Source organism: Microdochium trichocladiopsis (assembly GCF_020744255.1).
Source record: "Microdochium trichocladiopsis strain MPI-CAGE-CH-0230 chromosome Unknown B0I36scaffold_2, whole genome shotgun sequence".
NCBI classification, from domain to species: domain Eukaryota; kingdom Fungi; phylum Ascomycota; class Sordariomycetes; order Xylariales; family Microdochiaceae; genus Microdochium; species Microdochium trichocladiopsis.
The window spans coordinates 1,887,949-2,406,821 of NW_025763545.1; the positions used below are offsets into that span (position 1 = coordinate 1,887,949).

General features: G+C 56.7%; 161 protein-coding genes and 3 non-coding genes across 164 annotated transcripts; 80 read left to right on the plus strand and 84 right to left on the minus strand.

The window, feature by feature from the left end:
* The first annotated feature begins 341 nt into the window (after positions 1–341).
* Positions 342–2,508, plus strand: B0I36DRAFT_314533 (uncharacterized protein). The gene has a single exon (XM_046152775.1). It carries the CDS (start codon positions 745–747, stop codon positions 2,227–2,229), a length of 1,485 nt encoding a protein of 494 aa, XP_046016770.1. The 5' UTR covers positions 342–744; the 3' UTR covers positions 2,230–2,508.
* Positions 2,476–5,852, minus strand: B0I36DRAFT_314535 (kinase-like domain-containing protein). The gene is made up of 7 exons (XM_046152776.1): positions 5,253–5,852; positions 5,110–5,188; positions 4,892–5,038; positions 4,421–4,814; positions 3,934–4,346; positions 3,737–3,874; positions 2,476–3,680 (listed from the first exon to the last, which is right to left on the minus strand). The coding sequence occupies exons 1-7, from the start codon at positions 5,408–5,410 to the stop codon at positions 2,688–2,690; spliced, it is 2,322 nt and encodes a 773-aa protein (XP_046016771.1). The 5' UTR covers positions 5,411–5,852; the 3' UTR covers positions 2,476–2,687.
* Positions 5,853–6,232: 380 nt separating this feature from the next.
* On the plus strand, positions 6,233–6,816 carry B0I36DRAFT_237002 (Longin-like domain-containing protein; the record flags this gene model as incomplete). The annotated part of the gene is made up of 2 exons (XM_046149509.1): positions 6,233–6,602; positions 6,713–6,816. 2 exons carry the CDS (start codon positions 6,233–6,235, stop codon positions 6,814–6,816), a joined length of 474 nt encoding a protein of 157 aa, XP_046016772.1.
* Positions 6,817–7,657: 841 nt separating this feature from the next.
* On the minus strand, positions 7,658–9,986 carry B0I36DRAFT_283354 (Peroxin-3). Its single transcript, XM_046151544.1, has 3 exons — positions 9,537–9,986; positions 8,992–9,437; positions 7,658–8,921 (listed from the first exon to the last, which is right to left on the minus strand). The coding sequence occupies exons 1-3, from the start codon at positions 9,692–9,694 to the stop codon at positions 7,828–7,830; spliced, it is 1,698 nt and encodes a 565-aa protein (XP_046016773.1). The 5' UTR covers positions 9,695–9,986; the 3' UTR covers positions 7,658–7,827.
* Positions 9,987–10,218: 232 nt separating this feature from the next.
* On the plus strand, positions 10,219–11,599 carry B0I36DRAFT_314540 (autophagy-related protein). Its single transcript, XM_046152777.1, has 2 exons — positions 10,219–10,527; positions 10,617–11,599. The coding sequence occupies exons 1-2, from the start codon at positions 10,452–10,454 to the stop codon at positions 11,318–11,320; spliced, it is 780 nt and encodes a 259-aa protein (XP_046016774.1). The 5' UTR covers positions 10,219–10,451; the 3' UTR covers positions 11,321–11,599.
* A 1,081-nt stretch (positions 11,600–12,680) lies between these two features.
* On the minus strand, positions 12,681–15,407 carry B0I36DRAFT_69323 (uncharacterized protein). Its single transcript, XM_046163220.1, has 2 exons — positions 15,276–15,407; positions 12,681–15,110 (listed from the first exon to the last, which is right to left on the minus strand). The coding sequence occupies exon 2, from the start codon at positions 15,038–15,040 to the stop codon at positions 12,782–12,784; it is 2,259 nt and encodes a 752-aa protein (XP_046016775.1). The 5' UTR covers positions 15,041–15,110; positions 15,276–15,407; the 3' UTR covers positions 12,681–12,781.
* Positions 15,408–16,822: 1,415 nt separating this feature from the next.
* Positions 16,823–18,241, plus strand: B0I36DRAFT_428239 (uncharacterized protein). Its single transcript, XM_046162450.1, has 3 exons — positions 16,823–17,270; positions 17,613–17,762; positions 17,943–18,241. The coding sequence occupies exons 1-3, from the start codon at positions 17,063–17,065 to the stop codon at positions 18,068–18,070; spliced, it is 486 nt and encodes a 161-aa protein (XP_046016776.1). The 5' UTR covers positions 16,823–17,062; the 3' UTR covers positions 18,071–18,241.
* A 992-nt stretch (positions 18,242–19,233) lies between these two features.
* On the plus strand, positions 19,234–20,400 carry B0I36DRAFT_359322 (autophagy-related protein 16; the record flags this gene model as incomplete). The annotated part of the gene is made up of 4 exons (XM_046158110.1): positions 19,234–19,318; positions 19,465–19,949; positions 20,144–20,300; positions 20,360–20,400. The coding sequence occupies 4 exons, from the start codon at positions 19,234–19,236 to the stop codon at positions 20,398–20,400; spliced, it is 768 nt and encodes a 255-aa protein (XP_046016777.1).
* Positions 20,401–20,550: 150 nt separating this feature from the next.
* B0I36DRAFT_262196 (histone-lysine N-methyltransferase, H3 lysine-79 specific) lies at positions 20,551–22,309 on the minus strand (the record flags this gene model as incomplete). Its single annotated transcript, XM_046151149.1, has 2 exons — positions 20,551–22,085; positions 22,185–22,309. 2 exons carry the CDS (start codon positions 22,307–22,309, stop codon positions 20,765–20,767), a joined length of 1,446 nt encoding a protein of 481 aa, XP_046016778.1. The 3' UTR covers positions 20,551–20,764.
* A 2,133-nt stretch (positions 22,310–24,442) lies between these two features.
* B0I36DRAFT_69380 (uncharacterized protein) lies at positions 24,443–25,989 on the plus strand. The gene is made up of 2 exons (XM_046163221.1): positions 24,443–25,628; positions 25,704–25,989. The coding sequence occupies exons 1-2, from the start codon at positions 24,777–24,779 to the stop codon at positions 25,935–25,937; spliced, it is 1,086 nt and encodes a 361-aa protein (XP_046016779.1). The 5' UTR covers positions 24,443–24,776; the 3' UTR covers positions 25,938–25,989.
* Positions 25,990–26,384: 395 nt separating this feature from the next.
* Positions 26,385–27,133, minus strand: B0I36DRAFT_359325 (scytalone dehydratase; the record flags this gene model as incomplete). Its single annotated transcript, XM_046158111.1, has 2 exons — positions 26,385–26,900; positions 27,008–27,133. 2 exons carry the CDS (start codon positions 27,131–27,133, stop codon positions 26,385–26,387), a joined length of 642 nt encoding a protein of 213 aa, XP_046016780.1.
* B0I36DRAFT_314552 (uncharacterized protein) lies at positions 26,803–27,995 on the minus strand. The gene is made up of 2 exons (XM_046152778.1): positions 27,008–27,995; positions 26,803–26,900 (listed from the first exon to the last, which is right to left on the minus strand). The coding sequence occupies exon 1, from the start codon at positions 27,769–27,771 to the stop codon at positions 27,289–27,291; it is 483 nt and encodes a 160-aa protein (XP_046016781.1). The 5' UTR covers positions 27,772–27,995; the 3' UTR covers positions 26,803–26,900; positions 27,008–27,288.
* Positions 27,996–28,735: 740 nt separating this feature from the next.
* B0I36DRAFT_69394 (uncharacterized protein) lies at positions 28,736–30,877 on the plus strand. The gene is made up of 4 exons (XM_046163222.1): positions 28,736–28,887; positions 28,973–29,584; positions 29,651–29,794; positions 29,881–30,877. Exons 1-4 carry the CDS (start codon positions 28,828–28,830, stop codon positions 30,685–30,687), a joined length of 1,623 nt encoding a protein of 540 aa, XP_046016782.1. The 5' UTR covers positions 28,736–28,827; the 3' UTR covers positions 30,688–30,877.
* A 54-nt stretch (positions 30,878–30,931) lies between these two features.
* On the plus strand, positions 30,932–31,902 carry B0I36DRAFT_314554 (uncharacterized protein). The gene has a single exon (XM_046152779.1). The coding sequence runs from the start codon at positions 31,067–31,069 to the stop codon at positions 31,553–31,555; it is 489 nt and encodes a 162-aa protein (XP_046016783.1). The 5' UTR covers positions 30,932–31,066; the 3' UTR covers positions 31,556–31,902.
* Positions 31,903–32,184: 282 nt separating this feature from the next.
* Positions 32,185–32,567, minus strand: B0I36DRAFT_345741 (uncharacterized protein; the record flags this gene model as incomplete). Its single annotated transcript, XM_046156387.1, has 2 exons — positions 32,185–32,318; positions 32,384–32,567. The coding sequence occupies 2 exons, from the start codon at positions 32,565–32,567 to the stop codon at positions 32,185–32,187; spliced, it is 318 nt and encodes a 105-aa protein (XP_046016784.1).
* Positions 32,568–38,577: 6,010 nt separating this feature from the next.
* Positions 38,578–39,600, plus strand: B0I36DRAFT_372034 (uncharacterized protein; the record flags this gene model as incomplete). The annotated part of the gene is made up of 1 exon (XM_046160071.1): positions 38,578–39,600. One exon carries the CDS (start codon positions 38,578–38,580, stop codon positions 39,598–39,600), a length of 1,023 nt encoding a protein of 340 aa, XP_046016785.1.
* A 1,644-nt stretch (positions 39,601–41,244) lies between these two features.
* On the minus strand, positions 41,245–44,553 carry B0I36DRAFT_69440 (GMC oxidoreductase). The gene is made up of 5 exons (XM_046163223.1): positions 44,058–44,553; positions 42,762–43,944; positions 42,611–42,695; positions 42,446–42,546; positions 41,245–42,283 (listed from the first exon to the last, which is right to left on the minus strand). The coding sequence occupies exons 1-5, from the start codon at positions 44,462–44,464 to the stop codon at positions 41,624–41,626; spliced, it is 2,436 nt and encodes an 811-aa protein (XP_046016786.1). The 5' UTR covers positions 44,465–44,553; the 3' UTR covers positions 41,245–41,623.
* Positions 44,554–45,665: 1,112 nt separating this feature from the next.
* Positions 45,666–46,556, minus strand: B0I36DRAFT_314563 (uncharacterized protein). The gene has a single exon (XM_046152780.1). It carries the CDS (start codon positions 46,224–46,226, stop codon positions 45,672–45,674), a length of 555 nt encoding a protein of 184 aa, XP_046016787.1. The 5' UTR covers positions 46,227–46,556; the 3' UTR covers positions 45,666–45,671.
* Positions 46,557–48,314: 1,758 nt separating this feature from the next.
* Positions 48,315–49,695, plus strand: B0I36DRAFT_359329 (GNS1/SUR4 family-domain-containing protein; the record flags this gene model as incomplete). The annotated part of the gene is made up of 2 exons (XM_046158112.1): positions 48,315–49,064; positions 49,126–49,695. 2 exons carry the CDS (start codon positions 48,315–48,317, stop codon positions 49,693–49,695), a joined length of 1,320 nt encoding a protein of 439 aa, XP_046016788.1.
* Positions 49,696–51,172: 1,477 nt separating this feature from the next.
* Positions 51,173–52,849, minus strand: B0I36DRAFT_314567 (uncharacterized protein). The gene is made up of 2 exons (XM_046152781.1): positions 52,101–52,849; positions 51,173–52,038 (listed from the first exon to the last, which is right to left on the minus strand). Exons 1-2 carry the CDS (start codon positions 52,620–52,622, stop codon positions 51,643–51,645), a joined length of 918 nt encoding a protein of 305 aa, XP_046016789.1. The 5' UTR covers positions 52,623–52,849; the 3' UTR covers positions 51,173–51,642.
* Positions 52,850–56,583: 3,734 nt separating this feature from the next.
* On the minus strand, positions 56,584–57,334 carry B0I36DRAFT_69521 (uncharacterized protein). Its single transcript, XM_046163224.1, has one exon. The coding sequence runs from the start codon at positions 57,237–57,239 to the stop codon at positions 56,763–56,765; it is 477 nt and encodes a 158-aa protein (XP_046016790.1). The 5' UTR covers positions 57,240–57,334; the 3' UTR covers positions 56,584–56,762.
* Positions 57,335–57,953: 619 nt separating this feature from the next.
* B0I36DRAFT_314570 (uncharacterized protein) lies at positions 57,954–60,910 on the minus strand. The gene is made up of 3 exons (XM_046152782.1): positions 59,363–60,910; positions 58,083–59,121; positions 57,954–58,019 (listed from the first exon to the last, which is right to left on the minus strand). The coding sequence occupies exons 1-2, from the start codon at positions 60,667–60,669 to the stop codon at positions 58,245–58,247; spliced, it is 2,184 nt and encodes a 727-aa protein (XP_046016791.1). The 5' UTR covers positions 60,670–60,910; the 3' UTR covers positions 57,954–58,019; positions 58,083–58,244.
* Positions 60,911–61,165: 255 nt separating this feature from the next.
* B0I36DRAFT_69526 (WD40 domain-containing protein) lies at positions 61,166–63,238 on the plus strand. Its single transcript, XM_046163225.1, has 2 exons — positions 61,166–61,374; positions 61,448–63,238. Exons 1-2 carry the CDS (start codon positions 61,350–61,352, stop codon positions 62,965–62,967), a joined length of 1,545 nt encoding a protein of 514 aa, XP_046016792.1. The 5' UTR covers positions 61,166–61,349; the 3' UTR covers positions 62,968–63,238.
* A 1,083-nt stretch (positions 63,239–64,321) lies between these two features.
* B0I36DRAFT_69528 (uncharacterized protein) lies at positions 64,322–66,008 on the plus strand. The gene is made up of 4 exons (XM_046163226.1): positions 64,322–64,592; positions 64,667–64,805; positions 64,868–65,088; positions 65,147–66,008. The coding sequence occupies exons 1-4, from the start codon at positions 64,497–64,499 to the stop codon at positions 65,918–65,920; spliced, it is 1,230 nt and encodes a 409-aa protein (XP_046016793.1). The 5' UTR covers positions 64,322–64,496; the 3' UTR covers positions 65,921–66,008.
* Positions 66,009–70,839: 4,831 nt separating this feature from the next.
* B0I36DRAFT_359335 (uncharacterized protein) lies at positions 70,840–72,528 on the plus strand (the record flags this gene model as incomplete). Its single annotated transcript, XM_046158113.1, has 2 exons — positions 70,840–70,970; positions 71,067–72,528. 2 exons carry the CDS (start codon positions 70,840–70,842, stop codon positions 72,526–72,528), a joined length of 1,593 nt encoding a protein of 530 aa, XP_046016794.1.
* A 535-nt stretch (positions 72,529–73,063) lies between these two features.
* On the minus strand, positions 73,064–74,239 carry B0I36DRAFT_236740 (fatty acid hydroxylase superfamily-domain-containing protein; the record flags this gene model as incomplete). Its single annotated transcript, XM_046149485.1, has 2 exons — positions 73,064–73,503; positions 73,561–74,239. 2 exons carry the CDS (start codon positions 74,237–74,239, stop codon positions 73,064–73,066), a joined length of 1,119 nt encoding a protein of 372 aa, XP_046016795.1.
* An 854-nt stretch (positions 74,240–75,093) lies between these two features.
* B0I36DRAFT_314585 (uncharacterized protein) lies at positions 75,094–76,229 on the plus strand. The gene has a single exon (XM_046152783.1). It carries the CDS (start codon positions 75,535–75,537, stop codon positions 76,048–76,050), a length of 516 nt encoding a protein of 171 aa, XP_046016796.1. The 5' UTR covers positions 75,094–75,534; the 3' UTR covers positions 76,051–76,229.
* A 198-nt stretch (positions 76,230–76,427) lies between these two features.
* B0I36DRAFT_69642 (Mss4-like protein) lies at positions 76,428–77,577 on the plus strand. Its single transcript, XM_046163227.1, has 4 exons — positions 76,428–76,593; positions 76,714–76,843; positions 76,933–77,230; positions 77,331–77,577. The coding sequence occupies exons 1-4, from the start codon at positions 76,579–76,581 to the stop codon at positions 77,413–77,415; spliced, it is 528 nt and encodes a 175-aa protein (XP_046016797.1). The 5' UTR covers positions 76,428–76,578; the 3' UTR covers positions 77,416–77,577.
* A 161-nt stretch (positions 77,578–77,738) lies between these two features.
* B0I36DRAFT_345754 (uncharacterized protein) lies at positions 77,739–79,426 on the minus strand (the record flags this gene model as incomplete). Its single annotated transcript, XM_046156388.1, has 4 exons — positions 77,739–78,262; positions 78,437–78,920; positions 79,047–79,312; positions 79,384–79,426. 4 exons carry the CDS (start codon positions 79,424–79,426, stop codon positions 77,739–77,741), a joined length of 1,317 nt encoding a protein of 438 aa, XP_046016798.1.
* Positions 79,427–79,449: 23 nt separating this feature from the next.
* On the plus strand, positions 79,450–81,464 carry B0I36DRAFT_69667 (Mis12 protein-domain-containing protein). The gene is made up of 2 exons (XM_046163228.1): positions 79,450–79,776; positions 79,842–81,464. The coding sequence occupies exons 1-2, from the start codon at positions 79,729–79,731 to the stop codon at positions 81,339–81,341; spliced, it is 1,548 nt and encodes a 515-aa protein (XP_046016799.1). The 5' UTR covers positions 79,450–79,728; the 3' UTR covers positions 81,342–81,464.
* Positions 81,465–81,830: 366 nt separating this feature from the next.
* Positions 81,831–84,796, minus strand: B0I36DRAFT_314591 (uncharacterized protein). The gene has a single exon (XM_046152784.1). It carries the CDS (start codon positions 84,631–84,633, stop codon positions 81,970–81,972), a length of 2,664 nt encoding a protein of 887 aa, XP_046016800.1. The 5' UTR covers positions 84,634–84,796; the 3' UTR covers positions 81,831–81,969.
* Positions 84,797–85,076: 280 nt separating this feature from the next.
* On the plus strand, positions 85,077–87,635 carry B0I36DRAFT_314595 (histidine acid phosphatase). The gene is made up of 5 exons (XM_046152785.1): positions 85,077–85,506; positions 85,574–86,268; positions 86,345–86,985; positions 87,065–87,091; positions 87,203–87,635. The coding sequence occupies exons 1-5, from the start codon at positions 85,355–85,357 to the stop codon at positions 87,293–87,295; spliced, it is 1,608 nt and encodes a 535-aa protein (XP_046016801.1). The 5' UTR covers positions 85,077–85,354; the 3' UTR covers positions 87,296–87,635.
* Positions 87,636–88,081: 446 nt separating this feature from the next.
* B0I36DRAFT_218210 (uncharacterized protein) lies at positions 88,082–90,454 on the minus strand (the record flags this gene model as incomplete). The annotated part of the gene is made up of 1 exon (XM_046148995.1): positions 88,082–90,454. A coding segment is annotated over one exon (2,373 nt), but the record flags the coding sequence as incomplete, so codon positions are not given.
* Positions 90,455–92,809: 2,355 nt separating this feature from the next.
* On the minus strand, positions 92,810–94,660 carry B0I36DRAFT_372042 (asparaginyl-tRNA synthetase; the record flags this gene model as incomplete). The annotated part of the gene is made up of 2 exons (XM_046160072.1): positions 92,810–92,936; positions 93,024–94,660. The coding sequence occupies 2 exons, from the start codon at positions 94,658–94,660 to the stop codon at positions 92,810–92,812; spliced, it is 1,764 nt and encodes a 587-aa protein (XP_046016803.1).
* A 977-nt stretch (positions 94,661–95,637) lies between these two features.
* On the minus strand, positions 95,638–97,554 carry B0I36DRAFT_314602 (agmatinase). The gene is made up of 3 exons (XM_046152786.1): positions 96,992–97,554; positions 96,756–96,882; positions 95,638–96,660 (listed from the first exon to the last, which is right to left on the minus strand). Exons 1-3 carry the CDS (start codon positions 97,148–97,150, stop codon positions 95,705–95,707), a joined length of 1,242 nt encoding a protein of 413 aa, XP_046016804.1. The 5' UTR covers positions 97,151–97,554; the 3' UTR covers positions 95,638–95,704.
* A 435-nt stretch (positions 97,555–97,989) lies between these two features.
* On the plus strand, positions 97,990–98,341 carry B0I36DRAFT_314605 (uncharacterized protein). Its single transcript, XM_046152787.1, has one exon. The coding sequence runs from the start codon at positions 97,995–97,997 to the stop codon at positions 98,244–98,246; it is 252 nt and encodes an 83-aa protein (XP_046016805.1). The 5' UTR covers positions 97,990–97,994; the 3' UTR covers positions 98,247–98,341.
* Positions 98,342–99,274: 933 nt separating this feature from the next.
* Positions 99,275–100,356, minus strand: B0I36DRAFT_372044 (cell division control protein; the record flags this gene model as incomplete). Its single annotated transcript, XM_046160073.1, has 4 exons — positions 99,275–99,340; positions 99,405–99,783; positions 99,939–100,058; positions 100,337–100,356. The coding sequence occupies 4 exons, from the start codon at positions 100,354–100,356 to the stop codon at positions 99,275–99,277; spliced, it is 585 nt and encodes a 194-aa protein (XP_046016806.1).
* A 168-nt stretch (positions 100,357–100,524) lies between these two features.
* On the plus strand, positions 100,525–101,500 carry B0I36DRAFT_314608 (uncharacterized protein). Its single transcript, XM_046152788.1, has one exon. It carries the CDS (start codon positions 100,533–100,535, stop codon positions 101,187–101,189), a length of 657 nt encoding a protein of 218 aa, XP_046016807.1. The 5' UTR covers positions 100,525–100,532; the 3' UTR covers positions 101,190–101,500.
* A 2,085-nt stretch (positions 101,501–103,585) lies between these two features.
* B0I36DRAFT_314612 (uncharacterized protein) lies at positions 103,586–104,947 on the plus strand. Its single transcript, XM_046152789.1, has one exon. It carries the CDS (start codon positions 103,721–103,723, stop codon positions 104,552–104,554), a length of 834 nt encoding a protein of 277 aa, XP_046016808.1. The 5' UTR covers positions 103,586–103,720; the 3' UTR covers positions 104,555–104,947.
* A 171-nt stretch (positions 104,948–105,118) lies between these two features.
* B0I36DRAFT_345764 (uncharacterized protein) lies at positions 105,119–105,646 on the minus strand (the record flags this gene model as incomplete). Its single annotated transcript, XM_046156389.1, has 1 exon — positions 105,119–105,646. One exon carries the CDS (start codon positions 105,644–105,646, stop codon positions 105,119–105,121), a length of 528 nt encoding a protein of 175 aa, XP_046016809.1.
* A 123-nt stretch (positions 105,647–105,769) lies between these two features.
* B0I36DRAFT_283396 (uncharacterized protein) lies at positions 105,770–115,121 on the minus strand (the record flags this gene model as incomplete). The annotated part of the gene is made up of 5 exons (XM_046151545.1): positions 105,770–106,139; positions 106,205–108,693; positions 108,774–113,244; positions 113,302–113,642; positions 113,707–115,121. 5 exons carry the CDS (start codon positions 115,119–115,121, stop codon positions 106,120–106,122), a joined length of 8,736 nt encoding a protein of 2,911 aa, XP_046016810.1. The 3' UTR covers positions 105,770–106,119.
* A 1,094-nt stretch (positions 115,122–116,215) lies between these two features.
* B0I36DRAFT_69788 (nucleoporin Nup186/Nup192/Nup205) lies at positions 116,216–122,091 on the plus strand. Its single transcript, XM_046163229.1, has 6 exons — positions 116,216–116,639; positions 116,705–117,328; positions 117,391–117,624; positions 117,680–121,180; positions 121,270–121,700; positions 121,836–122,091. The coding sequence occupies exons 1-6, from the start codon at positions 116,426–116,428 to the stop codon at positions 121,890–121,892; spliced, it is 5,061 nt and encodes a 1,686-aa protein (XP_046016811.1). The 5' UTR covers positions 116,216–116,425; the 3' UTR covers positions 121,893–122,091.
* A 2,388-nt stretch (positions 122,092–124,479) lies between these two features.
* Positions 124,480–126,327, plus strand: B0I36DRAFT_236895 (amino acid permease; the record flags this gene model as incomplete). Its single annotated transcript, XM_046149497.1, has 3 exons — positions 124,480–124,865; positions 124,938–125,228; positions 125,307–126,327. 3 exons carry the CDS (start codon positions 124,480–124,482, stop codon positions 126,325–126,327), a joined length of 1,698 nt encoding a protein of 565 aa, XP_046016812.1.
* A 3,920-nt stretch (positions 126,328–130,247) lies between these two features.
* Positions 130,248–132,368, minus strand: B0I36DRAFT_237386 (Neurochondrin-domain-containing protein; the record flags this gene model as incomplete). Its single annotated transcript, XM_046149532.1, has 3 exons — positions 130,248–131,516; positions 131,587–131,905; positions 131,977–132,368. The coding sequence occupies 3 exons, from the start codon at positions 132,366–132,368 to the stop codon at positions 130,248–130,250; spliced, it is 1,980 nt and encodes a 659-aa protein (XP_046016813.1).
* Positions 132,369–132,832: 464 nt separating this feature from the next.
* Positions 132,833–135,995, plus strand: B0I36DRAFT_69831 (chloride channel). Its single transcript, XM_046163230.1, has 4 exons — positions 132,833–133,817; positions 133,874–134,026; positions 134,081–134,195; positions 134,249–135,995. Exons 1-4 carry the CDS (start codon positions 133,002–133,004, stop codon positions 135,970–135,972), a joined length of 2,808 nt encoding a protein of 935 aa, XP_046016814.1. The 5' UTR covers positions 132,833–133,001; the 3' UTR covers positions 135,973–135,995.
* Positions 135,996–136,826: 831 nt separating this feature from the next.
* Positions 136,827–137,811, minus strand: B0I36DRAFT_359353 (uncharacterized protein; the record flags this gene model as incomplete). Its single annotated transcript, XM_046158114.1, has 2 exons — positions 136,827–137,014; positions 137,079–137,811. The coding sequence occupies 2 exons, from the start codon at positions 137,809–137,811 to the stop codon at positions 136,827–136,829; spliced, it is 921 nt and encodes a 306-aa protein (XP_046016815.1).
* Positions 137,812–138,681: 870 nt separating this feature from the next.
* On the minus strand, positions 138,682–140,610 carry B0I36DRAFT_314634 (major facilitator superfamily domain-containing protein). Its single transcript, XM_046152790.1, has one exon. It carries the CDS (start codon positions 140,328–140,330, stop codon positions 138,948–138,950), a length of 1,383 nt encoding a protein of 460 aa, XP_046016816.1. The 5' UTR covers positions 140,331–140,610; the 3' UTR covers positions 138,682–138,947.
* Positions 140,611–142,650: 2,040 nt separating this feature from the next.
* On the plus strand, positions 142,651–146,740 carry B0I36DRAFT_314636 (DNA polymerase gamma). The gene has a single exon (XM_046152791.1). The coding sequence runs from the start codon at positions 142,805–142,807 to the stop codon at positions 146,321–146,323; it is 3,519 nt and encodes a 1,172-aa protein (XP_046016817.1). The 5' UTR covers positions 142,651–142,804; the 3' UTR covers positions 146,324–146,740.
* A 968-nt stretch (positions 146,741–147,708) lies between these two features.
* Positions 147,709–148,103, plus strand: B0I36DRAFT_314637 (uncharacterized protein). The gene has a single exon (XM_046152792.1). It carries the CDS (start codon positions 147,725–147,727, stop codon positions 147,968–147,970), a length of 246 nt encoding a protein of 81 aa, XP_046016818.1. The 5' UTR covers positions 147,709–147,724; the 3' UTR covers positions 147,971–148,103.
* A 1,774-nt stretch (positions 148,104–149,877) lies between these two features.
* On the minus strand, positions 149,878–151,347 carry B0I36DRAFT_314639 (class I glutamine amidotransferase-like protein). The gene is made up of 3 exons (XM_046152793.1): positions 150,830–151,347; positions 150,561–150,623; positions 149,878–150,502 (listed from the first exon to the last, which is right to left on the minus strand). Exons 1-3 carry the CDS (start codon positions 151,145–151,147, stop codon positions 150,092–150,094), a joined length of 792 nt encoding a protein of 263 aa, XP_046016819.1. The 5' UTR covers positions 151,148–151,347; the 3' UTR covers positions 149,878–150,091.
* Positions 151,348–156,169: 4,822 nt separating this feature from the next.
* On the plus strand, positions 156,170–157,635 carry B0I36DRAFT_345775 (uncharacterized protein; the record flags this gene model as incomplete). Its single annotated transcript, XM_046156390.1, has 2 exons — positions 156,170–157,378; positions 157,444–157,635. The coding sequence occupies 2 exons, from the start codon at positions 156,170–156,172 to the stop codon at positions 157,633–157,635; spliced, it is 1,401 nt and encodes a 466-aa protein (XP_046016820.1).
* Positions 157,636–157,954: 319 nt separating this feature from the next.
* On the minus strand, positions 157,955–159,235 carry B0I36DRAFT_359358 (HIT-like domain-containing protein; the record flags this gene model as incomplete). The annotated part of the gene is made up of 1 exon (XM_046158115.1): positions 157,955–159,235. One exon carries the CDS (start codon positions 159,233–159,235, stop codon positions 157,955–157,957), a length of 1,281 nt encoding a protein of 426 aa, XP_046016821.1.
* Positions 159,236–162,171: 2,936 nt separating this feature from the next.
* B0I36DRAFT_69882 (glucan 1,3-beta-glucosidase GLUC78 precursor) lies at positions 162,172–165,601 on the plus strand. The gene is made up of 2 exons (XM_046163231.1): positions 162,172–162,240; positions 162,505–165,601. The coding sequence occupies exon 2, from the start codon at positions 162,574–162,576 to the stop codon at positions 165,436–165,438; it is 2,865 nt and encodes a 954-aa protein (XP_046016822.1). The 5' UTR covers positions 162,172–162,240; positions 162,505–162,573; the 3' UTR covers positions 165,439–165,601.
* Positions 165,602–166,171: 570 nt separating this feature from the next.
* B0I36DRAFT_314646 (inositol phospholipid synthesis and fat-storage-inducing TM-domain-containing protein) lies at positions 166,172–168,047 on the plus strand. Its single transcript, XM_046152794.1, has 2 exons — positions 166,172–167,497; positions 167,638–168,047. Exons 1-2 carry the CDS (start codon positions 166,445–166,447, stop codon positions 167,737–167,739), a joined length of 1,155 nt encoding a protein of 384 aa, XP_046016823.1. The 5' UTR covers positions 166,172–166,444; the 3' UTR covers positions 167,740–168,047.
* A 382-nt stretch (positions 168,048–168,429) lies between these two features.
* Positions 168,430–170,377, minus strand: B0I36DRAFT_236287 (WD40-repeat-containing domain protein; the record flags this gene model as incomplete). The annotated part of the gene is made up of 2 exons (XM_046149455.1): positions 168,430–169,423; positions 169,482–170,377. 2 exons carry the CDS (start codon positions 170,375–170,377, stop codon positions 168,430–168,432), a joined length of 1,890 nt encoding a protein of 629 aa, XP_046016824.1.
* Positions 170,378–172,195: 1,818 nt separating this feature from the next.
* On the minus strand, positions 172,196–173,972 carry B0I36DRAFT_283421 (chaperonin 10-like protein). Its single transcript, XM_046151546.1, has 2 exons — positions 173,202–173,972; positions 172,196–173,106 (listed from the first exon to the last, which is right to left on the minus strand). The coding sequence occupies exons 1-2, from the start codon at positions 173,642–173,644 to the stop codon at positions 172,449–172,451; spliced, it is 1,101 nt and encodes a 366-aa protein (XP_046016825.1). The 5' UTR covers positions 173,645–173,972; the 3' UTR covers positions 172,196–172,448.
* Positions 173,973–174,203: 231 nt separating this feature from the next.
* Positions 174,204–175,359, minus strand: B0I36DRAFT_314649 (uncharacterized protein). The gene has a single exon (XM_046152795.1). It carries the CDS (start codon positions 175,205–175,207, stop codon positions 174,689–174,691), a length of 519 nt encoding a protein of 172 aa, XP_046016826.1. The 5' UTR covers positions 175,208–175,359; the 3' UTR covers positions 174,204–174,688.
* Positions 175,360–176,503: 1,144 nt separating this feature from the next.
* On the minus strand, positions 176,504–177,512 carry B0I36DRAFT_69922 (uncharacterized protein). The gene has a single exon (XM_046163232.1). It carries the CDS (start codon positions 177,318–177,320, stop codon positions 176,628–176,630), a length of 693 nt encoding a protein of 230 aa, XP_046016827.1. The 5' UTR covers positions 177,321–177,512; the 3' UTR covers positions 176,504–176,627.
* A 1,375-nt stretch (positions 177,513–178,887) lies between these two features.
* Positions 178,888–180,340, plus strand: B0I36DRAFT_69933 (40S ribosomal protein S7). The gene is made up of 3 exons (XM_046163233.1): positions 178,888–179,266; positions 179,694–179,776; positions 179,852–180,340. Exons 1-3 carry the CDS (start codon positions 179,108–179,110, stop codon positions 180,213–180,215), a joined length of 606 nt encoding a protein of 201 aa, XP_046016828.1. The 5' UTR covers positions 178,888–179,107; the 3' UTR covers positions 180,216–180,340.
* A 468-nt stretch (positions 180,341–180,808) lies between these two features.
* Positions 180,809–182,901, minus strand: B0I36DRAFT_420456 (dynactin p62 family-domain-containing protein). The gene is made up of 2 exons (XM_046162161.1): positions 182,416–182,901; positions 180,809–182,328 (listed from the first exon to the last, which is right to left on the minus strand). The coding sequence occupies exons 1-2, from the start codon at positions 182,727–182,729 to the stop codon at positions 180,936–180,938; spliced, it is 1,707 nt and encodes a 568-aa protein (XP_046016829.1). The 5' UTR covers positions 182,730–182,901; the 3' UTR covers positions 180,809–180,935.
* A 3,325-nt stretch (positions 182,902–186,226) lies between these two features.
* On the plus strand, positions 186,227–188,284 carry B0I36DRAFT_235993 (uncharacterized protein; the record flags this gene model as incomplete). The annotated part of the gene is made up of 3 exons (XM_046149437.1): positions 186,227–186,394; positions 186,462–187,034; positions 187,094–188,284. Coding segments are annotated over 3 exons (1,932 nt in total), but the record flags the coding sequence as incomplete, so codon positions are not given.
* A 1,345-nt stretch (positions 188,285–189,629) lies between these two features.
* B0I36DRAFT_69961 (uncharacterized protein) lies at positions 189,630–190,931 on the minus strand. The gene is made up of 3 exons (XM_046163234.1): positions 190,302–190,931; positions 190,105–190,186; positions 189,630–189,988 (listed from the first exon to the last, which is right to left on the minus strand). Exons 1-3 carry the CDS (start codon positions 190,801–190,803, stop codon positions 189,880–189,882), a joined length of 693 nt encoding a protein of 230 aa, XP_046016831.1. The 5' UTR covers positions 190,804–190,931; the 3' UTR covers positions 189,630–189,879.
* A 1,135-nt stretch (positions 190,932–192,066) lies between these two features.
* B0I36DRAFT_69984 (uncharacterized protein) lies at positions 192,067–193,220 on the minus strand. The gene is made up of 2 exons (XM_046163235.1): positions 192,803–193,220; positions 192,067–192,732 (listed from the first exon to the last, which is right to left on the minus strand). Exons 1-2 carry the CDS (start codon positions 193,092–193,094, stop codon positions 192,320–192,322), a joined length of 705 nt encoding a protein of 234 aa, XP_046016832.1. The 5' UTR covers positions 193,095–193,220; the 3' UTR covers positions 192,067–192,319.
* A 1,860-nt stretch (positions 193,221–195,080) lies between these two features.
* Positions 195,081–198,112, minus strand: B0I36DRAFT_314667 (uncharacterized protein). The gene is made up of 3 exons (XM_046152796.1): positions 196,227–198,112; positions 195,579–196,173; positions 195,081–195,504 (listed from the first exon to the last, which is right to left on the minus strand). Exons 1-3 carry the CDS (start codon positions 197,724–197,726, stop codon positions 195,347–195,349), a joined length of 2,253 nt encoding a protein of 750 aa, XP_046016833.1. The 5' UTR covers positions 197,727–198,112; the 3' UTR covers positions 195,081–195,346.
* Positions 198,113–199,198: 1,086 nt separating this feature from the next.
* B0I36DRAFT_70005 (uncharacterized protein) lies at positions 199,199–201,139 on the minus strand. The gene is made up of 5 exons (XM_046163236.1): positions 200,661–201,139; positions 200,535–200,597; positions 199,913–200,459; positions 199,658–199,849; positions 199,199–199,576 (listed from the first exon to the last, which is right to left on the minus strand). The coding sequence occupies exons 1-5, from the start codon at positions 200,732–200,734 to the stop codon at positions 199,433–199,435; spliced, it is 1,020 nt and encodes a 339-aa protein (XP_046016834.1). The 5' UTR covers positions 200,735–201,139; the 3' UTR covers positions 199,199–199,432.
* Positions 201,140–204,300: 3,161 nt separating this feature from the next.
* Positions 204,301–205,223, plus strand: B0I36DRAFT_70038 (uncharacterized protein). Its single transcript, XM_046163237.1, has one exon. It carries the CDS (start codon positions 204,498–204,500, stop codon positions 205,110–205,112), a length of 615 nt encoding a protein of 204 aa, XP_046016835.1. The 5' UTR covers positions 204,301–204,497; the 3' UTR covers positions 205,113–205,223.
* On the plus strand, positions 205,224–207,237 carry B0I36DRAFT_70039 (uncharacterized protein). Its single transcript, XM_046163238.1, has 3 exons — positions 205,224–206,035; positions 206,112–206,351; positions 206,412–207,237. The coding sequence occupies exons 1-3, from the start codon at positions 205,335–205,337 to the stop codon at positions 207,040–207,042; spliced, it is 1,572 nt and encodes a 523-aa protein (XP_046016836.1). The 5' UTR covers positions 205,224–205,334; the 3' UTR covers positions 207,043–207,237.
* A 1,129-nt stretch (positions 207,238–208,366) lies between these two features.
* On the plus strand, positions 208,367–209,162 carry B0I36DRAFT_345790 (ribosomal protein L1-like protein; the record flags this gene model as incomplete). Its single annotated transcript, XM_046156391.1, has 3 exons — positions 208,367–208,385; positions 208,456–208,827; positions 208,900–209,162. The coding sequence occupies 3 exons, from the start codon at positions 208,367–208,369 to the stop codon at positions 209,160–209,162; spliced, it is 654 nt and encodes a 217-aa protein (XP_046016837.1).
* A 1,296-nt stretch (positions 209,163–210,458) lies between these two features.
* B0I36DRAFT_314682 (uncharacterized protein) lies at positions 210,459–211,370 on the minus strand. Its single transcript, XM_046152797.1, has 2 exons — positions 211,137–211,370; positions 210,459–211,045 (listed from the first exon to the last, which is right to left on the minus strand). Exons 1-2 carry the CDS (start codon positions 211,213–211,215, stop codon positions 210,510–210,512), a joined length of 615 nt encoding a protein of 204 aa, XP_046016838.1. The 5' UTR covers positions 211,216–211,370; the 3' UTR covers positions 210,459–210,509.
* Positions 211,371–212,840: 1,470 nt separating this feature from the next.
* Positions 212,841–214,003, minus strand: B0I36DRAFT_359375 (PQ loop repeat protein; the record flags this gene model as incomplete). Its single annotated transcript, XM_046158116.1, has 2 exons — positions 212,841–213,864; positions 213,945–214,003. The coding sequence occupies 2 exons, from the start codon at positions 214,001–214,003 to the stop codon at positions 212,841–212,843; spliced, it is 1,083 nt and encodes a 360-aa protein (XP_046016839.1).
* A 1,077-nt stretch (positions 214,004–215,080) lies between these two features.
* On the plus strand, positions 215,081–216,372 carry B0I36DRAFT_238007 (NUDIX hydrolase domain-like protein; the record flags this gene model as incomplete). The annotated part of the gene is made up of 2 exons (XM_046149573.1): positions 215,081–215,609; positions 215,675–216,372. The coding sequence occupies 2 exons, from the start codon at positions 215,081–215,083 to the stop codon at positions 216,370–216,372; spliced, it is 1,227 nt and encodes a 408-aa protein (XP_046016840.1).
* A 570-nt stretch (positions 216,373–216,942) lies between these two features.
* On the plus strand, positions 216,943–219,797 carry B0I36DRAFT_314688 (uncharacterized protein). Its single transcript, XM_046152798.1, has one exon. It carries the CDS (start codon positions 217,088–217,090, stop codon positions 219,617–219,619), a length of 2,532 nt encoding a protein of 843 aa, XP_046016841.1. The 5' UTR covers positions 216,943–217,087; the 3' UTR covers positions 219,620–219,797.
* Positions 219,798–219,948: 151 nt separating this feature from the next.
* Positions 219,949–220,903, minus strand: B0I36DRAFT_345795 (ClpP/crotonase-like domain-containing protein; the record flags this gene model as incomplete). Its single annotated transcript, XM_046156392.1, has 2 exons — positions 219,949–220,609; positions 220,719–220,903. 2 exons carry the CDS (start codon positions 220,901–220,903, stop codon positions 219,949–219,951), a joined length of 846 nt encoding a protein of 281 aa, XP_046016842.1.
* Positions 220,904–222,777: 1,874 nt separating this feature from the next.
* B0I36DRAFT_236153 (phosphatase 2C-like domain-containing protein) lies at positions 222,778–224,103 on the plus strand (the record flags this gene model as incomplete). The annotated part of the gene is made up of 2 exons (XM_046149446.1): positions 222,778–223,878; positions 223,927–224,103. 2 exons carry the CDS (start codon positions 222,778–222,780, stop codon positions 224,101–224,103), a joined length of 1,278 nt encoding a protein of 425 aa, XP_046016843.1.
* An 899-nt stretch (positions 224,104–225,002) lies between these two features.
* B0I36DRAFT_428295 (glycoside hydrolase superfamily) lies at positions 225,003–226,817 on the plus strand. Its single transcript, XM_046162451.1, has 2 exons — positions 225,003–225,700; positions 225,798–226,817. Exons 1-2 carry the CDS (start codon positions 225,135–225,137, stop codon positions 226,561–226,563), a joined length of 1,332 nt encoding a protein of 443 aa, XP_046016844.1. The 5' UTR covers positions 225,003–225,134; the 3' UTR covers positions 226,564–226,817.
* Positions 226,818–227,718: 901 nt separating this feature from the next.
* On the minus strand, positions 227,719–230,890 carry B0I36DRAFT_70170 (armadillo-type protein). Its single transcript, XM_046163239.1, has 6 exons — positions 230,862–230,890; positions 230,426–230,698; positions 229,188–230,359; positions 228,854–229,132; positions 228,236–228,791; positions 227,719–228,175 (listed from the first exon to the last, which is right to left on the minus strand). Exons 2-6 carry the CDS (start codon positions 230,565–230,567, stop codon positions 227,808–227,810), a joined length of 2,517 nt encoding a protein of 838 aa, XP_046016845.1. The 5' UTR covers positions 230,568–230,698; positions 230,862–230,890; the 3' UTR covers positions 227,719–227,807.
* Positions 230,891–235,113: 4,223 nt separating this feature from the next.
* Positions 235,114–235,223, plus strand: B0I36DRAFT_t29. The gene has a single exon. It is a non-coding gene; the product is annotated as a tRNA-Asn (tRNA).
* Positions 235,224–236,841: 1,618 nt separating this feature from the next.
* On the plus strand, positions 236,842–237,782 carry B0I36DRAFT_70206 (uncharacterized protein). Its single transcript, XM_046163240.1, has one exon. It carries the CDS (start codon positions 236,990–236,992, stop codon positions 237,542–237,544), a length of 555 nt encoding a protein of 184 aa, XP_046016846.1. The 5' UTR covers positions 236,842–236,989; the 3' UTR covers positions 237,545–237,782.
* A 1,649-nt stretch (positions 237,783–239,431) lies between these two features.
* On the minus strand, positions 239,432–240,504 carry B0I36DRAFT_314697 (uncharacterized protein). The gene is made up of 2 exons (XM_046152799.1): positions 239,829–240,504; positions 239,432–239,765 (listed from the first exon to the last, which is right to left on the minus strand). The coding sequence occupies exons 1-2, from the start codon at positions 240,066–240,068 to the stop codon at positions 239,487–239,489; spliced, it is 519 nt and encodes a 172-aa protein (XP_046016847.1). The 5' UTR covers positions 240,069–240,504; the 3' UTR covers positions 239,432–239,486.
* B0I36DRAFT_t44 lies at positions 240,376–240,493 on the minus strand. Its single transcript has one exon. It is a non-coding gene; the product is annotated as a tRNA-Leu (tRNA).
* Positions 240,505–241,620: 1,116 nt separating the features above from the next.
* Positions 241,621–245,428, plus strand: B0I36DRAFT_314698 (GPI ethanolamine phosphate transferase). The gene has a single exon (XM_046152800.1). The coding sequence runs from the start codon at positions 241,870–241,872 to the stop codon at positions 245,065–245,067; it is 3,198 nt and encodes a 1,065-aa protein (XP_046016848.1). The 5' UTR covers positions 241,621–241,869; the 3' UTR covers positions 245,068–245,428.
* A 538-nt stretch (positions 245,429–245,966) lies between these two features.
* B0I36DRAFT_359384 (uncharacterized protein) lies at positions 245,967–246,968 on the minus strand (the record flags this gene model as incomplete). The annotated part of the gene is made up of 1 exon (XM_046158117.1): positions 245,967–246,968. The coding sequence occupies one exon, from the start codon at positions 246,966–246,968 to the stop codon at positions 245,967–245,969; it is 1,002 nt and encodes a 333-aa protein (XP_046016849.1).
* Positions 246,969–250,262: 3,294 nt separating this feature from the next.
* B0I36DRAFT_380876 (P-loop containing nucleoside triphosphate hydrolase protein) lies at positions 250,263–254,949 on the minus strand. Its single transcript, XM_046160836.1, has 2 exons — positions 252,232–254,949; positions 250,263–252,171 (listed from the first exon to the last, which is right to left on the minus strand). Exons 1-2 carry the CDS (start codon positions 254,602–254,604, stop codon positions 250,528–250,530), a joined length of 4,017 nt encoding a protein of 1,338 aa, XP_046016850.1. The 5' UTR covers positions 254,605–254,949; the 3' UTR covers positions 250,263–250,527.
* A 2,267-nt stretch (positions 254,950–257,216) lies between these two features.
* B0I36DRAFT_70244 (uncharacterized protein) lies at positions 257,217–258,751 on the plus strand. The gene has a single exon (XM_046163241.1). The coding sequence runs from the start codon at positions 257,586–257,588 to the stop codon at positions 258,516–258,518; it is 933 nt and encodes a 310-aa protein (XP_046016851.1). The 5' UTR covers positions 257,217–257,585; the 3' UTR covers positions 258,519–258,751.
* A 341-nt stretch (positions 258,752–259,092) lies between these two features.
* B0I36DRAFT_359387 (BRE1 E3 ubiquitin ligase) lies at positions 259,093–261,668 on the minus strand (the record flags this gene model as incomplete). The annotated part of the gene is made up of 5 exons (XM_046158118.1): positions 259,093–259,266; positions 259,326–260,938; positions 260,996–261,053; positions 261,107–261,250; positions 261,549–261,668. 5 exons carry the CDS (start codon positions 261,666–261,668, stop codon positions 259,093–259,095), a joined length of 2,109 nt encoding a protein of 702 aa, XP_046016852.1.
* A 1,038-nt stretch (positions 261,669–262,706) lies between these two features.
* B0I36DRAFT_314710 (uncharacterized protein) lies at positions 262,707–264,973 on the plus strand. The gene is made up of 2 exons (XM_046152801.1): positions 262,707–263,166; positions 263,196–264,973. Exons 1-2 carry the CDS (start codon positions 262,888–262,890, stop codon positions 264,780–264,782), a joined length of 1,866 nt encoding a protein of 621 aa, XP_046016853.1. The 5' UTR covers positions 262,707–262,887; the 3' UTR covers positions 264,783–264,973.
* On the minus strand, positions 264,974–267,788 carry B0I36DRAFT_314711 (XPC-binding domain-containing protein). The gene is made up of 7 exons (XM_046152802.1): positions 267,383–267,788; positions 267,095–267,142; positions 266,724–266,796; positions 266,576–266,655; positions 266,182–266,508; positions 265,640–266,110; positions 264,974–265,583 (listed from the first exon to the last, which is right to left on the minus strand). Exons 1-7 carry the CDS (start codon positions 267,398–267,400, stop codon positions 265,458–265,460), a joined length of 1,143 nt encoding a protein of 380 aa, XP_046016854.1. The 5' UTR covers positions 267,401–267,788; the 3' UTR covers positions 264,974–265,457.
* Positions 267,789–268,489: 701 nt separating this feature from the next.
* On the minus strand, positions 268,490–269,857 carry B0I36DRAFT_345809 (uncharacterized protein; the record flags this gene model as incomplete). Its single annotated transcript, XM_046156393.1, has 1 exon — positions 268,490–269,857. The coding sequence occupies one exon, from the start codon at positions 269,855–269,857 to the stop codon at positions 268,490–268,492; it is 1,368 nt and encodes a 455-aa protein (XP_046016855.1).
* A 3,833-nt stretch (positions 269,858–273,690) lies between these two features.
* On the plus strand, positions 273,691–274,862 carry B0I36DRAFT_70323 (uncharacterized protein). Its single transcript, XM_046163242.1, has one exon. It carries the CDS (start codon positions 273,944–273,946, stop codon positions 274,811–274,813), a length of 870 nt encoding a protein of 289 aa, XP_046016856.1. The 5' UTR covers positions 273,691–273,943; the 3' UTR covers positions 274,814–274,862.
* Positions 274,863–277,565: 2,703 nt separating this feature from the next.
* On the plus strand, positions 277,566–279,372 carry B0I36DRAFT_314716 (aminotransferase class-III-domain-containing protein). Its single transcript, XM_046152803.1, has one exon. It carries the CDS (start codon positions 277,711–277,713, stop codon positions 279,211–279,213), a length of 1,503 nt encoding a protein of 500 aa, XP_046016857.1. The 5' UTR covers positions 277,566–277,710; the 3' UTR covers positions 279,214–279,372.
* B0I36DRAFT_283467 (uncharacterized protein) lies at positions 279,373–283,197 on the minus strand. Its single transcript, XM_046151547.1, has 3 exons — positions 282,330–283,197; positions 280,600–282,230; positions 279,373–280,548 (listed from the first exon to the last, which is right to left on the minus strand). Exons 1-3 carry the CDS (start codon positions 282,706–282,708, stop codon positions 279,805–279,807), a joined length of 2,754 nt encoding a protein of 917 aa, XP_046016858.1. The 5' UTR covers positions 282,709–283,197; the 3' UTR covers positions 279,373–279,804.
* A 1,531-nt stretch (positions 283,198–284,728) lies between these two features.
* Positions 284,729–285,354, minus strand: B0I36DRAFT_70350 (uncharacterized protein). The gene has a single exon (XM_046163244.1). The coding sequence runs from the start codon at positions 285,180–285,182 to the stop codon at positions 284,844–284,846; it is 339 nt and encodes a 112-aa protein (XP_046016859.1). The 5' UTR covers positions 285,183–285,354; the 3' UTR covers positions 284,729–284,843.
* An 816-nt stretch (positions 285,355–286,170) lies between these two features.
* Positions 286,171–287,905, plus strand: B0I36DRAFT_70344 (uncharacterized protein). The gene is made up of 3 exons (XM_046163243.1): positions 286,171–286,537; positions 286,598–286,712; positions 286,773–287,905. Exons 1-3 carry the CDS (start codon positions 286,508–286,510, stop codon positions 287,705–287,707), a joined length of 1,080 nt encoding a protein of 359 aa, XP_046016860.1. The 5' UTR covers positions 286,171–286,507; the 3' UTR covers positions 287,708–287,905.
* Positions 287,906–288,899: 994 nt separating this feature from the next.
* B0I36DRAFT_236654 (uncharacterized protein) lies at positions 288,900–289,808 on the minus strand (the record flags this gene model as incomplete). The annotated part of the gene is made up of 1 exon (XM_046149481.1): positions 288,900–289,808. The coding sequence occupies one exon, from the start codon at positions 289,806–289,808 to the stop codon at positions 288,900–288,902; it is 909 nt and encodes a 302-aa protein (XP_046016861.1).
* A 2,253-nt stretch (positions 289,809–292,061) lies between these two features.
* On the plus strand, positions 292,062–295,157 carry B0I36DRAFT_345815 (uncharacterized protein; the record flags this gene model as incomplete). The annotated part of the gene is made up of 3 exons (XM_046156394.1): positions 292,062–292,553; positions 292,732–292,827; positions 292,899–295,157. The coding sequence occupies 3 exons, from the start codon at positions 292,062–292,064 to the stop codon at positions 295,155–295,157; spliced, it is 2,847 nt and encodes a 948-aa protein (XP_046016862.1).
* A 1,302-nt stretch (positions 295,158–296,459) lies between these two features.
* Positions 296,460–298,178, minus strand: B0I36DRAFT_314723 (translation initiation factor 6). Its single transcript, XM_046152804.1, has 3 exons — positions 297,649–298,178; positions 297,382–297,540; positions 296,460–297,286 (listed from the first exon to the last, which is right to left on the minus strand). Exons 1-3 carry the CDS (start codon positions 297,681–297,683, stop codon positions 296,740–296,742), a joined length of 741 nt encoding a protein of 246 aa, XP_046016863.1. The 5' UTR covers positions 297,684–298,178; the 3' UTR covers positions 296,460–296,739.
* A 738-nt stretch (positions 298,179–298,916) lies between these two features.
* On the minus strand, positions 298,917–300,399 carry B0I36DRAFT_359397 (uncharacterized protein; the record flags this gene model as incomplete). Its single annotated transcript, XM_046158119.1, has 2 exons — positions 298,917–299,676; positions 299,756–300,399. 2 exons carry the CDS (start codon positions 300,397–300,399, stop codon positions 298,917–298,919), a joined length of 1,404 nt encoding a protein of 467 aa, XP_046016864.1.
* Positions 300,400–301,885: 1,486 nt separating this feature from the next.
* On the plus strand, positions 301,886–303,602 carry B0I36DRAFT_345817 (uncharacterized protein; the record flags this gene model as incomplete). Its single annotated transcript, XM_046156395.1, has 2 exons — positions 301,886–302,297; positions 302,362–303,602. The coding sequence occupies 2 exons, from the start codon at positions 301,886–301,888 to the stop codon at positions 303,600–303,602; spliced, it is 1,653 nt and encodes a 550-aa protein (XP_046016865.1).
* A 1,722-nt stretch (positions 303,603–305,324) lies between these two features.
* On the plus strand, positions 305,325–306,407 carry B0I36DRAFT_359399 (uncharacterized protein; the record flags this gene model as incomplete). The annotated part of the gene is made up of 1 exon (XM_046158120.1): positions 305,325–306,407. The coding sequence occupies one exon, from the start codon at positions 305,325–305,327 to the stop codon at positions 306,405–306,407; it is 1,083 nt and encodes a 360-aa protein (XP_046016866.1).
* A 517-nt stretch (positions 306,408–306,924) lies between these two features.
* B0I36DRAFT_314728 (NADH-ubiquinone oxidoreductase B12 subunit family-domain-containing protein) lies at positions 306,925–308,010 on the minus strand. The gene is made up of 3 exons (XM_046152805.1): positions 307,867–308,010; positions 307,648–307,752; positions 306,925–307,487 (listed from the first exon to the last, which is right to left on the minus strand). Exons 1-3 carry the CDS (start codon positions 307,878–307,880, stop codon positions 307,328–307,330), a joined length of 279 nt encoding a protein of 92 aa, XP_046016867.1. The 5' UTR covers positions 307,881–308,010; the 3' UTR covers positions 306,925–307,327.
* Positions 308,011–309,077: 1,067 nt separating this feature from the next.
* B0I36DRAFT_345820 (ribonuclease H-like domain-containing protein) lies at positions 309,078–310,576 on the plus strand (the record flags this gene model as incomplete). Its single annotated transcript, XM_046156396.1, has 2 exons — positions 309,078–309,485; positions 309,557–310,576. 2 exons carry the CDS (start codon positions 309,078–309,080, stop codon positions 310,574–310,576), a joined length of 1,428 nt encoding a protein of 475 aa, XP_046016868.1.
* Positions 310,577–312,384: 1,808 nt separating this feature from the next.
* On the minus strand, positions 312,385–313,701 carry B0I36DRAFT_359402 (CTLH/CRA C-terminal to lish motif domain-containing protein; the record flags this gene model as incomplete). Its single annotated transcript, XM_046158121.1, has 2 exons — positions 312,385–313,029; positions 313,105–313,701. 2 exons carry the CDS (start codon positions 313,699–313,701, stop codon positions 312,385–312,387), a joined length of 1,242 nt encoding a protein of 413 aa, XP_046016869.1.
* A 2,313-nt stretch (positions 313,702–316,014) lies between these two features.
* On the plus strand, positions 316,015–316,812 carry B0I36DRAFT_314734 (uncharacterized protein). Its single transcript, XM_046152806.1, has one exon. It carries the CDS (start codon positions 316,429–316,431, stop codon positions 316,660–316,662), a length of 234 nt encoding a protein of 77 aa, XP_046016870.1. The 5' UTR covers positions 316,015–316,428; the 3' UTR covers positions 316,663–316,812.
* Positions 316,813–316,937: 125 nt separating this feature from the next.
* On the plus strand, positions 316,938–317,931 carry B0I36DRAFT_345822 (uncharacterized protein; the record flags this gene model as incomplete). Its single annotated transcript, XM_046156397.1, has 2 exons — positions 316,938–317,538; positions 317,606–317,931. The coding sequence occupies 2 exons, from the start codon at positions 316,938–316,940 to the stop codon at positions 317,929–317,931; spliced, it is 927 nt and encodes a 308-aa protein (XP_046016871.1).
* Positions 317,932–319,583: 1,652 nt separating this feature from the next.
* On the plus strand, positions 319,584–320,973 carry B0I36DRAFT_236537 (domain found in IF2B/IF5-domain-containing protein; the record flags this gene model as incomplete). Its single annotated transcript, XM_046149474.1, has 3 exons — positions 319,584–320,109; positions 320,188–320,615; positions 320,686–320,973. 3 exons carry the CDS (start codon positions 319,584–319,586, stop codon positions 320,971–320,973), a joined length of 1,242 nt encoding a protein of 413 aa, XP_046016872.1.
* A 466-nt stretch (positions 320,974–321,439) lies between these two features.
* On the minus strand, positions 321,440–323,997 carry B0I36DRAFT_380894 (uncharacterized protein; the record flags this gene model as incomplete). The annotated part of the gene is made up of 2 exons (XM_046160837.1): positions 321,440–322,216; positions 322,439–323,997. The coding sequence occupies 2 exons, from the start codon at positions 323,995–323,997 to the stop codon at positions 321,544–321,546; spliced, it is 2,232 nt and encodes a 743-aa protein (XP_046016873.1). The 3' UTR covers positions 321,440–321,543.
* A 66-nt stretch (positions 323,998–324,063) lies between these two features.
* On the minus strand, positions 324,064–325,489 carry B0I36DRAFT_314739 (dephospho-CoA kinase). Its single transcript, XM_046152807.1, has one exon. It carries the CDS (start codon positions 325,296–325,298, stop codon positions 324,474–324,476), a length of 825 nt encoding a protein of 274 aa, XP_046016874.1. The 5' UTR covers positions 325,299–325,489; the 3' UTR covers positions 324,064–324,473.
* Positions 325,490–325,666: 177 nt separating this feature from the next.
* B0I36DRAFT_314740 (phosphoribosylglycinamide synthetase) lies at positions 325,667–328,416 on the minus strand. Its single transcript, XM_046152808.1, has one exon. The coding sequence runs from the start codon at positions 328,344–328,346 to the stop codon at positions 325,875–325,877; it is 2,472 nt and encodes an 823-aa protein (XP_046016875.1). The 5' UTR covers positions 328,347–328,416; the 3' UTR covers positions 325,667–325,874.
* A 142-nt stretch (positions 328,417–328,558) lies between these two features.
* Positions 328,559–330,793, minus strand: B0I36DRAFT_70463 (Alpha/Beta hydrolase protein). Its single transcript, XM_046163245.1, has 2 exons — positions 329,215–330,793; positions 328,559–329,156 (listed from the first exon to the last, which is right to left on the minus strand). The coding sequence occupies exons 1-2, from the start codon at positions 330,678–330,680 to the stop codon at positions 328,772–328,774; spliced, it is 1,851 nt and encodes a 616-aa protein (XP_046016876.1). The 5' UTR covers positions 330,681–330,793; the 3' UTR covers positions 328,559–328,771.
* A 1,167-nt stretch (positions 330,794–331,960) lies between these two features.
* B0I36DRAFT_70477 (uncharacterized protein) lies at positions 331,961–334,558 on the plus strand. The gene is made up of 2 exons (XM_046163246.1): positions 331,961–332,387; positions 332,479–334,558. The coding sequence occupies exons 1-2, from the start codon at positions 332,089–332,091 to the stop codon at positions 334,355–334,357; spliced, it is 2,178 nt and encodes a 725-aa protein (XP_046016877.1). The 5' UTR covers positions 331,961–332,088; the 3' UTR covers positions 334,358–334,558.
* Positions 334,559–335,294: 736 nt separating this feature from the next.
* On the minus strand, positions 335,295–337,428 carry B0I36DRAFT_372077 (calponin homology domain-containing protein; the record flags this gene model as incomplete). The annotated part of the gene is made up of 4 exons (XM_046160074.1): positions 335,295–336,138; positions 336,197–337,176; positions 337,253–337,319; positions 337,382–337,428. 4 exons carry the CDS (start codon positions 337,426–337,428, stop codon positions 335,295–335,297), a joined length of 1,938 nt encoding a protein of 645 aa, XP_046016878.1.
* Positions 337,429–340,131: 2,703 nt separating this feature from the next.
* B0I36DRAFT_237277 (uncharacterized protein) lies at positions 340,132–341,869 on the minus strand (the record flags this gene model as incomplete). The annotated part of the gene is made up of 2 exons (XM_046149525.1): positions 340,132–340,164; positions 340,229–341,869. The coding sequence occupies 2 exons, from the start codon at positions 341,867–341,869 to the stop codon at positions 340,132–340,134; spliced, it is 1,674 nt and encodes a 557-aa protein (XP_046016879.1).
* Positions 341,870–342,704: 835 nt separating this feature from the next.
* On the plus strand, positions 342,705–343,209 carry B0I36DRAFT_359411 (mitochondrial import inner membrane translocase subunit TIM8; the record flags this gene model as incomplete). Its single annotated transcript, XM_046158122.1, has 2 exons — positions 342,705–342,816; positions 343,046–343,209. The coding sequence occupies 2 exons, from the start codon at positions 342,705–342,707 to the stop codon at positions 343,207–343,209; spliced, it is 276 nt and encodes a 91-aa protein (XP_046016880.1).
* Positions 343,210–343,722: 513 nt separating this feature from the next.
* B0I36DRAFT_372079 (ribosomal protein L23/L15e core domain-containing protein) lies at positions 343,723–344,516 on the minus strand (the record flags this gene model as incomplete). The annotated part of the gene is made up of 4 exons (XM_046160075.1): positions 343,723–343,810; positions 343,880–344,172; positions 344,244–344,302; positions 344,495–344,516. 4 exons carry the CDS (start codon positions 344,514–344,516, stop codon positions 343,723–343,725), a joined length of 462 nt encoding a protein of 153 aa, XP_046016881.1.
* A 305-nt stretch (positions 344,517–344,821) lies between these two features.
* Positions 344,822–346,135, plus strand: B0I36DRAFT_70602 (putative methyltransferase-domain-containing protein). Its single transcript, XM_046163247.1, has one exon. It carries the CDS (start codon positions 344,913–344,915, stop codon positions 345,786–345,788), a length of 876 nt encoding a protein of 291 aa, XP_046016882.1. The 5' UTR covers positions 344,822–344,912; the 3' UTR covers positions 345,789–346,135.
* On the minus strand, positions 345,956–347,506 carry B0I36DRAFT_372081 (uncharacterized protein; the record flags this gene model as incomplete). The annotated part of the gene is made up of 4 exons (XM_046160076.1): positions 345,956–346,089; positions 346,171–346,308; positions 346,415–347,080; positions 347,416–347,506. The coding sequence occupies 4 exons, from the start codon at positions 347,504–347,506 to the stop codon at positions 345,956–345,958; spliced, it is 1,029 nt and encodes a 342-aa protein (XP_046016883.1).
* Positions 347,507–348,375: 869 nt separating this feature from the next.
* B0I36DRAFT_314762 (uncharacterized protein) lies at positions 348,376–349,416 on the plus strand. The gene has a single exon (XM_046152809.1). The coding sequence runs from the start codon at positions 348,535–348,537 to the stop codon at positions 348,934–348,936; it is 402 nt and encodes a 133-aa protein (XP_046016884.1). The 5' UTR covers positions 348,376–348,534; the 3' UTR covers positions 348,937–349,416.
* Positions 349,417–349,898: 482 nt separating this feature from the next.
* Positions 349,899–351,724, minus strand: B0I36DRAFT_70607 (acireductone synthase-like protein). Its single transcript, XM_046163248.1, has 3 exons — positions 351,203–351,724; positions 351,020–351,060; positions 349,899–350,761 (listed from the first exon to the last, which is right to left on the minus strand). Exons 1-3 carry the CDS (start codon positions 351,246–351,248, stop codon positions 350,102–350,104), a joined length of 747 nt encoding a protein of 248 aa, XP_046016885.1. The 5' UTR covers positions 351,249–351,724; the 3' UTR covers positions 349,899–350,101.
* Positions 351,725–352,979: 1,255 nt separating this feature from the next.
* On the plus strand, positions 352,980–353,627 carry B0I36DRAFT_314765 (uncharacterized protein). Its single transcript, XM_046152810.1, has one exon. The coding sequence runs from the start codon at positions 353,085–353,087 to the stop codon at positions 353,550–353,552; it is 468 nt and encodes a 155-aa protein (XP_046016886.1). The 5' UTR covers positions 352,980–353,084; the 3' UTR covers positions 353,553–353,627.
* A 2,747-nt stretch (positions 353,628–356,374) lies between these two features.
* On the plus strand, positions 356,375–361,331 carry B0I36DRAFT_428330 (kinase-like domain-containing protein; the record flags this gene model as incomplete). Its single annotated transcript, XM_046162452.1, has 4 exons — positions 356,375–356,417; positions 357,655–357,920; positions 358,013–358,087; positions 358,932–361,331. The coding sequence occupies 4 exons, from the start codon at positions 356,375–356,377 to the stop codon at positions 360,981–360,983; spliced, it is 2,436 nt and encodes an 811-aa protein (XP_046016887.1). The 3' UTR covers positions 360,984–361,331.
* Positions 361,332–362,427: 1,096 nt separating this feature from the next.
* B0I36DRAFT_70663 (transmembrane amino acid transporter protein-domain-containing protein) lies at positions 362,428–365,116 on the minus strand. The gene is made up of 7 exons (XM_046163249.1): positions 364,835–365,116; positions 364,104–364,763; positions 363,635–364,047; positions 363,413–363,573; positions 363,292–363,357; positions 362,842–363,236; positions 362,428–362,773 (listed from the first exon to the last, which is right to left on the minus strand). The coding sequence occupies exons 1-7, from the start codon at positions 365,002–365,004 to the stop codon at positions 362,617–362,619; spliced, it is 2,022 nt and encodes a 673-aa protein (XP_046016888.1). The 5' UTR covers positions 365,005–365,116; the 3' UTR covers positions 362,428–362,616.
* Positions 365,117–367,976: 2,860 nt separating this feature from the next.
* B0I36DRAFT_236816 (AAA family ATPase) lies at positions 367,977–370,748 on the plus strand (the record flags this gene model as incomplete). The annotated part of the gene is made up of 6 exons (XM_046149491.1): positions 367,977–368,017; positions 368,090–368,117; positions 368,181–368,236; positions 368,298–368,547; positions 368,616–370,107; positions 370,168–370,748. The coding sequence occupies 6 exons, from the start codon at positions 367,977–367,979 to the stop codon at positions 370,746–370,748; spliced, it is 2,448 nt and encodes an 815-aa protein (XP_046016889.1).
* A 283-nt stretch (positions 370,749–371,031) lies between these two features.
* On the plus strand, positions 371,032–371,842 carry B0I36DRAFT_70691 (uncharacterized protein). The gene has a single exon (XM_046163250.1). The coding sequence runs from the start codon at positions 371,322–371,324 to the stop codon at positions 371,769–371,771; it is 450 nt and encodes a 149-aa protein (XP_046016890.1). The 5' UTR covers positions 371,032–371,321; the 3' UTR covers positions 371,772–371,842.
* Positions 371,843–371,912: 70 nt separating this feature from the next.
* On the minus strand, positions 371,913–372,554 carry B0I36DRAFT_359419 (uncharacterized protein; the record flags this gene model as incomplete). Its single annotated transcript, XM_046158123.1, has 2 exons — positions 371,913–372,327; positions 372,427–372,554. 2 exons carry the CDS (start codon positions 372,552–372,554, stop codon positions 371,913–371,915), a joined length of 543 nt encoding a protein of 180 aa, XP_046016891.1.
* A 4,406-nt stretch (positions 372,555–376,960) lies between these two features.
* Positions 376,961–378,241, minus strand: B0I36DRAFT_403255 (uncharacterized protein; the record flags this gene model as incomplete). The annotated part of the gene is made up of 2 exons (XM_046161749.1): positions 376,961–377,296; positions 377,986–378,241. The coding sequence occupies 2 exons, from the start codon at positions 378,239–378,241 to the stop codon at positions 377,061–377,063; spliced, it is 492 nt and encodes a 163-aa protein (XP_046016892.1). The 3' UTR covers positions 376,961–377,060.
* A 1,666-nt stretch (positions 378,242–379,907) lies between these two features.
* B0I36DRAFT_236763 (heavy metal tolerance protein) lies at positions 379,908–382,922 on the plus strand (the record flags this gene model as incomplete). Its single annotated transcript, XM_046149486.1, has 3 exons — positions 379,908–380,297; positions 380,384–382,527; positions 382,592–382,922. 3 exons carry the CDS (start codon positions 379,908–379,910, stop codon positions 382,920–382,922), a joined length of 2,865 nt encoding a protein of 954 aa, XP_046016893.1.
* Positions 382,923–384,621: 1,699 nt separating this feature from the next.
* Positions 384,622–386,376, plus strand: B0I36DRAFT_359421 (uncharacterized protein; the record flags this gene model as incomplete). Its single annotated transcript, XM_046158124.1, has 1 exon — positions 384,622–386,376. One exon carries the CDS (start codon positions 384,622–384,624, stop codon positions 386,374–386,376), a length of 1,755 nt encoding a protein of 584 aa, XP_046016894.1.
* Positions 386,377–387,721: 1,345 nt separating this feature from the next.
* Positions 387,722–389,148, minus strand: B0I36DRAFT_236797 (TLC domain-containing protein; the record flags this gene model as incomplete). Its single annotated transcript, XM_046149489.1, has 2 exons — positions 387,722–388,150; positions 388,219–389,148. The coding sequence occupies 2 exons, from the start codon at positions 389,146–389,148 to the stop codon at positions 387,722–387,724; spliced, it is 1,359 nt and encodes a 452-aa protein (XP_046016895.1).
* Positions 389,149–390,138: 990 nt separating this feature from the next.
* Positions 390,139–393,186, minus strand: B0I36DRAFT_314788 (PalH/RIM21-domain-containing protein). The gene has a single exon (XM_046152811.1). The coding sequence runs from the start codon at positions 392,701–392,703 to the stop codon at positions 390,298–390,300; it is 2,406 nt and encodes an 801-aa protein (XP_046016896.1). The 5' UTR covers positions 392,704–393,186; the 3' UTR covers positions 390,139–390,297.
* A 994-nt stretch (positions 393,187–394,180) lies between these two features.
* Positions 394,181–394,849, minus strand: B0I36DRAFT_314790 (uncharacterized protein). Its single transcript, XM_046152812.1, has one exon. It carries the CDS (start codon positions 394,796–394,798, stop codon positions 394,487–394,489), a length of 312 nt encoding a protein of 103 aa, XP_046016897.1. The 5' UTR covers positions 394,799–394,849; the 3' UTR covers positions 394,181–394,486.
* A 29-nt stretch (positions 394,850–394,878) lies between these two features.
* B0I36DRAFT_314791 (uncharacterized protein) lies at positions 394,879–395,473 on the minus strand. The gene has a single exon (XM_046152813.1). The coding sequence runs from the start codon at positions 395,389–395,391 to the stop codon at positions 395,032–395,034; it is 360 nt and encodes a 119-aa protein (XP_046016898.1). The 5' UTR covers positions 395,392–395,473; the 3' UTR covers positions 394,879–395,031.
* A 592-nt stretch (positions 395,474–396,065) lies between these two features.
* On the minus strand, positions 396,066–397,155 carry B0I36DRAFT_314792 (uncharacterized protein). Its single transcript, XM_046152814.1, has one exon. It carries the CDS (start codon positions 396,931–396,933, stop codon positions 396,169–396,171), a length of 765 nt encoding a protein of 254 aa, XP_046016899.1. The 5' UTR covers positions 396,934–397,155; the 3' UTR covers positions 396,066–396,168.
* A 2,205-nt stretch (positions 397,156–399,360) lies between these two features.
* Positions 399,361–400,176, minus strand: B0I36DRAFT_359423 (ATP synthase F1 epsilon subunit; the record flags this gene model as incomplete). Its single annotated transcript, XM_046158125.1, has 5 exons — positions 399,361–399,393; positions 399,457–399,635; positions 399,706–399,859; positions 399,989–400,018; positions 400,141–400,176. 5 exons carry the CDS (start codon positions 400,174–400,176, stop codon positions 399,361–399,363), a joined length of 432 nt encoding a protein of 143 aa, XP_046016900.1.
* Positions 400,177–411,223: 11,047 nt separating this feature from the next.
* B0I36DRAFT_314805 (ADP-ribosylation factor family-domain-containing protein) lies at positions 411,224–412,625 on the plus strand. Its single transcript, XM_046152815.1, has 5 exons — positions 411,224–411,444; positions 411,530–411,633; positions 411,754–411,793; positions 411,876–411,941; positions 412,032–412,625. Exons 1-5 carry the CDS (start codon positions 411,426–411,428, stop codon positions 412,370–412,372), a joined length of 570 nt encoding a protein of 189 aa, XP_046016901.1. The 5' UTR covers positions 411,224–411,425; the 3' UTR covers positions 412,373–412,625.
* Positions 412,626–413,271: 646 nt separating this feature from the next.
* Positions 413,272–416,482, plus strand: B0I36DRAFT_314809 (patatin-like phospholipase). Its single transcript, XM_046152816.1, has 2 exons — positions 413,272–414,744; positions 414,810–416,482. The coding sequence occupies exons 1-2, from the start codon at positions 413,730–413,732 to the stop codon at positions 416,258–416,260; spliced, it is 2,466 nt and encodes an 821-aa protein (XP_046016902.1). The 5' UTR covers positions 413,272–413,729; the 3' UTR covers positions 416,261–416,482.
* A 1,156-nt stretch (positions 416,483–417,638) lies between these two features.
* Positions 417,639–418,706, plus strand: B0I36DRAFT_237248 (Intradiol ring-cleavage dioxygenase; the record flags this gene model as incomplete). The annotated part of the gene is made up of 2 exons (XM_046149523.1): positions 417,639–417,860; positions 417,984–418,706. The coding sequence occupies 2 exons, from the start codon at positions 417,639–417,641 to the stop codon at positions 418,704–418,706; spliced, it is 945 nt and encodes a 314-aa protein (XP_046016903.1).
* A 982-nt stretch (positions 418,707–419,688) lies between these two features.
* On the plus strand, positions 419,689–422,295 carry B0I36DRAFT_70935 (uncharacterized protein). The gene is made up of 2 exons (XM_046163251.1): positions 419,689–419,954; positions 420,391–422,295. The coding sequence occupies exons 1-2, from the start codon at positions 419,811–419,813 to the stop codon at positions 422,098–422,100; spliced, it is 1,854 nt and encodes a 617-aa protein (XP_046016904.1). The 5' UTR covers positions 419,689–419,810; the 3' UTR covers positions 422,101–422,295.
* Positions 422,296–424,220, minus strand: B0I36DRAFT_403285 (uncharacterized protein; the record flags this gene model as incomplete). Its single annotated transcript, XM_046161750.1, has 2 exons — positions 422,296–424,014; positions 424,123–424,220. The coding sequence occupies 2 exons, from the start codon at positions 424,218–424,220 to the stop codon at positions 422,589–422,591; spliced, it is 1,524 nt and encodes a 507-aa protein (XP_046016905.1). The 3' UTR covers positions 422,296–422,588.
* A 1,528-nt stretch (positions 424,221–425,748) lies between these two features.
* B0I36DRAFT_345850 (Alpha/beta hydrolase fold-1) lies at positions 425,749–426,561 on the minus strand (the record flags this gene model as incomplete). The annotated part of the gene is made up of 1 exon (XM_046156398.1): positions 425,749–426,561. The coding sequence occupies one exon, from the start codon at positions 426,559–426,561 to the stop codon at positions 425,749–425,751; it is 813 nt and encodes a 270-aa protein (XP_046016906.1).
* Positions 426,562–428,076: 1,515 nt separating this feature from the next.
* Positions 428,077–429,514, plus strand: B0I36DRAFT_345851 (uncharacterized protein; the record flags this gene model as incomplete). The annotated part of the gene is made up of 2 exons (XM_046156399.1): positions 428,077–428,132; positions 428,227–429,514. The coding sequence occupies 2 exons, from the start codon at positions 428,077–428,079 to the stop codon at positions 429,512–429,514; spliced, it is 1,344 nt and encodes a 447-aa protein (XP_046016907.1).
* A 1,155-nt stretch (positions 429,515–430,669) lies between these two features.
* B0I36DRAFT_372089 (uncharacterized protein) lies at positions 430,670–432,422 on the minus strand (the record flags this gene model as incomplete). Its single annotated transcript, XM_046160077.1, has 4 exons — positions 430,670–430,693; positions 430,762–432,126; positions 432,190–432,339; positions 432,408–432,422. 4 exons carry the CDS (start codon positions 432,420–432,422, stop codon positions 430,670–430,672), a joined length of 1,554 nt encoding a protein of 517 aa, XP_046016908.1.
* A 1,114-nt stretch (positions 432,423–433,536) lies between these two features.
* B0I36DRAFT_428348 (uncharacterized protein) lies at positions 433,537–434,995 on the plus strand (the record flags this gene model as incomplete). Its single annotated transcript, XM_046162453.1, has 4 exons — positions 433,537–433,705; positions 434,018–434,071; positions 434,461–434,535; positions 434,657–434,995. 4 exons carry the CDS (start codon positions 433,537–433,539, stop codon positions 434,815–434,817), a joined length of 459 nt encoding a protein of 152 aa, XP_046016909.1. The 3' UTR covers positions 434,818–434,995.
* Positions 434,996–437,047: 2,052 nt separating this feature from the next.
* On the minus strand, positions 437,048–440,008 carry B0I36DRAFT_71001 (Phosphomethylpyrimidine kinase-domain-containing protein). Its single transcript, XM_046163253.1, has 7 exons — positions 439,558–440,008; positions 439,357–439,439; positions 438,700–439,250; positions 438,368–438,584; positions 437,936–438,263; positions 437,682–437,761; positions 437,048–437,382 (listed from the first exon to the last, which is right to left on the minus strand). The coding sequence occupies exons 1-7, from the start codon at positions 439,814–439,816 to the stop codon at positions 437,344–437,346; spliced, it is 1,557 nt and encodes a 518-aa protein (XP_046016910.1). The 5' UTR covers positions 439,817–440,008; the 3' UTR covers positions 437,048–437,343.
* Positions 440,009–441,242: 1,234 nt separating this feature from the next.
* Positions 441,243–445,302, minus strand: B0I36DRAFT_236063 (Rapamycin-insensitive companion of mTOR, N-term-domain-containing protein; the record flags this gene model as incomplete). Its single annotated transcript, XM_046149442.1, has 2 exons — positions 441,243–442,859; positions 442,912–445,302. 2 exons carry the CDS (start codon positions 445,300–445,302, stop codon positions 441,243–441,245), a joined length of 4,008 nt encoding a protein of 1,335 aa, XP_046016911.1.
* Positions 445,303–446,711: 1,409 nt separating this feature from the next.
* On the plus strand, positions 446,712–448,157 carry B0I36DRAFT_428351 (uncharacterized protein; the record flags this gene model as incomplete). Its single annotated transcript, XM_046162454.1, has 2 exons — positions 446,712–447,951; positions 448,036–448,157. Exons 1-2 carry the CDS (start codon positions 447,168–447,170, stop codon positions 448,155–448,157), a joined length of 906 nt encoding a protein of 301 aa, XP_046016912.1. The 5' UTR covers positions 446,712–447,167.
* Positions 448,158–448,770: 613 nt separating this feature from the next.
* On the minus strand, positions 448,771–449,397 carry B0I36DRAFT_345857 (ribosomal protein L13; the record flags this gene model as incomplete). The annotated part of the gene is made up of 2 exons (XM_046156400.1): positions 448,771–449,289; positions 449,377–449,397. 2 exons carry the CDS (start codon positions 449,395–449,397, stop codon positions 448,771–448,773), a joined length of 540 nt encoding a protein of 179 aa, XP_046016913.1.
* A 401-nt stretch (positions 449,398–449,798) lies between these two features.
* Positions 449,799–451,260, plus strand: B0I36DRAFT_314831 (heavy-metal-associated domain-containing protein). The gene is made up of 2 exons (XM_046152818.1): positions 449,799–450,257; positions 450,316–451,260. The coding sequence occupies exons 1-2, from the start codon at positions 450,146–450,148 to the stop codon at positions 450,954–450,956; spliced, it is 753 nt and encodes a 250-aa protein (XP_046016914.1). The 5' UTR covers positions 449,799–450,145; the 3' UTR covers positions 450,957–451,260.
* Positions 451,261–451,688: 428 nt separating this feature from the next.
* B0I36DRAFT_71126 (P-loop containing nucleoside triphosphate hydrolase protein) lies at positions 451,689–453,544 on the plus strand. Its single transcript, XM_046163254.1, has 4 exons — positions 451,689–451,943; positions 452,030–452,148; positions 452,210–453,178; positions 453,234–453,544. The coding sequence occupies exons 1-4, from the start codon at positions 451,828–451,830 to the stop codon at positions 453,446–453,448; spliced, it is 1,419 nt and encodes a 472-aa protein (XP_046016915.1). The 5' UTR covers positions 451,689–451,827; the 3' UTR covers positions 453,449–453,544.
* Positions 453,545–454,902: 1,358 nt separating this feature from the next.
* On the minus strand, positions 454,903–455,704 carry B0I36DRAFT_372095 (glycoside hydrolase; the record flags this gene model as incomplete). The annotated part of the gene is made up of 2 exons (XM_046160078.1): positions 454,903–455,195; positions 455,305–455,704. The coding sequence occupies 2 exons, from the start codon at positions 455,702–455,704 to the stop codon at positions 454,903–454,905; spliced, it is 693 nt and encodes a 230-aa protein (XP_046016916.1).
* A 2,156-nt stretch (positions 455,705–457,860) lies between these two features.
* Positions 457,861–459,174, minus strand: B0I36DRAFT_345860 (uncharacterized protein; the record flags this gene model as incomplete). The annotated part of the gene is made up of 4 exons (XM_046156401.1): positions 457,861–457,971; positions 458,515–458,530; positions 458,683–458,878; positions 458,916–459,174. The coding sequence occupies 4 exons, from the start codon at positions 459,172–459,174 to the stop codon at positions 457,861–457,863; spliced, it is 582 nt and encodes a 193-aa protein (XP_046016917.1).
* Positions 459,175–463,659: 4,485 nt separating this feature from the next.
* B0I36DRAFT_314840 (uncharacterized protein) lies at positions 463,660–464,005 on the minus strand. Its single transcript, XM_046152819.1, has one exon. The coding sequence runs from the start codon at positions 463,886–463,888 to the stop codon at positions 463,667–463,669; it is 222 nt and encodes a 73-aa protein (XP_046016918.1). The 5' UTR covers positions 463,889–464,005; the 3' UTR covers positions 463,660–463,666.
* Positions 464,006–465,705: 1,700 nt separating this feature from the next.
* B0I36DRAFT_345861 (uncharacterized protein) lies at positions 465,706–466,209 on the minus strand (the record flags this gene model as incomplete). The annotated part of the gene is made up of 1 exon (XM_046156402.1): positions 465,706–466,209. The coding sequence occupies one exon, from the start codon at positions 466,207–466,209 to the stop codon at positions 465,706–465,708; it is 504 nt and encodes a 167-aa protein (XP_046016919.1).
* A 4,257-nt stretch (positions 466,210–470,466) lies between these two features.
* B0I36DRAFT_345862 (uncharacterized protein) lies at positions 470,467–472,405 on the plus strand (the record flags this gene model as incomplete). Its single annotated transcript, XM_046156403.1, has 4 exons — positions 470,467–471,216; positions 471,413–471,614; positions 471,707–471,997; positions 472,197–472,405. 4 exons carry the CDS (start codon positions 470,467–470,469, stop codon positions 472,403–472,405), a joined length of 1,452 nt encoding a protein of 483 aa, XP_046016920.1.
* Positions 472,406–474,811: 2,406 nt separating this feature from the next.
* B0I36DRAFT_71253 (A1 cistron-splicing factor) lies at positions 474,812–476,568 on the plus strand. Its single transcript, XM_046163255.1, has 2 exons — positions 474,812–475,166; positions 475,220–476,568. The coding sequence occupies exons 1-2, from the start codon at positions 474,916–474,918 to the stop codon at positions 476,241–476,243; spliced, it is 1,275 nt and encodes a 424-aa protein (XP_046016921.1). The 5' UTR covers positions 474,812–474,915; the 3' UTR covers positions 476,244–476,568.
* Positions 476,569–477,515: 947 nt separating this feature from the next.
* Positions 477,516–477,614, plus strand: B0I36DRAFT_t30. Its single transcript has one exon. It is a non-coding gene; the product is annotated as a tRNA-Leu (tRNA).
* Positions 477,615–478,272: 658 nt separating this feature from the next.
* B0I36DRAFT_237070 (uncharacterized protein) lies at positions 478,273–483,825 on the minus strand (the record flags this gene model as incomplete). Its single annotated transcript, XM_046149512.1, has 3 exons — positions 478,273–478,812; positions 478,875–483,308; positions 483,370–483,825. 3 exons carry the CDS (start codon positions 483,823–483,825, stop codon positions 478,273–478,275), a joined length of 5,430 nt encoding a protein of 1,809 aa, XP_046016922.1.
* A 996-nt stretch (positions 483,826–484,821) lies between these two features.
* Positions 484,822–487,600, plus strand: B0I36DRAFT_359444 (uncharacterized protein; the record flags this gene model as incomplete). The annotated part of the gene is made up of 3 exons (XM_046158126.1): positions 484,822–485,106; positions 485,166–487,270; positions 487,339–487,600. 3 exons carry the CDS (start codon positions 484,822–484,824, stop codon positions 487,598–487,600), a joined length of 2,652 nt encoding a protein of 883 aa, XP_046016923.1.
* A 1,443-nt stretch (positions 487,601–489,043) lies between these two features.
* B0I36DRAFT_71286 (mitochondrial protein from FMP27-domain-containing protein) lies at positions 489,044–498,485 on the plus strand. Its single transcript, XM_046163256.1, has 2 exons — positions 489,044–489,128; positions 489,282–498,485. Exon 2 carries the CDS (start codon positions 489,304–489,306, stop codon positions 498,247–498,249), a length of 8,946 nt encoding a protein of 2,981 aa, XP_046016924.1. The 5' UTR covers positions 489,044–489,128; positions 489,282–489,303; the 3' UTR covers positions 498,250–498,485.
* A 235-nt stretch (positions 498,486–498,720) lies between these two features.
* Positions 498,721–499,620, minus strand: B0I36DRAFT_359446 (EAP30/Vps36 family protein; the record flags this gene model as incomplete). Its single annotated transcript, XM_046158127.1, has 2 exons — positions 498,721–499,018; positions 499,139–499,620. 2 exons carry the CDS (start codon positions 499,618–499,620, stop codon positions 498,721–498,723), a joined length of 780 nt encoding a protein of 259 aa, XP_046016925.1.
* Positions 499,621–499,997: 377 nt separating this feature from the next.
* Positions 499,998–501,507, plus strand: B0I36DRAFT_314862 (ribosomal protein S9/S16). The gene is made up of 3 exons (XM_046152820.1): positions 499,998–500,206; positions 500,464–500,535; positions 500,759–501,507. The coding sequence occupies exons 1-3, from the start codon at positions 500,141–500,143 to the stop codon at positions 501,047–501,049; spliced, it is 429 nt and encodes a 142-aa protein (XP_046016926.1). The 5' UTR covers positions 499,998–500,140; the 3' UTR covers positions 501,050–501,507.
* Positions 501,508–507,144: 5,637 nt separating this feature from the next.
* B0I36DRAFT_71334 (uncharacterized protein) lies at positions 507,145–507,911 on the plus strand. The gene has a single exon (XM_046163257.1). It carries the CDS (start codon positions 507,275–507,277, stop codon positions 507,821–507,823), a length of 549 nt encoding a protein of 182 aa, XP_046016927.1. The 5' UTR covers positions 507,145–507,274; the 3' UTR covers positions 507,824–507,911.
* Positions 507,912–511,516: 3,605 nt separating this feature from the next.
* B0I36DRAFT_314867 (uncharacterized protein) lies at positions 511,517–511,876 on the minus strand (the record flags this gene model as incomplete). Its single annotated transcript, XM_046152821.1, has 1 exon — positions 511,517–511,876. A coding segment is annotated over exon 1 (280 nt), but the record flags the coding sequence as incomplete, so codon positions are not given.
* An 848-nt stretch (positions 511,877–512,724) lies between these two features.
* On the plus strand, positions 512,725–513,543 carry B0I36DRAFT_428365 (uncharacterized protein; the record flags this gene model as incomplete). The annotated part of the gene is made up of 2 exons (XM_046162455.1): positions 512,725–512,921; positions 512,961–513,543. 2 exons carry the CDS (start codon positions 512,725–512,727, stop codon positions 513,541–513,543), a joined length of 780 nt encoding a protein of 259 aa, XP_046016929.1.
* A 2,028-nt stretch (positions 513,544–515,571) lies between these two features.
* B0I36DRAFT_71371 (uncharacterized protein) lies at positions 515,572–518,224 on the plus strand. Its single transcript, XM_046163259.1, has 2 exons — positions 515,572–515,652; positions 515,710–518,224. The coding sequence occupies exon 2, from the start codon at positions 515,778–515,780 to the stop codon at positions 518,085–518,087; it is 2,310 nt and encodes a 769-aa protein (XP_046016930.1). The 5' UTR covers positions 515,572–515,652; positions 515,710–515,777; the 3' UTR covers positions 518,088–518,224.
* Positions 518,225–518,873: the final 649 nt, after the last annotated feature.

Here is a 518,873-nt window from a genome sequence, read left to right on the forward strand (position 1 = left end):
AGATATGACGATTAATCTCTTGCCAGTCCTGTGCAGACTCTGTTGGTCTTGGCTACCATGTTCGCAGTTGCGCTCGTATTCTGGTAGGAGCCCCGGCCTCGCCGTGGGATCGGCAGTGCCAAGGCAACCCTGGCTGACACTGCTTTTGCTGACCTTGTCAGCATGGCCACAGTCATGATATAATGACAGTGAGCACCTTTGCCTCACGTCCTCTGCACCATGACAATATCCACCAGCGCCGGAATGGTGTAAGTCATGGTGAACAAAGGCCCGTCCAAGGGCTGTCACACATGCAAGCGGCGCCGTGTCAAGTGCGATGAGGGCCGGCCAAGCTGCGCCGCGTGTATTCGCCTGGGTCTCGCCTGCGGGGGCTACGAGATCCGCCCGCCGCGCATCCGCTTCGCTGCACTGAAGACCGGGCCCGGGCCCGGGTCCAGGTCTAGCAGTCCGCAGACCCGCGAGCGAGCCTCCGGGCCGGCGTCGTCCGGCCGTCCGGCTTTTGCGGCATCAGGCAGCAAGGACAACGGAGTCGTTGTACCCGCCTGCCGCCAGACCCAACACCGAAAAGAGCAACCGCAGACCCGGTCGCAGTCGCCTTCGACCTCGCCTTCAGCATCGCCATCATCACACCACACACCAGACCCGCCGGCCCGTGATGTCGCCCTGGGCTTCCTGGTGCAGTACTTTGCCACCTATGGACGACACACAACCACGGCGCGCGGGTTCTGGGAGTCGGTCCCGCTCATGCTGCGTTCTGAGAGCTGCACCTCGCCCGCGACCGTGGCCATCACCGCCGTAGCCATGAGCATGCTGCACCTGTGGAAGGGCAACGCCGCTGCCTTTACGGCGCCCAACCCTGCTCTAGGAAAGGCACTTGCACGGCTGCAGTCTGCCCTCTCTCTGCAGCATCACCGCGTCGACTTGTCGTCGTCGTCTTCGTCGTCGTCGTCAAGGTACTCTGCCGTCCTGGCGTCACTTGCGCTGCAATTCTACGACGACATGCTCGGCCAGTATGATCGCGCGAGGCCGCTGACCATGGTCCATCACAAGGGCGCCGTCGGGTTGTTGCTGGCCTCTACCGCCAGGTCGACAACAACAACAACAAATCGCAGAGGCGGTGTGGCGATCGAGACCGAGGTGCAGGATAGGACCCTGAGGGCCCGGTTGCTGAAGAACATGCTGCACCTGGAGATCATATATGGCCTCAGGACCGGATCTGCCATTTCGCCACGCCTCACGGAGCTGCTAGCTTGGCATGACGGCGGTGATGCCAAGCATCATTCCGGGTACGGGTCAGACGTGGACCACAAGCCGGCAGATCAGCTAGACCGCATGGGTCTCGAGGTCGTCAATCTCAACCATCTTTTCTGCTCCGGTCTCGAAGACTACAGCCTAGAGCAAGTTGCAGACCTGGACAGGAGGCTGTCGGCGTGGCCATCCCAGATCCCCAGATGCTGGCACCCCATTGTCGTTGCCGTGAATGACGAGCCATCCACCAGCACAATTCCCGTTCCGAGTCTGGTGCAGACCTACAGCGCCCTGGGGAGTTATCAGGTCTATCCGTCCGTCCAGCTCGCCAGCATCTGGAACATCTGGCGTCTCGAGAGGCTGGTCCTACTGCGAATGAAAGTAGCAGCAGCAGCCAAGTCCACGGTGCCTCTACTCGGCAGCATTCATCACGAGGAGGCACCCCATTGCAACCGTTTTGCCTCAACCACTGGCACTTCCACTTCCACTGCTGCTCCCCCCCTGCTCGATGATGTCCCCACGCTGAGGCACCAAGTCCAACACATGGTTGACGAGATATGTCAGTCCGTGCCCTTCCACCTGGGCAATCGCTGGAAACGGGGCTCGCTGGCCGATTTCGCCGACAAGACCATCATGCAGCCGAGCTACCGTGACTTCGCTATCCCCACGCATGCTCCTCCTCCTCTTCCTCGCATCCCGCCGCCGCCTACATCGTCTTCGCCGTCGCCGTCGTCAGGAGGAAGCCATGGGCCAGGAGAGCAGCACGACTCGCTCCTGACGTCCTCCTCCTCGGCCGAGGCGCAAACGGGTCACATCATCGCCCAGGGCCCGTGGCATATGCGGAGGACTCTAGGGCTGCTGCTGGGCATGTTGTTCAGGCAGCGCGATGGCGGCGAGCTGGTCGCGTGCCTGAGGGAGGGACAGGTCGCGTGGATGAGAGAGCAGTTCGTTCGGACTGGGGTTCTGCTGGGTATTGATTAGATTTCTGAAGTGTTTTAGATGTCTGCAAGGGCAATGATGTTGAGAATATGGCGATTTTTGTGGCGTATTATACTAGGGCTTCTTGTTGGGGACAACAAAGCTGTCAAAAACAAGCCACAAAACGAAGTGTATGACCAAGATCTCATGGTGGCAAGATAGAAGATGCTGGACCACCCCGCGCCTGTGAGCATACTGATATGGTGGCTGCTGCCACGAGAACGTTTTGCCTTTGTCTTCACCAGATTGTCAAGAATCGATGTAGCTTTTGTTTGGTTGACGTATAGTTATGTATATACATATACGTATGAATCCTTTCCCGCTACTCGCTCGTGCTTCCCCGACTTTGTGTTGATCTTCCGCTTGCCGCCCCTCCACAGCCATCTGACAATGGCAACAAGTACAAATTACATCCACAGTTGAGATCTACTGCTTACTTCTTTTCGACGTCAACATCGACATCACGGCTCTCTCGCTTGCTGGGTCTCTATCTCCGCCCCTATCCCAGCTCCCGCCTGCTTGCTTTTTGTCATCTGCGCAACCAGATCCGCAAACTTCATCCCCTGCTCCCGGGCAATGCCGTCAACCTTGGCCGCCCCTTCTTGGATATCCCGCCTCGCCGTCGTCAACCTACTGGCAAGGAGATCCCTCATATCCCCACCTGCGGCCGCGGCGGCCCCGCCAACACCGTGGCCACCAGTATTCCTGCTACCAAAGCTGACCTTGCCGCTGCCGTCGCCGCCGATCGCGCCGACCTTTGCGGCCAGACTCCTGCCCGCCTCGACAATCATGCAGTCGTCCGCGGCCCACTTCTCCACCTCCTTTGCGCCGAGGAGGCGGGTGAGGTAAGTCTTGGACCTCTCCTTGTGCTTCTGGGACCGGATGCGCTTGATCTCGGCCGAGAAGGCGCGGTCGTAGATCGACTCGCCGTGGAGGTCCTCAAAGTCGATGCCGGTGGGCGAATCCGACACGAACTGCTGCTGCTGCGCCGAGGCATCGCCATGAATGAGAGTTTCGTGCCCGTCGTCAAGGTCGGTGTGTATGCCCAGCCCAGGAGGCGGCCACTTGGGTTGATGTGGAGTCCGGACACTGGTGTCTGTTCCAGCTGCGGCGGGTGGTAGAGACAGGGCAGCTTGGCTTGCACCCTCTTGTGAGGCGAGGAACGCCCGCCGTTGTCTGACAAGCTCGGCGGCTTCCTCTGCGACCGTCTTACCACCCGACGTCGTGTTGTCATTAAGGTTGTTATTGTTATCGCTTGGTGTTGATAATGACAATGGAGACAGTAGCTGAGGAGTCGGCAGGACGCCAGACGCCAGGCTCTTCATCTTCTCCACCCCTGGTAGTACGATCCTGCTGGGGAGACCTAGGGAGCTAAATGTTCGCGAGGTTGTTGGCTCTGGGGTAGAGGCTTTGCTTTTGGAGATGAGGCACTTGAACCGGTGAATAGCCCGCATCTGGAGATGACGTTAGGATCGGGTCGGTTGCACCTCGAAAATTCCAATACACGTACAACGTAGAACATGTGGCTCATCTTACGGGTGAAGGCGTGATTCACCTCCATCTCGTCTGGGGCCTCGATAAGAGTGGCGCAGTTCTCCTCTTTGCTGAGCAACGGGTCGCTGCCTTCGTTTGTGACCCAAGGGTGTTCCTGCCGGGGTGATCCGAAGTCAGTGAAGCACCACTAAAGGGACCAAAATCGCTGCTTACCCGAAGTTCTGTCATTGTTATCCTGGTGTCTGGGTCCTTGTTTAGAACTTTGGACATCAAGTCTGCGAAGAGGGGCCCTTCATCTGATGGTATTGGGACCTCGTCGTTACGTATTGCTTCATACATCTCCAGCACGCCTGGCTTGTTGAATGGCAGCTTGCCGTATCTGAGGCAGTACAGCGAGACTCCCATGGACCAGATATCTGCCGCTGTGCCAGAGACATCGCCGTGTCTTGCGACACATAGCTCTGGAGGGAGGAACGCCGGGGAGCCTGCGGACTTCTTGGTCACCATTAGATCAGGCTTCTCAAACATTTCTGATACACCAAAGTCGACAATCTTGAGGCAGTCGTCAGCTGCCAGGAGAAGATTGTCTGGCTTGATGTCGCGATGGACCACTCCTTGCGCATGTACTAGATTGGCAAGGTATCGGTCAGCTTTGGCGCCGATGTCTTCGCATCTTTGCTTTGTATCAGACTTCACTCACGATACTCTATGCCCAGAATCAGGTCGCGGAACCATGTCCTGCACATATCTTCACTGTACGGCTCAGCATCCTCGTCGAGCCCGACTTTCATGACGACGCCCTTGTGGCACATTTCGAGGACCATGTACAGAGAGTCCTCTTCTGGATCATCCAGCACTTCGATCAGGGCCACCAGGTTCGGGTGGTTCAGCTTCTTCATGATGGCAGTCTCCTCCCGGATGAGGTACAGGGCATCTTTGATCTCGGCCGCCTTTTGCGACTGGAATTGTCGGCGCTGGGCCATGAGGCGACCTGGGCCCGGCCCAGCACTACCACCAGCAGTCATGTCTGGACGCCTCAGGATGTTTGACTGGATGCGTTTCCGGAGCCGTGTTTTGGAAAACTCCTTGACCGCCTTGAGAAAGCCATTGCGGTGTCAGTAGCCACTAAATGTCCGTGGGAATATCTGGACCACCAGCCACCGATGCTTACATATTCCTGGCCAAACTGGTCGGTCGCGAGGTGTACAGCACCGTAAGACCCGCGGCCAATCTCCTGGCGGATGACATATTGGTTTATGCGGTGCTGGGTGCCCTCTGTCTCGTCACTAGTATACTGCGTTCTGGCATTAAGGGTTTCCTGTGTGGTCTCGCATTAACCATCTGCCCACGGGCGGATATGTTCTGGTGCCAACTCGTCGCTCTGCTGACCTTGATCTCACGATGTTGTGAGGGGGTACGCTTATGCTGCCTCAGGGGGCTCTGATACTGGGGACCTGGAGGTGCCGACCTTTGATCACGGCGTTAGAACCACGTTTGTGCAGGCCATTGAGAGGACGGTCGCATTGGCTTACAGGTGAGGAGCCAGGGGTGGCCGCTCGAAGCCAGGGCTCACGGTGGCATCGTCGTGGACGGCAATGCGGGGAGAGGGCATGCTGTGGAAGCTCCATTGCCGGGCCTCTGTGCCAGCCAGCGGCGGGCTGGGCGTCCCGGGCGACGATGCGGCCTGCATGGCTGTCCCAGAGTGACGATCACGACGCTCTTTGAGGGTGCGCGGCGAAGCAACTGTAAGTCGTGGGTCAGGGCCAAGGCTGGGCAGGGCAGATGCTCAAGCTGTTTCGCATGTGAGGACGCCAGGCACGTCGAGGTGGGGTTCGCGCGAAGCTGTGGGAAGGCGCACCCGAAGGTCAAGGACGCACGGACAAAAGAGTGCGAATAGGAAGGGAGGAAAGAGAGGAAGCTGTCTCTGCCACGGCTCAGCGGCAAGAATGCAGCCCACGAAGCTGTCCGGAGGAGTCATCCATCATATACCGAGAGGATGGAGACCAGGATGGAGAGAGAGAGGCAGTCAGCCCAACCCATCAGCCCTAGCTCTAGACTGCCCTGAGGCCGCCTTGGGTTGGCACCCACCTCAGGTGCACGGGTACCGGCTTGTCCCTGGGCCTATCGACGGCACTGCAGCTGGTGGCCAAAAGCTTTAATAACCCAGGGCAAAGCCAATCCCATGAGCACTAATATCAGATGCCGCGACTGCTGGTGCGGGAGACCCCCCGCGCGGGGCCGTCGAAACCCCTGGGGGCCCTGGAATGGCGCGCTGGCGTCAGGACCCCCAGCTACAACCCTTGGAACTCCATGGACGCAGCTTCCTGATAGATGTCCACACCGTTGTTCCCTCTCTACACCCAACCCCAGCAACACTCATTCCCTGATAGCATCTCACAACACCACACGGCAGCCCCGAGCCACAGTATACGGGTCACACGACAAACTCACCTCCTCAACCACTATCGCCTACTCTCCTCCGCCCCCTTCCAGGATACCCCCTGCCGCCAGGATGCCCGTCCAGATCTACTCCTTCTACATCTTCGACCGCCACACAGAGTGCGTCTACAGCAAGCTCTGGCTCGGCCAGCCCGCCGGCTCCGGTCCTCTCCAGGCCGCCGCTGCCGCCTCCACTCCTGCCGCCCGTAACCGCGCCTCCGACGACGCAAAGCTCATCTTCGGCACCGTCTTCAGCTTGCGCAACATGGCCCGCAAGCTGGGCGGCGACGACGACGCCTTCATCTCCTACCGCACCGCCACCTACAAGCTCCACTACTACGAGACCCCGACAAACCTGCGCTTCGTCCTCCTGACCGAGCCGGGAGCGCTCAGCATGCGCAATGTCCTCCACCAGATCTACATCAACCTTTGGGTCGAGTATGGTAGGTCAAACTCTCCAAAATCCCTGGAGACAAGCAGAGACCTGCTAGGGCGGGGGGTTCTATGTGATGCTTTGAGCAGTCCTTGCTGACAAGTGTACCTTGGGTCGTAGTCGTCAAGAACCCCCTCTCGCCCGTCGAGCACAAGGGCGGCGCCGGCGTGCGCAACGAGTTGTTCGAGCTCGGCCTGGACAAGTTCATCCGTGGCATGATGTGAAAGGAACCCCGCGAATGAGCAGCAGCATGATCCCACTCAACTCTTATAGACGCCGGGATGTTGTGGTTTTGCGTCCTGGTAGACATGCCCTTTACATGTGCTTTCTCGAGGCATGCGACACAAGTGGTTGTTGCCAATGTTCCGAGCTCGACCGTGCCAGATGAGCACTCAACCACACGTGTCCACTGCCTTCCCCGCGGTCGAGGCACACCACGGGCCTTCGAGACGATTTGAGAACTCCGAAACTGCAGGACTCTGAGCTACATCTGTCACGCAGTCCATCTTTCATATGGCCCAGCTCTGCAAAAAGCAGTCAGCTGCGGCCATACTAATCGCTCATGGAAGTCGAATGGTAAATGGGTATGGCTTGCCACACGCACCGACCTCATCTCGAGGGCAAACGCCTCACAAGCCACTGAGCAGCAGGTCTCTAAAGAAACGGGACATGGGGTGAATTCCACGGCAGGAAGCTCGGGCGTTAAGATGCCGCCATCTCAGCCATGAGTCGAACAGAAACTGACCCAGGCCCCCACACCCATACATCGCGCGGGTTTCAGAGCCGTGGAGGACGCATTGGCGATTCACGAAATGGGGCAACCCTGGTAGAGCCTCAAGCCGGAACTTATGTCGCGGAGCGCTGGGTTCAGTGAGAGCAGCTGTCCTCGCGACAGATTGACTACAGCGACAACGTAATGTCGTAGCTGCTTCGTTCTTGCTCGGCCCTTTTTGGGGCTATAGTACAACAAATTATGAGCAGGCAAGCTCACCACGACGACCACTTCCTCTGCAAGGAACCAACAATACTAAAGAGCTCGTGATAAAAATCAAAAACCAAATCCACCCCCCATCCTCGCTATGACTACAAGGGCTTTTCATATGTGAACATGTTCATTGCTTGCGTCATATGTCCTCTTGTGATCGTGATCGTTCATCAATTATATGTATATGGCTTTGTCTTTAATCCGCTTCATATATATTACACATGGCATGCCAGTCCCAGGGACAGGGAGGTCACTGCCTCGTCGCGGCTTCCGCCTTCTCCCACGCGCTCTCAAACGACGAGGATGCCGCCATCGGGTGATCAACCATTACAATACTCTCTTCGACACCACTCGCCTGCTGCTGCTGCTGTGCTGATGATGATGCTGGGGTAAACCCGGCCTTCAGCGGCGTCGAGGCAGCAGTAGCGCTGGCCACGCCCTCGGCGGCGCCGTCTAGGCCACCGTCCGCGGCAATCTCGTTCTCCCAGTTGCTGCTGTACACGACTGCCGCGAACGCCTCGAGGTCGCGCACCGTCTCCATGGCCTGCAGGTACTCGTTGGGCATGCCGTTGCCGATGCTGTGTGCCTGGCGCGTCAGGACCGACAAGATCTTGGGCAGCAGGACCACGCGCGAGTCGCTCTGAAGCTCGAATTCCGGGATTGGCGTGGCGGCCGGCATGTCGTAGGCCCCTGGGAGAACCTTGTTGTGCAGCAGCACAGAGAAGCCAGCGTCAAGGAGCAGACCCAGGACGTGGTGGAAGGGAGGCGACTCGATCAGGTCGGATGTTTCATCTACAAGGCGCCTGAGTGACGACGCGGATGGCGAAGGCAGTGGTGGCGAGCCGGTCTGAGTGTCTGCCGTGGCGCTGTCGCCCAGTACGCCGGACTCGCGCAATACAAAGTCTTCAAGAGTGGTTGGTGGTAGCAGGAAGCGCAACCACCTTGACCCGTTTCCGTCAAACTTGGGGCCACCTTCCATCTTCTTGCGCACCTCGATTGTGAGCTGAGCAAAGTTGTCGAAGCTGAGGAGATCTCGGGGGCTAAGGTGGCCAAACACCTCCCTGACCGCCTCTTCCACGCGCTCGCGAATGTCGATCCAGCCACGGTTAAGCAGCCACCAGCTGAAAGTCAAGTATTTGCGGTTGACCTCAAAATCGCTTCCATACACTTGATCGATGTTGTCGTCGTCGTTATTCTCCAAGCTGATGGTAGATTGGTTAGTTCCAGTGGCGAGCGAGACAACGCTTGAAAGGTAACTTCGGCGGCCCAGCAGGTTCAATTGGAGTCTTGTGAGCATGGTAAGAAGCGCAAGTGTGTAGATGAGAGTAAAGGAACGAGTTATCGCTGCAGTGCAAATGGTCAGCCTGCGTACATCGGTCATTTCTCGTTGTGTTGTAAACACCAATTGACTTACAGCTTATGGTCAGATCGTCCCAAAGCTGCCTCTTGGACTTTTTCTTCTGACCTGGAGGAGCCAGCGTCGCTGCGGATGGAGCTGGAGCTGGAACTGCAGTGGCTGGGCGACTCTCCTGCTCGCCCTCTACTGCAGGCGCTACAGCCGCCGAGGTTTCTGTCTCTGCTGGCGGGGGCACAGACGTCTGACTGGCATGGAGTACGCTCTCACTCTGGCCACTAAGGTTGCTCCGGCTCTCGTCTTCAGTGATGGTTGTGTCGGCGATACTGGGAGGGGCGGCGTTCGGGTCGCCACTGCGCACGCCCTTGGCGCCCTTCATTTGTTGTATCTCCAGTGTGATCTTTTCAGTGTTCATACTCTCGAGGATGTTGGCTGTCGCTGTTGGTAACAAGGCCAGGACTGTGAATGTGCAGTCTTCCTGGTTCTGCTCGAACCTGCGCCGCAAACTAGGAGCATCACACGTCAGCATCGGGGCCCGAAGTAAGTGAGCATGTATTCCCCCACGCTCGACCATGAGCTTCCGAGATGTGAAAGGATTGGCCTACTTCTCCTTGGCTATGCGGTCGCTGCTCATGCGCTCGCGGGCATCATTGATCTTGCCGAGGACGTATTGTGTGGCTACATAGCCTGCGCCAATGACACCGACACCGATGGCGATGGGCGTCCGGTTGCGACGCAGCCATTGCCTCGTCGCCGTCAACATGGCGGCGCCGTATGTGTATGACGTGCTCGCTGGAAAGCAATCTGGGGGCTGGCTGGACCAAAGGAGGCCACTTGCGCGAGGGGCGAGCGGCGAGAGGGTTCCGGGGTGGGTTGATTTGTGTCGAGTCGAGACCCAACAGAGAGTCGCAACGAAGCTGCCAGTGGGTTAAGCAGTGACGGCAGTCTGTAGACCAAGTTGCTGCGGTTGGGTGATGGCACTGTTGGGCCGGGTCGATGGAGGTTGGGAGCAGCTGAGTGGTGATGCAGAGACATGCGCTGGCCCCAGAATGTCGAGGCGCGCGTCGGACCCCGGGCTGGCGTCTGTAGCCTCGGCCTCGGCAGGGACTGGGGGAATGCACGATTGATGGGCGGAGCTGCAATTGCCGTGTCCAGCTAAGCACCAGGGGGGGGGCGCTGTGCCGGGTAGGCCTACTTGCATCGAGGTACCTAAGCCCGTGCACTGATAGGTACGGTACTCCGTACAGGCGACTCCCTCCCAACGGACCGTCACATGTGCAAACTGATGGCCCGCCCCACTTGCACTTCCACAGCGCTAGAATCCCCTGCAAGCAGCCTCAACAGCTCCAGCAAGCAGCCTTGTCGTGCGGGCATGGAGGGGCCGCTACCGGCGGCGCTGCCTGCGACGTCAACTGACCCCAAACCATGGATGGCGTCAGTGGCCATTGTTCTCGTCCACCTCTCGCAACAACATGTAGAGACAGACACACACCCACGACCCCACGCACCCTCAAGCAGCCATGGAGCAGCAGGCGCCGCAGGAGTTCATCCTCGAGGCCTTCGCAGACCCTTCTTCCGTCCGTGATGTCGTCAGAGGTAGGCAGACATCCAGGCAGACCCTGCTCTTGGCCGCGCCGCGGGGCACTCGCCGAAGATGCTAACGCCGCCGGGCTCTCTCACACCAGGCATTCTTCACACAATCTTCTTCCACCGCTTCTTCCCCTCGCTCAGCCCAAACGCGCGCGAGGTCCTCGACCTCTCGCTGCCCTATGTCGAAGATGCAGAGCTCGACACAATGATCGAGAAGCGCGCCGGCGAGCTCTCGCGCGACCTCGACGCAACCCGCACAACCCACCCTTCCTCCACAACCCCGACGTCCTCGTCCTCGCGGCCCGGCAGCAGCAGCAACAGCGATCGCAACCACCACTACCGCACCCAGACACACCCCGCAGCCATCGTGCCCTCGTCCTCCTCCTCCTTTTCATCAGCAAATCCTGCCGCCGCCGCCGCTGGCATAACTGGGACATCAGGAAACGCCCCCGGATCGACCCCGACCGGCGGCGGGCGCGGCACCATGAGCGTCTCCTTCTTCGAGAAGAAGCGCCGGAAAGCGTGGTACATGCGGGCCGCGGGTGACGAGGAGGTCTGCTGGGAGCGCTGGACGATCAAGGTGACGGTCGCCGAGCCGCGCACCGACGGCGAGCGCGCAAAGGTCCGCAAGGCAATGGAGCACACCCTCCTCACAGCCGTCATGAAGATTGTGACCTGCGTCAACACGCACAGGGACCACATCCCCCCCATCACCACGTCCGAGGCCAACCCGTTCCCCTATCAGATCACAGTGAACCAGAAGGATGCTGGCTGGGCGACCAGGATGGGTATATACTGAGCCCATCCCGCACAAACTGGCGTACGTGCCTTGTCGTACATGGATTATTATTTTTCAGCGATGGGTCAGTGATTTGTGCGTAGTTCAGTGGCGTTGGCGTTGTGCTATTGGCGTTTTATCATATTTTTCCCCCATACTTTTCATAGACGAGCTATCAGATCCCCATAAAGCCAGACGAGGCGCATATTTTTCTCGAAATGACACCCAATCAACCAGCTCAAAATAAGAACAATATGAATAGCAACCGTGAAATGCAGCATAAAATGCAGTTGGAATTGGAAAGCATCTATAAAAAAATAAAAAGGGCCTAGACAACAAGTTCCGTGTTTGATGGAATATTCGTTGGCCGTGGGCTGATAAACACTGTAGTGTAAATCTTAGTGCCGTCATCTCAACGATTCCAGGCCGTTACTGCAGCACTCTCAAAAAAGAATATGCTCGGGACCAAGGCTATGTTCCAAAACCCACAAGACCACGTCAGACATCAAACACTCCAACAGCAACGGACGCAATAATATTGAAGGAGATCGGTCCCGCCTGGTGATCTGGCTCTCCAGACAACGAAGCCGAGTTCAACGGGGCGGAACGCTTTCGCCTCTCAATGTCCAGACTGAGCGCGGGTCCGAAGACAAGACTCGACTGCTGCGGAATCGCGGTAAAGTCGGGTATATCATTGATGACCTCGCAGTTGCAGCACCAGATGGCCAGTAGGACAGGTCTGCCCTACGCTCACCGACTAAGAAAAGACCTGTGATTCAATTCACTGGCACGACAAGAAGGAACGAGCCAGAAAAACTGGCAGCCACCGTGATGCAAGAATTCTCAAGCGGTTTGATAGAAAGCAGCGCTCTAAATACAGTTTCTGTGTGGTGCTACCGTGAAAAACAATTGGCCACCCATTATCCCGTAGGATTAACTCCGTTTCTGTCCAGGGCTTGCCAAATGCTGATATCCGTAAAAAGACAAAAACCAGTTCCACAATTGCGCGTTTCCAGCCAATAAGGCTTTACATGTATCCAGGGCAAAACCCAAAACCCAAGTCAAATGCCCGACATAACGAAAACTCCGTGTCACACCGTTCTGCAACCGCAGACCCCAAGCTTTACTCGGATCGATAGCAGATCTCTCAGCCCAACATGCCTGCAGCTCCGGTGCATGTTTTACTTGCTCAGGCAAACAAGTAGATGTTGCGGTGGTGGCATGTGCTGTAGGGCGTCCGCAAATCAATGTACGTTGCGCTCTTATAACGCTCAACAATAGACAAGAAAGCCCGGAGGCAGAAGTAATGCGGTATATCTTTTGTTCATCCGCAGTTCTCGTGAGTCTGAACCGCTCATTATGATTGGACAGTATTTATGTCCTTGTTCGTCATCATTCGTATCGTTCATCATGTGTAGTGGTAGGAGGAGCTGGTGGGTCATGATGTTGTCGAAGGCGACGCGAAGTTTTGAGATGACACCCTCAGAAGGCCGAAGTATAACTGCGGCCAAAGGCAGGTTTCGATGAAGGCCCCGCGGCAGACTGGTTGCTGCCAATTTTCTCGAACCCCTGCAATATGTCCAGAGCGCCGTCATCCGGATCATCTTCGAAGAGCTGAGTGCAGATGTCCTCGATACCTGTCCATTGCCCTTTTGACGTGGGCGCGGCCTTGGCTGCTGTCGGAGACTGCAGGAATGCCTTCATGGGAGACGACAGGCCTTCGAACGCCTTGCTTGGCGTTTCAAAGTCGAGGCCCAAGGGCGGTGTGGGTGCCTTCAGGAACGGGGCTGAGGTGATGGCCTTGTTCGATGCTGATTTGGTAATTTCTCCCAACGCGTCCGCAGAGGTAGTCCGCTCAATCCGTGCTCTTTTCACAGGTCGCTTGACAGGCGAGCCGGTAGTGTCAACCGCCGAGAAGAAGTTGTCGAAAGCGGCATCATCGAAAATGTCAAAGTCGACAGGGTCGGCCATGAAGTCATTGACGCTGAAGAGGGAGTCGTCCAGTCGGAATGCAGGACTCCACGGCAGATCTTCAGACATATTACTGACACGGCGCAGGGGCGAATTCAGCATGTGGTTGACCTTGTCGCGGTGCAGACGCAGGTTGGTGTTCGGCGAAACAGATGCGGGAGGCTTCAGGGGCTTCTTGAACTTGACAGCCGGAGTCAGCGGAGGCAGCATCTGGCCGATACCGTCGTTTTGCTGGCGTAACGGCGATGATGATGGCGGCGCGCCGCCATGGGAACGTCCACGAGTAGGGCTGTCGTAGGAAGATGCTCGAAGTCTGGCTATCTCCTCCTCAGCGCGTCCGCCTGCCCGGGAACGCTTGCTCCTAGGTCGATCGGCTTCGGAAGTGAGCAAGCGACCAGCCTGGTTGGAACGCATCACAGACGAGTCCAACGACGAGATGTAGCCACTATCGTCTAGAGATGCGTCCATTGAGGCGTACTTCCTCTTGTGCTTGCGAGATTGAGACGACCACGGTCCTCTCGAGACTGGCGGCGGAGTATTGCTCCTTGGCTCCATATGCCTTGGAATTGGTGGTGAAGAATGCATGATGGCGGGCAGAGGAGAGTAGCTGCTATCGTTGGGGAGGTCATGCTCTTGTTGCTTAATGGTGTGATCCTCGGGAGCCGCATTGTCGGACATGGGGATTGTAGCATCGGATGAGACCTCCGGTGCTGGTAGAGGTGCGGCTTGTAGGGAAAGCCCGTTGTGAGATTGTAGCGATTGCATGGGTAGCACTGGCGGTAAAGAAGGGAGACCGGCCTGGTAGACGGTGTGCTCGACCTGCGCAGGCTCCAATCGACTGGCCACCGACATCACAGGAACGTTCTCCGCCCCCGTTGCAGCTTTCTTAGTGGTCTTCTCTTTCGTGAATTGAAGCTCCATGCCTGGCTCGATCACCCAGTAGTTGCCCTTTCCTGGATCATCCTTTGGTCGTTCCTGCTTGACGAAAGCTTTATTCAAGCTAAGGTTGTGGCGGATGCTATTCTGCCAACCAGCGTCGTCTGCCTTGTAGAATGAATATGAGTCTGAGATCCACTTGTATATCTGTGCTAGTGTCAGGCGCCGTTGAGGCGCGCGCAGTATCGCCATGCCGATGAGCTGAGCATAACTATGGTTGGGTTTGGTTCCGTCGTCTGCGAGCATCGGCATGGTCTCGAGACTGAATCCATCCTCTACTTTGGTCTTCTTCGCTGGCCTGGAATCCTTGATAGGGGCTGCTTCCATGAGGCCGCGCTTGGCAGGGACTTTCGGATAGAAGTTCTCGAGATTGACGTTGAAGGTGGGCGGAGCCGGGTAAAGAGTCGGCTGCATGTTCTCCTTGCCGAAGTTCACAGTGGACTCCATGCTTGGCTTCTGCGCCACGGTCTTGAATCTTGACATGAGAGGTTGCTTCTTTGGCAGCGAATCTGTTGAACCCCGAACCCCTTCGCTTGGGGGGAAGATTGATACTGAATTCAGTTTGTTGCTTTGTGACTGTCCAAGGGGGGCAAGAGGCATTGTTCTTGGTTGTCCGTTGGGTTTGTAAGGCGAACCGGCCTGCTTCTGAAACCCATTCGGCGGTTGAAAGAGCGCATTGGCATCTGTGCTAGAGAGTGCTCGGCGTGGTGATGTTGGCTTTCCTACTGACGGCATCGGCGCTCTGCTGATCGAAGGTGTGGGATGGTTGGCGAAATCGTCCTGAAAGATGTGAAGCGGCTCGCTATTGGCCGCGAGGCGTGTTGGTTTGGCCATCGTGGCCAGTGTGAACGGTGTACGTGCTAATGAGCTGTTGTGTGTCCTATCGGAGAGTGCCCACAAGTATCTGAAAGGTCGGTCAGCGCTGCAGGCTGGAGCAGTGGAAGTCGATGCCTTGTCGTGGAGCGTTATGTTGCGGTGTAGCGATGCAGCGGTGGGAAAGCGTAGGGTGACCCGGTCCGAGTCTTGAGTGAATGCATAAAGATCGGGGAAGGCCCGGCGATGCACTCACACTTTGTCAGGCTCTTTAGATTTGATTAGGAGTGGAGCCGCCGAAGCAAGGGTTGACCGTGTGGCGCGTTATGCTCTTTGTCAAGAGGTCTGAGACAGTCTGGCTGGATTGGATGAGCTAGGCTGACGAGGTTCTGACGGTCTGGATCAGAGTCTCTCTGTCATCGATGATTTTCGAGGACCGCGGGTGGGCGAGAACAGCCAGGTGCCGGGCGGGTGCTCGTGTCGAGGTCTCAGATTCTGGTGCCTGTGCGTCCGTTTTGCGCGCAGTGTCCAATAGTCACGGCAGGTGAGGAAGCGGTGAGGTGTATTATTTAGCGGCGCGAAAGTGACAAGATGTCGGATTGTGCGTGTTGGCGGGAAAGTCGTGAGTCCTGCTGGCTGAAAGAGGTCGATGTTGGAGAGGAGAGAGAGTTTGGGGTGCCGAGGAGTGCGTGCAGCGTGAAGATGTGCGGAGGTGAGCGGATCGACCGACTGGGAACGAAACAAGGAATGGAGGGTTGCAGCTTGGGGGTCATTCACGGGCAGGCACACTCCCAAGCTTCCAAGCTGGGCGTCAGAGTGTGGAAGTGGTGCGTGGATGTGGGCTGCCGCAGCCAGTAGATGAGCGCAGAGAGATGGGTGTGCAGGAGACGAAACGTTCGCGGACACGGCAAGAGGCGCGCTCTGCAGGTCTGGACTGGCAGGGGTTGGCCGCCGAGAAGGAGACCCGCCAGCTCAGCAGATCCAAGCGCCGCCACGATTGGCCGGCAAGTCCGCAGGCTGACACGTAATGACCAGGTCTGTGTCGAAAAGAAAGGCGCTTGCAAGGTTATGGGTGGACAAATGGATCCAAGCACTGGCGGGGAGAGAGGGGCCGTGGAGGAGGAGGGCCTCGCGCATGGGCGAGCACGAGTCGACTGCCGGTAAATTGTCAAGCTCTCTGGGGCTCGCGCAGCAAATCTGTCGCTTTGAAGCAAGGGCGACAAAGGTGGGTTCTGGAGGTCGAGGCAGCGCCTTCTCCTATGTCCGCTTGCGACAGGGCAAGCAAGTGACGTCTTGCTGGTGGTTGTGTCGTTGACAAGGGTTTAAGCAGGGAGTTGATGTGAGGAAGAGGAGGAGTTCGTGTGAGAAGCCGAGCGGGGGCTTCTGTTAGTGATGATCTTTGTCGCAGCAAGAGGGGGTGCTTGCACGGGTCATTAGCATCAACAGCTTGCCGATGCTCTTGTGCTCGAGTTCAATGTCTTGCCTGGCGTGTAAGCCAAACCTGTGTGAGCCAGCGAGCCTGGTGCCACCATCCGGCTGAGGGCATACGTGCGGTGGTCTGCGAGAGGTGATGTTGCACTTGACGCGCCGGCTGTGCCTGAAGACGCGTCCTGGCGCGTCACTTTGTTTATCCCAGGTAGCTCTCTGATTGGCTGATAAGACGGGACTGCCTCGCCATGATTGGTCACCTCAGACGCTAAAGCACGTCTGTATGCAGGTGCAACACCTAAAAAGTCACCTCAGGCGCATTTTACTCCCGCTCAGCTGCCGACTATCGCGCCACTTGCAGCTCTTCTGGCGTCTGGCTTCCGAGATGCGCGTGCATGTCCTGGGTCGCGATGTTGACTGCTGTTGTGGTTGGCACTTCCACATTCAACGAGACAGCTCGCTTTGAATTGCGTGCTAGCATGGAGGCGGCCCCGATCAGCCCATGGGTGCGAACGACGCCCACTCCCCTGAATTTGCCTAGTACAAAGTGAAAGTGGTCCGTTGGGTAGCGTAGTCCACGTTCGCATTCTCCGAGATCACTTGGATCAGCACAAAATGGTGGGTGTTGATCCTGGAGAAGGATCTCGATCGAACGAGTCGGCGTTTTTTCGTTCAATCGCGTCATCTCCATCCCAGGCAGCCGCGGATATCCAGCCAAGAATGCCAGTGTTGTCGATTCACGCTAGTCAAGATGCTCTCAATCTGGTCGTCCGTTCTGTGACTCGCTGGGCACAGCTGCTCAGAGTGCCCACGACCAATCTTCGTAAGTTCATCCAAGCAGACTGCTAGAGGGCATCGACCATCGTCGCGCGGCAAGTCACCCACAGTCCTGCCTCGCATGAGATTGCCTGATCCACGCGGGATCATCAATGCCAAAGTCTTCTGGATGTGACGTTGGGAAGCCATGTTCGGGAAGCACGATCTCGACGATCGTATGACATCACCAAGCCAAGGACTCGAGCTTGCCCGGGATCTCTCGACGACGCCAACCCAAAAGTCCCGGTTCCAGGTCGTTGATGGGAAGTTGTAACCACTTCGAGTTTGGCTTGCACTCGTCGGATCTCGTACCCTTGTCCTTGTGCCTGACCCCTGCTGGCCACTTAAGTTTTGGCTCGTCCCTGGCTCGCCTCGTCTCGTCTCTTGGGCTGGTCTCCGTTCTTGGGCCTCGTTTGTGGTATGAACCGTGCTGCCTATGCCCGACCCGTCTTGCCCCTCCCCATTATCGGCTTTCTGTCGAGACCATGCTTCGGGACGGGTACAGTAAATGCTAAACCTTGTGTTCGTCTCATTTCCGGATGTCAATGCACAGAACTGACAACTCATCGTGACTCCTCCGCGGATCCACTTGCCGGCCATGGGATGGTTGGTTCTGGACCAGGGGTTCGTGCCCGAAGTCTGTGAGCGCCGCTGGCTCTGCCTTCCTTGATGATTCTAGCGTTACTTCTCCTGAAGGCCAACGTGGATGCAGCCTCGTTCCTGTTCAGATTGAGCATCGGCCTGAGAGGCTCAAATGCCCCAGTCATGGCTGTTCGTCTGGAACATTCTGCTGGATCTTCTGCTTGAATCACTTCTCAGGAGCGTCTCCTTAACAGTTCCAGATGCTGCGGGACCCGCGACACCGCAGGCCGGCATTCAACGACGACTGTACCATAGTATGCTGAGCAAGCCGCTTTTGCACTTGGCAATCCTTTATAGTTCAGCTTCGCCGTGAGGTTTTCGGGTGTTTCACGAGGGGAAATGATTTGGAAGACTAAATTTCTTTTGTGCCTCGGCGGCTTCCGACAAATTGGAAGACGGAGCTTCTGCGCCAACGAGGCGGAGCCTGCTCCGTTTTCTCACAAGTCCTCCCGCTCGTTGAGCCTTTATTCCACGAAAGGATGCCGCTATCAGGAGCCAAGGGAGAGAGCGGCACCTCCAGTCAGCCATTGTGGTTCAAGTTTCTCACGGGGGAAGCCTTTTCCGTCAAGCTCGCGTGCCGAGCACGCATGCCCGCATTGTATGACTTTGTCATCCAGCACAGAGGCTCTCGCGAGTGGATGTCTCGCAACCGTGGCGCTGGGCAAGCAAGTGTGCTGAGCGTGCGAACTGCTGCTGCCAACCGCCTCGCGCAGCCGCATTCAACGATTGAATGCTCCGGCCGCACAGACGGCACATGCTCTGGCAATCCTGCTCGTTGAAGACTGGATTTCGGCATGAGCCGACCACCAGACGTGCCAATGTCTGTGCCCCGGTAGGATCACGAACCACACTGAGAGCGTCTGAGCGCCGGCGGTACAATGTGCATTGTCCAATTCCTGGAATGACGTATGAGCCCGCTTTGCGAGACTGGCGGTAGGAATTCCGTTCATGCGCGCCAACGATCTCTACAGAGATTTTCTGATCATGCGACTGACACGATCTCGACTGCAGGGCTCGGTGCTTTGGCTTTGGGCCGTGATCAAGCCATAGGGATGTCTGGCAGCCTGAGACAATCCATTCACGCAGGGCGCTTTCAGCGGGAAGAAAGCCCCACATTCCTTCCAAGCACCCCGCCTCACAATAATCAGTCACGCCAGGCAGGTGAGCTTGATAGCTCCACAAGCATGAGCATGTGCTCGACAGCCTCGCATCGCTAAGCGTATGTCACGTCTGCTCGGTCACCGATTCGACCTGGCCAGCCAGGAGAAGAGACGACCGACTGTTCAACGACCGCCCGGCGCAGCGAGACACCGCCGCCTTCTGCAATGATGCCGGACTGGCGAGACGACTATCTTACCTCGCTGCAGGAAGCGGAGAGGAACAGTGCTGTGAACAAAGATCTCGTCGATGCTTGTTAGTAAGCCTGGTAGCTTTGTGATGTTGAGCCCGAATTAAGTCAACATGTCAACGACTCGGCTCATCATGCGTTGCCCCGATCAAACACCCGTGCCATGTCTCTTTGTTACCCGTGGCATCGAGCTGACCTGATGTCATCAAAGGCTCCCAGCTGGCTGATCGAGTTGCTGTACTCGAGGCGGAAAAGGCGGTTCTGCTGCAAAGACAGCAGCAAACAGCCCAGGCACTACAGGAACCGCAACCAGGCACTTTCACATCAGCCTTCAGAGCCGCAACGCGCTCACCATGGCAACAATCCGACAACAGGAGCGGCACGCCGCCTCCGCCTCTGCCTGCGTCATCGTCATCATCTGCATCAGCCGCAACTGGTGGTGACATCACGGGTGGCGGCGGCGGCGGCGGCGGGGACGCAGCAGCACAGACAAGGCTACAGCTTGCTGAGGCCTTGCGGTCTAGGGGCCAGCTGCAGACCAAGCTGCGCGCGGCCGAGGACGAGCTCAGGAAGCTGCGGAGCTCAACCCAGGTTGCGGCCAAGCAGATCCACGATCTCAAGACGGAACGCAACTCGTTGCAAAGCAAGCTGCGGGATCGGAATGAGGAGCTCGATGCCAAGACCAAGGCTTTCCTGGTATGTTCATGGCCCTCTTTTCGGGCGTTCCCCCTAGATCACTGTGCCGGCGATGTCACGAGGCATGACAGCATTCAAGCCCCTCATGTCGCATGATCAATATGGCTTTCTGAAGCACAGAGCCAGTCCAAAGCCAGATTGCCCCCCTTCCCCGCGATTCTTGATCTTTCTGACGTTTCACCCCTTGGGAATAGGACGTGCAAGACGAAAACTTGGCGCTCAACCTAGAAATTGCCAGCCAGGACAAGCGCATGGCCGCTGTCAAAGCCGAGAACAAGCAGCTCATCGAGCGCTGGATGAAGCGCGTCGGCGAGGAGGCAGACGCCATGAACCTTGCCAACGAGCCCTCTGGTACGAGCAGAAGGCGATGATGAGTGCGGGAGTGACGGGTTTTTGACAACACTTTGAAGGCATTCCAAGAACTGAAGGCTGCAACGCAACCGAAGATTGAGCATCCAAACATTGCCGCGCTTTACGTTCCAAGGAGTCGGTCCTGTCTATGGTCCGAAGTATGCTCGCGCACATGGAGGCCCAAAGTTTATGTCAACCGTAAAAGAATGAGACGCGCCGAGTCTGTTGCGAGGCTAAGCTATGCAAGGTATGTGTTCTTTATATTTATTTACAAGAAATGCCCGGTCCGGCTTGCCCATTCCACTTCTTTCTCATCGGGAATAGGCACCGGTCGGTCTATACAAAAAGTGGTATCGTTGCAACAAAAGGCCCCATGGGCCGCGTAAGGCACTCTCCATCACGTACAAAAGAGCACGTCTCTTGGCGACAGATTGCCTTCCGCGGCAATCTGCACAGCTGTGTCTTTACTTCTTTGTCGATACAAAGTAGTCGCCACCAGCAGCACCCCAGCTCACCCAGCCCTCGTGGTAACGGAACTGCTCGACTTCCAAGATGTTGTTGGCAACACTGTTGGCGGCCGCCTTGTTGTCGTGTACAAAATTCTTAAGAGAGATGATTTTGCAACCAGGCTTGAGATCGAGGAACATGCTAACCAGGTGATCATTCAAGGTCGAGGTGAAAGCCTTGTTGTTGACCAGCACAACATCTGCCTTCTTGAGTACTTGAGGCACCTTCTCGCTCTTGGTGAAGTCACCTCTCTCGAGTGAGACTCGACCTGGCGCAATGCCCCAGAGTAGGCAACGGTTGCGGAACTCGCGCTCCTGCTCCTCGGCGAGGTCGCAAGCATTCTCCATCATCTCAAAGCCGTAGCTGCTGCAGCCAACTTCAAGAGCAGCCTGGAGGACGACATTGCCTACACCCGAGCCGAGATCGACAAAGATTTGGTCGGATGTCATCTGGGCCTGCTCGACGAGGATCCTGTGCACGAAATCGTGCATGAGCTCGCCATAGACATTGTCGCTGCCCATGGTGTATTTCTTGAGGTTGTCGACTTTTGGTGCGACTATCCGGTCGTAGACTTGGGTGAGGATGAACGTGACGAGACTCGGTGGGAGGTGATGGAGTTGGTCGAGGTTCTTCGCGATGGTACCATTTTTGACAAGATCGAGGAGCCGGGCATTATATCCCTTCACGGCCGCCTTGAAGTCTGCAACGTTGCCAAAATTGTCGCTGGAGGAGCGCTCGAGCTGTCGATGAAAGCCGCCGTTCAGATCAATAAACGGAGTTGCGTCGGCTCCCGTGACGTATGTATGCCCAACGTGCTGAACCACCTCAATGATATCCTTGACAGAGTTGAGATAATCTTTTCTCCACACAAGCTCATACTTTTCAGGTTTCGAATTCGACGGGTACTGCAGCTCAACCGCGACCTCGTCCTCCTTTGCGCCAAAGATGGGGGGGCAGTTGTTCTTGGTCGAGGCGACATCGGCGCCGTGGACTATGCGCGGCTCCCTAACCTCGTCGCCAAATGCTTTCTTGTGCCGTAACTTCCGATTTACATCGGTTTTCAGCCCATTCGCTCGCAAGCGCTTGTTGTGATGTACGCTGCTAAAGGGGTCGTCGTCCTCGGCGCCGTCGTCGCTCGAATCGTCGTCGAATGCTGGCGAATCTCTTGGCGTGCTTATTATAGCCTTGCGCTTCCGAGAGCGCTCATCGGCCGAGGACGGGTAAGGCGAGCCGCTCTTGGAGCGCGCATAGCCGTTCGGCGGGGGCGCAAGGGATCGCCTGGCGGCGCCATTTGTAGGCGAGGAGGACGACGAGATTGCGCGGCGGGAGAGGTGCGTGATGCGACCGTTGGCCGAGGACTTTGCAGCGGGCGTGGACGCCGCGGAAGAGGTTGTGGAGGTGGCAGGGCGCGGCTTGGGCTTCTGCTGCACGACCACCTTTTCGCGCCGGATGGCCGTGGGCGCGGCCTTGACCTTGGCGTTTGCGCCGCCAAAGATGCCCATGGCTTGTGCTGCTGCGTGTAGCCGTGGCAGGGATGGAAAGCCGCAGGACGAGCGAGGAACTGGTGGGCGCGAAAAAGGGCGACGGGCACGAGCTGGCGGCGGAGTTGGGTGATCAAAGGGTCGTGTGCGGGTGGGTAAGGCGTGAACCCTGGAGTACTGCTACCTCGAGGCTCGAACAATGTCGCCGCCCCAGTGGCGTCGGGGCAGCACCACTGTCCAAGTATCGGGTACGAGCGCCGGGGAAGTTCTGGGTGGGCCCGGCTGGGTCTTCGTTCTCCCTGGTGGGATGTTTCTGGAACAAAGAGGCCCGTGGCCAAGCGAATAGTGCGGGGGATGACGCACGTGTGCAGCAGCACCAGACGATCCAGGTTGGGAGAGAACAATGCAAGCAGAGGACAGAAAAGCACCAGACGCGAAAGTTTTGTCGCTCTGAGTCTATGTACAGGCACGAGGGGCCAGGAAAACACATGGCCATGCGACAGCCGCAATCGCAGGTCATGAGGCCAGGTGCTGGCTTTCCAAGGCACGGGAAGGCCAGACCCCGCAGGGAAGGTGATGGAAGGTACGCGGCACAGAGACGATCGGTGCCTTGGAAACGCTCCAGTCTGAGAAAGTCCTAGACGCCACTTAGCAAGCCACCGTGGTTGTCCAGCCATGGCTTCAAGGAGGAACCATCAGTCCAAGGCGTCGGCGGGCTGAAGCGTACCTGGACGAAGGTGACAAAGGAAGCTGGCGAATCATGCATCGCCAACGAAACCCCGTATGCAGGAGTGGCAGGTCCAGCGGCTCAGGGGACTGCAGTAGTCTTATGCCAATCTAGCAAAGAAGTGAGCTAGGCTAGTGCAAGAAGTTAAGGCTGAGGATCAGTGTTGCGCAAGAGTGAGGATAAGGACGCGTCAACGACTGAACACAAAGGTGCACCCAGGACCTAGACAGCCAAGCATTTGCATGGAAGACGGTTATGGTTGCGCGTGCCTTGGGGCTTGCGCACGTGGGTGGGCCAGCAAACATCGTGGCCAAGCTGCTGTGCAAGGCACCTGGGCAGTCCTGCCTGTCCTCCCCAACCCTCAACCAACCAGACCTCCTTGCACTCGAAGCTGAATCCCCAAAGCACAAACTACACCCTCCATCTTATCGCAGGCTCGACACGACGCCAGTGGCCAGCACTGGCGATCTTATCTCCATGTGGTACCTCGCCCGCCCGAAGCGAGGACCGAGGGCATGGGCTCGGCTCGTACCCTCCGCTTCTGACCTCTGTCCGTCGTGACCCTTTCACGTGGTTGGCTTTCGCAGCAACGAGTAGACGTCCACGGCAAGCCCGAAAGACTTTGAGACACCGGACCGATTCCGCTCGGGGACACAGGTGTTAGGAATCCCGGCTCCTGGATCCATCGCCGCGGTGGATCATCAACGAGCTGTGATGCCCTGGTTGTTCAGCGGCAGCCCTATTGGACGGATCAAGTCGAATGCGTCAGGCAGAGCACAGTGAGAGATGATAGGCCGTCCATGGCAAGCAGCAATACATGGGCAGGATGGCCTGTCAGATTCTGGGCGGGTCTCGACTTTGCAGTCCCAATTTGCCAAGTTTACTCAATCAGGCAAGCAGGCAGCCGAAGCATTGCTCTGAAGAGACACAGCGCCGCTGTTCCCCACACAACCTTTCAGGTCCCGCCTCGCGGTGCGATAGCGAGACCGAAAGCTCGAGGAGATGGTATACCCATCATGTGGCACTGCCAGAAGCCAAGCCGTCAGAAATATCCTGTCTTCAAATCAAGATGCTGATATGTGAGTTTGGCTAGGAAGGTGTGGCAACTTGAGCAGTCTGTCTGGACCGGCTCAGTACTTCCTCAATAGGGCGATCCGCCGATCAGTCCGCCTAGCAAATCAGACCATTGCTAAACAGACTGCCTCGAGATAGGGCTGTAGACAGCACGGCTGACGGTGGGGCGTTGGAAAGCTGGTTGATGGCAACAGGAAACTTGGGATTCCACCCCTGTAGCTCTTGCCATTGCCCCTGCATCCCGCCTGGAAAGGTCCCGGGTCGGCGCGGGTCGGCGGTCCCATCTCTGCCAGTGCGCCCATCATCTCACATCGTGGGGATCCATATGGCCCACGGAGAGGGTCAGAATGACCTGCATGTACAGTTCTGCAGGCGGCAATTTGGCCTGATGGCACGACAACCCGGTTTCCCGCTCGCCAGGGCAGAAGAGCTTGAAGGCTCTGGACATGGGCTTGAGACCGATCCTCTTCCGTTACCGGAAACGACGTGGTTATATCCGCTGCAGGGGCTCGTGATGGCAACCCGGCGCGCTGAACGAAAGCGAATCTGACATGCCGGAGCATGATATAAGAGGCGGTGTCTCCCGCACATACCTACATCACCTGTGTAGCAACATCACACACGACTTACCTGGCCACTCTGTCTAGTTCACTGTTCTCGGCCGCATTCCTTGGTCGACAAGCCACCATGAAGATCACTAGTCTTGTTTTGAGCTCTCTGAGCGTCCTTCCACTGGCGTCGGCGCTGCCCGCCACGAGGAGACAAGCCAGTTGCACAGCAGCCAACGCCATCCAGAGGAAAGAGTACTCGGATCTCACCACGGACGAGAAGCTCGCCTTCATCAGCGCCGTCAAGTGTGTACAGAGCCTTCCTTCTCGCTTCGCACCAGGCGAGATACCTGCCTCGGAGAATTTGTTTGACGACTTTACTGCCGTTCACATCGACCTGTCGCTGTCGATCCACCTTTCCGGCACCTTCCTGTCATGGCATCGCGAGTATCTTCGCCTGCTCGAGACTGTCATGCATGAGCAATGCGGTTATCCGGCTGGCCTTGGTATCCCATACTGGCAGTGGACCAAGTATAGTGCCGCCACCCTGGAGCTCAGCCCGATCTTTGATGGCAGCGAGACGTCTCTCGGCAGCAATGGCAGCCCGGACCCCAATGGCAAGCCATACGAGCTGACTCCAGGAGTCTTCGTCCCGCACGGCACGGGAGGTCTCTGCGTCGAAAGAGGACCTTTCGCGAACACTACCGTTCGTTTTGGGCCATATCCGAACTCGGCTATCTTGACAGGCCTCCCAGCCAACTGGACGCAGCCAAACCCGCGATGCCTGACACGCGACATCAACCCTACCATCATTGGGGGATTCCTCAATGCAGCTCGCATCGCCCAGCTTCAGGCCTCGGAGAACATTGCCGTGTTCCAGGAGCGTCTGACGCCCAACACGGCTACTGCCAGTGGTGGCCTCGGCGCCCATCGCTCCGGACACATTGCCATCGGAATGCCGATGATGGACTTTTTTGCCAGTCCGCAAGATGTGAGTCACCTCGCTCAGTGTATGTGTTCCCAAGACACTTGACAGTAACTAATCTCAAAATATCTGCGCGCACAGATCGTCTTCTTCCTTCACCACGCAGAAGTGGACCGCCAGTGGTCCATGTGGCAGGACGCGGACGAGTCGCGCCGCTTCAGCTACAATGGCACCAGCACGGTGCTCAATCCTGTCGGGGTCACCCCTGAGGTGTCCAACTCGACCGTCATCACTTTTGGCGTGTTGGGCGACGACATGACGCTCGAGGAGGTGGCCTACATCAACCAGGGCCGGTACTGCTACCAGTATGTGTAGGTAGATAAAAGAATCCGCATGTAATTTACGACATGCAGTAGGAGAATGGAATAATGAAGAAGCCAATTACTATAATCATTCGAGTAATTCCGACAAGTTACACATCACATATGTCCCATTACTCCTTGCGATTGGTGGCGCCAGTCATCACCCACTGCGGAGGATGAATATTGTTTGCTGCGAGCCATGTCATGACGCAAGGCCAGGACATGCCAGGGGTGCAAGGATACCGATTGGGACACGTGCAGAATGCTGGCTGCATGCAGTTCGGGCCTAGTGATAATGTATTGAATTATGATATACTCTGAAATGCACTGCCCGAGCCTGAATACAGGGGCAGGCCTCGGCTGGCCTTGCTTGGACACACCCAGGCAGGATCTATTCATACCCACAGGCCACTTCTCCTTTGTCTATAGACACAAAAGCTATGCCCGTCGCGATGTATCACTAAGATGCCTCGACGGCAACACGGCTTGCCGTGACATCGAGCTTCTGAGGCTTGCCAGGCGCAGCGTCTACGGAGGACGGCACGCCGGCCGCCCGCTCAGCATCTGCCTTGGCATCCTGGCTGCTGCCGCCCTCTGCCTCGGTGCCAAACTCCTCGCGGCCGCTGGCAAAGACCTTGTCAAAGTCGAACTCGCCCCAGTGGATGATGGGCATGAGCCCCGCAAACTTCCAGACGCCGTCGACCTTGCGGTACCAGTGGGTGTTTGTGCTGTGGGCGTGGCCCTTGACGGCGACGCCCCGGGACCGGTCGGCGTCGAGGTAGCGCTGGTGCGGGACGCGCACCTGGTGCACGCCGACGACCTCGGTGTCGGACACCTTCTCCCACTTGGTCCCGCCGATGAAGTGCTGCGTCATGAGCAGCGGGTCGCCGAGGACCTGGGGCGACGAGATCATCTCGAGGAACTCGGCGGCGGGCATGGCGGGCCAGAGCTTGTCGAGGAAGGAGCGGTAGTCGATCTGCAGAACAAGAGAGAGTTAGAGGGTGTTTTATTGTGTGAGTTTCTGTTGATGGAATGTGGTGGGGGCAGAGACTAAATCGGAATGAAGGTTAAACAAAGACTTACACGAAGAGTCGGGGCGATGCATTTGGAGAGGCGCTCCCAGTCCTTTGTGTCGTAGCTGTCGGCCCACTCGACCAGGCAGGTGGTGAGGCCGAGGTAGTCGTCAAAGGTAATGTTTCCGTTCACCATTTTGAGCGTTCTGGTCCTGTAGCTACGTGGCGGTTTTGGTTGGTGAGAGAGCGAGAAAGGTTGGCTCGTGAGGTCGGAGAGTGTATGCCGCTGGCTGTCACGGTGGAATAGCTGTTCCTAGGGATGGTTGTGATTCTGGGAATATGAAGGCGGGTCTACATCGCAGGGTCTGGTCCGGTCGACGGGGGGTTTATATCTCGGCCAGGCTCCAAACGAGCGAGGCGAAGCGGTTTCGCCTTCAGTCCATTGAACTGAGCGAGGTGAGCAGGTTCGGACCCCCGGATTGTGGCATGCATGGCAAACCACCTTGCCAGCTGATGCACCACCCATGGCGTTTGGGCGGTCTGGGATTGCATGTTCGCATGCCAAGGTCCCGTGTCCAGGCCAGGTGGAGAGATACCAAGACACAGGAGACGGGGCTCGTTACACCGGTGCACTGCTCGGGCCGGCCGGGAGATAGTCGGTTGCAGCCCATGCTTGTTTGGCGCGGGGTGTTGTTGGTTGGTTGGCTGGTTGTTGGACATGACGGCCAAGTGCGTCCCTGCGGGCGGGCAATTGCTCTCCCCCACGTGTCGTCCATGTGTTGCCTGGGCGTCGTGGGATGACAGCAGATCCAGCAGCAAGGCATAGCAAGGCATGGCCCGTCTTGGCCCGCTGGCCAGGCACAGCAGGACCTAATCACCGGAACTTCCCCACGGACATCCGCGGCCGATGACGGTGGGTGGCGGGCGGGAGGCCGGCACTGGTGGGCCACGGGACGATCCCCGGGACCGAACCAACCCGAAGAGATTACCGTGAGACACCGGAAGATGGACTAGCTCGATTGAGAACAGCCGCCCACTACAGAATGAGAGCCGGGGCCATCAATCAATAGCGATATAAAAAGGAAAGAAGGACCAAGAAATAAGACACATCCGACAAAGCAGTGTTTCTCTTGAAACACGGCTGCACTTGGACACAGGCAGCTCAGAGCAAACATGTCGCAAGAGGCTTCTTGCACCAAGCAGGCAAGGGCAATCCGGCCCTCAGGAACAGGTCCTGTTTGTCCCGCTCTTTGCTGGCCCCCACGGAAGCCTTCCGCGTGCTTCTCAAACTCACTTCTGAGTCTTTGTCCCGCAACGTGAAACATTGCTTGCTCGTTTCACTGGTGGGTGACCACGTCTTTGCCAGCCTACCAGTGGACTCTTGTTACTCACACGGGCTGGTTACGTAATTGCCCAAGAATCAATCAACGCCTGCCATCCTCGTATGGTCGTGCGGCGCTTTGGAGTGCAGGGTCCCCATACGCTAAGCCTAATCCAGGGCATGACAGCGACGTGCATGCCTCCCAGCAACACCACCCCCGAGATTGCAGCAACTTGAGAACTGCTCTGTCAGCATATCGTCCACTCAACCGACGCTTCACCACCACGCTTCAATGTGACGGCCTTCACGCACGTCCTCCGTGTCCAACAGCCATCGCAGGCAGCAATGTTGATCGGCCGGTGCCAAGCTTCCTTGCGTGCGTAATGCCGCGGGCGGTGCATCTTCCAGACTGTCCCTCCGAGACTGATATCTGGAGGCCCTCGTGCTATGCTGGAGCTCTTCATGATTCTCGTCGTCGTGTCCAAATTCATCGCGGGCGAAGCTGCCCAGAGCCAAGAAGATTACACTACTGCATGACCCGACAGGCTTAGTTCCAGTCGATCCTCAACATGGGCTATCACGGTGTGCTGAGCAAAGGCTGTCAGCGGTGTCGCCGCCGCAAGGTCAAGGTCTGGTGCCGCTTCCCCTGTGTGGCGTGCTCGCTGTGCTCGCCCAAAGTGCCGGGACTGACTTACTAACGTACTTGGCCAATAGTGTGACCAGAGCAAGCCGGCCTGCAGACGCTGCGAGAAACTTGGCGTGCCTTGTTCTGGTTACCGCGATCTGCTCGAGGCTCAGTTCATCGACGAGTCGCCCCGCGTTGTACGTAAGGCCACGGCGCGGGCCGGTCCGCCGGATCAAGCGCCGATGGATGTTGGCTGCAGCAAGGCAATCACGCCGGGGCCCGAGAGTGCGGCATCTGATCATGCTTCAACAGCAGTGCGGTTGCAGATTGAGGACTGGTTTCGTCTCTTCCCCAACTCAGAAGCTGGCCTGCGATACCCGTCTCTGGGCGGTCCCATGAATGTGCTCTGTGCCAATTTCTTCCTGGCGCACTATGCGCCAACTGCACCGGTCTTGTCTGACCACAGCTATGACTGGCTGATCCAGGCATACTGGGACACCGGCAACGATCTAGTGAGGCTGGCCACAGATGCAGTGTCTTTTGCGGCGCTCTCCAACAAGTTCTTCGCCCCAGACATGAAACCTCGATCCAGGCAGCTCTATGGCCAAGCGCTGGCGCGCCTCAATACAATGCTGGAGGATCCCGTGCAAGCAGTGCGGGATGACACGCTGATGTGCGTCGTTCTTCTGGGACTATACGAGGTAAGTCCCCATGTGGGCCGACCCAGTGCCGGAATCAAGGCCATTGTCATTGATGGTTTTCCACAGCGCGTCAATCTCATGAGTTGGGATGACTATCGACGATGGTCTGCACATATGGAAGGCGCTGCCATGCTGCTCAAGCTTCGCGGGACAGAGCAGTTCAGTCGTGCTGCTGGGAGGCAGCTTTATATTCACCTCCGTTCTCAAATTGTGAGTTGCACTCATCGGCCGGGTTTCATTGGTCTCCTACATCGCGGCAACCTTTTGCACCCGCATGCTAACTATTCTGATGCCAGATTCACAATTGTATGATGCAACACACAGCGGTCCCCGATTCCTTGAAAGACACAAGCAATTTCTTCCAACCCAGTGACCATTGGCCAGTCACGTACGATACCCGTCCCGGCTCTCTCGGCCAGATAAGTTTTCAAATTGTCAATCTACGAGCCGCAGTCAGTGCCAGGACGCTCACCGATCCCGAGGAAATCCTGGAGGCTGCGCTTGGGGCGGAGAGGACCCTTGAACGGTGGACACTTCACGCGCCGCAAGGCTGGAGCCACGGATCCTTCACCCCGTCCGCCGCAGATATGATACAGCCCGGAGATGGCATCCAGGAGGAGAATGCGGCCACCAGCATGTCGGAACACACATACGCAAATGTGGGCGTGGCGCAGGTATGGAACAACTGGCGAGCCTTGCGCATCATCGCCCACCAAATCGTGATTTACCATGGTCCATCCCCTCTACGTGCGGACTGTGCCACTTCTGCAGAGGCCGACGAGCGCTACGCGCAGCTGGAAGAACACTCTGCGTACATCATTCGCCAGATGTCTACCGACGTGCTGGCGGCTGCGCCGGCTGTATCGGATACTCCACGAGCCGGGTCTCTGGTGTGGCCACTGTTCCTCATCGCCCAAGAGCCGCTGAACCCAGTACACGTGCGGAACCAGGCTGTCCGAGTGCTCCGGCAGGTCAACAACACTCTGGGGTACAGGATTGCCTCACTCATGGCAGACACTGCCGAGGAGACCTTCATTGGTGACATGATCGGTGGACTCCCTGTCCCACATACACCTTTCCAAGCTCTGCTGCTGAGTGGCTGATGGGGGTTGTCCGATCATAGAACTAGAGAGTTTAGGGCGTCGTCCGACTCACCAATGCCACGAGATATGGTGTAACACAAATGATTTACACCACAGTAAGAACGGGGTCTGCGGCGCAGGGACCTGTACAACAAAGAAGACACCATGAAGTGACTGAATAACAATGATTAGATCAGACATACGCCATCAGGCGGTGATATAGAAGCAGGAATAGAACTGTCCAAACATATTTTATTATTCTAATAATTGTCGAGTTGCTCAGTATGACACGATAGCTTGTATGATATGCGAAGAACATCAAGCTGGGGGGGAGGCTGGTCTATGGCGAGTCGCAGCATCTCTGGAGTGAGTCATCATCATTTCTCATTCATCATCGTGAATGGGCGGTGGTTTCGAGGACACACAGCCGGAGAAAAGGAGAAGAAGAAGAAAAGCTGCTCCACGCCTCTGGTTTCGAGCTCGCAACGACCCGCCACGTCATTTTCTATCAGCCAGCGGCGGCCGTTTGTATAGGGAGTCTGAACAAACACCTGAGGGCACGACACAGGATTACCCCCGGGAACTCTGCTTGGCCGCGACCATCCTCGGATGCATGCTTTGTCTTCTTGCCACTATAGCAGTAGAATTCCTGGCTGTCTTTGAGTGTACGGGTTTTGCCCCTTTATTTTCACCTACCAGGGGAGAAACAGATACACACACACACACACAAAACACTCTAGCCGTGTCAGGATTTGCAGCAGGCATGAAGGGGAGGGATGCCGGAAACCTGCACGTGTGCTTAAAGACAGCAGGCTGCATGCTAATGATCTCGGTCCACGACTATGATTTCGTGCCTTGTCCCCTGGGCCGGAGGCGCGTGCGACGTTGATGCGTTGGTCCGGTCCAGTAAGTCACACGCATGGTCGAGGTATTGTTTGGCAGCGGCAGAAGTGCCGGCTGCCTCCGCTGCAGGTCGTCGTCAACTGATTGCGCACGGAGCCTGGAGTGCTCGAGGATGGAAAGCAACTTGTTCGACATGCCGTCTGCCTAGTCCACGCCAGCACAGGACATCGACTCGGTGCTCTTTGCCTCGGCACGGCGACGCCAGTACACGTGGCCATCGATATCTCGTCGCTGGCCAGCGTCGAAGTCTCTACTAGTGGAGAATCTGAGGAGGCGAAGGCAACCATATCAATCAAGGAGTCGGACAAGATCGGCCGTTGTCGCGAGGCGAACATTGCAGCAGAGGTGGGTGTGTGTGCATACGAGGCCGGCCGGGTTGCTTGTGGCATGGACCGGAGAAGCCTTCATTCAGCGTGACAGCTGAGGCGCAGCAGTGCACTAGAGTGAGTGAGTGCACTGTGTGTGTGCTGTGCTGGCACCAAGAGCCCGCCAGTAGCCGCCGCTGTGCGGGAGGGATGTGTGGGTGGGTGCGTGGGGTTGTGCTGTATCTGCCGAGATTTTCCTGTTTTTTCTGGCCTTGACCTTGCCGCTCGCCGCCTCACCTTCCCCAGATCTTCAGGGTCCAGTGGCTAATAATACTCGTCCGCGCATGCATATGTGCACAGCCTCAGGAGACTGGCATGGGAAACGGGATCCGATATTCTGCTGGTCAAATGCAGCATTGCCCGTGCCTGGCGTAAAGGGCTGCACTAGCAGGGACGGCATCGTTTGCGCATGCATCGCCACACCCCATGGGCGACTTCGCTGCTGTTACCTGCGTCCAGCACGAGCTGTGCCGCTGAAGGAGACGACTTGCGAGTGACAGCATGCCATGCACAACTAGCGTGGATACGAACAGCGCCCTGGGCCTCACGAGGATGCCAAAGCGGTGAAGACGAAGTCGTTCGGGCGGGCCAGAGACAAATATTGAGGCAGCCCATGACACGGCCAGCGCGCATCTGCACGCACCGCTCGCCACCGCAACTCGTGCGTCCTTAGCAAGTGGCCATAATGAATGGCAGAGGCACTCAGTCGGGGCAGGCCGAGGTGTTCCCCACATTTGTGCCAACCGGCACCACTCATGGCCCGCCCTGGCAGTGGACATTTTGTGCACCAAAACCATCCGTGACAATGGGCTTTGTTGTCCCCTTGCAAGGGTAAGGTGGCGTGGCGAGGCGTGGCGGAGCCAAGCCCAAGGAATGCCGGAGCCGACCGGACCACGAATCGAGCATCAAGCTTCTAAAGCTTCTTCCCGTAAGGTGTGCAGCAAAGACTGAACCCGCTTGCCCAAGATTGCAGACCGCCATTTTTCGCGTTACGCAACCTGCTACCGAGTTGTGGGCGAGCAGACTATGGCGTCACTCGGAGGGGGCGGCGGTGGAAGGCACTGAGGATCAAGGCATCCACAAGCGTGGCTCACGTGTGTAGCCACTGCCGTCCCGGCAGCCGTTGCGCCGGATACACTTGGCTGCTGGCAGACCATGTTAGGGTTGGTAGCATGGACATGGAAGCCTTGCAAGAGCGCCGATCAACATGACTCTTGCGCCTGCGGGGAGACAGAGCGCATCGAGCAATATCTCAATCCGACCGCTACAATGGCCCAATCCGAAGCAAGCTTGCTTCTGGCTCTGCCTGCAAGCACCATCGATCTCGCGCCTTGATGTGCCGCCTCTTTCAGGATGTGAGAATGCGTCAACCCCTCTTTCGTATCGACACTGTTGATCCCAGCTCCCGATGTGCCTGTCGACCAGATCCGAAATTTGCGAAGCTTACCAGGGTACAAATGGCTGCCCTTAGTCGCAGGTTGGCAGTCCGCCTTGCCGAGGCTGTCTGCCTTGCCAACATCCTGGTGGTGAGGGTTCACACTGTTCTGGGGGCTGCCCGCTGTACCGACCAGAACAAGTCCATGATTGGCGAGTCGGGGGCTCGAGACGGCTACAGTGTCATGACGAGGCTTGTTCAAGAGTCGGATCGCCACTACACCGTGCACTGTAGTCGCAGTTCGGCCTGGGATGTGATGCCTGTTATCGAAGCTGTCGTGCTGATTGATGGTTGTTCGATGTTGGGACCAGACTACCCACTGTAACGACGAGACTGGTAAGATAGCCCAGGGACCGTGAGGTGCACCAATAACACTGATGCGCAAGGGCAAGCGGTCATGCTTTTCGTACACTCCACCACAACGACCCAGGCGTGCCGGGCTTGATTTTCGAAAAGCCCAATCAGGTAATGTGAAGAAAGACCCCTGTCTGCGCCGGGTGTCACATGGACGAGCCGTCGCCTCTGCTCACGTGGAGAGTTTTCTCAAACACGGACCAGACACAATCATGGAATTCGAGCAGTTGTGACGTTCAATAGTCGGAGATGGGGGAGCAATGCCACTGGCGACTGGTTTCTTCTGGCTGCAGGCATTGCGCAGATCATTGTCAAGTGACACCTATCATCCTCTTGTCATGTGACATCGCTGGGTAACCAGGGTGCGACTGACGCATGTCCGATATTGTGCGAAAATCGAGCATCAAGGAACTTTGAGATGCTTCCGCAACGCGTTGCATGGCCCTCAAACATTCATGGTTCAGCACATGAGATGATTCTTGGAAGATAATCACAAAGCCAGGCACACAGCTGATACCCTGTCGATCAAGCCTCTTGGTCTCTGAACCAGGTTGCGCTTCGAGCGGCAGGTCTAGCCGGATAAACCATATACCAGCCGCTGGTCACTAGTCTTGCGTTTCTTCGCGTTGCATGCGATAGACATGAGCCGCCTGCATGCCGAGCAGTCAATCTCGAGGTCGATGGCGGGGTTAGCTCGCTCGGGGGCGTTTTTGCGTTGCAGGGAATGACAAGAGCTTACGACAACCCTGTAGGCGATGATCAACATTGTCCTTACCATGAACATGGCATGGTCAGGGGTGTGCCTAGTGAGATAGGTCAGAGTCAAAATGGCCGGCCTGGTCCTTTCTCTGGACGCTTTTCTCATCGCAGAAAATTGCGGACCAATGAAGAGTGCGTAAACGAAGAAATCGCTCGAGTCTGGGGTTCGTTTTACTACAAGGAGGCGGCGCCATGCGCTCTGCTGGAGCAGGCCTTGGCTTTTGCCTTGGCTCCGGGACGCGCCCGTTCCTGTAAAGTGGTTCGATATGGGGATAGTGGAGATCGACAGTCACGTCAGGAGACGTCTCCTGGATTGTTGTGCCAATTAATGACGATGTGCGGCGACAAGGTGGTTGATGACACGACCTCGTTGGAGCCGTGCCGGCAGTATTTCTGGGAGTATTGGATCATAGCTGGTGATGCTGAGTGGCCTCATGTCAGTTGCTTACAACAAAGATATCCGTGCTGGAGGGAACGGCACTCATCACACGCCTATGGAGCAAAACTGCTTGAGGTTGTTGGAACTTGTCCCCTGGCATCAGTGCAGCATGTCGGACCTCCTTCCAAGGTACCAAACAGTCCAGATGGGAAGAGCGACCAGGACGAGGGTGTAAGTCGGATGGGACCTGCAGGGATGTGTATTTTGAGCCAATGAAAATTCGCGCTGTCCATGACCCACCCGTCCACACCCGTTCTGGCACCGGCCCTCGGTGGCTGTCCAATCAGACCGCCAAAGAGCCTCCCGACGAGAGCACCCTTCCCATGGCGCCCGCCACTAGCAGGGGTTACAGGCTCGACATTGGCCATCTACTGGTTGTCGTTCAACGACGACAACCTCGTCCGTCCTCCTCCATCCTCCTCCCATCGACACCACAAGCCCGCCGGAGTAGCCCAGCCCGTCTTCGCCCGTCTCGTCATGACCACGGTCTTCCCTGTCTGTTCGCGTCGTAGTCGTCGGCCCATGCCGCGTCGTTTCAGTCGCAAAGTCCGAGCACCTCGTCAAGGACTGTCTGTCATTCCCGTCTGGCGGCACCGGTCCCGCCCTCACCCGTCGTCAGTAGTGCCTCGAACGATACAAAGGAGGGTCGCAGACATCTGCCAGTCCCTTGCCGCACGCTTGTAAGCGCCGCCTGAGCCATGACCCGACTGGACGGCGGGCCCTTCGACATGCGCTACACTCGAGTCGGCCCTGTTCGTCTTGCGCCATGCGCGGCTAGGGTAGGACTCTCACTCAGCCAGGACACCATGATCGCCACAAGCTTCTTGCCAAATCTCGCGTTTCACAGCTAGACCCCAACCCTCCATCTACAGAGACGTTGCCGTTCGTGCGTCAAGAAGCGCCGGCTCGGGTTAGACGTCCGCACAACTCTGTCAAGTGCTTCCTCGCCATGGCTGTCATCAAGCCTTGGACACCGTGTTCTTCCAGGCGCACCCAGCATCTACAAAGGAGCAGCCAGGATGCAGCAGTTGACCGCAGGTATACACCGTACTCTTAATCTCACATACTGTCAGCTCACCTGGGCTGGCCGTTTCTGGCAATCGGCCACATCAAGTTTCAGCCCCCGTTCGTCTGCTGTTTGATTGAAGCCAATTTCGACTTTCCAGGGGCCGTTCCTGGAGAGCGAATCGGCTCCGCACTACAGGGAGTTCTAGAGCCGCATAAACTCCTGGCCTGCTGCTAGGTTCTTGGTACTGCAGGCCCGAAGTTGCCTGCATGTGAGCGACAAGGCCAAGTGGCCAACGCCAGGCACGCTACTGGCCTGACTTCCCACGCAGGCTGTTTGATCTTCCCTCCCACGGCCGGGGCTTTCAAAGGTGCATACATATGCCGAAGGAAGTGACTTGCAGTTTGCAGCGATGTCGCAGAGCAGAGGGGGGTTGCACCAGCAGAAACATCCCTGGGGTGGATGGGCACCCCAATGACGACGATTCGTGCTTGAACCAATGGCTACTGCCTGTCGTTTTATGGCTGGTTTGGAGGTCAGCGGACCTGCAAAAGACACCCTGGCTGGGTTGCTCGGCGCGCAAGCGAGCTCTCCCTGCCGGGGGATACACGAGGAACCAGATCACGAAACAGCCTGCTTGTGTCCCAGATGGCCTGATGGTGTGGAGACGAGACACAACCTCCATCTGATCACCACCATATGCGATCTCGAGTCTGTAGGCCCCAGTGCGCACAAATGCGCCTCTGGGCATTAATACGTGGACGAAACCCTGCTTGTTTGGGGCACGTCAGGAGTAGCAAGCCTCCTGAATGGCAAGCAAGACATATGCGGGCGCTACTCTCCCAGTTCACGCCAAAATCCACACAATAAGCATACGTTCCGAGGATTCAGCTGGCGAGCGACTGTACCGGCCATGCGGCTACGATGTGCCAAATGGGCCGATCATGTGAGTCGTAACCAGGCCGTAGTGGAGGACCATTCGCGACCAACCAAATGCCACGAAGGTTGCCACGACAATTCATGGTCGACCAGCGCAGCCGCATGCATGCCTATATGCAACGCGACAGCCGGCGTCAGTGAAGCATCGGAGGAAAGTGATATGCGTTTATGGCATGTGAGCGTGTTTCACGAGCAACAGAGGATCGATCTGCGGCTGGGCGATAGCTGGGACATCCTTGGGCACGGGACGGCGAGCACACAATGATGATCGCCGGCAAGCTCCAGCCAGGCTTGTGAAGGGGGGGGGACCATTTCCCGCGGCCGAGACCTGAAAAAATAATGGCACGGGGGATTCTGGTCACATTGTCATCTGCATGCATGGGGAAGCAGCACCAGAATAACTCGCCCTCGGCTGGCGGGCACCGTCTGTGCGTCAGAGAGCACCAAAGCTGCCTGTGGTTCAAATCGTGGGCCTGGCCCGCCACCACCGCGCCCCCTCGACTCAGAGAAGCACAGGCCACAGGCGTGGACGGAGGGTGCAGCAGCGCCGCTGGAGTCGAGTTCAGCTCGGGTTGTTTGCGACTAAGCATGTCATTCGTCGCTGTCGGGGCCGGTTCCAAGGTTCCTGGAGGTCTGCATATGCAGGCCGCAACACAGCCCACTCGGCGCGAGCCAAGCAGCCGTCGCCAGATACTGCGGCATGGGGCGATCACGGAGCAGCCGTTGCAGCGCAGGCATACCTACTCGGTACCGTAGCACCAGACGCGGTCGCAAAGCTGCATGCGCACGCTTACGCAGTCTGGCTTCACTGGATGCGATGCTGTTGGCTGTCATCTTGAGAGAGGGGCCGGGATATGGCAGCCTGCTGAATGTTTGGTCAGCGTCGCAGCGCCAGATCCGTCCCTTCCCCCCGTACTTGTCTTGTGAACAAGATTTCTGTGTCTGCGGATGGTGATCAGGATGGAGTGTCGAGCGCTGGCTGGGCTTGGGGCTCACGGGAGGGTTCCGTACGTGGTTGCAAAAAGGCCTTTTTCCCACGCCCGACGGCTACTGCGGGACAGTGGATCGCCGCACAAAATGCTCACGGGGCTGGTTCTGCATGCACGCCCCGCGCAAGGATGGCGGAAGGAGCCCTGCGTCGCTGAGGTGGTGAGGGGCGTGTGCAAATGCAATCCCAGCGGTGGGCGGCCACCCAGCCAGCCCAGTGAACCCACTGTCGTGGGAGGCGGCTTTAGGGAGTGGCAGGCCGCTAAATACAGTAGGCTGCTCTTGCCCCGGACGGCTGGGGGCCTTTGACGCCCACTTTGGCAGTCGAGCAAGGAACCCGCCCTACCTTACTTAACACCCCACCACCCTCCCTCACAGTCACTCACCCTCCTCTTCTCTTCCCCACGACTCCTTCGTCCTACATTCTCTTCTTCTCGGATTGCGGCTGTTCAGGTGTGCAAGCAAACCACCGCCCATCTCTCGTCAATATCCCCAGTTGGGTCCCGCCTAGCTCCGCCATCTTTCCTTCCCTTTCTTTATATTTTCCAGCCTTGGCCCACCCCGGTCGAAATAGCGCATGTCAGACAACCACAACCAGGCTCGCTCCACCACCCACACTCTCACAATCAACTACACAAAGATTATATAACCCGAGTCGGCCTCCGGTTCAGCATCTCACCAGTTACTCAGCGCACACGCACACGGTCCAGCTCCTCTCATCACCATGCCTGCTCAGCTTCTCCCGGCTTCCGCCGCGGCCTTTGCTCCTCGTGCCGCATCAGTCAACGTCGTCCTTGGATCAAAAGTGGAACCATGGTTAACGCAGGCCCTCAAGCGCATCAACAAGGTTAAGCGGCCGCTCAACAGCGTTCCTCAGCACCAGCGCTGCCTCACAGAACACCTCTCCAACGAGAAGGCCATCTGGACGCTTGCCTCGTTGATGCTCGCCAAGTCTCCCGAGGCAGAACTGCGCCAAGACGAAAACCCCCTGGTCGAGGCCCTCTTCAACTATCAGCTAGTCCACCTCGAGGCCTACATTGTGCACGTCGACATGGTCCTGAGGAATGAGGTCGCTTACAAGCTCACTCCGGATACCATCGAGTCCCTCATCGAGCACCACAAGGACGTCTACTGTGTTGACAGCAAGGCTGCCACCTACGACTGGCCCGAGAAGGAGCAGCAGGCCAAGAAGCTGCACGAGGATTTCGTACAGGCCATCAACAAGTTTGTGTTCAGGACACACGTCTCTGCTCTCGAGGGCCTCGAGGAGGAAGGTGCCGGTGAGCTGCTTTGTGGAAAGAGCGAGGAGGTCAAGACCGCCGTCTTGGCACTCATGAACAAGCCCCTCCTCCCTCCTCCTCCCAAGGTCGTCGATGTCATCCGCCAGCCACCTTTGCTGCCCAGTTCACCCGTTGGCAGCATCTGGTCGCAATCAACACCCTCGCCAGTCCTGAGCGCGCCCGTTGATGCCTGGCGGATATTGCCTTCGAGCACCGGAGTCACGACCTCGGCTGACCAGACACCGATCTGGGCCTCCATGTCCATGCACGAGATGCAGTTGCCGTCACCTCCGTCGCCGTTCAGCCAGCCTTTCTCCACAGCCGGCATGTTTTACAGCTCGCCGATGGTGTCTGCCCCCATCCCGACGCTCCCCTTGCCCAGCATGCTGGCACCGCAATGCGGCATCAGCACTGGCTTTGGTGGTTTCGGCTGGGACCGGTACCAGGAGTATGCTGTAACCATGTGACAGCCACCGCAAGCAGTTGCGCGTCACCAGAAATCTGGTGATGAGTGAGCCAGCCATTCCAACCCGCATCAAGGTTATGGCATTGCGACTGTGGCAAGGCGTCCGTGGAATCCGAGTTTTCATGCGGGGCTCCCCATTTCCTGGACACTAAACAGGCATCACGGCCTCGTCCTCTCCGGTTATAATCTGCCATTTCCTTGTGTACTTTTCCTTGTTCATTGTCTAGCGAGCGAGCGTCTGCTTTCATTTCCCGGGGGTCTCAAACATCAATACCACACACCGCCAGCTCGGTCGAACAGCCTCTCTCAACTCTTTCGTCATTGGTTTCCGGCTGGGCGGTTAGCATTTGATTGCATTTGAAGCCGGGCAGGCTCTCGAACCTTGAGGCTGGGCTCCATTTCCTTTTTCCGTCTTTTTCCTTGGGTCGAAAACAAAAGAGGTATACGCAGCAATGCACCATCATCACCACTCCCGGCATAGAACCGGGTCAGTATTTTCTGGATATCCCACCCAATTTTCCTTCGTTCGGCATCCGGCATACGACGACTTTCTTCTTCGATAATTCCCTCCAAGCCAGGATAATTCACCGCGCGCATCATAACGAATAGTCGCCGGTTTGCACCTTCACTCAACCGCCCCTTCTCTCACCAAAGATCTTGGCACCACATTATTAATTGTCTGACGAATCAACGAACACACCCATTACGAATAATCCTATCACGCCTGATGACGACTTTTACGACACGAACAGAACTCCCCGCGCGACTTGATGTCGCCAACTCTCTTCGAAACACAAAAGCCGATCAAGCTCTTATGGGACATTCACCGGGCATTAATTGGCGGACTGGCTTCGCCACTTGCTCTTATGGGTCGATTCTATCTGTGATCATGGCCACGCTAAGCATTTGACATGCTGCTTGTGCCTGCAATCACCGACAAACCAAGACTGTCCCCTTGTGGCTTGTGTAGGGGCATGATGGCTCGCAGCTACCAGCTAGCATGCAAGCATCTCCTTCACACGAGCGACAATGGGCAAGGTGAAGCGTGATGGTGCAGAAGGCATCTGGAGGAATTGAAATCAAGCTGGGCATGCGCTTTACAGGCGCACTCTGCAGCGCAGAGTATATGCGGAGTCATAATATTGTCGCGTCCATCTCCTACGGGCTTCGAAGAACGAGTCAGCCTCTCTGTGCTCTTCTGGGGAAGACTGACGCTTGCTTCCATGGCATTCTCAGTACTCCATTGGGACCGCTAGCCGGCCCGTGGATTGCTGCTTTGTTCCATGGCCTGCAACTCGGTCAGTCTTCTCAAGATTTCAGCGCAGAGGAGAGCTGTAGCCTCGGAGCAACGTAAAGAATGGACCGTAGCTCATCCCACTACAGCCGGGGCCGAACTCCAAGGAAAGCAGGTCGCTCTGCGGGGTTGGGCCCGGGCGGGCCTCCTGGATCCCGCTGCGCGGGTGTCCAAGCCGATAACAAAACCGGAGGCATGGGATGCTGGGAAAGCTCTGGTGTATAAGCACGGGCCTGCGTCCTGGAGGTGCAGCCTGGCACACCAGAGCTTTCATAATCATTGAGACTGCTTAGCAATCAGGCAAACAAACAGTAAAATTGATCAACATCGTGTTGAGACTGAAATGGCTTGGTCCACCTTGTGATTGTGAAAGACTTGTGGCTGTAATGTTTTGTGCGGTGGGCAAGCATGGCACCGATGCGACCGCGAATTGTGTCGAACAAAGACTTATGTACTCAGAGAAACTGGCGTGCCAACATGAAGCCGTGGCATGCTTGAATGGCGTATTTTTGTAAATATTATGCGCAATACGAGGCTGATGTGCATTTGCTTCAAAAATTCAAACATATCTGACATCTCTAGTGCGGTGAATAACCCCGCATTCTATCCATCCATCCTGATCAAACCATCTACCTCGCCATCTTTTCCTGGCATGCTTCCATCAAACTCTGACGGTGCCTTTCTCATCATCTTCCCTTTCCTCCTTATTTCCGTGTCCGCATTTCTGTCCTCATTGATCCGCAAGGATCCCCCTGGCGATCCAGTCCGCGATAGCCATGACCGTGATCATGGGATTCACGCCGCTCGCCGAGGGGAACACGCTGGCGTCGGCGACGTACAGGCCCTCGGTGTCCCACACTTGACCCTTGTTGTTGACGACGCCTCCCTCGGGGCTGGAGGACATCCGGCACGTGCCCATCTGGTGGGCCGATGCATGTTGGGCGCGGGGAGGGCTGTTGTTCGCGGTGCCGAGGACGCGGAGCCAGGCCTGGAAGGCCGGGTCGTCGTCGCCCAGCGGGTCTTGGTTGCCATCGACATTTTCCTCGTCGTCGGCAGGTGAACTCTCCCTGTTCCCCCTGCTGCTGCTGCTGCTCGGCTCCGAGCGGCGCTTGAAGCTCGGCACGCCGGGGACGGCCGGCCAGATCTCGACAGCGCCCTGCGCATAGCACAGCTTGGCGAGCGCGACCAGGCCCGCGAGGGTGTGCGCGCGGTCAAAGTCGGAGATGGCGTAGTCGACGACGGGCCTGCCGTCGTGCGGGTCCGGGAACACACTGCCTGTGTCGCGATCCCGGGCGATCGAGATGTACGCGTTCATCGCGCGGAACTTGAGGGCGTCCGTCTTCCACTGCAGCGCCGAGTGCCAGGGGAGGTTGAAGAGGACCATGTGTGGCTGTTCAGAAATGAACCCGGGGGGCGTTAGGGTATATCTTGCGTGAGAGAAAAAAGAATGGAATGAAACGGGATTGAAAATGGGGGTGGTGATGATGATGATGATGATGATGATGATGTGTCAAGTGGACGAAGGAAGTCAAGAGGAGAGGGAGCTGCTTACCAGCATGGACGAGGCTTCGAGCTTCACGCCGTGGCCGTGGCCGTCGAGGTTCTCAAAGTCTGACACTACGGATGTGAGGATGCCGCCTGGAAATGATTGGACTGGTCAGCCATCATGTTTATTGTGAGTCATGTAGTTGTTTGGACTGTAACTCCAGTGACTTACCCTCCCATCCCTTCACGTCCTCGGGGAAAGCAGCAGTCAGGTTTCCACAAGGATGAATGTGTAAGTTCTTGCCGATGTGAGGGTTCTTTCAAACTGGAAGTTAGCTTTGGCTCCGGACAAAATCAACAAAAGTCGCGCGGCGACGCCATACCTTCAAGCCACTCCTCATCAGCAGCAGCGGGCTGTTCAGCGAGCCCGAGGCCACAATGACCTTCTTCGCCTCGATCCGGACAGTCCTTTGCACCCGCTCGCTAGCCGGTGAATGCACAAACCCGTTCTTGTCCCTCGCCGTCCATCGACCGACAACGCCGATCGCCCTTCTCTTCTTCTTTTCGTGGCCACTTCCACCCTCGTTGTCTTCGTTGTCCTCATCCTCATCGTCCTCCTCATCATCATCATCAGCAAACAACACCTCAGACACACTCAGACCTTCGATGAACTGAGCCCCAGCCTTCTGCGCCGCGGGCAACCAGTTCACCGCAGGGCCCTGCTTCTCGCCAGAGCCACAGCCCAGACTGCACCTGCCGCAGTAATGCTCGTTGCCGCCCGTGTTCTGCGGACACGCCTTGGCATGCCACCCGAGCTTCTCCGCCCCGTCGAGCAGCACGCGGTTCCCGTGGTTCTGGCGCACATGCTCGTCGCTCACGCCCATGGTCTCGCACACGCGGTCGATCGACTCCTGGAACGCCGGCGTGTCGAAGAACGCGAGCCCCCCGCCCGGCTCGCCCGCCCACTCGCGCCGCACAAAGTCCTGCGGCGCCAGGCTCGCGCTCCAGTTGACGGTCCCGCCGCCGCCCCAGCAGCTGCCCGCGAGCAGCGACGTGGCGCCGTTGGTCGCCTGCAGGGAACCCCCGGCCTCGTAGAGCAGCTGCTGCCCGGCCTCGCCGGCCATGGGGAGGTGCGACGGCGGGAAGTAATAGCCCTTGTCGACGACGACGACCTTGTGGCCGGCCTCGGCGAGGACCTTGGCCGCCACGCCGCCGCCGCAGCCGGAGCCGACGATGACAATGTCCGTCTTGATGACGGCTGGTTCCTCGTCGTCGTTGTCGTGGCTGGTGCTGGTGGCGGTGGGAGGGAACTGCAGGAAACGGTAGTCCACCTCGGATCCTGGAATGTAGTCGTCCACGTGGTCCGTGTAGGCGCTGAGCTTGTGGAACAGAGGGTCCGTAGGCGCCCAGCTGACCCTCGCGAGAGTGCAGAATGTCTTGGCCAGCAGCGGCCAGACGGGCGTCCACGCGTTTTGCCACGACTTGATGATGGCCTCACGGGTGTCGAGGCCCTGCTGGTGCAGAGGCGTCCAGTAGCCTGTCGCGAGGAGGCTGCCAGTCCGGCGGCTGTCATGGTTCTCCATCAGTCAGTCAGTCAGTCCGTCAACGAGCGAATACGTCCTTCTTCGCCTGGTCCGCCTTTCACGGTGATGTTGGCACCAGTTACGGGCAAAACTCACGTCATGAGGTCGAGTGCTCCGCCGAGCCGCTTGCGGACGGATTTGGGAGTCTGCCCCACGATCCGCCGGAGCTGCTTGTGGAAGCGCGGGTTGTCGAGCGGCCGCGCCGCGAGGAACTCCTTGAACTGGTCATACGTGGGCGGGCGCTTGAGCGTGGCGACGAGGTCGTCGTAGGCATCTGTGCACTGCTCCTCGGTGACGACAAGCTGCTTGTGCGTGTCGTTGGCGGTGAGTGCAGAGCCAGGGTCACTGTTGCCGTCCGAGGCCACCACAATCGCCGGGACGACGGCGTCGATGAGAGACTCGAGAACCTCCCACTGCAGATCTGTGAAGTAGTCGCCGGGCTCGGGCTCGGCTGCTTGGACGGGAATGGGGGCCTTGGCCAGAGGCGCGGTGATGGCGGCCATCGTTGATGCCTTGAGGTGGTGGTGGTTGTTGAGCGAAGAACGCACGGTCAAGGCAGTCAGGTTGATATCAAGTTTGCGCTTCGAGCTCTAGGAGGATATCTTGGTCAAGACTGCGCGCGCTGCGTGGATGGAAAGGAGAATGAATGACCATGCCAGGAAGGCTCCAAAGGGAAAGGCCTCAAATGACTGAGTCCTCGGGGCAAAAGATATTCAAGGTTGCGCTCAAGGATGAGGTCGACGCAAGCAAGACCGAGGGAGGCTTTTCGGCAGCGCCAAGTTGTCGCCAACCACGCGGAAGCAAGGGGCGCGGAGATATCGGGAGCGTAGTAGCCCACTGTATGCCTCTGCATTCAGAACCTCGTGGTTCAGGACCCAATCGCATCTGAAGCTGCTGTCTTGTCCAGCCGTCGAAAGCAAACATTGCCTCCAGGAGGTCGTTGCGACCTGTCACATTATTGGCTGTGGCGAGGCACACGAGCGGGGCGGGGCGGGTGGAGCAGGATGCGGGATGCGATTCCGGGACCAGGCAGGCACCTTGGGGCGGCCACGCGAGGAGCGTCGCCAGCCGGGGAGATAGGCGGATTAGATAAGACTCGGCAGCAAAACTGAAGATGCCTGTCGCACGCCCAAGGACATGTCCCAATCTTGAAGGTTTGAGTTGGTTCGTCTCCAGGGCCTTGTCCGTGGTCAAATCACGGCCGTCCTTGCTTGGTTCAAGATCCCACTCAGGCTAGCACCATTCTCATTGTGTGTCCCTAGCGTATTGGCGACTTGGCACGGGTTGGTGATCATGCTGGAATTTACTTAAGTACTGCAGCTCAGAGGACGCCTTAAACCACACGATGACATGGCTTCAGAGATGTCGTATGCTTCACATCGGCCACTGGTGCACTGCGTCATGCAGCGGCCGTGCTGTGCACTTCTTGCTTGCAGCAAAGTTGCCCAAGAGTTCAACATTCCAGATTGGCCCCATGAGATCATCTGACTTCGCGTGCTCGACAGCGAAACAAAGATGACTATGCGGCGGCGCGCGTCGACATGCACTCCCAGTTTTTGAGGTCAGCGTTTACGAGCAGACGACCTCTGCCAGTCCAGCGACAAGCCACAACTTCTCTTCATGTCAATCACCAAGCCCCACCCACGATCAGACGCACGAAGATTGCATGACCAACCATCAGGACCCTACCGTAGCCAGAGAGACACCAAATCAAGCAGCCAATATTATTGTCCCGGTCTCTGGTTGCGGTCGTCGTCGTCGTCGTCGTCGTTGTCGTCGGAAGCTCCAGCCAGGAGCTGCAGTAGCGTACAGTATTGAAGCTGCTTTTGCAGGTGGTGGCGGGAGTCTAGAAGCTCTAGTTTCACATGCCAAAACCCAAGCCACCAGCCGGACCCTGAGCCCCGCACTTTTTCCGCTAGGGCGAAAAGCACATGGGGAACAAACCGACACAAGAGGTACCCTTGTACCCTCGAGCCGAATTTGTTGGGGATGACATGACGATGCCATTACCCTCTTTTTTTTTAATGTTTTTTCCTTGTCCCTTTTCGATGCCACACCTCCGACGGGTTCGGAGAAAACGCGGGGCAAGGGATCAAGGACAACAAGGGGAACGTCTGGCACGGGTTGGAATCTGGGCGGGCTTGGGCAGCATGACAACGGTATGGCATGGTGCGTGCCCGCCGAGGTGATGATGACTTCTTGAAAAATTACAGCAGTGTGAATGTTCCAACATCCGCATTGGCGCAATCGCGCACTGCTCGTCATCTCGTCGCTCTGCAGCCTTGGACGTTTCCCGCAGACCAGACTTATGCGTGTTTGAGCTAGGAGTCGCAAGCCCCTCTCTCCAAGGATGTTGCGTCTGACACAACAGGGATTCCCAAGTCGACTCACATGTCAGAAACCGGTATGCTTGCGATGCTCGCAAGGTGTGGGACTCGGTGACGGGACCCGTGCTCAATTAATTAAAGTACTGATGTGGGAAGTCCAAGGTGAAGCCTGAACTGGGTCGCAACAATCTCAATTGCGACGATGGGGGACCCCCGCATTTCCCGCGGGCGCCGTACACCGACAGTGGTGACCGCATTGAGACCGAGCACCAGCCTGGACATCCAACTGCTGCTCGTCGTGGTCTTAGTCCAGAACTATTGTGGTGACAAGTGAAATTGGCAAATTTTGAAATGATTGTCTGCCCGATGCATGATGTGTTCCTTTTTGGGCATGTCCCGAGAGCACGTGGGCGGGCCACGCGGGCTTCTAGAAGGCAGTCAGCTCATCGACAGGCGCAAACTTTAGTCAGCCCGATCTTTGTTTAGTGAGCGGCGCTGAGACCACGGAGTTTTTGGGCAGCACCCGCAACACATAGTAAGACTCCGGCCCTCGTGGATGTCTTAGTAAAATGATGGAACATCATCAACGACCAATTGTTCCAGATTGAGATCACGACGACAACCGATGCGCACGAGTCTCTCGCTCGGGTTGGTGTGTGAGTGTATGTATGTGTAAATATGGAAACAAGCCACACCTCGCGTCGCACAAATGCACGTGAGCTTAACCGTGGTGGAAAGTTTGATGCAGGAGCCGCGGCTACCAGTGGCTGTGGCTGCTGCTGCTGCACCCCGCGTGTTAGTCAGGAACCACACTTATTACTCTGCGCAAGCAGCAGGCTCTGCAGGCAGGCGACTTGCGAAGGTGCCGGCTCCGGCCACATGCTGTGTAACAACAAGTCTTGTCTTGTAAGCAGCCCATCCGAGAGACCATCCATGATACTTGCGGACGGGCGCGACGGAGCGGCTACGAGCGATGGCGCTGCCGTGCAGATCTGGGTCTCAGGCTTGGCTTCCATTCAACAAATGCTGGGTTTGGTGGAGCCCAGGCGGCACCATGCCTGTCGTGAGGCGACACCACACGTGCAATGGTCGCCAGCCCTGTGGAAAGGATACCCGTTTTCACATGTGAAGAGCAGCAGTGGTGGGGGGACGACGGGCTCCGTGTAAGTCCCGACATCGATGTCGCGATGGTGTATCATGCCCGGAATGGGCTTGCAGGCAACTGTCTGGGCCAGGGACGGACGGGGTTCCATTGTGCTGGACCCTGTGCCGTCCGTCCAGGGGGTACTCTGTGAGCCCGAAGACTAGTCGCCGCGCCAGGCCTCCATTGCCGCCGTGATTTGCGAGCTGTTGGAGATGATGCCCAGTCAGGCAAAGGAGACACAGCAAGAGCGACTGGAGTTTCATGCCCTCCATTTGACATCAGTGGAGCGAGGCAGTTGCCAAAAGGGCACAGCGCCCGAGGGCAGCAGCCAATGAGGCACGGGGGCGGGCAGGCGGAGCCCATAGCAGCGGGTCGGGAGCAGGGATGGCCACGCAGGCAAGGGCCGTTTTGTTGAGGACGACGACTCTGCGCCGGGCCCGGCACAAACCAACGTCGTCCACCGTCACAGCAGCCTGGAAGCGTCCTGCCGGCACATCCAGCAATTACTACGACCTCTCCGTCCGCGCTCCCATGTGTGCGCTGGCCGGGCCACCTGCGATCCGGGTCCACTCCCCTCCCGCCGCCGCCGCCGCCACCCCAGGCCTGCGACCACCATGTCGCAACACAAGGCTCTCCGCCGGGCCTGGCTTGGCTGCCGAGGAGCGGCAAACGTGAAGCTGGGCTGGGCCACACACACACACATATAATATTCGCCCCGGCTCCTCACCAACCCGTCGGCTCTGCGCTGCTACACTCTTGTTGCTTGGTTCCTTGACAAGACAAGACACATACAACTCGTCATCGTCGTTGTCGCCGTCAACTCTTGTTGCCCGTGATACACCACCCTCTGTCACCACCGTCACCACCGTCACCTCATCCACAATGGCGCACCCATATCTCTTCACCACCCCGGCGGACGCCTCCCTCTTCCAGCTGCCTCCGCCGGCCGACCCGATGCCAATCCCGCCGCCCAGCCACAACGTCCCCTTTACTATCCCTGACGCCTGGTTCACGGCCGCCCTCGACCCAAAGGTGCCCCTCACCATCGCCGCTGTGTACGCCGTCACGGCCAAGGCTCTGAACGCCTACAACAAGTCCACCAACAAGCGGCCCTGGGCCATCAGCAAGACCCGTGCCTTCCGCGCCTTTGTCGTCGCCCACAACATCTTCCTTGCCGTCTACTCGGCCTGGACCTGGTACGGAACCCTCCATGTCCTTCGCCGCAGCATCGTCAGCCCCACCGGCCCGAACGGCTGGGCTGGGACCATGGACTCCTTCTGCAAGTTCCACGGCACCGCCGGCCTCGGCAACGACATCTCATACAACCAGGCCACAGGCATCTGGGAGTCCGCCACTGGGACCTCTCTTCTTGACGCCAATGGTGTTCCCAGCCGTGACGTCTCGGGCCGCCTCTGGAACGAAGGCCTCGCTTTCTACGGCTGGATCTTCTACCTGAGCAAGTTCTACGAGGTCCTCGACACCCTCATCATCCTCGCCAAGGGCAAGTTCAGCTCGACTCTCCAGACCTACCACCACGCTGGTGCCATGATGGCCATGTGGGCTGGCATCCGCTACATGTCCGCTCCCATCTGGATGTTTGTCTTCTTCAACTCCTTTGTCCACTCGCTCATGGTAAAGCACATTCTGCACACTACTTATCTGGTCACCACAATTTGCTAACCCACCATCTCAGTACACCTACTACACCGTCACGGCCTTCAACGTCAAGGTGCCCCAGGTCATCAAGCGCTCCCTCACCACTCTGCAGATTTCGCAGTTCGTGATTGGTGTCTTCTGGGCCACTGCTCACTCCTTCATCTCCTATACTGCGCCGGTCCAGGTCCCCGTCGCCAAGCCCGCCGCCTCTCCTGCTGCTGGCACCTCTGGCACTGCTGTCGAGTACGAGACTCAGTGGCGCGACACCGCCTGCGTTACTGGCGCCGGCTCCACCTTTGCCATTTGGGTCAACGTCATCTACTTGCTGCCTCTGACCTACCTGTTCGTCTCCTTCTTCATTGCTAGCTACGTCCGCCGCTCCAACCGCGCCGCCGTCCAGAAGAAGGCCGACCAGGATGTCAGCAGCCGCAGCAAGAGCACCGTCGAGATTGCCGAGCGCGCCGGCCGCGATGCCGCCCGTAACCTCGAGCGCGAGGTGTACCGCGAGTCCGGCAGCCCTGCTCTGACCGACAGCGACTCGGACGCCAACAAGAAGGGCGCTTCCACCAAGAAGGCTCCCAAGGCCAAGGCTAGCAAGAAGATTTAGATAAACATCTCCGCTTCTTGTTTTTGATGACGACTTGCAGAGCTCTCTCCAATCAATCTGGTGGTTATTATACTTGATCCCGACCATCAAAACGTCATCGTGTATCAATCCATAGTACGATCCTTCCAATTCGGGTTGAAGCCATCCCAGCATATAGCCGGCGTTATTTGCGACTTCTTCCAGGGACGTTTCAGTCTATGCTAAAATTTTCCTTTTATCATCTGCATCATGCTGGCAGCAAGCTCAATCATGGAGTGGCGCCAACAGAATCATTTTCCACGGCGCAAAGGGGCGTAAGGGACTGGCTTGAGTTACACCTTATCTAGCGGTGTTTTTTGCGATCTAGGTTGGATAGCTGGCTGCCGGGGTTTTCTGGTAACCCTGGCGAGAAAGACCTATTATCAACACTTGAAATGAAAAATTATGAGCAAACACATGAAGTTGATGAAAGGTGCCAAAGTCTGGGCAGAAATGATAGAATAAGGTGGTTTCGAGAGAAGGGCTCTATACCGCGTGGTAGACACCCCATGTGATCTTCATTAGGGGACATGCATGTATGATGTTGAACTGAGCCCTTATGTACCCAGAGCCAGGTCCCGTTGAGCAGCACGACCACGATGGAAGCTAACATCTTGGGTCTTTATATGCAGTAGATCTCACATACATACCACACGGTGCATGCCATAAGTGAGTGCTAACTGACTGACATCGACAACAGGACCAATGATGACTAGGTTTTCTCAACTCGGTGCTCTCCTTGGCCATGATACCCATCCCTTGGACTCGCAACGTTTCACGGACTTGTAGCTCTCGAGATTTTAATTCAAGCTTCACTTTGTTTTTTTACGGGTATATTTTTCTTTGTTGGGGGGAGGGGGGGTTTTGGGAGAAGGAGGAGGAGGTGGAGGGACTAGCATTTGTACTCGGTCTGGGATCTGTAAGCCTGCGGGGTTCTTTTCCCTTCACTGCGCGCGCAGCACATGCCTCTGCCTCTGCCGCTGCTGCTGCATCCTCCTACTGCTAAAACTTCATCACAGTGGAAGACCGTAGTAACCACAAAACCCCTTCCCCGCGTCTACATGTCATATGCCAGAACCCAAACCCCCGGGTCTCAGTTTTGATCTCTACATGGAAAGAAAACAGGAGAAAGACCCTGCGAATGCGAGTTGTCAAAGGCGGGTATATCCTAGGCAGAAGATGGGCGAAGGGAAAAAGAAAAAAGAAAGAAAAAAGGCAGGTTGGACATGGCTAATGTCGATTCTCAATCCTCCAAACCCCAACATTCGGGTTTGTCCAGTGGGCCAATGCGGGAACGAACGTCCTTGGTTGTGGTGTCACGAACATGGTTCAGTGTTCGGTACTGAGCTTTGGTATGACTGACAGCCATTGCCACCTAAGTTCGCAAACTAGGGTGTGCACGGATCTTGAGAGATGATCTTCAGCGGGGTGATATAAGACGTGAGGCATGTGATCCAGATCAAATTGAACGCTCAGCTCGACTTTATTGAGAATTGACAGATTGAAGCAAGTTTCTATCTGGTTTTAGATACCCGTAACTCCTAGGCGCCGCATCCTGCCCAAATTATCAAAATGTCTAGTATATCTATAAGATCAAAACCACCAAGTGTAAAACAAAACTTCGCCTCGCTTGCTCAGGTCTGTTTAGAAACAGACTTTTCGTGCGCTGGAAAGTGGGCATCGGCTAAAACGAAAACTTGCAAAGCTCATGGCAACGTCTATAAGCTCCCGTAAACTCCAGTCAGATGAATAAGGGTGTCGGTGCCTGTTGAGATAGGTCCAGGCACCGGGGTATCATTAAGATCTTTGGCGAAAGGTAGTACACCTTTCTATGCAAAAACGCCAAGCTTGGAGTAAAGTCCAGCAGAATATTATGGCGGCAGTACTGGCACGTGCGCAAGGTAGGGTCGACAGTCATAGCAGTACCGCTTAGAAAGTGCTCCAGTTCCAGTCGCGAGGAACGCTCATGGCGACTTCGGCACGGGCTTTTGGCGTTGGGCCTCCCTTCATGCCGACAGGACTAGCAAAAAGCGGGCTGGTTGGTGCCGTCGCAGCGCCGTGCCCATGAATGACAGAGGACTCCTCGCTGGATGCCTGACTGTTGGTCCGGCTGCGCCAAGCCTTGAAACCAGAGTAGCAGTGGAAGCAGGCACGGCTCGCGGTGCCACGCGGGTTGTAGTTGGCATCCTGGTCAAGCGGCACGTCGAAATTGGAGTGTGAATCGCAAAAGATGTTGCCACACTTGCGGCAGTGATGCCGCCTGGTAAAGTAGTTGAAATGGCGCATGCAGGCAGGCTCATCGCAGATGGTCGCCTCTGTGTCGTGCTGTTGGGGGGACAAGTCAGTACAAGTGAGATCAGCTGCTAGTGCCGTAATCTTCAGCTTACCTTCCAGTGCTCACGCGTGGGCGCTGCCGTAGGCTTCGGGAAAGCATCAAGGTTGAAATCCTCATCCTCGTCATCATCAGGCAAGCATTTGCCGCTGTCGTTGGTCTGGCGACGGGTAATCCGCCCAAAAGCCCCGAGCCCGCTCAGGGTGAGGAAGCTGCTGTTGTTTGACGGGGTGGGCGAGCCATTGTCGTCGTCGGCTTTGCGCTGGGCTGCCCTGGACGAGTATTCATTTGGTCTCAGGACAGCGGGCATGTACATCGGCCGTGTGCGTTGAGCATGGTGCGACATGGGAGACGTTGCCGTGGGCGAGCCGTTGTTGGAGGTGTTGAGGGGCGAGACTTGTTGTGAGGAGCGGTCTGCCTGCTGGGGACGGACAGGAGAGTCCGAGTTCGTCCTCCGCGGCTGCTGTCGTTGTTGGAGCTGCTGCTGCGGCTGCGGTCTAAACTCATGATGGTGATAGAAGGGAGCCTTTTGCTGCAGAGGGTCGGGCAGCGTTGGCATTATGAAGTCGGCAGCCATCGTGTCGTGGGTGTTGGGCGTGGGAGGTGAGGTCTCGTGACGAGAGGCGCAGGGCGGGCAGGTGGTGCGGAAGTCTGCGATAGGCGTGACCAGCGAGGGTGCGGTAGCGAAGAGCGTGGTCGTCGAGAGCCGTAGTCTGGGAGACGGGGCTTAAGCCGCTGAAGAAGGGCAGCAGAAGAGGTGGGAGAGGAGGCGACGAAGAGCGAGTCGTGAGAGTGGGATCTGGATTATGTTCCAGTGGAGAGCAGTCGCATGGGCGTGCGGATGCGCCGTTACGTACATGGCATGGCAGGCCCAGTGGGCAGCAGCGGCGGCGGGCAGCATCAGCAGCCAGCCAGGCGCGACCAGGCCAAGGAAAGCGACCGAGTGCCATCCCAAGGATCCGCTAGCAGCCAGAGCTGGTGGGGTACAGGCGGCCTGGACGACTCGCACGTCGCGAGGGTGCCCGGCACCTATGCCTCTCGGCCACATAATCCACGGCGCACCATTGGCTCTGCGCACCATGCCGGGATCCATCGCTTTCCCATCTGGGCCAGGCGCGGTGTCCACCACCGCCCCACTGCACTGGCTGGTTGCGCTGGGGACCCACTTATGCGATGCCTGCTCCAGGGTCCTCCGACGGCCGCCTCCAGCCGGCCCACTCGACGTCTCTGTCCTGTCTTCCAAGGTTGTCTTTCTCCAGTCTCCAGTCTCTCGTCTCCAGTCTCCAACCCTCTCCAGTGGGCTCTGCCAGAGCATGTATGTTACCGATGCAGGCGCCGCCGCACAGACACTCTTCCCTGCTCCATCCTGCTGCCAGCTCGTTCTTCGCCTCCTGCCTCGTGTCGCGTGCCCGCCTTCTGCCACTCCACTGCCAACTGCCTTTTGTCAGAGACGGAACGCGGAATGGTGGTCAACCATGGCGGGCGCTTCCCCAACGCCCTTTCCGTCAAGGTGCGGTGTCCCCATGCAAGCCAACGGAGGCTGCCACAGCTTTTCGTGTCTCAGCGGCACAGCACCCATCGGGGGTGGAAGCATCCCTGCATCGCATGTCGGTTGGGTGTGTGGTGTGCGCCGCCCAGCCATGATGTGCAGCTCAGCCGAAGCACACCGACTGCCTTCAAGCCGCCAGTCCCGTCAATTGGCAAGTCAAATCGTGCAACAATGCGGACCAACTGCCGTCACCACTGAGCTAGTACATTCAGGACCAGGCACCAAGCTCTGCCAGCCGATTCGAAAGCATATGTCCTCGAAGGCTTGATCGGAGCACTCCTGTGCCGTATCCACCCTTCAACCGCCCGCCGTGGGGTCTTTTGCATATGCCCAGCCTCTTTCCTCTGGGAGACGACATGCTGGGACCGAGCAGGGATTCTGCTGCTGCAGCCGCCCATGCTCTAGCGGGGTATTTGCAGCGTGCGTGCCTTCGTCATATTGGCGGGCAGTAAGCTCCCTTTGATGCGTGCCATCATTCCAGACCCGAATGCATGGCCAAGCATTTCAAGAGCAGTTGGCGATGGACGGGCCCAGAAGCCCTGTGTTCTTTTTCTCATATCGGTTTCATTCGCACGGCTTGACATGCCTGCGCGTGCCAACTATGCCGTCTTGCGTTGTCGATGCGACCACGGGACGATTGGCGACGTTTGCAGAAATGTGCGGCCTTCAAGACCTCGGTCGCAATGACGACAATGAGCAACCTTGGCTGGTAATGAGCAACCCTCCTAGCGCGATCAAATCGGCCAGTGAGGCAGTGATTGCCAGAATCATCCTAACTCGGGGGATCTTGAAGGCGATGATAGACGGCTAGGACGGGACGAGTCAGTCTTCTACAGCAATCCCTGGAGTTGTCGAGTGCCTCAGCATCCACACTTTGGACAAGGGCTGCCAATCACACCAATTCAAACGCTTCTGTGTTCCTAAAAGATCTGCCGCTACTCGAAACCCCGGCTGCCCCATCAAGCGACAGGTAGAGCGTGCAGCTGAGCCAGCACGAGAGTTCGGACTTGCATCTCGATCCCCTCCATCCGAGTAGCTCCTGTACGTCAGAATGCTTCGTCGCTCAAAGCACCAAATGTAGCAAATTGCCAAAGCGGACGAAGAGACTGCTTCAACTCTGACCTCATAACGACATCTTGAAGGCTCACTTCACACACCTCGTCGTGAGACTATTGCAGCGATCGACCGATGGGCTATTCAGCATCGCGATGGTTTTGACGCGCATGCTCATAGGGCTCGAGACACGCTTGTTCAAAGCACAGAACCTTGGAAAACCAGGTACGTGGGCTTGCCATAGGCCTGAGCATATCTGCCAGACCCAGCTATTCAGCCCACCTTTGGAGGCACACCTTTGGAGGCATTTCGAATTTGGAGACACGACAAGCTCGAGCTGGGGCCGATCCCGCATCGGACAAGATAGAACAGACAAATGCAGACTCTTGTCCCCGCCAACAGGATCATCACCAACCTAGAGGGGAACCAAGACCCAAGGCCCAGAAGATGGGTCATGATTGGTGGACCCGATGGTGATCACGCATGCACCCTTATCTTCTGTGGAGTTGTGATTGGCTGCTGCGTTGATGCAGTCTCGTCGCCAGGAGCATGTCTGGCAAAGGTACACTGCCGAGCACTGCTTCGTGTGGAGGACAAGAAGTCGACTCCAGGACCTGGAGATCATGGTTGGTGTCATCTGGCCCTGCCTGCCAACTACCGGTGACTTTGCCGTGAACCGAGCGACGTGCCTGCGGCGAGAAGTACATGTAACTGCTCCGGAAGGAGTCGGCAAAGTGCCAATCAAATGCTCCTCGGAGATGTCGGCTAGCAACAGCCCTGGGCGGCAGCGGAAAGCAACGCGCTCGCGAGAGAGGCTGCCCCACCAGCAAAGAGCCGATGGCCCGGGGGACAGAGCCACAGACTCAGAACAAAGGTTGAACCAACACCGTCGTGCCGCTTGTTACGTCTCTGTTCCATCTCGACAGCTTGCAACGCGCCGAGCTGAGTCTGAGGTTGTTGTGGCCTGGTGGGTTGGGTCTCACGCATTATGGTGGGATCCGCAGAGGCGAGAAGCGGGACTTGCAAGCAAGCTGTCACAAAATGCAGTCAGGCCCTTCTCGAAACGGCCCAGGGCTGCTTATCATGGCGAGCTGATTGGGCAGAAAGGAGGAGGCGGCCATGCAGAGCTTGAGAGAGGCTAATGTGGCTAGCCAGAATTAGCATGCATTGGCTCCCGCCGCAGTGGGCCGCTGCCTTGCAGGGGCCATGGGCATGGGCATGGGCATGGGCCTGGGGACTCGGGGTTGGGCAGCACAGCCTGACGCACATCGGCACTCGCAGGCATGGGATGGATAGGCACTCTGTTGCGTGGCCCTGTGTGAGGCAAGAAAGTCTTCGGGCCTGCCGACACTGCCAGCGGACGGCGGCCGACGTCAATACTGGAACACGGCCACGCTACTTGCATTCGCCCCTCGGGAGGGCATGGCCCGCATCTCCAAATACGTCGGTACCTCCCTAAAGGCACAGCGCCTGGCAGGGCAATAGAGAACTGTCCTCTGCTCATTCGTCCCGGCGGCGGCTGGTGTGCAGTTGAGTCCTGTCCTCGCGCTACATCGTTGTTGTTATTGTTGTTGCGTGCTGTGGAGCATGGCCTATGCCCCTCCAAAGATGAGATTTGGAACAAGAGAAAGTCGGCGCATTACCCCAGCTGAGGGCGCCAATTCTTCAGCATGAGCGCGTCGATTATTCCTCAGCTCCTTAGCCCACCTCCCGCAACGACCTGCCCCATTCTGCAGCCGGCCTGCCCTGGGCCTTTTCTACGTAGTCGGCCCTGCCGCGTTGCTCTTACGTGATGGCCCGGCCTTTCTTCACATGGCATTTCTAGCGCCCGACGATACCCACGCCGCTATGCCAAACGCGCCGCTCGCTCGCCCGGCCTTCCCTGAGTTGCCGACCGACCGCGGGCGGCCTTTTCTCAACAACTGTCAGCCTGTCCCTCAGCAACGCTCGGCAACAATGACTGAGGGCCTGTCCCTGTCCCCTCGAGTCCAAAAGGACGCGGCCGGAGCTCCGTTCCTTCGATCGGCTCCTTCTAGAACTGCGACTATGCTGCATTCCGCAGACCGAGGCCGCCTACGCCTGACACGGATAGGGCCGACCATCACATAGCCGCAACTACGCGCGCCTTCCGCTACGCTGCGTAACGAGCAGAAGCCTCTCCTTGTTGCCGGACCCGGTCCATGAGCATACTGGGCCAGGCGCTGCTGTACCGTACAACACGGGCCCTTGAACAACACGTAACGTGGACCACACAAGCCAACTCCACCACCGCCGCGCCAAGCATCGTGAAGTGGACCCAGCAGCAAAAGCGGAGGCAAAAAGGGAGGCGTGACACTCGACGTGCATATTGAACGAGGGGTTCCAGACCTGGGCCCCCCGCCGTTGCATTTCGACGGCAGACTGCTCATCTCGTTTCCCTCGTCTCCCAGACTCCAGCGCGTACGCGAGTGTGAGCTCGTAGATCTCGTCTCTGGTCCCACTCACGACGCGCGGAGGGCGGAGGGCGAAACGGTGGCAGCGGAATTGGCCCGGCTGTGTACTCTCAACAGCCTTGACAATCTCCTGAAAGCTTCCGCGGCCGTGGATCTTCATTTCGAGATGCGCATGCAGTTGCCAGCCACGCTAACTGAGGCAGTTGTTCACTTGTCCACCTTCATTCCAGAGGTCAGGTGGACTGGAGCGTATGTTCCGCTGACTGGACCCCTGGTTTTGCTGTCGGAGCTTCCTCCGCTGGACCGATCTCTCTCCAATCTCCACTCGGTCTCAGGCGAAAACCTCCCATCACGGAGGCCGCCTCGCTCGGGGTAGTCGTGGCGACGAGAGGCCACGCACCCGTAGGCTCAGATATGCAAAACACGCACTGGGCCTTGCAACGACGAACAGTATCGTCGCTCTCTCTCTCTTGTGCAAAGTCCCCTGAAATGATACCCTCGTCTTTAATGGAGACCAGAATTTGAACTTGGTTTGGAGCTTTTTTATATATTTTATGTTGTTGTTGTTGTTGTTGCCAAGCTTGGTGTCTTGAACGGCTGGCTCGCTCGCCTTCCTCGCGCAACAATACAGGTCACTGTGTCTGTGGACCACACCGTCTCCATCCATGGCACGTGAAAAGAGGACGATAATTCAGCTTCTTCCCCTTGGCTCTCTGACTGTATATGCTGTGGCGAGAGTTTGTCGACAACAGTTTGCATGCATGCATTTGCACACGACAACGAGAGAGAGAGAGAGAGAGAGAGTGTGTGTGTGGGAGCTCCCTGGGCTTTTTGTGTAAGAAAAGCCGACTTTGTCCGATGGGCTGGGTTCGGCAAACGAATAACTCGACATGAATCCCTCAGCTGGGCGAAGGGGAGGCATTCGCCGCTCTATTGTCTTGTAGGTTCAGATATCACTGAGGTTTATGAGAAAGCCAGCGGCTTATTTGTTTTTGATCTGCAGACGGCACTTGTAAACCGGTTGGTCAAGTATGTATGTGTCATCATCATGCAGGAGCTCGATATTTCTCGAGTCATGGTCAAGACAAAACTCTCCTAAAGCCGATTTTATTTCTTGGTGCTTACACAAGCATACAGCCTGAGTATATGATGCAATAATCCAGTTTCATTCCTCGCCAACTCGCGAGGGTTGTCCTCCGACTTCACCCTCAACCCAAGCCCCGCTTTTGCCGCCTTCTTTAAGCACGACACGGAGACCCTCTATCCGCATCCCCTTATCCACGGCCTTGCACATGTCGTACACGGTCAGCGCGGCCACCGACGCCGCAGTGAGAGCCTCCATCTCCACGCCCGTCTTGCCCTCGCATCCGACCGTGGCTTGGATGTCGATGCTCCCGTACCTGCTCTCGGAGATGTTGTTGCTGCTGCTGCTAGCACTGCCATCGCCCTCGCCCTCGGTCTCGCCGTGGTCGTTGACGACAAGATCCACGGCGACCTTTGTGATGGCGATCGGGTGGCACAGCGGGATCAGGTCGGCCGTGCGCTTGGACGCCATGATCCCCGCCACGCGGGCCACGCCCAGCACGTCACCCTTCTTGTTCTGGTTGTCCCGGATCAGCCGGGTGGCCGTCTCGTTGGTGAAGACGACGCGGCACCGGGCCTTGGCGACGCGCCGAGTGGGCTGCTTGTCGGCGATCGAAACCATGTGTGCTGAGCCGCTGGCCGAGACGTGCGTGAGCTTCGGCCCTCCGGCCGGTGGCGACGATGCGCGGGGCTTATTGCTACTGTTGTTGTTGCTGCTGCTGCTGCTGTCCTCGTTGTGTAAAGGCCTTGTCGTTGAAAAGAGGCGGGCGAGGCGTTGTGAGGACCGGGAGTTGTTGATGTGGCTCAAAGGGAGGGCCATTGAGCGGGAGTTGTGGCCCTTTGGTAGCCATGATGGAGAGAATGCGTTTATTGTCAGTGGCTCTTGGTGATTATGAAGGCTTTGTGTTGATTGTCTTTGTGATTGTCGATGCCATGCTGGCAGCACAGACTGGGGATCTGCTGTGAATGCATTCAGTCGGGAATTCCTGTGGCTCCGGATTGCGAGCACGCGCGGTGCCCTGTTCCGAGAACCCTTCCGGACGAACAAATAACGTCATTGCATAATGATGACGCTTCCATGCCGGCGAATGGCCCTCGGAGCCACTATGGCCGCCAAAATGACCAGCATGCAACGCGTCACGCGGCAAAGCTGTGCCAAGCGGAGCGCGAGGGAGATAGGGTGGGAATCTTCACCCACCTATCAGGATCATGGGCCGGTTCTTCATGTGCTCAAGCTCGCCGATGCCCGCATGCTTCTCCTTCTTCCGCTTCACTGCGAGACCAATCGTCTCAAGCAGCTTTGCTTCGCTGGATGCCAGCTTGTCCAGGACAGGCTGGCCAAGGAGACCCTGCGCCCTGTCCCGCTCGCTCGCTTTCATGGCCTCGTATATGATTTCGTCGATGGGCTCTCCACCATTCGACTCCCTCAAAATGTCCCTCAGCGACACCTCGGCGTTGCCAAACAAGCACACCTTGAGGTTGCCGTCAGTCGTGATCCGAAGGCGGTTACATGTCCCGCAGAAGTTGTGCGTCATGCTTGTGATGAAGCCTATGCGGCCCTCAAAACCCGGGATCTTCCACGTCTTGCTCGTGTCGTTCTTGTGGTCGACGACTTTTTGCAATGTGGGATGCTCCGCGCGGATCAGCTCGAGCATCTCGTCGTAGCTGAACATCTTGCCCTTGTTCCACTTGTTGCCGTCAAAGGGCATGTACTCGATGAATCGGACCTCGACGTTGTTCTCGCGGGTCATCTCGATGAACGGCAGGATCTCGCGGTCATTGACGCCACGCATCACGACGCAGTTGATCTTGAGCCGGATGCCCGCGCCGTGCTTGTTCAGCTCGTGGACCCTGTCGATGCTCTTCATGACCGCGTCGAAGCCCTTGCGCCGCGTCATGATCTGGAACTGCCACGGGTCCAGGGTGTCGAGGCTCAGATTAACTCCAGTCAGGCCGGCCTCAACCATGGACTCGAGCTTGCGGTGGAGCGCAATGCCGTTGGTGGTCAAGCACAATTCGCGCAGGCCCCGAGACCGGAGGGCGCCGAGCTGGTGCATCAGGGGCAGGATGTCAGGCCTGACTGTGGGCTCGCCGCCGGTGAGGCGGATCTTGTTGACGCCCTGGGACACGAAGACGGACGAGAGCATCACGATCTCTGGGGTGGTGAGCAGCTCGCGGGGGGGCGAGAGGGGCACGCCCTCCTCGGGCATGCAGTAGACACATCGCAGGTTGCAGCGCTCGGTCAGCGAGATGCGGAGGTAGTCGTGCTGCCGGTTGTAGTTGTCCGTGAGGAAGTCTGAGAACGGCCGGGCTGTGCGCAGGCGCTCGCGGCGCGGCCGGGACACGGACAGGTCTGGCACGGCCGCAGGCACCGAGGCCAGGTCACCGGGCTCTGTGATGGGCGCGGCGCACGATGTGCCCAGGAAGCTTCGCAGTGAGGGCAATCTGCGAGAGAGGCCCTGAGTGGCCACGGGCCTCGCAAAGGCCCTGCTGGCGCTGATGGACATTGTGACGGGAGCTCGAACGGCCTCGACGTGCTAGCACTTGGAAGATGGGAGGGGCAGGTTCACAAGATCGCCGCCCGAGACATGGTCATAGAGCCTGGCGACAACAACGGGGACGTCGAAGGATAGTGGGGATATGCGAAGCTGCCGGCGTGAGACTGAGATCCAGATGGTAAGCTAAGGAGGAGGTGAGTTGAGCACAGGATCGCACCATTTGTTTGGAAGGCGCAGTAATGAGTTCTCTCCTCTCTTTAAGTTGCCACAATTCAGCTGATGCAAGCATGAAGTTTGGCCCCCCGAAAGCAGCCGCGCAATCCGGCGGCTGCCGTGCGGGACCCACGTTACGAGGAGGGGTAGCCCCGGCCGCGGCGTCGCTGACTGAGCCGTCCGCAGTTGCCCCGGCCCGCCGGCTGTCGTTGTTGGGATCCGGCACGGCAGGCGCGACAGTGCACCACTCACTGCAGGGCCAAAAGACGCGCGACGCGCTTTCCCAAGTGTACCTTACTCAGGGCAAAAGCCTTAGCAATCCCACCCCAGGCGGCCAGTAGGCACAGATCCGGAGGGTCCTCCGATGTGCTTCTTCGGATCAACCCAGTGGATCAGTCACCAGCCGGTTTGGATTCAAACCAAGTCTTCTCGCGACGTGTGCGCCACAACCAAACACGACGCCCAGAAAGGGCACGATGTTGTACTCGAGAGTCTTGAAAGGTACCCGCACTCCACTTCCCAGCTACCTCGGGCGCTTGTTCCGACACGTTGCATGTCTAATGCAGATATGCAGGCTCTCCTCATTGTCTTCCTAGTCCCGATGGCAACTCCATCGCGGCGCTCCTCGCCTCCGCCATCGCCATAAGAGAGGTGCAGACATTACAAGTCACCAACACCATCAAGTTGCCTGCCGGCCTGTCTGGGGGCGTTGTGGCATTCTCATGGGCTCCTTCAGCCACGAGAATACTTGTTGCCGTGGTTGACCAGGTGCACGTCTTTTCAACCATCCCCGGCGACAGTTATCACGCGGTCATTCGACTGGCCACGTCGAGTGTTGCAAAGCCGACATTGGTCACGTTCGGAGCCGCCGATGACGAGGTCCTTGTTTTCTCCACGCATGGAATCAAGCTCTCCATCTTCAACTTGTCATCTTCGACGACAATAGAGATAGCAAACCCAAAGTTCTACACGGCACCCGCAGCGGCTCGTGGGCACTGCATTCGACCCAAGAGCAATCACTTGGCCTTGCTGACTCGCAATGCAGGCAAGGATATGATCAGCATTCATCCCCCCCGGTCCCGAGAGCTCATGAGGTCCTGGACGGTAGAGACCATTGATGCGCAAGGCCTAACGTGGACCCCCGATGGCAACTGGCTCCTAGTCTGGGAATCTGCAGCTCACGGTCATAGGCTGCTATACTACACTCCAGATGGACACCTATTCAATGAATGGCACGGGCCAAAGCCTGGACCTGGAGACGTTGATTTGCATCTAGGTGCTGGCATCGGGCACCTTAAGCTGGGTGCTGTTGGCGAGCTCATCGCCATTTCGGACAGCTCTCGAGCAGTCACAGTCTTGAGCACATCCACCATGGCCGAGAAAGCCAGGCTCACGCATACGGACGATATTCGCCCTTCAGAGACGCTGCAAGTCTGGCAAGAGCAATCAGTCACACAGACAGAGCAAGCCGGGCCAATATTTGCAAAGGCAACTCAGACAGTCGCCCCTCCCGGCGGCTCTGTTTCTGGATCGTCTGACGCCAAGTCTGGATGCAATCTCATAGCTTTCGATTGCTCGTGCACGCTCCTAGTCACACGCTTGGCCGCTGCACCCAGCACGTTGTGGATATGGGACATTCCCAATGCAGAGCTCCGGGCGGTTCTGGTATATCACTCTGATGTGGTGCAAGTCCAGTGGCACCCAACACAGGCGGAATTGTTATTGATACGTTGCGAAGCGGCTGCATTGGGCACGATATTCGTCTGGGATCCCCTCAGTCAAGGTCCTCGTACTCTTGGCATTGAATCTCGCCTGAAGCTTCGCAAGATCACTGGGAAATTACAAGTCAGGTGGCTCGATCGAGCAGATGAATTGGCATCTGTTTTCTATGCCGACGACTCGTCCTTTGGCTTGTGCCTACTGGCAGACAACGACTCTGATTTGGCTGAGTGGTTTCCGCAGGGTCAAGAAGATCAGGACTCATTTCTGTCTCTGGCTGGTTCAGATAGACGAAACGGCACTGCTTCACTGCTTGAAGACTTCGACGACGATCATAGCGACATGGAGGACACATTCCACTTCAAGAGAACATAATAACCTACTCGAGCCGATGGTGGAATATGCTCTCGTTCCAGGGTCCCCGTATCGTGGTACATGAGCCACAGGCTGGATATGCACAAACTCATGCTTATACGTTAACTGCATATCGCTGCGGTGAAATCGTGGCGAGTCCGACATTCGGCGGACCCAAACACGATGAAAATGCCAAGCTGCAAGTCTGCTTGATTGCGGGCCTCCATGGCTCCGTAATGATTAGGTCACCCTTCAGCTGCCGGTAAGCCTCGACTTGAGCGCTTGAGACATAACTGGACGCCAAGTTCTGCGAGTCTTAACAGTGACTGCTCAAAGGCATGAGTTGTGATGCAGGTCGACCAACTCCGCGTACAGGCGATAAATGCACCGCTGTATGCATACCTTAGGTAGCCAAGCGAAAGCCGGGCAACGGCTCACAGAAAGCCTTGCACAGCGCCAATGCATGGGAAGGGTGTAGAGGTCCTGCATTCAGTCAGCTGCAGGATACCCGGTACCCGGTCACGCCATGCGGCAGGTAGTGCGGATATGGACCCTGTCTCGCAATGCAGGGAATGGCACATTCCCGTCTTAGTGGAGCTCACCCAGCACGACTCGATAGACCACGACTGTACAGCTGCGCACCCGGCGTCAATCTAGACCAGCATAGGTTGGCACTGGCCCCCAATCCGAGAGGCCACGGCTACAATGCCATCATGACCCAAGCGCGTACCGCACCTATGGACCCAGATGACCTTGGGAGATCTATCCATGATCGAGGGCGACCCGGTCAAATCGTGTTCGGGAACCGGCAGCCCTGCAATACAACGTCAGCACCAGCTGCCGCAGCAGGGGTTTGTTACCAAGACCGAGTGCGTCAAGAGAGCCTGGGCCCGCTCAAGGTTATCTCGCGACTTCAACGTGGCGGGTGTCTTAGACAAGGCCACGAGGCGCCAGCGTTGATTCGATCCGTTCGTCAACGGCTGTATCCACGCAAGTAACGTGAGAGGGATGGCTCGTCATTGTCAGTCAGAGCTGACACTATAGAACGCTGTTTTGCGGAGAGGGGAGCACTTTCTGAAATCATGCATCCCCGAGAATTCTTCATGGCCATCTTTAATAGTGAGCATGGTACCAGACCGTTCTTTGACGTGAGTCTTGATCGGGTGGCCATACCAGACTCCCCAGGGTCACGGAACCAGCCCTGCTCTAGGCTTAGTAGGAGTCACGGCTCTGATGTGATGTATCATTGGCTGCCGTCATGCAGATTGGCCTTGACGAGGATCATTTTCAGCCGCCCGCTACGGAAGAAGACTGGCCGGGACTGGAGGTGCAGGGGTGCAAGGAGTCCTCATACAGCGAGCTTCTTGTTCGCGTATACAAATTGTCCTGCCGCACAGCACTTTTTGACCCGACCCAGACTCCAATACGAAGTGCACAACATCGAAATATTCTGATCGCCTGACTAGTACAACATAAAGGCCACAAATGCCACCGAGCGCCAACAGTGTCTTGAATCAGACCTCAGGAACGCTCGCGCTGCGCTGTTCGTAATGTCACTCCCACGACAAACCCCTATCAATGGGACCTATCAGAAACGGGTTCCGCCTGGAAGTCAAACGAATCTGTACCACATTCTACTTTCAAATGTGAGTCATGAAGCAACACCGCACACATTCCATCGCATCAAGCATTACGTGCAGCTGTTGACCGTGTTTCACAGCTCCCCTGGCAAACTTCATGGCAACAACTCAAAGACCACGTGAGAGGAGTTTGTCCAGTTGAGAGAGTCGAAGTATTCAATGAGAGCACCACCGGCTGGGTTAGCGTCCGGGGTCGCGACAACTTCGAGGCAGCATTTAGTAGTTTCTTGTGCCTCGTCACTGCTTTCCTGTGCACATGCTAACAAAACCGGGTGTACAAGACTTACTCAACGGCGGCATCTTTAATGGTCGACCGCTGTTCGCCGATGGCAAGAACGCAACCGCTCCAGTAATGATCAAAGAGCCTGTCGAGGCCACCACGCAGGCACACAGGCATGCACCCTCAGAATCAAAGCAGACACGTCGATCATCACCAGCCTCGTCCCGCTATCAGGATGCTGCACCAGCAGTCATGCCGCCATTAACCCCTGTTCCAGACCAAGTACAATTTTCCTCATGGCCCCACGCCATACAGTTTGCACACACTAACCTCGCGACAGTGGTTTTTCATGAGTCCGTCTTGTGCTGTGGCCCCCCCAACGAGCGACTTCCCGTCGCATTCAAGCATGCAGGATACAATTTACGGCTATGGAAGCCCACCAGGATTCCAACCAGTGTTGGACAAGGCTGGCAGCAGACATCGGAGCACACAACATGCCTGGCCGGTGAGAATATCAGACCATCCCACAGATTCGTATTATGTCCCAATCCAACAATCACAACCTGCTTTGCACTCGAAGCTCAACCGGCAGCTCGGGTACGAGGCAGAGTTGCCTGCAAGCGACCACAGCGCCGTGCCAGACCTCATCCATCAGTATCCTGCGGGGCATAGGGTCATCATCCGTCACATCGCCCCCCACGTTACATATGGCGAATTCGATCACCTCTTGCGCCACAAGATTGGCCGTGATGTCGATAGTATTGTTCAGCTGGAGCTACCCATCTCAGAAAGTTATGATTCTAACAGCGGCTATGCTGTGGCGACCTTCCACAGCGAGGGAGCTGCCGTCCGGGCAGTCAGGAAGTTCCATGGTGCCAAGTTCGAGAACAGACTATTGAAAGCTGAGCTTGTGATCGAAGGTGTTGCACAAAACAACAGCCAGCGGTCAATGGGTTCGCGCAAGCCCGCGCGAGGGGACAAGGAGAAGACCCGCCTGACAAGCGCCCACAACGAGAACAACAGCTATAACAAGAAGACTCGATCCTCCCCGAAATCCGGAATCATCATTGCGAATGGATCCTCATCAACTCGGAGCACACATCAAAAGCTATAAACAATCCATAAGACCGGCTGCACACAGCACGCGGGAATGAGAGATGAACTTTTTCGGTACTTAGGGCCCCTCATTTGTTATGCGGACGCCTCAACTTCTGAATAATCCAGGGATTAGGTCTCAAAGCATGGATCCTCGACTATGGTCTCGTAGCAAATCATATTCCCCCCCGTCACCTACCATGCCGTGATGATCGACTTAACTGCACCCTTTGTGAGGCGCAACACAATGATATCACGCGCACGCACACACACACGTGTCCTCTCTTGTATGTCTTCTGTTCCCCCTGAGGCCCTTGTGTAAGTCAGATCATACTTCCTGAGCACTGGCGGCTTGCGGTTCACTAGAGCCCAAAAGTTCCTGTGCAGGCGTTCGCCTGACAGGAGAAGGATTGAGCGCCGAGCCAGAACCATAACATGACGTGTCAGATACTGCGCAAACGGACGCGGGCCTGACCTTGCAGGGGAGGGAGGCTCGATACCCCGGAATTGACATGAAGAGACAATAGCTGCCAACCCAAATTGGGACCTAGTGGAGCAACACATGCAGGCAAGATCCCCCGGAGCAAGGATGTTGGAATCGACTTGGCCACGCCACTCAAGGAGTGGCTCTATCTGCCTGCGAGTATGGTTTGGACAACCCTGTAGGTGCAGGCGGAAAAGCAAAGAACAAGCATGGTTTTCTACAGTAGCCAAGTTCTCCGGTCCGTAAGTCGACCAGTCTCCAATTTTCACTCTACTTCTATCACGGGTTTCTTGCTAGTGCCGTCTTCCATTCTCATCTCTATGGTCAAGCTGGCGGAAACAGCTCCGAACTATTGCTGTGCACCGGGGGCACAGCCGATCCAGGATGAAATAGCCAAGGCAATTCTCCAGCGGTCAGAAACATGAAGCTGTGTAACGCCCGAAACGTCCTGGCCACCCGGCAAATGCTCCATGCATCCCCGGAGACCTCTCGCCCATTCGGTTACGACACCCGCTGCACATTGGCATGAGACCTACAGCTGAACGTGCTCCATACGGCTGCTTCCGCTCCCAAGCCTCCTGTACACACCAGGAAGAGAAGGTGTGTTGGACAGGCCGGTGAGAATCTCCCGACTTTTTTTTTTTTTTTTTTTTGATCTCCCCCGTTGACTCTGCGGCTGCTTGCCATTGCATGCAAGAGGAAGTGAGCTGCAATCCAGGATCAGTAAGTGCCTTAGCACGTAACAAGTGTCTCTTGTGTCTCTGCGCCTTCTTTCGCTGCCACGACCGTGGACGACATTCTTCCCCGGTCGACCCTTGGAAACGTACTGAGCCGGGGGCCCCGTGTCGTGAACATGGGATCTGGTTGGAAACCATCCAAGCCCGAGTAACTAAATTGATGCCTGATTTGACAGACAAGTGGCTGCCTTCAAAATGGCAACAAGTATACCAGCTGGCTGCGGTACGCGACCATTGGCCGCGCCAGTTGGGAATAGCGTGGCGTGCTGCGAGACGGCCTTTCAGCTGGCGAATCCTATCCGGCGATGCCCGTCGCCTCTTCAGATGGAAACCTTGCGACTTCCTACAACTCTGGCCGTAGTTGGATGGCCTCGGACAGAACGATATTCGGGTGCTTTTCAACATGGGCGGCAACAACAGAGGAGACGGCCCGAGAATGGCTTGACCTACTGACGGATAGCCGTGTACCGAAACGGGAAAACTCTTCGGGCATGACGCATGGCTGCCGGATGTCTGCAGAATGTTGGTCAACACAAGAGAGTATCGTCGCTATTTTTCCTGGTAGCACTATTGTGCGCATCTGCTGCAAATGGACAAACGTTGCGAGCCCCAATCATCTCAACAGGACCAGACCTGCACACGTCTCTGCCAAGATGGCAGGCATTTCATCATGGATACTCGCAGGCTGTCTTCGTGGTGGTTGGGGGCAAGGGCGTCGCGCGATGCATAGACCGAGACCCCCCCCTGAATGCTGCATCTCCACGCTCTTCCGCGAACCGGGATGGGCTGGACTGGCATGCAGTGCCGGAGACTTCGTGCACATCGGGGGCCGAGAGCGGCATCGTTTTGCGGACCAGGCCATTCAGCGAACTCCCCGCATCCTATGCAGCCCAGCTCGACGAACATGAACAGCTGACTGCCTTCGTTTGGCACCAGCCCCCATCTGTGGCCTTGTCACGTCAGCCTTCGGCTGATTCCGTCGCTCGGGAGTGGAGGGGGGCGCGGCAACAGCCGCCTTTCTGCGGCTCCTTGTCACCGGATCGCCTCGCCTCGAGATATAGTGGTGAGCCTGCGGCGCCAAATAACTGGAGTCTCACCATGCCATGCCATGCCAAGGTGCAAAGTCCCTATCCCAAACCTCGACATGCCACCACGTTGCCATGATAGGGCCTGTTTCAAGGCCCCTTGTGCAGGATGCATGTCTCTTGTCGTGGCTCTGCTTGATGAGGCTCCTCCCTCCAGCGTCGCATGCGTCTACCGGTGAGAAGAAGCGACCAGCCTCCTACTACTATACGTGGCTTCTGAGACTCGGGCCCCTGGGAGATTGCAGGCGCGCCGGGGGTGACTTGACCGCTGTGCATATCATTGCCTGCTGCTGCTGCCGCCGCCGGGGCGTCCGCGTGACGGACAGATGAGGCTGACCGAGGGCGTCACAGGTTTTGGGACTTTGCAAGCATGGCGGCTGCATCTTGCGGCATATGCCGGAGAGAGAGAGAGACACACACACAACACGGTGCCTGCGTCTATCATGCATATAATTGTGGCGTTCCGATGTTCTGAGGCACATGTATCAAGAGATATTGGGCTGCCGGAGAGCTGCAGAGAGCCGCTGTCACAAGGGGTGGCCAGGGGAGAGCTGCCGTTGCTGCCGCCCGCCGCCCATGCTTGTCTTTTTCGTTATACCAATCTTCTGCGGGATGTGTGCTCCGGTTAGACGGGCACCAGCAGCAGGGGCGGCCGTTGTGAACAGCGGACGTTGTTGTATTGCCCCCCCCCCCCCCCCCCACCTCCCTCTTTCCCTCGCCTCCATGTCTGTCATCACAGGACAGACACATGTCACAACAGGAACACGGCCTGGACAGTGACGTGGATCCTAAAAAGGGGGGAAACGGACACACATATGCAGGTCTTGCTTGAAGATTACATATCTTACAGTCCCGGCCTTGATTTACTTGGCACACGTTGCTGCAGAGTATCGGATCAACACCTGGATCTGGTAAACTCCTGACCACATGGCATGGGCGTTCTGCACTCGATATCACTTCTCTCTCTCGCGGGGGGCGTACGCGTAGGGTCCCTCCCTCGATGCTTGGGCTTTGCGCAAAGGAAAGTCCCGGGAAAAAAGTTCCCGAACGAAAAGTTCCGAACTAAATATATTGGAAGGCGGGGGGGGGGGGGGGGGGGGGTCAGTCTACCAACTACCAAGGCAGGGAGGGGGTATACTTTGTTGTTTGTGCCGATAAGAACGACGACGTCGTCGTCGTCCCACAAAGTTGGTCATGGTTGCTCGCCTTTTTACAGCAGTAGTGAACGTGGAAGGGTTTTTCTTTTCTGCAATGGCCCGGCAAAGTGCATGTCCGCCCAAGGAATATCGACTTAGTTTGCATATCCATTAATGCAAATGCTGAGGAACGTCTCATGTCAGGTCTGAGCACATAGGTCGGGGTGGTGGCAGATGATGTTCTTTTGGCTTGTAAGCTTCAGACTGGTTTCTTGTCCACTGTCTATTCGAAGCTGCATGGCGCTGCAGCATTACTGTTGAACGGTGCTCAATCGTCAAAATTTCGTTATTGCTATTGAGGACTGATTGTTGAATAAGTCTTCGCAATGTTTGCTATTTAGAACTTTTGAGCGTTCAAAGTGACTGGTTAGAGCATTATCAAGAGAATGCAGCTTCCTACAACGTGCCTGCAACTAATGGTGTTACAAGTATGTTCTCTTGTCCGTTATACACGAGATAGCGGAGGTCATATTTATTTCAACTCCCAGAAGTGCCGTCTTTGTCTGCCTTTTCCGGGTTTCCCCCAAGATAGATATCATGCTGCTCCGGTACGAGACTCATGACTTGATTGTCTCGTTGTCAGACAGACATGGTGTTCCACCTATTTCATGGTTATCGAATCAGTCTATTGAACAGTAGCAATCGCCATGGCCTGTGCTGGAACACGTACAAACCCACAATATATACAGACATATTTTCAGGAACTCGTACAAACCAGAAACGTGATATGTGCAACTAAGATAAGGTCTGGGCCCAGGCTGAATGAATATAAATCCCATTGCCACAGAGACAACATGATTGTATTGTCGTGGCTCTGGTGATAAGCAGTAAGAGCCGGGGAAGCAACAGCATCACTAACAAGGTCAGAAATCCAGAAAATCAGTCCAGACACAAAACTTGCAGCCATTAGCCGAAGAGGCAGACTCTAGTCGTCGCCCTGGACTTGAGTTAACTTGGGTCTTGCCTATCCAGCTGCACTCTCCAACACTACTCCAGAGCTCACGAGTTTGCGGGGCTCGCCGCCACAAATCACTTTGGTGCGCCCACGTAGTCGCTTGCATCACAAGCTGAAATGGTATCTGGAACACACGCCTATGCGCATGTCGCAATCAACGATTACATGGTGAGGATGGCCAAGAGGCGACATCGCAATGCCCCTTCTAAGCTGCTATGAGCTTCCCAAGAGAGGCGCTCAGCTGACATGCCCTTTCCAGCTCCCACAGACTTACCCCTCAATTACCAACTCGAGCAGGATGAGCAATCAGCTGTCATGCCCATCTTGCACACGCCTCGCCACCATTCCTTTCCTGCCCAGCTCACGAAATGTGAAGCAGAAGAGCTGCCAGCCCTTTGCTCCTGCCATGGGGGCATGACCCGTGCAATCAAAGAGACTCCAGCGCAGACACTTCCCTCCCTCGAGGTAGAGCCGCGAAGCCATGGACGCAAGGCCCCGCGCAGACTCAGCGATATGCCTGCCAGCAGCAGCAGCAGCAGCAGCCGCCGCCGCTGCAGAGGGCTTCTTTGCGCGGCAGGGGCTCCCCGTCTCGGCACGGGAGCAGTGCGACGAGTTCGCCCGGTCTCTCTGCCGGAGCCAATTCCCCAGCCTTGGCCGGATCCGTCCCGCGGCCTCTTAGGGATATTGTTCTTATACACTGTTCCTCAGCGACACTCCCGCTGCTCGGACCAGTATCCAGGACAGCAACGAGCCTGGGCGTCATCTCACAGAGGCTCGCGATGCCGACCACGATGCAGATCATGGGGATGGTGGCATGGTCATCCAGTTCCGCCCGCGGGCCCATGCCATAGACACCGAGGTGGCCGCCGTAGCCTGCTCTGTTTACGGACGACTAGCACCAAGGACGCAGAAGATTGGCGAGCTCGGCGAGCTCGAGCTTGTCGTGTACGCGCTCCACCGGATCATTGGTGTTTCATTGCTGGACTCTCGGATCACCGCCGGTGCGCCGCCGCCGCCATCCTCAACGGGAGTCTCGTCTCTTGCACCACCGCAACGAGATGCGCAACTTTTGGTTGACCAGCCGCAGGGCTCGGCGCAGAGAGAACGGCTGGTGCGAGACTTTGCCCGCTTCCACGCCACGGGCTTCAAGGACGCCATCGCCACTTCCACAACGACGAGTGAGACGACAAAGTCGACGACGAAAGCGCCTCCGCGGCGTGGTCTCGTGGGAGCCTCGCTCCGCTCCCGCTTGCAGACGATGCATGCCTCCCTCCCGCAGCGGCTCAAGCCCTTCGTCGTCTCCGCGCTGGACAGTCTCGAGGCCATCGAGTCCGCGCTGCCCTGGGTGCTCACCCACGGCGACCTCCTGCCCGCGAACATCATGGTCGACCCGGCGACCGGCGCGCTGGCGGGGCTCATAGACTGGGCCGAGGCAGAGCACCTCCCGTTCGGCGTGGGCATGTACGGGCTCGAGGAACTTCTCGGCGAGCAGCAGGTACAAGGACAGGAGCAGCAGCAGGAGCAAGCCATCGAGGACCAACAACAAGGAGACGGCACGAGATGCGGGGGAGACGCGGCAACGAAGATGAAGAAGGAGGAGAAGAAGACGAAGACGGAGACGAGGAGATTCATATACTGCCCAGACGCCCGGCGCCTGCGGAGGATGTTCTGGGATGAGCTCACCCTTCTCTGCCCCGAGCTCGTGGCCGACGAGACGCAGGAGGGGCAGAAACAGATGCCGCTGCTGCCGCTCGTCAAGAAAGCACAGGACCTGGGCGTGCTGCTCTGGCACGGCATCGCCTTTGACGACGGCGCCCTGGACCGCGGCTGCGCAGAGGGCAGGGACGACGAGGAGATTGCCAAGCTCGATGCCTTCTTCTTCTTCATCCCCCCCTCCTCCTCCTTGCCTTCTCCCTCTATCGCAGAACCCCCATCAGCCTCTCCAACATCGCCATCACTTACTTCTTCCCCATCCTCGTCACCGTCAGCTGCCGTGCTAGCGGGACGGCGCCGCGCAGGCGCAGAAGAGCAGGGCGCAGCGGCGGTCCCGTTTCCGAGTAACGCAACTAGATATCCCGACGCGCATGGGGCCTTGCGCAGGCTGCTGGGACGGTCTCTGAGGCTTTGGCGGTCCATGAGATTTACATCGCCAGCTGGTGGTGGGTCGTGATGACAACTCTAAGAGGGATTTCCACTTCCCCAGTTGGTTCCTCTTTTGGCACGTAGTAGTCATCGTCGAGAATAGCTGCCGATCGTGTGGGCTTCAGATACTACGCACGAGAAACGCCCGCATGTTGGAGAAGGATGGAAGAAGAGTCTTTTTATCGTGTCAAGCTGCGCTTTAGCACAAAAGCAAGCCTCACACGTTTGGAAACTCTTCACTATCATGACGCACCGGGAGCCGCAAGGGAGTACTGAGTAAGTTATATTCTTCAACGAGAACGCCCATCATAATGCTCTTTGTCCAAATATAAACCGTCGACTGCCCGTTCTGTCGTGCAAGGACTCAAAAGGAGAACCTTTGAAAAAGTAATGATTAGAAGATTAGTTCAGGGTCGCGTTTATCCTATCTCAAGGACCTCACAGAGGGGTATGCTGGTGGAATCATGACCAACACCGCCCATTCGATGCCATCTTGAGTGTAAAATTACATTATTCGAGGGTGGAATACCACCCAGCAGTACAGAAAAGCATGCCACTTGCACTCAAGAAGACTTGGTGGCCGCCGTTGGCTTTTCAGCTTCAGCCTTGAGAGCGTTCTCGGCGTTGACGCGAGATCTCTCGTATTTCAAAGTCGTATCGCCCTTCCACATTGTACCCAGAATCCGGTCCCAAAAGGTGAAGTATGGTTGCGCGAAATTCGTCTTGATGCCCCAGCTTTGGTGGTGGATGTCGTGGTAGGCAGCGTTGTTGCCAGAGATGTGCTGGAGGGGGTCCCATGGAAGTGCGTATCCGCAGTGGTCGTCGACAGTCTTCATCGACGAGAAGGCGAAGAACAGCATACCCTGTCTTGAGGTCATGAAAGAAAGCTTATAGGCCAGACCGGCCCCGACGGTGTCAAGCAAGAAGCCCTCAACAGGGTGGTTGTACAAAGCACCGTATGCGTAAGGGACGTAGAGACGGTGGTGTCGAGAGTGCAGGGTAGCTGCGTGAGGTGTCAGAATTCTGTCATTCGCTCCGGAACGGTCAATTGAACACTTACTGTACAGCCACCTGTTCATGTGCATGGCTCTGTGGAGGAAGTACTGCCAGGTATCGAGGAAAACAGTGGCCGCGAGGAATTGGAGGCCAGGAATCACTACGTTGTAGATGACCTTTGCGACGAACAGCTCCCAGGCCGCGAAAGCCGGGACAGATGTAGTGCCGTTAGTAGCAGCCAAGGAGGTTGTCAAGAACGGATAGTGTCCACCTGCAAGCACTCCAGCGAGCAGAGGATGAGAACCGGCCATGTTCTTGGACAGAGCAGTGGCGTTGAGGCCGAGAAAGCCTAGCAGTGATGGCAACGCGCGCTGGGCTAGCCGGATGCGAGTCGCCCATACAGCCACGTCGTACTCCTCCGTGCCGGTCATCTGCGGCGGATCAGTCAAGCCCAGGATGACGGACACGACAGCCTGCAGGATCTGCTGGAAGATGACATCGCGAAGCACCTCGTACCGGGTGACGCGGTTCCGTTGTGTAATCTCGGCAGGCGTGTGCAGACGATACTGAGGCCAGAAATCGTAGGTGTCGACGATGTGGAAGAAGATGGAAACTACCCAATATGAGACGGTGGGCGCAAGGGTCAAGAGGTACAGATCCGGGAGGAATGACAGTACGTCGTCGCGCACGACAGCTGTATATGTCGGTAGAGGCGGCAAGTCGTAGGTCGACGTCGAGTTCATCGCCATTGCCGCCATGACTGGCGTGGTTGCGACGGCTGCGGACTTGGGTTGTGATGAGATGTTCGTTGCACTGATAACAACTTTGGGGCTGGACGAAGGTCAATGTGCCGGCCGGCCCGGGTGGAGGCGGTCGTGGTCCAAATCAGGAGGTTTGGTAGATTGCGGTGGAAGTAGGGGAGTGGTGAAGCGCGTCGGCTGGGCGCTGGAATGCTGCTGGGGGTCCGCTTAGAGTCAAGATCGAAAGGAGAGGTCGAAGTTGGCTGTAGGGCTGGAGAGAACGTGTAGGAGGAGCAATGCAGGTCGTGATTGAGAAGGAGCGAGGAGAAGAAGACTGGACCACGCTGGTTCGGGGGTTTGTGTCCGTGATGAAGAGCAAGCAGCCGGGCGAGCAGGCAGAAGGACTTGATCAGGGGAGAAAGCGGGCGGGATCGCTGGAGATCAGACCCTGCTTGAGACTGAGGCAGATGACATGCTAGACTCGAAAACGCTGGCGAGCTGTGACGGCCCCGAAGTCCGGTCGCGTGTTGCCGCTGCTCAAACGGGCCCGGGTGGCGCGACACTTCTAATGCCGCGCCTACCTGGCACCCGTCCGTGCCAGGGGGGCTGTCGCGAGGTACCTGTCTAGGCAGGGAGATAGGGTGGGACTTTGATCATGAGCCAGCATCGCAGTCTCTTGCACATAAAAGCAGGCAGCGCGCAGGTACTCTATAGCTCGGGCTTCAAGATCTGTACTTGATGCACAGTCCCGCCCCAGAGCCCAACTCCCGCTGTGATTTGTCACTTGCCCCCTTTTCCCAATCTCGCTACCCGGATGGTCCGGTCTTACGATTCTACAGATGAATGGGACTAGTACGGTGCTGTGTAGTGTATTTTTGTTTTCGGGGACTGTTCTCGAGTCTGTCACCTAGTCATGGACGCCATGGCCCCTGAGTCTTGGTCTGGAGATGTAGAGGTAGGATGACAATCGCACGATACAATCGAGCACCTGCTGTTCGGTGGCACTGGGCGTGGGTGAGTAATAGACGAGGGACCGCCTGTCTGTGGCCCAAGAAGACCCTTTTTGCCACTGCGTGGGTTGAGGTGCAATCTGCCATGGCCGGAGCTAATGCATAACAAGATCTGCATGTACCAAGACGGCCTTCCGAACGGTCGCGGGCCCAGCCCAGTCCATCCGCAGGAACATGAACAACAAAACAACTAGCAGCATGGTAAGCGCCATCGGCCCCGTTCCGCAGTCAATGACATAAGTGGACTCGTGTAGAGCAAGGCTGCCCCTGTCGTTCCTGGCCAGCTGGATGTGTGGTATGCTGGGGAAGCTCATTTCATGCAGAGAAGCGCTGCATAACAGAGCCCAGACGGCGAGAACAGGCGTGCACACGATAATGCCTGTTTTCCTCCGGACCAGAGCTGATCAAGGCTCAGAGAGCGCAACATGCGAAGCTCACAATGCCGTGACGAAAGACGAGGGTAGCGGTGGTATGGATGATTGGGTCACAGCCCGTGCCTGCCACCACAAGCATGTCCTATCAATATCTTGCTCGGGATCTACCAGTCGTCTCTCGGGCAGTCTCGAAGGCGAATTTCAGGAAGGCGGCATTTCGAAGAGACGACGTTGGCGTCTCACGAATCGAGTTGCTGTGGAAGTGGGGATGGAGAGCTGGATGGACCCTTATTCCGGGTTTTCGTGGGCTCCAGGGCTGCTGGCTACTGAAATCAAGCCCCGATCCAGGTGTAAGCCAAGGTCGGCTCAAACCCATCTGACTTGGTTTCTTGACATGCCATCACATAGATTCGTCTCTGTTCGGTCGTAGCTGGTCTCTGCGAGTGTAGAAGACTTGCTCTCTCGGTGGTCCACAGGAGCGATACTGTGCATATCTTCATGCCAGGTTGAGACCAGCACAAGGCATTTGTCCGTGTTCTGGCCAGATTCGAGACTGCTGGTGTGTAGCTGGAGCAAGTGGTGGTGCATGAGTACAGACGACACTTTGGCGAGGCAAGGCAAGAAAAGAGCTGGAGCCCAGTCCCACGCCCGCCTGTCGTGTTAGTTGACTGGCTCGACTGACAGCTCTCAGCAAGCATGTGGACAGCAACGATCTCATGGCAGGGACCCCGCCCCGTCCAGGCTGGAAGCCCACTTTGGCGGGGACGTAAAATTTAGCACAGCGAATGAGGGGCAGCCGCCCGCCCTCGCTCTGCCCTCTGCTCTGGCTACGGCGTGCCTTTGGGAAAATATCAACAGCCTGCCCAGGTGCACTTTGTTCCTTCCATCCCGCCTCACGTCCTACCCACTTCTCCCATTCTCATCGAGCAATCGTGATACTTCGAACAATACCGCCACCATGATTATCTACAAGGTACGCTTCTCTCCTGGTAGCTTGGATCTCTCGCAGACGGCAGCACAAGCAGCAGCAGCATGTTTCGCGATCGTCTCAGCAACCCCGCTTTGCTAACTCGTGATTGTTCTGTTCTATTAGGATGCCGTTCTCGAGGTGCTGGGCAACACTGGCGATGAGCTCATCTCCGACTCGTTCGACGTCAAGGAGGTTGACGGCGTCGCGTACGAGGCTGACTGCGCCATGATCGAGATTGGTGCCGTTGATGTCGGTACGTAGTCCCAACAAGCCGGGCTGCACATCGAGAGTGCTTTGGCGGGGGAGAATGTCCAACTGACCTGAAACCAACACATCACACAGACACTGGTGCCAACGCTTCCGCCGAGGAGGCTGAGGAGGGTGTCGAGGACTCTGCCGAGAAGGTCAACAACATTGTCCACTCCTTCCGCCTCCAGCCCACCAGCTTCGACAAGAAGAGCTACCTGGTCTACCTCAAGGAGTACATGGGCAACGTCAAGAAGGCCCTTGCCGCCAAGGGCGCTACCGAGGAGGAGGTCAAGGACTTCCAGTCCAAGGCCAACGCCTTCGCCAAGAAGATCATCGCCAACTTCAAGGACTACGAGTTCTACATTGGCGAGAGCATGAACCCCGACGGAATGTACGTGTTGACTCTACCTGTGGGCATGGAGATGCGCGACCCCCCACATTGGATCACTTGCCATACCTTGCGTCGAATGAGTACTAACATGCACAAACAGGGTTGTTCTCCTCAACTACCGTGAGGACGGCGTCACCCCTTACGTGACCCTGTGGAAGCACGGTCTTACCGAGATGAAGGTTTAAGCCCCCTTGGTGGATGCGACAGGAAGGATTTGAAAGAAGATACCACGAAGCCCATGATCAATGCCACAGTCCCCTTTGTATCGTGCGGAGGCCCGAGGGGAAAAAAAGTAAAACTATCTACCGCCATTTCTTACGATGCGTGGAGAGCATTCATACCGTTTCGACCCCATTGTGCAGCAGCAAAACCCTTGCCAGGGAAGTTCTGGCTAGATCCAAAGTCTATTCAGCCATCAAATGAAAAGCAAAGGATGATGATGATCTGATTATGCTGCGATGTTTATGCAGGTTCTTGTTCAGTGGGTATCGGCTTGACTCAAACTGCATCAAAAGGTAGGTCTAGTTGCTAATGGAATTGGAGGAGGCGGTCCTCCTGAATCTCCGTCAGCCGCACTTGTGCTAGACAGACCTGGTTTCTTTTTTGGCGGCGGAGGAGCAGCCTTCTTCTTCGCCGCCAGAGCAGCACCGCTAAAGGATGCGGCGGCACCCGCCATGCTGGTCGGCCCCGTGTTGTAGGCGACACCCCCTCCAGCACCGCCGCCAAACCTCTGACTGACCGAGTTCGCCGTCTTAAGCCCGGAAGCGACCTGCGCCCCGTGGCGCTCACGGAAGTTGTTGGCCGTGCCTGCGGCCGCCTTAGCATCCGCCAACGACACTGATGATGGGTCCTTGTTGAACTGCGATACCGTGCGCAGGGCTGCCTGTTTCTGCGCCCATGTTGTGCCACCGCCTGCTGATGCTGGTGGGGGTGGTGTATCTGCTGCTGCTGTTGTGTTTGCCGTCGTTCTGCTGCCACCGCCGCCGATGCCGAAACCGGGGACTGAGATTCCTGCTGCGCCGAGCCGGTTCGCTGCCGAGCCGTTGATGTAACCCCCAGAACTCGCCGTTGCCGAGGCGGCCACAGGGGTACGCGCGGGTGATACTGGCGGGGAGGCCGGCGAGGCCGGCGAGGCTGTTGAACCTGGTCTCCGCGGCGGCAATCGCGGAGGAAGAGACGGTGGTGGTCCAGCCATTCTCCCCGCACCTGGTGCTGCTCCTGCTGGTGACTGCGTGCTGGTGCGAGCCGGTGAAACCGGAGAAGTCGGTGTGCGCGACGTGTGGCCAGGTCCGAGTGGGCCTGTGCCTGGAGCACGACCATCCGCGCCGTCCCTGCGTGCCGGCGGCGGCGGCAAGTGTGAAGTCGAGAGGCCGGAGCTGTCGATCTTGAAGGGCTTGGGTGGTGGTCTGGGCTGCTCCTCCTCCTGTACTGGGCTCGGGGAGTAGTTGGCCCGTCCTCCCGATACATCTCCTGCTACCGATGATGAGGACGGGGCTGGTAGAGCCGGCGGTTGCCGCGACTGGTATGCTGAAGCTGTTGAGGTCGGGACAACTTGGCCACCTGCGGCGACGTGCTTGGGAGGCGGGCCAAACGAGTTTGGATCCTTGAGTGAGGCAATAGGCATAGCAGCGCCGCGGCTCTCTGAGGACGACGAGGCTGAGCCGCCGAGAGGCCGACTAAGCAGGCCATTCTGTCAAAATATTCAGTACACCAAGACAACCGTGAAAAGCGATACAAGAAGGAACAGCGCCAAGAGGACTTGCAAGGTGATGACATGAAGGGACCTTGGGGGACAGAAAAGCAAACAAGGACCTACCACACGGCCACGGACGCCGCCCCCTGAAGAGCTGGAGCTGGAGCTGGAGCTCGACTTCTCTGGGCGCCAGCCATTCTTGGCGATGTTCTTGAACCTTTCCGACATGACCTGGGGCGTCGAGCTAGACGATGCCGTGTTATCGCGCAGAGCTTGTCGCACAGGGAAGAGACAGAGGCCGTGACTCGTGGGGTGCTTGGTGGATGGAGGCCGCTGGCGCTCGGTGCCAGTGCCGTCACTGGTGGGGGCGGCTGCAGCTGGCTGGGACCCTTGCGAGCAGGGGCAGGCACGATGATTGACAGACAGAAAACCGGCCGGACCATGGTCGGCAGATGCTCACTCGGGGCAGATGTCTTCCACTGCTCTCCACGTGCAAGTGGCATCCTGCTCGACAAACATTCAAGAGAATGTCTTGACGGGCATGAGCGAGCAGCCAATGCGCATCATCCCTGAGCAGAAAGCAATGGGCGTTTGTAGCCTGGGTTGTGGTGACAGTTTATTTTAGGACTGCCGATTGGTTACCTGGCGGGTCGGCCCAGCGCCCCTCCAAATATTGACTTTCAGACGTCCAGTCGCGTGTCGCGCCAGTCGCATAATTTGGCCTGCACTTTGCCAGACCACATCACGACCACAACCTCGCAATCCAGCGCCGCGAGCGCAGGCGCCACATGTCCCCTCAATTATCATGGCCGACACTGAGCTGCTCACCGAGCACTTTGGCTACCCTCCGGTCGTGAGTTGTCCTCATCACACCAGTGCGTGGTGGTGGCCAAGACTAACTGACCGCCGTACCCCCAGAGCCTGCTAGACGACATCATCAACAGCGTCAACATCCTCGCCGAGCGCGCCCTCAATAGCGTCGAACAGGGCCTCCTCAATGCGCCCCCCGCCAGCCTCGGCTTCAAGACCAGGCCACCGCCCAAGCACAACGCCGCCGACCCGTGGAACCCGGTCGAGGCGGCCAAGAACGAGATCGAGGCCGGCACCCACCAGCTCGAAACGCTCCTGTGCGCCAGTATAGACCGCAACCTCGACAAGTTTGAGCTCTTTGTCCTCCGCAACTTCCTCTGCGTCCAGCCCGTCGACATTCGCGACTGGATGCGCCTGAGCCACTACGAGGGCCTCGACTTCGTCAACGCCGCCGTGGCTGCAGACTCGGATGCGGCGCGACAAAAACAACCGCAGAATGCCTCGAGCGACGTGCCTACTCTGGCCAGCATCAATGAGCTACGCAGGAAACTGCGGGAAAGCATGCGACTGAACGCCCTCCTCACGGCCGAGCGCGAGCGCAACGCTCGCACGCTACAGAAGCTCCAACATTTGATCCTCGGCGGCAAGGTTCAGGTCAAGACGGAGGGCGGCGACGACAACAGCAACGACACATCAACGACCGTGCCGCAATCAGACATGGACGGTGCAGAGAAACATGGTCCCAGCCCGTTCGCATTCCTCCAGCAGAAGGGCACACTCTCTGCCGCGGGGGGCTCCACGCCGCTTGGCACGACGACAGCATTCACATTGTCCCAGCTCCAGGCTCTGCGCGCGCTGTCAGAATCCCTGCGCAATGTAACACCTGATCTCCTCGCACCCACTCCTCCCGAAGAGGACCATGAGGACGAGGGCGATGACGCGAGCCAGCGCAAACCGGGTCTCGACTTTGACGAGGAGAAACATCGAAGTAAGAGCTGGCGCCGCCAGCGCACAGAGTACGTCGAGCACGCGACGCGGCGGCACCTCGAGATCGTGCATGGGCTCGAGCTCGGGCGGCACGGCGAGGTGCGCGACGGCGAGTGGCAGGGCGAAGGACGGCAGCTGGCGCACGGCGAGGTTGAAGGGTTGGAAAAGGTCGCTGCTATTCTCGGCAGGGAGACCGCTTCATCATCATCATCTTCTTCTTCTTCAGCTAGGGCTGCTGCAGGCGGAGCTACACAGCAGGATGAGGACCAGCACGACACAGCCGCCGCGTTTTCAGCATTAACTACGAGGAGAGCAGGCTCCGCGGGGCCGCCCGCGGCGACGCCTGCGGCAAAGTCACGCATCAGCAAGTCCACCGCGACCACCCCCGCGACAGCGGCCAGGGCCTCTGCTGCGAGCCACCGGAAACCGCCAGCCAGCGCCTCCGCGTCTCTGAGGCGGACACCCGCGAGCGGCCGGAAAGCGACCACCACCACCACGCCGGGGCCTCGCAAAGTCGCGACGAAACCCGGTGATGGCGGCGACCATCGCGACGACAGGATGATGGTGGAAGAGCGGGACGAGGACGACGATGACGAGGAGGACCTGATGGACATGTCTTGAGGGGCCGCAAGTCTGCGCGGTTGTGTGCGTGACTACACGGCATAAGTCCTGAACATTGGCCCTCTTTGTCGTGGGACGCTGTTTTGTTGTTTTGCGGGTTCTCTATCGGTATCAAGGAGGGGGGGGGGGTATCCTGCTATTTAGGCGCAAAGGGTGGTCAGGCGTTTATAGTTGTTTCTGCTTATTTTTGTTTTCCGTTCCGAAAGTTTTGAAGAAGGAAACCTCAGCTTAGTATTTCTTCGCTCCTACTGACTGATCGGTCTTCCTGATCGATAATCCAAAGAAACGAGTTTTCCCAATCCCAATTTCAAGGAAGCACGATCTAGAATTCCTTCTCTTGCGCGTGAAATGTTGATTAATCCCCAGAGGAGGTGACTCTCCATCATCGTAAATATCAAACGAGGCAGACGTGAAGCACGCATTAGACGGGCCCCCCTTGCAATGACGAGGCAACGAGACTACAGAGTACCTGGCGTTTGAAAATGGTTATACGCTAGATTATCATGGTTTGGTTCTGATACAGTATTCTACAGTTGAGCTTCCGCCCGTATTTCCTCCTCAGAAAACGAGGCCATGTGACGAGCAGGGCGCGGGACGACACCTCTCTGCACAATCTTGCTCTCTTCCTCTACCGTCGCCGCAACCCGGGAAGTGGTGAGTCGAGCAGCCCCTCCTCGGCCGAGACATGCCAGAACGTGTGCTTCCAGTAGCTGTCCTCCTCGCTGCCCGGCGTGGTGGGCGGGTGCAGCTCCTCGTATTTCTGCTTGGTCGTGTTGGCGAGCCCGCGAGCCTCCTCACGCCTGTTTTGGGCGAGCAGCATGCGCAAAAGCTCGAGCTGCGTGCCAAGTGTCGTAAGATACCCGGCCGCACACAGCTTGTAGTAGATGTCGAGCGCCTTCAGCTCGCCGACCAGCGCATATCCCTTGATCAGGCGGTCGTAGAAGACGCGGTCCATGTCGTCGTAGTCGAGCAAGCGGCGGCGCTTGAGCAGCGACTCTACCGCAAAAAGATCCGGAGGCGACCGGCTGAAGTAGTGCTCGACAAGCATTGTGTAGATGTGCGGCGACAGCTCGTGACCTTCGCTCCACAAGTGGGCGAGGACGACCTTGACTGCCTCTTTGGCGCGATCGCCGCTGCGTAGGAGCAAGTAGATCATTTTGCCGTATGTCTGGAGGTTCGTCTCGAGCCCAGCAGCTTTCATCTGCGACAGAACCTTGTTCACCATCTCGATCTGCTCTTCTACCGAGTCCAAATCTGCCAGGCAGGCGTCGAGAATGACAGTGAAAGTGGCTGCGTCTGCTTTGATCCCGAGCGAGTCCATGGTCGCAAACAAGCGAGCCACATCTTCCTGCCTGTCTTGGCGGATCAGAGGCCTCAAGAGCGTGTTGAAAGTGAAGATATCCGGCTTAAGGCCCTGGCGTGAGGACCACTCGACCAATTTCTCTGCAAGTGGCAGCCGATTGGAACGAATGAGGCCGGCCAATGCGGCATTGACCGGCTCAATAGATGGCTTGACGACTTTTGAGGTGTCGCCTGCTGCCTCCGCGCTCTTGTAAGCTCGAGTCAAATCCTCTAGTGCTTGGATGGCGCCCTCGACATTGCCACAATCGATCAGACCGGAGACGTATGTCGTCCAGACGCCAATGTCTAGCGTCATCTTGGATGCTGCGAGCTTGCCCCATATGTTGGTCAAACCGTGCAGGTTTCTGGCCTTCCGGCATCCATCGAGCATGACATTCCAGGTCCGCAAGGTAGGCTTGAGTCCAACTTTACGCAGTGTGTTCCAACACTGCACGGCCTTGTCCGTATTGTTCAGCGCCATATATGTATTAATGAAGGAGTTGAAAAGATCCGGGTAGTTCTTAAGCTGGGCGGCACGATCTGCCGGAATGTCCTGCTCAGGCCCAACAAAGGCGTGCCACAGCTTATCCACCTCATGCGAGTTGCGCGATCCTGAACGCCGGCCATATGCTTGAGACAAGCGTGACCCAATGTGTGAGGGGTCGAAATAGGTCTTGCTAGGAGAGCTGCTTGGCTGCTTGCCCGCCCATTCCTTGGAATTGTCCACATCTGTAACGTTCTCGTCCAGATGTTGCTTGATGCTGGGCCATTCGTCAAGTACATACTTCTCCAGTCCCGGGAAAGTCGCTCGCATAAGGTTCTGGAGTGTCTCGTCTCTGACACGGACAACCGTGATGAGGCGAGCAATCTTATTCAAGAACCGAACGGCAGCCCGCCTTGCTGCGGGGTTGCTTCGGCGTGAATCGAGAAGCAGTGTGTACGTGGCGATGGCCAACGCTGCTGTCGAGGGTCCGAGGCTTTCAGGGGGATACTGGGGGAACACGCTGCAGAACGCTGCAGTAAATTTGTCCGACCTTGAATACCTCGGGACAGAAAACTTATCGAGTCTGGGGAACCAAAACCCATCCATCTCGCTGTCGTTGTCCAGATTGATGGGGAACTTTGGGAGCGACAGAACTTTCCAGCAGTCAACGAGGTCGGCCAGCATAACATCCCGCGAAGCCAAGTGGCTCTCGTAGTCCTCAATCGACATGTCTGGATTGGAGTCGACGAGGCTTTGCACCAACTTGCCGACGAGAGAGCACCACCGATGTGGCTTGAGATCCCCGAGATCGGCATATACGCGGAAGATGTCGGCGGCGCTAGGCAAGGTGGTCGAGGTGAGGTCGGCTTCCTTGGCAGCAATGGCTTTGTCTACCAGCTTGGACACGACGGTGTAGAAGATCTGGGGTATGTACGACTCGGACTCGCGGACCGTTGGATAAATATGGCCCTTGAGGAAGGCGAAGGCGTCTGTGAGTGGGGCGTCGCTGTCGACCATGTCCTGGAGCTTTGCTACGTCCTGGACCAGAGTGAGGTTGACGCCGCCGACTGGCTGTCCAGACTGCTTGCCTGCCTGGGGGGTTGCATTTCTTCTTGCATCGTGCGCGGTGACGATGTCTTGAAAGATGGCTTCTAGCCTGGCCGAGGTCTGTGGAGGCGGGGCAGCCTGTCTAACTGGTCGATCTGGCCGGGCAGTGTTGGCCTGTCTCTCACCAGAGCCCGGCGCAAGCACGCGCCTGACGGGATTGTGCGGACGACGCTGGTTCTGGTCCTGGTTCTGCCGGTCTCGGGGCTCGCGAGCTGCGGCCTGCGTGTTGCTGGCGGGTGAGGTCGTCGCGAAGCCGGCGGCGAGGCGGGGGGCCCATAGCTGCGGCTGGTGACGCTGGGAGGCGCTGGTGGCCGTGAGATTATGGCGGCATAGCAGGCAGACGTTGCGCGGGGTCTTCATGCCCGCAGCCGGCTTGTGCAGGAACGGCGGGAGTCGGCTCGTGGGTAGTGGCCGGGGGAGCTCGTCCTGGGTCCTCTGATGCTGCTGTTGTGCTGGTGTGTTTGGGCTCGTCGTGCTCGGGTCGAGGTGGCCAGTCGTTGCAGACGTTGTGATTGATGCGTTGTGAGAAATTGATGGAGTTTTGACAATCTGGAGTGCGCGCCCTGCAAGGACGGACCGAGTCCCGGTGGGGCCTACAGCTCTTAGCTTGACGGGTGTGTGTCCACTGTGGAAACACCACCAGCTCGGACGCTGGAAGGTGCGCCCGGCACCGGTGACACATGACAATCCCGAGCTCGGAATTGCTTCGATCCAGTGACATGGCGACCTGTACCAGTGTCACTCAGTACATGGCACGAAATACCTCGCCGTCTCGTGTTGAAATTGGCATTTCGATCATCATTATTTCTTACAAGCCTACTGGCACGCAGCTAGCGGGCCGCGGAGGGCATTGGTTGAGTTTACAGGGCTCCCAGGGCCCAATCGCGGCGCCGCGTTACGTCACGCCCGCCGTCTGATTTCCGAACAATGACCTCCTCCCTCTTCTTCAACTCAACAACACCATGTAATTGCTGCGACCTGCTCAACCCGCCACCTCATACTCTTCTAAATCCTCTTCCTCTGCCTTTATCGCATATGCCACTTTCTCCCTGGGCCTCCTGCTTTGCCTGATCTTTCAGCAATGACGACGCTGGTGCCCCGCCCGCCGTACACGGACGACGAGTTGCGGTCCCTGTACCCGGCCGGCCTCGAGCTCCAGCTTGTCCAGATCTTGATGCGCCATGGTGAGCGGACTCCTGTCCGGGCCCGCTTCCAGAACGCCGGTCTAGCGGCGTGAGTTGTGTCTATCCCTTTTATTTTCTTTCTCTGTTGCCGTACATGAGACTGACAATGCTCCCAGGTACTGGCCCTACTGCTCAGCGGCTCGGCAGCTCCAGAGTGTTGCCCTCGATCGCTCGACGGGCCAGTTCACCCCCCTCGAGTGGAAGCGCCGCATGGAGACCTTTGGCCCCAATGACGAGCCTGTACTCGCCAAGGGCCCCCGCGGCGAGCTCGACGGCATCTGCGAGATGGGCATGCTCACGGACCGGGGGCGAGTGACCACCTACGATCTCGGCTCCCGCCTGCGCCGGCTCTACGTCGACCAGCTCGGTTTCCTCCCGCCCAACATCAGCGATGCGGACAGCCTCTACCTGAGGGCTACACCCATCCCTCGAGCCCTAGAGTCCATGCAGGAGGCCTTCAGTGGTCTCTATCCTCGCCACACCCGCTCTCCCGACATGGCTCCTCCTTCCATCCTCACCCGCAACATTGCAGACGAGACGCTCTTTCCCAACGACTCGAGCTGTCGTCGTTTCGCGGCCCTTGCCCGCGCCTTTGCCAATCGTGCTGCCGAGCGTCACAACGACTCGGACGAGATGGCCTACCTCACCAAGATCTATGGCAAGTGGATGTCCTCAGACAAAGTTGCTGTCGATTCGCATCCCCGTCTCAATGGGCTCATGGACACGGTCAACTCGACCCTGGCACATGGTCCAGAGACGAAGCTGCCAAAGGCTTTTTACGACGCCAAAGCCATCGGCATTATGGAGAAGAGTAAGTTCTTTCACGATTGCTTATACCTTCACGTCATGGCCATAAGGCCAGACGAGATTTACTAAACTCTGAATAGTATCAAACGAGGAATGGTTTCAGGGCTACAAGGAAAGCCAAGAATACAGGGCGTTGGGTATTGGGGGCTTGCTGGGTGACGTGGTCAGCCGGATGGTCGGAAGTGCTGAGCGGTCGACTGCTGACGGAGCCTACGAGGTTGCGCAAGCCCTGGATGACAAGCGTATTCACGAGGGCAAAGGCGCGACGCCCATCAGATTCGGTCTGAGTGGGTGCCATGACACCACCCTCGCCGCCGTCCTCTCCAGCCTCGGCGCGTTCGAGACAGATCGATGGCCACCGTACACCAGCCACATTGCCATCGAAATGTTCCGTCAGAAGCAGCAGCAGCAGACTAAAAACCAAGACAGCGCGCCAACCACATTGCCTGCGATCCCACCAGCCAAAGACACCACTGTCGTGTCCAAGCCTGGCTTCCTATCCTCACTCTTCTCGTGGGGCGGCTCGGCCGCCGCGAAAGTGGTCCCTGGCACTCCGCCTCCGGGGATCGGGCGCAAGAAAACAGAGACTCTGACGGACAATGAGAAGAAGGAGCTTGAAGGCTACTACGTCCGGCTGCGCTACAACGACCAAGTCGTGACGATACCTGGATGCAAGGCGCCAGGCAAGCACTTTGCAGGCGACGAGAGCTTCTGCACACTGGTACGCCGATACTATCTACGCCATCCCCTCTCACTCTGCACCCGTCAGTCGTGACTAACCCAAACCCCGGTTCCATCAGGCCGAGTTCAAGGCCATTGTAGACAAGGTATGATGACCATTACTTCCCATCATTCCGCGCGGTCACACTGCACTGCAAGTGATGTTTGAGGGACCGACGACGGACTATGCTGACTTTTTCTTTTCTCACTCTACAAAGTTCACCCCAGACAACTGGAAATCCCAGTGCCTGGCCAACATCGACGCACCTGCATTCCCCGCAAAGCCCGAGCCGGCAGGGTATTCATCTTGAACTTCACTTCATCTCGGACCCAGTATCCTCTATCTCATAACATACCTGCGTACATACTGATCCTCCCTTGCTCTTTTGAGATATCTACTCGTCGCACATATTGCTCAAGATATAGTGTGTCACTAGCGCGGTGATGGGACTAGTTCCAGTCCGGCAAGTTGGCAAAATCATACGAGACGGCCCCAGCAATGTAGACATTCGGGTCAAGCAATGTATAAAATCATCTACGGCCTTGTTCAATACCAGTGAATATGCAGACAAAATTCGCGGACCCATTCGTGAGGGATACAGTTCCATGGTACTACTACCTTCGAGTGATTTGTGTGCTGGCTTGTGAGCTACGGTCATCTCCCCTTACCTTGCCAGGACAGTCCCACATCATGCGAGACTACACACGATCCCCTCAAGCGAAGCTCAAGCTCCTAGTCACGAGGCAAACAAGTGATTCAGAGCATGTTTCTTGATTTCATTGTATTTCATCTCTGCCGCCTATATCTGTCGAGATTCGAGCTTGGTCTCTTTACTGCTGCTCATATCCTGCCCATAGCCTCCTAATTAACTACTCGTTGTTTTTCTTTTTCTGTGCTGCTGATGGTGACTTCGCCTGGCGAGACTAGTCGAGGAAAAATGATCTCCAGGAAGTTTTGAGGCAAACATTGTACAGGAAATAATCGCGATCGTCGAAGGAAAAGTAGAACGCCAATCAAATCCAACGCATGAAATTACAAAGTATTAAGATTCCTCGAGCTAATCGCCACCTTTGACCGAAGGGGCGGAGTGATCACCTTAGTTGGCGACCTCTTCTTCAACCCAGCCATTCAGTCCACCCTGAATGGCCAGGCCGAATCCGGATCCAATGCCGCCGAAGCTGGACTGGTACTGGTGACCACGGCGCTCGCCATCAGGACCGGTACCGATAGCGCTGACCGGGCTGTTACTGCCGTTCTCGAAGCCAGGGGCGAAGGCAGGGAGACTGACAGCACGGTTGTGCGAACCGCGACCGTTGCCAGGAGCAAGCAGGCCGCCGATGGTGGTCGCACCAGAGACGGGGGCGTTCATCGAGAGTCCATTGGAAATGCTAGCAGACTGGCTGTGGCCCAGGCTGTGGCTCTGGGGTGGCACCTCCAAAGTGATCTCGTTGGGGGAAGATGAAGCAGTGCCGAACAGAGCGGCTTGCTGAGAAGCCAAGAGCTGGTGCTGCTGATGCTGCTGGTGCTGCGCTTGGTGAGCGACGTGGTTGAGATAAAGGGTCAGCGGGTTGCCGTTGGCAAACAGAGCGGCGTTGTTGATCGCCTGCGGGGACGTAGGGTTGGTCGGAGAGTTGCCGCTGCCATTGACCCCAGGAGGGGGCGAGGGAATGCTGTCCCTCGGAGACTGAGCCTGCTGTTGCTGAGGTTGTTGCTGCATCTGGCGAGGCTGGTTTCCACAGCGGTCCTTGCCGAAGTTGACCTTGAACTTCCGGTAATCATCCTTTCCGCGAATGGCTTCAATTGCTTTGATGGCGTTGGCAATGTTCGTGAAGTTGACAAAGGCGCAGCTCTTCTCACGGAGAGTGTTGACGAGCTCGATCTCACCAAACTCGGAGAAGTCTTGGCGGAGGCGCTCCTCAGTCCAAGTCTCATCGAGGTTGCCAATGTAGACATTGCGGGAAGCTCCGCCGCTGACAGCCAGGGCGATGGCCGGAGGAAGGGCACCAGAGTGCTTACCCCAGCCGATCTTGAGACGGCGGTTGTGGATCATCAGACCCTGCAGGTTGCTCAGGGCATAGAAAGAGGCAGCCGCCGTTGGGTCGATGAAAGTCACGAAGCAAATGTGCTTGTCAGGGATATAGCGGATGTGGTGAAGAAGTCCACCTCGGACAACGTTGCAGATCTCCTCGATGGTCGTTTCTGGATGAATGTTGCCCAGGTAAATGGTGCGGTTCCCGAGGTTGTTGATACCACCAGCGGTGGTAGCGACAGCGGCGGCAGCAACAGACTGCTGGGCGAGCGCGTTCGAGATGACGTCCCGGTCCTGGCCAGTCAGCATGTGAGCATAGCCCGGGGCGATGCCAAGGTATTGAGCAGCGTTTTGTTGCTGAGTCTTGGACACATAGGCACAGCGGTCCTTGCCGTAGTAGACGCGGCGAGGCGCCTGCCACTTGACCTCCTGGGGGAGCTGCTGAACAGCCTTCATGGCGTTGGCAATGGACAAGAAGTGGACGAATGCAATGTTCTTGTCACGGACAATCTTGATGGTGTCGATCGCGCCGAACTTGCCCAGGTCCTCGCGCAACTCCTCCTCGGTAATGTCCTCGGGCAAGTTGCCAAGATAGACATTGCGGGATGCACCAGATTGCTGTACAGCAAGAGCAACCGAGGTGGGCACCTGGGAAGGCTTGCCCCAACCAATCTTGACGTCCTGGCTCTTGATGCAAAGCTTCTTCAGAATTGCATCCGAGTGGAAGTGGGTTGCGGCGTTGGCGTCGAGGAACGAGATGAAGGCGCAGTTCTTGTCGGGCAGAAGACGGACAGACTCGATCTGTCCACTGCGGACATGGCCCAGGATCTCCTCAGCGGATGTGTCCGGGGGGATGTTACCCAGGTAGACAGTGCGGCTGGTCCCGGTGATGATCCCAGCGCCCATGGTAGGGGAAGTCGGCTGCATCTGAAGCTGAGCACCAACAGCACCATGGTAGTTGGTAGGCGACTGAGGCGCAAAGTACTGTGGCGCACCGTAGGTCGACGGCGAAACCACAGTAGGGTACGACTGGGAAGACATGGTCTGTTGGATCGGGCTGGAGATGCCATTCTGTTGCTGCTGGCTATTCTGCTGAGCCTGCTGGAAAGCGGCAATGCTCTGGAACTGAGGGCTACCGAAAGCAGCAGGAGTACCAGGCTGGAAGGGGCTTCCGAGCAGGAGCTGCGACGGGAGCAGAGGAGTAAACTGCATGTCAAAGCCAGTGCCAGGCGTGGTCATGTCATGGACGTTGGTTGGCGCGGACGCCTGGTTCATCTGGCCAGTATTGATCGAAGGAATGTTGTTGCCCCTGCGCGGGTGCCTGTCACCGAATCCAGTGATGTTGGAGGTGAAGGCGCCATGCGAGAAGCCCGTGTCGCTGTTCGACGGCTTCGAGGCGTGACCGAACCGAGCACCGTTGCCGGCGCCAGTCGGGCCGCCAGGAGCTCGCTGGTCCTGCATCCCGAGAAGATGGGGAGGGACAAGACTGTCCCTCGAGAGATGAGATAGGACCGCCGTTTTGAATGTAGAATTTCGCGCCCGTCAAAGAGGCACGAATGTCCCAAAATTGCGAGTACCTAGCACGCGTGCAGAAAAATGTATGCTTCGAGCAAACAAAATGTGCCAATATAGCGAGTTACAACAAAAGTGCTCGTGACTTCGGAGACGAGGCCGGGAACACTGTTGAGCTATTAGGTGATGCCGTCCACTCGAGCGGTAGTGAATCGAACAGCCAAAGGGGTATGGCGAATTGTGCGTGTGCAGAATAAGCGGTAATTGCGGGCTGGTGTATGTGCAGGATTGGAGCCGCGGGCCAATGGCTTTCTGGTCTCGCGTCAAGGGTCGATTAAGGGTCGGATCGCGTTCGGAGCAAGGTCGAGACGAGGCGGCGACAAGTGATCGGGAGGACAGCAAGAATGATTAAAGAAGGCTATTGGTCGAAAGAGCGAAGGCTGTATGAGAAGCACGAGGACACGGGCAGGCAAGGCGAGGCGAGGCGAGGCCAGACCTGAGGCGCTCGGGCGAGCAAGGTGTAAGAGGAGCGAAGTGAAGGACACTCGTCGGTTTGAGGGCACGACCAGAGAAAGAGGCCAATGACCGAAGGGAAATAAGAATGAGGGTGAAGAAAGGACGGGAGAGCGTGCTGGCGGGTCTCTGGCGAGAAATCGACAGGGACCTCTGCACGGATGGGACGCAAAAGGAGAGAACGAGCGGAGGTGGAGGAGAAGAAGGGAGATGGGCAGAGGCGCGGAAGCAGCAAGGCCCAGACGGGAGGTGGAAATCTGACCGTGGCTCAAGCTGGCGAGAGGTGGTGGTGGTGGGTGGTGAGAGAGCAGCCACGGCCACCTTCGCTGCCAGTCTGCCCTGGGAGCTTGCACTGTGCGTCGGCACCTCGCTCCGGCGCAAGGCCAAGGGAGGAATACGCATAACTGCAGACTTGGCTCCCTGCCACGGCGGCTTGACAGCTGGTCCAGAGCACTGTCTGCAGCACGGCTCCAAGGCGCGCTAACCTGGCAAGTTTAATGAGTTGGTCCCCAGTCCCGGCAGGGGCCAGACGACCTCCCCAATTTGCTCCTCCTGGGCGGATACCCCTATTCTCCTGAAGTGGCCCAGCACCACAGCAGCCAACAATCATTACACCACCAACGAGAGGACCCCGGATGCTGACAACGCTGGGGCTGTTTCCTCAAAAGGATCGAGCCATGGAGTCCAGTCACCCAATTTCAAAGACATTAATCACACACACCGCGGCTTTATGCTGCTTCGACCTTGACGATGCCCGTCTACCCATTCGCAAATAGGTGCTTGCCCCCCCTTCCCCTCGGGGGCCTAGAAGCAACGTGTGTGCATTGTGACACCAGACTGATGGGTCCCTTGCAAGGATTATGAGAAGCCCGTTGCTGCAACCAAAACTTCCACCTGTGGCCAGGCACCAGACCCTGGCGATCGACAGTTACATCTGGTCGCCGCAAGGTTAATACCGTCCGGTTCATCTGGCGCACGTGAGCGAGATGCCATTCTTCCACAATCAGATGGACCAACATACTTCCTCAGAGTGGAGTCCGATGTAGTTCCCCCCCACACGAAAGATGTCTTTGTTCCGTCTGGGATGGTAAATGATCACGCCCACGGGGATACGACAACACAGAATGAGGTCCGACCGCCAGAGGCTTTCAAGGCGTTGTGGAAGTATCTTGACCTTGACCGCTCTGTGGCGCAGAGCAAGCGTGACTGATGGTCATTGCCAGAAGCAGCTATTAATGCTGTGGCAAGCGGCGCAGACGAAATGAGCCGCGCCAACCCCTTGCTCCCGCAGAGCCTGCATCTCAGGCAGGGAGGCGCACCCAGCTGTACGACGATTGATGGACCCTGTTTCACGTGCGCGTCTCTACTGCCGAGCTCACGGAAGCGCCTGAAACTAACATAGCCGCGCACTGTGCATGGGGCTAGTTGACAGAGTGGACGATTGCCACGCAAGAGTTCCAGCGCGCTGCTGCGAATCTGTCGTTAAGCGCCGCGTGACGGGCCACAGACGGGTGGCCGTTCCGTTTGTCAACACAGCCGCCGTTGAGGAGCATTCCACCTCCCGCAGCGCCACGGGATGCCATGGCTTGTTTTATGCTTAAGCTTCACGGTAGCCACCAAGGGATCCCCAATCACAATCCACATGTCTCACTTTGGAAAGCTTGTAATGGCTTCAAGAGCTGTCCAGCATCTCGCTTGACACTTCTACCAAGACCCTTTGGATATAGTTCATAACGCTTCTCTTCCACGCTTCCCGGAATCCTGTCCAAATCAAGGCTTGCAACGACCCATGAAGCGAGGGTACAAGCAAGTCGTCCGGACAGTGTGTTGGTTGGCGATCCATGCCAAGAAGCGCTCAAGACCAAGGCCGTATCCACCGTGGGGAGAGGTACCGTACCTGCGGAGTTGCACCATCCATGTTAGTTTGCACTCCAGGCTCTCGCAACGTGATATTTGGACACTTCTCCAGAGCGATTGCACTTACTTGCGCTGGTCAGTATACCAGTAGTAGTCTTTGGAGTCGATGCCTTGCTTCTTGTAGGCCTCCAGCAGTTCGTCGTAGCCCTCCATTCTCATGCTGCCACCGACAATCTCGCCGACACCAGGCATCAGGCAGTCCACACTCTCAGTGACACGCAGGTCTTGAGGGTCCTTCTTCATGTAGAAGGCCTTGATCTCCACGGGGAAGTGGGTCAGGAAGATTGGGCGGTTGATAATGTCTGTCATTCGGCGCTCAGCGGCCTCGGCAATGTCGTCACCAAAGACATGGGGGTTGCCGTCCTCGTTGGGGATGGGAGGATCCTGGGCGTTGAGCCAGTCAATGGCCTCGGAGTACTTCATGCGCATGAAAGGTCTTGAGGGCTTGACAAAGGTGGGGTTGAGCTCCTTGATGTAGCCAGCAATCACGGGGTCGGCCAGGACATCGTCGATGACACGGCAGATGATCTCCTCCAAGTGCACCAGCAGGTCGTTGAAGTCGATAAAGTCCAGCTCGGCCTCAACGTGGGTGTACTCGGACAAGTGGCGACGAGTCAAGCTCTTCTCGGCGCGGAAGGACTTCTCGATACAGTAGACATCACCAAGGCTGGGCAGCACTGTCTCGAGGTAGAGCTGAGAAGACTGGGTAAGGTAGGCGGTCTCGTCGTAGTATGGCGCGCTGAAGAGGGTAGCGCCACCTTCGACCTGTGTCTGGACAAGCGCTGGTGGGGAGACCTTTGTGATCTGCATGTCGTCGTAGGCCTTCTGGAAGGCCCGTTCCGTGGCGGCTCGGATCTTCATGAGGGAGGAGGCGTTCTCGCCACGGAGGACCAGGTGCCTGTTGTCCAGCATCTGGGTATCCCACTGGTTCTGCTGGGCCGAGACCTTGTTGGTGATGGCATCCTCGTCGCTGGGCGAGGTGCCGAGGACCTGGTAGTAGTCGACATGGAGCTCACGACCGTCGGGAGCGCTCTGGCCCTCGAGGACCTTGCGCAGCTCACCATACATGGTCAAGGACGTGCCTTGGGCGAACAGCATGGCGTCGTAGTTCTTGGTGAGGTCGCCAGCCTGCAGCACACACTGGAGGTAGCCGTAGCCGTCGGCGAGCGTGATGAAAGTGGCCTGCTTCTGCTGGCGCAGTCTGTGGATTCTGCCAGAGACCTTGACGCGGGTGCCCTTCTTGTCGCCCTCGCCGAGCTCAATGTCCTTGCGTCCAATCTTGATCTTGACGGCCTCGGGGAGAGAGGTGTCCTGCTTGAGGACAATCTTCTTGGCCTCCTCGAGGTTCTGGAGGCGCTGCTTCTTCTGCTCCTCCTCGGCGGCCTGGGCCTGCTCCTGCTTGGCCAGCTTCTTCTTGTGCGCGGCGAGCGCGCTCTCGGCCTTCTTGACGGCACTCTTGGCGGGCTCCTTCCACAGCAGCCGGACTGAGGGGTCCTCACCCTCGGCGAGGGCACCCTTTACTGACGACCGGGTCTTGTAGGTGGGCGTGGCCTTGCCGTGGCTCTGGATGTAGGCGTAGGCGAGGGACTGGTAGGGCTTGAACTCGGTACCGTCCGCGGTGGTGTCGTCCTTGCCAGCATCGGTGTCGATGTAGACGACGTCGTCGCCCTTGAGCCGCTCGGCCAGTTCCTGAACGGCCGCCATGATTCTGGAGAGCAAAGAGGGCTTGTCGCAGTTGTGCTTGGGTCTAGGTTTCCGTCTGGCGGCGGCGGGTTTTGTGTGACGACGAGAGAAGAAGCGCCTCACAGTGACAGAGGCAATGCCAACAAGCGTATCAATGGGTGTGTGTAGAAGAGCTCCAGGCGTCTCGCTGTTTTCCCTGGCTGGTGGGGTGGTGCCTTCTTTTAGGGCGAGGCCCGGTGGTGGGGTCGAGATAGTTGATATTGGCGGTTCCTGGGAGGGGCAGGCAGGCACGCTGGCCGTCCCTAGAGCGGGACCCTGCAGCGCTGCCGTGATGCCCTGCCCTACTCCTGTCAGAGAGCTGACTCATTGGTGGTTTCGCAGCTGCGATTGCGGCGCCCCGAGATACAGCTCCGTGTCTCGAATTGGCACTGCAAGTGCGTTTCTACCTCCTCCAATCTCGGTCAAGATGCCCTCATTGTGAGGCGATACCCGGGCCATTTTAACAACGTCTCGTCCACGCCGGGTCTCTGCTCTCATCACGACGGAACTGAGGACGTGACTCATGGTCCTTGGAGCTACCGACCGCGCTGAGACAACAGCCTGGGGAAGAATGGCTGGAGCACACAAGCACAAGGGAGAGTCACACGGCCAGCCAGACAATAAGAACAGGCAGTCTGCCTTGTGACTCGATCAATTCTCCGTGTCTCACATTCCAACGTCACCCAGAGAACTTCAGGACGCAAGGATCAACGAACGATCAAATCACCGACGAGCCATGATGCGTCGAGCTTCTGATGTTGCGTCGATCGGACGGCCCAATGTGGACGTCTTATCAGCAAACCGACACGTTTGATTGGTTCAATTGCATTACACCGCTGCATCGTGGCCGGCCATGCTCGAGGGATCAAGCAACACAACGTTACGGGGAAATCCTGTTCGTCTTCCACTAATGCATTCCCACTGATCATAAAATAAAATAAAGGCTTCTCGATGAAGCTCATGCATGACGCATCCTCTTGCTCCCGCTCCATGCTTGACTATCGCCATTGCTTCCCCGAGTCCACCTCACAGCTCGTCCTTGACCACATCATCGCCCTCTGGCACCACCACCACCTTGGCCTTGTGGTAATCCGCAATGCCTCTCTTGACCATGCTGCTCAGCAACTCGTAAACCACCTGCGCCGCCGCGAGGGCCGTCTCCTCCCCGTTGTTCTGATATGCAGGCGCAACCTCGACGACGTCCGCGCCCACCAGGTTCAGGCCCTCAATGCCACGCAGCACGCGGATGAGCTCACGCGTAGTCCAGCCGCCAGGCTCTGGGGTACCCGTGCCGGGCGCGAACGCCGGGTCAAGCACGTCAATGTCAAGCGACAGGTAAACGGGGTCCTCGGTGCCGAGGGTGTCCATGATCCTCGCGACGACCCCCGCGGTGCCGATGTCGTCCATGTCGTCGGCGCTGATCCGCACCCAGCCCTGAGCGTCGTCGTCGGCATAGTCCCCTCCGTCGGTACCCGAGAGACGGGTCCGTATTCCCGCGTGCACGCTGGGCTTGCCAGACGCCGAGCTGCTGTTGGCCACAATCAGACCTTCCTGTCCCGCGAGCCAGAAGACGCTCCCGTGGTTGAAGTTGGCCTGCTCACTGCCCCAGGCATTGGGGTACTTTGCCGGGTGCCACGTGTCGAGGTGGGCGTCAAAGTGCAGCACCCGGACGGGCCCGCCATGGATCTTGTTGAGCGCGCGCAGCGCGGGGAAGGCGAGGCTGTGGTCGCCGCCAAGAGTGATGAGCTTAGGCTTGTGCACCACCGAGGCTGAGGAGACGTCGCGGGTGCCCAGCTCCTCGAATGCGACCGTCATCTGCTTGAGGGCAACGGCATTGTCCATCGGAGACACGGGAATGTCCCCACAGTCGATGATCTTGGCCCAGCTGAGGAACGGGTTGATGTTTGCTCTCGCATTGAAGCCCCGGTACGGGAGCTGCCGAGCAGAAGCTGCCCGGATGGCTCTGGGCCCGAAGCGTGCTCCTGCTTGCAATGTCAGTGTTTTGGCGTGCTTGTTTCGTTCTGATAAGGAGCTTCCTCGTGAAATATGCTCTGCGGGATCACTACTGGTCACTCACCGGGACGATAGCTCACAGCTGTATCGAACGGAGCACCGACAATGGCAATGTCAAACGGCTCCGTCGGTGTCGTGAGGCATTTGACATGTTTGAGATGCGCGAAAGTCGAGATGCCAGAGAACGACCACTGGATAGGCACACGGGTCAGCTCACGCATGCACAACAACTACAGCAGCAGAAGATAGGACTTTGCCAACAGCGAGGTCGGCCCAGTCACAAAAGCGGACGTGGCTTACATCGGTTCCCCATTTCCGCTCGAGCTCATCAATCTCCTGCTGCGTCCACTGGCGCACCTGGCGGCCATCGTGGTCGCCGTGAGCCCCCCCGCACGCCTGTGAGACTGCAGCACCATAGCCCAGGGCAAGGCAGAGCAGCTGCTGGATGGTGACCTTCATGTTTCGTGCGATCAAGCCCGAGGCACAGCGAATCGGGGTATATAGGTGCCTGCGTCAAAGCTGATAGGATTGGCAGCTCTGGTAGAAGGGTCGTCTGGTTGGGTATTTGGGCAAGGAAACAGCGCAACAGCCCCTGTTACGAACAACAGCTAGATAATTGAAGCAAAAGGTGTGAATGTCTTGGGACGCCTGCGGCATGGGACGAAAGAAGGCACTGGGGACTGATAAGTGAAGCTGGCCGAGCCAAGGATGACAAGCTAGAATGCCCGACTTAGGAAAGTCCACACGAAGAGCGAGCACCCCTCCTCGACCGGGCGGCGGCGTCCGCTCTGGAGGTTCAGGTACTGTACTGTAAGCCAAAATCACCACGTGCGAACCACTAAAGCCATTGCGGGGAAGCCATGGGAACCGGGTAAGCGAGCGTGCCTAATGGGTAACACCTCTTCTACAGTACATGGTATGACACGCCACGGCTTTGGCCATATTCCGGCTGTGCACACGCTCGGCCTGAGGCAAGCAAGCCGCGCTTGCCTCCCATCCAGCAGGGCAGCTCAACACCCTCAGGCTAGGGCACCGCCACGGAAAAGAGCCGAATGTCGAACAAGGACTATCGAAAAGCTGCCGTGTTCTCGCGGCGCGTAATCATCTGTCAACTCCCATACCCCGGGGGTTTTCCCGACTTCGCGGCTTGCGGCGAGTCAAGCAAACAAGCAAGCCCGCCCGCCCGCCCCGCACATACTCCCGGCCAGGCACAGATGAACCTCTGCCGTTTCCCATCGCCCAACCATGGGAGGAGGGCGACATCCACCGGCTCTGCCAGCCTACTTTTGCTATACGACGGGGCATGCAGACATTGCCTCCTTTGCTTTTTTTTCTGTTGTCAGGGTGGAAAACGTGGATGAGCTCTCTTCGCCGTGCGATTACAACGAGCAAAACTGCCGGCCGCCGCCCAGATAACGCTAGCGGCCAGTACCTCGCCGGCCTCGGCCTCGATCTGATTGGGCCAGAAACCCCACAACCACAGCGGCTCTGCCACGGAACCACAAACACCTCCAGGGCTGGGCCAGGTCGAGTTGCACGTGGCGCGCACGCCTGAGCGACATGGACATCTCGCAATGATGGACATCGGAATAGCTTAGTGATTTCGAGGGGCATGTGCGTAAATTTGAAATGTCCGTTGCCTGTCTGGCCATCGTACGACGCATGATTGGGTGAGGTAGGTGTTCATCAGCTGGCGACGCACGGGAGTGCAGGATTCCTCATTCTTGGTGACGGAAATGTGACCCGATCAATCAGAGATCTGTCTATGTCCGTGGACAGCAGATACTATTATAATGTATGCCTGCTGCTCACCTTGGACGTGATCCACAGACAAGCACAAGCGAGGGACAACGGCGGCGTAGTCAGGCACAGCGGGGCCTTGTTGTTTGCTGGACTGCAGGACTGACGTCAGAGTAGTCAACAGGCATCTTCTGTCACCACTTTAAGGTGAGCAACCACAAAGGAAAAGAAAAAACAACTAGTCCACACCCTTGCGCCGCGGAGAGTGCGTGCACATTGTGGCGACGAACATGGCCCGTTGCAAACCACACGAGTCGACCTGGGAGACTTGATCACGGACGAAAAGGGTATATAAAAGTTCTAAACCAGTAACCTGCCACTAGTTGCCTGCCAGCGATACTTCTCCGAGTAGTGCCATGGGATCTGCAGTTTCTTCTACAGGCCTCGGGTAAACTCGTTCGTGGCTGCAGCGGCATCGTAAACGTCGCGAGTCTTTACACAAGGCTCGGCCAAGCTCAAGCACCATCGATTGTGCGCGGGCAAGGCACTCGATGTACTGGCCGTGAAAAGGAACCGTCCTGACAGACCATTGCACGTCATCCGGTGTACTGTTGTGCCACAATGAGAAAGAATGCATGTCTTCAAGAAAAGGTATTGAAGTGCGGCAGGCTCCCTGGAAAATGTCTACGAGATCGCTGATAAGAAAATGCTGCCAGAACTGCAGAAGGGCGGTGCTGCGGAATGAGAAACCCCTGCGCCACACCCAGAGAAGTCGTCTGCACGCGACGCCCTTGCGTGCTCTGACAAGAAGAAAGTGATGAGAAGCCTGTGTACTCCGAAGCCCTACAATATCAAGCACTTGTGACTCTTCTTCTTGGGTGCGGGCGGCTCCAGCGCAGCGACAATGGCCTGCAACAATAGTCAGCATTGACGGACATCATTGTCCGGGGTCCGGGGCTCACACTCGACTCACCTCATCAAAAACATCCTTCAACTTGTACTGGGTCAGCGCACTGCACTCGACGTACTTGACGGCGCCGAGCTCTTTGGCCATCCGCTCGCCGTCTTCTTTCCTCACTGGTTGCATCTTCTGTTTTGCCAGCTTCTCCCGTACACTGGGATCGTCTCTCAGATCTGTCTGTGTGCCGACGATAAGGCAGGGGACGCCAGGGCAGTGGTGGTGAACCTCGGGGAACCACTTCTCGCGGACGTTTTCGAATGACGCAGGAGATGTGACACTGAAGCAGACCAGAAAGACATCGGTCTGGGGGTATGAGAGGGGTCGGAGTCGATCGTAATCTTCCTGTCCGGCAGTATCAAAGAGCCCAAGGGTATAAGGCTCGTCACCGATCCTATGTAGAGGGGGTTTGGGTCAGCCAGAAATGCTCAGGAGCTTCGTCGGCTTTCTAAATTCCCTCAACGTTTTGTCCTTGGTCCGTCTGAGACTTGGATGGCATCGCCGTCGCAGTGACAAGCTCTCCTAGGATAATCACAACCAGGGACTTACATGACAGTGACGGCGTAGTTGTCGAAGACGGTCGGGACATATTCGGACGGGAATTTGTTCGTTGTGTAGCTGATGAGCAAGCATGTCTTGCCAACAGCACCGTCGCCAACGACGACGCACCTAGGTAGAAAAGAATCACATGGTCAGCAGGTGCTTGGCAGGACGACAGATCCAGGCTCTGGTAGGAAGAAGTGGTCTCCGGTTGTGCGCATTGGCCGATCGCGAGCTCTGATTTGGACGTGAGAGCTTCTGACATGGGCGGCGGATAACCCCCGCCGACGTTCCATCGCCGACATGTGACCATCAACATGGCGAACCAGAGCCATGCATGGCAATGGCAGGCGGTCGCAGGAGTATCGAGTGTGGAGAGCCCGACGGAGCGTGGCTTGACGACTTACTTGATAGTAGCGACGACCATGATGATGTGGGGGAACGCCTCGGGCTTGGAGGCAGTACGAGGACAGCGATGACGAGGCGGCCAGAGGCGGTGGAGACAGGCGCCGAGTGTAGATGAGAGGCTGTCGGTGCGGACGCGACGATGAGGAAGTCGTGGAGATGGCGACGCAGACGAGAGACGATGTTACAGGTGACAGAATGGCGCGCGGCGCAGGCTGGCACACTGTACTCGGGAGGTTGAGAGAGATGGAGGTGGTGGTGGTTGTGGTGGTGGTGCCTTGGTCAGGGCCGAAGGTGGTAGTGGTGGAGGAGGACGTAGAGGAGAGGGAAGGCTGGCCTGGAGATGCTGCTGGGGCCTGCGCGGTGCTGGTACTGTGCAGAGCAGACAGGGCAGGGCCGGTCTGTGCTGCGCGTCTGGATGGGGGGGACGTGGAAGGAGGGTGCTTGGCTAGGGCCAGTCGAAAGTGTTGGCAGGTGGGCTTGGCTGGGGGGTTGGCCGTCCCGGGCTCAGTGGGCGGCGGTGCGGGCAGTACACAGTACAGGGGTCGCTGGCTTGGGGCGCGCAGTGGAAGCCCAGCAGAAGACGGAACGAATCTGTGGCGCAAAAGATACGGAAGCCGGCCATGTACAAGGGGAGTAGGTGTTTCGCTCCGACAGGTAGATAGAGACGAAGAGAAAAAGAGCCCAATGTTGGGAGGGAGCGGGAAAGGAAGGGCAAAAAGGTTGATTGGTGGTCGCCACTGGCTGGTCGTAACTCAAGACGGCGCAGTGGTCGCGGTTGTTTCAAAAAACTCTGTTGTCGGGCAGAGGCGAGAGAGAGAGTGTGTGCGTTTTGCTATCGTTCACCGTCAATAAAGCGTGTCCTGGGAGAATCTAGCCTGCCTACGCGTAGTATTCAGGACCTGCTGGACAATGGCACACGGGCAAGCAGTTGTCGAAACAGTAGCCCACGGAGGTACCCAGTTTGGCGGGGAGGCCATTCGTTCCATTGATGCTCCGAAACAATAGAAATAGACTCTTGTCCGGGTTGGCTCTGGGTCGCCAGCTGGCTGGCGCTTGAGGCCCTTACTGGATTCGACTGGGCCAGGAGCAGCCGCTGCACAGATGACGAATGGATGCCATTCCTCGTCCGCTCTTCCACACGCGCACGCACTCGCACAAGGGACATCATCATGCAGGGTCTGTGGTCCAACCCTCTGCAGCACTTGGGCGCGATGCTCTTCGGCCCGCCTGCAGCCGCCCGCCGTGACCAGCGAACCGATGACGAAGCCCCCGTCTCCTCCGCAAGAGCTCCAGTGATCGTGCCAGGCAGGAAGGCACCACACCACTACACGCTCAATGCTGGACCATGTAACCGACAAAGTCGCCCGGGGTGCGGCGTGCGGGCTATCGTAATTGGCAGGCTCGAGCGTTAGGGGTGATGCTGGGAAATGAAGGCTGGTGGGTGACCTCGACCGGGATGCCATGCCAAACAATAAACCCGAAATGATGGGGATGGGCGAGCCCTATCGCGCTTCGACGCTCAGAACTGGCGCATGCTGCACCGTAGACGGTGGACGTACCAGTCACTAGTTGCGTCCAAACGTCTTCGTGATCGTCCGTATCTTGTCATATGGGCTCTGCACATGTGCCGACACCCAGAAACCATTTTTGGCTCCCGCCCTGCTCTCGTTGGACGGTCTGTATCTCATTCGTTATGCAGAAGTGAAACGAGCTGCAGCTGAGGAGCTGCCCTCCACAGCTTCCTGCCAAAGAGTGAGATGGTGCGTGGTCATGCGTCCCGGCTAAGCCAGATTCTTGTTAGCGGTCGGAGCGTTCCATCGAGCCTGGACCATGCATTACGGGGGCCTGATGGAGGCTGTGGAACAGCTGGACTGGCCACGCTCCTCTTGGACTCAGCTAAAAAACCCCTGGCAAGCATCTGTAATTGTGAGGTCGACACGACACCCACGGGATCAGACAGGGTACGTTTTTGCCAAGGATGGTTGGGTTGAGGGACTCTGCTGCAAAACATCGATGGTGCCACAGGGGGAGCTCCTCTTTGACAAGCTGACAGGTACACCCCGTCCATCGCTCTGGGGTGCTCGACGACATGGTGCTGGCCTCGAGTAGCGACACGTCGGACCATGATATTGGGCGAGGCTGCCTTTCAGCTCACAATGCAGCCATATCGGACTGGGGTAGCAAGAAAAATGAATGGGGCCATTACGCTTTCGCTGAAGGTGGTTACAGTATGGCCACTGGCCGGCGTTCACGCACCTTTCGAAAGTTCCCTCCGCGCAGTAGTCTGCACTGAGGACAGGGCTGACATGCTGTGCGTGCGTTTGGCTCAGGGAGGCGAGCGCAAGACTCGAGCGTCCTGCAGATCGCCTTGTCGCTTAGCCAGGCTGAACGGTATGACAGGCTCTCGAGTCTCGCCGCAAGTGACCGTGTTGCACAGAGCGCCGTTGTGCAACTGCGCGGTAAGCAAACGGTGTCGACTCGACGACGCACATGCTAGGACTGCTGGAATGCGGTGTTGTGTCGTTGTGTCTGAGACAACCACAGGGAGAAGGTCAGTAGGCGGACCGTTTGACCAGATTGGTTTGGTTTACATGAGGTCAATAGCATGGTACACATGTCGTATCAGTTGAGCAGTGAAAGGCCAACAGAGATGGCGGAGCTGGAGTTTCATGTCCCCCACAGCCTTCGAGACCAAAGCTTGGGGCCCGTTCATCAGCTTCAGCCGAGATGGGAATAGGTTCGTGGCCAGCGGGAAATGGAGCCGCTCTCACCGCCATGCTGGACGGATCCCTCCCGTATTGCGTCTGGAGATCCGCTCGTGGAGCATGAGCACGAGCCACAGCCTGTGCGACGAGGTGTAGCAAGTGAAAGGAATGCCATATCAGAACCTGTCCAGGCCACAACTTCGATCCAGTGACTCCAGCCGGAGCTACCAATAAGATGCCGTCAAAGTGATGCGTGTGAGGACCACCAATGGAAGATACACTAGGAGCCAGGAGCAGCTGGGAATGCGCAATGAACAACTTGTCTCAAGAATGCCTCCTTGTGGCTTAGTGCGATGGAAACATCGCGAAGTGAAGACGCAAGATCGTGCATGATCTTTCCAAGGTTCCAGGTTTCGTCGATGGCTGGCCCATGGCGAGCTCCGTTACAGGGTAGCCTGCACGGCTTTGATTCCGCCGTCCAACGACTTACAGCCAGGCAGGCGCGAAACAAGCCAAGGCCAAGAATAATGTACTTACTACCTTGGCTTGAAACCACCTGAGCAACCACGAAAAGCCATCGCACATCGCTACGTTGGGCTTCGCCTGAACAACTCTGACAGGTCATCTTGGCAGTGGCCAGAACTTCTTTTTGATTAGCCCTTTTCCTCCTCGGCAGTAATGGCAGCAGTCCAACCGCTGCCCATCAGCACAGGCGGCGCGAGCCATGACGAGGCCATAGAGATGCTCCTTGAGCGATACTTGCACCTGCTCGATGAGTACACATCTCTCAGGTCAGAGCTCAGCAAGCTCCAGTCAGCAATGTACCAGCAGCTCGCGCGCGCCAATTTCGCCGCTGAGCGCGGGATCTGGTATGGGCAGGACTACTACGACGAGCGCATGCAAGCTTCGAGCACCGTCGTCGTCAGCGGGACTAGCTCGCCGCGATTCTCCGTCGTGCGCCGGACAAAAGCAGACACGAGGCAAAGCAAGACGGCAGGGTCGCCTGACTCATCAGCACTTGGCGGTGCTGCCGTGGGAGCTGGGTACAGTCGTGTCGGGGACGTGTCACATCCCACAGTCCCACCTCCCAATCATCAAACCGTAACAGTCGACTCTGCCACAGAGGGGCAGCATCGAGAGGCCATTCGGGAAGAGAATACATCGGTAGAGCACAATCGAGCGGTCTCTGCTGATTTGGAAGGGAGTGCAGACACCGAGGCGTCACCGGGAGCAGAGTCTGACCAAAAGGAGAAGGAGTCGCGACCGATGCCGGCTGATCCCATCCGCTGGTTCGGCCTCATGGCGCCGATGGCACTACGCCAGGCCCAGGCGTGCAGCAGCCGCGCCGTGAACGACATTGTGCCTAGGCTGGCAACGGTCTCGGTAGAGATGGCCGAGGTTGAGATTAAGGTTCGCAGGGCACGTAAGAGGCGCGCCAAGGCTGCTTCGTCTACCGCCAATTCCATCGCGGAAACATTTGTTACACCCAAAGAAGCCGTCGCGGCGCAATAGGTAGAAATTCTTTTTTGTAGGTGAAATACATATGAGAGAAATCACACAGCGAAGACAAAAGGGAGCGCTGGCGTGGCAATATGTTGCGAGCGGGGAGTCCGTTCAATGATGCTCGAATGCTATCATGTTCTGCGCAGGTATCATGTACTTGACAACATACTTTCGAGTCTAAGCCTGATCTTAAGAATGCTCAGTTGACCAACTGCTAAGCACGATGTCGTTTTGAACGATAAGTTACGACAATGAAGTTGCTTGCTAGGGTCTTGTTCAGCGGGTGAACCCATACGAGATAGCTAAAGTAGCTACAAGCAACTCGACATTGCGTTATAAGGAAGGCATCAAGGAATCATTGAAGGTCTCTCATCGACGATGTCATGCTGATCAGGACGTGAAGGTGATCTTAAGTCGAACAATCCTCGCGTAGGAAAGCCTAGGGAGGAACTCAAAGCTCGTTTGCGATATCAATAATCGTTAGGTTCATGCTCGGTCCATGTGAAGACATGTTTCCCATGCCTGGCTATCCCAAAGCTGACCTTTACTGATGTAACCGAGTCCCCCGTCGGTTCAATCGTGCACCTGAAGTTGATCATTGATAGCTCTCACGATAAGGCGATTGTTGTCGAGGAATGGGAGCCAGGCGTTAAACCCAGGATATTGAGGCCTTAATGGCTCGAACCAGCCGTTGAGACGTCCAGCCAGGTGTAGGTCATCGAGCTCCTCCAGCCACCTCACGTTGTGGCCTTTGACGCCTTCACCTTGTCTGAGGGCCTCAACAAGTGCCTTCGTCGCATGGGTGTAGCCATGGAAGATGAACGGCGGTGGTCTCAACGAGCTGGCTTTTGCGGTTCGAGAGCTTCGCAGAATGATAGAAGGACCTTCAGAGTAATGCGAATGACCCGCAACTGTGGCACGCGGCCACCCGAGGGGCAGGATATTTTGCTCTTCACATCGCCAGTGCAGACGGGAGGGCGTGGTGACCCTGAGTCCGAACGAGCACTCTCGCTCCGATGTGGTGGCCATCTGCTGCCTGTCGTTCTGAGCCGAACCCTCGCGCAGTGAAAGGTATACATATGCGGACGACCAGGCGATCATCACGGAGACACAGGTGTGCTTTCATCGGGCATGAGAAGGGACCAGATGGCCTGGTGCTGTCTCCCTGGCAGCACAAGCAGTTGAGAAAGAAGCACCGTGCAGTGGAAAGGAACGCAAGGCACTGCCCGCGCAGAGCAGAGAGTGAGTCAAATTATGTATAGATCAAAAGGGACGATTGAACCATTCGCAATGTCGCAGGTTTTGCCTCGAGTTGGTGTGGTGTGCGCTCACCCAAAACCAATATTTGGGACTTCTGCCTCCGTCCAGGACGCAGAGACATACCTTCAGCCGCTGCCGTGCGGCGTCTCGGTGCACTCATCTATTTACAGGCTATGCCAGGCACACTATACATGGGACTTTATTCTACAGACAAAAGGAAACCGGCCCGATCCCAAAACAGAACCTCACAGTTCTCATACACCAAATGATTCCTGCCGACATGTCGGTAGGCTGCAGGCTTCGCCTACTGGTGCTCAAGCATACGCAGCCCAGCCTGTGAAATGGTTAGCATTCTTGAAATATAGCAAGATCACAAAGCACGCAGCACGCAGCACGTACCAGAATACAGCACAGCAAGATTCTTGTCGTCGGTAGCCTGATTGATCAGCTCGTTGACGGTCGCCGTGACACTGAGCGTCTTGCTGAGCTTCTTGCGTACCACCTCGAGCGCGCGGTCCGCCTCGCTCGGCTCGTTGATCATCCCGGCGGCAGCCGCTCCTCCTCCTCCTCCTCCTCCTCCTCCTCCGTTCCTCCTGCTCTCCCCACGTGTTTCGATGACTGAATCCGCCACGTTGTTATTCTCGCCACCACCGTCAGCCTGGCGGGTGTCTTGCAGCTTCGCCATGCGCACAGGGCTGATGGACCAGCTGTACAGCGGATCGTATCTGAGCACGTCGAGAATCGTCATGATCGAGTATGACTCCTCGCGCAGCGCGTCAAGCGTGAACTCGCAGCAACGACGGAAGACCCCTTCGGTCTTGGTGATGCCCATGCCGTCCACAATGTCGCGTGTCAGGCGGAAAGGCACAAGCTCCGGGACGGGTAACACTCGACCCATCTCGAAAGCTACTCCTAGATCGATGTGAACCACCTCGCCGGTCTTGGAGTCAAGCAGGATGTTGTGCCCATGACGATCGCCCAAGCCAAGGACATGGCCTAGAATCGACACCGCCGCCGTGGTGCGCGTATATGCCGTGCGCTTGGCGTACCACTCGTCGGGATCGACAAAGTTCTCCATGAAGAAGTAGCGCATAACAGGGTGGAATCTTTCGGTAACCTTTTTGTACGTCGCCACGCGAACTTCGTTGGACTTGTTGGACACATTGTTAATCTCCTTGCGGCAGTGACTGCCCTTGAGATCCTTCGGGTAGTATCGCTCGTGTGCAGGCATGAGGTATTCGTGCAGCGGAATTGTGTTGGGAACGAACTCAATGATGCCCGAAGCCGAGGTCAACGGAAGTACCTTATACGTCCGAATGCCAAGGTTTCGCTGCTGCGTAGCCCTGTGCCTCTTCAGCACTGCGGAAACAGACGCGAATACCTGTTCCATGATGGCGTCTTGGCGGAGATCATCGTTGCCTCCTTTCACCAGCTGTTTGAACCTTCCTCCATTGCTTCCGACCGCTGTAATGATCTTCGGTGCGCTCACGCCTGAGGCGATGGACATGTGAGACTCCAGTTTGACTATGTATGGGACATGACTGTAGTCGCGACTTGGAGAGAGCTCGATGTGCGCTGTGGGTGGAGGGATCCGCCACTTGGCTAGGACCTGGCCAAGATTCTTTCCTGCAGTGGATTCAGAGATGGCGATTTTCTGACCAGCTTTATACCGGCTCGGATCCTTTTCCGCGGCAAGCCCGTGGTAGTACTTGCTCGTCTTGTCAATTGCCGCCCAGATCTTGGACGATGACTCAGTCTGCGCGAGCCGCCTGGCGATCTTATTGGTGGCTTCCTGTCGTGACACGGCGATTTCGTCTTTGGAATTGGTGCGAGCTCGTGCTCCAGACCAGATTTGGTACATGCCATGGTATGGATGGTCGACACATATGCGATACACCAGCTCGGTCAAGAGATTTTGGAACAAGTTGTCGTGGTCAAGCAGTCGGGAGGTGAGCTGATTCATAAGTGGCGCAAATTTCCGAGTCGGCACTTTGCCAATATACTTCCCGACTGCCTCGTTCGTCAACTGCTCGCCAGACCTTTCAAGCCACAGGGCACTGAATCGCAGTGCATCATCATTGTAAGCGTCCGATGCCATAAGTGACAGAAGGTAGCTCTCCAAGCTGCGCCTGACAAAATCCGCGCGGCTCTGCTCGACACGACGGAGCTCTTGCTCATCAAGCTCAAGCCACTGTCGGGCTTTGGCAAGATGATTCTGGTAGCGGTGTCTGACTTGCGAGTCCTTTGCGCTGGAGATTAACTCCTTGAGCTGGGCAACTTCATCATTCTTGCCCCGCCGCAAGCTCTGGAGTCGTGCCAGGTCTTCTAGCCCGTCCGGGTTTTGTAATTGCTCGTCACAAAACCGCGCAAATTGATGATATACTTTGCCCGCCTCGCGGCCATCGACCTGCCCTTTGAGCTCTCTCAACGCCGGCTGCAAGTAGTTCTTCTGGATTGTCTCGGGTTTCTCGAGTCGTGCAGTGGACATCTGATCGCCGATCTTGGCAAGCAGAGCCGGTCGACTCACAACAATGCTCTGCTTCTCGAGGGCCCGGTCTTCGTCCACTGCTTGGAGCATGCGGATAGACGGTATCATCTCCCCGTGGTCCCAAAGAGAACTGGCCATCTCGACCCGCGCGGCAGAGTCGAGAAAGAGCCCAAGCTCTTCGCTTGGCTTGACAAGATCTGCCATGGATACAGCGATATTTAAAGACTCCTGGGTTGCTTTGTGGTATCTGTATATCCCAGACGAGAGGATCATGGACTTGAACTCGGTAAGTCTTGTTTCTGCTTGCTGAAGTCCAGCAAGTCCCCTTAACTCAGCGGTTCGCGAAATCATACTCAAGGTGGTCTGACGACACGAGAGAATCTGGCCGACATCCTCATATCTAATTGATTAACAGTCAGCAAACATGTCCTGAAACTTCGGCAGCGTTTTAGGAGGTCATTATGTCAATGCACTACTCACCTGCCACTCTGCATCCATTGGGATCTATCCTCAAAGTCCTTGAGAAGCTTTTCTGCATTCCCCTGATCCTTCGTGTTCAGTGCATCATCAAGCTCAGTCAAGGCAGCAAGGACTCTGAGAGATTCGCGGACATCAATTGCTCGCAGGTTTTGTCGAGTAGCAATACGAACCGTCTCGCTGAGACTATTGTAAATAGCCCTTCTGGCTCCCGTGAGTCTGTCTGCTTGGTAGCATCCCTGGTAAGCTTTGTATAATGCAACGGATGGGTCCGTTGTGGATGCCGGAACAGGCAAATCCCACGACTCGAGCCTTCTTGCAGTGCTAAAGGTACTGGCGACTGTCACGCTCGACGAATCAAGGCTCGTCTGTGTCTGAAGAAGTGACTGGGCAATGCCGGGAAGTCCCACGTTATTAAGAATGCCAACCAACGATTGGCTGTCAGCTCTTGCAGCGGTGATGTTGTTGCGGAGGTTGCTATCAAATTGTGCTCCGCGGAATGCCAAACTTTTGCCCCCGTCGTTCTCATACTCGATGCGAGACAATACGCTGCCCAGATTAGATGCCTGAGATATGCCGTAGTAAGCATCGGGGTCGTCGATATTCTCGAAAATATCGAGAAGTAGATCAGTATCGCCCAGAGCGCGCGCAGCTGACGACCGACGAGATGTGCGCGATGGCTCCGAGCTTGCGATTTCAATGAAGAGTAGAGCTGTTTTGCTCATGCCACAGTTGGCGGCGGCAGCACTAGCTGCTGACAAGTCGATATCGAGCCACTGCGTGCGCCCCGCGATTGATGTCTCTCCCGGGATCTTCTGCGTGCGTAGATATAGGAGAGCATTCAGCAACACCCTCATGTTGTCCAGAGCAGCCGCCGAGTCTTGTTTGAGCCACGACTTTGCTGCTGCCGAGATCTTCTTACGTGCCGTATTGTGCTTGTCCTTTTCGTGCAACAAGACCAGATGAAGGACGAAAGGAAACGCTTGGAGAGCAAAACCTCGGATGTTGTGCAACAAGCCCGGTAAAGAGCTCAGCAGGATATTGCCAGGTACGGACATCGCTAACTGAACCGCAAGATCCTGGGACCAGCTGGAAGTTGCAAAGGCTTCCGCAGAATATAGATGGTCTTCAGGGACTACGGAAGTGGCCGGAATGTCAGAGGGCGGGCATCGGTATGGGTTCCAGTTCGATGCTGCTAATAGCTGTGGTGAAATGGCCCTTTGGCAGGCCGCGCTCAGCGCATGGTCGCCCTCACTGGCAGCTTCGGACACGACGATGCGAAGTGCAGCCTCTGCCATCCCAGCAGTTATGCTACTACTGTCCGTCGTATGAGACTGTGTGAGGTTCACCAGAGCCAACTCAGAGTCGAACTCATCAAACGTCAATCTGCCATAATGGGGGAGGTCGGACTCCTTGAGAATCCCGTCGTCAATGTGTCCGGAGGCTGCAAAACTCCGACCGATCACTCGGCCGGCCCAGGCCAGGAAGTCATCGCTGAGGACTGGGGCATGGCAACTGTCCCAGACAGCTTGCGAGATCTCCCTAGCAGTCAAATCATCCCCAATCACGTCGATATCAACAGACTCAGGAACTCTGAACTTCCCACAGAGAAGAGCCAAGGCGAGTTCCCGAGATGATTCGTTGAGCAGAGATGTGCGATTCGTCTTGTCGTGGAGAATTTCTAACAACAATCGACTCTCGTGCGTGTCTTTCTCTGCATTGCCAGAGGAGCGGATGTGTGCAGCGGACTGTGTAATAACCTTGAATGCGGCTCGTGATTGCTCAGTGTGAAGGATGGGCGACTCGTACTTGTCAAGGAAACGCTGGAGCCACACATGAAACTGCTGTGCCTTGCTCATGGTTGCTTTGAATTGGCTTTCTTGCGTGGTGCTTGACTGTGTGCTCTCGAGGAAAACCCGGAGCGAGGCAAGAATGGACAACGCATAACCTGCAAGGAATGATGGACATTGAGTGAGGCTGTCGGAACCCCTCTCTAGCATGTACTTGGTCAAGCCCAAAGCATCATCGGCTGACTCGGGTTCCACGATGAACGGTCGAATATAATGTAGCAACATCATCAATGGGTATGCACTCAGTGCGTGAGGGCCAGCCAGGCACACAAGCACCCGAACTTTCCGAAGAACTGCACATGCATGAAGTGGTCCGAGGGCGGGGTGTACGCTGACCAAAAGGCGTCTTGCGACTTTGACAACCAATGCGGGCGTCCAGAGTAAATGTGGCTCATACTCCGTACGGCTGCATAGGAGGGCAATCTCTCGGTTCAGATACTTTGCTCGATATGTTGGCTGTTGGTTGGCAGCCAGAACCACATCGGAGTGTCCACAGTCGCGAATCTCCGCCATTGCAGCCGCAGCGTAATTGAATTGCTCATCCTTGGACCAGGAACGCTCGATTGGGTCCTCTTGATCCATGAGGAAAAAGAACACGGCGAGAATGTCTGCGAAGTTGACATATATGTTTTCAAGGAACCTTTCACGGCCTAGTATCTTTCGGACTCGACTTTCTCCGCTCAAGCCATGTTGAGGCCGAGGTACACTGATATCATGTGCCATGCTGTATGCTATGATCTTGGAGAAGCTTCGCTGGAAGAGCTGGTCAACCGGAGCCTCGAGGGCGGCAGCAAATTCGGTGATTGCCTCATCCTGCCCTCGTATTATCATGACTGCCAGTATCTCGGCCTGAGCTCTCTTCAGCAGGTCCTCGCGGACATCAAAACTGAATATCTCGAAAGGAATGACGTCAAAGGTGTCGTTTTCAAGCCATGTATACAGGAGCTGCGGTGCGAAAAGGTCGAACAATTCTTGCGGGCTGCTGAGCTTCAGGTTCTTGGAAATGACCTCGAGGCAATGCGTCGCGTGTGGTTTAGACCTCGGGATGTTGCCTGGTGTTTCGAAAATATGGTATACACATCGGCGGAGCAGCGTAGGCCACGTCTTGGCCAGTTCCGACAGGACGTACAGCCGCAATGAGATACCCTCGAACGACGCTATATCGTTCGGGAGGCTGTCAAGAACATCGACGAAAACTTCATCGTGGACCTTTAGGACAAAACGTCCGAACAATGCCGGCAGCCTTTGACCGATATAAAATTTGACCGGAATGTTTGCGGAGCCCATGAGGTTCAGGAGGGATTTCGTCGTTGGCTCGAGCCCATTTTCTTCCAGAAACTTGTCATGCAGCTGTGTCAGACGAAGGAGCAAGCTTGCGAATCGCTTGTGTCCATCCGGCGACAATATGTTGTTTCCAAGGCCTCTGGTCAAGAAGAAGGTGTACAAGTCGCCCACTTGTAGAGCCATCTCGCCTTTACCTTCAGACCACATTGGCATGAGCCCTTGCATGACGTCTAGACATAAATCAAGCGCTACTTCGCAACCGGAATACGCCGAACGTCCAATCAGCATTCCAGCGCGTTCGATAATGGCACAAGCATCGTCTGGGTGGATGATCAAATCAGTCTCGACAATATCTTTGATCAAGTCGCGGCAAAGCAGCAACTGTTCGTCTGGGCAGGACAAAAGTTCCCCAAGGAATGTCGTCGGGATGAGCCCAATTTGATTCTTGTCTTCGTACAGCAGTTCCACGAAACGCAATCGTTGTGCCGTGTCCGCGAAAAATGCAGTAGAGCTTGCTGCGATGGCAGACTCCCGACGTGGCACCTCGACTTGTTTTGACTTCTTCCGCGACGCTCCTCGGTAATCATCGAAGTCGTCATCGACGTCCATCTCTGGCTCTGTATCTGCACCTAAGCTGCTGCTGGGCCCCTGTCGGATGGCCTTCGAAACATCCGCGAGCAGCCGATGGAGTTGCGACCAGGCATGCGGCAGCTTGCTGGTCTGTTCACTGAGTAGACTTGGAAGATAGCGCCGAACTAGGCTGAGGATACACTGGTGCAAGGACTCCAGGTCGGCGTTCATCGCAACATTGTCGAGAAGGCTGCTCAGGGTTGAGAAGATGCTCAGCTCCATGTCTTGCCATTGACGGCTTTGCTCTCCTACCAGATGTGGCAGGCACAGCGCCGCTGTGATCAGGCTACTTAGCGCGCTTTGCAGCTTTTCTCGAGTGATATACACAGCCGCATTCTTCTGCTCCCTTTGAGACGACCAGCTGCCACAGAGATCAAGGACCTCCTCGATCTTGGGATAGAGAAGTTCTGTCGCCAGTTTCCTGGTTGCTTGAGATGTGGAGGCACTCGCGGCATTTGATGAAGGTATGCTTGCTCGCTCTGCTGAAGGTGGTGAGGTTTGCGTCAGGTCTGCGCTACTGAGTAAGAGAATGTAACCCAGGATGTCGGCTCGGTCCTTGATAACGCTCAGTGTCTCCCCGATCGGCCCATGGTAAGTCTTGTATGCGCCAGGATTCTTGAAAGGCGTCAGGCCCGATGCAGCTGCCAGGAGATTGAAAAGGTCAAGAGGATTGCAGTGTCTTGAATAATTGGCAATGTAGGTCTCATCGGCTGAAGATCTTCAGTTAGTGAATGTGATAATATGATTATTAGTGTCACGCTTCTTACCTGGGTCCCACCTCAGGAACGCCCATCGTATGATACGTGTGCATGTGTTGTAACTCGAATTAGGAACTTGATGGTTCATCACTCGCAGTACGGTGGCCATGAGCATCAAGGTTGAGTCCAGCACGATTGCGGGCCCATTCGTCTCTGAGGTGTTCACAATGCTACCAAGGTCGCCGGCAATCTCGCGATACTCCAGGACATTATTCGTCATGACAGATGTGAGCAGAACGCTAGATGCACGACTGGTTGAACTCATGCCAACTACCCGGACCGCAAGTTGCCATGCTTGTCGCCAGAGATGGGACAAGGAAGAATGCAGTGCGTTGGCCTGATAGGAGAGGCTATATGAAGCAGACAAAACAGTCAGCAGGTGCTCGATGTGATCACTGAAAGGGACGCGCTTACCTCGCGCAGGATATCATTGCCCATGACGAGAATTTTGTGTCTTTGTGCCCGAGGAAATTCACGAGCAGAGAAAGCAGATCGTGGATCTCATCGGCACGGAGTGTTTCGCGCGATGCAAAGAACGACACTACTTGTAAGGCGACCTGCTGTATCAGTTTGTCCGGACTCTGCAGTCGTTGGCGTAAGCTGTTTGGGCCCCGAGTAGTTCGCTGCCGCTTTCGTGGTTGTTCATCAGTGTCGACCCTGTGAGATGAAGTGGCGGATTCTCGCCGCGTCAGAGCCTCCACCTGAGCGAGAACTTGTATGATTCCCCATTTGCTCTCGTGCTCAACACCAAATGGTTTTAATGCAAACCACCCATACGTGAATGGAGTGGCCGCGGAGACCGCAGTGTCATCGTAGAACACGAGGTGGTCGAGCTGAAGCTGCGTATTTGCATCTCTGTGTGAATACTCGTCCCACAAGACATCGGCCAGCTCGTCAACGTGTGCACATAGAGCTGATTCTGGAGACTGGCAAATCAGATACTCGAGATGTGGCTCAAGCTGCAGCATTAGACTGAGCATTTCGGTCCTAATGCTGTTGACAAGCGCGTCCTTATTTGAATCCTTTGCCCGCCACCAGAAGATGACAAGAGGTAAGACTTCCGCGGCTAGCGAGTTTGCCAGCTCGATATCGTCTGCCCCGATCTGTAACAGGACTTGATTTATGGTAGCGAATGCATAGAATTGCAGCTGGTTCATAGAAGAAGACTGGCCTTCGAGCAATCGAACTGCGGCGTACGATAGTGAGTGGCCGCGCTCCAGTAAGGGCGCATTTGGCGACTGTGAGAGGTAGAAAATGCATTTTGTCAAGGCGTCTGTAATCGTGTGAGTGGTACCACCAGTCTTGCCTCTGCCCAAGACCAGGGCTGACCTGCTGCTGGATGTCACCAGCGAGGCAGAGAAGCCGCCGGTTGGAGCTGGTGAGCTGCGTGCGGAAGCCGAGTCTCTATCAGGAGCTGGCTGATCTCGCTGAAGAAGTTGGGTGACAAAATCGACCGACGTGAACCACCCTTCGCCATCCAACTGAGCAAGCAATTCGACATTCGGGGGATGAGCCAGTAATGTCATAAGAGCCTTGACGTAGTCCGCAAAGAGCGGCACGACTTGGGTGCCATCAGGAGCTGGAAGAGTCTGTACAATGTGGTCAACGACCGACAGCAATGTCTTGCGTCTGAGCTTGCCTGACGAGATTTCCAAGACCAGTCGCAAGGCTTCGGCACAGTCCCGTAGCCTTCCAGCAGTTGAACTGTTTGATCTGCTTCTGTAATAGGCGTGCTTTTCGGACAATGCATATTGAAAGAGCGCCTCCGTGATGCTATGGTAGTCTTTGTCGACCAGTTTGTTGCTTGTCTGAATCAGTATTGCTCGCATGAGGGCACGGAGAGAACCTCGTCATTACTCACTAAACCGATGGGGGAGAGTTCTTGAGGATGTATAACAAGTCTGCGGGAGTCAGTGGGTGGCTTTGAAATGATCGACAACCGAGTTGGATCTCTGAACTGACTTTTCAATCCTGTCGCCCGTGATGTGCTACTCGAGCTACGGATGGCAGCTGCGAGGAGAGTGTCAGTCAGCCTGGGCCTCTGTGATGCTGGCAGTCGGGTTATGCCTGGTTCTTACCGATTGCACTGCCAATCGAGATTGGATGAGCCTCGCCCGACATCTTGCCAAGCAGGGCTGGCCATGAAGCCGACAATTCTTAAATCAAGCCAGTTCCAATCAGCGAAGACCCATCACGGTTCGTACAGACTAAGTGTTCCGGGCTCGAGTGTTGCAAACGAGCACAATCCGTGTATCTGGTCCCGGAAAGGCGCCGCTGACCAATCCTGAGCTGTGGTGGTCTTCGCTTCCGCAGTGCACAGTCGTTTGTCTCCGCCTCAAACGTTTACGATCACAGTCGCACAGAGAGATTAAAAGGAGCTCACGAGAAAGCCGGCCAGAGGCTTTGAGCCGATGCAGACGCGAAAAGGAGGGAATGCACGCGACACAGCTTGATGCAGGCCAGGTGCACGGAACTGGAGACTAGCTAACAGTCCATGGTGAGCGCGGCACCAACGAACGGGATTGACAAGGGTCCTGCTGGGCTTTGTGGTAGGCTGGACGACGGCAATTGTCTAACGACGGAGCAAAGTGCTAGAAAGTAGGCAGATTCAGCATTCTGCCGCACGCACTCGGCTTGTAAGGCGCATTCAAAGGCTTTGGAAGGATGACGACGAGGACCATGGCTTGTGAAACACTGCAGGCTGGCGAATTTGGGGGAATTCGCTTTGCAAAAGCACCAGCGCTCTTGTTGCAAGTCCAAGGCCCGACAGCCTTGCTGGACCCACGGGATGAAGCAGACCACACCCACAGCGCACAGCTCCCCGGCATTTGGCTACACCGCCTGCTGCATGTGGATTTTTATTGACTTTCCATCGCGACCAGGAACTGGAGCTTCTTGCCCGTCCGCGCAGTAGCTTTTGCGACAAACACTATTGCACCCATCACGCACACCGACCCGTCCCGACCGCGACGCCGAGCACGACTTTGACCTTTTCGACAGGGATTTCCCTCCGAGACCGAGCACATCCTTCTCTATCGGTCAGAAGGGTCACAGCTACGAGCGCGTCGGAGGCGCCGCCCTTTGCTTGCAGCACGACCATGCTATAGGATAGCGGAGCTTGCACTTCTTCACGATGGCCGAGGGAGGACTGTGGGAGGCCTTACAGGCTCTTCATAGAGATCTTGTGTTGGCTACCGAGACAAATAGGGAAGAAGGCGAGGAGCGGCGGCGGTATCCTCTGGGTCAGATCGTACAGGCGCCATTGCTCGACGAGCTCGCTGGTCGTTTTCGGACATTGCTCGACAAACCGTCACGCTCCCAAGGCAGTCGAGATGCGGTCCTGTCAGGTATGCCACACGCGTCAAGGCCGCGCTGGCAGACTAGGCAAATCACGCTAACAGGCTCCAACCAGGCAAACTCGTTCTATCCGAGACAGAATGGACATTGAACAAGGACTTCCAGGAGATCGCCCTCCAAGTCGCCGATGAGCTCGATTTGGACGAAAAACAGGCAGCCGCACTGGTCCTCGAGTCGGAAGAGTACGAAAAGGAGCTTGGGAGGTCAAGACAGGAGAGCGCCATTATTCGTTTTCATCAACAACGGCTTTATCTTCTCAGCTGCATGCGTCTTCTCCTTGACCTTACCAAAGGCGACGATCATGGCGACGACGACGACGAGATTACCAGCCAGCTCAGAGAATATGTCGACGCCAACATCCTCCGAGGGAGCACACAGGGCGCCGGGACAACTGGCAAGGCCACACGCTTCGTGCCTGCATGCATCACTGCCATGCGCGACATCAAGACTTGGTTGTCTAAGCTGGTTGAAAGGGCGGCAGGCGCTTCCGTCATTGGCTTCAACTCTGATTCCCAAAGTCTTGAGACGCACGAGTTTCAGCGTGTCAGTCTTGTACAGCAACATGAGCTTCTGTCTAGCATCCTCTGCTATGCAATTGAAAGAAGGAAAGCTAGCGAAGAGGACTTTTCCGACTTTGTCATCGCCTTGAGACGGGTGGACAAATATGACTTCTCACTGGGTAAGCACATCCATCAACGACTAAATCATTGCCGAGAGAGACCCCACTAACCCTTATGATAGTGCACCAAATGCCCATCCTTGGCACCTTCATCACGGTATTCGGTTCGACTGAAGGCAGTGGGTACGTCGAGCAGGCAAGAAAGCTCAACGACGTCGTTTGCGGTCCGCCCGATGACGCCGCCCGGCTCACCTACCTCGGCGCCGCGATTAGAGCGTGGTGGGTGGCAGAATACAGCGGATGGTATCTCGAAGATGCTCCTGGCTCTGTACTGGCAGGCGTCAATGTTGATGCTGGTAAGAAATCACTAAAGTCCCTGCTCCGCAAAGTCTATTGCTGACATTGCGACAGAGGATCGCGAACGATCAAAAATATTTACAGAAGCCCTCAGAGACGGGGCATTCGACTTTCTGCTTGCACTTGTTGCAGACGCCACAACCTCCGAATGGCAGGATCCCGCGCGTGCGCGCTTGTGTACCTGGCTGAGAAGTCGAACGCCTGCCTTGCCGCCAGACACTGTTCCTTTCTCCGACTTCCTCCAAAACCAGCTCAAAGTCAAACTTGACGCCTTCGTGGATGCCTTCATTTCCAATATGCCGGATGTTTTAAGACGACTGCGGTCTGAGGAGGACGAACAGCGGCAGATGCGACCGGTCCAGGAGCAGCCATTGGATCTTGAGCGCTTCTTGTTAATCATTGCCTATGCCTATGAAGCTCGGCCGGAGGCTGCCGAAGCGTTCTGGTCTGATCCAGACAGCAATCTGGCGGGCTTCCTCCACTGGGCGTCGCGGCGCGCCTCCACTCCTCTCATGACTGCCTTCTGTGAAATGCTGCAGTGCCTCTCGGAAGACCCCGAGTCAGCAACGGCTGCGCATAATTTCTTATTGGATGATGGCCACAATGCATCTGGCAAAATGAGACAGCCGCTTTCTCTCACATGGGCGCAGATCCTGAAAGAGCTGGAGTACTTCGTCAACAAGACCCGGGAGCAGCCTTTGGCTAGCCAAGCCACGACAGCACGCACAAACAAGATTGCTGCGGACCAGCTCGAGGTAGAACCCGAGACGGCGACCATGATCGAGTGCTACTTACGACTGATGGCGAAGCTTGCGAGCAACAGTGAAGATGCCAGGCTATTCCTCCATGGCCACCCAAAACTGACGGATTTGCTGTTGCAGCTCGTTTGCAGCATGTGCCAACACTCAACTAGGGCGTGCGCATTCAGGGCTTTGGGCTCTTTCATCAACCGCAAGACGTTGGCGGACAGCTATGCGATGTGGACCTCCCTGGAAGCCTGCCTCACTGGCGCCTTCATTCCCACATCGTCCGCAAGGCAACCCGGTACTGCAGGGGCCCTGCCTCCATCCTATTACATGGAGGCGCTGTTTCAAGAGATCAGCTCGTACGCTGACGAGGCCAGCTCCTTTGTCCAGCTCCTCACAACCTTGACAACGCTCCCTGAGGGATATGCTCCACTCAACGATGTACTCCCGTTCCCAGAAGACCTGGGTTCTTCGACACGGATTCACTCTGGCATCGAGCCTTACATCGACTTTGTTCTCGGCCATCTCTTCGCCGTGAAGGTCTCAGAGGCTACAGATACGATTCAGAAGAGGATTCTGCGCTTCGTCTGCCTCGACTTTGCGCTCACATGTGTTTCATCCTTCAACGAAGATCTGGTCGTCTTCGGCAGTCAGGCAAACATCGCCATCGATTCATCTGTGTCGACGAAGAACCTCGCCACTTTCGTCAGCCTGCATCCATTCTCTCGCGTCATGGAATGGATGTACGATAGCAGATTTATCAGAAGCCTCCTCGAAGTGATCAACCAGCCTGCAGCAGACATTGGCCGCGCGGAACCGAACTCGCCACTCATTCTCGGCGTGCTCCGTGCTGTTCAGCTGGTGTCGAAAGTACTAGACTTGCAAGCGACGTACCTCGATTTGGTACGACCCATCACCAAGCCGCAGAGCAAGCGCCAGAGCCATTCTCCCTACATGCCGACATCAAACGGTGCCTTCGCGTCGATTGAGGACGGGCTGCTTACAAGCCTGACTCTGGTGTCTGATCTTGGCGGCTATTGTGGAATTGGCCATCCAGAGCTGACCCTTGCCAGTCTCAAGCTCCTCGAGCGAATCTCGACGTCCGCGCGTATTGTCTCGGCGTGGGAGATGGACGCGTATGGCCAGCTCCGCCGCAATAGAGCTATCGTGGCTCTGGAGGAGTACGGAGCGGCAGACACGATTGCCGGCTCGTTCCAAAACGAGCTGAGCACGCCACTGGACTCGATCAGGCGCGCAGATGCGCCTGAGTACATGATCAAAGTCTATATTCTCGACTTCTTGTATACTTGCCTGCAAGCTAACCCTGACCGGCCCACCATTGCTCATCTTCTGCTCGGTTTCCATTGTGATGCCAGCTCACTCAGCATAGAGCCCGGCAGCCCGTTTGACGAACGGACGAGTTTCTTCCATTCGCTCCTGCCACTCCTGCTCGAATTGCCGTCTCGGGACGAGAATGGGGTATCGCAGCAGTGGATCATCAATCTCAAGTACAAAGTCATGCGGCTCTTCAAGATCTTATGGACTTCGCATCTGTCTGCGGGCCTTGTGCTCAGCGAGCTCCGAGAGAATGATTTTCTGCTGCACCTAATGCTCGATGGAATCATCGTGCAGCAAAGCACATCGTGGGACGGGCCTCAGGCCAGTGGTGTTGACTTCCTTCTCACCCCTGCTGCACAAGGCTACGTAGACTACCTCGCAATGCGAGCGATGGCCATGGACTACATGACGCGAGAGCTATGCAGCGTCTCGACGGGCCAGTCCCCCGCCCTCAAGCGACAATACTTCGACGCTCTTGGCGGCCAGGTCAAAATTGATGGGTCGAACGAGCTCATCCCAGTAGCATCAGTGTTTGAATTCCAAGATTCCCAGACACAGGAAGCAAACTTTGAAGTTGCTGCGCCCAAGCTGGTCTTCCACGAGGGTATCAATCTGAGCATATGCCTCGAAGCAAACGACGAGTCCGGGATGATTTTCAACATCAACAAAGTCCGAGAACTGCTCCTGCTGCGGAGGAACGAGTTGAGTTCCTCGGGACAGATGATATCGCAGGCCGACCTTGCGCCGATGGAAGTCGAGGAAGACTTCGTTGTTGAATTCGCGACGCAGACGAACACACGAACCCATATGGCTGCTTACAGCCTCGAGGTGCTGCGTGCATGGACGAGACTTCTCCTGGTCATGACGGACTCGAACGACTACAAGGGTGCCAACAAGACATCATTCATTCTGCAAACGCTGCAGGCCATCCTGCCAAATCTCGAACTGTACTCTACAGAGATGCCCGTGGCTGCGTTCGAGCTCGCCGAGCTTGCCAAAGTACTGGTGTTCAAGCTCGACTTCGCTGCTATGGCTTCGGCGGACCAGGATAGTCGCGCAATCGAGAGTCTGGTTAGCGACAAGCTCTTGCAGCTGCTGCAAGTCTGCCTCGGTGCCATCACCCGGTGGAGTGGGGATCCTGCCTTGCGCTCCATATACTACAGCATCTGTTACCGGTACCTGACAATGCTCATCGACCACGGCGAGAGCGCCGCCACGGCCCGCCGCAAGACAGCCAAGATGATTCGTCTCTTTGGCGACAAACTCGTGACCGTCATCTGCGATGATGCCTCGAGTGGCATTCCTGCCTGCCAAGCATCTGCTCTAATTCTCCTCGGCACACTGGTGAACCTTGGACAGCAGGAAGGCGATGCTTACGTGGTTGAGGCGCTTAACAAGCTTAATTTCATTGGAGTGCTCGTTGACTCGCTGCGGGAAGTGATGCAGGAGTGGGTGGAAATCAGTCAATCAGGTGCGCATCGAGGATCAAGCCCTCAAAAACATTCCAGGCCTGCAAATGCCCAATCAAATTGCTAACATTAACTCTTTGCTATTAACTAGGCAACTCTGAGCAGGAGCACTACCACAACGCCAAGCTTGCGCTGCTGTCACAGCTGTGCCAGACGCGGGATGGCGCCAAGTATGTCCTGCACGCTGGGCTGTTTCGCGCGATCGAGCAGTCGGGCTTGTTCGGAGTCGATCCGGAGCTGCAGGTGAGCTCTACGGACCCGCTGGCGCTGGAGCGGCATTACGCCTTGCTCGTCAAGGTTACGCGGGTGCTTGGCGCGGCGATCATCAGCAGAGCCTCGCATAATCTGCTGCAGGGACGGCGGTTCCTGACGGAGCACCGCATGCTCGTGATGCACGTGCTGAAGCGGTCTGTGGGCATCGGTTCCGGAGGCACGGGCCAGGCGGAGCGCAAGCTCGCTCAGCGTATCGACGAGCTCGCCGAGGCGCTCCTCCTGATTATCTCCGCCACCGAGTTCCTCGAGGTATGTCTTATCAAAGTATATTTCAGTTTTTTTCCCTCTCGTGACTGTCACGCAATGTGGCAGCCAGTGCCACGTCGCACGTCGAAAACTTCCCGGGAGCTTTGGGCGAGGCTAATGCAGATATGTGTCACTTAGTTCGAGGCTGGATCTCTGCCCGAGTCCAAGCCAGGAGCCGTGCCGGTCTTTCACTAATCAGCGATGCCCGGAAGTGCTCGTGCACCGCGCGAAAGGTATCCAGTCTTGCCGCGCTGGCCGTTCTCCCCCGTGGGGAGTGGCCTGTGCCGTGCGTCTTTGGAGGAGAAAACTACAGTACGCTAAATAGACATCTGGAGCAAATATGGAGAATCTGCCTTCTTGCCGTAACGATAGTTTCGGTTTGTGGTACTCTTCCCCGGATTCATCCGTAACTATGGCCAATCAGTCATCTAGATGCGGCTAAAAACCCCCGGTTCAACTGTATGTCCAGAGTCGTAATTATGTAAGAATGTAATAACTAGAACGCCTCGCCCTGCGATGGAGTGGATTCACGATTTGCGTGGCGCAGGCACGATAAGGGAAGACAGGGGGGCAGGGCAGGGACGCTAGACTCGATGCGATCACCGAATGGTATCAGACTGGCGGCACAAATTGTCAACGCCAGGCCCCCGGGCGTGTTGTCAGTGGTGCAAAGGACGAGAACTTGCAATCAAAATCAGCCGTGGCTGAGCATTTGCGATCCTGTCATGGCGTATTACGTGGAGATGTTTGCCTTTATGTACATCCAAGTGAGAAGCGCGTGCAGCTGCGCCACAACAGTCAGATCGGCTTGAGACTCTGTCTCGAACTCTGAGTCTACCGGCCGGAAGAGCTTGTTTGGTTCGGCAGGGGTGGCTGTGGTGACTGCTAGCGGCCCGAGAGTGCAGGAGCATGCATCCGAGCAATCTATTGTGAGCCGCTATACGCTGCTGGGTTGAGGACTGCCATGGAGTCAGATTCGGCCGAGCCTGCCTGCATCGCTCCGTGCTGTTGAGCGTACAAATAACGCTCGAACCGCCAACAGCCTGCCCGTGCCAGGCCCTGTCGCCAGCAGGTCAGGGTCCATCCAACGTTGCTGGAGAACCTGGCTGGGGAGAAAGTGGAGCTTGGAGCCTCCCCAGGAATTGGATCTGATCAGCAGCGAGCTGTTAGGTAAGAGTAAGCTAATAGCGCTGGCAATGCCATGCCAGTGTGGACATCACGATGCATCAAGCTCAACAACACCTGAGCGCGCGCAGAGATGACAGGATATGGAAGAGACCCCGCAAGGGCGTATAGCGGAACAAGTAGGCAGCGCGATGTTCCTCATCTTGCCGAGTCGTACTGCGTGCAGACAGACCACACGGCCCCGTATGGTGATGCAGGGATGGCCAACCAGTTCAGGGGCGGGCTGCTAGGCAATGATAAGTACGCTAAGTAGTGACAAGATACTCGGCACCATGGGCCCTGGTGCTGCTGTGTGCCCGGTGACGAAAATGGTCTTGTGGATGATCGTGCACTTTGGACAACCTTGGAAAGACTGACGGAGAGAACGCCTTGGCAGGCGGAGACCCCGTTGAGGCACAGATAAGGCCAGCAGACGTTAATGGCTTGACCCATGCGGCAGCGATGTGGATGGCGCACGCTGCCTTGCGCGGAGCGGCTGTCTGCCCTGCAAGCCATCCTCAGTCCGTGACCGAAGCCTTCTAGAAGCGAGACAAAAACCTTGTGCTTTGTGCGGGGGCCGCCACATGGCGGCGCCTCCATGAGCTAGGCGTGCAATCTCTCAATGGATTGTTTCGCGACAAGGCGGCACCGATTCGACGTGACGCGCTCACCTCTGCGGGCCAGAGCTGCCGAGATGCTCTCGTCTTCAAGAACCGCCCTGGGGTGCCGCACGGGTCGGCCAAGGTGACGGGACGCGCGATTCGAGTGCTGGCTGGGCAAGACGGATCGACGTGAGGAGCTGAATGTTGTGCAGGGCCAGTGGCGAGGTTGCACGGCGCGGCAGCGCTGCCGCCTCGAGTGAGTGGTGGGTTGTCAGACGGCGGGAGGAGAGTTGGAAGGAGCCGGAGCCTGGTTCACTCACTCACTGGGCTTGCTGAGGCACTCCACCGCGCGGCGCCGGCGCAGTGCAGGGGGTCCTGATAAGGATGGGCCAGATGGAGGCAGGCGCGACCTAGGAGGCTTGGCGCGGCCTGGGAGTGGCCGGGCGCGGCAGGTGTGCCAGTGCTTGGCAGCTCTTGTCCCCGTCAAGCCTGTCTTGACCAATCTTGAGTTGCCCACAGCCGTGGCCACTCGTCCTCCGAGGTATGTGCGCCCGCCTCTTGGCACACACTCCACCTCCCGCCCATCATCAATCACCCTCGCCTGCGATGCGAGGCACGCGAGCGCCCACCAGCCACCCCCCCGGCCAAGCCTGGCCCAGCACCCCCAGACTATGCGACCAGGGCCCCGCGAGTTCCCTCATGCGGCTGTTGCTGCCGCCCAGCGAGGGATCATCGTCCTGGCCATGCCCCTTCGAGAGCAATTTGGCCGAGGTGTGTCTTGGCCACGCCCGCCCTTCTCCTGCTATTAAAGCCCATCGTGGTCGCACTCTCCTCCTCCCCCGACCTGATGCCCGGCTCTCCCAGCCTCTTGTCGTTCTCGCTCCTCTGCCCTTCCCGTGTAGAGTGAACTGAGCTTGAGCCGTACCCTGCTCGCCTCCCGGTACCTCATCCAACCTAGGCATCTTGAGCACCAGCGCCTGTCTTGCGCCCATCCCTCCATCATGGACAACAGCGGCATGATCCACCGCACCGGGTCCTCGTCCCCCGACGCGGGTCATGGCTTCAACGAGAAGCATGGCGACTACGATGCTGAGACCACGTACGTCCGCGGCATCGAGACCTCGGCCGAGACTGCGCTCCACCGTGGTCTCAAGGCCCGCCACATCACCATGATTGCCATTGGTGGTGCTATCGGAACCGGTCTCATCATCGGTACCGGCAAGGCCCTCGCCCAGGCCGGTCCCGGTTCCATTCTCATCTCTTACTCCATCGTTGGTTTCATGGTCTTCCTCGTCATGGCTGCTCTCGGAGAGATGGCTGCTTGGCTCCCCATGTCTGCTGGTTTCACTGGTTACGCTTCCCGGTTCTGCGACCCTTCTCTCGGTTTCGCCCTTGGCTGGACGTGAGTACCACAGTTTTGAGCAAAATCCCATGCGGCGACGCGTTCCATATATACTGACTCTGGATGGCCTAGTTACTGGTGTAAATACATTATTGTCACGCCCAACCAGCTCACCGCCGCTGCTCTAGTCATCCAATTCTGGGTGCCGAGAAATGTGGTCAATCCTGGTGTCTTTATCACGATCTTCCTGATCTTGATCGTCACCATCAACTACTTCGGCATTCGCTTTTTTGGAGAATTCGAGTTCTGGCTCTCCAGTTTCAAGGTCATTGTCATTGTCGGCGTCATCCTGCTCTGCCTCTGCATTGCTACCGGTGCTGCTGATGGTGTTCCGAGAGGTTTCACCTACTGGAACGACCCTGGGTGAGTCACGAGGCCTCTCCTTGTTCTAAATTTGCGCGTGTGTGCGTTAGCTAACCACCTGTGGTCTTCCCCTTGCAGTGCATTCGTCGCGTACCCCCCCGGAGTCGGCAGCGGTGCTTCTGGCAGATTCGCCGGTCTCTGGTCGACCATGGTCACCGCGACCTTCGCCTACCTCGGTACTGAGCTCGTCGGTGTCACTGTCGGAGAGGCTCAGAACCCTCGCAAGACTGTTCCCCGCGCCATCAAGCTCACCTTCTACCGTATCGTCTTCTTCTACGTCATCAGCATCTTCCTGCTCGGCATGTGCGTCCCTTACAACTCGCCCAAGCTCGCCTTCGCCCTCAAGGCCACCACCGGTGCCAGCGCCTCGCCCTTTGTCGTCGCCTCGCAGCTTGCCAACATTGCCTACCTCGACCACATCCTGAACGCCTGCATTCTGGTTTTCGTTTTCTCGGCCGCCAACTCTGATCTGTACATTGCTAGCCGTACCCTCTATGGTCTTGCCTCTGACGGATCCGCCCCAGCCATCTTCCGCAAGACTGACAAGAAGGGTCTCCCCATCTACGCGCTCGGCGCATCCACTCTCTTTGCTCTGCTCGCCTACCTCAACGTGGCAGACGACTCAAAGGTGGTCTTTGGCTACTTTGTCAACCTCACCACCATCTTCGGTATTCTGTCCTGGATCTCCATCCTGGTCACCCACATCTGGTTCGTACGTGGTCGCCGTGCTCAGGGTCTGGCCGACTCGGACATGCCCTACACGGCCCCTCTGGGCATCTGGGGCTCCTACGGCGCTCTGTTCATGTGCGTCATTGTCGCCCTGACCAAGAACTACGACGTCTTCTTTGACTTCAGCCTCAAGACGAACCAAATCACTTTCGTCACTGCGTATATCGGCATTCCTGTCTACCTCATCCTCATTTTTGGCCACAAGCTCTGGACCAAGAGCAAGGGTGTCAAGCCCCATGAGATGGACTTCTATTCTGGCAAGGACATCATCGACCGTGAGGAGGCCGAGTTCCTTGCCCAGAAGGAGGCAAAGGCTGAGAAGAGCGCCGGAGGTTCCTTCTACAAGAAATGGATCTCGTGGCTGCTGTAAGGAGGGATTATTTCCAGGAATCGCGCAGCTCGGCATTACTGGGCTGCACAAAGCTGTCACTGAGTCTGCTTCATGTTTAAACGATGACGATGGAGAGAGCCAGCTTCGGCTGCTATGTTACCCGATATACCCGTAGAATATCTACTTTGAGAAGTTACAAGCGCATCAATACAGATCGTTTCTAGCCATGTTGGATGATTCATCCCCGGTTGCTGCCTGTGCAGTCGTGACTGCTACCGCTCAAAAAATACACAATGGGGTGCACTTGTTTGGCGCGCGACTCAAGATGGCCTGGATGTTGACAACAACTTGACGTAACGGGGTTCTTGGCCCGGTCTTGGCTTATCGGGGTCAGGGTGCGTGCCCACCCAAGGATAATTTGCTTGATCCAGGCTTGAGTCGTGCTTACCAGTGATACGTGCTCTGGGACATGCACTGCCTCGAAGCTTGGCCCATTCAAAGAAGTGCAGGGTTTTCTAACTGTCTTTCTTGTCATGCCGGGCGGGCTTGGATTTCTTCAGACTTGGCGCTCTAGAGGGAGGGACATATGCTCGCACTAGGTCGACTTTTTTACCTCTGCCGATCTGGGCTGGGCACACGCAACGTGGCTTGCTGATATTCATGTACTCTGGTATGTCGGGCCACACACTCACACACACGCCTTGTATGCCATGCGATTTAAGTTTTTTTTTATTTTCGGTTGGTTGCATCATCCTCGTCAACTTAATGCCCGTGCAATCGGGTCCTTGCCTTTGTGTCATTGCTGTTGTGGTTCTTGTCGGACAGGGATTTTGCTTTCCGGCCCCGACGACAGTCGGATCACACCACCACCACCACCACGGGAGTCGTTGGCAAGAAGATTGGGTTCGCGCTATTATAAAGGATTTACTTACATACATGTTGCCCCCCCCCTCCCCCGAGGCCTGCAACAGGTGCGTGTGGCGCTATTTTGTTTCCCCTTGGTGAGATCCTCTCTACGTGCTTTACGCAGTTAGACTAGTCCTGGTACTAAGAAGTGGGCGCGCCGCCGCGGTGCTGCAAGCCATGCCCATCTTTCCGAGTCTCGAATCTTTGCTTGGGGCAGCGGGGTGGGGCGGGGCCAGGGCGGGGCAGCAGGGGCAGGGTATGTCTCACTGATTCCTGACTTTATTCGAATGCGTAAGAGGGAAAAAAGGACTACCTACTCGAATCGGGGTTTGCGGGGGAGCAATAATGTTTAGATACGGAGTCCCGCCGATTTTCTGGGCCGGCGGTAAAAGGGGAGGGGTGTGGGTGTTATGGGGGTTCGAGCTTTTGCGATTTCGTCAGTGGGGGAAAGGGATTGAGCACGGACATTGTAAGTCAAGCATCGCATGTTTTTTTGTCTCTCTTGGTTTTGCTGTACCAACACGAAGGATAAGGGTGGGGATTCATGGCAGTATGTGTGGTGTGCGGCATGGGGCATAGAGGCCATGGTATGGGGGCAGAATGATGGCAACGAGAGGACAGCAAAGGAAAAAGACCGATACGGTGTGGCGTGATAGGCAACGGGCTCTGGGGTGCTTATTTCTTGGGTATTTCTTGGGTATTTCTTGGGCATTTCTTGGGCATTTCTTGGGTCGTTGGTCTGGGCCGTTCGATGGAAAAGCTGGCTTGTGATAGCAGTTCCTGCCGGGCGCTCTGGTTTTGTTCGGGTGTTGTTGCTCATGCCCTCAGTGACCAGGCTGATGCAATTACTCAGTCTCCATTGTTACCTGGTAGCGTATGCTATATATAAGTTTTGCGGCACTCAATGCTAATGCACTATGCACTGGCCCAGGATTCAATTTCGGAGAGTTGCCGAAACACAATGCTCTGGCGCCACTTTGCACGAGTCAAACGAGTCGCTGAGGACGACTGCAGCCAAACGTACAGGCTTTACTCCCCTTGTAGGTGCGGATTGGGTGCTGTAGCCCCAGGCTTACAGGACCATAACCGCCGCCACGGTGCTGCTCGTTGGTGGTGGTCACAGGTGTGTTGTTGCTGCTTGTTCGTGCAGGGTGTGGCTTGCTGGGCCTCTGGACCGACCCTTGGCAGCTTACGCCCGCCTGCCTTGTCAGGCAAGGCTTCGCATCACTTGACGACGCCTCGTCGTCGACGGTTGTATGTACCCCGACGGCAACGCCGGCCGGGCTGGTGTAGACACCTCGAGAGAGACAACTTGCATGTGGCTGGCCGGCCTGCTGCTCTTGCTTGTCACTGGCTGACGACAGCCGCATGCATGTTGACCAGGCACTTCTTCAGGCCTCGAGATAGGTAATTCTGATCCCACTCCAAAAAGAGGCGTGACCGGGGAGGGGGGTCTCCCCTGCCACTCGTGCCATTTACGGGACAGCTGCTGTCTTGTTGCAAACATCCCTGTTGTCGCTTTCCTTTGGTCTCCCCTTCAGGAAGATCGAGGAACGCTCCTGCACTGCACAGATCAAGAACCGCTCGCAATGGAGATGGGATGCCAATCTGGCTTCCCAAGACATGGCCAGACGCGTTTTTTGCACGTGTCTTCCCGAGAGGGTGCGCGGCAACCACCGGCTACAGAAGGCTAACACCCCAGGGACGGAGTGCGGGCCCCCTTTCGACGATTAGCCTAGCCTACCCGCTTTTCAAACCTAAGGTTTCCGCTGGTGCTAGCATTTACCCATACATGCCCAGTAGCTCCGTCCCTGAACCGGCCCTTTTCCTGTTTAGCTCACCTTGTTTAACTTTTTTCTTGTTGTTCTGGTGTCAGTGGATATATTCGCCAGGGGCTTGTGGGGCAAGACAACTAATTACAGTACCTTCAACCCCGGGGCCGGCTGAGGCTCTGCTGCGTAGATCTTGAGTCGATGGTGCGTTGCATGTGGGCTGCCATGTTTTCCAGTATGCCGGGACTTCGGGTGTTGCCGAGGCTGGACCAATTCCCGCTAGACAAATGACTGGATCCATATGCTGATAGGAATGAGTAATGGAATTCGTTTGTCTTTGACAGTACGAAACCTGTGTGTGTCTGCCTCTGGTGGGCACTGGTTAGGCACCTAGCATCGCGGGTCAGGAACTTGTTCGTTCATTTCCCTCGATATGTGAAACTGTAATTGTAATACTGATGACTATCGACATGGCATGCTCTAGCTTGCGCCAACCCTCTCTGGAGGGAGCTTCTGAATGCTTCACTGTGCATTAGGCGGCCAAAAAGTGGCTGCCGCATCTCTTATATACATGCCCCGTCCGTCTCGATGATTTCGGTCAATGACCAGGCCCAGACCGACCATCTCGGTATAGCGGGCGATCGCGGGCTTTGGATATTTTGCAAGGGGCTGGCGCTTGTCTCGCTTCCCTGCTTGTGGTGGTTCATGAAGCTGCTTTCTTGCCTTGTCTTTCCCGTCTGCTTTACCGTAGACATTCTCCGCAGTGGTGGTGCGTCCTGCTCTGTCGTGAACCTCGGTAAAGGTCCACGGTGATTTTCATCCACGTGGTGCTGTGGTGAAGGAGACCAGAACACCCGCGCACGAGTTGCCTCAACCGCGCGACGACGCAGATCCTGCGATAAGTCCGCCGCTGGTGGATGGCCCACCACACATTGAAATCTGGCCGCCACGTATTGGGAAATCGGGGTCTTCGTCAACCTCGATGAAAGTGTCCCGCTGTTTGCGAGACGATTACCGTTATTGCAAGCAAGTTCACTGCGCTAAAACAGGCTTGGGTTGGAAGAAGAGCATAAGGCACATGGAAATTCCGAAGATCCTTGCAAGAAATACAATGCACTCGAATCAATATCATCATTGCGCCCCCAGAAGCCAATGTGGTAGCTTTGTAGCCTCGCTTCTCAATGACTAGACGGCACAATGTCTCCGAGCCTGTACACAATGTGGACACAATAATATTGTGGCGACCAGCCTTGTCTTCGACTATGGACCTTCAAAACTGGTCTACATGCTATCAAGCAATTTGATCGCCTCAGCCAGTTCGGATGCAGAATGGCTGGCTGGAGCTATGGCGCTCTTGAGTCGCTCGGCAATGCCACGCACAGCCCTGCCAGAGTGCACGTATCTCCGCCGCATGCCCTCACTTGCGCCCTGCAGCAGCTTGGCAGCCATCCAAACCACATCGACGAGGAAATCGACCAGCTCCTGCTCCCGGAGCTTGGCAGGGTCATCTGGTGCATCGAATGCTGCGACGCCGGTGACCACGTCCATCCACTGTTCTGGGGTGCTCCTTTCCGTGTCCATCACCAAGTCTAGTACAAACACGATCCGGGTGCCGCGGATGCAGTCGCCAGGCAGCATGGTGCTCGCGTCCGATGCGCTGGAGAGCACGCCCAGCAGATCTTTCGTCAGCGTTGACCATCCGTTTTCCGACGCGAACGCCTCAATCCCATTCGCTGTCCGCAGGATGCCTTCCAGTGCTGTCAGGATCGGCAGGCGATAGTCCAGGCCTTGGGGGTTGGACTGCGTGGGGCCAGAGGTGCTGCTTTGATACAATTCCAACAACATGTCCATCAGTCCTGCGCCCTGCTCGCGCAGTGCGTCTCCATCGTCGTCGCGGAGCCACATGGCAATAGCTCGGATGGCCGACAGCGTCAACGGATCTGTAGTGGCGTTGTCGCCCTTCGAGTCCCATGCCAGGGTCATGTGTGAGCCCGAGGAGGTGTGCGCTTGTCCGGCACGGGCTTCACGATGCAGACCGTGTGCTCCCGCAACAGACGCATCCCAGCGATCTCTCAGGAACTCCATGGTGACCGAGATCGTCTCGGCAATGGACTTGCTGAGCTTGAGCATCAAGTCTGGCTCGAGGTTAAGTGCGTCGCTTGTTGAAGCTGCTGTACCGTCTTCTGGGCTATCCAACTTCTCCATCCAAGCGATCAGATGGCCGATGAAAGCAGTAAGGATGTCCAGGGCCGATGTCAACCTTCTTGAGACTTGAGCGTACTCTGGGTCGTTCAATTTATCCAACAATGAAGGCAAAGTTGCTCGGATGTCGACCAATACGAGGCTGATGAACAAGAACGAGAAGGGCTTGCCCGTGTCGGACGGCTCACCTCTGAACAAGAGATTCGGCATCGTCTCCGGGTACAGGAGTAATAGTGTGCCAGCACAATTCGTGTATGCTGAACGGCTTTGGGCAGACGGACGGTTCGTACTCAACTTGCGAATCAGCTTGACAACCGACTCGAGCCACGGAGGGTTTCGAGGTATGAGCTTGATGCCGAAGGAATCGTTAGCATGCGCGCTTGCAGCGAGCGACCAAGGGCGTAGGCTCAGGACTTACATCCAAGTCCAGGCTCGAAAGGAATGTAAGGAATTCGAGGAGGCTGGTGCCGTCAGTCCCGCGGAAAGCAGAGACAAGAGCCTGAATGCCCTGCTCGATATTAAGTCGAATCCGTGCTCGGTCGTGCAAGTCCTGCACTAAGGAAGGGCCTAGCTGCCACGACCACTGCAGAATAGGCAATACATGTTGATACTCAGGAGCGATCTCCAGTAAGGGAGAAATCTCGTCCAAGCCTAGCTGGGCGAAGATCGCGGCGCCCTCTGGGCTCGACACAAGGCTCAGCAAGGTCTCCAGGATAACCCCCGTCGTCTCCTTGGAGCTTGAGAGCAGAGACAAAAGTCAGCCAATAGCTTTTTAGTGAGTTTTTTTTGACGTGGCCACGGTACTCACCTGTATAATACTGCTGCAGTCAAGGCAGGTATCTTTTTGAGCAACCTCTCTTCTTTCCTCGCAGTCTCGGGCAGGAGAACAGTGAAAGTATGCAAGACGGCCACGGCCAAGTCAAGCATGTCCCTCGACTGAGACCCATCTTGGCCTGGCTGGGAGCCCGACTTCAAGAGGCGGCCAAGGAATTTGGGCGAGATGCAATCCCACAGCCCTTGGACGATGCCGTCATCTTTTTGCAGGTCGGGTGAGTGGTCCAGCACTGACTTGAGGAGCGCAAGGCCGACGAACCTTGACGTGTCGTCCTTTGACCGCAGCAGATTCTGAATCTGGGCTATCGAGGGCACAGCCTCGCCTCCTTGCTCTGTTCCCGGCGCGGCACTGGTAGCCGGCTCCATTGCCATTGGCGTGTCCTCGGCCATCTTGTCGTTGCACGAATCTGGCGATATTCGGCTGCTGCGCCCGGTAGCTGGTGGTGAGGGGCACACTTGCAGAGATGTGGAAGTTTGGAGATGTGTCGGCCCACTGAGCAGGTGAGACGCACTGGCAGGGCTCTGGAAACCTTTCTACTGGCAACTCATGACCGGGAGAACACCAATCCGTGAGCCATTTATACCTACAGCCAGAGCACGGAAATCTCATCAGCCATCGTCATTTTGATATCATACATGCAACTATTTAAAAATACCTACGGAGGTCAAAGTTGGCCAAGTCGAGCGTTGCGTCTGGGCTCACCTGCAGGGACCGACCCGAGAGCGTCACAGTGCCCCACTCAGAGCTGGCCCCTGGCAGGCGCGGATGGTTCCGCCCCCAGCTCTGGAGCTGCCATGCCTCCCACCTCGTTCAGTCACTCACATTTCAGAAGAGCAAGCCCGCAAGCTCCAGAACATCGCATCCGTCCAAAGGCAAAGGCGAGGATAGCCCGCAGACAGCCGCCTACAACCCGCGCCAAAGCCCCCAGCGAACGAGCCCTTTGGTTACGAGCAGGACCGATGCGGCACGGCGCTTTGGCGCATCAGGCCTCCTGAACCATGGCCGCTCAGAGCCGCGACTACTTCAACCGACAAGGCGCCGGCGCATCGTCATCTTCATCCTCCTCGTCGCGACCAGCAGATTCTTCTCTGCCAGACCCTGACGACCTCGCCGATCTGCTTGCCGATAACGACGCCAACGACGCCGTCTGGAGGGACGACCCCCTCGATGAAGAGCCCCCGGAAGCGCTGAGCTTCAAGCGGAAGCAGAAACAATCAGCCTTTTCAACGGCAACAAGGTTCCTCTCAAACCTGTCCTCCGATCGACAGGGCTCGCCGTCGAATCGAGGCGGTACTGGCAGCCCAGCGAGGTTCGCGCCGAGCTCTGGCGCAAGCGGTGCGGACACTCCGACAATTCTAGACCCAAAGGATGCTGGGCCTCTAGACTGGTACGTTGAGGGCCCAGGTCGCAGGGTCGGCTATGAAGATCTCACAGCCATCGACTGGATCTTCGAGTACACAAAGGAGCGACAGCGATTACGGGTCCTGTACTCGAGCGCGACAGGCATAATCGGATACTTTCAGCAGTTGCTCGACTCGAGCCAAATCTGGGTCATCCTGGTGCTCACAGGTATTGCTGTCGGTGCAATAGCTGCTGGTATAGACATTGTATCGGACTGGCTGGGAGACCTGAAGGGCGGTTACTGCTCGGCTTCAACTGATGGCGGGGCGTTCTACCTGAACAGGGCGTTCTGCTGCTGGGGATATGACCAGGGAGACAAATGTGTGGGATGGCGGCCATGGGCGGCGGCCCTAGGAGTCAGCAATGGAGCAGGGAAGTGGTTCATCGAGTATATCTTCTTTCTGTGCTTGTCGGTATGTTCAGCGCCCTGTTGCACGATTGTATCGCTTCCCGCTAACCTTTATGAAAGGTATCGTTCGCTGCCTGCGCTGCATTCTTGGTCAAGGAGTATGCCATGTACGCGAAGCACAGTGGAATCCCAGAGCTCAAGACTGTTCTGGGTGGCTTCATCATGCGCCGCTTCTTAGGGGGATGGACGCTTGTCACAAAGTCATTGGGTCTTGTAAGTTCTTTGTCGTCCCGACCTGAGAACGCAACACAAACTGATTGACCATAGTGCCTAGCAGTTGCATCCGGAATGTGGCTCGGCAAAGAAGGCCCTCTTGTCCACGTTGCATGCTGCTGCGCAAATGTGTTTATCAAACTGTTCCCCACCATCAATAACAACGAAGGTAGGTTTTCCCTATACTGAGCTCACTGGAATCCAACATCTGACATTCAGCAGCCCGCAAACGAGAGGTCTTGTCTGCAGCAGCCGCGTCGGGCATCTCAGTAGCATTTGGTGCTCCAATTGGCGGTGTGCTCTTTAGTCTGGAGCAGCTGTCCTACTACTTCCCGGACAAGACGATGTGGCAAAGTTTCGTGTGTGCCATGACCGCCGCTGTCGTGCTTCAAGCTATTGATCCATTCCGATCAGGCAAGCTCGTGCTGTATCAAGTCGAGTACAAGAACAGCTGGCATGCCTTTGAGCTTGTTCCATTTGCGATCCTGGGCATACTTGGGGGCATCTACGGCGGGCTGTTCATCAAGGCCAACATGTTCATTGCCAAGTGGAAGAAGGCTACACCTTTCATGCCGGGACCAATCGTCCAGGTTGTGCTCGTTGCCTTCCTGACGGCGCTCGTCAACTACCCGAATTTCTACATGCGGGCACAAACATCGGAGCTCGTGCCCTCACTGTTTGCCGATTGCGCTCTGGTACTCGACGACCAGTTTGGACTATGCAAGACTGGTGCAGCGACAGCAAGCACCATCGTCCTCCTGTTCTTCGCCGCCGGCATGGGCTTCTTCCTGGCCTCCATCACCTTCGGTCTCCAGCTCCCAGCAGGCATCATCCTCCCATCCATGGGAATCGGCGCTCTGACTGGACGTGCTGTTGGCATCATTGTCGAGATATGGCAGCAAAGTCACCCAGGCTTCTTCCCCTTTAGTACCTGCACTCCTGGGGTGACCTGCGTCACGCCTGGAGTCTACGCCATTATCGGGGCCGCTGCCACGCTGGCAGGTGTGACACGCATGACCGTGTCAATCGTCGTCATCACCTTTGAGCTTACAGGCGCCCTTACCTATGTCCTTCCGATCATGATCGCTGTCATGATTAGCAAATGGGTCGGAGACGCCTTCTCGCGGCGCGGCATCTACGAGTCGTGGATCCACTTCAACGCCTACCCTTTCCTCGACAGCAGCGATGAGGCCGGCGGCGCGCAGCACATCCCGGACGTGCCCGTGGGCCAGATCATGACGCGGATCGAGGACCTCATAGTCCTCACCGCGACCGGCCACACCATCGCCAGCCTCCGCGGCGTCCTCGAGTCCTGCGACTACCGTGGCTTCCCCGTCATCAGCGACCCGCGCGAGGCCATCCTGCTGGGGTACATCTCGCGCGCCGAGCTCGCGTACAACCTCTCTAGCGCGTCCCAGGCCCCGCGCTCCCTCCCGCCCGACGCCGAGGTGTTCTTCAGTCACCAGGTCCTGGCCGATCCGCAGACGACGCTGGACCTGCGGCCCTGGATGGACCAGACGCCGCTCACCCTGCCGAGCCGCAGCTCGCTCCACCTGGCCGTGAGCTACTTCCAGAAGCTCGGCGTGCGGTACGTGCTCTTCAGCGACCGCGGCGTGCTTCAGGGCCTGCTCACCAAGAAGGACTGCTGGTACGTGCTCAACGGCGCCGAGGAGACGCGGCGCACTGAGAACTCGTCCTCCTCGGCGGCGGCAGGAGGAGGAGGGGGGGGAGGCGGCGGTGGCGGGACAGCTGGACACGGCGTCATGGGCCTGCACAGCGGGCATCGCGGACAGCATGGTATCGCGTTTGGCGCCGAGGGCTTGGGTCTTCTCGGGGTCGACGAGAACGACAACGAGGATGAGGATGAGGATGATGTCGACAATGACAATGGTAGGGACAGTGCTGGCGGTAACGGGCGACGAGGTGGTAGGGGAGTTTTGATATAGAGAAGGCGTTTATATATATATATGTATATACAGAAGCCCATATCACTAGTTACCTCCTGCTCCAGGGACATCATTGTCAGAAGCCTGAAGGCGACGGGGTGTGTCTCGTTCGTACTTATGCCTGTTCACCCCCCTTGCGTGCAAGGAGTTATGGACGCACCATGATAAAGTCCGGTCGAAAGCACATGCCAAACTTATGGCTGCTGTTCTGGATGGAAGTATCTCAATGCTCTCTTTGAATATGCGCTCTCTACGCTGAAACGGACGCGCATCTAAGAATGCAACGCTTGCAGTACGCACGTTCCTCGTGAGGAAGTGCACCTTTATATACAAAAGTCCATTTCTGCCGACAAGCTTTGTACAAATCCGTACAGCACCTCGCAGGAGTCGGTTTCGACGACCTGACGGAATGGCATTATCACGGTAGAAATGCCATCTTAGTGATGAGTGTTCCCGTACGTCCTTTGCAACTCTGTCCATCAAGCTGTGGACTCTATCCACCAAGTCGTAGCTGCCCGGAGTTGCGAGGCCCCTCGCGATACCGCTTGCGCTCTCAGGCGACTATTGGTGGCTCCGCTGATCAATGCTAAGTATTCTTGACGATGCTGCTCCCTCAGCTGGCCCGCCAAAGGAGCCACGGAGACTTCTGGAGGAAGTGCTTCAAAATGGCGTAAATGAACTGTGATGGTCCCCAAATGGCCCTGAAGGTCATGGGTCTGGGAACATCTCGCAAAATCAGCGAGACGTGTCAATGTCTTCCTTTCGAGTGCACGTGATGAATGTGGTGGCTCTTTTGTGCACAGGACCCACCACAATCAGTGTGATAAGGGCAGCAGAATGTCGTCAAGCGCCCCTCAACCGGCTGGACGCTTGCCTTGCTTCCTTGTTGTCATGAGCTTGAGCTCGAGGTGGTAATATGTTTTGGAAGTTTTCGACGACTTTGCGTTCTTCATGTCCACTTTCGTTCGGCAGACTGGACATGTCTTCTTGTTGCTGTCTATGTGCAGAGCAGAATGCAAGCATTCCGAACAAAACAGGTGACCTTTACGCATAGAGTTAGCCCGAAGTGCTCGCCAACTTAATCATGCATCCGCAAGAGTACTTACCGCAATGCGTGACTGTGAGGGCAGTCACATCGTCCATGCAGATCACGCACTGAAACTTGCCCAGCTTCACCCTGTTGTCGACCTTGGGGGCTAAGAGCTCCTTGGGCACCTCGGTTGCATTTGACAAGTCGATACTTTCTTCTGCTGCGGCTGGAGGCTTCGTGGTGAAGAGGTCTGCCTCGATGTCATCTCCGAACGGGTCTGAATCTGCACCGTCTGGTCTTCTAGACTTTGTTGGTCGAGGCGTTGGAGGCTGTGATAAGGACGCGCGGCGTTTGCGTAACGAGCTCGATGTGCTTGAGGTGGCGCCTGTGGCAGGAGCTAGAGGCTGTCGTGGCAGAGAGGGCATCGGAAGCGACGTTGGGGCATCACGGATGACGGACAGGGCCTCATCGCTTTCGGGCTCCTCTTTTGTCAGGTCCACGACGCCGCCGCCAGCAGCCCGAGCGGCTCTAGAGGTTCTCCTCTGCGTTGGATATGGCATGCTGCCGTGGGTATCGTCGAGCGGCCTGGGCAGCTCGAAGGGGCGTGCCGTGTTGGTGGGAGGACGAGGCGATGGCGGTACCGAGAGAGGAGGGAGTGAGGGCGAAGAGAAGTCGGTGGTGGCGAGTGCTAAGAGATGGGGATCGTCGAGGTCGAAGTCGAGGTGTTGCCGCGGGGGCGTGCGCCAGGCAGCTGTGTGGGTGGAAGAAGGCAGGAAACGCGACGAGTTGGGTCGTTGGAAGGGCGGCATGTGTGCAGATGCGGCGGCAAGAGCGAGCGACTGACTGTGCCGTTGTCGTGGCTCCTGTGCTTGGCCGTAGTATGTACGGCGTGTGCTGCGTGCTGGCCTCGGCGAGGACTGCCGGGGCCGGTGGTGGGCGGTGTTGTGTGTGCCGTGGTGTCGTTGTTGAAGTGGTGCAAGAGAGTGAGCGGCTGCCGCACCCGCACTTGGGCTGAGCCAAGTACGTTAGTTGTGATGGTCCACTGATGGTGGTGATGCACTTTGGCGGCGGAGGCCCGCTTTCGCGGTGGCGGAATTGCAAGCGCCGTCCGTGGCTCAGGGCCTTGCCAGCTCACTGTGGGCATCTCTCATATGGGTTACTGGAGGTACACAGGTACCATGGTACCCTTACATTCATTACATCCATATCCATCCATGGATAAAATCACCTGTTGCACCAAACGCGCCACGCCACCAGGCAAACCGCGCTCCTGCGAAAGGCAGTGCATGCCGTCTGCTCAATAAGTCGACCTCTAAGTGCAAGTACAAGTACAATCACACGCACAAAATCAATCATCTTGTGGCATCTGTCATTCAAGGTCCGACGATTCCAGCCGTCCGCATCTCAGAAGCACAATGTACAAGGTTGCTCTGTAGGTGCCCAGGTGGGCACACTTGGAGAGGTTGCAGGTGGGGTGGGGCGTCAGGGACAAACAAGCGGAAAGAAAGCCAGCGATTGGCTGGCGGCGCCATCGCCCTCTGGCAGTCTGCTTATCCCCGAAGGCGCGCACGCCTCGACACCCGTCCAGTCATCCTCGCGCGCTTCCATCCCCTTGGTCTAGTGCAGGCTCGGGTCTGACTACCCCCGCCACTTTGAATGGTCTCGGTTGCATGCGCATAGGAACCTCATTGTTATCACCAGTCCCAGGGCAATGCTTCCCAGGTGACATCACAGCATCAAATGTCCCATCATTGCCGTGCTCTCCCCAGAGGTGACACTACTATGGGTAAACTGGGCCTGGTCATCGCAACATTCATGGCATCCCTTCTTTCAACAAGACACTCTCTGCACGACTATACAGGTGTGTAATCGTCTGCGCGGTCATTGAGGCGCTGACCGACATCAAATAACGCCTCCGCGGCATGAGGCAAAGCACAATTATCCTTCAGGCCTCAGCTTGGCCGGCTCTCTGGTCGTCCGCCTGTTGCATCTTCTGCTTCCGCCTCGCCAGGGTGGCAGCGAAAGACGCACTTACGATGAACCCAGCAACACCAAGACCTATACCCAGATACCACGCTGCGCGGTATCCCCTGAGAGTCTCACTTGGGTCATCATGACCCTCTGCGCCGTGGTCGAGATCATCAGTGCCCGAAGCCGTATGGGCGTGTGCTCGATGTACCCACGTCTCGATGGCCCCAGCGATGCCCAACGCCAGGCCGCCACTGTAGTTGACGACTGTCGTCACCAAGCTCGCGGCGATGCCCTGGTGGTCGGGGCCCACGAGATCCGACAGCATCAGCGTTGCTGCAGGGAAGCTGAGATCCATGCCCCAGGTGATGATAATGTTGCACAGAAACGTCTGCAGCCAATACGTCTGCTCAACCGGCGCGGTAGCGATCAGCACCGTGCCGACGGTGAATGCGAGCAGGGCAAACGTCATGACGAAAGCCGGGCCGACTCGCTGGATGATGAAGCCGGTGGTGAGGGCGGCCCAGATACCGCAGAGCAGAATGGGGCTGTGCCATGCCGTGGCCAGGAGCGGCGACGCCCCTCTGAGGACAGAGTAAAACTCCCACGTGTAGTAGATCCAGATGCCGAAGCAGGCCCAGCCACAAAACACTGCTGCCAAGACATAGATGACACCAGCGCTCATCGCTTCGCACGGGAGCAGCGGTTTCTTTGCATGTCTTTCGACGAACCCGAAAGTGAGCACCAGTAACACGCCGGCCACCAGTAGTATCAGGACATGGGGTTGATCCCATCCATCAAAGGTTCCGAGGTTGCATGCAGTGCTGAATAGTGCCAGGCCGACGATCCCGGTCATTGCCCCCAAGAGGTCGAGTTCGTACACCAGTTGCCACATACTGGTAACCGATGTCACCGAATTGTTTGTCGCTGGACTCTCCGGAATCACGAAATAGGCCACTAGAGCCACGAATGCCAGGAATGCTGCGAGGCCGATAAAAGCTGCGGGCAGCCAGACCATCGCAAGTAATGCGGCAAACAACGGCGACAATACGGCGGAAACTGGTGCCATGGCCCCAAAGATCGCAAAAACCATGGCCTTTTGTGGTCCAGGGACATAAGTCACCCCGAGCAGTGCGACGGCGTTGGGAATGCATAGGGCCGGTCCGATTCCTTGAAGAACTCTCGCCATGAGGAAGGCCATGTAGCGGTGTCGCGGCAGGTAGCTGCACAGTCCACATATCAACGTGAAGAATGCGAACCATAAGTTCCCGACGATCAAGAGCCACTTGTGGCCAAAGAAATCGCCAAGACGACCCGCGAAAAGTATCAAAGTCCCAGCGGATAGTCCGTAGGAAGCCATGAGCCAAGGCAGTTTGTCCTGTTCCACGCCTAGCGATTTTCCAATGTCGTGTACAATGGCAAGTGGGCCATTCAGACCAGAAACTGGAACGCAGCAACTATTAGAGACTGCCACGACGAATAAGGTAGCAATATAGTTAGACAGAACGTACTTGGTGTAAAATTGGCAGTCGCTATAACAAGGATAAAGATGACTTCGTGGCTCAGAGGCATGGGTGGGCCGAGGAAAACATGTGCGCGTGCAATCACATTAGGAGATTGCCTTTCTTTGCTCAGGGCGTCGCGGCTTTCTTCATTGTAGATGATGCTGTGAGCGCTGGCTGTTGACCGTGACTTGGCGGAGAGCTTGCAGTCAGCATCATCGGCTGGAAGCCCTGCCGCCAACAGAGCCCCCTCCCGTGTCGAGGCCAAGGTATTCATGACGAGGATTGAGGAGCACCTATCGTGCCTGCGTGTCGTACAAGCGTCAGCGCGAAAGATCACTATCGAGGGTCAGATCGAAAAGAGTCTGGCTGTAGGGGAGATGAAGCCGACGACTCTCTTTCCCCATGACGTATCCGCTTGCTTAACGTTCGACAAAAGGTCGACGGATGTGACAATCTTATGTGATGAATGGATGGCGAGAACAGTCTGCCTCATAGTGACACTGCCGACAAGACTTCAAGGCGCATGTCTCCACCTCGGGCATTCTTCGTGAGAGAGTCAAACAACGACGTCTGAGCGGCTGGTGTTTGGAACACTTGGTCAAGACATCGACACGTGTAGTCGTGTCCCTCAGTTTCTCATGCCCAAAGACAGCGCACAGACTAAAACTGGAGAGAGCCGCTCCTACGGACGTAAAACGGCGTGGGCAACCCAACAGGAGGCTTCGAAAAGGCTGTTTGAGGGGGTTCCGCGTCGCCGGGACATTGCCGCGGTCCAATGCCAATGCAGATGAACGGGTCAAAGTCGCGAGCGGACTTGCCACTGACCCATACAATTGGTACGGCAGCAACTCTGTGCACGGTAGCACATGCCGCCGTGAGATAGGATGAGAGTGTCTGCATCCGTCGAAGGTACCCAACAGCCAGCTGGCCGAGTTGGACTACTAATGCGGTAGTAGTCGTGGGGTGTAACAAGGCAGTAGTTGCGGTCCCTATGACGTGCCACAAAGGATCGCCGAGTCATACTCAATGCCGGGACCGATATTGGTGGTGCTTTCTTGTGCTGCATCGAGCTCACCAACGAGGGGGCTATCTGACATTTAGGGCAGTCATTTTCCAGTGGTACATGCAGCTTCCTTTCTACTGGCAAGCGATATGCGGGCACAGGAAGGCTGAGTTGAATCGGTGCCTTCACAAACACTAAGGCCTTCACGGCTTTAAGTATATGCTTGGTCCCGACAGCATCGATTTCGAGTACATTCGTCGGAACTTTGACACGGTGCTTGACGAGCAAGGTCAGAGCTCGCCGCTACATGAAAGCCTTGACTCGGTGCTTGAGCCGAAGTGCGAGGAGGAGAAGGAGCCAATCTTCTCAATCCCGGCTGCCCTGATAATCTTGTTGTATGGCTTCTAGAGGCACGTTCTATCGGCCGCAAAACGAACTTGATTCGGACCAGCGCCGGTAAGGTGCAGGATCTCGCATAATGCACAATGCCGAGACCTACCGCTCTAGATTCGGCACTTGGGACGCCATGGGTCAAGGTTCAGCCCCTGACAATTCACAGGCGGCTATTTGTTCCAATGCCAGACACAGTCCCGAGAGTAAGGCCCCCATGAACAGTGCCGCGGGAAGTCACCATTCTTGGGCTCCGGCGTGGTCAGAACACTGTGAGGGTAGCGAGTCTCGATACGGCAACCGGGCTGTGTGCGATGCGTGAGAATTGGCATCCTACCTAAGGAGCATTGGCGTGGTGTCCGTTATGGTACCTTTTGATTGCCGTGGTCATTCGTACCAGTGAGGTTGCATGACGGCAGTGTCACCAGGGGAGCCACGTGGTTCCTGAAGAATTCCAAGGACTTGCAGACGCTGGCAGGGGGATGATAATGACTATGCTGCTGATACAGAAGAAGTCTGCATGAGGACGAACAGCACGATATAGTGAGTGGGAAGGAAAAGGACATCCCGGCAGGCAGACGAGATCTTGCTTGTGCAGCCAAGGATGGGCTTCAAGCGTGGATGCATGACTAAGCCAAATGGCACTTGCCGTGCCCTGCATCATCGAAAATGGGACCCTCTTGCCATGTGGGAACGCGACTGGGGGGTCCGACTTGCATTGGCAGGGCGGGCGGGCTGGGACCCCGTTTGGAGCTGTCTGCCGGTCGCATCGACCTGAAGAACTTCAAGCAGTCAGCGCGCGCGCAGCCTCGACATGCGCGGGATCCCTCACGACCAACATTACCTGTAGCAGTCTCAGCGCATCTGGGCCGCGTCTTGGCTTCAACGTGACACACTCTGCGGAACTCGCACCATGTGCGCCGATCGCAGGTAGCAATGCTTCGACCTGTCCGGGGCCAGATCAGGGCCCTGCCAGCAAACAGCCTCGTGCGCCTCGCCAGGCCCCAACATCTTCAGCCATGCCCTCGGCAAACCTCTCGACCACCCGCTACAGTTTCCCCGGCACTTTTCCTTCGCTCGTCCCCGAGATGGCAGTCGACTGCGGCCGCGGTTGTGTCTCAGCCTCAAACAGATCGCAGCCCTTCCGCACCGCCGCACCTATCGAGCCTCGCGGTCCCTTCGGAACCTCGGTTCAGTGAGATTGGTGTCCAGCACCTGAGCTCTCATGTCTACAACCAAGTCTTTCCCGGCGGCAGCAAACCACCGCCACCAGAGTTGGTAGAGCTAGCCAAGGACCATCTGCGCCGCCATGATCTGCTAGGCAAGAACACGGACAACTCGCCCCCCATAGGCTTCGACCTTCCACCGCTACAGGGCAAGACCCTCGATGAGCACTTCTACAAGCTTGGAGTGGATTGCGCAGAGCCCTTTCTTTCTCATGCCAAACAGTTTGCCAGGGCGAATGCGCCCCCCAGGCCGAAGAAATGGATCAGGCAAAGTGGCTGGACCAAATACTACCAAGATGGTCGCACAGAAGCTGTCCCTGCGCCGGACGAGCAGATGCTCTGTTTCGATGTCGAAGTCATGTGGAAAGAAAGCTCTTTCGCCGTCATGGCGTGCGCCCTTGGTGCCGAGTCGTGGTATGCCTGGTTGTCTCCATGGCTGCTGGGCGAGTCCGACTCTGATAGACATTTAATACCTTTGGGCGACCCCTCCATCGACCGGGTCATCGTCGGTCACAATATTGGGTACGATCGCGCGCGCGTGTTGGAGGAATACAGCCTGCAACAAACACGCAACTCCTTCCTGGACACCATGTCGCTGCACGTCGCCGTAAATGGCATGTGCTCGCAACAAAGGCCGACATGGATGAAACATAAAAAAAGTAGAGAGATGCGAGATCGCATTGCCCAGGAGACTGATAGCGTCGAGTTGGAGAATCTCCTTGCTACCGTCAATGCACGAGAAGATGAAGAGGAGCTTTGGGTAGAGAGAAGCTCGGTCAACTCCTTACGGGACGTCGCGAAGTTTCATCTCAATGTAGCCATCGACAAGGCCGCCAGAGATGAGTTTGGCACGCTTGATCGTGCTGGCGTGCTCGGGAAACTCGACGAGCTTCTCGACTATTGCGCCGCCGATGTCGCAATAACTCACCGCGTCTACAAGATTGTTTTCCCAAACTTTCTCGAAGTCTGCCCACACCCGGTGAGCTTCGCTGCTCTGAGAAATCTTTCGTCTGTCATTCTTCCAGTCGACAGATCGTGGGACTCCTACATCGCGAATGCGGAAGCCACCTACCATCGTTTGTTGGACGCAGTTACCGAGCGTCTCGTCAAATTGAATGAAACGGCCCTTGAGATCAAGGATGACGAAAAGAAATGGAGCACCGATCCCTGGTTGAAACAGCTGGACTGGTCTGGCCAAGAGATCAAAATGGTGAAAGGAAAGAAGAAGGCAGACCCACCGAGACCTGCGGCGCGGCAGAAGAAACCCGGCATGCCGAAATGGTACAAAGACTTGTTCGCGAAGAATGACGCGCCGATCAACTTGACAGTCCGAACCAGAATCGCACCCCTTCTCCTTCGTCTCGCATGGGATGGGTATCCCCTCGTCTGGTCCGACAAATACGGCTGGACCTTCCGCGTGCCCAACTCTGACGCTGCCAAGTATGCGTCCACACAGCTCGTGCGCTGTGATCTCTCTGATGAGCCTATCGAATCTCTGCGCGACGACCGTGATGGTTTCTATATCAAACTCCCGCACAAGGATGGGCCTTCCGCACGATGCGCCAATCCCATGGCGAAAGGATACCAGTCTTACTTTGAGAAGGGTACTCTCTCCTCGGAGTATACTTACGCCAAAGAAGCACTGGATATGAACGCATCTTGTTCTTATTGGATCAGCGCGCGGGACCGAATCATGTCTCAGATGGTCGTGTACAACAATGAGAACACTGCTAACAAAGGCAAGGGAAAAAGAAAGAAGGAAGACGATCAAGGATTCATCTTGCCACAGGTCATCCCCATGGGCACTATCACAAGGAGAGCTGTTGAGAACACCTGGCTCACCGCGAGCAACGCCAAGAAGAACCGAGTCGGATCAGAACTCAAATCCATGGTTAAGGCGCCTCCGGGATATTCCTTCGTCGGCGCAGATGTGGATTCGGAAGAACTGTGGATTGCCAGCCTCGTTGGCGACGCAACTTTCAAGCTCCACGGGGGCAATGCCATTGGCTTCATGACACTAGAAGGCACGAAAGCCGCAGGCACCGACTTACATTCCCGGACTGCTTCCATCCTTGGCATTACGCGCAACGACGCCAAAGTCTTCAATTACGGCAGAATTTATGGCGCTGGTCTCAAGTTTGCTGCCACACTCTTACGGCAGTTCAACCCCAACTTGTCAGAGCAGGAAACCCTCGAGACTGCCGGCAAGCTTTACGCCAACACCAAGGGTACCAAGACCAACAGGAAGGCCCTATTCAAGAGGTCGTTCTGGCGTGGTGGCACAGAGTCCTTCGTGTTCAACAAGCTGGAAGAATTTGCAGAGCACGAGCGACCACGCACGCCGGTTCTTGGCGCCGGTATCACAGAAGCGCTCATGGGTCGCTATATCAGCAAAGGCGCATATCTGACATCGCGCATCAACTGGGCCATCCAGTCGTCTGGTGTTGATTATCTCCACCTACTGGTTGTGTCTATGGACTATCTAGCTCGGCGTTACAACATTGATGCTCGGCTGGCTATCACTGTGCACGACGAAATTCGGTACCTTGTCAAGGACCATGACAAATATCGCGCCGCCATGGCTTTACAGGTGGCAAACTTATGGACTCGGGCCATGTTTGCCCAGCAGGTCGGCATTGACGATCTCCCACAATCCTGTGCCTACTTCTCAGCCATCGACATTGACCATGTTCTCCGCAAAGAGGTGGATATGGACTGCATAACCCCAAGCCACACAACACCTATCCCCCCCGGTGAAAGTCTGGATATTGTTCAACTTCTCAACAAGGGCCAGCAGGCGTACTTGGACCCCTCGATTGTGCCCGCCAGATTTGCCCCCTCCCTCAACGACATCAAATACAAGCCCCGCACGAGCGTCATGGACACCATTGGGGGTGAAACCAACTTGGATGACTTGAGCTTTCTCAAAGCGCAAATCACGGATGACGAGAAAGAACTCCGCGACATTCTCAAGCAGCAGAAGAAGGTCGCTGGCGGAGACAGCAACAGCAGCAGTGGCTCGTCTGGCGGCAGCGGAGCACCAAGAGGCCGGCCTCGCAAGCTTCTGCCATACAGCTCGCAGGCCAAGCTGGTACCGCACATGTACGAGCCTTTTGAGCCCGCCAAATTCAGCAAGCCAAGCGGCCAATGGACGTTTGAGAGCATGCCGCCCAAGATGTGGGGTCCCCGTGGCACTTTCAAGTCTTCTGGCGGTGGAGCGAAGCTCTGAAATACTCACCACTTGCAACACCATACTTTGTGTTTTGCGTGTTGCGAACGACCCACGACCACCATAACTTTACACTTTCCTACGTCTCTCCACGGTTAACTTATAATGATTAGTTCTTGTATCAACATGACGAACATGTAGAATTCTAGGGTGCGGATTCATATGCTTGGTTATACATAACTTGTCGTCTCGGATGATGGGCGGAGTTCTGTAGGAACAGGCATGTACCAACAGGTGGCGGCTTTGATTATTTTGGAGGTGGCGCACAGGCTTACTGGCAGATGACATCTGCTCGCGGTCTTTGGGTATGGCTTTCCCCCCTTCGGGATGACGGCTAGATATTTGTACCCGTGTATCATATAGTCCCTGATGATACCCACGAAGAGTAGTGAGAAATGTACTGTTCTACAAGATGCGTATGCTTCGGCTTCTTCACGAGCCCTTCCTGTGTTGAGCCCGCAGCGCCACGACACGAAAAGGGTTTGTGGATTTCTTGAGTCCCGGCCAGAAGAAGGCACGACTTTTCACAGAGGCGAGAACTTTCATGTCACTGGGTATGGACAACGACCATATCTCAAGCGCAGATCCAGCAGGGACCACGCGGAAGCCGAGTTCTGTGAAACAAGTTGGACATTTGTCAAGACTATCGTCATCATAATCGTAGTCGTAACCGTCTTGATGACGGTTGGGGTATCAGAGACAAAGAGGAGAACAGTGATTCCGTACAAAACAAAACAAAAAACGACCAAGAAATGCATCAACAAAGAGCGGGAAATGGGCTCGTACAACAAGGCTGTGGTCATCGTGTGCCATGATGAAACAAGACAACAGGGACCTTCGGCTAGACCCCGTTACTGCGGTTCGCATCAGCCTGCGCTTTCCCATCAGCTTGGGGTGATTGCTCCCTGGACGAAGAGGCAAGGCTGATGAGAGTGGGAGCGCCTTCTCATCCAGCTCTTAAACTCAAGGAAATTTTGCCACTCAAAGGCGCCTACGTCGACATTTGGTGTCTTTCATGGCCGGACTCGAATTCGTACCGGGAGGAGGTGCGGCATACGCACGCTTCTGAGCTTGGTTCAAAGAAGCCGCAGGCTGACAGACACAGGCGTGACCGCGTTCTGATGCTGCAGCATGTCGCTGTCGTCATCATCTTTGCGGGCCTCCTCGTCCATCGCAGTGCCGCTGTAGTCGCCGCCGAGGCTGAGGAGATCCCCGCCGGTGCTGCGACCCAGAGTGACACTGCCGGTATTCCTGGGCGCGATAGCCGGTGCAGTCGAAATGGTAGTGCCCGGGGGGTTATTCTCCTTGTCTTCATCAGCGTCGTCGGGGATGCCAGCTGCGACGGCTTTGGCAAGCTCACTGCCGCTCTCGTTGGCCGCTGTACTGCAGTCGCCGACCGAGATGACCGGGCGGATGGTCATGGCTCTCTCGGCCGGAGACATGTTGACTGTGTCTCTGGTCTGGTGCTTGCTGAGGCCCAGGTTGTTGCTGCTCTGGGTGGAGGTTTCGGCGTTGCTGGTGCTGGTCTTGGCAGCATTTGTGGGAGTAGTCTTCGCGGCGCAAGCCTCGCAGCCACGATGCGGCAAAGGGAGGACTTGGCTGCTCGCCCGGCTTGGGACGTATTTGATCGTCGGACCACTGCTGTAGCGGTGGTCTAGGCAAGCTGTACCGTTCGTCGTATAGTGGCCTCCTTCGGTGGTCGAAGATGATGGATCCTCGAGAACAAAGAAACTCAAGTTGGACGGGGACTCAGTGAACTGTGACTGCGAGCTCATAGCCGTGGACGAGTGTGGCACTACGTTGCTCATAACATTGACATGTTTGTCAACTAGATGAACGTGCAGGGAGTGATTCGCAGTATCCGAGTTGCTGGATGGCTGACTGAGTTGACTGCAGCGAGGCTTGGAGATGAGACTGGACTGACGCTTAGGCGAAGGGATCTTGGTATACGGAACTACATGGGCTGGGATAGTGGACTTCTTATCTACCCAAGCTGTTGCCGTTTGTGGGTGCTGTGGCATTGAGATGGGTCGGTGAGAGGCTATCTGAGTGCTCTTTGGCACCGGAATATGTGATCGTCGTCGACAGTGACCCTTGTCGGAGCCATGTTCCTCGACAGTGCTGCCGTGCTCACGTGGGAGAACTGTGGGGGGAGGCGTCATGAGGCCTGAATCACACCGCAAGAGTTTGGTTAGCGTCCAACGGAAGAAAATGATAGGGTGTTGAGATGATTTACCTCCCGGTACAGTTTTGTGTATGTCGATGCTCTCGGTCGTCAGGCCCTGGCTCAGGCCACTACCTACGGAACGCAGGTTCTTGCTCGGAGTTGGCGGACTAGTTAGTGAGCGGCGAAGCAGACTCTTGTCGATATCCTTGCCAATGTTAGATTCCCGCTCGCGGGTTCCTTCATCGCGAACAGAGTTGTGCTTTGCCAGGTTCAGTGGAGCTGGAACAAGATCCGGATGCGTAGGCTTCCTGTTCATCAGGCTGGCGCCCGTAGGGCGGGAGAGCAGACCATTGTTCGACGATGAGGATGATAGTCCACTGAGACGCTGCGTCTCCTGCTGGTTTCCGTTTGCAGTAGGCGTATCGAACGGCGACGGGCGGTACATGCTGTCATCTTCCACTTCCTCGGCGATAGTGCTCGGCGGAACACCATAGCGCAGGTAAGCGAAGGACTCGGCAGAGTTAGTCGAACCAGAGCGCGAGCGAGGAATACTCTCGAGCCCTGGGGCAGAGTGAGGAATGGCGCCGTCTCCTCGGCTTGATTCACTGATAACCAGGTCACCCTCTCCCGTTGCGAGGTTGTTGGTGCTGGACATTGGGCGAGGTCCTTTGGGTCCAGCACGGTAGCCTGGTGCAGGCGTGGGCGTGTCCGGCGAAGGGAGCATGCGTGAGCTAGGAGGAGCCGTGGGAAGTGAATATCTCGGTGGCACGCCATTCTCGAGAGAAGTGTCCAACGAGCTTGCCCTGGCAAAACCTTTGGTGTTTACATCGTCAGCTTCTCGAAGAATATGGGACACGTGGTTCTGCGTAAAGCTTACCACCTGCTTCGCGAGATGATCCCGAGTGGTTGCTCCGTGCTGTGGCAAAGGCCATTCTGGCTTCCAGAGTACGCGAGAGCTTGCGCAAATCGTCCGCATTGGCCTCGACCTGTTGTGTCAAATCGGCCAGCTGCTGCTCGGCCTGTAATCGCTTGTCCCTGTTGTTCTGCTTATTGCGACGACTGTGCCACCAGCAATATCCACAAACTCCCAAGGCCAATGCCAGGACAGGTACGAGGGCGACCAGGACGATGAGCATGTCGTTGCTGTTCCCTGAAGCCATCTTGCCTGTCTGTTCCGTGGTCTTCAGGCAGCTCGACGCGTGTTGTATCTTGACGCGTGTGTGTGTTGAAGAGAGGGCCTGGGTGGTAGCGCACACCGCACGGCGTGCTCGTCGTCACCGTGGTGATGAGCGGACGGGTTTTCTTGCTGCCTCATCAGGCACGGTTGAGCGTGTCTTGCACATTGCGCCTACACACTGCCCTAGGCTTGGAGCAGAAAAAACCGTTGGTCCCGTTCGTGCTGTTCTCTTTGGGTTATTAGTTGGCCATTTGGCCATGCTAAAGAACCTGCCAGATTGCGAACAAACTTGTTTGATTAAGTGCTCAAGTAGTCTCAGCATCTTGTGCTCACCCAGCCCGTCCAGCCCCATGAGCTGGTGGTTCCCCATATCAGTGTTCTACAAATCCTACAGTATGGTTCGACAACAATATTACACACAGCCTTATATCTTGAGTTGCCGTCCACTTGAGACAAGCGTCGGCATTCCTTCAGGCTCTTGCACCCACGCCAGTATCCTGCGCCACACCATTTCGCCGTCGTGCTCGAGGTCCATAAGCTCCTGTAGCTTCGCCCATGCTTTCTCGTCTAGCGAATCGAAGCCAAACCATCTCAAGGAGTCGTGCATCCTCAGTTTAGCCGTCTCGGCATCCTTCTCCGGATGGCCTTGAAAGGAGAGGATCGTATTGTCGTCGTTAAGTAGACACTGATTCCCATGTGCTAATTGGACAAAACCTGGCGCAGCCTTCGAAACCTCACGACGGTGATGCTGCTGTAATCTGAAGGAACCCAGCACAGCAGATTCAAGGAAAAATTGGCTCCCCAACCCTGTTAGGTTGACAGTGGCGACACCCATCTAACCGATATAAGTCAACATGCAAGGCTAGGGGGCCAAGTTGGGACGCCAGACTTACCTCGGGAGGGGCTGCATCGACTATTTCACCCCCGAAGACTCTTGCAATGGTCTGATGACCCCACTGTGAGATATGAGATCAGTACAAGTTGTAGAGCACCCATGGCTGTCAGAAGCCACCAGCTGTGTCTACCACAATGGGGCTGTGGCCCACGCAACCGAGACGTGCACCGAGGAAGTCCAGAAGCTTCCCGCCACTATGCACCCCTGTAAACAGAAGTGACATTCATGGCGGTAGGGGTCTGTAGTCTCCATATGGAAATGTCTTACACAAATGCCAAGCAATTTCTTGCTCGGGTGCTCCAGACGGAGACGACGCACAAATGCATGTATCTCCAGGATCCATGGGTGGGACTTGCGCGGATCAACATTGCTGCCGCCGATTACTATCAGATCAAAGCATTCTGGATCTGGAAAGTCTCCCGGACGATTGGCGGGCTCAAAGAAGGCAAGCCTGGCATTTGGAGCGACTGCACCAATCGTGCGGCCATATGAGGCACGAATAGCGGGCAGGAACCGAGAGCGATATGAATTGAGGAGAACAGCTATCGAGATGTCGTCATCAAGAGGTTGCTTTGTGGCATGCATCTTGGAAAGCTGTGGCGGTGGGAAGCGAAGCTGAATGGTTGACGAGGCTGGTGCCGGATGCGTGGCGTGTCTGTTGAAGAGCACGCGAGCAAGCCGGGCTCCAGAAACGGCGACTGTCGTTGAGGACACTCTGCCGGACTGGAGGGGGCTTGCAAATATGCAGAGATGGTGTTGCCGAGGATATCGAGAATGCTTTGAGAGACGTGTTGGAAAAAAAGGAAAGAAAACATGCAGCTCCTCAGGTGGGTGGTGACGATTGAGCTGGGCAGCGTGGGTGGCCGGCAAGGGTGGAGCCAAAAGCGGTCTGTGGAACCTTGGGAAGCCCTGAAGCTCCTTCCCCGGCACGGAATGCGGGCGGCTCCAGGGCAGGGAGCAAACCGCTAGCGGACTGCTAACCATATCGGGACCTAGCGGGACCGGGGAAGCGTGGGTGCCTGTGCCAGGCTGGCCCTGCATCCACACTGACCATCCCATCCCAGCCGTCTGCTTGACAGCTCTTGCAAGGACCAGGCGTCTGGCTAATCAGGTGGGGATGTCCGGAGCCTCTTGTCGTTCTTCTGTCAAGAAGCAACGGAGGCTATCAGAAGATTCCAGTGCTACGACCACACTCTCATCCGGGGTTGTCCATAGTGCTTCATGCGCGGCTCGCAACCTGCAGCAGCATGGGCCAGCAAGTTGTGACAAGGTCCTCCGCTACAGAGTATGTACCTCCAGCTTTCCAGATCCACTACCTCACCATGCAGTCTGTGCTGGCTGAGCAGGGGGCCAATCCAGGCAGCTTGCCAGCCCCTCTCAGCATGGCAGTCTCCACGGACAAGCATACATCCCATGGCATGGCCCGGGCCGTGGCATGTGTCAGAAAGGCTGGTGCCGACTAGTCTCAACAACGTGCCTTGAAGGCGTGCTAGCGTAGCCCTTATGGCTCGCAGCCGACGCTGATACGTTGGCTTTGTGCCATTTCCAACCCTATCTCTGCCGATCTTGGTTGCCTCGATTCATTTGCACAAAGCTGACGTATTTCGGCATGGCATGCTTGCGCAGAGCTTCTGCCAGGTAAAGTAGCTGGCCGTGACATCACGCGTTTGCAGTCACTGCTCCTCTAATCGGGCAGGAAGATCGCCAGCGGGCCATCACACTATCTATCCTCAATGGTCAATGGTTCGCTCATGGTACTGCTGCTGGGACTCTTCGACTGACCGGGTTCGTGGGTCTCAACGCTCGTGTCTGCTGCTGGGAGCCGCGCACTCTCATGCACCGTACCAGGGGCAGCCCGGACGCCACGCTCTGGCCACCCAGCAGGGTGTGCATCAGCTTGCGTGGTGGTGTGCATGGCCACTCCCCCTCCCTCCCAGCCCGATAAAGCCATCGGTCGACATTGTGTGCCTGGCTCGGACTGGCGAGGGTGTTGAAGGTCGCCGCCTCGGACCGATTGAAGGTCCTGGTCTGCTCGGCCCACACACCTGTCATTTTCCATCCTTGACCCTGATCAGCCGCTGCAGACTCATCTTGGTAAACTCCCCACGACTCTGAGACTTTTCGATGTGGAAGCTGTGACGTACACACGTGCATGTGTGCATTGTTGAATGCCCCAGTGTCCTGAGCTACCTTCACCTGCTTCTCTGCCAGTCTGTTCTCCGGGCTCGCCTTATCAGTGGAAAATGAGACGGCTCAGCAACGCATGACTTCTGTTCGCCACGCCGTACAAGAATGCCGACTAATCGAGTGTATGCTTACTGCATAGGCCTTCTGGGCCGGACCGCTCCGCGCCTACGCTGTTGTGACAGGTCAATTTCCTACACAGCAGACGCATCTCTCGACCACGCACAGGGACGGCATGGCCAATCGGGTGGTTCTCCAGCAAGCATACACGGTTGCCCAGTAGAGAGCGCGCCTGACCCCGAAAGACGGTTCTCGTATGGACGTCCCGACAAGGCGTGACTTGGTAGACTTCACCACGCGTCAGCTCGTTGTCGTCCCTGCTCCAGGGGGGGTAAGGAACCTTTGTATGTCCAGATGCGATGGTTGCAAGGAAGCACTGCACGTAGGCGAGACCATGGGACTTCCATGCGTTTCTGCCACCAGCATGGCTCGGTTTTGCTGGGCCTGCAATCAACGATGCCGCGAGTGCCTTTTGTTTGAGAAGGTACGCAAACCCGGTCGAGGGTGCCGTAGATGAGTAAGCCATCGAATCCATCTGAATGCACAGTTTGATATGGTAATCAGCCTCGAGGGAGCGAGTTGGGGGCCACAAAGTCAGGCAAGCTCTTTGTTGTGTCTTGATGCATATACAAGATGTGTACACTACTTTCCCTATCTCGATACATGCAACAAGAAGAGGTATTCACAGCTCCCGGTCCCCCCTAGGAATGGCTCAGGAACCGTTTGCACCCTGCGAGCTACTAATTAAGCCAGTTTGTGATAGCATGCGATTCGTGATTGTGATCAACGTTAGATGTCTCAGCTCTTCACGAGCTGCTTTCGTGCAAGTTTCTGCAGCGCTTTGTTTCGCCACGGCAAGCATGCGATATGTGTGCCGGCGTACAACTCGTGTGCATGCATATCTTCGGACATCCTGGTTGACAAGATGGCAATATCGCGATATCAGGCAGCAAGCCACGTGCCTATGCTCCGATTGGCACTTCTCGCGCCATGAGAGACAAAGACGCCCTGGGGTGTACAAAGCCTGCGTCTGTTGGACCCTTTCCCTATTCTGGGACGCCAAAATATGGGCGCGCCGTTGGTGATGCAGAGCATCGGCCAACCAGCGGCGGGAGGCCCATCATCTCGGCTACGGAGCCGGCAACGGACACCACGCCCGAAAGAGACGACGGCTGTCTGGAAAATGACTCTTCGTTACCCAAACCAGACACTTACTCAAAGCTGTGGCCTTTTAATGCGGCTTGTGCGGGTGAGGGTCAAACGAAGAGGGTCTCTGGCGAATTGTGCAGATGCTTTGAAGCACCGCAACAGAACGGTCGCTGGAGTCCACACCTGGCACACGATTCCGGCCCTCAAGATCTGCCTCTGTCCAAACCGTTCATCTGGTGTTCAGCGCTGCAGAGTTACAGAGTCGGGGTTCCCAGTGGTGGGGTGTTCAAGACTCTCAGCCTCAATGAAGCTCTTTCAACTTGATCATTTGATGCATGTTAGTGGTCTGGACCCCCACCCTCGAGTAAGGTGCCTGAAGCCCTGTCTTCAGCAGTTAAAGCCCTCGCAAGACTGTCTTGACTTGGCGAGGCTGGGACGACGATCAGTCCCACCCTCTTGGCAGCCACCATCTGCACTGCCGACATGGGCTAATCGCGCCTACAACGTGCCATATCGTCAAGCATGGGCTGATGCCTGCACGTGTCGCGGCCATCGCCATGACTGATGGGTGGTCTTCATCGCTGTCAGAAATCACAGGCGATGTTGCCGCCAGATTAGCAGCCCCGCGGCTCAGATTCTGCATCTACACGGGGCACCATAGGCCGGGAGCACAGCCTGCATATCCGCCAAAGTGTGCTTGGTCACTCTGTGGACGCACGTTCGAGAAGGCATGGGATCAATCGCGATCAGGACGGCTTCCTTTCATGGGGAAACCCTGCTCCTGTGCTGACGCAGGTGATTAATAACCCGGAATATGAGATCTGCGATAGATCTAAGCGTGACGCCGGTGATATGTCTTCTGCACCAATATGGTGTCAACCGCCTTGTGCATATGAGTTGCAGGTGATATGGTCGTGAACAACATAGGGTCGAAATCATGGCAATATCAACCAGTTTCGTCGATATATCTACACAAATAGAAGACTGGATCCATGACTACTCTTGATGTTGATTGTATTGAAACCCACAAGCTTGCAAGCATCACAAACGCAGGGCCCTCCAGTGTCCCTACGCATCAGTTTGAGCTGAACGCCCTCGTTGGACTGGACGACGCCAATCATCATCACGCCTAAAAGTTCTTGCTCGTGTCTGTTGCTGGGACCGAGCTGACGGTTCCGAGCTCGTACAATAGCTCCCAACCTGGCGAGCTTCAACGACTCAGTCTCTCTCTCTCGGCACCGCCCTTCGGGTTGCAACGGCGGAGACTTGCACGAACGGTTCCTCGTCCTTCCGCCAGGCGCCACCCTGCAGGAAGCCCAGCACCGGGCAAAGGCACACGGGGAGGTCTGGGCTCAGGCTGCTCCGCGAGAAGCCAGCAGAACAGCCATAGCAATCAGCTAACCACGCCACGAGAACGAGGGTGACTGCGGCGTCAACGGCCGAGCGGCACTTGATTGTCTTGTGTTTTCCGGCAGTAAGACATCCCTCGTGCCCGAAATCACCGCATTCGAGCGCTTCGGAGGATACGTGAGGACTCTGCGGCTTCTTCATTGGAGGATCTGTGCCTGCAAGATCTCAGATCGAGACCAGAATAGGGGCAAGAGCGGGCGGTGAGGTCGCAACCTTGGAAGTTACGGCAACAGCGGGTCGCTCCTGCCAAAGACACGGCCAGCGGCCTCAGGTGCCCACGGCTCCCAGGCGCTCGGCAGCGAGAGGAGAGATATCGGGGCGCTCACAGCAGGGTCGACTCCGACTCTCATCGCGAATCGAAACCCTGGTTCCTCATTATAAAGCCGCGATGCTTCTCAAAACTTCCAAATCTCCTCTAGGCTGGAGCAAGCAGCAACTTCTAGACCAAGAATCACATACAAAGCAAGAGCAACACAACGACATAACCAGGCTCCTCCAAATCCATCGCCTCCCGGACAATTATCAGATACAACAGCCACCACACGACTCTACTGGACATCCCTTGATCTCAGCTCCTCATTGTCTCTCTTTGTGCTCACCAGCCATTTTCTGTGCGGACAGCCCGGAGCAGCTATTCCTCTCACGGCTTCCAGTCGCGCTAGACGTCACCATGGACATGCCCTCCTTCTTCTCCCCGTACGGCTCGGACTACCAGGGCGGCAGCAATTCTTTCTTCCAAGTATGCCCAAACCTTCCTCACGCGTATCAGTCGACTTTATTGATCCAGGCCGACTAATTCACAATATGCAGTACGAGCTCCCAGCCTGCGGTGATGGTAGCGTCTCCAGCGCAACTGACTTCTCGTCGTCGGATGTCCCTCCGTTGATGCCGCACTCCCCTTCATCCTCATGCACCTCCTCGGATTCTGGCTCGGGTTCTGTAAAGACCGAGGCCTCCCTGTTCACTGAAGACTTCGTCGACATGAGCCCTCCTCTCGAAGATACAAGCCTTCACAAGGATGCTACCGAGGACTGCACCAATAACACGCTCAATCATCAGCTCGGGCCTCAGCATCACGCACAACTCCCTTACTACAACGCCCCTTGGGATGCTGTTAATTCCCAGAAGATGCTGCTCGGCAATGAGCCCATTCTAAACACCGATATAAACGCTCCTGCGCTTCAGCATGCGCCCGCAATGACGGGGCCAGGTGTGTATGATATTGCCATGCAGCAACAGGGCAACTTCGGACGGATGGCTACCATGCCTGGTGCCATGCAGACATGGGATGTGATGGATTTCAGTGCCATGTCACAGCAGCAGCAGCAACAACAACGAATGTGGCCGGTGTTGACCTCGAGCATTGAGATGCCAACAGCTCTGCAGCCAGGACTACAGAGCAGCTTGCCTTACATGCCCACACTTTCGCACGGGCTGCCAATCAACACATCTCCCCCAACCTCTGCTCCCCACGGTACCTACCCGTATCATCATGGAGGAGAGCTGGACGGCGATTCGTGCCATTCCATCTATCCCGTACCTCCGAGCTTCGATTCACCGCCGCGCTCGGCATCAGTTGATCGATTCTGCGGCATTGACAGCTACCGTTCATTAAAACGGGAGCACCGCCCGCTCTTGGCTCGCCACATCCGCCACCGATCATCACCTCTACAGCGTCCTCGGAGCAGGATGGACGATGATCGGTACTACCCCAGCAAAAGCCCGTCCCGTGGCTACGCTCGCAGGTACTATAGCGAATCGTGTTCCCCTCGCTCATTCTCTGTTGAAGACTCAGACTTTGATGAGGAGACTGGCGAAATCGTAGTGGGAGGTGCCGAGCGAACAGCCAGGGATGAATTCTTGCTCAAGTATCGCAGCAAGGGCTGGACATACAAGCAGATCAGGGAGAGAGGCAACTTCGCCGAGGCAGAGTCAACGCTGCGGGGCAGATACCGGACATTAACCAAGGAAAAAGAGGCGCGTGTGAGGAAGCCTGAGTGGCACGCAAACGATGTAAGTGCTTCTGTGACGTCTACACAAGCTCGACGACACTCGGCGCTAACATCCCTATCCTACAGATCAAATTACTCAAGCGTGCTGTCAAGAAGCTCGGGAAGAGCGACAGCAAGGGAGACATCAAGAAGATCTCCTGGAAGCAGGTGGCTGAGTACATCTCTGAAAGTGGGGGTTCATACAGCTTCGGCTATGCTACTTGCCGCAAACGCTGGGATGAGCTCACTACCCGCAAAGAGGACGCCGACGGGTCCTAAGTTTTCATGAATTCCGGGCATTAAAGCCATACGACAGTCACGACATCATGAATCTTTCACACATCTTTGCTCCCATCTGGCTTCACCGGTCTCCCGTCACAATGGGACAACTTCAACAATCTCGGCATGGTTAGGCGCATGTAACGAACACGGATACTTAGCTTTGATTTCGGGGGACTAGATTTGCATTTTGTATCTTGAGAGCATGGAGTTTATAGTTCTCTTCAACTTAGCGATGGAGCATCTACTGGTATGTTGTGTATTGAGCTCAAGGATCAAAAGTATTTTATCTGAGCTGCTTCGCACCAAACTATATCCTTTAAAGTGAGAGTTCTCTTGTTGTGGGTATGGGACGCGCGTCCTGTGTCGGTATGCCAATCTTTTCGAGCACACTGAGCAGCAGGCCCGGATTTTTGCGCACCGCATCCCACTCGGCCTGACTCTTGACGAGCGCGGTGCCCGCAAGCACAGTGCCGTTGAGTTCAATCTTGCCAATGATGGGCCTGTCACCGCTGCCGTCGCCTGTACCACCTCTGGCGTCATCGTATATGACTGACCCCTCGGCGAGCCGCGGACACAAGGCCAGGACCGAACTCGTCATGGCGAGGTTGTAGCTGATCTGAGCTTCTTCCCCCGCTGCCGCTAGTGACTCTGCTGGTGACTCTGCTTGCCGAGGAGGAGGAGGAGGAGGAGGAAGCTTTTGAGTCTGCTGCGGCGGGGACTTGAACGCCTGCACCGCCGCACAGGCTCTGCGGTACAACTGTATATACGCGGCGTGTCTTTCCTGGGCGGACATCTGTGGTGTGATGGGAGTCGAGAATATCTCAAAGGGGCACCTTCTCCTCCTGCTTATTGTTGTTGCGCTCTCTTCTTCTTGCGCCGAGTCAGGGTGAAGGCTGTCGATGAGCGGTGTCCATTCATCACTTCCAGCTGGACCCTGGGGATCAGAGGAGGAAGATGAGGAAGCGGTCATGGAGGTGGGGGCGGAAGATGGTGGCAGCCCGACCTTCATGTTCTGTATGGGGAGGAGCTGCAAGTGCCGATGAGGCTGGCTTGCTCCGCTGAAGGGGCCGGAGTTGAAGAAGACAAAGAGGTCGCTGCCCCGTTCCTCCTCCTCGCCGCCTCCGCCATTGCCGCCGCCGCTGGTGACGGTGGCCTTGCGCTGGGCGGCGTCCTCGCGATAAGCGCGGATACACGCATACGCCGCCTCCAGGTCGTCCGCCTCGAGGAGGTGCGTCTGCGGCTTGAAGTCGTTGGTGATGAGGATGAAGTGGCCCGGCACGATGGCGAACTTGTTCAGCACCAAGGTGTGTGTCGCCGGCTGGGGGAGCCTGGCGATGAGCAGCGCCGGGTCGGGGTCTGCGAAAGGGTTGAATGGGGCGGCGGGCTTGTCCTTGGGTTGTTGTGGCTTGGTGTTTTTGGGCTTGGATGCTAGTGAAGGAGAGAAGCGGAGCTGGAAAGGCGGGATTGAGCCTGGCGTGAGGATGGCCACCTGGGTCTGGTAGTATGTCAGGTCGCCATTGGCGGCGGCGCGGGAGAAAGCTGTCCTGACGAGGCTGGGCAGGTTAGGCGGTGCCGTGATTCGGAGGGCGTCCGCCATAATGTGCTGCTGTGATGCGAAAGACCTGGACGTGGGTTACAAATTACAACGCTGATGGTTGCTTGGGCAGCCACCAAGCGTTGGCTCTCTATATAATTGCCAACCGCCAAGATTGATCTTATATGGCACAGACAGGGTTTTGCGGAGTTTCGAGATGGCACAGATTGGAGAGTTGGGGGATGTAGTTGTACATTACCCTGAGGGAACCAGACAAGCCGTGTAAGTCAACACGGCGATGGAAGCTTGTCGATGTACGTTGCCAGCAGTAAGAAATGACGTTTGTTGGCAGCAGCATGTCGGGCGGGCTGCAACGGTCAGCCAGCTGCAGCCAGCCGTGGAGGCTGCCGCACAATCCTGCGTTACGGTAGCAGCCTCAAACTACCTAGGTAAGCACTTAGGCGTGCCCAGCTAGAGATTCAGCACTGCCGCTAACAGCAACCATCAAAGTTCCCGGACGACCTTATTTGGACAAATCCCAAGTCAATGTCGCCCTACGACTGGCTGCGTTGAAAATGCCAAGAAGCTCGCAGCTTGCCGCTACGCTTCTTGAGCTCCGCATCATGGCGGCTGCTGCTGGAGACGTCGGCTTGAAGACATCCATTCTGTGGAACACCCCTGCGGTGCGAGTTGATTGGTGGCCGAAGCCTGGCCAGAGAAAATGATTGCAATATTGCTTCTCCAGCAACAAAGTAACAAGACGACATGTCACATAAGATCGGCAAAAGTGTTTCGAAACAATCTGCATGGGACGATGCTCTGGGGGGCAGTCCGTAATGACATGGGATCGACATCGACAGGCAACGGTTAGGGATGGAGTAGCCGGGGCAGTGGCAGTCTGTAGCGCCCAGTTGTGGCATCGCTCCAAACCATCCCACGCGACACACCGACCTGCACTGCGAATGGCGAATGTGATCGGCTCGTCCGAAGACGCACCAGCGAGACAGGCGATGAAGGGCGAACTGTGGAGCGTGGCCAGTGGCCGTCACGGCACGTCACGAATCAGCGCATATGTGCGTGACAGACTGGGCCCAGCGAGCAGCCCCCAACAGCACCAGTCATGCTCGAGCGAAGGGCCGACATCTTAAATCGGTGTTAATATGTCTGGAGCGTGGAGCTGTTTCAAGTTGCCAGGCTGAGCGGGGAAGCCCCTTCAGGTGCAGGAGGACAAGCTCCAAAGCAACACAAGGACGTGGGACCACCTTGGCCAGGCCTGTGCCGCCATTGCGCATACTATGGTAAAGAGGACTGAGTCGCTTGGGGGCCGCGCCGCCCAATGACTCCCGCACTGCCAGCTTAATGTTTCCTGCTTGGGCGCTCTGGGGGCCCTGCTGGCCAATGGGCTCGGCCGGACACGGTTTGTTCCTGCATTAGCCGCGCAACTGGAAACACACGGCCGAGCGACCCCTGCGTGCGCAAAGGAAAACGCCCGCGCACCCCGGCCATGAAACAAAGGCGATCTGGCCCACTCGCAGAAAATGATCTGCAGCTCCCAGTGGACACTCGATGCTACGCGAGGGCTGCTCTCGGCTGGCGCCACAGGCGTGCCGGTTGCCACATTCATGCGTTCCGTTTCGGCAGATGGTGGTGCAGGGTCAGTCGTTGGACGACAGAAGCCACATCTTGACGCCCACGCTGGCGGGACAAGCTGCTGGCGTGGCACCGTCGAGCTCGGCCTCGGACCGCCTCCGCTGGGCCGCTAGGGCGTCGCATCTTGGTTGCCCGGATGCACAGACTCGCCACCACCGCGGCTGGCCCTGGCAAGCCTGGCTCTGGTCGTTGTCAACATGGACAGTAGGCTGTCCGACGAGGCAGGCAAAGTAGAGGGTTGCAGTGTTGACGTTGTCGGGATGCCGCGAGCTGGCTGGCGCGAGGCGGTTCCTGGGCCGCACGCCACCCATTCCAGACATGTTGGAGCCGGCGCCCGCCGCACGTGGCGAGTGCAGCCTGCTGGCTCCATGTGCTTGCCGAGGGCATGCTGGTGGTCGGCCGGGAGGGCTGGGGGCATGCCTGGTGCCTGGCAGTGGCGGCGGGCTCCATCTGGATGGTATGTCTGGTGGGCGGCGTCTCTCTTCGTGTGAGCGCTGGTACGGTGGTGCGGTGGTGGTCATGATTGCAGGGTGAGAGCTCGGTTGGGGGTTCCGCCTCGAGACCGCCTCGCATGGAGGTCAAGACCTGCCACACGCACGCGCGAGGGCATCTGTGCCCAGCCATTGCCTGCGTCGTCGCACTTGCACCCGCTGCCCGCTGCCCACCACAGCCATTGGCCTTGCATCGCAGCACACGGTTGGGGGCGGCAAGGATGCCCACGCTGTGCATCCCCGGGCCCGGGAGGCGGATGCCAAGGACTGAGAATAGCCAGCCCGGCATCCCATAAGAAGAGATGGTGGCACCGCCAGGGGGATCCATACCTCAGATGCCTGTGCCCCTTGATCCCTGCCCCTGCAACCCTGCCTGCACTCGACCCATCAGGTGCTGCACTGCAACTCACGACCACCCGCTCCTGCCATCTGGACTTGATATAACTGCCTCCCACGCTCCTGGCCAGCCTCAGCCACGCTCTTGCCCTTCTCCTTGCCTGCCTACGCTATCCTTCGTCTGACTGTCAGTCATTCACCTTCCCTTCAGCGCCTCTTCACTTCTTACGCCGGTGGACCTTGACGGCCATCGACCTTTCTTTCTGCCATTTCCACGGCAACCACCATTCTACTCGACTTTTCGTACCTATCTGGCGCCGCCCCTCCAACAACAAAACCAACCATTCCCTCGATTGCCAGCTGCATCCTCTGCAAACACCTTGAGACGCTCACGCACTCTTCCTGGTTCTGCCCGACCTCGATATTTCCTTAGCAAGCCTCACTTCCTTGGACAACGATATCCCTACAGCGCAGGCACTCTTTTCCTCGCCTGATTCTTATCTTCTCGGATCGTCGAGTTTGCCTCGACCACCTTATCAGCAGAGCTGAGTTTGTCACATTTGACCGTTACGGCACGTGCGAATCGTTGATGTGAGTCGCCCCTGTTTGCCTGAACTCCATATGTCAATCCTAGGCGTTGTTTGTCATTGCCACTTCTTGTTTTCTCACCTTGGCATCACGTCATCGCCAATCGTTCGTACTTATCCTCTCCCTCTCTTGTCAAGACAATACCGTTGTCATGAACGACAGATATCGCTTTTCCCCGCCGTGTCTTCACTTATAAAACCGCCAGTGCCCCAGCACTGCCTCCACAAACACCGAGGCTTCCTTTTTACTAACTTGGTTGATACGCAGTTGCGACCTACTCTCCCTTCTTTCAATAGTCAAATATCCACCGTACGAGTGGCTGGCTCTACCCGTACCATGGGACTTTTGAAACTCGTCGCAGCCTCGCTGCTGGCCATTGGCCAAATCACCACTTCGGCATCTGCCATCCCTACCACGGAACTCGCAACCCGACAGGCCGCAGGCAGCAGTTACTGGTTCTCGAGCATCAAGAGACAGGGTGTTCCTGTCTACGCCGAGCAGGGCTACACTCTCTTTCGCAATGTCAAAGACTTTGGCGCTGTTGGCGATGGCGTGACGGACGACACGGCCGCCATCAACAAGGCAGTCCAGGCCGGCCCCGGCCGGTGTATCGATGAGTGCGACTCTCGCACCAACGCCCCTGCTCTTGTCTACTTCCCTCCCGGCACATACCTTGTTACCAAGCCCATCATCCAGACTTACTACACCCAGTTCGTCGGTGATGCGATCAACATCCCCGTCCTCAAGGCTGCTGCCTCCTTTGAGGGCATGGCTGTGATTGATGCCAACCCCTATTACCCTGACTCGCCCGTCGCCAAGAACTGGTACATCAACCAGAACAACTTCTTCCGCCAGATTCGCAACTTCGTAATTGACATCACTGCCGTCCCCATGCAGGCTGGCTGTGGTATTCACTGGCAGGTGTCTCAGGCCACCAGTCTGCAGAACATCGTCTTTGAGATGAATCCTGACACCAGCGAGAAGAACGGCCAAAAGGGTCTTTTCATTGAGAACGGCTCTGGCGGCTTCATGACCGACTTGACCTTCAACGGCGGTGGCACCGGCATCAATATCGGAAGCCAGCAGTTCACCCTGCGCAACATGACGTTCAACAACTGCGGCACTGCCGTCCACTTCATCTGGAACTGGCAGTTCCTCCTCCAGGACTTCAAGATCAACAACTGCCGTGTCGGTGTGGACATGACTGCCTTTGACATGAGCACCATCACGGTTGGTTCCGTCATCATGCAGGACACCGTCATCGCCAACACCCCGATTGGTGTCAAGACTCTGTACAAGGCTGAGAACGTCATGACCAACAACACTCTGATCATGGACAACGTCGACATGACGCAAGGAGTCCCCACTGCTATTCAGAACGCCAAGGACGAGACCGTGGTGCTTACAGGCAACCAGCACGTCGCCATGTTTGCACAAGGCAAGCAGTACTCCGGAACTGCTGGAAAGGCCATCCAGGGCGTGCAGAAGGCCATCACCAAGCCGCAAGGTCTCATGAGCGACGGCAAGGTCTTCACGCGCTCGAAGCCACAGTACGAAGGTGTGCCCGCCAGCCGTTTCGTCAGCGTCAAGGCTGCAGGAGCCAAGGGCGACGGTTCGAGCGATGACACACAGGCCATTCAGAAGATATTCGATGCCGCGAAAGAAGGCGATGTCATTTACTTTGATCATGGCGCTTACCTCATCATGGACACTGTCAAGGTTCCCAAGAACATCAAGATCACTGGTGAGATGTGGCCGTTGATTATGGCGACTGGTCCCAAGTTCGGAGACGAGACAAAGCCGATCCCCATGTTCCAGGTCGGCGAACCCGGTGACGTTGGCACTGTCGAGATGTCCGACCTGATTATCGAGACCAAGGGCCCGGCTCCCGGTGCTATCTTGATGCAATGGAACTTGGAGGGCACGAACCCTGGCGATGCTGGCCTCTGGGACGTCCATTTCCGTGTTGGCGGCACTTCTGGCACCGAGCTCCAGTCAGACAAGTGCAAGAAGACTCCCAAAGAGACCACTCAGCCCAACCCTGAGTGTGTTGGCTCCTTCATGATGTTGCACATCACCACGACTGCCTCGGTCTACATTGAGAATTGCTGGTTCTGGGTTGCTGACCACGAGCTGGACCTCACCGACTGGAGTCAGATCAACATTTACAACGGCCGCGGCGTGCTGATCGAATCCCAGAAGCCGGTTTGGCTTTGGGGCACAGCCTCTGAGCACAGCCAGCTGCACAACTATCAGGTCACCAATGCCAAGAACCTCTACATGGGTGTCATCCAGACTGAGACCGCTTACATGCAAGGCAACCCTGACGCGCTGGTTCCTTTCAAGGCCAACGACGGTTTCTTCGATCCCGACTTTGCCCAGATCTGTGCTGGCTCATCTTCGAGCCGCTGTGCTCGTACAATGGGTCTTCGCGTCACCAACTCGTCTGACATCTTCCTCTTTGGAGGAGGCTTGTACAGTTTCTTCGACAACTACGCACAGGAATGCGTGGACCAGAACAACTGTCAAGATGACATGATCAGCATCGAGAACTCGAGCGTGCATCTCTTTGGTGTCGCCACCAAGGCGTCTGTCAATATGATCACGCACAATGGCAAGACTGTCGCTCTCGACAAGGACAACCGCAACACCTTTTGTGCCGCTATTGCAGTATTTGAGACTTCCGATGGCCCTGCTGGCGGCGTTGACAGCGTACCCGGCACAGGACCCGGATCGAGCGGTCTGCCCAGCGAGGGCCCGACCCTGACTACCACGTCAACCCGGACTTCGACGATCGCGACCACGATCCATACAAGCACGGTCACGGGCGGCGGAGCTGGAGCTGGTGCTGGAGGTGGTGGTGCCGGCAGCCCCGCACCCACCTCGGTTGCTGCTACTCAGACGGGTCAATATGGACAGCCTGCTCCCAGTGGCTCAAGCGAGACTGCCGCTATTCCTGTTGCTTCCAGTGGCGGCGATGATTCTATCCCATCAGCATCGACAATCTTTCCTGCACCAGTCCCTGAACCCACCGACCAGGGAAACAGTAACGCGGGCGGCAACCCAGCCCCTCTACCGTCTCCCGTTCCAACCTCGCCGCCTGCCGCCAACAATGGGGGCGGCAGCGGCAGTGGAGGCGAGGTGGTTGTGACTGTGACCGAGACACTGACCGTCCCGGGCAACTGCGGAGCGTCACTGTGAGGAGCTGTGACGATCCCATCGACCCGAACGCAGACCACACGTACGACAACTCAGACCCACACGAAGACTGCTGAGCCAACATGTCGGGCATGCAAGCCATGCCAGTACGTGGTGACGGTGACGGCGTCGTGAGCGCAGTCCGATTACTTCGATTCTTATTTTGGCCCTAGTGGCATTATAGCATGGCAGTTGTGGTTTCCACACTTTTTCAGGACTCCTTTGTTGTACATATTTTAAATCATGGCGAGATATGGGTGATGGTGGTGTGAGTGGCTCCTTGACTTGGGGGATTTCAATCTTGGCGAGCACTGTCAACGTCTTGGAGCATGATTGAGACTGGTCTAGATGACACTATTGGGCCCGTAGACATAAATACCAAACATTGTGTACCAATCAAGCTGCCGACTAGGGGTGATTGTTGTGCTGTGAATACTCTGTTTGTTCAACGGAAGGGCACGAACTGGCGATGTGCCTGCGTAACCTGATCTTTAGCGAGTTGGCTTGGCCGTTGTCTTAGGTTGGAGCCTAGTGCGACAGGACAGATATGAACATGGCTGTGTGCTCCTGCCAGGGCTTCGTGGCCACAATGGACTTTTCGATTCTGGCATGTTCTGAGCATGGGCAACAACCAAATGTACCCAGGTAGGTACCTAGGAGTGGTGTATTGCAGCCTTGGCGATGAGACAGAGTGGCAACGATGGAGCTAACCGCATCTGGTCAGGGCCGCGGCCAGCACGGTGGGCCCAGAGACCAACGTCATCGGGTCGACATTGCCTCGCCCACTTTCTTTGTGTCTGTCCACCTCACGATAACCTCTCTTTGCCTTGACTCTCGGTCTTGCAACCACGAAATTCGCCTCAATGTTGCCATACTAAGCAGTGCGAGACCCGTCCTCTTTGCATTTGCCTGGCTTGTTCCTCCACGAGCACACCTTCCTACCTAGACACCAACTCTCGAAGACCCGATATCGAGCGGCCCTCTACACGTCTTCCTGTCCTCCATTCAAATGTCCGAAAAGTCACTCCGGTCACGTACCGTCAAGCCCGTTATTGACAACAACGGCCCCGCCACTGACGACAACATGTCCTCCAACGGCACCACCACGAACCCATCATCATCATCTTCATCACCAGCACCACCAGCACGAGCCTCGACCCCCGCGCGGCGGCGGCGCAACCCTCCGCACCTGCCGACGCCAACCGAGCTTCTCGCGCTGGGGATATACCCGGTGCTCCTCACCTTCGGGACCCTCTTCTCCGTGTTCAACCCGGAGGCCCGGGGCGCGCCGTACGACCCCTACGCGCAGTCGCACTTCCCCGGCACCGCGCCGAGCTACTTCGCCCGCAAGGACAACCTGCTCAACGTCCTGTTCGTCAAGAAAGGCTGGGCGTGGTTCACGGGCGCGTTCCTGGTGTTCCTGTTCACGCACCCCACGTACACGTCTTTGGCTTCCTCGGCAGAGACGGCGCTCCAGCGCAGGCTCAAGGCCGGGGTCCGCTACGCCCTGGTGACGGGGTGGTGGATCCTCGTGACGCAGTGGTGCTTCGGCCCCGCGCTCATCGACCGCGGGTTCCGCTACACGGGAGGCAAGTGCGAGGTCGCGCAGCTCGCCGTGCACGCGGGCGAGGCCGACACTGGCGACGCGCTGACGGCGGTCGCGTGCAAGGCCGCGGGCGGGCGGTGGAGCGGCGGGCACGACATCAGCGGCCATGTCTTCCTGCTCATGCTGGGGAGCTGGTTCCTCGTGCAGGAGGTCGGGTGGGTGATCCTGCGCGCGTCGGGCTCCGCGCCAGCGGCAGCAGGAGGGAGTGCGAGGACCACGGCGGGCAACGGGCTTGAGGAGAGGACAGTCGTGATGGCCGATGGCGCGGTCAAGGGCGCCAGTGTCGAGGCGGCCGCTGTGGATGGGCATCTGTCTTCCGCCAAGGAGGGCCAGCAGCCTCATCATGCCGGTCACGTCGGGCTCGGACTGGGCGGCAAGTTCGCCGCGGCCATCGTCGTGCTGAGCTACTGGATGCTCCTGATGACGGCGATCTATTTCCACACGTGGTTTGAAAAGGTAAGCCGCTCGCTCGTATATGTTTGCTTCATCCCGTTCCTCCTTTGCCGATGTGCATCCATCAGGAGCTTCCCCCCAATGAGTACAGGGCTCTCTCTACACCACCGAACGAATGCTGACCAACCTATCAATCTCTCTAGGTCACCGGCTTCCTGGTTGCCTTCGCCGGCATGTACAGCGTGTACATCCTGCCTCGCTTCGTCCCGCCGCTCCGCGGTATCGTGGGGATGCCCGGAATTTGAAGGGGTGGGCTGCGGCAACGGCAAGTGGCGGGTGTCGCCGACTCAAGGAATGACAAAAGTTTGCAGAGGTTGAGACTATTATGCTGGGGGGTTCTGGCGGAGCCACCAACGTAATGCTTGCATAGCAATCCGCCCCAAGACGCCTGGAGAGGTATGTTGGTGTATTCGCAGTAGAGCTTCGATAGGCCTGTGAAAGCGCCAGCCAAAGGTGGCAGAAATTCAACTCAATATATATATATATATCAAGAATGCCTGCAAAGCTTGGACAGTGGTTGCCATCACTCCGTAACAAAAAAGGCAGCAAGCAACTCGGTTTAACGTGAATATAATGAATAGTGGAACGACAACGCAGAATCTTCTCTGTGTCACTGCGTTCTATTCGCGACAGCACTCTGAATTAATCAGAATTTGCCATCCTCTAGTCGCTATGTATCAATACCTGCAGATGAGTCTATCTATGTTCCCTGCAAAATGTATCCCCTCTACATGAAAAGCATGAAGCAGCAAGCTGGTGGCTAGAAGACGAGTATCGAAACACAGAGGTGTCAAAGCAAGGAAAGAATCAATACAACGCCGTAGGCTATGTGGTTGGGAGAATGCAAGGTGTGGAGAATCACGGCCATTCTGCGCCGGAAAAGCAAATGCTGATATACAAGGAATCTCATCCTTGAGAACACCGACCATGCCGTCTCAAATAAAGCCAGCGTCATACACCGACTCGCGCTTGCGGGAGCTCTCGAGGCACTGGATGTCAGCAACATCTGCGCCGAAATCGAGAATCAGGATCTTGGGGTCTTGCCCAGTGCTCACGATGCGCCGGTAATCGCTCTTGGCGCTGAGGACCCAGCTGGCGTGCCGGCGTGGGAAGTCCGCAACCTGCTCGCCCGTCTCCATGTCAAACACCTTGATATCCGTGTCGTAGCTGCCGCTGACCAGGCGGCCGCTGATGCTGTCAATATGCAAACTGCGCACCAGGGACTCGTGGGCCTGGATCTCGCGGATGCACTCGCCCGTGTTGGCGTCCCAAATGCGGATGACCTTGTCACTACCTGCAGAGGCAATATACCTGCCGTCTTCAGAGAATTGACTGCAAGCGAGTCCCTTTGTGTGGCCCATGAACTCACGGACGACCTTGCCGCTGTCGAGGTTCCACAGCTTGACTCGAAAGTCTCCAGAACACGACACGATGGTATTGTCACGCAGCTGTACGGCGTTGACCGGTCCGGTGTGACCCGTGAGCTGCTTCACCAGCGCACCAGTAGCCCTGTCCCAGACGCAGATCGTGATGTCCTTGGAGCATGTAACAATGTGCTTGCGGTCAAATGCAAGGTCGAGAACAGCGGCAGTGTGGTGCTCCAGACGTCGGACAGGTCGGTATCCCGAACGGACATTGTAGACAATGCACGAGGAGTCCGAGGAGCCTGTGACAAGGATCTCGTCGTCGTACTGCAGGCAAAGGATGGATGCCTTGTGGTGAATGGGAAAGGACACAGTGACAGGAACGGATGGACAAGCCCGGTCATTGTCTTCGCTCGAAGCATAGTGGAGCGGTTTTCCATTGGGGTCAAAAAGTATTTGGGTTTGGTTGACGACCTCGGGCGGACCAATGATCAGGCGGCATTGCAACAGGTGCATGTCCCAAATCCGTATGGTTTTGTCTCTGGAGCCAGTGATGATTTTGTTCCTACAGCTCCTATTAGTCTGTGCGCTTCAGGTTCTTGGTAGGATGTGCATCAACTTACTCATCAAACTGCAGGCAGTAGATACTATCCAGATGCCCGTTCAGATAGGTAGCCTGAGGCTGTTTCTTTGTTGTCCATTGCTGCTCAAGCTCGTGTCGCGCCTTGTAGATCATGCGCCAGTCACTCCCTTGGCGGACGGGAGGGATGCCACAGCCCGTACCCGGCTGGGCATTGTGACCAGTAGCATAAGTCCGCGTCTTCTCACGCAGAAATGCTTCGCGCCAGATGTGCTGATCCGAGACGGTCTGATTCCACCGCCTCGAGACCCTGCCAACGGCACTCAACTGTGCGGCATCCAGACACGACAGGATCTGGACGACGAGCTCGGGCGGCAGGTGAGAGACAAAATCTATCCTAGGGATGCTGCAGTCCATCTCCGAGACCATGTCGACGTTCGATTCTGACGGGGTCAAGCTAATGCCAATGCCACTCTCCCCGTCGTTGTGCACACCTTCGATGTACGACCACCCATCCTGTCTTTGGCGCTCACTTAAAGCGAGGTACTCGTTCTGCATAGCTGCAGCCGCCTTGGCTGCTGCGCCAGTATTGGAGGGGATGATCGGAGGGGCGTTTCCATTGCCAGGTATCGGCAGATCGGGCACATACGATGATTCGAGCTGCGCGTAGACAGGATCGAGAGACGGCTGCCGGGACAGTATCCTTGAATGTCGGAAGGATGTGGCGGAGCGCAAGCGATTCCAGGTCGAGCTGCTGGTGCTGGGCTGGATCAGGTAGCCATCGACGGCCGGTTCAGAGCTGCGGCGGTCACGACGTTGCGCAAAGCCCTTCATGAGCGAGAGCGAAGCCCTCCTGATCCTTCCTTTGAAGGAGTGACTGGCGCTTCTGTGGTGTCCCTGATGATCGCTGTCGTCGGGGTAGTACAAATGGGCGGGCATCTCGGCCACCGCATCCTCGTCGACCATGACCACATCGCTGCCCTCAGAGCTGCTGGCGTTTCCAGGATCAAGCTGACTCCTGCTTACAGCATGCCAGGACATGCCGAACTGTGTAGGAAGTGCGGTGCTGGGTCGGGCCGTGGATGCGAAGTTGTTACGGGCGGAAGTGCCATCGTTGGCGGATGGTCGTCTCGTGCTCTGTGATGCGTGCAGCTGGTCGAAGGTTGCAGTCGCTGGGCGCGAAGGCCGATCGGGTGCAGAGGACATGGTGTCTGCGTGCAGTGCTACTAACGCAGCAAGGTGTCGGATGGACACGAGGTGGTCTTCAGTGAGTGCTGGCGAACGCGCTCCGAGTCTTTATCTGACGTGATGTGTGCGATGAGATGGGGCCTGCAAGGATGCCAGGCAGTGTTTGTATGCTGGCTGTGGAATGAGTGCGGAGCACGAGGGAAGTGTGATGAGGCAGAGAGTGCGACAAGCAGGTGGACGATGTTGTGCCTGGAGAAGACCCTTGGGGGGGTTGTTTGCGCGGCGTATCTCGTCTCGAAATGTCTGCTCTCGTCTTCCGTCTCGTCTCGCGTTGCCGTCGCGGGCGGGATGTGGTTTGCTCCCTGACCTCGGAGCAACGGCCGCAGGGGTTCTGCAACAAGCACTCGAACGCCTGCTCCCGGGGACGGACCAGTGCTGCTGGCGGGTGGCGTGGCGTCGTGCAGCGGCAGCCTGTGCCTGGAAAAGCAAGCAAGGGAGCACGGCGAAGAAGAAGGTTTCCCAACGCAAGGGATCGAGGCGGCCCAGTCACTCGGGTCGTCAGGCGAGACGTGATTCGCACAGACACTGGGCAAAAGTGCGACGCTGCGATGCGAGGTGACACGGCGAGGAGGGAGAAGGGGAAAAAACACGGTGATGCGGCATGCCAGACAAGACGCTGCAGCGATGCGGTGGCAGGCGCCGCCCCTGACCACCTCGAGGGATCTGGCCGCGGCAGGCGCGAGTTTTGGCACCGGACCGGCCGTCTTGACTCGGACAGGGGCGCCCACTGCGGTGCTCTGTGGCAGGACTCCAGCGCCCATGACGCACTGGGCCGGCGCTAGTCCGTCTCAACGGCAAGCACATGTGCAGAGCCTGCACGCAGCCGCTGGCAAGCGACGTTGGCGAGGGTTGGGTCGCCCGGTGCCGGGGCCTTAGCAAGGGCTCACCAAGCGGTGATTCCGTCACTGTGGATCTGGCCGTGGGCCGCCAGGTAGCAAAAGTATCGACCGTCCTGGGGCATGTGTCATGGAAATTGAATTGCAGGGCGATCTGTCAGTCAATGGCAAACGGACGGCCAAACCACATTATCGTGGCAAATGGAGGGCGCAGACAGTCATCTCGCACAATAGACACTGTAGAACATCAAATTTGGACCGTCTCGGAGCTTGGTGATGGCCAACCAACCTAATAATCACGGCCTGGGGGCTGGACCGTCCTGCTCTTCCGCAACATGCTGTTGCAAACGGGAATCTCTTGGCTGTGCATAATTGGACCTCTCATCTTTGTCTTGAAGGAGTTTGCCTTGAAGGAACTACTCAGAAAGCCTTGCCTGCACAGAAGTTGGCTAGCGCATCAAGAAAGGTAGCTTGGTGCCATTTGCCAATGGCTGAAGACCCTTCACATCTACAGATGCGAAAACCCGGTTGACAGCACATGTCAAACTTGCACTAGCTGAATGCCCTTGCAAGAACTCAATGGCACAAGTGGGTCTCCTGTCACTTTATACACTGGGGACTTATGTTTCACCAAGGACATGTCAACAACCTCCAGCCAGAGCAACAACAAGATCTTTGCAAAGAGCCGCGAATATGATGAATGCTTGAGTACTCGTCTCGGAAGAGTATCACACTGAAGTTTTTCTTTATGCATACGACGTCCACAAACAACCATCCACCCTGCACCACAACGCCGCCGCACCATGCTCCCACCAAACCCATGACTTTTTGACACTCCGGGTCCCAATTCACCTTCACAGCTTCTCCCCAGGCGACAAACCCTTTCTCAGCTCCAATCAAAACAGAATCCCATTTCTCGCGCAGTTTTACGCGCCAAAGGCCTTATCGTAGTCGACCATGCAGTAGCGGTACTTTACGGCGCCCGAGTTGTCGTGTAGGTCCTTGAGGGTCTTGCTGAGATTCTCCTCGCTGATGGGCACCTCGACGACCCACGAGTGCAGCTTCTTCTCGGCGGCGAGCTTGAACATGTCGAGCATCTCGCGCCGGCTGCCGAGGTGGGACGCGCCGATCAGGCACCCGCTCCCGTTGAGCTGCTGCGGGCTGATCTTGAGCGTCGAGTCCTCGGGCATGCCCACCGACACAAACTTGCCGTGCACGTCGAGCAGCGACAGGTAGGCCGCCAGGTCGAATCCTTCGCCAAAGTTGTTGCTCGTGCTGATGATGAGGTCAAACGTCATCTTGTGCGGCTCGTTCCAGCCCTTCTCCGACGTCGCCAGCAGGCCGGCCGCTCCCATCTTCTTGGCGTCCTCCTCCTTGCTGCGGGACCGCGAGATGACCCACGTCTCGGCACCCAGCGCCGCGCCGAACAGCACGCCAAAGTGGCCGAGACCGCCCAGGCCGACGATGCCGACCTTCTTGCCTGGTCCGGCGCCGTTCCTGACTAGAGGGCTGTACGATGTGATGCCGGCGCACAGCATGGGCGCGGCAATGTGGCTGGGGAGCTCATCGGGGATGGGGAAGACCCTGTGTGGTGCGGTGGGCGCCCATGTCAGCCATGATTGATCTCCCAAAAAGTCTCACCAAGGACATTTTTCTTAGTCCAAGTAGGATTGACTTACCAGTGCTCGTGAGTGCGGACGTGCGACGAGTAGCCGCCCTGGGAGATGATGCCGGGGTATTCTGGCCACTCGGCGCCGTACGTGTCGCGCTGGTGGGCGCAGTACGTCTCATTGTCGTTCTTGCACTGGCGGCACTCGAGGCAGGACCAGGACTGGGCGCCGACACCGACGCGCTGGCCCTCCTTGATGAGGGTGACCTTGGGCCCGACGCGCAGGGCACGGCCGACAATCTCGTGGCCGACCGAGAGGCCGTCGTTGAAGTGCTGCGAGCCCCAGCCGCCGTTGATGGTGTGCACGTCGCTCGAGCAGACGCCGCAGCACTCAATCTTGATCTCGACGTCGTAGTCGGCAAACGGCTTGGCGTCAAACTTTTGCTTGTGGAACGTCGTCCACGTCTCAGGCGACTTGACCTGGAAGCCGGTGAACTGGTCGTACTCGGGCATGGTTGGCGATGTGGTGCTTGGGTTATAGTGAGACTAGGTCAATTTCACAGGAAGAGCAAGATTGGTCGACAATCTTTGGGGTAACTGCGCGGAACAATGAGTAGTAGTAGGAGGAGAGAAAAAAAGAACTCAGACACAGGATCGTGGGCGAAGCCTCAAAAGCACGTGAGGGGTCACGTCGGGCATTCTCATAAGCATCGAGGCACGGGTGCCCCGCGTGCCCAGCCCTCTTCCTTTGTCCCTATCAGCAGCGTAGGACATCGTGGGGATCGGCGGAATTCACATCTCTCAGCTCGGATTCTACCAATAACAGCCGTTTCTGCCCGTCGGGTAAAAAAAAAAAAAGAAAGGGAATGGGGTATTAGCAAGCGCGTCCTCTCTCTCTCGCCCGATAGCGTTTGTGGGGGAGTCGGCGTTGACATCCAGCGATGGCCCGAAGTTGGCCCCGCAGGTATTCTTCCACCACTCAGATCTGGGGAAGTTGGGGCAGGAGGGGTTCCCCAGTGGTGGGGTTCCTCTTTCTCTTCTGAAGCCTTTCCCAGCGACTTGGTTGCACAATGTTCCATACTGTAGCAGGAAATGACGTGTGGTTCGGCGTCATATATATGTTTTATCAGACATCCTATCTCGGTTTGTACCCCGTATCACAGGGTTCTCCAAGCGATCCCAGCCACACGCTCTGGCCCGACTCGGCAATCCTCGCCGACAATTGAGTCGATGGATACAGGCATGGGCGGATCCTCTGGCACTTACCTCGCAAAAGGGAACCGGCAGTACGCCACGAACAAAACATACGAGATTGAGTGAGCGTTGCAGTCAGAGATGGAGCATTCTTCCCTGAAATCTCACGAGGTTGCTGTATCGTCGAGATTCGTATACCTCACAAGTAGTAGTGCGTTCGCATCGCAGTAGTCCTCACCCCCAAGGAAATGTCGTTGCAATCTTGACACTATGACGAAACGACGAGATCTAGAGACATAGCTACGACAAAAGAGCAGCGCCCCTTCCGGTTGACCCTCCCGCATCGAACAAAACACCAAGTCCTCAAGCTCTCTTCTTGCCCAGTACACCCGCTTTCTCTCCTCCTCCTCCTCCCAAGCCCACGCCCAGCAGGAAAGCAGACCTCATCGAAGCACCGGCATAGACGAACGGGACATTGCCCCAGTCAATCGCATTCCAGCCCAGCACGTCCCAGTACACCCGCCCGCCCAGCGCCCTGAGAGAATACAAGTGACCCAGGTCCGCGACGAGCAGCACGAACAGCACCGTCCGCCAGACGCGCAGGTCTCCCGTGGACCGCAGCACCAGGGCCTCGTTGAGCGTGAAGAGCAGGTACAGGTTCGCGAGCTGCGACATGACGACCGACGTGCCCAGGGGGATGCCGCCGCCGTCGGGTGATGATGTAGGTGACGAGGGCGCGTGCGTCATGGTCAGGTACGCCTCCTGGAAGAAGTGTGCGTAGACTGCGCCCACGAGCGCCGCCAGGGGCTCGATGACCAAGAAGAAGACCTGGTATGCGCGAGGCAGGACAAACGTGCCCGGCGCCGTGGTGGGCTTGGCCATGGTTGTTGGGCTGCCTGCGGCTGTGTCCTGCTGTTGGTTGTCGCTGCTGCAGGCAGTTGAGTCTGGCGAAAAGATCGGCCAAGGCACTCCGTAAGGTAGGGCTGTAATCTTCGTGAGCACGCCCCGGCGATGATGATATTCGTGTGGGCAGGATTGTGGAATATTATGGGGAGTTTGCAATCCTGGCACGAAGTGGTCCCAACTTTAGAATCGTGCAGCGTGCACTGCCACGGCTGTGCCGATCGGGCTGCTCACAACTCACCACTCACCCCTGTGAACCCACTGGGCCTTTTGAACACTGGGTCTCTGAGAAAGTGGTCCAGGCTGTCAAGTGGCTCCCAGACCATTGAACCACTTTACGAAGAGACGACATCGCTCACCTCAATCACCGTAGTAGGCATATTCTCCTCGCGCCCGTCCCTGCGAGCACATACCTAGGTAGTCCCTTGGCACGTACCACCGCTCCTCCTGGACTGGCGTGGGGCAGAACTTGCAGAGCGCCTGGAACGCGCCTGGAATCACAGGCGCAGCTTGCCGTTCTCTGCATCCTTGCTACTGCCGTAGACACGAGGATATTCAGGTCAAACGCCCCCCGACAAACCAAGCGGTAGCTCACGAGTTAGCTATTGTACACCATATGGTGCACCGGAGGCATGAGATGCAAATCCTATTATAGTGTTTGTGTGGGTCCCTAAAATATATCACATGGTAGGGTTCTTTTCTCTACGACAGCTCAGCTTCTTGTAGAACGTTACGTACAATGGTAAGCAGTATAGTCAAACGAACCACAATGCATCAATTATCCATCACAAGATCCCAAACTCCAGAAAATGCAATCCGTGGCGCCGTTCCATGCTGACGGGTATTTCCGCACCGGTGTCCACCCCTCTCGCTTTGTATGCAATTTGAAAGACAGAATGAGGGCAAAAGCACAGGTCACTGCAGTTTTCCAGTATCGAATTCATCTCAATAGTTGTGACTTGGTAGCTCCGAAACTGGCCCCGGCCGCTGGTATTCTGAAGCGTCCAGCTCCATGGCCGTGTATTGTGGCTCGCCGTATGCATGTGTCAACGGCCGAGCAGCAGAATATGGCAGCATCCCTGTCAGATCGGACGTGTTTCTGCTGTGCTGGGGGCTGGACGGATGGAACGACGAATCATAGGACCCGCTGATATGTGAGATGTTGCCGTACGTTTGTGATGAGGTCCGGTGCGGTGCCATGCCTGGGCTAACTGGGAAAGGGCTTGCGGCTGATACGGGCGACCCGTGGCTCCTGCTGTCTCGCAGTGTCTTTGTGTCCGCTGCAACATCGGAGTAGCGTTTGTTGTAGAAGGATCCAGGCGAGTATGGGGCGAAGCCTGGGCTTTGTGACGAGTATTGAGGTGCCGGAGATCCGCTCTCGCTACGAAGTCGCTCATGCTCAGGCCAGTCGCTGCCAGGGTACGTCCCGGAGTGCACTAACATCTGCGTTAGAACTTCGAATCCAATACCTAATGCAAATGGGGAGGGGCAACTTACAGGCAGCCAGGCCCCCAAATCCCCCATCACTGGTCGCGTCGTATAGCTTTGTAGCCTCATACTCCGTGTTCTTCGTGCTCTTCTCTTCCCGCCTCCGCCGAGCGAACCAGCCGCATCGATATGCGATGAACCCGACTATCAGAGCGATGAGCACTGCACCTCCAACGGCAGCACCGATGATGGCTCCTAGTGGCGGCCCGGAGCTTTGCTGTCCTGTTGATCCATGCGCGATGTCCAGGAACACTTGCGCATCGGCCTCGACGTCGCTCAGCTTGGCGGGCAGGAGGTCCCCCTGGGGACAGCCGTTGGATTGGCATGGATTTGTTCCGCCACAGCATCCCATGAACGGGGGCTGCATTTGGGAGCAGGTGAACCATGTTTGATTGCCGGATGGGGCTGCACAGCTTTGTGCGGGGATGTTGGCATAGGCATCAGAGGAAAAGCTCGATGTCTTGAGATGCTCGATGGGGCAGTCGCCAGTGCCATCTCCGCATGGGTCGATTGCGCAACAGCCGATAAAGCGTGTCACCGCCTTGTCGCAGATGTAGAACTTGCCTCCAGCCGGGCACGAAAGTCCCAGCGTCGTCGTCGACATCTTTGCTGGGGAGGGGGCCTGTATACAGAAGACTGGCCAATGCTTGGTTGATTAGAGCGCCTTGGTAAGTGAAATTGCTGACACTCTGATTATGATGTCGCGGGAATTGGTCCGTCCAAATCGAGCCGAGCCGGAAGTGCAAGTGGACAGAGACACTAAGTAGCCAGCAGGAGCAGGTAATGTAGGTGGGAAGAAGTCGAAGAATTAAGACACACTGCGAGTGCAGAGAAAGGGCACAGACTGGATGGACGAAGGGGCAGTGAGCATCGGATCTGACATTTGAGATGGGATGGTCAGATTGCATCAGCAGGGGCGGCTGTCAGATGGAGCCAGCATGTCCTGCCCAACATGGCCATGCCCAGCCGCGCTTGCCAGCCAGCCAGCATTAGTGTTGTTGTTGGTTGTCGAGGGTTGTGCCTGCGGATCCCCAACCGCTCGGCGGTGGCTGGTTGTCCGGGTGCATGTGTTGCTCGTTCATTTGTTCCGATGTTGTCAGGTTGGGATCTGCAGTCCCTCGGCACCGGCGAGCCCTCCCTCTCTCCCACTTTCTGCTTGCGTGCCAGATGCTGGTGTGACGGAGCTCGGATGGCGCACAGCTCACGCAGACCTCGAGACAAACAGAGCAGCTCTGCGCACCCGGAACCACAAAGCACTGGGAGCTTTCGCCTCGAGGCTCTTGAGAAGGTCCTGACGCAGTGACGGTGGCGTGCCCAAGGATGCTGCAGTGCGAGATTCGTAGGTGGCTGTGGACAGGGCGGTGGGGGCCACTAATAGCCTGGACAGGCTCCCAAACAGGAAACATCCCTCCTCAGTCCCCTGCCGTGGACCAAGCCTTCATCTATTTTTGGCCCCCCCCCCCCGGGCTACGCACAGGGAGGCTGACAGCCTTGGAAATCAACAGCCCAGCGCTGTGCTGCTCACCTGGGCATCCCGAAAGAGCCTCCGGCTCTCTGTAGCCGTGGTATGTTCGTCATTCTGCCACGTGCCGAGAACTATGTTAATACCTGGATAGTCATGCTCCACGAGCATATGGGCATTGTGTGGCTATCGTGACCTAGTTGCCAATTGCACCTAACCAGACGGCTTCACACATAAGAAGACCAGCACTTACGACATCAATCCGCATCCTGATCAATGGGCAGTATGTAATGATGGATTCCCCATGTCTGCAAACGCATTCAGCCCAGGATCTGTCGTTGCGGGGTTTCCCAGTGTGCCGAGTTCCAAATTTGAACATGAGGCTGAGTTAAGTCCCTGAATCTGCGACCAGTGCCGCTCCGCTGACAGGATCCGAGGGCCCAGCCTGCTATCGGGAGGCTGCGTCCGGGAATGTCGACCAGGCTTACAGAACTGACAGAATAAGATTGAGCAATCTGTGCAGATCCGCCGAGCGGCAAACTAGACATGTCTCTGACGTTCGTTCGTGAAGCACGGCTAAACTCAATCCATGGATCTTCTTGTAGTTTAGCTGAGCCTATGAATCTGACTTGAGCCGGAACATTCATCCGGATTGAGGTCTGCCCGGGTGGGCTAACCTGAGGCCAAAGTGGGTCTGTAACTCTTATCGATAGATAGCGCCAAAGTTTTGGGTTCGCGAAGGAGGACGATGAGGTGGTCCGAGCTTTCACACAAACCACCTGCATGGTTTTTTGTGTGGAATTGGCCAATTTTTGGGTCGGCGGGAGGGGGACCACCGAGGAAAATCGATCTGAACTGCGCTCTTGACTGGAGAACTTCCCCTGTGACCGACGACAACTCCGTTCACGACAACACCACAAGCCGCAACCATGTCTGCCTCTCTGAACAAGATCGCTGCCAACAGCCCTTCGCGGCAAAACCCCTCCGAGCTGGAGACGCAGATCGCCACTGCTCTCCACGACCTCGAGACCAACACTGCCGACCTCAAGGCCGCTCTCCGGCCTCTGCAGATCGTCTCTGCCCGTGAGGTGAGAATTACCCGGTGATTTTGCTGCATGCAACTTAGTCCGGCAGATCGAATCCGCTCCTTCGACTGCTACGACACTCCTTCCACTTGCGACCGCTTTTGTCGGTCCTGTTCCGCCGCGCGATTCAAAAAAAGACTCGTCTCGATCTCTGAGGCAATGATGCTCTGCGTCTCCGTCGAGGGGTGCCTCGATATACACCACGAGCAGAGAGACTCCTAGCAGATACCTCGCATGGATCACTGGGAGTCGATCGGCGTCGGTAGCATATGCGGGCACTCGTGTGTGTGTGTGTGCAAGGCGGAGAGGGCAAATGTCCTCTCTGGCAAAAATATACAATGGAATAGGACGGGAAGCGGTCCAAGGGACACACACTTTTTAAACGGTGGTGAACCTGGAGCTCGCCTGCTGACTTGTGGTCTTGGATTAGATCGAAGTTGGCCACGGCAAGAAGGCTATTGTCATCTTTGTCCCCGTCCCCTCCTTGGCCGGTTTCCACCGCGTCCAGCAGCGGTAAGCATATCCCTCCATTTGAACCATTCCCAAAAACCTGATCAAGCGATATCGAGACTGACACCCGTCCTCTAGCCTGACCCGCGAGCTCGAGAAGAAGTTCACTGACCGCCACGTCATCATCCTCGCCTCGCGCCGCATCCTGCCCCGCCCCAAGCGCTCTGCCCGTGCTCGCAACACCCAGAAGCAGCAGCGCCCCCGCTCGCGCACCCTGACTGCCGTCCACGACGCCATCCTCAGCGACCTCGTCTACCCCGTCGAGATTGTCGGCAAGCGCCTCCGCACCAAGGAGGACAACTCCAAGATCCTCAAGGTCATCCTCGACGAGAAGGAGCGTGGCGGCGTCGACTACAGACTCGACACCTACTCCGAGGTCTACCAGAGACTCACCGGCCGCCGTGTCGCTTTCGAGTTCCCCCAGACTACTGCTGAGTACTAGAGGGTGTATACCACGCTCTCTGGATGCGCGCGTAGACTTTGGGATTAAAAGCGGTTGGGGCCGTTGTCAAAAAGGACCCATCTAAAAAGAAAAAAAAGGAGAGCTTCAACTTGACAATGGCCTCAGGAGCATGTCTGAATAGGACGCTCCAAAAGCTGAGTTTGGACCTCTGCGGTCTCTTCTGGCACGGGAATGAGATAGTTTCCCGTTCGGGGGGGAGAAGCTCAGAGGGACTCAGTCATGACATTTGATGCATTATGGGAAATTCTCGGGTGGGCCAGTAAAAAGTAAAATATTTACAGGTACTATGGCATGGCGTCTACAGTTGATTAGCTTGTGGTTCAATGGCAAGCTTCGGGTCTCAAATTTCACAATCATCAATGTCTCACCTCCACGATATGTGTGTATCTTTGCACCTGTAGTTGCATGCTCGTGACTTCCCTCGTGTACGCCCTGTGTGGCTAGACTTGCGGGAAGCCGGGTGCTGTCCCACACTGGAGCATTTGGCCGTGCTGTTTCCTAAAAGAAAGACAACCCTTACGGGCAGCTGCTGGTACTAATCGTTGAACTCGGCAATGGTCAATTGAGCTTGTGCCCAAACCTCGCAGAAACTGATAAATATTCCATCTCATGCTTATGCTTTTGGGTATCCGCAAGGTATTCTATGATGCTCCGAAACAAATCTAGCCAGTCATGTCCGCGTCTCTATTTTTCCCATTCTCAAGCCTGCTCGATCCTGCCCAGACCAAGCACCGACCAATAAGCCAGCTCCTTCTTCTCCTTTGCATCTTTCTCCTTGCCAATGGCTGTGCCGACTTGGTCTTGAGACACCTCGCCCTCCCACTCGAGATGCACGAACAGGGGAATTTCCAAGATGTCCTCGTTCTCCTTGAGTGGACTGAGATCCGGCTCGGGGTCTCCGTCTTTGTGCAGAAGGGCAGGCGGCGGCTCATTGCGTAGAGACGCAGGCACCACCTCCACCACAATGCTGACCCAGTTCCGGCCGCGCTCCCATACCTTGCCCGCCTCGGCCTGCTGCATCCCGTCCTCACCCGGCTGGCGCCGTTGGCGCTCCTTGCTGCCGCCATCCTTAAGAACATCCTCCAGGTACATGTCGGTGTCTGTGTTGGCATCCAGCGAGAACTGCGGGCACAAGATCGTCACGCGTGATGCAAAACGTCCTGGCGTGACCGCTGGAGTAGCAAGCGTGACCTTGACGTCTTCAAAGATTGGGTTCTTAAAGGTGAGCAGGAACTGGACGGGGTTGAGTGGTTTCAGCAATGATGCAGCTGGAGCTGGAGGGCTGAGAGGTCGTATCGAGATGGAGGGGATGTAGTTGTTCGCCACAAGCCTGATTCGCCAGCGGGTGTTACCAACTTTCGATTCGGGCTTGCTGATGATGTGCCTGCAAACGGGGCACCGCTTGGATCGTTTCGAGCGGAGCAGGTATGGGATCGGCCAGAGCTCATCTGCAAACCGAGCGCCTTCTTCGACTTGCGCCTTGGCCTGCTCTATCGTGACACTCCCATCATAGCCCCCACTACGTAGTTTTGCTTGCGCAGCCGTCTCGTCGAGGTCACTCAACCGGAGACCCTCGGCAGGAGTGTCAGCCTCCCGCATCACCGGCGCCCGGCCCTTAGGCTTCAGGCCTCCAAGGTTGCCAGAGTAGATGTTCATTATACGAGACAGTGCGGCTGGTGAGCTATACCCGTATTCCCCAAGCCCTGCCACAGCGCCACCGGATGTTGACTCGGCTAGCTGGGACTGATAGAATGATTTCAATGTCGCGAACCGCGACTTAGTCGCATCGGGTACCGCGTCACTCTTGAGCGGCGACATATCGCCAACAGGACTACCATAGAGCTGTCTGTTCACGTCGTCGCCATTACGAAGTTTGGCAAGTTGTGCTGATATGCCCTGCGGCTTATCAAATTGGACGCCGATTTCTGTGGATGTCCAATGACAGTAGGAGCAGGTTAATATCCATGGCCCAGAAGTGGGCTGGGCGGCCGGGTTCTCTGCTTGAAGAAGGCCCGGATCAGGAGCGGTCTCAAGAGCCTGCACAGAAAGCGGCCCAATACAGATAGGACACTGAAAGCAGCTTCGGGTGCATCTACAAGGAAGAACGACGGGTCAGCAAGAGAGCGCTTGCTTAGCCAGACATGCGCATGATTCTTGCGGCACAGAGTCTTCCACGCACCGATTGCCTTCTGTCTTCAAACTGCTCGTGGCTACCTCGAACAGACAATTAGGGCAATAGATATTGACTAGCTCCTCAGCCACGCAGCGCGGGCATCGAATCTGCTGGCAAACGTCGCAGTACAGCAGATGTTCGAGGGGGAACAAGCTATAACCGGATCTTGGCGAACGTGGATCGAATGTGTTTTCGTCCGCATCATCATCGATATGGCCACCGTCCGTGGCGTTTTCGGCTTGGTCCTCGCCAGTATGTCCATTCCCGTTTGCATCATAGCAAGGGCATTGTATGTAGGTATATGGTGTGAAGGACGCCATCGTGGTGGCTTCTTCTACATGGCAGGTCGCGTAGTCGCTCTAATGCCGCAGAGCATCGGTGATCTCAGGGAGTTCAGAGCGGTTACAGGACATTCCGGTGTGTCGATTCAGGAGAGCCTTCGTCTTGCGCGTGTCGTTGTCGTCGATTAGAGCATGAGAGCCTGATGTCGGCGCCCGCTTGCTTGCTTGTGCCGCAGGTTAGCAGCGCCCAAGCGTTGAAACCCCTGAGCCTTATGTCAGGCAAAATTATGTAATCACACCAGAGTGGATCCAGTCTAGTGCAGCTCAGGGCAGTCGGGGGGAAGTTCAACCTGAGCGATTCCTCCTTCCGCCTTGTAAACCAATGCACGGTGGATTTTAAGTGCGGCCATTCCCCAGATGCGAGCTCTACCGTCGCGAAGAGCTATTGATTGTTACTAAAAAGCTGCTCGACCTCAATCTGTGGCGCTGAGCATGCACTCGACTCGACCGAGACAGGACTGGCAAATGCAGGTGCTCGAAGCCAGCGGAGCAAACCAGCCGCCCGTAATGCCACGATGAGCAGCAGCTACGAGTCCATCAACTGCTCGGATGATCTTATGCGAAGTGCAGGCCCCCAATCGCCATCGCTGTGCTCTGGCATTGCCTCGTCATGAGTACTTTAGCTAACTAGGCAGCCACCACGTTCCATCATGCTGTTGCGCACACACACAAACCACGTCGTGACGCGTCAGTGTCCATGCCGAGACCGAGTCTGCATCAGCACGTTGATGTCACGCATCGTCTTCTCTTCCACGGCCGGCATCTCCTGTGATATGTTCTCTTCTCCACGGGAGACCACAACCAGAGCCTTACTTGGCGTCACGGCACATGAGGCTTGGCGTCATAAGCTTCCAGGCTTGCCACCGTCTCTAACCACCAAGCAGAACGCCTGAGAAGCTCTAGCCTGAGGATTCCCACGCTTCCGACCCGCCAGGCTCTCTAGTTGCAGGACTTCGGCTGCGTGGCGGGACTCTCGCCAAACTCTAAAACTCTAGACTCTGCCCCTTCGTACTAGTCATCGCAAGACCCCGACCCGACCAAGCGGGTGTCGATCCCCCCATGATTCTCGAAGAAGTCCCCAGGCTGTCCTGGATGAGGAACACCCGCAGCCTCGGCGCGTTGTGAACATCGGTAGTCCGGCCTCAGTGACAAGCACAGACCCGCCCTGCCGTGTCACGACGATCTTCTGGTCAAGTCTATCCCTCTGAACTGTCCCCGCATTGGCGGATGAGGTCACTGGCATTGTTGGGTTTCCCCAACGGACACGGTCGAGAGCCTGAAGAAACCACAGTGGGCTGCTGTAGACACATTCGAGGAAAAGAACAAAAGGCCAAAAGGAGACAGAAATGGAGAGAGAGGCTAGAACCGCTGCCAAGCGCAATGGCCATGCTCAGCAGCACCCTGGGACTCCCCCCTGCCCTGCGGGGAGGTCTCGGTCCAGCCGGAATGTGGTCTGGGCCTGCAGGCTTCGGCATCATTCACAGCTGGGATGCACAATAAAAGGCAAAACACCATGGCATTGTCGCGGGAAAGACACCGGGGAGAACCAGGACCAACGGCCTCGGCCAGGCTGGTAGGAGCTGAGCAGGATCTTTGCGGATCGCTCACAGTGGTTGACCCCGACATCTACCTAGAGAGGGCACACCAGACCAGACCAGGCCAGGAGAGCGCTCAGCAAGATGACTGACTTTTGCATCGCATCGTCATCCGGGGAGCACTTGCCGGTCCACAAAGCACTTGTGCTCTTCGAAAGGCAAACCGTGCGGCACTGCAGCAGCATTTGCTACTTCGGTGCAAGGATCGCCATGCATAGACAATCCGAGGCAGTTGGCACATGTCGTGACACGGCTCCATCATTGTCAACACCGACGTCAGCGACAACCCCCGCCCCGTCTCCTCAACGTCGATGCGAAGATTGGACTTGGGCAGCATTGCTCCGCATCTCGGATGCCGCACATCTCTCTGAGACCAGAAGGGTCCCTCCAAACCCCCTCAGCCTGCCGACAGCACAGAGCGCATTAGCTGGCGTCTGCCCCGATCCCTCTGCTGCAGCTGGGCTTCGCCGTACTGTAATAGTGACGACCCTCGTCTCGTGGGCGACCTTAGCGCCTGAATCCGACACCCTCTGGCAGCGTCTCTCTCCACAGGAAGCGCAGTCTTCGTCTGCAGCCACGAACTCATGCGAGCATCGTCTTTTCGTCCGTTGCCTCATTGAGATCAGCGCAATTCTTCATGAGGCCGCGCCCGATCTTCCCGCACCACCCTGGCCACACATCGTCGTGTCTGGGCCATCGCCGACTGCACCAGCCCGCAACCCTTGCTGGCAAGGACCCCTGCCGGCGCAATGACTGGGACCCCAGGCCCCCACGGCCCAGAGCCACGGATGCGTCCCAGATCGAGAGCTGAACCCTGCTGCATGCACGCATGTGCGGTTCTCGCCGCCCCTCACCTTAGCAGATCATGTCGCTCAGCTCCGATGTCGACCGGCGCGGCGTACCCCAACTGAATGTCCGAGCGATACATCCCGGCTGCTGCCGTGCGGCAGGACTTGAGTCTCATACTTGTCGGCGTACCACGATCCATCTCCTGGGTGAATGCATGGTCCCGCGGATGCTCACCCGGGACGTGGCCAATGGCTGTCATTCTCGGTCGAGCCAAGATCGACACCATGGGTCATTGAGCCCCTGTCATGGGCTCATGGCAGCAGAAGTGACAGAATCGAGCATAACACACAAAGATGCACGCGGATCATTTGCCTCTTTCTGTGCACTAAGGACAATTGGTTGCGGAACACTGGGCGCTACTGTAAGTACTTTCAGGGTAATGCATGTGGAAAAGACCCGGAGGGGGGACCCTTCGCAATCTGGCTAGCGAGCTCAGCTCCCACTAGCCTTGCCATCCATGGTCATCCCTCGGAGAACCTCGCACGTCAGTGGGTGTGATAGGCGTCTTGGCTCCAGTGGCACGGTCATTGATAGACGTTCTGGCTGGCCTCTCCCTTGTCAAGCTGACGGTTGTTGGCTTGTAGCACTAGTGAACGCCTCGTCAAAACGACTAGGATCGCCCGTCGAACCATCGCCACGCCCAGGCACCGCACAGGGGCCTTTTCGCTCTTTTTCCCCAGCTATATTGTGCGAGCCCTGCCGGCTCGTTCGTGGCTGAATCGATCGTGGGGAGTTCTTGAAGTTTGCAACGAAGTTTGTTCCTCGCCCACAGACTAACACACCTTGGATGCTTGCTTGAGACAGTATGGCTGCTCGATCCTGCAGCCACAACCAGTAGAGCAGTCATCATCTCTGATTTTGCCGTCCAACAAGCTCTCATCTTGCAGCAATCGAGAAACCCTCTGCGTGCGCACTTGGTATCCGACGGGCATTCGAAGCTCATAACGTGCCGACCTGACCCTCTTTGCGATGGTGGAAGCACGGCTTCGTCGTCTCGCTGTTCCCCAGCGGTCGTCTTCAGCGACAGGCAGAATGTCGACTCGAGATTTTACTCTCTATACTGGTGTTTCGAACCGGAGTCGTGGCTGGAAGAGCAGGACCGTCTCAAAGATTGACGAAACGCCGCCAAATCCGTCGACCGCGGTCCTCCGATGGGACGGCGCATCACGATCCCACGAGCGATGGGACAGTCTCCGCAAGGTATGACAGGATTCACCAACAACATTCCAAGCTTCAAATCGTGCTGACGGAGTCAATTCTTTTCCAGGACCCCGAGCTATGGATTCGTAACGGCAATTGCCATGTACACCTTTATGAAAGGGGTCAAAGTCAGCGAGGTCCTGCCTTCAAACTTCCCTTCTCGTTACTACTTGAGGCCAGCTGCGAGCCTCTGATTCGTAGCTGCATTGGACATGATGAGCATGCCCAGCTTGCCAGCAGCCTCTACAGTACTAAGCAAGCACGCGATGAGGAGCGGGTCGATCTTTTCATCCCTGCACCACCGAATTCGGACAAGAATGCCGCCTTCAACTATCACCTGGCAACTCGCAACTTCTTCGCCTATCTCGTGCGGCGGTCTGTCGTGGGACCGAATCTCGGGAGCGCCCTAATCGACTTGCTACGTCGAATGTGCAAGTTCAGGGACTCGGACGCCGATAACCTCGAGGATTTGATGAGTTACATGGACGAGGAAGGTTATTTAGACTGCCAGAACCAGCCCTCGCATGCGGTTGCGATCCTGCGCTTCGCAGAAACATTCCAACACCGTAGCCTTTTCGTCGACGCGATGGCCCACTGCGCTGGCATGAGTGAAAACCTGCACTTGATCCCAGAATACCAAGTAAGTGGCCGCACTGCACGACTGTTCACAACACTCCACTAACACTGGATTACCTCCAGCTTCTTCCCTCGCGCATCCGGAAGCTTATCCATAGAGCCCGCACCGATATGGACGCAAAGCTCGTTCGCGCTGGGGCTGCGGTAAGCAGCTTCCTTCAGGACGAGCTATCCGAAGCGTACATCGGGCTGCCATCTGGCGCCAGAGCTCATCTCGAGAGGTTTCGCACCTTGCTGCATGGATTCTTTGCTTCCAAGTTTGGGTACTTTCCCCCCACTAGCAGCGAGTCCCGCACGAAGGTATTTCCTGCAGATGTCTTGCACTCGATGACCGTCGACTTCGATGCTCTATACAACTATCTTGTCGACGAGTCCTTCGACATGTCACGCAGCGGGTTCTTCACCGCGACGGGAGGTATCTGCGCCCTACAGAGTGTCCTGTCCTTCGACTCCCAGAATAGCTACCAGACACAGGCGAACCCTATGCCGCTGCTGCCAAGTCTCGAGCAGAGCGCCGATTCGCGGAGAACCTCTTGGTATCACCGTCCATTCAAGGTCAGCCCATCGACAACCAAAGCGTCCACATATGTCGCGCTTCTGAACGCGACAAACCATTTGAAGGCAAACGTTTTGAACAACAGCCTCGTCAGAGCATATCGTCGCTTCGAGGAAGACTCCATCATGTCCCCATTGAAGGCTGATGAGCAGGAAAACCTGAGCGCTATTGATGCTCGCAAGGTGCGCTGGATTCTCATCTATGCCATGAGTCAGACCCTACATCAGTATGGCCCGCCACAGGATGTCAAATGCGACGAGCCGCCCACGTACCATATTTGTATCACGACTACCGATCTGCTGCCATGGGAGGACGAACGCGCTCAAACAGCCTCGATGCAGAGTGGATTCTCGCTTACCCCGAGCACACCATCGCTCGTCGCAACCTCCGGCACAGATTCTGGCTTCACGGTATCACCGCTACCAGAGTCTCCTTACAGTGACCTTAAGCCAGACGTGGACTACTTTGCGATTGCGCATCGTGCTGGTGGTTCGACCAAGGGCGATTTGGAAGCTGCGGAGGATGGTTCGTCCAAAATTGCACCTGCGCAAAGGAGGTCGTCACGCACTACCCATATCCGGCGGTCTTTGATGAAGCTCACCACCAAAGGTTCCGAGATTTCTCAAAGGCCTCGTACCAGACGACCCAGCTACCACGAGATCGTCGTACATGGTTACGGGAATGGTACCAACGAAGTCAGCTATGAGAGCCCTGCCATTGGGATTTACGACAGCCAGAGTCCTCCACCTTTGGACGACGAGCATTCACGTGGCAGCCACTCTGTGGATGGACACAGCTCAGACGTCTCGAGTGACGACATGGGAGCATCGTCCGTGGAAGATAGCCCTGCCACTCCCGTGGATGACGAGGAGTGGCAAGCATTCAAGACGACCAGCAGCTTGGCTTGCAAGCGGTCAGCATCGGTGCCTTACCGCTCGGCAGCTGCCCGCCCCGGTGGCGAAACCAAGCGTGACGGACTGCCGCTCCCAGGGAACAAGTTCGAGCGGCGTTCCCAGAGTGTTCGTCACCTTGTGCCTGCACCACTCAACGTCCGGCGATCGCGGCCGGACGACGGCTTGACTCTGTACATGCCATCCCCGACAAGCCCAAAGTCCTGGGAAGACGTCCAGCGCAAAATGGAGCAGCAGGCTACCGCCGTCGTGGACTACAGCGACTGTGTCGTGCCGTTTGACGAGTGGGAGCAGTACAACGACCTCGGCGGGCTTACCGAGTGTAAGCCTGCCGCCGCACCATTTGCCACCGCGGCACGGGGGGCCATAAACAGGACATCGAGTCTGACCTGGCGTCCCCGCTCGAGCGTGGCATACTGAAGTTCACTCGCCGACGTCGCTGGCTGCCTGCCTGGGATGCGATATTCCACATTTTACCGATTGTACATGAGCTCAGCTCAGCTCTTTGAAGTCATGTACTTGGCTATTCGAGCCTCTCCAAGACCCACCGACGAGGGCCGTTCTTTCAATGCGTTCTCTTTTCTCCTTTCCCCTTTTCTATCTCGCACAAACCACATGATACCCACGGCGTAAATTGTCAATCGACAATGACATCGAACGACACTCATTTATTATACCCACATACCCATGATACCACCAATAACAGCAGCACCATTTTATTTCATCTTGCTTACCAGTTGCCTTGAAGAGACTGGGACAATCTCTTCCAGACTCTTGGTTTTTTTCTTCCTCCCCGTCTCTATACTTGATAGCCTGTCATTGGCACACACACACACACACACACACATTTACACACACGTTCTCACCATGATGGGGATGTAGAACCAAGCAGAGTCGGTCATCTTTTGTGCTTTTCTGTGCTTTTCTGTGCTTGTGAATCATACACGACTACCCCGCAACGGCTTTCCTTTATCGTTAATTCGTCATCATATGTTGTATTGTTAGTGTAAATCTACATTTGTACAATCGTCCTGTAACGCCCCCCCGGAACCAACTCGGGTCGTGGCTTATGACACCACCGGGAAAGACTCGACTGAATGCATAGGCCGCGCCGACACTCTGGCGTAAATGGATTGACGACCAACCCCCTGTGTGACGTTCTTGTGTATATGTGCAGCTCGTCTCATTTATGATGTACCCAATCAGGAGAAGGTGTTAGGGGATAGCCTCACACCACGGCATCAGATTTTGAATTCTTCTGGTGAGCGTCTGCTCAATGTCCGTCCCATGGCCGCTCGCCCCACGCCGGTGCAGGCAACACTGCCAACAGGAACGGCCCTCGACCTAAGCTGCCCGGGCAGGGCACGTGAAATCCTCCGAAACTAGTCGGACTTGATGGGGAGAGCCTCGGCGGATGCCATGGTCAGCCCCTCGACAATCTCCTGGCCGAGCACGTAGATGAGATATGTTGGCGCGACAAGCCAGGCGCCGCTGTTGTGCGTTGTGCTGTGGTTAGCAAGTATCCGACACTTGTCTCTTTGTGATATGTCTTGTTTTTGTGTGCTAGGGTAACACGACAACGGCGAAGGCAGAAGAGGGCAACTCACTTGGGGATGATCCAAAGGACGATGAGGTCGCGCAGGGCGTTGTGGCCAATGTTGTCGTAGCCGCTAAAGTACTCGCAGAGCCCTGAACCGGGGTGTGGCCAATGTCAGCGGACGAAGGTGTCCAGCGGAGCCATGAAGGGCAAGCCCCTGCCAAAAAATATTTCTTCAAGGTCATTCAGGTGTGTGATGAAACGTACAGTACAAAATCGTCTTGCTGAGCGTCATGACGAAGGCGCTGAAGGCGACCAGGACCGCCACGGCGGCAGGCTTCCCCACGAGGACGGCGGTCTTGTCGGCCTGGGCAGCAGCGCCGACCTTGGCGCTGCCGCCGGCGACAGAAGCTGCGGGGACGGCGCTGGTCCAGTAGATGTAGACGTATACGAGGTACATGGCGGTCTCTATGGCGTTGAGGGCGCCCTGGGCCCCTGTGAAGCCGACCTTTGCATTGAAGGCCTTCCAGCCGTAGACGTGGTCGACCTCGCCGTAGAGCTTGTAGGGGACGTACATGGGCCAGTGCCAGGCTCCGCCCTCCATGGTCCAGGGCCGGCCGAGGACGTAGATGGTGTCCCAGGTGACGAGGGGCAGGGAGATGGCGAACCACAGGAGGAGCATGCGCGAGGGGACATGGATCCAGGGACTCCGGCCGCCCGTGGCGCCGTTGGCGACGAGAGTCTTGGTGCCGGCTCTGGTGGTGACCATTTTTGTTTAGTCGAGGTGGAAAAGCAACGAGACTGGACAGGAAGCGCAGTGGGAGAGCCCGATCCTGAGGTTCGCGAGGCAGGACGGCGCAAAGGGAAGAACGGGAAGGAGAAGGGGGTGAGGTGAGGGGGGGGCCTAATCTGAGGTTGTATTAATTAGGCCAGAAATCTCCAAATCCTCGGCGCCTCAGTCGTGCCACTGTTGTAGTTGGCTTTTTGACAGGCGCTGGGGGTGGAGAGGGCGGGACAGGACAAGGATGATGCGAGCACTTGTCGAGGCTGTGGCGCCTCTTGGTGGCCACCGTGACCGAGAGTGCCGCATCATCGGGCAGGGCCATTGTGGCAAAGAGACTGCCTGCGAACTAGCCGAACGGCCTGCAAGGGGTGGAAGAGCACAGCACAGCATCATGTGCCGAATGAGGAAGAAGCCCTTGATGCCCCGGAAAGGGAGGGATCCGAGAGGCGTCCATGGCACTAACTAACCGCGTGGAAGCTGTTGCCCCACGATGCTATTTGTCACTGGTGGCTCAGGGGTTCCGGCCAATCGGCAGGCGCACGAGGACTCTGGGGATCAGTCACCCAAAGCACCTGCGGCAAGTCCCAGGCTTCTTGGAATTAGGCGCTTGGTCGTGGGCAATTAATTGCACGTCTTGGAAGAAAACAAGCCCATCGCATCCATGGCCCGCCCTGCTCCTGAGTCTGCTTGCCCGACGCTAGCCCCTGAATGAATGAAGTACCCAGGTGCCTCTCGTATATCCTGCAACGAACGGAGCATGTGTGCGTGTGTGTGTATCTGTGTGTGTGCGCGTTTGCGAGTGTCGTGTCTTGCCCAAAGGGGAAAGCGAGACTTGCCGCTCGGGTTCGCAACGGTATAGTTCCTAGTTTCTCACGTGTCAGCACCCGGTCGAGGCACCAGCAGATGATTTGGATTGACTTCTGGCGATGCGACACGCGCCGGTTCTTAATCAAGCATGCGCGGAACCCAGGCCACGCATTTGCACCCTCGCTGTGATGGCCGCAGCTCAGAAGCAGCCGTGCTCATCTGGAGGCAGGCACGCACGCACGCACGCACTCTGAAGGCACGGAAGGAGCAGCACTAACTACAGTAAGGTACCTTGCCCTGGGTACGTACCTGGGCACATTTGCAATCATTTCAAGGTTGTGTGGTTTCCTGGAGCACTTCTCACCTCCCAGTCGATCTAAGCCACTCCGCCCTCACATGATGGCAAGACAGGTCGACATGCGCAAGTCGTTGGGCCTCGTCTATTCGTCATACCTGATCCAGAAAATAAAACACAATTGATGCTGGGCACGATCACCATGCCCCTCCGAAAAGCCCCAATTTCACCTCCGTGCCATCAGCAACAGCAGCCTACGCCCTGCGACACTTGGTGATTGGCAAGCAACTCCCTTCGTGCTGTCGACATCTCCTTGTCATCGTCCACCGCCGCGACCTTCTTGCTCGGACCGTATCCGACCAATGTCACTTTGTAGTGACCAATATCTCCCCACCATCTTCACGCCAGGACTCGTCCCATGGCGCTCTCTGTCAGGATCTTGACATACCACTGGTGCAGCGTGACAATCTTGGCCGGCATCGAGTGCTTGAGGTCACTGCCTCGGGGGGGCTTGGGCGCGCTGCTGTTGAAGAGCGACGACTTGAAAGTGAATTCAACCTCCTGCGCTGCCTTGTCGATCCGCGCACCCAGCACAATGAGGCCGTCCGACTTCCTCAGCCCAGAGTCCATGGGTGAGCCGCCGCAGCGGATCCAGATCTCGTTGCGCTTCTTGTTGACAACCTCGAAGTGGTTCACGATGCGCAGTCCACGGTCAAACTTTGCCTGGGCGAGCTCCTTGATGTCCCAGAGGTTGTCATCAGTCTTGGGAGGCCGGTCGTACTTTTGCTGGTACTTGGTCTGAGGCCAGAATCCTAGTGGTGGCAGTCAGTACCTGTGCTCATGAGAGTAATGCACACAACATCCATGGATGCCACCACTCACCCCACCGGCCCCAGACGCCACGGCAGAACTCGAGGGTCAGGGCCTCCTCGCTGTTACGCAGCTCGGGCTTGATCTTGCTCAGGGGCACCCTCTTGATGACAACGTCCGACAGGGCCGGAGTGCCTCTGGGGTTGTACCAGCCGTACGTCCTATCCCGGAACATGGGGTCGTCCCGCGGCAGGTCCACGATCTGGCTGCTCGACAGGATGTAGGCCATGGTGCCTCCGACGCCGGCCGCGGACCCCACGCCGGTCCACAGGCCAGTCTTGAGCAGCGTCTTGAATACGCCCATCGTGACTCGCTGTCCAGGGTATCTGTGAGGAGTATGCAGAGTTGATCACTGTCTGTGTGTGCGCTGTAGTCTGGCTTGTTTTTGGTCACCGCTGGTAGTCAGACGGTCTCGGTTCTAGGGTGGTGGTGGTGGTAGATATGAGGAGGGCACCACATCGCGCCGCCCGGGGCAATTTGGTTGCTCCGCAGCCAGCCCCTGCTTTGCCGAAGCTGCCACCCCTCAACCGCCCGGCCTCGAAGTCGCTATCGCAGTCACACCCGAAGCGACATGTTCAACACGCCTCCTTGCCATGATTTGCACAGCAACAGAGGTCTTCCCTGCTGGCTTTTGAGCCACCAAGACTCGCGCAACGCAATCGTTCGCCTTGCGGCTGCCACTTCGCAATACCTCCCCAAGCGGTACAGCGAAGCGGTGCGCACAGTGCTCAAATTTCACGCATGTCAATCAACACCACCACATATGGTTGCAGCGAGATAAATTCATGCGCGTCGACGGCTTTGTGCGGTCCCCTCATCGGCAGAGAGCCTGGCTGCCTCATGCCAGGCACCAATGCACCCTCGTCTTGTCGGCAGTTGGTCACACTCGACGAGACATTCAGGACGTGATATATACATATGCGAACACCCACCACGGGCCGTGGCACACATCCAGAGCACGGCTGGATGAGCGTGGAGGCTTTGCAGCCACGGCCACAACGCAGAATGATGGGCACCTAGAGCTCGCTCCGGTTTTGAAGACGGGTTGGTCTAGCACGCAAATATGACCGACAGCAAGTGGGCGAGTCGAAATCGGTTGATTAATCGTGCATAGGTAAAAAGTGTGAAGAGGAAAGAAAAGAAAAAGCGAAGGAGCCGGCTAGTGCGCACCCGGCCTTCATGTACTCACAGTATTTTCACGCAGGCCCTGCGGCCCGCTGGCTGATTGTGTCCGATAAGGCCCAGTCAGTTAGTTTGCCCAGCAGCTCCGCCCTGATCACGTGTAGACGATCCACTCCAGCAGTGCCTTGCTAAATTCTGCACCTCGCCAGACTCAACGGCCGTCTTCCTTCCTCCTTCAACAAACATCATAGGCACAACCAACCTATGACCACACTGCGCGCCACGACGTGCAGCGTCACCTCAATGAGACAGACAAGCGAGGCAGCTTTCTGCGTCATGTCAGCATTGAGCTAGCGAACAGACGGCGACACTAGTGGCAGTGGCCTGGTTGATCTGACCCGACCAGCTTCCCACGCCATCAAGAGACGCGTCGCGAGATTGAGCTACAGCTTGTCGTCTTACTCAGAGGTACTAGTATATCGCTCTCTGCACAGGTAGATGCCGTAGCAGAAGCAAACTCATTCATTTTTTTTTTCTTCATCCCGCCCCCCCCCCCCATATACACAAGCACAAAACCCACGATATGCCTACCACCAGCGACTTCTCAATGCGCGGGTGGTCAACTTCATTATTTATCGTTCAATGTGGGAGAAAAAACCAGCGGTCTAGACAACCAGTCCATTCCACCCTGCTGCCGTAGATTGCTTTAGTGCGACAGCGGGACTAATAAGGACATACATATATACATGCTCTTTTCTTTGTTGGTGCTTTCTGTCATTCCTTTGCGCATCAGATTACCAACTTAAAAGTTCAGCCACCAGATATTGATATTCTGCATATGTGTTGTGGATGTGTGCATGCGCTGAAGTCTTATTGTATTGTTCCACCACTACCGAGTCGATACACTCGGCTTCGGGAAGGAAAGCGCATCGCCGTGTCACCCAGGCACGAGTGAGACAGGGAGAGAGGCCCTTGGCGTTATGTTCGTTTTACCTCTCTCTAGATCTCTGCTGGTCAGATGAGTGGAAACCCTATTTGAGGCAGATGCTGACGAATGTGGGCTCTGGCTCAGGCTCGCCAAATGGTCACGGAGTGGTTGCTCTTGACAGTCGCGTGGGAGGTTTTATCTGCCACTGGGCCAGCACCCGCGCGAGTCACGGAATCGTCACAAATACAGAAGAGCATGTACTCTCAATGTAAAGAATTATGGTACAGATCATTCGCATTGTCGTAAGAACCATGCCTGTCGTTATCGCTGCGTGTGCGCCCAACTCCCTCTTACTGAACCAAAGGTACAAAAGATCGCTTGCCCACCCTATCCTGGAGAATAATATAGCGCAGATCGTGATGTCTATAAATCCAAACGTCTGTGCGAAGCTGACAAAAAGAAAGTCAAGAGCGTCTCTCGTGCCGCAGGGAACAATGCTACGGGACTCAGTACTGCCCATCAAATAAGTACCTCTCATCCGTGAACGACAGGAGAAATCGTGCAATTAGGCGACCGGTGTAGTTCAGCGACACGTTGCGTGGGTATGGATGGGTCTCCTCATTGGGCAGGATGGGGTCCGCAACAAGGAAGTCAAGCTCGTGCCCTACAACAAACGACGGGATCAGTTAAGGATTTCAAGGTCTCGAGTCAGGTCAAGTGGCATTCGAGGACACTTACAGCCATCACCCTCGATGAAGTGCCGGAGCTCGGTCACCATCTCCATTGTTGGGGCGTCAATCTCGTCCTGCTGGGCGAAGCTGTCGTCGAGCAACGGATTGAAAGCTTTGGCGGTGATATCCTTGGTATGTGTCTGATAGATCTGGTGGAACTGGTACGCAAATTGCTTGAAAGGCAGGTTGTCGATCTCCTTGCACAAGTCTAGGGCAAACTCTCGTTTGAACTGGGGTTTCGACCTGTTGCGCATGTTGATCTCGTTCTGCGAGATGACAAAGGTGTCTGCGGCAGTCTCGACGGTCTCCATGAACAAGCAGAGAACCAAGAACGAGGCCATGCACGGCGCCCAGCCTTTGCGCGACTTCGGCTTCAATGTTTTTGAGAAGCTGTCGAACAGAGCCTGCATTTCCTTGAGAAGCATCTCATCGAGCATCGCCTTGACCTGCCTGTTCAGCACGCGGGCGGTGATGAATGGATTGTTTTGCGGCACCATATTCGTATGCTGCAGGTCGACAATGGTCTTGTTCGTCATGCAGAGCTGTCTCGTGAGGACGTAGTGCATTACGTGTATGGAGAGTGCTCTCTTGACCATAGGCGACTAAAGCTCGAGTTAGCATTCATGACTGAAAGGGACAGAGCGATCCAACTAACATTTGACTTCTGCGCATATTTTTGGACGATCTTGAGTATCCTTCGCGGGACATGTGTTGTGCGTATCGCATCAGTAACCTGTTCGGCGTACATTGGCTCAAAAGTCAAGTTGTGAATGTATTCCCGCGACCTCCGCTTGAGTTCTTCACGTTGCATGGAGTTGTCGGGGTTGACGCCGATCGGCACAGATCCCCGTGATTGAAGGTCGATCTGGTATGCACCTGGGTTCAAGTGCCAATGCTGTAGCACCTCGGCTGTTTTGGGCGTGAAAAAGCTCGCCGGTACAGTAAGCGTCGACTGGAAGTCCTTGCCTGAGAAGAACTCGACCGAGCAAGTCTGCTCCGCGCCACGTAACGTAAAGTCCTGGATATGATCGGCGAGGAATGCGTTCATCTGCTCCTTCTTAAAGTGACCACGGATGAAGTCGGGAAACAGGACGGGGAGGAAGTCGTGAAACTGCCAGCATACAATTTGGGGCACTTGGGTGGTGAGCTTCTTGCAGTTTTTGCAAGGGCGCTCTTTGTCGCACTTGACCTTCCGGCTGTGGCAGCAAAAGCATGCGCCTAACCTCCGAACCTGCAATGCATTCTCTTTTGTGTCGTTGGCAAGAGGTCCTTTGCGTCCTCGTTGCGTTGCCCGCATGGCCTCAAAACACTCAAAGGGATTGGGGCGCCCAGACTGCGCATTGATGAGCGTGGGCGTCATTATGACAAACTTGCTCGTCGGCTTGCTCTTTTCAATCTTGCCGCTCTTCGTCTTGCGTATTGGAGTTGGTGCCTTGCCGGACTCGGGCTTGACCTCGGACGGCCCTGGGCTGGAGCTGTGCGAATTAGGAGACGGGGTGAAATGTAGAGGCGACTGAGACAGGAACTCGGATCCGTCTGAGCTTGTGCCGCTGAAGTCCTCGACCTTGAGGTTGGTCGGGTCCCATGGCGGCACGTTGTTCTCTTCCCTGAACTGTTGTGGGATGTTCAGATCAAGAGGCTGCTGCTGCTGCTGTGGCTGGGAGGCCACTACGTCCAAGCTGGTGAAGTCCGTAAAGTCTGGGAAGTCGTTTTGCAGGTTGGCAAAGAGGTCCTGCTGCGCATGTTCGCCAAAGGCATGTGTGTTGAAGAATTCTTGCTCAAACACGAACTGCTGATCCATATTCAAACCATCCTGCTGCACCTCAGTGTCGAATGACGCCATGAACTGCGTGTCCATGCTCGCAGCTGCCGTCAGTGGCGACGGCGGCGGGTGCCTCTCTGGAAATGATGAATCGAGGACAGCCTTCTGCTGTTCACTGTCGAGATTGAGGGGTGACAATGCTGGCGGCGATGGCTGTGCAGGGTGGTTCTGGAAGTTGACCATGCCCCAGCTATGCATGCTGCCCGCGCCGGGACTGGAGCCCAGCCCGACTGATGACGGGGCACCTCCAGATTGCACATAGTCCCAATCAGAATCCGACTCGGCATGATGGAAGTGGTACCCAGAGGGTGAGGCTGATGACACGGAAGCCATGACCGATGAGAAACGGCTGTCTCACCAGAGTCGTGCTCGACGGCACCTGATTGCAAGATAGAGCTTAGGCAGGATATGATCCTACCTCGCGTCAGAAGCTGTGCCCTGCAACGAGGTTTGTGCCACGGTCGACCGCAAGCCTCTATTGAACAGAGGTCACGATTTCCGCACAGGGCACAGAATCGTGCAATGACTCGGCGGCGTCTCAGGTGTTTCCTCGTGTCCACCGTGGGGGCGACTCAAGTACCGTGCCGATTCGGCGTCTCCAGCCCTGTGCTGTATGATCCAGGGATTTTTGCTTCGAATCCCACAAGGTCGAGCCAGTGGGGGGGGAGTCCCGTCTCTGCAAGATAACTTGCAGAAGAAGTCTGTGTCGTTGAGAGCGGATGTTGTATGAATGAATGTCGAGTCGTTGTCGTCTCCCACGTCGGGCGGGACTTTGGGGGCAAACCCCTGCTGACAGGGTATGGGCTAAGCCTTATCGGGCGACCGACGGTCATGCCTTCCACGAAGCAGGCTGCGCCATGGGCTCAGCCCTGCGGCTGTGATTGGCTAGCCCGCCTCAGCCGTCCGGGGTACATTGCCGACAGCGGTCACAAGCGGACAAGTCCAAGTATCCTCAGGAACAGCGCTCGGTGTCAGAAAGGCGCCATTGCTTCATTGATCTCATCCTGAATGTTGCCTTTTCAGTCTGGCATCGCCTGCTCAGAAGCAAAGATATGTTCTTCTCCGTTCAACCAGGTAGTGCCATCACTCCCCAACGAGCCGTGGAACTGAGCATGGCATTGTCTTGGTGCAAGCAGGCTGCTGGTTTGCTGTTTGCTGGTTTGCACGCCAGTCGCGCGCTCGCAGCAATTTGATTTATTGCGATCGGGCTTTACATACTGTCTGTCCCGAATATATACGCAAGCTGCTGACGATACAACTCGGCAGGCAATGGCAATCTGCGTGAACCGTAAACCAGGGCCCCAAAGTTTCGTGGGACGCATGAGACCTTTGCGCAATTCTCTGCCACTTCACGACAACAAGTCCATGACGAACTCGTCTGTAGCGGGCAAGCTGCAGCAGATTTAGAAGACTCTTGGGGCACTCCTGAGTCGCCGAGAACCTCTCAGAGGAGTTTTGGGCTCTTCCAAGAAACGCATCGCTCATGTGAAGGAAGAATCCGTGGAAGCGGCCAAGTCGCAATCTCAAGAAAAGCGCCGGCATGATGCAAGCACCAGTCCACCCCAGTAGCATTTGAATTGTCACACACAAGCACGATCCGGGCAGGGCACAACAAGGATATTCCGTGACATGGAACACATTGGTGGTCCTGGAAGAGTGATAAAATGAAAATCCGAGGCGATTCCCAGGCTTTGGGGCACTGACATGGATGTAGCCGGCAGTGTGGAGGATCACCTTTTGACCAGAGTCATCCGAGCCATCTGGCTTTCCAAGGAATGAAGACGCGGCGATATGTGTACATGGGATCCGGCAGAGATGACCCAAAGGAAAATCAAAAAGCAGAAGCTCTCAGGAGAAAGAAAAATTCGTAACTCATGATAATCGTCGCTTGCGCGAAGTAAGCGCACCATCTTGTCTCAATCCTACCCATTAGGGCTACACGAGCCCGCGCTTGATCTCTTCGCATTCATTATCCGATACAAGCGATTGCCGAGACAACATGAGGCTCGCTTTTGTTTTCGATTTTATGCTTGGACGGCTCAACGAAAACGTGCAGACGCGATGGCACTTCTCTCTCGAATGAGAGACTCGGTTTTAACGTAAAGGTTATCCAGAAACTGCATTGCGGGCGCATCCTTGAGGATCTTGGCAACCTGGATGCCTGCGCTGATAAGTTGCAGAACCTGCATAACAAGCATGGCCACGTCAGCTCCATATACATCACACTATTGAGCGCCACTGAGGTCCAATAAGTCATCACTCACGTTGCGGTCGTCTTTGAGAGGCCGTGACTGGTGTTTCGCCGCGTGCCTCATTTCCATGGAGTTTTCCAGTATTGTGACAAACTGCTTGATTTGTCCGTTGTATAGAACCCTGGCAGGGATGCGTCGCTTTGTGGCAAGGCGCTTCAACAGATACACCCATTCTGTCCACTCTCGATCTTCTGGACGTTCGACCTATGTACTGGAGTCAGCTTTTTGTGGGCAAATAACAATTGGGATCGGTTGAGAACAGCTTACAGGTCTCATATCTTGAGTCAAGGGGATTGGGAACTGATACTTGGCCACAAAGTCGAATGCACACCGCGAAAGGCAGTCGTTGACCTGACTGAGGATATCGTCCTGCTCCTGCACCATGAGGTTCGTTGGTAGGTGCGGGAGCTCTCTTTCTTGCATCGCGACATAGTCCGGTGGTGGGCGAGCGAGGAATTGGTGTGGCCCATCGAATTCGTCTCGATTTGAAGGACGCCGTTGTGGTCGGCCCTTGACGCTTCCTTTGGTCCTCACTCCGCTTCCATCGAGTCCTCCACCACCATCTAGGCGGATGTCAGAAGTACTAGGTGAGGAGAATATGTCGTCGACTGAGTCTGTCGGAGACTGTCTTTCTTGTATATCCCAACCATGTGAGCTGGAACTGTGATATGAACCATAGGATCCCGAAGGTGGTCTTGAGGCGAGTGCTGATGAGGATGAGTATCTGTGTTCCGCACGCCTAGCCGAGATGCTGTTTCCAATGATCGTTGTCGTCGCCGGGCCATTATAGAGAGACCCTAATCCGCCCGAATGACTGCCGTTCCAGAAAATGGTATGTTTAGAACTATATCTACCGGTATGGGTGGAGGATCCTGCCATCAGGTCTTACCTAGCACGTCCAAAAACACCATCATGAAGCGCTGGAGAACAAGGCTGGTCGTGGTAGATGATGCTATGACGAAAGGTCAGCTTGGCTGTACTCCATCATGCCGAGAAGACCAGTCTGGTTTCGCACCTGCGTGACGGGTTCCAAGACCCCGCGGGCATGATCGCTGCCCCGTAGATCACTTCGTGTTGTGTCATTTTCATTGGTGTGGGGTTTGCTGATGAAGTCAGGTATGCCTGGCCCTTGGGACAGATCACAGGCTGTAGATGATCCGAGGCAGTATCTCTCGACTAAGGCGGCGGCCTCGTCAATCTCCACGCGCTCTTGAGTGGATGGCTGAGTTCGTATGGGCTCCAAACGGACAAACAGCAATACAAGAAGGAAATGCGGCTCCTCTCAGTCCTGGGGTCCTGTCCTGGATGAAATGTTCCTGTCCTGGGTTGCACCGGCTCGTGCCTCTTCCTGGGCGTTTATGTTCCTGGATCCTGGAATGTATCCGCTACGCTGGTTGGTAGCCTCGAATACTGACAGCTTTGAATAAAAAGCTCTGTTTTTGCACAAGCGAAAAGTCTCAGCTCCGCTTGGAACAAACTCTTGATGTAGCCGTGGTATACGTCTTTGTCTTCAACTCCGGATGTTTGTAAGACAAGTGCGCTGCTGAATTTAGGTCTATAGATCTCACAACGCACGTCTTTATATCAGGATGACCACTTTTGCCCCTTGGGCATAGTGCGACCGTCAGGCAAGGGAGCTAAACCGGAAAAGCATCATTCTGCCCAGCAGCATCGCAGGGAAGTCCCGGTGCCAACATGCTACGCCAGCCATCTGCCAGGATGGCAGTGCTGAGGACCACAACCCACGGCCTTGTCATGCCCAGAGCCAGTCATATTCGCTGCTTGACCTCGCACAAGCGGAACTCCAGGGCCAATTTCTGCTAATGATGTTCACACTTGGCACCTTGTCGAACCTAAATTTGTTCTTGTGCCGAGCATTATCCCAACTAGGACGAGCAACTAGGCTCGGCTGATTGTGTGTGGTTTTGCCATGCAGCACTGAGCATGGCCAGTTTGCTGGGAGGCGAGTCCCACTGGTGCCCGAAGCCAGGTGAGAGTTGCCGTCAGTCGCCAGATCCCGCAGCCTGATGGCGGGGGCACGATGATACTGCCTACTCCACCAACCTGAGAATGTTGATCATTTGTCTCTGGCAAAGACGTTCTGATGTGCTGAATTATGACGACGTGGAGAGCTTGCCAACTCATTCTGCTGACGGCTGATAGGCTGCGAGCTGGACGGACTGTACGGCAGTGCAAGGTTATTCCCTGCTTGAGAAGCGGTGACGAGCTGGCCGAGCTGTAACCAGCACGGTTGTGGAAGTCGTTGGGCATCAACGCCTCTGACAAGACTTTCCGGCCTGACCAGTTCAGCTGAGCGGCACGAAGGAAGTCCGATTTGCGATGCAACCCAGGGGATCAGCTTGAATCGGTGCAGAGCCACTCACTACTACTGGCTTATAACTTTCGGTAATTGACTTAAGCCCATTGACTGAAGCTCAAGCTTACCTGGAAGATCGATTTGCGTCTTTGGAGGGGGGGGGCGCTGCACAGCTGCACAACTGGCGATGTTGGACCGAGGCGTCCCGAGACGATTAAGGCTTTGCGGCGCCTTTGAGAATGGTGATTGGCGGCTTCTCATACGCAACTTCCAGCCATCTTCCTCTCACTCGTTAATTGCGTCTTCCTGGTTCATCCTATATTCTTGGAGCGAATATTGTTCCTGGCCACCCATGCCTTCTCTGTTTCAACCGGTGTGGGGGGGGGGGGGTTGAACACGGTCCTCGGGCCAATGTAGTCCGTTTCGTCGGCAGCGGCAGTGAACGCGAACTAAACTTCGTTGATTCAAGCAGAGACCTCGACGCAGCCGTTGACGAGCTCAGCACTCATCGTCAATGGGACGACGACCGAAGCTGAAAGTTTCACAGATCGAATGCGCTCATCATTATTGAGGGAGACACAAATTGATGTGCCGGAATTGATTTCCGAATGGCGTGTGCGACCAGCAATTAAACTACAGCCGAACACAACCACCTCCACTGCTTCCTTCCGAGTATGGCGGATGAGGCGTACGCAACTATGTATGGGCGGATAGGTCGCGCCATGCTCACTTCCGGGCCATGGCTTCCGCACAACTTGGAAAGTAGGGCGTTGCTGACTCGTGCGTTAAATAGTGATCAACCACCGGGCCGGGATCATCCTTCCAGGTGTGCCGCCTGTTACTGACGGCCGCGACAGCACCAAGGGTCATGTCCATGCCATGGTACACCAACCACCTGTTGCTTGCTGTTATCGCGCCCGTTCACTTCAAGGGCTTGAAATTGGATCATTTGGAGTTGTCGCGGTTGTCTATACTCGCCTGATGGCCAAGAAACGACCCGACCTGGCCGGGCGGAATCCGCTTGGCCCAGCCTGCGGCTGGTCTGGCGGTTGCTGCAGTGCTGTGTTGTCTCTGCAGGCGGCGGAAGGAGCCATGTCACGAGCATCATGCAGGACTGGCGGTCGATAGGGTGATGAAGGTCGACGTGGAACCACGAGAGCGCTTCCTGACGCAGTGCTGAAGCCGGTGGACGAGGCCTTCATGCAGGCGGGCCGAGGACAGCCTATGGCACGTGCAGGAGGAGGGCGGCCATGTCAGAGCTTGCTTGGTGACGGCCAATGTGACGGCCTGCGGTGGGCGGCCACGCGGACGCTGCTGCAGTGATGCTGCAGGGCGAGCAGGGATGCCAGAGGGACGGCGCGCGAAAGGAGGTTGGAAAGTTGGCAAGTGATTGAGCGAGCCGGGCAGGCTGTCGAGGGAGCGGGCCGTCCCCAGCGAATAGGCATGCGCGCAGTGGGGGCCCCTGAGCCAAGAAGCAACAAAACAGCGCAGCGCTTCCCGCGCATAGGCCGCATCGTGGCCGCTCCGTTGTCACATCACATCACACACCGCCAGCCCCCCCTTCTCGCAATCCTCGTCCTCCGGCCTGCCCAATGTCCGCACAACACAACAATAAAATGCTCTGGTCCCCCGTGAATGCCCAACTTCGCTCTTTCCCTCCTGAGTTTCAGCCCAAACACCCCAGCAATTCGTGCCCAACGACCCGATTCCCCATTCTTACTTGATCTTCGTTGCTCAGCGAACCTCGTCTCTAAATTCGCCTCCCTTGCGTCTCAACCTTTCTACACAGGCCCTTGCCACCCCAGAGATACCCAAGCTTTTCTCGCTCGCCCTGATCACAGCCGTTGTCAGTGAGCCTGCAGGAACCAGTTTTCCTATCTTCTGCTCAACAACAGTGTCGACAACTTGAAGCTCTTCAGCCCTGGAGGGTTGATTGAAGAGAGGACCAGTCTCTCGGATTTTGCCAGTTGCTTCCACGGATTTGATTGCCAGAGGTATCCATGACCACCATGGTTTCTCGTCAGGACAGCATGTCTGCCTTCACCCACTCTCTCGAGATGGATGATGTCCAGACACCCGCGAGGTATTTCTTTTTGCTCTGCTCTACTTCTGCCACCGGATTTTCCCTTTTTTTCTCTCATCTTGTGCGTCAAAAATCATGTACACATTTCCTTTCGTCACATGCTCCAACCAAGGATTTGCTCCGACAGGGCTCGAGTGAGTGCCCGTTTCCCCAGGATTACAGTTATTCGACCCAGGAACATTTCAACCAGGAAAGGAATCCCGCAAGGAAGGCCCAAGGATCCAGACAGGAGAAAATCAGCCGGAACAGAACCCAAGGACACTTTACAAGAGGCCTGCTCGCCTTTGGCAGCAGGGGGTTGATTGCCATGTGCACACAACTTGCCAAACCGGTCCCTCTGGATCAAATGAAAGACTTTTATCAGAGCTTTGCTCTTGACATGACCGTAAGTATCCCAAAAAGGACTTGACGACAAACTCCACGGGATCAACCTCAGATGGGCAACCAGACCCATGGACCAACATTGCTTTTCAAGATCGCAACTGCTTAGGCCCAGCGCTGCTGTGGCACATTGTCAATGGCTTTCACGCGGACTCCATGCTCTCGACACCTTTACGGATATCGCATTGAACCATCTCAGGCGAGATGCTTCCCTGGCTCTTATTTCGATATTCTTTTTCATGCGCAGCACCAGAATCCAGGCTGATAGGATGCACTCGCCGAGGATTTCATTTTTCTGCTTTCTACACAAGGATCTGGACCCATCATGCAAGGAGACACAGCCGGAGTCGAAACCAACAACACCAGCCTCAGTGGACCGCGAAGGTACCTATCTGCCGCTTGTCATAGCATCAGCATTTGAGCGGCTTTCAACACGGACGGATCTGAGCATCGTCACCAAAGGACTTCTTTCGAATTGGCCGTTTGATGACATCCAAGATTTCTGTTCAACCACAACAGTGATGCCAACAACCATGAATTGTCACGGAACGGACGACTACTTCAGGCCATTTTGCAGAGTAATCGACGTCAAGCGGATATGCCCGTTGCTTTCTACCACCTGGACCAAGCTCGACTACCGACAGATCGCATTGGCAGACCGCCATGGACTTATGGAATCCTTGTGACACGGAGCTGAGCTTTCTCACATGAACAGTTTGGTTTGTAACCCGAATCCTCAAATATTGATCTGGTGATCTCGGTTGCTAACCTCCACTGCAGGAACAAAGTTGTACCATTCTGATGATGCATATTTTGCTTGTTCTTGGCTATCAGCCTGTCGAGGGAGTGGTGAACAGCACACTAACGACTTCCCTTTCAGTGATTTCAGCTCATATTCCCAAGGAGCCATGATGGCACCTACAAGCGGACTCTTTTCTTTTCCCCAATCAGGACAAGCCGACTTCCAAAGCACAATGTGGGATACCACAGATGGAGCACAGACCTTCCAAGAAGAGGACTTCCAATACACATATGGCCACATTACACCCCGAGGACAGGACCAATCCGATGGCAAATGGTCACCCATTGAGCAGACGGCCACTGCTATCCCTGAGCCCATGCGGCGAGTTAGCTCGCGCAGCTCGGCCGGATCACACAAGCACAGGACTATGAAAGCCACAAAGCACAAGAGCCGGCCGAGACTCCTCTCCACGGTGTCTCAGAGCTCGCGCATCTTGGACTTTGATATCACAGGTAATGCATCCATGGATACATTCCTCCTGCCAGAAACGGATGCGCAGTCTGTCTCGTCGCAGATGTATTATCCGAATGTCCCCTTGGCTGTGGGCCTTCCCACGGATGGATTGGCCTTCTCGGCTGCCGGCATCTCGCCCAGCATGACACAGCACATTGATCCTGCTCACATGCAATTGCACTACGACGGTGCTCTTGCCGGGTCTCCTTCTGCTTCCTGGGGCTCCTCCCCGGTTGAGTCTCGCATCTCCTCCCCAGGAATTCCCGAGGATGCGTCTGCTTGGTCCCTCCCAATGGCCGCCTCGCCCTCGCAAACCAGCGACTCTTCCCCAATCATGGACAGCATCTCCCCAAGGTATGTTGACACTGGCGCCATGTCCATGCTGGAGATATCCTTGCCCCGATAACTAACCACGACAACGCGACTGTAGCTTGGACCGCCAGATGGGTCTCATGACCACGGACGATGTGAATGCAAACATCCTCAGCGAGGACATGTTCTCATTGCCTCCTGCCTTTTCCCGCCGATCCAGCGACGATGGCGAGTCTTCTGCTCGCAACCACCCCTTGTACAAGACTGCCTTCCCGGCTGCCGATGGCCTCTTCCACTGCCCTTGGGAGGGCCAGGCTTCTTGCAACCACAAGCCCGAGAAGCTCAAGTGCAACTACGAGTAAGTCACTCCTAGTCCGCACTACCTCTCCGTTTCTTGACTGACATCGACAACCCGCAGCAAATTTGTTGATTCGCACCTCAAGCCCTACCGCTGCAAGATCACCTCGTGCGAGAACGCCAGGTTCTCTTCCACGGCCTGCTTGCTTCGTCACGAGCGCGAGGCTCACGCCATGCATGGACACGGCGACAAGCCGTACCTGTGCACCTATGAGGGATGTGACCGTGCCGTGCCGGGCAATGGCTTTCCCCGGAACTGGAACCTCAAGGACCACATGAGACGCGTCCACAACGATAACGGCAGCTCCATGAGCATTCCCAGCGGATCCCCCGTTTCCTCTCAGGCAGCGTCCCAGGCTCACAAGGAGTCCAAGAGCCGCAAGAGAAAGAGCAAAGATGTCTCCGAGGCCGTATCTAGCAGCCGCAGGCAGTCCTCCCGTTCTGCGGAGGTTGCTGCGGCTCGTGCCGCAGAGCAGGCCATGGTCGAGGAGTGGCACCAGCATCGGAAGGCACTCGACGCCTATCTGACCGACTACTCATCCCCGGATGCCTTTGATATCTACGGAACCTTTTCCGATGCTCAGTCACACATGACTGCTATGGGCAAGATTACCCAGCAGCTTCACTCCAAGAAGGCCCGTGCCTCCATGGATGCCTACACCCGTCGCTCGTACGGGGAGCACTCTGGCTGAATGAAGCAAGCCGCTGGGGACTACTCATTTTTTCAAAACTTCCTTATCCACGGCTTCATTCAATCGCTATTGATGCGAACAGAGCAAGGTCCGGTTCCAGTCCGTCTCGGCTGATTGGCCCTAAAGGCCCATCAAAGGCCCCGGCTGGCCAGCAGTGGTCGTTGTTTCCTCATCTACCGATACATGGTAATGGTGGTGGTCATCGTGATGCGCATCGCTCCGAGCCCCATCAAGATTTGGGAACTTCGTGAGAACTCTTGGTCATGATGACCAGATTCTCGACCCTGCTGTGCGGGATATTCTGTCGTCGAGCTGCTGCGTCAAGCTCGAGTCGACGGTGGTTGCAATCTGCCCACCGCGTAAGCGCGACTTCGCGCCTTGTATAGCAAGATGGCCAGCACGCCATCGCCGCAGCTTAGTCTGCAGCAGTGTGTGCTCTTGTGGATGATCGAGTCAGCCGTGCTCAGTGCATGTTGCTATGAACGGACTCGTCTCTTTGGAGGAGAGCGAGGCGGGGATTTGTTGTTGTCGAACAACTCAGAGTTTTGTTGCTGGTATTTCATTGTTTTCTCATTTGGCCAAACACGGCCGGTTCTCCTGGTCATCACCAGTCTGCGTATCTTTTGTCCAAATCACTTAGTATACAATTATATAAACTACTTTACTTCGACGGCCTTGAACCAGCAAATGCATGTGCTTGCTCGCCCTCTATGCTACTTGTAGGTCCGTACGTGGCCAGGCCGCACGTAATCCTCCTTCACCCATGCCATCTAAGTGTGCAGTGACGGGTCTGACTTTACATCGTCGACATGGAGTGGTACCCGCCAACCCAGACCCGGAATCTTACAAGGATGAGGGACAAGGCTGGCTTTGGATTTGATGACATCCTTGATACGTCCTTTGTTCATAAATCATCATGTGCAAGAACGCCACCCGTTAGGTTTGGGAAGTGAGTGTTCGTAGCTGTTGGGCTCCAAGCAAGTCCTGTCCCCCCCAACATCCTCACTTGCAAGGCGGAGACCGTGTTTATGCCCGCTTGGGCTGGCGCTGGCCGGTTGAGAATGTGACGGAGAGGAGTGGCGGTGCGGCTGTGGCTGATGTACTGACCGCCACTCGACCGTCCACACACAAAAGTGGTGCTCGCTCCAAGAAAGTGTCAAAAATAAGAGTGGGGCAGGCGCCAGCCCGCCTGGCTGCCCGCTTCGAGCGGAACTTTTCTTCACAGTCGCCTCATCACGCCTAGCACTCTCTCTTCCCTTGAACCCCCAAACCCTTACGCAGTAATCCTCACCATTAGATTGATATCTACTGGAAGACTGTCAAGATGTCGAAGATCACAGTCGGTACGTTTTTGGCCACACCTGCTCTCCGCACTCACTGAATGCCCTGCTAACGCCTCGCCCTCTTCGACAGCCGGAGTGCGTACCAACGTGCAGGAGTTGCTCACCTACTCCAACGAGACCAAGAAGCGCAACTTCCTCGAGACCGTCGAGCTCCAGATCGGCCTCAAGAACTATGACCCTCAGCGTGACAAGCGTTTCTCTGGCACCATCCGCCTGCCCGCCGTGCCCCGCCCCAACATGGCCATCTGCATCCTGGGTGACCAGCACGATATCGACCGTGCCAAGCACGGCGGTGTCGACGCCATGTCCGCCGACGACCTGAAGAAGCTCAACAAGAACAAGAAGCTCATCAAGAAGCTCGCTCGCAAGTACGACGCCTTCGTCGCTTCCGAGACCTTGATCAAGCAGATTCCCCGTCTCTTGGGTCCTGGTCTTTCCAAGGGTAAGCAAGCACACCAACATTCCATCATCGTCTCGTTGGGACTGCCACTAATATTTTCATGCGTCTCTCCAGCCGGCAAGTTCCCCACTCCCGTCTCCCACGCCGACGACCTCACTGGCAAGATCACCGAGGTCAAGTCCACCATCAAGTTCCAGCTCAAGAAGGTTCTCTGCATGGGTGTCGCTGTCGGCAACGTCGGCATGGACCAGGAGGAGCTCATCGGCAACATCATGCTGGCCATCAACTACCTCGTCTCCCTCCTGAAGAAGGGCTGGCAGAACGTTGGTAGCTTGACCATCAAGGCCTCCATGTCTCCCCCCAAGCGTCTCTACTAAGCAGCTTCTGCGCTGTTCCGTGTATTGAGTCGGGAGGCATTCAGCGGAGGATGTAGATGTTTGGAATTGGGAGTGCTTCGTTGCACTAGGCAATAGGGCGACCTCTTGCCATAGCTCAAGTAGTCAGAACACCAAATATCGAACCTTCGTTGAAGCATGAACCAATATTCTTCGACCTTGCCGTACCGTGACTCGACGTGCAGCATGTTGCAATCGTGGAATCTCCATCGAGACCATCGTCTTCGTCTTGCAGTGGCCATCCTGAAATTGCACATAAAATGCTTCAGGACTCAAAACAGGCTTAGGACAGAGAACATTAGACAGTGCTACGACTTCATGCCAAGGCATCCTCAAACGACAGGAACGGCCGCCACACGGACAAGACCCTCTGACAAGCACAGTGAGCAGGCCCAATATTTCCCAATTCCACAGACCCTTGCAATACGTTGACACACTCTTAAAGATTTTTTGAACTGGCACTGTCAGGAGGAAAGAAGCACCCGCGGAGCTATGGCTGCGCAGTGGCTGGTCCCAAAAAACAGCACCAGGTGTATCCGCAAGAAAAAAGCCGGCAGAAAGCAGCGCTAGGCCCAAACAAGCACACCAGGCCCCCACCTGGAGCAGACCCTGCAGCGCGTGCGGTCTGGCTGGCCATAAATTCTCGCCGCAGCCGCTGGCCGCTTTCCTGTTTTCCTCTTCCCTTTCTTTCCTCATCATCAGTATGGGTTAATACTACATCGTCAAATGTTTTATTAATTACGTACTGGAGGCTCCGCTACGGCGGCTTGCTGAGGGTTATTCCGAAATTTCACATTTCATGCTCTACCATGAGTTTCCTTCCGTTCCCGGCCTCCTTGAGAAAATCTCAAGCAAACGCTCTTCCTAATCAGCCGCCGACTCCAGCTCTTCCAGGTTCGGGACTGTGGGGTGTTTCCTACATGCTTTCATGTCGCAGATAGATCTTTCATCACTCGCTGCTGTGAACTAGTACTCTCTGCTCGCTGTCGTGGACCAGCTGCGCGCGACAACCACGCTGTCGCACAGCTGGTATGTGAAATGCGCTTCTGGCGAGAGCCTTCTGACGCGTAACTGGCGTCTAAGCTGGATGTTGGCTTCACGGCACCGACGAAATTGATGCCGTGCTCGCAACACCCTGTACAAGTCGACAAAACATGACGCTCTCTCGATCACACGGTTGGCGAGGGTGGCCTCACGCCATCATCACCAGTGTCAACCAATGCACGATCTAGAGGCTGGTAGCTGTTGCATGAGCACAAAATGTCACGGCCGAATGTTAATTGTTCATTGTTGGCCGTATCTTCCAGCGCGCGTCACGCTCCCTGCGTCTCAGGATAGCCACTCGACGACAAAGTCCTTGAACTCGACCTTGAGCAACTCAGTCGTCCCGCTCGCCGGCCGGCAGATGAGCGGGCTGACCTCGAGTTTCCACTCCTTGCCCTCGCCCTCGCCCTCGTCTGCCAGGAACCAGCAGATCTCGCGCATCGGCTGCTTCTCCTTGACCTTGCCCTCCTCGTCGAGGATCAGCTGGTAGATCCAGATGCTCTTGCCATTCTCGTCGCCCTCGCGCACGACCTCGAGCGTCACGGTGCCGTCCGCAGACTTCCTGGCGAGCGGGCTGACGTGCCAGTCGGCAAACCGGTCGCAGCCCACCGCGCTGAGCTGGGGCACGCCCTGGTAGTACTCGATGCCCGTCTTGACCCAGCGCTCCGGAGACGAGCGCTGCTGGCCTGATCCGCCGGACGCGCGGTCCAGCGTGAGCAGGAGGCCAGCCTGGTCGTAGCGCTCGGTCCAGTCGGCCCAGAAGGTGATGCGGGCTGACTGGAAGTTCTTGAGCAGGCCCGGCTGGGTGCGGGAGATGGGGGCTGGGGGGGGTTGCGGGACAGGGTCAGCATATGATGCTTGAGCATTAAAAGCTGTTTCGGCGACGTGGATATCGTGAAATGCATAACTTGCCATTGAAGATGTCCTTGACCGGCGGCTTTCTCCAGATGTCGGTATTGGGCTGGGCCTCGAGGGTGAACGTGTTAGGCATCGTTGTGGATTGTGGTTATGGATGTTGCTTGGTTTACGTGAGGGTTCTAAGTATGACTGATTGTTGCTGCGCACGTTGCCTCCAGATGAGATAGTCGGAGGAAGAAGAGCTGGGCTGTAAGAGGTCTATATACTTCTTTGGCCCTCCAAGCTGCCAGCCCTAGAAGGAGCCCCCGAGAAGCCGTTCACATCCAGATAACCAAGCATCGTTTCAAAGCACGGAGTGACCGCCAACCGACCACAATGCATAGTGCACAAGGCTGACTGGTTCTGCAGCTCAGCAACAGCCGCAGCTCCGTGGTTTTGTCATCTCTTCACGTTACGCAAGAAACAACCAGCCGAAGAGCACCCGTCCAAGGGGACAACCTGCGAACACGAAGAGTTGTCATCGCCAACTCCCGGCCAGCCATACGGCAGCAACTCCGCCATTGGCGCTCTTTCCCCACTGACCTCCGCCGCCTGCCCGCCGACCCCGCAAATCACTGGCACACTCCAGCGCGCAGCGTGTACGTGCCAATCCAGTCCAACAACACTACATGTGAGCAATTACCCGATAATTCTCCCAGCCACGCCCGGGGGGTTCAGCTGAAAGCACAAGGGGGGAGGGAGAGAAGAGAAGAAGACAAGTGGCATAATAAGCGACCGCCTCGAGAACCAACTGATGGTGTAATCATTAACTCACATCATCCTTGCCAAGCCTCGTGGGCCGGGCATGGAACGACGGCCCTTGAGCTCCTGTGGTTTTGCCGACGTTTTACCTTTTCCCTTCCAGCCAGGTATGATTGGAACGTATAGACCTTTCAAGCCTGCCCTCCCTAGGTGGTCATTCCGGGTTACCTTGCATGAAGATGCATGCATGGTGTATCACGGCTCGTTCGAGAATGAACGAGGAACGACGGGGGCAGGGATCATTCGGATCCGGGCCTCTCGTTTCCGGCGCGGTGAGCCTCAGTGTGCCACCATCACCACCACCACCATGTGGTTCTGTGTGGATCAAAGTTGAAGAAGCCGGCTGGAATGGGGTTGACCAGCCCAGCCAGCGACCTTGCCCAGGCAGTCAGCCTACCCGCTCGCCGGCATTAGAGGGAGTTTTTGGGAACGTGGCAACTGATGTTTTCCCCAATTTGTCTCGATCACCGGAAATGTGACACATGCTCTAGAGTTAGAACGCTGCCCTTCTAGTAACGGTCGTGATGGATCATTTCCACGAGGTGGCTCAGAAGCGACCTCCGTGGAAGTGGATCTGGAACCGCCTCTCGACCATGCCGACCAATCTTGGACTTAGTGTTTCTTGATTTCAAAGGACAGATTTACAGCTTATAAATCATTGACTCGACGCGTGAAAATTTGCCCAACTTTCTCGCTTCGCGGTCTCGGACTCGTCGTCTGGAAGAGTCGGGATTTGTTTACAATTTCAACGAGGGGCTACTGATGATGTTTTCTTTCTTTACCAATATGCTTTCCCTGGAAGGCCAGTCAAGGCCAAAAGACCTTTGTTCTTTCCAACATGATGTGTAAAAGCAGATTTTCCAATTTCCTAGACGCCAACTCCCAAATCCAGAAGTATGCAAGTCAACCGATATCCTTCTCATGCAATATGGATTACACATCCACCCATCCACCGGATTAGTGCGCGTCCGAGTCGCCACGCGAGAGCAGAGGTCGTTGATCCCAGCGAGATTCGTCAATGTTGCTCTCCTCGTCCTCGAGCAACGTCTCCTCATCGTCCCCGTCGCTAGACGAGGTGTCCTCGCCGTAGATGAAGAACTGAATAAACACTCCCAGATCTAGCAGCAGCGTGCCAAAGCTGCCGGCGAGCCACGACGAGTTGACGAGCAGATACTTGCCGTACAGCTCCCCGGTCTCTCCGGGCCTGCAGTGGCGGTGGGCGCAGCGGGGCTCGTACGCCATGATGGACAGGACGTAGGTGAGGTTGCCCAGACACGCGAAGAGGAAAAAAAGAATGCTGACACCCTCTGTCGACTTGCGGCGCCAGTTCAGGAGCAGCTGCGGGATGCGCGAGCCCAGGTAGAGGGCCGCACAGAGCCAGCCAAACACTTGGCCCCAGAAGTCAAAGTGCAGCTCGTCCTCGGAAGGCGTGTGGGGCTTGTCATTGTCGTCATGGTGCCGGCTGAGCAGCCAGCCAGCAATGCCGGCAGCGCATACCATTGCAATCGCCGTCGTGTTCCACATGATGGCCTTGAGCCTTGTTGGTCTCGGTGGGGGCGTGGCGGGCTGCTCGTGCAGCATTGGGACGGCGGGACTCAGGTTGGACCAGTCGCTGCCTCTCCTTTCCCGGTGTGCTAGCGGGTTGCTGCCACCATTGAGCAGGGTCGTGGTCTCGCTCGGAGCGCTCGTGGTACGGATGACGGTCGGCTTTGGTGTAGGTGGGATGACCTCGTCCTTCAAGGTGAAGCCTCTGTAGGAGAAGACCTGCCCGAGCAGAACTATGTCTGCAAGGGTATAGTAGACGGCGAGGATGATCATGGTTGGGAGTACGCGCTGGAGCACGGAGCCGAGGACATTGAAGACATCACCGAGCAACCAGGTCATGAGAAAGTGGAGGGAGAGCCCGTCTGCGGAACCGCGGCGGAAGTTTTCGATGATCTGTGGCGAGAAGACAACCACCCATGCGGCTATGGAAATGGAACTGTATGTGCAGAATGCTGTTAGCTCTTGCTGGCCTTGCTGGTTAACTTGCTTCAGAGGAGAGATTTCATGGGGACGCACCCGCAGATGCCTGAGATGGCCTCGACGTCGAGGTTCAATGGTGCTGTCGGAGGCGCCATGGCGTGTTGCCCGGGCTGCGTCGAGGCAGCGGTTCTGTGTGCTCGAGTCGCAAGAGATCAGGCGGTTAAGATTACGACGAATCCGTCAATGGCTGTGGTGCAGTTGAGAGTAACTGAGCATTTGTCGCAGCCGTGGAGAAGAGACGAGAAAGCGATTTGAGCAAGGGTAGTAAAGGGCAGAGAAGCAATTGTCGTTGGCGCTTTGGGGAAAAACTAATCGTGAGCAGGTGATGCACGAGTCGCGAACGTTGGCGCCGGTTCGGCGGGCTGCATGGACCCGTGTGAAAATTGAGCATCCAGGCCGTCGATGACGCCAAAGGGTGGCCCCCATTTTGCGGGGAAGTCCCGCGGGCGGCCACTGAGACAGTGAGACAGGCCCTGGAGCAGGGAACCACGAACAGCGCCCTTGCAGATCGTCCAGGAGCCTCATGCATCACCCCAGCATGAACTCGCGAAGCTTGTTCCAGGTTTCATGGGTAGATTTGTTCAGATCGTCTGGGCTCGACGAAACGAAACATGTACTCCTCCGAATTGGATTTTCGGAGCCCAGCCTTCCCGGTCCGCGGAGATGGGATTCGCTTGGGTATTGCTCCTGCCTGTTGCATCGGCAATTCTTCAGACTCGCGTCCTGCAAGCATCAGCACAGCCAGCCTGATGGGTCATCTAGAGAATGCAGCCAATCGTTTCAGACATCATATAAGTCTAGATCCGTGACTGCATGATATCTAAGCGAGCAATTGGAACAACAGCAGAACACCTCTGATTCCCCCACGGCTTTGTCAGCACCGGCTCCACGACTCCACGCCCGGCATCGAGTTCGCCCTGTTGCCCGCACCCTCCTCAAGGGGTCGTCGTCTTGACGCAATCTTGCCGGATCTTTACTTCCTTTCTATTCAACTGTAGTTCTCTCGAGCTGCAGGCCTCCTCCGCCGCTGTCAACAAGTTGACAAGATAACCCCCCTTCACCCCTGACAGAGTAGTTTTACTCCTCTTCAAGTTATTGCACGCGATCCCCCGGCGCATCCCCCACATTCTGTACCGGCAGGACCGCACCCCGCCGCCCAAGCTTCCTCGATCATGACGGCAGCACCTCCAAATCTACCCGTGCTGCCCGACGACGACTCCATGTTGTCTCGCAAGTTTGGCCGCGAGGTCGCCAACTACTTCTCTGGCAGCCCTCTCAACAGGGTCTCGTTCCTCCGCAGCGACCATGACTTCCTCAACAAGGCCTTCGCGTACCCGTCGGCCTCGTTCCTGCTCATGAACGGGCTCGCGCCACTTGGCAAGGACCGGTCGACCTTGGCCTATGTCGGCAGAGATGACGTCCTCCCTCTGATCGGCCCCGAACCGTTCAAGCAGACCGAAGCAGAGCAGGTCCGCAACTTCAACTCGGCCATTGACAAGCCTGTCGTTCTGTTCCTCGGTTTGGACGAGAAGAACAAGGGCTTTACCTTTAAGGAGTTCGGTGGACATCCGTACTTTGCTGTAGATGTCACGCCCAGAGGCACTTACACCGAGAAAGCCGTTGGCATTGCCGAAGCTGTCCAGAAGAAAGGGGTTGACTTTATTGCTGGAGGTCGGCATATGAACCTGAGCGCCCCAGAGGGTATGTTCTAGCCGACAAGCACATAGGCATTACAGTTGGGCATGTATAGCTGACGATCAGGACAGCCGCGATATACGCACAAGCACGTGCCCTCTTCGACTGGAACGCTCGCAACCCATTCTGCGGTGGCTGCGGTCAGCGCACAATGTCTGTCAATGCGGGCACCAAGAGGGTTTGCCCGCCCACGGACCTCGCTGGTGTCCCTGAGGGCGGCGAGCCCCAGGCCCGTGGTGCATGCCCGACCCGCGCAGGCATCTCCAACCTGAGCTTTCCTCGGACAGACCCGACGGTCATCATGGCTGTCGTCTCAGCCGACGGTACCAAGATTCTGCTCGGCCGCCAGAGCCGCTGGCCCCCGAGCATGTTCAGCACACTTGCTGGCTTCCTCGAGCCCGGCGAGTCGATCGAAGAGGCGGTGCGGAGAGAGGTATGGGAAGAGTCTGGCGTCAAGGTCGGCCGCGTGGTGATCCACAGCTCCCAGCCCTGGCCGTACCCCGCAAACCTGATGATTGGTGCTGTCGGACAGGCAACACCAGATGGCGAGACAATCGACCTTGGGAACGATCCGGAGCTTGAGAAGGCCAAGTGGTTTACCTTTGACGAGGTCAGGGAAGGCCTTCAGAATGGCACTGCCGGGCTTGATGAGCCTGCGCCGAGCACGCTCAAGGAGGGTGGCATCAGGTTGCCTCCCCACACCGCGATCGCCAATCGTCTCATCGATGCCGTCATCAACGGATTCTTGAGCTTGAGTCCAAAGATTTGAGTTACAGCGCACAGCGACGGAGTGGTTTAGAGCTAGAACATTATATAAGAAGTATATACCGAAGCAGCTCGTCGTTTGAAAACTATGACTATCACGCGGTAGTTCTGACCCGTCTAAGTCAGCCAGTTACATCTGTGGCGTGTGATTCATGGCGGAATCGCAAAGCGTACCTTCTCTAAGGGTGACACTCAGAAGCAGGGGATGCATGTTTAAGTCGAGGCAGAGTCTGGCAAAGTCAAAGCGGAATATGATGGTACCAATAACGAACATGCAACAAAGTGAACAGAAACGTTTGTGAGTAGCGTCTGGATCGAGTCTGGCCCAGATTGAGCTCACCCGCCAAGCTGCCAGTTAGGTTAGGGCGATGGTTTTACCCCTGGCGGGAACGAACACCTAGCTCGATAGGGGCTCCCCACCACCACCACCACCAGAACACATGCCAACCACATTCAACAACGAGCTTCGACCTCTTATGTGCTAGAACGGACCGAGGACGGCAGAAGCAACCCTCGGGCGCCTGCAATCGGTTCGCCTTGCACATCATTGAGGCGGATATCGAACCCCCCCCCCCCAAATGCCCTGAAATCACGAACGCGAGCCAAGTCCTCGACACACCTCCAACTCACCCACTCACACTTGCGGGCGGGCCACGAAAGCTGCATTGCGCCCCCCCGAGTTTCGAGTTCCGCAACACTCACAAAAAAGACAAAACAAAATGGCAGCCGCGGCCCCCGACACGTCGACGCTCACGAGCTCCGAGCAGGTCTTCACCTCGCACACGCTGCCCCAGATCCGGGCGATCCACAAGGCGCTCCACGTCCAGATCGACGACAAGTCGGCGCGCCTGCGGACGCAGGTGGGCAACAGCTACCGGGAGCTGCTGGGCACGGCGGACACCATTGTCGCGATGCGGCACGAGATGCGCGACGCGCAGGAGATCCTGGGCGGGATGGGCGCCGTGTGCGGCCGGGCCGTGATCGGCGGCAAGGTCAAGAGCGTCAGCCGCTTCCGCGAGCGGAGGGACCAGGCGTCGGAGCTCGGCGTCGTCGCGAGGTGTCGCCTGCTCGAGGCCTGCGGGCTGACGGTAAACAGGCTCATGAAGAGAACGGGCGGCGCTGGGGATAATAACACCGTGTTGGCAGAGGCATCAGCTGGGGGCAGGACGGGGACGAGGGGTGGCAGGCTGGTGCTGGCTGCCAAGGTCCTTGTGCTGGGACGCCTGCTGGTCTCGAGCTTTGGTAGTGGCCACGACGACACGACACGAGCGGATGTCAAAGAGGCAATCGAGGCGGCCAAGAAGTCACTAGCCAGCCTGCGCCGCCGGCTGCTGAAGAGCATCGACCGGCTTTTGGAAAAGGTCGGCACCCCGACGAGCCGCGCCGAGATTCTCAACGCCATGTGCGCGTACAGCCTTGCTTCAAGCTCGGGGGCGAGGGATGTCATGTTCCACTTTCTCAATGTACGGGCCAAGGTTCTGGCATTCGAGTTCAATCTAGACGAGCATGACGCGCACAAGGGGTCGGAGAATGTGCTCAGGGGCCTCGATCTGTACACTGGAACATTACTAGACGTCCAGGCTCTGATCCCCAACAAGCTTTCCGAGGCGCTGGCAGCGCTCAAGAGAAACCCGTTGCTCTCGGACGATTCGCTTAAGCTTCTGGAGACTCTACGCCTGGATATCTACGAGAGGTGGTGCGGAGACGATATCCATCACTTCACCCCATTCATACAACACAACGACCTCGAGGGCAGCCAGGCCAGAGAAATGCTGCATGCCTGGGCGGGTAAAGGCGGCGAAACATTGTTGTCAGGCACCAAGGACACGCTCGAGCACACCTCTGAGTTCAAGGGCATCATTGACCTACGGACACGGGTTCTGCAGCACTGGATCAAGAATGGAGGCAAGGCGAAAGGTTTCGACCCGTCCGTTGTCCTGGGTGGGCTCCGAAAAGTCATCAATGAGCGGCTGCTTGCACTTCTTGACACCAAGGTCTCCAAGCTCCGGCTGGTGGGTTCAGAGGTCTCGGCCACGCTCGAGAGCTGGAAGACAGGGCAGACAGATCGCCAGCTTGAGCTCTGGGGCAGCGACCTTCTCGACATTGATGCCTCCGAAAACGCCAGCCACCTGACGCAAGCCGTCATCTCGCGACTGCACGGACGCAACGAGGCTGTTTCACGGGCAGTCACATCCTACCAGTCCTGGTTCCAGCTGATTGACGACGTGGGCGGGCTAGTCGAGCACCTCAAGAAACAGCGCTGGGACAACGACGTCGAGGAGATCGAGGACGAAGAGGTGATTGAGCAGCGGCAGAAGATGCTGAGCAAGGACGACCCGGAACAGCTGCACCAGCAGCTCGACTCGTCCCTGAGCGAAGGCTTCCGTGCCCTCGATGCGCACCTGTCCTCCCTGTGGCGGGCACAGAGCGATGGCGAGAGCAGCGGCTTCGTTGCAATGTACCTGCTCCGGATACTCCGCGACATCCGCGCCAGCCTGCCGGAGCTGGACGCGCTCAAGGACTTTGGCCTCGCCAACATCCCCGAGCTGCACGACAAGCTGGCGGGGTGTGTCGCCGGCTCGTCGATCGAGGCGTTCGCGGCCGCGACGCTGCCGAAGCGCAAGGTCGTCGGGCGCGCGCTGTGGGAGGGCAGCCCTCACGCCGCGCTGCCGGTCAACCCGTCGCCTGGTATCTTCAGGTTGCTGCGAGATCTGATGAAGTCTATGGGCGACGCGGGGCTGGACTTGTGGACGCCCGCTGCGGTGCGGGCGCTCAAACGCACGTTTGCGCAGCGGCTGGTCGTGGTTTGGCGCGAGGAACTGGCGTCAGCGGCCAAGACAAACGGTGTCGAGGAATGGGCACACGGACAGGACAGCAGTGTTGCCACAGCCACTCAGGACGGCGAAGGGCCAGATAAGGAGCCCCCGAATGACCCAGAAGACACGTCCGCGTCAGCCGAGGCCAGTCTCACGGAGGCCGCCGCGCCTGGCGACGCGGCTGCCGCCTCACCCCAGACGACGGAGAACGGCCTCAGCGAAGAGCTGCTGATCCAGTGGGTATACGATATCAAGTATCTCGAGCAGTGTCTCCGTGTAGACGGTGCTGGTAGTGCCGGTGGTGGTGGCCTGGCGGAGCTGGCCGATGAGGTAGCTGGTCGTGCTGGGTTGGATAATGAGGCGCAGAACAAGCTGAGCAAGGCTTCGGCGGAGTATTGGAAGCGGAGCAGCTTGCTGTTTGGGCTTTTGGCATGATGTTGTTGCTGCGGGAAGGATGGGTTGTACGGAATTTCAGGTGGTCGCTTGGAGAAGTGAGTCTAGGCGAGCCTAGCAGCAGCAGCAGCAGCAGCAGTAGCCATACGAGCAAATAGAGCAAGCACTTGAAGCACTATCCATCCAATCTAAGATCTGCTGGATGGCGATATGCAAGACCCATAAATGGTCTACTCCAACTTTTAGCTTTCCAGGATTCAACAATGGAGCGCCTGGACACATGATGATACACAAACAGCAGCAAGTTTCATAATATTTGTAGCCGGCTCGATAGGAATGGCGAGCGGAACAGGACCCCAAAAGAAATCTATCTACAGCTTGTGCCTCTTCTTGCCCGACGCAATGGCCGCAAACTCCTTTTGCGGGATGCCCTTGACGAAGCGGTCCAAGCCCGCAAAGACCTCCTGCACGTTCTGCTTGTCTAGGATGTCGCGCTCGGGCGCGCGGATGAGGGCCTTGATACCCGTGAGGCTTGAGCCGATAAGGTGGCTGCCCAGCCGGTCGTCGATCTCGCTGTACACATCCCGCAGGAAGTTTTCGGGCGGGAACACCTTGTTGACGTAGCCGACGGCGACGAGCTCGTCGCAGGGGATCCGCTTGCTCATGATGAGGGCCTCGTTGGCCTTGGCGATGCCCAGGCGCTGGACAAAGGCGTGCGAGGCGCCGCCCTCGGCGACCAGGCCGAGCGAGGTGAACGGGGTGAGGAGAAAGGTGCTCGGCACGGCGTAGACAAAGTCGGCGAAGCCCGTCAGGGCGGCGGAGAGGCCGACGGCAGGGCCGTTGAGGGCGACGACGAGGATCTTGGGGTGCGTGTAAAAGGCGCGCGCAATGTTGAGGTTGTTGGAGACGAAGCCGGAGAGGTAGGTCCGGTAGACTTCTGCGTTGGGCGGGGGAGCATTGGAACCGCCAAAGGAGCCGACGTCGGCGCCGCTGTTTTTGGGTTTGGGTTTGCTGTCAGTGAGGTCCTTGCCGCTGCACTCGGGGATATACGGATATATGTCTACGTGTGAGAGAAGGCGTGGAGAAGCGGGAGAAGGAAAGGCCAAGGAGCAGTGCATTGCAGTGACGGGGAAGGACATACGCGGAGAAGTAGCGGCCCTTGCCGGTGAGGACGGTGATATAGATGTCGTCGCGCTCGGCGATTTCTTTCATGGCTTTTGCGAGGGCGTAGTAGCCATCGCTGTTGAGGGCGTTGAGCTTCTTCTCATTGCTAATGGTGATGGTGGCGATGCGGCCAGAGTACGCGACTTGGATCACGTCGGCCATGGCTGCGGTTTTCGTTGACTTGTGGCAATTCAATCCCACAGAACAGGTCCAATGGTTGGGAAAGGAGCGTTGAGTGGGGAGAAGGGAAGGAGGAACAGCAGGACATTCAAGAAGCAGCCGTCAAGCGTCAGCCAAATGTGAGAGCCAGGGTCTGGTCTGGTGCCCATGTACTATGTAGTAAATCGATATCCGGCAGCCGGGGAAGCAGCAACGCGGAGAGAGTGTGGAGAGAAGGTGCGGCGGCATCCCCACCTCTCCACCTGGGCAGGAGCCGAGGCCCATCGGGTTTCTGGTCGCGCTCTCGTCGAGCCGGCAGCGGCCGCTAAGCCCCGAACCTGCTAGCGCCAGCAGTCGATCTGCATCAGGGTATCGTGCTTGTGTTTGCGCGTTGGGGTACATACTTCCTTTACGTACCTAACACAATTAGCAGTCCCCTCCCTCTCCCAACCAATTGCGGCCATCTCTCATACCTTTCCAAGGTCTGGATATGGTTGGCCCAGTCCCCAGACCATCTGAGCAACACCACGAGCAACGAGCAATTGGCGCCTCTGGGTTGTCCAGAGGACGTTTCGTCATGTTCCGGGCTTTCGATGGTGGGTAGCCCGGGCCCCTTTGAGAAAGTCACAGCATACTTCGAGATCTAGGGGTTGCACGTGGCTGCCCTGACATGGCGCCAGCAAGGAGCTGCGCCAAGCGATTGTGTGGCTGCCAAGCTGGGAATGTCTGGATCCAGCTGTGCTCGCATCGTGCGGCTCGGGCCGGGACATGCCTTTTCTTGAAGTTCGCCTTGAAGCCTCTGAGCACCGTCGAGCGATGCGTACCGGCAGTCCGTATCGCCAACAAGTGGAATCTTCTAACGACTGGGCAAGAGTGGGAGGATGGATGGGATAGGGACGCATTTACATCATGTTGCAGAACATCACACAAGTCTGGCGTCCGTTCAACACAACGCGGAGACTCGTCACGCCATGCTTGGGAACTACCGAGCCTGCCCAGGTGATGCAGAGACCAGCCCTGTTCCTCTGCCTCTCACATCAGGTCCCATACTGTACAGACAATTCATCCACGCCTTCGTCATTCTCCAGGACCCTTGCAGACGGCCATGCTTGGTCATCTCTGGTGGCTGGGAGCTTAGGCTACCTGAAGGGTCCAATCTCCCGCAGAGCCCCCGCCGCGTAGGGCGCGATCCACGCGACCCCTCTCTGCTGGCAGGTCAAGCCTTGCCCCATGCAGTAGGTTTTCCACATCCATCAGTGAGCCGCCATCACTGTCTGCCCGCACCCATCACATCGGCTTCATTTCCGGTCCCTGCTGCAAAACGTGGCTGTGCCCTCTGGGTCGGGAGCATTTTGCGCGCGCCGGCCACATACGGCAACCAGTCACACGACTGCGGCACCTCCCCTCCCATACATACATCAGGATACTTTGTTGTGTGGACTTGGAGCCACATAAGACTGGGCAGCCACCAGTCTCTCGTTGAAGCTGCTCAAGACGGGATCTGGCAGCAATTGCTCTTACTTCTGCTTATGCTTGCATGCTCGTGACCGCTCCGTGAGCTCCGCCTTCATCTCAGCAGACTGGCACACCCGCTTATCTCCTCAAGGACGCCCTCCTTCCACAGCGCCCTTTCTTCACTTTTCCCACCCCGGAATACCACACACACACACACATCCTCCTATACGAGCATGGCTTCACGACAGCTATGGCGGCAACCCATCTGTCGCCCGACGACCGCTCTGCGTCTCAACACCACCCGTAGATCTCTCGTCCGCCACCAGAGCTCCCAGAACAACAATGGCCAGCAAGCCAACCTCGCAAGCTGGTCCGTCCCGCTGGTCGCTGTCGCCGTCGGCGCCGGAGCTGCGTACTGGGTCATGAACCCTCCCGCCAACAGCAAGTTGCAGGCTTCTGCCGCTGCAATCAAGTCGGCCACCACGCAAGTGCCCAATCTCGACGCCTTGGGCGATTCGGACAAGATTGTCCACGCCAGGGCCGCAAGCGCCGACGACGTGACCCGCCAGCTCAACGAACACGCCTTCTCGTTCAGCAAGACCGGCGTCCCCGGGGTCCGTCGGTATGACGGCGCCCAGCTCGCATCAAACGCCCTGTGCGAAGACAAGTTCGTGCACGGCAAGTTCTCGAATCCCTTTGCGGCCCGGGACGGGAAACAGTCCGACAGCTGGATGGCGTGGGGTGTGTTCGACGGGCACGTCGGCTGGCAGATGGCCGATCTCCTCACCAGGCACCTGGTTCCTTATGTGCGCCGTGGCCTTCAAGGTATTGCTGGCAAGGGTGCGGAGCCCGGTGATGAGGCAATTGACGCAGCAATCAAATCGGGATTCGTAGAGCTCGATGACAAGCTGGTCAAGACGGCCGAAGCCACCATGGCAAGCGATGCTTCGCTGCCAGAAAAGCTGAGCCGCCTCGAGCCCAGCTATGCGGGCTCTTGCTCTCTACTGACGTTGTACGACCCCGTCACGAGGAAACTCCGCGTGGCATGTACCGGTGATAGCCGTGCTGTCCTAGGCCGCCAGACAGCTGATGGTCAGTGGGAGTGTGTCGAGCTCTCAGCGGACCAGACTGGATCGAACACGGACGAGGTTGCCAGGCTGAACGCTCAATTCCCTGGCGAGACCAACATGATCCAGGGCGGTCGGGTATGGGGCATCATGGTGTCTCGGGCCTTTGGCGATGGCATGTGGAAGTGGCCGATGGCCCTCAAGCAGAAGCTGCGGGACAACTACAACGCGACCACGGTGCCGTCCGGTGCCAAGGAGAAGGGATACACGACTGGCCCTTACCTGACTGCGGAACCAGTGATTACGACCACCGAGATTGCCAAGTCGCAGCCGACTTTTGTGATTGTGGCCAGCGACGGTCTCTGGGACAAGATGTCGAGCCAGGAGGCAGTGAATCTCGTTGGACAGTGGGTCAAGTGGCAAGCTGATGGTGCCTCGAAGCCCATCAAGCCCGACGTCTCGCGGCTGCCAAAGACTCCGCCGCTGTTGGGCCTCCAGTACGAGGTCCGGTATGACGAGCCAGCAACGGTGGTGCAGGACAGCAATGCTGCAGTGCACCTCATGCGCAACGGTCTCGGTGGCGCGCGGGAAGAGCTCACTCGTGCCATGTTGACATCTCGGTACCCGAATTCTCGCGAGATCCGTGACGACATCACAGTCCAGGTCGTCCTGTTTGACTAAAAAGCATTGGCTGCGGCAAGAGCTGCAGGTGTGGCCCGGCTGCTGGACGGCTTTGATTTTGCGTCTTTTGAAGTTGACTCGCCCCGTAGTCCCCGGGAGACAACGTTACATTCCTTTTCATACCAAGCTTTTGAGAGTTCATGTCCTTACCAAGGAGGACAGAAACCAGACTATTGATGTGGTCAGTGGGCAACAGTTCTGTATGTGGAGCTAAAAATAGCCCGGCTGCATGGGGATCCCTGTCCCCGGAACGAGCAATATACACACATTCGGCAATCATGTTGCAGGGAAGCTGCAGCGGGCATGGCATGGTAGCATCTCGGCCTTTGGTTTCCAATTGATGATTTGCATACTCGATAATCTCGCTAAGCACCCGCACGAAGCCTGCTTGATGGACTCGCCTATGAGTCTCCCGCGGAGATACATGTAGGATGCCAGAAATAGGTCCGGGCACTAGCTTAGGCTTGTCCAGGAAAAGGTTTGTGGCTGTTGGCAGTCTACCGGGATGGCGCCAGCCAGCTGCAGGACGCTGGACTGAGCCCAGGGGCATGCAGCCATTGATTGGACAGCACCACTCAATGTCAACGAATAGGTGACATGATATCCCGACAGAGGCTGGTCATGGCGACTCTCTGGGGAAGCGGGTGAGACGGAACCCGCAGAGGGAGCCTGGGGTGGTGCAGCATGTGCATACTGGGTGTGCATCATTGGGGGCGAGTCTCGTGAGACTGGCGGGTGAGAACTAGGTAACTTACTGATGATCTGCCGCGATCGTTCGCTTACACGAATAGGAGGGCAGGGCAGGGCAGCTAGCCTCATCCAGCAGGTGCCTTCCAACAAGTTACGTTATAAGACGGGCGGGTGCCGGCCATCTTTGGTACTGAGGCAACTCTGCCCCAGGGCGGGCAGGCCAATCTTGACTTATCCAGTCTTCAGGATCCCTCTCCTTTATCATTTGTTCATCCGCTCTGCACTTTCTTTCATTGCCTATCTTTTCTGGCTGGCAAAAAAAGAAAAGAAAAGAACCAGCCATGCTCCGTCAACTCACGGCCCTTGCAGCCCTTCTGGCCACGGCCAATGCCTGGCTCCCCGACGAGAGCCCCAAGGCACGCATGACATCTCGTGGCCTCGAGCTGGTCCCTGCAGCCGAGCAGGTCAATGCCACCGAGTTCGAGGAGGCCGCCATCGTCAACGCCCGCAATGGCAAACACCGCCGCTGGACACCCGGCCGCGTGCCCCTCCGCGGCGTCAACCTGGGCAGCTTGTTCGTGTACGAGCCGTGGCTCGCCGAGCCCGAGTGGAAAGACGCCAGCCGGATGGACTGCGGCGACTCAAAGTCCGAGTTTGACTGTGTGATCCGCCACGGCCAGACCAAGGCCAACCAGAAGTTCCAGCAGCACTGGCAGGACTTCATCCCCGAGTCCGAGTTCGACCTCATGGTCGCCGCGGGCATCAACACGGTCCGCATCCCCATCGGGTACTGGATGTACGATGCCATCATCGAGCCCAACAGCGAGCGCTTCCCCCGCGGCGGCCTGGAGCACCTGAAGCGCATCTGTGGCTATGCCAGCGACCGCGGCTTCTACATCTTTCTCGAGTGAGTCCTCCTTCTTCGCTTGTTTGCAGCACGTTCCCGGGGGGGTTCCAAAGGAATCTCTCGCAGTGACTGTATGCTGACTTTCGTCTTGTGCCAGGCTCCATGGCGCACCTGGCGCCCAGAAAGCCCAAGAGGCCTTCACTGGGCAATACGCCCCGACACCAGGCTTCTACAACGACTACAACTACGGCCGGGCCACCCAGTTCCTCTCGTGGCTGACCGAGGTCGTCCACCGCACAGGCGAGGGCAGCGACGACCGCATGCGCAACGTGGGCGCGATCGGCGTCGTCAACGAGCCCCTCAGCTGGGAGAACCAGGTCGACTCTCTCCGCCGCAAGTTCTACCCGGACGCCTACAACGCCATCCGCGCCAAGGAGTCGCAGCTGGGCATCCCGCGCAACGACGCCCTGCACGTCGGCTTCATGAACACCCTCTGGGGCTCCGGCAACCCCAAGGAGTTCCTTCCCTCGGGAGCCTTCAGCACCATCTTCGAGGACCACCGCTACGTCAAGTTCGACCCTTCGGTCCCCAAGACCCACGACGACTACATCCGCGACGCGTGCACCAACGACCGCAGCTCGCCCGGCGAGGATCCCACCGTCGTCACGGAGTGGAGCATCTCGCCCCCGGACGAGAACACGAGCTACTGGGACCGCAGCGACGCCAACAAGGCCTTCTTCCAGAAGTGGTTCCGCGCCGCCGTCATCGGGTACGAGCGCTTCACGCTCGGCTGGACCTTCTGGACGTGGAAGTACCAGTCCGACGACTGGCGCTGGTCGTACAAGGGTGCCCTGGACGCCGGGGTCATCCCGTGGGATCTCAACACCGTTGCCTCGTCGGGCGCTTGTAACGGCTACATCTGAGCAGTTGGCTGCGTCTGTGGTGGCGGTGGTGGTGGGGAGGCTTTGCTGGCGCTACAAGTGTGACATGCTCTTGTAAACGAATGTAGCATGGTTGTTCAAGAGCTCCAGCTCTGCTCTGCCCGTAGGCTTTGGGCCAGGCATCAGCCGCCATTGCAGATTCGCTCGTCGTTCAGTGTCTGTCCGTTGTTTCTAGTTCAGTTTGTATATACTTCGTACATATGACCGTTCGAAACCCGTTGCTTTCTGTCTGCTTCACCGTAAAACGTCTGTCTGTGCATCCTGGTCTGGCCAGGAGAGCTGCCCAAAAAACGAGCTCTTGTCGCAGTGAATGAATGGCTGGAAAGCCCACAGCTGCCTTGTTAAAAGGCCCGCAACTTTGTACTAATGGATCGAAGCCGCATGAGCTGGTCCTCCGTTCTTGACGACGCAGCCGGTCCCTGCTCCACACACTTTTGTAGTATCATATTTGAATGCTGTCGTTGTTGGGGTTGGGGGGGGGGGAACTACACAAATTCCAGTCGCCTGTGTGAGCTGCATGTCGTCTTCTGCCTCCCCTTACCCAGTGAAGTGCTCCCAAGAAGCCGACATCTGTCATCAATGTCTTATCACGGATGGAAACGAGACACATCATTATGCAGCAATTCTTCTAGACTTGTGGCGGTGAATTGTTCTGGATTTATATGTACGGCCCCTGGCCCGCTAGAAGCTGCTGCAACGGGGGGAGAGAGCCTCGGTGCCCCCAGAGCAAGCAAACAGAGGTTGAAAAGGTCGCCTTCGCTGAACTATATATATATATGTGTGTGTGTGTGTGCTTGTTTGTGCTTGAAATAAAAGAACACCCTCCTCTGTTTTCCAGCACCGCAGATATATGACGCAGCGAAGAGCAATGCTGATGACGCTTTGTTTCGGTGGTTTGACCGTGCAATGAGGTACTTTTGTTGCCTGTCCATGACCCGTGTCGTAACCATGTATCGTGATCATGCCGATGTCCAAAAGTTTGAGCTGTACAGGAGAAGAAGCAGATGTTTTCGAGTAGGTACAAGAAGAAGAAAGAAGAAAAACCCATTAGCAATAAAGCGAAAGACTATAAAGTTGATGTTGTAGACACAGTCACGGCCGTATGGACGGCCGTGCCCAGTACAGACAATCCTCGCTCGAATCAGGACTGTCTTGAGCGGACTTGGAGATCACGTGAATCTACCGAGTCCGCGCATGATTATGCTGAACTGACGTCGGCCATTCCGCTAAGGCTCCACAGCCTGGACAGCTAGCTCGCGAGGTGCGCCTTCTGGGGAAAGATTCTTCAAAGCACCATGGACAGAGGCATCGACGGTGCTGCTCCGGGTGCTAGGAGGTCCGCTACTCTGAGGACTGTTCTCCTCGGTGGTGAGTGATGGTGTCTCTGCTGCAGTACTGGCCTCGCCCTGTGGACCAGGGGTCGACGGCTTCGCTGGCTCGTCGGTAGAAAAAGGCACCTGAGCATTCTCGAGGAGTTTTTCGATCGCAGTAAGAGGGCGGCAGTTACCGCTCTTCTTCAGATTCGCGCACTGGATGCTAACTTCCTTGATAAAAGACTCCCGCTCGGGTCCATCAACGCACTCCAGAAGCCGTTCTGCATTTTCGCTCATTAGCATCCGCCCACTGGAAAGGAGAAAGCTTCTGTAACACTTACGAATTACGTAGTTGCCAAATTGGTCCCGAATCATGGACTGCAACAGGCTCGTGCCGTCAGGACCAATGGCAAGCAGTTGCCTCATGATGGTCTGCCGCTCCTCGGTGGTACCGTGCTCGATGCACTTCTCTACGACATTGGACGCGAACTTGTGCTTGCAGAGCGCCACCAAGTTGTCAATGACGAGGGTGATCATCTTGTTTCGATCCTCGGGGTTACCCTGGGCGATAATGTGTTGGGTGACATAATTGCCAAATTGATCGGTGATCAATACATTCGCATGGGCGTGCAGCTCGTCCATGAGCTCCTTGCGTTCCTCGTCTGTTCCGTACTCCAGCATGCGCTGGACAACGCGGCACCCGTAGTTGTGCGCTGAGAGCTGGTCAACCTGGCCACGGAAAGAGTCCAGGATGAAAGGAATGCACAAGCGGGGAACTAGCTTGATGACCATCTGCACAACATGGTTGCCGTTCTGGTCCTTGATCACCTGCATGATCTTCGGCTTGAGCTCGTCGACGATCTCAGCCTGCTGTTCAACAAGAACATGTTCAAGTGCCTGCCCAGCTCGGTTAGCAAGGTTGACCAATACTCGCAGGGGAGAAAAACAACCGCACTGACCTTCTGAACAACTCTGCAAGCGTACATCTGAGTCGACAGCTCCGGAACCTTGCCCTTCATCTGACTGGCCAAAATCTTCTTCTGTACCTGGTTGCCATGCTCGAAGAATTTCTGGATAACATAGTTGCCGAAAACGTCCTTCATGAGCTGCAGAGCATTGGGCTCAATCTCCTTGAAGACCATTTCCTTTTCGTCACTGTTGGCGGTCTGCAACTTTTCCTGAATGAAGCGAGAACCATGCTGATCGCCACTGAACTCGACAACGTAGCCTTGGATATCCTACAATACAGTCAGCTCTGGGCGAGGAATCAAAAGGGTGTGAAGGGGAACAAACCTTGAGTTCGTAGCGCTTGTTTGGCTTGCCAGCTCCACGGAACTCTTCGAGCAAGAGACTGCGCACGCCTCTGCCCGAGTCCATATCCCGGCTAGGACGAAATGGCGGCGGAACACCGCTCAGATATGGCGCAACGGGTACGTGGTATCCAGACGAAGCCAACTGGGCTCGATAATTCGGGTTGGCCATGTAAGGATCAAAAGGGTTGCCGTATTGCTGGGGATAGTACGGGGAGGGGTAGTAGGCAGATTGCGGAGGATACTGCCCGCCAAGCTGGGGTCGTTCGAAATCCTGAGGGACTCTCGAGTTGGACCTGTTCCAGGAGTCTTGGCGCGACGAGGCCGGCCCGTTGAAATGTCTAGGGCTATTCATGTGAGGCGCAAACGGGCTGCCAGAGGCCGAGCCACGGCCGCTGGAGCCTCGCTGCGATGGGAAATAGGATCCCCCGAAATCACCAAAGGTATCGCGCTGTCCATTTTGCGGATCGTTCTGCCATGGCTGTGAGCCGGGGTTGAACTGAAACGGCTGGCTGACGCCATTAGCTAGACTGGACGTGTTTGAGCTGTCCTCCAGAGTGAGCGCCCGGTTGAACGTCTCCTTGAGCTCTTTCTCGTTTACATCAGACCGAAAACCGCCGCCCATGGAGCGGGCAGCAGGCTGGAGGCCCGAGGGAATAGCGGATCGCGAGTTGTTGGAAGTGAAAGGATATGATCCATTGTCATTGTAGGACGCGGTGGCCAGTTGCACGTCAGCATCTGTCGACCGCGACGCGAGATTGCCCTGCCTTGTCGAACCGAGAGTAGGGAAGGAAGCATCGCCCGAGTTCCGCCGGTAGAATGGTGAGCTGTTTGAAGGGCCATACAACGCGGCGCTGCGTGTGTCATCTGCAGAGGATCCGAAAGCAGAAGAGAGGTCACGAGACCCTCGCATACCAGTGCGATGGCCCAAGCTGTTTCCATTCTGTCCGACAGCAGCGGTTCTTGGGAAGAATGGAGCGTCGTGCTTGTTGTCGCGAGCCACAGATGGCGAGGTGGTTCCCGAGGTGGACTGGCCCTGAGACGGAGGTCCCGGCTGGCTCCAGATCTGAGTCCTGCTTCCCCAGCCCACAGCCTCTGACTGCGGGTTCAACTGCGCACTACCAGAAGGGGCACTTGGGGACGCCTCGTCGGAACCTAGTTGCAAGTCAGTGACGTTGTTCAAAAAAGACGTGGCTCTAGGCATAGTATCTGCAAGCACACCTCTTGAATTGCTGTCCCGGGCAGCAGTGAGCGAGCCTCCAATCACACCGTTGCTATAGCCACTTCCCCAAATACCATTTGATTGCCATCGCGAGGAGCCAATCGGTTGGGACGGCCTGTCGCCGTTGGTATTAGAAGGCATTGCGTGGATGCGAAACGCCGGGTTGTGTATGGCTCAGGCAAGATAATTGTCGAGGAATAGAGCACTTTATGGGAGTCGATCGATATGTACGGTGGTTGTGTGAGGGGACAAAACAGTAATGGATACGGAAGCTGTGAGGGTTGATAGGTCAGCGCTGCTGGAGTCTTGCGACGTGAAGGTCTAGAGGATCAAGTGGAAGCGTTGTAGGTAATGATTGGTGCTTGAAGCGGCCAGTTTGAGAGTTTGGTGGATGGACGGCGGCGAAGTAGAGCACAAGGACTGCTTGTCACTGACCAGTCAAGCAAACGGTCTGTATGCGTACAGACGTCCCAGCAACCGTCAGCCAATATTTGTTGTGTGCAGGCAGGGCCGTGGGCTTGAGCCAAGCACAGTGGGACGATGGATGGCTGGCAGACACTGTTGGGCACTTGATGGAAGGTCCAAAGGCGGCCCTCGAGGAGTTGAGCGCCGTTGCCGAGCAAAATGGACGCGGGAGTTGGGGTCGTAGGGATGCGTGGTGTAGCGTTTGCGAGATCGGTACGGCGTGCTGGGCTACGACTGTGCGGCCAGCGGAGACAAGCTGGGGCGAGCGAGTGTAGCACACGGCGAGCAAGAATGGAAGCAGGCTTGGCGGTTTGTGCGGACGAGTGGCCAGGCTTTTGCGCAGCGGTGGATGCGCAAATAATCAAAAGCGAATGGCGCTACGAGTCCGCCGTTGAGGAGCCCCAGGTGAGGGAGTGGACGGCTGACGTTTAGGTATGTGGTTGGCAGGTCGCAATGTTGGATCACCAAGGTTGAGCAGCAGGAATTTGAGCAGGGACTTCTGGGGTCTAAGGTTTCGGCTTAGGCTGGGTGGTGGCCCCGGGCCAGGAGCAAGCAAAAATGCCAAGGCGTTGAGATAAGGCGGGAGGGGCACCTATCGACGCCTGCCAGCACCCACCAGCAGAGGTTGTGTCAGCGCTTGGAGCCAGAGACTCGCAGGACAAAAAGCAAATATTGAGAGACCGCCGACCACTTTTTTTTTTGCTGTTTCAATTGGCCGGCTGTGCTGAAAACACGCGGTCTTCGTGCGGGCAGACGGCCATGGATCTGCCGCGTGGTGCCAGGAGCTGGGTTGGGGCGGTTGACGCAGGACTCACCACGGTTTCTCGGCTGCTGGATGACAACGGCGTGGATCGGCTGAGCAAGTGCCAGAGGTTCCGCACTCGAATAAATGCGGCAGTTCACACAGTCGTGAAGCCGGATGCCAAAAACCGCCCAGGCGACGAGAGATGGGGCCACAGGGCAGGCTGGTGGACGGTTGTGCGTTAATGTTGACGACGAGCCCGCCGAGCAGCAACGTCACTCTGGCGGCCGGGGTCGGGACTTGGATGCAACAGGGGCCAGATTATTGGTGGTCAGGTTGGCGGTGCGCCAGGTATCAGCCCAGGTCGCAGTGGTGGACCGGCGAGACAGCCGCGCTTGTGTGCGTCTGGGGTGGTGGTTTCGAGGAGTGCTAAGCGTTTAGGCGCTGTTAGCTCCCAGCCGTGGCGGATCTCGAGCGTGCAAAACATCAAAGTATCCAAGAGATGGATGATCCTGGCTCAAGCATTGAAAGAACAAGAGCATGGCTGGCAGAGCGGTGAGAAGGCACCGGCGCACACTTCCTGGGAGGAGGGCTTTGCCCGGCCGCCGCATCTGCCAAGCTGAAGAAGCACGCACGATGCGTGCGGCAGGGCTGATGACCGGCAGGAGGGCTGGTCAAGACAGGGCAGAGCGTGCTGGGCGGCCCAGGTCGGGTGCAGTAGCTGGTTGAGGGCCACCAGCGGGCCCAGATCCGGGGCTTGGCCGTGCGCTGCTCCTCGGCGCCCTCCCTCCCCTGGCACGCAATGCCCATGGCATGGCGGGCGGAGTGAGTGGGGTAATCAACGCCCCAGCAGCTTGGAGCTCGTCTGCCGCTGGGCTGACGATAGTGGCAAAGCAGAAATGGACATTGCAGTGTGACGGCATGCGCAGATGCGAGGGGCTTGGCTTGCAAAGACTTGCGGAGGTGACAACTGATAAGGGTGACTTACCTGTCGAACCTGGTGGCTCGCCGTGCACAGGGAAGCCGCGGAGCGAGCTTGCAAATGAAGCGTAGGGATAAGAGTCGAGGCGCTCAATTATACACACCAATGTCCCATTCAAGAATCTGGGGTGGCCAAGGAGATCCCGGTCAGTCTGTGAGGCGGTCAGCGGTATGTGCCAGGAGCGAGGCACATTCTGGCAGATCGGTCCTTGGTTCCAACTGGGAGCCGTCACTTACCCCCCGAAGGTCAGTAGTAAGCCTCACAGCACGTTTCCCAGCAATTTTCGCAGCAATATGCAGGGTACACCACTCGTCAATTGAGGTGGCTTCTCGCAAGGGCGATTGGCGGCTCGGGTCAGTGAGGAAGACGTTTCTACGACTCAAGGCCCGCGGAGGTTGCGTGCTTGAAGTCAATGACGTGTCGTTGATATTCGATTTGTTGTTGTGAATTGCAAGATGGACCACTATAGCGGCAATCACGCCGTGGTCAGCCTCGTGAGAACCCGGCAATTCATGCATTTGCCCTGCTGTGATAACTTGCCTGGTTCCAAAGCACAGCTGTTGCGATATTTACGCGCTGATAACGATAGATCTCTTCCTGGTTGGCGTGTGTACATGTGCTGCTTATGTGGGTGATATCTCCTCGCACGCAACTCTGTATGGATGTATGTACCAAAATGCTGGGGTCGTCTGGTGTTTGTGTACCTTGTGGGCAAGAACAGGACAGATGATGATTAAAGCTTTCAGGGTAGAGATTAGCAACTTTTTGTATGTGCTGGCAGGTCGTATGTGCAGAGGTCAAGGGCGGTATGTGCTCGGCAGTAGGTCGGTCAGACTGGGATGTCGTTTACCGCAGGATACCACTTGAGAGGTCGCACCAGAAGGGCATGCGTGAAGGGGAGGGACAAGAGAGAGAGAAGGGGTGGACAAACGCGATGATCACTGCTGGAGGGACGGCAGGATGGTTTTGTACGACTGCCTGGCCCAATATGGGGCGGCAGGGTTGGTTGCCATTGCAGCACGCAGCCTTTGTCTCTGATGCTGCTCCCTTCAGTTCGCGAGAGATCCATGAGGCTCCCGGGACGACCTAATCGGGCCAAAGTGGACCGCCCGGGAAGCGTCGCTAGCCTCGACGGGAATTGAGGGGACACCAGCTGGGCCAAGGGATCCTCTGTCAGGGACACAAGGGAGCACTCTGAAGCTAGTGAGCGGCTAGCTGGCGGTTTGATTCAGAATACCTGGGTAGGCAGGCAAGTGGGTAGTCCGGTGGGCGGAAAAACCAAATCCTGCCTGCGGAAAAAGAAGGCAATTCAGTTGCCATGTATGGACTTCGGAGGAGGCCATTTTGCGGCCATGACACTTGAAGAACGTGATGGGGTGCGTCGTGTAGCGGTCTGGTACTGAGATGGGACGTCTCGGTGGCCATGCCCTATGTTTCCACGAAGACAAGAGTTTAGCGCGCTTGGTTGGACTTTCAATGCCCGTTCTGCCTGGTGTCTATATCCTCTTCGAGTCGGTTGAGTAAAGAAGCTCTGGGCTTCTCTTGAAGCCAATGACTTATGACGACTCTACCAAGCAACAACACAACAGGGAAACAACTCAACGGCACAGTGGCGATAGAGATAAGAGTCGGGACTCCCCCCAGTCTTTGTTATGCCTCGTCCTTTGTGGTTTTGTTTTCTATTTAATCCAAGCAATCCTCAGTATTCTCGCGGGATCCTGCAAATGTGAGCAACCAAAGCTGTCGCACAACAACGTTCGACATGTTTCGGGTTGGGCGGGATGGCAGATCGTCTGCTGCTCTTGTCGCGTGACACCACAGACACAGTCAGACCCTGCATTGCTTCGGAAAGCGAACGCCGTCGACGGCCGTAACAGTCGTCCGAGCCTTCTTGTCAAACCAGCAACGAAGCAAGCAGTATCTGGGACGATGCATTATGTGCTTGCTGCTGATGCCGCCTGACCGAGTCTTCTCGTCAATTCTAACCGAGACTCAAAGGGTCCCTGTGGGGTGCGGCTGCCGTCGTATCATTATTTTTGGGCGGCTCTAGCTTCCGCCATGTCTCACCAGCACAAACCAGCAGACCACGGGCGCTGCATATTGGTTATGGAGACCGCGCTCCTGTCAAGGTCAGTTGCTCCTTGCAGCAGCCACGGAATGTACCATCACTTCTTGTGGGTGACTTACGGACGACTTCACTCAGCTAGCCAAGTTTAAAGGTTGACTCTACTTGGAACCAGTACCGACACATGCCATGGGGAATCGACATTCGCGTTGACTGCTGCCACACTCGATCACTCTAAGTTGAATGGTACCAAACTACCAAAGGGCTTTGGAAGGTCATCGGGCAATATCTCACAACATACTGCCATGCTGAAGGATTCTACCTACAGTAAGGCGAGGGAGGTAGGCCAGACGACTTGGCTTACCATTTAGCGATATTTGGGATACAAATGCCGATAAGAAGTGCTCAGATCATCAAACATTAAACGGTTTCATCCTCCGTGGCGCAATTGGCTAGCGCGTCTGACTGTTATCGGTTCTCACCTCAGTTGAGTGAAGCATCGGAGCGATCAGGAGGTTGACAGTTCAAGCCTGTCCGGGGGAGCCATCCTTTTTGGCATTTTCTTTCATTTTTGCCAAATGCCCGGCCGCAGCAGAAACTGCCACTTTCACGCAATTGTTGCTCCTTGCACATATGTTGGCGGCGTACCACCATTCCACAGACGTGGCTCTTTTTTGGTCGAGGTGATTCACACCACTTTTGTGTGCACGCTTCGCTTTCGGCTATCGGTTCGCAGCTCAACCGAGATTCACGCTTACCGAGCTGCATGTCTGCAAGCTATCGTGCCAATCCAACGACGCCAGCGAATTCAACTCTTGACAGCGTCGGCACTTGCCTGCCAAGGTCTGCCTCATCATGCATGCCCTCCACGATCTCGCAGCCTCACTCCGATCATGGGCAGAGCACAAGGTGGGCACACCGAAATAGGCAAGACCGGGGCCGTGTGGCACGGACGGCCGCCGAGTCCAGGCCTCAGAAGACCGGAGTATGCCGGGGCTACCTGAGGCAACTTCAAAGAACCAGGTACGCATTGGTGGCAGGGTTGCCGTTGCTGACCTCACAAGGCCATCGAGTTTGCAGCGAGGTCTCACAAATGCGACAGCAGCGACAATCGCGGCCCCAGCACGCGAAGGCGAGCGTTTTTGGAAAAGCAAGCATGTCCACGAACGTATCGCGCAGACGCGCGCGCCTGTGACCAGTGGCTGCGGAGACAACACCCGTCGTGTGACCAAGTGAGCACACACGGAAACATCCTCATGCAGCGAGTGGCACGCCATGGACGTTGGCGCAGGAGGAGCAGTGGCGTGCGTGAGGAGGCCAGGATGGCTGGCCAGGGGCAGATGAAATGGCCCAACGGCGCATGCGGAGCGGGCCCTTGTTTGCGAGGGTATCGTGGCCAGTAATAGCTAGGGAGTTGGAGAGTCGTCAGTGTCACAACTTGGTATCGCCCGTTTCGAGACTGGCCGCCTGGTTCAATCGAGGCTGCTCGCTGTCTGGCCTTGGCTTCTTGTCGAGCTGTTCTGGCGTCGGCCCTGGTCCAGAGTCTGTGCTGCTGGTGATGAGAAGGGGAGAACAGGCGTTCCGACGATAAAGGACGCGACTCCCCCCACGACTGCAGGCTCGAGAGGGTGTGGCCAGGCGGCGGCGAATCAGAGAGCGGTGCCTGTCTGGGGACCCCTGCGCTAGCGCGGCGCGAGGAGGGTCCTGCCCAGAGCCTAGGACGGCGCTGCGAACCGCCCTGGTCCAATCCGCCAGGGACTGTGCACTGCCCTGTAAGCGCTGACCCGGGCGCAGAGCTGCTGGTCTCCCCTTTTGATCACCTTACTAGGGCCCGCCGCCGCCGTCGCCTCCTCTCTCCTCCTTCCCTTCCTTACGGTCTCTCATCGTCGCCCTCGTTGTCGTCCCGATCGTCGTCGCCCTCGTTCTTGGTCTGCAGAGCTTGTCTCTTGCCATACAGTCATTCTTTATCTGCTTCTCCGTGGTTGTCAGCTTCACTCTCTTAGTTGGCCCCGTTCCAGTCCCTCGTGGCACACGCACGTTCACTCTCTTTTTGACGACATCTCGACACAATAACGACATCCGGCCAGTCTCCTGCCGAAGAGCCAAGGATACCGTATGTCTCACTCCTCCGGCTATTCCCTTTGACTTATCCCTCCAGGACCGCTTTTGCTAACTGCCTGCCTGATGTCTCTTCCGCAGTTTCCGACCCGGTTAATACCCATCCCTTGGGACCCTCTCCGCATCACTTAATCCACCCAAAGTACGGCTCAAAGTTGCCCGGTCTTGTCTCAAAGCCTCCACCACACACCATGTCGACCTTCAGCAGCATGCTCGGCCGCCGCGACCTCAGCTTCGGCGAGTCGGACTCGACCCTCAACCTGATGATCGGCTTCCTTGCCATCGTCTTCTTTTCCCTCTGCCTCGCGTCCAGCCTCATCATGTTGCGCCGCATCAAGCTCCAGCGCCAGATGAATGTCGAGGACGGTCTCCCCAAGTACCAGGACCTCGACCATCAGCAGGGCCGCAACATCAACCGCCTCAATATCCACACCGCGGACGGCCGCTCCAGCATCCTTGTCCTCAACAACGGCCGCCCCATGCTCTCCGACCCCAGCTCCCCCCCTCACTCGCCCAGCAACGTCCCCGAGATCCACATCACCTTCCCCGACGAGCACGACGACCAGGGCCGCCAGCAGAACGGCCGTGTCGTCGTCGTCCGCGTCGGCGAGACCAGCATCGGCCTCGAGCCCTATAAGGAGGAGCAGCTCCCCGCCTACCAGAAGGAGAACGCCGGCGGGTTCTACTCGATCGACATGAACCAGATCGGCGGTCTCAAGGAGAAGGAGCGCACGCAGTTCTCTTAGGAGGCGCTGCCAACCGTCCTTCTTCTCTGTTTAATTCAAGCGCGGCGTCATCTTCCATCACATACGGGGCATTATCGATAATCAATCATATGGACGACAAATTAGAGGGCGTGGGTGATAGGTGTACATGTTCATGATTTTGATGTATCTATCCCTGCAACAGTCATATACCGAAAGGGGTTCGTTCGTTCTTTGGGAGTCGATGGAGGTTGCGGGAGGAGCTCGTAGCCCCAGCTGAAGAATCGCTCACAGTCCCTCAACTGCTTGATCGCAGTGTTCTGTGCTGCCAATCTTGTATATTCTAATTGTATATACTTAATTCAGTCACTTTGGAGCAAGGGTCGTATAAGCTTTTGTCTTCATAGCATGTATTTGCCTTTAGTGTTTTCGAGATCGTCAGCGTATGAATCTCTGCAGAGGAATGAACCGGTGGCTCTCGCTCGGACATTCTCTAATCGAAGACTATTTGGCCGTATCTAAACTATTGCCTGCATACTGCTAGAGCCACTTAAGCCCCTGCACCTCCCGAACCCTCTGTGCCTGTTAACATTCTCGATCGTTCCTTTGGTATCAGAAGTACCAGAGGTATCTGCGGCGACGGTGTAGCTGGGGTTCGTAGACCAAGAATATCGGGATGGCGCTGGTGGTGGGCGCCTTCGGCGCAGATAGCACCCTGTTAAGTTAAGCGATTTTCTGCAGTGGCGTCTCAAACAATAGTTACATTACAAACTGGAAGACTTCATGACCGACAGTCCTTGACTGATCTTGACAGTATCCGTGAGTATGTCTTGGTGGTTGAAGGTTGATGGCGACCCCCATTATTTACGTTCACATACAAGAACCCTGCCGAAGCGCACCAAATGCCAACAAACAACATATCAATCGATGATGCGGTGAAGTAGTATCCTTGTTGGCTCTTGCAGCCTTGTGATCACTGCCTTCGACAGCAGCAGTTACAAGGGAAGCCCTTGAGTGGATCGTTAATTCAAGTCTTTGCACTGCCTGGACTGCGAAGACCCTCTCGACCTTTTTGAACACCACTCTCCTCCCCACCAAACTGTTAGTTTTTTGACTTCCTCCCAGTCTTGCGACTGCAGTAGTAAACTGAATTAGGACCCAAGGTCGCTTTCCTCATTAAGGCGGGCATCTTGACATTGCGAGATCCCGTATCATAATGATGTACCACAGATATGTGGCCATACTCTGCTCGCGCACCTACAACCGACAGCCACCCCCGTGAGAAGCTACATGAACTGACATACAAGCCATAGTCTGTGTTGATCTGCGTGCTTAATTCGGATGCTGCTGTTCTCCTATCACTCGATTGCAACTGACGTAAGCGATTGTGTGATGTTTGACGCCACTTGCAAGTGGTTCATCACGTGCGGATGACGAAACCAGAACACAAAGGAATGAGCGAGAACCACGAATTGAAGCATCAAGGTCGTGAAGAACCATTTCTATGTATGGTCCATCTTCAAATCCCAGTCGCGTCTTTGCATTGAGAAAGTCCTCTAAGTGTGGTGTGCGCCCGAGGAGAGACCTACATAGCCGTTGGGGCGACGAGAGGCTTGCTCGTTTGCCTCTTGCTTGGACGATACAGAATTGGATATCTGGGAATCCTTTGTAAACAGTCCCCGCATTGCTATGGCCGAGTGATTTGTTGCACATCCATTTTCGTTGTCCATAAGCCGGCATCAATTACCCCTTCCACAAGCTCTTGGGTGGTCCTGTATTATGATATGAATTTGGCTGGCTGTGAAGAAGGATCTAACATGCGCAAGGTCAAAGATGAGTCAGTCACGCCCTGAGGCTCTGTATCGCAGCTGAGACCCCTGTCTACGCTACTTACCTTGAGCGTATGTAAGTGGTTGCGTGCAGGCAGAATAAGTGTCTGCCCACCACTCCGCCTGTGTACACTCACGCTTACTCTCCTTCAAACTCATGTGAGATCCATCAAAGTCACAAAAGTTCGACAAGTCCTGCTTGGCTGGCCATCAGTGACAAGATGGAAGACACTACAACCACTGGCGAACACAGACGGCACATCTCGCCGCCTCTCACGATCCAGACGCAAGTTGGATTTTCCATTTTTCACCTGCACATCACGCCTCCTCACCTGCCCACACGAACAGAATCGATTCGGGTGTGCGCCGACACTTGGCCCCGCAGTCTTTACAAGCTTGAGCAGCACTCTGAAGAGACAGATGGTAACAGAGACGTAAGTCTACCTCTCCAATGCAAGTCCACACTCCTCACGATCAACTCACCAACACAACCAAAGCCTGCACAATGGCTCGGGAAGAGAGCAGGTCGCACCGGCTCCTTTCCCTCCAACATCCGGCGCGCTTCTCTTCGCGCTGCTTGGCTCGTCTACCAGCCTCAAATCCGAATTCTTGGAGTTTATCGCGCAACCCAAGACGACCATCGCCAACGGGGGAGTGTCGCCGGTTCCACTAGATGAGTAGACCCGCCGGCCCAGTAGGACGTATTGGGACAGCCACGATCCTGACGTCGATGTCATGTTTGATAGTCAGTTAACCGAGCACAGCTATGCGACCGCCGATCCAATTTATCCAGCCAGAACAACACCGTGTACCAGCCAAACCGACCGGGACTGGCTCCTCGTCGCCAGCCAGCCAGCATGAACAGACAGGCTCGCATGGCTGTCACATCACACCGCAAAACAGCTTCCAGGCGCGACCTAGTTGGTTGCAAAAGACTATTAAACCTGCGGTTGAGGCTGCCCCCACCAGGCATCGAACCAGAGACTCAACAGGGCAAAAAGTGGAACTCACGACCCACTCAAGGGGTGGCGAGAGCCAATCAGATGCTGGCAAGCGGGTTCGAACCGCTGCGGCTTTCGCCAGCAGAGTTTATAGTGTCTAGTCAACTTTTGTTGTCAACTATAGCTTAAGTCTGCCACCTTAACCACTCGGTCATACCAGCTTAAATTGATCTCCTTATGTTAGTGACAGGGATTTTTTATTTGAGGCCATGAGCCCGCAACCATCTCGAGGCCAAGGGTGGCCGGCCTCTTCGCGACACGGAAGTATATATTATTGTTCCTGAAGCCGCAGAAGGACAAGAGGTGCTGTCGTGCTGGATATTGAGGGAGATACAGCGGAGAGAATTCCCTTCCAACATTCCTATTTGCGTCTGGCTGACAAGCTTCACTTACTAGTGTTGTGGCAGTCGCGGGAGACGTCGATTGCAGAGTTTGTGGGCAGCGACGTTGAAAGCCTGCGGTATTGCCAACCTCGCGAGATCCCGGGGCCAGAAAATGCAAGCTTGTCTTCCTCGTACCGGAGCTATATTGAACACCACGTTCATGATTCTGCTCGTTGCTAGTGGAATGGAAGAGTTCGCAATGACGAACGTTTTGGGTTTTCAGGGGGTGGAATGGAGCAAAACCACCGCAACGTTTTTCGAGCCCACTAATGTGAGCCCTATATTTGTGGCCAGTGGTACGCTAATTCCGTTAGATTGTAGCGCAAGATAGACCCCACAGGCTCATTCTTGGACCACCTACCATTGCATCCGTGTCGGTACCGGCATCCACAGCCTTGCGGTCGTTTCTCGTCATGACATTGAACTTCGAGAGAACTTTTGAACCAGCGGCATCTCTGCTTTCGCTAACAACGCTGTGCCTTGTACGTCTGAAACTCTGGGTCGTTGCATCTCTGGACCTCTGGACCTCTGGACCTCTGGACCTCGGAGCCTGTCGTTCGAGTATGGCATATGCGACCTGTAAGATCTCTATTCTTATAGCGCCCTTGGTAATTGACCGGCGAAGCTTCCTCGGCATCAGTGCTGCTTTCGATGCGACCATGCAAATACTCCGCAGCCATGCACTCTCGAAACTCAAAGACTCTCGAATTATGGACCTTGAGCTCCATGTTCGGCCCTGCTCAAGCTCCCGAGTTATCAGTTTCTGGTGGGGAGCGCAGTATCTTTCCGGTCCCTCGGCGCGCCAACAGCCTCTCTGAGCTGGGCAAGCGAGCTGACCTCAGCGGGGCACTGGAGCTCCATGCAAGGTCCCCACCACCAAAGGCCAGCATGACATGGGCCGGCCAGGGGACAAACACCCTGAGGAGCCGTTCGCCAAAGCAGCAAAAACCGACTCTTCTCCCGCGCACTTGCAGACCAGAGTCGGCTTCCAGCTTCGCTTCGCCCGAGAACACGCTCCTTGCCATGACCTGACCACTCGACACTTCTATAGACGCTACATATTTCTTTAATCAACCATTCAATGGCTACCCCGAGCTCGTAGGACAACCACCGACGCGACCACGACAACCGGCCCCTGAGCCCCTACCGACACTATGCCACCGAAAGCCGGGACCCCAGCCAAGGGCTCGAACGCGGAGTACCAGGCCATTGCCGCCCAGTGGGCAAAGGCAAAGAAGGCCAAGGAGGCAGAGGATGCAGCAAAGCAGCAACAGGCCGCGCAGCCGACTGGCGTGGAGGCTGAGCGCGCAGCACTCGAGCGCAAGAGGAAGGCGTCCTTTGAGGGCCGGGCGCTCTGGACGGTCGCGTTCTGGATCTGGATGCTCTGTATCCATGCCATTGGCATCCTGCTCTTCACCAGCGGCTTCCTCCTGACGCGTCTCGTCCTTGAGGAACGATCCGAGTGCGCCCGGCCGCCCAGCCAGCCACTTGGCAGCTGGCCCGGAGCGGGCACAGTCGAGGGCGGATGCTGGCATCCGCGAACCTTCCGCAAAGCCGTCGTCGTCATCATCGACGCCCTCCGCTACGACTTCACCATTCCTGTCGAAGACGCCTCCCAGGCCGAGATCTACCACAATGCTCTGCCCTTCCTCCACGAGACGGCGGTCACGTCGCCCCAGCACGCCGTCCTGCTTCCGTTCATCGCGGATCCGCCGACCTCGACCCTCCAGCGCCTCCGTGGCCTGACGACGGGCACGCTTCCCACCTTTATCGATATCGGCTCCAACTTTGCCGGCACGGCTGTCGAGGAAGACAACCTGTTGATGCAATTCCGAGAACAGGGACAGCGAATGGTTCATCTAGGCGACGATACATGGACTGCCTTGTTCCCAGACTATTTCGAGCCCAATATCAGCCGAGCCTACGACAGTCTGAACGTATGGGATCTCCACACTGTTGACAACGGGGTGATTGACCACATCTTTCCTTTGCTGAAGCCCGAGCAGAGCGGAAAGTGGGACGTCATGTTTGGCCACCTGCTTGGTGTTGACCATGCCGGACACCGCTACGGACCAAACCACGCGGCGATGAGATCCAAGCTCCAACAAATGGATGGTTTCGTGCGTGACCTTGCCAAGGCGATCGATGACGACACCTTGCTGGTGGTCATGGGAGATCATGGCATGGATGGCAAAGGCGATCACGGTGGTGAGAGTGACGATGAGGTCCAGGCTGCGCTGTGGATGTACTCGAAGAAGCCCGTATTCGGCCGGACCTCGGTCGAGCACAGCAAGCCACCGCCGAATGCCAAGGTCAGACCCGTCAACCAGATCGATCTGGTGCCTACTCTGGCTCTGCTTATGGGCATTCCCGTGCCCTACAACAACCTTGGTCGCCCCATCGAGGAGGCGTTCATAGGAGCCCAGGGTAAAGCGTGGGATAGGCTCGCTGCCGCCTCGAGTGTCGTCGCTTCCGGCATCCGGAGATACCAGGCTTCCTATTTTGAGGCCCGAGGCATTGAGCAGACGACGCAGACCGGCTCGCCAGCTGATTTGTTTGCGCAGGCCGAGAAGCTCGTGGCCGAGGGTGGCAAGACACCAAACTGGGATGCTCTTCATCGCGCGTTTACAAACTACCAGACCGAAACTCTATCCATCTGCAAGGACCTCTGGGCACGATTTGACGTTCCCAAGATGCTACTGGGTGTTGTTATCATGGCATTTGGTGTCGGGGTGTTGCTGCTCTACGTGTCCAGGGATGAGGACGAGGACTTTGCAATTCTCGACGACGTCGACCTCGACTCTGCCGAGAAGAGTTTGGAGCTGCAAGGCGCAGGCACAGATGTCGCTTCTGTCTCGTACAAGAGCGTCAACCGACACCTGGTCACGGCGGGAGGGATCAGTGGGGTTCTCGGTTTGTTGCTTGGATTTGCGGGTGTCTCATTCACCGGATCTCAAGACTGGGTCTTGGTTGCCGCTATCGCGGCGCTGTCCAGCATGGTCTCTGTGACAGTCAGGCTCCTTGGTATCGGCAAGAGCCTGCGCAATCTTCTGCCAAACACTTACTGGGGTTGGCTCGCCGTCGGGTTCACTTTGAGTCAGTCGATCGGTTTCGCCGCCAATTCCTACACGATCTGGGAGGACTCTATCTCCCTGTTCTTCCTCGCCACGTTTGGCTTCTCTGCCATGATTGCCGCGCTAAGACTGCCTACCCGGGGCGAGAGGACACTGGCCATCTACCATTCTGTTGTCTTCATAATCTTGTCGCGTGCTGCCTCCTTTTCCAAGCTGTGCAGAGAAGAGCAGATGCCATACTGCACGTCCACGTTCTATGCTTCCGCCAACTCGACCACGTCAGCCACTTGGCAACTCGCCATCCCCTTTGCTGTCATGCTCATCCTCCCGTCTGTGATCAGAGGCTACCTCATGCCCTCGCGTTCCTACGAGGGTCTTGCTCCAGCCTGGATCGGGTACATCTTCAGGGGCGGCTTGTTCCTGTCAGCCGTATACTGGACTCTGGACGCGGCAGAAAATGGAGACTGGTTCCCCTCGCTCGAGGAAGGTGCCCTGCAGAACATCAGGATCTTCATCGCGCAGGTCATCCTCGCGCTGACGCTTGTGGCCGGTTTCGTCGCCTTCGGATGGGCACCCCCAAGCATCTCGATCCGGACACATGCCAGCGGAGGCCGCACCGCGCAGGTGACGGTCCTAGGGTACGGCAATGTGCACGGCTCACGCTACCTCCTCCTGCCGATCAACATTTGCGGTGCGCTTGTACTCCTGACGAAGCCCATGGGCAGTGGCGCCATCGCCATCATGCTGTGGCAGGTCCTCTCGCTGCTCGACATCCTCGACATCCAGGGCATCACGGCGGAAGCCATCGGGCCAGTCGTCCTCGCCCTCCTCGGCAATTTCCACTTCTTCAAGACAGGCCACCAGGCCACGCTCTCGTCGATCCAGTGGGACACGGCGTTCATCCCGCTCACCACGATCCGCTACCCCTGGACCCCCATGGTCGTGGCGCTGAACACGTTTGCGGGGCCCGTCCTCGCCTGCGTGGCTGTTCCCCTGCTCGTCCTGTGGAAGACGGGCCCCAAGCGCAAGGGCGTCATCGAGAGCGCCAGCCGCGTGCTGGGCATCTTCATCGCGTACTACGCCGTCGAGACGCTGGCCACCATGGCCTGGGCGGGCCACCTCCGGCGCCACCTGATGCTGTACCGCGTCTTCAACCCGCGCTTCATGATGGCCGCCGCGGTGCTGCTGGTCGTGGACGTCGTGGGCATCGCGGTCGCGCTGCTGGGCGTGAGGACCAACATCCTTGCCGTCAGCGAGGTCTTTGGGTTCGCGGACTGAAGGTTTCGTTGCGATCCTCAATAATCTCGGGTTTCGGGCGATGAATTGGTCGGTCGGAGAGGTGTGTGTGTTTTGATGAAGCCATCGAAGTGAAGAGCTTGGCCTTTTCGAAAGGAAAAAAGAGAGAGAAAAGGAGATAAAAAAAGAAAGAGCTGTCGTCAGGGATAAAAGTCAAGGTGATCATGGCATTTCCCTTTTGTCTGTCATGTTGCACATTAGTTGCTGTACACATAGTCATTAGTCTCTCTTTGGAGACGAGCCAGCAGGATAGACTTTTGTGGTCCCCTTGGATCAATGCTTGCCACATATAGACACAATGCACACAAAGTATACTCAGGTACAGGAATCAGGAGAGCTTTACATTGACTGGCCCTTCGTTTGTTCTTGTTTTGTACTGTCTAAATCTATCTGATCACGTACATCACTGTTGTTCCCCGCTTCGGTCGCTTGTCCATATGCAACATTTTATTTGCATGGCGCAGATAGAGAATCCTCCTGCGGGCTACCGCGCTACGCGTTGTTCTTCCCCTTCAGTTTTGGCTGCAGCTGCTCCGAACAAGGAAGACTTAAGGCTGATTTGATGATTGATCACACATGTAGGAAATTAGCTAGAAATGCATACGCAAAACACAAAGTTCGTGTCGAGGCTGTGGCGCAGTGAAAAAGTGGCATGGTGTTGTTGCGTGCCGAGAAGTGCGCTGAATCGCCTCTGTGGGGGGGTATATGATGATGTGCTGCTGGCTCCGGATATATGTCGCATGTTTACAGGCTGAGGGAGGAATGGCATGGCGAGCCAATGTACAAGAAAGTTGTGACGCGCAAACCGCCATTTTCGAAACCCGGAAAACCCAAACGCCGATGCTAAACTTGGATAAAAGTCAAAAAATGCGCAACACCACCTACAGCCACCACGAAGTGGCCATGGCGAAGAGGGTGGTGAGCAGGCATAGCGTGGCAGGCCCTTGGCTCAACAAGGCACCGGCATCGTTCTTGTACGACAAGGGCTCAGGCAAGGTCTCGTTGACGTAGCCTGCTCCGCAGTGGCCGTTGCACAGCACCGAGGCATTGGTGTAGGTGGTGGCGATGGCGCTGTAGCGGTCCGCCGTGGCAGCCTGGTATATGCCCATTGTCTGCTTGGTGCAAGAATTGCACGCCGGCTTCTGCGTTGGCGGGTACGATATGTTGAGCGGCATGTAGTAGAGGTAGACGTTGCTGGCGAATGTCGTGTCTGTCACTGCATATGCGAAACAGTAGGCGGAGGTAGCCGCGTCTGTGAGACACGAAGCACTATACAGTGTCTTGTATGCGCGCATGGCCATATAAGCCTGGACGACTAGCGAGTTGCCCTTCTTGTAGTCATCGGCACAGCCATTGTCCGAAACGAGATCGCTCGCGAGCTTCTCAAAGTAAGGTGTGCACGTGTTGACGTCGGCGGCACAGGTCGCGTCGAGGACTCTCGTGATGCCGACAAACGACTTTTGCGCGTTGAAGAACGATTTCGAGCCTTGCAGCAGCAGCGAGAATGGGTAGCACGCCTTGAACGTCGGGTCGGCCAGGAACGCCTCGATGAACGCAGGACACGACCCGGAAAAGTTGGCGGCCAACGCGCCGTCAAAGGGGCTCGGCAAGGGGCTGTTGACAGCCGTGCTCGCTGGCGTTGTCGAGGACTGGCTGCTCGTCTTCGTTGCGGGCTTGGTGCTCGATGGCTTGGGCGTCACGGTCGGCGGTATTATTTCTATCGTCGACGTTACGTCTCCCGTCCGCCTCGCGAGCTCCGGGTACAGCTCGTGATGCTCGTCCTCAGACATGATTTGCCAGTGCCCATCAATGAATACAGGCAAGCCGTGGTCGATGAGGAGCTGTGGTTCAGCAGGCTGCGATGTGCTTTCGTCGTCTGGCATGGAAGCGGCGCCTGAAGGGGAGGCCAATGAGCAGAGTAGGAGGAGGCAGAGAATCATTGCCGAAAAGGTCGGGAGTTTGATTTGGGGCCGCTGGCCTGGGCCCGTTGGAGCTCCATCTCTGACAAGCAGGGGCATGTTGGCTGTTGTTTGTTTCCGCCCGCCCTGCAAGGATGCAGCACGCTTCCGCAGCGGCTAGCTGGTGTCTACCTGCACGATCGGCAGTGGTCAAAGGTATCTTGTTTCACTCTGATCGGACCATCCAAGATCGTGCGGTTCCTGCTACAGCACACGTCTGTGACCGTCGCGATGCTGCACGGCCGTCCACGCTCACAGGGCAGTGGAAGCTGTGCTTGTGCTCGTTCCTAGGTAGCGATGGAAGTAAGAGGTGGGCCGCAATCTCAGGACCCGGTTATTCCGACAATGCTTCGTCGCTGCACGATCGCACAGCAACAGCGAACCTCTTGTACGCTCTGGTGTTATAACTTCCAACCCCAAAACACACAGTATATTCCGGCGACTGTCTCTGTTGAACAGCGAATGAGACTGGCGGTTTGATCCAGTGAATCTTCGAATTTGAAAGTCGGCCGCGACTTGCCAACCGCGGTGGGAACCGGGAACGGGGATCTGCTGAGAGAGGGATCGTCGCTGAGATGGCGGGATCTGGCTGGCGGATCTGCGTGGGGGCTGCAGCGTGGTTCCCGAGACTGCACGACGGAGCCGGCTGGGCGATATGTAGGTGCGTGCCCTGTAAAGATCGTGACCTCTCGCGAAGGAGAAGCGGCGCTGGAGAGGGCAGTGTTTGGCGGCCGTGGTTGCAACGAGTGACTTTGGTGAGGAAGCAGTGCCCAGGCGTGGTTTTGAGGGAGAGCTGCCCTCTGTCAAGAGTGCCAGGCAGTTCTTTAAGGGGAGAGCGAGACCCGAGGGCAGTGCGCGTCCGCGTCCGCAGCAGCAAGCCAGCAAGCAAGCAAGGCCGGGCTCGTCCTGGCAAAGCCCCTGGGTGGGCCATGGCGGCGCCATGGATGCTGCTGGGCTTGCCAGAAGCGTGCGTGGTGGAGGAGGGGGAGGAGGATTGGATGGCAAGGCCAACGGCGACAGGCCCCTGGGCTAGCGTGCGTGGCCGGGCCCTGGCGCCACGCACGCAGCCAACAGGTGTGGTGAGTCGAGGCTCTTGCAGGCGCCTGTGTGAATGGCATCGCATGTCCAGAGTACAGAGTACATTACATGGCTGGCCGTTGCTGGGCGTTTGTTTGTCTCTGAAGAAAGACGTTTCGTGGCCAGAGAGAGTCTAGCCTCGAGTCTGGACTGCTGCTGGCACCTGCACTCCAGAGACACAGATGCAGGCACGTGAGACAGTCCTTGACAAAGACATGGAGCCACGCCACGCCTCACCCGCCAGCACGAAATTCTCCTTTGCAAGTCGTCGCCCGCAGCAGCTCGCAACAAGTTCCTCGACGAGCGTCGCCATGCCTTCGATGCTGCAGGGGCCAGGCCAGGCCAAGCCCCCCTTGCCGGGCCTGGATGGGCCGCTGGCGTCTATTGCCTGTGTTGTCAGGGCAGGGGTGAGTGCCCGTCCGTCGCAATCATGTACGCGTCTTGGAATCTTGCTCGTCTCTGACCGCCAGCCTAGAGATGCAATGGCGCCCAGTTGCTGCAGGTCAGCACGCCTCATCCGATTTACCATTCCTGGCCACAGATGCGCAAGTACACTAATGATAACTCCGTACGTTAGGGCAGTTCTGTAGGCCCTGAACATGTGGGGCCCCCTGCCCGCTACAACGCCACAATGCTGCCTCGGTCGGCTTCGCAATTTCAGCACGTCCGTCCTTGACGGGGCCCCCAAAGAGGACCGATCGGATCACCGGCGCACTTCTTCAACCTTGGCAGGCTTGCTCCATACGCGGACGTTGCAATGCTGCAGCCGGCCTTTTGCAGGACACGTACGATGCAGGCGGCATGGTTGCAACGCTGCAACCACCACCACCACCACAATAAAAGAATGCACCAGCTCATTCAAAAGACCCCGTATTGCATCTGACGGGTGGCGCCAATCAAGATCGTCAGCAGGCTCGTCGTGGACCGCCGACAAGATTGACGCAGGCCCAAGGACCAGTCACTGGTCAAAGACTGCACTCCCGTCGGCCCAGTGTTGAACTTGTCTTGCGCTCCTCTTCTTGAGCACTCTCCAGGTCTGTTCTCGAGCTCTGGTCAACATTGGCTCGCAATTGGCTCAACCCCACCAGCAAGCAAAGCCCACTCCGCCCGACAGGGATGCGATTTCCACTTTCTGCACCTCTAGCTACGCGCTTATGCAGGAACCAAATGCCAATAACCTGGCCAAGCACCACTTTGCTAAATTATTCCGCCGCGTAGAACGAGCATGCAAAGTGGTGTAATACGCCACTCTGCCAGATGCGAGGACCAGACAACAGTCAGGCTCTTCTCAAAAGAGATTCTTGGACCGACCCCGCCCAACACAGCCTTGCAAGACATATGAACACTTTTGGCTGGGCGGGCAAAGCACAAGCATCGCAAAATGCCCGCAACGACTCGGCCGAACCCCGTTCGAGCCGGGCGCACCCTTGAAGGCAAAAAATCAACCAAAACTTGATTCGACATGCCATGCACGGTAAGGAAACACCAACACGCAGAGCTGGGCAGACAACTCCCATGTGCTCGCCCCTGTCTCGCCCTGCCTGGTCTTTTGTACATACAGCCACGATCTCGAGCTGGCTGCCACGGGGGAGGGGAGAGTAGATGGGGGGACCCCACGGGAAAGGGTGCGCATTCCCCACTCTGCCTGCCTGATGGGATCATTCAAACTGGCCGCCACCGAAGCACAGAGGAAAGAGAAAAGCGCAATCTAATTCGCGTAATCAACTCACCAACTAGACAGATATTACTCAATCATCTCTCCCTCTCTAGCAAGATTTCCTGAATCCTGAATGGCAGCCAGGCCGGCCAAATTTGCAAACAAGCGTACCAACTTGAAATGGACGCCCCTCAGACGCCCCCTCAACCATGGAAGCGGAAACACTGCATCTTTGAGACCCGGCCACAGGCACCAGCGATGCGCGCTTCTGGACAAACCAAAAACGGAAGGGATACTGTACAAGGCGTTCAGAACGCCAAAACTCCCCAGAGACGCATAGCTAGCTTGGCGGCTTTTCAGGCCCCCCCCCTCTGCCTCTCTCTGTATCCTCGTAATACTCGACCCTGATGGGCGACTTCGTGAACAGCCACCCCTTCTTTTCGCGCGCCCCGGATCAAACAGTTTGTCACGCATTCGACCAAGTTCTTGTCCAGAATGCTCGACAGAGCTCGATAATGAGATTAATTACATAGATATATGTGTGTGTGCCTGTCCTGGTATAATGAAAACTCCCGAAAGGTATCAAGGATGTATCATGCGATGTATATGTGACGAGAAAAAACAAAAACAAAGAAAGAACCCAAAAGGGATGCTGGTCTGGGCGGTGAAATACCATGCCTCATCTATATAGGACGCCCCCCCCCCTACAGTGTGTAAAACAGAAAATCAGACGGAAACAAAAAAACAAAATCAGGCATGCTTCTCCAGGCTCTGCAGGTTCACGAGCTCCGCGTACCGGCCGTTCCGCCGCATGAGCTCCGAGTGCGTGCCCTCCTCGACCACGCGGCCCTGGTCAAACACGTAGATGACGTCGGCGCGCTGGATCGTGGACAGCCGGTGAGCCACGGCGATGGTGGTCCGGCCCTTGGCGGCCTGGTCGAGCGCCGCCTGCACGACGTGCTCCGACTCCGAGTCGAGCGCGCTCGTGGCCTCGTCGAGGAGCAGGATCTTGGGGTTGCGCACGAGCGCGCGGGCAATGGCGATGCGCTGCTTCTGGCCGCCCGACAGCAGGGCGCCCTTGGTGCCGACGATTGTGTTGAACCCTTCGGGGAGCGACATGATGAAGTCGTAGATGTTGGCCTCCTTGCAGGCGTCCGAGATTGCCTCGTCGGACACGTCCTCGCGCGAGCCGCCGAGCAGGATGTTCTCCTTGATCGAGCCCTGGTACAGTGTGGGCTCCTGGGAGACGAGGGCAATGTGCGACCGGTAGTCGTTGACGTTGAGGCTGCTAATTTCCTTGCCGTCAACGTACACGCCGCCGACGAGAGGGTCGTAGAAGCGCTCGAGCAGAGCAATTGTTGTGCTCTTGCCGCAGCCAGACGCGCCGACGAGCGCCACGTACTGGCCGGGTCGCACGGTCAGATCCAAGCCGCGCAGGACGGGCTGTTCGGGCCGAGTAGGATATCTGAAGTGGACGTCGCGGAACTCGATGGTGCCCTCGACGTGCTCGAGCCGCTCGCCATCCGTGGTCCATGTGTCGACGACGGGCTTGCGATCAAACAGCGTCTTGAGCTCGCCCGCCGCGTGATGGGCCTTACCCATGTCGGGAGCGAATGAGAAGATTGTGCCAGCCGACTGGGCGCCAAAGATGACGGCCATGAAGCAGACAAAGAACTGGAACATGTTGTACTCGCCCTTGGCAATCAAGCTGCCGCCGTACCAGAAGCCCAGAGCGAGGGCAAAGAAGATGAAAGACTGCGCGGCAGCATACAAGGTCGACGACTTGGCGACGGAGATGAGGCTGACCTTCTCCTGAGCCTCGATGGAGTTCCTGTACTGCGCCATGACATCGGCCTCGCGGGTGAGAGACGCGACAGTGCGGATGGCGGAGATGGCCTCGGAGGCGTAGCCGGCACTCCTTTCGTAGGCCTTCTTCGAGCGGCGCTGGAAGTGCGCAAGCATCCAGAAGCGGAAGAAGCCGCAGGCGAGCAGGACGGGAATAGTCGAAATACAGACGAGGGCGAGCTTCCAGCCAATGGCAATAGAAAGGACACATGCGGAGATAAGAGTGCTTAGCACCATGAGGATCGTACCCAGAGTGACACCGCTGAGACCGGCGACATGCGTGGTCTCAGTCGACAGGAAAGAGGTGAGGGCACCAGCGGTGTTCTCGTCCTTGTCGAAGAACGCAACATCCTGACGGAGCATGGAGCGGAACGCCCGGTCGCGGACGCGGTGGATGAGTTTCTCTGAGCACTTGGCGAATACTAGACCTTGCAGACCCTGGGCGATGAAGACCACGAATGCCAACATGACATACATGGCACTCCAGAAGTCACTCTCGTGCTTCATCTGGGCGCCCATTTCGGGAGTCAGGATTGGCATACCGAGGGCCTAGAGAAGGCTTTAGCATGATACGACAGCATCACATGAGAGGGATTTTTACAAACATACCGTGATCTGCTTGGCGAAGAAGACGGCTCCAACAGGGTTGGCACCACCGCAAATGATCGACAGGATCAGGCCGATGACCATCAGGTGCCATTCAGACTTATTGAAAGATGCAATGAGCTTGATCAGTGTCCACAGAGAGTACTTCTTCTCCTCCTCAGCCTTGCGGCCACTGAGCACTCTGCTCGACACAGACGCGTGGCTGGCGGAGCGGTCGAGCTTGGCACGGATGTCGTCATTGGGGTCCGCCATCATTGCAGCAGCGTCGTCGGCCTTCGAAGCCTTGCGGATGAGTTCCTCGTCCTTGTCGTCAATGGCCTTTTGTTCGTCCTCGGTCAGCTCAGCGACAGCAGCAAGCTGCTGAGCCTCGACTAGCTTGAAGTAAGCACCTCTGCGTTCGAGGAGCTCGTCATGGGTGCCCTGCTCCACAATCGAGCCGGCGGCCATGACGACAATATTATGAGCATCGCGGATGGTGGACAGGCGATGGGCAATGGTGATTGTAGTTCTGCCTTCGGCTGCATTCTCGAGAGCGGCCTGCACGACACCTTCGGACTTGGTATCGAGGGCACTCGTGGCCTCATCCAGGAGAAGAATTTTGGGGTCCGAGACGATGGCACGAGCAATGGAGACGCGCTGCTTTTGGCCGCCGCTGAGCAGGAAGCCGCGCTCGCCGACGTTGGTCTCGTATCCCTCGGGAAGTGCCGAGATGAAGTCGTGGGCATTGGCCATCTTGGCTGCCTCAATGATAAGCTCGCGCTGTGTCTCCTCGCTGGCGTGCTCGTGCTGTGTTCCAATCAGGCCGTGACGGATGTTGTTGAAGATGGTCGTGCCGAAAAGCGTGGGCTCCTGGCTGACCAGAGCAATCTGTTGACGCAGCCAGCGCAGGTTCAGGGTGCTGACATCGTGATCGTCGAGGTAGACCTTGCCACCAACGGGGTCGTAGAATCTCTCGACCAGTCCAACAATGGTACTCTTGCCGGATCCCGAAGCTCCGACAAGGGCGGTAGTCTTGCCTGCGGGGATGTTGAGGCTCACATCCTGCATGACGACAACCTCGGGGCGGGACGGGTAGATGTGCTTCACGTTCTCCAGTCTGATCGTGCCCACAATCTTTTCAAGCTTCAGGCCAGCCTCGGAGGTTGGGTCCAGGGGAGAAGGGCGGTCAATGGTGGTATAGATTTTGATCGCGGCAGCGACGGCGGTGCCGAAAGCCTGGATGTTGGGAGCGACGTTGCCGAGACTGAAGGCACCAATCATGACCGCCATGAGGATAGTGAGGATCTTCTGCAGCGAGGTAGTACCCTCGACAAGGTACTGACTGCCAACCCAGAACGACAGCGCATAGTTGAGATATAGGACCAGGAACATGCCAGAAACCATGAAGCCGATGCTGGTCTTGACGCGGAAGCCAAAGTGCTCCGCGCGGGTGAGGTGGGTGTCGTACTGCTTGGCCAGGCGGTCCTGGGTGCCAAAGGCAATTGCGTTGCGGATCGAGCTGAGAACCTCCTCGGCGACGGTGCCGCCCTTGGCGTAGGCCTCGATCGAACCCTTGTTGAACTTGATGATGAATCGAGAACCGATACCCATGTCGAGGAGAAGCGCCACGACCACGGAGAGCAGAATCAGGGTCAGCTTCCAGTAGACCACGAAGCCAATCACAAAGGCGGAAATGAAGGTGGAAACCGCGGTGAGCGTAAGGGCAACCTTTTCTGAGATGCCCTCCTGGATCAGGTTGGTGTCTGCGGTGATCCTAGTCGTGACCTCTCCGGCACCGAGCTTGTCAAAGAACCCAATGTTCTGGCGCATGCAGCTGTCGAGATAGTGCGAGCGGATCTTGCCACTGATATGCTCACCAGTGTAGATGAAGCCGACGGTTGAGACGTAGATGGTGATGAATTCTCCGACGGCCAGGTAGACGAAATACAGGACCATCTGTGTCATGGTGCCCATGAAGTCGTCATAGGTAGACTTGCCGGAGAAGTAGTCCTGGAAGATGCCCTGGAGGTTGCCAAAGATGACAGTCATGAGCGGCATGGCGGCACCGCCGACGATGGCGCAGAGGGCGCTGACAAGGATGATGAGGATGTCGTTGCGGGTCGCATAGCGGTAGAGCGCGCCGAGTCCGGCTTTTGTCTCCTCGATGGAGATCTGCCGCCTCAGGACGTCGGCCTCGTGAGAAGGCAGGTGGTGGAACGGGTCGACAGTGGCTGTCGACGGTGGCGAGACGACTTTTGTGTCGGCCTTTTCGAGGGCGGGGTCGGCATTTTTGTTGGCCTTGTTGGAGTCGGTCGACTCGCCACGGCTCGAGGCCTGCCGGGACAGCTCATGCTCGCGCGTCTTTTCAGAAGTGATCTCCTTGGACGCCGAAGACATGACGGGTGTGGGTTATGCGGAGGACCGCGTTTGTTGTCGGGTTGCACGCTCGGCGGGCGTGGGTCGCCCTGGGGTTAATAGTCGAGCCAAGCCTGGCTTCAAAGGTTGTCACGACAGCAAGCGAGGAAAGTGGTGTGGCCTGCGATATGGCGCTGTGGCTGCTGCGTGACGACACCAGGGCTTTGGACAGGGCAGAGTCTGGAGGATAATTAGAGCCAAGCCAAGACGGAGAAGGAAGGGGGAAAGAATGGAAATAAAACAGCCGAGCTGAGAGCTGTTGAAGCAGGAGAGGGACACCCCGGCCCACGCAAACACGGCACTATGGAGGAGCCTGCCCAGAGTAGGAAGTCCGGAGTCCAGTCGAGTACGGTGTTCGAGAAGGCCATCGGCCGGCCCAGCAGAGACGCTCGGGAAGGGCTAGTGGCCGAGCCTTGGGCGGGGGATGCCTGCTCCGTAGGGTCGAGTGGGCCGGGTAGGAAATCCGGTGGCTTGTGACTAAACAATCAAGAGCCGCCCACGACTGAATGAATCATACCATGCATGCGGTCATTGCAGCATCTCCGCCGCTGTGCGACTCCTTCGCCGTGGCCCCTAATGCAGTCATAATGCAGCACGCATGCGAATCCCGTCGGCCGTGCTGACCTGGCCCGGTTCGGGCGGCCCCTGTCGGCCACCAGGGAGAAAGGAGCATTGAGCCGCATCTGGGACTCGGGCAGAGCCACAGAGGGAGTGTGATGTTGCGCTGCGTGCAAAGTGCGGCCGAGTGCGAGCCCGATGTGCAGAGATCGGCCGGCCACCACCAACCGAGACGGACGGCCTACGGAGAGACGCCACTGCTTGCCTGGCTTTTCCAGGTTCCTCGTGGCTGCAACCTCGTCCAAGCGCGACCCACGCAGCCTCGGATTCGCATCCCCCAGATTGGGCAGGCCAGTCATCATACGGACTCACGGTTTGCGGACATCGGCACCAGCCCCAATCCCGCGCCGTCCCAGTCACACCGGACAACTCGCTCCCCAGGCAGTCCAGGCTCGTGTCTGCATATCAGATCAGGCAGGCGAGTTGGCTGGCGCACCACAGAACCCTGCCTGTTGGCATGCTCTCTCTAAAGGGGGCCATCCAGTCTGGGCCGTCCGCCCGTCCTAACCCTCTCGGGGCGGATTTAGGCATCGGGTTTTAAAGTGCTGATTGGCAGCCACAATTACCCAAGCGACTCTTCTGGCAGAGGGATGGAGTCGCCCGTTCCATACGAGCACCATGGGCTTGCGACTGGTTGGTGGTGCCTGTCGGCATTATGAGCTCAGGCTTGTTTGCTTCCGCCATGGCAGCACCCGTCAATCTTATCTCGTGCGAAACAGAACTAATTCGCTCCTGGGACTGATGAGAGCCAGGGCCCGTCTCCGGCGCACTGCTGGACATAGTCAAGGTCGCAGGCACCTGTGCCTACTACCATGGAAGACCCCAGGCGTTCTCGGGAGCTCGCATGGGATACGGACCCGAGGGCCCGTAAGCAGGCAAATCCCACGAGAGCTTAGCATTCTTGGCCCTGTGCGAAATCAGGACCATCCCAAGCCTCCGGCCCGGCTCAAGCCGGCCGCTCCACTGGCTGCGGGCATTGGTCAGAATTTCGTATCCGTGTCGTCAATGATCTGACATTTTGGCATGGCGGGAAAATATAAACGCCATGGCAAGGCGACTGCTGCTCTGGCGCTGTCTTTGGCTGTCACTGAGCGCGCATTCTCTGAATCACCCCCCTCTCTATATATCCGCGGTTATTTAGACGACACTGGGATCAAAGTAGTCCTCTCGGGTGTTTTACCTCAAGGTATCCCATGCGAGACAATCGATGCGCCACATCCCCCGGAGTGGGCCACGCGCTAGCCGGGAAACAGCAACCTGTGCGAAATAAGGGGGCCCGAATTTTCAGGTCCAGTAGGCGGGATGAAATTGGCTGGAGCTGACAGGGCCTGAGCGACAGAATGTGGATAGTCGATTCGACTGCCCATGCGGAGCTTTCGTTAAACAGAAGACAACAAGTCGACGATGCGTCTTCTTGAGCTCCATCCAGCGGCGGTCAGCCTATTGGTAGGAGGAGCCCCGCGACTCCTGCCTGCGACGAGACTTCCCTTGTGGACCGTGAGCACGACTTGGACTTTGCGATGCCTCCAAGATATTGCGCGGCATATCGCCTCGTGCCCCAGGAAGCCTCGAGACCTCTACAACATCAAGCCTGCGTATGCATCAGACCTGAGCAGCAGCTTGACTACCTCTTCTCTCAGATAGGCGCACAAGAACCGGCTCGAGAGTTGAATGTGCAGCACTCTGCGATTGTGGATCGATGTTGTGATGGACGAGTCAGGGAATTGCCGTTCAACGAATATCCCAAGTTTGTGTTCTGATTCTCTGCCACGTGGATTTCTGTTGGATCGGGTACTCTCGAGATAGTTCCAGGGTTGTGGATGCGTCTGAAAATGGCGAGGCGGGAAGCTGGGCGGCTGATGATGGCACGACAAGCAACACTGTTGATCTCTGGCCCCGCACTGCAGATGCCTGGAGCCAGGCATCAACGCAGCCCGCTCTCCAACAATCACAATCCTGTTGAAATCTTGGGAATTGTCAACGTGTCCATTGCGGCTGTAGCTTGCACCAGGCCTCGTCAACCCCCATCCGACACAACCACGAAGTAAAGCCAGCCCATCCAAACCGACTATTGCTGTCGAATCGCTCCGGCAGCGATTTGCGAGTGGCTCTACGGGCACCGACAACGGCACTTCCAGGGTCTTGCCCCAGACTAAAACGTCATCGCTCCCCTCCACCTTAATCGCAAGGACTCTCTCCCGATACATCACCGTCGACGCTCCTTGCTGCCACAACCATCAGGCTTCTTCTTGCCCCACGACACATCTCGAACCCTTCCACAAGCCTTTCCCCGGCTCAAACCGATCGTGTCCTTCAACAAACGCATCGAGAAGAGGGGAACCACAATGAAACCCAACCGCGACGCAATCCTCCTCAGCGATGTGCAGGTCCTCACCCTGCGCGGCAACGGCGCCCTCACCACGCACCGCCGCGTCCCCGCCGCGCCGCAGCTCAAGTGCGTCTCGGCCAGCGCCATCTGCGCGCTGCACGAGATCGACACGATGCGCTGCACCAACCAGGGCGCCGGCTACGACAGCGAGGACATCCAGTGGTCCTGCACCGCCTCCCTGCCCGCCGAGCTCAAGCTCGGCTCCACCGACGTCATCTGCGAGGGCTATTCCCGCGCCGACGACCCTTACGTGCTCAAGGGCAGCTGCGGCGTAGAGTACCGCCTCGCGCTCACCAAGCATGGGGAGGAGCGGTATCCGGATCTTGGCGGCGGCGGCTTCCTAGGTAAGGACGGCAGCGACCCGAGTGCGTGGTTGTTTGGCATCTTGTTCGTCGCCGTGGCACTGTGGATCATATACTCGGCTTGCACCGCACCACGGCCCAATGGCGGCCATCGCGTTGCCGGTGGCCGTCGTCCTCCGCGTGGAGGAGGAGGCGGCGGCGGAGGCGGTTGGGGTCCTGGCGGTGGTGGTGGTGGTGGCGGAGACGGTGATGCCTGGGACGACCCTCCCCCGCCGTATCCAGGGAGCAACAACAGCAAGACCAGCCGCACCGGGCAGCAGCAGGGCGGTGCCGGTGGCTGGCGGCCCGGGTTCTGGAGCGGCCTGCTCGGTGGTGCGGCGGCAGGCTACGCAGCGGGCAACCGGGGCAACAGGAACAATAACAACACTGGTGGCTGGGGAGGGTATAATCGCGACTACGGCACAAACTACGGCGGCGGCTGGGGAGGCTCGTCGACGTCCTCTTCGCGCTCAAACTCCGGATCTTCGTCACAAGCGTCAGGGCCGAGACATGAGAGTACTGGGTTCGGTGGGACGAGTCGTCGGTAGGATTGTCCTACAAATCGGACGTTTGAGTTTTCAAGGGTCGAAGTCGGCTTGGAAGTGCGGTTGGTGGTATATTATTCCAGTATTCTTTACCTTTACTTTGGTTGAGCCCCTTAACAACTGTGAACCTGCAGCAACCAAATAGCCTTGAAATGCAAGCACATACGACAAATTTGAACTCCCCAGACAATTCGTGTCTGTACAATCGGAGCATTATCACATCAGTCACTGTGTATATGACGACAAGAAACTGGTTTCCAAAGGTATCGCCTGTGCCAAGCGAAATTGCCGGGGCAGATCCATCGGGACCTGCCTCGCTGCGATATATTCAACTGCGACTGCGCTTCCGCCCTCGCTGTTTGTGCGGTGCGCGTTGCCGACTAGATCAGGAGCTCGTCCTGAGACAAGAACTCGGGCTCGCCGGCCCATTGATGCAAGCTATTATGTACACGATGAGACTCTTCTTACACAACACGGGGAGAGAGGCAGCTGTCGCGTGCCCCGTTGGTAGTACAAGTAATGTGTCCCGCTTCCGAATAGAACACCATCCCACTTTGTTTGGCCTGCTCATTCGCGTCTATAAATGTACGCTCATGGCGTCGCTCTTGTCGAAGGCCCTGCTGCAGGCTGGGCACTTGCGCATACGGTTACTGATCCGATCGTCAACGCAAGGCTTGCAGAATATGTGGCCGCAGGTGCGGAGCACGGTGTCCTTGAACCTATTGCGGCAAATCGAACAGGTGGCCAAGTTCTGCGATCATGTGTTAGTTCAAAACGACATATACAGGAGGGAGTCTGAAGTATGCTTACCCGAAGCATTTCTTCCTCCTCTGAAGAATTGCTCAGACTCTTGGCTTTCCACTTGTCTCGTTCTTTGCCTGCTGTCTCGAGGCGCACCTTGAGCTTCTCTACCTCGGCCTCTAGGTTCACCGTTCGCTCCCGCGCCATTGCCGTGGTTGAGTCCTTGGACCTGGCAAGACTGCTGAGCTCGCTGAGCTGCTGCCTGACCGCTTCGTACCGCCGTAAAGCGTCTGTACTGGAGATTTCTCTCTTCTTGTTCTCAGCCATGATGCTTGCATTGGTCTGCTTGAGGTCCGCCAATTGTTTGTCTAGGTTGGTGACCAGTGTCCGGTTCTGGATTTCAACTTCCTTCAGCTGGGTGATGATTTCAGAACTCTTGCCGTTTTGTATCCGGAGCTTCTTGATCAGTTCCTCCTTCTGGTCAGCGTCCTTGCGAGCGCCAAAGTACTTCTGATCGGCCTTGCTCTTTTCTGCAATAGCTACGGCCACTCGCTCCTCTTGCGCAGCAATGTCTGCTACCTTCTTGTGTGCCGCAGCTTGGAATTTCTTGACTGCCGCAGTCAGGGATGGCAGCTCGGTCTCTATCGATTCGTAGTCCTTGGCCAGCTTGTGGTATTTCACGCGAAGCTCGTCCAGGGATAGTGCATCGATATCCGACTGCCCAGTCATGTCGACATCCTCGCTGGACTGGAGACGGCTGACCTCGGCCTCGAGGGCTTTGATCCGTTCTTCCTTGGCGTTGACTAGACCCTCCATGTGTGCTGTGGCGGTCTTTTCTTGCGCCTTGACGGCTTTGAGTTGCGACAATTCGGCCATGGCCTCATCCCGAGCTGCGCGCACCCGCGCCAGAGTGGTATCCTCTTGCTGAAGTTGCTCCTCGAGCTCCGCAATCAAACGTTGGGCCTCGCTCTCGACTTGTTTCCGCCCAAGCTCGCGTTCCTTATTTAGGGTATCGTTCTTTGCTACCAGCACCTTGTTGCTCGACTCCAAGTGGTTTACTTGCTTGACGAGTTCTTCGTGTTGCACCTTGAACAGCTTGTAGACATCCGTACGAGAATAGTCTTCGTCTGTCAGGTTCGTCAGTCGCGCCTGCGCCGCCGTGAGCTCCTCTTGAAGTGTCTTGTTCCGCGCTAAGGCGGTCTCTAGCTGCTCCTTTTGTTTCGCCGAAACCGCTGTGGCCTCTTGGAGAGCTGATTGCAGGGCTGCGTGGTCACCAGTCTCCTCCTTGACCTCTGACCCATTTTCTTGTTCTGAAGGCGGCGGCTTTCCAGTGGCTTGAGCGATAGCACGGGCCTCGAGCCTCTGCACCTCCTTGCTTTTCGATCGATCCAGCTTGCGTTCTGCCTTCATATATCTTAACGTGGCCGTGTTGAGTTGGTCCGAAAGAGACTCTTTATCAGCATTCAGGCTGTCAAGCTTGACCAGAAAGCCCTTCTGCTTGGCCAGTAGCTGATTCACTTGCTTCTCCAGTGATGTGATGTTGGTCGTGGCTGAACCTTTGGATGTCGCAAGTCGTGACAGAAGCTTCTCGACCTTCTCTTTGATCTCTGAACCGCGGGCCTCAAGATGTGTTTGGAATTCATCTACTTCTCGAAACTGCGTGCTGGTGGAGAATTCTGCTTCTACAAAACTTGTCAGCTTCCTGCAGCGCAGACCGAGTACTTGGTGGAATGACAAACCTGCGTCGTCAGGTTCCGGTATCGCGCCTTTCGCCATCACACTAATCTCGTCGATAAGCTGGGCAGATGTTAGCTACGAGTGAAGCACATGGCAAGATCCTCTGAGCTTACCTGCAGCCACCATGCGTCGACTATCCGTAGGTGGTCGTCATGATGGGCGGCCTTCTTGGTCAGCTCGGCGAGCCTAGTTTCCAAAGTTGCTTTGTCGCGTTTGTACTCGAGCATTTGCCGGTATATCGCATCCTTTTGATAGTCCTGAACATGAATAGCACCATCAGCCGATCTGCACATGCTATTCAAAGTCGCTAATGTGTTCATGCACCCTGTCCAGTAATGATGCGCGCACATTGAACCAGGCGAGGGAGAGTCGGGATTTGGTGCGACAGGTTCGTGGCTCCAAGGCTCAACGCGCGACAGAGCCGGCGAGGAGCTGCTGGGTCCATGAGGTCGAAAAATGTCCAATCGACTTGGAATGAGGCAGCGCAGGCGCAGCGCACAGTAAGGGCCTCGGGGTCCAGGGGAATGCAGAAGAAAGTCTGGGTGGGTGACCTACCTCGACCCATGTTTCGTCCTTATTGTCTTCGTCCTTGACTTTACTACCGTTGACCTGTTGGCGCTTACTCGGCGGCGCGACGTCGTCCGCAGCACCAAGCGGCCGCTTCCTTTCTTCCATCTTGATGACGGGAGAAAGGGATGCAGTCGTTGGGGATGTGGAGAGCGGCATGGGCAAACCAGGGGCCGGCGCGGCGCAAGATACGGCAGGCGTGAGTGTTGTCGAGAGCAGGGTATCGTGACTGTCGATGAGTGAATGGGACAGGATGAGAAGGGATTGAGCGCAAGCAGGCAGCGTGACCAGCCCCGGATTTGGGGGGGAGCGAAGCGGCTTGAAGACGCGCGAGGCACAGAGGGAGGAGGACAAAATGCTGCGTGCCGTTTGCCTCGCGGCTTGAGGACGAAAGGCTGGCTGCCAGGCGCGGGCGAAAGGGGGCGTGGACAGACCGGCTCGACCGCGAGGCAGCGCTGCGGGATGGCGGAAGGGGAGGGATGAAGAGAGGCCGACAGGCGAAGAAAAGTTGAGTCGTTGGAGTGCCAGCAGAGAAGGAGAGAGCGAGCGACCTCTGGCCAGCCAGGACTAGGGCCGTGTCTGGTCTGGTGTGGCTCTGGCGGGCAGTCTTTGTCTCGAGAGAGAGAGCGCGGCGCAGGCTTGACCTTGGCTTGCCTGCCCTGCCCTGCCCTGCCTTTCAATCCTGCCACTGCTTGAGTCAATGTGTCCCGGGCTTGCAGGGGCGACTGGCGTTCCGTGGCGCGTTTCCATATTGGCAGCTGGCCGGCGGGGCACTCTGGTACACCCGGCAACTGGCAGCCTTATCTCATCCCTGCGCGGCGCGTGGTGGGGCGGCATGACCTAGAGATCCTCCAGAACATATACGAACGACAGAGCGGTGCTAGGTCAATCTATTTACGTACTTGGTTGAGAATGCACAAAGACGCCCGCCGAAGACATGCGGGGAGATCAATATCCCGTCCCGGGCAGCCCTGATCGTGACAGCCGGGCTGGAACACAATCCAGCTTCTTTCCATCGTTGAAGGGATGACTAAGCTGCTCCACCTCCTGCACGACGGCAAGGCATACCCTAGCGTGCATGCGCTTCTAGATCCTGGCACTTATGGGCCATCCCCCAGCCTCAACGCCGCACTTTCCAGGCAAACTTTCATCAACGAGCGACCCCTCGTCCAAGTCGCCAGAACAACGCTCGCCAAACACATTTGCGCCACCCGTCGACCATGAGCATCACCACAGCTTGATGTTAGCCGCCGCAAACAAGCCACAACAGATCTAGCAACTGTCTCGACACCAAAGCATGCTGTGCCGTCGCAGCCTATAAGTCGCCATGAGTTCCATGCTGAAGAAGACCGGCGGCCTTGCCTTCAAGCCGAAAGCCCTTAGCCGCCGCGGAGCGACTGGGTCGGCTGCGTCCACACAACCTCCGACTGCTGCGACTTCAACTGCAACCACCAGAGCGCCAACAACTGAGCCCCAGCAACCTACAGTTGAGGCACCTTCGCTGACACCGCCGGCCACGATCTCATCCAGTCATGACAGACCGTCTACGACGAAATCTAGTGTTGCTAGCGATGAACAGGCACCACCGACGTCCGATGCCCTCAATGTCCCCCTCCAACACCCGAACCAACGCAGCACTCCGTGGCTTCCCTAGCTCTAAATGCACCAACGAGCAGTACACCTCGAAGTATTGCACGACGACAAACTAAGTCTGCGCCGAGGACCGCAGAGGATGTCGAAACTGCAGCTCCAGCTACTGTATCTAGCGAGGGAGCTGGTGCTCTGTCTCGACCTGCTGGCGAAGGTCTGCAACCTACTCCACAGACAAGCCGCACTATCGCAGACACCCGGCCGACGCCAGATACTACCTCTGCAACGCCTTCCACAGAAGCAGCAGAGGCGACAGCATCGTCAAGTGCAACAGAAGTACAGGAGCCTTCAGCAGCAGCGTCAGCCCCAAGGAAAAAGAGAGCATATACTCGGCGGAAGCCACGAGCCGTGGGGGAGAATGGAGCTGGGGCCGCATCCACCGATGGGACAGCGCCACCACGAAAGCGTGCCCGGAGCCAAGGGCGTAAGCGGGCGACGACCGACGGTGAAGGCGCCACAGAAGGCAGCCAGGGCACCGACGGAGAAGCCAGAGCCACTCCCAAACCATCCAAGCGTCGAAGGCGCTCTCCTACACCTGATGACGCAGTCAACGTCAAGGTTGACCACACAGCTGTGAAAATGAGCGAGCTGACCAGGGATCTCGGTATCGGCGTACCTTTCAAACATGCCGAGGCAATAGCCGAGCGGGCCCGAGAGGCGCGGAATCGCGCAAGGCTACGAAAATTAGAAAAGGACAAGATACGGATGGGGCTGCTACCAGATCCGGGAGACGACATACACGGATCCCACAAGCGCGATGCAGATCAGAGCGTCTCCAAAAGCAGACTCGGCTCTAGTGCGCCGGAAGGCGGCAGTGGACAGGCACCGGAGGCGGCTGGACCGGGATATATTGTGGTAGACGGCCAGATCATCATCAACCAGCAATCATTGATGATCGACAACCACGCCTCGGCCGAGAACGACATCTCGAACATGAGGACAGTGGTAGAGGACGATTTCACACACTTGACGACTTCGGCGAGTTTCATGCGGGAGTCGCGAGTCATGGGCGCCAACTCGTGGACGGAAGAGGAGACGGAAAAGTTTTACAACTATCTGCAGATGTTTGGCACCGACTTTGAGACCATCAGCCACATGTTCCCCGGGAAGAACCGGCGCATGGTGAAGCTCAAGTTCAACCGTGAGGAGCGGCTGCGGCCGAACCGGATCAATGCGGCCGTCATGGCGCGCAACGACAAGGACGTCAACATTGACCTGGACCACTACAAGGAGAAGCGCACCAACTGGCAGGAGGCCGACGAGATCCTCAAGGAGCACGACGCCCTAGTCGCGGAGCACAATATTGAGGTGCAGCGCCTCAAGGCCGAGCGCAGGGCGCAGGGTCTCGCTGACGACGACGATGATGAGGACGATGTCAATGGTGGCGCACAAAGCAAGATTGTCGACAGCGACGCGACCACGACTAAGGGGGGAAGCACTGGTGGTGGTGCTACTGCTGCTGATGACGATGATGATGGGGAAGACCAGAACCAAGCAGGCCCCGACGAGCACAATGAGCAGAGCCACGAATTGCATGCATCATCAACGGCAATCGCTGCGGCGGCTGGCTGAGCTCCAACTCCACTACACCTGCTTTCCAGAGAAATAAAGAGGGACGTTCACCCAGACACATTGTCTCTCACACCCAGAGATGATCAAGATGAAGAACACAGGGCCTTTGCAGAGAGGATAGATGGCCCGATTAGCTTGTCACGGGAGCTAAGGCGAGAAACAAGATTATGAGGCGCAATGCTTGACATGCTTAGGCTTTTTTTACCTACATGCTTTTCAAATGATACCCCAATTTTCACACCACTCAATGCTTGCCGAGCCGTGAAAACAGTGCGCAGCTCAGTCTGCAACATCAGATGATCAAGCCGAAGTCGCCTCGTGTGCAGCGGTGGGACGGACAATTCTCAAAGGTTGTGAACAGATTCGTTATTCGGGGGGTTATCATATCGCCTGCGTGCCTTTCTTGCTCGGTCTGACCTTCCTTTCGACCTCCTCTCGCCACCTCCGAAACGGAGTTAGCTCATGCCTTATCGCTGGTCCTCAGTCTGCCCTTTTTCTCATGGTGGCCGTCATCCGGTATCCTTCAGACCCATGGTCATTGTGGCAAGGACTCAATCAAATCGCGCTCGGTATGTTGCAAAAAAGGGCTGGCCGTATGCTCGCACTTCAGTCACACCGTCAACGTGGACAGGACTACGTTGCAACTCCTAGTCTAACTGCTCGAGCAGTCGAGCTTTAGTTCTGCGAAGGCTCGTCATCGTCGGGCATATCAAACAAAAAGTTCGCAGCCAGCTCCTCGTTCTTATCGCAGGCGAAGTAAGCCTGAATAGCGGCGTCTCTGTCGAAGCCAAGTCGGCACAGCTGCTGCGTATTAGCATGGATATACTCTTTCTTCAGCGCAGCGTGTCCTAACTTACCCGCTCGATCGCATCGCGCTCCTCCTCAGTTACAGAGATAGCCTGTGCTCCTGGGGGCAAGGGCGCATCGTCATCAGCTTCTTCCCCTAATAGGTTGAGGAATTGCTCAGGGTTCTGTGTGATGAGCTGAGCGAGGTTCGGGTTGCCGGCTCCCAGTTGTTGCAGAATGGGCTCAAGCATTTGTGGTTGCTGCTGGACTACTTGACGGAGCTGCTGGAACTGAGGGTTATTCCTGAGGAAGTCGAGGTTTCCGAGGTCGCGAGTACCAGGCGCACCGCCAGCTCCAGGACTGGCAGGGTTCGCGCCTCCACGAGCTCCGCCACGCTGAGCAGCGAGATCGAACAAGTTGATGCCGCCATCACCCTCGGCATCACCACTGGCTGGGGCCGCAGAGGGAGCGGCCGGGGGAGGTGGGGGCACTTGCTGTGCAGCGCTCTGTGATTGTGACTGTTGGACATTCTCGGGGATTCCCTGGTGTGTGGAAGAGAAAGTTAGCACGGGTTTGCCCGATTAACACGCATGGCAGTTGCAGAATCTCATACAGTCAGAAGGTATTCAACGGCCCTGTCCACGTTGAAGAAAGCGGCCCTGAGGGCGGCATCAATCTGAGACCGCTCGAAACCCATGGCTAGCATTTCTGTAATAGCGCCTTCCCTCGCAGCGCCCATGGCCATGGAGCTGTCAGACTGCGCAGGCTCGGCCTGCGTAGCCGGCGCGGGCGTCGGCGTAGCCGGAACGGCGGCAGGGGCTGGGTTTGAAGCGGTTGCGGGAGCAGCTGGGGCAGCTGGTGTCGCGGCGACTGGCCTGGCGGGAGTCTGGGGAACGGCGCTCGAGGAAGCGGCGGCAGAAGTAGCAGGAGCAGCCTTAGGCTGTTGGTGGAGGGAGCGATTGTTAGCAAGCCCTTGGTCTCAGCTGGGTAGTCGAGGCCGCACGAACCTTGTTAACCATGCAGACTACGAAGCCCTTTTCCTCGATGTTGTACTTCTCAACGGTGTCCTCATCCTTGAGGATCTTGCCTGCGGTGGAGTGTCAGCGAAGCTGTGTATGAAAGCGAAGCGCGCTTGAGCTGTGACGCTGCCCGTACCAGAATAGATGAGCTTCTGGGCCTTGGGATCCCATCCTTTCTCCTCTGAGATCCGCTGCTTGACAGCCGAGACCTAGGAAATCGCTCTGTCAGAAAAGGGTATTGATACGGGACTGCTTGAGACTCTTTTGACAGGTCGTGCAGGAGAGCCGCCTCCCCAAGCCGCGGAACCGAGTCGCTCGGCGCAGATCCGGCGATCTCCGAAGATGGCAATACCCTCGAAAGTATTTGCACAGGACGGAAAGATGTGGGGGATGTCGCAGTACACGTCTTGAGCGGGAAGCGGGAAGAGGCGAGAGAAGAGGCTTGCAGGAGGATGCCTAGCCGAGACGGGCGTCCGCAGTGGTCGGAAAAGCCAGAGAGAAACGTACCAGATCGCTGGGCTCGATGTCAAGCGTAAACTTCTGCTGCTTGAGATCCTATGGTCCAGCAGAAATCCAAACGGTCAGCATGTCGGATACAAGAGTGGTCTGCGAGTGGGCACAACGTGACAACACAGCTGCTGGCGGCGCCATGTGGCTGGAGGCAGGGCGCCTCAGCAAGTGAGGATCTCAACTTGACCACGAGCGCCTAGCGACAGTGGTGACGACGATGCTTGTTGTGGCGAGGAGCGTCGGGCTCCGCAGGCCGAGCTGGAGTTGTGGAGGAGGAGGCCATACCTTGAACGTGACCTTCATGATGGGCAACCAGTCGCGCAACGATCCAGGAGGGAGATAGGTGAGGTCTGAGGTTGTGGAGGTGAGACTGGTTGCTTGGGAGTTGTGGATGTGTAAGTTGCTGATGGCGGCCGGGAGCTGTGTGTGGCGGGGTAGGTCAGTAGGTGCGCCTCGCGCTTTTGCAGTCAGTCAGTCGTCGCAGGTGATGACGGGGCCTGTAGGCAGCTGCGGGTGGTGGACGGGACTCTGCTGGTCTGGCGACAGAGGTGCTGCTGCTTTGCGGGTTTGCACTGGTGGTAGCTGTGGGCATTCAGAAGCGAACGGGACAAGAGGAGAGAGAGTGCGGCCGTCTGGTCTCCCTCGTCTGGAAACACACAGAGGCTTTGCTTCTCGTTGTTGCCTCAAGTCGCCGCCCGCTGCATTCACAGCCTTCCCAGGCTGCCCAGGCAGGCGGCGGTGATGCGCGTTCCCGCTTGTGGTGGCCCGCCCTGTCCATTTGCCTGCCTGCGCACTCGCAGCAGGCAAATCGTACAGTGGCCCCTCTGCGACCCACAAAAGAGCCGTTGCCTGCCCTGCCAGGCTAGGTCTCCTCCAACAAAACACCACCAAACACATGGACAGAGCCGGCACTGGTTCAAGTACTCAAGTAGCGTACACATGCATTTCCGACGTGTTCTACATGGACGCTTGCGTAAAGTATGTACAACACTCATGGCAAACCCTTGCCCACCCATCCATGCGTGCGCGCCTGTTTTTCCCATATTCACGCCCGCCCTTCGTGAAACATACTCCCAGCAACGCCAAGTTCACAGCAGCCCCCAGCAGGAGCGGCCGTCCCAAACAACAACAATAACAACAAAAATAGTACAAAATGGTATAACCAAATCCATGATCCCAAAGAAGGTGCCCCCCCCCCGGGCGCCCTCCATCTCTCACCCCTTTTTTCCTCTTCTCTGCTGTAAAATGCACCGCTCGCATCTAATGATGGAGAATCCGAAAGCCGGATTCACGAAATGCGCTCGAGGGGAAACGATATATAAAGTAAAAGTCTTCAACAAGAAACCGCCCGCGCTTAAATAGTCATTATCATTATTATTTTCAGTCCGCAGCTCATTGGCGGCTGCTCTCGTCCTTGGCAATCTCCTCTTTCAGCCGCCGGTTCTGGTACTCGTGCAGACTCGTCCTGCTGCCCGCGCTGAGCACCCAGGCAGGGATCGGAGGCACCATGTCGACCTCGCCTAGTGACTCAATCAGGGTAGACTCGTCGCCACTGATCGTCTTCCGTGTGAAGCTCTCAAAGCTCCCTTGGCGGCTGAGGTTGCGATGGGTGCCATTCAGACTGCTGCTCCGCATCCGCGACAATGACTTCTCGGTAATGATCTGGCCCGCATTCGGCGCCGCCACGACCATGGTGCCGGGGGTCGCCATCGGTGGGGACGGCGAGTCGCTTCGGAAGAGCGGGTGGATGTGTGCTTCATCGGGCTGCGTCGCGGCCGGAGATGACTGGGTCCGTGCGTTTGGGCTGTAGCTCCTACTTCTGCGCGGCATTGACGATCGACTCGGCTCGCTATCAAGGATGGTGCGCGGGCTGGACGCCCTGCTGGTCATTGGGCTGGCTGGGATCGTCTCAAGAAATCTTGGAGATGGCACAAGAGACGTGTCGACAGTCAGTAGGGCCGGAGGCGCCTCGATTGACGAAGTGTCCCACGAATCGAAGCTGTTTGGTCCGGGCTGGCCGGAGGCGCTTTCCAGGTCCGGATTGGCTGCGCTGTGCACAGATTTGAAGGATCTCGAGCTCCTCACTGACAGAAGCCGTGTCCGAGACGAAATAGGTCGCACAGCGTGGGAGATGGAGGTCCGGATAGAGCTGATGGTGCCGCTGCTGGAGCACGGGCGGCTATCCGCAGGCTGTGCCCAGAGGTTGGAGCGTGCTGCGACCGTCTTCGAATAGGGCACAGCCTTTACCCGCATGAGCATTTCGGGAGATCGAAAGCCATCCTCAGCAGAGTGGACAGAGCCAGAAGCGTCGGCAAGGCTGGCAGAGTGTCCCACGAAGAAAAGCCCAAGGGCACTGAGCTGCAAGATCAAAGTGAAACATAAGAGACAGGCGAGGGCGATCAGATAGCTTCTGGTGCTCAATGGCGAGCTTTCCTGCTCGGCACCACCGACCTCGCTCAGACAGACCAAGGCAGCGCCCGATGCTATTGCTGCCAGCAGCACTGCGCCCACTGCAGCCACACAGCATTTGTACTTGTGCGAGGCGACCGCCTGGCGGCAAATGCCTCGATATTGGCATGCGAATAGTGCGGAGAAGAGGGCGAGAACCAGCGACTCGCATACTGCGGCGATGGCAGCAGCGACGCCTACTTGCGTTACCGAAGATCGGAGGGCCTGGGCAAGAACGGCATACATGATGAATACAATCAAGGTCGCCAATACAGCGGCCATGAAGGAAACGGGAATCAGGGATCGTGACATTTTGGCGTGCATGTCGTGAAACATCAAGAGCGTAGGAAAATAGATGGTCTCAAGAGTAGTGTGTGGGCGATGTGTGGCTCCCAACCCTGCCCGATGAGCTGGTAGCCGATGCGAGAAACGACGTCGAGACCGGGTTGCAGTCTGAGGCTATCGTCCTCTGGGCTTTGGAGTAAGTAATGCGTTCTCGTGTGAGATGTGACCGTCGTTGTCAGTTGAGCTTGTATTCGCATGTAAGTCGTCGAAGGCGCAAATATGGAGCACTGGATAAGAACACAATCTGCTGCACTGCTGAAGAACGGTCGTAAACAAGGTGCTGGCCCTCCAAGCCGAGTCCGTCGAATCACCGAACTGTGCAGTAAGGAACTCGGTATTGTGAAGCAAATGGGGGAGAGGCCGGAAATGAACGTGTCGAGTTGCGAAATCTCGTATGATTCCCAACACAGGTGCTCGGTAGGGGGGAAAGTTGCACTAATAGGCCGTCTGTAACCCAGTTGAACAGCCCCGCCGACGGGAGCTTGGGGGACTAAAATGCAGGACGGAAGCTTAAAGAACGCGTACAAGAGAACCGTCGCGCGGAACAACAGCGAATGTCGTGCCGGTGATGATTATCATGCGGTGGCTCCAAAGGTCGAGGCCGGGGCACGGCGGCGCGGCTATTCCGGGGGCGACGCGAGGGACGGACTGGGGAGGCACCAACCCAGGCTATGCAGTCGCTCACCCAATAGCTGTGTCTCACCCCCTCGTTAGGCAACGTCACGATGATTTCGTGCAGTAGCCGTGGATGGCCAGCAGGGGTCCGGCCGGGACACGCTCAGCTGCGAAACAAAAATGAAAACTGTCGTCTGCCTTCGGTAATCTGCAGTAACTACTGCAGCGACAGGGGTACGCGACTTGTGCCACTCTCTAGCAAGTGGCCTGCGATGGCGCGCTTTCGTGCACGCCGGTGTAACTCTGCTCTGCCGACCGTGACTGGCTGGTTGGGACGCAACCAATAACCGTAGCTGTTGCGAGGCGTGGTAAATTGCGGTTATTGTCCTTGGCGATGTGGTCACTCCGACTTCCAGCCGACGAGACGCTTCCAGAAACGGTCCTTTGCTTGCTTGATCGATTGCTTGCTTGCTTGTTTTAGATGTTTGATTGTCGTTGGTGTTGAGGCCCGGCTCGTGGCTGATTGTCCAATGAGGAGTGCGTCAAGGCCCAGATCGACCAAGGATAGTGAGACCTGCCTGCACAAGGGACTATTGCAATTGGCTGTTGTGCCAGCAAATATGTCTTAGACGTCGATAAAATAGATCGTGGCTGTGGCGCTCGGGGCTTTGGTCTTGTTGTCAGAGTTGAATGTCCAGAGTGTGTTCTATGCTGGCTTGTCCCGGCACCCTTCAGATTGGCATGCAGGCGGTATTCAGTCGGGTGTTGACAGGCAGGGATGGCGAATGGCCAGTGTGTGTGCAACAAGGCAGTGCAAGGTGTGTCGATTTGAATGAGAGATATCCTGCGTGAATAAGCAAGCATGCGAGGCCTCTGCTTGGAGTTGCTGGTAAAGAGGGTGGTAAAGGAGGGTAGGGAGAGAATCAGAATAGGTAGTGGTGGTGACAAGCGAGTGTGGAGTGGTTCTTCAACGAGGAAGCTGACCAAACAAAACACAAACAAGAAGAAAAAAAAAAGTGAGGCTCGCAGCCACGAACAGAGGGAAGGACGAGCACCTGGTTGCTAGTGACTAAAGATGGGGAGGACAACTGGAACCACAAGGAAAAGTCCACAGCATTAGAGTATTTTCAAGACCAGCCATCCCGGCATCCGGACGAGGATCGCAGCCTGCTTGCCCCAGGCATGGAAAAATGGGAATGCTTGCGCCGGGCCCACCGACATGGGTCGTGATGAGGGAGGGGGTTTGGAAAATGCAAGTCGCTTGGTGGATAGCAGGCCCAGTCCGTAGCCGACGCCCCTTCCATCAGATGGAGGTCTGAGAGCAGTTGTTCCGGACCCCGAATGGCCAGATATAGGTCGCAATTGACAGACAGACGGCCGCCCAAAAAAAAAAAAAAAATATCTGGGCACTGTCGAGAACGAAGGGAGAAGCTCGCTCGGGCGCAATTCCGATGCGTCACTGGCTTGCAGTCCGGGTGCGACGCTGGTGAGTCGAGGAGGACCAGGATGCGCCGGCACTAGAAACGCATCGGCCTCGCAATCGAGCGCGGCCGGCTCCCGGGCGATGCTCAGACTCCCGGCCGGCCCCTGCCACGCCCTTCCTCGTGGGCCACGAAAGTGGGCATGGCCGCGTGGGAGGGTGCTGTTCCTGCATTACACGGGGCGCTAGCAATTGCAACGCTTACTACATGCGCCTAGCCCACTCTAGCAGACGGGGCTGACCCTGAGGGTGCTTGCCTTAACGGCGTGCTGTTATGGCTCTCGTCCTCGGACGGCTGTCAGCAGAATGCAGGCTCTGGCCATGCTGCGAGATTACTGCGTAGACACAGAGGGACTGAGCACGCATGACGCGATATCGAGAGTCCTACCTGGCCGAGCATGACTCCAAAGAGCGTCACGGCAGCCTGCCTCTGAGGATTCGTGTCACCCGTGCATCAGAGAAGCCCTTGGGAGATGCCACAGCGTCTGCACAGCATTAGCAGGTGCAGACCCCGCGCAGGCCTGGCAGTGTTTAGCATAAGGCGCGTGGCGTTTTGTGTGGCAGCTGACAATGACAGCTCACTGGTCAAGTGCTGCTCTCGGTGTGGGTGAAAAGGCCGGCAATCCATGGCTTCAGGGCTCTTGTCCAGAGTGTTGTTGTTTTTTTCCCTCCTTGCTCCTGTCGTGTCCTCCTTGCTAGCGAGGACGGACGCATGAAACGCATTAACACTGGCGATCCACTCTTGGCCGGAGCCACCGTGCTAGTGCTTTGGGCCTGGTGCGAGGCTCGCGAGGCTTCTGGAGGTGCGGGTTGCTGGAGGGAGACGTTGCTATTATGATGAGACGGCGGTTGCCATTGTTTTGGCAGGCTGAAGAAAACAGAGGCGCTGCCCTGCTTGCGATTGCCGCAAGATGTGGTCATTGTCGACCCTGAATACCGGGGATGGCTGCTTTTTTCGCGTGTAGAGGGCAGGCACCAGATGTTTCACGCAAGCAGGCCAACAAGCAAGCCAGGACTACGGTAGAAGAGCCCGGCGTATGCAGGTCGAGTCGCTAGTCGGGCCTGCGCGCGTGGCCATAAAGTTAGGGGACAATGGGCTTTGTCTCAGAGACAGGCGAGTCCCCCGTCGGCGTAGTTTGTGGTGGTGTGGACTGTGCGGGTGTCTCATCCGAGGCCCTTGGCAGTGGGACGGGCTGGGAGGCCGTCCGTCACAACGCACACTGGGCGGAGGAGTGGAGGAGTGCAGTGTCACAGCCGTAATGGGACCGTCCAGAGCTGATGTTGGCAACTTGGCTGCTTTGAGGCTGTCGAGACGACCAGAGCCGGACAATTAAGGTACAGGCCCTCCGGGGCAGGTCAATTCTTGACGCAAAAGGACCGGCTGGCCAGGATGTGCATCTTGGTCTGCGCCTTCCGCCGATTGATGGATGGACAGCAAGCTTCGTTGCTTTTCCTTGCCTCCTCCTCGTCAACCCATGAGCCGTCCAGCTGGGCCTCTTGCTTTTCTTCTCGTTTCTTTCACGCGCATTGCGTATCATCTTCATGCTCCACGCAGAGTCTTCAGGAGCTGCTCTGGCTGCCGGTGCTGCAAAATTCCGTCCACAGGTGACTGCTCGATTCCCCCGTCCCAGACCCCCGGGCTGGTTCGATCTGCAGACCCAAACTCTGAATATGCTCATACCCCAGCCCAGCGATTCGGGAGATGCGCGCTGCAAGGGGAATCCGGGCCACCCGGAAAGTCAACCTTCATCCCCGTCCTGCACGTTGCTTAGCCATCACATTGACGTTGTCGCCGTGCTCTCCCGCCCATGTTTGCGCGGCTGCTGGCCTCGAGGTCGCATCATTGCAACTGCTCCCGTGATGTCAGACGCCAGCGGCTGCTCTCATCATGGTGTGGTCGGCGAGCCAGAGGGGTGCGCAGGCGCCCCGTTCCAAATTGATTGCTCCGTAATTCTACCATGGTAATCGTGAGCGCAACAAAGGCTGCGTGGCCGTGGCCGTGGGTGGGGGGTGTGGTTGGCAGGCACCAGGAGCCGACATCATGGCCGAGACCCAGCCAGCGCAGAACACGAGCACAGTACAACTCGAAACTGGCCCTGATCTGCAGTGCTCCGCCTCCACCGGCCGGCCACAACTCAAGGCAGATGGCCGGCGGGGCCATGCTCGCTGCCGTTGAACAGCTGGTCGCGGCCTCACTTGTGGTGGTGGTGGTCGGCGTCGTCATCATGGCTCCTCTGCGGGCCACGGCAGGGCAAAGTTCCCGCAACTTACCATGGTACGACGACCACCAAGTCATTATTGCCATCGGCCACAGTCCCCCACGCTGTGCCCGGTGCCAGGATCTTGCGGGGACCACTTCTCAGAGCTGCTCGCAGACTTGTACAGAGGATGGGACAGCAATCGGCCAGAATCACCTCTTCCCAACGGAGACGGCACGGGACGAAAAGGGGAGTAGCATTTACCAGCTGGGGATCATTATCAGTGCACACAACCTCCTGCTGCGGCTCCAAACCTTCTGCAACGTCGTCGTCTGCCTACCATTGGCAAGAGGGGGAAAATGGCCACTGCTGCAGCGGCCTGAGCGCATGGTTCTCTCTCCCATGTCAAACGCTCTCGGACGGCAAACCAAACATAATCGGCACGCGCACGTAGGAATATGCTTTGAAGCGCTGTTTCATGCCTCTCCATCGCCAACAAACAGGCACGCATGGTTCGTGTGCTCGTCCCTCCCGCCGCCGTGGCTCGGATGCCAACCTAGGCCATCATCAACCAACCTCCTTGCATTGCATCATGCAGCGTTGGCTCTGACCACGCGGCATGGACCCTGATCGACGCCTGCGCATGGCCTCTGCACTAAATATTGCACCAATAATGAGCGAGCCGAGCACCAGCAGCTGTACTGTACAAGCGAGGTGGCTGCTCAGCCCTACATGATGCAATCTGTTGTTTTGGTTTTAGAGGGTAGAGTTAGGGTGAATCGAGCCCAGAGCGAGATCAGAATGACGTTCCTGCAGATACCGATGCCCCCAAGGTCGATGTCCCGGACCTTGCGGCTGAACACGCGCCCACGATATATCCGGCTTACGAGCCCTTCATCTTGTTCCGCTCCCACGGGCGTAGAGCACAGCCCATTATGACAAGAGACCATTGCTGCGCTGAGAACCCTTTATTGATGCAGGTCCACGCCATGTCATGGTCTGTGAGTCTTCTGATGCATGCCTTCCTACAGGCCAGCGCTATCGGGAGGGGGGGCTGTGGTGGAGAGTCGAGATTGACGCATATCTGCTCCGAGCCTGGCTGCGGATGACAGAAATTGAAGCCAACCAGTTGCAGGTAATAGTCGTGGCCATACTAGAATTGAGTTCAGGCAGGAGGGTGAAAGAAAACAACTACAATGAGCGTTGAAACTCACAACCTCCATAATGGCACGCTCGTCGAAAACGGGATATATTCCGACGTAGCTAAACCATCTGCGGCCTGGCTCGAATTTGCCGTAGCATTGCATTCTTGGTCGTGACTATGGCTTGGTTGATATTCCAGTATCCTGCGAACGTGATCCAGCTGCCTCGAAACGTCGTGCTGCGTACCGTCCTAGTATTCACGACGGGCGTCTTTGTGTTCTCTGTTCCAGTTTTAGTCAAAACGATCAGTCGAGCGTCTTGCCCGTCCGTAACAGAGAGTTGATCTCTCAGCAGAGATCGAGCTGGGTCAGCCAAACTTGTCAGAACGTCGGGGTGAGTATCAAAGTGTCTTATTTATCATACAGGTCTTCGTAATGTATACCTCAATTGCAAATAAAAGTATGCTTGTGTTGAAATAGAATATACGAATCAAATACACAACCATAAGACGCCGAAGACTTGGGATGCCGATGTTCAGATAATCAAGGTCAAGACATTCAATCAAACATGGGAAATCATCCCGACGAACCGCCTGCGATTGACGTCAACTCGTGACCCTTCCTCTTGTCGCTTTACAAAAAGAGGCTTAAGCAACCGCGTCAGAGGATTAATACAGGCGAGTCTACTGGCAATGCGCATCAAGTTCTGCTCACAATCTGAACGGTTAGCACTGGACAAAATTGCCCACACAACAAGTACTTGGTGCAACAAAAAGAACAGATTGTCAGAAGCATGCTAGTAGCAATTTGTGATGCAGACTCATTACACTATTGAGGTTCATCAACATCAGGAAAGGGCACGATGACACGGTCATGTCCCTGTACCTCGTGATGGAGTCAATTCGGCCTGGGATGAGACATTCGAACAAGATTGACATGCTTTGGTATGGGCATATTCTTCTGACACCGGTTTCTCTAATCAGTAGGAACCTGTATCCTGTAGGCTTCTACTACACGGTGCAGACGAGGGGTGCGACCTCTCATGTTCGAGGTAACCATCATATGCAGGGTTAAGGATTTCTATGTGAGAATGCACCAAGTGTGTCACACGGGCACCACGACGTGCTGCCTTGAATGCCCATCACGATGCCGATGTCTTGACTGCTATATTCAAATTGGACGTGACACCACAGGCGACCGATGCCAGCTCGACGTTGCAAGCTTTCTCTGTTTCTTTAGAGAACAGCGGAACTATTCAGATTGTTCGATAATTGTTTTCGGATGTGACAGAGGCACCGTAGACACCAGACGTATCAGACGCAAAATCGTCCGGATCATTCAATGCCAGTCTCTTGGAATGGCTGGTGAGAAGCTCCAGCCAGATGACCAGAACGAATATTGAAGGCCCAATAGATCAAGGAGGTAGTGTGGCGGCTGTGAGGCCATATCGGAATAGGCGTATTTGCAAACCGGAACCTCCGTGGCGTTTTGACCCTCTGTCATCAGTAATAATAATTTTGGCACTACACCGCGACTTACAAAGGCATGGCTGCTCGCCTTCGGCAGTGGTCGGAGGGTCGCCCGTCGGCTGCACGACCTGATGAGTGTTGCCAGCTGTGTCACCGCCACGACTGTCGCGCGTTGTCCGACGGGAGGTGTCGACGATATCGAGCTCCCAAGGTCATTATCCTCTGAGCTTGACCATATCGACCTTGTCAGGCTAGCCTCGCCTGGCTTATCACCAGCCCGTGCTGGACGGCGCCGGACATTGCCGCCCGAGTCATGCAGCTCTTTGACTGATGGCCGCAGGTAGGGACGCTGTCTGGGCCAGCAACAGCAATAGCCACGGCCGAGACGAGGCGATAAGCAACCCTGGGACCCTGGGGACTCTTGCAAAGTGGGCAGCCGATACCGGGCCAGGCAGGGCAGGCTACCGAAAGAGGCAGTCGGATGCGGGACTGGCCTCAGAGTTATGTCACCGCGTGTCACCTGCCGGACGACCAAGTGGGGAATCCCTGTGTGCCGGTACGGCTTGAGGCGGCTTGCAGCGCCAATGGCAGCCGTTGCCTGCTACCCCGCACACCCCCAATTGGATTCCAGCGCGCCTTCCACGCCTGTTCCTTCCTCGATCGTGCCTGCCGAGCCACGGCCCTGCCGCCGATAAGTGCTCTATTCGCCGCCGGCGAGATTGACCCAATCATCCTGGTCCCCTTCTGCTGCTGCTGCTGCTGCTGCTGCCCCGCGTGGCCCTGCCAGCCGTACAAGTAAAGCTTGACCTCCCGCCTCCTGTCTCCAGCGGTCAAAGCCTGTGAGCTTCCTGCAACCTTGCTCGCAGACAGCAATTCCCTAGTCCTCTTTCTCCCAGGCCTTGAAGCATCGTCCACAATGCCTGCTGCTTCTGCTGTCCTCCGCCGGGGGTCCGCCCTCCGCTCGCTGGCCCCGGCCGTCTCGAGACATCTGCCTCGGACTGCTGCCCGCCTCTCGTCGTCGTACCATGCCGGGGAGCCCGGCGCCCCCGTGCTCAAGACCGACTTCCCGGGCCCCAAGGCCAAGGAGGAGCTCGCCCGCCTGCACAATGTCTTTGACACGCGCAGCACCAACATGCTGGCCGACTACACCAAAAGCACGGGCAACTACATTGCCGATCCGGACGGAAACCTCTACCTCGATGTCTACGCCCAGATCGCCTCCATCCCCGTCGGCTACAACAACCCGACCTTGCGCAAGGCCGCCGAGAGCCCCGAGATGGTCAGCGCCCTCATCAACCGCCCCGCGCTGGGCAACTTCCCCTCCCACGACTGGGCCGAGATCCTCGAGACGGGCATCCTCAAGGTCGCCCCCAAGGGCCTCAACCAGGTCTTCACCGCCATGGCCGGGTCCGATGCCAACGAAACTGCCTACAAGGCCGCCTTCATGTGGCGCCGCCAGAAGGAGCGCGGAGGCCCCGCCGTCGAGTTCACCGAGGCCGAGCTCGAGTCCTCCATGAACAACCAGGCCCCAGGTGCCTCCCAGCTCTCCATCCTCTCCTTCAAGACCGGCTTCCACGGCCGCCTCTTTGGCTCCCTCTCCACAACCCGCTCCAAGCCCATCCACAAGATTGACATCCCGGCCTTTGACTGGCCGCAGGCCACCTTCCCGCTGCTCAAGTACCCTCTCGAGGAGCACGCCGAGGAGAATGCCAAGGCCGAGGCCGACGCTCTCGCCGAGGTCGAGGACCTCATCAAGAACTACCACATCCCGCCCTGCGCCGTCGTCGTCGAGCCCATCCAGTCCGAGGGCGGAGACAACCACGCCTCGCCCGAGTTCTTCCGCGGCCTCCGCGCTCTCACCAAGAAGCACGGCGTTCTCCTGATCGTGGACGAGGTCCAGACCGGTGTTGGCGCCACGGGCAAGTTCTGGGCCCACGACCACTGGAACCTTCAGGACCCCCCGGATATCGTCACCTTCAGCAAGAAGGCCCAGACTGCCGGCTACTACTTTGGCGACCCGGCCCTGCGGCCCAACAAGCCCTACCGTCAGTTCAACACCTGGATGGGTGACCCCGCCCGCGCCATCCTCTTCCGTGCCATCATCCAGGAGATTGAGCAGAACAACCTCGTCGAGAAGACGGCCAAGGTCGGCGACTACCTCTTCGGCAAGCTCGAGGCCCTTGCGGCCAAGTACCCGGGCCAATTTGAGAACCTGCGCGGAAAGGGTCAGGGCACCTTCATTGCCTTTGACAACCCGCACCGCGACCAGTTCCTACTCAAGGCCAAGAAGTTTGGCATCAACATCGGCGGCAGTGGCGCCTCGGCCGTCCGCCTTCGGCCCATGCTCATCTTTGAGGAGCGCCACGCAGACCTACTCCTCGAGGGCCTTGAGAAGATTGTCACAAGCTGGGAGAAGTGAAAGAAAATAAAAAAAAGTTAATGGAGCTTATGGACGTGCGGGAGGTTTCGAGGGTCCCAAGAGTGTGGAATCATAAAAGAAAGTCGAGGACCACCAGGCGTTTTATTGGACATTTGGAATATAGCGAGCTTGAATTACACATATTATCTACCAGCCCCCCATGGCGTGTGCCACATCTCCAGCTCTCTTTGTTTGCCAGTCGCTGTTGGGCATGAGTGGTGATTGATATTGTGCTCTGCTGTGGACTACATCGCATTGTAGATTACGCAAAAACATGGAGAATACGACCCTGTTGCAGTCGCTGTGGTTCGAATGGGCGTTTTCACCCCATGCCCCGGGCGGCAGCCATAATTGCTTCGATACCTCTGGAATGATGCCACCTTCATCTGCGAATTACGTTTTATATATCTCTTCGACTCTATTGTGATGCTTTGGGCCTCAGATTGCACGGTTCGGGCATCTGGATTGCAAGCACCAAGCGGTATTTAGGTTCCTTGTGCTCTCAGGTGGCGCAGCTGGTGTCCACCGTCCTCCTCACCATCATCGGCCTCGACTTGTTGTGACGATTGCATCGTAACGGCGGGGACAACTTCAGTGGCCCAGGATCCCTTGCTGACCTGCTGTGCCGTTCTGTTGCTGCGCTGCGGCAGGACCATCGGATGTCTCGTTGCCCTGGCCCTGTTCCCGCTCGAAGTCGCGCATGTTGAGCTCGTTCTCGCGCTCGAGCGCGGCTTCCTCCTCCGCCAGCTTCTGACGCTCAGCCTCTTCAGCGGCTTGCTGCTCGCCGCCCTCTCCCTCCAACGGCGGCGGGGGCGGGGGCGGAGGGCTTGGAGTCTCATTATCATCCACTCCATCTCCCTTCAGCCTCTTGATCGATGCTGGCTCCGAGGGCGTCACGGTGGCCGAGTCCAAAATATCTTCTTCCCCACGTTTCCGTTTCAGCTGGGAGCTGTCTGGAGTGGAACCAGCATCGTCGTCGTCGACCTTGTCTTCGTCATCTGTCATGATAACGTCCTCATCCTCCCTCCCAGCTTCGATCACATCAAGTGGTGCTGCGACACCATCTGCGGGGTTTGTTCCACCCTTGGCTGCGCGATCGGCCTTCTCCTTCTCGTGCGTATTGTACTTCTCTACAGCACGATCAAAGTAGTCCTTTACATACTTCTTCACCTTGGCCTTTTGCTTCTCGGAGATTGTTGTCGGATCTTCCACGCGCTTGTGTTTATAGTCAGACGCAACAAGTTTCTTGCTGATTTCCTTGGCAAACTTCTTGAGGTCGTCTTTTGGTAGCTTTCCGCGGAACTTGTCCATCACGTGCTTGACATGGGGAAAGAGCTGCATCATTGTCAGTCACGATATCTTGTGATCACAGTTCAGATGGCGTACCGTGTTTTCGTAGATCTTCATCTGCTTGTCTAGAGGCAATGAGCGCCACTTCTCCTTTTTCGTATGCTGCTCAGGCGTCGTCGTATGTTGCGGAGTGTGGGTTGCAGATCTTCGCGTGCTGCTAATGACATCCGTCTTCGTCAACGAGTCAATGATGTCCTGTATAGACTTCTGCTCCTGCTTAGGCCTGGTGAGCGCTGCAAGTTGTGGTTGTACATTCTTGGGCACTGGTGCCGGTGCTGTTGGCCTACGCCACGTTGGAGGACCGCCTTTATAGTAGTAGTAAGTCATGCCCTGCGGATTCATCGCAGAGAACCACCCGTGAGGTAAGGGAGGAGGCCGCCGGTGGGCTGGCCGTGGCTGGTTGAAGAATTGCATGTTTCTCTGCGGCACACTGCTCTTGGGTCCTTTTGGGGTATTATCGGGCAGTGGAGCCAAAGTTTTGTTGTTGGCTTCTTCGACCCTCATATTGCGACGTTCTTCATAAGCATTTACCGCCGCAGCAGGAGGATTGGCAGATGACAACGCATCCAGCTTCTTCCGTGGGATACGGTATGCGACCTCTAGTTTGCTCCACTCGCTGAGCAGTTGCGCCGCTCGTTCTGCCACATCAAGGTGTTCCGAGCTCGCCAAAGGCTCAATCGCTGCCTCAATCTTCGCATCAGAGATCTTGTTCTTCGTCAGGCGTGGTAGCGAATATAGGATATCGAGGATCTGCAGAACAACGTTGTGGTCGGCGATGAATGTGGTCAGGGCGGTCTTCAGAATCTGATAACCGTGCATCTGAACCACGCGATTTCGAACACGATCGTCTTCGCAGTTTTGGATCCGTTCGAGAAGCTTGACTGCGATCCATTTCTCCTTGCACTGCATGAGCGCAGCCATGACCTTTGTGACACCTTTCTCGTCAAGGCTTCGGGCTTGTACGCTGCTGACATATTCTTCATCATCTTCGTCAACCTTCTTCTTACGGGGCTTCTTCGCAACAGACGTGTCCCAGCCGTCGGTGTCTTCGATGCCCAGAGCCTCGATTGTGGCGTCAGGAAGCTTCGTTGCGCGCTGTGTCTGTGTCTTGCCACCAATGAAGCCTATGCAGTTGGGCTCCCCACAGTAGCATGGCTGAGGGTCAGCTCCATATCGGTCGACGTTGTAGTTGAAGACAAGCTCTTCTCCAGCCTGTATCTCCCGTCCAGCAAAGATGCCCATGCGGAGCTTGCTGCCTACTACCCATTTGTCCACGTAGCAATTCGGGTTGCATGAGTGATTGCAGAATCGACCCAGGTTGCCTTTCCGAGTCGCGTCCACAAACTCACTTCTCGTCAAAGACATGAAGTAGAAATGTTTGATCCCCTCTTGGTCATACTGGACCATGCGGCGCCGAAACGTCGGCTCGTTGATCACCTCGCCGATGTACTCGAAAATGAAGTCGTTTGCTTGCAGATCTGTTTCTGCTCGCAGCCCGAAGCCCTTCTTCTCAGTCTTGATGACAGCCACATTTGCGTATTCTTGTCGCTGAAATCGCTGATTCTGGCAGCCATCTCCGCAATTGCAGTCCTGATCCACACATTCCATCTTCGTCGCCCTGTTGATGCATTCAGAGTCTTCGCCACAAGCATAATTCACACCGTCTCCTACATCACGAAAGAGTCAGCATTAGACAAAAAACCGACAGGCCCCTCTGAATCCCAAGTCAAGGGCACAATGCAGTCTCGAAGTATAGCAGTACTTACGAAACTCTGGGGAGCAGTCACAATCCAGCGGGTCGTGCTCGGTCGCACCGAGCGATTTCGAGCCGTAGAGACAATCGGCGATGACTTGGAATTGTTGGCACGCGTCCTCCGTCGCGTCGGGAAGGTGATCGAAGAGAGCGGCCGGGCGAGGCGGTACCTTTGACGACCCTTTCCGTGTAGATTTCGGCCGGTGGGCGATGTCGGGTGTAGAGACAGTATCGCTGCCGGCTTTATGTTCGCTTGGGGACCTGCTCGGTGATCTGGACTGCTTGCTATGACCTGGTGTCGAGCCCGCGCTCTCAGCCTCGGCCTTGACCTGGGTGACTCCATTGCCAAGGTGGGCGTCGGCGCCCTTTTCGACCTTGATGCCGTCCTCCATGGCGAGAATAAGACGGAATGCGCCAAACGCTCTCCGACGGTGTTTGTAGAGAACACAGCGATTGGCAGTCGCGCCCAAGGGTTCGTGGAGGTCACGTCAACGCGCACGTGGGTCGGGGAGGTCGGCTTTACGAGGAGGGTTAAACGCGCGTGAACCACGTCAGGAGAGCTAGGAGCGCAAGGTCTGGCAGAGATGTAGTGCCTGTCGGGACGCTCGATCTAGCAAGGGAATGGCGGCTGTTGCAAAAGTAGGGTGAAAGGCAAGACCGGTGCGTGCTGCTAGGCGTCCCGCGTATGGGTTTGGCCGGTCGGAAGTGCCTGGGGCACCGCGCTCGTGATGGAGAAGTGCTGCAGGGTCGGGGTCGGCGGCGTCATTGCAGGCTTGAATCGCATGCCAGGAGCGGGCGCAAGGACACGCGCTTCGGCCGTGATCGGTTGAAATGGGGCGAGGTCAAGATGTGTGCATGGCTTCACGCAGCGCAGATCTGCTGGCGGTGTCGTCGACAGGCGAAACCGCGAGGTGCGCGTTGGAGGTCCGATCTGGGGAAAGAGGTCACTTCGAGTCTAAGCTGTTTGTGGCGACTGCTAATTGCAAGTGCTAGCTCGCGGAAGTCTGTCTGCTGGGAGGAGCTCTGAGCCGCGCTGGGCCAGAACTTTTTTTTTGCAGGGGCCTTGGAATTGATCTCGAGCTCCCACACACTTTCCGCGTGCGCGTCTCGTGAAAGTATTGTAGCGTCTTCGAGAAGAAAGCGAAACGAGTATCCTCCAAACCCGTCAAGCGTTGCGAGATCTGGCCGGTAGTTGCAGCAACTGTGTGGACCGCTCCATGCTGCCCAAGACTTGAATTGCTAGTCTTCAAGCATCTGCAACGAGCCTCAACCCCAAGCTGTACAAGCATCAGTGTATTCTGCTTTTCTTTTCGTTCCATGCCCTGATAAAGGGACACATTCATATTGCATGCGACATCTGAGGTGTATGGCAGTCACATCCAGCCGGTACTAGCTGTCCCTGTGCCGCCAGGATTAGCCTGTGCCATAACCTCAACGACAATGTGAGGCTTGATGAGCCCTGGTTCCTGGCTGGCAACGCGGCTGGGCACTGTCGTGTCCCGACCTGGCCTGCCAAACTCATCTTGGGCTTCCTCATCCGTAACCAGAGGCGAGGAGCTTGCATGGCCATGCTTCCGTGCAACAGCATCACCATCTACTCTGGGCAATGCCCGACGCTCCTGCATGGCGTCGCTGGCTCTGCATTCGGACGACCCACCCGTGCCTGTCACTCAGCTTCGCGATGCCACAGCCAACCTTGGAAACGATGTGGTTGCCCCCCACTCGAGTCCTCTGTCCTCTTCCGTCGCAAGCAGCTTGACACGACCTTGCAGCCGAGATCGCGGCTATTGTAACACGCAGACTAAGAATCCGAGAGCAAAAAAAGACATGGCGCAGCCAGTGTAGGATAGCAAAACTTGTGAAGCCTGGTAGCTTTAGGCTGGGCGTGCCTAACACGTCAGCGGCCAGCCTGTCCGATGGTGGGTCCCTATGGGAGGGTGCCAGCTCATTGTGCATGGAAACCTTGGACGGCGAGGGAGCCATTGAGTTGGGGTTCAAATGGCGGTATGAGGGTCGGCGCCAGGATACAAAAGAAAGGCGACGGCAGCCGCGAGGCCAGAAAAGTGACTGGGAGGATTGCTTGCTGCCATCACCAAAGACTATCACCAAAGAAGAGCATCGCCGTCGCTACTTCACGACTTGCCGACCTCACGGACGGGGATGCTCACCTCTCACCACCAACTGCCGCCGTCAGCCAGTGAGAGGTCGACCACCCCGACAATGCCGTAACGACCAGCCCTCGCGGAATTCTGGGGTGCCCACCTGGTCCAGATCTGACCATGTAACGAACGGGTGATCTGTGCTCTGGCTCGAGAACGGCCATGAGACTCTTTGGCGATGTGATTGGCGAGGGTTGTCGAGGACCCGACCAGTCAAGCAGCACCCAAGGTTGACGGCGACGACTGGCAGCGCAGCGGGCAGGGCGCCGGCAGCCAATCGAAGGGCGGAACAGAGCCCTGATACCAGCGGAGATCTTAGCGGCATATGCGACGCCATGCTTATTCTTACGTTGTCGTTGGCGGGACCACTATGCGCGACAGAGGGCGCCGACAGCCACGAGCGGGAGCCGGAAGCGGTGTGAGAAAATGGGAGTGATCTTTGTCAGACGCCGGGAGTTGCTCGACGAGCCAGAGGGATGCGATGCTGACGGGCGGTGGTGGATGACAATGGCCGCTCGAGGTGTGCGGGTGGCTCTTGTTTGGGTGGGGAGAGAGGACGGAGCGGGAGCACCCATTCGCCACGGCCGCTGCCCAGGATTGGGCTCGGGCAGCTGCACGATAGCCGTGGCTGCATGGCTGGGCCACCACACGACATCACCAGACCTGCCCGGCTGCTGCATGCAACAGCGTCCCGGTGCTAGGCGCATGCAGCACGGCAGATGACCAGATCGTCATGGCTCCCACTGCCAGAAGCAGGCCGGCCCGCCCGCCAGGCAAGACATGACCAGACGAGACAAGTCTCGCGCTCGCATGGCTGCCCGTCCCCAGGGCCGACTTTGGCGGCCACGAGCTCCAGCAACACCACCACCACCACTTGCGCAGCTCGGCGTGCGGTGCTCCCAGCCTGCAGACACGGCCCAGGCGGTGCTTCTGGGCTGCTGTGCTGCTCGTGCCGCCCAGGCGAGCGAGCTCAAACTAACTAGGCGTACCAACACTAAGTACCTTGGTAAATAGCGTACGCTACAAGGGACCCGCGGGAGCAAGGAAGAGAATGCCCGGCCAGCCAGGGTTCATTGCGCCGAAACAGCTGCCCGCTTCGAAACCAAACAACCTGGACGCCTCTTGGTGCAGCGTCTCGTCGAGAGTGGAATCCGACCACAGGCTGCCTCCTGCAGGCCAGGCCGCCCAAGGTTCAACTGACATAATCTCCGGAGCACCCAGCAGACCAGAGAGGAGCTCGCTGGACGCGACTTGCATGCTGCTAAAGTTGGTGGCCTCGAGCTATACGGCCTTAGTGGGAGGACCCCAGGACCCTGGCCTCTCCATCCAGACGCCTGCCCTTTGTGCGGCGCTCTAATCGGTGTAGTGCGCGCGCGCCGCCTGCGACACCCCGGTTTGGCTGCTTGCTTGCTTGCTTGCTTCGCCTCCTGCTTGCTCGCTCGCTCAGGCCCTGCCTGCCTGCCTGCTCCCGGCCATCGTGTTGCGTCTTGCTGCGGCGCTGAGCTCGCTTGTGTCCTGACATCAGCCTCTGTCTTGTTGGTGTTGTCATTGCCAGAGGCAACCACGCTCGTTAAGCACCACGACCAGCAGGTCCTTTGCAGACCAACATCGCGCGCCGCCCACAGCCAGCAACCACGGCGCGGCCTCGACCACAGCGACAGCGACGACTACCCTCGCCCCTCTTCCGCGTCCAAGCTCGCGCGTTGCCCCCTCCTTCGACTGCCACAGACCCCGTGCGCCAGTGTCTCGAGCAGACAGCGACTTTTGATATTGCTTGCCTTCGTTCAGAGCTCGATTTCCACAGCCTGCTACCTGCGGTCCGACCTTCAGTGCGCCAAACACTGCTCCCAGCTCGAGCGGTGGCTCCGGCTCGTACCATTCTGCCCCCAGCAACCACGCGGGCGCCGAGGCCGCTGTGTGAGCTCTCGAACTGCAACTGGCCTTTGTGGACGCCTTCGCGCACAATACTTATAATATCTGGCCCAGCCTCCTGTTTCGGCCAAGCTCAGTGTCAGGTATAAACTTTTTGGCCATGGACACCTCGTTTTCCGATGACGAGAAGGTATGCGCGGCAACTCTCAGGAATGCTGGCCCTGGTGGAACACTACTGACAGGTTTCTAGCGCTTTGTGCTTGGCGAGATGATCAAAGTCAGCAGTATAGACGTGCCGACTCTGGTAGAGTTTATCCGAGCCAACCAGCTCGAACCGAGGTGGTTGTCAATGCAGCTCCCTGGTGGTGAGAAGGCCCATCCTTGAAAAATAATACGTTGTTGATCCTTGATCTGACTTTTCCTAGGTCGAAACATGCATCAATGTATGGGTGCCGTTGACAACATGTTCCAAATCAAGTTTCCTCCGCCAGATCTCCCCGGTTACAAGCGGAGCACTCTCAGCGACATGGTCGATCCAGCACCAAAGAGACAGGCTGTCATGATGCCCTCGGAACAGCCGATGCCACCCGCCCGGATAATACAGCCACGGCCGGCTTCAAACAGCTTCATCTCCATGTCAGGCCCACCAATGTCTACGCCTTCAGCCGGGCCGTCATTGACAGCCACTGGAAAGAAACGAGGGCGGCCCTCGAAGGCCGATAAAGAGGCACAGGCTCGTGCCAATTACTCGAGATCTGTCGAGTACGCGGCCATCACGCCGGCACCGCCACCACCGGCCACGCTCAGATCTCCTCGTGAGTATGCAGCCTCGCCAGGCTACGAAGTGTCCAGCTACCCGGAGCAGAAGCTCAAGAAGCGCGAGCGCCAAGGCATGACGGGCAGCCCACAGCCTCAAGGCCCATCTTATGCGATGGCCTCTCCAGTCTCGACTGCCGGAACACCCAGAATGCTCCCTGAGCTCACGGACAAAGGACCAATCTCGCCCGAAGGACAGAAGTCGGTGCCTCCGGAAAAACGCTCGCCATCCGTGTTACCACAATTCATACATCATCATCACAGCTACCACCATGAGCGTCCGCCGGCACCACAGACACAATCTCAGCAACAGCACCAACAGCATCAGCATCAACATCCTCATGTGTCGCACCAAGAGGCGCCAGACTCTCGACCGCCATCGCAAGGACCAATGCCACCTCATACACAGCACCACCCGCCTGCGCGACCACCTGCAGTCTTTGACCCCATTTTCCCAGGTCGGGATCGATCACGAGCTGGGTCCGATCGGCCAACACCAGCTCCAGCTCCGGCAGCAGCCCCACCCATAACGAATAGGGGCTGATGAAAATCGGATTTGAACAGATTCACGGCGCAAGGGCGGGAGGGAAAATGGAAGCAGCGGAAGTAGGGACGGATATAAGCTGCTTTGCTAATGGGGAATTTATCGGTGGGCACTTGACAGGCACGGCATTACGGCGTTTTCTTGGGCTGCTTTTTTTCTACACAAACATTTTCTCAGCCACCACAAGTCGTCCCGGTCAAGGGACGGTGGCGTATCTACCTTGTAGATATATTTTCAGGCGCGGGCACAGCGGTCAGCATGGAAGAAGATTGCTGTGAAATAGACGGTGTGGAGTTCGGCATGCTACGGATTCTCTGACAATTGCGAGCAAATTCTTGCGTCAGCTCTGGAAACATGCAGCCAGTATATAGTGCTTGAAGATATGAGCTGCAGCCGCTACCTCGATGCGGGTATTAGTGAACAGCAAGAGCGCGCCGAGTATATTGGTAAATGTACATATAGGTATACACGTATGTCTACACAAAGGCCGACGGACACCTCAGAAGCCCTCATGGGACGAGATGTCTCAGCCGTAGTGAGCGATCTCTCCGGATCATGGCTAGGTACTAATGTCTGGACATGGCAGGCCACCAAAAATTGAGCAGCGGCCGCAGCCCGCAGAACTGTGGTTCGGATGACTTGCAGCTGCATCCCCAAAAGCCACACACACCTCGATTCGCCCTCGCCTCCTGCCGCAATATCACCGACCTGATGCTTGACCCGACTGGACCGTCGAGTCGTCCCGTGTTTGCCTTTAGCACGCAGGACCGCACCCTCATGCAGGACAAATCTTTACATTCTGCAGTATTTGTAGCTCGCTCCAATTTGATTTCTTTTTGGCAACCGATCGCTTCTGGGAAAACTTGTTTCAGCTGAAGCGGTTTCGACATATTTGGAGCTGCTGCTGCTGCTGTCCAAGCACGAGGAGCTCTGAACCCTTTTTTTGCATGGTTGATTGTCCGCTGCCTCACCGGAAGAAAGGGGCGTACCTGGCGACGTTGCACCAAGGTAGGGATAACAAGCGTCATGCACGTCATCTCCGGGATCATTGCGACGCTCAGCATCCTCCATTCGACCCGTTTCATCTGATTGTGGCTCTGGTCACCCAGCAGCGCCATGCTCGGTCCTGCAGGCATGTTCAATGAGTAGTGGATGAACCCGCTCGAGAACTCTGAACGAAAAGTTCAAGCTGTCAATCGTCGTCTGAGGAATCGTCCTCCTTGCCTCTAGGTCTCTTCTTCGTGCTCGATGGCGTGGCTGGCACTTCGTCCTTCCGAACAAACACGTAGCTCCTGGCGGGCCTGTCTTCGCCCTTCCAGGCGCTGTCGGTGACCTCGCCGGTCAGCTTGTTGCGCACGACGCCGAGGGTCCGCGCGTGGTGGTAGCCCGGGTACGCACGTGCCTGGAAGCGGAAGCTGCGCTGGACCTGCAGACCGCTGTGGCGAGCGAGATCTCGAATGTTCCAGAGCGTGTACGGCTCGCCCTCGAACAGAGTGACAATAATAGACCCGCCGGGCGCAAGGGATGGGGTGGCGCTCTTGAAGAAGCCCACGAGCATCTCTTGGTTGTAGCGGACCTGGCGGTTGACGTCTGTGCTCTTGCCCCCGACGTGCGGGAAGTTGAAGAGTATACGGTCCATGATCCCCGGGCCGCCGCCGCCCTTCTTGCTCTTGCCCTTGCTCTTGTCCGACGAGTCTGTACCTGCGGTGAACGGCTTCATGGCGGTCGCGTCGATGTTGTAGAGGACCCGGCTGCCTTCGGCCTCGATCTTGGCAATGTTGTCTGCGACATGAGGGTATTTGGAGACGAGCTCGTCAAAGTCTTTCTCCAGGACGGTGGCGGTGACATCGGCGCAAAAGTGGTGGTCGATGAGCGAGGTTGCAAAGCTGAGGTCGCCTTCGCCGACAAGAAGGATCTTGTGTTCGGGCTCAAAGGGGATTGTCGGCTCGAGATGCTGTTCCTGAGTCTTCTTTGCCGGCTGAGGCGCACTGGACTTTGTCGACGCCGACCCTTGTGTGTTGCTGTGCTGGCGCTTCCCTGCGGCTTTCGGGGCGGCGCGTTGTTGCGGCTTGCCGCCCTGCACCTTCCGGCGCTTTGCCATGTGCGATTGAAAGAACTTCCGCTAGCGGAAGTAGCTGGACAACGATGTGGCCACGGGGCTTGTGTGTCGCGATGCCGTGAAGAGCCCCGGATGTCGTCGCACTGCATAAGAGATCTACAGCTTCAGGGTACCGCTTGGGGGTTGGATTTTAAAGTGGAGACCACCTGGGCAGCCCTGCTCCTGCTGTCCTGGGAGATCGCGTGTAAGTCACAAAAAAACGTCCACGCGTGGTTCCGCCATCAGCATGGACCCCAACCCAGGTTTCATCAGGATCAGCAATGCGAGGCGAACAAAGCAACAGAGCCGCAATAGTGTTTTGGCGGTGAGCTTTGCATGGTTGACTGGATCTGGTTACCCAATGATGACGCGGAGGCCTTCGATGTGGATGTGCGTAGCAGCTGTACCTGGAGCTGTAGAAGTAAGCTGGAATACGCGTGCCCAGGTGGGTTCTCACTGAGGCCGTCCATGGGCCTGGCTGCCCAAGATGAGTAACTTGTTGAGGTACGTACCGGCAGTGGTGGGAAAGAATGTGGCCCACTTCCCGCACGCCGCAAGCTGCCCCCTTCCCATAATTGGTAAGAGAGGCTGGGCCCGCCCGTGGCTGGCCAATGGTCCCCGTAGCCAGGCACGATTTGTGGGACCACCCCTTTGGAGCAATCTCAATCCGCTCCTGGGAAACTCTTACACGCAGCTGTCTCAGCGTTGCATGCTCGCAGTGGAAATGTGGCATGCAAACGCGGATCCCATTCAGCGAGACCACAAGACCGACGGGCCTGACTGCATAGCCTCCTGACCATGGCTATACAGACAATGAGGAGGAGCATTATAGGAGAACAGGTGGACGACTCTGTGCTGCCCTTTGCTTACAAGTGTAGATGGGCCTGTAAGTCAAGCAACAGTAGATGGTCCTGTCGGCCAGTGCAGAGGCCAGCGTGAGACGACTTGAACTTCAGGATCGTCCCTGAGGCGGAAATGTTCTCTCGGCTCTGTAGCTCCCTTCAACCGCCCGCGGCATGATGCCGTGTTGGCCGTTGCAAGTAAGACAGTAGCATCGGCTACACAGCGTGAGCAATGAAGATACTCATGCAGACAAAACCACCGGGCGAAGGGCTCCGTACGCGGCCTGCCAAATGCCGCAAACATGTAAATATCCAGATCCAGAGGCTCATTGGGCCCATGTGATTCGTGAGGCTGTGTAATGGCGTTGGGATGCTTGGCTGCATGTCCTAACAACACCCGAGCTTTGGGTTCGCCGCCAAACGCCCGTACCGAGACCGGCAGGAGATATAGGCAGCTGATCACTTCAACCATAGCATTGTGACCGTTTGCCTGGGATGGTTATCGAACATGTTGCAGACAGTGGTGCAGCAGCCAAGGATGGGAGAAGGAGAAGCACGTGGCCGTCGTTAGATGGGAGGAAGGTGGAGGAGGCTGGTGATGCATCACCTACAGACCACGCGTGGTCCTCAAGCTGCCTCGAGAACCATGAATCTTGCAGGCTACTGTACAGCAGCGACGGCAGTTAGCAGGATGAAATGAAAATGGGCTGCCGTCGGCGCAGTGCAGCCCTCGATCTGACGGAGCATGCAATAATGATCGTGGAGGCACCTCAGTCAAACGAGGTTGCCAGGCTGGGGGTAGACCCGCCTAAAATCACGTGTTGCACGCAGTGATTGGCTGGGACGGGGGGTGGTCCCGTTTGGTCTGGACACGGGCAGTGCGGACAGCGCAGGGCCTGGCTGGAGCCACTCAGTCAGTCAGTCAGTCCCCTTTGCCTGGCGCAAATCTGACTGCCAAATCAACGACTCGCCAACACGCACTGCAGCACTTCTGGCCTGCCACCAGGGCGTTTTCTTCCATCAACGACGGCATCGCTTGTACTCTTGCTCTGCTCATCGCCAGGCGCTATTTCCATCTCGCCGCTCTCGGCCGCTTCTTGTTTCTTCTGGACGAGTGCGCCTGTCACGGGGCCGCGGCCAAGCTCCATCTCCTGTCTGTCCACCTACACGCACGAGCTGGCGCACAAAGAGCATGCAAACCCTCTCTGCTTCCCTTTCTCTCACATCATCGCCCATTACCCCAACCGCCTTTCCTTCATCCTCACGCCCCGCGTGGTCCTCCCCCGTCTCTTGAGGCAGTCCCTTCCTTCTTGAACGCACTTGTTTTTATTGGCCCCCATTACCCTGCCGTTCCATCACGCACGGCGCCCTGCACGCTTTTACATGTCTTCCACGCCTCCTTCCCGCTGAAGCCATGGATGAGGTCCCGTCCGCTGCTGCCTCACCGGCACCCAGTCCTGCCAAGGGCAGAGGCTCGGGACGAGGCAGAGGACGCGGAAGGGGAGGTTATGGCAGAGGCACTGGCCGCAAGACCAACACCGCCTCTACCGCGACTCACTTCAGCCGTGGCCGTGGCCGTGGCAGGGGTCGAGGCCGCATCAAGACATACACCGATTCGCGTGTCCAGGCTGCCTACGACCGCCAGCGCGAGCTGCGCGATCTCTACTCGGAAGTCGCCAGCGCAGTCAAGCCCGCGCTGGAGGAGCTCGCCGAGCAGACGCTCAAGGCCATCATTGAGGACCCTTCGTGTTACAGAGAGGTCGCAGAGTTCCGCGTCGTGCAGAAGGAGCTCGAGGCTCGGTACCATCAGGCCGTTCGCGCCGCCGATAGCCAGCTCAGCGCCAATCTCGCCATCCTCAAGAGCACTCACGAGCTCAATACCATCTTCACCCACGGGTCATACATTGTAAGTCGCCCGTCGTTCCATGTCGGCAACCACAGTCTTGCTGCTTTCCCCCACTTCCTCCTGACACGCCCTTTCTCTGTTTTCACCTCTGCCTTTCATCTCAGCCAATAGTCTGCGTCCACGCATGGCCGCCATCCATCGCTGGCTAAATCATCATTATACTGACCTGGCCCCGCAGAACTCGTTTGAGCGCGCTTCTGAAGACTTCTTTGATGGCGCGCTGAACCGCACCAGCATCCTCGCAGAGCTTCATCGTGAGGCAGCACCTTATAACGTAAGCACTCCTCTGGCCGCCTCGTGCCCTGCTGCTCGTCGTTCATTCGTCTGGCTCACACTTACTTTTAGACGGCCGAGCTCCGTTACAACTATGTAGAGGAGCCTGATGAGGTTGCCAAAGACCAAGGTCCCTATGTCTATTTCCGCAACGGCATCGAGATCCCCAATCCGAGCCTGCTGGATGACCACAAGAAGGCAGCCGCGAAAGCTGGGCCAGCCCGCAAGTTCCGTTTCGGACCTAAGCGCAAAGCTGAGGACCAAGCCGAGGGCGCCCCTGACCTCAAGAAGCCCAACATCAAGGGTGAGAATGGTGACGAGAGCGCTACACCGCGGGTGCGGCACATTGGCGGACTTCTCTCCGCATCGTCGGCCTTTGATGCAGAGCAAGACTCGAACGCACCCAGTCCCCCGGCACTCTACGATGGCCAATCTCCTTCGTCCGATCAGAAGTCGGATGAGTCCAAAAAGGACATGCCTGATCTGCCGAACGGGGCATCCGAACCTGACGCTCGAGGCGTGAGAACCGTGACTCGCAGGAGCCACAAGGCTAACAACCGTCTCATCATCCCTCCCCTGTTTGAGTTCGACGATGACATGATTGGATATCGGGACTCGACCAACGATTCGACCCGGAAAGCCACCCGAGCCACTCGGGGCCGTTTCCTCAACACTCCCAACTCTGGCACGTGGCACATTGATCAGACCATTGGCGGCGTCAACTGCCTTGATTACGAAGATGACGCGCTCGACCAGGAGCTGGTCAGGAAGCACAATCTTCACTCAAAGTATGGCATCTTCCTGCCTGACTCTAGAAATGACTCGGAGCCCCCAGAGGAACATGTCGACGGCACGCGGCCCGTGGTGGTCATCACCCCAGACGGATCAACGCTGCACGCATCACGTACCGTTCGTGCTATGATTATGGACCAAGCACTTGAGGCCGACGCGAAGAAGGACAAGATGTCTCACTTACTTGAAGCATTCTGCGTTGCCGAGGAAGTGGACCCGGACAGCATCGTGTCGGACGAGATGCGTGAGCGTGACCGCCAACTCCAGGAGCGGCTTGCGTCGGTCCCTCTCGACCTAGAGTCAAATACCGAGGAAGGCGTGACCACGCCGATGCCTACACAAGAGGAAGAAGACTTTGCCAGGGAGAGCATTGCGCAGCTCTTGCAAGCTAGCCATGTCGCCGAAGCCGAAAGGCCTGTACAGCCGCCGGCGCAGCGCTCCTCCCGCCCTTACGATGCTGTCAGAGACATCTTTGCTGCGTCTGAGCCAAGCCCCCCGGCGCAGATTGCCCGCTCGACTGAGTCTGAAGCATATCTGCTCCTTGGCTTATCGGAGCCTGCGGCGCCCGTGTATGCTGGAGAGTACCCGAATGAGCTGGCCCGGCCGCCAATCTCTGAGGCTGCAATGATCGACCCTCGTCTACTTGGCAGCATCAATCCACTCCTGCCAGCGCCCTCCAACGCTTTTCTGCAGACGGCCCTCAATCCCACGCCATCGTATGCCCCTATCGCTCCGGCTCCTCCCTCGAACCAGCCGTCGTCATCTCGGAATCCCTTTTCAAGCCAGAACAGCGCGAAGGGCAGCCCAGTCTTGCCGCCACTCCGGCCCGTCCGAAGAGACAAGGGCGCCGTGGCTATGGAGGTTCCTCCTCCGAGGCCGCCCTCGCGACCTCAGGAACATGGCTCGCCTTTGGGTATGATATATGGAAACTCGGGTGGTTACTATCCTCCTGCGCCCTCACGTGCGTACCATCACAGTTACAATATTCACGAGCCGCCTCCGTTGATGCCGATGCACATGCCGCCACAAGGCCATCACCTCAACGGACCAGTCATGATGCATTCGCAACCCCCAACCCTTGCACCTTACCCGGGTTTGTCTCCGTTATCTTCACACGCACAGCTTGCACCGATGCCTATTCAGATGATGACCGGCCCGCCACCTGGCCCACCGCCTCCGCCAATCATGATACCATCACCACCAGCGGGAGGCCATCGTCATCGGACCTCGCTCTCCTCCGCCAATGGAATGGCCTCACCTGTAGGAGGGCCTCAACCCGATCGTTCTGGCAAATACCGCAAGATCGCTGCTGCCCCGATTCCCCACAACCGGTATTCTCAGACTCCAGGGGGCGCCGAGTTGCGACTGGCGCATTATGACCACAAAGAAGCCATCAAGGACTATGCCGCCAACGCACCGCCTCCTCGGAGTGGTCCCACCACCATTCGCGGCTGGAATGTAAACAACGTCGCCAAAGGTCGAGGGAGCCGCGGCAGCTTGCGGAAGGAGGACTCTGAGAAAGAAGAGTCACCAAAATGATATCTGCATCCCAGCACGCGAGCCCAGATGGAGTATCAACTACACCGAGATCATCCAATGTTGGAAGACCTCGGGCTTCTGGCCATGGCGCCTAGTGTCACACAAGACCTATGAAACCATGTTGCCAGTATTTCCTACTACATTTCCGTTTCCTCCTTTCCTCTGTCATTGTCATTATTGATTTCAGCATAGCACAGCACCGGGTTGTACAAGATAGCATGCCACATATACGCACAGAGGCACCGTCTGATTTGGTCTCGTGTGGGGGGAACGAAGCAAAAGTTTGTCCAACCTTTCTATAACGCAGAGTGGCAAATGGCATCATCAAAAACGGCGTTCCAAGGTTGACGGGTTTCTTCCTCTTTCTGCTCTCGAGTTTTGCGACGCGCGTTTCGGTTTGTTTCCACCGTCGTCGTCAGAGACATCAAAGGTGGCATCGTCCCGGCTGGGGACTTATAATCTTTGGTGTAGTCCTAGTTGTTGAATCTGACGAATCAAGAATATCTCTTACTTGTTGCCGGCTCGATGTCGTTGTGCCCATGGGCTTGTTGTGAGCTGGGATTCTAGTCCGAATTCAGGGTCCCGGCAAGCCCTTGCTTGACATTGGCCGGAATAATGATTGGCCACCAGTCAAGTCAGTCACGGCCTTGATTGTCGTTCTAAGGCCCCATCAATGACCAATTTGCTCATCTCGGTTTCGGAAACGGGCCCCCTCGATCCGCATCCCACGGCAACAGACCTTGAGTTGTAACCCTATTATAGGTTCACGCCAGCGAGCACACATGCAGGCGGCGAGGAGGGAGGGTGGGAGTGTGGGTATTCCTTATTTGGGCCCCCGGGGTATACCTTTTTTAAGAAAGGGAAGATGCGTGTTAAGCCGCTGATGCCGCGGTGTGTGTGTGTGTGTATTTTCTCGTCTCCTCCGATACTTGCTTTGTTTCTGATTCTCCTAGTTGTCCTTCTCGTCATCCTGGGGCATCGATTTTCTTGTGCCTCCTGGTGGACATGTCTTGTGGCTTGCATGCAAGCTACGCGCTATCTTTCGTGAGTGCTCAAGATGGTGGTGGCGTGTATATATACATTTCACAGGAAAAGGGTTCCTCTTATGAGAGTGGGGATGCTCAAGCAGAAGTCATTTGTCATGCATATCCCAGGTATCTATAGTTTGTCACAAGATGCAACAAGGGGGGGGGTACCCTCCTGTAGCAGGGCTGTACGTGTGTCTGTCAATGGTACGAACGAGACACAGCCCGGGTTTGATATCACTCTCCATATTCAAAAGCGTGTTGGAACGGGGAGTACTTCCGCGGGGATAGAGCACGGGAGGTATTGTGCTGGGGGTTTCTCTTATTTCGGCAGCGGCAAACTTCTAAAGCTTTTCTTTTTTTTAATAGCTTCCAACGTTCTCCTTTCCGCTCCCGTGTAGATCAATCAAAAGGGAGGGGGGGCTTTCCCACCCCTTGCCCATTCCTCTGCCTTCCCAAGTGTGCTATATCCCCGGATCATAGGAAAAAAAAAGATCTGACCCCACACAGCAGTGATGAGGCGCGGACACACACCCACAACACTCTCTAGCTCAAGTTTAGTAGAAGCTTTCTACCATGGTGTCCTTCATGGTGCTGTTGATGTTGCCCGGGGCCTGGCCCTCGCCGAGCCTGAAGACGGACTCGATGACGCTGAGCTCTGTGGCGGTGGTGTCGAGGCCGGTAACGGCCATCCAGTCGTTGACGACCATGCCGGCGCCGACGAGCTGGCTGCCGCGGTTGACGGACCCCGCGACGAGGGGCACCTGGAGCAGGCTGGAGAGCTCGTCCTGGTCCTGGATGCTCGTCTTGGGATGTACGAGGCCGCCCTGGTTGCTGAGGGACATGTAGGTGCCGACGAGGACGTTGTCGGCAATGGTCTGGCGGAAGACCTCGACGCCGAGGACGTCGGCAATGATCTCCTCGGTCTCGCGCTCGAGGTCCGGGTGGATGAGGGCAATGTGGTCGTTGGCGACAATGACGTTTCCCAGGGCCGACAGGCGCTCTTCTATGCGCTGGATCTTGACCTCGTCTGGTAGCGAATTCCGCAGGTGCTGCAGCTCCTGGTCTGTTGTGGATGTGGGGACGAGGAGACCTTTGCGGTTTCTGCAAGGAGAAGAGGGAGATGAAGACTCGAGTGTCAGCCAATTTTTGTCCGCCTTGGTTCCTCTTGTCATTCTGACGCGCAGGGTCCGGCTTACCCTGACGTTAATCTGCCAATGATCCTCGTGCCGGCAATTGTTGTCCGCACAATGGGGATGACATCCTGCAACTCGGCCTCGAAGACACTGTAGAAGTTTTCGCTGGCGCCAACAGCTGTGAGGGCGTACGAGTTTGTAAGCGTCGAGAAGACGCCGACCCTGGGGAGGCACACGAGCACTAGGTCAGTATTCGCGTCTAGGAAGGAGGAGGAGGAGGAGGGGGTCCGAGACGGTGGGCAGGAGTGACATGGGGCGGGGTCGACATACTCGTTGGAGTTTTCAAAGGAGGCTCGGACCGCCATGACTGTTGGTGAGCTGGTTGTTGTTGAAAGGAGAAAGTGTATGTGTCTGCGTAGGATCGTGGGCGTTGCTGTTGTGGCGGGCGAGTTGTGGTTCGTGGTAGAGCTGCAGGTCGCACAGAGAAAGTCTGGGGTCAGAGTCTTCTCTCGCGCTCTCTCGTCGAGCTTGTGACGGCGACTTCCAGGCAGATGTGGGGTTGGGATGATGCAAAAAGCTGCTGGGCAAAGGTGGAGAGAGGGGCGGCCGCCGCCCAGCTAAATACTTGAGTACTTTCCCAGGTCCCTGGCTGGCCGTCCTCGAGCCCAGGCCCACGACAACAGGTCTGTCTGTGGGTGAAGCCATTTGGCATCATGCTCGACAGTTGCTAATCACCATAGGACGGTGACTCAAACAGCCCTGCCTGTGTGTGCATCGCCACCGTGGCCAGCGACTTCTTGCAATTCTTGAGTGGTCCCGCCGCCAGCCGCAAGCCCCAATTGGGCAGGACCCTGCGCCCGCAACACCCAAGCCCCGTCCCACTATGAATCATATCGCATCACGCCGGGCGGGCCCAAATGCAGTCGCCAAGCCATTCGCATCATCATTGGTGGGTTGACACTTTTTGACAGGACCTCTGTGTCCGAGGGCTCTAGACCGCGTCTTCTCAGATGGCCGGTGTTTTTTTTGCTACTCGTCTCTTCAATGGCCTGCTTTGCCTTCACACTAGCTAGAGGCATCAAGTTGACAGGCAGCCTCCACTGCCCAGGCGGCCTGGTGACGTGACTTACCAATCTTGCAGACGCTCGACTCCTCCTTCCGCGGCATGCGGGTAGATGGAGAGCAGGTTAGCAGCATACATCGTCCAGACTCGTAATTCAGACAACGTTCAATCCCCTTCTACGACTCACCGTGGTCATGACTTGGCATGACTGCGAGGAAAACACGGATGCCAGATCTAAAGACACAGAAGCATGGGGCCAGGTTGCCCAGTGCGCCATCTCAAAAGCCTAACGACAGATACAGCTCCAAGGCCGCACATTGCGAACCGCATACGGCAAAAGGTAGACACTGACTTCCCTCTATTTCATTGCTTGAAAAAGGGGGCCGTAGCATTACTCCCTGCCCGTAGCCATGTTCCACATCTCGGCTTCGTGCGCGCAAATGTCCTTCCTAGCAAGCCCAGGAAGCCCCTTTCTGCACCACTCGTCCATACTGGCCATGAGCCACTTGGGAAACCCCCACCAAGACAGCAAATGTCACCTGACCTCTATGGCAGGGAAATACCTCGGTCCCGCAAAGCCTTTGGCGACAACCGCCTGGATGTCAATGTTTCCCGTCGGGTCCTGATGCGGGCTCCACATCTTCAACAGGATAAACCTCCCGCACACAGGCGGGTCGAACGTAATGGTGCACTGGCTCTTGTTGCGCTCAATAAAGAATCGAGCGTTCGGCGCCAGCATTTCTCCTCCGACCGCTCGGACAGCTTCTTGCGTGGCAACTTGTGCCGCTTCTGCCGCCTCTGCGAGTGATGTGCTCAGTGAGCCTCTGCGTCGGCGTGGTCGGTCATCAGCTCGGCTCATATATTGATGAAGTCCGTCGTCATCGTCACTGCTTTCGCTTCCGGATTGCCCTAGCCCAAGACCATTCGCGCGGCGCGAACGCCACGAGCCAGCATGCCATTCATGTGCCGTATCTTCGTCCGCATCTTCGTCGCCGTATTCTATGTTGACGCCATGTGGTGATGTGATGTCTCGAAATTCTGGTGGAATCTGAGCGACTCGGACGTCCCGTTGATCCGCATCATCACGCCCAATCTCGTACAGGCGCCTCGCCCGCACCTGGGCATTCGTCATCGTTGTGCCATCGGCATTGTGGCGTACCGACAGTATAGGCAGGTGGCTGTGCAGACTGTCCCTCGGTGATGTTTTCAAGTCCGAATATTGGATTTGATATTGTGCTGTTCGCGCCAGGAGATGGTCTGAATGCATGGCTACAAAAACCATTCCCTCTTGAACACTGTGCGGAACAGATTAACAAGAGAGCACGGTAGAAGCCTGGCCGCACCAAAAGGGGGGCGAGGAAACTTGGAACTTACGGTGAAGTGTAATTAGACCGAGGGGCCTTGATCACCAACTCTTGAAGGGTGAATACAGTAGCCCCTTGATGCCGCAGCACGATGTTGCATCTGGAGCCTTCAGTGCAATAAACTGTTGGGTCGTTCTTGAGAATATTCTCCACAGCATATCGGCAGCCATCGTCGGAGTAGATACCACCATCGCAAGAGACGATCTCCATCGTCAACTGCCCAGGATCCACCTGACCATACCGGCCATATCTGAAACCCGCAAAGTTGGACGGTATCCTGTCGGTGTCAAGCTTGCGCCGCTTAGCCCGGCGATTACTTTCCGGCAGTTCTCCTGGGTGCTGGTGGTGGGACATGGCTGAGCTTGCGAATCCTGTGCTGCCATTTCTTGAGGTCTGTGTGTAATCATCGAGAAGCTCCTGTAGGTCCAGGTTGTCACTATACGGTTGTTCCGACAGCAGATCGTCCATCGCAAGCCGCGGGCGAGTTCGTGCCGAGGACCGCGCCGGGCGGCGCACGTCACGTTCGGGTTCGGTCAGCGAGCTTGCATCGTGACTGCCGCCTCTGTTCTGCCGCCCGAAGCGGCGCCTCTCCATAGCCCAATCTGACATTCGACTGCGACTGTAGCGGTGACCGGCGTTGTTCGTCTCGGACATGAAAGGAGAATAGCGAGGACCGGTCGTCGACCTCAGCGATGGCAATGACGCAGCAGATGGCGGAGTGAGCCAGGTGTCAAGATCACTGGTGAGTAACGAAGCTCGCGACGGCCTGTCTTCCACGGATGGGTTTGGGGGATCGGAACCCCCCCTCCGCGCACGATACGTGGAAATGCCAAGCGTGGGACGGATGCGGGCCGTGGTGGCATCTGCAATGTCTGCCTGATTCGAGGTGTAGCGCTGCTCTATCGCTCTATAAAGCTCCCCCGAGGGACTGATCTGGGCAGCTGAGGCGTGGTCGTCGAGAATCGAGCGGACAACCCGCTGGGCAGTCTGATATAGGCGAAGATCGTGGGCCGGTGCCTCGGAGCGACGGCCAGACTGGTGCAGTTAGCACACAGGATCCGAGACAGCATGGCGTGAGCGCTGCGGACGAACCATGAAGTAGCCAACAGTGACGACCCGAGTATACTGAACCGGTCTGGGGAACGGAGACCACGCAAGCGGCGAGGCGGTATGGCGGTATGGTAGGCGACGACAAAGAGGGGCAGGGTGGTCGTGCCTGGGCGGGTCCGCGGGCGGCGCACGTGGGACGCGCGAAGGATAGCACAGCAGGATGAGTCGCAGGAGGCTCGAGGGGTGCCTGATCTTCGAGATCCGGTTTGTTATTGTCCCTGGGCGGTGCAGGTCTAGATGTGCGTCTGCTGATGCTGATGCTGCGGGCGGGGGCCTCTTGAGGTTGAGGACGCTGGAGACGTGGGCGTGGAAGTGTCATGAAGTGGACAGCGACGCACACCTTGAGGGGAGTGCGTGCTATCAGTCAGGGCTCCTTGCGGGGGCCGCTGGAGGATGGGTGGAGCCAAGCCACTCTAGCCGGCCGCAAGGTGCTCCAGGTTAATGGTGAGTGTCACAAGCACTCACTCATCCATGCCCACCAGAGGCCATCTTGGAGAATGCCCGTCAACAGTGGCTCGCCAGGACGCAGCGCATATCACAGGAGATCCCGAGGAACATACACGATCCAGATCCAGCCCGAAGCCGGACTCGCGCATTACTATTTGTCTGCAACTCGTCGCGACCTCGGGACTTTGTGGTGCCTGGGGCTAGTCGCCCAACACGGCACTTGCACAAGTGACCACCACGAGCCATCAACAAGCCAACGCTAAGTTGCAGCCCGGTGGCCCGGATCCTCTGCGTGTCAAAATTGCACTTGTCCATCAAAGCAGAGACAGCAACCAGGCATACCTGCCAGCCTGGGAGCAGGCAATCCGGCGCGGCGCGACTGGTGTCTTACGGGCTCACCTCCAGGTCCCAAGGTTGTTGTCAGGTGGGCCCTTGTGCTCTCCAACCACCCTGGACACCTACCCGACCCGACTCACGACCCGTTCACGGACGTTGCCGCATTGCGTCACAACTCTGCATTCAACAACGTCGCCATCACCTCAAAGTCCCACGCTCTGTAGTCGAGCTCCGTCGAGCTCCAGCCATGGAGCAGGATCAGGACAAGCTGCCCGCGGGAGCGCCTGCGCAGCCGGCCACCTTGGGAGACCAGCCACCTCCAGTTCAGCAGCCCGTGGAGCCAGCACAACCACAGCCCTTCAGCCAGCCTGCCAACGCCGTCGCGCCAGAAGCCTCCGTGGACGCGTCAGCAACAGGAAATCCCGAAGTCACACTGCCCATCCAGACAGCAATGGCCACAAACGGGATGCTGCCTTTCGTACCGCAGGACATGGGCTTCTCCGTGGGCGGCGCGCCTGCGTTTCCTGGCGGCGCCGTGTTCCCGCCTACCAATATGATGCTGCCCAGTGACCCAATGGCACTGGCACTGAACGGCTCCAACGCACCAGTATCCATGGCCGACCAGAGCCTCAACCAGAATGGCACCACCATGAGTGCAGGTATGTTCTCCTGGCCGTCTTGACCCTTGACTCGGCAAAGAGTGAACACTAACAAGAGAACCAGATGAGATTGCCTTGTATGATCGCCAAATCCGACTCTGGGGCATGCAAGCACAAAAGAAGATCCAGGCCGCCAATATCCTGGTCATTACCGTGAAGGCGCTTGCCAACGAAATTGCAAAGAACCTTGTCCTCGCCGGCATCGCGTCTCTGACTCTACTGGATGATCAGCTTGTCACTGAGGCTGACCTCGGCGCCCAGTTTCTCCTGACAGCCGAAGACATTGGCCAGAACAGAGCTGTCGCTGCCAGTGCTCAGCTACAGAAGCTCAACCCGCGTGTCAAGGTCTACTCGGATCCCGCTGGTATCATGACCAAAGGCGCCTCGTACTTTTCAGAGTTTGACGTTGTCGTGGCGACGGATCTGAGCCCCACGACACTCGCCTTCATCAACACGGCGACCCGCCTGTACAATCGCCGATTCTATGCTGCTGGTTCTCACGGGCTGTACGGCTACGCCTTTTGCGACCTGATCGAGCATGATTATGTCCTGAAGAGGGACAAGGGGAATGTTGCCACAGCAGTTGGCCCAGAAACACGGTCACGGAGTGTGACAGACGTCAAGACCCAGAAAGAAGGCGACAAGACTATTGAGATGGTGGCGAAAAGAGAGCTGTACTCGACCTGGGATCTGGCGTCCGAGACCAGTGTCCTGCCTGTCGAGTACACCTCGTCCAAGCGGCGACTGAAAGCAGTTACACCTGTCATATCTTGCTTGCGTGCTCTCTGGGCGTTCCAGACTGTGAACGGGCGCAACCCAAGTGCTGCCAGACAGGATCTCGAGTTCTTTACCAAGACCGCCACGCAATGCCACTCGCTATTGTCGCTCCCGACCGAGACGCTTCGGTCAGAGATTTTGCGCAGCTTCCTGCAGAATATTGGCAGCGAGATTGCACCCGTCTCGGCCATTCTCGGCGGACAAGTCGCCCAGGACATCATCAACGTGCTTGGCCAGAGCCAGCAGCCGATCCAGAACATGGTCATATTCGACGGGAACAAGATGGAGGCCAATATGTACTCGCTGCACCCCGAGGGTCCGCTTGGCCGAGCACAACTCGAGCTGGCCGTCAACCCGATGATGATGCCGACAGTCGATCCGCAATTCGTGCCCATGGACCAACAAAGTGTCATGGCCCAGGCTGGTCTGTCAGACCCGAGCAGCAGCTCAATGGCACAACCTGGCATGCTCAATGTCGGCAACCCCCCAACGCAAGCGGGGCCCTCTGATGGCCAGGCAGAGACATAGCTCGGCATGCATACGGGTGTCAGAACCTAACAATGGAGTACAAGAGTTTTGGCGTTAATAGAGCTTTTTGTGCATTTGAGCAGGGAGAGAATCTGATGCAAGACTGGGTGGATTTCATCCTGCTGGATACACAGGAAATAGAGGCTTCCGAAAAGGAGAGATATATCCCAGACAGCCGGATAAGGCTCATTCGTTTCTGCACGGCTGCGGCCACAGCACCCCGCATGAAGGGTTCACGGACGAGTTGCAGGCAATAGTTCCTCAAATCCGACCCTCACAAAACGAATTATCATCAGACACGTGCTTTCCAGCCCAGGCAAAGAGGTAAACTGGCACGTGGCATGTCCCCATCGGTCGACCCAGCCGTCGCTTACATTGGATGAGAACAAAAAGTCCACGAGGGCGTGCTTCGTTAGTCCGTCCGTTTAGGTGCAATTGTGCTTGGCCTGCTGTTCTCGTCGGGCCCAAACCAACCTCGTCCTCGTCATAGGCCACTGTGCCGAGACGAGACCCAACATTGCCGCCACTGGGGGCCGTGGTTGGTTGGACAGGGCGACGTAATGAATGGCGCTTGTGACGGGGCGGGCAGACAGGGAGAGCCTACGAACCTTGGAAGCCGCCCTGGTCCTGTGAGTCGATGGGTCTTCCAAGGCCTGGTCGATGCTGAAGCCCCGCACGACTTTTGGTGGCAGAGGGCCTTACTGTGCTTCTCAAGAGGCACTTGCAGGCAGCCGCAGGGTCTCTAGCGCAGACAGGGGTTTGCGCAGCGTGCATTAGTTATCCTAGTGCAATGCGATGCGCGGCCTCCACTGGCTTCTTAGCCTTCCACGGTTGTTTACTGGGGGTTGGACAAGTAAACACACGACCAGCGGCCACACGGGAGCTTCACCACATTCCCTCTCTCTCACATCACCATCCTCTTTTCTGTCCCTCTTACTCTCGCGGCCTGCGACTTCTCAGACATCAACGTCAACTACACGTGGTCGACAGCCCCGCCGCGCCGCCTCGAAGCCACGAGTCAGACGTCTAGTCACCGCGCTAGGCTCAAGCTGCACTGTCGTTTGTCCACCACTCAAGCCAAAACGCTGCCTCGCTGCTGAAACATCACATTCCAAGGGTGCCGGCTGTCCCACACCTTTCCGCGAAACCCTCCGCTACGACCTGCAAATCCCACTTCCATCGGGGGTCGTCACCAACCTTAATCGCTGAATTATCACATCTGCGTGGTTCCTCGCTGGCTTGTGTCGACCAAGATTCCTCGGGGGGGCATCTCCGCTGTAGTAGACCCAGATAGGCTCTACACGGACCCGGCCACACCCAGCATTGCGGCAGGGTCTAGACTACCGAAGCTACCTGCGTCCACCCACCTGACACCACGCGACTACCACCATGCTTGACTCTCGCCCACACTCCCCTGGGCGAGCACATGCTTCCTCCCGTAGCTTCAGTAATTCGGAACTCTATCCTGCGTCCCTGCACCGAACCGACTCGCCCGCCCACTGTCGTCATGAATCTCCGATGACAGACGTCGACCTCAGTGAGCCATCTCCGTCAACGCCGCCGGCCGGCAAGACTCCTTTTCAGCACCAGCAAAACCACCCACAGCGCTCTCCTTTCGCAACACACAGTAGACAGCACTCGACACCCAACTTCCCGGTACCACAGTCTGCACCAAGGTCGCCATCACCGCTACGTTCTCATCTCAGCCTTCTGCCAGACGACATGCCCTTCACCGGCGACGGCCAGGGCCCTCGGCACCCAGAAGCGCAAAATGGGGGATTCGGCGGCTGGCTGCGTCGTGGCTCGACTCCCTCAGTAAAAGACGCGCCCAGATCGCCAGACACGACTCCCAGGTCGGTGCGCACCTCAACGATATCTATGGCCCCGACAAAGACGACGCCACAGTCCAAGCTCGGGCTTTTTGCCTCGTCTGTGAGCGCCTTTGCAAAGAACCTCGGCAACCAGGCCCCCACACAACACATTGATATTGACGATGAGCTGTACAACATGGACATCGAGGCAGCGCTGTTCCCTGCGGCCGCGTCGCCGACAGAGAGGGATACTTTCTCCCCGGCCGCCTACAAGAATCTTCAGACAAATGCCGTCGGCCTTTTGTTGAAGATGCAAAATGCTTATCGGGAGCGGACCGCTGCTCTTCAGGAGGTGCAGAACGAGCGTGATGCCGAGCGGGAGGAGCTTGAAGAAGCGCGACTACGAATCACATTGTTCAAGGGCCAGCTCCAAGAAGTGGCGAAGAGAGCGGCGGACCAGGAGCAACAGATGCAGGATCTGGTCAACGAGCTACGTGCGGAGAAGAAGGCCAGGCACGAAGAACGTCTTGCGCATGCCGCAAGCTCCGTTGCCAGCGAGGACCTCGGCATCGACGAGGAAGACCGTCGGCGATGGCGCGAGAGCAGTGGCACAGTCAAGAGTGACATCAGTGCGGAGACGGACGTCGAGAGCGGCAACGAGAACGAGAGCATCTTTTCGAGGAGCCGGAGCCCGACGGTGATCACGAGCATCACAGAGAGCGACTCCTCGTCACGACCCGCCACTCTGCACCCCCCTAAACTGCAGACGCGACAACTGACGACGCTGCAGAAGCTTGTCAAGAACATGACGGGGGATTCCGACATGACCAGCGTCAACGGATGCAGGAGGTGTAACGGTCAAGATTCGAGCGTGGCGTGGGACACGGTCAGTCTTCTCCGGGACGAGAACAAGGGCCTCAAGCACCGCGTCGCGCAGCTCGAGGTCGCAGTGGAGGGGGCGCTGGATCTGGTCAATGGGATAGCCGTGCGATAGCCGGCGCTGGGTGACTAGCTTCACCGCCTGTGGTCGAGGGTCGAGGAGCATTTTCGGGCGTTTGCACGTTGCATATTTCTTCTTGCACATATACCATCTTTTGTGTTCGGAGGCCATGTGGCCTCCACGGTAGATTTTAGAAATTTGGAAAAGGGTGTAGGCATCCGCATTGTATGTTGGCGTCCTGTGAAAGTTACAGCAAAATAGAAAGGTCTCATTTTTGGTCCCTGTCCACTTCAGTACACTTGACTATCAATGCTGTGTGCACGCAGCCCACAGAAGGGCTCGCTTTGTATCAAGTTGGCATGTGCCGAATATACGAATACTTCCTGCATATGGGTGGCCTTAGTGTGCTCGATGGAGAAACAGCACAAGCCACACATGATTCTAAAAGCCAGCACTTGCGCGAGTGTATCTCGTATTTGGGAAATGGGGGAAAACGAGAACGAGGCGGCACTAAGCGCGGAATTCATAGATGTCAAACGTCGACCACCACCACAAGAGTGATATTTTCATCTTCTTCATCTTCTTCGGTTCTTTGTGTCATTGGTTTACGAGTCTTTGTTTGTATACATCCTTCCTTCCTGATGGCCGTTTTCTTCGCTGCAAAAGAGGCCTACGTGGTTCCCAACGGGGCCTCCCTCACGGCTATCCCGGGTGTCGCCCTACAAATATGTACAAGTCTGCTCTCAGCGGTGCGGAAGATTCTCGGCTCCCCACACTTCATTGGGATGGCAGCAGCCTCCTCCCCAGAGATCCCGGCCGTCTAGCCCTTCCATCATGCTTTTCTTCTTCGTCTCTGAAAAGTCATGCTCGACAATGAGCTCGACCACATGATGGTTTAGCGACCCCGCAGACAAACTCCCTCTCGGTATCGACGTGGATTATCGTCCCCGCCTGCCCCCGACTAGTGGGCTGCTTCAGTGGTGCTCTTCGCCGTGGCCGTGGTGGTCGTCCTTGGCGGTGAGCTGCTCGTACGCGAGGTATCCGGCAAAGGCGACGGTCGCGATGCCGAGGCCGGGGAAGGCGCGGTTGAAGCGCTGCCACCGGGAGAACTGGCCGGTGTAACGCCAGGCCTCACTGTGTAACAGGACACAAAAATCGAATTGTCAGCATAGTCCCAATTATATCCTGGGGTATTTGCCAAGAGGGGGGCGGTTGTTGTAGTCGTGGTAGTGGTTGAAGATCTGCTCGATGCCGTGTGCGCAGCTGGGGAAAGGACAGGTCCGGGCTGACTCACGCTCTCTCCCAAGGGTCGTATCTGGGCTGGCCGGCCGAGGCGGCAAACTTGCTGACGTCGAAGCCGGTGATGTTGGGCTTGGTGCCCTTGTCGGCGCGCAGTATCCTGGTTGTGGGGGGTGATGAAAGTTAGTGATCTGGCTGGTGTTCTCTCTGCTGACCAATTGGTGGCGTTTCATGCCTCAAGACGCAGGCAGAGGGGACGTTCTGGAGAGCATACCTCGAGGGGTACATGGTGTTGGATGTGGTGGGCGGAATGCAGCAAAGACTGTAGTCCTGTGAGTCTGGTGGCTGGCGATGGGATGTCGTCGTGGATTCCAGATGCAATGACCGAGCATGCAGCTTGCGGCGTCGTGCAAGTGTGGAGACGGAGGGCGGGCGGGTAGGCCAATCACCAGTCTCCATTACCACATCATCGGCATGCGGGCACCTTGTCGCAGCTGTCGCGGAGCCTGGCAGCTGTGCAAGCAACTGGAGGGCAGCCCTAGGCTCAGGACCTTGTAGTCGAGTTGATCGTCAGGCACGATATGTCAAGGTGGCCCTCGTCTTAACGACGTTGGGAGACTCATGAGCCGGAGTGTCCTATATGTCACACCTGATTTGCTATCTGCAAGTCCACAATCACTAATTCTCGTGGCGGCTTCTACAAGCAGTAAACTCTGGCCTTTACGCCCACTTCGACGTCTTGGTACCTGAGACTGCAACCGTGTCCTGCGAGAGAGTACGGGCCCAGTTCTACCGTATCCTGTTCTCCTTTGTTAGCTACATAAGCTATGTTGTCGTCTACAGAGACGAGAATTGAGTCTGCTTGACGTTTTCTGCGCAAGTAGTGGCGAGGGCGACACGGAGGTGCAAAGCACTGTTGCATGCGTTTGACTAGAATAAGGTTTCCGTGCATTACTTAAGCTGCTGGGCAGGGCTGGATCGCAGCGCCCGGGGTACGTACCACCTGTGCAGTGCACCATCCCGCAATCCATCGCTCAGATCTGTGCAGGCGCGCGCGCTCAATCCTGAGCCAGCGATGCATCTGATCCATTCTTGCCCACCACTTCCTGTCCGCACACACGGTCACGACCCTCACCTACGACGCCAACAGCACCTCCGCAGCATTGCCTCTCGACCTTCCACAGACCCCGGCGGCTGGCGACACCGTCACTGTATCGCAGCATCGACAAATATCAACCGCTCCAGCCCCGCAGCCACGACGGTTCCCATCACAGCCCAGCGTTGCCCTCGAGCATCCCGATCAGCGAGCAGCTCGCCGTCACGCGGCGCCACCACATTCTCCTATCGTCCCCTCCATGAGGCCCAACGACGCCCGTCATCCCACAAATCTGACGCACACACACATATAGGACCCCCAATTCCCTGGGCGGTCTCGACACGATGCCTCCAGTCACGGGCTCCCGCTTCCAGAGCGGGCCAGTCCCAATGTATCACAACCAGTTCCCTTCGCATCCCTCACAGTCTCATTCCGCCAGCCACCAACCGCCCTCACTCGCAAACCCAGCCTACCTCACTGCGAATGCCCAGCTGAGCCCATTCGGAGGTGGTGGCTTGGCGTTGGGTGGTGGAATCGGTGCGGCAGGAGCCGCCTTCGGTGTGGGTGATCAGACCGGGTTTGCGAGCCATGCGGCCAGGTCCAGTTTCCAGCATGGAGCTCAGATGCAGCAACAGCAGCAACATCTGCACCAGCAATCACACAGCTTGGGCGGCGAGCGCGGACCACGAGCCGGCGGTGCAGGCAAGGCTCGGATCCGGGACGTATGGAAGCACAACCTGAACGAGGAAATGGCTGTGCTCATGGATCTGGTGCAGGACTATCCCTACATCGCTATGGTAAGGAAGAACCCTCCTGCTGCGGATGGGAGATGAAAGAATCGTCTTGCTAAACCGCGCGTTCCACTTAGGACACCGAATTCCCTGGAATTGTTGGTAGGCCCATGGGCAACTTCCGAGGAAAGAGCGATTACCACTATCAGTGTCTCCGGGTCAATGTGGATCTGCTCAAGGTTATACAGATTGGTATCAGCTTATTCAACGAGAAAGGCGAGACTCCGCCGGAGCGGCCACACCCCTCAGACGGCCACTCGCAGACCAAGAGGCATGGCGCTCCTGTGCCGTTGACCTGGCAGTTCAACTTCAAGTTCTCACTTCAAGACGACATGTTCAACCAGGCATCGATTGACTCATTAAAAGAGGCCGGCATCGACTTCAACGCGCTCGAGCGCGACGGCATCGAGCCAAATAAATTCGCCAGCCTCTTGATTCCTTCTGGTCTCGTCTGCTTTCCACAAATAAAGTGGCTGTCATTCCACGGCGGCTACGACTTTGGCTATCTGACAAAGCTGCTCAACGACGACAAGTTGCCAAAGGATGAGTTCGAGTTTGACAGCATCATGAAGAAGTGGTTCCCCTCGACTTACGATGTCAAACACCTCATGAAATACGCGGTCAAGCTCCATAACAGCGGCCTCGTTACACCCAACCCAGCCTCGACGGAAATCATGCAGAAATTCGAGCAAAAGTCTGGACTGGAAAGCATTGCGGAAGCGCTGAAGATTAAGAGGGTCGGCGCGGCACACCAAGCGGGCTCGGACAGCCTGCTCACGGGCAAGGTCTTCTTCCAACTCCGCGAGCGTATCTACAATGGCGAGATCCCTGACGACCATATCGGTAAGGTCTGGGGCCTTGGCTTCTCTGGTCTGGAGATGCCGATTGCGGCGATACACAATGCTGGTGTAGAGAACACACCCCCGTCGGGGATGAATGGCACGGCGAACGGCGGCCCGAGCACGCCGAACACGGCAAATGCTGGCCTGGCCAGTACGCCAGCAGCACAATCGCATAATACAAATGGCATGACGGGCATGGGACCGATGACGCCGGGCGGCGGCGGCGGCGTGTTTGGCCGCTTCGCTATGAGCTAGAAACCCTCGCTCCCGAACGCTCCAGCATCAAGCGAGCCGTGGACGTGGCCAGAGTCTCCATCCCACATCAGCCCCTATACCAATAGTTATATGTCTATACCACCATCAATGCTACACTCTGCACTTGTAACGATTAAAACGCAGCATCAGTTCCAGCAGGATGTCTGGCAGCGCAAGCAATATCAGAATGAAGACAAACCACATTGAGCCCGCCAATCATGCGAACCCGCTCTGGATATTGCCATTGCTCGATACAATCAATGTCCGTCGTCCCGAAGTTTCCGCACGCAAGCGCCCGCAATGCCACGCAAATCCTCTTCTTTGTAAAACCTCTGGCACAAATCCACAGCACTTGTATCCATGACAATCCAACCCCGAGACACAAACATCCACTTGCACCACGCGAGCGACAAGCTCGCGAGGGTGAAATACTCAACAACCAATCGTTGGCCCCATCGCCACCCAGTGTGCCCCAGAGGGACCAGACCATGGACGTGAAGGACGGCGAGGACAGCAAGGACAGCGACCACCATTTTCATAAACCGCACGCCTACTTTAGAAAGTACCTCTTCCTGGGCTGTCAGTGGTCACTTACCGTTTGGGAACATGTATCAGGCCAAGCAACACCGTCTTGGGCATTTGGCGGCTGACAGGAGCTCTCATGGTTTCTGGTTCCCAACCGTGTCTGCGGGTAATGCCATGTCCTGCATTCAAGTGCTTGTAGTATAACGTTTTGTTGTAACCTGTATATGTGCGGGATTCTGCGATGTTCGTGCGGCAGTTGACGAGGCAGATTTGTCGAAGAAACAGTTGGGCGTTTTTGTTTGTATGCTACCCTTTTTTTTTTGTCATGGCGGTTTGCCATAAGCTTTCCTGTTCCGTGCTTGCGGTGTAGGTTTGCGCTGCGGGGTCTTCCCTAAGGCGTTTCTCAAGGGAATCTGCTGCTCTGTTGTGGTTTCGTTGCGACTTGTTATGCTTTTTTTTTTGGCTTTGGAACCAGGGGGGATCTGTAACTAAACAAGTAGCGTCAAGGCGTGTACCTAAACCGGTGAGTGGACTGGAGGAGCGGGTTTCACGGGGCGAAGTCTCTCTCGCTGATATCCTTAGAAGGCGTTTTTGTAACGCGAATATGAAAGTTTTCCCGGCTTTCTTCTTCCAGCGAGACGTTTGATATTTGTGGCAGGGGGGATTGGGAAAGGGGCGGGAGGACGCGTTTCTGTCGTCATTACATTCCGAGAAGGATATGCTTGTAACCTCTCTGAGCGGGCCGAGCAAAACTTTTTGTGTGTCTAGTGCCTGGCGTGCGTGGATTATTGTATCATTGCGTCCTGCACAAATCAATCAGATCAATCTACATTGCCGAGGATAATGCACTTCTTGGTACAGACACGGTGCCGACTATCGTTTTGGCAATTCTGAAGACTGGGATAGTGGGCAGGGATGGTACCTTTCTACCTTTGGATGTGTTTGGCGGATCTATCGCTCATGTACGACCCGGAATAAAAAAATACAGTGGCATTTGAATGCTTAATCAACTGGACCTATGTACTTGCGTCTGCGCCTGCGTCTGCTGAAATTCGAACCTGGCTTGCGAGCCTCGAGAACAAGATGGGGGTGAGTCAGTTTGGGTAAATATATTTCTGATCTCTGCACTCCCTAACGCCAAAACAAAACGCCAGATTCTTCACCAAAAATTGGAGCCTCAGACAAGATACGGTAGGAAATTCTAGGAAAGGGGGAGACCTCTAGCGAAGGCGCGCACACAGTCAACGTTGTTGACTGGTAACACGACCCTGACGTAGCCCGAATCAAGTAATGTACACCTTCTTGAGCTTGTCGACATCAAACAACTCGCCCGTCCGGAGGTCCTTGATCTGAGTTTCCGGAAGGCCAGCCTTCCTCGCGTACTCCTCGAGCCTTGCTTTCCCATAGGCACGGTCGTTGGGAAGCAGCAGCAAGTCGTGCTCTACATGGCTCTTGCTGTGGAAAGCGTAGGGAACATTGCGGGCCAGCTCATTGAGCTCGGTGCTGCAGATTGGACAGACGCTCGTGGCGAGAGACAGGGAAGTGGCGTGGCTCGGCGGTGCGGCTGTCGACGCTGGGTGGTGTGTGCTGTGACATGCTGGTGTTTTCAGGGCAGACAATCCCGACGACAATGCGACGTGGAGAAGGGGCATCGAAGGTAGAGAGAGGAGGTTGTTGTGCGTTGTGGTGAAAAGGTCGGCAAGGGTCTTCCACCGGTCGTCTGAGTATAGGTCTGCGTATGCTCGTGGGGCGGAGGATGGGCTCACGGCCAGCATGCCGCATGCTCGTAGAACCTCCTTGCGATAAGTGTCCTTGTGCGGCATGAGATACTTGCGGGCATGGTTGAGGGCGTCGCTCGGCCGAGAGCGTGACCTGTTTCGAACGAGTTCGATATATTGTTGGTAGCGAAGCATAAATTCGAGATTGCTCTGTAGCACACAGTATCAGTATTATGTCCAGCAAAGATTTCGCACAGAGATGTCGCTGCCGTAGATGAGACTCACGTTGATCTTGCGCAGCTCTTTCTTGGTGTCACCTGCAGTACACCAGGCGAGAGCCTCCGTCACGCTCCTGTTCAACAGGCTCTTCCTGATCCTGCTCATCTGCTCAAACGTCTCGACATCGGCAAGGAGCTCGATGTTCTTCTCCTCGGCCAGAGCCCTGGCACTGCCGTTGTGGCCGTGGCGCAGAAGGTAGTCAACAAGCAGACGATCAAGACGGGTGCGGCTCCAGACATCGTACTTGACGTCCTCGACGCTGTGGATGCTGTAGAGCTCGGCAAGGTGACGGACTCGGGCCTCCTCGTGACGGTGTAGCCTCTGCTCCTCCTCGGAGAAGGCGAGGAGCTTGCGCTTGACGCCGCGCATGCGGGCGATCATGCTGTCGAGGCTGTTAAGGACATCCTGCTGCGAGGCGCGGCCGTTGACGCAGGCGGTGGCGGTGTCCTTGAGGGCGTTCTTGACGTGGGTGCCTTCCTTTTCAACCTCGTAGTGAGCGAGGCGGAGGTTCTTGCGGAGGAGCTCGTAAGGGAGGCGGAGGAGAGGCTGTTCGAGGAGAAGGTGGTTCTCGTGGTCGAGCTTTGGGGCAGTGTGGTCCGCCATGTTGAACGGCGGGACAGTCGGTGGTGGTGGTGGCGTTGTGTTGGATCATGCATGCAGAGGAGAGCATCGTCAGGCCCGACTGCGAGCGTTGACGTACCGGGACGTCGATCGGAGCTCTGCGGAGCTCAGCTTGCCAGGGTAGGCGCGGAGCCCCACCTGCACCTTCCCCAGAGGGTGCCCAACCGTCAGACCCCTGCACGACCTCCGAGGCTCCGGCTCCGGCTCAAGGCGTCAAGCCGGCCTCGGATGGCGAGTATCGGTTCAAGCTGATAAGACTCATTATGCGTGAGTCTACAGCAGCAGCAATGAACGTGCCCTGCACAGCGCAGCAGAGTTGTTCAATGGCCATGATGAACAGCGAGTCCACACATCAGCACAATAGTCAAGGGGAACCATCCTCAGACGAGAATGGAGCAGCTTATGACTGGGGGAAGGGAGGGGCGGGCAACTACAATAATCCCATACGGCCAACACGACTGCCTAAGGTGAGCACGTATCAACAAGACATTGCGATGGCTTTCGCTGGAAAAACCCTGTGCATGGTAATGGACGCAACGTACACTGGCTTCACCCTCATTCGTGGGGCTGGTCACCGTGCTGGGGTTGACAAGGCCGGGCTCAGAGCTTCAGAAGCGCACCCGGAATATACTTGAGAGCGTAGATAATCGGGCCACGGTACAGCCTCCCTTCAGAAAGGCGCGGAACCCCAAACACGACGATACTTTGCCTATTGTTTGCACCCTCCACGGCACTTGGTTGCGGCCCTGGCAAGCCACACCCGCGGCACAGAGAGCTAGATAAACATAAAGTACCTTAAGTACACTACCATAGGTACTTACTTCAGGTACTTAAGGTGCTTAGTTCATTAGCACGGAGTCATTCAGGCTCCCCCCGGATCCAGCCACCTCAAGATGTAAGCATGCCTGCGCATATGTGTTCACAACCAAGAACCAGCGGATGCACCACTTAGAAGCATCGACTACCGTCTCCAACAGTTCAGAGCGGCTGCCCCAGGACGGGATGGTGTGATGCGCATCGAGCTACCGTCATGTAATCAGCAGGGATGCGCAACCCTGTCTGCAGCATTCCCACAGACGGGCCAACCGGAACAGCCCCCTGACCACCAACAGGATGTGAACAGGACACTACGGCACTTCCTGCAGTCGTCCCGCCAGCCTCAGATTCCAGAACGGGCAGGGTGGTGAGTGTGTGGTGCGTGCTGATAACCCACAGCTTGAACAAGTCTTGTGACTTCTAGAGGTACTTACTCCATGGACATGGATTCCCCCGAGTCTAGCTCAAGAAGCGCTAGGCCTCGTAACGCCTGCTGAGGCTCAAGGACCACACATTCGCAAATCTCACCGGGGACAAGCATGGTTTATGGCCCTTGATGTGGCCGTGCTGCAGCCAAGGCCAATACATTGCCGGGAGCTGCGCAAGCGCTGGCGATCGGTGCACATAAACGCTATCTCCACGCCGAGTTCGTGTCGACTAGGCATCCAGGAATGGGCAAGGAGTTACGCTCTAGCCGCGATGGGCTGAGGGGTCGTCCTTTCATTGCTCTCCGACCATGCACTACTTGCTGATGCAGTTCTCGAAACTGTCTGTTGTGTCCAAGATGAGACATCAAGTGTAACCTCGATCCACTCCAGCTGGGGATGGGTCCCAACTTGCTGGACCTCGTGATCCGGTAGATGGAGGAGCAAGAGCGGGTTGCCGTGTGCTGCACCGCATGACCACCCATTGCGAGGCAAGGCTGGGGATGGGGACAACGCAGCCAGTCGTTCCATCATTGGTGTCTGGTCTGGAAGTGGAAGATGCCCATGGCGTGGGTGTGGTGGGGACGAGGAGACGGCTGTGGCGTCAAGACTCGAGAGCAATAGTTTGGAATGGAGGCACTGTGCGCAAGAGCCAGTCGGAGACGACGGCCACCCGTCCAGGGCACAGATACAGTGTTCTTCTGTATTGCTACTGTGTTCAAGGATCCGTAGATGTTGGAGGCGTGGGACCACGGCCGCCCCTCCCTCCACCAGCGGACCAAAAGCTGGGAGGCACCCAGGCCTGCAACCCACCTCGAGCCTGCCCTCTCAGCTGACCAACCCCGTCTGCTCCATCCCAAAAAACCCGTGACACTCCCGCCTTGTCGTCGTCTGTCGCGAGCGTCCCGTCCCGCGAATACAAGATCGCCTGCTGCCTTCCCGGAACCGACATCTTCGGATCTCGTCCTGATACTCGCTGCCAGATCGCTGGCCTGCTCCCGGTCCTTTTCCCGCGCGCCCTCCCTGCTCTTACCGGTCCACCGACGCGTCCTGGCCGCTCTGATATCCCGGGATCGACTTTGGCTCCGTACCCCGTGAACACGTGAACAGCCCGCCAGATCACCTGATCACATCGTGAGTATTGGCCCAACTCTACTATCGTCCACATCGTTCCCCGCAAGCTCCGTCCATCACGCCCTCCGTCACTGCGCGTTCCACCTATCACCGCTTTGCTGCGGCTCGGTGCACGCCGCATGTTCCCAATAGGCGTCGCATCTGCTCGCAATGCGCGCATGCGCGCACATCTCGTCGTCGCCAGTCATCAACACGCAAGCGCCCTGATGCTGCTGTTCTGGCCGGGCTGGAGACGTGCACCATTACGTCCAGCCACTGCTCTATAATCCCTTGCATTCATTGTGCCCTCTGCTGTCCATCTGGCCCATTGCCGCCCACAACTCGTGAAGTTCACATGGCGCAGTTCATGCACGGCCAGATCACGCTGCGAGTCTGCCACGCTCTACACGGACGGCTCAAAAGTCGCGAGCAAGCCGCCACAACCCACTGGCTCTCTACTTATCGCAAGGCGATGGTGCCACCGGCACGGGGCAGGCCAGATGCAACGCAACAGAACATGTCATGTCACTTTGACGTCTCCTGCGGCGTTCTGAGCTTGTGCCGAGCGGCACTCTGCGAATGCCATTGACGATGAAATAATACTGCAACCTTGAAAGGACACATTTGCTTCTTGACGAATATACGGAGGAGGATATGGATGCTGACCTTCATAGTCCTCGGTGAGGTCGATCTCGGCACAGAACCACTTTCACGCTGGTCGCTTGCACCAGAGCACCTATGATAGCGACAGTCGAGCCTCCGGCCGCACACCGTACCTACGACGTGATGGAAGCCCATAGCTATACCCAAGCAGAGTCACTGCTTGAGCCCCTAACACATATAAATCGAGAGCATCTCGTGGCTATGGCTGCCGATGCGGTCGCTGAGCACACAGACTTCACAAATTCAACACCTACGAGTCCCTCTCAGAAGAGGAAGCGAAGCGGTGCAGACTCCTCACCAGAATCCCGCCGGTCCAAACGCAGTGCTCCGAGCGCCGCGTTGAGCGCCACGGACCCAGCTTCTGCCGCGTACGTCGAGAGTGCCGTCGAGGCTGCTCAGGCAGCTGCACAGGCAGCCAACGTGAACGCCGACTTCAGCGCCCTTCAACAGGCCACTGTAGAGCATCCGGAATCTGCCGATTCTGCCAATGCATCAAGTACAGCAGCTGCGGCATTGGGAACCATGTATCCCTCGATTCACATACCACCGAGCACGGACGAGACGTTTGCTGCCCATCCTGACCCCGAGCCGGACCAGCATGCGGATCCCGCATTCAACGCAAACGAGATAATCCATGCCGATGGCCTACCGAGAAGCAATTCGAGTGCAGCATCGATATCCCAACCATCACCACAGAACGGCGCCAGGCCAAGCCACTCTCCTTACTCTGGTGGCCTCGTGCCCAAACCGGCCGTCGGCTCAGAGGAGTGGCACAAATTGCGGAAGGATAATCATAAAGAAGGTGAGCATGTCGGGATGACCAATCGCAATCCCCCAGAGGTAGTGTGTACTAACTCGTGCATTTCCAGTCGAGCGGAGGCGGCGAGAAACCATCAACGAGGGCATAAACGAGCTGGCCAAGATCGTCCCTGGCTGTGAGAAAAACAAGGGTTCCATCTTGCAGCGCGCAGTGGCCTACATCACGCAGCTGCGGGAGAACGAGGCTCAGAATCTCGAGAAGTGGACACTGGAGAAGCTGCTCACAGAACAGGCCATCGAGGAGCTTAGCTCATCCAACGACAAACTCAAGCAGGAGTGTGAGCGCGTCTACCGAGAGCTGGGCATCTGGAAACAGGTTGCCCAGAACGCCGGCCTACAGCCCCCACAGCATAAAGAGGACAACGCTAGCAACTAATACGTGGTAGTCGGAGAGCTGGCATGCCTGTGGTTTTCCTATTTGGCGGTTTGCGGTTGATTTTCGGTTACCATTATACCCCGGCACGCGTTTCAGCAACGGTTGCCATTAATGTTTGGAAGGTTCACGGACTGATTTGTTTTGGGAGTTGGTTTTGGGCGGAGCGCACGTCAAGTTGCGCGTGGTCATAAGATTCGGTCCAAGCATGACGGCAAGGAGGAGGCCTTGCTAGACTGGTCGGAATAGCATGACGCGTAGCTCAAGCCACCATGGACAATGAAGTCTCTTGAGGCACGGGCATAGGGTTCCACATATGTGCTGTGAACGCATCTCGACCGTGATATGCCGAGCCATCGTCAAGTCGACGTACATTGAACTCTCAGTGAGGGTGGTATGCATGCGACCCACACTGGATGGGCGGCTGCTGGGCTGGACAGGGCTCCACGCCGGGGCTTGCAGATGACTGCAGGATTGGGCTGCCGTTGCAGACAAGACGAGATTCATCCTGTGCCTCTGCCCTGGCCGGGCGGCCGGACTACACGTGTCCAGTCACACGAGCGAGCGTGAGCAGGCGGTGGCATGTCTCGGGCAGCAAGACTCAGACAGGGACTGCGGAAGGGGGCACAGAGAGGGAAGAAGAGCATTGGCTGCTGTTCTGGCAGAGGAAGTGGGGATCGCGAACGCGGCCCGCTCGACAAGGTCAGACATTGCCATTGCGGCTGCTGCCTGGCTACCTGGAAAATACATGGATGGAGTAGCCATGTTCTAGATGCAGGCGGGTGTAGCGTTGCGCAGGCGTGGATGATGAGACGACAAGAGATGCAACTGGTCACGGCCCTGGCCTGGCCTGGGCTAGCCGGTCCTCCCGTCACACCACCGCGCGATTCGTCACTTCCATTTTTTTTCTTTGGGCCCCTCGTGGCCTCCCCCTCCTCCCCACTCTTCCCACGACTTGCACAGTCTGTCTCCCAGTCCTCATTCCCACCACAACCACCATCGCCATTGCACAACCGCAAACCCCGTCTTCGCCAGTTCACGGCAAACCTCCGCAACCCGTCTTACCGCGTTGCTTGTTGCAGACAACAACAGGCTTCGTCCTTGAGACCCTTACGCTCCAGCACCCGCCACTCCCCGCACAAGCACATCATCGTGTCGGCCCTCGCCATTGTTCGCCTTCCTCTTCAACAGTCTCCGGACTCTGAACGACCCTCCCACATACTCGGCCAGATCACACTGCTGTTTATGTATCTTTACGACCAGTCCGCTGTGCTTAGACACCTCCCCCCATTGACGCTTCAGTCATTTCGCATACCGCGGAAACCTTCCAGTCCTAACATCAGTTCCATCGGTTGAACAACGTCGCGAGCATCTCGTCTTCGAGTTCATGCATTCCAACGCCCGTCATATTCCTATAGCTTCCTCTATGTTCTCCGAGAACCATCCTCTCTACTGACGCCCTGGCCCGCCTGTCCCATCACGCCCAAGCAAATCCCTCCGCCGCAGCCTATCCTGCCCAGCTCACTCTTGCCTGCTGAGCCCTCGTCCTCTACATACCAAGAGCCCGCCTCTCAATCTGCGCTAAAGCAGTCAGCCAGACCAGCACACGTACCACGCATATTCTGAGCCAGTCGGAAATCACCAATACCGCAATCATGGCTACCGTCAACGTTCGTCGCGATGTCACCGACGCCTTCTACCGTTACAAGATGGAGAAGCTCCAGACCAAGATCGAAGGCAAAGGCAACGGCATCAAGACCGTCGTCGTCAACCTTAGCAGCGTCGCTCAGTCTCTGGCCCGCCCTCCCAACTATGTCATCAAGTACTTCGGATTTGAGCTTGGTGCCCAGACCAACATGGACCCCGCCGATGACCGTTGGATCATCAACGGTGCCCATGATGCACCCAAGCTTCAAGACTACCTCGACGGCTTCATCAACAAGTTTGTTCTCTGCCGCAAGTGCAAGAACCCCGAGACCGACGTCAACATCAAAGACGGCACCATTATTCTCGACTGCAAGGCCTGTGGCCAGCGCACTGATGTCGACCTTCGCCACAAGCTGAGCGGCTTCATCATCAAGAACCAGCCCTCCAAGAAAGGTGGCAAGAAGGACAAGGCCGAGCGCAAGGCTGCTCGCAAGGCGAAGCAGCAGGCCCTCCAGAACGGCGGCAAGGAGAATGGTGACGGCAGCGGCGGCGACGAGGGTTCCGAGAACGGCTCCAACGAGAACGGCGGCAAGAACGATGACGACGAGGAAGAGGATGCTGGTAGCGACGACGAGTTCACTCGCAAGATCAATGCTGCGGCCCAGGAGATTGATGGCCCCACCGAGGTTAAGGATGACGAGTGGGCGGTTGACATGTCCGAGGAGGCCGTCAAGGCACGTCAGAGCCAGCTCCCTGGCGAGTTCCGCAAGAAGCTGGTTCTCGGCAGCGCCGGTGCTGAGGATGAGGATGAGGACGGCGAGGGAGGTGGCAACACTGTCTACGACACCCTTGGTGACTGGATCATTGAGGAAGCCAAGACCAAGGGGGGTGTCGACAATGTTGACGATGTCGACGTCTACGTCAAGGCAAAGGAACTGGGCATTGAGGGCAAGCACCGCACGCTCTTGGTTCTCGTCCAGACTTTGTTTGATCAGAACGTTGTTGCTCAGCTTCCCAAGCGTGCTGGCCTTCTCAAGCAGGTTTGTCAAGTCTCCACGATCAAATCCAAAAAACCCATTGAGAATAAAACCCCTAACATACTGAATGCAGGTCATCTCTTCGGAGCGTCACCAGAAGGCCCTCCTTGGCGGTATTGAGCGTCTGCTCGCCCACTTGGGCAAGGACGAGCCAGAGTTCCTTACTAGCGACAAGGTCGTCAAGATCCTTCACCAGGTCTATGACAAGGATCTTGCAGAGGAGGAGATCATCACCAAGTGGGGCACCAAGGGCAGTAAGAAGTACACTGACCCCGCGACCAACAAGAAGATCCGCACCGCCGCCAAGCCCTTCATCACCTGGCTTGAGGAGGCCGAGGAGGACGATTCGGATGACGAGTAGTTTGCTCTTCGTGCTGGATTCGCCCACTCATGAAATTGTTCATGTTCTTGCTCGATAACGGTTACGTCTGATTTGTACTCCTCACGCTCATGACTAGGAACGGACCATGAAGAATGTTTGTAAGGCATGGAAAAGTCATGCCTTCGGTCGTAGTCTACTCTCCACTCGTGTCATAGTCAATTCCAAATATGTTTATGCATACACTCCTATGCCTCTGATTGTAGGCTGATGGACTGCTTCATCTGCCCAGGTTGTCTGTCTGGCGTCTTGCCTGTAAGTCTGGCGAGTAAGGTCTAGCAGGTGGCTTATTTCGTGACCAGCTGGTCCTTGGTCCAGCCATCTGGTCCACTCTGAGGAACGGTTGTGTGTTAAATGTCGTCTGATGACTTCGCTTTGCAAATACCAATCTCGCGATCGGGAGACACGCGCAGAACGGGATGTAAAGCACGGGAAGTATACCATGCCTATTACATCTGTATCAGTCCAGCATTATGCCTTATTACGCTACAAATCCGACTGTGCCTACCAATGCTGAATACTCAGACCGGGCTGTCGAAAGGTCCGCCATGACTACCATGTGTCCGGAGCCTTCCCGGCATCTGCTGCACCGCTCTCCCAGAATCCTCCCGAACTTGAAGCAGCTTTTGGGTCTTGCCAATTTTGGCCTGTTTGTCCGCCAGTCTCGAATTCGCCATTCGTGCCGCTGGGTGGGTTCGCGGGGCTTGGCCAGCTCCCGGGTGTTGGGTTCGGGGACACCTGCATCTTCGAAGGACCGCCATCATGCATCGTCGTTCCTGCACCATAGCCGTCTCCATTGTTCATGGTAGCGTCGTTGTTATTATCCTTGGCCCAATCTGACCCGCCACTGCTAGCATTTTTCATATTGTCATTGCCCCAGTCAGGAGTACTGTGGCCATTGTTGTTCGTTGGACTTCCCCAACTCTCATTTGTTGAGGCCGGCATATTCGTAGGTCCTGAAGTGTCCCATGATGTTTCGTATGTTGGTTTCTGGGGGGTGCTGGCCATGGCAGCGTTAGGACTGTTCCTTGGCTGGCCTGCGGCGAAGTCGCTACCCATGACATTGCCATTGCTGTTCTGCGCTGTATGATGGCTGGGCATATTGTGGCTCTGTTTGCCAGCATTTGAGCTGCGCTGCAGACGGGCGCTGATCTCCTCGAGTTCCCGGGCCATCTGAGCTTCCATGTCATAATCCGTCCTCCCTTCTGGCTGGGTAGCATTGGGCCTGGGGTTTGGACTGTTTGTGTGACCGGGAACTGATGTACCTGAGGGGCCATTCGGAGCGGCACGGGCGTCTTGAACTCCCCGTGCCTGATGAGCGTTGCTTGACCCTGACTGAGTCGAGTTATAATATCCTGGATCAAACGACCCAGTTCTGAGATTAGTCCCACGTGGGTCTGCTGCGTGCGGACTTGACCATTGATTCCGAACTTGAGGTGATCCATACTGTTTTTGTGCCTCATCAAATATTCTTGCGTCATAAGTGAACTCTGGGGCGGCCTGAGAGCGGCGAGTTGACTGGATGTCTTCAGGTCTACCTGGAACAGTCGTGGTACCATACCCCTGGAACCATTGATTTCCACCTTCAGGCGGCAAGGATGGCATTGCCTGGGCCTGTGGAGGAGGATAGCCTTGGTAAGAAGGCTGTATATTCGGTAGGTGCTGCCCGTTGTTCTGCATGTAGATACTGCTGTTCGTAAGATTCTGCTGCTGGGGAATCGAGGCATAATTATTCGGGTTGCCACTTGGGTTACCACTAGCATTCCGGTAGAGACCTCCCGTCGCATTTCCATACACCGGTCCATGATAAACCCTCATGACGCGGTTCTGATTGTCGAAAAAAGCGTTGGGGCGTGGATCAGTGGGAGTCTCCATCGAGTGCTCAACATGAACAACGTTGGACCGCGGCGGCATCAACCAGTTCGGGTCGAAGGAGGCGGCTGCGTGTCCTGGCGGCTTCCCAGGGTCTTCCTGGCGGGATTCCTGGAGAGGCTCCTTCTTCTTTTTGGACTTTTCCTTCTCCTTCACCTTTTTCTTCTTCGCCTTTAGCAACTTCTGCATCAGCATTTCGATGACGGCTGCATCCTCCCCCTTGCTAGAGTCGGACTCTGGCGAAGCTGAAGTGCTTTTGTCCTTGGCTTTAGAGTTGCTCTTGCTCTTTCCCTTCTCTCCCGAGTCTCCACTTGCACTTGTGTCCGCATCTGTTCCATCTTTCGAGGTGCTGACTTCAGAATCGCTTGCATCTGTTGTCTCGTTTGAGGAGGCGGCGCTTTTCTTCTTATCCTTGTTCTGCTTCCCTTTTGACGTTCCACTTGCCGAGTCTGCGTCTTTTGCTTCCGTATCCTTCTTTTTCTTTTCTTCTTCTTTTTTCTTTTCTGCCTCCTTCTTCTCCGCGTCTTTTTTGGCGTCTTCCATTTTCTTTGCCTTGTCCGCCAGGAACTCTTTGTAGTCCTTGGCTTCCTGGTCCCGAGCCTTCTTCGCCTCCATGGCCTGGTTCCACTTGAAGAAGTTGTGGACGGTCTCCACATCGTCCGGGGCGTCCGTGTCTTCCTCGTCGTCTGAGAAACTGACCCTCTTCTTGTTCTTTCTCAGCCGGGACCGCTTGAGCGCTTTGTGTGCCCTGACACAGTTTCTACAGGGGCACTCTGGGTCGAACTCCTTGAGATGATCTTCGGGTGCGGAGGCTGACTCGGTGCCACTGGTCTCGACGTCCTTATCCGAGCTCATGGCGGCGTCCGAGGTGTCTGCGGACGATGCCGCGGACTGCTTGAGGGCCGACTTGAGGGCGGCTTCCTTCTCGGATTTCTTGGACTTGCTCTCGGTGGCAGTCTTGGCCTCGGCCTCGTTCACCTCTTTTTTCTTGCGCCTGGACTTGACAAAGAACTCGACCTCTTCGTCCTCATCTTCGGTCTCGTACTCGGCCACAATCCGTCGTCTGGGTCTGGCTCGGCCCTTACGCGGGATGTTGGCGCCTGCGATCCACTCGAGGGTGGAATGTGGCGGCATTGTGAGGAAATGGTGAGGGGTGAGCCGCAGGGGTCGATCAACACGAGTAAAGACTTCAGACCAGGACCAAGTTATCGGGCTACAGTCCCTATCTATCAAGCTTCAGTTCTGTATGGTCGCCGTCACCATCGTGGTCATGGAGGTGGCGGAAGCGCCTGAGTCCAACAGGCGTGTAATAGCGTCTAGACAGAAAAGCAAGCACTTCTGTAATCCGGCAAGCAGCGAAGACTTGAGTGACAGCTCAGAAGCGAAGGGCAATGCCAAAAATACAAGGACGGTAGGACGGCCAAGATGGGTGAGAATACGGTGTTGAGGTTTGTGAGTGTTTCCTCGTGCGAGGTGGGAGCGGACCGAAGCATTCAAGCCATGCCTGGTGGCTGCACCTGCCTTTCTATGCGGGCTTTCTGTCAAACATTTCTCCCCAGCAACCAACGACTGGCAGCACAACCACTGCCTAATCATCCAGCACTTATCCATCACAGCTTGGCCTTCTCCTTGAGCTCCATCTCCTTCCACCGCCGATTGATAGCAACATTATGCCAGTACGTCCACAACCCGGACGCGACCCCCAGCGGCGGCACCAGCAGACACAACCAGCTCCACCACGACGGACTGCCCTTGCGAATCTGCGCGATGGCCCGGTCAATCTCGGCCTTGAGCTGCTCGCGCGACCCGTCGTTCCAGACCACCACGCCCCGGCCCTCCCCGCGCGCCTCGCACCGCTTCGCCTTGAGCCGCACGTCCGCCTGGCTGAGCACGCGGTTCTGCGCGTCCTCGCGCGTGAGGTGCGGATCCCGCTCCATGAGCCGGCGCATCTGGACCTCCGGGTCCCGGACGGCGACGGTCACCACCACGCCGGACATGAGGTCGAACCCGCTCTCGAACAGCAGCGGCACGTCGAGCACGACGGCCCAGTGGCCCCTGAGGTAGCACCACAGCAGCGCCGTGTAGATCTCCTTGCGCACCGCCGGGTGGATGATGCCGTTGAGCACGCCACGCTCCTTTTTCCGCTCCTCGCTGTCCCCAAACACCCGCCTCCCCAGGGCCGGGCGGTTCAGAGGGCGGCCTTTCCCGTTCGGCCCGTGTTCCGGCATCGTCGAGGACGCTGGGACCAGCAGGTCTGGCGTCGTCGGGCCAAAGTACTTTACGATGGCCGAGTAGCCGGGCGTGCCGGGCTCGACGACCTTGCGCGCCAGGACATCGGCGTCGATGATGGGGAGCGAGTACGGTGGCGCTGTGAGGATGGAGGACACGGTGGATTTGCCGGTGGCTATGGAGCCCGTGAGCCCGATGAAGAGCATGGCTTGGGCGGCTGGCGGTGTTTGCCGAGCCTGATAAGACGTGACGGATATCTAGCGGATGCAGCGTGTGTGCGTGCGTGCTTTGTGTAACACAGAATTTGCGGTCTGCCCTTGGGGACTTTTTGCTGCTGGTGGTGTTCCCAGCCAGATTCCAGGTCAAAATGAGGCACCGAAATGATGATGAGGAAACGTCCCCCGTGATGCGTGCGCCGAGGTCCAGATTGGCCAGCGGAGAAGCTGCGCATCCATGTCCTGCCCCGGGGCCGGGGTGGGGCCGGCAGCACCATGCGTTCAAGATGCATGCATGTCACACAACGTCATTGGCTCGCGAGGCCGTTTCTGGCACTTCAAGACGGGCTGTTGCGGTGCTTGCTCAAAACACGATGGTATCTTTTGGAATTTGTTCTTATGCGATAAGAAAACGAAAAGCACAAACAACTCCTTTGCCCGCATCCTTTTTTACCAATTGACTTTCTATCCTTTCCACTCCCAGACCGTTTCCTGAGTCCTAAGCAAATCCAAAGTGTTTTCTACACATCCCCCACGGACATCGCTGCAGGGTTTTTATTTTTATTTTTAATTCCACGACTCCAGGTTCTTGAGAACACAGCCCTCACTGCCCGCCGCCCGCGGGATCAGCTTGCCTATCGTGTACACGGTCTCGCCGGCCGCCACGAACTGGTCCGCCACCTTCTGGGCGTCGGCGGCCGCCACGACGGCAATCATGCCGACGCCTGTGTTGAACGTCCGCGCGAGCTCGCTGGGCTGCACGTTGCCGGCAGTCTTGAGCCACTTGAACACGGGCGGGAGCTGCCAGGACGCAATGTCAATCTCGGCCGCCAGGCGGTCGGGCAGCATCCGCGGCACGTTCTCGCTCAGGCCGCCGCCAGTGATGTGTGCGAGACCCTTGAGATCGGCAAGGTTCTTGAGGATGGACTTGACGTAGATGCGTGTCGGGGTGAGCAGGGAGTCGCCGACTGTCTTGGAAGTGTCCCAGGGCGCGGTGCTGGCGTAGTCGAGCTGCTCGCGCGCCAGGATGCGGCGGACCAGAGAGAAGCCGTTCGAGTGCACGCCAGACGAGGCCAGGCCCAGCAGGACGTCGCCCTCAGTCATGACATCGTGCTTTGGCAGGCGGTTGCTGGGGATCATGACGCCGATCGCGGCGCCGGCGGCATCGTAATCGTCCTCCTTGTACATGCCCGGCATCTCGGCCGTCTCGCCACCGACAAGAGCGCAGCCAGCGTCGCGGCAACCGGCAGAGACGCTCTCCACAAAAGCGGCGGCCGTCTCGGGGTTGAGCTTGCTGCACCCAAAGTAGTCGAGGAACATGACAGGTTCGGCACCCTGAACGACCAGGTCGTTGACGTTCATGGCGACAAGATCAATGCCGACGGTCGTGTGGTTGTTGGTCGCCTGGGCAATCATGAGCTTGGTGCCGACACCATCGATGGCGCCGACCATGATGGGGGCGTCGGAGGCGTAGCCAGCCTTGGAAAGGTCGACCTCTCCGCCAAAGCCACCGATCTCGGCATCCGCACCGGCACGGGCTGTCGAGCGGACAGCCTTTCTGATACGCTCAACGAGCTGGTTGCCAGCATCAATGCTGACACCAGCCTGAGCGTACGTCAGGGCCTCCTTGGTAGCCTTGGTGGGCCGGAACGCGCGGTGTGCAATGTCTTTCCTGTAGTACATGCCCTTGAATTGGATGAGGTTGATACCCTCATAGGCCTTGTCCACTGCAGCTCTCAGGCTGCCCTCGGCAGTCGCGCTCGCAGCAATCACGCGACCGCCGGCGGTCACGAGTTTGCCGTCAGCGAGCTTGGTTCCAGCGTGAAAGATGTTGATGCCCTCCGGGGGGTTCGCAACAGTCATCTCGTCGCCCTTGGCGTACGACTCGGGATAGCCACCAGCCGAGGCCACGACAGTTGCACTGAACTTGTTGTCTACAGTGATGGGGATGGAGTCGAGGTATCCCTCGCTGCAAGCAACCATGATCTTGGCAAGATCAGTGTCCTTTGAAAGCAGGGGCAGGACGGTCTGTGTCTCGGGGTCGCCGCAACGCACGTTGTATTCGAGAACCTTGGGTCCTTCCGAGGTGATCATGAGACCTGTAAAAAGGACACCCTTGAACGGCATACCCTCTTTGCGGAAGCCGGCAAAAGTAGGGCCGATAATATCACGGTCGACCATGGCGATGAGCTCGGGAGTCGCAATGTTGGTCGGCGCATAGCATCCCATGCCTCCAGTGTTGAGACCGGTGTCTCCCTCGCCGATTCTCTTGTGGTCCTGCGCTGGAGGCAGTGACTTGAAGCTGTAACCGTCGCAGAAGGTGAGGATGCTGAGCTCATCGCCATTGAGGAACTCTTCAATGACCACCTCGTCCCCGGCGGACCCAAACTCCTTACCAACCATGATGCTCTCGAGAGCCTTTTGGGCCTCCTCTTTCGTCTCGGGGATGATGACACCCTTGCCAGCAGCCAGGCCGCTGGCCTTGATGACGACGTTGTGGCTGACACTGTCGAGGTACTGGCGAGCCTTCTCGTAGTCGGTAAAGTTCTCGTAGGCGGCCGTGGGGATGTTGTACTTTTTCATGAAGTCCTTGGACATGGTCTTGCTGCCCTCCATCTGGGCAGCCGCCTTCGAAGGCCCGAAGCTGTCAATGCCAGCCTGCTTGAAGAAGTCGACGGCGCCAGCCACAAGGGGCGCCTCCGGTCCGGGAACGACAAAGTTGACATTCTGCTCACGAGCAAGCTTCAGGAGACCCGGGAAGTCCTCGGCCGAGACAGAGCTGTTGTTGGTAGTCTTGGGGCAGGTCGCAGTACCGCCATTGCCCGGTACAGCAATGATGGACTCGACCAGCGGCGACTGGCTCAGCTTCCACGCGATTGCGTGTTCTCGGCCGCCATTGCCGATGAGGAGGATCCGCAGAGGCGATTGAAGACCCATTTTCGGTTTCTCTGTTTCTAGCTTGCTTGCCGTCCCGGAAGACGATTTGCAGGGGGGGGAAATGTTGGGTTTCTCGGTGTCGTGTCTCCCAAAGGAAGACATTTGCACGCAAGAATCTCTCGACTCGCTCTCAAGGCGAAAAAAAAGTTATGGTCACCCCTCCCCCGCGATCAGCGCCCCGCCACCAAAAGCGCCGATAACGCTAAGATATGCCCTGTGTCAACCGCCTCGTCGGGCAGGGGTCTTGCCTCCACATGGCATGGGTTCTCCAAAATTGCCCAGTCGCAGGGCTGCCATCCACGAACGAAGTATAACATGCAACTGGCTCATGTTCACGGGCTTTACCAATGTTTGTGACACCCCCGCGAGGATTCCGAGCACCACCGCCAGTGATGCTGAACTGGTCAATCTGAGAGACTTGCAAAACTTGAATAGTTCGTGTATAATCTATAATGTCAATTTCGCTCAAACAAATGTGAATGCTCCTCTACCTTGCATACAACCAGATGCAGGTTTTGCTCAATGGTCTATAGTTCGCCTACTTCGGCAGTGCCATATTCCTTACAGCCACCATACCAGGCTCGGCTTATGCATGAGCTCTCCGTCGTTGGTTTCGGTTCTTCAGCAGCAGTAGAAGTGGGCAATGAAGGCGGCGAAGTGATTGGTGGCGCGGAAGTGTCGCCGTTACCGGAGGTGGTCGTCACAACCGGGTCATTGCATCCCCACCACCCAGGAGTAAGACATGTGGTAGGAGTACTGGCTGGCGTCGATTTGCTGGTGTGGCTACGAGTAGTAGTGGTCGTCTCGTCCTTGCACCCAAACCACCCCGGCGTCTTGCATGTTGTGGATATGCTTGACGAGGATGTACTCGTCGTGGTGGTGACAGTGGTAGTGGTCTCATCCAGGCAGCCCCTACGGAAAACATCGTCAGCTCTGCAATAATGTTGGTGAGGGAACTTGTAATACTTACCACCAGCCAGGTGTCTGACAAGTCGCGGTGCGCGTTCTTGTCTTTGATGTGGTCGAACTAGTAGACGAAGTCGTCGAGTCTGTGCTATTGCTCTCGAACATCTTCCACTTGCCACAGTCTCTGCACTCGGGAGTGTAGTTGCATTCTGGCACAGTGTCGTAGACCTTGATGATGTCATTGATCACGGATCGGATCTTGTGTGTGCCAATGCCAACTCGCCACCCCTTGTCTGCGACCGTGTCGTATGTGCACTCATATCCGGCATGGCAGGATGATTCGAGTGCGTAGCCTGCATACGAACATGAAGCAGTTGCGCCATTGCATGTGCCAATATAGATGGGGTCCGCTGTGTGGCCGAAGTGGAAGGTGCCCGTGTACTCGCGTGTCTGGTGGTACAACGGGTCTGAGTGAGGCGCCACAGGGAGACCCAACCGTGAAGCGGCCATGGCTTCAGGCACTGCCTCAAAAGTGACGACGGGAAGACCGTATGTCAAGCCGAGGAGAGAGCTAACAGCACCGCCAAGAGAGTGCCCTGCAACCCAGATGTTGGCCTCGGGATACAACTCCGTCACGTTTGCATACAGCTCTCGAGCCGCCTGATAGTATCTGTTCTCGTCCTGTAGAGCTTGCCTCACACAGGTGTTGTTGCACTGATATGTGCCAGAGGCGCAATTACAGACTTGATGGTAAGTCCATTGCCCTTGTTGACCACAGCAGCAGCTGAAGAAGAGGTTGTCGTTGACCTTGTCGTTGGTCGTGGTGCCTTCGCCATCAAATACAGCCAGGGAAGTGCCCTTGAGGCCAATGACGATGGTCGAGTTAGTCTCGTCGCCCCAAATATGGCCGCGCAAGCCATCGCTCTCCCAGCCAAAGTCCTCAGTCCTGTTAAATGGCCGCCCGACTTCTTCCCAGTCAGGCATGCCGGGCTTCTCCACGTAGGCGTTGGCTGTGATGATGGCCATGGAGAGGATGGTATCCTTGTCCGTCACATCAGGACCAGAGACGTCCTCTATGGTCCAAGCTGCGGGAGAGCTGGCAAAGACAGAGCCCTGTTGCCGAGCCTGCGCTACGAGCGGATCAATGACGCTCGGCCGCCTGTCACGCATGCGCTCGATCTTGTGCGGCTTGCTCTTTGCCTTGAGCACAGAGACGCGCTCCGCCTGGTGGTCGTCTTCTTTCGAGAGCCATATTTCAGCCTCTGGTCCAGTGATATCCCGTCGTCGATGGAGATCTGGATGCTGGTGGGTACCGTGATGGAAGACGTGACGGAGAGTGAGTACATGCTCGCCCGTCTGCGGCGGCTCGGCTGGCAGGAGGGGCGAGAGTATGGGTGTGGCATCTGTGAAGAGCGGGTCGACCAGAGTCGCGACCGCCGGGGTCGAGGCCAGGAACGAGAGAAGGATCCTGGCCGTGACTTTTCCGACCGAGTGGCAGGCCAGAGGCGACTGGCGGCGGGTTGAGAACATGGCGAGATCGAGGGGCTTGGCGCTCAGTCGTCAAGGCCGGCTGGCGCCGCGTCCAGCGCGGGTGCGAGAGCAAGGCAGCAGGTCGGTGCACTGCAGATAACTGTACGATGCAGTGGTGATGGTTGTGGTTGCGAACTGTCAGACGTTGACTTGGGAGTGCTCAAGAACGAATCTGAAGCAGAAGGGAAATGGCGGTCGTGGGTGGTCGGTGGCGTTCGAGGCGGCCACTATCGTTGATGGGTGCTGGTCTGGCAGGCAACGGAGGTTGGGAAGGGCTTTGGCTGTCGGGGTTCCTGACGGCAGGCTTCGACTATGTCTGGAGCACTCGGGGGCTCGGCGGCAGGCGTGTTGGGGTAATGAGGTCGGGACTGCGGATGGCAGGTTGGCGTGGTTGTTGATGGCGGCAGTGGATGGAGGATGAATGACGGCACGGCGGCTGGGGCAACCGTCCAGGCAGCCAGCTCCATGCCCAGGTGGATGGGGACCCGACCCGGGGCCGCGATAACAGCCCCAGAGCAGGTTGGGGCAGATGACCTCGAATGGCCAGGGGTGGTGTGGGGACAGGAGCCCCCTTGAGCAGGTGCACCATGTCGTCGTACCTGACAGGGCAGGCAGCGCATGCACCCTACTATTACCCTCAGGTAGGTAACAGGCACATCTGCTGATGCTTTTGACTGTGCTGTCATTATCACGGTCTTCCAAGGTTGTTGAGCCCTTCCGAGGCTGCCTTTGTAGCTCCCACGTGATGGGTGTGAGGGACGCATCTCGTCTCTGCCCATGATGGACCAACCACGTACACAAGGGCCACTTGGCTTAGTAGATGAGTTGCATCCTGTTCGTCACCATATCCCTCTGCACTGACTTTGACTGGCCGCGCATTAGTTAGTTAGCTGGCGCGTGGATGCATGCATGGATGGCCCATACCAGGCCCCCGGGTGCGTAATCGACACAGCCCAAGTCTCGCCCACCTGCGCTCTAGCTCTACTGGGCGATGCTACTGTATGCCGCAACGCGCCTGGGTCCACCATGGGGCGGGTCGTCGTCACAGGTCGAGCTCGCCAAGCACCGCGAAAGCCATTATGGTCCGGCTCGTCTCACCTGCTCAAAACACAGACAAGATCCGAGTCGGAAGAATACATATCGACGATTAGACCTGTTCGCCATCGCAGCCCCGTGCACTTCATCTTGCAGCCGGACCCTATAACCATAAAGGTGGTCCAACGCGACTGGGTTGTCGTCAGACTGCTAGGCTCGCACACGCAAGACGACGAGGGGCACAAACGTAAGGTACATCCCTGAGCCGGGGTCCTGGCAGTGGACAGCTCTCGCGACTCCCTCGTTCAGGCTTCCAGACGGGTCGCAAGCTCACTACTTACACTACGCTTCCCTCCTGTTTACTTTTTCAACCATGGCGACGCAGCCGCAACCGACCAAGGGCACAGACACAGAACCACGCCCCTCGCAGCTTAGCAACCCGCAAAGCCAAAGCTCCCAAGCTCCTACGACCACAGATGGGTCCATGTCGGCTCCCGAATCGGCCTCAGTATCGCAAGCAGGCCCTACGGCGACACCGAAAAAGACCCCCAAGCAGGACACCTTCGAAAGCGGCGGCAATGATGACGATGACGACAACGACAATGTGGAGCTCTCTCGAGCTTCCATCGACATGGATGACATACCAATAGAGCTTGTCAGCAAGATAGACAAGTATGTCATGACCGCCCTGTGCCCTCCCCCCTTTGTGTTGCACGGCGTTCGCTTCACCTGGCGCAAGACCATGCTGACCCTGTCGCTTTAGCTTCATCGACTCGCTGTCTGCCAAGGTCCACCCCACGCCCCCCAATATGGACAACCTATCGAGGAAATTTCAAGACTTTTACGAGCTGGCTTCAGGGCTCATAGAAACACATATACGCAGCCTCGCAACGAGACAGAACAGAGAGAACGCTCCGGTACGGGCGACAACCCATAGGACGACGTCGGCCGCGAGCATATTAAGGGCGCGTGCCGCAGCATCACTTGGTGGCAAGGACAAGACGAAGCCGCCCGCAGCCCCAGAGCCGGAGCAGCAGATGGTCACGGCCGAAGAGTTGGCGGATCGAAAGAGGGCCAAGAAAGCCCTCGAGCAGAAAAAGGTGTTGCTGCAAGAGGGCGTAGAGCGAAGATTATGCGAGGGCATCTACGACAGGATATATCGGCACAGATCTACCCAGGACGAGGCGCAGGACGATAAGCTTCGATCCAAGACGGCTGCCCTCGCCCTCGTGGGCATCGGCCCTGTGGACCTGAGCATTGATCTCGGCGAGCTTGGTGACAACCCGGAGGATCTGCAGAAGAGAATAGGCGAGATACGGCAGCACCTCTCGCAGGCTCGCAAGGATCTTGTCACCATGCACGAAAAGCGATATCCCCTAGGCAAGCTGAACCATCTCAAGGCCGCGCATAAGAGCATTGTCGACACTCTGGCGCAGTTTCATCCTTCTTCGTCTGCAGACGAGATAATGCCAATGCTTATATACACTCTGATCACGATGCCCCCAGAGGCGCTCAACGTGATCAGCGACCTCCGATTTATACAGCGCTTTCGATGGGAGGAGAAGATAGAGGGAGAGGCGGCATACTGCTTGACCAATCTCGAAGCTGCCATAACGTTCCTCGAAAACGTAGACCTGGCCAGTCTGCGAGCCGACGAGACCGCGGCTGGCCCGCCAAAGAGTGAGACGCCGGGCGTCCTCGCAAGGACCGAGACCTTCCCGCCGGCATATACGCCAGGCATCTCTGCGAATGTCGCCAGCGCGGCGGCGGTGACGTCCGAGTCAGTCGACGGCTCAAAGCCTGTCTCGACGATACAGCGCCGGAGGCTGAGCAACCTGATCCAGACGCCAGCGACCGCGTTTGGCACCGCCAGTGACACTCTCTTCAACACGGCCGACCAAGGATTCAAGACGATCGGTAGCAGTCTTGGTGACAGCTACAAGTTCCTGCTTGGCAAACTGAGAGATACTTCAGCGAGCGGCCGCGAGCTGATCATGCCGCGAACGCTCGACGAGGCCAGGAAGCTCATCGGAACACCTCCGCCAGACGACGACGTGGCCGAGGAGGACCCGCGGGGAAGCCGCCGTCCTTCGGTGCGCGAAGACCGGGTCCTCTCGCTTGTGGGCGGCAAGAAGCCCGCCCGCGAGCACAGCCAAGAGAGCGTCCGGAGCGCCAGGAGCGTGAGCAGCTCCAAGAAGGTATTCTTTGCAGACGAGGGCAAGGAGAAGACGACTGCGCCTGCCGCTGCCGCGACCCCTCCGGTGGCCAGCAGCTCACCAGCAGCGGCGTCGAACCCGGCCTTGGTCGAGTCCATGCGGAATCTCGGCAACTCGCTCAACCCAATGAACCGTATCGCGAGCATGAGCATGATGCGCGGCTTCGGCCGGCCGGCCACGACTCCCGTGACACCACCAGTAAAAGACGCGCCCGCCACCACCGCCGCCGCCGCCGCCGCCGCCGCCGCCGCCGCAACCGCACCCACCACCGGTTCCAAAGCCGCGGATGGCGGCGATCTCGCCACAGTAAGTCCCCATTCTCACACACATTTTGTTCACCCATGGTACACCCTGCCCAAACCCCCGCTAACGCCGTATGTGTTTCTTCTTCTCCTCCCCCTTTTGTGCAGGCATTCCCGGACCTAGCAGCTGCCCTGCCGCCCAAAGACATACCAAAGATCAAGCCCCCGAACAAGCGGTTCATGGAGCTGCAGAACCCAGGCGAGATCAAGCTCGGCGAGGTCCTCGAGCTGCTCCGTGACTACAGGCGGCTCGCCGGCGCGCTCAAGGACATGGGAGCTTTCCAGGAGTGAATTTGTTGGGGGAGGGGGGGGGAGCGAGTGTTCACTGTGATGCGGGGGGCGTCCAGATGGAGCAGGTCATTCTCATCTACTTCGGGCCACCATCATCACCATCATTATCATCATCATCATTACTGTTGGCGTTCAAACTGGCTGGGTAAATAGAATTTGGTTCACATATATCACGGACAGAAAGCGACGAGAAGCACGCATGGTTCCTTTGCACAAAGGCGTCATTCTTTGTTCATGAGCTTTCGCGCCTGCCTCCTCGGTTATTATAGATTACACGAATGGGAAAGAAAGCGACATCTGTGCGTGGCATGTCTGCGACATTTCACCTTTGCATTCGCATCGTGCGTTCTCGCTATACTCACGGAACATATTGGCTCGAGCTGTGACTGGGAGTGGCAGGGGTATATTGATCTGTGTTATGTTTGTCTATCTTCAGAACCATGACTGTCTCTCTCGGAGTCATTCCCAGGAAGCGCCTAGGGACGTCGCTGTCCAGAGCGATTTTCGTGGTCCTGCGTATGTGTGCTACATCGGGAGCGGCATCTCTTTCCATCGCAATACAATAGGCGCCCCTTCCCGATGCATGGTACAAAAAGGAAATAGTAGTGGTGAGTATCTTTCGCGCCGGTGTTATGCAAGACTGTGGGTGGAAATAAAGGAAAATGAATAGGGAAAGGATTGCAGAACAGTGGCATAATCGTCTGCGGCCAAGTATTACAATGGGTATACTGTGCAATAACACTGCTCTTGGTCACCGTGGGAATGCCGGCTCAGTGGTGTCCGTTGACCTTCTTGGTTGGGCTGGACCGCCCGTTACTTAAGTCTTGCAGTGCTTCACCGCCACCCATGAGTTTTTCCATGAAGGAAATGTAATCGTACTGGGGCTGGCCACGGTCCTGCTGCATGTCCGGACCGCTGTGCGGCGGCACGATCTCAATGAGCTTTTCGATGACCTCATCAGGTACAAGGGAGTGACGGAGATCCATCTCGGTGACGTAAGGCTTGCCATCCGCCACTTCACGGAATGACTGAAACACTTGTTCGGCGGTGTTCTGGTCTTCCGTGACACTGACCATGAAGCGGATGAACTGCTCGAACGTGACGCGGTCCCGGCCATGCGAGGTCTCCTCGAAGTATTCATGCATCTCGTCTTCGCTGAAGACAAGACCGAGAGATGCAAGCGCGGCAGAGAACTCGAGCTCCGAGAGCGAGTTCGAGTCGTCCCGGTCGAAGTGACGGAAGACCGATTCAAACTCTTCCAACTGGATGGGAGTGAGGTTCGTCATGTCTCGTGCAACCATCTGGTTCTCGAGGAAGACGAGCTTCTTTTGTACTGACGACTTGACAAGGCCAAGCTCGTATGTGAGCTCGTCGTACGTGTACGTTGTGAAGTCGTTCTCCTCAATGTTGGCTTCTTGGCACTTTTCGTCTGTTGCCCGGATCTTCTCCAGGTAGGCATCAAGAGGTGGTAGATTGTCCCTAAGCCTGCGAACATGCAGGAGCTGATCCTCTACGTCGCCCTCAAGTCCAGAGATGGCCACTTGCATAGTGTTCAGCGCAAGGGCGAAATCATTTGCCTTGTCGGCAAAAGACTTGCGCAGAGCGTTTTTGATACTTGACAGGGAAGTTAGTCGAGCTCAATGTAAAAGCAGACATAGACTGGTGTACTCACTCTCTAATAGTCTCGTTGATCAGTTGGCCATGCTTCATCTCCGAACTTGTCAACGTCGACCACTCCCTTTCCAAGGTCTCCAGGCCGAGCTCGGCCGGGGGCTCGTATGCTCTGAGGCGGTAAGTGCCCAGCTTTGTCTTGATGTTGCCGAGCAGCGTCGCCAGCTCACTCTTCTCAGCGACCCATTCTCTCTTCTTGCCTCTCTTGTGTGTGGCGAACTCCGCGGCTTGTTGCTTGGCATCGGCATAAGTTCCTTCGAACTCCGCTTCGGACCAGCTATCGATCTGATCTCTGATTTGGGCCAGCAGAGCAGCCATTCTCCGCTCGTACGCGCTCTGCATTTCCCACGCGCCTTGCATGTTGTTCACGAATTTCTCCACACGCCTTCCAGCATTCTCAACCTTCTCCATTTGTGAGAAGGCATGGAACCAGTAAGCGATATATGTCATCAAACTTCGCTCATCGGGCTTGGCGACATCGCAGACGTCCTCCACATCGAGAAGATCCGGAATGCCAATCTCCTTGTGTGCGATATCGAAGGCGAGCTGCATGTTTCCTCGGTGGTCGCTCTTGTCCAGAGCATCGTAGTCGATGAGGTCTGGTCTGTGGATGTCAAGCAGCGCACAAAAAGCGAGGCCATCGTTCCAGCTGCTGCTGAAGTCGCGAACCTCGACCTCCTCGTAACATGCCGTCTTGCGTTGACACCAAAGAAGCAAGCCTTCCTTCGCAGTCATGCCCTCCTCGTTGATGTCGCTGATGGTGAAGCGCAAAATGAGCGTCCAGATGAGACCAAGGATGATCTTCCGGTTGCCGTCGACCACATCTTCGGCGCCAATGTTGGTCATCTGGATTCCCCTGGACTTGACGAATTGAAGTGCTGTGTTTGCATTCTCGAACTTCTGTACACGGAGCTTCGGTTTCGACGCATAGCGCCCCAGCGATTCTTGCGAAAGGCATTCGAGCAGGTGGATTAGGACGACCTAGCGAAGATAGCCGGTCAGTTTTTGCGTTGTGCAAAACTTGAACTCACCATTGGCTGATGTGAAGAGAACTTACACCATCACTCAGATCTTTTACAAGGTCCTTGACAACCACCTCCCTCTGCTGGATCTTTGTATTGAGCCTACGAGCTGTGTCAGTTGTGGTCCTTGACCCTGTGGCGCGGAGCCTGGGCATGCGACCTACCATTTTGTGAAGGTCTTCTCCTGAACGTTGATCCATTTGTGATCCATCTTTGTGAGATTCGAGCCCGGAGGCTGGTCGGCAGTGTTGGAGTCGTTTGATGAGACGGAGGAAGCAATTGATGGCCTTGGGCGGTGATCTGGTGGGGCGGGCGACTCCCTCTTGAAGGCCGAGGCGCTGGAGATTGTGGCAGCACGGTTTGTTCGGGCAGCATGCAGAGCTGGTTGGGAGCGGTTGACAAGAGCGCTGCAGGTCCTCCGCGATCTCGGCGACGCCTGTGAACGACGAGGCTGAGATGACGGAGACGGCGATGGGCAAGAAAACGAGGAAGGTCCCTGAGCGGAGCAGGGGGTCGAGGCCGCGGAAATTGACCCGCAGTCGGATGGGCGCAGGGAGGTGCGGGCGCTCCGGGGAGGGCTGCTGCAGGCCTCGGAGAAGGTTGTGGCGACGGAGACGCTGCTAAGGGCACGAGAGCGACGGTCAAAAGAGGACGATGTGGTGGTGACCACGGTTGTTGGTGTGGAGGGTGCTGAATCGGTGTTGTTGTCGTCGTCGTTGTCGTGCGACTTGAAATACTGCTGATCTGGTGGAGCGATGCTAGAGTCGGTATAGCGGTCGCTCAGGCTGCTGTCGCTGATGACCTCTGATGTAGTGGTGGTGCGCACAGATAGAACGGGCGCTGCAATTGCGGGTGTGCAGTCCTGAGCAGAGACGTGGAGAGACGTTGTCGAAGCCTGGCTGCGGGCAGGTTGGGCCACAATATTGTTGATGCCTGTCTCTGTGGTGTGGTGTTCTTCACCGGGATTTGGGATGGTGGTGCAGGTGCCTGGTTGACCTGGAGATGTGGCAGCAGGGGTGCCCGCAACCCCGCCATCCACGCCTTCCTTGGACGTCAGGCCCACCACCCCTGGAGCTGGAGCCTCGTCATTGTTGTTGACTTGCACCTGGCCGGCTCCATCCCCAAGGTTCAACCTGGCTACCGCTGTGCCCATCTCTGCCTCGTCGCCGCACGGCTTGATGAGCGACATGGCCAGCAGCTGGGCCATGGCCTCTTCTGCCAGCTCCTCATGGCTCTTGTGCTGGCTCTGCTGCTGCTGCTGTTGCTGCTGTTGCTGCTGTTGCTGCTGTTGCTGTTGGCTTGCAGGGTCTTCGGCAGTGGCGCCTTGCCCGCCCTTGAGCTTGTTCCACCAGGGCATGCTGCTGATCGACAGGGGCGTCGCTTGACAGATCGAGGCGCCGGCGCACGTATCGACAGGCTGAGTCCAACAGTGAAGACGGCAATGCCCAGCATCCACGTATTCTCTCGAGCGAAGGCCGACAAACAGGACCACCGGGGCACGCACTGCGGACTGCGAAATGGTTGCAGCGTATCGCTGGGATCCTCGCCGCTCGCTCGCACGCGTGGTGCATCACCGTTGCTTTATACCAGCCTGCTGGCGCTTCATCCAACGGCCCAGGGATCGCTCATTGCCCTCTCGCACCTTAGCACGTCGTCTCAGATAGGGTCCTCTTGCCATCTCTGGGCCCTTGTCATTCATGCCCGCGACCGACCATGCGAGTCCTCACGAGCAGCTGAGGACCGTCCTGGCTGTTCATTCGCTCCGCGAAACCGCCCTGCCTTCTCTCTGTGAAACATCGCTCGTTCGCCCTAGCGATACGCGCAATGCATATTGCCTGTGGAGTTCAGGCCAGGGAGGTATACAGTCAGCTCTTAATAGCATAACCACCGTTTCTGGTTGTGGCAGTGTCGCTCGACACTTTATGCACACCCCGGCACCAGGGTCTGAGACTCTGTTTCACTGTCCCCAAGCCATCGGACTGACAACAAATGGGGCGGGCTCGTTCCCCAGGTCCACATGCCGCTTACACGCCATTGTCCACTAAATCCTCCGAGCCACGCCTCCACCCCTCAACCTCTGACAACCATGCAGTCCAAAACATACTACCGCACATCCATCCGCCCTCGCAGTGTCGGCCATGTACCAAAAGTTTGCGATCACAGTCTGCTTCCATCGGGCAATGTCAAGTCCGACGGAATAAGCAAATAGGCAGACCACGAGACACGAAGCCTGCGAGGGAGCTGTGGGAGCCAGGACGCAGACTGCGAATAATAACAGGTGCAATACCAGCATCGGAATACATCCATGACAGACATTGCAACTGCGGGATTGTAGCAGAGGAATGTGCCCTCCGTGGTCGGCGACCCTAGCCGCCGCAGAGCTCCCAGACCCATCATTACGTGCCTATCACTGTTCCCTCCAAGGGTCAGGGTGATCATGCCACAGGCGCCTACAAATTCATGCAAAACCTGGTTGCTGATCATCAAGTGAGCAATTTATCTTGCTTGTCTCGTGTGTGTGGGACACTTTGTTCTACGGGCTGAGCCGATTTTGGTCTCAGGGCAGATATCCCATTGGTTCTGACACTTCGCAGAGCCTCTGTGATTCGTTTGGTTATGCCATCGTCGGTGGCCAGGAAGTCCAGATTCGTCCCGTCAGACATTAGCCGACTTCTTAACGCACATCCTATTGTGTCAGAACTTTCCAGGACTGATTCAAAGTCTCTGATCACGAGACAGGCGTTCAAGTGGACTGTGGAAGTGCCGGTGCACGTTTCATGCCTGAGTCGCGAATCCGTTGTCATACGATCAATACTTTGCGTCCTCCACAACTTCCTTATGCTGGATTTGATTGTGTATTTTCTTCCTTGTTCTTTTTTTGCTTCATATGCTGTATAAAATCTAGATGCTTTTCCTATATGTATTTGTACGGATTCATGATGCCGTTCTGATGATTCATTAGTCAAGGATCCAGAACAGGTAGGGTTATGAGGTCAAAATGGCCGACTTACCGGATCATAAAGGTTCTTGATCTGCTTCATCAGCTTGATCTTTGTCTCGCTCTGGCTGTAGCCAACGTAGTTCTTCTTGGCAATGCCCAAGCCGTGCTCGGCGCTGATGCTGCCGTTGACCTTGGACACCCACTCGTACACCCAGGGCTCGAGCAGCTTCTCGGCGCGCTCGTCGTACCGCCTCACCGCGACATTGAGGTGCAGGTTGGAGTCGCCCATGTGGCCGTACCCGACGACGTCCACAACGGGGTGCTCGTCCGACTCGCCCATGAGGCCGGACTCCTCAAACTTGGCCTTTGTCTCCTCGACGAGGCGGTACATGTCCTTGAGCGGGATCGAGAGGTCGTACTTGTAGACGCCGCCCCAGTGGCCGAGGCACTCGGGCACGCTCTCGCGCTGCGTCCACAGGGCCTTGATCTGGGTCTCGTCCTGCGCGACCACGCCGTCCGAGACAATCTCCTTGCCCATGACGTCCTCGAGGAAGCCCTCGAGCTTCTCGCTGTCGTGCTCCGCGTTGCTGCCGCTCGTCTCGATCAGGCAGTAGAACGGGTGCTCGCCGTCGAGCGGCCGCTTGAGGTCGGTCCGCACCGTGTGCACGAGGTTCTGCGACCGCGCGTCCATCATCTCAAACGCCGACAGGATCTCGCCGAGCTGCGCCTTGGCCTCGCGGAACGCCGACTGCATCTTCTCGTACGAGTCGACGCCCAGGAACGCGACGTTCTTGGCCGTCGCCCGCTGCGGGCAGTGGATCGAGATGGCCGTGATCATGCCAATGGTGCCCTCGCCGCCAATGAAGAGCTGCTTCAGGTCGTAGCCCGTGTTGTCCTTGCGCAGCGTGCTCAGGTCCCGGAGGATCGTGCCGTCGGGGAGGACCGCCTCGATGCCCAGCACCGTGCCGTGCAGGCTGCCGTACCGCAGCAGTCGCAGGCCGCCGGCGTTGGTGGCGACGTTGCCGCCAATGTGGCACGACCCTTTGGCGCCGAGGTCCAGTGGGAAGAGGTAGCCGCGCTCAGCGAGGTACTGGTCGGCGACCTCGAGCACGACTCCGGCATCGGCGACGAGGATGCCGCTGACGTCGTCAAAGGAGCGGATCTTGTTGAGGCGGCTGGTGTTGATGACGATCTCGTCAAACACGGGGACAGAGCCGCCCACGAGGCCCGTGTTGCCGCCCTGCGGCACTACGGCGAGCATGTTGTCGTTGCAGTACTTGAGGATCTTGCTGACCTCCTCCGTCGAGCCGGGCTTGAGCACGAGCCGGCAGTGGCCGCGGTACTTGCGCATCCAGTCGCCGTTGTAGGGCTCCATGTCGTCGGCGCTGACCTCGGCGTTGACCCCGTCAATCACGTACGAGTCCTTGCCCAGCACCTCCTTGAAGAACGCAACGTGCTCCGGCGTCAGGTCCGCGAACCGCGGGTCTCGCTTGATCGAGGGGTACTTGTCCGTCGTGTACGCCGCCCGCGCCGCCCGCGAGGTGCTCAGGCATCGTGGCGACTCGGCACTGCGCTGGGCCGGTTGCTGCTGCTGCTGCTGGGTGGCCGTGGCGGCGAGAGCTGGGCGCACAGCACAGCGCCGAACACCGGGAGCAGCAGCGGCAGCAGCAGATCGCCGCAGGGCGGGCACAATTCTTGATCTGGAAGCCATTATGGTTGTCGGGATGGCAGTGGCGGAAAAGCACTCGCCTGTCTCTCAACACAGAATATTTATCTGGTCACGGCGGACTGGTGCTACTGACCAAGAGTCGACTTATGTGTCCCCGTCGTCGGAGGGGATGGCGGGCCAATATCAATGAAATACTTTGACGCCGGGCGGCGATCGGAGCGTGGGTTCGTTTACAGGGTTCCCGAGGTCGGCCCCCCTGTAAACACTGCGTTAACGGGGTGCAGCCAGCGGCAAGCCAATCACTTGCCGTCCCGATCCCGTCTTGCTGGGCCACTTCCGAGCACAACCGATGGCGCAATACTTTGTGAGCGGCTTCTAAAAAGCTCAATGCACAAACCCGTAGATTGATGGAAAGCAAGCAAGTCTTACGACTCGGATGAGCCAAGTCGACTCCAAGCTCAGGGCCTGCGTATTGTGATTTCCTGATTAGATATGTCTCGTGTCTGGATAACCGTGGATGGATATGCGGAAGTGGACGCAATGGTCGGATCTCTCTAATTACCCGACGGCACGGAGCCGGGCGTTTGATACGGTTCATCCACGGTTTTTCCAGCGGTCGCGCGCCGTATGCGCTGATTAGATAAGCCACCCCTCGAGCTCCGCCCGAGCTCGAAATTTATGCCAATGACGGAGCCACACGCAGGACTGGGCACACATGCGCCCGCTGTTGGTGACGACTTCGAGCTTTGCCCATAACACGTCCACTGGACCGACAGCCTTCCCGGATCCTGCCTCCATCGCGTACACCTATCGCTCGTTTCAAAGCATCAACCCTCGCCACCAGCCACGAAAGCACAATCCACTCGCAGCAGTCACCATGGACGGCACCACGATCAACGACGCCGATCTCCAGCGGCTCAACGAGAAGGACAAGAGCGAGCTGCGCACGATCCTCAACAACGAGGCGCAAAAGTCGCGGGTGCAGAGCAGTATGTGAATTTCCCAATCCGCCAAAAAAAAAAAAATATCAAACCTCAGGTCCCTGTCGAGCGCTGTCTCCCAACGTCGAGCCGTCCACGACCTCGTGCGCGCCTGCCTACGTGCGCAAGCCGGCGATGCCTAGCCCAAACCGCCGAATATGTGCCTGAGCAGCAGCAGCAGAAACTTGGGACTTCATGGCGCAGTTCACTAACGCCCAATGGTTTTCTTACTTTGTAGCCGTCCACTCCCTCACCGATGTTTGCTTCACCAAGTGCATCACGGGGACCATCAAGAGCGGCAAGCTCGACCGAACAGAAGAGAGCTGCATGGCCAACTGCGCCGAGCGGTTCCTCGACGCGAGCAAGTTGACCATGTCCCACCTGCAGGGCATGCGGAACTAGACGACGGGGGAAACCTGTGAGCAGGTTCAAAGCATTGTAATATGGCAGAGGACATGGGTGGTGAGCAGCGGATGCAGGGCAATGCGTGTGATTTCGCAAGGGCGGTGCATACGAATGATTGAACTGAAGCTGGAGTCATCCCTCTTATGCGCCAGGTAAACCCCGAAGCACTCTCGAATTTAGGACCTTCACGACAGGATAGATTGTACCATCACTTGTAACAATATACAATACACACAATGGTCAAAGGAGCACGCCACATAGGTCCACTTTGTCGGAACGCGCAGCAAACGTAAAACATTTGAACCGTAGAGCACAAGTCACCATTTCTCGCAGCAAGAGTCTGAAGAAGGGGAGGCAAAATCTCAATTGCTTTTTCCATTGATCTCATAAGCCTAACCCAAAACGCCGTTGTCATGCATATCCGTCCGGCTCAATCGGTGCTTTTGCGCATTCCGAGAGCAACGTGACGACCGTAACCAGACCAATCCCAGGAACAACAAAGCCAAGCACTTAAACAAGGCTGAGCTTGGTGGCGGCAATGTCGAGGGCGTCAACATCGGCGGTCAGGCGGGCGTAGGCCTTCTTGGTGCCATCGGGGCTGAATAGGAACAGGTTAGCAGGGAGCTCCAGGCGCACTTTACTGGGGTCTTTCGCAACTTCGACTTACCGGATGAGGGTGTTGATCTTGACGGTGTCGATGCCATACAGCTTCTTGAGGGACTGCTTGATCTGGGCCTTGTTGGCCTTGATGTCGACAATGAAGACGAGGGTGTTGTTCTCCTCAATCTTCTTCATCGCACTCTCGGTGTTGAGAGGGTGGACGATGACCTTGTGCTCATCGAGGCGGACCTCGTGAGGGATCGACTTGCGGTGGTACTTGGGGGCGCGCGAGAGCTGGAGAGTCTTGGGGCGGTGGAAAGACGTGTTAAGTCTGACCTTGCGGGTCTTGTGGGAGTTGCCCTGTGGTGATGTATCAGTATCAAGAACGTCTCACAGTACACTTCCGGCGGACATGATCGCCAAAAACTTACACCCTTCAGCGCAGCCTTGGCGGCGGCGTTGGCCTGCTTGGTGCCCTTGGGCTTACCACCTGCGTTACGACATCATGCATCAGCAATCGCTCTTGCAAACACAAGAACTCGCAAAATCTGCTGCAGCTGATTGCATTCCAAGTCTTTCCGTCCAAACGAGAATCGAGGCTCAGGCGAGCGTGCCGCTTCGTCGTCGGGAGAAATTCATTGTTGCAGCAGTTGAGAGTGCTGGAATCGAGTCTATCAAGTACCTGTCTTAGTCTTGGGGGCCATTTTGTCGGTGTTGTTGGGCGTTGACTGTCGAAAAGTCCTGTTGTCGTCGGTCGTTGGGCGTGGAACAAGGAAAGTGCCAGGTGAGACGGCCAAATTTCTCGATAATCTTTTTTGGTGGGAAGTCGCAATCGGTGCGTTGATTAGGGCCGGTGGGGAATTTGCTCGGCTGGCAAGTTCAGTGCTTGCGGGCCACGCCGTGGCACATGCAGGTGGGGCCAAAGTGGCTCCCGCAGCTGGCAACCAGCCGTCGAGCTCATGTAGCTTTGGGGATCCACTGGGCTAGCTTTTGACATCGCTTTCGATATATCGTCAGGTCAAGTGACGCAGCGAGTATGGTGAGCGCTTGAGCAATGCCGGGTGTCTTTTGAAGAAACACAAGATGCACTTGCACTCGTCATGAGGACCAAAAAGAAACAGCCGGCTCGGAGCCTGGCCTCGACTCGCCCGCCCACCTTGAAGAAGCAGAAATCGATATCTCGAAAGGCCACCAAGTCTCTGATCAACTCCCTCCACCTTCTGCAAAAGAAGAAGGCGCAAGCCGTTGCCAAAGGGGACCTTGCTGCACAAGCTGCCATTGACGCCGAGATCACAGCCCTCGGTGGGCTGGAGAAGTATCAACAAGCCAGTCTTCAGGGCCAGCGTAATGATCGTGGAGGAGACAGTTCCCGCGTGCTCATGGAGTGGCTACAGCCGACCTCGGCAGCGCTCCAAGAACTTGGCAAAACCCGCCGCCTGCGTATGCTAGAAGTTGGAGCGTTGAGTGTCTCGAATGAGTGCTCAAAGAGCGGGCTGTTCGACGTCGAGCGGATTGATCTGTCCAGTCAGGGAGAGGGCATCTTGCAGCAAGACTTCATGGAACGGCCGTTACCGAAGAATCCCACGGGACTCTTTGACATCATAAGCCTCTCGCTGGTTCTTAACTTTGTCCCAGATGCCGCGGTCAGAGGACAAATGTTACGAAGGACCCTGAGCTTCTTGAGGGATCCCAATGACATTGAACCCCAGGAGTTGAGGTCCTCGTTTCCAAGCCTGTTCATGGTGCTCCCGGCACCTTGCGTCACAAACTCTCGCTATATGGACGAGGATCTGCTCAAGTCCATCATGACCAGCTTAGGGTACACGCAGACGCATCGCAAGCTTACGCAAAGGCTCGTGTACTATCTATGGACACGGAAACGACTGGTTCTAGAAAAGGGTGTGACATTCAAGAAAGCCGAACTTCGTTCCGGCGGTTCTCGCAACAACTTCTCAATCATTGTCCGAAATCCTTGAGCAATCTCGCGTGGGCGGCACAAGAGCACCGATCAACTACATCGACCCGCAGCCTTAAGGTATACTTGTTCGCACAGTCACAGAGCGACCTCCTCGTCAAGCACGACGCAATGATGGAGTAAGCACTTGGACAATGAAGATATGGTAGCTGTCTTCATAGGAAACGTCTACATCTTGCTGTCGACCTTGCCTCCAACCAGTCTCTCAGACAACTTCCACAAGCGTTCGGCTTTGATCTTGTCCCTCGCATGCCGAGCTGGCCGAGCTTTCTGACAGTCTGCAAGATACAGGGTGTCCGACTCTGGAGCAACTTGTTAGCAGTCAAGCAAGCGAAGTTTTCTATTTTCGAATGAATTTTATTCGATGGGCAATTGGCTCTCACCAGCAAGGCCAGGATCCAGAGCTGCCACGACCGTGGTCGCGCATCCCTGGTCAGTAGACTTGAAGAGCTCCTTTGGCATCTTCGTAACGGCCGCAGCCGCGGTTGCAGTCATGTCGCCCGCCAGGTTCGTCATGATGACTGTAGGCAATGCACGCAATTAGCAGTTGGCCAATGGAGCGGCAGCCGATATCAGCACGACGCTTGGAAATAGCGCTCGGCTTTCGTGGTGGTGGGCCCGACTTACTCCCAGGGTCAACAGCCAGGCATTGGATTCCGTCTGAGCACAAACGTTCCCGTAGCGACACAGTAAACAAGATGTTAGCCGTCTTGCTCGAAGCATACGCCATCCATCCGGCGAATCCATCCTTGACCTCGTAGAAATGCTCATCGAGACCTTTGCGAGGTTCCTCATCGGCTGGCAGCGATCGACCTCCATCAAAATTGTAGTCGCTGAACCGGAAAGGGCAGACGTAATGAGCACCACTGGACAGGGTCACGATACGAGTCGTGCCGCGTGTGGCCTGGTCCTTGGCCGCGTGTCTGAGTAGCGGTAGGAGCAGTTCCGTGAGGAGATATGGCCCGACGTGGTTGGTAGCGAAGGTGAGCTCCAGGCCGTTCGGAGCTGAACCCCTGGAGCTCAGACTGATGCCGGCATTGTTGATGAGCAAGTCCAAGCGGTCAGTCCTCTGGACGATCTGCGCTGCCCCGGCTCGGATCGAGTCCTGTGAGGCCAGGTCGAGGATGACGGTCTGTACCTCGACGCTCGGGAATCGGCTCTTGATGGTCGCGGCTATGATGTCGACCTTGGACGCTGTCCGCGATGCCAGGATTAGCAGCCTGGGGTTTGACGCAGCTAGTGCCAACGCAGTCGCTTCCCCGAGCGAGTTGGGGGATACTCCTGTAATGACAACTGTTCCACCCCCACACGCAATGTCAGATGACGGTCCACATTGAGTGATGATGAGCACGGAGCCACCAGCGGGGAAACATGACCCTGCCCGTGTCAAGCAGCGAGAAGGAGGTCCGTGGAAGTGAAATTGTTGGGGTTGTCTAGAAGCATCTCTGCCACTGTCGAGCAGGCCACACTCGAAGGTGCGATCACGGAGGCGGAGCTCCGTCAACGGAAGGGCAACCCTGACTGACATAGGCACGGGTCCGGCGGCCTATGCCGAACGGACATGTCGGGCGGGGTGGCGAGTTGAGACTGGACGAAGCATGGTCAAGACACATTTGGGTTTGACTTACTGTGCCGGCCTTCCACACAGTCCTTGAACAACCTCGTGACATCCGAACCTCGGGTGTTCTTGTCAAACGCCGGTGCGCTGGCGGCAGCCATGTTTCCCCCAGATGCTGGTTTCTTGCGTCTGGAAGTCCGGGGCGGCTGTCTCGGGTATGAGGTTGGGCAGGGCAGTGCACCACCACCTCATCCAAAGCAACGCGGCGCTTGGGACGGTTAGCCTCGTCCAATGGGACTACAAAAGACCGCGAGCCGCGTCCAGCACTGTGTCACGTCTCGGCCGCACAATCGAAGTGGAGGGACGCCTCGCCGTCTTGGCTTCTGCCCTTGCGTGGGGTTTTGTGTTTGCGGGGTGCGTTAGACTGACTGGCTGGTGGGCACAGGGTGTGGGTCCGTCGTGCCGCGTGTCTCGTGCGTCCGTGTGGAGGCGGGGCCGGCTGTGCGTGCTTGCTGCTTGCTGTCTGGGGAAGTTGGTGCGGGCCCAAGTCAAGTGTCTTGATGCTGCTGCTGCCGCCTCCTCCCCAACGACAGATCAAGCACAGAGACAGTGCTGTAGGTACGTCGTCACTTTGTCTCACCTGCGGGCGCCTTGCTGCGAAGGGCTGGTTGCCGCGGTGGTGGAGAAAGGTGTGTGTTCCCCGTCAGGACTGACACAGGACGGGAGGAACAAATCTGTTGGGGGAACAAAGACAGTAGATCAAATACAATGCAGGTCTTGGTGGTCACCCGGACAGCCGCCCGCCCTAGCGTGCGGCCCTGTCCTGCCCTGCCCTATGGGCGTGGTTCTCTGCTGGTTGCCGCGCCAAATCCCACCTCTTGTCGAACGATGTGAGAGTAGGGACTGCTGCAACCCGAGCTGCAGACGCTCGGGCGAAAACCACTTGAATGATTATTGATCGCGTGTCTTGTGTCAGGGCCGGGCGTGGGTCATGGCGACACACCAGACGAAGGGCCTCCCTTCGTCTTGGCTCCATTCTGTTTCTTTCTTTTCCCTTCCGATGCTGCGAACACAGCCACCAATCCACGCCTAGTTCCCCTTGGCATCGCAAAACGCGGGGGCGGAGACGGGGTTCGCTGCAGCAACCCGCGTTGCTTTTTTGGAACGGGATGATGCCAGGCTCAAGCCGATGGAGCGGGACGTCCCTCACGTGGTGTCAGAAATGTTGCAAGACCGCGAGAGCCCACCCTCCTTTGCTGCTGTTAATACCTCTCATTCAATTGGTTGGGTCTCACAGTTGTGCCATGTTGTCCAGGCCCTTTTGGGTCTTGGTCACGGTGAATTGAGTTTTATTGGTTCGATGACCAGGGGGGATCTCGATGTCGGCTCTCGGATTTTAAGTCTTCTCGTGTTTAGAAGAGAACCACCTCGAGCGCCATTGAGCTCGTCTTCGACAGCGTCTTTCATTCGCTCTGGACGGGCCTGGGGAGAGCATATCTACCCTTTACGATCTGATGACAAAAGGTGGCGTTGCCCTCCTGCGGCGTTCACCAGGCCACCTAAAATTGAGGAGGCAGCAGAGATCCATTAGTTTAGAATATTTCTTGGCTTATGGAAAATCAGCAGCAACGGAGATGTACTCGACACCCCCGCCCCCCGGGGGGTGATATAATATAGCAATGGCTAGGATAAGAGAGTGATCGACCCCTTTGACACGTCTGACAATCCCTCGGCTTGCCGGCCCCCCCCCCCCTTCAAGTCAGTTCGAGAACAGGCAGGTCGACGCTGATCAACGTCGCAGGACAAAGGACGGGCATGACTGTAAAAGGATTCAGCATGGTTTTAGAAAAGGGGGCTGTGTTGCAATGGGGTCATCAGAATTGTCAGAACAACGGGATCCAGGCCGACGGCCTGAGTGCGTCGAGGCCATCTGGCTCTATTTCATCTCTCGCTCGACGCTGTGCTTTCTCTGACCTGTGAACGTTCCGGCACAGGTAGTGAGCATGGGCGACTAAGTACTTACCTAGGTAGCTAGCTTGCCTGAACTATAGATGAAATAAGTTTGGAGCGGCTTCTTTTTGCAGACCAACGTGCGTTTTGGCTAATGATCCAGTCGGCTATTGGTGCCTCCCCCCGGAGTCATCCCCCCCCTGACTGGCCGGTCCTGTTCCGCCAAAAGTTGGGACTTGCCAGAATTGCGTGACCGAGGTGTCGTGTGTGGCCTTTTCTCGAATCGGCAAGCGGCAAGCGAAACGTGAGTTGGATTTCAAGGCGCAGGTTCTCAAGGAAATAATTACCTCAAAAAAAATGAGGTTGTCTCACTTGCAACAACGGCATTGTCTCGATGACACTGGAGAGGAGATCGGACACGGACTTGGACTGGTCCTCCTGGCCGATGGCTAGTCGATTGTAACTATGGAAGTGAGTAGTTCCGCACGTGCTGGTTAGTTTGATATCTTGTAACGACCGGCTTGACTGGCATTTGTCATGAACGAGTGACACAGCGGCCCTGATATTCACATGATTTTTAGTATTTGTCCAATCACTGTACACGGAGACCAAAATATCATAGTTGCACGAAAAAGGCCTGAACCAAGTATCCATATTCTAAGATTACTGATGCCTCCATATTGCAGTAACATTGAATCTCATCCATTGCCACTATTTTTCACGTGGTGCACGGAGTGCACAGCCGACGTTCTTTTGCACTGGATTATATTTTACAGTATCTGTGGTTTTCTCTATATGACAATCCTTCAGAAAAGCACCGCTGCGTGGTGGGCAGCCAAAGTCTTGTCGTCGAGAAGATCAAATGACTCTATCACAGGCAAGCGCTCAGTCACGTCCGGGGACAAGGCGGCGTTGCCAGGCCGCTGGACAACCTTGCTCTGCATACCGGCGCTGATGGCGGCATCCACCTCTTGGACGTTGTCGCTCAGAAAGAGCCACTCGGCCGCAGGGATTTCGGGATACTTGCTGGCAATCCTCTTGTAGCTGGTAGCTTCCTGCTTGAGGCCGGCATTGACCGTGTCGAACCAGTCCGAGATGAGAGGGCTGAGATCGGGGGGGCTGCTGCTTGTATGCTGGAACAGAAGCTTCTGGGCCGGGACGGAACCAGACGAGTAGATCATGACTTTAATGCCGTTGTCTGTCCATGACTTGAGCTTCGGTGCTACGTCCGGGAAGAGCGGCGCCCGGATCTCGCCGTTCGCGTATCCTCTCTGCCATAGATAGCCTTGGAGACTCTTGAGGTAGGAGATCTTGAGGTCTTGCGCCATGAGATCCTGGACATGCGCGAAGAGAGCGTCTTTCGAAGCTGCGTGCTCTGCCGGGAACGCTGCTCTATATGGGGCAAACTCGGGACTGTCCCATTGTGTGTCAAGAGTCTCGGGCAGGACTCTCAGAGCATATGGAAACTACGAGGACCGTCAGACCGGAACGGAAGAATACACCCGAGTGACCTTTGACACAAGCAAGGCTAGGCAACGTCTGAATATCTCCCGAGAGTCGACCGGGAGTCCACCACTTGGGAGAGCTCTGAGCGACAAGGCGGCACGGCGCCACTTGAGCCGGGTGCCTAGTACGGGATCGGCAACGGGCATAGAGCAGACATTAAGGGAAGCAACAGGGGCAAACACCAGACAGACACAGGCGATAGGACGGGCAAATCTTACCAGGACATCCTTGACGAACGAGATGGGACACACGGTGCCCTCTGTCAACACGGAGCGACGTCAGAACTGAGGATCATGGAACACAGCACGCGTGATCGCCAAGACACGGAGACAGTACAGTCAAAGCAGAGGTGGCAGGAGAGGAGGGCAAGAGACTCGGCAAATGCTGGGCTTCGTTCTTACCGATGTCGAGCAGAGCAACCTTGACAGATGGTGGTGTGGCCATCATGAACCCAGGACTTCTGAGCAGGCTTGTGAGCAGGCTGGTGGCTGGCTGGAAGGTGGTTTGTCAACTTTGTCAGCCTCGCACTTGCAATCAAGCGGTTCCCTTGGCTAGCTCAACTTCGCCGCCTGCCAGCCTTGGTTGACCAGCATAATGCTTCTCATGGCGAGCGGTGAGGAGGCCAACAAGGAAGAAAGAGGATGTCCAGCCTCACGAACCGTATCGAATTGCCGGGATAAAAAAAAAACCCCTCCCCAAGTGGTAGGGGGAAGCCGGAAGAAGATTTTTTTTTTTTGTTGGCCCTTTGACGCGCCGAGCGCAGCCAACCTCCTTGGTGGACGTGTCGAGATGGTAGTCGCCGGGTACGCGACGGAACTGGGGTGGTGCGTGTGCAGGCTGGATGGCTGGCTGGCTGACTGAGTGCTTGTGACGCTGTCAAGAAAGGTGTGGGTGGTTGAGAGAAGGCGGTGAGGTGTTCGCAGGTCCCCGTTGGCTGGAACCCCAGTCTTTTGGGCGTCTTAGGCGGCGGGTTCTATCACATCGCGCAGATGCTTGCATGGAGCAACAACCACAACTGCCATGGACAGCCTGCCATCACCATCGCATCACGCACGCAAGTGGACCTCGCATTGCCGCATGCTACCTCTGGCCATGCACCAGGGCCTCGCAGTTCATGCCTGAAGCCGTGCCCGGCTCGTTGCCATGCTGCCCTCGAGCCACGATGCTGTCACGTTGTCTCCAAACGGACGATACCAGTCCTCGCCGCTAGACAGGTCCAATCGACGTTGCAGACAGCCTTCATCGCTGCATCCGACATGGGCGCGAGCCATCCTGAGCTTACTAGGCAATGGAATTGATTCGAAGAGGGAAAGAACAAAAACAAAAAAGACAGCAGAGCTTTGACCAAACCCTCTCTTGGACGACATGGTCGCCCCCTTGCCCTAGATTGCCGTTCCCGTACAACCGGCTCGTCGGTCTGCAGGAATCGCGTCAACCCACCACGCAAAAGAAGGCTTGCGATGCTGGTCCCTGTTGCCAACCAACCTCGCCCAGCCTCTTTGGGGCTGGCGACCACGAGTTCGGGCGACCCTGGCGGCAGTGGGGATGGAGATGCAGTGGCCACCCGGCCCAGATGGGATGCCCGCCTTCCACAATCAGCTGGACCAGCTTGGGATGCCGTCGACTCCTGCCTGCTCAGGCCGGGGCATGGCTCAATTAACCCAGGGCTTCCGCCTGCATAGCGCTACTGCAGCCACGCAGGTCCGGCATGGTCACGGACGTCTTTTGGGCGTGGAGATGAACATGGTCGAGAGCGAGCTCACAAACAGGGCTGGGCTTGCAGCGAGCCAGGTCCTGACCGAACAGATCCGACGGATTCTTCTTGGTACTAAGAAAGTTCCCGGACGATTCTTGGATGCTGAGAAACCCGGCATAACAACTGACCACGATGCACACTAGCCCGACGCACAGCTGTGAAGTGATTGCAAGCTGCCGGGACCTGCCCTTTGACTATGGCTGTCCCTCTAGCATTTGAAGGGCAGACCAGAATGAATGGGAGAGCGATGATATCGGCCAGCGACTAGATCCCAGGGACCCACTTGCTTGACAGCATCAAAGCCAAGTCAGGTACAGGCTCCACAAGTCGTCATCACAAGCGGGCTTGGCTGGCTGGCTGTTCAGGCATTGCTGCATCCGCATCATGGCAAAGCCAGGAGGTATGTAGTCACGGGTTGACGATGATGCAAGCCAGTCCACAGCTGGGTACGGGGCGTTGCCATCGGATCCTCTCGGCATGCGTGCGCGCAGAGCGAGACTGCTCCACAGACATCAGGAGGACGGGGCATGTTGAGAGTCGTTCGACATTTCCAACCGGCCAGAAGAACGCTGTGTGACCAACAGCTACTCGCACCAGCGATTGTATCGCATGACGAGAAGCACCTTTCACGTGCATGGAGGCTTTCATGGGCATGCCATGTCTGGACTGAAGCCGCCGACTCCTGCGTCCGCAAAATCTCGCCTGCACTTGAGCAGCCATGTTCTTTGTGCGACACTCAATTCCGGCGTCGTGGATTGCTTACTTGGGGTTGCTGGGCATCCGTAGATGGGTGGAAGATGCCAGCCAAGAGACAGCCAATCCCCAAGGGTCGCTGTGAGACAAGAGAGACGTGCGTCGACTTTTCCTCCACGACAAGTGTAACTTGCCGTGGCATGGCCATGGCCTCCAGCATGGCTGCTGTCGAGTGTGTATGGATGCAGCTGAGACAACCTGTGGCAGCATTGCATATACACTTTGGGGGCACTTGGTCGTGACTGGTTGATTATCGCATCCCTGGATGGGCCAGTCTGCAGTACGTCGCAGAAGGACAGTCAATCACAAGGCGTGCTAGAACTTCCTTATCAAGTGGTCCATTTGATGTGCAGACGATCCGCCTCTCCCTCCAGCAGGCCGATACGATAGACCGCCGACCGAGGACGATCGGAGTCGCGATAGTATCCGCAAAAGATATCTTGGGGTCGGTCTTTCACGCCCGACTGCAGATTGCGTGATCGCCTTGCCTAGTTGTTAACACGTTGGGGCTCGGGATGAGGGTCACGATAATTAGTAAAGGTGCAGGAAGTACTCATGTCGCCTGACGGGGTGGAACGACAGTCAAGTCATGATCAGCGCGGCAGCATGATCACACGACGGAATGAACCCCTGGACGCGCATCGCCTGCAATGGTAGGATGTACTCCGTCGACAGATCGTCACAGCTTATCTGTCGTGCAACCTTTTTTCTCTCTCTTTTTTCTCGAAAGGGACATTGTTTGTGGTAGAAAGGCAATTTTCGGACAACACGTGCGTGGTTTGGACACCCAAGATCTTTTTTCACATCCCATCACAGGCCGCATGAAGAATGACTTGAGCAATGGACTGGATGATATCTTGAGCGCTCGAGATAGTCGAGCTGTGGAGTCTATTCGCCAAGCCGACACCCCGACAGAGATAACGTGCTCGGTGGCGGCGGGTGCTGACACCTAGTGGAAAAATCGTCAAAGCCACGAGCTAGCTAGCTAATTGAGTTTGCGACATGAAAGGGACCCCCGTTCTGGATTCCTCCCACGATTCGTCGGGACCGGAAGATGTGTGGAGGGTTCACGGTTTGGCAAGTCACTCAATCACTCACTCACTCACCCACTCACTGGGCGCGAATCGGTGGTGAACAGAGAGAGAGAGTGTGTGTGTGGTGTGGTGTGTTGTGCACTGGCTGGCTGGCGTCTGAGGGTCTCATCATCCGCGTCCAAGGACTGAAACCGTGCCGTGGGGATTCTGCAACACATGGCGTGCATGCGGATCGGGGGGTCTGAAAGTGTCAGGTCTCTCTCTCTCTGAGCACACACTGGTCTCAACAACCATACCATGGTACGCGAGCGATGATGGATCAGCAGCCACCCCGTGCGACCCCTTCAAGCTAACAAAGCTACCAGAGCACCGCTCCCGTCCATCCGTCCCCCCGCCTGAATTGGTGTGTCACCTTGCTCGGCTCGACTTTTCTCTGTTTTTGACAGGCAAGGGTACGCATGAACACAGGAGGCCCTGACCGTTGCTTTCCCTGCGGAAAGCCGCCGATCGAGGAACGGTTCCCATCCACGCCATGACCACCATGCGACCCCTTCCCCGGGAATGGCGCATGCATTGAGACAAGGGGACCAGGTTCGTCAACAACGATGAAGAGAAAGAAAACAAAATAGTTAATCACAATGGAGCGCAAAGTAAATAAATAAATAAACAACAAGCGCCGCCGCCCCAGGAATCCCCCCGCCCGAGAGATGCCAACTGAGATTGATGAGCGCTCGGTCTCGGCAGCGAGCATGAGGCGACGTTCACAGACGGAGGTTGCAATGCGTCCACAAGCCATGTCTGTCGCAGTGTCGACCTGCAGGAATTTTAAGATTGCAATACGGAGTGGTCAGACACAACAGCTCACTCGTGAGAGAGCTCCAATGTGAAGCCGAACAACATACACCTGCAGTACCTGGGGCAACGACACGCAAGAAGGTTGCGGGTACTCAAGATGCAGGTGTGCGTTGTGTATGCGCGACAAGTACCTCTCACCCCAAGCAATCCAAGCCACGTTGACAACCTGCCAGTCGTCCTGCGGTCCACGTTTGGAGAGGTACGGCAGCAGCCAGTGGGCGTGGTCCAAGACATGCAGCTGGATAGGAGTGCATACATGTGAGCGTCAACTGGCCCTCTCATTGGGCGGTGCCACCCCTGGCGGGACGGATAAATTACGATAACCTGGGGGCCGCGCCGCCTCTGCGCGCCAGCAGGCAAGCTTGGAGGAGCTCATCATTTGGAGACGTGAAACGGAAGCCGCTGGAAAGGATGCACGCTTGACGCTCACTGAAGCGCGTCTGATACAGCCCATTGGACGGTGATAATGAAGTGGCAGAGGCTAATCTCAGGCTACAGACGATGTGTGGTTGATGTTGCCCTCTGGCGGCGGGAGGCAAGGAGAGTAGGAGATTGGCCCGGACCGGACGGACTTCACTGGCAAGGTGGGAGTCGAGGGAGGGAGTGAATGCCCCAGAGTTCCGGCCGGAGAATGCAATGGGCACGGAGAGCGCCGGCCGATGTAGTGCTCCGTGTCCAGGCGGCGGCTTTGCCTCACACAGGGCCTAAACTAAACTCCCTTGAGGCAAGCGAGGTTGTCTGGATGGCATGCCAGAAGACTGTGATTACGTGACTGGCCAGGTCTTTTGTTGGGAGGGCCAAGGGGAAATGACGACGAACACGACGTGGTCATTTGCGACGACATGCCTCTCCCTCTCCACACTGTTGATTACAGCACAGCGGGCGCGAGGCATGGACCACGAGAAAAATGTGAATGAGCACGAGGACAAGAAACCGTCTGCGTGACTGATAGGCAGGCCTGGTAGGCAGACGAATTCGCAGGCGTGGCAAGGCGTTGGTGTTTCCACGAGCTTCTCTGGATGATCGCCAGCAGGGCCAGGCGAGCGTGGAAACAGGACACATGTCCGTAACATGGCGCTGCGCCCGGATGACTTGGTTTCCCGCCTTGTCCGCGAAAGAGAGAACGTGACGACGATAGTCGTGGGGCAAGCAGGCAGACAGGGCCCGGCAATCCCATGTTTCCAAGGTTCCACGCGGTAATCAATCTGGGAAAAGCAGGTACGAAGCAGGACTTGGACGGGGCCCGCTCCTCTGACCCACGGAGAGAACGGCAGGCAGGGCAGGCAGGAGCAATCACGGGTACCTCGAGAGCGAGTTTCGCAGGGCGCCTGCAGGCGTGGTCTGGTGCTGGGCTCGGGGGCGGGCGACTACCACGCGGGCAAGTAGAGGCGGTGAGGTGGCGAAGGTGGCCCCGGGCCGCATTCAGCAAGACCAGACGACACTACACACACTCGCGCGCTTGCCCCCGTGCCGCCCTGCCTGTCACCTCTGCCTGCCTGCCCACCCTAAGGTACGATAGTACACGGTGCAGGCCGGCCTAGCGCCACTGCTGCTGCATGAGGGCCACCAATGGCGGGGGCTGTGGTCAGGCGGTGTGTGGGGCATCTCCAAATTTGGGCGCCCGCGGCCATTCTTGGGAGAGCACCACTGGGCCGCTAGCCACAGGGTGCACCACCACTCAGGGCCGGCCGGGCCTCTGCCAATCTCCAGGGCTCCTGGCCAAATGTCTCCAACAGTCCTGGGTTGGGAGGTCCAGGCCGTGAGAATGAAGACACCAACACTGTGCCTCACCACCAAAGAGTGTGCTCTGCCCACCCTCTCCACGTCCTTCTAGACCGGATCAGCACTGTTAGGACAGGATGATATCACAAGTACTGACTTGGCTGCCACACCACGGAGAAGTGACCGCTACAGGACGCCCCGCCCTAACAGACCGGCCACGCAAGAGCCCCGAGAAACGCGTCAGAGACACAGTGCAAACCCAATCACGTCGAGAGTGCTGGCTATCACGACAGCAGCAGCGTCTGGCTGGATGCCCCGGCCATCGGAGGCGCAAGACTCACACGGTTCCCTATCGCGAGGCACGTTGTGACCTGGCGCTCGCTGCTGACGCCCGCCCACCCCCCCGGCCAGGCCCTGACACCCTGGTCTTGAAGTTACGTAGCTGCTTGTTCCTGCTTTGGCCTTGGCCCTTGGGGGACCTGCTCACGCCCACCCCCAGCCTGCTTCGAGCAAGTTCGCGCCGTCTCGCGCTCTGCTCAGCCCAGTGACCAGTGACCACTAGGTCAAGCGCCCTTGTTCACCCGCGCTTTGGCTTGCTGCTGCTGCTGCTGCTGCTGTGAGCTGCTGCCCCCTTCCCAAGCTTCCCCCCCAGTCCCTCTCGCTGCCCTCCCCCCAGTCCCGGTCGGCCCAGTCTCAGTCACCCATTCCATCCATATCCTGCGGCTTCTTCCAGTCCAGTCATCCTACCCTTCTTCTCTTCCGTCCCCGTCGCTCTCTGTTCCCCTTCTCGTCGAGTCCCATCTTCAGCCTGCTCCCGTGCTATCGTCAACTTCCACCGTCAAGAAGAGTGCAACAGAAGAGGCCTTCCAATTCTCCGTCTACTTCGCCCAGCTTTTCCAACCCACTGCCACAACCGCCAATTGTCTCCCTCGCCACTCTCTACCACTCACTTCCTTGCTCACTCGACCAGCAAACACGACAACCACCTCTCGCCCAAAGGTGACCCCCTTTCTCCAGACCGCCATCTCAGGACGACAATCACCCCTGCCTGCACGCAACGGGGCTTTTTGCTGTGTCGTGACAATTACAAGACTGCACGCTTCCCCAACCTCGTGGTCGGGCTGCCAGCCTTGAACCCCAACCAAGCCAGCTGCACCACTTCACAGGTTCGCCTCGCTGTGTGAACCGTGCTCACACCACGTCACGCCCGGACCCATCGAATACCGGATCCGCCATCTACGAGGCACTTCCCTGTCCGTCCCGACTGCTTGCCAGCACTGCGTTCTCGGTACAGATCGGCCCTGTTCCTGCGGCATCGTCTCGTCCACCTTGTTGTCGTCGACCCCCTCTTCTCGAGTGGGCTCTGCGACTTCATCCCCACCGCTACATAAGCTGATACACACCACTCCACGTGGCCGGCCAGTCTTCCGGACTCGGTCATATATCAGCCACCTTCTTCCTCAACCTCCTCAGCTATTAGCGGCCTTTCGACAAGCACCGTCGATCGGTTCACACTCTCCAACCACTCGATCCTCGAATGCCATCTCTTACCGAGACGGTCTTTTGTTGATCAATCGCACCCGCCACATATCGCCAGACTAAGAGGGATACCCGACGCCCTTTCAGTCTTCTTTCCACGCATCGTCATCATTCCCAGCGAACCACATCGATTTCTTGATACCGTTTCCATGTCGTTATAACGACTTCTCTAACACTCTCTCGGGACCCAAGGTCCGGCACCTATTCACGAACATTCAACCTACCTTTTTCACAATCTCATTTGTCGCACTACAATCCGGAAATACCCATATATGAGCCTCTGACACTGAACGACTTGGAGTTTTACCTGTTTGCAACCATCGCCGAAGCCACTTGTTCATACTGTACATTCTCGCAACCTGCTCCTCTCGACTCATGAAATTTCACATCGCCACCACATCTCTAGAAGTTCTTTTCACCAAAAGCTTCGATTCATTCAACTCAACACTCGCCACACCATCCGAGTATTAGCGCTATTGGATTGATTGTCCAATAACTGCTCGTGCACAACTCGCCGCTGGTTCCACGAACCACAACCCCTCTCGTCCCTTCTCTCGTCTCTCGCGAGACCACGTCATGGAATGCTTGAAGAACAACTTTCACAATGGAGTTGTACTCGGCGATAGGTTCCAGACCATCTCGCCCCTCAACCATGGCTCTTTTGGCATGGTCTTCTCGGCCCGCGATCTGCAGACCAACGAGATCGTAGCCGTCAAGTGCATGACCAAAAGGTCGGCCGTCGCAGATCCCAGCGTCGACTTGTTCTACGACGAGAAGTCAGAGGAGCTTTACTGCCACCGCCGTCTTGCTGCTCACCCCAACATTGTCAACTTGATCGACACTTTCGAAACCGATGCTCATCTCTACCTCGCACTCGAGTACTGTTCTCAGGGCGATCTGTACGAGGCCATCCGTAGAGGTTACGGGCCACTCGAGACCGAGCACGTTCGCCAGTTCATGCTAGAGCTCGTCGACGCTGTCTCGTACATGCACGAACAGGGCATCTACCACCGCGACATCAAGCCTGAGAACATTTTCCTGTCGCAGACCGGATCCATGAAGCTCGGTGATTTTGGCTTGGCCACGACCGACAAGTGGAGCTACGAGACCGCTGTTGGGAGCGACCGCTACATGTCGCCAGAGCAGTATGACTCTGCTGGCGCGGGATACTCGCCCGCCCAAGCTGACATCTGGGCCATTGGTGTCTGCCTGCTCAACATTCTCTTTTCCCGTAACCCCTTCACCACCCCGACCGAGTCCGACCCCTTGTTCCTCGACTTCTCGCGCGACAAGCAGTCTCTCTTCGACGTCTTCCCCTCGATGTCTCAAGACACGTACGAGGTCATTGTTCAGTTCATGAACGTTGACCCGACCAAGCGTTCCCTGGTTGGAGCGCGTGAGGCTCTCCTGCGCGTCGTCAGCTTCACCACTGACGATGAGGCCCTGGACGACTTCTGCACCGCTGAGCGGGCTGCCATCGCCACTGCCAACCGTGAGCCTCTGCGCACTCCTTCGATTCAGAGCCCGCTGGTCGATCAAGGCGCATTCCCGTGGACCAAGGCTCTTCATGCTGGTGCCAAGCCAATCCGTCAGCTCAGCGCCATACCCGATGACGAGAGCTACACCGAGGACCTGTTCCCCAAGTCGGAGAACACTTCGGATTGGTTCTCTGGGTCTGCGATGACTCCCTCCATCTCCTCGGTGCTCACCTCCAACCTGGCGGCCTCGATGCACTCCCTGTCCATCTCGAAACCGGTCAACGTTTCCACGCGGGCTGCGCCATCCCATGTATTGCCCATGGCCGGCTCTTTGCCCATCAACATGTCGAGACCGAGGCCCACTCTCAATGCCATGTCCATGGTCTTCGGCCGCCAGAAGGATGCAGTCTCCAAAAGCTGGTCGGACATGTGGGACGAGGACTTGGAGGAGGATGAGGAGGAGTCGGCTCGTCAGCTGCAGGCGCTCAAGGAGCTCAACTCGCGGACGTGGAGTCAGGAGAGCAAGACGGAGGACGTCGACACTGTGCTTGGATCCACGGCACAGACGCCAGTTCCTGCATCTGAGGCGGACTTCTCGCTTTCCTCTCCGGTCGTCGACACCTTTTCGAGTGACATCGACGGTGATATGGTGGCCGATGGCTTCTTCTTTGAGGAACAGCCCGTCGTCGTCGAGCAGCCCAAGTATTCGTCGTCTCGCTACTCGCCTCCGGCCAAGCGATCCGGCCTTGACAAGTGGGCCGAGCTTGGCGAGCGTCGCCGTGCCTTGCCTCGGTCTTTCGAGCCCAAGTCTGTGGAGCCAGCTCTGAAGACTCAACGCCAATTCGGGTACGACTTCAAGAGTTCGTTCGGCACTGGAATCGGTCTCTGGGATTCTACGAACCAACAACACTACAAGGGGAACCGGGACCGTGCCAAATCGCGTGGTGCCTGTCCCTGGAACCAAGGACGAGACTGGAACTGGCGTGAGAAGCGCCATGGTTTCGGCGACATTGAGTGGGTTGGCCATTGGCAAGAGTCTCACTAGATGAGGGCTCGCCGATGATGCCTTTTGTAGTTGGGCTGATTGCCCACAACTCTGCTTCTGGGGTTTGCTGCCATCTTTCTTTGCCCACATTCACAAAAACACTTTATTCGAAGCACATCTTGTTATACTCTATTAGGCCTATTATTGGAGGATCCACAGGGGACTAAGGCCGCTCAACCAGACTGACTTTCCCCTGAGCAAACTTTTTTGGATTACAACACTTTTTTTTTTTGGCATGGACAGCAAACCCACGGCATTGTTGATGGATCGATCTGGCTTCTAGCTCGCTTTCTCGGTATCTTACTTTTAGATTAGCCCCCCTTAAGAATACCAGAAGTTACCCACTCACTGGACTAGTGTCTGTTATGTTGGTGATTGTGCAGTGTCCGCCGGGCGACCTATCCGCCAGCGCTATATTCCCAATGTTGCTCATCAGGCCTTGATACCAAGTGACAGGGTCTATGTAAAGTTTCATTACTCTTGCGCTTGACAGCACTGGGTCTTGTCATGGGGAGCCTGACATTCTTGTTTGTATTGAATGACCTACGTGATTGTTCGGGTTTGGAAAGCACCCTGGCAGAGAGGGGCCGGTAGGATACCAGCACCACATTGTCAAGGGACTTCTTTGGTCGTCGTCATCGTCGTCGTCGTCGTCATGGATTGTAAACTCGACCATGTTAATGCTGTGGGTAAGGGGTAAGCTTGTTCCTTGTCAATTTTGAGCCGGGCCATGTTCGTTGATCATCAATCAACCAGTCAATCAATAATCAAGTGGTGGGAATAGTGTACTTCCTGTCGTGATGGGTGTTGCCGGGCAAGCCCTTTTTGGTCGTCGTCGTTCTTCTCGTTTCCTGGGTGCCAGGGTCTACCAACACCAACACCAACACCATTTGATACCCCTTACTTACTTGCTCTGGAATTCAGCACGAATCACAAGCAGAAATGAGGGAGGGAGGGATGAAGGGAGGGGTTTCTTGCAAGCCTCTGTCGTAACGAATTCACTTTGTCAAATGTTTGAACCCGATACGAGCGAACCTGGGTTAGAGGCAGATGCTTTTTTTTGGAGAACCAAACAAGTAAGCCCCAAGGCGAGTCCACATGATTCGAGCTCGCGAGATGGAGCATCCTTTTTAGGCTGGTCGTGCGACGTGGCGATTCGGTTTAACATGATATATAGACTTGAAAAGACAGTGTCAAAGTTAACAACAACAAGGCCTCACCCAATCGTCCATTCAGAGAATTCACTGCCATCATGATAGCGATGACTACAACCCCGCTCCCGCCGACGAAAACCACGCCATACAAGCGCTTGGATTGCTTAACCGTTGTCGTGGTTCGGACATGCGTGCGAAAATTATCCTATAGATTGCTATGCTGAAATATTGCTGGCCCACCAGGCGTAACTACCATCGAGCATCGTCATCCTATTCCATGGTAGAAAGACAAAATATCGTATGTATGCGTCAAAGCGATAACGCCAGTCCTCATGCTAATTCAGCGTTTTTTCAGTCGACCGTGAAATCAGACTTTTCATAATGCTGGTCCTCCTGCCGCTTCCTTACATCCCGCGTGCGCATTTCGAAGTCCTGCAAATGCTTCTCATACTGGTGACTCGTGTCATATCGGTCCTCTCTCACTCCGTCGCTCCAATGAGATCCTTGGGCAGGAATGCCCATACCGTGCCGACGATGGAGAGTGTCAGCGATGTCAGCATGACACACCACGTGAACAGCTTCTCGCGTGCCGACAACTCATGGCCAAAAAGTTTGAGATAAAAGGCCAGAGGCAGCCTGTGGGAGACGTTAGATAGAGGCACTGGCAAAGCGAAAGTCTTACAGGCAGGACCGCAGGGACTTACGTGACACAGATTGTAAAGCATAAGGCACTTCCCATGAAAGCCATAATCGAGTCGAATGCAGGGAATGCAATCGACACCGCGAGGAAGACACAAAGAACGCCGACACGGACCAAGGCCTTAAGGAGGCCACGAGCAGTGGCCGAGAGTCCAACCATGGAGGATTCACCAGCTACGTGCTGCTGGCGAAGGCCACAGACGACCTCAATGGTGGCGTTGATGGGCTGCGCATTCAGCGGGATCTTCGTCAGGGGGATAATGGCAATAACGATGACGAGGATGATGTTGAGAATATTGGGGTAACCTGTCGTGTCCAGGATGTTGGCTGTGATTTCGTCCCGAACGCCATCACCGAACATCACATAGCCAAGCACGGCCATGAGCGAATCGATACCAAACTGGATCAAGTGTCAGCCGTATGCCGGACGAGGTAGACGCCTGTGAGGAACATACCGTAAAGCCGAAGGTGTAGCTGACTGCTCGTGTGTACTTGTGAGGGTGACGCATGTCACGATAAATCTAGGTACTTTTAGTTCTCAAGCTCGAACAAAACTTGCAGAGAACGTATACGTACATTTGGAAAGACACCATGACCTCCCCATGGAGACATAAGCAAGCCAAGAGAGAGCGGAAGCGTCATCCAATTAGCAGGAAACAGGTATGTGGCGGCAGGCTCAATCAGAGAGCCAGGGCCTGTGGCTTTGAGTAAGCCGCACAGGATCACAATGATTACGACTACTCTGATGTTAGAACCGAAGCCACAAATCGCAAAGATTGCAAGCGAATAAGAACTTACTGCTCATGCAGCAAAGGATGCCGACGAAGCTCGTGAAGCTGAGGAGTGCCAGCGGCGCAAACTGCAGCGGTAGCAGCACCACAGTGCACAAAACTTTCCACTCCGTAACCGTCAAGGATCCAGGAAAGAGCAACACCAGCGAATCGGCAAATAGCACGATGAGAGCAACGCAAGCCGCGAGCAGCTCGAGGGTGAACAGGATGGATGTCATGATTCGAGCTTTGCTGCCAAACGAGATGTAGGCAATGTCGGAAAAGGTGATGATGGTGGGATCAAGATCCATACACTTGGCAAGGATGCCAGCCGTCCAGCTTGTCACGGCAGCGCAAAGTCCCAGCATGATCAAACCCGGCACCCAGCCGGCATACCGAAGGCCCATGGGCAGACTCAGCATGCCGACACCAATCAAGACGCTGTCTGATGTTAGAAGACCACTTTTGACCACCAAGAGCAAAACACGGCAACATACTTTGTAGAGTTGAGTACAGTCTGAGGTAAAGTCGACTGGCCCGAGACTGCCAGCACGATCTTGCCCTCCTGTTCGACTTCCCTGACGAGGATCGCGGGCCGCTCTCCATCTGGCATGCTGGCGCCAGACTCCTGCTGTTGACGCCAAAGCTCGCCAGCGCCGAGCATGGACCGGTGGCTTGCATCAGAATCGATGGTTCCGTAACTCTGAAAGGAGCCATAGCTGCCCACAATGTCTGGGGCGGCCAGGTGAGGGGGGATCTGGAAGATCGAGTTGCTCCTCATGGAACCAGACGGCGAGCTGTGTCGAAAGAGCTGGTCTCCGCTTCCCTGGCGCTTGCGTTCTCCGGAGGGCCCAAAGGGCGAATGAAACATTGGCTCGCCGTCATCCTCGGCCTCGGTAACAGCCGTCTCTGATGTGCTAGCCTCCAGGTGTTGACGCAGCAGAGAAGCTCTCGGGGTGGCCTCAATGTCTGTTCTGCCATATCGGTTCAGATCGGCCGTATGCGCAGGCTCCTGATCGGGGGCGAAGACGAACGAGGGCCGTTGTGGGATAACCTCGGGAAAGACGGCCGCACGCTGCCAGCTGCGGCCGAACGATCTGATGCTGTTGACGCCACCAATATCTGTAAGAGCCGCGAGACCTCGGGAAACAGACGATCTGCAAAGTTCTGTGGTTAGCGCCGCCCAGGCTTAAGCGCTGCCGGTAACTACTGTGCATTGTTGGCTTACCTGCGGCGCTGTCGCGTGTTGACCTCGGGATCGCGTTCTTGGGTTCCACGGTCGCCCAGGAGGGCCTGCTGCTCAAAGTGGACGCTTGCTGCCGAAGCACCACTGTCACTGCGGCCTGGAGAGGGCCTGCCCTCGTACTCGTCCCACGTCGTGGGCTGCCTGCCTGCCATTGCGCTCGACTTTGGCGGTCTCTGCTTGTGCAAGCAGTTTGGGACGGACAGGAGGGGAAGGCCGCTGCTCACGAGACCTCTGCGATATAAGACAAGGCCTTTCCAGTCAGGCGCACGACAAGGGACTGAGAAAGCCTGCAACGCGTGCTAAAACAAGTGGTGGAGTCGGGCAGGCAGGGTCTCCAGAGTATGGGGGCCACTAACTCAGCCCACGACCCGTAGTTCTATCGCGTGCCCACAAGCTCCCAACGCCAGCCGGAGATGAGGCGATTGGGCACGGGGATGTGTTGGTAGTCTGTCTTGCTTGGGCGTCGTGCCTGGTGATGCTGCCGCTCGTGTTCAGATCTGTTGAGCTGAACGAGCCGGAGGATATCGTGGTCACCAGGTGGCACAAAGGAGAATGATGGCGGTCGTGCTCGGCGCGGGGAGCTGTCGTCTAAAGAAGAGATGAGGGCGTCACGTTGCCCAGAGATAAAGCTCCTGGTCGAGCCAGGCTAGGGCACCCTGCCTGTCGGCTAGCGCTGGGGCTTAATCGTCGAGGGGAAGGGCGAGCAGGATCCATGATGGTAGAATTTTGCCCGAGTCAAGAGCCCCGGCCGGGGAAAGCCTACAGGAGGGGGGCCGCTACACGGAGCTGCAGCACCGGCCGCAACTTGTCGTCCGCGCGCCATCACAAGGCGAGCGTAATTGGAGACTCTTCTCTCTTGCGTCACCTCTGATATTCCAGACATCTGAGCCTCTCTGCATCTCATAGTTAACGCCCTGGACGTACCTATCGAAGGATCTGGAGGCTCCCAGTCCTCCTGCTTTCACCCGCCCTTATCAGCTCCCCACCTCCATGCAGGTGTGGTGGACAACCTGCCGTGATTGGGCGGCTGTGGCTGCATCTTGGGGCACCCTTGCTCAACGATCAAGTTCGAATTACGTCTTGGGATTTGGTATTTCATCCGTAGTCTCGCACGTCTTTGAGTTCCCAGTTGCCATTGACATTGACATTGCCAGATGTGTCAGCCAGACTTGTGCTGCTATTCCTGCGATAATCTGCGGTGCTTGATACTCCGGATGATTGGCTCTGCCCGCTGACAAGAACACGGCACCCGTGGCACGACCGCCCACGCCGTCCGTATCGACAATTGGCCGGGAGGCTCCGTGGCGGTGATGTCATCCTGCCTCAAAGCTACCACCTGCGCCTGCTCAGAACCCTGGCCTACACCTGCGTGATACCATGCACTCGACCTACGAGCCAAGCAGGCACTCGACGATCACCTGATACTTCCTCCCAAGTTCAAGGTTGCCATCAATTCCTTATACACGCGAAGTTTCCAGCAAAACCGGGACCGCATTGCTACCCCCCCCCCCGCCCAACCTAAAGGCTCGGGCAAGCAGGATTGGGAACCAGACCAGGGCACTAGCTGGAGATTTGCACGAGAGTACGATGCCGCCCAAAATCTGCTCTTCACAGCTTTGCGGCAAAGACCCAAAGCGTGGAATAGTCACAAGAACACGACACGGGCTCTGCCAGGCCAACACAGCTGGTATCCTTTGAAGCTAACATAGCAATGCCGATCTTCATGACGACGAGAAGCATGTCAAGAGCGTCCAGGATTGGCAAAACAAACACTCTGACCTTCTCGGGCCAGTTCATCCTCTCGCGACTTCTACTGGTCCGTCCAAGTCCCCTGGCATGCGTCAGAAGTTGCACCATACACCTTACGAGCACCCCAAGAGGCACATTGGCTTCATTGTGCAGTCAACAACAAGACGATCGAGCTCTGGGAATCACCAACAACGCGACTTGAACTCCTTCTTGGACCGCCCAAATCGGTGGCTTTGAACATGTCTGAGACTCCATAACCACCGAGGCTATCTGGAGAATGCGGGAGGCACTCGATTCAACAGTATGGGAACCTCGACAGCCGGGAACACAGGACAGCACGTGTTCTCCAGTTTGGGGCTGTTCCCACGCCGCCTTCCATGGTTCTGAGGCACATATACGATGGCACGGCTTGAACAACAACAAGCGCCCAGCGAGGAGCGACGATAAGCTGCCCCGCAGCCGGACGCACTCGCCGAGAGAGCGTTCCATGTGTTTTGGAGAGGAGTAAGATTGTCCCGGGCTGCACGTGCCGAACCTGGTAGGACGGGGCAGGTAGCTTCTACGAGGTGCTGGAAACGTTTGCTACGATGTCTTGCAATCGATTCCAGCCAAGGTTGACTGCCCAAGGGTACCCAAGTGCATGGACGGCTGCAGTTGGTTAAGTACGTGCCTGAGGCGGAGGGCTGCAAGAGGCTAGACTCTAGGCCCTGCCCTGGTGCGTGCTGCCACGGCTGCTGTCTGGCTGGCAGGTGAGGCAAGGCTGCAAGGCATTAACGTAGGTGGTGGGCAGGCTGCCAGCGCTTGCGCAATGCGTGCGTGCTGCCGCAGGTGGCACTCTTTGCTGAGACAGCTGCTGGCCCCACGCGGGAGTGATGACTGTGCTCTCGCCGCCACTCTGCTGCATCCACGAGCTTCGACTTTCGTCTCCGGCCTTGTACCTCCCACCGCAAGACCCGCTGTTAGTGCCTGACCAACCGCGGCGCGGCAAACCAGACATCTCGCCTTAGCAGCCCTGGCGCCCTGCTCAGGTACCATCCCCTGTCCGGACCCCGTTCCCTCTACCTGGCCGTTCCCTGCCGACCCGCACTCTACATCACCACGTCGAGCCAGCTGCCCCAGCACTCGGCTGCTCTCCCGCAAACAACAACATCTCTCCCATCCACCTCACCCCTCCACATCCACGATCTCGAGAGTCCACGCTTCTCCAGACTCGTCCCGCCGGAGGTGCTTTTGTGAAGTCGCTTTCGTTTTCCTCCACGACGGTTTCACCGCCATCGACTCGTAGTAGCTGTCTCCTCACAGCTTGCGAGACACTCCGTCATCATACCCACATCTGTCCGCATCACCACATCCCGCCCTTTACCACGCCATCACAATGTCGCCAGACTCGGATCACAAGAAGAAGGCTAACCTGACGTGAGCTGCCCGCCCGCCTGGAACCCGCCAGACTCTCCTCTCTGAACAAACATGCTAACATGCTGAATGCAGCGACGTGTCAGGTGCCGAGATCAAAGAAGTACGATTCCTGCCGCCTCGTCTACGCACCGCACACCGCATCTGGTACTGACTCGTTTTTTAGGAGAATGACACCTCAACCGCCATCCTCAAGAAGAAGAAGAAGCCCAACCAGCTGATGTGAGCATCTGTCCTCTCCAATCCTGTTGTCTGTGTAGTCTGCTAACCTCGTGACTGCCAGGGTCACCGATGCCGTCAACGATGACAACTCGGTTATCGCCCTGTCTAACAACGACATGGAGACTCTCCAGCTCTTCCGTGGCGACACCGTCCTTGTTCGCGGCAAGAAGAGAAAGGACACTGCTCTCATCGTTCTCGCCGACGACGACCTCGAGGACGGCCAGGCCAGAATCAACAGAGTAGTCCGCCACAACCTGCGGGTCAAGCACGGCGACATGATCACCGTTCACCCGTGCCCCGACATCAAATACGTAAGTATTCACCCGCGAACACACCCCGGGCCTTGTCGTTCAAGATACTGATGGCAATGTCAATGCAGGCCAAGCGTATTGCCGTCCTCCCGATCGCCGACACCGTTGAGGGTCTGACAGGCTCGCTCTTCGACGTCTTCCTTGCTCCATACTTCAGAGAGGCCTACCGCCCTGTCCGCCAGGGCGATCTCTTCATCGTAAGAGGTGGCATGCGGCAAGTCGAGTTCAAGGTTGTTGAGGTCGACCCCCCGGAGTACGGCATCGTGGCACAGGACACTGTCATCCACTGCGAGGGTGACCCTATCCAGCGCGAAGAGGAAGAGAACAATCTCAATGAGGTCGGCTACGACGATATCGGTGGCTGCCGCAAGCAGATGGCTCAAATTCGCGAGATGGTCGAGCTACCCCTCCGTCACCCCCAGCTCTTCAAGTCTATTGGCATCAAGCCTCCCCGCGGTGTCCTGCTCTTCGGACCCCCCGGTACTGGTAAGACGCTGATGGCCAGAGCTGTGGCGAACGAGACCGGCGCCTTCTTCTTCCTCATCAACGGTCCCGAAATCATGTCCAAGATGGCCGGTGAATCCGAGTCGAACCTCCGAAAGGCCTTTGAAGAGGCGGAGAAGAACTCTCCTGCAATTATTTTCATCGACGAGATCGATTCCATTGCCCCCAAGCGTGACAAGACCAACGGCGAGGTCGAGCGCCGTGTCGTATCTCAGCTGTTGACGCTCATGGATGGCATGAAGGCTCGATCCAACATCGTCGTTATGGCCGCCACCAACCGACCCAACTCTATCGACCCGGCCCTTCGTCGTTTCGGTCGTTTCGATCGCGAGGTCGATATCGGTGTCCCCGACCCTACCGGCCGTCTCGAGATTCTGCAGATTCACACCAAGAACATGAAGCTTGGAGACGATGTCGATTTGGAGCAGATCGCCGCTGAAACCCATGGTTACGTCGGTTCTGATGTCGCAGCTCTTTGCTCCGAGGCTGCCATGCAGCAGATTCGTGAGAAGATGGATTTGATCGATCTGGACGAGGACACCATCGATGCCGAGGTGCTCGACTCCCTCGGTGTCACCATGGAGAACTTCCGGTTTGCTCTCGGTGTCTCCAACCCGTCTGCCCTCCGCGAGGTCGCCGTTGTCGAGGTTCCCAACGTCCGCTGGGAGGATATCGGTGGTCTCAACGAGGTCAAGCAGGACCTCAAGGAGAACGTCCAGTACCCCGTCGATCACCCCGAGAAGTTCCTCAAGTTCGGCATGTCGCCGTCTCGTGGTGTCCTCTTCTACGGGCCTCCGGGTACCGGTAAGACAATGTTGGCCAAGGCTGTCGCCAACGAGTGTGCTGCCAACTTCATCTCTGTCAAGGGCCCTGAACTTCTCAGCATGTGGTTCGGTGAATCTGAAAGCAACATCAGAGACATTTTCGACAAGGCCCGTGCTGCGGCGCCCTGTGTTGTGTTCTTGGACGAGTTGGACTCCATTGCCAAGGCTCGTGGCGGCTCTGTCGGCGATGCTGGCGGTGCTTCTGACCGTGTTGTCAACCAGCTTCTGACCGGTAAGTTTAAAATCTGGCAGTATTTCATTGTTTGCGAATCGAAGCTAACTGATTGTGCAGAAATGGACGGCATGACATCAAAGAAGAACGTCTTCGTGATTGGTGCTACCAACAGACCTGAGCAGCTCGACCCGGCTCTTTGCCGTCCCGGTCGTCTCGACTCTCTCATTTACGTCCCGCTCCCTGATGAGGCCGGCCGTCACAGCATTCTGAAGGCGCAGCTCCGCAAGACCCCTGTGGCTGCGGACATTGACCTCGACTACATCGCATCCAAGACCCACGGCTTCTCTGGTGCCGATTTGGGCTTCATCACCCAGCGTGCTGTCAAAATTGCCATCAAGGAGTCCATCACCCTCGACATTGAGCGCCAGCGTGCTAGAGAGGCCGAGGGCGGCGACATGGATGTCGACGAGGATGTCGAGGATCCCGTTCCAGAACTGACCAAGCGTCACTTCGAGGAGGCTATGCAAATGGCTCGGAGATCCGTCTCTGATGTTGAGATCCGCCGGTACGAGGCTTTTGCCCAGCAGATGAAGAACACTGGCCCTGGTGCTTTCTTCAAGTTCCCGGATGCGACCACGGGTGGTTCGGGCGCGGATAACTTTGGCCAGGCCGGCGACGATGACGGGCTCTACGACTAAGCGTTGCTGCCGTTTCGACATGGCTCCTTCCAGAGGCGAGTAAGGCGTACCGTTTTTCGCTGACGGGTTGGAGGTAAATTCCGGTGTATTCTACAGGCTTGAGTTGCGGCACATGTGCTCGACAGGCAGAGCCTACAGTTTTGGCAGAAGAAGCCGAATGCCGGGGAACAATATCGTAGATAGTCAGCAGTTTCCGACGTACGCGTCCAGCTACATCGCTTCACGAAGATAAGAATAACGATAGATCATTCACTGAAACAAGGTGTCGAAATACTTTGTGCTCTGTATGTGACTTGCAAACGTCAACTCCGGGTTTATAGAGATTTGGTCTCGAAATAGGCTTGAGCGACTTGAGCTCGTTCACCCAAAGCATGTGAGCCCTCCAAGCCACTGACTACCACAACAAGACGGCGGATTTAAATGTAGGCAAAACCCGAATTATGAAATATCCATTACAACAGAAACGCCATGCTACGAAAGACTCAAAACATCACTAAACCGCAGGCGATCGGTGCTCTGCGATGAGGGAGACCAGAGCTTCTTGCCCTATTCCCTGTTCGGACCCATTTCCATATGCCCTCTTCACCCCTTGCCATGGTTGCTTATCGTCTCTGCATCGCTTCCTCAGCCAATTTTGCCCGGGCCGTCCAAGGAAGGGCGGCGATTGGTGCGGATTGGACCAAACTGCTGTCCGTCCGCCCCATGTCTAACGGACGAGCGACAGGAAGGACAAACCCACAGTGCGGTGCTCTGGTGACAGCCCGCGCTCTTCTTGTAGGGCTCAGCCGATCTGTCACGCACACGAGGAGTCGATGCGTAACAAAGACAATACTTGCCATCCCGATGAGACTTTATCATTCAGACACTCTTCCTGGTACTCTGATTCCTCTGTACTCTAAGTCCAAGATGCGAGGGCTGACCAGCCTGGACTGGGGCGTCGTTTGCGAGTTTTTTTGTGACCGTCGTACCATTGCTGCTTTGTGGGTTGGCAACATCTGCAGCTACGCCTGCCAATGCCAATGATTGCGCGTCGTTGGCGGACGTTGAGCTGGACCGCGTATGGCGCTGAGCCGGTGAGGATGGTGGCAGGTATGAAGAAGGCAAAAAAGGCCTGGGCGGGAACAGCCTGGGCAGGAGAGCAGCCCTCGGGATTAGAGTAGGCTCCTAGCCGCCACCACCCGAGGAGCTGCTGTTGTCAATCTCGCACACGGCCTCGAGACTCTCCCGCGTCACCTTGAGGACAGTCTCGACGACTGCGGCGGGCACGGCCAGGCTGTTACCTCCGTCCGATACTGTGCCGTTTGATGATGTGCCATTGACTCCCTTCTTGTCTGATGTGCCGTTCGCCGCTGATGTGGTCCCGTTCGAGGCCGAGGCGGAATCTGCATCGCCGCTGGTGCTGGTAGAGGAAGACGCGGCGGTGGCTGTCTCGTGACGGACGTCCTCGAGGACCCGCTTGATGAGGGCAGGGAAGGTGCTGACCTCGCCGTTGCGGAGGAGGGAGAGGGCGTGAGCTTGTATGGCAGTCGGCCAGTTGGCATTGTGGGAATCGAGGCTGTGGAGTAGACGTTCTTGTATCCTATGGGGGAAGAAAGGCTCTGGGTCAGCTTCTACGAGTGTATGGAGGGGCTCGCCTTGTAGCTGGACTGCCGCGAGTGACAGGAGGCGCTAGACGTACTTGGTAATGTGTCCCTCCCGGATGAGCAGCGTGTTGATCTGGGAGCGAAGGTCTGGGTCAAGGGTCGCCGGGGTGTAGTTGGCCGCCGAGGACGGGACCTTGACGGGTGTCGACGGTGGTTGCGACATGCTGGGCATCAGAGCTGTGGCGGCGCTGGCTCTGGGGGTGGCACGCGTCGAGAGGCGGGCTGCAAGAGTCGAGAGCGCTGCTGGGAGTTGTGCGCTGGCGGCCGTGACCGACTCGAGAGTAGGGTGTGGGCTGATGATTGCGCAAGGCTACGATCGGTGCTTGCAGAGCAGCACGAGGCTGAAGGCGTGATGAAAACGCGGTATAACTTAAGCTGTGGTGCCGGGGTCTGCTGATGGCCCGCCGGCATTACTGTACGTAGCCTGGGCCCGGTCCGGGTGCCCTTCTGTGGCAGGTGCAACCTCCACGGTGCCGCCCTGTCCCCACCCGCCCCGCGAGCGGCTCTGCGCGCCTTAAGGTTGCATGCAGGGGCCGTGGGCTTCCTGCCAAGGGCCGGTCCCCCATTTCCTCTCGCAGACCACCCGAGCAGCAATCGTCGACTCACACGCGGCGTCGCCTCCAGACTCCAAATCTCCATGAGCCATGTTGCTGATCCTTGTGTCCAGTTTCCCCATTCCCTAAAGCTTCCTGCTGGCGTGTGCGGCTCCGCTGCCTTGCTCGTGAAATCCTGGCACAGCAAGCCACACGCACAGCAATCAGGTGACCCCGGGCAGAAGAAGCAAGTTGCGCCATCAGGAGAGGCTGCAATAAGCTGACTGAGGCCCCACTGACTGACCACTGTACGGCGACACGAAAAAACAAACCCAGAAGAAAACAAAAGCGCAATGAGACGAAGAGGCGGACATGGGGCACACTTGGTCGCCATGACACTTGTGAGCTGTCCTCGACGGACTATTCCGTGCCAACGTGTCTATACGTGTATATGCAGGCCAACAGCAAGTTGCAGCATACCCAAAGATTGCCAGCAATGCCCGACACCACCACGGCCGTCGAGGGCCCTATCCGTAACAAAGCAGGTACCTCGTTGTATCACGCAGACGTTGCGCGTGGCGACTTTGCTGGTGGCGTGCCCGGAATTTGAGCAACAGCATCTCGTATCAGCATGTAGTGACCTACTGGGCGCCCTCGGACCGAGATGGCACTCTCTGGCAGACCAGCAGCCCAACAGCCATCAACAAGGTCGTCAGTACGGTCTCTGTTGTCGTCGACTTGCTCACTTAGTAGCTACGTGCACATATGCAGGCGACCCGCAAGGAGATTGGGGATTGCAATTGGAGCACATCCGGCCTCTGAGCTGTTGCGGATCTCCATAATGTGCGGGGTGGTCTCTGACTCCGTGATAGCTCCAACCATCATCTCGCCCACTCAATATCAGGAATCGGGGCGAGTTGGTCCCGACAGGCAACGGCCTCGTGCTTCGACCTCACCGATATGATGAACCTGCTCCATCCTCGGAGAGCCAATAACCCGGCTGCAACACGGTTGTCGCATACAACTTCTCCCACATCGACTTGGCTTGCATGATGCAGCTGTGATTATGCAAGCCATTCCGCATTTGCAATTCCAGTGGATACAGCTTACGTGCAGCAGGCCTACTGATGGGTGCCGGAAGCACGACAACGGGTAAGAGGCTGAAGCCACCGTGGTCGGGCTCGGATACGGAAATCAAGGGTAGGTCGCAATAAGGCCACTTTCCTTTGACCGACGTCGTAACAGCCCTCAGGCATCGATGCGGCGGTCCGCGGTCGCTCTCGGGAACCGTGAGAGCATCAAGTTTTACTTGACTGTGACATATGGACCCTACTGGAAGGGCGGCATGACAGCTCAGAATGGGGGCATCCAATCCCAGATGTCCCAGCTCGGGTGGGTGGGTGACGCCATTGTCAAAGCCCTCTCTCGCCCTACAGGTCGAACTGTTTGAACGAGACCGACATCCACTGTAATTATGCGGCAGCCTCTCCCATGGGCAGCATGCTGTCTTTGACCTTTGATAGTGTATCTTGGCGACTGGCCATGGACGAACTTGTCAGGTAGGCCCCGTAAAACGATTGAGCCTTGCAGTATCTATCGCTCCTGTTGGTCTGCGTGATTTGCCACCGTGGTCCGCTGACACCAAAATGCACGGATATAGTATCAAATGATAGAGAATCGGTAATTGTCGAGTATGAGTCCTTCATGCTGCCAGAGAAACCCTCGACAATTATCCTGAGCTCGAAACTCAGCTCGATTTATTAGGTAAATATATTGCTAATGACGATCTTTATGCTTCTGTATATCTATATATCACGGATATCATCCATCACTGACGCGCTGCTTCCGAGGAAGACAAAACCTTGACCTGAAGATCGTCGAAAAGAACTTGGTGTAAAACATGATGAACAGGACTAACGTGCAGATTAGTGGTGACTTAGCACCGGAATCAAAGGTAAGTGCCGCAGATTGTGACAGTGAAGCCCTTGCGAAGCGAAGTGAAGGGATGCTGTCCGTTGTTGCTTCCAGGATACTCAGTTGCTCCTTTAGTATGCCATCTTTGAGCCTTATCTCGTGGAGATCATGTAGTCGAGGAATAAGCAAGACGCAAGGGCCCTGCGTGCGGTCTCGCAGCATATGCGCGACTCCTGTGACGTGTGTTTTCTTGTTTGTGAAGCATGGACCACGATGGCTGCAACTTGGGGGTTGGGGTTGTGGAGTCGGTGTCTCTGAATAGGCAACCCATGAACATCGCTGCCATTTCATTGACAGCGCAACACGTAGCCTATACACCTACCTACTTTGAGTAGCCCAAGTACTTATGTAGTATGTGACTTTGCAAGCGACCACCTGGCGGCCTTGCGGAACCAGCCGCTTCGACTTTGCGTGTTCAAAAAATAGCACGCTTCAGCAGGGCGGCTTATCGTCGACGGCTGACCCGGGACCAGGACAACACGGGGTGACTGTTTTTAGACCTTGTTGCGGCAAACCTTCCCTTCGAGACTGTGACAGGCCGGGCTAGGCTGGCCGCGGCAGCCTCGCTTCTGCAACTTGACGTCGCCGACGGGGCTTCTGGAAGGCAAGCCCAACTGCCAAGGCCGGGACATGCATACAGTATAAGGTTTGCCCGTCCAACCAGGATACAACTCGTGGCGGGCCCGTGCCGAAAGCTGTACACCGCGGGAGGGAGGGCTATCTCTCCCGCTTTGCATATGGCCCAGCGTTGCAAGGTAGCTTGGCGGGCGACTTGACGCGTAAGGGCGGTGAGGGCGGACGCTGCTCAGAGAAGGTGGTGGTTGGTGTCTGAGTTGTGACGAAAGGCGAGAGAGAGTGTGTGCTCCTGGCCAAGCAAGGGCGACTCAACGGCCACGGATTGTGGGATTATGTGGTTCCTGGCTCACGGAACGTCCCCGGGCTTGGCTGCATGTCGTGTGTCTGTGCCCGCCAGACAGGACAGGGGACTCTCGTGGAGGACAGGGCCGACGATGGCGGCAGGACAGCCGGGTAGCACCTGGGCATCGGCGCAGATGGGATTCGTGACGGTGAGCGATTCTGGGCCTGACACGTCGCCCGGGGCGGCGAGCGAGTCAAGTTGCGCAGGGGAAGCGGAGGAGGAGGAGGACTGGGAGTGTGGTGGCGGGCAGCTCCCCGGCCAAGTGGCTGGGGATTGCAAGTCTTTGAGATGATTGAAGCGGCAACGCACGTCTTGTGTCCCAGCTCTACGCAGCTTGGCCGCGGCGGCGGCTGTGGTGGTGGTGGTGGTGGAGGTTCGATGGGGGTTGGGCGATGGACACGGCTCAGACACGGCCGGTGTAGTGTCTTGGTTGAGCACACAACGCCATGGCCGGCTGGCTCCAAACTCCCGTCTTCCGTGATGGTTCGGTGTGGCGGCCTGCCATCCGAGCCAATCCGTCGCCAATAACTAACTGCCAGCCCCTGCTCTCCAGTCAAGGACCATCACGATGCCTGGCTGTGTAGTTGCACCAGTCACGACAGGGTTGCACGCGGCCTCGACACCGTCAAACCCAGACTGCTCACCCGCGGCGATGATCTACGTGAGCAGACTCCTCCTCGGGCACCGGAATTGCCAATATATGGACACGTCGCTTGGCCCCCTCTAATTTAGCCATTCCTGTGCGGACACGCAATAATAGCTGACAGAAGCGTCGCCGGATGCCCATTCCCATCACAACCGCCCGAGCCCAGCGTTCGTCGGCTTGTGGCGGGCGAGCTTGCCATGGCCGCATCCGCCTGGGCTGGCTCGGTCTCGAACATTCGATTGGCACCCGGGAAGCCGACGTGGGAATCCGTATCTGGAGACGCAGACGGCAAAAGATCTACGGGTTTGCGCAGCACAAGTACGTACCTCTGTACTTGAGGTAGCAACAAGATTTTGGCGGGGAAGCTTCCAACCTCGTCAGAGAATGAATGCCATGTGCAGCCGACCAATGGCCCTTTTGCAGCGGGCAAGACTGCAGATGTCCTTACACTCTCAGCCAAGCACATCACGGACCATGTGCGCAGACCGGAACTCGTCATGAAACAGTATGGTCCTGATTCGTGTCTTACAGCAGACATCAACTGGCCACTCAGTGATGGTTGCCAACCTCTTGAACTGAACACGCAGAAACTGGTCTCTATGGCTCCTCAAGGCCAGCGACAATAAGGAGCCAACCAACGAGTTCCACCCCCCGATGTCGCTCACATCGCCTCCAGCCGTGGAGAGATGCTTGACCAGATGCTTGACCAGAACCTTGACACTCGCAGCACCAGGTTGCTATCGTGGAAACTCTGCTGCCGCTGACCTCGCAGGGAGGGACTTTGAGCGGTGAGAAACGGCTTCGAGCCGTTTGGCTTGCGGACCCAGGCAGGCCTGCAGATTGTGCAGTGCACTAATTGCCCGGCTACCAACTCCTCAAGCCCGTCAGACCTTCCTCCGGCCTCTTTCACCAATCAGATGAGACATATGCGTCCCTCGACCTGCTGGGCAGCCCCCGAGCGCAACCGTGTGCACATGGCCTACGTCTCGAATCCCCAGCACGCATGTTTGAGATTTCAGAACGCGATGACTTGGTTGCAGATCCCGCGGGCTTGCATTTTCATTAGTGAGCTCGCCCGTGACTTTGCTGACCCGGTCCCAGTCCGTGCCAAACCTCGTCCTAATGCCGCCTTTTCCAACGTCACTTTTTGCACATCAGCGCCACAGACATGTCGGGGGCTTCTGTGGCTGGCCAATGCTGGGCAATATTGTTGTGTCTCGAGGTTCGCTGTTGTCCGTCCGCATGCCTAAGCTTCAGGTCTTGATTGGGAATTCTTCGCATGGCCTTTAGGGGCAGCCATTCGTCTCTCCTCGCCTTTAGCTTATCATGGTCCACAAGCCCAATGCGCACAGCTGGAAGCAAGCACTATTGACGGCTGGCTGCCTACACTGGAAGCTCTGGTGCACGACGTGCCACGCGCTCGGGCAATCCATGCTGGGAAGAGAGTGGCAGCTGGGGTCCCGCGCAAAGGTCACGGCCGATGATCTATCGAGATGGGCTCTGAGCGCCAGCCTTGTCTTACCGAGGAGGGCGTGATGGAGGGGGACGACCATCGATGGTGTCCAGGTAGGGCATGCCTGATCGGCTCTCTCGATCTTTGGCTGCTCCCAGAGAGGAGACGAGGCCCCAGCTGTCAGCGCATTAGTTCGGAGCTTTTCCCAGGCTGGCGCCGTGCTATGTCCAGAAGCACACTGGCCCATTCCGACTCGAGCAAGCGGCGGCACTGCTGGTTGGCCCAGGGCGGCACATGGGAGCTGCATGAGAGTTCCCACCGCCATGGGTGAGCCCCCCTTGTCTTCCGCCCATCGCCGTGGATGCGGGCGAATATGCATGGCGATGTGGGTGTGTCGATGGGCCCTGGTCGACGCGCCTGGCCACGCCCACGACCATGGCCGCCGACGCACGAGACAAGACTGCTCGCGGCACAGAGGTACCCCCCTTGTACTGCGACAGCTGTGCACCTGCAGCAACCCACAGCGATTCGACAGGACCCCGACGCCTCAGAGTGAGCGGCGTGCCACTCCTCCATCTCTGGCGCCCTGTGCATGCGCCATCACAAAGACAGCGACCTCACCCCTCTTATTCCTTTCTCACTCCCGTGCGTTGGCTCAATGTTCCTCGTCATTTTTTCCTCTCTTCTCTCTCCCTCTCTCTCTCTCTCCCACCTTCGCTTGGCCCATCCTCTCTATATGCTCTCGCTTCCGCGCCGACTTTGATCACTTTGTCCGCCAACGCTGCCGTCGCCGCCGTGATCAGCAACACGGAGCCTTTGTGGTATCCTGCCCAGCTCGTTCAGTTCCTTGCCATTCACTCGCGTTCCACCCGCAGCCTTGCCTGTTTTCCTGCCCCGTGCCGATCATCTTCAACATTTCCGGTTCCTGGCGTAGTTGGACCAGGGCTACGACTGCTGGCTTGCTACATCATCTCAACCTGGGCTGCCTCGGTACGGCCCCTCCCAGCAGGCGCACCTATATCTGTAAGTCGCTCACAGCCGTTGTCAACGCCCATGCCATTGCCTTTATCCTCTCCTGAGAAGTGGCAGCCGCCTCCAAAAGCATAGTGTGGGAGCTCAGAGTGCACAATGACACCAGCCCCTGTACGGCAACCGGCCTGGGCTCTAGTGTATAGTAGCGGGCCTGGACAGGGCCCAGGCGAATGCACCTGTGCCACAACGCTGCTTGCCCGTCTTGTGCGAGGTGCGGCTACATTTCCCGGAGCTCCTGCTGCTTCTCTCGTTGTTTCCCAAAAGTCATGCTCTCACAGTGGGCGAGACAATGATTTTCCATCCCTTTTCCTTCGCGTTCTGCTCTCTTCTCCAAAGTGCCCCCCCATGACATAGCCTCCGCCTCATCCTCAGCGGCGTCTTACGTACCCCCAGATTCCACATGCAAAGGGCCTCCCTCGGGCCCTGACATCCACAGGGCGGGCTCCTGAGCATCGCCTCAGCTAGCTTCGAGTCAGGGTGTGGGCTTTTGCCACTAAACCGTCTGGTGACCGCAGGTTGACCCTGCCCCACCACTCACCTCCCGGGCCAGCATCTCACTAACTTGCCTTACCTCCAGGCCTCTCTCCTGGGCCTCCCAAAACAACCACCCGCCACTCCTCAGGCGGTCTTTTCGAACGGCCTCTTGCCGTACTCCTCTGTCGCTCCCTCGCACCCGGCTGCCTCCAGTCTTGGCTGCGATGATCAGCTGCGTGAGCCGCATCTAACCATAGAGGTAAACACCTGACCCTTGTCGCTCCTTGCCTCCTCGCGGTTCGACATGTTGTCACCCTATCCGAGCGGCTCTTTGCATGCTGTTACGCTCGCCGACAGAGCAGTCTTCTCTCAACACGCCTGCTCCGGGCTCCGTCCGCCTTGTTGACCGCCTCTCCCTCCATCTCTCTCGCTCTTTCTCTCTACCTCTTTTACTAACAGTGCTCGTGGTTCTCCCCAGCAGCAAAATGGCCGAGGTGGTTGATCCTCCCAGGGATTCCATTGAGCAACTCCGAGATACCCTCCAATACCTGTCTCCGCCTCTCCTCCTGGCAGCCTTCATATTGGTGGCTGCAGCCCACACGATTCGATCAGCCAACGCCAAAACAAGCGAAAAGGGAACGGAAGCGAAAGGCCCAGGTGGCAAACCTCTGCCCGTGAGCAAGAAGCGGACACGCCTAGTCGAAGACCCAGCGCATGCCCGCAAAACGAACCCGACCGTACAACGGCTTTTCCAATGGGCTAGTGCCGCCGTAACGGCAGACTTCGTGGCGGTTGGCGGTTCGATTGGTACACATGCTATCGTCGACAGGGCGACAACGGGGGAGCATGCATGGTGGTGCGGAGAGCCCAAGATTGTAAGTGCCAGTATCACCAGCTATCCTGCCAGGTTGATTAATATACGCCGGCAATTGGCGAACCCAGCTGACCATGATATCTGCAGGTTTACATCCTTGGCTCGAGCTTCCTGTGGGTATACTTCACGCTCTCGCTCTTTGATTGGGAAAACAGTCCGGTCACGATACACGCCGTTGTGTGGACCATTGCCCTAATCTTGGAAATTGTGATTTTTGTCTGTGACTTTTCAGTCCTCAGCGGGCCTCACAAGCTCATGATCGACCTGAAGACCAACAAATACAAGATCGTGACTGGGCCGGACGGGTACGATGTCATCGATCTCAGCTGTGCTGTCATCCGTATCGGGCTTCTCGTGAGCATGGTTCTTGTTTACACTGGGCTTGAGGTATATCACTGGCAGCATGTCCGTGCAAAACAACGCCGGTTCGACACGAACGAGACGACGCCATTACTACGCAACGGCAACGGAAACGCCCACCACTACTCCTCCAATGGCACCGCGGACATGGGAACGGACGGCGCATCCTCGCCAAGGAGCCACCAGGTCGTGGACGAGGAGGCCGGCTTCTATCGTCCAGAGAAGCTCCCAAACACGACCTGGTACGAGTACCTGCGCGGTTACTCCGTCTTCTTTCCATATATGTGGCCGAACAACAAGCCAAGCCTGCAAATCATTGTGGTTATCTGCTTTATTCTGCTGATTTTGCTCCGGGTCGTCAATATGGCGGTCCCATGGCAAGTCGGTGTTGTGACAAACGAGCTCTCAAGGCCATATGTCAATCCGGGCGAAGAGTGGAGCATGCCATGGCAACCCTTGGGCCTGCTGGTACTGTACCGGTTGCTACAAGGCCCTTCTGGTCTGCTTGGCTCTCTTCGTGCTTTGCTTTGGATTCCCGTCTCACAACACACTTACCAGGCCTTAATGACGTCGGCCTTTGAGCACGTCCACTCGCTCAGCTTGGACTTTCACCTGGGCAAGAGAACCGGTGAAGTCCTGTCTGCGCTCAACAAGGGCTCCTCAGTCAACTCCTTTCTCGAGCAAATCACCTTCCAGGTCTTTCCGATGCTCATCGATCTTGTCGTAGCCATCAGCTACTTCTACATCTTCTATGATGCCGTCTACGCGGTACTGGTCTCTGCCATTGTCTTTTATTATCTCTACCTCACAATCCGCATGGCCTCGAGAACGGCAGAGCAAAGGAGAGCAATGTCGAACCTTGACCGCGAGGAGGAAGCTGTCAAGAACGACTCCATCATATCCTACGAGACAGTCAAGTACTTCAACGCCGAGGCGTTCGAGTTTAAGCGCTATCGCGAGGCTGTACAAAACTTCCAGACGGCGGAAGCCAAGGTCACCTGGAGCATCAGCACGATGAACATCTGCCAGTCTATCGTGTTCATGACTGGGCTGCTTATCATCATGATGCTTGGCGCATACCAAGTTGTCCTAGGACAGCGAAAAGTGGGCGATTTTGTCACCCTCATGATGTATCTTCAGCAGCTGCAAGGGCCCCTCAACTTCTTCGGCACGTTCTACCGCACAGTCCAGCAGGCCATGATATCCGGAGAACGTCTTCTCGAGCTCTTCAAGCAGCAACCGTCCGTTGTTGACAAGATTGGCGCCACGAAAATAGAGTCTTGCGAGGGGCAGGTCGAGTTCAGCAAGGTTGGGTTTGCGTATGACCCGAGAAAGCCAGCCTTGCAGGACCTTTCCTTCATCTGCAAGCCCGGCACAACCACAGCGCTGGTCGGAGAGTCCGGGGGCGGCAAGTCGACTCTTTTCCGCCTCATGTACCGCTACTACAACTGCCAGCACGGCCAGATCAAGATCGACGACCACAACGTCAAGGATGTCACTATCGATTCTGTGCGGAGACACATTGGTGTCGTGCCTCAGGATACTATCCTATTCAACGATACTCTGATGTACAACCTCAAGTATGCCAACCAGGATGCCACCGACGAGGAGATATTCAAGGCTTGCCAGGCGGCCAGCATCCACGAGCGGATCATGAGTTTCCCCGACGGGTATCACACCAAGGTTGGCGAGCGCGGCCTGCGGCTTAGTGGCGGTGAGAAGCAGCGAGTAGCCATTGCCCGGACCTTGCTCAAGAAACCCAAGATCATCATGCTGGACGAAGCAACCTCGGCGCTGGACAGCCAGACGGAGCAAGAAATCCAATCTCGTCTGGCGAAGATTGGGCAGGGAAGGACAGTTCTGTTGATTGCGTAAGTGACACACCGCATGTCTGTGAATATACGGGCTTTTTGACACTGATACACATGAAAACAGGCATCGACTGTCGACCATTACGCATGCCGATCAGATCCTCGTGATTCACCAAGGCCGCATCATTGAGCGAGGCACGCACGAGAGCTTGCTTGCGGAAGGCAAGCAGTATGCTGACATGTGGAACCGACAAGTCAAGGCGGAGAGGGCCGCCGACGAGGCGAAATACAGCTTCCGAAGGCTCGACAAGCTCTCCCGCCGGGCACATCTGCCGCGGCCCGAATACCCTACACAGACGGAGACGCCGCCGCCGACTCACGAGGACACGAGCTCGTCTGACGAATCCTCGTGTCCCAAACCATTACGAAGTGACGAAAGTAAACCAGCCCAATAATTTGACTTGTACATAACACGGGCAAGGTCTTGTTTGGTTTTGTTTTTGTAACCCCATACAGCTTATCTCGGCGCCGGGGATGCTCTCTGTTGGAACATTCCATGGGGACATTTCGACGCCGGTGATGTTGCATTGCATCAAGCGGCGTTGGCAGGCGATACACAAAAGAGGCCACCCTCTGCACCATGAGGCGATGGACGCCTCTTAATACTTTGGCTTTCACCTGAATTTTTATAGGCGTGGATCTACGTTGTGGCCGGGAGGATGCCGGGGCGGGAATACTGCATGCCGAAAGTGGACGATGCGATGTTGATGAGACATGATGACGGCATTGGCGAGCGGTTGTATTTCTGGGGTCTTTTTGGTCCGGGCGCCAGCAAGTTTGCTTAGCATCGCAAAGAGTAGAGAGCGTTTTACTTGGCTGCTAGTGTCGTGTGACCCAGCACCTGGGAACTCGTATTACAGACAGGAGGAATGAGACAGAAGAAGACTGCCTGATTGCATGGCCCACACGTTATTGTTGTTTTTGTTGTCATCGCCCCTGTGGGTGAGAGCACGCAGAGCTTGAGGCGGATTGAGCCCGCCGAGGTACAATTTGGTTTGTGAGGGAGCGTGACAGCAGACGAGATTGAGTTTTGCAGATCTGAGGGTGCCTGCCTGGTGGGATGCGGCAGTGGTGGTGGTGCCACGTGCCAAAAGGTTTGGCGAGCGTGGGCAGGCAGGCAGGCAGGCTGCAGGGCGCTGCTGCAGTTGCAGTTGCAGGTGTGGGCGGCTCGATCAGGCAAGTCGACGCAGGGGTCCAGGGAAGAGGGTCCCCTGACTCAAAGCAGCGGCACGCTAACGAGAAAAGCTGGTCTGCCACGAGGATGCGATTTTTCCTTTTGGCCATCCGTGTTTGCCCTGCAGCAAATGTGCAACGCTGACTTGGCTTCCAGAATCAGATGGCTGCGAGCGTCAGCTCACTGGGAGGGATACGTGGTGTGTCCAATGGGGGTGTTGTCTTTCGTTCTTGATGCAACCACCACTGCTGGCCGTTCGTACTTGACAGCTGTCGTCATCACAACAGAACACAGCCCAAACAAAGTACATGGGACCTTTGACCGTCAGCCATCATTTACCGACGCTCTACAAGTCGCCTTGTGAATTGGCCCTGGCCTGGCCTGGCCTGCCTCCAGGGCGGCTGCTTGTTAGGCCCGGCAGTAGGGGACCAAGAAAAAAACCGGAACGCCCCCCCACGCCGCCACATACCCCTGTCGCAACCCACCACGGGCGGGCGTCAAGTCCGTCACGATAACCTCTCTTTTCTCCTTTCCCCCCTCGCCTTCCAGGTGCCAGCGGGTTCGCACTTGGTGTGTGCCCTTTGCGCTACCGGGCGCCCTCTGCTTTTTCTGTTCGCCCCTGGTCCGTTTCTTGTTCCCACCCCCGCGTTTTCTCGAACCCCCCCAGCCTGTCTACGCTACCCACTGCGACTCGTTTTTAACTTCGGCCTGCGTCTATCAGTGTCTATCTCCTGGGACATAGAGCGGGCTGTTCGCAGATTGCCATTGCAGCTAGACATAATCTTGCCCGTAGATTCGAAGGGGGCTCGACTTCTGTTACTCCTCGAACGACAGTGTGTCCACCGTCCTTGGGAAAAGTTCGATATTCCCCGGGGTTCTGGGGCTCCTCGCCGGTTTTTCCGTTCTTTGTAAGAGAAAAAATGGCTCGTCGCCAATCCGCCACCTCGGCCACGCTCACGGCTGATGGCTCAGCTTCGGGTGCTGGTGCCACTCCCTCCATCCGCGCACCCACAGCCAGCCTGCCCTCCCTGCGCAACCCGGACCGCCTGTCCGAGGCGGACGTGGCGGCAGCCATCGACGGGCTCGTCGCGCTGTACTGTCCGCTGTCGAGCGTGGTTGCCCTGAGCGACACGTCCGTCGTGGCGGCTTTCCTTCCGTCAGCAGGATCAGGATCAGGATCAGCAGGCCAGCCGAGCCACGCGCAGACGGTGTCAGAAACGCCCACGGGGACTCTCACACCCTCGGCATCGGCATCGGCGTCATTGACAGTCCCGGTGCTTGATTCTGGTTACGCCTCTGGTGTGGACGAGGACGACGACGAGGACGAAGGCAAAGATGGATGTGCTATGCGAGGCAGTGACAACGATGGCGCCAACGCGGCTCACCACCACCAGAACGGTCCGTCACTGGCTGCGCTGCGGGCAGACCACTTTGAGCGTGCCTTTGCCGAGCGGTGGCTGACGACATTCCTCGCCCGGTCCGAGGAGATTTACTTTTCCGATGATGATGATGAACGGGAAGGTTATCATGATGACAAGGTGGGTACCACCAGTACCGGCGACGACAAGCGGCAGCTGCTCGTCGACAAGGCGGCGTGTGTGCTCGCGTCGTTCCACAACGCGCTCGACGATGAGCAGGACGACGAAGGGGTGGTGCGGAACCTCAGCTTCCCCTTGTGGTCGCCTGGAGAAGCGTCTTCATCATCGTCCACGGGGAAAGAGACCGAGGACGCGGCCTCGACGACGACGACACCACCACCGGCAAGGACGATCCAGGTCCAGCTCAACGACGGCGCGCTCAGCTCGACAGACCACACCGATGTCGGCCTGCAGTCCTGGGGCGCGTCCATCGTCTTTTCGGAACTGCTGTGTGCCGCGCCACACCGCTTCGGCTTGATTCCCAACCGGTCAGCATACGGGACGCCCTCGCAGGACTCGAACGAGCTCGGAGGCGTCGGCAAGCAGGGTGTGGCAAGACTGCCACGACGGATCCTCGAGCTCGGTGCCGGTACGGGACTCGTCAGTCTCGTGCTGGGAAAGCTCCTGCCCGAACTCGGCGTGATGGACAACGACGACGACGACGATGACGACGACGACAACCGTGGCGAGGGCACCCTAGTCGTCGCAACCGACTACCATGCCGCAGTACTGGAGAACCTCGAGCGCAACATCACCACCAACTTCCCACCGTCCTCTTCATCTTCACCACCATCATCTTCTTCACCGCACACCACAGGGCCAGCGGGAAAGACGTCAACAAGAGTCACAGCCCACGCACTCGACTGGTCCGCGCCAGACCTCGCCACCCCGCCGCTCGACAGAGCCTTCGACCTGCTCGTCGCCACCGACGTCGTGTACGCCCCGCAGCACGCCATCTGGCTGCGCGACTGCGCGTCCCGCCTGCTCGCCTTCCCCTCGGGCCGGTTCTGGCTCATGGCGACGGTGCGCCGGGCCGGCAAGTTCGAGGGCATCAGCGACACGGTGCAGGCCGCCTTCGCCGTTCCGGATGGCCTTGGCCATCATCATCATCATCATCATCATCATCAGGATGGCACGAGCAGCACCACCACCAAGAAGGTGCTCCGGATCCTCGAGGAGCAGGCGCTCGACCGGCCCCGGGGCGTCGGGCACGGCGACGAGAGCGGGTACAAGCTGTTTAGAATCGGTTGGGCTTGAAAGAAGCACGCCGCGCGCGTGCAAATGAAGGGGGCCCGTCTCTGGTTACTCTGGGTACCTCTCCGCTCAAGTGTTCTTTCTTTCAAGGCTTTGGGGTGGTAGAGAGACTCTCACCATTTTTCTCCATCCTTCCTTTCCTCTGCACACATACACACACACATACACACACTTCATGACCTTGACGTTTTTTTTTTTTCCATCTTGTTCACAAGCTAGACAGGGCGCTTATTTAGAGGAGGAAAAGCGGGTAGACATAATCTTTTGTCCCCTTGGAGTTTTTGGTAGCGAGTATGAAGGGTGGGGCGACGACCGCGTTGAGATGGATTCCGGATGAATGAAAGAACGAGTATAGATTATAGAGAGAAACGACGAAAAGGAGCGAACTAGAATAGACCAGATTTAGAACAGACCATACCAGACTAGAGTAGAAGTAGATTTCGTTTCCCACGCAAACTTCTGGGCCAAGATTAGCTATGCATACTACAAGATATACAGGAGAGACAAGGAATACAAGAAACAAATTCATTGGCATCGCAGTCACCTGCCAACGTCCGCCAAAGCAGGAATCGGGTAGACAAGAACCATGGTGACGAATCTGACAATCTCAAGCTGCCACAAGATTATTACAACGACTGTACGTCCCCATCCGGGGCCCCCCCTAAAAATATATGTGTAGAAAGAATCCTCGGAATCTCGTTCCGCGTTGTTCTTTTGTTGTCCGCCTGCCCTGTTCCCCCTCTCCCCAATGCCCATGGTTTGCCCACCCTGCCCAGTCATCGCCTGTATGGTTTGCGCGGGCGAGTTTTCAGAAATGTAAACCCCACGCTGCCTGGCTGTCTTCACGTCGTAGACCGCCAACGCGTCAATCATCGTTCTCGTAATCATGTCCTGATCCCACCTTCCTGCAAACCCAGCCCAGCCCCGGGTCAATACTGTAACACAAGTCGAGTCCTGAAGGTCCACATGATTATGGCTCGACAACCTCGATCAAAACGCCTAGTGAGCGGCTGTAAATGTTGCACGTGAACGAAGGAAAGCCCGCCATTTACGCCGCTCCGCAATGATGTGTACTAAAAGATGGGGGTTCTGTCGACAGTGGCCCCGGGCCCAGTGACAGCTGCCACAAGAGTTGAACCAAGCACTTTGGTAGTCGACGTTTCTACCTCCCCTATAGGGTACGCTTGCGTGGTCACCTCAAAGAACTGCAAAGAGGTCACGGGCTGCCGGCCCAGATCTTTCTTCACAAACAGCATTGGCGAAACCTTGGGTGTACCACGGATGTGGGTGGCCAAGCGCACTGCTTGCATATCCAGGGCGGCACCGCAACCGATTCGCGTCCGCGTCTTTACTGGGCGGACTTGTTCTTGGTCGAGCCCGGCGCGGCACCGTTGGATGTCGCAGCCTTGGACGTGCCATTCACGAGTGGCGTAGACTCCTTCTCCTCGACCTCAGACTCCTCTGCCTCGGAACGATCATCATCGGCAGTCTTGTAGACGACGAAGCGGTAGGCGATACGGACGATGAAGAAGAGCCAGAAGAGATTGAGCGCTTGAAGGGATGCCAGCAGCGCGAAAGTGATGTAGAACGAGATCCAACACTTGTACTGCCCCGTCTCCCAGTTGACCTCGTACGGGCCGACAGTCTTGAACTCGGTGAAAAGAGAATAGATGATGCGCAGGTTGAGGAAGTGACGCAGGTAGATCCACGCACACATGAAGATGAAGAAGTAGGGTCCGACAAAAGCGTGGTCGATGTAGTTGAGCACCTTGGACGTCTATACAGGATAACCGCCATCAGTATACATAGCGAGCAAGGACAAACACCCAATCATAACAAACTTACGGCTAGGAAGAAGTCACTGATGTCGTGAGTGACGTAGACGGCAAGACCCATGTAGGTGAAATGGAAGCGGTAGCTGAGCCCGATCAGGGCAAGGCTGACAATGTGGTGGCCGACGAGCTCCTTGAAGTCCTTGCGACGCTCCTCGAGGCCGAGCAGCAGGACAATGGCCTGCTGGGCCCAGTACGCCGCCTGAAAGAGGTAGTAGAACTTGAACTCGGCGGCGTGCGTCTTGTGTGGAAAGTTCTCGTACATGCCGCGGGTGTTGAAGTACCAGACCGGGGTCTTGCTCATGACGTACATGCCAGCCGGTCCGAGGATGGCAAAGTAGATGGCCGTGTAGGCCTGCTCCATGAAGCGAGCCTGCTTGGCCCGGGAGCGGAGGCCGCAGTACTTGGCCAAGGGGCGGAGCAGCTCCTGCATGATGAACTCACGGGTAAAAGACAGCACTATGGTGTAGAAGGTGACAAAGGCGATATCCCAGAGACCCTTGCCATATTGTATGGGTGCCTCGGGGTCGGTGCCGGCCTCGCGGGGCAGCTTGTAGGAAAGGAAGATGAAGTGGTAGACGGGGTTCTCTTCTGTCGGGTTGACGGCAAAGAGGACGCCAAAGATGGCCAGCATCACGAGGGGGAGGACCCAGGTGTGCTTGAGGCAATAGTTTTTGCAGCGGCGGATCAGGGAGCGGGCCTTCCGCCGCTTGGAGCCCTTCTTGCCGGTGCCATCGCGCACCTCGGGGGCGGGCGTGACCTTCCTGCTGATGATGGCCGAGGTGCCCAGGCTAGGGGCACCCGTGTCGCCGGCGCGGATCTCACCACCGAGGCCGCTTGACTTTCTACGCCGGCGGGCATTGACTTGGTGCATCTCTGAGTGTAGCTGGTCGGCCGAAGGGTTGAAGGGCGGGAACGGGTCGGTCCCGGTGGACGAGGCCATCTTGGGCGGAAAGGGGCGTACAGGTCGAAGTGGAAATGCCCAGTCTGCGCAGCGACCGCGAGGAGGAGCTGCGCGCAGGTGGTGTGCGAGACGTTTGACCAGAGAGGGCGGTTCAGCAGAAGGTCTTGTCGCCGAGTTCGCCAACGTCGTCGTCGCAAGCTGTCGGCGCTTGTTTTTGCTTCTTGCTCGTGGTTGTCTCGTCCAGTGACGGGCTGTCCGCTGACAACGAGGTGTTGTTTCTTGGGGGGTCTTCTGGAGTGGCGGAGGTTGCCGCTGACGAGATGCCGCAGAGGGACAAATGCTACGTCAGAGATGGGATGCTCGCTGACAGGCAGGCAAGCTCTTTGTGCAGTGCAGCTCGCCTAGTTGGTCTGCTAGCAAGGGAGTGCGTGCAATCGAGAGGGTTGCGGCGAAGCTTAAGGGCTGCAGAGATCAGGGAACAGCCTGGCTTGAGTCCGAGTCAACCAATCGACAAAGAACCTTGGTTGCCGTCCGGGAGCATTAACAACGGAATTTCTGGCAGGCCCGCGTGCGGGAGCCAGGGGAAATGAGGTACGGCCGGGCTCGAGATGCTGCGGCGGGCCCACATGTCACTTTGCGCCCGCCGCCTGCCCACGAGGTACCTGCCTCCCTCGGCCTCCGTGGACTCCTTTGCCGCTCGATAGGGGTCCTGCCTCCCCACCTCCCCTGTCTTTTTCATCGTCCTGCGGGCCCAATACAGCGCGCCGATGGCCATGTCCAGCGCCGATCCATGTGTGCCGACCACCACCAGACACCAATAATACATTACAGTCGTAGGTGCCTGGAAGGAGCCCTGCAACGGCACGGGTGCTGGTGGTGGTGGATGATTCCTTGTCAAATCACAATTTTTGACCTTGCCGGCATGGCTTCAACAAACAAATACACCGAGTCCTTCAGAGCGAGCCTCACTTCGCGGCCCACGAGGATGGAAGCGCCCCAATGGTCATCAGACTGTCCGGTTCCGTGTGGTCCATCCCAAGTGCAAAATATTTCTCAATTCAGGAACGCCTATTCTGGGTATATTTTGGGGGTCCCCTCCACCTCAAAACGCCATGCCCTATGCACAACACTCAAAAAAGCAGCCGCTTTACCAGGGTTTTACAGAAAATAATCAAATGCCATGCTCACTCACGGTGGCGGTGGATGCTGCAAAGTCGTCCGCGGATGCCGGTAAGCATCGCTTATCGGCAGCTCGTCCCTCTGTGCCTCGTTGCTTGGTAACACGGGAAGGGACTCATACCGTACGACTGGTCTGCGGCTCGGAGTGGCCCCTCCTCGTGCGTTTCGGTCCTCGCTGGCCACAGGTGATCTAGGGACTGAGCTGCCTATCGACTCACCAGGCGTGGGGAAAGGCCGAGATGCAGTGCTCACGCTGAGGTTGCGTGGCGGAAGCGATGCCAGGGGGATGGAGGACGATGCGCTAGCCATGCCTCGTAAGGTCGGCGCCGGCACGGCCCGCGAGGAACCTTCCGCTCGTGCCTGCGCGTTAGCCTCCCCTTCTTCCTCCAGAAGCTGTGCCAGGGCAGCGCCAGGACGAGGTGGAGCCGGAATGACCGTGACTGGCAGGCTCTCAATGTCAGGGGTTCCGCGCATCCGCTCCATGACCTTTTCCGCGTGGTTCGCAGCAAAGTCTTCCCATCGCCCTCTGACATCCCACCGGCCTCCTGAGCCATCATGATTTCGTCGGTTCTGCGACTGCCGTGGCGTCGTGTGCGGCAGCACTTCTGCTGGTGGTCCCCGTGATGCAACCCGGAGTAGCCCTAAACGTCTCGGTGAGTACCAAGGAGATGAGCCAGATGGTCCCGGTTCGTCTGAGTCCATTTCCCCTGTGTTGAGTGGCGCAACATGATCATTGTTGGGCGGGCTCGGCGAGCTTTCTGAGCGTTCTGTGGTATTGATGCCAATGGGAGAACTGGCCGTGTCCCCTACCGAGAAGGGCTGGTCGTGGGGCGCGACACCAGATGATGTCTCTGTCAAAGGCTGGTAACGGACAGCGTACACCGTACTGTCGGCGCTGGCTGTGTCCGTCCGGCTTACAGGCGTAACCGCTGGAGCGGGCCGTGACGGCCAAAAAGGGGCATTGAGGAACCGGCCCTTGCTCGGCTTCGGCCGTGATGAAACGTTCCTTCCTTGCTGTGCTTCCGACGCAGTAACTTGGTGTCTTGGGCCGGCGATGTTGGCAGCACTCCTGTTCGCAATAGCTGACATGGCTGGCCATGTCCTGCTTGGCGTTGCTGACGGGGTCGAGAACGACGTACTGTTGCCCATGCCGCCTTCACCGCCGTCCCCTCCGGGCTTCGAACCTTTCCTGGAGGTCTTCTTACGGCGGTGCCATGAGTGAAGATCAGAAGGCGTGCTGTCCATCAATTCATCCCCATCAAACACCTCTCTGCCAAGAATGCCATCCTTCTTCTCCTCCCGCTCTAGCGCCTCGATTCGTTCTACCCATTCCCAAACAACGACACTGGCGGCCGCAGCACCAACCCACCGGACATATTCGCCCCACCCGGTGAAATCGGGTTTGGCAATGTCGAGTACAAAGAACACGACTGGCACGAGGAGAGAGAAGATCGACAGCACTGCCATCAGGCTGATATTCTTCATCAGCGGGTGGTAGAAGGCATATCGCTTTTTCATGAGTGCGTAATAAATCACCCAAGCTGCATAGAGTAGTCCCAGGGACAGCTGGAACAAGTAGCTGAGGGCGGCAACAGGTTCTGTAAAGTTCAGAGGTCGAGCGGCATAACCGATGCCAACGTATTTGAAACTGTTCAGCGCGCCGAAGACGATATCAAGCGTGATGAGTGAGAACGCGGTCCACTTGATGATTATCTTCTCACGCTGGCGGGGGAACAGACGGATCAAGGTCTGAGCCTGGGCTAGCCATAGGAAGGTATCTGACACCAGCTGGATGACCTTCAGCTGAACACCACCGAGGACTTCAGCTTGCAGCTCCGAGGCATCCTGCATACCTTGGCGGTACTGTCGTTCAGCGACACGGAACGTGTCGACGGTAGCAATAGTAAGAGATATGGTGACGGACAGAGCCGCTATTTTTTGCAGCCAAGGGCGGCCACCAATGCTGATTCCGTGGGACGGGCCGTTGGTGAAGCCGCGGCGCCCGAGGATGACGATACCGCCGTCCAAGAAGGAGCGCGGGACTATGAGCAACATGATGAAGAGCACGTAGGCCAGGACGGTCGTGGCGGCGAGCGCGTAGCATTGTGGGAATATAGATGCGTTAAACTCGTCGTGACCGATGATCTCTGTGTCTGACTCGGTGTTGCCGACTTGCATGGCTTCCGCAGAGGTAGAGACCGACAGCGCTGCCTCGGGAATGGCATCGCGTTGAAGTAGGCATTCTGGCTCAAAGACTGCGTCATAGGCAAGCACTGTCGGCTCAGCACCCCAGACGGAGAGGACGCCATGAGCAGGTAAGATGAGTGGAGTGCAAGCCGCCAGAACGCCTGCTGGGAAAGCAGGAGTGGCGGCTGCCACGGTCGTAGTGATGGCTGTGGCCATGTCGAGGTTCATGGCGAAGTTGTGACTGGTCGCCCCTGGGTGATATGAGCCGGGCAGGAAATGGCGATGACTCTACTACGATTGCAGCGCCATGGGACAGACGCGCCCCTCGACAGGTGGCGAGGAAAGGTGCAAATAGTGTTCGGCGTGAGGCGACAGGCTCTGCTGGGTTCAAAACGAATGCGTCCGAGGCGATGACGGTGTGACAATGCGCGGGATCGGGTATCGCGTGTACTACTGCTCGTGTGTCGCTGTGTCAAGGTTGTGGTCGAAGAGAGAGAGAGGGCACGTTGCCTTGTCGCGCGCGCTGGAGGGTGTGCGTGGTGAGATGTCTCGCGTTGATCAGTGTCGGTCTCCAGTGGTGACTTGTCGTCGTCGTCGTCGTCGCTGTCGTCGAGGATGGTCGTGATGACGCGTAAGGACGGTGCTGTTGCAGATTGCGGACCAAGTTGCTTGATTGAGGCTTGGAAGATTGGATTGGCAGGACAGGCGGGGATTTGAGGCTGGGCGCCGAGGGCACGAAGAAGCACGGCGGCTGGGCGCTTGGGGGGCGGCCCTCGAGAAGGGACTCGGGCAAGCCGGTCGAGGCTTGTGGCCCCAGACCCCAGAACACCACACTCCAAGCAAGGTAAGCCCCGTGCAAGTGCCCAAACAGACTGACGAGTAGGGGGGTTGCCCCCGCCCCCCCTTGACCCCATGCCCGCTGCTGAAGCCCTGTTCGGTTCCTGCCTGATAAGCAGCGTACAGTGCCTCCCCTGCCCCAGCTCGATCCCACTGCGCCGCGGGAACACCGCATTGATGCTGGGAAATGGCCAGGGGCACTGTGCCTCCAGGCCTGTTCAACACTGTCCCCATCAGAATTACAGGGTTGACATGCAACTGCTCCAGGGCCTGGGGGAGCGCCAACTGCTGGCTGCTGCTTGCCTCTGCTCATGTCCCCCAGCACCACCACTTCATGCCGCACATCCGGCCACATCCGCCCGTTCCCGCCGTCTCGAAGTCCTTATACCTAGCCTACGCCTGATTAAGAGTCCATCGCCATCCGAGGGAACGAGCTGGTGTTGGCCATCTGCTGTTGCTGACGTACAGAAGGGCTACTTGACGTCTCCCCAACGACGCACATAAGACATCCTGAGCGTCGTAGCATTGCAGCAGCCTGCGTGCCCCGATGTTGAATGCCCGCAGATTGACGAGACCTTGGGTGGTCGATGGTGCGACACAGAGCAGGCTCGCTCGACAACTAGGGAAATCCAGTCGGGGGCATCCGCCCAATCGGGCCACCACCGCACGAGATGACTGCAGAAGGCATGCACCCGAAGGGGGTCATCCGCATTGCTGGGTGTTCTACCATGTACGCTGTGCCTGGCGTGCGTGGTCCCGTGCCAGTTGAATGAGCGAAACGACGTACGCCCAGCTTCCTTCGCACTAGCCATCCAGCTCACCGGGCCTCGAACCTTCTGGGCTCGATCATAGGCGAGTCTCCTGCATACTCCGATGCCACCATCAGCCCACGCGGCGCGCTGGCAAACTCTAAAAGCCTACCTTTTGGTCGGGTACATTACTTTAGGTCGGCCTCGGTCGCAGGTCGGTTCAGCGTCGCCGGGGAGTCTCCGCACAGGCTCAGCGACGATTGTACCATTAGCTGTGAGCGGTAGGTGCCTTGGCTGGGAGTGATGAGCCTCATGACACCCGACATACTTTGCAGTGCGCGACCACGCTCGTCCTGAGCAGCGACCTCATGACAGTTTGATTGAGGCATCTAGGTAGACGTGTCGCCCATTTCACTGATGCCACATCATCCATTTGCGATGGGTGGTGTCGAGCGTCGATGACGCGCAAGCACGGGGGCTAGGGCACAGCGTGGGAAGAGAAAGCTTGCGTCTCTGTCATCTGCGCCAAGGCGAGCTATGTCTCTCTCTCTGTGTCTTGTCCCTTCCCGCACAAAGTCGCTCACCAGACTCGCTCCCGTCCCGTGGGAAATCCTGCTTCGCCAACCCTTGGCACAAAGCTTGGGCAAGGCTTGGACCCGCGGGCTTGGCAACGAAAACGACCAGACGGTCGGTCGTAATTGTCCAGAACTGGACCCGCGCGCACGGGCCGCCTGCATGGCGACATGCCCTTCACGTCCTGGTGTCAAAAACTGGACGGCCAGGGGGGGACTACTAGCGTCGCAGATCGCAGCAGCACGTTCTATCAATAGCATCGCCTATTAAATGGTCTCGAACACCACATGATGAAAGCGGAATGCATGGATGCTTGCATGGACTTACTGTTGTGCCGCCGTAGACAGTCGTCATGATGCAAGATCTCTCTTCCGCAGAGCAAGGTTCAAGCTGCCGACTACGATCTGACGAGGGAATAAGAATGTCGGCCCAACCAGAGTGAACCATAAATATGTGGTGGACTCGCACACACACTCACACAGATGGTATGCTTATTATATTTAAGCTTCTGAGACTTTCCCAAGTAGCTCTCCGGACCCATGAATGGAAGCGTCATGACATGACGAGTTAATAGAGGTGGAACGAGTTGAGACATAAAGTTAGCCCTTTCAAGATTGAGGATTGCACTGCAGCTTTGCCTCGCCCTCGAGTTGTCACCCGCTTCACACGAGCCGCTTCGGGACAATGGAAGATATTTGAGGCGTGCGAGGGTCCCTCTCGCACGGGGCTGTATACAAATAAGGAGCGCGGTAGCCATTGAGATGTAACAATCATTGTATGAGAACAGATTCGGCGTATGAAAAGGAAGAAAAAAGGAAAAAAAGAACGAGCGTTTGATCACAAAAAGTGAACCAAGCAACAACTATCGAAACTAAAAAGGTGAAAAGTACGAAATGATACACGTGGTCTTGACACGCGCCCTGAAACCCAAGCTTGCGAGAGTCTGTGCGAGGGTATTGCCATGGTCAAGCATCGAGGGCGGAAAGGTACGCAGCACATGTATATATCCAGTGAATAGGGTGACCGTGACCGATGCTCGAGGACGCGGGGTTTCACTTTGTCAAAACCTCTAAACCTGACAAGTATTGCTTCTCTGCATGCAATCCTACAAAATCATGAGCATATCTTCATAACCAAGTGGCATCAAGCCGTTGTGCGAGCATCGTACATTGGCACCTCTGGACTTGTGGACCTCTGAACATGGCACTCGAGCAGTCAGGGCATTGGCTCGCTAGTGTCCCGTGTCATGGGACAAGAAATCCACGACAGCATTTTCTGCTAGGACGCAATACGCGGTTATAATACCCTCGTAATAAACGAAACAAGGCGGGCCATACACCAGAATGTCCTGCGAGTCGGTACGTGGAGTGTTCAGGCTGATAACGTCACTTCACATACACAACACTACTAATATTGAAGTAACAATATACCAGTGAGAGTTATTGATACAGGTTCATCAGTGGCCTGAGAACAGCATTGTGCTATTCGCCTGTAGATACAGTCTCCTCAGGGACGGCGCGCGCTCTGTTCCACTTCAGCTGAGATCTGTGTTTATGACCAGATCGTCCTTGCTACGGATATGCATGACAATGGTGACACCTTCGATGCCCAGGTCTCCGTTCTCCAGTCTCACTGTTTGATCTGCCGAAGCAGCGGCCACCGATTGTCTCAGAGCAGTGCGGGACGAAAGCTCAGCTCTAAGTGAGCGTATTTCCGTAGCCAAGATGGAGTACTTTTCCCTCCACTCGCATGTATGCTCCCCCACAGCATGTGGTGTTGGCCGCTGAGCCTCAACATCCGAGACATGGGTGCTTGTGAACAATGGCAGCTCCCCAGGCTTTTCACCTTCTATCTCTGCAAGACTGGCCCGCAACCTCTCAAACCTGCCGCACACGTCCGCTTCAATGTCTGCGACAGGCCGCTCATATGTATTTGGTGTGCCTGGCGACTTGGCCTTTTCAAACCTCCTAGCGCCAGATCGGTCCTGCATGGCGCGTGAGGCTTCTGCACGTTGCTTCTCGAGAGAGGGCTGTGCCTTTCCCGCAGAGCCGTCTCCGACCTCATCTCGCCCCCGCTTGAGCGCACGGGTATGATTCGGGTAGACTTCGGTTCTTGTGCGAACTCTCTGTTCACCCTCAAAAGATCCTGGAACAGAGCTTGATACAGGCCACGTGCCAGCGTTGATGTACTTGTCGGTCTCTCGTGCGCCATGCAAAGAGCGAAACTGAGGTTCCTCCGCTTGTCCATGAACTTTTGAGTTACTAGCCTGATTGGACGAACTGCGAGCATTCTTGGCCATATCCTGGCCGATACCGCGGTCATAGGTTCCGATTGACCTCTTCGGAGTACCTCCAGTCTGGCTCTCTGAACGCAGCTGGTTTTGCGCGTTAGCTGCTTCTTTCTGTGGATTTTTTAGCCAGAGAGGGGGGCTTGACACCCGCAAACGTCGGCCTTCTGTCTGCTTGGCACGTGGCGACAGCTTCGGAAAGCCCTCTTTTTCGTTCCATCTGTCCCTGTCAACATTCGCCTGCTGGCCAAGAGCATCATTACTTGTGCTTGTACCAAATCCTCCGGGGCTCTGTGATCTGTGGTAGTGATTCTGTCCAGGATGAAGTGCGGAGATTGGATCCTCGACGTAGACAAATGAGCTGGTCTTGGCGATAGGCAACACTTCGGCTGGGGATTTAAGTAGTTTGGGACGCTCAAAAGCTGCGTGAGGCTGGTCGCTCGCTGTGTGACTGCTTTGATTGTTGATTGTTGAATCCTTCGCGCGATCTCTGACATAGCTCTGCGAATCTTGACCTACTGCGGCTGTCAAGTGTTCATGAATGTGGTGAAGGCCGTGGAACGAGACCGAGTGGTGGCGGTGCATGGTTCCTCGTGGCGGCGGCTGATGTTGATGAGCAGTTCCATAGGGATGTTCGTCTGTATCGTGGGCTGAGAGGAGGATGCTGAGGTGCCCGTACGACGGGGGACTGCTGTTGCTGGCGGATTTCTTTACCTGCTGAGGAAGACCCGGTCCATTTTCTTCATTCGGTCTTCTGCCTGCCTGCACTGTCGACGCCTCTTCGGTCGTATTGTCCCCTCTTTGCGTATCAGGTCGAGGCAACCAGTTCTTCGCATCAGTGACAGCATATTCACCACCTTCTGTGTCCACAGAACCATCCCGCGTGCTGCGGTCTGCTAGCAAGAAAGGGCTGCTTCTGACTAGGGATGACTTGATTGCTGCTTCGGATGCATATTTCGACGGGCTCCGCGGAGGCCCATGCACAGGGCGATTGAGCGCTTGCTCTCGAACTGATGTTTTGCCAATACCGCCCTGGTCGATACCTCGAGACGTATCCTCGATGCCGATTCTTCGATGCCGAGAGATCGAGTCAATGTGGCTAGGGCGGACGAATTGGGGGCCTTCTAATGGAATTGTCTGTCTGCCGTGGTGAGAGAAACGAGCATGAGCATGCATGTCCTGCTCGGTCACCTCGCAGAGACACATTTGACAGACATGGTGGCCACAAGAAGAGCATTTTCTTGGCGACCAAATTGGCGTCGAGCAGATATGGCAGATTCGACAAAATGTTGGCGGACTGGCGCTACCATTCGTGGGACTTTGCGCCGTTCCGTCATCTGATAACTAGCCAGATGGCCGCGATATACTGTATTGAGCATACAAGTCTCGAGCGGACTGCCGTTTCTTGGCTTCCGTGACAGGTGAGGACGAAGCCGACCCGATACGGGCCTGGTCGAGATTTGAATTCGAGAGGGACTCTCTGCTGGGTGCCATTGAAATCTCCTTGGCCCTGAGCTGGGAGGTCGATGATGCTTGAGCAACTCGTCTGGGGTCTGGACGCTGCGAACGGGGACTTGGCTCAGCCAAAGTCCCCATGCTCGTTTTCTTCATTTGATATACAGGTTTCACTCGACCAGACACTTCCTAGGCACAGTCCGGTGTGCTGATGTTGGCTGCCGTAAAGGCGTGTGCAGCTCCGTGGGTCCTGCGCCCGGTGTTGAGTCCCACAAAGGTGTGTTTATGCTGGAGGCCGCGCGCGTGACCGAGAGGCGTGATGTTGGCAGCTGATTCAAAATTTGTTGTGGTTGACCGTTGGCCCCAGCTCACTTGCTTGATGTCCCGTTCCCACTCGAGAAACTGAGGGTCGGGTTGTGGCTCGTGGCTGTTATGGGCAATACTATGCAGCTGACGCAAGCGAGACTGGACAGTGCCTTGTCGGATAACTGGAGGTAAGGCAGAGGTCGAGATCGAACCCTGCAGCGGAGTGCTTCGAGCTTGTGCCGTTGCCATATCGATATGGAGCAATATCTGTACACAAGAGAGAATGCAGAACTAAGCAATGTGCAGCTGTGCAATACAAAGGCATTCAAACAAGAGCGGACGGTGCCCACACGGGCAAGATGGAGAACGAAGACATGCTAGAGCGAAAGCTGGGCCTGGTGTGCCAACCTGGCGTTGTGAAATGCAACATGCACGTGTGCACCAATGCTTTCGAGGTCATGGAGAGGCAGGAGCTCTGAAACGTTAGTGAAGCCTAGAGTGAGGAAGGTGCCGTTGGACCAGAGTTCAAGCACGAAAGGAGGCAGCCACGATGGAGAAACGGGACTGCAACAGGCATGATAAAAGTGTCTTTCCTGGCTCTGGTGGCCTTCAGGACAAAAGGGATGCGTTTGTGATGTACAAGTGGCGGCTTTGGGTGGTATTCCGCTATGCTACAATTTATTTGAGAACGGCCTGCAGACTCTCGAGAACCTACGGATAGCATGTCAGTACATGGCAACGACACTCGGGATCTCGGGCAAGTGAGAATCTTACCTCCAGCTCAATCTTGGCCTCCGCAATATCCTGCTCGCTGCCACTGCCGTTGGCGACCTTCTGGGCCTCGGTGATCTGAGCACGGACAGCCTCCGCGCTGAAGTCCTCAAGCGGGTAGCCCTCGACGGCGTTGATGCTGAGAACCGAGTTGGGCTGGACGACGGCGAAACCGCCAGACACTATGGTGAACAAATCATTAACCATCGCTCTTCTCCGAAATATCCTATCCAGTCCCGGAGGTCCACGTACGGAAGAACTGCTTGCTGCCGCCGGCCTCCTCAATGACCTCAATCAAGCCGGGCTTGAGCTGCTCGATTGAGGGAACGTGGTTGGCGAGAACACCCATCTCTCCGGACTCGGCGGGCAGGTTGACCTGGACGACATCCTGGGACTTGAAGATGGACTGTTGCGGGAATTAGCTCTGCTGAAACATCGATTGTTGCATTGCCGTGTTCGGCGATTCAAGGGCGGGTCGAGCTCGAGGTTTCATCGGGGGGAAATCGCCGAAGGTCGTCGAGGGTGCCTCGCATACCTGGTGAGGAAGAGACAAGCTGAGCTTGATCTGTAGAGCAGGTTAGCATGTGGTGCCTGAGTAGCGAGGGGGAGGGCAGTACGAGCCTTGTCGGGGGCCGCCTCGGCGTAGGTTCTGCGCTGCAGAGGAGCGCGCAGGACCGCAGGGCGGACGCGCAGGGCGGCGCGGGCGACACGGAGGGTGTTCATGGTGGATGGGGTTGCCAATTGGTGGATGCGTGACGTTGAAGCAGTTCACGACGGCCAACACCTGCAAATTGAGGAATTATTTGATGTTCGGGATCGGTCGGGTCAAGCACCCACTCCAGACATGGTTAGCCCCAAGCCTCATGGTGATTGGACAGACCACGTGACTTGGGTGCTCTCGCTCGAGCGGAGCGATCGTTGAGCTCTCCACATCTTGCAGGCCTACCCGGGAGCATTTAACGCTGCCTTCTTCCACCACTTCGAAGCAGTCACTTGGACGGCCAGGCAGACCACGACAGGAGTCTCACTTTCGTGTCCAGGGTCTTTTGAGGTTTCGAGCTGCTACCATTTAGCGTGTTTATTGATCAGCATTGCAAATGAGTGCATCTTTTGAGGTTTCATGAGGCAACATGCATATGCCCTCTGAGCATTCTGCTGACTGCAAGAGATCATCTGCGATGCTGTCACAATGGTGAAGATGACATGTGTGCCAGCGCATGATTTCACAGTACTGACTTTTTTGAAGTGCCGTTCATACCATGCCTGGGAGGTGTTCCCAGGACGACTTCTACAACCATATCTCTGTTTCAGGGAAGCCAGAATGGCTTTGTTTGTCTCCAACAATTACTCAAAGTTGCAGCCTTTAGGTAGATGACGTAGGATCACTCCAATCCATGCCTGCACAGTACATCTCTGATTGGCGATCGACCCTCGTCAGTCATCAGGCCATCGACCGCTGAATAGCGTCAGCAACGAAGCGAGCTATGATGGAATATGCTATTCTTACAACCACGCGTTCGCCACAAAGGAGCGTCCCGTCATGAACAAGTTTATAATTGAACTGGGCGGCGCGCGTCAGCGAATGCAGACGTGGACTTGTTGTGTTAAAGTGGCCGAAAGTGCAAATCACTTATCAGCTCCGAGCATCATCATCAGCCAGTCCGGAGGCCTCTTTGCCAAGTGCTCAAGAAGGGACCCTGACAATGGCTGCCTGGATTGCGCGAGTCCCGACTCCTCCCCAGACCCCTTCAATCTCGCCATCGACAGGACAACGTGCATTCATCTGGAGTAAGCCGTCGCCGCACTGCTGCATACAGCCACGACTAACAGACCCCAGCAGTCGCTCCGCACTCCATGCTTTAGCGCACTGGGTGGCTACAGTAGTGACAGCGGGGACTTGGGGTTCCGTCGGCGCCGTGAAGGGGCTGCACGAGAACGAGACATGTCATCTAATCGGGATACCGATATTCAGTTTCGACTCGCACAGAGCTGTCAGCTCGAAAGTGTTGGTGTGTTATGTTAGGATTGGCCCTAGTCTCTTTCATAGTCCTAGATGAAACGTGAACCAAAGCAAAAGGGGGAGGAGCAATTGATCGAAAACCAACAGGAGCCGCCCTAGCCGACGGAATTGCGTAATGTCTCTTGAGACTGGTCATATGACCACTCCCATGCTCGTGGCTTTTCGGCCTTGAACTGCAGCTCTCGTCAGACATTAGCGCGACTCCTGTTGTTCCTTCCTTCGCTCTTCCGCCTACCGTGCGCTGGCTTCTCGGGCTTCGCTAATACTTGACCAGGAGCAAGCTTCGAGCCTGGAAATAGCTTGCTCACCTCGAGACACCGATATCAACAACCAATCATACATCCTTGAGATGGGTAGGTCCGTAGGCACAAACACAAGCTTGCTCCTTCGAAAGTTGGAATTGGGATCGACTCCTCGCCGACTCCGCAGACATCGCACGGTCCTTGGAATAACAAAACACGAATGACTCGCCGACAGACTGCCAAACCAAGGAACTTCTCTCTCTCCCTCATCTCCAACTCGTGCACATGCCGCAGCATCGTGCAGTAGCGGCGGCACACCCGCGTCGACGTGTCAAGCGAGAGTTGGGTTGGGGTGTCATCGCAAACGGGTCTCCCCTCCTCGTAGATCCCCTAGGGAGAAACGGCAAGGCGGGAGAGCAGCGCGCGGAGGGGGTGTTGCTTTCAAAGTCCCCAGGAAATCCCACGGCAGATCCCCGAGCATTTCATGCATTCGCCATTTGCAGGTCTCATACCAGTTCCCATCGGTGGGGACGAAGCAAACTAACTGCATGAGGACTCCGGTGCGCAACAAAGAAGGAACATGATGCAGCTTCTCCTCTCTTCTGGCCAGGATACGCAGATGAGTGAAAGCGACCGTCGAGAAAACCTCGCTCCTGTTTGTCTGACTGGTTAGCTTGCCCGTTGACTCGTGATCGACATTTGGGCATTGTCCGTCCCAGGGAGCCTACATACAACCCTGGCCCAACCTCTGGCACTTGAGAATAACACCCACGTTTCGTCCATGTCAGTAAAGATCGACAAGAGGACAAACAGATCGTCCGCCAAGCGTGGACTTGACAGCTCATCTGACAGGGCACTGCCAACTTTAAAGCCCTGGTCAGGCGATTGGGTGTTCCAATTGAAGACAGTTGATCCATCATAAGGTGGCCATCATGAGGTGGCCAACGTGACATGGACCATGGATTACGGTTGACTGGGGAACTTGTAAACTCATGGGGGTGATACTAAGTTCATGGTGGGAATTGCCTGCTGCCATCCTCTCATGGCAAGTTGGGGTGACACAAGAACGGCGTCGAGAGTTTTGTGGATGTGTACCACAAGATGGCGTAAGCAGCGCCCTGGAGCAGCGAAAAGTCGTTAGGCCACGGCCCGTGAAAGTGCAGCGTGTGCGAGCCAGTTCAGTCCTTCCAAAATGCACTGGGCGACGTAGGCGGGCAAGTAACGAGCATACAAATGCAGCACGCATCTCAAACCCATGTAGCACGTATATGTCATCGCAACAACTACGAGGACGAAGTCGTGTGTACAACTAGCGTCTCAATCACAGTGTTGGCTCATCAACGAACAGCATGCGTGCTCTTGATACGATATCTCGACGTCGAGTATGGACAAATAAGATATCAGGAGCGGTGGTTAAGTTGTAATGCTGAGGGTTGACTTTGTACCAAATTCACACAGCCCTTCCTTGACATGGCACCGTAAGTACGTAAACAGATGCGGCTGATTCCAGAATGCTCTGGTACTCTATCAGCCAATACGATTTTGTAGTGTAAGGCGTGGCGGAAGCTCAGCTCAGCGCAAGCTGTCTAAAAGTCGGGCCAGGGCTTCTGGAAAAGCTTCCTCGGCTGACTAGCACACTTAGACAGGGCTGAGAGTAGTGAAACAGCGCTCACATGACAGCTTTCTTGACACACGCTGCCCGTGCACGTACACGCCACTGCACCACGCCACGCACGACGGCGGTGGTGGGACGTCTGATGGTGCGCAGGCGGGATCACCGTGGTGGCTGCACTCAACCTGTTCATGCACACGTTACATCTGGGCCGAGGACAGTCCAAGCTGACGGTGCATCGTTACGGCGTTGTGTCTATTACGGTGTGTTAAACTGACAAGGAAGGGCGACAGTGAAGGCTTACCACAGCAAAAAGCACCTAGGCTCACCAGGCTGCCAGGTCGGCCACCAGGAGGCTCAAGATCCGCTCAGCCTGCTCAGTGCTTTCTAATCAACTGCAAAACGCCAGGCGGTGTGCAGCCAGCTAGCCCAGGCTCAACTGGCACAGCGGGTGGCCATAGTCGCAACCCATCCACCAAGAATGGAGTCGGTGGGCTTCCAGCACGTTTTTTGAGATCCTCCATGGCCTACCTACCCCAAGGGTTGGAGATGCCGCCGCAAAGCTCGGCAAATCATGTTCTGCCTGTCAGGGGTAGGAATGAGGGCCATAAAGTTGTGTATGGATGGATTAATGATGTGCAATTGCGGTGGTCACGTTGACACTTTTCCTGCAGGAGGTGGAGGGGGGTCTTCCGGGTTTGGCGACGGAGGCGCCAGGCCAGACTCTGGACGCCACAGGCATGGCCTTATTGGGCCCCCTCAGTGCTGCGCTGACTGGTCAATCGCAGATGTGTGTGCTGATGTGTGGTTTTGCGGTCGACTGGGCCAAATCGAGGCGAAATTGCGGTGACCAACGCCCTGCGTGTGGTCTGTTGCTTGGTCTGCGGGTCCCGACGGGACGGGGTTGCGGAGCCTGCGTTGAATGATGGCCCTGCCTGCCTGCAGCAGCGCGTGTAGCTGGAAACTCATCGAGTAAGAGTAATTGTCATGACCGCTGTGGACGGGTGGAGGAGCGAGTCAAGCTGCGGCCTTCGCAGGTGGAGTTGTTGGGACATGCAATGTATGTCATGTCGAGCAAGGAATATTAACTATTACAGCGACACTAGACCAACCATGCAGGATGCTGTGCACGAAACGGCCAAGGTCCGACACCTGGGAACGGGGGATCTGGTCGACAGGCCGTGACTTGGGAGGCGTCGGGGTAGCTGCGGTGCGTCAAGTGTTGCTTGTTGACAGTTCGGGGCGTTGGCATGTGAGAACAAGAACGTCCAATGCAGGTGTGCTCAGCCACCAGGGAAGCGTGCCCAGGCTGGTTGTAATTACTGGTTGAAGGGACTCTGCAGCAAGGCCTCCGAACTGCCTTGGCTATAGGACCCGGCTTGCCAGATTCGTCCAGATCCGGGACAAGCAAAAGGTCCCTGGCTGCACAGGTCTCAGCGCCGAGATGCCTGGTGGCGGGCACCATCTTACATGGCATGGGTCACGATGGCTTTTTGGGGGGGGCCCCGACATTTCGTCTGAAGTGGCTTCTGGCTGGCCCAGGTAAACATCGACCAGCCCTGCTCGCACGGAGTCGCCTCGACCACCTGAGCAAGGAGCAACTCGTCCGCACCGCGAGGGATAATTTATTCCACGCCTGGCTCCCCCAGGCAGTAAGTAACGTACACTACGTACACTCATCCGTCCGCCCGGAGGCTCCCGTGGCAGGGCGAGACCAGGACCGAAACCGGCCATTTTCACAACCTTAAAAGATCACAAGCGCACAACCGATGGCGGTGTTATGCAGATGCAGCCATACTTTGCTACTCGTACCACGCATATCTGGAGTATTGCTGCATGAGCCGCTTTCCTGGTTGCGACCCTCCCCACGCACCCCCTGGGGGGAGCGGGGGCCGGCCGCCATCATCCAATGGCGATGCTCCGAGTCAGCATAATCCCTCGGCTAAGGCGCGTCTTCGAGATCCTTGTGGGCGACCACCACCACGACGCCTCCCCTTCAACGTGAGCACTTCATTCATCTACGAGGCCGCGCCAATGTCAGCAGCCACATGCGGCAAAAGGCAAAGCCCTCGCGGGTGCTCACTGTGCCTCACTCACGTCCGCCTTATATACTTTGCACATTCAAGCCTGACAGCACCACCGTCGACCTCAAGAAGCCGATGGCCATGATGCACCAGCCCGGGACCACTTTCATGCAGCTCCCGCAGCGCCAAGCTTGTGCCATGTCAGGGTCAAGCTTGACGGGAGCTGTGGGGGTTCGCAGTGCCCATGTCTCTCTCTGCGCGGCTGGCTGTGCGGGTCGTGTCTTCTTTAGCAGTCTCCGCTCCGTTTCTAGCCTTTCAAATTTTGCTCCCACCCGTCGGCGCAATGGGAGACGGGCAGAAAATTTTGGCACCGCGTGGAGACTGGATTTTCTCCTCTCGCAATTTGGAAAACGGCAGAAAATTTCTCAGGCTTGTTCAATTTTCTAGCGCTTCGGCTGGGACCACCGCAGACGCCTAGGGAGCCTACTTGTGTACGTCTGGAACAGAGCGTGAAGCACCGTGGCTGAATGCGGCTCACACTCTTCCACGCCGGGTCGTTGTTGGAACAACAGTGGACTGCCCGCGCGCCTCGCATACCGCTTGTTGTCTTGCCTTGTCCTCGGCCCCCTTCATTTGTTTCGTCGAGCTGTCCCGTCCTGTCCCTGGTCTCCGATCTGGGTTCGCCTCGATCTGCAGCGGTGCTTGGGCCACGTCCCCTGGTTCATGCTGCCAATGGATCAATGTGCAAGCACCATGGCGAGCACTTGCATCAACATGACTCTGTGGGAGCTCCTCACGACTCCGTGCAGCACAATCCACAATGGCACGGAGCTGAACTGGAGTCGTCACCGTTGCGTCAAATCCTAGAAACGGAACTCTGTCAAGGCTGACCGTTCAGCCTCAGCGTCCGCGCTGGCGTCCGCCTCGGGTAGCGTAAGAAGTCAAGTCTTTTACCCAAACGTTTGTTTACGCTTTCCACCCCTCTGGCTCGGCCGCTCCATCCAACGTTTTCGACAGACCTCGCCAGCCGAAATCCGGAGGAATCACTAATTAGCGACAGGACCACAAGGGCGAAGCAACCTTCCCCTCCACCCCAAAACACACGGCGCTCCTTTCAGCTTTGGATGAGGTCAAGACTGTTCGGTGCGGTACCGGTACTCCTGCCGGAATCCCCCATTTTTCTTTTCTGGCTGCTCTACATCTTCTGCATACACTAAGTAGTGTGATCTCCAAAGGAACCTGCGTGCAGATCCAAATCTGTGGGCCAACAGGAAGCCACGACAGCCAGGCATTGATCCGCACACAAGTCATGGGGTATGCTGCACAACGCGGACGTTCGTACGATGCCAAGTCACAGTCGATGCTCTGGTCTGATCGAGTCTGGAATGCGACAATACAAGGGCACGAGCGCTCGAGGCTAGCGAGTCGGGAAACAACGTAATCTCATGGCGGGCGTCATCCAAGCGACCAACCGGTTCTTGCCTGCCGTCGTATGACGGCAGATCAACCGGAACACATAAAATGCCTCTTGCTGGGTGCGGGCGGGCAGGCAGGCGGGCCGCAGTGCACGAGAGCCAAAAGGCAAATGGCCGTTAAATTGCCTAGACACGTACCGGGCCTGGTCATGTTTGTGCTGGCTGGTGCCAGGTGCGCTAAGCTAGGGCGCTGGCTGGTGCCAGGTGCGCTAAGCTAGGGCGCTGGCTGGTGGTGCTGGTTTCGTGGTGGCCGGGTGCCCGAGAATCGCGACGTCATTGCCCTTTGGACCTAGCCAAGCCTGGTCTAAGACCCCTACTTTGCACGCACTGGACGGCGCGCCGCTGCGGCAGACCAGCGCTCACTTCCTGTCTGCCGACACCGCCCACGCCCTGGCGCGCCAGGGTTGCATGCCCTGTCGTGCCCCGAACGGACGGTGCCACGCCTCCACCCAATAACGGCCATCCTCCGTCTGCGAACCCCCCTGTGGACAGTATGACGGGCGCGCTGCGTTCTGTCAACACACTGCACTGTGCTCCGTACCGTACCGTTTGCCAGTACCTACACGACAGCGGCAAAAGTCTCACTGCGGCTGCGCCAGCTCTCGAGCATTGCCGTGCCGTGCCCGTGCCTGCGCCCTGGCCCTTCCCCTGCCAATCCAGACACCCCTTGCGCGCCCACCAGCGGCACTCGCCCGAGCGCTCGCGCACCAGTTGACCGCACCACCCACGCCCCTGCCCATCGCACCTTCCCTGCCGCTGCTCCTGCTCACTCGCCCATCCGGCCCCAGCCAGACCAGACCGTACTTACACACGCCGCATCCGCTCCTCTCTCTCGATCTTCTCCTACAACACCCATCAGCAACCACGTCGGACCACGCAGATTCTGCTCTGTCAGAAGTCTGAAATTATCACAGCATACGGCAATTCTGTCTAACGGCTACTCGTCCTTTTCTGCTCCCCCCAAAAATTACACCTCGCCGTCATTGCCTGTTATGTCTCGCCCTTTATAACAAAGCGGTCCTGAGGGACACACTCGCACTCTCAAGTTCTCGAGCTCAGTGCACCAAGCCGACAGGCAGGGACAGCACGACCACAAAAGCAGTAACTCAGATCAAACAGGAGCCGCACGGCTTCTTGAAACGGACGGCGTCCTTTAACGACAACTGGAGTCGTCAGCTTCGATACACTCATCAGTCGTGGCTAAGCAGCTAAGACGCCAGCCCGGCTGCTTCGCCTTGTTGCCAAGACTCGCCACTCAACCACTTACTGGGCTGCACCAGCTATTTGTTTCAACGACCATCCACCTTAGCCCCCGGTCTTGTTCCTCCTCCAGACATGACCAACAACTCCTTTCACGATTTTCGATCCTCAACCGTCAGCTGGACACAGCACGGCGCGCCCATGCAGCACGCCACTGACGACGAGGTCGTCCCAGAGGCTGACGAGCCCCCGGACGACGTCCTCACTTTTACCAAATCCAATGGCCAATTTAGGAGAACCGTGGTACGCAAGACGAGCGACAACCAGCACGAGTCTCTCCTCACCAAAGCACTCCACCACCCGGACGACGATATCAATCGTGGCAATTACGACACGACACGCCGGCGTTCTATGAACAGCAATGTCAGCATTGCCTCCACCGTCGACCTGGTCAGCGACGTTTCTGGGGTCACGAGCCCTTCTCGCTCGAATACGCCAAGCCCGCCCCCGCCCGTCATCGCGCTCGACCGTCTCAATGCGAACATGTTCAGGTCTGCTCCAAAGGCGACTCTCACACAGAATGAGCCAGTGAGCGTACCGGCAGCTGCACACGGACCTGATGGTATCGCAAACTTGAAGCCCAAGGATGCGACGGCTGATTTCCTTGCCAAGAAGCGTTGCATTTCTTTCGCATGCGGAGCCAACAAAGTTACGCCTCAGCCAAGTCCTGCAGCCCGTCAGAGCCCGCCAGCACAGCAGTCCACAGAGGAGAAGCCTGTGAGGAAACCTTGCATCAAATTTGCTTGCCCGAGCAAGATTGACGTGCGCGCATCGTCGCCCAAAGTCAAGTCTCCCTACGGTCCACCGCCGAAGAGCCCACGCTCGCCACGACTTGTGCGGGTTCCTACTTCTCCGTCGGCCCACAAGCATCGTTCTTCATCGACAAGCCGTCCTCGCTCCCACAGATCGTCCACTCCTCGCCCGACGTCGCAAAGCCCCAGGACACCCCGGTCCAAGCAATACCTACAGGCGGGCCCGGAGGATCTCAACCGGGACTTTTCTCGCTTCCATGAATTTGCATCAGACGAGCCTCAGGAAGATGAATGGATCCGTGATCACTACAAGCTCACTGGGAAGCGTATCACGGTCAACGACACCCTGCAGAAAGAACTCGAGATCAGACGACTGGGCAAGGAAGTCGAAGAGGAAGAGGAGGAAGAGGAGGCTCTTGAAGATGAGGACGGTGGTGCCGCCGCCAACCTCTCCGGGGATGACGATGATGACAATGAAGACGAAGACGAGGAAGACGCCGAGCAGGACGATGATCTCGAGGACTCGTACGATGCCACAGAGGACGTTTCTGTCTACGCTTCCGACGACGATGTCTCTGACGGATATCACACGGACAACGAAGTTGGCTTTGCCGAGTCGGATGACGACGACGACGCCGAGGACTTCCAGCTGTGGAATCCGGGTCAAGGCTCAGTCCTGTGTCTCCCTAGCGAGCTTTCAACGTCGCGTCGCTCATCAAAGGCTGCCAATCGCATCGATTCTACGAGCTCTTCAGATGTCGAAAAGACACAAAAGAGAAAAAATCGTGATCTCCCTAGACGCATCAAGATCCGTCCTGGCACTCCCGAACTTCCAGACAGCACCGATTTCGTGTGTGGAACTCTCGACGAGGATCGTGCTCTTGAGGATGCTTACATTTCCTGCGTTGCTGCTAGGCGGCGGGAGAAACTGCATGTTATCCCTCAGGACATCGACCCCAGCTTCCCCACATCTGAGCCCGATGACGACGATGACGACGAGGAAGAGGCTCGGCAGTCTACAGCACAGGACAGTGATGACCAGCTGTGGATCCATGGCAACATGGAAGACATCAACCACGATAGAGGCAATGCTAAAGAGCGACGCACCAAGCACATTGCTTCCCCTCGTCGGCACCGTTCTCCGCCGCCAAAACGCGCACGCTCTCCGGCGCCACAGCGCATCCGCTCGCCTCCTCCTAAGATCAAGATTGGCGGACGTTCACCAAAATGTCTTTTTGACAGACAGTCGCCTCGTCAACTCCTGTCGCCTCCCCTGCTCACTGGCGCTACCATCCGTTCGCCTCCAGCCTCACTTGTCCAGTCTGGAGCACAAATGCAGCGTGGCATGAATACTTTGGCCTTCCGGCCAGGCCCCACGCAGACCAAGTCCTTACCACGTGCCGCCGCCTTGTTCCCCCCACATCTCAAGGCTCAACGACGCGCCAAGAACGCACATACGTCGCAAAAGGGACACCTACGTGGAGCCATCGACATCTTCAAGGGGCTGGAGCAAAAGCGACAGCGTAGGAAAGAGAAGGAGCGGGAAAAGTACTTCCAGAAGCATTGCAACATGGCCCGCAAAGGTCAGATTCACGAAAAGCGTCCCATGCCTGGCAAGGGCGCCGAACGTATGCGTGAGATCGGCTTACTGATGGCGAACAAAAGAGCTCCCGCAGGCTTCGTCTTGTCCGTGTGAGCTCCGTCTTTTCCATGAGTTGTCGGTCGGGAGTTGTTCAACATGATGCTCTCCAACTGTCGCAATTTCTCTTGTTGCTGCAAGCAACACCATTCTTGTATATATCTTTTCCTTTCTCACATATGTAACGAATCTCTTATGTAACCCGAGTCCAGAGGTTTTCAGTACCTGGAGGGCATTTTGGGTCGGCGTAATGGCATTTAACGGGCATCAATGGGGGTACGGAGCATTAGGCGGCGATTGGGCATATCATTTTCCCAGGTGCAAATACCCAGTTGCAATCCATCACTGAGCATTAGCATAGCACTCGCTAAACCATCCAGCATTTCAACAAAACTCATTGACACTTTTCCCGAGCTTGTGACATGTCTGTCGATGGGCACCTGCTTATTTGCGCAATCGTGTGACCGGCGTGTCTGCCATACCAGTTTTCGGTCGAGATACTGGTGTCCAAGGTTCAAAAAAAAAAAAAAAAAAAAAAAAGAAAAAGGTCGTCCACGGGTAGGCAAGGAGGCCTATTCTTGGGACTCAAAACGACGAAGCCAACCAACCTGAGTATGCGCAGTTGGGGTGGTGCGCTGGTACGTACCGTTGGGGCACCAGCGCTGGCGCTGGCCAAAGGGAAAGTGGGCCCCAGTGCCACCCACTCCTGACTGCTGGGGCTGCGTTTGGCTAGAAGCGGCGGTGGTGGCCAGTGGCCACTTGGGCACTTCGAGCCAGACCCGACAAGGTTCCTATTGTGCTACAACTACTATCGCCCACGTCTATCCGACTTTGCCCTTGAGCGCTTCACGAGCCCGTCACGACCTTTTGCATCACCGCCAACCAGCACCACTCTGGGCGCCACCTCTACGCAGTCACCAAGCCATCGATTTTACTCCAGCGTTCACGATGTGGATTGTCAACTGGTGTAAGCACTCCCGCTGCGACCGCACATAGCACCCTCCTCGGACGACCGCCGCCAGACGCTGACCTTCTGTCTGACCCTTTCACAGTCTGGGACGTTCTGTCCAGCCTTGGACTCATGAACAAGCATGCGAAGCTGCTGTTCCTCGGCCTTGACAACGCCGGCAAGACCACACTGCTGCACATGCTGAAGGCAGGTCCCCTCCCCCCTTCGACCCTGCGCTGCTCTCCCCACCGCCGACCGCTTCCGACAACCTCTTCATCCCGCCATCGCACCGCAATACGCCATGCTAATAGAATAATCAACATATAGAACGACAGAGTCGCCATCCTGCAGCCCACTCTGCACCCTAGTAAGTCCACTACGGTCCCGCGATCTTGAGGTCAAACCTCAAGGTCACACAGCACGTGGTCAGCTGCTTACCATGAACCCAGCATCTGAGGAGCTTGCCATCGGCAACGTCCGCTTCACCACCTTCGACTTGGGTGGTCACCAGCAAGGTATGTTGTCTATGGTCCCCCCGGCCCCTGTACTCCCAGCCCTTTGTGCTTGGATGCGCCATGCGGCTAACGATACATGCTTCTACACAGCCCGCCGCCTGTGGAAGGACTACTTCCCTGAGGTCAACGGCATCGTCTTCCTCGTCGATGCCAAGGACCACGAGCGCTTTGTCGAATCCAAGGCCGAGCTCGACGCTCTCCTCGCGATGGAGGAGCTTTCCAAGGTGCCCTTCGTCATCCTCGGCAACAAGATTGACCACCCCGATGCCGTCTCCGAGGACGAGCTCCGCCACCAGCTCGGCATGTACCAGACTACGGGCAAGGGCAAGGTCCCCTTGGAGGGAATCAGGCCCATCGAGGTCTTTATGTGCTCTGTCGTCATGAGACAGGGATACGGTGACGGTATCCGCTGGCTCTCGCAGTACGTCTAGGGGACCTGCCTCTAGGCGAGCTGCCAAAGCAACGACCACGTACAGCAGGACGCGTGGGGGGAAGAGGAGGACGGGGAAGCGGCCATCCAAGGAAACGCGAGGTCGATATAATGAGAGACGTGAAGCCAAACGACATAGCGACGTTGATCGTCTCGCAGTGAGGATTTGTACTTTTGTTCATGGAGTCACGGGTAGAGGATACTGATTCAATACAAGCTCCCTGTTATACGCTCATGGAGAGTCTGCCTATTTTGATCGAGACGACCTTTGGTCGTTGTTGCAAGCTACCAAATGTGCCACAAACATCCATTCGTGATATCTATCGGTTTGGGATGTCTAGAGTTCGTCACATGCGAGTTCATTCTCGAAGACGAAGCTGCCAAGAATGATATTTCCTCCAGCCGGCCTATCTTGTCCACTGCCACAACTACTCAATCGACAGTGATGTGCGGCGTTCATCCTATCAGCGAAGCTGGACCATGACTCTGGCTACTTTGTTCTGCTGGTGATCCGGCAGAAGTTAGAGTCGAGTCTCGTTTCCCCCCCTCCCCTTATGTTATCATTCAGTGGTCTCTTGCCACTATAGCTCGGCAATATTCAAGGCTGGATTGACGTCTGCTATTCACTGTCTTGAGCTGCTTGGCGGCATCCAATAAGGCTCTGATGATCCCAAGAAATTCAACAACTTCTGTTGGTTGAGGGATGTCTGACCCTTGTGGCCCAATGGTGACTGTGCAGTTAGTTACACTGGAGGACCTCGGGAGGGAGGGGGCCTCTCTGTTCAGCCGGGTGCGGGCCACTTTTGGAGGGCCCACCCGCGTGCTGGGGGGGCGCAACGTCATTCCACTGCTTGGCCAGCCAGCCCGAACCACTTGCATTGCCTCAGGAGCGTCGGTAGTAGGGTCATGCGGTTTGCGAGGTGTGGTTTAGGGCGGTGCTCCAAACCTTCTGCAATCACCACGTCCTCGTACTCCCAAGGCAGCTGCTAGAAGGTTCCCAGAGGCAACCGGACTGGTTGTTTACAACACTCGACGACAACAACGCCACAGCCACGCTCTACCGCCGTCGCAATCGGTTGTTCCTGGAGCTCAACCACTCGCCGCTGATTCCATCATCACATGTCGTGGTAGCTTACTGGGACAACACCACAGCCCTGACCACCACGAGCGAGGCCGCATAGACAGCCGTGTAACACGAGTCGCGAGCGACCTGTATATTGAACGACTCGTTCCTGCATCCTCGGTATCTGAGAGGTCAAGTCTTCACACCACTCTAGACTCACCTTGCGCGACAAGCGCATCCACTCAGCACCACTCATATTCGACCACAACATGAACTATACACGCTTTCAATAACAATGGCAGACGAAAAAGGTCACTCGAGCCTGCCGTTTCTCGGCGCCAGCCGAAAGAACAACTACGGCTTCAAGCAGGCCGACTTCGACTATACACAGCTCCCTGACTGGGACACCAACTTTCTACCCGAGGAAGATGTCGCGGCTTTCGCGCAGGCCCTGAGCCCCCCCGATCTTGCCCACCTCGCCTCCCCAGACGACGACTCCTCAATCCGTAGCCCCCGCAGTCCCAGTCTACCGACAGCTTCGAGCTTTGACGGGGTCACCAGGCGAGCAACCTCGGTCGCCTCGGTCGACTTTGGCCAACAATCCCCATCGACAGAGAACCACCCCGCCACCCGCCGGGACAGCAATGCCGACAGCTTGTTCATCACAGCCCAGAACGACTGGGCGCCTGTCAATCAGAAGGTGCCGCGGCGGCGCAAACGTAGACGGGCGGGGATCGGCGGGCGGACGGTGGACGAGACACGCGAGGGCTACCTCTACGGCCTGCTGAAGTGGCCGTTCCTGCTGGTTGTGGGCATGTGGATTATTGGCCTGGCTCTGTCCTACCTGTGGACCCGGTTCTATATCTTCTCGTACGAGTACTTTGTGGCGTGGCGCGGCACGCGCGAGCGGCTGCGGCGCAACATGCGCTCCGCGAGTAGCTACCGCGAATGGGTGGGCGCCGCGAAGGAGCTCGACACGTACCTCGGCAATCAGCGCTGGAAGGAGGAGAATGCGTTTGCATACTACGACTCCAAGACGGTGAAGCGCGTGTGGGAGCAGCTCCGCAAGCACCGGCGTGCAGCTGAGCAGCGGGAGGGAGAGCTCATGAACGGTGCGGGCAGGGCAGGCGGCAAGGACCGCAACGGGACGGCGGGTAATGACGCTCGCGCGAGTAACAAGGCCACATACGATCTCAAAGCCCTGGTCGAGGCTTGTGTCAAGAACAATTTTGTTGGCGTGGAGAATCCCAGGTTGTACAGCCAAACATACTACGGGACAAAGAATCTAGTGCAGAACTTTGTCGACGAAGGTAAGTGCCGACTTGCCTGGTGATGCATTTCACGGATGGGCTACGATACTAACTTTCAGATATAGTCGAGAAAGACACCCGCTTTCTGGTCAACACGACACAGCTTTCAATGGATGAGAAGAAGTCACTCTTCAAACGGATGCATGCCAACTTTGGGCGGACAGCGCTCTGTCTCTCCGGCGGTGCGGGTTTTGCATACTACCACTTTGGTGTTGTCAAGGCTTTGCTCGAAGCCGATCAAATCCCTGATGTCATTACAGGAACGAGTGGTGGTGCACTTGTCGCTGCGCTAGTCGCCACCAGGACCAACGAAGAACTCGAGCAACTGCTGATCCCAGCTTTGGCTTACAAGATTACAGCTTGTAGAGAGCCCATCTCGACCTGGCTACCGCGCTGGTGGCGGACCGGCGCCAGGTTCGACTCGGTTGACTGGGCACGCCAGATGGGCTGGTGGTCGCGCGGCTCAACGACATTCCGAGAAGCATACGAGCGGACTGGGCGCATTCTGAATGTGTCATGTGTTCCGGCCGATCCTCATTCTCCTACGATACTCTGCAACTACCTCACAAGCCCAGACTGCGTCATCTGGTCTGCAGTCCTGGCATCGGCTGCGGTCCCGGGGATTCAGAACCCTGTCGTCTTGATGATGAAGAACGGAGATGGCTCTTTATCTCCTTATTCGTTTGGACACAAATGGAAGGACGGCAGCTTGAGGACGGACATCCCAATCAAGGCACTCAACCTTCACTTCAATGTCAACTTCACAATCGTCAGCCAGGTCAACCCTCACATCTCGCTGTTCTTCTTCTCCTCGCGTGGCACTGTCGGATCACCTGTTACGCACAGAAAAGGACGTGGCTGGCGAGGCGGCTACCTTGGTTCTGCCACAGAGCAGTACATCAAGCTCGACCTGACAAAGTGGCTGAAGGTTCTCAAGCACCTCGAGCTTCTCCCCCGGCCGCTCGGCCAGGACTGGTCGCAGCTCTGGCTGCAGCAATTTGGCGGCACCATTACAATCTGGCCCAAGTCCGTGCCCAGCGATTTTCTCAACCTCTTGTCGGATCCCGACTCTGCCCGGCTGGCGCGCATGATCCACGAAGGCCAACAGAGCGCCTTCCCGAAACTCAAGTTCATTGCGAACCGGCTCAAGGTTGAGCGACTGATCGAGGAAGGACGCCGGGAGACCCGCGGCAGCGTGCGTCGGGGCAGCATCGAGACCATCATGAGCGAGGAGGACATTAGGAGTCTGCTTCGGGGCAGCACGACGACGGACGAGGAGTCCGCCACGGATCCGGAGGAGCTTGACGAGGAGGTCATCATTGAAGATGATCTCGATCTGGAGAACGTGATTGATCCGCTACCTTCGCCGATCTCGCCGACTGACGGTGTCCCGCCATCGTTGGCCGACAGGGAAAAGGACGGCGCGCTCGAGGATGGCGGTGTGGAGAGGATGAAGACGGTACTTGACGAGGATGAGGATGTGATGGCTCTCAAGACCGAAAAGGTCCTTGAATAGAGACTCCTCTGGTGTCCATTGATTAAGGGCACCCGGACATTCTTCTGGAAGCTTTTCTGTCAAGCGGCGTGCGTGAGGCGGGCAGATATACGAACAAGGAGTCTTTCCAGCATAAGCCTTTGCCTTGCCTGCGAGATCGTTCTGGGTTTCAGGGCGTTTGTGCTTAGCGAAGTAGCGATACATTTCAAGTAACAATTACAAATGTTTCTTTCTCGACAAAAACAACAACAAGACCTTGTGTCGGGCTGGAAGTTTTGCTAGCTGCAGATGAGGCTTTCCGGGGGTTTCCCCGCCAGTCTTTGCATCGCTTCGTGGCTCCAGGACAGGGTAATCGCAGCTGCTAACACATGCTCGGGACTCTGAACTGGACAAGGCCTTACCCCATCCCTCGGAGCGCGATTTATACACTGATTTGGTATTGTACGTATTCTTTCATGATCTCCTCCTCGTCGCTTCCGTTGCCTCCTGCCACTCCTCGTCGGCCCATTGTGAACCTCGAATTCCATCAGCAAATGGACTGCGAACTTCCGGGTCAAGAGATGAGGCGACGGCTACCTGCTTCCCTGCTTGCTTGCCCATCCCCGCCAGTAACACGCCCACTCGTTTCGGTCCAGTGGTGAGATATACTTGCTCGCGAAAGGTTTATGGGAGGCTCGATGGCCGTAGACACGACCGCGACCGTGGCCTCAACAATCTTTCAAGTGGCAGAGCTATGATCTCCCGGTATACTTCGCATTACTGCTCGTGCAGTGCTAGAGCTTAGCTGGCGTAAACCAAAGAAAACAAAACAATGTCCAGGCGGTGAACCACAAATGTACGCCGGTGACAAGCAACCGAGCGGGATGTTGTATGACAGTGTCACACAAACAACGAAACTCTGCAGACGTTGCCTGGCCTGAGCCGCCGGCCAAGGCACGGGCATGGGCAATGGCAAAGGCGAGCGACACCGCCTGTTTCCTGCACACGGAGGAACAATCATGACAAGAGCTGACTCAACACTGTGATCGGATGGCTGCTGTTTGGCCCCTGTGACTGCAATTCACGGGCGGCCTGAGGCACAATCCCGGGTCTCGCTTCTTTTACTTCCGGTGGGTGAGTGATACTGAATGCCTTCTCTAGATGAACTTTGCGTGTTTTCTATGCTAACTAACTAGGCACATACGCTGGCAGGGAACATCAAATTTGCTCCGTCCTTGGGTCACATCTCAGCCATCCGCGACCAGCCTTTCTGCTTTATCGTCTATCTGACATCCTGACCATGGTTGATCCGACCAACAGCACTCCTGCTACTCCTCCTTCTGCTTCCTCGCCCCCCAAGGACAAGAGCCCCGCGATGCCTGCACTGCTCTGGCAGACCTGGAACAAGGTCACTACCAAGATGTCTCCGAAGAAGCACGGCAACGACGACACCGGCGGGAGCGTCCATGGTGGCAACAAGCTGGCCTACGACCAGAACTTCACGCCGCAGGTCGTTGCTGCCACGGGGCCCCAGGCCCATCCTCGCATGGCTGAGATCATGCCCAGCTTGCTCCGCCACCTCCATGACTTTGCTCGCGAGGTCAACCTTACTGCTGCCGAGTGGACCGCTGCTGTTGACTTTGTAAGTGGCTGCCGATTTTCGCTGCATAAAACCCGTGTATTCTTCAGATTGTTGTCACAAGCTTCTCACAAGGTTGCCACTGGCTCATGAAACATATCATACTAACCCATCACTCGATATCAGATCAATGCGGCGGGCAAGATGTCCGACAATACCCGCAACGAGACCGCCCTCATCTGCGACATCCTCGGCCTGGAATCGCTCGTCGACGAGATTACCTCCAAATTGCTCATCCAGGGAGCCAACGCCGGAGCCACGCCAGCCACGCCCTCCACCGTCCTTGGCCCGTTCTATCGCACTGATGCCCCCATCCTGCCCAACGGTAGCAGCATCGTCTCCGCGGACGCCTTCAAGCTGTGGAACGGCAAAGGCGACGACATGACGTGTTTCGTCTCCGGCCGTGTCCTGTCCGCAAGTACCGGCAACCCAGTCAGCAGTGCCATGGTCGACATCTGGCTGGCCGGCCCCGACGGGCTCTACGAGCAGCAGAGCGCCGAGGTGCCCGACATGAATCTGCGCGGCCGCTTCCAGACCGACGCCGACGGCCGCTATTCCATCTACTGCCTGCGCCCCACGCCCTACGGCATCCCCGACGACGGCCCCGGGGGCGCCCTGCTCAAGTTGCTCGACCGGCACCACTGGCGTCCCGCGCACATTCACTTCATCGTGTCGGCAGAGGGCCACAACACGCTGACGACGCAGGTCTTTGATCGCGAGGGCGAGTGGGTCAAGAACGATTCGGTGTTTGCTGTCAAGGACGAGCTGCTGGTCGACTTTCGCGCCCGGGAGGACGATGACAAGGCGAAGTGGACTCTCGAGTATGACTTTGTGCTCCCAGAAGTCTAGAGCTGTGGTTACGAGGGCACCATGGAGTCCAGGGCTGCTCGTGTGGCAGATGATAGAATCACAGTTTGTTGCGGATAGCACTGGCATAGACCGCAGGGAGGTCTGCACTGGATATTCTCTTTGAAGTGAAGGTCAGGGCCTTGGCCTGTACTGCAAATCGACATTGTGTTTGAGACGACGTTCTGATTAACTAGTCTTAATTGTTGCAGTGTTGCAAGCCCAAGCGCAATGGCCGGGCATGAGTACTGCATGTAGTAGCTCTTGAGTAGTCCACATGACGCGAACGTACTCCGCACAATGTGTCGCACGGCCAAGTGCGTTCTCTGAGAAACAAGTAATGTTTTCCCCTTGGAGCACAAATGGTCCCAAACAGTGGCCGCCAAACGTGCTCAGCAAGAGCTTGGGACGTCGTCGCTGTCAACCAATGTCGTTCGTAGTGTGGGGGGAAGCAGTTGGGAGTCGTCGCAAAGCTGGATCAGGGCCAGCAACCTTAAAGCCGGCCCCATCCTTAATTAAGTGCAGCGTCATCGCGCCGCTGGCCGGCCAGCCCTGTTCTGGCAGCACCGACGCAAACAGTCACCTTGGCAGCAGCAGACACGCACGCACGCACTTGACGCCGCCCTCTCCTGCCCAGACCTCACGTTGGATCTCACGACACCACTCTCACCTTCAGAAGACGCCTCTGTGAAAAGCTTCCATCAAGAACCCCCCAGCAACCGCCTCAGAGCAACGGACTGGTCCAGCCCCTTTCTGCTCTCCTGCCCGGGACAGGCCCCTCTCCTCCACCACTCGGCACGACAAGGACCAGGTGGCATTCCCGTGTGGACGCCTTCAGTGCACCAGCCCGGCCTGCACGACATAGTTATATTGCATCCGCGCTCCCAGACCACCACGAGATCAGGACAGTTCGTCACGTACTTCGCCCACGCAAAGACAGCCGCGTCCAGCCCTCACTGCCTTGTTGCGCATTCGTCCTGCTTCTCAAATCTTCTTCCTCCCTGCTCTCTCTCTCTCGCTCTCGCTCTCTCCCTTCTTCTTTTGGCAACAACTTGAGCCAGGCGGCCCCCGATCGCTTTCGACCGCGCAACAGCGTCGGCAACCATCATGACCAAGAAGCCAGAGATCCTCAAGGCCGAGGCAAAGCTCTCGTGTCCGCTCTATGCCTGCAGCTTCGACCATGCAGATCCGACCTGCCTCGTGGTTGGCGGAGGTGGCGGGTCAGACCCCAACGGAGTCCCCAACGAAGTGGTAAGTTTTGCGCATCCTTTCCTGTCCTCGTGTTTTCTGTGTTGGCGGCCAGTCATCATCCCATCATGGCCGCCCCTCTTATGGCTCCTGGGGTCCCAGGCCTCGCGCGCGCGCGTGCGTGCCCAGAGCCAGCAGGGAAGCGCGTGTCTGCGTGACCACCGTCTTCCTGGCGTGCAGTGGCTACCCCTCCATAACCCCTCGGCGAGGTTGGATGCGCTGTCAAGGCCGGCCGCCCGTGATGGTGCCCGACTGCCTTCCCACCCGCTCGCAGGCAGGAGATGGCTGGGTTGCTGCTGTTCGCGGGCGCAGCCGTTGCTTCCCGCTGGTCCCCGTCCTTCTCCTTGGAGGTGCAGGAGGTTGCAGTGGACCCCTGGAGCCTGCGAGCGGGCTGGACCCTACCGGGACCTGTCACCTGGACTCACTAACCCCTCAATAGTTCCTGCTCGACGCCTCGAGCCCTCTCGAGCTGCCCACAGCCGGCAGCCTCACTCTGAGCAAAAGTGAGGACAATGTCACGACGCTCGTGGTCGGGCCTCGCAGTAAGGACGGCGAGACGGCACTGGTATTCGCCGGTGCGAACGGCAGCCCCGACGACATCAAGAAGGGCAAGAACCGTCACTTTCGCACCCTTGCGCTTAGGCTCTCCAGCGCTGGTGGAGGCCCTAAAGCAGCCAAGACTAGCGGTGAGCGAATCGTCGAGCTCGCTCGCGATGCGCTGTTCGCCCCGCGGGGCCAGGACCTAACTTATGTACCTTACCAGCGCCTCTGCGCCCTCTCGCATCCCTTTGCCGGCTTCCCCCAGCTCGGCGCCGCCGCCGACGGCTTCTCAAAGAATCCCCAGATCGCCCTCTTCAATGTCCCGCCCTCTACGGCGCAAACTGGCGCTCGGCGGTGGACTCAAAGGGGAACGCTGGACATCCCCAAGGAAGCCATGGATCTAGACGTCGTTCAGACCGGGCCCGACACTTACCAGCTCGCGTACTGTGACGACCACGAGATCTTTACAGTCGAGGTCTCCAAGGAGGGTGTTTCGGAGCCCAAGTGCGTGCAGACCCTCGAGGCCGAGGAGGGAGACAAGAGCAGGCCGACATTCCGCTCACTGCGCTACCTGTCCTCTGGGTTCCTTGTCACCACTGTCAATATCCCCGCATCACAAGGAGGCGGCGTCCGCCTACACGGCTACCGACTGCCCAAGGACAACCAGCCACTAGCACGTCTCGCGATCCGGCAGAACTTGCCCAAGACCGTCTCGAAGGCTACAGGCCTCGCTGTACGGAATCTCACGCCTCCCGCATCGCCGTCCGAAAAGCAGGGCGACAGCCAATTCGTCGTCGCCGTAGCAGGAAACGACCGCTCGATCAATCTCCTTACTCTCGAGCACAAGCAGGTGCACTCTGTCGACCTCCTCGCGAACCTGGCGCCTTTCAAACACCTGAAAGATGTACACCAGACGGGTATCACTGGCTTGTCCTTCTCTGCATTTGCCCCTCCAAAGGCGGATGGTGAAGCGAAGCCCGAGATCTCTGTCAAGCTTGCCAGTGTCGCCGTGGGCAACACCGCAGTGGTACACAGCATCCCGCTGAAGGAGTTCCACGGCCCTTCACAAGGCGGCCAAGGCGAACGACCGGCTACACCGCGCTACGTGGTCGCGCTCAAGTCCAAGGGCGAATCGCCTACCCTGATACTCACACAACTGACCGTAGTGATCCTCTTGTTGGCCATCATCGGGCAGGTAGTGCTGGAGACGAAGGGTTTATCTCCCGAACTCCTTGGAGCGAGGAATTACCTGCCCGCTGGGTGGCAGCTTCAAATGCGACGGGGCCCAGTTGTTGGGGAGAAGAGCATCGGAGACCTTTTGTCCAACGTCAAGCTGGAGAATGACCAGACGCCAGTGATCCGTCACATTGATGCCGACGTCCTCGACGAGAACGGCGAGCCGACCTTGGAGGTGGCTGCACACGACGAACAGCTCCACGGCCCGGCCACGAGCTGGGAAGAGCTACCTGCGACACAGCAGCAGCTGTGGAAGGACCGCCTCAAGAAGACGGGCCACTGGGTCGAGGCTACGGGCGAGGAGGTCTTCAAGGGCGTCCTCTTTGGCGAGCTTGGAGGTGCCATTGGCAACATCATCAACGCCGCGATATAAACAGTAAACATGCCACGAGCAGCTGTTTACACCACGATCCGAGCGGCACCGGCAGGCCTGAAATCAGGAATGATTCACACATAACGAACACATCCACACGACTTTACGTATATAATGCTGAACCAAACGCCGAACGAATCAGGGTTTGGGGTCTCGGCAGCGGCAGCGGGGATCAGACACAAGCAGAGCTGCACTCTAGAGTATATAACGAAATCTTTCTGCACATATTGGAACTACACGAAATTCAGATCTAGGCTGCTGTTAAAACCGATTTACAAGTGGCAACCAATTTTTGAGAGAAGAACAGAGCTTCTCCTGCAGAAAGATATACGAGGGGGCGGCAACGGTCAGAAGACACAAAGTAACACAAATAGTCCAAAAACCCAAATATGAAAAAAAAGACGTGGAAACCCCTCAAAGAACCGCCGTTTCTCTCTCCGCTCCAGAGTTGCCTTTTCCCTTTCGCTGTCCCCGCGATAGAAAGTCGCTCACCACGCGGTAAAACCCGGCGGGAGCATGGGATACTCCTTGCCGTCGATCCATTCAGTCCCGTATCCGAGATCGCTGGTCCTGACCATGCCGTAGCCGCCGTCGTCGCGCTTCCAGTTGCTGCCGCACTGGCCAGGGACGTACTCGGCGGCGTCCATCTGCAGCATCATCTTGACCTCGGGGCAGTACTCCCAGATGTGCTTGCGCTTCTCGGGGCTGCCCCAGATGCTGCCGTGCAGGACGGAGCCGGAGGAGCCGATGTGGTAGCCCATGGGCTCGTAGTGGCCGATGCGGTAGTCGTCGATGCCCTGCTTCCACGCCCCGTTTGTGAGATCGAGCCGGCCTTCCTCGCTGCCGCTGCCGCCAGCATTGGCATTGGCGTTCTTGGACACCGCGTCATGGACCAGCCCACTGCCGGCCTCGTTGAGGTCCAGGTTCTCCTTGGTCACGGCGAAGTTGTCGAGCTCCGTGCCCTGGCCGTTGGGGGCCGGGGTCTTGCCGGCGGCGGCGGCGGCGGCCTTGGCCTTCATCTCGTCTTCGAACAGCATCTCGGAGTGGCCGACGTTGTACTCGCCCGAGAAGGTGAGGCTGAGGGAGCCGTTGGCCATCTTTGCGCCGGGGCGGTGGCCGAGGCGGTCGGTGAGCCAGACGTCCTCGGGCTCGGTGCCGGGCTTGCGGACCTGGTCGCGGAGGACCTGGATGATGCTGCTGACGCGGCGGAGGCTGAGGCCGCCGTTTCCGCCGTAGCCGCCGTTGGGGTTCCAGGGGGCGCCGACCCAGTCGTAGTCGAGGAAGTCGTCGAGGTTCTGGCGCGAGTTGGCGCACAGCATGCTGTCGGTCTGGAAGATGAGGAGCCACTCGGCCGGCTGGAGCAGTGTCTCGTACACCCACAGGGTCGTCAGGAACTGGCTGATGGCCTCGCCGCCAATGGTTGTCATGTTGCTCGGGATGTACGTGAGGTCGAGCTTGCCCAGGTTGACCTGCTGGCGGATCGCAAACGACTTTTGCACCAGGTCGACCGACTCGCGGGAGCCCATGAAGCGGAACCGCCAGTCCGGCGGGATCACCGACATGAAGTGCAGCATGAGCGGCGCCAGGAACGCCATGGGCCGGTTCTCGATGAGGAGGGCGACCTTGCTCTCGTTGAAGCGGGTCACGCTGAGATACTGGTTGACCTTGTGCTTGTTGGTGTGGTGGTGGTGGAGGTGACTGTCCGGCGAGGACAACGATGATGAGCCGGAGCCGCCATGGGCCGCGGCGGAATAGGAGCCGTCAGCGGAGGAGTCATCGTCTGAGAGCAACGAAGACCACGAGGAGTAGGACGACGCAGCCTCGGCCTCTTCTCCGTAGTGGATGCTGACGAAGGGCACCGGCACCGTGACATTGGGTGTGATTTCGGGAAAGGCGAGTTGCATCAAGAAGAACCTGTTCGCAGTCAAGTCCGTCACCACAATCAGTACATGGTGCTCTGCCCGACGGTTGTGGCTTTACTTCCTCGCCAAACATCTCCATGCCCGGGCAGGTATCACTTACATGATCACGACAGACCCCAGCAGCACCGCGATCCTCTTGCCCGTCCTGGACACGACCAGGGAGCTCACGCCCCTTACGGCCGTGGAGAGTGCACCCATCGCGATTGCGTTGTCCCCGTGGATCTCGCTCGAGCTCGTAATGGCCTCTGGAAACGAGGTTGCGCGCTCGCGATACCACCCTCTAGGCGCGAGCCTCGACCGCCTTGTCGCCTTTTTTCTGTGACGGCCAAAGTCTGCGGGCACGTCTTTGCTGTCTGTGTCGACTCAGCCCCGGGATGGCCGAGCTCACAAAGTTCGAGCACTGAGCAGGAGAGTAAGCCGGTGAAAAGGTACCACTACAAGACTGGATTCCGGTTGTGCTGGCTCCAGCTCGAGCTATATCGAAGGGACCCGGTAGTCGAATTCGGGCCGTGAATGGCAAGCTGGCAATCCGCGATAGACTACCACAACCGCAGAGTCACAGGTGTCGTCTATGTTGGAATAATGAACGTGTGCATACTAGGTGCACGTGCAAGATGAGAGTTTGTACGAGTATCTACAAGGTGGCATCGACCCTTAATTGGCAGACCAGCAGCAGAGTCAGGAAAAGAAAGTTTCGGGGCCAGAGGAGACAGAGTTTCCGCAGGTCGTCTCTCCCTTGGATAACCCGTGGGACTGGCTAAGGGAGGAGCTTGTGCCTGCGGAGCGATCCAAGGGCAGTTCTGGGGGCCATGAACCGCCGTGGCGTGCCTGCCAGAGACGCTTCCCACAGTCTACTCTTTCCTCTTCCATGCGGCGAGGGTCGTGGCAAGCGTACGGGTTATTCTCTCTCTCTCTCGCCATCTTCACCCCCAGCTGCCAGTATATCCTTTTGAGCCCATGGGATCATCCGTCGCGGCCACGCCATAATGATGACGAGAATCGTTTCAAGCATTGAGAAACCCATACCACCGAATAGAGTCAAAAGGGACCGATCTCGATTCGTCAACAGCAGACTGTGGTGGATGCCCATCCGACCCAGGCTCCAATAGTTTCTGGTAGAGCAAGCATGGCGAGAGCAAAAAGCCGGCGCCGGGCGCGACGTGGCGGCCGCCAGGTCGGTCTAGCTCGCTTGCGTGGCAACGACGACACCACTACTACTCGACCGCATCGAAGCAAGCCCGCCTTTGGACACACGCAAGACGAGTGAGCCTTGACGAGCCGAGTTCGCGACTGGCTCGCCGCCAAGACAATCGATTTGCGGTTCAGGGAGACTGTGCCTACCGCAGCGTGCAGGCTCAGGTGCAGGTGCGTGTACGCCAAGCCTATCTGGGCTTGTAAGATTCCCTTCGAGCAGAGGGATGGCAGAGAGATGGCACTTGAAATGGTCGTGTCCTCAGAGGGCAACTGTTATTGGACAAGTCAAAAACACTCGGTGCTGGAAAACGAGACATTGGGGTGGGGGGCGCATTCCGCGAAGCCGCATGCATTAGAGCAACCTTAAACACATACCACAACACACACATTCCCTTGCCAGTGCACCAGATGTCTCATTGCCATAGCGATCTAGAGCTAGCTGATTTTAGTTGCATATATCCTATTAGTGCTCTGCGATGTCCACTAGTCCTCTATAGATAGATACAATGCGCACTGCACCTGTAAACCATATCTACATCCAGCTGCGGCTTGCCTCTGCCGCCTTGACTAGCTCCTGGACCACGAGCTCCGTCTTACTGACATTGAGAGCATGCCCGGCGCCGGGGACGACGACTTTGGTGATCTTGCCGCCTGCCGCAGCGGCCTTGTCGTACATCTGCAACTGCACGGGGACCGGGACAATGAGATCCTGCTCGGGGATGAGCTGGCGGCTGGGGATGTCGCGCCAGGCCTCATAGGACGCCTTGCCACTGTAAGAGTCGGAACTATGCAGGGTCATGGCGTTGAGGATTTCAAGTGCGCGCTCCGGCGGCAAGTCGTTGAAGATGAGCGGGGCCAGCTCTTTGCTCACGCCAGGCAGATAACCGCCAGGACTGCCGATGCGGTATGCCTCGGGCATGGCCTCGCCCATAATGTCGCGGATGGACTGGCCCTCAAAAGGTACAAAGGAGCCCAGGTAGACGATGCCTACGACACCGGTAGCAGGCTTCCCTTGCTGGGCCGACCGCTCGGCCTTGGCCAACCCCTTGAGAGCCGAGCTGCCGGGAATGCCGCTGTAGGAGTGGACGCTCAAGACAACGTCACGGGGCTGCTCCGGGTCGTCGAGGATGGCCAGGGCAGCCGCGCGGATGTGTGCCGCATCGTCCTCCATGGTCGGCGCCGGCAGCCGCGAACCGTCGTTGGCGGAAAGCAGGCCAATCAGGTCGACACGGTAGCCGCGAGACCGCAACCCAGCCACAATGTTGTCCTCGTATAGAGCGGGTGTGGCAAAGGAGCCAGGGACGACGACGAAGGCGACTTCGTCTTTGGCGGTGGAGGCAGCCATGGCGTGTTGAATGCGCAATGTTGGGCCACGGGGTAGTAGAGAGGGTGGTCAGATATAGAGAATGCCGGGCAAAAGATTCGTTCTTGTCTGGAATACTCAAGACAGCCACGTGGGTATGGGCTCGGGAGGCGTCAGAACTGGGTCGAACTCAAAGAACAAGTGCTGTATTCATTCCTCTACGGGAGGTGGAGGAAAGAACATGGCCGCGTAGGGTATATGTACCCCACGAAGCCTCGCATCTCGTTCGCCAGCGCCTTCCGGTGGCTCGGGCCCACGAGATAGAGTAGGCAGTTACCAATCGGCGGCCATCACGTAACCGCGCGCTGGCTTGGAAAAGCACCACGGAGCTTATGCCATCTCCGCAACTTGTGGGACCCGATCTCGAGTGGTATTGCTCCGTAGGCCTGGCATACCATGTCTAGTGTGAGCAGCTGGTCCCCTTATTTCCCCACTGCGGTCATGGCATCAACCCTTCTCGGGCTTCATGCGGGCTCGAGTTGTGCCGTGTGGCGGGCAGCTGACCCTTGTTGGCGGGGGACAATGGTGTGTCTCCGCATTAGGGACGATCCTATAGACAGGCAGGGCTGGCTATCAATTCGAACGTCAACGTAGCCGGTGACAGCGGCGGCTGGCAGGGCTAGGGCGATGTGTGTAAAAAGGATGGTCGAGAGGGACCGTGGGTTGGTTGTCTGTTGATGGATGGGGAAGCTGCCCGGGTGTCACCCAGAGTGACGGCAGGTGCTGTCAAGGTACCGTGCAGAGAATCACTGTGTGCCACTGTGGCTGCCCTTTACAGCAATCACCTCTGGACCAAGTCAATATCATCGCCGACGCCACGGGCTGGATGTTGTCAACACAGTCCATCCCAAGGTTGGCCCTCCATCTGGATCCCATCCCTTCCAAGTGCCACCGCTGCTAGCGCTGCTGTCCACCTACACTGGCCGGTTCTGGCGACGTGGCTGCCTGCCCCAATAAGCTTCAACCAGCCCGCCGCCGTCGTCCCCCAAAGCAGACACCATGTCTCAACCAGGTCGCCACAGCCTTTCCAGGCCAGACTCCCCTTCACGCCACAGGCGGATGGCTCGAGTCTGGCTGCCCGCCAGCCGAGCACGCCAGGGGGTAGGAGAGGGAGCGCCGCGCACGCGTCCCGTCCCTTGTCTTTGCCCAAGCCGGCACACATCACCCCCAGGTTGGGATAGGGAGGCCATCGTCTGATGTGCTGAGTGTGGTCCCTTGCGCGCGCGCAGAATTGCTCTGCCTATCTCCAGCCTGGCCATCTTTGGAGAGCCTCCCTTGCCAGGGAGCTGTAGTGTGCTTTGCCGGCCCAGAGCCAGTTGGGAAAAGGTGGTGTAGATTCTAGCCTCGGACGCACACGACCGGCTACCAGAACCTTAAGCTGCCCACCCCACGTAATTCTTGCCCTCTTGTTTTCCTGTGCCAGTTTAGCGAAGTTTGCATGGTCTTCGTTTTACAGCCTTCTTGACCATGTCGTCGTCGTCTTCGTCGTCGCTCACCATGCGCAAGTTTCTCACAAAGAACTCGCTCTTCCTGGGCCTGTCCCTGGTGCTCGTGTAAGTGGCTGGGAGCTGGCTTCGTATTTCAAGACTCTCGCATCATATTGTGGCTCGTATCGACTTACAAACATGAGTGCTGACTCCATTACAGCTGGGTGTTGGCGGGCATCGTCAGGGAGCACAGAGATGAGATCCACGCGGAGTTGCACGAAAAAGTCGACAAGGTGCGGCAGAAGATCCCAAAGGTCAAGGTCGACTGGCACAAGCTCTCGTCGACGGGCCACTTCGTCGACGACGAGGACTCATCCCCCTCGCCGTTCAACCGCACCAAGCTGGCCATCCTCGTAGAGCCGAGGCCGTTGCCACATCTTGTCCCGCAGATCCTGCACATGATCTCTGTCGTGCCGCCCGACTGGAAATTCCTCTTTGTTGGCTCGAACCAGTCCGTGATCAGCGTCGGGCGGGCCTGGGCGACAAAGCACCAGCAGAAGATTGGCAAGCTGGATCTCATCACCATGCCTGAGCCATGGCAGATCAACTCGAAAGAGGGCGTCTTCCGGCTCATGACCGACATCCGCTTCTACGACGAGTTCCTCCCGGGTGTCGAGTGGCTGCTCAAGTACGAGCACGACAGCATCATGTGCGCCAACTCCCCCATCAGCCTGAACCAGTGGCTCTCGTGGGACTGGACCGGCGCGCCCCGGTCCGGCGATGACAAGTTCTCCGGCAACGGCGGCCTCACCCTGCGCCGCGTCTCGGCGATCCGGCGCGTCCTCGCCATCCAGTCGCGCCTCAACAACACGGACCCGGAGGACGAGTGGTTCGGGCGCCGCGTGCTGGTCCTGCCGGGGGCAAAGGTCGCCTCGGCCGCGCACGGCCAGTTCGCCGTCGAGGACCACTACATCCCGCAGGCAATGGGCTTCCACGTGCGCGAGGGTGGCGCCATCCTGCACCAGCAGGTCTGGAAGAACCACACCCGCCGCAAGGAGATCTTCGACTACTGCCCGGAGCTCAGCATCATCATGGACATGAAGCTCGAGCGCGAGCGCTGTCCTAACGACGACCGCGAAGGGTCCCTCACCACCGAGCAAGCCCCTACGCCGACACCCGAGCCGCCCGCCCCTCCTCCTGCTCCCCCGGCCGCACCACCTGCTGCTGCTCCTGCCGCTGCCGCTGCAAAACAGCCCGCCATCGACGACCAGGGCTTCCAGGTCGAGCCAGATGCCTCGCCCGAGACGGCTCAGGCGCTCGATGAGGTCCTCTCCAACAACCAGAACTTTGACCAGAACGGTGCACCCCAGCAGGGCGAGGAAGAGGAAGAGGAGGACGAGGAAGACGAAGACGAAGAGGGGGACGAGTACGAGGTCGTGACGAAGATCGTGAAGGTCGACCAGAACGGGAACCTGATTCCGGACGACGACGACGATGGTAGCACGTGAGCAATATTCAGGGGGCAAGAAGTGGCGAACGCGGCTCGCGATGGGAGTCCAAAGATGACTTGTTGAAAACGGAGTCAAACCGCGGGTGAATTAGATCCGGAGGGGCCCGGGAGTTCCGAGATCACTTTTGTATTTGTTCATTTAGAAGTAGGTTGATTAAACGGAATAGCCGGGGAAGTCATTACGAATCGTACACCGTCTTGTCCGTTCATGAACTAGGGAGCGCATTGTGTCATAGACATTTGAGTGCATGGTATCCTAGGGAAATCCATAGCTTCAATAAGCGCCGTGGGCTCCTGTCAGATACCCTATTGAACGAACGACATGAATCATTCGTGCATAGTACGCAGGTCGACGACACAGGGCCAAACAGGAATCGCACGGTCTGTCCAAGTAAAGCATTGTCATGAATGAGAGTATACGAAATGCAAGCGGTGTGCGTGTATGTTGCTGACAGTACGGGGGAAATAAGAGCCATTACGGAATGTATAACTTCTTCCAAGTAATCACGCTATTAAGTGTGATATATGATGCCGCAGAAACCATCAAAAGCAGTCTCCCCTTCCAAAACCCCTAGTCCCTGGCGGTTCCAGGACCGCCGTGCCAAACTCCATGAAAACGCTTGCTGATGTCTAGATGCGAGGCTGGTTTGTATGCATGTGTCTTTCCTTCCTTTCTCTCTCTCTCTCCCCTCCCCCCTTTTTCTTCCCCTTACTTGCCCCTGATGCTCAGGCGCCAACTCTTCCGACCATTTCCACAGGTTCTCCTCCCGAATAACTCCAGCGAGCCCCAATGTGAGGGATGATACCATCGAGGCTGATGCCTACAGGCCAGCCTGAAGTCCTCTTCATTTGTTCTGGGCGGGGTTCTCTGACCACGCCCCAGGTGCAAGGGCAGATTTTCAAAGCGCCCGATCTACTGCCCCGCCAACTCCTGCTCTCTGCAAAGGCCCTTTTGATAATGCAGAATGAGATGGATACAAGATCGACTATAATAGGAAGTGAAAGAAAGAAAGCAAATAGCTGGCGAGAGTCGCGAGACAATTGGTCCCAGGAACTCGGGCTCATGTTGTAGATCGTCATTATGTCGTAGAACGCACTGCTGGGTATCGTTGATTTGTAGAAATGTAATAGCCGCACAGTAAAGAAGTCGAGCCTAGTTGATTTCTTGGACCCATATCTGTGACAAGTGTGTCAGTAAGCAAGTAGGAGAATGCGGTCACTGGTGTGCAAAAGTAGTCGGCTTACCTCCATCTTGCCGATTTCCTGCCGCGCTCTCCGCGCTGCGCTCTTCACGCCCATCATGACCATGTCAAGGTCGTCCTGATCTCCCATGGTGATCATATCAGAGTCGGGCGCATCTTCGTCGCGCACCTTGAGCTTGAATCGGCGGCGAAGGCCAAACTTGTCCCGAATCTTGTCCACAAGGTCCGGAAACTCAATGGCTGTGCCAACCATAATATATCGCACGTCCTCGGAGTGGACCTTGATGCGGACCTTGCGTGCCTCTGGGCGCCGAGACTGGCCCCGGGATGAACCAGAAACGGACGAGGAACCCGGCCTACGGTTCGGGATCATTTCGAAATCACCCTCATCAAAGGAACCCTCATCGCTTCCTTCCTCATCCTCTTCGATATACCGCGGCTGCTGGCGACGCCCTTGTTGCCGACTGCCGCGTCTTTCTGGGGCGCCACCGCCGTACATGTCATAAACGTCGTCAGCGTAGTTGTCATCGTCACGTCTCGATCGTACGGACCGGGTGTCGGACCGGGCGTCTCCCCTGGTTGAATAACCTCGTTGCGGTGGTGACCTCGCTTCGACAGCTGAACGAGAGGCACCCTGGGCACTTCGTGGAGACGACGTCCTCTCGTAGCGGCTGCTTTTTGAAGTCTCTGGAATCGTCAAACGCGTCGGCATCGGCTTCGGGCCACCGTTCCGTACTGAGGCAGCTCGGCTCATTTGTGGACCCTTGTCGTTCTCCGGAGGGGGTGTAGGAGGGAATGCGGCAGCCTGCTCTACTTTCCTGCTTTGTAGCCCGGGCTTGACCAGATTCGTGGCGGCGAACGAGATGTTGTCGGTCGGCCGGTCATCCTTGTCGGCACCCTTTCCGACGGCAGCCTTGATCTCCGAGCCGGCGAAGCCCGTGAATGCGTTGGCTCTATCGGTCGCGGCCACAAGACGCGCCTTGCCAAGATAATCTTTGGTCTTCAGGTTGCGAACTTTGGCCTCGTTCGGACGGTACACGACGCCGACGGGGATCGAGAAGACAGTATAGCCTTCTGCCTCTTCCCTAATCGCCTCATCGATGACGTTGTGGTCCTCGACTACCTTCTCCTTGACGGCGTATCCCAGATCCTGAAGACCAGCTTCTCTCTGTTGCAGATAGATGTAGCAAAGACCACGGTTGAACAGCACCTCGCACGAGTAGAGCTTGAAAAGAAGGCCGAGTTGAGCATAGTCAATCATTGTGTTGCCGCGGAGGTATAGCAGGGTATCGTTGAAGTTGGCGAGAGCTTCCTCAAAGTCGCCTAGGAGGAAATTCGACACACCTTGCTGGAAATAAGCCACAGCAAGGTACATGTCCAGCCGGATCGCGCGCTGGTAGCACTCGACCTACGCACAGGTTGGTTTGGTCAGCGAGCCCTGGTTTTGAGCTTGATTGATGACGAGACATACAGCTTTCTCGTGCTCGCCGAGTGTGGCGTGAATCACACCCATATTGAAGAGAATCTTGGACGTGTCGGCAATCTTGTCAAACTCGCCAAGTGCCTCTTCGAACTCATTGTTGTCATAGCGGCCGAGGGCCGTGACCCAAGTTTCAATTTCCTGAAATTCAATCGTCAGCTAGAGGCATTCCGCGCAAACTCTAACCAGGGTGAAGGTCGTAGACGCACCTGCTTCAATGACATGGTGCCGCTGCAGACCACAATGCTGCGCAGACAACAAGCTAAGAAATGCGTATGTGCTTTGCCAAAGATGCAGGCGAGCAGCTGTTCGATTTAGTTGACCGGGTTCGAAGGAATTGCTCCTATTCGGGGGACCGATATGAGTGAGCGTGTGGGAGCAAGTGGGAGGCTACCGGCAGAAATGCATTGCCGAGCGGGAGCGGGATTGTTCACATAGACAATGGAGAGACCGGGCTCAAGGGGGGCTAAAGTAGGAGGGGCTTGGGTTTAATACATTGTGCAACAAGCAGCAGGGGGTTGCGATGCAAGTGGGCTGGGCAGGCTCCCGCTCTAGCCGTTTAATCCCAGTCTTGGCCAGGGTCGCTAGCAAAGGGCGGGCTCACAGGGGTTTCTGGAGAGTTGCAGGTCCAGCTGAGCTCACGACAGAGCAGAGACCTCTGCTAGCTTGCTGGTGTGTGTGGTGGGCCGACCGTCTTACCTGGGTCCGGTACAAGCTCCGTCCTGTACGGTCACTAAAAGTCCCGCCGGTTTCAGTTTGCAAATCTCTTGGCTAGCAGTTCTCCTGACTGGAGGGGTCCAATTCGTGTTGCTTTAAGTGACCTCGTGGTTGAGCTGCGAATGCTCTGGCCGTCGTGAGAGGTAGAGCTGGTGGCATTGCAGCCTCAGCAAGTCGGTCGCGCAGCTGCCCACGCCTAAATTAAGCTCGCGGGCTTATGGGTTTGAGGATTGGCTGGGTGTGATGATTAGTGCCGGGCGAGCAATGGCTTAGTTGCTGGACCTCAGCGCGTAGAGGCGAGCCGGGAGTGGCTGCTGTCGTCCACAGGCCGCGGCCGGATCTGACTTGGGCAGACCTGGGCAAGGATAGTCTCTTGGCTCTTGACGCACCGCACCTTTGGGGTCTCTTCTTGCGGCGTCACGTGTGGGATCGGGACCAAAGTCGACGCCACCCGTTGCGAACTAATCACAGCATTGAGCTTGTTTGACACTGCACGTGAGTCTGGGAAGCATTGCCAGAAGCGCTCATCAACCTGCATGGAGAAAGTGCCCGATTGTCGGCACTCCCAGCTAAGCAAGCTTACAACACTCGGTAGATCGCTCTTCCCTCCTCAAACAAGTCATGGCACAATACCTTATCTTGCAACCTCAAACGGCTTTTGAGGAAACAGGAGTCGCTTGGGGGGCCGTCACTCGCGAGTATGTTCTCTCCCGGGTGTGGATCCCTGACTGGGAATGTCATCCCTCAGGGCCGGCAGTTTCTGGCGAGCATGGCCATTGCATCTGGCTGAGTATGCTTAACTCTAGCTGTGCCGCTCGGCAAAGCAGGCCTTGAGGTCGAGAGAGCCACGGGACCATGATGGGAGGGTGTTGTACCAGTCTGTAGCAGTGGCTGTTGCCCCTGCAGACAAGATGCAGGCAGTGGTGACTGGCATCGGCGGCAGGGGTCCGCGAGCCTGGCACCGGGCCTTGTAGGGGGGCAGCAAAACGCTGGCAAGCCCCCGCCTGTAGATTGTGGCAGTGAACGGGGAACCGACTCTTGTGTTGCTAGGGGGGGAGGAGGAGTAGCAGCAGCTGGAGCTGCATGCCTTGTCGATATCTAGTCCGTGACCGAGGTGATGAAGCCAGTGGCGGCGTTGGTGATGGTGATGGTGATGGTGATGGTGGTGGCCTGATGGCGAGGCACGTGGGAGGCGGCAGCAGCAGCAGTGGGATGTCGTCGTCGAGCGGCCCACGGATATGGGACGAGCATCTGTCTACTGTAGGAGAAGCTTCTTGGAAGGCAAGGATCGCTCACCCCGTCTGAGCTCAAGGGGCTGGCGGCGTCGAGGGCGCGTATCACCGGAAGCCGCCATCATGGGCGCCAGGGGAAGGTGCCTGGTTGGCCCAAGGCCAAGTTGGAAACTGCATGAGCCAGCCCAAGGGGCCGCCGTGGTCAAAGTGGCTGCTTCAAGCACGTGCATAGCATCGTCACTAAGGCATGGGTTGCGCCTCCCTCGCCGTCTAAGTGGGCAGCCTCAGGCACCAGTCCAACAACCATCACCAGGCAATGCACGCCGTCACCGTCCTCACCACCGTGACAGCTTCAAGCCACCTCCAACCCGTCTGGTGTGCTTTGCATGTATGTACTTGCACAGGCCGCATTCGCCCACCTTGCCGGGCCCAGGCTGCCAGCCGGCAGAACACCTGCCGCTGGGCCATCAGGTCAAGCGCCCCAGCTCCGACTCAACGCGCACGCCCAGCTAGGCGCCGACCTGTCGGGCCCGAGGACAGAACTGCATACAACCCCAGATCCATGGCCACAGACCAACACTTTGACCTTGGCACCTGTGTAGATCACCACGGCGGCCTGCACTTGGGATGCCAAGGCATGCTCGGAGCTCAGAGCTCTCTGTCGCCTTGAGATGCATAAACTTGTTAAGAGGCGGCATATCCACACCTTCATCACCGCCAGGGGCCGGCCCTGACGGAAAGTTTGTTCTTTGGCGACGAAGCGACTCTCTCTCCAGGCATGCGACCATGGAGCATGGCATCTGACTCGTCCTGCCTGGCCCGTCCCTTGAGACTGGCGGCGACCCAGCTGTGGCGGAGCTTGCGTTTGAGGTTTCGCAATGTTCCGGATACTGGCTGGGCCACGACCGGTTTCTGCACTCCTTGTTCCTCGCCTAGGGCTGTCCAGATCGCGGCGCAGACGTTTGGCCGAGGACTTGACGCGCCGGCCACCCACGTCCAGACACAAGCGTATCTTCAGAGTGTAGTACAAGCCTGGAGTTGTCTCTCCTCGCAGGAAGGAAACAAGGCATAGTCGTTACGCTAAGCCCTGACGGGGTGGCGATCGGCAGGCAGGTTCGTTCTTTCTTCAGGGGTGGGGGTTAGTCCAGGAGGTTCTCGGGACCTGACGTCGGCCCGCTTGCTCGCCTCCTGGCCAGCAACTTGAACCCTCTTGCATCGCAGGCGCCTTGCATTGCATTGCAGCCATGAGATCGCGCTGGTAGTAGCGACGCGACCAGCATCGAAGATCGAAGCCCTACTCCCCTACGAGGCTTCAGCGCCCAGTTGATGGCTTTTAGAGACGGGGCGGAATGACGACTCCCCGAGGAAACCGTTATGCCACAAAATTATGGTATTTGTTCTCGTTAAGACTTATTGCGAGCAGTCAAATCAGATGATTCTGCTTGGCGCTGCAGATTGCAAATGCCACCACACGGCCGTTCCCCGGACCAGAAGACACAGTTGGGGATTCGCTTGTCATGACGTACACTGCCACTCAAACACCTGCCGCACCGCTGTGGTCGATCAGATCTCAGAAGCCCGAGTACCATGACAATGCCAGCCGGACAAGGGATGAAACTGATCCGAGAAGCCTCTCGCTCATGGCAGACCCGGCAGTCGCAAGACTGGCCAGGGTCCTGAGACTGAGCCTGTCGGGCCAGGGTGGGAACACCCCTGTCGACACCCTCCCTGGCCTGAACTGTAACAGCCCCAAAACATGGTGCTTTAGCGCTGAAGCGCCAGACAAGACTTACCCAAGGCCTGCCTCCCACGACCAAGCACCAGCCCAGGTCTCCTTTTGCAGAGCCCAGAGGTCCCCCATCGAACCATGATAGAACGAGATTCAGACCATCGATCGCGTCGTCCCACCCCGTCCAGCATACCACCTGGAAACAAAGTGGTCTGATTTTTCCTTGTCTCCCTCCCGTCCTCGCAGCAAGCAGCAACGGGAGCTACACTTGCAGCCCCATCCCAGCGGCATGGCATTGCATTTCCAAGAAGCTCAGCCTATCGGACAATTAAGAATGCTGTCGATTTCGCTCAATGCAGCAACTGCCTACTCTGCGGCCCCATGTCTACCAAGAAGAGCAAAATCAGACCACTTTGTTTCCCCGGCCGTCGTTTGACGGGCTCCTGGAGCTGGGGTTGCCCTATGGGCTTCCCGCATTATTTCGTAGACTTTAACTGTTCATGCGCCCTGCAACTAGACTTCAGCCTTCTTCTTCTTCTCCTCCTCTGGAAGTGTTTCCGCCCAATGCCGTGGATGACCCTTGAACCCCCATGCTGCGGAGAGGATGGGACGAGATGAGTCGATGTCTGGCACGACGACAAAGGCTCGCCACTAGAAACGCACTGCATGCCTGGCATCCACGCCATACGCCATGGCAAGGTTTCGGGCACAGCAGTGCTTTCCGCATAGTCGGAAGCCAAAGGTTAAGGCAGGGCAGGCAGGTGTGGCGGCAACTCGCAGGAGGAAACTCGAGTCTATGGTTCGAGCAAGAAGAGCAGCCCATCGTGGTTTCACTTGGTGGAGGACTCCCCATGGCCGACCAGTGTACAGCCTCATTGTTTCTTTCTTGGTAAGCGGTCTCAAACTCTAAAGCGTAGGCTCTTGGACGGGCAGGGGGGTTTTGACTATGTTATACTTTAGCCTGTTTACTTGTCACATGAACGGCATGAACAGTCTTGTTTCACCACGAACCCTCTCTTGGATTACTTGTCTGGTCATGGTCGAAGGTCACATAGAGTAGTTACGAGCAGCCTCGCGGCGTGCGGAGAGGCCGTTTTTGATATACTCTGCTCATACCATTATCAATAAACCTTGTGGGTTTCGACAGTCACGGACATGCATATGTTAACAGTCATATTCATCCCCAAGCACCAATAAGTTGATCACTGCGAGCACGACTCGCCTTCCTTCATGGAACTTTGTGGGTAGAAGTATCTACTCTGTGTGGTCAACCTAACCATCCAGCAAGATCTTGGTTGAGTACTCCTCGAGACAAAAGTGCCCACGCATCTCTCCTTCTGCGCCATGTTTTGCCGAATCTCTGAATGAACTCAACGACAAGTATACCTTCCCACTCCGGAAGAGCCAATAACCAAAACCTTCCCCAAAAAGGTAGACAAGACGTCATTGCGGGGGGTTTGCGATATATCAAGAGCTAGGGAACATTTCCCAGAACCCAATCTCCATCTGTTCATACTTGGGGTATCAGTGATTGTTTTGCGAACGGAGTATCAAGCGCTCTGATGATAATTCCAGAGAAGGAAAAAAAAAAAAAAAAAAAAAAAAACGTCTTTCCCTCCCTTTCCTCTTGCGGGCCGGCGTTCAGGCGTTCAAACGAGGTCACAGACTACGGGGTAAAAGAAACAAAAGTTGCAATATCATGGAAGAAGGGGAGAGGAGGCGAACAAACCACTAGCGGAAAGGGACAAGGCAAAAAGAACGACACAGCCGCCAGAAAGCAAATGCAAGACTTTTTCTTTATTTACCTTTGTGGCATGGATGAAGACTTTGACGAGCTCCTCGATCCGTGTCGGCGACTGCAGACTCGCGTGTCTCTCGATGAGTTCTGGCAACAAAAAAAAAAGAATGATAAGTGACTATTATACAGGCGTAGACGAGGCCGACAGCTGAACACGGCAAGAGCAAACGAGAAATTCGTCGCTTGCTTGTTGCTGCTGCTGCTTCTGCCGATGCTGTTGTTGCAGTACAAGCACCTGAGGGGGGAGAACAAACTACTCACCCGATCCCGTCCTGACGGCCTGGACATAGTCGTCGGCGACATAGTTCAGGATCCACGGCCAGTACGTGTTCCCTTCGTCCCTGCGCGTCCGCGGGTCCGCGTGGAGCTGCTGCGCGATGGCGCCGTAGCCGAGCAGGCACGGGGCCAGCGCGACCTGGAGGCCGAGCCAGTCCTCGGACATGCCAATGTCGAGCACGTAGCGCGTGTACGCCGTGCAGGCCTGGTGCTCCTCGGTCGCCTCGATCTCGGCGACCGAGATGCCAAAGGTCGCGCAGTAGTTGATGTGCAGGCTCATCTCGGTGTGGATGTGGGAGACGATCTTGGCGCCCTAGGATAGAGAAAGCCGCAGGAGGCGCGTCAGGAATGTCTTTTCTTAACATATCACGGTTGAAGGATGTGAAATGGTGTAGGAAAAATAAAAGTAACACTCACTGCTGCGATGTCGGCAATGCTCTTGGCCTTGTACGAGGCCAGCGCGTTGGCTCGCGCAAAGTGGACTAGGTAAAGATAGTCTTGCACGAGGTAACCCTTGAAGGAATCAAGTGGGAGTTGGCCGTTGCCCATGGCCAGCACGAAAGGGTGGTTGACAAACTCGTGCCAGACGGGAGCTACGTCCGGCCTGTTGAGAAGATATTCGACAAAGCGACCACTAATCCGCAACAAGCCAGTCAGTCAGTCACCAGCTTGTGCAGTATAATGTCTCAAGGTGCTCGCCTGTACACATGGAACAAGCGACAGGCGAGGTCCTCGAAGGCCATACTTACGGTGCAAATGGAAGGGTTCGGATAGAGTGAAAGTGGTTCAAAGGCCCATTGCCCTGTCCATATCCGGGGGCAGTCCTGATACCAGCCTCGACATAGCGGATAGCAGCCTTGACTGCTTCGACAGGCTGCTGTCCCAAGGCCAGATTCGACGCGATCGCCGACGCGAGCGAGCAGCCGGTCCCATGGGTGTTGTTGGAGTCCTGGTACTCATTCGTGAAGCGCGTCACCTCGCCATCTGGGCTGAGCAGGACGTCCACAACGATCTGTCTGTCGCTGTCCGACTCCGCGACGGTGCCATCCCTTTTGAACGGGGCGTGGCCGCCCTTGACCAAGACCCATTGCGGGCCGAGAGCCTTGAGGCTGCGGGCTATGGCCTCGAGATCGTCAATACTTCTGACCTTGCGGTGTTCTTCTTGGCTACCAGACGACGAAAGGAGCAGGGCCTCTGGAATGTTTGGCGTCACGATAAAGGCCAGCGGCAGCAGCAGTGTCCGCAATGCTTCCAGTGCCTCGGTCGGCAGTAGCCGCGAGCCTGTCGTAGCAACCATGACCTGTCTCGAGTCAGTCAGAAAACCTCGAGGGAAAGGTTGGTCCGCCTCAATCGTAGATTGACACAATTCAGCGAGACGTCTATCGTGGACGCTTTGCCCGACTCACTGGATCAAGAACAAGCGACTTGACATTGTAGTCTGTAAGTGCTCTGGCGAACATTTCAATGGTCTCCGTCGCAGCCAACATGCCTGGGTTTTCCACCAAAGTCAGCAGAGCTTTCACAAGCAGATGGACAGTCCTGCTCGGCGGGACAAGTGTCCAATGGAAACGACAAAAGCAACACCTGACAAGGAGAATAACACGCACCACTCTTGACAACCGTGGGCTTGATATCCCGAAACACGGCGTCGATCTGCTTGCGCGTAAACTCTGCGGGGACGAGATGGATTCCGTCGACGCCCGTGGTGTTCTGGCTCGTCAGCGCGGTCGTCGCCGTCATCGCGTAGCACCGGTGTGCCGCAATGACTTTCTGGTCTGCCTCGAGACCGGCCCCGCCCGAGGGATCCGACCCAGCGACCACGAGGACGGTCCTGGGGTTCTCGCCGGCGGTGGTGGTGGTGGCCATGGCTGGCAAAAGGGTTTGTGATCTGTCCGTGTTTGTGTAGGGGATATTCTGCTTAACGTTGATTCAGTCCAACTTCTGGGTCACCGTAAATGGCTGGTAGTTATCGCTCCGCCTCCAATTACGCGGTCCCAGCTTGTGGTATCGCAGGTGAGACGAAACTCGGCAGTGGTTGAGTCTGTTATGGCCGTATCGAGATCCACCGATCTGTTCCCTCGTGCTCAGATCTTTTCAACGTTGGATGTACTCAACACGAAGTATACCCGCGATGGCTTCGTGAAAATGTCGAGCTGTGCCGCTGGGACTTTTATGTGTCCGGACCTTGCAGTGTTGCCGAATACACAACAAGCCAGGAACGTCGAATAGCAGTCCGTCCCACCGGATGGGATGCTGCACGCCGTCAACAATAACAACCCAGATAGAACTCTTTCAAGTTTTGTGTGCCTGGTGGAGAGGGATCGCGCTATACAGCAGACCGAGTTAGCCGATCTTGTTACCTATCCACGACCGACAGCGACCAGAGCAAATCTGCAATGACTACCTATTTCGCCTCTGGACAAATACACACTCGTGTCATTATTGACCCAGCAGAGCTCAGTCCTTCCGGCAAAACACCGACGGCCGTATTGCATTCAGGCACATGAGAGAGAGCGAGCGAGAGTGGGGGCGGGGCAAACGGCCGACGACTTACAAAACCCACGCTTCCGATGCCGAACCTCTTCGCTTGGACAGTGCTGGTACCAAAATAAAAAGGTGCCTGCAGCGGCGGTTCCCGTCTTGGCGCAGCAGAGCAAAAAACCACGGGTTGGATGATGAGACCAGCGTTGCGAATCCTAGAGAACATCCAGGGCCAAGAAGCAAGCAGCAAGTGACGGACCACCCAAGAATGGCTGGCGAGTCGTCATCATGACCTCCCTCGAACTATTATTCAATCAGAGCACACCAGAGTTCGTTAGCGTCAGGTACTTCAGCGATTGGCCCAGGCACCGGATCTGCGGCAGGAATATGGACACTGGGAAGCCCGCGCCGCCTGGGCCGGCATTACCCGTCCGGCAGCGTCCCGAGTCGAGGCTTTGTCAACCAGGCACAGTCCGGCATCGGCACCCCGGGAGCAGCACGGTCGGGAACAGACCAAGAAGATCCCAAATCAAGGGACAGCCATGCTGCGCAGTTCGCAGAAAACAGGGCATCGAATTAAACTTGCCAAACTCGAACATCGATTTCTGTGGTATCTCTTTTGCTACAGCCGGAACACCTTGCATTTCACATTCCATACGGCAACCTCCAATTTCCAGAAATAAAACTCTCATTTTGCAGCCTTTCCCCGTGCCGTAACACACGCCGTGACCCGGTCCTCTTGCGCCAAGGTCATCTCCAATGCAAGCTGGAGCCGTCCGCATCGCGCTGCTCACGGCCAGGAGAAACCGCTTCAGAATGAAGCCTGAATCTCAGGCACCGAACCACCAAGGCCAAGCTCAGAAGGGTCACTTATGCTCCTCTGCCGCTCCGTGCGCTGCTCGTCTCCAGAACTGCTCTCCACCTCCTCGTCGCTGTCGTCTCCATAGACGATACGCCGCAGCACGTTCTTGTCAAACAGCTCAATCACAAGATGCCGATCGGGTAGTCGGTAGTGGTGTGTTTCCAAGAATGCTAGCACGCGCCGGAACAGGACAGGCTGGCGGAATGCCATGTCCTTTTTGCCGCGCATCTGCGCCAGCTCATGGCGGGCTTTCTTGTACTTCACCATGTCGCCCATTTCAACCATGAGCTCCATCACCCGCCGGCTTGTTTCATCCTCTGGTGCGCCCTCGATGGTTTGGCTTAGAGTTGTCTGAGAATGTGGGAGCTGTATCATGGTTGGGCTCTCGTACTTCCAGGGCTGTACAGAGAAGAACCTTGACAGATCTTTGGGAATGCAGAAACCCAGCGAGTTACCGAGCGGGGTCGTGTTGGATTCCCATCCGTGCTCCGACAGGATCTCAAGCCCATGGATCGACCTTGAAATGAGTCCGAGCACGAAAAACGCTGTCCCACGTAGACTCATGACATCGTGTGATTCGGCAATCTGCACAATGTGCTCGACCACATCTGTGGCTTCGAGGAACGGCGCGCCGAGCTCCATTGAACCAACGTTGCCAACGGCCCATAGGCACCCTTTCACCTTGGTGAGAATCTCCGGATCCTCAGATTGCATACCGAGCTCGCGGATGGTGGACGCAAACTCTTCAAAGTGGCCCTTGTCCTCGAGGAGCCGACACCCCTCCTTCGTCCTGGTCAGTTCGCGGTAGAAGTGTGGTGGTATGTGCTGATCTGCATCCAACTCCAGGTCGTCATCGTACATGCTCAGGCGATTGTTGTGCTCGTCGGCATTGTCCACAAAGGCTCGCGCCAGACTTGCTTCAATCAAGCCAACGTACGCGTCATTGCGGCCCAGGAACCAGTCATCCATCTCATTGCTGATGTAATCCAAGTTATCCAAGTAATGGTATCCAATAGATGTCGACAGGAACCGCAGCAGCAAAGGCGCACCTATCTCACCAAGATGGTCGAGGGCAGGTCGACATTCCACAATGTACTCAAGGAGATGCTTGCTATTGCACGCCTTCTCCAGTATCTTCACGGCAGTCGCGCACACCTCGACCTCTGGATCATAGAGCTGCGTCACCAGAAGCTGTATGGCCCATTTCGAGTCTGAGATGACCTGTCCGGTTGGCGATAGTCGCTGCAGAGTCGAGTACTTTCTGAGTGCGTTTGTGGCGTGTATCCGCATGTCTTTGGTGCCTGCTGTCAACGCTTTCGAGAGCAGAACGCGAGCATGCCCAGCAATGCTATAATCGAAGTTGGAGAGCAGCAGCTTGATGAGATCTGGACGCTGCTTAAGATCCACAATGTGATACATCATGTTGAATATGTGCCACTTCTCTAACATCGCCATGCCCTTCCGGTAGCCCGTGAGGACACCGATCATGGGAAAGTAGCCACAGCACAATGTGTCGGTTAGTCGATCAGGCGAAAACATTGGGTATTGCGCAGTGATGCCACTTGTCTTTAAGGAGGTCAGCCAGTGATATCGCCAAAGGGCAAGAACGATTGCTTACCGGGTCGCATTGTGCTAGGCACTCGGCGATTTGCCGCAGCAGCTTATTGTCCGTCAAGTATCTTGTGCCCTCCACGGTTTGGAGCAGAGAGTGCATCAGCGCACAGCCCACGCGTACGTACTTTTGCGTATTGCGCGTGTTCTTGATCTCTGCGAACCTGTACTTGAATGGCCGGTAGAAGCTGAATATTCTTTTTAGGAACTTCGAGGCCTTGATAGCCTCCTCCACCCGTTTTCCGTTGAGCAGAGGGCCTTCAATGATCTTCAACATGACGTCCCAGTTCCATTTCGTGGGATTCGAGCTTCCCAGTACTCCTGAGTCGATAAGCATTTGGCGGAAAGTGGCATCGTCGGTGGTGATGGAGACTCCGGGCCTCGTGGTTTCGTCCACGGAACCAAGTCGCTCTATGGTTCGGGTCGATGGAAGATAACCCGAGTTGAGACCAGACGGTGACGAGCGGTAGAGTGTGCGACTCACGCTACTGATCTGGTATACGATACCGGTGGCATTGAAGCGAGCCTCGTCATTCTCGAATTGTGCTGCCACCGAGAACAGCTCAGGCAGCAGTTGAAGCTCACTACTCCATGAAGATGGCAGCAGCCTGCTCGCCAGCTTCAGCGTCTCCCCAATCAAAAGGGTCGTTTTGCGCTTCAGTGTAGGATCGTCGGTGTCCTGTGCTACCAGTAGTAGCTGTGGCATCATTCCAGCTTTGATGAAGGTCGCGAGAAGAATCGCCGTATAGTGATCAACAAAATTCTGTTCCGAACCATCCTCTTCAAACCAGGACGAGGTTTTTGTAGGGGCTGCCGCCTTGAGGGTAGCCACCCGACCATACGTCGTGAGTCGCCGGCCAGCGAGATATGAGGTAGCCCACGCTGGAGGCTTTATGCGAAGTAATGAGTAAAGCATATCAATGACCGTGTCTCGAATGCCAGGATTCGGTAGCATCAAGCTCGAAATCAACGAGGCGACGGCGCCGAGATTGTACATGCACAGGCTCATGAGACCTGACCATGACTTAAGTGCGGACGAAATGGCTTTCGAGTTCTGCTTGACAATGGCCTCGTACGAAAATATAACGTCTGTGAAGGCTGTAAACAAGACCTCGAGATGATTTCCTGGACGCAGGTAGACACGCGTCTGAGGTTTGTCGAGTAAGTATAGAAATGTCGCAGAGAGCGATTCTGGTGACTTGTATGTGCCCTCCGCCAGTGCTTCTGACAGCGGACTCAAGCCTCCAGAAGCGATCAGAAGTGCGGGATCGCGCAGCAAGATCTCGGCCAGAGTTTCGATGCAAATTGGGCGGAGGCGGTCTTCCACAAATTCGGCGACTGAACCGATAGTCCGGACGAGCCCTCGCGAGACTTCGCTGACACCGCCCTTGACATCCAAGAACGCCCGGACGAATTTGAGGGCTTGCTCCCGCTCCACGTCGGCCTTGCGATCCTTTGCCAACGAGACCACCACCATGTAGTCAGTGTTGAGATTGCGGATGCGCTTGAGTGAAGATATGTCAGAAATGGAATAGCGGAGCACGCGATACGCGGCGGCCACCACCTCTCTGCTCCCACTCAAGAGCATGAGTTGCATGCGGTCGCCGAAAATCGACCACACGAGATCGTACTTGATGGTAGGGTGCCTCTTGAATAAGTCCACAAGGCTGTTTGCTCTGCTGACGTAGTATTCGGGTGTCATACCCTCCATTTCCAGCGCCTGCAGTATTTCGGCGACTACGAACGTGGGAGACTCGGTTGGTTCGTCGTCCTCTGAGCCATCGTCACTGCGGGATGCGCTGCCCGGGGACCTTTGCAATCCAACCTGTTGGGGTATATCGTTTCTTCCCTTGATCGGCGTGGCGGGGGTCGCTTTCGTGCGCTGCAGCTCAGCAACCCGTTGTTGATGTTGGCGGATCCTCACATTGGATGCTGATATCTCAGCCTCGACACGCGTGCGCTGCTCCTTGGCGACCTTGGCTTTCTTCGCATTGAGCGCCTCCAGTAGGTTTTCACTGCCTTCTTTGATCTTGATCTCACGGTTGAGCGCATCCTTGGCGGAATTCAGCGCGCGCTCGTACGCTGCGTCCTCGTCTTCATCTAGCTGGTCCTGACCATATGTCTCGACCCTGGAACCTGCTCGCGACTGCAAGGTTTGGCTGCGAAGTTCAGAACTGAAGCTGCCCGGTGCGGGGGAGGAGTTCATGTTGCTCCTCGCCCCGAAGGACACGGCAGAAGCCGACAGGTTGTTGCGCGATACATTGGACGCGCCCGGTGGCTGGAGGCCCCCGTCTCGATCAAGACTTGTCCGCCCAGCTGCTGTGGACGGCTTGAGTGAGCCGGGCGCCTGTGTGGTGTACGACTTCTGCGCCGGCATGCCGGACGAGGAGCCCAACATTGTCGCAGGTCGTGTCTAGTGTCCGCCCGCTGGGACAGTCCCCAAGGAGCGGCTCACCCGACAGACAGCGATCGCATAGATGAACCACTGGCCAGAAGCCGTAAGGGGGTTTGACGGCTGTCGCGTGGAGGGGTCGCGCAGAGGAACAGGATCGGCCGAGTGGCGGTCGTTGCTCGATAGGGTTCGCGGCGAGTCAGCCCAACTAGCCTGCCTCTGGCTGGGCACGTTGAGATGGACGTTGTCGGTCAGTTGAGATGGGTCACTCGTTGTGACAAGCGTGGGGAGAGATTTCGTATTCGAGTGCGGAGGCAGGTTCGATTGTGGTGGAAGAGGCACACGGTCACCCAGTCGGAGAGGGAAGCGAACGAAGCGGCCTGTCAACAGGCGGCGGTCGACGAAGACAAAAGGGAGATCTGGCAGACTCTCGACAACGTCGAAAGCCGTGTCAGCGCCAGCAGTCTGCAGGCACGGGTGCAGAGCGAGGGGATCGCGACGTGGGAAACAACGTCAGAGGTGCCGCGAGGCTGGATGGAGGTTGTGGAGAGCGCCTGAGCAGCTGTGGGGGAGCGAGCAAGCTTGGTGGTGGTGAACATGAAGTGAGGAGCAAGCACCCCTCCACTCTAGTCTTGGCAAGAGACGTTGCAAGACACAACGCCTTCCTTTGGAGAGCTACAGGACCATCAAAAGCAAAAACCACAGCCGGTTCAGAAGAGCATAGAGTAATGTAGTCAAGCAGACCTCCCAAGAACGGACGGACTGCGTCACAAGGTGCAGACGAAAGGCCCCACTTGCACCATCTTGTGGTAGCCCTGCGATCCACGGATGGCCCTGAGACTTGGTTGTAGGTGCACGCCAGGACTATGGGCAGATCCACGGTCCAAGTGTCCCCACGCAGGACTCGTGATGCATGGTAAAGTCCCTTATAAGGTAACCCAAAATTACTTCGTGGATGAAAACGCTCTAGCAGGCCAGATCGCCTGTGCTGTTTAGGGCAGCCTGCGGATGTGGAAAAAATGATGCTACTGTTTAACCCAGAACGACCGCGACAAGTGTGAAAATGTCCAAGTCGAGTATGTGTGAGCGGAGGGTTCGAAAGACCATTTTGAGATGTCCTGACGCAGTAAGGCCTTATGCTGTCGTACTTGAAGCTCATAAGTTGAGGATTGACTAGAGCGACATGTCTCAAAAGACATGAGCAGAAAGATGGCTGCCCATCAGGTCAGACTTTGCAATAAGACGACGAGGTTCAGTCGACCCAAGCCGGCCGCCAAAGGTCTCGCTCCAGGCTAGACCACCTGGGCAGTCCTCGTGCCTGGCATGACTGGACCGGCCGAGCCCGCCTGAGGCCGGTGGCCACAGCAAGGAGGCGGCCGCTGCCGGCCTGCTCCGTCGTACCACGCGACGGGGAACCCGCTATCTCCCCCCACACGCGCCTCTCGGAGACGCCCCATGTGCCGTCGCTGGGCCAGGCCGCATCGCAACAATTGAACAACCCCTGGATCTCCCACTGGGGCAACATCACGGAGCCTTGTTGGCGGCGGCGGCGGCGACCAGAGCCAGGCGGACGGCTGGATCCGGAGCTCAGGCCCTCGCCGGCACAGGGACTGCCACGGACGGGACGTCACCTAGGACAGCCATATAAAGCCATCGGTCCCTTATCTCGAGCTTCCTCCAGGCTAGCCCTCATTCAACTCAATCAATTGATATCAGCCCGCCGCTTGCCTCTTGTTGTAGACTTGCATTATCTCGTCACCCTTTGCCTCCGCCTCAACCTTCTCGCTGCTGCTTCCATCTGGAAACACTGTCCTCATCATCATCAATCGCCTCAACCCCCAGTAACAGGAAATTCGTCAATTTCTCACAAGATGCCCTTTGTATCTGCAGCCCGTTACGGCAAGGACAATGTCCGCGTCTACAAGGTTGAGCGCGACGCCGCGGCCGGCACGCAGACCGTGACAGAGCTGACCGTGTGCTGTCTACTCGAGGGCGCCATCGAGACCTCGTACACAAAGGCGGACAACAGCGTCGTCGTGGCGACCGACTCAATCAAGAACACCATCTACATCAAGGCCAAGGAGCACCCGGTCAACCCCATCGAGGTCTGGTCAGCCACGCTGGGCCAACACTTCATCGACCGCTACCCGCACATCACCGTTGCCAACATTGACGTCATCCAGCACCGTTGGACTCGCATGATTGTCGACGGCAAGCCGCACCCGCACAGCTTCTTCCGTGACGGCGAGGAGACGCGCAACGTCGCGGTTCGCGTGATCCGCGGCAAGGGCACCCTGATTGAAAGCTCCATCAAGAAGCTCACCGTCCTCAAGAGCACGGGCTCGGCCTTCCACGGCTTTGTCCGCGACGAGTACACCACCCTCCCCGAGACCTGGGACCGCATCCTGTCCACCGACGTCGACGCCGCCTGGACCTGGAAGCTCTTCCCCTCGCTGCAGGCCGTCAACGACAAGACCGCCGTGTTCGACAAGGCCTGGGCGGCCGCCCGTGAGATCACCCTCTCCACGTTTGCCAAGGAGGAGAGCCCCTCCGTGCAGGCCACCATGTACAAGATGTGCGAGCAGATTCTGGATGCCGCGCCGGACGTCGCAAAGGTGTTTTACGCACTGCCCAACAAGCACTACTTTGAGCTCGGTAAGTCTTCTATCCAATATTTGGCTCTCATCAGCCAGAAACGCATCATCTACGGGCCGGCTTGCTGACTTACAACCTTCTCAGACCTCTCGTGGCACAAGGGCATCAAGAACACGGGCAAGGACGCCGAGGTCTATGTACCACAGTCCGGGCCCAATGGCCTCATCAAGGTCGAGGTCTCCCGCGACCAGCGGGCAGTATTGTAGACGTGCAGGGCAGGGATCGCGGCATGGGTATTGCGTTTTCTTGAATTTCCCGGTTTTCAAGCTCAGGCGTTGGTTTTGATATCAAACTTTTGCCGACCAAATGATGGTCGTTTGTGTATAAACTAAATACCGATCCAAAAAGAAATAGAAAGCATGGCTTTCTGATGATGCGATAATGGGCCACAATGTGCGATATGTGATTGGCTCAGGTCTCTGCTCATGAGCGTGTGTCTGCATGACATGAAAATGGTGAAGCTGTGGCATGCTCATGTCGAAATAAAATTTCCGCGGCTGCTCTGCACATTGCGGCGTTGCGGCACCGTCAGAATTTCGTGTACCACCTGAGCATTCCAGAGTTGCCATTGCTTGCATCATTTTGTATTTAACAATTGTACAGGGTGTGTTTGTACACGGCCAGATTCGGCTGGCCTGTTTCTGCGTAGGTCGACTCAATGTCGTCGCCTTGGATTCGTCCCCAGAACTTTGCCTACTGAAAGGTAGGAATTTCTTGAGTTCGAAGTGTCATAGCCATTCCCAGGCTAAGCCCATGCCCATGCCATGTGCGCAGATGATCATCTGTCTCTCTCTCTCTCTCCTTCCACCGTGCGACCATCTATAACCTTTCCGACCCAGCCTCTCTGATCGCCCTCGCAGCATCCTCCCAGCCCTCCTTGCCGACCTGCACGCCGCCGAACCGGACAATATTCTGCTTGTACGGATGCGCGTCGGCCTCGAACGCCTTAAGCCGCGCCAGCCGCTTGTCACGCAGGCGGTTCTTGGGCAGCATGCCGCTGACAGCCTTCCTCAGGATCTCGGCGCCGCCGTGCTTGGCCATGAGGACGTCCATGGTGACGTGCTTCAGCGAGCCCGGCCGCGTGTTGTGCCGGTAGTACGTCTTCTGCCATTTCTTGTTGCCCGTTGTGTGCAGCGCCGCGCAATTCGTCACGACGACGTAGTCGCCGCAGTCGGTCGAGGGGTCCCAGATCGGCTTGTGCTTGCCGCACAGAATCGTCGCGATGCGCGAGGCGAGCCGGCCTAGTGACGGCGGCGTCACATTAGGTTGTGTCGAGAGCGTAGGGTGTGGTGCCGAGGCCGAGATGTGGTGCCATGTCCGGGAGTAGGCCAACTTGGTCTGTAAGGAGCGGACAAGACCGTTAGCAAGCAAGCAAGACTCGTGCGAGGTTAATAGGGATAATGCCGGCTGGGGGGGGTCACATACCAGACCGAGTGTCTGCGACATGTTGGCGCTTTTGGGTGAGGGGACTGGCCCCTTGTCGTGATGTTTGAGAGGTCAATGATATGTGCGTCGACAGTCACCCAGGGCCGGCTCTGGCAAAGTGTTCGCTGGCAGCCAGGCAAGGGCTGGTCGTCGTTTTGAGTGCGCGGTGTGTGCAGTTGATCGTCGTGCGTTCGACCCTAAAATTTCCTAGCAATGCCCATTGGACACCCGACGGTCCTATGGCATGGCGACGTTGGTTGCAGCAATGTTGTGGCGGCCAGCTGCCAATTGGTTGCGACCACATGCCAAAGTGGCAGAGGGCAGCTGCGCCAGGTGGCAAGGTCATCCGGAGCTCCAGCACCGGCCCCGGCAGTGCGGCCGGGTCCTATTACAAAGCAACCGAACAATAGCACCCTGGGGCGCCCGGGCCGGCCAGGATTGTGTAAGTCGAATGATTTCTGGTTGATATCATACATCACTCTCCGGATCGACTCTGCTGTATTATGCCCCGGTTGCTATCACGCATCACATATACACAGATCGCTACTCTCACGGGCTGTGCCACCGTTGGCTTTTACGGGACATCACATCTCCACTACACAACTTGGCAACCGAAGAAGCACGCCGAGGCGAATCTCTCAGCAGGCAAGATGGCCGTCCAGAATCAAGTCAAGACTCCTTTCCAAGTCAGTGCAGAGCACACATTCCGTATGCATGCAACTCTGCGATCTGACAATGCACCGTGAGCCAGACGCTTTTTGCTGTCCACATGACATGCGAGAGCTGTGTCAAGTCCGTATCCGACTCACTGCACGCTCTTGATGGTGTCAACCGGGTCGATGCGGACCTCGAGAAGCAGCAAGTCACAGTCGAGGGTACAGGTGAGAACACACTGCTCGGACGGGACTCAGCGTGTAGGATATTGACTTTGCTTGACAGCTGCACCATCCAGTATCGTCAAGGCGATCGAGGCGACGGGCCGCGATGCGATACTGCGAGGCTCCGGTACCACAAACGGTGCCGCCGTCTGCATTCTCGAGACATTTCACCAGAGGCAAGGCGATGGCGGAGGCGAGTCCGAACTTCCACCTGGAGCCGTCCAAATGAGCTCGTGGCTGGATCCCAGGAATGTCCGTGGCCTGGCTCGCATGGTGTCTGTGTCACCCACGGCCACGATTGTCGATCTTACCATCCACGGCGTGCAGCCTGGCAAATACAATGCAACAATCAGGGAGTATGGAAACTTGCAATACGGGGCTTCATCGACTGGCCCTGCGTGGGCTGGCGACAACAGCACGGGGCAGGCTCGAGGCTTTCTTGGGACTATCGACGTTGGTAAGGACGGCAAGGGCTCCATGTTTACCGATCACCCGCTTCAGGTGTGGGAGATCATTGGCCACGCCATGGTTGTCACTCAACAGGACGCCAACAAGACAGAGCTTGATAACAACGAGAGCACTGTGCTGGGTGTCATTGCGAGGAGTGCTGGGATGTGGGATAACGACAAGGCTGTGTGCTCTTGCACGGGCAAGACGTTGTGGGAGGAGCGGAAAGATCAGGTGTCGAAGGGCATGATATAAGGAACTTGTTGCTAGCCTCAAGCGTGATGGATGATATGGCGCAAGCACTGCATTTTTCACGGCCTGGCCTTCCTTGCCCCGAAATGTGCAAGTCTTTGGTTGATCTGTGATGGGAGTGGTCACACAGCGACTACTATATGCTAATAGTTGATTGTTCCGTTTTGCCGCTCAACAAGCATGGCTTGCAGCTCGACTTCTGACGCAATACGGGCTCGTGTGAGGAAGAGATGGAATCGACCTCTTCCCCAGTAAGTCTACACATCTCAGAGGTGGATGTGCTTTGGGTTGAGGGTGACTAGCATGCATGCAATGCCCTGCTTGGCAAGTGGGCAGAAGCAGGGTTACATCTTCTGTTCGCCTTCCGGCGCGTTCAGGGCCAGTGGCAGACAGACCCGGGCTAAGGGGGCAAAAGTGACGCTCTTGCCCCCTGGAGCGGGCCTTCAGCGTGCTGTGCAGCAGCGCCGACTTTTTTTTTTCCTTCTCCTTCGCTGGGCAGGGTTTTCCGCCCGTCTTATCCTGGCTTGCCTGCCTATCGGTCCCACTTTTATCTGCGCGCGGCAAAGTGTCTGCTCGATTGCTGTTTATCTTTTGAGAGCAAACTTTCGGGGTCCTTCGCTCCTGCACCTTTTGTCCTTCGCACATCATCGCGATCCTGCCTGCCTTCACCCACAGAACGCTGGTCTGAACACCCCCATCGACCTCGCTTGCTCCGCTCATTTGGCACGCAGCATCTCGCAGTCTCGTTTTCTGCGCATAATCTTGTTCTTGTCCTGCTCATTGCCCAAACACCAGGCGCGCGCCCCTTGAATCCTCGGTCGCGCAATCAGCCTTTCATCCCATCACACCAATCTCACATACTCCACCAAACATCATGTCTTACGGCGGCGGCGGCGGCTACGGCGGCGGTCACGGTGGTGGTGGTCGCGGAGGCGGCTACGGCGGTTCCAACGACAGATACGGTGGCGGCGGTGGTCGCAACGACTACGGGTAAGTTGTAACCTTTCTGCGTCCAAGCCCAAAAGCCTGACACGCCGTCTCCTCGCTCCGAAGTCTGCGATACTGACATGAAACAGTGGCTCCAACGGCTACAGCGGCGGCGGCGGCGGCTACGGTGGTGGTGGTGGTGGCTACGGCGGTGGCGGTGGTGACCGCATGTCCAAGCTCGGTGCTGGACTTCAAACCCAGACCTGGGGTAAGTAAAAGTCATTCAGCACTCGCGATTGCCTTCGCACGATTACTAACGAATATCCTAGATCTGAGCACCCTTCCCAAGTTCGAGAAGTCCTTCTACAAGGAGGCTGAGTCGGTTGCCAACCGTCCCCAGAGCGAAGTCGACCGTTTCCGTCGCGACCACCAGATGGCTGTTACTGGTACCGATATTCCTAAGCCTGTCGAGACCTTCGACGAGGCTGGTTTCCCCCGTTATGTCATGGACGAGGTCAAGGCTCAGGGCTTCCCTGCCCCCACCGCCATTCAGTCCCAGGGCTGGCCCATGGCTCTCTCCGGTCGCGATGTTGTCGGTATTGCCGAGACTGGTTCCGGAAAGACCCTCACCTACTGTTTGCCCGCCATTGTCCACATCAACGCCCAACCTCTGCTGGCTCCTGGTGATGGCCCCATCGTCCTCGTCCTTGCCCCGACCCGTGAGCTTGCTGTCCAGATCCAGCAGGAGATCACCAAGTTCGGCAAGTCCTCCAGAATCCGCAACACTTGCGTCTACGGTGGTGTTCCCCGTGGACCCCAGATCCGTGACCTGTCGCGTGGTGTCGAAGTCTGCATTGCAACCCCCGGCCGTCTCATCGACATGCTCGAGGGTGGCAAGACTAACCTGCGTCGTGTCACCTACCTCGTCCTTGATGAGGCTGATCGCATGCTTGACATGGGTTTCGAGCCGCAGATCCGCAAGATCATCAGCCAGATTCGCCCCGACCGTCAGACCCTCATGTACTCTGCTACATGGCCCAAGGAAGTCCGTGCGCTCGCGGCCGAGTTCCAGACAGACTTTATCCAGGTCAACATTGGTTCGCTGGATCTGTCTGCCAACCATCGCATTACACAGATTGTTGAGGTCGTGTCTGAGAGTGAAAAGCGTGACCGCATGATCAAGCACCTGGAAAAGGTCATGGAGGATCACTCCAACAAGTGCCTCATCTTCGTTGGTACCAAACGTGTTGCTGATGATATCACACGCTTCCTTCGCCAAGACGGCTGGCCCGCACTTTGTAAGTCAACCTGCTCATTTTTACTTTGGAAACCGGCCCGCTAACATGGCCCCAGCTATCCACGGCGACAAGCAGCAGAACGAGCGTGACTGGGTCCTCGACCAGTTCAAGACTGGCAAGAGTCCCGTCATGGTTGCTACCGATGTAGCTTCGCGTGGTATTGGTATGAATAAAACTACCCCCTCCTCCCCTCCCCGCCCCCTTTCCTGCTCTCTCTTTTCTCGTAGCAAGCTCTTCAGCGGTCTTGAGTCCGCTTTTGCTGTCTTCTGACGTCTAGGGGCTCTCTCGATTGCGCACATGCATGTCCTATTTGATTGTGTCTTGTGGTTCTCCATTCCAACCCTGGATTGTCGGGATTTCTGGCATGGCTCAGGTGCCGCGCCGTCGATATGCGCCGCCTGTGCCATCGTTACTGTGAAGCAGTTGTGGAGTCGGCATCTTGAAACAGCCAAGCTGTCTCGATGTCTCCCAGAAATTTGAGGACCCGGACCATTCGCACTTCTACTCTGTTGAGTGGCATGACAAAACGCAACAGAAGGCCCCGTTCTCCGCGGAGAGGAGCACGGATCCGCACGCCCGGTTGTGCGGTCCGTCGCTGGGACATTGCTACGAGATCTTGCCACAAGATCTCTAGTCACTTTTGAAGCTAACCATTTTCCTTATGTAAAGATGTGCGCAACATCACACATGTGATCAACTATGATTACCCGAACAACTCTGAGGACTACATCCACCGTATTGGTCGTACCGGTCGTGCTGGTGCCACTGGTACTGCCATCACCCTCTTCACCACTGACAGTAAGCACATATCCACCCGTTTTCATGACATGGGATATTAACGTCCGCGTAGACTCGAAGCAGGCTCGTGACTTGGTCAATGTTCTCCAGGAGGCCAAGCAGCAGATCGACCCTCGCCTTGCCGAGATGGCTCGCTATGGCGGTGGCGGCGGTGGCCGTTACGGCGGCAGAGGAGGTTGGGGCCGTGGTGGTCACCGTGGCGGCGGTGGTGGTGCCGGCGGTGCCAACTCCATGGCGCTGGGTAACAACCGACGCTGGTAAAAGAAATTCGGCATCGTTACGTTCACTCACATAAACCGCCCCACGCAGCGAGACTTTTCCTTTTTCATCAACAAGCACCGACGGCGTTGTGTTTAGAGGGTATGGTTGATTTAGACTCGGTAATATTGACGCACGACAAATGGCCCGTGTCTTGCACATGAGCCAAGACATCCGTGTATACTTGTCGACTCGTTCTTGGTTTCATTAGATTGTTTCCAGCTTACCAGACTGCGGAGAAAAGGACGAAGGGCCGTTAGAGCTTTAATCTCTAGGATGTGTCGACTGCGGCTGAGTTCAGCTCCGGATTTTCGTCTTCTGACGTGGATTGGAGTTGGGACAGCTTGTAGCAAGGCTTATCAGCCTAGGTAGCGCCTGATCCTTCGGGATCAGATATGCTCGTGATAGCCACTCGATGTGTTCTACAGATAGCTTCTGGCCATAGTTTCTGAGATAGTTATTATGATACCTCAAAAGAGTTTCTTAGACTTGCGTGTACTACTTGCATTTACAACAGGATTGTGACCCAAGTGGCGTTAGCAAGGTATTTGTGATGAGGTCTCAATGTATCGGCAAATATACACTCTGGAACATGTCCCCGATTCTTGTCCCTCTGGCTGACCCTACCCATCTCGCTCTCGTTCCCATGAGAACTCTGTCGGCCCCATTTAGCAGGTGAAGACGCTGGGGCCGGCCGGGGTGTATGCCTTGCCTCCAGTGTTGTAGATGTTGACGAGCAAGCCTGGATCGCTGGGCTTGTAGGCGCCAGGGAAGGAGACGAGCTGGTTCCCGCTGGGGGACTTGGAGCCGCTGCCGCCCTTGACGGCGATCTGGGCGCACGAGATGTAGAACTGGGCGCCGTTGGCCTGGCCGGCGGCATGAAGCGCGACATGCTCGATGCGGAAGAGGTAGTCGCCCGAGGGGAGGCAGGAGGGGATGTTGAAGGAGAAGTCTGCCTTGTCTATTTTGCCGTGAGGGGGTGGAGGGGAACGCGTTTCTTGTTAGTTTTGGACTACTTGACTGATTATACACATGGCCAGAAACCAGGGAGAGAGACACAAGACACTCACTCAGGCTGGGGAACTGGTACTGGTTCTGGGACGTGGTCGGGTAGTCCTGGTAGACCTTGAACCAGACCTGGCCGGCGCCGTTGAATGTCGCGGCGGTGCTGCCCGAGGGGACCTTTGCCATGTACGCGCTCAGCGCGCCCGGGTGGTAGACGGCCTGGCTGGCGGACCAGCGGATGGCACCGCCGGCCTGGACGGAGGCGGTGGCCGGGGCGGCGGTGCCGGGGGACCGCTCGTAGCAACGGATCGCCTCGGACGAAACGTCCGTCACGGGGCCGTTGTTCTGCCAGTTGGCCGTCTGCCGGACAGAGGACCACTCGGCCTCGCCCGTGAGCTTGGGGAAGGTGTAGTGTGGTGCCGCGGCGGCCAAGGTGGGCAGGAGGACGAGGGCGGTCAATTTCATCTTTGCGGATGGGCTTTTCTTGTCTGTCTATTTGGTAGTTGTCGTAGGCGTTGTCGAAGGTTAGGTGGATGTCACTACTTGATCTATCCCGCTGCAAAGACGACGGCCTGGAACAAACAGTCATCTTATACAGTCTGATGATCACAGATCCATGATTGCCAATTGATCCTTCTTCCCATGGGGGGGCCGGACCGCCGCAATACCATCACGTTATTCCCACGCCGAACCCTGATGATGTTGTGCCTCCGACAACACGGAACGTCTCGTTGCGGCATGCCAAAATGGGCAATTCTGGAAGGCATAATCCCTAGCACCCATGCATCCCAAAGTCATCCTACCCACGATCGACGTGACAGTGAACGCTCTGCCCTATCCCGTGCCGAAAACCAACAAGCATGGACGTTTCATTGTCATCGGGGAATTAATTCAAGCCTCCCCCCCCCCTTGTTGAGCGACGCATGCACAAGCGGGCATCGTGCGGTCGGCAGCACGGCTCTACGCAATCGGGCCGTCGAGCCGCCGTCGATCTGCCGCCGAGCAGGGGCGTGCGGGCCTGTCTTTTGAAAAAAAAAAACGACAAAGGTAGCATGAACGTTGTCAGAAAAACGCCAGGTGTGGCCTTGATGTCGTATCCTGCGGAAGATACGGTCCAGCTTGGCAATCTCAAGCTTTGCCCGTCACCGTCCCACGTGGACGATGTTGGCATTGCTGTTGTCATTTCGGGGAGTCGAGGTTTCCCGAGGTAAAGGTTGGGGTCACGGTCGTCCGTGTGTCTATTTGTGAGGCCAAGAGTTGCTGACTTTGGTTGACTTGCCGATGTGCCACTCATAGCTTGCTCCTTCCTGTCCTTGATATTCTAACACCAACTTTACATCATTACGTTACCCGCTATCACGCCTGGCTCAAGGACCTCCTCCATGAATGCAGGCCAGCTAAACAAGTCAGATGGCAATCTCTCCTGGTTAGAAACCTGGAATCAAATATGACTGTCAAGTATGGGAAAGCGGATCAGTTACGCACGGCAGCTTATACACGCCACGATTGTGAGACGGTTCATGACGAGCCCAGCACAAGGGCTGGTATTTTGGAAATGGTGACATGCTGGACGCAGACTTTTCAGCATCGTGATGAACTCCTTTGCTGTTGTTCTTTCCATTCTCGCCATCAAGTTTTCGCGGGGGGATAGTTTATTCTGGTAAACATGTATTCATGTTTCAAGTTTGTCGCATTGTGCGTCTGTGTGGTGAGATCGCCCACGACATCATCCATCTATATATCGTTTCCCTTAGAATGACCTCAACAACTATTGCTCAGCAGATATCAAAACCTTAATGTCGCGCCACCCCTTCCCCTGCAACTCTGCCTAGACTTCTAAAAACCAAACGCGCAGGTTTTCTGTTGGCACCCGGGGGGGGGGGGGGGGGGAGCACAAAACAGACAGCCAGTCAGGCGATTAAAAGATGTGAATGCTCGCCGTCAGATATAACACCGCCCAAGCACCGACCAACCGATATCCCTTCCTGTTGCCAAACCACGCTGAGTGCATCCACGACACCACGACACCGCCCGTTCATCCCTGCCAGGCCGTCTCTTTATCAAGCCATGTAACCCCCCCCCTTCTCCCTCCCTGTGCGTGTGTTGATGAGTAAGTGAGTGAGTAAGTGAGTGAGAGAGTGTGTGTACATGTGTATCATATATCCTCACCCGCTACTTTCGACACATAGGTATGGAACTCTTGACTGCGCCGCCCCAGCAGCAGCAGCAACGGGCTGACGTGAGACTGTGAGACTGTAAGACTGTAGAGACAAACGTGCTGCCCCGTCCAGATCTATTTCTGACCCTTTCCCCCCCTCTCCAGTTGTGTAGTGCATTGCACCCATCAGATACATTCTCTGGTTTCAACTCTCCGCGTGCATCTAAGCTCGCCTTCCCGGGTCGCCCCGGTGAACACCCTACTGGGCGGAAAAGTTGAAATGAACGCTTCTCCATTACACAAGACGTTCAATACAGCGCCTCTCTCTCCTTCTGTCCTCATCTGTAAACTTCACAACTCAACTTGGAACTCGCAAGTCGGAGGGCCTACGTGAGAAGCAAGTCATGTCTGTTCAGCGTGGTAGTCATCAACGGGGACGTGTAACAAACAGCACAAGAACGACTCAAATCATAAGCAGCACCAAGTCTCTCAGCCAGCAACCACGAAAGCGTCTCATCTTGCTGGTAACATGACGTGTCGCAGCAGCACCAGCAGCACCAGCACCACCTCGGAGCTACGTAGTACATAGTGACTTGTCCCCGTCACCCTTCTTAGCATCTAGGAATCGATGCCCCCTTTCTTCCTGAAACGGACAGCCACCAACGGTGATCGACGTGGTGACTGCCGCCGCCGCCGCCTTCCCAGGAACTGCCTACAACTAAAACAGCCTTTGTCGCCCACTTGACCATAACAAGCCCGGCTCTCGCCCATCCACAACGACGACGACGACGACGACGACGACGACAACAACAAGACAAGACGAGTCAGGTCAAGGTCAGGTAGGTCTCCCAATCCTGTTTTGTTTGTGGCTCTGTCTAGCCCCGTCTGTCGGGGCCGAGCTCTGCCGGGAGCCGTAGGGCATATGCCGGGGAGCAAAGCAAGGCCGGCGGTGCACTTGTGGTGCTTGTTGGTTTAGGCGTGGCGCCGCGTCTGGCCCGGGTTTTCGCCGCGGGTCGTCCATCCAGAGTCCCCGCCATGCTTGGTGTGGCCTTTGGTCTGCCAAGTCCACCTTCTTTGTGAGTAGGGATCTCTGGTCCCTTTGCCCATTTAGGCTTACGCAGTCAGGCGCCCTGCTGGTGTAGATAGTACCAGTGTATCATGACATCCACCTATCCCATCTACCCACATGTACTCCACCTGGCGCGCTCATGACAAGCGGCAACACGCCCCTCTCCTCTCCTCTGCTCTCCTGCTGTTCCTCTGCAAGACTGGGTTTGCGACGAACCTAGAAGACCCGGCACCACGGCGACAAATCCAGGCACTGCGTCCACTTGCCAAGATGAGCTGCACCAGGTTTGACCGCCTAGCGCCGAATCTTAGTTCCTGCCCACTTTCTCTACGCACAGGCTCGACCGGCTCGACAGGTACCGATCCAAGGGGCAGCATACCCTTTGGTTGGACCAACGACGATTCCAAAGGATCTACATACAAAGCCACGATAGACAGGCACACGCCTACGCCCGGGGAACAGGCGGAAGAGCATAGCATCTGGGGAGCGGGCGCACGCAGGCCCGGGGCCCTTGATTCTTGCATTACCGCGCCTGATCGACCGCCTTCTTGCAACGTCAGCGCACATGCTCGAGACACACTCGCGCCTGAGAAGTGCGCTGCCACCAAGTTCGATTGTGCCCACACAGAGTGCTGCCTCTTTCCCAGGTCGAGATCCATTGCACATGAGTATGCCAGTGATCGACGTCGCCTGAAGTTGCTCGACCATGTGATCTCGTATCCGGGTTGGCAACGCTGTAGACAATGACTGGTCTAGGAGAACCACCGCGGGTTCGGCTGGGTCCCCCCGAAATCGTCGCTGGTGGAGCACAGAGGACGAGAGCTGCAATCACGCTGCCATCCCAAGGTGGTGTCCATAGTATGCGGGTACGAGTCGTTCCGAGCATGGCGAGTCGAGCGTCCAGCCCTTCACTTCCTCTCATCAGCAACGATACTGTATCATTCGGCCAATCGTGTGCAGGTCAAGGCGCACCTCGCCATGACGTTCTCGACTAGCACATGGTGCGAGTAATGCCGTAAGGACGATGACTTGTGACGTCGAATCATGGCTGAAAGTGCTGGTGCTGGTCCACGAAGGCCTGCCAGATGCCTTTCTTTTTCGTGTTTCTTTATTTGTAGGTTCAATTGAGTCAAGCTTTCTGACTGTGAGGTATCGTCCTTCCTGTCCAGGGACTCCTCTGGCGCCTAGTTGATGCGATGTTCACAACCCCCCTAAACGCTGAAGATCTGCCGCCGGCTACCAAAGAAATCCCCGGGGGCTAGCGACAGGTCGTGGCTGATGTTAATCGTTGAGCCCAGCAGCCAGCCCCTTTTTGTGCCACAGGCACGAATGCAGTCGAGCAGAGACTAGGCCGGCCCGGCTGCAAGACTAGAGAGGTACCCCGGTCCGGAGATGTAGGACCTGCGGCCGAGTGACAACATGACATGAATCTGGAGATGCAGCGCAGTCCTTGCCTTGCAACTGCTCGAGGTTCGTTTGCGAGGATAGGCATTGAGGACTGGTAGGCGCGGCTGACCGGCGGCGGCGGCAAAAGTAGCTGTCCACGGTGCTCGGATGGCCTACGTCAGACCTGCTGACATTGCATTGGGTTGCGAGGTAGAGTTCGCGAGAACCCCAAAATATGCGATCGGGGCGGGCGGGCGGACGATCAGAGGCAGGAGGCGTCCGGGAGCTGTTTCCCGACGCGAGCGATGATCTGCTGGCGGGCAGAGGTTGTTGCGGCACGTGAGAGGAGCCCGGACAGACACAGGCATTGCGACGAGGTCGTCGTATCGCCAGAACGGCTTTGGTCGTGCTGGGATGGAAATCCAAGCAAATGTCATCTGGGTGCTCTGGGCCCTGGCAATGACTCGAGGGGTGGGGCCGGATCGTGGTTCTTCCATCTTTGGGTTGGATGATCGCCAGTGCAGCACTTGGCGCTGTCGCGGGCGTGTCTCTAGCAAAGCTGGGGTCGGCCTTGATCCTTTTCCAGAGCGCGCCCGTGTGCTTCGGCCTTTGGGCCCAAATGGTCAAGCCACAGCTGCTTCATAATATCTCTGTGACGAAAGTGGCCCCTTGACTCGCTCTGCCACTGCTGGCGTGGCTGCTGCTGCTACTGCTAGTGTGGGAGGAGAGAGAATGAGCGAGTTGCCCGCCGGTGGCAGCACACGCCGACACGTAATCAGAAGCCACCGCCGCCGCCACCACCACCACCTCCATCATAACCATCACCACCGCCTGCCATGGAGATCCCCACCCCTTTGCCAGTCACGACAGATACTTGAGCCCCTTGCTGACGAGGCGAGGCGAGAGCGGCTGGCTAACCAGGGCTGTGCGTGCTGAGGGAGTGAAGCAAGCTCGTTGGCGGGGCGCGGCGACCTGAGCGCCTGCGGTTTCATGCGGGACCGAAGCCGCGGGTGGGCGGCCAGGTGGGCGGTCATGGTCCTCTAACTGACCATCCAAGTCGTCGTGCTGCTGAGGCACGGAGCGGAGGAGGATGGTGACGCTTTCGAGCCACTATGCGGCCCAGGATGAAGCTGGCTGGTTTGACACCTGCAAATTATGGCTCGGGTCTCCCAGCCCCCTTTGACGTGAACTGTTGGCTGCTCATTGGCACGGGCTGGGGAGACGCGCTACTGGTCCCGGCACGCTGGAAACAGCTAGCCAGGCCAGGTCAAGCAGGGCAGGATTAGCGGCGCAAGCAATTGCCCAGCCTGTCCCCTCCATCTGTCAACTCGCGCAGCGCTGCCTGTGCTGAGCAAAGCTGAGCAAGCATGGATACCACCTCGGGCACTCCCCCCCCAGCTCGTGCTCGCTATCCCCGGCAGACTTTGAATCGATAGGCTCGGTGCAAGTCATCGTATCGAGGCATACCCACCGACTGTCTCGCCGGGGCAGCGGCCGCGACCTGTCTGGCGCCTCCATCTCGGCGGAGCAGCACCCTGGCTCGTGCCGCAACGACCTGCCGACGTGGCTGACACTGTGCTACCAGCCTTCCAGCAAGTCCGGGAGGGTGCGGACTTTCCCAGATGCCTAAGCGTACTGACCCCACAATGCGACGTGCTGGCCAGTGCTCCTCTCCTGTTGCAAGGGTAACCTCCCGGGGGCTGTGCGAAATATCAATAATAGAGTTTTCAGGCCTTTCTCTGCCACCAGCAGCCGGGTTGATCAGTCACGAATAAGACATTGGAGGCGAGCCTGAGGTGTTGTCCCTGATTCCCATGGCAAGACTTCTTTTCTGGTGGGCACGCACCGCGTGGCGAGCGAAACATGTGCCGCCCTCGCCTCGTCAGTGGCGTCGGCAATGATCTCGTCCGTGGTCAAGTGACACGCCGAGCTTGCAAGCGTCAATGTTGATGGCAGAGGCACATGCAACTCTGGGCATCTTGTGGACGGCTCCGTATTTGCAGCGAACCGGATTCTGCTGATCAGATAGATTGGCGGAAGTCTCTTTGCTCGGGATGACCATGCTGCTCGGGCACTGACTGAACTCTCACTGTTTCGCGCAAAGCAGGCCGAGCCGGCCAAGAAATGCGGGTGACGATACGATGATCGTATGCTCAGAACTGTCGAAAGGCCCCACAGCGTGTCGTGGGCTGCCGCTTAGCATGCTGGGCGCAGATGCTCTAACAACCCAAGCAATTACTGGATACCGACGGTCCCTCCAGGTGGCTCCGTGTTCTCATCCAAAATATTTCGCTCCGTGGGCGTCGTTCTGGTATGTTGACCGGGTCAGAGGTCGTTCGTTCACTCCACAGAGCCATCGTCAGTCGCTTCAATGTGTTCAAGCAGCGGTCCCGCGAGACATGGTGGGGTCACCAGGCTCGGCGTGTCCAATGCGATTGGAGGCTCCGGGTGCAAAAGTGCCAGCGCGCCACGTCTGCAAACCTTGGATGTATGAGTGTGAGTGTGGTCGCGGGTCAAGGTCTTCCGCCAGGAGTCGACCACAGACGGCTGGGGAGGCATCATCTGACCCGTTCCGCGACCACAGCCAATATTACTTTGATGCAACAGACAGTCATTCGACCTGCAGCGTCTACGTCCCTGCCATGACAACTGTACCTTGGATGCCCCCTTGCCGTAAATGCAACCGTACTCCCGTCAATATTGGGCACAAAATGACAAGGACGGAGCGGCTGGACGGCGCATATTGTGAGAGTCCCAGGCAGAGCCAGGGGTAGGGGAAGCGGAGGAAGCCGAGCTGACCTCCTGCCGGTGGTGCTGGAGGTCTATGGCGGTGAGCACAGATGTATCGCAGCGTCGAATGGACCGTCGGCAGATAATTGCCAGGACAAGGTGAGCGAGGCGGCAACGACAGTCAATCCGAAGCACGGCCGATTGCCGGAATGGCGCGGGTCATCCTTGTGAAAGTCTCAAGATGTCCGTGGCATGACACGTACAGTCGGGGCAGGGCAAAAGTCGCTGCCAGAAAGCCGGCAGGTTTTGTCGAGGGTGACAGACCGCCAGGACGCGCTGCTTGGCATCCTCATATCTGCTGTGCCTACTGCTCGACAATCGTGGCAGTCGTGTTCTGGAAGCTGCACCGGCACAAGGCATGTCGTTGAAATATAGTAGGCGACGGTCGCAGTTGCTGGCTTCTTTTGCTGCTCTAGTCCCAGCCTAGCAGCCTCGTGAACGCTTGCGAGCAGCCCACGCTTGTCTAGCTCGTCCCGGAGGTTTGGAACGTGGACAGAGATCTGTCTCTGCCGCTGCGCACTAGCGAGTGGGCTACCTTGCACCGGCATCGATGACTCCTGTCAGAATCACACCTCGCCCGCCTTAGCGGTCAATCACCTGGCCGGCCATGCGCTTGCTCCGTTGGCCCCTGGTGGCCTGTCTGGGGGTGTTCAGGGATCCCCAACTCACTATACGTGCCCAGCGTGGCAGCCACCTGGATGTGATCCCCTGCGGACAGAGTCTCGTAGGCCGCTAAAACAAGAAAAGTCCTGTGGCCTGCATGGGTCATGGCATGGATGTGCTTCAGCAACTTCCCGGAAAGCCTTGGCGGGCAAGGAGCTGGACGTGTTGAGATGGAGCATGTACGTTGCAAGAACATCGCCTACGAAGTGTGCTGGGGTCATGGGGACCATTTGCAAGAAGTGGAGCTCGTGCAGGCGGTGACTACAGAGACCGACCCCATATAATCTGGAATGTGGAGGATGCCGCTGTTGATGGTCCGAGCAGGAGCTGGCTGCTCAGCTGGCATAGGTCAAGTATGCGATCAATTGTGGCCGCATGGGTGGAAGACAGCATCTCCAGCGTTGATGAGAAATTCGTAGATTGAATAGTTCAACATGCAGCGCAGAGGCTGATGAATTGATGCTGGCACCGAGGGCAACTTCGTTCCAGAGCATGGCGAGATGGCGCCTATTCGGCAAGCGGCCGAGCCCAGTCGTCCCTCCAAAAAGGGAAGGCTGACAACCAAGCGAGCTCGACTGCCCATGTCTCCTCTGACGCAAGAACAAAGTTAATATGTCTCGGCTGAGGTCCCACTGACAATATTTGTGGCGAGAGATTGGGTCAAAGAACTCCCATCTTAATGTTGCTACACATGGAATCTGGAAAGTCGTGCTGGCATGCAGATTTCGGTAATCATCAACATGCATGCAAGCATTGCCCATTCGCGCCATGGAGAATGCTAGATACGAGAGAGTGCTGCCCAACGTCATGGGGCAGGGTGGTCGTGCGTCTCGACTTTACGGGTGGTTCCGGTGCTGTCTCAAGAACACTCGCCGAACTACTTTTTCAATCGACTTTGGAAACCTTCCTTGGATCCTTGACCCCTGGCAGAGTTCGTGGATACCAAACGAGCATGGGTGTCAAGAGAGACACGTCTTTCGCGTTTCGCACGTCAGCAGTCATACTCCTTTATCCCTGCCAGAAAGATGAGCAGCTAGTGCAGCCGCTTCGACAAGGAGAGGCACATTTTATTTCCAGGGGATGCAGCTGCTCGCGGGTCCCCACCATCAGCGGCGTGCTGCTGTGGCCTGTGACTGGTCAGAAGCGCTCTCCACCACTTGACTTACCTTCGACTTACCTGAGGAAGACCCTTGTCGAAATATGAGATTTGATCATGGCCACGGTTCTCTAGGAAGTAACGCACTCCAAGGCGGGAGGAAGAGCTTTGTCCCATGCCGGCGCACCGAAATGGCCCGCGTGGTGTGCTGCCTTAAGTTATTTGTATTGTCGCTCCCGAGTGGTCGGCCAAGTATGCAAGTCCACGATTGGAGAGTCCTAGGATCGTGGATTACACTGTGCCATGCTGGGGACAGGGTGTTGACGCACGCACGGCTACTAGTGGTCCGGGTTCCGTCAGGCGTGCTCATGGGCAGAATGCGCAGACTGGGGCCACGGAGCAGACTCCGAGGGTTTGACAGCCGAGCCTGTTGCTCCAACATGATTCTGATTCTGGTATTGATGCATGACTCGGCGCACACCAATATCGCTTAACGAGAAGCCGTCCCGAGCCCTTGGAAGTGTCCACATAAATCAGAAAGACGTGAGCAGAGAAGTGCTGTTCAAGGTGCCTGATTGCCGACGCCTCCGACCTGAGGTGCCCACCAGACGTCGAAGGTGAGCATGTGGAGAAGCAGTTGCCGTCATTATACAGGGCATGGTTTCGCCGATCTTTCGGACGACATGGAGCGAACCCGAGGAGGCCCAACTCGCATACAAAAACAAAAAGTGTTCGCCCTGGAAAATGTGCATGGCTCTGTAACCGTTGTCGTTTTCTGCAATCGTCTTGTGTTCACAGCCCCAGCAGATCTGAATGAGGATGCCCAGCCACTTCCTCCAAGTTGGTGCGGTCAGTGCTGACTGAAGTTGTTGTGCCCCACGCACAGCGTTCCAACGACGCGGCAGATAGAGAGCTGTGGAAGTGCAGGTGGTGGCTCCAGGTTTGCTGGTCTAATCACATACAACTCGCTCGAGTGGCGTCCGCACAATCACGCCCGTGCCTCCGAATCCATGAGCGGCCAAGAGGTCATTGATTGACCCAGCCTCACAGCAGCGAGCTCGTCCAGTGAAGCGAGAGGCGTTCATGCCAGGAGGACACGGCGGTCGAGCCCAGTGCGTATGGAGCGATTCAGGGGCATCTGCGAGTCAGGCTTGACGGAAATATAGAGAGGTGGGTGCGCAGGTGTGATCGGGTGACAGGCCGCTTGGAAGGCTGGGGCGAGCAAGTTTGAACCTAGAAGTGGACAACGCAGCCGGGTGAGTGCCCGAAAGCCCTCGGTTGCATAGCCCTGCCGGGGGCTCGATTCAAGGCTTGCAAAGAGGCTCAGAGAAGCGAGAGAAGGAGAGTTTCCCGATGGGAAAAGGGTCCTCTTGCCCTGCCGACGGCGATTTTCCCGTAGTGTGGTGTGGCGTGAGTTCATGTCGCGACCAGTGGCCCCTGCTTGCCTGGCAACAACCGCCGTGAAGGGTGTCCCGTTCTGTATGTGAGACATGGCCCCGGCACCATGGGACGTGATCTGGACTGGCGTCATGGGTGACGAGCGACATGGCGCTCGCCCCGGCAGATAATGTTACTCCATTAGGAGCTATACGTGCGGAGGGCGAGGACGACCGGCTGCTCAAGACTTGGCCGCATATGCCGCACATGCCGGGATCCAGAGAGCCATGCGGCCGACAGAGGGCAACAGCAGCAAGACTTTTGCCCTGGACGGTGGCCGTCAGTGGCTGCTGCGGCGGACGACGACTGACAAAGACGAGAAAAGCACACGGCCCTGCGGAAGGGAGGGGCAGCTGCACCACCATGGTCATGCCTGCCTGCCTGCCTGCATTGCATTGCATGGCATGGCATGGCACGGCGTGGCACGACTGGGCCTGCCCTGGCTGCCAGCCAATTGCACAGTGCATCGCGGGTCGTCGCCAGCGACATGGAATCATCATCCATCGTCAATCCCCATCCATCGGGCCCTCGAGTGGAGCCTGCGGTCCAGGGCCCTGCCGCACGCATATGCCCCCGGCTCCCTCTGCTCCTGGCTCCGGCGAGCGCCGCAGTGCAGTGCAGTGCAGTGCAGTGCGGTGCGGTGCGGTGCGGTGCGGTGCGTTCCCAAGGGCTGCTTCTGGCCATAAGCGAGTGTACCGCACCGCCGGTGTTGTGACATGGCCGCAGGCGCGTCGCCTGCGGCTGTTGTCCTGAAGCAGTCCACGGCTCATGCGCAAGGACATCAGCGGGCAAACCGAGGTCCTGGCCTTCATCAGCCGTCCCGCTCGTGCGGGATTGCGCTGTCTGGTTGCTTACAATGCCTCGGCGCAGGGTACATTTGACACAGCTGGCACAACAAAATGCCCAAAAGTCTCGCGTGCGTATTCGGCTCTACTCCATGAGCAGGCAAGACCCGCACTGTATGGCGCATGTGTGTGCCGAGTCATCATGATGGGTGCTTTTGTCTCGCATGCCCGCCCCGAATGCGGCACACACGCAGGCTGCCCTCGGGGCTGGACACTGCCAGTGAGTGACCTCACAGAACTATTGGCCCATCGCGCAGCCTTCGGAAAGCGTTTCCAAGAGAAGATGGGATGGTTATTCTCCTGTGGTCTGTCGATGGCCAGGAGACAAAGAATTAATTCTACGTCATTCTTGACGTGATTGCGTTCCACTCACTTACACATGGACTTTCTCTTGTCCTTCACTGCTGCGTGACATTCACCAGTGTTTGATTCGCCGCTCCCACCGAATCGACACCAATAGACTTTCTTCTCCCCTCTCTTTCTCTCTCTCTTTCTGGTACGAGAGGTAGATCCTCCATCAGCCCCTGTCGTGAGGAGCCCTGGACGTGACGACAGGGCTTATATTAATAGCCGTAACTACTTTGCCAGGTCCCTCATTCCTGGTGAACGAGCTTGTGCCGGGAATGGTCGCCTTTTTCCCCCGTGGATCTATATATATTGTTGCAGTATAATACGGCCTTGGGCTGGCTTGGAATCGATGTGCTCTAATCCTGGCGCCGTCATCTCGCAAGTAAAGCACACAGTGAGACTTGACTGATGGAAAAGAAAAAGGAAAAACTCCCATTGGGAATGCGACACAATAGTGGCTAAGGTGGATGGACAAATCGGAGGTCGCTTTGAGACATACAGGCACGCAACCCAACTGGAGTCGTGCTGTCCGAGGAGCGTTCACGTTCGCCGTGCTGTTCCATTGCAATGTCGCGTCTCCTCTGCTGGGCGTGGACAATGAGGTGTATGCCCTGACCTGGCGGTTTCTGGTAGGCAATCATAGCAGTCCATCATCCTGAAGTCACGAACAATGGCCCCCAGCCCCACAGGCCCAGCAAGTTGATGCGGCACAGGCTCTGCCACATCTACGTGCCCGCATCACGATCTTTTCCTCATCCCTCTTTCCCACTTTCCACGTTCTTCAGAGGTCGACTATCCATGCCCCTGCCTCCTTGCCTGGAGAATATTGTCTGTCCTGAGGTGCCTGAGACTCCCTGCCCGTGGTGTTGACGTTGCTCCACACTCAGCTCCTTCGATTGGAGATCTGAACCACCCAACGCTGACGCGCGGCCACTTTTTTTTTTCCTTCTCAGTCAAAATATTGCGCTGCTGAACCCACGCGCGGCGACAACACTCCTCGCAGCTCCTCGCAGCTCAACAGGTCTCTTTTCCCCCTTCTCTCCCGAGGAATTCTCTTTTCCACGATTCTTCTGGGGCAAGTCGCCGTTACACGCCCAGCAGCTCCCACGTCCTGAGGCTGCCGTCTGATCGTCTGTCAGTCTTGACTAAAGCGTGTTCGTCGTCGCGCGCCCAACTGCAGCACGCCAAGGACAGAACCAGTCCTGCCACTAGCACTAGCTGCCCGGCATCGACATTGGCTGGCGCCGCCGCCCTGGCACGAGACTGCCTGCAACACATCTCCCGTGCCTCTAAACTCATCTCGTTCTTGGAACTGCCCTCTGCGACTTGCACTAGGTGCAGCGCTAGGATTGTTTTCCCCTTGAACGATCAGACTGCCCTTGCGACCTAGAAACCTGGGGCATCCAGCTAGGCCGCATCAAATCCTAGACTCGCCCTAGCCTCTGGCTCGTTGTCGCCCGCGCCCAACCACCGCGGCACTCCAACTCCCCCATTGCCGTCGTCTCGTGCGAAAGGACCCGCGCACCGCCGCCTGCACGTCACACGCAATCAAGACCCAAAAGGACTGAGCACCAGAGCCCCCCGTGGCGCGCCTCCCCTCTAACTACTGCGCCATACATCCTCCCGAGCGCATCACTCGCCCCAATTTCAGAGAGTCAGGCAGTACCTGCTGACTAGTCAGTACACTACCGAAACCAGCCTGGTCTCGTCTGCTTCGACTGAACCCAGCCGTATCTTTCGCCCTTTGGTGTGCCGACCACAGCGTAGTCTGCGCCCGGTCCAAACTCTCTTTGCCTCGCTTCTTTGAGGGGCTCACGCCCAGAGCGGCTCTGCGCACCCGCACGCCACGTCCGTCGCGAGGGTTCTTGCGCAGCTTACCCGCCAGTCAACGCGTCGGTTTGCCTCGTCGACGACGAGCAAGACTTGCCAGCAACTGCAAAGCGACACCCCCAGATCGACGCATCGCGGAAGACCTGACTGCAGCTCTTGCCGATAGTTAGGACATCGAGGGTCACTGCGCTTTGCTTGTTGGGAAGAACGCTCCTCGCCCAGCTTGCACCCCCTGGCGCAGCACTACCCAGCGCTAGAAGGACCGACCTAGTCAGCTTCTGGCCTAAGGCAAGCACTTGCGACCGCCCGACTTTTCCACGCTAAATTGCCGGTGCGGGCACCTCTACTCCCCACTCCTTGGGAAACACTCATCCTCCCTGCACGATTCGTTCGTCTCCCAAACCCGCCAGGTTTGCGGCGTCACCCAAACAAGCCTCTCTGCCTCGACGCTACCACACATCGCTCTGCCGCAGTGGTCCTTGGTCCCCGAACTGGATCAGCATTGGCCGCTTACCATCCTTCCCAATCCGCGGGAGCCGTCCTAACGCCAGCACACAACGGTTCACCTTGCCGCAAGGGACTGCGTCCCCGTCACTACCACCTACCGCTGCGCGCGCTCAGCACAAGTCGTACCCAGCTCGCGTGTCCACTGCCGCGGTTGCTGGACTGCACGGCTGCCTTCGGCATCTTCGTGGGTGTCCTGCCACAGGCAAGCATCAGCGCACAGACACGCTCATTACGTCCTCGCCCTCCGGCTCGGCTGCACGCGCTCGAATCCTCATCAGTAGTAGCAGATCCAGAGCCCACTCATCTGCCGCCACCACTCATCTGGGAGCTTCTGGGTTTCTCGACGCGCACCCCCCTCCCTCCAAGAAGGCCCCACTCTACTCTTGGGCCACCCCCCTCCCAAAACCCTCACCTCCCTTCTGCACCAACAGTACCGGGTGTCTTCTCCAACCCGCACTTCTGCTCCAGGTCGTCGCTGCCGCTACGATCTGGATGGTACCTTGACCTTAAAGGATCCTTGTCGCCCATCCAGGTCTCCGATCGACCTTAGGCCCACCTCTGGGGTGTCTTGGCCCCTAAAGAATCCCCCCCACCCACCGCCGTCTGCATCCACAGCTTCTTTCCGGGTCACTCTGCGAGCGCGATACTCTGCTCGCCCATCCCACAGCACCACACTGCTCGTGCTTGCTGCCGCACAATCGTCATCTCCTTTCCCACCTGTGACTCGGGGGCTGAAGAGACTTTCGCTCGCCCTTTTGTGGAGCTGTGCGGGCCTAGCTCAAGATTATTTTATCTGACTGGGTCTGTGTCCTCTCACAAAAACGGAAGATCACGCTATCCACTGCGGATCAGCCATCGTCACCACAAGAAGCGCACATCAACAAATACACCAGGCCAGCCGCAGCCCTCAAGCGCATGGTACAACTCTATTCCTCTCCTGCTCCCATTGAATAGTCATAGTCCGGTGTCCAAGCAGACACCAGCTCCCGCCGCCGCCCGCCCGCCGTTTACCACTCTCTGGCACCCGTCCTCCCCTGGCTCGACGACTAAGCGACCCCGGCCGCCCACTCGCGCTCCGCCGTCTTTGGTAGTTGTAGTATGTTCTTGGTCGCATCACAACCGCATCACAACGCGTTTGTTGGCACCAGAGAACTACCACAACGCGCTTCTGAGCACTCGCTAGGAAGCCACACCCCGGACGCGAACGAGCGCTCGCTTCTCAACTCCAAAAGCAATCCTATGGAACGCAGCGTGACGGAATACTCGCAGACAGGTTTGCCTTCGCCCTATCCAAGCACCTACGGCGACGCCCCGTCTGAAACTTCGTCTGCAGATCACGGATCTGCTGCTCAGTACTCGAGCCACCAGGAACCGCGTTCGAGCAACTACTCCGCGTCGGCGACTCCCACGTCAGAGTACGGCGCATATCCTCAATCTGCCAGGTCTACAGGTTCATACCCAGAGCCAGGCCTTCGCCAATACCATCCAGCAGCAAGCAATAACAGCGGCAGCAGCGGAGGTATGGCGCAACCACCAAGTCCGTCCATGCCTGTGCAAGATGGGCGCAACCATCATCAGACCCAACAGGTCAAATCTGACAGCGATGTACCCATAGATCCCTCCATCGCCCAACCCAGCCCGACCTACACGCACGGTCAATACTCACCGTACGCGCCTCCGCCACAAGACATGCAGCACGGTTATCCCCAGAGCAGCAGCATGTATGCCCAGCCGCGCCCTGACTGGGCAAACTACGGCCATCCGGGTGCTCCTGCTCACGGCCAGATGCCGCCTCACCATGTCTTCCCTCACACGCCGACATCAGCCCCTCCAGGCCGTCCCGCTCAGGTAGGTTATATATCCGCTCTCGCGGCTCAATTGCTCTGGCATGGCCACAGGGAATTCGAGTGGGCTTTGAGCAAGCAGGAGACATTCCAAACAAGCTCTCCCACCCTGTTATCAAACCCCTCAACAGCCGTGGCGGCCTTGATTCACTTATCTTGCTTCCCTCCAGTGCAATGGCTAACTTGATTGGATCTGACAGTACGGCGGTGGTGCTCCGCAGGTGTACTCCTTTGTGCCCATCCCTGGCGCACAGCAGCACAAACGACCGCGTCGGCGCTACGAAGAGATTGAGCGCATGTACAAGTGCGGCTGGAACGGATGTGAGAAGGCTTATGGCACACTGAACCATCTCAATGCTCACGTCACCATGCAGAGCCATGGACAGAAGAGAACCCCCGAAGGTAAGCTTATAAAACTGATTGTCATTCAAAGCGTTTCCCTCGTTTTCTGCTCACTATAGAGGTATAACATGTCTAAATTGTTTTCGCTGCAGAATTCAAAGAGATCAGAAAGGAATGGAAGGCGCGGAAGAAGGAAGAGGAGCAGCAGCGCAAGGCCGCTGAGGAGGCAGAGCGACAACGGCATGCCGCCGCCGCCGCCGCACAAGCACAGAATGGTGGGCCTGATTCTCAGTCAGGCGAACAGCCGCAGTCCAACTACCCTGGCAGCAGGCTTCCGCCCATTGCCTACGGGCAAAGCGGCCCTCAGCAGGGATACCCTGCTCCTCCTGAGTATCAGTACCCACCAAACAGCTATCCGCCACAGAGCCCATATCCAGCAGGCTGTAAGTCTTGTTCAAATCCTTGACTGGGTCAGGTTTTGACGTGCTAACCAATTGCCACAGATAACACAGCCCAGGCCAACCACTAGCTCCGCATAGCTCGGATCTAGAGCTAGGGCAACCAGCTCATTGTACAGGCACTCTCCCTCGTACTTTGCCTGTTGTACTCGAGATGTATACCCTGTGTAAACAAGATACACAGTCAACCGAGATTGCCTGGGTACAGATTTCCACGAGGTGACTGTGCTCTCCGGTGATCAGTGCGGTCAAAAGACTCACGGCGCAAGCCACGGCACTAAGCTACATATTTGGATACGAACGGCCAACGTCTCTGCAGCTGACTCGTTTTCGGCAAACCGTCGAGATGATGCGCTTGCAGATTCGCCACGACAAGCTCCGAGAGGGCTCTAGTCGACACTGCCGGTCGTTTTCTGGGTAGAGCAAGTGCATTTGTTCTTTCTCCATACATATCACGCGAATTGGTGTTTCAACATTGTTGGGTTTATCGTTACGGGGGATACTCGTGACGCGGGCTAGGCTTCGACCAGTCTGGGGCTGTAGTATGCCGGAGGGAGGGTCAGAAATTGAGGAGACACGAGACAAGACATGGGGATGATCGAGTGCGAGCGAGGGAGGAGTTGGCTGTACATAAGATTCTCCGATATATACAGTGGCATTGTCGTGGCTGATCGAATCGAGAGAAAAGCGACAAAATCAGTGGCACAATTACAGTTATAGAATTATCAATGTTGAACGCATGCTTTCTGCACGCGAAACTACGACTGCTCTTCAATTCTGCAAATTACGGATAAAAGAGCCAGATGCAGTGCTCCAATGTGATTGATTGTCTACGTTGGCGGGATGGCGAAGAGATGCCGAGGAACTAGGAAGGCATGGACAGCACGTGCACTGGCGTCGCGCTTCTGCAAACGAGGCCGATTGTTTCGTTTCCCCTGCAGGAATGCATGAGCCGAGACAAGGGGGATTTGCGCCATGTGCCAACCAACACAGGATCGACGGTCCAACAGCGCTTGGCGTACATGAGAAAAATGTCCGGGGGAGTGGATTGTTGCTGACGTACATACATACAAGACCTACATACCTTACACAAGGGGGGATTAAAAGAGCCGTTCAAGGGGAGGTGGGAAGGGGCGGCGGCGGCGGCGGCGGCAGCGGGGGGGAAGGGAGGGACCCCTGGTCAAAGACTAGGTCCGTTGGTGCCATGCAGTGTAACGAGGCCCATTATCGTGGGCCTGGCCGTCGATCGGTGGCTAGCATTCTATTTTGTTCCTTTTGTCTCGGCATCTTTGGACTGTGGATGGATAGAGAGAGAGAGAGAGAGAGAGAGAGAGAGAGAGAGAGAGAGAGAGAGAGAGAGAGAGAGAGAGAGAGAGAGAGAGAGAGAGAGAGAGAGAGAGAGAGAGAGAGAGAGAGAAGGGGGTGGGGGGTTTGACGTGCTTGTGCCTACTTTTATTGTTACCTGGCGTATCGATCTCGTGGTTGGAACTGGTAAAATGCGAAGTTTGCCTAATGGAACAGAAAGGAGAATGCCTGGATTAATTGTAAATTGAAATGGAAGAAGAAAAAGAGGGGACAAGAAAGACAGACAATGTAAAAAAGAGTGCAAGCAACTGGTTTCGCATGCAGCCCTTGTGTCCAGACGAAAAGCGCGACGAAGCGCATGGGGGATTTTGTTGTTGCCTTGGCTTGTAAATGGGCGTTCGTCTCACGCGCGGCATGCGCGCCCCCGGAACAAGGACGAGAAAGAGCCAGCAGGGATGTTCGTGATGTGCAGCAGGGAAGCAGGCACGAGATCGAAGCTAAGGATGGACCAAGGTGCACGGCGTAGGTTGTTAGATAGGGCATGCTGATGGGGGTGGTGGTGGTGGTGGTGCCATGTGGGTGGGTGGGTGCCTGGTCGTCCAGGGCATTTGGCGTCTGCAACATGATGTGGGCAGTGTGAGATCGGGCGGCGGGCGGTCCTGGCCGACCTAGTGAGTGCTGGGGGTCCTGGCTCGGTACTAAGGTAGACGACAGGGCGAGAGACTTGTGGCATCCATGGATGTCTTGGAAGGGCGCCGGGGAGAGCCAAGGGTGAGCACCAGGCAGTGTTGGGAGACCCGGGAGGCCGGTACGCTAAAAAAGTTGGGCAGGCTGCTGGGGGATGGCCGGCGCCGTGCCAGGGCTAGGTTTTCGACCGGTTCGACTCTGTGGCGCCGTGTCAGACGCCCTGCCCTGCCCTGCCACCGGCCGGTGGGAGGGAGGGGCCTTGCACTGGGCATGCTGGTTGCAAAGCTTCGCGCTCTTAGCTCACTTGGGGGGCCATGGAGGGTCCCTGTCTGTTGCCACCCAGGCCATGCCCTTGTTCTACCTAAGGCAGGCTGTTGTCAGCAGATGCAGCTAGGTCGTCTGACGCTTGGTTTGCAGGGCTGATGGAGCAACAAGGCGTGCCGCACTACGGAGTATTGACTTCTTGGTGGACCAGGCTGGGTGCTAGAGCCCCAAAACAGCATGTGCTCACTGGCGATGATGAAATCTGTGATCATCCCGTTCCTGCCTCTCGCCCACCCAAACCTGCTCTGCGCCATTGGGCAGAACCCGGCCAACAGCAAGCAAAAGCAGCCGGAAACCTAGCCGGTGTTTTGATATTGCATAGCGCGAGCTTGACGATGAGGCGTCCTGTATGCCAGTGGGTGTAGGTCGAGTCTGGCATCCGTGGAGGGTGCTCTGTGCTCGAGCACTGCGGGGCACTGAACTATTGCTAGTAGTGGGGTGCGCCCGGTTTGACGTGTCGTCACCAGTCACCAGTCACCAGCGGGATGTGAGGTTGTGCTTGCACCACAAACGCCGCCCAGACCATCGGGCTTGAGTTCAACAGGCCAGACCTAAGTAGCCACGCGTGACGATTCGACGTCAGGACCATGGACCACCACCAGCAAGATGTTGAAGGAGATGTGCTGCTCCTCGACCACTTACCAGCGGCAGTGACCGTTGGCTGCGATGCCGTCGCCTTCTCAACCACCAAGCCGTTCCTCGGCTGCAAGAGCATTCCACCAGGCGTGCATCTCGTATGGATCGCCCCCTCGGCGATGCATTCGTCCCGTAGCGGGCACTGGTTCGTCACACAGCGGCCTGCGTTCCCAGGCGAGCCTGCTCGCATCCATGTCAGAGTGTTTGTCACCAAGCCCTGCCTGCCCGTGTGAGCCCTGGCTGACACTTCTCTAGATGGGACCAGTCCACCGAGGCGTTAGTCAACCCGCCGAGCGAGGACTCTCAGGCCACCCTTGCTCAACGGCTCCCGGCCATATCGGCAAAGTTGCCCCCGTATCACTTGCAGTTTTCCGCTGCAGCAAAAACGCAGGCCGTCGACCTCCCCGTCTTTATGGATCGAGAGTCGGTCTGGGACAATCTTACATATGCCATCGACAGCGGCGTGCTCGAAGCAGTCACGGGCAAGCCTGCTCCAGACTGGGGAGTGTCGACGTCGGACCGTGTCTCTGGGGAGATTCAGCCACCAGCTGAAGCTGAGCTCTACTCGGAAGCCAGCAGGCGTCTGCGCTTCACCTTCCCTGCAGACATCAAACTCTTCAATCCCGAGTCAACTGGGTCAGAACGAACACAACAGGCACTCGATCCCACAGCTTGGGTATTGAGGACGCTTGGAGACCCGGCAGGCCCCCGGCGTCTAGACCATCTCGTTGGTGAGCTTCAGTTCGCCTTCTTGACTGGCATGCATCTCGGCAATTTTTCCTGCCTCGAGCAGTGGTGGTTCATTGTCAACAGGATCATTTTTCGGTCATACGAACTGGCAGTGTCAAGCCCTGCTCTGAGCCAGAGTCTGATTCGCACGTTTCATGCTCAAATCGTTTACAACGAGCAGTTCCTTGAAGGTGACGTTTTTGACATGATGCCCGAGAACACAAAACTGTTGCAGAAGTCCTTGACCACGTACAGGTCGCGCTTGATGGAGAAGCTGCAGTCCCTTGATGATAGCAATCGGACGCCAGATCACCTGCTGCTGCAAGATACCTTCTCTGCGCTGGAGGCCTGGCTAGCGCAGCATTTGGGCTGGGACCTGAGCTCCGACTATGTCAGATCTGGCACCGTCATGCTGGAAGACGGCGAGCTCGTAGAGGCCGAGCTTTCCGACTTTGAGGATGAGGACGAAAGGGGCGAATTTGCCGCAACCGTGGTTGAGCTTGATGAACAAGGCCGACCAACCGACATGGTTTCCTGGAATGACACATGACTTAAGCATTGGAACGTTGATACACTTCTGTCTCGTACTCCATGTCCATCGGGGAAGCTATCACCGGCGCCGCGATAAGTGACCAGCCACTTGCAACATCAACTACGACAGCTCCCATAGAAAACAGCGCAAAGCCACTGCTTCCACTGTGAAAGCCGTGAAAATTACAACGAGTCTCACATAGACCAAGCATGTCTGTACCCTGCTTGGGACACTTTACCATCACGAGTTATAAACAAGCGCTCGCAGCATAGTAGCCATTTCTGCTAGGCTCGATCTGTGTCAACAAAATCAAGACTGAGGATATGAAGAAGAACTCTCGCTCGCGGTAGAGCAACTCTACCTGTGAGAAGACGCACATCATCCCGCCTACGCGGAGAAGGAATCTAGTGCGAAGCAATGACTGCGAGAGCTATAGAACAACTACCATTGGACCTGGCTGTCCTGACTTCCAGATCATTATCAGAGCAGCTGAGCTCGAACTACAAAACCAGCACTGGCTCGACGACATGGCCGAGTTGAATGTGGCGCGAGGTTCGAGCCACCGTAGCATCTACATCTCACATGTCAAGAAGTCTCGCGTGTCCTGTTCGCTGGACAGTCTTTTCCCTGCGATCCTCATGCTATGACCATTGGCGAATCATGGAGCTATGAGATCTGCTTGTCCAACTCAAAGTTCGCCGTCATGGCATAGCAACACAACAGCGCCAGCCGGCAGCCGAGATGGTCAATACCGTAGTGTAGCAAGGCTCTTGTGTGTGACCAACTATTACAAAGTTGGCAGCGTCGTGCGGGCTGTAGACGGCCTCTGCCGCCAGATTTACTACTCATGTGTCCCGCGGGATGTAGCCCTCGAATGTGCGACTTATCTTCAGAACCCCAGCCTGATGCGAGGTGGTCTATTCGAATTGGACTGTCTTCCATGGATAAAACAAAGGCGCTCCCTGGACAGCAACCGAAATTTTGAGAAAGTACCAATTGGTGCCAGGACCAGCCACTCGTGCCAAGACTGGCCTTATGTGTGCATGTCTTGCCGTGTACGACATGGTTGTGGGGAGCCAGATCCTTTGAGACGACTACTGATCTCCTTTTGTTGCATGGTCGCATTCTCCCCAGTATACATTTTTCCACGAGAAGCAGCTCAATTCATCACAAAGCGATTTTAGGCCATATCCTGTGAAGGACCACGAAAAAGACCAATGGTTGTTCGTCCAGACACAGAGAAGAATGTCTATATATATGGACATTAGCAACCTCATCTCAACAATCACCGGTGAGGTGGCCGAGTTGGTTATGGCGTCAGGTTAAGGTTACCTTAGCAGTTACTTCCTGATGGGGCAACCCGCGCGAGTTCGAGTCTCGTCCTCATCATCATTTTTTGTTAATCAGACGTTTTGGTTGTTTTTCCTTTTTGTGGAATAATTTTGTTGTCAAGATCTGCTGCTTTCATTTTTAGGAAGCGTTTGAGGATTGCAACGGCTGTTGTTTTGCTCGTGATTGTGCGTGGTCGATTGCGACCCTGATTCAATATTAGCCCCCAAGGCGGGCGCCCGCGCTGCCTGCCCGAGCCAACCATCCTTGACAACGACTCTGGGACTTTGTCATATTCCCGTTTCGTCAATGTTTGCTCATGTTCTCAATCTCTTTGAAATCCCAGATTTTTCTCTCTCTCTTTTTTCTTCATGGTCTTCTCATCTCTCGCTACCCTACTACAAATTGTGACCACCTCATTCCGAGTTTTCCAGGCAACAGGAACCAACATGGGGATGACTCTGCGACGTACTCCGACTACACGGAAGAACGAGCATGCTTCAGTCCAATGTCAGAACCTCATCATCGATCATACTTCTCATTTATATACTTCTTTGTTCTGCAATGATTCAGGAGCAAGAATAACAAGAAAACAAAAAGACTTCACGGCTATGCTCAAGACCATGTCCCACTGTACACAATTACCAACACGGAGAAAGGGCCTTTCCCAGTCGAGTCCTCGCACACTTTTCTTTTCGCCTCGTAGCATCAGTTTTCCTTACTCATCGTCCTCCGCCTCCGCGTCGCCAGCAGCAGCGGCAGCAGCAGCTCTCGTCTTGACCCACTCGGCCGCCTTGGCGCTGACCTTCTCTCTGCTCTTGGCATCGCCATTCTTCTCCTCCCAGTCGGCCCAGCGCTTGAACCACTTCTTCGCGGCGCGGGGCTTGAGGCCCTTGATCCGGGTGGCCCGGTCAAAGATGTCGCGGACGACGGCCTTGTCTGCTCCGGGCACATCCTCGTGGTCCAGGAGCTGGTTCCACAAGTCGAAGCGCTTAGGGAAGGTGGCGAGCAAGCCCTCAAACATGGTTCGCCCAAGCTCCGGGTTCCGGTGCGCCGAGGTGTACTCGAGCGTGGCGAACTTGGTCATGAGCGGGAACCGGGCGTGGTTGGGCAGGGCCTTGGTCGCCCGGGGCAGAAGGGCGCGCGCCTTCTCGGGCTCGTTGCGTGACGAGTGCAGCCAGTGCGCGTAATTGATCCAGACGTCGGGCGAGCTGGCGCCGAACTTCTTGACCAGGGCTTGGAAGAGCTCGTCGGCTTTCTATGTGGGCTGTTAGTGCTGCACTTGCTTGCGCTACTCATGCTCCGGCAGGAGAGACTTACCTCGTTCTTCTCCTCTTGGATGTAGATGCTCGCGAGCCGCTGGTACACCTCCTGCTGGTCGTTGACCTGGCCAGCGCGCGTGAAGACGTCCTCGACCGTCTCGTCGGTGCCGAAGCGAACCTCCAAATTGAGGTGGGCAATCCAGGCGTTGAGCTTCTCCGTCTCCTCGGCGCTGTTGATTGTTTTGACGGCGCGCTCGGCGACCTCGCGGGCCTTGGCGATCTCGCTGACCTGCATCTGCAACGCCATGTATTCGATCCACAGCGCCGAAGAGTTGGGCTGTCGGTTCAGCAACTGCTCGTAGTCGACGGCCGTACGCGGACCAAAGGCGTCCAGGTCGCCACTCTTGTCGACCTCGATTGTGGCCTTCCGCTTCTTCTTCTTCTTCCTGTCTTGTGCGGAGGCGCCATCGCCAGTGGTCTCGGCGTCTTCCATGTCGACATCGTCAAGCGCGTTGCCAGACCAGTCGAAGCCGCCAGCATCCAGGGCTTCCACAGCTTTGGCTTGACCGTTGGCCATGATGACATCCTCGTCCTCGTCCTCGTCCTCTTCAGAGTCTGAGTCGTCACCGCCGAGGCCAGTGAATTCGACCATGTCACTGTCGTCATCGCTATCCTCCTCTTCAGAGCCCTCGTCCTCATCCTCATCGTCACTGCCGAGCAGTGCAGCACCCGCGTCCTCGTCGTCATCTTCGCTCATTTCGCTATCCTCGTCCTCAAAGTATGAAGGCTTGAGTCCAAAGTTGATGTGCTTCTTTTGCTTGTCCAGCTTCAGGATGATGGCCTTGACAGCATCACCCTCAGCAAACAGCTTGGTGGCATCCTCAACCGGCTTCTCAGCCATCTCACTCCGATGGCACAGGCCGCTGATGTTGGCAGAGCCGTCAATGAGGATGAAAGCGCCAAAATCTTCAACCTTGCGGACAGTGCCTGTGACAATCTGGCCCTCGCGGAGCTCGTGGAAGTTGATCAGGGGTTTGAAGTCCTTGTCTACGACGGAGGACTTCAGACTCATGCGGATGAAGCCAGTGGCCGGGTCAACGGACGTGACGCGGCCCTTCACGAGCTGATCGACCTGGAAGTGGTCCTTCCACTCCTTCAAGAACTTATCAGATAGATCAGAAATGCGAACCATGGCCGTGACGTCGCCGCCAAGACCCACAAACAGACCCTTGTCCGCTACATTCTTGACAAAGCCGCGGACAATGTCGCCGGCGCTGATTTGTGACAAGCTCGAAACCTCGCAGTCCTTGACTGGAAGTGCAGAGTTCAAGACTCTTGATGGCCGTGATGACAGGCGGATCTTCTTATTGCTCTTGTCAATGCTGACAACAGACACACGGATGATGGAGTTCTTTGTGTGTGTGGTTGTGTTGGCGGTCTCGAAGTCATCGCTCAGGTCGGCGAGGTGGACGGGACCAGACACAGTCTCGCTGAGCTGCACCATGACCTGGCGCTCGTTGACCTTGGTTACTCGGCCCGGTAGCACCATATTCTGCTTAATAGTGTCCCAGGTCAGAGTTGGCGATGAGTTGCTAGAGCGAGCAGTCAAGTCGAGGTGGCCCTCGCTCGGATTTACGGCGACCACGCGTGTCCGGACAGCAGAACCTAGGGGGAAACTAGCAGAAAGATTTTCCAGCTGTGATACATCATCAGATATCTCGGTGAAGGCGATGCGGCCTCGCACGTTAGGTGACAAGCTGACCCAGAGCGCTCGTTGCTGGATGTTATTCACGAAGGCCAGCTGTTCAGAATCAACCTTCAGGTCGGACATGGTCACCATTGGTGATTCTGCTCCGTTAACATCGCTTGGCTTGGCTGATAGTTCAAAGACCATGTGTGAAGAACGGTGACTGATGGGGAGGAATCTGTGGTTGCGAGCATCGTGGACGCCCAACACCCGGACCTGGATAACTTGGTCGACCTTGAATTTGCTGAGGGGCGACTTGGGGTTGTCAATATCCTTCCAGGAGTCAAAGACCTGAGATACGTCGACACGTCCTTGGATATTGTCGGCCAGACGCATATTCAACTGAGTGCTCTTGATCGAGGCGATCCTCGCCTTGAGCACCTGGCCAACGACGACATCGTCCAGAGATGAAACACTGGTATCCACAGGGTTCTCGGCCTTTGGTGCAGTTGTCGCATCGGCCTTCTTAGCCACGGGCTTGGCATCAGTTTGAGGCGAAGATACCGGTGCCACAAAGATACGGCCGAGGTCCTTGTCAACCGAGCTGATGATGACTTCGATGGACTGGTGCTTCTGCAGCCCAAAATCTGTCTTCTTCTGGTCTTCTGGAGCAATCTTGGACTTCGGGAGAAGAGCGACGAGCTGGCCAAAGAACTGGACGAAGACGGCAGTCACTGTGATGTTCTTGATATAGCCCTGCCGGACTGCACCAGGCTTGGCATCGTCGAGGGACTTGAGAGCCTGTCCGTCCTTGCAGGCTTGGAGGAGACTTGGTTTCCTGGAAACGGCAATGTAACGACGGCCCTCATTCTTGTCCAAAATGACTAGTTCGGACAAGGTCTGACCGACACGGATGGTCTTGATGGCGGACTTTCCTTTGGAAGGACGGTCGGCCAAGTGGTACACAGATAACATCGCCTTGAGTCCAGCATCCCCTAGCTCAACAAAGACATCATCTTCCGTCTTCTGCACGACCTTGCCAGAGACGATATCGCCAACAGAAAGCTGCTTGAGCGCCTTCTGCTTGTCGAGACCAAAAGCAGAGGGGTCCTTGCACGACACAATGAGCTTGCTTGTGTCGGCATCGAAATTGAGGACGTGAATGTTGACGACCTGTCCAACGCGGAAGTGCTCCTTGGGATCCCGGATGTAGGCTTCACTCATCTCAGAGACGGGAAGAAAGCCTTTAAGACCACCGTAGAACTGGACAATAGCACCATTCTGCAGAACACTGATGATTGTACCAGGAGTCTGCATGCCGACCACCACGTCATCGAAAGACTTGAGTATAGGCGCGTCAGAGTTGACCAAGGTCTTCTTCAGTGTCAATCGCACCTGACGCTTGACGCTATCAGTGGAGAGCACCCGCGCCTTCACCTTCAGACCCGGGTGGAACTTCTTCTCCGGGTGTTGAAGGCGCACATCGGCCATGTGAGCTTCAGGGACAAATCCACTGACGCCGTCCGCGAGCTTGACCAGCAGGCCACCCACACCGTCCTGGTTGATCGAGAGCTTCTCGATCTGGCCGTGAACAACTTCGCCAACAGGAACATCCTCAATGCGGAGGAATGGCTGCTCTAAGACCGTCTTTTCGAAAGAGAGCTGGAACAAGCCGTCCAGGGCGTTGTATCCAACCACACGGCCTTCGTGTTCAGAACCAGTCTTGAAAGGACCCGTGGTAGCGGAGAGCATGTCGACCTTGCCGTCTTTGACTCGGGAGATATGGACAAAACCGCTCAGGCCAGGGATGCCGATATCAACAAAGAGACCAATTTCGGGCTCGACTTTAGTGACTGTGCACTTCTCAACCCTGGAGGAGAGTGGCAGGACCTCAGTCGGTGACTTCTTCGAAGTGGTCGTCAATGGCTGCATGGTCATGACGTGGTCGAGGAGCGAGATGCCTAGCTTGGGCTCCTTTGCATTAGGAAAGTTACAGATAATCCTGGCCTTGATCTTCTTCCCAATCTTGAACTTTGCCTCAAGGTCGACGGCTTGGGGACCGAGACCAGAGTGCAACAGGTCGCACGTCACGTCCAGAGAGCCCATGACCTTTCCAGCGATGCCACGAGGAACAACCTCGGACACCATCAACTCGACCGCCGATCCAGGAAGGAAAGCATTAATGGTGGTCGCTTCGGCAGCGTGGTTCTGAATCTTGCCAAGCTTGTTCGCCGCTGTGGTCAATTGAGCCACCTTGCCGTTGGCGATCTTGGTCACCAAGCAAAGGAGAACGTTGCCCGGCTGCATTCGCGCTTCTGGAATCCTGCTGTCTAGCTCCTTGCGCGGCAAGAAGCCCCGTAGGCTCGAGTCGTCCAAACCAAGTTCCATGACAAAACCATGGTCCTCGGCACTCATAACGGTGGCCATGACAGTAGTGTTCGCGACAACATCTGAGCTGGACAGGCCGGCATTGGTGTGCTCGGGGCGCAGCGACAATAGAATATGCTTCCGCGGCTTGTTGGAGGTGGCTGTCGTCTCTTCCACAGTCGAGGCCACGTAGGCTCGCACGTATTGTCCAACGCTGTACATGCTAGTAAGGTCGACACCATCGTCTTGATCGCCGTCCTGAGTTTCGGTGTCATTGTCGTCGTCGCCTTCGGCCTCGGCTGCTATCCGATCATTGAGAGTGTCGGAAATGGCTGTGACAGGAACACTGCCGCTGAGGTTGTTTGGCAGCGCGAGAGTCAATTCCAAAGGGCTGATGTCTGTAATCTGTGCAAGAACGAGGGATCCTTTGACGAGGCGCTTTATAGACAAGTCAGTAGTGGCAAAATATGATACGACACACCGAGGTAGTGCGACATACCTTGTAGTTGAGACTCTCGATCCGGATTCCAGCTTCTCCGCCAGTGGCCGCATCTGCCTTCTTGCCGCCTTTGGTGTCCTTGCCATTTTTCTTTCCCTTCTTGGCGGCCTTGCCTGTCTTCTTCGTGCCCTGGCCAGAGGCCTGCTCGAACAAAACGTCCTGCTTGGCCTGAACGGAAATCTGTTTCTGTTCGAGTGGCGAGAGGATACTTCCACCTCCACGCGGGAAAAGCGGCTCCTCCTCCTTGAGACGGCTGACGGCGGTCTTGGGTGCAGCTTTTGTCGAGGCATTGTCTTGCGATTTAGCCCGGGCGTCCTTTGGCGATTTGGCGTCGGAGACCTTGGATGGTTTTCCGGCCTTGTTTGGTTGCTTCGAGGGTGTCGAGGCTGCTCCTGTCTTGCCTCTCTTGGGTGAAGGCTGAACGCCAGGAGCGTCCTTTCTCTTGAGGGAGCTCATCGTCTCGAGCGTCACGGCGTGATTGCACCGCAAGCTATTGTCGAGATCTGGAGGAGCAGTCAAGAAAACAGTGAAGGTGAGACTGGCACCCAGTATGCGACACCCAGTTGCTAGGCGGGTGCTTGCAGGCGAACCCAGGAATTTTTTTGGAGAGAATCTTATCGCGATAAGCGTGGATAAGGATGGGAGACCCGCTCGCTGCGAGGGATCCATCAGCGTCGGGTGTCTCCAGGACCCCTGCGGCGCCGATGCGCCGCCTGAGAACGCTTGATCACGAGCCACCCGCCCTGCACAGCGAGATGTAAGACAAGACAGCAATGACCTTCCAGGTTGCCTGTTACATACTACCAACCCCTGGACCCAGCATACCAACAAAGTCTGGATTGCCTGGTTGAGGGAAATGACTGCGGGATCAAATGAGGCAAAATCACACCTCTGCCCTCAGAGGTGCAGAAATGTAGAGGTTCACAACATAAGCGCCAATTGCCCTGCGGGTCACACGTTGCAAAGCCGATTGGTTACTCTAATTACTTGCAGCTGAGATATATTATGTCTCTGGAGGAAGCTTCAGGTCCAAGTCCAAGTATCGACATGCTGTTCGCACCTGAGCACGCCGCAAAGGAAAGGTATCATACTGTCCATCGGCGCTGACCTCTAGGCCGTTGTTGGTGAGCAACCACGCGCCGGGAAGACCCCTCCATGCGAGGCTGCAGCTTCCACAATGCTAGGCCCAGAAAGGCCGTCCGCCCTATCTTTACAGCACCATTGCGACCAGTAGCCAGCGGGCCAGAGAAGCTAAGAGCCACTAATTGGGGCATGTGCGCCTGCGTCATCAGCAGGCCGCAACAATCAAAACACAGAGGCCATTGTCCATATCTTCCCCAGGCAGCAACCACATGTTGACAACAATCCACACGCGGGCTCAAGAGCGACTCGTCCCTCTCCGACCTCGTCGCCGCTTCTTGTGATGGCGGCCGGCATGGTCCCAAGCACATCATGTTTCCTCGGAAGCGCCAACGAACCAACCCGCCAGCAGGCCCGGCCAGTGCGGGCCTGATAGGCGCTGCGACCCCGGCGCCCGTTGCGTCACAAGCACCGACGATAACCTCGGATCTGTCGCCAGTGCCCGCTTCAGCATCTTCGGCTTCCATCGCCACAGCGCCTCCTGCACTGGACACCTCGAGCTCTGGCCCCTCCATGCCGTCGACACGACGAGGCTCAACGAATGTCTCGGCCATAACGCCTGGCGTGGGAGATTCTGCGACACCTGCTGCATCGAAGGTGAGTAAACAGTACAAATGACGTCGTCTGGCCGGCATGCTCACAGGCTGTCGCTGTAGACGATCCGTAAAACCCGAAGCTGGTACGGCACGTGGCCGCGAATGCCCAAGCCGGAAGCCTCGACACAGCTAGCCCGCGAGGTCGCGATCACAAACACTCTTCGTGCCGGCCATGCGGCAGACTTGACTCGATTCAGCACCAAGCGCACCACGACAGCGAGCTCGGAAGACCTGGCGCAGACAGGACGAAAACCTGTGGACGGTGACGTCGCGAAGCTGGGTATCGCAGAAGTCCCAAGCGACATAACTCAATCAGAACAACGATCTGAATCACGAGCTGAACAGCAAGCGGCAGAAGCGATAGTCGCAACGACTGCCACAGCCACACCGGCGAACAGCGGGACAGAAGATTCCGCTCAGGAGCAGCCATCTTCAACTTCTACTAGTTGGCTCAGCTGGCTGACAAGGGCTCCTGTGCGAGATACTTTATCTGCTGCAGAGCCCACAATGCCTGCTCAGAGAGAGCAGCCGGAGAATGTCGAGCAGACAGTAGCCAAGGCAGTGCATAGCGGCAGGGAGGACCCGAAGGGAGTCCAGGAATCAACAGAGGAAGCGCCTCGGGCCGCAGAGCCTTCGGCGCAAAGCGCCGCCTCGTGGTTCAACTTTTGGGGATCTTCAGCCGCTACTCCATCCACTGATGACAAAGGAAACACCAGTGAGGAGCCAGCAGACACTCAAGCCGCACCACTAGAACGGGAGGCATCCTCAAAAGCCCCCTCGACAGCTTCCACAGCAACGACAGCACCGACGGCACCGACAGCGCGACAACCTTCCGCTGGATCCACGTGGGCGTTTTGGTCTCGGGATGCAGGGAAAGAAGAGAAAAATCGCGGCGGTGCTGATAAAGACCAGGGTGAAATCGCCGTGATTGGAGACGGGTCCGAAACGAATCCGCAAAAGGCGGACAGTGCACAGCTGGGCGAACCTATACCCACTGCTCCTGAGGCAAAGGGCCAGCTTGCGAAGACGTCGTCCATAACGAAAGTCTTGGGCTCCAAGAAATCCAAGAGACTGCGCCCTGATTCGTTGGACCTGGACGAGACAGCAACTATACGAGGAGGGTCATCGCCATCTGAGTCAACACTGGTGAAGCCTGCTACGACATCGGCGACACCTGTGACGACAACACAAAGACCGCTGACGCCACATAAAATCCCACCCGCCAACCTTGTCATCCCTTCTTTCAACCAGACATACCGCCTGAAGGACAATCCATCCGTGATCAAGCAGATTGCACAATTCCTGTTGAGGACTCAGCAGCCCCCCGCGAAACATGTTTATCTGACCAAGGAACCTCCTAAGGTCAAGAAGGCGATTGCTATCGGTGTTCATGGGTGGTTCCCGGCGTCCTATCTCCGGCCCATGATCGGGCAGCCCACAGGGACGTCCATTAGGTTCATGAATCACGGTGCAGATGCAATCCGGAAGTGGGCCGATGCCAACGGGAGCCCTGATTGCGAAATTGAAAAGATTGCCCTCGAGGGCGACGGGAAAATCAGCGAGCGTGTGGACAACCTATGGAAGCTGCTGCTCAATTGGATCGAGCACATTCGACAAGCCGACCTCATCATCCTGGCCTGCCACTCACAAGGCGTTCCGGTAGGCCTCATGCTGATAGCCAAGCTCATTGAACTTGGCATCGTGACTAGTGCCAAAATCGGGATTTGCGCCATGGCTGGTGTCTGTCTCGGCCCCTTTGCCGACTATAAAGCCGGCGTGGGAATGCTCATGGGCTCCGCAGCAGAGTTGTGGGAGTTTGGCGACGCAGAGAGCGAGATATCGAAACGGCTGGAGCAAGCCCTACAGGTGGTTTTGGATTTCGGTGCAAGAGTAACCTTTGTTGGAAGCATAGACGACCAGCTTGTGCCTCTGGACTCGGCTGTTTACTCCCCAGCAGCGCATCCTTACATTTTTCGAGCCGTATTTATCAACAGCCAAGTCCATGCCTCAGACTTTATTGCGCACCTCATCGGCTTCGCCCTCAAACTCCGGAACTTAGGCATTTCGGATCACGGCCTCATCCGCGAGCTTTCTGTCCCCCTGGCTGGCAGCCTATACTCAGGCGAAGGCCATTCGCGGCTCTACGATGAACAACAGATATATGAGTAAGTCCCCTGACCGCTTTGAACATCAAGGACTGGGTGACCTTGCATATTCTGACCATTATAACTAGCCTGGCTGTTGTTCATGCCCTGGAGACTTCAAGCGTAGCAAAGACACCGTGCCACTTTGAAAAGCGACTTCCTGTCAGCAAACAGCCCAACCCATACCTCTTGCCGTGGATCATGCGCGGTCTCTTGGAGGAAGATTTTGTCAAGACTGAGCTTTCGCAGGAAACGGCAGAGCTCCTCAAACAGTTCGATGCATGGGAGCCGTCGACGAAACCCTTGAAAGACGTTAAGTGGCGCCTTGAGGCTGTGCGTTCCAAGCTCTAGCCAGACACTAGGAGCGCTTCAAAACCAATCCAATCTCTTAATTCCTCCTCCTTTCCTTTCTCACTCCATTTCGTTCAAAGTCTTTGTTGCCCCCGGCAGTTTCAGGTCACGGCGTTTGGTATACACCATATCTGTATTTAGAGCACAGCGGATACCCTCACGGCCATTGCATCCAATTCAGAGGCGTCTCTTCGATGCACCACCGTCATACAAATACAGGACAACTGCACCAGCATTGCGATGAGCGCTGGAATCATCACATCTTGCACCTGATCATTAGGCTAAGAGAAGGACATGTCTTGACTTGTGAACACGAGGCATCCCGTCATCTGGTGGCTTTGTGCTGAGGTGAGTATGGCAAGGAGAGACCAGATGGGGAAGTTGCAATTGTGATGGTTGTCGCTGGCGTCATAATGGCATGGGAGCAGCCCAACCCAGCTCCACCAGAATTTGGGAAAGTGGGGGTTGCCCAAATGAGGCGTGGAGACTCAAGACGTGTTGCACCAGATGAGTGACGAAGAGAGCACTGGTACTCCGTAGATGTAGTCGTAGGCAAGGTACAAATAGGTGAGCAGATGCTGCCGATGGTCCCAGCGACAAACCATAAGCCCTAGCTAGTATACTGCAGCATACTTGGGACGCACAGCCAGCCGTACTAGAGCTAGTGAAGAGCGTAGAGAGCACACATAGTGCGCCGGACGGGGAAGTGGGGGGAAGCTGTCAGCATCCTCAGCATGCCAGTCTCCCGTAGTGGAGGCATGGTGAGCGAAGCAGGTTGGAGACGGACTGTCCCGAGGTCCTGCTTGATGGCGAGTTCTTCAAAGCGCCCGACTTGACACATCCACCGGAGGAATCAATCATGCTCAGCTCCTGACAAAGAAGAAGCTGAGCTTATGTGAGCTTGGTGGTCCTGTCGCCCCTTTACCAAAGCTTGAGAGGACTTGAAAACGCGTCCGCGCAACTCACGAAATACCCTAAGGGATGCTAGTAGAGCCCACCACCCCGGCTCTGGCGTCGATCATTGTTCGCGGAAGCTGCAGCAGTGACGTGCGGCGTGCGGCGTGCGTGCGTGCCCATGTGCTGTGCTGACCCAGGAGAGCCGCTACTGTGCGCCTCGCGGCTCTTGTTGGGGGGGGGGGGGCTCTCCGCGCCGGGCCAGGGTTTACTTGGTACTACTGGCCACGAGCCGCAAACAACCATCCCGCGCAACAGGAGACAAGACACACACGACAGAGGCCCAGCATTCCGACGGTCCTGCCACCACCCGAGACATCAACGCTCCTGTGTCGCTTTGGGGCTCCAGTGCTGTCTCTGCACAAGTTTCCGGCACCAGTGACTGCCCAAAAGCCGCTCGCGTGGTGTCGCCTCCGCCATCCACTCCGGCAGTATTGCCGCGTTCCAGCTCCGGACAAACTGTGGTGACCACGACGGCAGTCTTCGCGGGGCCTGGTGACTCAACCATCTTCGAGCACATTTTCTACCCATCTGCCGGTATCTCTCGACGATCAAGGGTCATGGACGACACGCGGTATGCGAATCATCTCTCCTTCATGAGCCCTAGAAACCCCCCTCCCCCCTTCTGGCCTGTATATCTTCCCGAAGTCGCAAATCGAGTGACGACTGCAATTATGCGAGCCTCAACTGCGATCTTCTTGCTGACTGTTTTGTCTTCCTCGCACAGCCGTCGATAACGCGCCCCCATCATGGCGCTGCTTAATCCAACATTCATTCTCGGCATCGTCCTCCTGCTATACCTCTCCTCATTCGTCGTCTTCGCCATCGTCCGCATCCTTACGGGTATCTCTATCCAGCGCATCGGCTACTTCTCACTACGACGTCTCGCCTACACGCCCAGAGATGGTACAAAGGTCGACATCAGGGGGCTCGGCCTCAACCTCCACCGGCCCACGTTCTCGCAGCCGACATGGATGAGCATCGTGCTCAAGGAGCTCACGGTAACGGTCGACCCCAAAGAACTCGAGGCCACCAAGAGCCAGACACCGGCAAAGGAGCCCGACGACCCAGCAACACCGTCCGCCAATCTCAGGACTCGCAAACAGTCCATCGCAGGTCCACAGCGCAGTCAGATTTGGAAGAAACTCGCGAGGTTGAAGGACAGGGTCAAGAGGTTGCACCGGAGTGTACGCTGGCTGCGCCTGGTCGATGTGGTTGCGACAGACAGCACCATCTCTGTCGTTGGCGTGGGCAAGGTGCAGGTCGGCAACTTTACCGTGGCGCTCGACACGCGCCACCGCTTGGTTGACAGGGCACGCTTCTTCTTCCAGGGTGCCGCGGACAAGAACCGCTCAACGACGTCAGCGGAATGGATCATGACGCTGCGCAGCGTGCTCTTCACAGCAAACGGAGGCGAGTCTGTCGAAGTGCTGGATGCTGCAACACTCAACGTCCATGGCTTCCTCTACGAGCAGCTCGACGGCTTGCGCGATGCCGCGATCGCACTGAAGCTCGGCCGAGTTCACATTCCTTATGACGACGTGCTGCTCTGTGCCAGCCGCTATCGCCGGATCAAGGCTTCTGTCGCCAGCAGCTACACGGACGCTGAATCGATACCAGTGTTGAAGCTTGGGAGAGATTCGCTCCTGCCTGAAGACAGTGACCAGGATCTTTTGATGGCCGTATCGGATTCCAGAGAATTCATCAGCTCTATTCTACGTGGCATCAAGGAGGTTCAGTTCGCTGTGAGTTTTGTCAGCCTCGGCAAGAGGGTGGAGACTATCCGGGCAACGGGAAGTCCGTTGCTGCTGAATGTGTCGATGAAAGAGGTGGGGATTGACTTGCATCGCTTGGATCCGAAATCGCCAGCGCATCGCATGTACTTTTCAAGTAATGATATTGCCCACGAAGCGCAAGCGGTCGCACTCTCGATTTCAGTTGGCCTAGATGATGGCAGCGGCACTCCGGAAAAGATCGTCTACGTACCTATGGCTACCACGACTTTGAAGACGACATTACCATCCAAGACGATGGAGCTCGCTGAGGAGGGCACCGTTGAGCAGCGCAACGCCAACATCCTCTTTGCAAACTCCGTTGTGACTTCGCCGTCGGTGGATCTACAGCCCAAGCATCTCCCCATTCTTCTGGCCATGCTCAGGCCAAAGCCCAAAAGAGCAACAGGACAGACAGCAAGGAAACACGCTCTGATATCTCGTCTATTGCCAAAGGCTAATATCAAGTTCACAATGCACGAGCCTGTCATCAGGATTGCCTTGCCGCCAGTGACGAAGACGGACGACCCAGACGATTATGACCTCATCAACTCGACAATCTCGTCCATCTCGCTTGATCTCGAATCTTTTCACCCCACGGCAGATGATCTCAACTACTCTCTCGTGTCTTCGATGCGTGTGCAAACGCATCGGCTGTACTATCAAACAACGCAGGGTGAGCGCTATGATTTGGTGGAGACGGAATCCTTCGACCTCAAATTTCAAATATCGGCCAATCCGGAACTGCACGTCGTTGGAAGTGGCCACCTGCAGACTTTTGCGATTCGAATGACACGAGATGAGATCGGCAATGGCATTCGCCAGATCATCCGACAGCTTCGTCTCAACGTGCAGCCAGATAAGCGCCATTCGTCAATGTCGCAGCACCCTCGCAACATCCTACGTGCCTTGCCATCGTGGCTTCTTCACTTCACGCTACAAATCGACGACTTCAGTGCCGAGGTTGCAGGCATTGATGAAGATTTCCCGAGTCACACTCGGGGTGTTGCGATCCAGGTCGATTCTTGGTCAGCTGAGTACCGAGCCCAAAAGATGGACGCCACCAAACACCGTCCTGGTTCGAGGAGGCGAGCCCCAAGTAGAGTCCTGCTGCCCGATCCAGACCTCTTGGCCGCGGTATCTGTGCCGCCTTCGCCACGGAAACATCAAGCTCAGGGCGACGGCCGCAGAGTTGCGATCCACGTCAGGGGTCTCGAAGGCTTCATCATCGAGGCTGAGGACAAGTTCGAGCTTGACCCTTTCATTCGCCTACCACGGTTCGAGGTGGCTTTGTCCACCCTCAGCGATGCGCATAGCCCGATCCTCCATGTCCACTCGTACCTTCGGACCCTGCATCTTCAATATTCGTTGTTCAGACACTATTCCGTTGGCATCGCAGTGCTTGAGCTGCGGAAGGCCTTCATGAGGACAAAGCGAGCAGGCAAGAATGATAAGTCCCCTGATTCTGCAACCCCATCATCCAGCAGCACGCTAGCCCCGCCCGAGGTCTCCGCGGAATCTCCCGTGACCGGTGACATGAAGAAGCCTTGGTCACAAGGTGTCAGAGAATTGATCGCGGTCGATTTCAAGGCCGCAATGGTCCAGATCAAGGCGAACATGCCATCTGACCCACCCTTGATGCTAAGATTTCATGAGATCGAAGCAGGGCGTCACAGATGGTCACCGCCATTCTTCTATGCCAAGCATGTCCGACTGTTTGCTGATGCACCGCGCATGCCAGGCTCGTGGGCGAGAGTCGCGAGCATCAGGACGATTCGGTTCGATTACAGAGAGTCGCGCAAGAAAATGCACTCTGGGGCAGTGGTCGATGACAAGATGTTCGACATCGTGACGGACGCAATGCGCTTGTCTGTTCCGCACGAACTGATCATTAACAAGATCTCCAACAATGTCGTGAATGTGATGAAGTCTGTGCGGCAACTGCATCATCGCTTCAAGACAGGCACGAACGAGTACATTCTGAATAAGGGCCCAGAGGAAGCTAAAAATGTACCAAAGGTCTCCTTGAGGGTGCGTAAGCTGCTCTTCGAGATCGAGGACGGCGCCTTTGAATTCAAGCTCGGCATGATTTATCGTGCTGGCCGCATAGAACAACGACAGCGACTAGCGCGGGAAGAGGCCCATCGACTCAAGGTCCAGGCGATTCACGAGGAGGAGCTCAGGAAAGAATCCAGTCGCCTGCGCAACCGATCAGTCAAGCCTCGGGGCCGGACCATGGTCGCCAACGGCTCAGGACAGCGCAGTCATAGTGCTGACGACACACTGCCTGCTCCTTTGAAGGCCAGGTCGCGAAGTGTGGGTTTCAAGTCCAAAGCACCTCGCTACGATCCCGATGGTGTTCAGACCATGAGCGGCATCAGTCGTGTCACGATGCAGGAGGCTCGGACGAAACTGCACATCAGAAATGCCGAGAGCTGGAAGCATCGTATCCAACGACACTATGCACTCGCCAGCAGTGGCATGGAAGAAATCCGCAGTCTTTTCCTTGGCAGCGAACCAAGCTCAGGCGATCAAGAAGAGACAGAGAAGATTCTGGACGTTCCACCTCGACCGGCCCTTGCCGGCGCCGTCATCACTGATCTCCACCTGATGATTGACAAACCCTCTTTCCCGGCCTCAAAACTGCCTGACTTTCTTTATGATGTTGGCAAGGGTATGCCCAAGGACATGGAGTACTCCCTCCTCGTGCCAATGCACATCAACCTCACGTTGAGCGAGGCCAGGCTCAGCCTTCGTGACTACCCCTTGCCTCTGATACACGTGCCAGCACTCAAGAATGGACAATCTTCGAAGTTACCTGCCTTGTCGCTCAGCACTGACTTCGTCATTGCGGAAGAGTATCGGACAGACGTCCTGGCTCGATCTGTCACGGTCCAGATTACACCACCGATGCAAAAACCCAATGGCGACTGGAGCGAGGGATTTGCTATCGATGTTCGTAGGACAATCGGACCTGTCAAGTCGTTCTCAGATATGCGGATTGACATCAACACGGCAAACCCCACCAGGATCACATGGGGTCCTTCCTACCAGCCAGCCATCCAGGACATGATGATGGCTATTGAATCCTTCACAAAGCCACAGTTCGATCCATCGGAACGTGTTGGCTTCTGGGATAAGATCAGGCTGAACTTCCATTCTCGTGTGCGAGTCGCCTGGAAGGAGCATGGCGATGTGCACTTCGCCCTGAAGGGATCCAGGGATCCCTATTTCATCACTGGCAATGGAGCAGGTTTCCTGATGTGCTGGCGGAAAGATGTCAGGTGGAATATCAACACCGAAAATGACGCGAAGAAGTTCATGCTGGTCGATGGTGGGGAGTACGTGCTCGCTATTCCTGACTACAGCCAACAGGTCAGAGAAGCCGAACGGCGCAATGATGACAACGAGAGTGTTGTGAACGATACCCACCATCGGACGGGGGCCGCATTCAAAAAGGTGGTCATGAAGCTCTCGGGCAACGTGCAATGGATGGCTGGCCTTGTCTTCGAACGCGCCATCGACCCCGATGTACACGGCAACAAGCACCGAGGCGCGACTAGTTTCGTGTTTAAACCCCACTACGACGTTATACTCAAGTCGCCGCAGCAGGTTCGTGCTGAGCAGGTGAAGGCTGGCGACGGCAATTTCCAGCCTCATGACGCCTATCGTGGCTTCCGGAGCCAGCATATACACTTGTCTGTGGCAATCAAGGCACCATCAGACCGCGACTGGACATCGGCTGATGCTCAGTTGATGTCCAAGAGCTACAACTCGATCCATCTGACGCCCAGATTCTTCACGCACTTCTTTGCCTGGTGGTCACTCTTTGGCGGCCCAATGTCGCTCCCTATCCGGCAAGGGTCTCTGTGGCCTGACCGGGATCAGAAGAGCAAAAAGTTTGGAAGACACCTGGCGACAATCAAATACAACATCCTTCTTGCACCTCTCTTCCTGAGCCATATTTACAAGCACAAGGATGCCGAGGATTATGCCGACAACTCCGTTTCTGCCACTGGCATTAAAGTTCGCTTTGACAGCTTCATGCTGGATATCCACCAGCGCCGAGAAGAATTCAACACACGAGACAATGGACGCAAGACGAAGGCCCGCACTACAGGCATGAAGATCCACGCTGCGCAGCTGGATCTTGTGTCAACTGACGTGCGTGCTGTCTCGTCCGTGCTCAAGGGTACCTCCGCCGAAGCATTGAAGACTACTCAGCCGTCTGCACTAGTCCTACAAGGAAACGAAGACATTGTTGACCTGTCGAACTTCACCATTCCTGATAACGACTTCAGCTGGATTGATATGGACGACTTTGTTGAGTTGGACTGGATCTTGCCTACAGAGGTCAACCCCAAGACTCAGATTTTACCTCTAGCATTTGCGCCTCGTGTTACTTATTTCCGTCAAACAGACATTGGCGGCATCATTGATGGCGACCCCGGGCGTACTAGTCCTTTTGGCAATGAGCCGACGCACTTTTGTATCATGAGCCAGGACGACGACCCGCGCAGAGTACAGGCTGATCTCATTCGGGCACGGCTTGCTGAAATTGACGAGCAAATGCAAAACAACGTCCGGCAGGTCGGCGAAGCGGAATTGCGCATGATCCGAGACGACGGGAACACACCCAGCTTCAGGACAGATTATGAAAACCTCACCAGGTTCTCGCATCTGCTTCGTGATAAACAGGCATTCATGAAGAATATGCTCAAGAAGATGCAGCGCCCTGTTTCAGCCGCGCAGACAGAGGCGGATGAGTCCGCGGAAGATTCTGGATCCAGCCCAAGCAAGAAGTCCGACCACTGGATTGATACAGGCGATGGCCCGATGCCGGTTCCCTCAGGAGCGGAGTTCGCCAGCGACTTCAAGAACAGATTCGTTGTTCACAACATGCAGCTGAAGTGGAACAACCTTCTTCGCAACATCATCCTGCGTTACAGCCACCAAGTCAGCCAGCGTCGTGGCTTCGTCTACTACATGTCCCGGCCCGCTGTCAAATTCATCCTGGATATCGTTGAGGACCAGGCCAAGGCGAAGCAGAATGCGAAGTCCAAGACAGGAACAGATCCGAGCAATGCCAGCACGCTGCAGCCAGAGGCCTCGCAGGAAGACATCGAAGCCATGATGCGGCAGGTCCTGCAAGATGGGCGCAAGTTTGTCGAAGCTGGCTGTGGCAATATTGACGAGGATGACTCTGGCATGACAGATCTTGTTGGTGGCCTTGCCGACGAATTTGCACCTCAGAGCAGCTACCACGTCCGCTTGATCGCACCACAGATTCAGCTCCAGAGTGACAAAAACAAGAAGCACGCCGTTCTCATCACCGGAAAAGGAATGGAGCTGAAGATCGTCGAAGTCATGGAGAAGGCGAGACTATCTGACAACGTCAGTGGTCTCGTTCAACGTCGCTTCCTCCTGACTATGGACTCTGCGCAATTCTTTGTGACCCACCAGAAGTGGTTCACAGAGCCATTGCTCGGCATGTACTCGGCCAACAGGTATGGGACTGCTTCTGGAGCTTCATGGCCGCCCTGGGTTCCGATGGAAGTCATGTATGACTTCAAGGCAGATCCTTTCGGCTTCAAGAGAGTTGTGCAGAAGACGTCCGCTCTTCTGAGATATGACAAGTACAACAATCTCCGCCTCAAGTACACTGACGAAGTCAACACGGAGGGCACGATCGCATCTACTTTGGAAAACATGGAGTCTCGCATGGACAACCTGTCTGTTGTGTTTCCCCAGATCCGTGCGCTCTGTAATTCCTCGCAATATTTTGCGCTGTACATCATGGTGCTCGACCTGCTCATGTACAGCGAACCACTAGAAAAGTCAAGGTCGGAACGGTTGGAGAAGATCATGCTTGCGTCCGACTTTACCGATCTTCGTGGTACGCCTGAGATGGTTATCAAAATGCAGGAACGGATCCGAACCCTCGAAGAAATCAAGTCAAGGTTCCAGGTCCACTCCAGGCATCTTGATGAGAGGGGTTGGGAGGACCGCTTGAACCTGGAGCGCGACTTGGCTGCCTGCGAGGACGAACTCTTCTTCATGATGAAGGCCATCACACGATCACAGCGGAAGTACGATCAGTCTGAGGATGACACTGCGCTGCTGAGATGGTCGCTCCGCGCGCGAGAGATTGTCTGGCAGCTCATTCGCGACACAAACCAGCCGCTTGTCGAGATGCAGCTGCGAGATACTCATTATGACCGGACGGACTATGCCGATGCTTCACACAAAAACTTGTTGCAGGTTGGACGAGTCCTTGGATTTAATCTACTGCCAGAGGCGATCTACCCGGAGATGGTTGCGCCGTTCTTTGAGAACGAAGCGGCTGCGGGCAACCTGCAGAAGCGCAAGATGATAAGCGTGTACTGGCAGATGCTTGAATCTGTGGCAGGCATTCCCGTCATGGACCAGTTCGAGGTTGACTTGTTCCCTATGAAGATCCAGATGGAGCGTGATCTTGGCGTCCAGCTTTTTGAGTACATTTTCCCCGATGAGAGCCGTTCCACACCTGACACGACCGACCAGGACGGCACGCAGAACTGGTCGGGGGATGACAATACGGGTGAAGGTGATACAGCGTCTCTTTCAGGGTCGACAAGACTCAATACAGCATCTTCGGAGATGGAGCCAGCATTTGCCACCCGAGCTGGGTCATTGGAGCTGCGCCTAAGGCCAACCTTGAATTCAGAGACCCCAGAGAGCACACCGAACAGACCAAAGGCAATGCGGCTGCAGACTAGCGACGGACATCACTTCCGCCTTTTCGGCTCGAAAACGGCGAGCAAGAAACCCTCCCACGAGTCTCTGCGTGCTGCTAGCGTGGTACGAGGCGGTATCCGAAGGTCGCCTACTGGCAGCACTACCGCAACTACTGCCAATAACGACAGCAAAAAGTCTGCGTCGCGCTTCGTGCGCCTCGGCAAACCAGAGGCACCTGAAGACCAGGGGCCGACGGACGATCTGACAACAATGATGCGGCGTGCCAACACTTATGTGGTTTTCGCTGGCATAAGACTTGCTTCCGTTGTGCTCTGCCTAAGCTACAAAGGCAAGGGCGAGCGCAATATTGAGGACGTGCACGATCTGGTTTTCCGGTTGCCAATGATTGAGTATCACAACAAGACAATGTCCACCTTTGAGCTAGCAATGGCAATGAAGGGACACGTCGCCAAAGCCCTCGTGTCGCACGCGGGTGCAATCATTGGCAACAAGTTCAGCAAGCACCGGCCGAACACGGCGCAGCAGAACAAGCTTCGCGAATTAGCTACCAGCAGCGTCTTGCTCTCCACGCCAGCCATGTCGGGCAGTAACTACAACAGTGACGACTCATCAAGCCTCTTTGGTGGGTCTCAGGTTGACTACTCCAGATCCCCCCCGCGCAGCATTGCTGGCTCGCAGAGCAGTATCCAGGTGCCACAACGATCCAACAGCCGCAGCTCGAGCCTTGCATCCTCGCAGTCGCGAAATCGTGGGAAGCACGGTGCAGGCAATGATGCCACAATTCGGGGTTTGGCCCCTTCATGGCTGACCATGACCCCACCGAGTCCATCGGGTCGGACTGCTGGGTCCACTCCCTCCGCGCCAGATCTAGACAGGCAACGCCCCAAGACGAGCAGCGGTGATCTTCGGGCGAGGCCTACAACGCCAGACACAAAACGCGCACCACGTGGTGTGGCCTTTGAAGACGAGATAGGCAAGCATAGGCGCAAGTCTGCTGGAGGCGGTTTCCTCAGAGGAAAGATCAACGCCTTGACAAGCCGTCTGAAGGATCGCGAAGGCAGCACCATCAGCAGCGACAGCGGAAGCAACACCAAGGTCTCGTCTCACGATACCGAGGAAAGCGTGGAAGAAGAGGCGGACCAAATGAGGTTCCAGACCGCGGCACAGCGTGTCAAGACGGGCTGACCGTTCGACATAACCCTTAGAAGAATGCAAGGTGTGGCTCATCAGAGAGGGGCATTCGCCTGCAATACATAATCACCTCACACAACGCCAGAAGCCACTTCAAACAACAATCTAGCCCCTCAGTGGGCGTCATCAACACTAGTCGGTCCCCTCATCAGCATTTTCTTCTTTCGATCTTCTTCTTCTTCAACAGTAATCAGCATATATTGCCCAGCGGGTTGATTTCGGATGGATGGATGGACTAGATATATACCCCTTGGCTCTGGCGGCACATATATACGGTCTCTCAGGTACACACACTCTGCAGCATCATGGTGCACACGCACAGACGGGATGCACCATCTCTAATTTCCTTACTGAAAACCAATACGAAAAGTAATATTTACCAAAACGCCGGGCTGAATCGCATGCTATGCAAATGAAACTTGAAAGGAGTGAGTCGATGACTAAAGACAAACGAAGTGCCCAGGATCATATGAAGCTCGGGCTCCAGTACTCCCACTCGGCAGCCTGCTTGTCGACCCAGAGCATGCCCTCTCCAACGAGGTCCTCAACCGCGGTCTGAGCGCGGGCGCGCGTCCAACGCAAGTTGACCATGAGCATGGAGACGCTGACGTAACCGAGGATCTGTGCGGCCTCGAGCACGGCGCTCTGGTCCGTGTTGAGCTCCTTGGGTACTGAGCGGATATACGACTTGTTGCCGACTTTTATGACCGAAAAGCTCGAGCCCAGGGGTTTGAGGGTCGCTACTGCACGCAGGACGTCGTCGCTTTTGTTGGGGGAGAGATGGTTAGCTTTCTTTGCTGATGCTAGGCAGGAGGGGAGAAACAAGGAGACAAAGAAGAACAAGGACAAAGCAAACAACGGAACAACAAGCAGCAAAACATACTCTGTGATCTCAGGGCTGCCCTCCATTCGGCCACGCATGAGCCGGTCCCGGAGCTCCTTGACACCGATAAGTCCGCCGTTCTCGGCCCTCGTGGCGCTGCACACCTCGACGACACGAACCGCGAGCTCAAAGTAGAAATCATTGACCGTCCTGCCGAGCAGCTGTGTCCAGAAGCGCCCGCTGTTGCCACTGCCGCCACCACCGCCTCCGGCCGCGCCGCTGCCGTTGCTGCTGCTCCAGGCGAGCGGATCGATGCCGATCGCGGCGCACATGTGCGCGAACTGCGCGCGGAAGGACGGATTCGAGCGAATGTCCTTGGCGTGGGTTTGTGCAAACTGTTGCAGCAGGGAGCGGAACACCTCGAGCTGGGTCTCGAGAGCCTGCGCGTTCGAGGTTCGCAGAGAGCTGCCGTGGGAGGCGAACTGCGCGGAGGTGAGGCGGGACCGGTCAAAGGCCGCGAGGCCGACGCCCTTGCGTGACATGTCTGCAGAATGCGGGCCAATTATGCTTATTCGTCGTTGCAGGGCTTGGTCTGTTGTCCGAAGGGCTTGCAGTGCTGCGATAACGACATCACCACCATCGGGCCGGTCGGTGCCTGTTGACCGGCGACGTGCCCCGCGAGATGGGGCAACGCCCGGAGCCAGAAGTGGGGTTCGGCAGACGGAGCACGGGTCCGCTTGAGAGTGACGTGCCATGAGCACAATCTTGGGCTTAGCTAAGCACACCTCCCTGATCCGGGTCATCTTCGGAGCAGAACCCATCTATCTTATCGGCAGACCCACATAGGCCCGATGCACAACCACGGCGGCCAATCCGTGCCTGGTGTTTTCGAAGGGCACAAACCCTTTTCTTGCCGGCACGCGAAAAATTCAGTGCCAGCCCTGGCCCCGACCCATCCTGTGCCAACCCTCACGACCTGGACAGAAAGTTGCTAAACCGACGGCCCTTGGATTGCGAATATCCTCACCCAGCCAGATTTCCAACACGACAACCACCGCAATCATGTCGACTCAGAGCGTCCAGTGCTTCGGCAAGAAGAAGACGGCCACCGCCGTCGCCCACTGCAAGGTACGATTGCTGCCATTGCCGCTGCCGCCATCCTCGCCCGCCGCCACGACATCATCCCTCGTCCACAACCGCTCCCACAACAACAACATCGAGAAGCTGCAGTGATGCCACGGAGGCGATTGTTGCGACAACATACGGATTTCGATCGCGCAAGCTCTTCTGTGATTGTTGAGACGAGGGATGGCGTACAAAATCGGCGCTCGCGTGGACGGCTTTGGAGCGCGAACTCTTTGACTGACTTCGACTCTCCGAAATAGGCGGGTTCCGGCCTCATCAAGGTCAACGGCCGTCCTCTCAACCTCCTCCAGCCTGAGGTCCTCCGCTTTAAGGTACGATACTACGAACACACGGCATCCTCTCCATCTCAACACACTATGCAGCCAGACCAGGCCAGCCTTATGCAATCACCTCAAACGCACGGAAGCTCTGCGAGAATCGTTGCAACTGCGGAAGGAGCATATTAAGGCATGGACATGGCTGCATAGCTGTTGGATGTCTTCCTACGATGCTGCACAGGCACAAGCGACTAACACGCCGCGTACGCGTCTCTAGGTCTACGAGCCCGTCCTCATCGTTGGTCTTGACAAGTTCGCCCAGGTCGACATCCGGATCCGGGTGTCCGGTGGTGGCCACACCTCGCAGGTCTACGCTGTCCGCCAGGCCCTCTCCAAGGCCCTGATCGCCTACTACCAGAAGTTCGTCGACGAGCACAGCAAGAACCTGCTCAAGCAGGCCCTCACACAATACGACCGCACCCTCCTCGTCGCCGACAACCGCAGATGCGAGCCCAAGAAGTTCGGTGGTAAGGGTGCCCGCTCCAGATTCCAGAAGTCTTACCGTTAAAAACGGTCGGCACGACATCGTCAACGACAACAAGAACAACACCCGCCTGGCGTCTTTTTGTTTGTGGGGAAATCTGGGGGTTTTGGTGCTGTGCAAAGCGAAGGGAAATGCAAAAAGCTTAACGATGACGGATCGATGGGGGGGTGGTTCACCCAAAAAGCGGTGCTACGGCCGCGGCGACGGCACGGCCCGCAAGGCCCCCCCTCTTGTCTTTGTTTCCGCCTTTCCTTGATCTGGTCGTGGGTTTTCCTTTACTTCTGGCTCGACGGCGATATTCGGTCATGGGTTGGGAAAGCCTCTTCTGGGAGTCATCAAAAAACAAGAACATGAATTGGGAAAGAGAGTCCCCTCTCTTTTTTATGATCGAAATGCATTTACATTGGCAGTGCTCAGCTGCCTGGTTGTAAAATGATAGGCGAATACAATGACAAAAAACAAAACAAACCTTGACCAATCTGCTAAATAGTATCCTCTCTTGATTTGCAGTATGCGAGAAAACTTGACCACCCTCCTCGCCTTGATTGCTCCTTCCACGAGGCCCTCACGCCTGATCCCATCACGTCCATGTCTATCTGTGCGAACGGTACTCTTTGCAATCATCGTCAAGGCCGACGCGGACTGCACAGACTTGCACCCACTTGCCTAGGCCTTGCCTTGTTGTCATGTCATACAAGACTGCATGGCCTTCCCGGGTCATGCCAATAGCTCGAGATGCTATAGCGACTTCACCCTCCTCTTTCCCCATTCCACACTCGCGAATGACCTCTGCTGCCATGCAGCTCTGTTCAGAGTTGACGTACATGATATTTGGGCCAGTTGTGGAATACACAAGAGTTGACGCATAGTCGGAAATCCATCCCTCAGCCACCGAGTCGTTTGATAACATCGGAAGGAGGCCTTTCAACCGCAGTGTGGTTGCGGCAGTGCATCTGTGTTTGTGTCGTATGCTTCTAGAGATATGGGGAGTTGATCCATCGGCCGTACGATGAACCACGGGCAACAATGCTGCATGAAAGGCAAAAACAGCCATGACCACTAGACCGGCCATAATCTCACAAGCTGATTCAAAGGCCGCTCACGTGGTCTTGGTGTATAGGAGATGGGGTGTTCACAAGAGAATCCTGTGCGCCCGCGACCGTTGCCAGCCAGAGCAAGCGTTTCGAGGAAAGTATGGCATGTGAAAAAGAGGCTGTGACTCGTCCTTGCATATTCTGGGGTTTGTACACAAACAGCACGGAAACGGAATCTGCCACGCCGCTTTGTCTTTTGTCCCAAGTCACACAGCAGCGCTCCGTCACGAAATTGTGTATCCCGCAAACTTGGAGTTGGCCAGATCCTACGTACTCCGCGCCTTTCGAGCCAGTCCTGCTTCGAGGACTGTCATTGATTCATGGTATGCTCGAGCTGCGTGGAACTGGGGCGGATTACGCCGTTCGACACACCTTTACTGGACGACCGCATACCTGTAACGTGGCTTTGGAAACACCCATTGCTTGTGGATCTGATTTACGTGTCTGCGAGTGTGTAGGTGCATTGCGGTCCCACGAATGAGTATTGTTGATGCTGCTTCTTGACCGTGCTGGGTATTTGGTGTAGGCGGCCAACTTGGTCATGGTAAAGGCGGGCATGCGTCACAGTTTCTCCTGGGGTTGCAACAACGCGTCACTTGCTAAGATGAACGCATACAGGATAATCTTCTGAAATCGAGAAGCGACGAGTGTGGACTTGAGAAGCTTGTCAGGAGTACAATCTCGAGTGAGCCCCAGTCAATAGTCAATGGGGCGGCTGTTGAATGTTAGCATTCTCTCCAACGCCAACCTCTGGCCAACCTCGCAGGACTTGACTTCTTTGGACGAAATTGCAGGATCTTGACCCATTGTTACATGTACGTCACAGAGCAGCCCAGTTATATGGCCGTATCAAATTGTCCTTTTTATCAGAAGTAAAACCCGGGTATATGGACATTATTCTGGACATGGTTGCATTTCCTTTCGTTAACGGACTTGAGCAGTGGGGGAAAGAAGGATCATACAAGAAGCGTTCCTCCGCCGCAGAAATCTCAAATCACAGGCAAAGTCTGAGTTTCGAGGGAGACAATGAGTTCAACGTACTCATGTATCATTGCATATTGAAGAGTGGGATTTTTTTAATTTTTTTAAAATGGCCAACCAGGTTTGTCACCTCGTCTTTCTTTCAATGTAATATGGTTGAACTTGAAAAAGGTTCTCAAGTAGCTAAGCCATGGAGCAATACGACAGGAGCTTTCTGTCAAGTCGCATCTCTCCTGGGCCACGAGGTCCTTTTGCATGCCCGTGGCCTCACTCTTAGCTCCCGAGGCTTGATCATTTAGTGATATGCTAAACATGGGTTATCGAGTGATTTCTATTGGCACATCAGCCTGGTTTCCACACAAGATGAGAAGATTTGGTAGATTGCTCAACATTCACATTCGAAACGGATCGTTCTCGCACCACTTTGCATTGGCCTTCTTCAAAGATGCAGCCAACTTTCGATATATTGCGTCGATTCAGAAACCAGAGCATCAAAACAGAAATCATGGCAGTTTGACTGGCTGACGAACTTCTGGTTAGTTGTTATGATTTAAACCTGCTGCCTGGACATCGGTTTGTACTGTTCACGAGCTTCTCTCAGCATTCGTGTATATAAACCAGACCAGACAACGTCTGTCTGGGCGCCCTATCACCTGACATCAGAATCGGACTCGAAGCACAAACTCTCGTCGTGCAGTAGGCAGCGCCACGTTCTCTTTGACGCTATGGTCCTCGAAAACGCCTCGCGTCACTACTGCATCAAGGCAACTCCCAGACCGGGTTACGCAGACAAACGAAAATAGAGCAAGCCGTGAATTCGTTTATGAAATGCGACTTCAGTCCTCAGATCTACACCTTAAGATCGGGAGCGATACTTGCTGCGCCACATCACGCGCGTGCGCCAAACTGACGATGAAGGAATCCCTGACTAACGAGCGCGGCTGGTCTTTGCCCGAGGCCCATGATACTGTCCTAAATGCGCCAGAAACTTTGCGAAGCTCACCTCATCTACCGTGTGAAGTTGTTGGCGGTCGCGAGATGGATGGGCACGGTCTCAGATGAGGCATGACCAAAAAAAACATGGCGAATTTAACGACAACGACAACAAACAACGACGAACAACGACGAACCCAAAACCAGCACTACCTGTATATAGAAACGAAGACGTTTTATTCAGGGAGTAAACCAGCGAAATTCCAAGCCACCGTTACCCTCGAGAAGGATTGGTGCTGCGGTACAAGTCCAGGGCTCCATAATCATTACCGCTATGTCTGTCCCTGCTCCCGTATAGCTTAGTTCTTCACTTATCCAAGGTGGAAGACGTGCAGGGCAGCGGCACAAGTGCTCGGACTGGTGCTCGGAAATGCCCACGTGTCAAATAAACATTCTGCTTCTATACTCGTGCTGATTGTAAAGGGGCTGTACATTTCGCTTTCATAGGTGCTCATGCCCACGGACTTTCCAGAAAGCAGACGCTTGATTTTTCTCACAAGTAAACAGCACCGCCTTCATCCCATGGAGCCGCTGCGCGTGCAACTTGTGTGTAGAAGCGCCGCCCAGGCACGATACGTCGCTCGTGTCTTGTCGTGACCGTACCCGGAGCTCAGACATGCTCTCGAGAAGCACATGATGACCGTGTGACAGGCCACATTGATGACGAGCCATTATATCCTCCTAAGGAGATGGGCCTAGAGAGACAAGAACATGGGCGATATAGACAGGCACGGTTTTCGCAAGGACTGCCTTCTCTCCTCGTTCGCGAAGTAAAGCCCAGTCGGTGCTCAAAGATGAAGCAGAATTTTCCAAACTCAGAGATACCAGCAATATGCGCCAACTACGAGGACGCCCGCTTTCTCTGACTGTCCCAGTCGGGAAAAGACACAAACCTCGTACGCTTGACGTGTAATATACGATGGGATACACCGCGCGTAATGGCATGTGTATACCAGTTTGGACATTCAACATCTTCTTTCAACCTCACCGACTCGTCTGAGAAACTCATGTATACACAGCGACAGACAGACAGACAGACAGGTATTCACTCCCGCCGCGCGCGCGCCTGCTCCAAAAATAGTACACAGGACCAGATGGAATAAGAAAAAAGAAAAAAAATAGCATGTAAGGTATCTATCTGCCCATCGCGAGATGCTTACCCTATTCTGTGATATACCCCGGGCGCGATATGTGCGGTTCCATCCCGCATTCTTGTTTTCCTTCCGATGTTGACGTGTCACTTAGTCCCAAAGATTCCTTCGTCTTCTGAAACTCGCGCGCCCCCATCCAGAATCGCCCGGAACTTTTCAGAATATTGAAAAATAAAATCTTCCGTACCGTGTGTAGATGAGCGGGAGCCGGGACGTTGAGCAGGGAATGTTCCGTTGCGGGTCGTTTCTTCTTCTTTTTCTTCGTCGGAATGTTTGAGCCTCCTCCAGCATTTTATGTCACATCTCATGCAGCACCGACAAGTCACGATTCGCGCGAGACACATCTGAACCGAAACACTACCCATCGATAGTTGGGCGGTGAGCTGGTTGTGTGACACGGAACCCTGGCATCGCTGTGGTTTTTACAATGTACTTGTTTTTCTTTGCATACTACTTGCATTGTCGGCGGCTAGGCTACCTGCCTTGCCTGCCTAATTGCCAGCCTGCCAGCCTGCCAGTTGTTTTTTGTTTCGTCGCATTCCTGTTTCCACCTGCACGTGACAACACAACTCACCAGGAATAAGAAAGCAAAACTACGACATTCGGTCGTCACAACAAGCTCAGCTTCCAAACCGCCATGAGGAAAAGCTCGTCGCCAATTCCAGCCAGTCGACTTTGACCAGGCCAAAAAGACAACAACCAAAAACCAAATGACCGATTTATGCGCGGTACGCTGTCGCGGAGCTTGAACCGCGCCCCTGGAATCTAGACCTTGCAAATTGCGTCTTCCAGAATGTCGCGTAGACCCCGGCCTAAACGCCATGGCGTGGCATCGGGTGCAACACTCCAGCCCGGCGCCCCCCCCCCCCCCCTGTGTGCCATGCAGGCTTTGCCCATTCTTTCCATCAGGGACTGGAAACAAGAAGGGCCGCATGCGATGCGGCCGCCTTTCAAGATGCCCAGGTCCCCCGTACGTACCTCGCTTCCAACCGCAGGTCCATGCGCGCGCGCGCATGCGTCCTTGGGGTAAAATGACAAGAATCTCGCCAGTAACGCACCCGGTCCCTAGCTACAGGGAGTCGCGGTTTGACACCTGCCTCTCTGGGAGTGTGCTCTGCTGAGCCGCCCGCCATTGCCGGATCTGGGGACGCCAGCCTGGACATGACAGGATGAGCGAAATTTGACGCTACAGACAGCTCACTTTCCGCCGTTGCATTCGGGGTCCTGGCCTTGGCTCCCGGCGTGTCGTGGTTGACAGGGCTTGCATGTCGTAAGCATGCCCATGCCGGAAGACGCCACAGATCCCGCGTCCAGGTCAAGCACGACAGATGCCCAAACGCTGGCTCAAGCCCTGCGCGTGTAAACCAGCAGGTCCAGCTTCGACAAGAAGCCAGCGCCGACATCCTCGGTTGTTCCTACCAATGGGCAGCCAGAGATGTGTTTCGCAGATACGACAAGCCTCACTCACTCACGCCTTGCCAACACGGAGATCCGGGGTGAGCGTCCGCCAGCGTTGCGTGTTTGATGATCGGCGTGTCTCCACGGACAACGTCCCACTGTGGTCAACATGCCTAAAGCAGCAACTTGAGCTGGTGATCCCTCAAGTCGAGAGCATACTGCGTAGCCAGCTGACGAGTCCTTGCAAAGGCATCCGGACATGAACGAAACAACAAGCCCTGTCGGTGGAGCAATGTGCTGGCGCAGGGATCTGCTTGCCTCGCAGCCCTGCAGCGTAGTTATCGAGGTTATGTTTGTGCGCATCCTGGACATACTGTATGTAATGTAATGATTGGCGTGGCCCACGACTCAGGGCTGTCCGGTCTGGTCTTGGGTGCGTGGCAAGTGTCGCCCGCCCTCCGAAAGTAGGATCGCGATCCTCGCCAGCGAGCCATGCCCTTCGGACCTTGATGGGATGTCGGCCGACGATGTGGAGCCACTCGTCGTTGCACCATGCATGTCGCGTTCCTCGATCGTCACGGAATTTCTCCCACTAGGGGATTTGGAAATAAGACCAGGATTGCCGGCCAAGGATGAATGCACGGTACCGTGCGACATTTCGCAAGCATCGACAAAGATGTATGAAGCAAGCGGATTGCTTATCCTGGTCTGCCAAACCCGTCAAGAACCTTGTCCCGGGCAGCCGCGCCATCCGTTCTGCAAGGGTTTGGGATATGAGCAGACAGCAGAATGCAGACGAACCTAGCTCGGCGATGCAATTATGCCTGCGATTGAGCTTCGGCAAAGACAGGCCTGGCCTGGCCTGGGCTCAACTTCAGCCCATGCTCCTCCGTGCTCCGTACGTACATACATCAGCTTTGGTTGTGACTCGGCTCCTAGCCTGCAGCCATGCCTCTGGCAGCAACAACAACAGTTGGCCAATCTGGAGGGCAGCACGCTGGGGGGTGGTGTTCCTGGCATGGTGGACCGCCCTGCCCTGCCTGTCAGCACGGGTGCAAGGCAAGACGTGCAGATATAGGCAGGGTTGGGTCGGCGAATCGTGGCGTGTCCTTGGAGAAGCAATCTTGTGTTGCCCACCGCGTCGATTGGCTATTGGCCGGCCACATCGCAATGTGGGATGATGGAAGATGGTAATGGTGATGATGGTGATGATGGTGATGATGGTGATGATGGTGATGATGGTGATGATGGTGATGATGGTGATGATGGTGATGATGGTGATGATGGTGATGGCGATGATGACACGAGGTCGTATGGGAAAAGGCAAGCTGCCGGCCTGCACCCCTCGGCGCGTGCAGGCCGTGCCGGTCAGTGAGCGCGCGGGTGCGAGGGCTGTTCCCGACGGCTGGCGCATGCACGGGCAACCTGCAGTCAGCACAGCACAGCAGGTACCTGCGTGACTCTCTCAACCGAGACGAGGGCCGGATTGGAGGGAGCTGTGCAGAGTTTCCCGATCTGTGGCGGCATACATGCAGACCAGTTGACATCACGGGTGTAGCCTCACTGTGACGGTGCTGCCTATTGGAAGGCGCTCCCCCAATGGGTGTCCAAGGTGTTGCGATACACACATTAACTTTACCTCCCTGCGACAAAAAAACAAACAAAAAAAAACAACAAAAAAACCGCAGTGTAAACATCTCAATGAGTATTTGCTCTGCTCTCGAGCATCCGGACTGGACGGGCAGGAGGTCGACCGACTGTCGACGGGGCCTACCACCACGGCCGGCGCCAAGCACGGCAAGTATGCCCAAATCTGCCACCCCTTGTCTCGCTCGACTCCGTCCAGCCGGGCCCGGTGACGTTGCTCATGTTTCACGCTTATTGCAGACCCTTGTGCGTGTGTGTTTACTTATGGAAGGGGAGGGGGGGCAGCACACGCCTCATCCGCGCTCCATCAAAAAAGTTAAAAATGGGGATTGTCTCTGCCTGCCCGAGGTAGCATCGCGTCACGACAGCAAATTAATCATGCCTGCACATGTCTGTCAGCCGGCACATGCGTCAGATCTGGCCACCGAGGCACCGAGATGCAGATCACTTGCCTGTACCTGAACCGAGCTGCTCCAAGTCCTGGGTTAGCCTCGCCCGATGTTGTGCATGGGGCGGCCACAGGCATCGTCCCTGCTCTGTTGCCCCTCTCTCTCCCGCGCCGGCCAGGAACAAAACAGCAACAACAAAAAAGGAACAAGACGCCGGTGGGGGTGGCGCCGGCGAGAGGCAATTACGCGTGTCCAGTGCTGAGAAAAACAACAGGTGCTGGTGGAAACACCTCCACTAGAATGGCTTTTGCCATCATCGCCATACTGGAGCATGCAATCCATCATCATTCCACCCGACCGCGTACGCAACGGCATCCGGACTGGCGTCACTCACGGTGGATCTCGCCATCTCCGGCTGCCCTAGCCCGGATGGCTCAAGGTGTCAAGCCTGTTTTCCTGGGATCTTTTCTCTCGCTCTGGCCCCCCCCCTCCTTTCCATTGGTTCAGCCTTCCAAGGTTGTGGGCAGCAGCAGCACAGCTCAAGGCTTGTCGCACCTGCAGCTGCAGGATGCACGCCCACTGCTGCTGGCCAGTCATCGAGTGCAACGAAAATGGACCCTCTTGCGTCACACGCTGGGGAGGGCTGACAATGTTGGCCCTGTCCCGAGATCCGGAAAGGTGCCAGCCAGCAACTTGCCGTTTTCGCAACGTTTGCCACTGGTAGTGTGCCTGTGGCGTTCGTTCAATGTCGCTAATCTCATCTCATGTTGTCCACCGCACTGACGATGCAATATACTCTGTGTTCCAATTTCATATCCGGTAGCGGCAAGCCTAGTAGCCACGTGCTATCACGCGACATAGCCCACAGACACTATCGTCCATGCTGTTGTCTGTACAGGAGCTCCGAAATCTGACAGGCAGCAGAGAGGGCGAGCACGGCAGCGACCACCTGGACCCTTACCACGTTTCCAGAACGCGGTCCAAATTAGCCCGCTCGCTAAGAACGCCACAAGCCGGCGTAAACGTAGGCAGTCAGTCACACCAAGTCGAGCCAAGATTCTAGCACTCTTCACTGCTTGCCCTTTCCCACCTGGGGATTAGTTATCAGTTTGGTTGCGTCTGTAGGAGGTCCGGCGATACTCGAAGACACTGCCCTAATGTTTAGCTGGGCTCAGTCTGTAACCTTAGCGTATTGCTGCCCAATCGTTGGATTGGTCCGACACCATGGACAAGGAGAGGGGCCGGGCCCGCCTGCAGATCCGGATCGTCAACCAACACTCTGGAATCGTTCCTTGCTTTGTCTAGCCGCATTCGCATCTAGCCGCCGGGTCTTATCTCTTATTCAAACAATATAGTCGTTCTGGGTGACGGTCGGACACGTGTCTGAGACGATCTTCACTGCACCATGCCTCAAGTCACCGAGTCAAGGCCCAGCTTGGCTCCAATATATCGACCGCTGAGTTGCTGTCACAGCTTCCGCCCAGCCCGCCCAGTCTGGGCATATTGTGAATTGGATGGTAGATTGGAACCTGCATGTGGCTTGCGCTTGAGGCAGGCACGCTTGGGTCGGCTGAAATGTACCTGCATAGCATATGTGGCCAACCGTCACAACCTGGGCGTCGTGAAGAGCCTTTTGCAGCTGCAGCAACGCAGTATGTGCGTCTTCCGAAACGAGGTCGAAAAAAAGTTCAGGCTGAACCTCCTGGCGCATCCAGTTTCTGCAGTACCACCATGTGGAAACATCAAGCCGAGCCAGGCTGAAGTCGTGAAACACTCAAGCCGTCACGACAGGCGCACTAGACAAGAAAACCTTGGTCGTTATTGCTAAGGTGGCATAGCGTGACGCAACAGGGATCGTCGTCGCGAGCACCAGCATTAAGCAGACTGGCCACAATACCGCTGATATTCATGGTGTACATATGCTGATTGTAGCTTCGACGTTGCATTTTGCAGCCTTGGGCTTCTGCTCTCTTTGGGACGGGACACGCCTGATTAGGCACGCAAAGCTGAAAGGTTCGGTCCCATCACGCTTGTTTGCACACCGTGGAAAGGCCGACAGCGAGAATGGCGAGCGAGGACGACCCCACCTCGGACGAGAACGATCCAGTTGAGCTGGTGTCCCACGACTAGCCGAATTGTCGCGCTGGCTTGTTCTCGGGAGCAACCACGCCGGTGAAACGCCGAGAGATTAATCTGAGCCCGGAACTGGTGAGCTCTACTATGGTGCAGCGCGCGAATGATTCGCCACACTTATGCGTGGAGTATGAGTGAGACTGCGGCGATGGCAAGCCTCACAATAGTTTTCACAGGAGCGGCCTGCAGCAACAGCCGTGCGGACGCAGGGCATGTTCTTCGTTTTCCTCAAACTTTTACTGCGGCCTGTAGGTCGTTGCGATTGTGCAGCTGAGCATCTTTTCTGAAAGCCCCAACCAGGACGTGGAGTCATCCTGTTTGTTCTCTGGGCAAGGCACCCCAGCAGCGTGGTTGCAAAGGTTCAAGATCATCGCACGAGCGGCTTGACGGATCGGATGATGTGATGCTCCATTTGGAGACACGGGCCATAGGGTTTCCCAGTCAGGCACGCAGGCCTCTCATTTGGGCTGTCGGGGGGGAACAAGAGTACCGCCAGGGCTCCAGGAAAGGTCCCTGTCTGAACCAGGAGCAGAGGTGACAAGCAGGGTTCGCGGGACTCTGGGGAACTCCCCGAAGCTACCCAGCGCCCAGAGCCCCGCACCGTTTTTGCTGCTTCGGTGTGCCACTACGATATGGTGGTGCGGTCGGGCCCAGCTAGTCTCGCCCACACAATCACTGTCAGAACTGTATAATTATGCTCCAGGTGTGCTGCTTGCCTGGTCCATGTCTGCCAGGGACCTCGTGGAGAACCCGTGAAATCCGTGCTGGCACAGGGATCAGTTTATTTTGTTTGTCTTTCGCACGGGGCAGAAGCGGGCCAGCTCGAGTCGAGAGCAGATGATGAAGCCTGGTATGAAGATGCTGTCCATGACGGCACAAGATGGCCAAGAGCTGCGCGGGCCGGGGTCCTGCGTGTATGTTGACGTGTTGAGCTGCGCCGCGTTCGCGACGGAGGTGCCGTACACAATAGAGAATTGACGACATGTCATGGCACGCAAAGCGAAACCCGAAGCCGATGAGCACCTTAAGAGTCGAAGCGCCTTGACCAGCTTCGGAAGCATGCCCTTCTAAAGTGTTTCGTTTTCCGGTGCCAACAAGGTGTGAGAGAAGTGTCTGATGCGGACGGCACGGCTCTGGCGACACGGCACATCTGCCGAGAGCTGGCAGAGGAGTCCCTGTCACCCACAGTACCATAGGGCGCAACCTGTGCCGCTTGTGAGAGGGGTTTGCAACGGCGGTGGTGGAACTGAGCAGCGAGCCCGGCCGGCCCAGGTAGTTGCATGGTTGCGTGGCGCGTGGGTGGTCCAAGGGTGGCTGCCGGGTCTTTGTCACCGTCGTCGTCGCAAGGATGGGCTATCCTATCTGGCGGAACAGCACCTCGCATCGTGGACACGAGGCTGGTGGTCGATGGGGGTCGCGTCAGGGCGACCACGGATCTGGATGTCACCGTTCCCCCCCCATTCGCCAGGATGCAATGAGACAAAATATTCCCCGGGCGGCGTCGTGACTGGGGCTGCTCATCTCCACAATGGACGACACACTGCTGCAGCCACCACCACCACCACAGTGTGCTTGCTGTCCACGTTTGTTTCCAACCGTACGAGGGCCCAAAGACTCTTCGTCGCAGCAGCAGTTGCGGCATGCTGAGCTGTGAGCCGACACGGCGCAAGCTGTGCTGTGTTGTGGGACGACGGCCGGGATGGCGTGCCAGGCACCCGAGAGGTCTCGTCACGTCTGCGCACTTGCACCGGCCACCGTCGGGCCCGTCCCATGCTCGGAAGGCACCACCGACTGTGGAAGCACATAACCACAACCCTTGATTGACGCGAGCGAGGCGAGGTTGGAAGCCCAGCCCTGGAGGTCCTTCCTTCCTGCCCAGCACTCCACTGCCGGCCCCCTGCCATGCAGGTGCCATGGCACACGTCCGCACTGTGCCCCCCGCTCCCCTCCTGTGCCGTGACTGGCTGCGGGCCCGCCACTGGCGTCCCGGCCACGCTCCCATTTGCTTGTCGTCGTCGAATCTGGAAGTCTACCGTATTTCCCCCTTCCCGCACGTTGACCAAGTCGCCAGTCCAGCCCTGCGTCTGCCTCTCGCTCCTCTGCTCTTGCTGTTAGTTATCGTCCTACCGAACTGAGGCGGCTTCTCTAGTGCCTCGCGCCGCCAATGCGACTCTGCCCAGGAGCAGCGCTGCTTGCTTAGAGTCTCAGTAATCGCGTCAGCCGGAAACCTGCAAGCCACAACGTTTTGCTCTACCCAGGCTCAAAAGCATCCAGCGGCGGCACAGTCGGGAGCTCGACGCGGCCCACGCCGCTACGCTGCTGCTGCCGTCGCAGTCAGTGGTGGGCCTGTGCCCGACCCAGAGCTGTGGAAACGAGAATCCTCGAGACCCAGCGAACATGGTGACCACCCTCCTTCCAAAGTGGTCGCTGTGCCCATCCGCTCCCTGCTCCGGGCCTCGATCCCACTGACAAGCGGCCACGAGGCACCCACGAGAGTTTGGGGATTACTTGTCCGTACCACCGATGGTACCTGTCCTCAAGGCAAGCATACCCCTGCTTCGTTGGACGGAATGAAAAAGAAGAGCGTCCTCGTTGACCGAGCCGATTGGAGTTCGTCATCGACACTTGGCCTGATGTTTGAGTTGCTGGTCCGATCTGGTCGTCAACCGCCCCATCATGACTACACTCTGACTTGGACGGTGCTTCAAGGATCACACACGACCACAACTTAAAATGCCATATTCAGTAGGACAGCCCGGCCGATGACGAATACGGAGTAATCCACCAAGCTACACCCTTCGGCACAAAGCCGGCACAAGATCCATATGCAGCCTCGAGCTCAAGATCTGCGGCCCCGAGCACAGAGGACTTAGCTCTCATGCTTGTGGCCTGCCCTTCCCATCTGGCCCGCCGCTGATTGGAAAACTCGAGCAGGGAACGTTTCGTCTAGCTCCAAGATGAGAGAAGGACCCGAACGCACCGACTACCTTCAAGCCCGGGAACATCCAAACCACCCACCATCCCCACTCTGGGCGTGGCATCCATTCTTGAGCTAAAAGTCGCTAAAGCAGTTGCTGCAAGGGTATGCCTCTGTACTCCGTAATTTACATTGCCAGCGCGCATCCATACTGTATTATTCTGGGTCCAAGAACCAATTCTGAGACCCCAACTAGTTTCCACACTAGTGTTAGCCAGGGGCACGTCGCCGTCTCCTCATCTGCCGCTCCACGGGCCAAATGTCTGGGGCACGCGTTGCTCTGCACCATTGCCCGCTCAATAACTGTCATGAGGTACCCAGCTTGGCCGGCGCGTGCTCGAGACTCCTTTGATCAGGCAACCTTTCTCTTCACCAGTGGCAACACAGTCAATCACTTCTTCCGCGGTTGTCTTGCACGACTTTGACGGCTTTCAAAGCGGTTCCCGACGGCAACAGGCGACAAGTTCAAGGAGTGCCCCTGCCACTTTCGATATCAGCCTGCTGGTCAGACTTTATGCACTTCCGCGTCCGCTACAGGGAACGACCCGGCTCTTCAAGCACCAGGCGTGCACAGAACACCACGCGCGTTGCTTCGACGACATCACTTCTTCCAGTGACACGGTCAACAAGCCCTTCAAAACGACATAGATCTTGAACATTCTTGATAATCCTCCGACCATTGTCACCCCACCCTCGCAGGATCGACAGCACGTCTGCTCGACTCAATTGCCAGTTGCCACTCCCGAAAACTTGCCCGCCAGCAGCCACATCTCTACAACACGAAGCGATCACCAAGGTTAGTGGTAGCTTTTTCAGACCGTCCCTTGTCGTTATGTTTCCTTTACCACCTGTAGGAAATTTGGCGTTGCCTGTGCTGTTGCCCTTTTGCCTTTGTCAGACTCGGTACATGCAATAGCGATGCACTGCCGCACCTGACGGAGACCGCCATTTTCCCGGATGAATACAAAGCGCTCCGCATTACTTGGGCACTACGGCTGCACCAGGACCGGCTTCTGGAGTCCTGTGTCACGTAGCCAATCTGTCGCAACTCGCCATGTTGACTATATTGACATGAAAGCATAGGCTTCGACATTTTGCCACCAAACCGAATAGCCCATTCGATAATATCGCCCGACGGTCCAGATCTCAGTCTTGCTCCGCACGCCTGGTGTCTGTCACAATTCACTCAAAGCTCAAGAAAGCCCAATCAGATTTGCGCAGCTGATTGTCATCATTATCTCTTGATTCGAGCACCCTCTCGTATCTTTTCAGGACGTTGATTCGCGTGGCTTGGAGTGTTCTCGTCGTGGTCACACCGCAACGAGTGCTAGTCCCGTCAAGCATCAACCCTGTTGCGCGGACACCAGCGAACGGCAAGGATTGTGCCCAAGGCATTGCTCCCTGCCTGACCCTTGCTCGTAAAGCTCGACGAAAAACGGCGGAAAAACGGATAACTCTTATTGGACCAGGATCCACATCCTGGTCGACGAGGATCCCTCAGCATTGCAGCAATCTCACAGCTGGGTACCCCTGCCATATGCCTTGGAGGTACCTCACGCCTCAAGTGGAAGGGCCCCTGAGTAAGGTGCATGACACAGCAAAGACTTGTTCCAGGGCACGTCCAACACGCCATACTTTGGCGAGTGCTTGAGTAGCATCCTGCCGCCCGTCAACGCCCACCTTCAAAAAAGACTTCAACCCCAGCTCACCCCAGCCGTCTCCATTCTTTTTTTCTTCGATCCGGCTGTCATTCCTTTTGTTTGCAATTACGGTATCTTTGTCGACTGCAAGTGCGGTAGATTTAGTCCTGGCCTCGATACAAGTAACGAGGCCACGGGCCAATCTCTTCCCCGCCGAACAACGTGTAAGGCAGCTTGAGCACACTACATGTTTGCACCGGCTCACCCGAATAACGATAGAGAACTACCCACCGACGACTTATTGGCAACAAAAAGCGGCAGCTGCCAGTTCTCGACCCCACCAAGCCCAATGGACAACATTTCGACAGAGTCGTTCGAGCCGGCCATGGACGGCCCTCCATCACCGGAGCGGATTCGTGCGATTGGCAAGCAACTGAAGCGCTCCTCTTTTCGTGATAAGCACTTGAGTCACAACACTGTGTCGTCCAAGTCATCTTCGCTACTCTCTGCAACATCAGAAACACCGTCCTGGGAGCTTGGCCCAGACATTATCTCAAGGAGGTCTTCGCAACGCTCGTCTAACAGCAGCAATCCTGCGCGAGAGCCAACCGATGGGACCGCTTCATTCGGCAAGGGAATCTTCAACCGCCGAGGAAAGGGACGCAGAGAAGGGACCGATACTGGAGCGTCTCACGGGGCCTTGTCGTCGATGCCGTCTATCAGCGACCTGAAGTCCGGGGCAAGGGATTTGAACTTTGTTTCAACCATGTTTGCTCGACGAAAGGGTTCCCGGCCAGAGATTGATGCCGCCGAGCAGAAAAAGCTCCAGATCTCTGGCCCGTACAATTTTCAACACCTGACTCACACTCAAAAAGGCAGTGTACCAGATCTCAACCGCACAAGCAGAATGGATTTGGTCTCGGAGTTCGCCAGTATGCGGGCGGGACAGAAGCCGTCCATTGGCGAGTTGAAGGGCATTGAAGCAACAGAAATCCATGTGTCAGATCTCTCGTCTGAGTCGTTACCTCTTCAGGGCGAACGTGAAGACTCCGACACCGCTGCAGGCCGGCCGGAGAGTCGCGGCCAGCAACAGGCAGTGAGGGAGAAGGAACTCCCAGCCACTCCAGGCGAGGCGTGGTTCAAGAAACACACGCAGTCAATGTCACAAGATATTGCCAAGTTGCCACCCCCACGCCCGAAGCGATCTCCATCTGAGCCGCTCTTCCCATCACCCATTCCTCCTCCCCCCAGAATATCCAGTCGTGTCTCCGTGCGTTTCGAAAACGGCCAAGAGACATTGACGGCGATAGGATCAGACCGGCCATGGAGTAGTGCAGTCTCTCGCATGCCTCAGCCTGCCCTACCGGCGCAGGAGCAGAGCATCGTGTCACAAGCGCCTGCGGGCCAGGATGACGCGGCTTGGCCACTCACTCCTCCTTCCATGTCGTCAGTACCAGAGGTGCCAGAGGAGGATGAGGCGCAGCTCACATCTGTCAAGTCGCGAGCCAGCGTCATGAGCACCCGCTCCTCCCTGAGAGGCAGCGTCTCGGTGCCACTGCTTCGCCAACTCTCACAAAACCAGGCGAAGCAGCGTCGCCCGAGCAACACGTCGGATACCCTGGGCCACTTCAGTGCGGTCACTATCCGACAGGGTGCAGACAGCTCGACCTCCGAGCTGCAAGATGATGATGACTTCATGTACGACGACTGGGAGGACGATATCGACTATTGCTATGATCACGAGGCCGAGGCCGACTGCGACTATGCATGGGAGAGACCTTCTCTTGAGATGTGGCGTGAGGATGACGATGGCGCGGTGGATGCGAGGGCCACCTTCTTCACCGAGACGTTTGGCGCCACCGGTTCACGACGCACCCACATGGCTGAAACACGATCAGTCAGCCCAGCCAGTCCAATGTCGCCTAGATCCAAGCCTCACGCACATGCTGCATCGAACTCGACATTGACCCTCCCAATCACAACGAATTTCTCCCTTCCCGACCGTGGACATAACAGGACGCTGTCGCGTGCTTCGAGCACTCTGGGATCGCAAGAGTTCACTCTTTCGCCAAGTCTCCTGATACCCAACGACTATCAGCAGCAGATGCTGAGCTACGAGCGTGAAGTCAACCAAATGCAAGAAGATGAGGACGACGACGTGCCTCTGGGTCAGCTGTACAACAAAAGCGCCTTGATGCTCAAAGTCCGTTCGAGCGCGTCCACCACCGCGTCCGCCTTGTCGGAGCACTCTCTAGCATCAAGCCGTCACAAGTCAACCCTGTCGACATCAACTGCTTTCACGAGATGGACGGGTATCAGCACTGCTGGAAGCATGGACTGGCAGCAACATGCTGAAGCAAGTTGTCTCGAAGCCCCTCCACCCAAGCTGTCGGATGAGTGCAACATGACTCCGACCGCAGGTGTGGGCGGCATGACTTTGCCCAAGTCCTCGGAACCTTACTGGGAAAACGGCCTTGAACGTCGACAGCGCACTGCGTCTGAAGCCAACATCCTGACAACCTTCTTTGGCGATGACAGTGCTGACAAGGTCTCGGCTGAGGGTCAGATCAGGACACGTCGAAGGGCCAAGACTACAAGCCGTAGCCACACCGGCCCTCCGCAGTTTGGTCTTTTCCCTCAGGTGCCTCCTAGCGCTTAACCTTGATATCAGCAATGCCATGGTCGGCATGGTATCCGGCGCTCAGATCAACAATACTTCTGCATTCTCAATGCACAGAAGTTTACACAATTATTTCATTCCCTTGTCGTCATCTTTTCCAGCTGTCTTTTCTCTCGTGTATATCTGGCGACTTGCTTAGCTCGGCGCTACGGACTAGAGGATTTTCTTTCTACCAAAAGCGCAATCGCGTGAAATTTGGGCAGCAGATGCCCATCGCCATTTCCGCGCACATCACGAGATACAACTACTTTCTCAACTTCGACAGGCATTATAGACACACGAACGTGCCTCCATCATTTCCTTACGTTTTCCCTTTGCGGATAGAATACAGAACATATCGACTTGAAGGCGCCAGCCATAAGCAAACAAGCGATATACAGAAACAAAGAAGCGCTCAGCTTCCTCGCGACACATTTCATTTATATTCAATGCGTGTACATATACATATATACTCGGTAGAGGCGGGATGTCCCAGGTTGAGGACGAGGCCAAGAGGAGTTGTCAGACGAGGATGGCGCATGACAGGGCTTTTGTTTGGTCAGGGCAGAGGTTAATGAGGAGTACAAGAACAAATCAAAACAACTGTGACCAACAAGAAGCTGGCACTATACGTGTGTGCAAGTGATGATGGGATCCTCACGATTGCCCTATTCCAGAAAGTACCATGGAAACCCGCCCCGCGCGCAAGAGACGTGCGCAAAAAGGTGGATGTGGCATATAAGCCGGCCCCTGTGCTTGACTCGAACTCGACTCGCCGCCACGTTC

Coding starts and splice junctions, on each gene's coding strand:
- B0I36DRAFT_70602 (XM_046163247.1), top strand. CDS start 344,913: ATGAGGACCAAAAAGAAACAGCCGGCTCGGAGCCTGGCCTCGACTCGC.
- B0I36DRAFT_314612 (XM_046152789.1), top strand. CDS start 103,721: ATGGCAGCAGTCCAACCGCTGCCCATCAGCACAGGCGGCGCGAGCCAT.
- B0I36DRAFT_314570 (XM_046152782.1), bottom strand. CDS start 60,669: ATGTCCATCAGCGCCAGCAGGGCCTTTGCGAGGCCCGTGGCCACTCAG. Junction 59,122..59,362: donor AACCGGCCCATGATCCTGAT/AGGTGGGTGAAG, acceptor TGCATTCACAGC/AGATCCCCAGTCTGTGCTGC.
- B0I36DRAFT_314552 (XM_046152778.1), bottom strand. CDS start 27,771: ATGCCTTGCTATGCCTTGCTGCTGGATCTGCTGTCATCCCACGACGCC.
- B0I36DRAFT_71126 (XM_046163254.1), top strand. CDS start 451,828: ATGTCTTACGGCGGCGGCGGCGGCTACGGCGGCGGTCACGGTGGTGGT. Junction 452,149..452,209: donor ACTTCAAACCCAGACCTGGG/GTAAGTAAAAGT, acceptor CGAATATCCTAG/ATCTGAGCACCCTTCCCAAG. Junction 453,179..453,233: donor AGACGGCTGGCCCGCACTTT/GTAAGTCAACCT, acceptor ACATGGCCCCAG/CTATCCACGGCGACAAGCAG.
- B0I36DRAFT_314554 (XM_046152779.1), top strand. CDS start 31,067: ATGGGCGGTGGTTTCGAGGACACACAGCCGGAGAAAAGGAGAAGAAGA.
- B0I36DRAFT_70170 (XM_046163239.1), bottom strand. CDS start 230,567: ATGCCTTCTAATACCAACGGCGACAGGCCGTCCCAACCGATTGGCTCC. Junction 229,133..229,187: donor ACAAGCGCTACGAACTCAAG/GTTTGTTCCCCT, acceptor ACTGTATTGTAG/GATATCCAAGGCTACGTTGT. Junction 228,792..228,853: donor CTTGCAGAGTTGTTCAGAAG/GTCAGTGCGGTT, acceptor CGAGCTGGGCAG/GCACTTGAACATGTTCTTGT.
- B0I36DRAFT_314862 (XM_046152820.1), top strand. CDS start 500,141: ATGTCGACTCAGAGCGTCCAGTGCTTCGGCAAGAAGAAGACGGCCACC. Junction 500,207..500,463: donor CCGCCGTCGCCCACTGCAAG/GTACGATTGCTG, acceptor TCTCCGAAATAG/GCGGGTTCCGGCCTCATCAA. Junction 500,536..500,758: donor CTGAGGTCCTCCGCTTTAAG/GTACGATACTAC, acceptor ACGCGTCTCTAG/GTCTACGAGCCCGTCCTCAT.
- B0I36DRAFT_69528 (XM_046163226.1), top strand. CDS start 64,497: ATGTCACTCCCACGACAAACCCCTATCAATGGGACCTATCAGAAACGG. Junction 64,593..64,666: donor ACCACATTCTACTTTCAAAT/GTGAGTCATGAA, acceptor CGTGTTTCACAG/CTCCCCTGGCAAACTTCATG. Junction 64,806..64,867: donor CAACTTCGAGGCAGCATTTA/GTAGTTTCTTGT, acceptor CGGGTGTACAAG/ACTTACTCAACGGCGGCATC.
- B0I36DRAFT_69961 (XM_046163234.1), bottom strand. CDS start 190,803: ATGGTCACCACCAGAGCCGGCACCAAGACTCTCGTCGCCAACGGCGCC. Junction 190,187..190,301: donor CAGCAAGACGATTTTGTACT/GTACGTTTCATC, acceptor ACCCCGGTTCAG/GGCTCTGCGAGTACTTTAGC. Junction 189,989..190,104: donor GTCCTTTGGATCATCCCCAA/GTGAGTTGCCCT, acceptor AACGCACAACAG/CGGCGCCTGGCTTGTCGCGC.
- B0I36DRAFT_314533 (XM_046152775.1), top strand. CDS start 745: ATGCTGCGTTCTGAGAGCTGCACCTCGCCCGCGACCGTGGCCATCACC.
- B0I36DRAFT_70039 (XM_046163238.1), top strand. CDS start 205,335: ATGATGGCACCTACAAGCGGACTCTTTTCTTTTCCCCAATCAGGACAA. Junction 206,036..206,111: donor ATGGACAGCATCTCCCCAAG/GTATGTTGACAC, acceptor ACGCGACTGTAG/CTTGGACCGCCAGATGGGTC. Junction 206,352..206,411: donor AAGCTCAAGTGCAACTACGA/GTAAGTCACTCC, acceptor GACAACCCGCAG/CAAATTTGTTGATTCGCACC.
- B0I36DRAFT_71253 (XM_046163255.1), top strand. CDS start 474,916: ATGGACCACCACCAGCAAGATGTTGAAGGAGATGTGCTGCTCCTCGAC. Junction 475,167..475,219: donor GCTCGCATCCATGTCAGAGT/GTTTGTCACCAA, acceptor ACACTTCTCTAG/ATGGGACCAGTCCACCGAGG.
- B0I36DRAFT_314688 (XM_046152798.1), top strand. CDS start 217,088: ATGGCAGCCGCGGCCCCCGACACGTCGACGCTCACGAGCTCCGAGCAG.
- B0I36DRAFT_69526 (XM_046163225.1), top strand. CDS start 61,350: ATGTTGTACTCGAGAGTCTTGAAAG. Junction 61,375..61,447: donor GTACTCGAGAGTCTTGAAAG/GTACCCGCACTC, acceptor GCAGATATGCAG/GCTCTCCTCATTGTCTTCCT.
- B0I36DRAFT_69788 (XM_046163229.1), top strand. CDS start 116,426: ATGGCCGAGGGAGGACTGTGGGAGGCCTTACAGGCTCTTCATAGAGAT. Junction 117,329..117,390: donor CAAATATGACTTCTCACTGG/GTAAGCACATCC, acceptor CCCTTATGATAG/TGCACCAAATGCCCATCCTT. Junction 117,625..117,679: donor AGGCGTCAATGTTGATGCTG/GTAAGAAATCAC, acceptor ACATTGCGACAG/AGGATCGCGAACGATCAAAA.
- B0I36DRAFT_314792 (XM_046152814.1), bottom strand. CDS start 396,933: ATGGCCAAGAATGCTCGCAGTTCGTCCAATCAGGCTAGTAACTCAAAA.
- B0I36DRAFT_69667 (XM_046163228.1), top strand. CDS start 79,729: ATGGCCGACACTGAGCTGCTCACCGAGCACTTTGGCTACCCTCCGGTC. Junction 79,777..79,841: donor ACTTTGGCTACCCTCCGGTC/GTGAGTTGTCCT, acceptor CCGTACCCCCAG/AGCCTGCTAGACGACATCAT.
- B0I36DRAFT_314605 (XM_046152787.1), top strand. CDS start 97,995: ATGCAGACATTGCCTCCTTTGCTTTTTTTTCTGTTGTCAGGGTGGAAA.
- B0I36DRAFT_70663 (XM_046163249.1), bottom strand. CDS start 365,004: ATGGCAGGCAGGCAGCCCACGACGTGGGACGAGTACGAGGGCAGGCCC. Junction 363,574..363,634: donor CATCCTTTGCTGCATGAGCA/GTAAGTTCTTAT, acceptor ACATCAGAGTAG/TCGTAATCATTGTGATCCTG. Junction 362,774..362,841: donor TGCTTTACAATCTGTGTCAC/GTAAGTCCCTGC, acceptor CGTCTCCCACAG/GCTGCCTCTGGCCTTTTATC.
- B0I36DRAFT_314649 (XM_046152795.1), bottom strand. CDS start 175,207: ATGGCCAAGCCCACCACGGCGCCGGGCACGTTTGTCCTGCCTCGCGCA.
- B0I36DRAFT_314831 (XM_046152818.1), top strand. CDS start 450,146: ATGACATGCGAGAGCTGTGTCAAGTCCGTATCCGACTCACTGCACGCT. Junction 450,258..450,315: donor AGTCACAGTCGAGGGTACAG/GTGAGAACACAC, acceptor TTTGCTTGACAG/CTGCACCATCCAGTATCGTC.
- B0I36DRAFT_314809 (XM_046152816.1), top strand. CDS start 413,730: ATGGCAGACGAAAAAGGTCACTCGAGCCTGCCGTTTCTCGGCGCCAGC. Junction 414,745..414,809: donor GCAGAACTTTGTCGACGAAG/GTAAGTGCCGAC, acceptor TTTCAGATATAG/TCGAGAAAGACACCCGCTTT.
- B0I36DRAFT_314595 (XM_046152785.1), top strand. CDS start 85,355: ATGACGACGCTGGTGCCCCGCCCGCCGTACACGGACGACGAGTTGCGG. Junction 85,507..85,573: donor CAGAACGCCGGTCTAGCGGC/GTGAGTTGTGTC, acceptor CAATGCTCCCAG/GTACTGGCCCTACTGCTCAG. Junction 86,986..87,064: donor ACGAGAGCTTCTGCACACTG/GTACGCCGATAC, acceptor CGGTTCCATCAG/GCCGAGTTCAAGGCCATTGT.
- B0I36DRAFT_314634 (XM_046152790.1), bottom strand. CDS start 140,330: ATGGCTTCCTACGGACTATCCGCTGGGACTTTGATACTTTTCGCGGGT.
- B0I36DRAFT_69380 (XM_046163221.1), top strand. CDS start 24,777: ATGAAGATCACTAGTCTTGTTTTGAGCTCTCTGAGCGTCCTTCCACTG. Junction 25,629..25,703: donor TTTTTGCCAGTCCGCAAGAT/GTGAGTCACCTC, acceptor CTGCGCGCACAG/ATCGTCTTCTTCCTTCACCA.
- B0I36DRAFT_314639 (XM_046152793.1), bottom strand. CDS start 151,147: ATGCATGCCACAAAGCAACCTCTTGATGACGACATCTCGATAGCTGTT. Junction 150,624..150,829: donor AGAAATTGCTTGGCATTTGT/GTAAGACATTTC, acceptor CATATCTCACAG/TGGGGTCATCAGACCATTGC. Junction 150,503..150,560: donor TCGATGCAGCCCCTCCCGAG/GTAAGTCTGGCG, acceptor TATATCGGTTAG/ATGGGTGTCGCCACTGTCAA.
- B0I36DRAFT_70463 (XM_046163245.1), bottom strand. CDS start 330,680: ATGTTCTCAACCCGCCGCCAGTCGCCTCTGGCCTGCCACTCGGTCGGA. Junction 329,157..329,214: donor TGTCAGACACCTGGCTGGTG/GTAAGTATTACA, acceptor TGTTTTCCGTAG/GGGCTGCCTGGATGAGACCA.
- B0I36DRAFT_314637 (XM_046152792.1), top strand. CDS start 147,725: ATGACCGGGCGGATGGTCATGGCTCTCTCGGCCGGAGACATGTTGACT.
- B0I36DRAFT_314805 (XM_046152815.1), top strand. Junction 411,794..411,875: donor GCAGCCCACTCTGCACCCTA/GTAAGTCCACTA, acceptor CCATGAACCCAG/CATCTGAGGAGCTTGCCATC. Junction 411,942..412,031: donor CTTGGGTGGTCACCAGCAAG/GTATGTTGTCTA, acceptor GCTTCTACACAG/CCCGCCGCCTGTGGAAGGAC.
- B0I36DRAFT_314790 (XM_046152812.1), bottom strand. CDS start 394,798: ATGCAGGCGGCCCGTGCGCGCGGGTCCAGTTCTGGACAATTACGACCG.
- B0I36DRAFT_314710 (XM_046152801.1), top strand. CDS start 262,888: ATGAGTTCCATGCTGAAGAAGACCGGCGGCCTTGCCTTCAAGCCGAAA. Junction 263,167..263,195: donor CGACGTCCGATGCCCTCAAT/GTCCCCCTCCAA, acceptor GAACCAACGCAG/CACTCCGTGGCTTCCCTAGC.
- B0I36DRAFT_314788 (XM_046152811.1), bottom strand. CDS start 392,703: ATGAACCTCGACATGGCCACAGCCATCACTACGACCGTGGCAGCCGCC.
- B0I36DRAFT_314840 (XM_046152819.1), bottom strand. CDS start 463,888: ATGGGCAGTCGAGCTCGCTTGGTTGTCAGCCTTCCCTTTTTGGAGGGA.
- B0I36DRAFT_69831 (XM_046163230.1), top strand. CDS start 133,002: ATGGCCGCTCAGAGCCGCGACTACTTCAACCGACAAGGCGCCGGCGCA. Junction 134,027..134,080: donor TCACAAAGTCATTGGGTCTT/GTAAGTTCTTTG, acceptor GATTGACCATAG/TGCCTAGCAGTTGCATCCGG. Junction 134,196..134,248: donor CACCATCAATAACAACGAAG/GTAGGTTTTCCC, acceptor GACATTCAGCAG/CCCGCAAACGAGAGGTCTTG.
- B0I36DRAFT_283467 (XM_046151547.1), bottom strand. CDS start 282,708: ATGGAGGACGGCATCAAGGTCGAAAAGGGCGCCGACGCCCACCTTGGC. Junction 282,231..282,329: donor TGACTGCTCCCCAGAGTTTC/GTAAGTACTGCT, acceptor TTCGTGATGTAG/GAGACGGTGTGAATTATGCT. Junction 280,549..280,599: donor TGAAGATCTACGAAAACACG/GTACGCCATCTG, acceptor ACAATGATGCAG/CTCTTTCCCCATGTCAAGCA.
- B0I36DRAFT_314608 (XM_046152788.1), top strand. CDS start 100,533: ATGGCGCGCGGCGCAGGCTGGCACACTGTACTCGGGAGGTTGAGAGAG.
- B0I36DRAFT_70005 (XM_046163236.1), bottom strand. CDS start 200,734: ATGAAAATGACACAACACGAAGTGATCTACGGGGCAGCGATCATGCCC. Junction 200,460..200,534: donor GGTGTTTTTGGACGTGCTAG/GTAAGACCTGAT, acceptor CTGGAACGGCAG/TCATTCGGGCGGATTAGGGT. Junction 199,577..199,657: donor CTCTCAAAGACGACCGCAAC/GTGAGTGATGAC, acceptor CTTGTTATGCAG/GTTCTGCAACTTATCAGCGC.
- B0I36DRAFT_69440 (XM_046163223.1), bottom strand. CDS start 44,464: ATGGCCGCCATCACCGCGCCTCTGGCCAAGGCCCCCATTCCCGTCCAA. Junction 42,547..42,610: donor GGACGTGAAGGGATGGGAGG/GTAAGTCACTGG, acceptor ATGGCTGACCAG/TCCAATCATTTCCAGGCGGC. Junction 42,284..42,445: donor TCGAAGCCTCGTCCATGCTG/GTAAGCAGCTCC, acceptor ATTTCTGAACAG/CCACACATGGTCCTCTTCAA.
- B0I36DRAFT_70323 (XM_046163242.1), top strand. CDS start 273,944: ATGGTAATCGTGAGCGCAACAAAGGCTGCGTGGCCGTGGCCGTGGGTG.
- B0I36DRAFT_283421 (XM_046151546.1), bottom strand. CDS start 173,644: ATGCCCGAGTACGACCAGTTCACCGGCTTCCAGGTCAAGTCGCCTGAG. Junction 173,107..173,201: donor GTCCGCACTCACGAGCACTG/GTAAGTCAATCC, acceptor CGCACCACACAG/GGTCTTCCCCATCCCCGATG.
- B0I36DRAFT_420456 (XM_046162161.1), bottom strand. CDS start 182,729: ATGGCGTCCTTCACACCATATACCTACATACAATGCCCTTGCTATGAT. Junction 182,329..182,415: donor TTGAAGACAGAAGGCAATCG/GTGCGTGGAAGA, acceptor TCTTCCTTGTAG/ATGCACCCGAAGCTGCTTTC.
- B0I36DRAFT_314791 (XM_046152813.1), bottom strand. CDS start 395,391: ATGGCTACCGCGCTCCTTATTTGTATACAGCCCCGTGCGAGAGGGACC.
- B0I36DRAFT_71286 (XM_046163256.1), top strand. CDS start 489,304: ATGGCGCTGCTTAATCCAACATTCATTCTCGGCATCGTCCTCCTGCTA.
- B0I36DRAFT_69394 (XM_046163222.1), top strand. CDS start 28,828: ATGGGCTATCACGGTGTGCTGAGCAAAGGCTGTCAGCGGTGTCGCCGC. Junction 28,888..28,972: donor GTCGCCGCCGCAAGGTCAAG/GTCTGGTGCCGC, acceptor CTTGGCCAATAG/TGTGACCAGAGCAAGCCGGC. Junction 29,585..29,650: donor TTCTTCTGGGACTATACGAG/GTAAGTCCCCAT, acceptor GGTTTTCCACAG/CGCGTCAATCTCATGAGTTG.
- B0I36DRAFT_380876 (XM_046160836.1), bottom strand. CDS start 254,604: ATGTCTTCGGCGTCCAAGGAGATCACTTCTGAAAAGACGCGCGAGCAT. Junction 252,172..252,231: donor TCTTCGCCAAGCAGATCACG/GTATGTTTGTAA, acceptor AGCCTTCTCTAG/GCCCTCGGTATGCCAATCCT.
- B0I36DRAFT_283354 (XM_046151544.1), bottom strand. CDS start 9,694: ATGTTGACGGCGACGAGGCAATGGCTGCGTCGCAACCGGACGCCCATC. Junction 9,438..9,536: donor GACCGCATAGCCAAGGAGAA/GTAGGCCAATCC, acceptor TGATGCTCCTAG/TTTGCGGCGCAGGTTCGAGC. Junction 8,922..8,991: donor GGACGATCTGACCATAAGCT/GTAAGTCAATTG, acceptor TTTGCACTGCAG/CGATAACTCGTTCCTTTACT.
- B0I36DRAFT_314591 (XM_046152784.1), bottom strand. CDS start 84,633: ATGAAGACCCCGCGCAACGTCTGCCTGCTATGCCGCCATAATCTCACG.
- B0I36DRAFT_314697 (XM_046152799.1), bottom strand. CDS start 240,068: ATGACATCGACGTCAGGATCGTGGCTGTCCCAATACGTCCTACTGGGC. Junction 239,766..239,828: donor TTCCCGAGCCATTGTGCAGG/CTTTGGTTGTGT, acceptor AGGTAGACTTAC/GTCTCTGTTACCATCTGTCT.
- B0I36DRAFT_314734 (XM_046152806.1), top strand. CDS start 316,429: ATGGCGCAGTTCATGCACGGCCAGATCACGCTGCGAGTCTGCCACGCT.
- B0I36DRAFT_71371 (XM_046163259.1), top strand. CDS start 515,778: ATGGACAACATTTCGACAGAGTCGTTCGAGCCGGCCATGGACGGCCCT.
- B0I36DRAFT_70350 (XM_046163244.1), bottom strand. CDS start 285,182: ATGCGCCTAGCACCGGGACGCTGTTGCATGCAGCAGCCGGGCAGGTCT.
- B0I36DRAFT_314585 (XM_046152783.1), top strand. CDS start 75,535: ATGTGTGGTATGCTGGGGAAGCTCATTTCATGCAGAGAAGCGCTGCAT.
- B0I36DRAFT_314723 (XM_046152804.1), bottom strand. CDS start 297,683: ATGGCGGTCCGAGCCTCCTTTGAAAACTCCAACGA. Junction 297,541..297,648: donor TCCTTTGAAAACTCCAACGA/GTATGTCGACCC, acceptor GTGCCTCCCCAG/GGTCGGCGTCTTCTCGACGC. Junction 297,287..297,381: donor ATTGGCAGATTAACGTCAGG/GTAAGCCGGACC, acceptor TTCTCCTTGCAG/AAACCGCAAAGGTCTCCTCG.
- B0I36DRAFT_314535 (XM_046152776.1), bottom strand. CDS start 5,410: ATGCAGGCCGCATCGTCGCCCGGGACGCCCAGCCCGCCGCTGGCTGGC. Junction 5,039..5,109: donor CACAACATCGTGAGATCAAG/GTCAGCAGAGCG, acceptor GAGACCACACAG/GAAACCCTTAATGCCAGAAC. Junction 4,815..4,891: donor ACCAGTTTGGCCAGGAATAT/GTAAGCATCGGT, acceptor GGCTTTCTCAAG/GCGGTCAAGGAGTTTTCCAA.
- B0I36DRAFT_71334 (XM_046163257.1), top strand. CDS start 507,275: ATGAATGCACGGTACCGTGCGACATTTCGCAAGCATCGACAAAGATGT.
- B0I36DRAFT_314682 (XM_046152797.1), bottom strand. CDS start 211,215: ATGCCTAACACGTTCACCCTCGAGGCCCAGCCCAATACCGACATCTGG. Junction 211,046..211,136: donor GGTCAAGGACATCTTCAATG/GCAAGTTATGCA, acceptor AACCCCCCCCAG/CCCCCATCTCCCGCACCCAG.
- B0I36DRAFT_70691 (XM_046163250.1), top strand. CDS start 371,322: ATGCCCTCTTCACCCCTTGCCATGGTTGCTTATCGTCTCTGCATCGCT.
- B0I36DRAFT_314765 (XM_046152810.1), top strand. CDS start 353,085: ATGTTGAGAGTCGTTCGACATTTCCAACCGGCCAGAAGAACGCTGTGT.
- B0I36DRAFT_314636 (XM_046152791.1), top strand. CDS start 142,805: ATGCTTCGACCTGTCCGGGGCCAGATCAGGGCCCTGCCAGCAAACAGC.
- B0I36DRAFT_70607 (XM_046163248.1), bottom strand. CDS start 351,248: ATGATGGCCACACCACCATCTGTCAAGGTTGCTCTGCTCGACATCG. Junction 351,061..351,202: donor GGTTGCTCTGCTCGACATCG/GTAAGAACGAAG, acceptor CCGTGTTGACAG/AGGGCACCGTGTGTCCCATC. Junction 350,762..351,019: donor CGTTCGTCAAGGATGTCCTG/GTAAGATTTGCC, acceptor CGGTCCTCGTAG/TTTCCATATGCTCTGAGAGT.
- B0I36DRAFT_314728 (XM_046152805.1), bottom strand. Junction 307,488..307,647: donor TACGACCCTTGGGAGAGAGC/GTGAGTCAGCCC, acceptor CCTGTTACACAG/TGAGGCCTGGCGTTACACCG.
- B0I36DRAFT_70244 (XM_046163241.1), top strand. CDS start 257,586: ATGAAACCCAACCGCGACGCAATCCTCCTCAGCGATGTGCAGGTCCTC.
- B0I36DRAFT_69521 (XM_046163224.1), bottom strand. CDS start 57,239: ATGAAGATCCACGGCCGCGGAAGCTTTCAGGAGATTGTCAAGGCTGTT.
- B0I36DRAFT_314711 (XM_046152802.1), bottom strand. Junction 266,656..266,723: donor CCAGAAGCTCATCTATTCTG/GTACGGGCAGCG, acceptor ACTCCACCGCAG/GCAAGATCCTCAAGGATGAG. Junction 266,509..266,575: donor TAGTCTGCATGGTTAACAAG/GTTCGTGCGGCC, acceptor CTCCACCAACAG/CCTAAGGCTGCTCCTGCTAC.
- B0I36DRAFT_314646 (XM_046152794.1), top strand. CDS start 166,445: ATGTCCGAAAAGTCACTCCGGTCACGTACCGTCAAGCCCGTTATTGAC. Junction 167,498..167,637: donor TCCACACGTGGTTTGAAAAG/GTAAGCCGCTCG, acceptor CAATCTCTCTAG/GTCACCGGCTTCCTGGTTGC.
- B0I36DRAFT_71001 (XM_046163253.1), bottom strand. CDS start 439,816: ATGGCCACCACCACCACCGCCGGCGAGAACCCCAGGACCGTCCTCGTG. Junction 437,762..437,935: donor GGCCGTCAGGACGGGATCGG/GTGAGTAGTTTG, acceptor TTTTGTTGCCAG/AACTCATCGAGAGACACGCG. Junction 437,383..437,681: donor TCTTCATCCATGCCACAAAG/GTAAATAAAGAA, acceptor AAGTATGAACAG/ATGGAGATTGGGTTCTGGGA.
- B0I36DRAFT_70038 (XM_046163237.1), top strand. CDS start 204,498: ATGGACCAACATTGCTTTTCAAGATCGCAACTGCTTAGGCCCAGCGCT.
- B0I36DRAFT_314563 (XM_046152780.1), bottom strand. CDS start 46,226: ATGACGAGCAGTGCGCGATTGCGCCAATGCGGATGTTGGAACATTCAC.
- B0I36DRAFT_69922 (XM_046163232.1), bottom strand. CDS start 177,320: ATGTCGACGACGACGCTGGGACTTTCGTGCCCGGCTGGAGGCAAGTTC.
- B0I36DRAFT_314602 (XM_046152786.1), bottom strand. CDS start 97,150: ATGAAGGTCACCATCCAGCAGCTGCTCTGCCTTGCCCTGGGCTATGGT. Junction 96,883..96,991: donor AGCGGAAATGGGGAACCGAT/GTAAGCCACGTC, acceptor GTGCCTATCCAG/TGGTCGTTCTCTGGCATCTC. Junction 96,661..96,755: donor AGCTGTGAGCTATCGTCCCG/GTGAGTGACCAG, acceptor CATTGCAAGCAG/GAGCACGCTTCGGGCCCAGA.
- B0I36DRAFT_69323 (XM_046163220.1), bottom strand. CDS start 15,040: ATGGCCAAACCAACACGCCTCGCGGCCAATAGCGAGCCGCTTCACATC.
- B0I36DRAFT_69933 (XM_046163233.1), top strand. CDS start 179,108: ATGTCTGCCTCTCTGAACAAGATCGCTGCCAACAGCCCTTCGCGGCAA. Junction 179,267..179,693: donor AGATCGTCTCTGCCCGTGAG/GTGAGAATTACC, acceptor GTCTTGGATTAG/ATCGAAGTTGGCCACGGCAA. Junction 179,777..179,851: donor TTCCACCGCGTCCAGCAGCG/GTAAGCATATCC, acceptor CCCGTCCTCTAG/CCTGACCCGCGAGCTCGAGA.
- B0I36DRAFT_428239 (XM_046162450.1), top strand. CDS start 17,063: ATGGTGGGTGTTGATCCTGGAGAAGGATCTCGATCGAACGAGTCGGCG. Junction 17,271..17,612: donor AGTGCCCACGACCAATCTTC/GTAAGTTCATCC, acceptor TGGCCACTTAAG/TTTTGGCTCGTCCCTGGCTC. Junction 17,763..17,942: donor GAGACCATGCTTCGGGACGG/GTACAGTAAATG, acceptor TGATGATTCTAG/CGTTACTTCTCCTGAAGGCC.
- B0I36DRAFT_70206 (XM_046163240.1), top strand. CDS start 236,990: ATGTCGACCTTCAGCAGCATGCTCGGCCGCCGCGACCTCAGCTTCGGC.
- B0I36DRAFT_314540 (XM_046152777.1), top strand. CDS start 10,452: ATGGAGCAGCAGGCGCCGCAGGAGTTCATCCTCGAGGCCTTCGCAGAC. Junction 10,528..10,616: donor CGTCCGTGATGTCGTCAGAG/GTAGGCAGACAT, acceptor CTCTCACACCAG/GCATTCTTCACACAATCTTC.
- B0I36DRAFT_314739 (XM_046152807.1), bottom strand. CDS start 325,298: ATGCTCTTCATCGGGCTCACGGGCTCCATAGCCACCGGCAAATCCACC.
- B0I36DRAFT_428295 (XM_046162451.1), top strand. CDS start 225,135: ATGCTCCGTCAACTCACGGCCCTTGCAGCCCTTCTGGCCACGGCCAAT. Junction 225,701..225,797: donor GGCTTCTACATCTTTCTCGA/GTGAGTCCTCCT, acceptor GTCTTGTGCCAG/GCTCCATGGCGCACCTGGCG.
- B0I36DRAFT_70477 (XM_046163246.1), top strand. CDS start 332,089: ATGGCGACGCAGCCGCAACCGACCAAGGGCACAGACACAGAACCACGC. Junction 332,388..332,478: donor CTTGTCAGCAAGATAGACAA/GTATGTCATGAC, acceptor CTGTCGCTTTAG/CTTCATCGACTCGCTGTCTG.
- B0I36DRAFT_69984 (XM_046163235.1), bottom strand. CDS start 193,094: ATGGGCGTATTCAAGACGCTGCTCAAGACTGGCCTGTGGACCGGCGTG. Junction 192,733..192,802: donor TGGCGTCTGGGGCCGGTGGG/GTGAGTGGTGGC, acceptor TGCCACCACTAG/GATTCTGGCCTCAGACCAAG.
- B0I36DRAFT_314698 (XM_046152800.1), top strand. CDS start 241,870: ATGCCACCGAAAGCCGGGACCCCAGCCAAGGGCTCGAACGCGGAGTAC.
- B0I36DRAFT_314762 (XM_046152809.1), top strand. CDS start 348,535: ATGGAGCGGGACGTCCCTCACGTGGTGTCAGAAATGTTGCAAGACCGC.
- B0I36DRAFT_70344 (XM_046163243.1), top strand. CDS start 286,508: ATGGACACCTCGTTTTCCGATGACGAGAAG. Junction 286,538..286,597: donor CGTTTTCCGATGACGAGAAG/GTATGCGCGGCA, acceptor ACAGGTTTCTAG/CGCTTTGTGCTTGGCGAGAT. Junction 286,713..286,772: donor GTCAATGCAGCTCCCTGGTG/GTGAGAAGGCCC, acceptor GACTTTTCCTAG/GTCGAAACATGCATCAATGT.
- B0I36DRAFT_70935 (XM_046163251.1), top strand. CDS start 419,811: ATGACCAAGAAGCCAGAGATCCTCAAGGCCGAGGCAAAGCTCTCGTGT. Junction 419,955..420,390: donor ACGGAGTCCCCAACGAAGTG/GTAAGTTTTGCG, acceptor ACCCCTCAATAG/TTCCTGCTCGACGCCTCGAG.
- B0I36DRAFT_69882 (XM_046163231.1), top strand. CDS start 162,574: ATGGGACTTTTGAAACTCGTCGCAGCCTCGCTGCTGGCCATTGGCCAA.
- B0I36DRAFT_69642 (XM_046163227.1), top strand. Junction 76,844..76,932: donor GATTGGTGCCGTTGATGTCG/GTACGTAGTCCC, acceptor CACATCACACAG/ACACTGGTGCCAACGCTTCC. Junction 77,231..77,330: donor AGCATGAACCCCGACGGAAT/GTACGTGTTGAC, acceptor ATGCACAAACAG/GGTTGTTCTCCTCAACTACC.
- B0I36DRAFT_314740 (XM_046152808.1), bottom strand. CDS start 328,346: ATGTCTTCCTTTGGGAGACACGACACCGAGAAACCCAACATTTCCCCC.
- B0I36DRAFT_314567 (XM_046152781.1), bottom strand. CDS start 52,622: ATGGCTGCCGACTTCATAATGCCAACGCTGCCCGACCCTCTGCAGCAA. Junction 52,039..52,100: donor CCACGCGTGAGCACTGGAAG/GTAAGCTGAAGA, acceptor TCCCCCCAACAG/CACGACACAGAGGCGACCAT.
- B0I36DRAFT_314716 (XM_046152803.1), top strand. CDS start 277,711: ATGCCTGCTGCTTCTGCTGTCCTCCGCCGGGGGTCCGCCCTCCGCTCG.
- B0I36DRAFT_314667 (XM_046152796.1), bottom strand. CDS start 197,726: ATGGCTTCCGTGTCATCAGCCTCACCCTCTGGGTACCACTTCCATCAT. Junction 196,174..196,226: donor AATATGCGCAGAAGTCAAAT/GTTAGTTGGATC, acceptor CTCGAGCTTTAG/TCGCCTATGGTCAAGAGAGC. Junction 195,505..195,578: donor CTTCATCGAGGGTGATGGCT/GTAAGTGTCCTC, acceptor CGTTTGTTGTAG/GGCACGAGCTTGACTTCCTT.